Below are 576,716 nucleotides of genomic sequence, written 5' to 3'. Positions count from 1 at the left end.
CCTCACCGTCCCATCACAAAAGTCCGGGGTCAGACACAGAGTGAATCTCCCTCTTCACCGTCCCATCACAAATTCCCGGGGTCAGACTTAGAGTGAATTTGCATCCACACCTATCCATCACAAAAGCCCGGGGTCTGACACAGAGTGAATCTCCATCCTCACAGTCCCAACATACACTCTCGGGGTCGGACACAGAGTGAATCTCCCTCCTCACCGTCCCATCACACACTCCCGGGGTCAGACACAGAGTGAATCTCCTTCCACACCATCCCATCACAAAAGCCAGGGGTCAGACTTAGAGTGAATCTGCATCCACACCTATCCATCACAAACTCCCGGGGTGTGAAACAGAGAGAATCTCCCTCCACACTGTCCCATCACAAAAGCCCTGGGTCAGACACAGAGAGAATCTCCATCCAACCGTCCCATCACAAAAGACCTGGGTCAGACACAGAGTGAACCTCCATCCAAACCGTCCCATCACACATTGCCGGGGTCAGAAACATGAGTGAATCTCCTTCCACACCATCCCATCACAAATTCCAGGGGTCAGACATAGAGTAAATGTCCCTCCTCAACGTCCCATCACAAAAGCCCGGGGTCAGACGCAGAGTGAATCTCCATCCTCACCGTCCCATCACACACTCCCGGGGTCAGACACAGAGTGAATCTCCTTCCACACCATCCCATCACAAAAGCCAGGGGTCAGACTTAGAGTAAATCTCCCTCCTCACCGTCCCATCACAAAAGCCCGGGGTCAGACACAGAGTGAATCTTCCTCTTCACCGTCCCATCACAAATTCCCGGGATCAGACTTAGAGTGAATCTGCATCCACACCTATCCATCACAAACCCCAAGGTGTGAAACAGAGTGAAACTCCATCCTCACCGTCCCATCACACACTCCCGGGGTCAGACGCAGAGTGAATCTCCATCCTCACAGTCCCAAAATACACTCTCGGGGTCAGACACAGAGTGAATCGCCCTCTTCACCGTCCCATCACAAAAGCCAGGTGTCAGACACAGAGTGAATGTCCTTCCACACCATCCCATCACAAATTCCAGGGGTCAGACATAGAGTAAATCTCCCTCATCACCGTCCCATCATAAAAGCCCGGCGTCAGACACAGAGTGAATCTCCCTATTCAACGTCCCATCACACACTCCCGGGTTCAGACTCAGAGTCAATCTCCCTCCACACCGTCCCATCACAAAAGACCTGGGTTAGACACTGAGTGAACCTCCTTCCACACCATCCCATCACAAATTCCAGGGGTCAGACACAGAGTGTATCTCCCTCCTCACCGTCCCATCACACACTCCCGGGGTCAGACACGGAGTGAATCTCCCTCCACACCGTCCCATTACAAAAGCCCGGGGTCAGACAGAGATTGGATCTCCATTCAAACCGTCGCATCACACGTTCCCGGGGTCTGACACAGAGTAAATTTCCCTCTTCACCGTCCCATCACAAATTCCCGGGGTCAGACTTAGAGTGAATTTGCATCCACACCTATCCATCACAAACTCCCGGGGTGGGAAACAGAGTGAAACTCCCTCCTCACCGTCCAATCACACAATCTCGGGGTCTGACACAGAGTGAATCTCCATCCAAACCGTCCCATCACACATTGCCCGGGGTCAGACACGGAGTGAATCTCCATCCAAACAGTCCCATCACACATTGCCCGGTGTCAGACACAGAGTGAATCTCCCTCTTCACCGTCCCATCACAAATTCCCGGGGTCAGACTTAGAGTGAATTTGCATCCACACCTATCCATCACAAACTTCCGGGGTGGGAAACAGAGTGAAACTCCCTCCTCACCGTCCAATCACACAATCTCGGGGTCTGACACAGAGTGAATCTCCATCCAAACCGTCCCATCACACATTGCCCGGGGTCAGACACGGAGTGAATCTCCATCCAAACAGTCCCATCACACATTGCCCGGTGTCAGACACAGAGTGAATCTCCCTCTTCACCATCCCATCACAAATTCCCGGGGTCAGACTTAGAGTGAATCTGCATCCACACCTATCCATCACAAACTCCCGGGGTGTGAAACAGAGTGAAACTCCCTCCTCACCGTCCCATCACACCCTCCCGTGGTCTGACACAGAGTGAATCTCCATCCTAACAGTCCCAACATACACTCTCGGGGTCAGATACAGAGTAAATCTCAATCCAACCGTCCCATCACACGTTCCCGGGGTCAGACAGAGATTGAATCTCCCTCCTCACCGTCCCATCACAAAAGCCCGGGGTCAGACACAGAGTGAATCTCCCTCCACACCGTCCCAACACAAAAGCCCTGGGTCAGACACGGAGTGAATCTCCATCCAAACAGTCCCATCACACATTGCCCGGGGTCAGACACAGAGTGAATCTACTTCCACACCATCCCATCAAAAATTCCAGGTGTCAGACATAGAGAGAATCAGCATCCACACCTTTCCATGACAAACTCCCGGGGTCAGACAAAGAGTAAATCTCACTCCTCACGGTCCCATCACACACTCCCGGGGTCAGACACAGAGTGAATCTGCATCCAAACCGTCCCATCACACGTTCCCGGGGTCAGACACAGAGTGAATCTCCATCCACACCGTCCCATCACAAACTTCCGGGGTCAGACAGAGAGTGAATCTCCCTCCTCACCGTCCCATCACAAAAGCCCGGCGTCAGACACAGAGTGAATCTCCCTATTCACCGTCATATCACACACTCCCGGGTTCAGACTCAGAGTGAACCTCCATACAAACCGTTCCATCACACGATCCCGGGGTCAGACAAAGAGTGAATCTCGCTCTTCACCGTCCCATTACAAAAGCCCGGGGTCAGTCACAGAGTGAATCTCCATCCAAACCGTCCCATCACACATTCCCGGGGTAATACACAGAGTGAATCTCCATCCACACCGTCAGATCTTAAACTCCCGGGGTCAGACACTGAGTGAACCCCCATCCAAACCGTCCCATCACACATTGCCGGGGTCAGACTTAGAGTGAATCTGCATCCACACCTATCCATCACAAACTCCCGGGGTGTGAAACAGAGTGAAACTCCCTCCTCACCGTCCCATCACACACTCCCGGGGTCTGACACAGAGTGAATCTCCCTCCTCACCGTCCTATCACACACACCCGGGGTCGGACACAGAGTGAATCTCCCTCCTCACCGTCCCATCACACACTCCCGGGGTCAGACACAGAGTGAATCTCCTTCCACACCATCCCATCACAAAAGCCAGGGGTCAGACTTAGAGTGAATCTGCATCCACACCTATCCATCACAAACTCCCGGGGTGTGAAACAGAGAGAATCTCCCTCCACACTGTCCCATCACAAAAGCCCTGGGTCAGACACTGAGTGAACCTGCATCCAAACCGTCCCATCACACATTGCCCGGGGTCAGACACAGAGTGAAATTCCTTCCACACCATCCCATCAAAAATTCCAGGGGTCAGACATTGAGAGAATCTGCATCCACACCTTTCCATGACAAACTCCCGGGGTCAGACAATGTTTAAATATCACTCCTCACGGACCCATCACACACTCCCGGGGTCAGACACAGAGTGAATCTGCATCCACACCTATCCATCACAAACTCCCGGGGTCAGACGCAGAGTGAATCTCCATCCTAACAGTCCCAACATACACTCTCGGGGTCAGATACAGAGTGAATCTCCATCCAAACCTCCCATCACAGGGTCCCGGGTTCAGACGCAGAGTGAATCTCCATCCTCACAGTCCCAACATACACTCTCGGGGTCAGACACAGAGTGAATCGCCCTCTTCACCGTCCCATCACAAAAGCCAGGTGTCAGATACCGAGAGAATCTCCATCCAACCGTCCCATCACAAAAGACCTGGGTCAGACACAGAGTGAACCTCCATCCAAACCGTCCCATCACACATTGCCGGGGTCAGAAACATGAGTGAATCTCCTTCCACACCATCCCATCACAAATTCCAGGGGTCAGACATAGAGTAAATGTCCCTCCTCAACGTCCCATCACAAAAGCCCGGGGTCAGACACAGAGTGAACCTCCATCCAAACCGTCCCATCACACATTGCCGGGGTCAGACACAGAGTGAATCTCCTTCCACACCATCCCATCAAAAATTCCAGGGGTCAGACATAGAGAGAATCTGCATCCACACCTTTCCATGACAAACTCCCGGGGTCAGACAAAGAGTAAATCTCACTCCTCACGGTCCCATCACACACTCACGGGGTCAGACACAGAGTGAATCTGCATCCAAAACGTCCCATCACACGTTCCCGGGGTCAGACACAGAGTGAATCTCCCTCCTCACCGTCCTATCACACACACCCGGGGTCGGACACAGAGTGAATCTCCATCCAACCGTTCCAGCACACGTTCCCGGGGTCAGACACAGAGTGAATCTCCCTCCTCACCGTCCTATCACACACACCCGGGGTCGGACACAGAGTGAATCTCCCTCCTCACCGTCCCATCACACACTCCCGGGGTCGGACACAGAGTGAATCTCCTTCCACACCATCCCATCACAAAAGCCAGGGGTCAGACTTAGAGTGAATCTGCATCCACACCTATCCATCACAAACTCCCGGGGTGTGAAACAGAGAGAATCTCCCTCCACACTGTCCCATCACAAAAGCCCTGGGTCAGACACTGAGTGAACCTGCATCCAAACCGTCCCATCACACATTGCCCGGGGTCAGACACAGAGTGAAACTCCTTCCACACCATCCCATCAAAAATTCCAGGGGTCAGACATTGAGAGAATCTGCATCCACACCTTTCCATGACAAACTCCCGGGGTCAGACAATGTTTAAATATCACTCCTCACGGTCCCATCACACACTCCCGGGGTCAGACACAGAGTGAATCTGCATCCACACCTATCCATCACAAACTCCCGGGGTGTGAAATAGAGTGAAACTCCCTCCTCACCGTCCCATCACACACTCCCGGGGTCTGACAGAGAGTGAATCTCCATCCAAACCGTCCCATCACAGGGTCCCGGTGTCAGACGCAGAGTGAATCTCCATCCTCACAGTCCCAACATACACTCTCGGGGTCAGACACAGAGTGAATCGCCCTCCTCACCGTCCCATCACAAAAGCCAGGTGTCAGACACAGAGTGAATGTCCTTCCACACCATCCCATCACAAATTCCAGGGGTCAGACATAGAGTAAATCTCCCTCCTCACCGTCCCATCACAAAAGCCCGGGGTCAGACACAGAGTGAATCTTCCTCTTCACGGTCCCATCACAAATTCTCGGGATCAGACTTAGAGTGAATCTGCATCCACACCTATCCATCACAAACCCCAAGGTGTGAAACAGAGTGAAACTCCCTCCTCACCGTCCCATCACACACTCCCGGGGTCTGACACAGAGTGAATCTCCCTCCTCACCGTCCTATCACACACACCCGGGGTCGGACACAGAGTGAATCTCCCTCCACACCGTCCCATCACAAAAGCCCGGGGTCTGACACAGAGTGAATCTCCATCCTAACAGTCCCAACATACACTCTCGGGGTCAGATACATAGTGAATCTCCATCCAAACGTCCCATCACAGGGTCCCGGGGTCAGACGCAGAGTGAATCTCCATCCTCACAGTCCCAACATACACTCTCGGGGTCAGACACAGAGTGAATCGCCCTCTTCACCGTCCCATCACAAAAGCCAGGTGTCAGACACAGAGAGAATCTCCATCCAACCGTCCCATCACAAAAGACCTGGGTCAGACAAAGAGTGAACCTCCATCCAAACCGTCCCATCACACATTGCCGGGGTCAGAAACATGAGTGAATCTCCTTCCACACCATCCCATCACAAATTCCAGGGGTCAGACATAGAGTAAATGTCCCTCCTCAACGTCCCATCACAAAAGCCCGGGGTCAGACGCAGAGTGAATCTCCATCCTCACAGTCCCAACATACACTCTCGGGGTCAGACACAGAGTGAATCGCCCTCCTCACCGTCCCATCACAAAAGCCAGGTGTCAGACACAGAGAGAATCTCCATCCAACCGTCCCATCACAAAAGTCCTGGGTCAGACACAGAGTGAACCTCCATCCAAACCGTCCCATCACACATTGCCGGGGTCAGACACAGAGTGAATCTCCTTCCACACCATCCCATCAAAAATTCCAGGGGTCAGACATAGAGAGAATCTGCATCCACACCTTTCCATGACAAACTCCCGGGGTCAGACAAAGAGTAAATCTCACTCCTCACGGTCCCATCACACACTCACGGGGTCAGACACAGAGTGAATCTGCATCCAAAACGTCCCATCACACGTTCCCGGGGTCAGACACAGAGTGAATCTCCCTCCTCACCGTCCTATCACACACACCCGGGGTCGGACACAGAGTGAATCTCCCTCCTCACCGTCCCATCACACACTCCCGGGGTCAGACACAGAGTGAATCTCCTTCCACACCATCCCATCACAAAAGCCAGGGGTCAGACTTAGAGTGAATCTGCATCCACACTTATCCATCACAAACTCCCGGGGTGTGAAACAGAGAGAATCTCCCTCCACACTGTCCCATCACAAAAGCCCTGGGTCAGACACTGAGTGAACCTGCATCCAAACCGTCACATCACACATTGCCCGGGGACAGACACAGAGTGAAACTCCTTCCACACCATCCCATCAAAAATTCCAGGGGTCAGACATTGAGAGAATCTGCATCCACACCTTTCCATGACAAACTCCCGGGGTCAGACAATGTTTAAATATCACTCCTCACGGTCCCATCACACACTCCCGGGGTCAGACACAGAGCGAATCTGCATCCACACCTATCCATCACAAACTCCCGGGGTGTGAAATAGAGTGAAACTCCCTCCTCACCGTCCCATCACACACTCCCGGGGTCTGACACAGAGTGAATCTCCATCCAAACCGTCCCATCACAGGGTCCCGGTGTCAGACGCAGAGTGAATCTCCATCCTCACAGTCAAAACATACACTCTCGGGGTCAGACACAGAGTGAATCGCCCTCCTCTCCGTCCCATCACAAAAGCCAGGTGTCAGACACAGAGTGAATGTCCTTCCACACCATCCCATCACAAATTCCCGGGGTCAGACATAGAGTAAATCTCCCTCCACACCGTCCCATCACAAATTCCCGGGGTCAGACTTAGAGTGAATCTGCATCCACACCTATCAATCACAAACTCCCGGGGTGTGAAACAGAGTGAAACTCCCTCCTCACCGTCCCATCCCACACTCCCGGGGTCAGACGCAGAGTGATTCTCCATCCTAACAGTCCCAACATACACTCTCGGGGTCAGATACAGAGTGAATCTCCATCCAAACGTCCCATCACACGTTCCCGGTGTCAGACACAGAGTGCATCTCCCTCCTCACCGTCCTATCACACACTCCCGGGGTCAGACACAGAGTGAATCTCCATCCACACTGTCCCATCACAAACTTCCTGGGTCAGACACAGAGTGAATCTCCCTCATTACCGTCCCATCACAAAAGCCCGGCGTCAGACACAGAGTGAATCTCCCTATTCAACGTCCCATCACACACTCCCGGGTTCAGACTCAGAGTCAATCTCGCTCCACACCGTCCCGACACAAAAGACCTGGGTTAGACACTGAGTGAACCTCCATCCAAACCGTCCCATCACACATTGCCGGGGTCAGAAACAGAGTGAATCTCCTTCCACACCATCCCATCACAAATTCCAGGGGTCAGACATAGAGTTAATCTCCCTCCTCACAGTCCCATCACACACTCCCAGGGTCAGACACAGAGTGAATCTCCCTGCACACCGTCCCATCACAAAAGCCCAGGGTCAGACAGAGAATGGATCTCCATCCAAACCGTCCCATCACAAGTTCCCGGGGTCTGACACAGAGTGAATCTCCCTCTTCACCGTCCCATCACAAATTCCCGGGGTCAGACTTAGAGTGAATCTGCATCCACACCTATCCATCACAATCTCCCGGGGTGTGAAACAGAGTAAACTCCCTCCTCACCGTCCCATCACACACTCTCGGGGTCAGATACAGAGTAAATCTCAATCCAACCGTCCCATCACACGTTCCCGGGGTCAGACAGAGATTGAATCTCCCTCCTCACCGTCCCATCACAAAAGCCCGGGGTCAGACACAGAGTGAATCTCCCTCCACACCGTCCCAACACAAAAGCCCTGGGTCAGACACGGAGTGAATCTCCATCCAAACAGTCCCATCACACATTGCCCGGGGTCAGACACAGAGTGAATCTACTTCCACACCATCCCATCAAAAATTCCAGGTGTCAGACATAGAGAGAATCAGCATCCACACCTTTCCATGACAAACTCCCGGGGTCAGACAAAGAGTAAATCTCACTCCTCACGGTCCCATCACACACTCCCGGGGTCAGACACAGAGTGAATCTGCATCCAAACCGTCCCATCACACGTTCCCGGGGTCAGACACAGAGTGAATCTCCATCCACACCGTCCCATCACAAACTTCCGGGGTCAGACAGAGAGTGAATCACCCTCCTCACCGTCCCATCACAAAAGCCCGGCGTCAGACACAGAGTGAATCTCCCTATTCACCGTCATATCACACACTCCCGGGTTCAGACTCAGAGTGAACCTCCATCCAAACCGTTCCATCACACGATCCCGGGGTCAGACAAAGAGTGAATCTCGCTCTTCACCGTCCCATTACAAAAGCCCGGGGTCAGTCACAGAGTGAATCTCCATCCAAACCGTCCCATCACACATTCCCGGGGTAATACACAGAGTGAATCTCCATCCACACCGTCAGATCTTAAACTCCCGGGGTCAGACACTGAGTGAACCCCCATCCAAACGTCCCATCACAGGGTCCCGGGGTCAGACGCAGAGTGAATCTCCATCCTCACAGTCCCAACATACACTCTCGGGGTCAGACACAGAGTGAATCGCCCTCTTCACCGTCCCATCACAAAAGCCAGGTGTCAGACACAGAGAGAATCTCCATCCAACCGTCCCATCACAAAAGACCTGGGTCAGACACAGAGTGAACCTCCATCCAAACCGTCCCATCACACATTGCCGGGGTCAGAAACATGAGTGAATCTCCTTCCACACCATCCCATCACAAATTCCAGGGGTCAGACATAGAGTAAATGTCCCTCCTCAACGTCCCATCACAAAAGCCCGGGGTCAGACGCAGAGTGAATCTCCATCCTCACCGTCCCATCACACACTCCCGGGGTCAGACACAGAGTGAATCTCCTTCCACACCATCCCATCACAAAAGCCAGGGGTCAGACTTAGAGTAAATCTCCCTCCTCACCGTCCCATCACAAAAGCCCGGGGTCAGACACAGAGTGAATCTTCCTCTTCACCGTCCCATCACAAATTCCCGGGATCAGACTTAGAGTGAATCTGCATCCACACCTATCCATCACAAACCCCAAGGTGTGAAACAGAGTGAAACTCCATCCTCACCGTCCCATCACACACTCCCGGGGTCAGACGCAGAGTGAATCTCCATCCTCACAGTCCCAACATACACTCTCGGGGTCAGACACAGAGTGAATCGCCCTCTTCACCGTCCCATCACAAAAGCCAGGTGTCAGACACAGAGTGAATGTCCTTCCACACCATCCCATCACAAATTCCAGGGGTCAGACATAGAGTAAATCTCCCTCATCACCGTCCCATCACAAAAGCCCGGCGTCAGACACAGAGTGAATCTCCCTATTCAACGTCCCATCACACACTCCCGGGTTCAGACTCAGAGTCAATCTCCCTCCACACCGTCCCATCACAAAAGACCTGGGTTAGACACTGAGTGAACCTCCTTCCACACCATCCCATCACAAATTCCAGGGGTCAGACACAGAGTGTATCTCCCTCCTCACCGTCCCATCACACACTCCCGGGGTCAGACACGGAGTGAATCTCCCTCCACACCGTCCCATCACAAAAGCCCGGGGTCAGACAGAGATTGGATCTCCATTCAAACCGTCGCATCACACGTTCCCGGGGTCTGACACAGAGTAAATCTCCCTCCTCACCGTCCCATCACAAAAGTACGGGGTCAGACACAGAGTGAATCTCCCTCTTCACCGTCCCATCACAAATTCCCGGGGTCAGACTTAGAGTGAATTTGCATCCACACCTATCCATCACAAACTTCCGGGGTGGGAAACAGAGTGAAACTCCCTCCTCACCGTCCAATCACACAATCTCGGGGTCTGACACAGAGTGAATCTCCATCCAAACCGTCCCATCACACATTGCCCGGGGTCAGACACGGAGTGAATCTCCATCCAAACAGTCCCATCACACATTGCCCGGTGTCAGACACAGAGTGAATCTCCCTCTTCACCATCCCATCACAAATTCCCGGGGTCAGACTTAGAGTGAATCTGCATCCACACCTATCCATCACAAACTCCCGGGGTGTGAAACAGAGTGAAACTCCCTCCTCACCGTCCCATCACACCCTCCCGTGGTCTGACACAGAGTGAATCTCCATCCTAACAGTCCCAACATACACTCTCGGGGTCAGATACAGAGTAAATCTCAATCCAACCGTCCCATCACACGTTCCCGGGGTCAGACAGAGATTGAATCTCCCTCCTCACCGTCCCATCACAAAAGCCCGGGGTCAGACACAGAGTGAATCTCCCTCCACACCGTCCCAACACAAAAGCCCTGGGTCAGACACGGAGTGAATCTCCATCCAAACAGTCCCATCACACATTGCCCGGGGTCAGACACAGAGTGAATCTACTTCCACACCATCCCATCAAAAATTCCAGGTGTCAGACATAGAGAGAATGAGCATCCACACCTTTCCATGACAAACTCCCGGGGTCAGACAAAGAGTAAATCTCACTCCTCACGGTCCCATCACACACTCCCGGGGTCAGACACAGAGTGAATCTGCATCCAAACCGTCCCATCACACGTTCCCGGGGTCAGACACAGAGTGAATCTCCATCCACACCGTCCCATCACAAACTTCCGGGGTCAGACAGAGAGTGAATCTCCCTCCTCACCGTCCCATCACAAAAGCCCGGCGTCAGACACAGAGTGAATCTCCCTATTCACCGTCATATCACACACTCCCGGGTTCAGACTCAGAGTGAACCTCCATCCAAACCGTTCCATCACACGATCCCGGGGTCAGACAAAGAGTGAATCTCGCTCTTCACCGTCCCATTACAAAAGCCCGGGGTCAGTCACAGAGTGAATCTCCATCCAAACCGTCCCATCACACATTCCCGGGGTAATACACAGAGTGAATCTCCATCCACACCGTCAGATCTTAAACTCCCGGGGTCAGACACTGAGTGAACCCCCATCCAAACGTCCCATCACAGGGTCCCGGGGTCAGACGCAGAGTGAATCTCCATCCTCACAGTCCCAACATACACTCTCGGGGTCAGACACAGAGTGAATCGCCCTCTTCACCGTCCCATCACAAAAGCCAGGTGTCAGACACAGAGAGAATCTCCATCCAACCGTCCCATCACAAAAGACCTGGGTCAGACACAGAGTGAACCTCCATCCAAACCGTCCCATCACACATTGCCGGGGTCAGAAACATGAGTGAATCTCCTTCCACACCATCCCATCACAAATTCCAGGGGTCAGACATAGAGTAAATGTCCCTCCTCAACGTCCCATCACAAAAGCCCGGGGTCAGACGCAGAGTGAATCTCCATCCTCACCGTCCCATCACACACTCCCGGGGTCAGACACAGAGTGAATCTCCTTCCACACCATCCCATCACAAAAGCCAGGGGTCAGACTTAGAGTAAATCTCCCTCCTCACCGTCCCATCACAAAAGCCCGGGGTCAGACACAGAGTGAATCTTCCTCTTCACCGTCCCATCACAAATTCCCGGGATCAGACTTAGAGTGAATCTGCATCCACACCTATCCATCACAAACCCCAAGGTGTGAAACAGAGTGAAACTCCATCCTCACCGTCCCATCACACACTCCCGGGGTCAGACGCAGAGTGAATCTCCATCCTCACAGTCCCAACATACACTCTCGGGGTCAGACACAGAGTGAATCGCCCTCTTCACCGTCCCATCACAAAAGCCAGGTGTCAGACACAGAGTGAATGTCCTTCCACACCATCCCATCACAAATTCCAGGGGTCAGACATAGAGTAAATCTCCCTCATCACCGTCCCATCACAAAAGCCCGGCGTCAGACACAGAGTGAATCTCCCTATTCAACGTCCCATCACACACTCCCGGGTTCAGACTCAGAGTCAATCTCCCTCCACACCGTCCCATCACAAAAGACCTGGGTTAGACACTGAGTGAACCTCCTTCCACACCATCCCATCACAAATTCCAGGGGTCAGACACAGAGTGTATCTCCCTCCTCACCGTCCCATCACACACTCCCGGGGTCAGACACGGAGTGAATCTCCCTCCACACCGTCCCATCACAAAAGCCCGGGGTCAGACAGAGATTGGATCTCCATTCAAACCGTCGCATCACACGTTCCCGGGGTCTGACACAGAGTAAATCTCCCTCCTCACCGTCCCATCACAAAAGTACGGGGTCAGACACAGAGTGAATCTCCCTCTTCACCGTCCCATCACAAATTCCCGGGGTCAGACTTAGAGTGAATTTGCATCCACACCTATCCATCACAAACTTCCGGGGTGGGAAACAGAGTGAAACTCCCTCCTCACCGTCCAATCACACAATCTCGGGGTCTGACACAGAGTGAATCTCCATCCAAACCGTCCCATCACACATTGCCCGGGGTCAGACACGGAGTGAATCTCCATCCAAACAGTCCCATCACACATTGCCCGGTGTCAGACACAGAGTGAATCTCCCTCTTCACCATCCCATCACAAATTCCCGGGGTCAGACTTAGAGTGAATCTGCATCCACACCTATCCATCACAAACTCCCGGGGTGTGAAACAGAGTGAAACTCCCTCCTCACCGTCCCATCACACCCTCCCGTGGTCTGACACAGAGTGAATCTCCATCCTAACAGTCCCAACATACACTCTCGGGGTCAGATACAGAGTAAATCTCAATCCAACCGTCCCATCACACGTTCCCGGGGTCAGACAGAGATTGAATCTCCCTCCTCACCGTCCCATCACAAAAGCCCGGGGTCAGACACAGAGTGAATCTCCCTCCACACCGTCCCAACACAAAAGCCCTGGGTCAGACACGGAGTGAATCTCCATCCAAACAGTCCCATCACACATTGCCCGGGGTCAGACACAGAGTGAATCTACTTCCACACCATCCCATCAAAAATTCCAGGTGTCAGACATAGAGAGAATGAGCATCCACACCTTTCCATGACAAACTCCCGGGGTCAGACAAAGAGTAAATCTCACTCCTCACGGTCCCATCACACACTCCCGGGGTCAGACACAGAGTGAATCTGCATCCAAACCGTCCCATCACACGTTCCCGGGGTCAGACACAGAGTGAATCTCCATCCACACCGTCCCATCACAAACTTCCGGGGTCAGACAGAGAGTGAATCTCCCTCCTCACCGTCCCATCACAAAAGCCCGGCGTCAGACACAGAGTGAATCTCCCTATTCACCGTCATATCACACACTCCCGGGTTCAGACTCAGAGTGAACCTCCATACAAACCGTTCCATCACACGATCCCGGGGTCAGACAAAGAGTGAATCTCGCTCTTCACCGTCCCATTACAAAAGCCCGGGGTCAGTCACAGAGTGAATCTCCATCCAAACCGTCCCATCACACATTCCCGGGGTAATACACAGAGTGAATCTCCATCCACACCGTCAGATCTTAAACTCCCGGGGTCAGACACTGAGTGAACCCCCATCCAAACCGTCCCATCACACATTGCCGGGGTCAGACTTAGAGTGAATCTGCATCCACACCTATCCATCACAAACTCCCGGGGTGTGAAACAGAGTGAAACTCCCTCCTCACCGTCCCATCACACACTCCCGGGGTCTGACACAGAGTGAATCTCCCTCCTCACCGTCCTATCACACACACCCGGGGTCGGACACAGAGTGAATCTCCCTCCTCACCGTCCCATCACACACTCCCGGGGTCAGACACAGAGTGAATCTCCTTCCACACCATCCCATCACAAAAGCCAGGGGTCAGACTTAGAGTGAATCTGCATCCACACCTATCCATCACAAACTCCCGGGGTGTGAAACAGAGAGAATCTCCCTCCACACTGTCCCATCACAAAAGCCCTGGGTCAGACACTGAGTGAACCTGCATCCAAACCGTCCCATCACACATTGCCCGGGGTCAGACACAGAGTGAAATTCCTTCCACACCATCCCATCAAAAATTCCAGGGGTCAGACATTGAGAGAATCTGCATCCACACCTTTCCATGACAAACTCCCGGGGTCAGACAATGTTTAAATATCACTCCTCACGGACCCATCACACACTCCCGGGGTCAGACACAGAGTGAATCTGCATCCACACCTATCCATCACAAACTCCCGGGGTCAGACGCAGAGTGAATCTCCATCCTAACAGTCCCAACATACACTCTCGGGGTCAGATACAGAGTGAATCTCCATCCAAACCTCCCATCACAGGGTCCCGGGTTCAGACGCAGAGTGAATCTCCATCCTCACAGTCCCAACATACACTCTCGGGGTCAGACACAGAGTGAATCGCCCTCTTCACCGTCCCATCACAAAAGCCAGGTGTCAGACATAGAGTAAATGTCCCTCCTCAACGTCCCATCACAAAAGCCCGGGGTCAGACACAGAGTGAACCTCCATCCAAACCGTCCCATCACACATTGCCGGGGTCAGACACAGAGTGAATCTCCTTCCACACCATTCCATCAAAAATTCCAGGGGTCAGACATAGAGAGAATCTGCATCCACACCTTTCCATGACAAACTCCCGGGGTCAGACAAAGAGTAAATCTCACTCCTCACGGTCCCATCACACACTCACGGGGTCAGACACAGAGTGAATCTGCATCCAAAACGTCCCATCACACGTTCCCGGGGTCAAACACAGAGTGAATCTCCCTCCTCACCGTCCTATCACACACACCCGGGGTCGGACACAGAGTGAATCTCCATCCAACCGTTCCAGCACACGTTCCCGGGGTCAGACACAGAGTGAATCTCCCTCCTCACCGTCCTATCACACACACCCGGGGTCGGACACAGAGTGAATCTCCCTCCTCACCGTCCCATCACACACTCCCGGGGTCGGACACAGAGTGAATCTCCTTCCACACCATCCCATCACAAAAGCCAGGGGTCAGACTTAGAGTGAATCTGCATCCACACCTATCCATCACAAACTCCCGGGGTGTGAAACAGAGAGAATCTCCCTCCACACTGTCCCATCACAAAAGCCCTGGGTCAGACACTGAGTGAACCTGCATCCAAACCGTCCCATCACACATTGCCCGGGGTCAGACACAGAGTGAAACTCCTTCCACACCATCCCATCAAAAATTCCAGGGGTCAGACATTGAGAGAATCTGCATCCACACCTTTCCATGACAAACTCCCGGGGTCAGACAATGTTTAAATATCACTCCTCACGGTCCCATCACACACTCCCGGGGTCAGACACAGAGTGAATCTGCATCCACACCTATCCATCACAAACTCCCGGGGTGTGAAATAGAGTGAAACTCCCTCCTCACCGTCCCATCACACACTCCCGGGGTCTGACAGAGAGTGAATCTCCATCCAAACCGTCCCATCACAGGGTCCCGGTGTCAGACGCAGAGTGAATCTCCATCCTCACAGTCCCAACATTCACTCTCGGGGTCAGACACAGAGTGAATCGCCCTCCTCACCGTCCCATCACAAAAGCCAGGTGTCAGACACAGAGTGAATGTCCTTCCACACCATCCCATCACAAATTCCAGGGGTCAGACATAGAGTAAATCTCCCTCCTCACCGTCCCATCACAAAAGCCCGGGGTCAGACACAGAGTGAATCTTCCTCTTCACGGTCCCATCACAAATTCTCGGGATCAGACTTAGAGTGAATCTGCATCCACACCTATCCATCACAAACCCCAAGGTGTGAAACAGAGTGAAACTCCCTCCTCACCGTCCCATCACACACTCCCGGGGTCTGACACAGAGTGAATCTCCCTCCTCACCGTCCTATCACACACACCCGGGGTCGGACACAGAGTGAATCTCCCTCCACACCGTCCCATCACAAAAGCCCGGGGTCTGACACAGAGTGAATCTCCATCCTAACAGTCCCAACATACACTCTCGGGGTCAGATACATAGTGAATCTCCATCCAAACGTCCCATCACAGGGTCCCGGGGTCAGACGCAGAGTGAATCTCCATCCTCACAGTCCCAACATACACTCTCGGGGTCAGACACAGAGTGAATCGCCCTCTTCACCGTCCCATCACAAAAGCCAGGTGTCAGACACAGAGAGAATCTCCATCCAACCGTCCCATCACAAAAGACCTGGGTCAGACAAAGAGTGAACCTCCATCCAAACCGTCCCATCACACATTGCCGGGGTCAGAAATATGAGTGAATCTCCTTCCACACCATCCCATCACAAATTCCAGGGGTCAGACATAGAGTAAATGTCCCTCCTCAACGTCCCATCACAAAAGCCCGGGGTCAGACGCAGAGTGAATCTCCATCCTCACAGTCCCAACATACACTCTCGGGGTCAGACACAGAGTGAATCGCCCTCCTCACCGTCCCATCACAAAAGCCAGGTGTCAGACACAGAGAGAATCTCCATCCAACCGTCCCATCACAAAAGACCTGGGTCAGACACAGAGTGAACCTCCATCCAAACCGTCCCATCACACATTGCCGGGGTCAGACACAGAGTGAATCTCCTTCCACACCATCCCATCAAAAATTCCAGGGGTCAGACATAGAGAGAATCTGCATCCACACCTTTCCATGACAAACTCCCGGGGTCAGACAAAGAGTAAATCTCACTCCTCACGGTCCCATCACACACTCACGGGGTCAGACACAGAGTGAATCTGCATCCAAAACGTCCCATCACACGTTCCCGGGGTCAGACACAGAGTGAATCTCCCTCCTCACCGTCCTATCACACACACCCGGGGTCGGACACAGAGTGAATCTCCCTCCTCACCGTCCCATCACACACTCCCGGGGTCAGACACAGAGTGAATCTCCTTCCACACCATCCCATCACAAAAGCCAGGGGTCAGACTTAGAGTGAATCTGCATCCACACCTATCCATCACAAACTCCCGGGGTGTGAAACAGAGAGAATCTCCCTCCACACTGTCCCATCACAAAAGCCCTGGGTCAGACACTGAGTGAACCTGCATCCAAACCGTCACATCACACATTGCCCGGGGACAGACACAGAGTGAAACTCCTTCCACACCATCCCATCAAAAATTCCAGGGGTCAGACATTGAGAGAATCTGCATCCAAACCTTTCCATGACAAACTCCCGGGGTCAGACAATGTTTAAATATCACTCCTCACGGTCCCATCACACACTCCCGGGGTCAGACACAGAGTGAATCTGCATCCACACCTATCCATCACAAACTCCCGGGGTGTGAAATAGAGTGAAACTCCCTCCTCACCGTCCCATCACACACTCCCGGGGTCTGACACAGAGTGAATCTCCATCCAAACCGTCCCATCACAGGGTCCCGGTGTCAGACGCAGAGTGAATCTCCATCCTCACAGTCAAAACATACACTCTCGGGGTCAGACACAGAGTGAATCGCCCTCCTCTCCGTCCCATCACAAAAGCCAGGTGTCAGACACAGAGTGAATGTCCTTCCACACCATCCCATCACAAATTCCCGGGGTCAGACATAGAGTAAATCTCCCTCCACACCGTCCCATCACAAATTCCCGGGGTCAGACTTAGAGTGAATCTGCATCCACACCTATCAATCACAAACTCCCGGGGTGTGAAACAGAGTGAAACTCCCTCCTCACCGTCCCATCCCACACTCCCGGGGTCAGACGCAGAGTGATTCTCCATCCTAACAGTCCCAACATACACTCTCGGGGTCAGATACAGAGTGAATCTCCATCCAAACGTCCCATCACACGTTCCCGGTGTCAGACACAGAGTGCATCTCCCTCCTCACCGTCCTATCACACACTCCCGGGGTCAGACACAGAGTGAATCTCCATCCACACCGTCCCATCACAAACTTCCTGGGTCAGACACAGAGTGAATCTCCCTCATTACCGTCCCATCACAAAAGCCCGGCGTCAGACACAGAGTGAATCTCCCTATTCAACGTCCCATCACACACTCCCGGGTTCAGACTCAGAGTCAATCTCGCTCCACACCGTCCCGACACAAAAGACCTGGGTTAGACACTGAGTGAACCTCCATCCAAACCGTCCCATCACACATTGCCGGGGTCAGAAACAGAGTGAATCTCCTTCCACACCATCCCATCACAAATTCCAGGGGTCAGACATAGAGTTAATCTCCCTCCTCACAGTCCCATCACACACTCCCGGGGTCAGACACAGAGTGAATCTCCCTGCACACCGTCCCATCACAAAAGCCCAGGGTCAGACAGAGAATGGATCTCCATCCAAACCGTCCCATCACAAGTTCCCGGGGTCTGACACAGAGTGAATCTCCCTCTTCACCGTCCCATCACAAATTCCCGGGGTCAGACTTAGAGTGAATCTGCATCCACACCTATCCATCACAATCTCCCGGGGTGTGAAACAGAGTAAACTCCCTCCTCACCGTCCCATCACACACTCTCGGGGTCAGATACAGAGTAAATCTCAATCCAACCGTCCCATCACACGTTCCCGGGGTCAGACAGAGATTGAATCTCCCTCCTCACCGTCCCATCACAAAAGCCCGGGGTCAGACACAGAGTGAATCTCCCTCCACACCGTCCCAACACAAAAGCCCTGGGTCAGACACGGAGTGAATCTCCATCCAAACAGTCCCATCACACATTGCCCGGGGTCAGACACAGAGTGAATCTACTTCCACACCATCCCATCAAAAATTCCAGGTGTCAGACATAGAGAGAATCAGCATCCACACCTTTCCATCACACACTCCCGGGGTCAGCCACAGAGTGAATCTGCATCCAAACCGTCCCATCACACGTTCCCGGGGTCAGACACAGAGTGAATCTCCATCCACACCGTCCCATCACAAACTTCCGGGGTCAGACAGAGAGTGAATCTCCCTCCTCACCGTCCCATCACAAAAGCCCGGCGTCAGACACAGAGTGAATCTCCCTATTCACCGTCATATCACACACTCCCGGGTTCAGACTCAGAGTGAACCTCCATACAAACCGTTCCATCACACGATCCCGGGGTCAGACAAAGAGTGAATCTCGCTCTTCACCGTCCCATTACAAAAGCCCGGGGTCAGTCACAGAGTGAATCTCCATCCAAACCGTCCCATCACACATTCCCGGGGTAATACACAGAGTGAATCTCCATCCACACCGTCAGATCTTAAACTCCCGGGGTCAGACACTGAGTGAACCCCCATCCAAACCGTCCCATCACACATTGCCGGGGTCAGACTTAGAGTGAATCTGCATCCACACCTATCCATCACAAACTCCCGGGGTGTGAAACAGAGTGAAACTCCCTCCTCACCGTCCCATCACACACTCCCGGGGTCTGACACAGAGTGAATCTCCCTCCTCACCGTCCTATCACACACACCCGGGGTCGGACACAGAGTGAATCTCCCTCCTCACCGTCCCATCACACACTCCCGGGGTCAGACACAGAGTGAATCTCCTTCCACACCATCCCATCACAAAAGCCAGGGGTCAGACTTAGAGTGAATCTGCATCCACACCTATCCATCACAAACTCCCGGGGTGTGAAACAGAGAGAATCTCCCTCCACACTGTCCCATCACAAAAGCCCTGGGTCAGACACTGAGTGAACCTGCATCCAAACCGTCCCATCACACATTGCCCGGGGTCAGACACAGAGTGAAATTCCTTCCACACCATCCCATCAAAAATTCCAGGGGTCAGACATAGAGAGAATCTGCATCCACACCTTTCCATGACAAACTCCCGGGGTCAGACAATGTTTAAATATCACTCCTCACGGACCCATCACACACTCCCGGGGTCAGACACAGAGTGAATCTGCATCCACACCTATCCATCACAAACTCCCGGGGTCAGACGCAGAGTGAATCTCCATCCTAACAGTCCCAACATACACTCTCGGGGTCAGATACAGAGTGAATCTCCATCCAAACCTCCCATCACAGGGTACCGGGTTCAGACGCAGAGTGAATCTCCATCCTCACAGTCCCAACATACACTCTCGGGATCAGACACAGAGTGAATCGCCCTCTTCACCGTCCCATCACAAAAGCCAGGTGTCAGATACCGAGAGAATCTCCATCCAACCGTCCCATCACAAAAGACCTGGGTCAGACACAGAGTGAACCTCCATCCAAACCGTCCCATCACACATTGCCGGGGTCAGAAACATGAGTGAATCTCCTTCCACACCATCCCATCACAAATTCCAGGGGTCAGACATAGAGTAAATGTCCCTCCTCAACGTCCCATCACAAAAGCCCGGGGTCAGACACAGAGTGAACCTCCATCCAAACCGTCCCATCACACATTGCCGGGGTCAGACACAGAGTGAATCTCCTTCCACACCATCCCATCAAAAATTCCAGGGGTCAGACATAGAGAGAATCTGCATCCACACCTTTCCATGACAAACTCCCGGGGTCAGACAAAGAGTAAATCTCACTCCTCACGGTCCCATCACACACTCACGGGGTCAGACACAGAGTGAATCTCCATCCAACCGTTCCAGCACACGTTCCCGGGGTCAGACACAGAGTGAATCTCCCTCCTCACCGTCCTATCACACACACCCGGGGTCGGACACAGAGTGAATCTCCCTCCTCACCGTCCCATCACACACTCCCGGGGTCGGACACAGAGTGAATCTCCTTCCACACCATCCCATCACAAAAGCCAGGGGTCAGACTTAGAGTGAATCTGCATCCACACCTATCCATCACAAACTCCCGGGGTGTGAAACAGAGAGAATCTCCCTCCACACTGTCCCATCACAAAAGCCCTGGGTCAGACACTGAGTGAACCTGCATCCAAACCGTCCCATCACACATTGCCCGGGGTCAGACACAGAGTGAAACTCCTTCCACACCATCCCATCAAAAATTACAGGGGTCAGACATTGAGAGAATCTGCATCCACACCTTTCCATGACAAACTCCCGGGGTCAGACAATGTTTAAATATCACTCCTCACGGTCCCATCACACACTCCCGGGGTCAGACACAGAGTGAATCTCCATCCAAACCGTCCCATCACAGGGTCCCGGTGTCAGACGCAGAGTGAATCTCCATCCTCACAGTCCCAACATACACTCTCGGGGTCAGACACAGAGTGAATCGCCCTCCTCACCGTCCCATCACAAAAGCCAGGTGTCAGACACAGAGTGAATGTCCTTCCACACCATCCCATCACAAATTCCAGGGGTCAGACATAGAGTAAATCTCCCTCCTCACCGTCCCATCACAAAAGCCCGGGGTCAGACACAGAGTGAATCTTCCTCTTCACGGTCCCATCACAAATTCTCGGGATCAGACTTAGAGTGAATCTGCATCCACACCTATCCATCACAAACCCCAAGGTGTGAAACAGAGTGAAACTCCCTCCTCACCGTCCCATCACACACTCCCGGGGTCTGACACAGAGTGAATCTCCCTCCTCACCGTCCTATCACACACACCCGGGGTCGGACACAGAGTGAATCTCCCTCCACACCGTCCCATCACAAAAGCCCGGGGTCTGACACAGAGTGAATCTCCATCCTAACAGTCCCAACATACACTCTCGGGGTCAGATACATAGTGAATCTCCATCCAAACGTCCCATCACAGGGTCCCGGGGTCAGACGCAGAGTGAATCTCCATCCTCACAGTCCCAACATACACTCTCGGGGTCAGACACAGAGTGAATCGCCCTCTTCACCGTCCCATCACAAAAGCCAGGTGTCAGACACAGAGAGAATCTCCATCCAACCGTCCCATCACAAAAGACCTGGGTCAGACAAAGAGTGAACCTCCATCCAAACCGTCCCATCACACATTGCCGGGGTCAGAAACATGAGTGAATCTCCTTCCACACCATCCCATCACAAATTCCAGGGGTCAGACATAGAGTAAATGTCCCTCCTCAACGTCCCATCACAAAAGCCCGGGGTCAGACGCAGAGTGAATCTCCATCCTCACAGTCCCAACATACACTCTCGGGGTCAGACACAGAGTGAATCGCCCTCCTCACCGTCCCATCACAAAAGCCAGGTGTCAGACACAGAGAGAATCTCCATCCAACCGTCCCATCACAAAAGACCTGGGTCAGACACAGAGTGAACCTCCATCCAAACCGTCCCATCACACATTGCCGGGGTCAGACACAGAGTGAATCTCCTTCCACACCATCCCATCAAAAATTCCAGGGGTCAGACATAGAGAGAATCTGCATCCACACCTTTCCATGACAAACTCCCGGGGTCAGACAAAGAGTAAATCTCACTCCTCACGGTCCCATCACACACTCACGGGGTCAGACACAGAGTGAATCTGCATCCAAAACGTCCCATCACACGTTCCCGGGGTCAGACACAGAGTGAATCTCCCTCCTCACCGTCCTATCACACACACCCGGGGTCGGACACAGAGTGAATCTCCCTCCTCACCGTCCCATCACACACTCCCGGGGTCAGACACAGAGTGAATCTCCTTCCACACCATCCCATCACAAAAGCCAGGGGTCAGACTTAGAGTGAATCTGCATCCACACCTATCCATCACAAACTCCCGGGGTGTGAAACAGAGAGAATCTCCCTCCACACTGTCCCATCACAAAAGCCCTGGGTCAGACACTGAGTGAACCTGCATCCAAACCGTCACATCACACATTGCCCGGGGACAGACACAGAGTGAAACTCCTTCCACACCATCCCATCAAAAATTCCAGGGGTCAGACATTGAGAGAATCTGCATCCACACCTTTCCATGACAAACTCCCGGGGTCAGACAATGTTTAGATATCACTCCTCACGGTCCCATCACACACTCCCGGGGTCAGACACAGAGTGAATCTGCATCCACACCTATCCATCACAAACTCCCGGGGTGTGAAATAGAGTGAAACTCCCTCCTCACCGTCCCATCACACACTCCCGGGGTCTGACACAGAGTGAATCTCCATCCAAACCGTCCCATCACAGGGTCCCGGTGTCAGACGCAGAGTGAATCTCCATCCTCACAGTCAAAACATACACTCTCGGGGTCAGACACAGAGTGAATCGCCCTCCTCTCCGTCCCATCACAAAAGCCAGGTGTCAGACACAGAGTGAATCTCCATCCACACCGTCCCATCACAAATTCCCGGGGTCAGACTTAGAGTGAATCTGCATCCACACCTATCAATCACAAACTCCCGGGGTGTGAAACAGAGTGAAACTCCCTCCTCACCGTCCCATCCCACACTCCCGGGGTCAGACGCAGAGTGATTCTCCATCCTAACAGTCCCAACATACACTCTCGGGGTCAGATACAGAGTGAATCTCCATCCAAACGTCCCATCACACGTTCCCGGTGTCAGACACAGAGTGCATCTCCCTCCTCACCGTCCTATCACACACTCCCGGGGTCAGACACAGAGTGAATCTCCATCCACACCGTCCCATCACAAACTTCCTGGGTCAGACACAGAGTGAATCTCCCTCATTACCGTCCCATCACAAAAGCCCGGCGTCAGACACAGAGTGAATCTCCCTATTCAACGTCCCATCACACACTCTCGGGTTCAGACTCAGAGTCAATCTCGCTCCACACCGTCCCGACACAAAAGACCTGGGTTAGACACTGAGTGAACCTCCATCCAAACCGTCCCATCACACATTGCCGGGGTCAGAAACAGAGTGAATCTCCTTCCACACCATCCCATCACAAATTCCAGGGGTCAGACATAGAGTTAATCTCCCTCCTCACAGTCCCATCACACACTCCCGGGGTCAGACACAGAGTGAATCTCCCTGCACACCGTCCCATCACAAAAGCCCAGGGTCAGACAGAGAATGGATCTCCATCCAAACCGTCCCATCACAAGTTCCCGGGGTCTGACACAGAGTGAATCTCCCTCTTCACCGTCCCATCACAAATTCCCGGGGTCAGACTTAGAGTGAATCTGCATCCACACCTATCCATCACAATCTCCCGGGGTGTGAAACAGAGTAAACTCCCTCCTCACCGTCCCATCACACACTCTCGGGGTCTGACACAGAGTGAATCTCCATCCAATCCGTCCCATCACAGGGTCCCGGGGTCAGACGCAGAGTGAATCTCCATCCTCACAGTCCCAACATACACTCTCGGGGTCAGACACAGAGTGAATCGCCCTCCTCACCGTCCCATCACAAAAGCCAGGTGTCAGACACAGAGAGAATCTCCATCCAACCGACCCATCACAAAAGACCTGGGTCAGACACTGAGTGAACCTCCATCCAAACCGTCCCATCACACATTGCCGGGGTCAGAAACATGAGTGAATCTCCTTCCACACCATCCCATCACAAATTCCAGTGGTCAGACATAGAGTAAATGTCCCTCCTCAACGTCCCATCACAAAAGCCCGGGGTCAGAGACAGAGTGAATCTCCCTCTTCACCGTCCCATCACAAATTCCCGGGGTCAGACTTAGAGTGAATCTGCATCCTCACCTACCCATCACAAACTCCCGGGGTGTGAAACAGAGTGAAACTCCCTCTTCACCGTCCCATCACACACTCCCGGGGTCTGACACAGAGTGAATCCCAATCCAACCGTCCCATCACATGTTCCCGGGGACAGACAGAGAGTGAATCTCCCTCCTCACTGTCCCATCACAAAAGCCCGGGGTCAGACACAGAGTGAATCTCCCTCCACACTGTCCCATCACAAAAGCCCTGGGTCAGACACTGAGTGAACCTGCATCCAAACCGTCCCATCACACATTGCCCGGGGTCAGACACAGAGTGAAACTCCTTCCACACCATCCCATCAAAAATTCCAGGGGTCAGACATTGAGAGAATCTGCATCCACACCTTTCCATGACAAACTCCCGGGGTCAGACAATGTTTAAATATCACTCCTCACGGTCCCATCACACACTCCCGGGGTCAGACACAGAGTGAATCTGCATCCAAACCGTCCCATCACACGTTCCCGGGGTCAGACACAGAGTGAATCTCCCTCCACACCGTCCCATCACAAAAGCCCGCGGTCAGACAGAGATTCGATCTCCATCCAAACCGTCCCATCACACGTTCCCGGGGTCTGACACAGAGTAAATCTCACTCCTCACCGTCCCATCACAAAACCCCGTGTTCAGACACAGAGTGAATCTCCCTCTTCACCGTCCCAACACAAATTCCCTGGGTCAGACTTAGAGTGATTCTGCATCCACACCTATCCATCACAAACTCCCGGGGTGTGAAACAGAATGAAACTCCCTCCTCACCGTCCCATCACACACTCCCGTGGTCTGACACAGAGTGAATCTCCATCCTCACAGTCCCAACATACACTCTCGGGGACAGACACAGAGTGAATCGCCCTCCTCACCGTCCCATCACAAAAGCCAGGTGTCAGACACAGAGAGAATCTCCATCCAACCGTCCCATCACAAAAGACCTGGGTCAGACACAGAGTGAACCTCCATCCAAACCGTCCCATCACACATTGCCGGGGTCAGACACAGAGTGAATCTCCTTCCACACCATCCCATCAAAAATTCCAGGGGTCAGACATAGAGAGAATCTGCATCCACACCTTTCCATGACAAACTCCCGGGGTCAGACAAAGAGTAAATCTGCATCCAAAACGTCCCATCACACGTTCCCGGGGTCAGACACAGAGTGAATCTCCCTCCTCACCGTCCTATCACACACACCCGGGGTCGGACACAGAGTGAATCTCCCTCCTCACCGTCCCATCACACACTCCCGGGGTCAGACACAGAGTGAATCTCCTTCCACACCATCCCATCACAAAAGCCAGGGGTCAGACTTAGAGTGAATCTGCATCCACACCTATCCATCACAAACTCCCGGGGTGTGAAACAGAGAGAATCTCCCTCCACACTGTCCCATCACAAAAGTCCTGGGTCAGACACTGAGTGAACCTGCATCCAAACCGTCACATCACACATTGCCCGGGGACAGACACAGAGTGAAACTCCTTCCACACCATCCCATCAAAAATTCCAGGGGTCAGACATTGAGAGAATCTGCATCCACACCTTTCCATGACAAACTCCCGGGGTCAGACAATGTTTAAATATCACTCCTCACGGTCCCATCACACACTCCCGGGGTCAGACACAGAGTGAATCTGCATCCACACCTATCCATCACAAACTCCCGGGGTGTGAAATAGAGTGAAACTCCCTCCTCACCGTCCCATCACACACTCCCGGGGTCTGACACAGAGTGAATCTCCATCCAAACCGTCCCATCACAGGGTCCCGGTGTCAGACGCAGAGTGAATCTCCATCCTCACAGTCAAAACATACACTCTCGGGGTCAGACACAGAGTGAATCGCCCTCCTCTCCGTCCCATCACAAAAGCCAGGTGTCAGACACAGAGTGAATCTCCATCCACACCGTCCCATCACAAATTCCCGGGGTCAGACTTAGAGTGAATCTGCATCCACACCTATCAATCACAAACTCCCGGGGTGTGAAACAGAGTGAAACTCCCTCCTCACCGTCCCATCCCACACTCCCGGGGTCAGACGCAGAGTGATTCTCCATCCTAACAGTCCCAACATACACTCTCGGGGTCAGATACAGAGTGAATCTCCATCCAAACGTCCCATCACACGTTCCCGGTGTCAGACACAGAGTGCATCTCCCTCCTCACCGTCCTATCACACACTCCCGGGGTCAGACACAGAGTGAATCTCCATCCACACCGTCCCATCACAAACTTCCTGGGTCAGACACAGAGTGAATCTCCCTCATTACCGTCCCATCACAAAATCCCGGCGTCAGACACAGAGTGAATCTCCCTATTCAACGTCCCATCACACACTCCCGGGTTCAGACTCAGAGTCAATCTCGCTCCACACCGTCCCGACACAAAAGACCTGGGTTAGACACTGAGTGAACCTCCATCCAAACCGTCCCATCACACATTGCCGGGGTCAGAAACAGAGTGAATCTCCTTCCACACCATCCCATCACAAATTCCAGGGGTCAGACATAGAGTTAATGTCCCTCCTCACAGTCCCATCACACACTCCCGGGGTCAGACACAGAGTGAATCTCCCTGCACACCGTCCCATCACAAAAGCCCAGGGTCAGACAGAGAATGGATCTCCATCCAAACCGTCCCATCACAAGTTCCCGGGGTCTGACACAGAGTGAATCTCCCTCTTCACCGTCCCATCACACACTCTCGGGGTCTGACACAGAGTGAATCTCCATCCAATCCGTCCCATCACAGGGTCCCGGGGTCAGTCGCAGAGTGAATCTCCATCCTCACAGTCCCAACATACACTCTCGGGGTCAGACACAGAGTGAATCGCCCTCCTCACCGTCCCATCACAAAAGCCAGGTGTCAGACACAGAGAGAATCTCCATCCAACCGACCCATCACAAAAGACCTGGGTCAGACACTGAGTGAACCTCCATCCAAACCGTCCCATCACACATTGCCGGGGTCAGAAACATGAGTGAATCTCCTTCCACACCATCCCATCACAAATTCCAGGGGTCAGACATAGAGTAAATGTCCCTCCTCAACGTCCCATCACAAAAGCCCGGGGTCAGAGACAGAGTGAATCTCCCTCTTCAGCGTCCCATCACAAATTCCCGGGGTCAGACTTAGAGTGAATCTGCATCCTCACCTACCCATCACAAACTCCCGGGGTGTGAAACTGAGTGAAACTCCCTCTTCACCGTCCCATCACACACTCCCGGGGTCTGACACAGAGTGAATCCCAATCCAACCGTCCCATCACATGTTCCAGGGGACAGACAGAGAGTGAATCTCCCTCCTCACTGTCCCATCACAAAAGCCCGGGGTCAGACACAGAGTGAATCTCCCTCCACACTGTCCCATCACAAAAGCCCTGGGTCAGACACTGAGTGAACCTGCATCCAAACCGTCCCATCACACATTGCCCGGGGTCAGACACAGAGTGAAACTCCTTCCACACCATCCCATCAAAAATTCCAGGGGTCAGACATTGAGAGAATCTGCATCCACACCTTTCCATGACAAACTCCCGGGGTCAGACAATGTTTAAATATCACTCCTCACGGTCCCATCACACACTCCCGGGGTCAGACACAGAGTGAATCTGCATCCAAACCGTCCCATCACACGTTCCCGGGGTCAGACACAGAGTGAATCTCCCTCCACACCGTCCCATCACAAAAGCCCGCGGTCAGACAGAGATTCGATCTCCATCCAAACCGTCCCATCACACGTTCCCGGGGTCTGACACAGAGTAAATCTCACTCCTCACCGTCCCATCACAAAACCCCGTGTTCAGACACAGAGTGAATCTCCCTCTTCACCTTCCCAACACAAATTCCCTGGGTCAGACTTAGAGTGAATCTGCATCCACACCTATCCATCACAAACTCCCGGGGTGTGAAACAGAATGAAACTCCCTCCTCACCGTCCCATCACACACTCCCGTGGTCTGACACAGAGTGAATCTCCATCCTCACAGTCCCAACATACACTCTCGGGGACAGACACAGAGTGAATCGCCCTCCTTACCGTCCCATCACAAAAGCCAGGTGTCAGACACAGAGAGAATCTCCTTCCACACCATCCCATCACAAACTCCAGGGGTCAGACATAGAGTAAATCTCCCTCCTCACCGTCCCATCACAAAAGCCCGGGGTCAGGCACAGAGTGAATCTTCCTCTTCACCGTCCCATCACAAAAGCCCGGGGTCAGTCACAGAGTGAATCTCCATCCAAACCGTCCCATCACACATTCCCGGGGTAATACACAGAGTGAATCTCCATCCACACCATCAGATCTTAAACTCCCGGGGTCAGACACTGAGTGAACCCCCATCCAAACCGTCCCATCACACATTGCCGGGGTCAGACAGAGAGTGAATCTCCCTCCTCACCGTCCCATCACAAAAGCCCGGGATCAGACACAGAGTGAATCTCCCTCCACACCGTCCCATCACAAAAGCCCGAGGTCAGACAGAGATTGGATCTCCATCCAAACCGTCCCATCACACGTTCCCAGGGTCTGACACAGAGTAAATCTCACTCCTCACCGTCCCATCACAAAACCCCGGGGTCACGCACAGAGTTAATCTCCCTCCTCACCGTCCCAACACAAATTCCCGGGGTGAGACTTAGAGTGAATCTGCATCCACACCTATCCATCACAAACTCCCGGGGTGTGAAACAGAGTGAAACTCCCTCCTCACCGTCCCATCACACACTCCCGGGGTCTGACACAAAGTGAATCTCCATCCAAACCGTCCCATCACAGGGTCCCGCTGTCAGACGCAGAGTGAATCTCCATCCTCACAGTCCCAACATACACACTCGGGGTCAGACACAGAGTGAATCGCCCTCCTCACCGTCCCATCACAAAAGCCAGGTGTCAGACACAGAGTGAATGTCCTTCCACACCATCCCATCACAAAAGCCCGGGGTCAGACACAGAGTGAATCTTCCTCTTCACCGTCCCATCACAAATTCCCGGGATCAGACTTAGAGTGAATCTGCATCCAGACCTATCCATCACAAACCCCGGGGTGTGAAACAGAGTGAAACTCCATCCTCACCGTCCCATCACACACTCCCGGGGTCAGACGCAGAGTGAATCTCCATCCTAACAGTCCCAACATACACTCTCGGGGTCAGATACAGAGTGAATCTCCATCCAAACGTCCCATCACACGTTCCCGGTGTCAGACACAGAGTGAATCTCCCTCCTCACCGTCCTATCACACACTCCCGGGGTCAGACACAGAGTGAATCTCCATCCACACCGTCCCATCACAAACTTCCTTGGTCAGACACAGAGTGAATCTCACTCATTACCGTCCCATCACAAAAGCCCGGCGTCAGACACAGAGTGAATCTCCCTATTCAACGTCCCATCACACACTCCCGGGTTCAGACTCAGTGTCAATCTCCCTCCACACCGTCCCATCACAAAAGACCTGGGTTAGACAATGAGTGAACCTCCATCCAAACAGTCCCATCACACATTGCCGGGGTCAGAAACAGAGTGAATCTCCTTCCACACCATCCCATCACAAATTCCAGGGGTCAGACACAGAGAGAATCTCCTTCCACACCATCCCATCACAAACTCTAGGGGTCAGACATAGAGTAAATCTCCCTCCTCACCGTCCCATCACAAAAGCCCGGGGTCAGACACAGAGTGAATCTTCCTCTTCACCGTCCCATCACAAATTCCCGGGGTCAGACGCAGAGTGAATCTCCATCCTAACAGTCCCAACATACACTCTCGGGGTCAGATACAGATTGAATCTCCATCCAAACGTCCAATCACACGTTCCCGGGGTCAGACACAGAGTGAATCTCCCTCCACACCGTCCCATCACAAAAGCCCTGGGTCAGACACTAAGTGAACCTGCATCCAAACCGTCTCATCACACATTGCCCGGGGACAGACACAGAGTGAATCTCCTTCCACACCATCCCATCAAAAATTCCAGGGGTCAGACATAGAGAGAATCTGCATCCACACCGTCCCAACACAAATTCCCGGGGTCAGACTTAGAGTGAATCTGCATCCACACCTATCCATCACAAACTCCCGGGGTGTCAAACAGAGTGAAACTCCCTCCTCACCGTCCCATCACACACTCCCGGGGTCTGACACAAAGTGAATCTCCATCCAAACCGTCCCATCACAGGGTCCCGGTGTCAGACGCAGAGTGAATCTCCATCCTCACAGTCCCAACATACACTCTCGGGGTCAGACACAGAGTGAATCTCCCTCCACACCGTCCCATCACAAAAGCCCAGGGTCAGACAGAGATTGGATCTCCATCCAAACCGTCCCATCACAAGTTCCCGGGGTCTGACACAGAGTGAATCTCCCTCTTCACCGTCCCATCACAAATTCCCGGGGTCAGACTTAGAGTGAATCTGCATCCACACCTATCCATCACAAACTCCCGGGGTGTGAAACATAGTAAACTCCCTCCTCACCGTCCCATCCCACACTCTCGGGGTCTGACACAGAGTGAATCTCCATCCAATCCGTCCCATCACAGTGTCCCGGGGTCAGACGCAGAGTGAATCTCCATCCTCACAGTCCCAACATACACTCTCGGGGTCAGACACAGAGTGAATCGCCCTCCTCACCGTCCCATCACAAAAGCCAGGTGTCAGACACAGAGAGAATCTCCATCCAACCGTCCCATCACAAAAGACCTGGGTCAGACACAGAGTGAACCTCCATCCAAACCGTCCCATCACACATTGCCGGGGTCAGAAACATGAGTGAATCTCCTTCCACACCATCCCATCAAAAATTCCAGGTGTCAGACATTGAGAGAATCTGCATCCACACCTTTCCATGACAAACTCCCGGAGTCAGACAATGTTTAAATATCACTCCTCACGGTCCCATCACACACTCCCGGGGTCAGACACAGAGTGAATCTGCATCCAAACCGTCCCATCACACGTTCCCGGGGTCAGACAGAGTGAATCTCCCTCCACACCGTCCCATCACAAAAGCCCGGGGTCAGACAGAGATTCGATCTCCATCCAAACCGTCCCATCACACGTTCCCGGGGTCTGACACAGAGTAAATCTCCCTCCTCACCGTCCCATCACAAAACCCCGTGTTCAGACACAGAGTGAATCTCCCTCTTCACCGTCCCAACACAAATTCCCTGGGTCAGACTTAGAGTGAATCTGCATCCACACCTATCCATCACAAACTCCCGGGGTGTGAAACAGAGTGAAACTCCCTCCTCACCGTCCCATCACACACTCCCGTGGTCTGACACAGAGTGAATCTCCATCCTCACAGTCCCAACATACACTCTCGGGGACAGACACAGAGTGAATCGCCCTCCTTACCGTCCCATCACAAAAGCTAGGTGTCAGACACAGAGAGAATCTCCTTCCACACCATCCCATCACAAACTCCAGGGGTCAAACATAGAGTAAATCTCCCTCCTCACCGTCCTATCACAAAAGCCCGGGGTCAGACACAGAGTGAATCTTCCTCTTCACCGTCCCATCACAAAAGCCCGGGGTCAGTCACAGAGTGGATCTCCATCCAAACCGTCCCATCACACATTCCCGGGGTAATACACAGAGTGAATCTCCATCCACACCGTCAGATCTTAAACTCCCGGGGTCAGACACTGAGTGAACCCCCATCCAAACCGTCCCATCACACATTGCCGGGGTCAGACAGAGAGTGAATCTCCCTCCTCACCGTCCCATCACAAAAGCCCGGGATCAGACACAGAGTGAATCTCCCTCCACACCGTCCCATCACAAAAGCCCGAGGTCAGACAGAGATTGGATCTTCATCCAAACCGTCCCATCACACGTTCCCAGGGTCTGACACAGAGTAAATCTCACTCCTCACCGTCCCATCACAAAACCCCGGGGTCAGGCACAGAGTTAATCTCCCTCCTCACCGTCCCAACACAAATTCCCGGGGTCAGACTTAGAGTGAATCTGCATCCACACCTATCCATCACAAACTCCCGGGGTGTGAAACAGAGTGAAACTCCCTCCTCACCGTCCCATCACACACTCCCGGGGTCTGACACAAAGTGAATCTCCATCCAAACCGTCCCATCACAGGGTCCCGGTGTCAGACGCAGAGGGAATCTCCATCCTCACAGTCCCAACATACACTCTCGGGGTCAGACACAGAGTGAATCGCCCTCCTCACCGTCCCATCACAAAAGCCAGGTGTCAGACACAGAGTGAATGTCCTTCCACACCATCCCATCACAAATTCCAGGGGTCAGACATAGAGTAAATCTCCCTCCTCAACGTCCCATCACAAAAGCCCGGGGTCAGACACAGAGTGAATCTTCCTCTTCACCGTCCCATCACAAATTCCCGGGATCAGACCTAGAGTGAATCTGCATCCAGACCTATCCATCACAAACCCCGGGGTGTGAAACAGAGTGAAACTCCATCCTCACCGTCCCATCACACACTCCCGGGGTCAGACGCAGAGTGAATCTCCATCCTAACAGTCCCAACATACACTCTCGGGGTCAGATACAGAGTGAATCTCCATCCAAACGTCCCATCACACGTTCCCGGTGTCAGACACAGAGTGAATCTCCCTCCTCACCGTCCTATCACACACTCCCGGGGTCAGACACAGAGTGAATCTCCATCCACACCGTCCCATCACAAACTTCCTTGGTCAGACACAGAGTGAATCTCCCTCATTACCGTCCCATCACAAAAGCCCGGCGTCAGACACAGAGTGAATCTCCCTATTCAACGTCCCATCACACACTCCCGGGTTCAGACTCAGAGTCAATCTCCCTCCACACCGTCCCATCACAAAAGACCTGGGTTAGACACTGAGTGAACCTCCATCCAAACAGTCCCATCACACATTGCCGGGGTCAGAAACAGAGTGAATCTCCTTCCACACCATCCCATCACAAATTCCAGGGGTCAGACACAGAGAGAATCTCCTTCCACACCATCCCATCACAAACTCCAGGGGTCAGACATATAGTAAATCTCCCTCCTCACCGTCCCATCACAAAAGCCCGGGGTCAGACACAGAGTGAATCTTCCTCTTCACCGTCCCATCACAAATTCCCGGGGTCAGACGCAGAGTGAATCTCCATCCTAACAGTCCCAACATACACTCTCGGGGTCAGATACAGATTGAATCTCCATCCAAACGTCCAATCACACGTTCCCGGGGTCAGACACAGAGTGAATCTCCCTCCACACCGTCCCATCACAAAAGACCTGGGTCAGACACTAAGTGAACCTGCATCCAAACCGTCCCATCACACATTGCCCGGGGACAGACACAGAGTGAATCTCCTTCTACACCATCCCATCAAAAATTCCAGGGGTCAGACATAGAGAGAATCTGCATCCACACCGTCCCAATACAAATTCCCGGGGTCAGACTTAGAGTGAATCTGCATCCACACCTATCCATCACAAACTCCCGGGGTGTCAAACAGAGTGAAACTCCCTCCTCACCGTCCCATCACACACTCCCGGGGTCTGACACAAAGTGAATCTCCATCCAAACCGTCCCATCACAGGGTCCCGGTGTCAGACGCAGAGTGAATCTCCATCCTCACAGTCCCAACATACACTCTCGGGGTCAGACACAGAGTGAATCTCCCTCCACACCGTCCCATCACAAAAGCCCAGGGTCAGACAGAGATTGGATCTCCATCCAAACCGTCCCATCACAAGTTCCCGGGGTCTGACACAGAGTGAATCTCCCTCTTCACCGTCCCATCACAAATTCCCGGGGTCAGACTTAGAGTGAATCTGCATCCACACCTATCCATCACAAACTCCCGGGGTGTGAAACATAGTAAACTCCCTCCTCACCGTCCCATCACACACTCTCGGGGTCTGACACAGAGTGAATCTCCATCCAATCCGTCCCATCACAGGGTCCCGGGGTCAGACGCAGAGTGAATCTCCATCCTCACAGTCCCAACATACACTCTCGGGGTCAGACACAGAGTGAATCGCCCTCCTCACCGTCCCATCACAAAAGCCAGGTGTCAGACACAGAGAGAATCTCCATCCAACCGTCCCATCACAAAAGACCTGGGTCAGACACAGAGTGAACCTCCATCCAAACCGTCCCATCACACATTGCCGGGGTCAGAAACATGAGTGAATCTCCTTCCACACCATCCCATCACAAATTCCAGGGGTCAGACATAGAGTAAATGTCCCTCCTCAACGTCCCATCACAAAAGCCCGGGGTCAGAGACAGAGTGAATCTCCCTCTTCACCGTCCCATCACAAATTCCCGGGGTCAGAATTAGAGTGAATCTGCATCCTCACCTACCCATCACAAACTCCCGGGGTGTGAAACAGAGTGAAACTCCCTCTTCACCGTCCCATCACACACTCCCGGGGTCTGACACAGTGTGAATCCCAATCCAACCGTCCCATCACATGTTCCCGGGGTCAGACAGAGAGTGAATCTCCCTCCTCACTGTCCCAGCACAAAAGCCCTGGGTCAGACACTGAGTGAACCTGCATCCAAACCGTCCCATCACACATTGCCCGGGGTCAGACACAGAGTGAAACTCCTTCCACACCATCCCATCAAAAATTCCAGGGGTCAGACATTGAGAGAATCTGCATCCACACCTTTCCATGACACGTTCCCGGGGTCAGACACAGAGTGAATCTCCCTCCACACCGTCCCATCACAAAACCCCGTGTTCAGACACAGAGTGAATCTCCCTCTTCACCTTCCCAACACAAATTCCCTGGGTCAGACTTAGAGTGAATCTGCATCCACACCTATCCATCACAAACTCCCGGGGTGTGAAACAGAGTGAAACTCCCTCCTCACCGTCCCATCACACACTCCCGTGGTCTGACACAGAGTGAATCTCCATCCTCACAGTCCCAACATACACTCTCGGGGACAGACACAGAGTGAATCGCCCTCCTCACCGTCCCATCACAAAAGCCAGGTGTCAGACACAGAGAGAATCTCCTTCCACACCATCCCATCACAAACTCCAGGGGTCAGACATAGAGTAAATCTCCCTCCTCACCGTCCCATCACAAAAGCCCGGGGTCAGACACAGAGTGAATCTTCCTCTTCACCGTCCCATCACAAAAGCCCGGGGTCAGTCACAGAGTGAATCTCCATCCAAACCGTCCCATCACACATTCCCGGGGTAATACACAGAGTGAATCTCCATCCACACCGTCAGATCTTAAACTCCCGGGGTCAGACACTGAGTGAACCCCCATCCAAACCGTCCCATCACACATTGCCGGGGTCAGACAGAGAGTGAATCTCCCTCCTCACCGTCCCATCACAAAAGCCCGGGATTAGACACAGAGTGAATCTCCCTCCACACCTTCCCATCACAAAAGCCCGAGGTCAGACAGAGATTGGATCTCCATCCAAACCGTCCCATCACACGTTCCCAGGGTCTGACACAGAGTAAATCTCACTCCTCACCGTCCCATCACAAAACCCCGGGGTCAGGCACAGAGTTAATCTCCCTCCTCACCGTCCCAACACAAATTCCCGGGGTCAGACTTAGAGTGAATCTGCATCCACACCTATCCATCACAAACTCCCGGGGTGTGAAACAGAGTGAAACTCCCTCCTCACCGTCCCATCACACACTCCCGGGGTCTGACACAAAGTGAATCTCCATCCAAACCGTCCCATCACAGGGTCCCGGTGTCAGACGCAGAGTGAATCTCCATCCTCACAGTCCCAACATACACTCTCGGGGTCAGACACAGAGTGAATCGCCCTCCTCACCGTCCCATCACAAAAGCCAGGTGTCAGACACAGAGTGAATGTCCTTCCACACCATCCCATCACAAATTCCAGGGGTCAGACATAGAGTAAATCTCCCTCCTCAACGTCCCATCACAAAAGCCCGGGGTCAGACACAGAGTGAATCTTCCTCTTCACCGTCCCATCACAAATTCCCGGGATCAGACCTAGAGTGAATCTGCATCCAGACCTATCCATCACAAACCCCGGGGTGTGAAACAGAGTGAAACTCCATCCTCACCGTCCCATCACACACTCCCGGGGTCAGACGCAGAGTGAATCTCCATCCTAACAGTCCCAACATACACTCTCGGGGTCAGATACAGAGTGAATCTCCATCCAAACGTCCCATCACACGTTCCCGGTGTCAGACACAGAGTGAATCTCCCTCCTCACCGTCCTATCACACACTCCCGGGGTCAGACACAGAGTGAATCTCCATACACACCGTCCCATCACAAACTTCCTTGGTCAGACACAGAGTGAATCTCCCTCATTACCGTCCCATCACAAAAGCCCGGCGTCAGACACAGAGTGAATCTCCCTATTCAACGTCCCATCACACACTCCCGGGTTCAGACTCAGAGTCAATCTCCCTCCACACCGTCCCATCACAAAAGACCTGGGTTAGACACTGAGTGAACCTCCATCCAAACAGTCCCATCACACATTGCCGGGGTCAGAAACAGAGTGAATCTCCTTCCACACCATCCCATCACAAATTCCAGGGGTCAGACACAGAGAGAATCTCCTTCCACACCATCCCATCTCAAACTCCAGGGGTCAGACATAGAGTAAATCTCCCTCCTCACCGTCCCATCACAAAAGCCCGGGGTCAGACACAGAGTGAATCTTCCTCTTCACCGTCCCATCACAAATTCCCGGGGTCAGACGCAGAGTGAATCTCCATCCTAACAGTCCCAACATACACTCTCGGGGTCAGATACAGATTGAATCTCCATCCAAACGTCCAATCACACGTTCCCGGGGTCAGACACAGAGTGAATCTCCCTCCACACCGTCCCATCACAAAAGCCCTGGGTCAGACACTAAGTGAACCTGCATCCAAACCGTCCCATCACACATTGCCCGGGGACAGACACAGAGTGAATCTCCTTCTACACCATCCCATCAAAAATTCCAGGGGTCAGACATAGAGAGAATCTGCATCCACACCGTCCCAACACAAATTCCCGGGGTCAGACTTAGAGTGAATCTGCATCCACACCTATCCATCACAAACTCCCGGGGTGTCAAACAGAGTGAAACTCCCTCCTCACCGTCCCATCACACACTCCCGGGGTCTGACACAAAGTGAATCTCCATCCAAACCGTCCCATCACAGGGTCCCGGTGTCAGACGCAGAGTGAATCTCCATCCTCACAGTCCCAACATACACTCTCGGGGTCAGACACAGAGTGAATCTCCCTCCACACCGTCCCATCACAAAAGCCCAGGGTCAGACAGAGATTGGATCTCCATCCAAACCGTCCCATCACAAGTTCCCGGGGTCTGACACAGAGTGAATCTCCCTCTTCACCGTCCCATCACAAATTCCCGGGGTCAGACTTAGAGTGAATCTGCATCCACACCTATCCATCACAAACTCCCGGGGTGTGAAACATAGTAAACTCCCTCCTCACCGTCCCATCACACACTCTCGGGGTCTGACACAGAGTGAATCTCCATCCAATCCGTCCCATCACAGGGTCCCGGGGTCAGACGCAGAGTGAATCTCCATCCTCACAGTCCCAACATACACTCTCGGGGTCAGACACAGAGTGAATCGCCCTCCTCACCGTCCCATCACAAAAGCCAGGTGTCAGACACAGAGAGAATCTCCATCCAACCGTCCCATCACAAAAGACCTGGGTCAGACACAGAGTGAACCTCCATCCAAACCGTCCCATCACACATTGCCGGGGTCAGAAACATGAGTGAATCTCCTTCCACACCATCCCATCACAAATTCCAGGGGTCAGACATAGAGTAAATGTCCCTCCTCAACGTCCCATCACAAAAGCCCGGGGTCAGAGACAGAGTGAATCTCCCTCTTCACCGTCCCATCACAAATTCCCGGGGTCAGAATTAGAGTGAATCTGCATCCTCACCTACCCATCACAAACTCCCGGGGTGTGAAACAGAGTGAAACTCACTCTTCACCGTCCCATCACACACTCCCGGGGTCTGACACAGTGTGAATCCCAATCCAACCGTCCCATCACATGTTCCCGGGGTCAGACAGAGAGTGAATCTCCCTCCTCACTGTCCCATCACAAAAGCCCTGGGTCAGACACTGAGTGAACCTGCATCCAAACCGTCCCATCACACATTGCCCGGGGTCAGACACAGAGTGAAACTCCTTCCACACCATCCCATCAAAAATTCCAGGGGTCAGACATTGAGAGAATCTGCATCCACACCTTTCCATGACACGTTCCCGGGGTCAGACACAGAGTGAATCTCCCTCCACACCGTCCCATCACAAAACCCCGTGTTCAGACACAGAGTGAATCTCCCTCTTCACCTTCCCAACACAAATTCCCTGGGTCAGACTTAGAGTGAATCTGCATCCACACCTATCCATCACAAACTCCCGGGGTGTGAAACAGAGTGAAACTCCCTCCTCACCGTCCCATCACACACTCCCGTGGTCTGACACAGAGTGAATCTCCATCCTCACAGTCCCAACATACACTCTCGGGGACAGACACAGAGTGAATCGCCCTACTCACCGTCCCATCACAAAAGCCAGGTGTCAGACACAGAGAGAATCTCCTTCCACACCATCCCATCACAAACTCCAGGGGTCAGACATAGAGTAAATCTCCCTCCTCACCGTCCCATCACAAAAGCCCGGGGTCAGACACAGAGTGAATCTTCCTCTTCACCGTCCCATCACAAAAGCCCGGGGTCAGTCACAGAGTGAATCTCCATCCAAACCGTCCCATCACACATTCCCGGGGTAATACACAGAGTGAATCTCCATCCACACCGTCAGATCTTAAACTCCCGGGGTCAGACACTGAGTGAACCCCCATCCAAACCGTCCCATCACACATTGCCGGGGTCAGACAGAGAGTGAATCTCCCTCCTCACCGTCCCATCACAAAAGCCCGGGATCAGACACAGAGTGAATCTCCCTCCACACCGTCCCATCACAAAAGCCCGAGGTCAGACAGAGATTGGATCTCCATCCAAACCGTCCCATCACACGTTCCCAGGGTCTGACACAGAGTAAATCTCACTCCTCACCGTCCCATCACAAAACCCCGGGGTCAGACACAGAGTTAATCTCCCTCCTCACCGTCCCAACACAAATTCCCGGGGTCAGACTTAGAGTGAATCTGCATCCACACCTATCCATCACAAACTCCCGGGGTGTGAAACAGAGTGAAACTCCCTCCTCACCGTCCCATCACACACTCCCGGGGTCTGACACAAAGTGAATCTCCATCCAAACCGTCCCATCACAGGGTCCCGGTGTCAGACGCAGAGTGAATCTCCATCCTCACAGTCCCAACATACACTCTCGGGGTCAGACACAGAGTGAATCGCCCTCCTCACCGTCCCATCACAAAAGCCAGGTGTCAGACACAGAGTGAATGTCCTTCCACACCATCCCATCACAAATTCCAGGGGTCAGACATAGAGTAAATCTCCCTCCTCACCGTCCCATCACAAAAGCCCGGGGTCAGACACAGAGTGAATCTTCCTCTTCACCGTCCCATCACAAATTCCTGGGATCAGACTTAGAGTGAATCTGCATCCAGACCTATCCATCACAAACCCCGGGGTGTGAAACAGAGTGAAACTCCATCCTCACCGTCCCATCACACACTCCCGGGGTCAGACGCAGATTGAATCTCCATCCTAACAGTCCCAACATACACTCTCGGGGTCAGATACAGAGTGAATCTCCATCCAAACGTCCCATCACACGTTCCCGGTGTCAGACACAGAGTGAATCTTCCTCCTCACCGTCCTATCACACACTCCCGGGGTCAGACACAGAGTGAATCTCCATCCACACCGTCCCATCACAAACTTCCTTGGTCAGACACTGAGTGAATCTCCCTCATTACCGTCCCATCACAAAAGCCCGGCGTCAGACACAGAGTGAATCTCCCTATTCAACGTCCCATCACACACTCCCGGGTTCAGACTCAGAGTCAATCTCCCTCCACACCGTCCCATCACAAAAGACCTGGGTTAGACACTGAGTGAACCTCCATCCAAACAGTCCCATCACACATTGCCGGGGTCAGAAACAGAGTGAATCTCCTTCCACACCATCCCATCACAAATTCCAGCGGTCAGACACAGAGAGAATCTCCTTCCACGCCATCCCATCACAAACTCCAGGGGTCAGACTTAGAGTAAATCTCCCTCCTCACCGTCCCATCACAAAAGCCCGGGGTCAGACACAGAGTGAATCTTCCTCTTCACCGACCCATCACAAATTCCCGGGGTCAGACGCAGAGTGAATCTCCATCCTAACAGTCCCAACAGACACTCTCGGGGTCAGACACAGAGTGAATCTCCATCCACACCGTCCCATCACAAAAGCCCTGGGTCAGACACTGAGTGAACCTGCATCCAAACCGTCCCATCACACATTGCCCGGGGTCAGACACAGAGTGAAACTCCTTCCACACCATCCCATCAAAAATTCCAGGGGTCAGACATTGAGAGAATCTGCATCCACACCTTTCCATGACAAACTCCCGGGGTCAGACAATGTTTAAATATCACTCCTCACGGTCCCATCACACACTCCCTGGGTCAGACACAGAGTGAATCTGCATACACACCTATCCATCACAAACTCCCGGGGTGTGAAATAGAGTGAAACTCCCTCCTCACCGTCCCATCACACACTCCCGGGGTCTGACAGAGAGTGAATCTCCATCCAAACCGTCCCGTCACATGGTCCCGGTGTCAGACGCAGAGTGAATCTCCATCCTCACAGTCCCAACATACACTCTCGGGGTCAGACACAGAGTGAATCGCCCTCCTCACCGTCCCATCACAAAAGCCAGGTGTCAGTCACAGAGTGAATGTCCTTCCACACCATCCCATCACAAATTCCAGGGGTCAGACATAGAGTAAATCTCCCTCCTCACCGTCCCATCACAAAAGCCCGGGGTCAGACACAGAGTGAATCTTCCTCTTCACGGTCCCATCACAAATTCCCGGGATCAGACTTAGAGTGAATCTGCATCCACACCTATCCATCACAAACCCCAAGGTGTGAAACAGAGTGAAACTCCCTCCTCACCGTCCCATCACACACTCCCGGGGTCTGACACAGTGTGAATCTCCCTCCTCACCGTCCTATCACACACACCCGGGGTCGGACACAGAGTGAATCTCCCTCCACACCGTCCCATCACAAAAGCCCGGGGTCTGACATAGAGTGAATCTCCATCCTAACAGTCCCAACATACACTCTCGGGGTCAGATACATAGTGAATCTCCATCCAAACGTCCCATCACAGGGTCCCGGGGTCAGACGCAGAGTGAATCTCCATCCTCACAGTCCCAACATACACTCTCGGGGTCAGACACAGAGTGAATCGCCCTCTTCACCGTCCCATCACAAAAGCCAGGTGTCAGACACAGAGAGAATCTCCATCCAACCGTCCCATCACAAAAGACCTGGGTCAGACAAAGAGTGAACCTCCATCCAAACCGTCCCATCACACATTGCCGGGGTCAGAAACATGAGTGAATCTCCTTCCACACCATCCCATCACAAATTCCAGGGGTCAGACATAGAGTAAATGTCCCTCCTCAACGTCCCATCACAAAAGCCCGGGGTCAGACGCAGAGTGAATCTCCATCCTCACAGTCCCAACATACACTCTCGGGGTCAGACACAGAGTGAATCGCCCTCCTCACCGTCCCATCACAAAAGCCAGGTGTCAGACACAGAGAGAATCTCCATCCAACCGTCCCATCACAAAAGACCTGCGTCAGACACAGAGTGAACCTCCATCCAAACCGTCCCATCACACATTGCCGGGGTCAGACACAGAGTGAATCTCCTTCCACACCATCCCATCAAAAATTCCAGGGGTCAGACATAGAGAGAATCTGCATCCACACCTTTCCATGACAAACTCCCGGGGTCAGACAAAGAGTAAATCTCACTCCTCACGGTCCCATCACACACTCACGGGGTCAGACACAGAGTGAATCTGCATCCAAAACGTCCCATCACACGTTCCCGGGGTCAGACACAGAGTGAATCTCCCTCCTCACCGTCCTATCACACACACCCGGGGTCGGACACAGAGTGAATCTCCCTCCTCACCGTCCCATCACACACTCCCGGGGTCAGACACAGAGTGAATCTCCTTCCACACCATCCCATCACAAAAGCCAGGGGTCAGACTTAGAGTGAATCTGCATCCACACCTATCCATCACAAATTCCCGGGGTGTGAAACAGAGAGAATCTCCCTCCACACTGTCCCATCACAAAAGCCCTGGGTCAGACACTGAGTGAACCTGCATCCAAACCGTCACATCACACATTGCCCGGGGACAGACACAGAGTGAAACTCCTTCCACACCATCCCATCAAAAATTCCAGGGGTCAGACATTGAGAGAATCTGCATCCACACCTTTCCATGACAAACTCCCGGGGTCAGACAATGTTTAAATATCACTCCTCACGGTCCCATCACACACTCCCGGGGTCAGACACAGAGTGAATCTGCATCCACACCTATCCATCACAAACTCCCGGGGTGTGAAATAGAGTGAAACTCCCTCCTCACCGTCCCATCACACACTCCCGGGGTCTGACACAGAGTGAATCTCCATCCAAACCGTCCCATCACAGGGTCCCGGTGTCAGACGCAGAGTGAATCTCCATCCTCACAGTCAAAACATACACTCTCGGGGTCAGACACAGAGTGAATCGCGCTCCTCACCGTCCCATCACAAAAGCCAGGTGTCAGACACAGAGTGAATGTCCTTCCACACCATCCCATCACAAATTCCCGGGGTCAGACATAGAGTAAATCTCCCTCCACACCGTCCCATCACAAATTCCCGGGGTCAGACTTAGAGTGAATCTGCATCCACACCTATCAATCACAAACTCCCGGGGTGTGAAACAGAGTGAAACTCCCTCCTCACCGTCCCATCCCACACTCCCGGGGTCAGACGCAGAGTGATTCTCCATCCTAACAGTCCCACCATACACTCTCGGGGTCAGATACAGAGTGAATCTCCATCCAAACGTCCCATCACACGTTCCCGGTGTCAGACACAGAGTGCATCTCCCTCCTCACCGTCCTATCACACATTCCCGGGGTCAGACACAGAGTGAATCTCCATCCACACCGTCCCATCACAAACTTCCTGGGTCAGACACAGAGTGAATCTCCCTCATTACCGTCCCATCACAAAAGCCCGGCGTCAGACACAGAGTGAATCTCCCTATTCAACGTCCCATCACACACTCCCGGGTTCAGATTCAGAGTCAATCTCGCTCCACACCGTCCCGACACAAAATACCTGGGTTAGACACTGAGTGAACCTCCATCCAAACCGTCCCATCACACATTGCCGGGGTCAGAAACAGAGTGAATCTCCTTCCACACCATCCCATCACAAATTCTAGGGGTCAGACATAGAGTTAATCTCCCTCCTCACCGTCCCATCACACACTCCCGGGGTCAGACACAGAGTGAATCTCCCTGCACACCGTCCCATCACAAAAGCCCAGGGTCAGACAGAGAATGGATCTCCATCCAAACCGTCCCATCACAAGTTCCCGGGGTCTGACACAGAGTGAATCTCCCTCTTCACCGTCCCATCACAAATTCCCGGGGTCAGACTTAGAGTGAATCTGCATCCACACCTATCCATCACAATCTCCCGGGGTGTGAAACAGAGTAAACTCCCTCCTCACCGTCCCATCACACACTCTCGGGGTCTGACACAGAGTGAATCTCCATCCAATCCGTCCCATCACAGGGTCCCGGGGTCAGACGCAGAGTGAATCTCCATCCTCACAGTCCCAGCATACACTCTCGGGGTCAGACACAGAGTGAATCGCCCTCCTCACCGTCCCATCACAAAAGCCAGGTGTCAGACACAGAGAGAATCTCCATCCAACCGTCCCATCACAAAAGACCTGGGTCAGACACTGAGTGAACCTCCATCCAAACCGTCCCATCACACATTGCCGGGGTCAGAAACATGAGTGAATCTCCTTCCACACCATCCCATCACAAATTCCAGGGGTCAGACATAGAGTAAATGTCCCTCCTCAACGTCCCATCACAAAAGCCCGGGGTCAGAGACAGAGTGAATCTCCCTCTTCACCGTCCCATCACAAATTCCCGGGGTCAGACTTAGAGTGAATCTGCATCCTCACCTACCCATCACAAACTCCCGGGGTGTGAAACAGAGTGAAACTCCCTCTTGACCGTCCCATCACACACTCCCGGGGCCTGACACAGAGTGAATCCCAATCCAACCGTCCCATCACATGTTCCCGGGGACAGACAGAGAGTGAATCTCCCTCCTCACTGTCCCATCACAAAAGCCCGGGGTCAGACACAGAGTGAATCTCCCTCCACACTGTCCCATCACAAAAGCCCTGGGTCAGACACTGAGTGAACCTGCATCCAAACCGTCCCATCACACATTGCCCGGGGACAGACACAGAGTGAATCTCCTTCCACACCATCCCATCAAAAATTCCAGGGGTCAGACATAGAGAGAATCTGCATCCACACCGTCCCAACACAAATTCCCGGGGTCAGACTTAGAATGAATCTGCATCCACACCTATACATCACAAACTCCCGGGGTGTCAAACAGAGTGAAACTCCCTCCTCACCGTCCCATCACACACTCCCGGGGTCTGACACAAAGTGAATCTCCATCCAAACCGTCCCATCACAGGGTCCCGGTGTCAGACGCAGAGTGAATCTCCATCCTCACAGTCCCAACATACACTCTCGGGGTCAGACACAGAGTGAATCTCCCTCCACACCGTCCCATCACAAAAGCCCAGGGTCAGACAGAGATTGGATCTCCATCCAAACCGTCCCATCACAAGTTCCCGGGGTCTGACACAGAGTGAATCTCCCTCTTCACCGTCCCATCACAAATTCCCGGGGTCAGACTTAGAGTGAATCTGCATCCACACCTATCCATCACAAACTCCCGGGGTGTGAAACATAGTAAACTCCCTCCTCACCGTCCCATCCCACACTCTCGGGGTCTGACACAGAGTGAATCTCCATCCAATCCGTCCCATCACAGTGTCCCGGGGTCAGACGCAGAGTGAATCTCCATCCTCACAGTCCCAACATACACTCTCGGGGTCAGACACAGAGTGAATCGCCCTCCTCACCGTCCCATCACAAAAGCCAGGTGTCAGACACAGAGAGAATCTCCATCCAACCGTCCCATCACAAAAGACCTGGGTCAGACACAGAGTGAACCTCCATCCAAACCGTCCCATCACACATTGCCGGGGTCAGAAACATGAGTGAATCTCCTTCCACACCATCCCATCAAAAATTCCAGGTGTCAGACATTGAGAGAATCTGCATCCACACCTTTCCATGACAAACTCCCGGGGTCAGACAATGTTTAAATATCACTCCTCACGGTCCCATCACACACTCCCGGGGTCAGACACAGAGTGAATCTGCATCCACACCTATCCATCACAAACTCCCGGGGTGTGAAATAGAGTGAAACTCCCTCCTCACCGTCCCATCACACACTCCCGGGGTCTGACACAGAGTGAATCTCCATCCAAACCGTCCCATCACAGGGTCCCGGTGTCAGACGCAGAGTGAATCTCCATCCTCACAGTCAAAACATACACTCTCGGGGTCAGACACAGAGTGAATCGCGCTCCTCACCGTCCCATCACAAAAGCCAGGTGTCAGACACAGAGTGAATGTCCTTCCACACCATCCCATCACAAATTCCCGGGGTCAGACATAGAGTAAATCTCCCTCCACACCGTCCCATCACAAATTCCCGGGGTCAGACTTAGAGTGAATCTGCATCCACACCTATCAATCACAAACTCCCGGGGTGTGAAACAGAGTGAAACTCCCTCCTCACCGTCCCATCCCACACTCCCGGGGTCAGACGCAGAGTGATTCTCCATCCTAACAGTCCCACCATACACTCTCGGGGTCAGATACAGAGTGAATCTCCATCCAAACGTCCCATCACACGTTCCCGGTGTCAGACACAGAGTGCATCTCCCTCCTCACCGTCCTATCACACACTCCCGGGGTCAGACACAGAGTGAATCTCCATCCACACCGTCCCATCACAAACTTCCTGGGTCAGACACAGAGTGAATCTCCCTCATTACCGTCCCATCACAAAAGCCCGGCGTCAGACACAGAGTGAATCTCCCTATTCAACGTCCCATCACACACTCCCGGGTTCAGACTCAGAGTCAATCTCGCTCCACACCGTCCCGACACAAAAGACCTGGGTTAGACACTGAGTGAACCTCCATCCAAACCGTCCCATCACACATTGCCGGGGTCAGAAACAGAGTGAATCTCCTTCCACACCATCCCATCACAAATTCCAGGGGTCAGACATAGAGTTAATCTCCCTCCTCACCGTCCCATCACACACTCCCGGGGTCAGACACAGAGTGAATCTCCCTGCACACCGTCCCATCACAAAAGCCCAGGGTCAGACAGAGAATGGATCTCCATCCAAACCGTCCCATCACAAGTTCCCGGGGTCTGACACAGAGTGAATCTCCCTCTTCACCGTCCCATCACAAATTCCCGGGGTCAGACTTAGAGTGAATCTGCATCCACACCTATCCATCACAATCTCCCGGGGTGTGAAACAGAGTAAACTCCCTCCTCACCGTCCCATCACACACTCTCGGGGTCTGACACAGAGTGAATCTCCATCCAATCCGTCCCATCACAGGGTCCCGGGGTCAGACGCAGAGTGAATCTCCATCCTCACAGTCCCAGCATACACTCTCGGGGTCAGACACAGAGTGAATCGCCCTCCTCACCGTCCCATCACAAAAGCCAGGTGTCAGACACAGAGAGAATCTCCATCCAACCGTCCCATCACAAAAGACCTGGGTCAGACACTGAGTGAACCTCCATCCAAACCGTCCCATCACACATTGCCGGGGTCAGAAACATGAGTGAATCTCCTTCCACACCATCCCATCACAAATTCCAGGGGTCAGACATAGAGTAAATGTCCCTCCTCAACGTCCCATCACAAAAGCCCGGGGTCAGAGACAGAGTGAATCTCCCTCTTCACCGTCCCATCACAAATTCCCGGGGTCAGACTTAGAGTGAATCTGCATCCTCACCTACCCATCACAAACTCCCGGGGTGTGAAACAGAGTGAAACTCCCTCTTGACCGTCCCATCACACACTCCCGGGGCCTGACACAGAGTGAATCCCAATCCAACCGTCCCATCACATGTTCCCGGGGACAGACAGAGAGTGAATCTCCCTCCTCACTGTCCCATCACAAAAGCCCGGGGTCAGACACAGAGTGAATCTCCCTCCACACTGTCCCATCACAAAAGCCCTGGGTCAGACACTGAGTGAACCTGCATCCAAACCGTCCCATCACACATTGCCCGGGGACAGACACAGAGTGAATCTCCTTCCACACCATCCCATCAAAAATTCCAGGGGTCAGACATAGAGAGAATCTGCATCCACACCGTCCCAACACAAATTCCCGGGGTCAGACTTAGAGTGAATCTGCATCCACACCTATACATCACAAACTCCCGGGGTGTCAAACAGAGTGAAACTCCCTCCTCACCGTCCCATCACACACTCCCGGGGTCTGACACAAAGTGAATCTCCATCCAAACCGTCCCATCACAGGGTCCCGGTGTCAGACGCAGAGTGAATCTCCATCCTCACAGTCCCAACATACACTCTCGGGGTCAGACACAGAGTGAATCTCCCTCCACACCGTCCCATCACAAAAGCCCGGGGTCAGTCACAGAGTGAATCTCCATCCAAACCGTCCCATCACACATTCCCGGGGTAATACACAGAGTGAATCTCCATCCACACCGTCAGATCTTAAACTCCCGGGGTCAGACACTGAGTGAACCCCCATCCAAACCGTCCCATCACACATTGCCGGGGTCAGACAGAGAGTGAATCTCCCTCCTCACCGTCCCATCACAAAAGCCCGGGATTAGACACAGAGTGAATCTCCCTCCACACCTTCCCATCACAAAAGCCCGAGGTCAGACAGAGATTGGATCTCCATCCAAACCGTCCCATCACACGTTCCCAGGGTCTGACACAGAGTAAATCTCACTCCTCACCGTCCCATCACAAAACCCCGGGGTCAGGCACAGAGTTAATCTCCCTCCTCACCGTCCCAACACAAATTCCCGGGGTCAGACTTAGAGTGAATCTGCATCCACACCTATCCATCACAAACTCCCGGGGTGTGAAACAGAGTGAAACTCCCTCCTCACCGTCCCATCACACACTCCCGGGGTCTGACACAAAGTGAATCTCCATCCAAACCGTCCCATCACAGGGTCCCGGTGTCAGACGCAGAGTGAATCTCCATCCTCACAGTCCCAACATACACTCTCGGGGTCAGACACAGAGTGAATCGCCCTCCTCACCGTCCCATCACAAAAGCCAGGTGTCAGACACAGAGTGAATGTCCTTCCACACCATCCCATCACAAATTCCAGGGGTCAGACATAGAGTAAATCTCCCTCCTCAACGTCCCATCACAAAAGCCCGGGGTCAGACACAGAGTGAATCTTCCTCTTCACCGTCCCATCACAAATTCCCGGGATCAGACCTAGAGTGAATCTGCATCCAGACCTATCCATCACAAACCCCGGGGTGTGAAACAGAGTGAAACTCCATCCTCACCGTCCCATCACACACTCCCGGGGTCAGACGCAGAGTGAATCTCCATCCTAACAGTCCCAACATACACTCTCGGGGTCAGATACAGAGTGAATCTCCATCCAAACGTCCCATCACACGTTCCCGGTGTCAGACACAGAGTGAATCTCCCTCCTCACCGTCCTATCACACACTCCCGGGGTCAGACACAGAGTGAATCTCCATACACACCGTCCCATCACAAACTTCCTTGGTCAGACACAGAGTGAATCTCCCTCATTACCGTCCCATCACAAAAGCCCGGCGTCAGACACAGAGTGAATCTCCCTATTCAACGTCCCATCACACACTCCCGGGTTCAGACTCAGAGTCAATCTCCCTCCACACCGTCCCATCACAAAAGACCTGGGTTAGACACTGAGTGAACCTCCATCCAAACAGTCCCATCACACATTGCCGGGGTCAGAAACAGAGTGAATCTCCTTCCACACCATCCCATCACAAATTCCAGGGGTCAGACACAGAGAGAATCTCCTTCCACACCATCCCATCTCAAACTCCAGGGGTCAGACATAGAGTAAATCTCCCTCCTCACCGTCCCATCACAAAAGCCCGGGGTCAGACACAGAGTGAATCTTCCTCTTCACCGTCCCATCACAAATTCCCGGGGTCAGACGCAGAGTGAATCTCCATCCTAACAGTCCCAACATACACTCTCGGGGTCAGATACAGATTGAATCTCCATCCAAACGTCCAATCACACGTTCCCGGGGTCAGACACAGAGTGAATCTCCCTCCACACCGTCCCATCACAAAAGACCTGGGTCAGACACTAAGTGAACCTGCATCCAAACCGTCCCATCACACATTGCCCGGGGACAGACACAGAGTGAATCTCCTTCTACACCATCCCATCAAAAATTCCAGGGGTCAGACATAGAGAGAATCTGCATCCACACCGTCCCAACACAAATTCCCGGGGTCAGACTTAGAGTGAATCTGCATCCACACCTATCCATCACAAACTCCCGGGGTGTCAAACAGAGTGAAACTCCCTCCTCACCGTCCCATCACACACTCCCGGGGTCTGACACAAAGTGAATCTCCATCCAAACCGTCCCATCACAGGGTCCCGGTGTCAGACGCAGAGTGAATCTCCATCCTCACAGTCCCAACATACACTCTCGGGGTCAGACACAGAGTGAATCTCCCTCCACACCGTCCCATCACAAAAGCCCAGGGTCAGACAGAGATTGGATCTCCATCCAAACCGTCCCATCACAAGTTCCCGGGGTCTGACACAGAGTGAATCTCCCTCTTCACCGTCCCATCACAAATTCCCGGGGTCAGACTTAGAGTGAATCTGCATCCACACCTATCCATCACAAACTCCCGGGGTGTGAAACATAGTAAACTCCCTCCTCACCGTCCCATCACACACTCTCGGGGTCTGACACAGAGTGAATCTCCATCCAATCCGTCCCATCACAGGGTCCCGGGGTCAGACGCAGAGTGAATCTCCATCCTCACAGTCCCAACATACACTCTCGGGGTCAGACACAGAGTGAATCGCCCTCCTCACCGTCCCATCACAAAAGCCAGGTGTCAGACACAGAGAGAATCTCCATCCAACCGTCCCATCACAAAAGACCTGGGTCAGACACAGAGTGAACCTCCATCCAAACCGTCCCATCACACATTGCCGGGGTCAGAAACATGAGTGAATCTCCTTCCACACCATCCCATCACAAATTCCAGGGGTCAGACATAGAGTAAATGTCCCTCCTCAACGTCCCATCACAAAAGCCCGGGGTCAGAGACAGAGTGAATCTCCCTCTTCACCGTCCCATCACAAATTCCCGGGGTCAGAATTAGAGTGAATCTGCATCCTCACCTACCCATCACAAACTCCCGGGGTGTGAAACAGAGTGAAACTCACTCTTCACCGTCCCATCACACACTCCCGGGGTCTGACACAGTGTGAATCCCAATCCAACCGTCCCATCACATGTTCCCGGGGTCAGACAGAGAGTGAATCTCCCTCCTCACTGTCCCATCACAAAAGCCCTGGGTCAGACACTGAGTGAACCTGCATCCAAACCGTCCCATCACACATTGCCCGGGGTCAGACACAGAGTGAAACTCCTTCCACACCATCCCATCAAAAATTCCAGGGGTCAGACATTGAGAGAATCTGCATCCACACCTTTCCATGACACGTTCCCGGGGTCAGACACAGAGTGAATCTCCCTCCACACCGTCCCATCACAAAACCCCGTGTTCAGACACAGAGTGAATCTCCCTCTTCACCTTCCCAACACAAATTCCCTGGGTCAGACTTAGAGTGAATCTGCATCCACACCTATCCATCACAAACTCCCGGGGTGTGAAACAGAGTGAAACTCCCTCCTCACCGTCCCATCACACACTCCCGTGGTCTGACACAGAGTGAATCTCCATCCTCACAGTCCCAACATACACTCTCGGGGACAGACACAGAGTGAATCGCCCTCCTCACCGTCCCATCACAAAAGCCAGGTGTCAGACACAGAGAGAATCTCCTTCCACACCATCCCATCACAAACTCCAGGGGTCAGACATAGAGTAAATCTCCCTCCTCACCGTCCCATCACAAAAGCCCGGGGTCAGACACAGAGTGAATCTTCCTCTTCACCGTCCCATCACAAAAGCCCGGGGTCAGTCACAGAGTGAATCTCCATCCAAACCGTCCCATCACACATTCCCGGGGTAATACACAGAGTGAATCTCCATCCACACCGTCAGATCTTAAACTCCCGGGGTCAGACACTGAGTGAACCCCCATCCAAACCGTCCCATCACACATTGCCGGGGTCAGACAGAGAGTGAATCTCCCTCCTCACCGTCCCATCACAAAAGCCCGGGATCAGACACAGAGTGAATCTCCCTCCACACCGTCCCATCACAAAAGCCCGAGGTCAGACAGAGATTGGATCTCCATCCAAACCGTCCCATCACACGTTCCCAGGGTCTGACACAGAGTAAATCTCACTCCTCACCGTCCCATCACAAAACCCCGGGGTCAGACACAGAGTTAATCTCCCTCCTCACCGTCCCAACACAAATTCCCGGGGTCAGACTTAGAGTGAATCTGCATCCACACCTATCCATCACAAACTCCCGGGGTGTGAAACAGAGTGAAACTCCCTCCTCACCGTCCCATCACACACTCCCGGGGTCTGACACAAAGTGAATCTCCATCCAAACCGTCCCATCACAGGGTCCCGGTGTCAGACGCAGAGTGAATCTCCATCCTCACAGTCCCAACATACACTCTCGGGGTCAGACACAGAGTGAATCGCCCTCCTCACCGTCCCATCACAAAAGCCAGGTGTCAGACACAGAGTGAATGTCCTTCCACACCATCCCATCACAAATTCCAGGGGTCAGACATAGAGTAAATCTCCCTCCTCACCGTCCCATCACAAAAGCCCGGGGTCAGACACAGAGTGAATCTTCCTCTTCACCGTCCCATCACAAATTCCTGGGATCAGACTTAGAGTGAATCTGCATCCAGACCTATCCATCACAAACCCCGGGGTGTGAAACAGAGTGAAACTCCATCCTCACCGTCCCATCACACACTCCCGGGGTCAGACGCAGAGTGAATCTCCATCCTAACAGTCCCAACATACACTCTCGGGGTCAGATACAGAGTGAATCTCCATCCAAACGTCCCATCACACGTTCCCGGTGTCAGACACAGAGTGAATCTTCCTCCTCACCGTCCTATCACACACTCCCGGGGTCAGACACAGAGTGAATCTCCATCCACACCGTCCCATCACAAACTTCCTTGGTCAGACACTGAGTGAATCTCCCTCATTACCGTCCCATCACAAAAGCCCGGCGTCAGACACAGAGTGAATCTCCCTATTCAACGTCCCATCACACACTCCCGGGTTCAGACTCAGAGTCAATCTCCCTCCACACCGTCCCATCACAAAAGACCTGGGTTAGACACTGAGTGAACCTCCATACAAACAGTCCCATCACACATTGCCGGGGTCAGAAACAGAGTGAATCTCCTTCCACACCATCCCATCACAAATTCCAGCGGTCAGACACAGAGAGAATCTCCTTCCACGCCATCCCATCACAAACTCCAGGGGTCAGACTTAGAGTAAATCTCCCTCCTCACCGTCCCATCACAAAAGCCCGGGGTCAGACACAGAGTGAATCTTCCTCTTCACCGACCCATCACAAATTCCCGGGGTCAGACGCAGAGTGAATCTCCATCCTAACAGTCCCAACAGACACTCTCGGGGTCAGACACAGAGTGAATCTCCATCCACACCGTCCCATCACAAAAGCCCTGGGTCAGACACTGAGTGAACCTGCATCCAAACCGTCCCATCACACATTGCCCGGGGTCAGACACAGAGTGAAACTCCTTCCACACCATCCCATCAAAAATTCCAGGGGTCAGACATTGAGAGAATCTGCATCCACACCTTTCCATGACAAACTCCCGGGGTCTGACAATGTTTAAATATCACTCCTCACGGTCCCATCACACACTCCCTGGGTCAGACACAGAGTGAATCTGCATACACACCTATCCATCACAAACTCCCGGGGTGTGAAATAGAGTGAAACTCCCTCCTCACCGTCCCATCACACACTCCCGGGGTCTGACAGAGAGTGAATCTCCATCCAAACCGTCCCGTCACATGGTCCCGGTGTCAGACGCAGAGTGAATCTCCATCCTCACAGTCCCAACATACACTCTCGGGGTCAGACACAGAGTGAATCGCCCTCCTCACCGTCCCATCACAAAAGCCAGGTGTCAGTCACAGAGTGAATGTCCTTCCACACCATCCCATCACAAATTCCAGGGGTCAGACATAGAGTAAATCTCCCTCCTCACCGTCCCATCACAAAAGCCCGGGGTCAGACACAGAGTGAATCTTCCTCTTCACGGTCCCATCACAAATTCCCGGGATCAGACTTAGAGTGAATCTGCATCCACACCTATCCATCACAAACCCCAAGGTGTGAAACAGAGTGAAACTCCCTCCTCACCGTCCCATCACACACTCCCGGGGTCTGACACAGTGTGAATCTCCCTCCTCACCGTCCTATCACACACACCCGGGGTCGGACACAGAGTGAATCTCCCTCCACACCGTCCCATCACAAAAGCCCGGGGTCTGACATAGAGTGAATCTCCATCCTAACAGTCCCAACATACACTCTCGGGGTCAGATACATAGTGAATCTCCATCCAAACGTCCCATCACAGGGTCCCGGGGTCAGACGCAGAGTGAATCTCCATCCTCACAGTCCCAACATACACTCTCGGGGTCAGACACAGAGTGAATCGCCCTCTTCACCGTCCCATCACAAAAGCCAGGTGTCAGACACAGAGAGAATCTCCATCCAACCGTCCCATCACAAAAGACCTGGGTCAGACAAAGAGTGAACCTCCATCCAAACCGTCCCATCACACATTGCCGGGGTCAGAAACATGAGTGAATCTCCTTCCACACCATCCCATCACAAATTCCAGGGGTCAGACATAGAGTAAATGTCCCTCCTCAACGTCCCATCACAAAAGCCCGGGGTCAGACGCAGAGTGAATCTCCATCCTCACAGTCCCAACATACACTCTCGGGGTCAGACACAGAGTGAATCGCCCTCCTCACCGTCCCATCACAAAAGCCAGGTGTCAGACACAGAGAGAATCTCCATCCAACCGTCCCATCACAAAAGACCTGCGTCAGACACAGAGTGAACCTCCATCCAAACCGTCCCATCACACATTGCCGGGGTCAGACACAGAGTGAATCTCCTTCCACACCATCCCATCAAAAATTCCAGGGGTCAGACATAGAGAGAATCTGCATCCACACCTTTCCATGACAAACTCCCGGGGTCAGACAAAGAGTAAATCTCACTCCTCACGGTCCCATCACACACTCACGGGGTCAGACACAGAGTGAATCTGCATCCAAAACGTCCCATCACACGTTCCCGGGGTCAGACACAGAGTGAATCTCCCTCCTCACCGTCCTATCACACACACCCGGGGTCGGACACAGAGTGAATCTCCCTCCTCACCGTCCCATCACACACTCCCGGGGTCAGACACAGAGTGAATCTCCTTCCACACCATCCCATCACAAAAGCCAGGGGTCAGACTTAGAGTGAATCTGCATCCACACCTATCCATCACAAATTCCCGGGGTGTGAAACAGAGAGAATCTCCCTCCACACTGTCCCATCACAAAAGCCCTGGGTCAGACACTGAGTGAACCTGCATCCAAACCGTCACATCACACATTGCCCGGGGACAGACACAGAGTGAAACTCCTTCCACACCATCCCATCAAAAATTCCAGGGGTCAGACATTGAGAGAATCTGCATCCACACCTTTCCATGACAAACTCCCGGGGTCAGACAATGTTTAAATATCACTCCTCACGGTCCCATCACACACTCCCGGGGTCAGACACAGAGTGAATCTGCATCCACACCTATCCATCACAAACTCCCGGGGTGTGAAATAGAGTGAAACTCCCTCCTCACCGTCCCATCACACACTCCCGGGGTCTGACACAGAGTGAATCTCCATCCAAACCGTCCCATCACAGGGTCCCGGTGTCAGACGCAGAGTGAATCTCCATCCTCACAGTCAAAACATACACTCTCGGGGTCAGACACAGAGTGAATCGCGCTCCTCACCGTCCCATCACAAAAGCCAGGTGTCAGACACAGAGTGAATGTCCTTCCACACCATCCCATCACAAATTCCCGGGGTCAGACATAGAGTAAATCTCCCTCCACACCGTCCCATCACAAATTCCCGGGGTCAGACTTAGAGTGAATCTGCATCCACACCTATCAATCACAAACTCCCGGGGTGTGAAACAGAGTGAAACTCCCTCCTCACCGTCCCATCCCACACTCCCGGGGTCAGACGCAGAGTGATTCTCCATCCTAACAGTCCCACCATACACTCTCGGGGTCAGATACAGAGTGAATCTCCATCCAAACGTCCCATCACACGTTCCCGGTGTCAGACACAGAGTGCATCTCCCTCCTCACCGTCCTATCACACATTCCCGGGGTCAGACACAGAGTGAATCTCCATCCACACCGTCCCATCACAAACTTCCTGGGTCAGACACAGAGTGAATCTCCCTCATTACCGTCCCATCACAAAAGCCCGGCGTCAGACACAGAGTGAATCTCCCTATTCAACGTCCCATCACACACTCCCGGGTTCAGATTCAGAGTCAATCTCGCTCCACACCGTCCCGACACAAAATACCTGGGTTAGACACTGAGTGAACCTCCATCCAAACCGTCCCATCACACATTGCCGGGGTCAGAAACAGAGTGAATCTCCTTCCACACCATCCCATCACAAATTCCAGGGGTCAGACATAGAGTTAATCTCCCTCCTCACCGTCCCATCACACACTCCCGGGGTCAGACACAGAGTGAATCTCCCTGCACACCGTCCCATCACAAAAGCCCAGGGTCAGACAGAGAATGGATCTCCATCCAAACCGTCCCATCACAAGTTCCCGGGGTCTGACACAGAGTGAATCTCCCTCTTCACCGTCCCATCACAAATTCCCGGGGTCAGACTTAGAGTGAATCTGCATCCACACCTATCCATCACAATCTCCCGGGGTGTGAAACAGAGTAAACTCCCTCCTCACCGTCCCATCACACACTCTCGGGGTCTGACACAGAGTGAATCTCCATCCAATCCGTCCCATCACAGGGTCCCGGGGTCAGACGCAGAGTGAATCTCCATCCTCACAGTCCCAGCATACACTCTCGGGGTCAGACACAGAGTGAATCGCCCTCCTCACCGTCCCATCACAAAAGCCAGGTGTCAGACACAGAGAGAATCTCCATCCAACCGTCCCATCACAAAAGACCTGGGTCAGACACTGAGTGAACCTCCATCCAAACCGTCCCATCACACATTGCCGGGGTCAGAAACATGAGTGAATCTCCTTCCACACCATCCCATCACAAATTCCAGGGGTCAGACATAGAGTAAATGTCCCTCCTCAACGTCCCATCACAAAAGCCCGGGGTCAGAGACAGAGTGAATCTCCCTCTTCACCGTCCCATCACAAATTCCCGGGGTCAGACTTAGAGTGAATCTGCATCCTCACCTACCCATCACAAACTCCCGGGGTGTGAAACAGAGTGAAACTCCCTCTTGACCGTCCCATCACACACTCCCGGGGCCTGACACAGAGTGAATCCCAATCCAACCGTCCCATCACATGTTCCCGGGGACAGACAGAGAGTGAATCTCCCTCCTCACTGTCCCATCACAAAAGCCCGGGGTCAGACACAGAGTGAATCTCCCTCCACACTGTCCCATCACAAAAGCCCTGGGTCAGACACTGAGTGAACCTGCATCCAAACCGTCCCATCACACATTGCCCGGGGACAGACACAGAGTGAATCTCCTTCCACACCATCCCATCAAAAATTCCAGGGGTCAGACATAGAGAGAATCTGCATCCACACCGTCCCAACACAAATTCCCGGGGTCAGACTTAGAATGAATCTGCATCCACACCTATACATCACAAACTCCCGGGGTGTCAAACAGAGTGAAACTCCCTCCTCACCGTCCCATCACACACTCCCGGGGTCTGACACAAAGTGAATCTCCATCCAAACCGTCCCATCACAGGGTCCCGGTGTCAGACGCAGAGTGAATCTCCATCCTCACAGTCCCAACATACACTCTCGGGGTCAGACACAGAGTGAATCTCCCTCCACACCGTCCCATCACAAAAGCCCAGGGTCAGACAGAGATTGGATCTCCATCCAAACCGTCCCATCACAAGTTCCCGGGGTCTGACACAGAGTGAATCTCCCTCTTCACCGTCCCATCACAAATTCCCGGGGTCAGACTTAGAGTGAATCTGCATCCACACCTATCCATCACAAACTCCCGGGGTGTGAAACATAGTAAACTCCCTCCTCACCGTCCCATCCCACACTCTCGGGGTCTGACACAGAGTGAATCTCCATCCAATCCGTCCCATCACAGTGTCCCGGGGTCAGACGCAGAGTGAATCTCCATCCTCACAGTCCCAACATACACTCTCGGGGTCAGACACAGAGTGAATCGCCCTCCTCACCGTCCCATCACAAAAGCCAGGTGTCAGACACAGAGAGAATCTCCATCCAACCGTCCCATCACAAAAGACCTGGGTCAGACACAGAGTGAACCTCCATCCAAACCGTCCCATCACACATTGCCGGGGTCAGAAACATGAGTGAATCTCCTTCCACACCATCCCATCAAAAATTCCAGGTGTCAGACATTGAGAGAATCTGCATCCACACCTTTCCATGACAAACTCCCGGGGTCAGACAATGTTTAAATATCACTCCTCACGGTCCCATCACACACTCCCGGGGTCAGACACAGAGTGAATCTGCATCCACACCTATCCATCACAAACTCCCGGGGTGTGAAATAGAGTGAAACTCCCTCCTCACCGTCCCATCACACACTCCCGGGGTCTGACACAGAGTGAATCTCCATCCAAACCGTCCCATCACAGGGTCCCGGTGTCAGACGCAGAGTGAATCTCCATCCTCACAGTCAAAACATACACTCTCGGGGTCAGACACAGAGTGAATCGCGCTCCTCACCGTCCCATCACAAAAGCCAGGTGTCAGACACAGAGTGAATGTCCTTCCACACCATCCCATCACAAATTCCCGGGGTCAGACATAGAGTAAATCTCCCTCCACACCGTCCCATCACAAATTCCCGGGGTCAGACTTAGAGTGAATCTGCATCCACACCTATCAATCACAAACTCCCGGGGTGTGAAACAGAGTGAAACTCCCTCCTCACCGTCCCATCCCACACTCCCGGGGTCAGACGCAGAGTGATTCTCCATCCTAACAGTCCCACCATACACTCTCGGGGTCAGATACAGAGTGAATCTCCATCCAAACGTCCCATCACACGTTCCCGGTGTCAGACACAGAGTGCATCTCCCTCCTCACCGTCCTATCACACACTCCCGGGGTCAGACACAGAGTGAATCTCCATCCACACCGTCCCATCACAAACTTCCTGGGTCAGACACAGAGTGAATCTCCCTCATTACCGTCCCATCACAAAAGCCCGGCGTCAGACACAGAGTGAATCTCCCTATTCAACGTCCCATCACACACTCCCGGGTTCAGACTCAGAGTCAATCTCGCTCCACACCGTCCCGACACAAAAGACCTGGGTTAGACACTGAGTGAACCTCCATCCAAACCGTCCCATCACACATTGCCGGGGTCAGAAACAGAGTGAATCTCCTTCCACACCATCCCATCACAAATTCCAGGGGTCAGACATAGAGTTAATCTCCCTCCTCACCGTCCCATCACACACTCCCGGGGTCAGACACAGAGTGAATCTCCCTGCACACCGTCCCATCACAAAAGCCCAGGGTCAGACAGAGAATGGATCTCCATCCAAACCGTCCCATCACAAGTTCCCGGGGTCTGACACAGAGTGAATCTCCCTCTTCACCGTCCCATCACAAATTCCCGGGGTCAGACTTAGAGTGAATCTGCATCCACACCTATCCATCACAATCTCCCGGGGTGTGAAACAGAGTAAACTCCCTCCTCACCGTCCCATCACACACTCTCGGGGTCTGACACAGAGTGAATCTCCATCCAATCCGTCCCATCACAGGGTCCCGGGGTCAGACGCAGAGTGAATCTCCATCCTCACAGTCCCAGCATACACTCTCGGGGTCAGACACAGAGTGAATCGCCCTCCTCACCGTCCCATCACAAAAGCCAGGTGTCAGACACAGAGAGAATCTCCATCCAACCGTCCCATCACAAAAGACCTGGGTCAGACACTGAGTGAACCTCCATCCAAACCGTCCCATCACACATTGCCGGGGTCAGAAACATGAGTGAATCTCCTTCCACACCATCCCATCACAAATTCCAGGGGTCAGACATAGAGTAAATGTCCCTCCTCAACGTCCCATCACAAAAGCCCGGGGTCAGAGACAGAGTGAATCTCCCTCTTCACCGTCCCATCACAAATTCCCGGGGTCAGACTTAGAGTGAATCTGCATCCTCACCTACCCATCACAAACTCCCGGGGTGTGAAACAGAGTGAAACTCCCTCTTGACCGTCCCATCACACACTCCCGGGGCCTGACACAGAGTGAATCCCAATCCAACCGTCCCATCACATGTTCCCGGGGACAGACAGAGAGTGAATCTCCCTCCTCACTGTCCCATCACAAAAGCCCGGGGTCAGACACAGAGTGAATCTCCCTCCACACTGTCCCATCACAAAAGCCCTGGGTCAGACACTGAGTGAACCTGCATCCAAACCGTCCCATCACACATTGCCCGGGGACAGACACAGAGTGAATCTCCTTCCACACCATCCCATCAAAAATTCCAGGGGTCAGACATAGAGAGAATCTGCATCCACACCGTCCCAACACAAATTCCCGGGGTCAGACTTAGAGTGAATCTGCATCCACACCTATACATCACAAACTCCCGGGGTGTCAAACAGAGTGAAACTCCCTCCTCACCGTCCCATCACACACTCCCGGGGTCTGACACAAAGTGAATCTCCATCCAAACCGTCCCATCACAGGGTCCCGGTGTCAGACGCAGAGTGAATCTCCATCCTCACAGTCCCAACATACACTCTCGGGGTCAGACACAGAGTGAATCTCCCTCCACACCGTCCCATCACAAAAGCCCAGGGTCAGACAGAGATTGGATCTCCATCCAAACCGTCCCATCACAAGTTCCCGGGGTCTGACACAGAGTGAATCTCCCTCTTCACCGTCCCATCACAAATTCCCGGGGTCAGACTTAGAGTGAATCTGCATCCACACCTATCCATCACAAACTCCCGGGGTGTGAAACATAGTAAACTCCCTCCTCACCGTCCCATCCCACACTCTCGGGGTCTGACACAGAGTGAATCTCCATCCAATCCGTCCCATCACAGTGTCCCGGGGTCAGACGCAGAGTGAATCTCCATCCTCACAGTCCCAACATACACTCTCGGGGTCAGACACAGAGTGAATCGCCCTCCTCACCGTCCCATCACAAAAGCCAGGTGTCAGACACAGAGAGAATCTCCATCCAACCGTCCCATCACAAAAGACCTGGGTCAGACACAGAGTGAACCTCCATCCAAACCGTCCCATCACACATTGCCGGGGTCAGAAACATGAGTGAATCTCCTTCCACACCATCCCATCAAAAATTCCAGGTGTCAGACATTGAGAGAATCTGCATCCACACCTTTCCATGACAAACTCCCGGGGTCAGACAATGTTTAAATATCACTCCTCACGGTCCCATCACACACTCCCGGGGTCAGACACAGAGTGAATCTGCATCCAAACCGTCCCATCACACATTGCCGGGGTCAGAAACATGAGCGAATCTCCTTCCACACCATCCCATCACAAATTCCAGTGGTCAGACATAGAGTAAATGTCCCTCCTCAACGTCCCATCACAAAAGCCCGGGGTCAGAGACAGAGTGAATCTCCCTCTTCACCGTCCCATCACAAATTCCCGGGGTCAGACTTAGAGTGAATCTGCATCCTCACCTACCCATCACAAACTCCCGGGGTGTGAAACAGAGTGAAACTCCCTCTTCACCGTCCCATCACACACTCCCGGGGTCTGACACAGAGTGAATCCCAATCCAACCGTCCCATCACATGTTCCCGGGGACAGACAGAGAGTGAATCTCCCTCCTCACTGTCCCATCACAAAAGCCCGGGGTCAGACACAGAGTGAATCTCCCTCCACACTGTCCCATCACAAAAGCCCTGGGTCAGACACTGAGTGAACCTGCATCCAAACCGTCCCATCACACATTGCCCGGGGACAGACACAGGGTGAATCTCCTTCCACACCATCCCATCAAAAATTCCAGGGGTCAGACATAGAGAGAATCTGCATCCACACCGTCCCAACACAAATTCCCGGGGTCAGACTTAGAGTGAATCTGCATCCACACCTATCCATCACAAACTCCCGGGGTGTCAAACAGAGTGAAACTCCCTCCTCACCGTCCCATCACACACTCCCGGGGTCTGACACAAAGTGAATCTCCATCCAAACCGTCCCATCACAGGGTCCCGGTGTCAGACGCAGAGTGAATCTCCATCCTCACAGTCCCAACATACACTCTCGGGGTCAGACACAGAGTGAATCTCCCTCCACACCGTCCCATCACAAAAGCCCAGGGTCAGACAGAGATTGGATCTCCATCCAAACCGTCCCATCACAAGTTCCCGGGGTCTGACACAGAGTGAATCTCCCTCTTCACCGTCCCATCACAAATTCCCGGGGTCAGACTTAGAGTGAATCTGCATCCACACCTATCCATCACAAACTCCCGGGGTGTGAAACATAGTAAACTCCCTCCTCACCGTCCCATCCCACACTCTCGGGGTCTGACACAGAGTGAATCTCCATCCAATCCGTCCCATCACAGTGTCCCGGGGTCAGACGCAGAGTGAATCTCCATCCTCACAGTCCCAACATACACTCTCGGGGTCAGACACAGAGTAAATCGCCCTCCTCACCGTCCCATCACAAAAGCCAGGTGTCAGACACAGAGAGAATCTCCATCCAACCGTCCCATCACAAAAGACCTGGGTCAGACACAGAGTGAACCTCCATCCAAACCGTCCCATCACACATTGCCGGGGTCAGAAACATGAGTGAATCTCCTTCCACACCATCCCATCAAAAATTCCAGGTGTCAGACATTGAGAGAATCTGCATCCACACCTTTCCATGACAAACTCCCGGGGTCAGACAATGTTTAAATATCACTCCTCACGGTCCCATCACACACTCCCGGGGTCAGACACAGAGTGAATCTGCATCCAAACCGTCCCATCACACGTTCCCGGGGTCAGACAGAGTGAATCTCCCTCCACACCGTCCCATCACAAAAGCCCGGGGTCAGACAGAGATTCGATCTCCATCCAAACCGTCCCATCACACGTTCCCGGGGTCTGACACAGAGTAAATCTCCCTCCTCACCGTCCCATCACAAAACCCCGTGTTCAGACACAGAGTGAATCTCCCTCTTCACCGTCCCAACACAAATTCCCTGGGTCAGACTTAGAGTGAATCTGCATCCACACCTATCCATCACAAACTCCCGGGGTGTGAAACAGAGTGAAACTCCCTCCTCACCGTCCCATCACACACTCCCGTGGTCTGACACAGAGTGAATCTCCATCCTCACAGTCCCAACATACACTCTCGGGGACAGACACAGAGTGAATCGCCCTCCTTACCGTCCCATCACAAAAGCTAGGTGTCAGACACAGAGAGAATCTCCTTCCACACCATCCCATCACAAACTCCAGGGGTCAAACATAGAGTAAATCTCCCTCCTCACCGTCCTATCACAAATTCCCGGGGTCAGACATAGAGTAAATCTCCCTCCACACCGTCCCATCACAAATTCCCGGGGTCAGACTTAGAGTGAATCTGCATCCACACCTATCAATCACAAACTCCCGGGGTGTGAAACAGAGTGAAACTCCCTCCTCACCGTCCCATCCCACACTCCCGGGGTCAGACGCAGAGTGATTCTCCATCCTAACAGTCCCACCATACACTCTCGGGGTCAGATACAGAGTGAATCTCCATCCAAACGTCCCATCACACGTTCCCGGTGTCAGACACAGAGTGCATCTCCCTCCTCACCGTCCTATCACACACTCCCGGGGTCAGACACAGAGTGAATCTCCATCCACACCGTCCCATCACAAACTTCCTGGGTCAGACACAGAGTGAATCTCCCTCATTACCGTCCCATCACAAAAGCCCGGCGTCAGACACAGAGTGAATCTCCCTATTCAACGTCCCATCACACACTCCCGGGTTCAGACTCAGAGTCAATCTCGCTCCACACCGTCCCGACACAAAAGACCTGGGTTAGACACTGAGTGAACCTCCATCCAAACCGTCCCATCACACATTGCCGGGGTCAGAAACAGAGTGAATCTCCTTCCACACCATCCCATCACAAATTCCAGGGGTCAGACATAGAGTTAATCTCCCTCCTCACCGTCCCATCACACACTCCCGGGGTCAGACACAGAGTGAATCTCCCTGCACACCGTCCCATCACAAAAGCCCAGGGTCAGACAGAGAATGGATCTCCATCCAAACCGTCCCATCACAAGTTCCCGGGGTCTGACACAGAGTGAATCTCCCTCTTCACCGTCCCATCACAAATTCCCGGGGTCAGACTTAGAGTGAATCTGCATCCACACCTATCCATCACAATCTCCCGGGGTGTGAAACAGAGTAAACTCCCTCCTCACCGTCCCATCACACACTCTCGGGGTCTGACACAGAGTGAATCTCCATCCAATCCGTCCCATCACAGGGTCCCGGGGTCAGACGCAGAGTGAATCTCCATCCTCACAGTCCCAGCATACACTCTCGGGGTCAGACACAGAGTGAATCGCCCTCCTCACCGTCCCATCACAAAAGCCAGGTGTCAGACACAGAGAGAATCTCCATCCAACCGTCCCATCACAAAAGACCTGGGTCAGACACTGAGTGAACCTCCATCCAAACCGTCCCATCACACATTGCCGGGGTCAGAAACATGAGTGAATCTCCTTCCACACCATCCCATCACAAATTCCAGGGGTCAGACATAGAGTAAATGTCCCTCCTCAACGTCCCATCACAAAAGCCCGGGGTCAGAGACAGAGTGAATCTCCCTCTTCACCGTCCCATCACAAATTCCCGGGGTCAGACTTAGAGTGAATCTGCATCCTCACCTACCCATCACAAACTCCCGGGGTGTGAAACAGAGTGAAACTCCCTCTTGACCGTCCCATCACACACTCCCGGGGCCTGACACAGAGTGAATCCCAATCCAACCGTCCCATCACATGTTCCCGGGGACAGACAGAGAGTGAATCTCCCTCCTCACTGTCCCATCACAAAAGCCCGGGGTCAGACACAGAGTGAATCTCCCTCCACACTGTCCCATCACAAAAGCCCTGGGTCAGACACTGAGTGAACCTGCATCCAAACCGTCCCATCACACATTGCCCGGGGACAGACACAGAGTGAATCTCCTTCCACACCATCCCATCAAAAATTCCAGGGGTCAGACATAGAGAGAATCTGCATCCACACCGTCCCAACACAAATTCCCGGGGTCAGACTTAGAGTGAATCTGCATCCACACCTATACATCACAAACTCCCGGGGTGTCAAACAGAGTGAAACTCCCTCCTCACCGTCCCATCACACACTCCCGGGGTCTGACACAAAGTGAATCTCCATCCAAACCGTCCCATCACAGGGTCCCGGTGTCAGACGCAGAGTGAATCTCCATCCTCACAGTCCCAACATACACTCTCGGGGTCAGACACAGAGTGAATCTCCCTCCACACCGTCCCATCACAAAAGCCCAGGGTCAGACAGAGATTGGATCTCCATCCAAACCGTCCCATCACAAGTTCCCGGGGTCTGACACAGAGTGAATCTCCCTCTTCACCGTCCCATCACAAATTCCCGGGGTCAGACTTAGAGTGAATCTGCATCCACACCTATCCATCACAAACTCCCGGGGTGTGAAACATAGTAAACTCCCTCCTCACCGTCCCATCCCACACTCTCGGGGTCTGACACAGAGTGAATCTCCATCCAATCCGTCCCATCACAGTGTCCCGGGGTCAGACGCAGAGTGAATCTCCATCCTCACAGTCCCAACATACACTCTCGGGGTCAGACACAGAGTGAATCGCCCTCCTCACCGTCCCATCACAAAAGCCAGGTGTCAGACACAGAGAGAATCTCCATCCAACCGTCCCATCACAAAAGACCTGGGTCAGACACAGAGTGAACCTCCATCCAAACCGTCCCATCACACATTGCCGGGGTCAGAAACATGAGTGAATCTCCTTCCACACCATCCCATCAAAAATTCCAGGTGTCAGACATTGAGAGAATCTGCATCCACACCTTTCCATGACAAACTCCCGGGGTCAGACAATGTTTAAATATCACTCCTCACGGTCCCATCACACACTCCCGGGGTCAGACACAGAGTGAATCTGCATCCAAACCGTCCCATCACACATTGCCGGGGTCAGAAACATGAGCGAATCTCCTTCCACACCATCCCATCACAAATTCCAGTGGTCAGACATAGAGTAAATGTCCCTCCTCAACGTCCCATCACAAAAGCCCGGGGTCAGAGACAGAGTGAATCTCCCTCTTCACCGTCCCATCACAAATTCCCGGGGTCAGACTTAGAGTGAATCTGCATCCTCACCTACCCATCACAAACTCCCGGGGTGTGAAACAGAGTGAAACTCCCTCTTCACCGTCCCATCACACACTCCCGGGGTCTGACACAGAGTGAATCCCAATCCAACCGTCCCATCACATGTTCCCGGGGACAGACAGAGAGTGAATCTCCCTCCTCACTGTCCCATCACAAAAGCCCGGGGTCAGACACAGAGTGAATCTCCCTCCACACTGTCCCATCACAAAAGCCCTGGGTCAGACACTGAGTGAACCTGCATCCAAACCGTCCCATCACACATTGCCCGGGGACAGACACAGGGTGAATCTCCTTCCACACCATCCCATCAAAAATTCCAGGGGTCAGACATAGAGAGAATCTGCATCCACACCGTCCCAACACAAATTCCCGGGGTCAGACTTAGAGTGAATCTGCATCCACACCTATCCATCACAAACTCCCGGGGTGTCAAACAGAGTGAAACTCCCTCCTCACCGTCCCATCACACACTCCCGGGGTCTGACACAAAGTGAATCTCCATCCAAACCGTCCCATCACAGGGTCCCGGTGTCAGACGCAGAGTGAATCTCCATCCTCACAGTCCCAACATACACTCTCGGGGTCAGACACAGAGTGAATCTCCCTCCACACCGTCCCATCACAAAAGCCCAGGGTCAGACAGAGATTGGATCTCCATCCAAACCGTCCCATCACAAGTTCCCGGGGTCTGACACAGAGTGAATCTCCCTCTTCACCGTCCCATCACAAATTCCCGGGGTCAGACTTAGAGTGAATCTGCATCCACACCTATCCATCACAAACTCCCGGGGTGTGAAACATAGTAAACTCCCTCCTCACCGTCCCATCCCACACTCTCGGGGTCTGACACAGAGTGAATCTCCATCCAATCCGTCCCATCACAGTGTCCCGGGGTCAGACGCAGAGTGAATCTCCATCCTCACAGTCCCAACATACACTCTCGGGGTCAGACACAGAGTGAATCGCCCTCCTCACCGTCCCATCACAAAAGCCAGGTGTCAGACACAGAGAGAATCTCCATCCAACCGTCCCATCACAAAAGACCTGGGTCAGACACAGAGTGAACCTCCATCCAAACCGTCCCATCACACATTGCCGGGGTCAGAAACATGAGTGAATCTCCTTCCACACCATCCCATCAAAAATTCCAGGTGTCAGACATTGAGAGAATCTGCATCCACACCTTTCCATGACAAACTCCCGGGGTCAGACAATGTTTAAATATCACTCCTCACGGTCCCATCACACACTCCCGGGGTCAGACACAGAGTGAATCTGCATCCAAACCGTCCCATCACACGTTCCCGGGGTCAGACAGAGTGAATCTCCCTCCACACCGTCCCATCACAAAAGCCCGGGGTCAGACAGAGATTCGATCTCCATCCAAACCGTCCCATCACACGTTCCCGGGGTCTGACACAGAGTAAATCTCCCTCCTCACCGTCCCATCACAAAACCCCGTGTTCAGACACAGAGTGAATCTCCCTCTTCACCGTCCCAACACAAATTCCCTGGGTCAGACTTAGAGTGAATCTGCATCCACACCTATCCATCACAAACTCCCGGGGTGTGAAACAGAGTGAAACTCCCTCCTCACCGTCCCATCACACACTCCCGTGGTCTGACACAGAGTGAATCTCCATCCTCACAGTCCCAACATACACTCTCGGGGACAGACACAGAGTGAATCGCCCTCCTTACCGTCCCATCACAAAAGCTAGGTGTCAGACACAGAGAGAATCTCCTTCCACACCATCCCATCACAAACTCCAGGGGTCAAACATAGAGTAAATCTCCCTCCTCACCGTCCTATCACAAAAGCCCGGGGTCAGACACAGAGTGAATCTTCCTCTTCACCGTCCCATCACAAAAGCCCGGGGTCAGTCACAGAGTGGATCTCCATCCAAACCGTCCCATCACACATTCCCGGTGTAATACACAGAGTGAATCTCCATCCACACCGTCAGATCTTAAACTCCCGGGGTCAGACACTGAGTGAACCCCCATCCAAACCGTCCCATCACACATTGCCGGGGTCAGACAGAGAGTGAATCTCCCTCCTCACCGTCCCATCACAAAAGCCCGGGATCAGACACAGAGTGAATCTCCCTCCACACCGTCCCATCACAAAAGCCCGAGGTCAGACAGAGATTGGATCTCCATCCAAACCGTCCCATCACACGTTCCCAGGGTCTGACACAGAGTAAATCTCACTCCTCACCGTCCCATCACAAAACCCCGGGGTCAGGCACAGAGTTAATCTCCCTCCTCACCGTCCCAACACAAATTCCCGGGGTCAGACTTAGAGTGAATCTGCATCCACACCTATCCATCACAAACTCCCGGGGTGTGAAACAGAGTGAAACTCCCTCCTCACCGTCCCATCACACACTCCCGGGGTCTGACACAAAGTGAATCTCCATCCAAACCGTCCCATCACAGGGTCCCGGTGTCAGACGCAGAGTGAATCTCCATCCTCACAGTCCCAACATACACTCTCGGGGTCAGACACAGAGTGAATCGCCCTCCTCACCGTCCCATCACAAAAGCCAGGTGTCAGACACAGAGTGAATGTCCTTCCACACCATCCCATCACAAATTCCAGGGGTCAGACATAGAGTAAATCTCCCTCCTCAACGTCCCATCACAAAAGCCCGGGGTCAGACACAGAGTGAATTTTCTCTTCACCGTCCCATCACAAATTCCCGGGATCAGACCTAGAGTGAATCTGCATCCAGACCTATCCATCACAAACCCCGGGGTGTGAAACAGAGTGAAACTCCATCCTCACCGTCCCATCACACACTCCCGGGGTCAGGCGCAGAGTGAATCTCCATCCTAACAGTCCCAACATACACTCTCGGGGTCAGATACAGAGTGAATCTCCATCCAAACGTCCCATCACACGTTCCCGGTGTCAGACGCAGAGTGAATCTCCATCCTCACAGTCCCAACATACACTCTCGGGGTCAGACACAGAGTGAATCTCCCTCCACACCGTCCCATCACAAAAGCCCAGGGTCAGACAGAGATTGGATCTCCATCCAAACCGTCCCATCACAAGTTCCCGGGGTCTGACACAGAGTGAATCTCCCTCTTCACCGTCCCATCACAAATTCCCGGGGTCAGACTTAGAGTGAATCTGCATCCACACCTATCCATCACAAACTCCCGGGGTGTGAAACATAGTAAACTCCCTCCTCACCGTCCCATCCCACACTCTCGGGGTCTGACACAGAGTGAATCTCCATCCAATCCGTCCCATCACAGTGTCCCGGGGTCAGACGCAGAGTGAATCTCCATCCTCACAGTCCCAACATACACTCTCGGGGTCAGACACAGAGTGAATCGCCCTCCTCACCGTCCCATCACAAAAGCCAGGTGTCAGACACAGAGAGAATCTCCATCCAACCGTCCCATCACAAAAGACCTGGGTCAGACACAGAGTGAACCTCCATCCAAACCGTCCCATCACACATTGCCGGGGTCAGAAACATGAGTGAATCTCCTTCCACACCATCCCATCAAAAATTCCAGGTGTCAGACATTGAGAGAATCTGCATCCACACCTTTCCATGACAAACTCCCGGGGTCAGACAATGTTTAAATATCACTCCTCACGGTCCCATCACACACTCCCGGGGTCAGACACAGAGTGAATCTGCATCCAAACCGTCCCATCACACGTTCCCGGGGTCAGACAGAGTGAATCTCCCTCCACACCGTCCCATCACAAAAGCCCGGGGTCAGACAGAGATTCGATCTCCATCCAAACCGTCCCATCACACGTTCCCGGGGTCTGACACAGAGTAAATCTCCCTCCTCACCGTCCCATCACAAAACCCCGTGTTCAGACACAGAGTGAATCTCCCTCTTCACCGTCCCAACACAAATTCCCTGGGTCAGACTTAGAGTGAATCTGCATCCACACCTATCCATCACAAACTCCCGGGGTGTGAAACAGAGTGAAACTCCCTCCTCACCGTCCCATCACACACTCCCGTGGTCTGACACAGAGTGAATCTCCATCCTCACAGTCCCAACATACACTCTCGGGGACAGACACAGAGTGAATCGCCCTCCTTACCGTCCCATCACAAAAGCTAGGTGTCAGACACAGAGAGAATCTCCTTCCACACCATCCCATCACAAACTCCAGGGGTCAAACATAGAGTAAATCTCCCTCCTCACCGTCCTATCACAAAAGCCCGGGGTCAGACACAGAGTGAATCTTCCTCTTCACCGTCCCATCACAAAAGCCCGGGGTCAGTCACAGAGTGGATCTCCATCCAAACCGTCCCATCACACATTCCCGGTGTAATACACAGAGTGAATCTCCATCCACACCGTCAGATCTTAAACTCCCGGGGTCAGACACTGAGTGAACCCCCATCCAAACCGTCCCATCACACATTGCCGGGGTCAGACAGAGAGTGAATCTCCCTCCTCACCGTCCCATCACAAAAGCCCGGGATCAGACACAGAGTGAATCTCCCTCCACACCGTCCCATCACAAAAGCCCGAGGTCAGACAGAGATTGGATCTCCATCCAAACCGTCCCATCACACGTTCCCAGGGTCTGACACAGAGTAAATCTCACTCCTCACCGTCCCATCACAAAACCCCGGGGTCAGGCACAGAGTTAATCTCCCTCCTCACCGTCCCAACACAAATTCCCGGGGTCAGACTTAGAGTGAATCTGCATCCACACCTATCCATCACAAACTCCCGGGGTGTGAAACAGAGTGAAACTCCCTCCTCACCGTCCCATCACACACTCCCGGGGTCTGACACAAAGTGAATCTCCATCCAAACCGTCCCATCACAGGGTCCCGGTGTCAGACGCAGAGTGAATCTCCATCCTCACAGTCCCAACATACACTCTCGGGGTCAGACACAGAGTGAATCGCCCTCCTCACCGTCCCATCACAAAAGCCAGGTGTCAGACACAGAGTGAATGTCCTTCCACACCATCCCATCACAAATTCCAGGGGTCAGACATAGAGTAAATCTCCCTCCTCAACGTCCCATCACAAAAGCCCGGGGTCAGACACAGAGTGAATTTTCTCTTCACCGTCCCATCACAAATTCCCGGGATCAGACCTAGAGTGAATCTGCATCCAGACCTATCCATCACAAACCCCGGGGTGTGAAACAGAGTGAAACTCCATCCTCACCGTCCCATCACACACTCCCGGGGTCAGGCGCAGAGTGAATCTCCATCCTAACAGTCCCAACATACACTCTCGGGGTCAGATACAGAGTGAATCTCCATCCAAACGTCCCATCACACGTTCCCGGTGTCAGACACAGAGTGAATCTCCCTCCTCACCGTCCTATCACACACACCCGGGGTCAGACACAGAGTGAATCTCCATCCACACCGTCCCATCACAAACTTCCTTGGTCAGACACAGAGTGAATCTCCCTCATTACCGTCCCATCACAAAAGCCCGGCGTCAGACACAGAGTGAATCTCCCTATTCAACGTCCCATCACACACTCCCGGGTTCAGACTCAGAGTCAATCTCCCTCCACACCGTCCCATCACAAAAGACCTGGGTTAGACACTGAGTGAACCTCCATCCAAACAGTCCCATCACACATTGCCGGGGTCAGAAACAGAGTGAATCTCCTTCCACACCATCCCATCACAAATTCCAGGGGTCAGACACAGAGAGAATCTCCTTCCACACCATCCCATCACAAACTCCAGGGGTCAGACATAGAGTAAATCTCCCTCCTCACCGTCCCATCACAAAAGCCCGGGGTCAGACACAGAGTGAATCTTCCTCTTCACCGTCCCATCACAAATTCCCGGGGTCAGACGCAGAGTGAATCTCCATCCTAACAGTCCCAACATACACTCTCGGGGTCAGATACAGATTGAATCTCCATCCAAACGTCCAATCACACGTTCCCGGGGTCAGACACAGAGTGAATCTCCCTCCACACCGTCCCATCACAAAAGCCCTGGGTCAGACACTAAGTGAACCTGCATCCAAACCGTCCCATCACACATTGCCCGGGGACAGACACAGAGTGAATCTCCTTCTACACCATCCCATCAAAAATTCCAGGGGTCAGACATAGAGAGAATCTGCATCCACACCGTCCCAACACAAATTCCCGGGGTCAGACTTAGAGTGAATCTGCATCCACACCTATCCATCACAAACTCCCGGGGTGTCAAACAGAGTGAAACTCCCTCCTCACCGTCCCATCACACACTCCCGGGGTCTGACACAAAGTGAATCTCCATCCAAACCGTCCCATCACAGGGTCCCGGTGTCAGACGCAGAGTGAATCTCCATCCTCACAGTCCCAACATACACTCTCGGGGTCAGACACAGAGTGAATCTCCCTCCACACCGTCCCATCACAAAAGCCCAGGGTCAGACAGAGATTGGATCTCCATCCAAACCGTCCCATCACAAGTTCCCGGGGTCTGACACAGAGTGAATCTCCCTCTTCACCGTCCCATCACAAATTCCCGGGGTCAGACTTAGAGTGAATCTGCATCCACACCTATCCATCACAAACTCCCGGGGTGTGAAACATAGTAAACTCCCTCCTCACCGTCCCATCACACACTCTCGGGGTCTGACACAGAGTGAATCTCCATCCAATCCGTCCCATCACAGGGTCCCGGGGTCAGACGCAGAGTGAATCTCCATCCTCACAGTCCCAACATACACTCTCGGGGTCAGACACAGAGTGAATCGCCCTCCTCACCGTCCCATCACAAAAGCCAGGTGTCAGACACAGAGAGAATCTCCATCCAACCGTCCCATCACAAAAGACCTGGGTCAGACACAGAGTGAACCTCCATCCAAACCGTCCCATCACACATTGCCGGGGTCAGAAACATGAGTGAATCTCCTTCCACACCATCCCATCACAAATTCCAGGGGTCAGACATAGAGTAAATGTCCCTCCTCAACGTCCCATCACAAAAGCCCGGGGTCAGAGACAGAGTGAATCTCCCTCTTCACCGTCCCATCACAAATTCCCGGGGTCAGAATTAGAGTGAATCTGCATCCTCACCTACCAATCACAAACTCCCGGGGTGTGAAACAGAGTGAAACTCCCTCTTCACCGTCCCATCACACACTCCCGGGGTCTGACACAGTGTGAATCCCAATCCAACCGTCCCATCACATGTTCCCGGGGTCAGACAGAGAGTGAATCTCCCTCCTCACTGTCCCATCACAAAAGCCCTGGGTCAGACACTGAGTGAACCTGCATCCAAACCGTCCCATCACACATTGCCCGGGGTCAGACACAGAGTGAAACTCCTTCCACACCATCCCATCAAAAATTCCAGGGGTCAGACATTGAGAGAATCTGCATCCACACCTTTCCATGACACGTTCCCGGGGTCAGACACAGAGTGAATCTCCCTCCACACCGTCCCATCACAAAACCCCGTGTTCAGACACAGAGTGAATCTCCCTCTTCACCTTCCCAACACAAATTCCCTGGGTCAGACTTAGAGTGAATCTGCATCCACACCTATCCATCACAAACTCCCGGGGTGTGAAACAGAGTGAAACTCCCTCCTCACCGTCCCATCACACACTCCCGTGGTCTGACACAGAGTGAATCTCCATCCTCACAGTCCCAACATACACTCTCGGGGACAGACACAGAGTGAATCGCCCTCCTCACCGTCCCATCACAAAAGCCAGGTGTCAGACACAGAGAGAATCTCCTTCCACACCATCCCATCACAAACTCCAGGGGTCAGACATAGAGTAAATCTCCCTCCTCACCGTCCCATCACAAAAGCCCGGGGTCAGACACAGAGTGAATCTTCCTCTTCACCGTCCCATCACAAAAGCCCGCGGTCAGTCACAGAGTGAATCTCCATCCAAACCGTCCCATCACACATTCCCGGGGTAATACACAGAGTGAATCTCCATCCACACCGTCAGATCTTAAACTCCCGGGGTCAGACACTGAGTGAACCCCCATCCAAACCGTCCCATCACACATTGCCGGGGTCAGACAGAGAGTGAATCTCCCTCCTCACCGTCCCATCACAAAAGCCCGGGATCAGACACAGAGTGAATCTCCCTCCACACCGTCCCATCACAAAAGCCCGAGGTCAGACAGAGATTGGATCTCCATCCAAACCGTCCCATCACACGTTCCCAGGGTCTGACACAGAGTAAATCTCACTCCTCACCGTCCCATCACAAAACCCCGGGGTCAGGCACAGAGTTAATCTCCCTCCTCACCGTCCCAACACAAATTCCCGGGGTCAGACTTAGAGTGAATCTGCATCCACACCTATCCATCACAAACTCCCGGGGTGTGAAACAGAGTGAAACTCCCTCCTCACCGTCCCATCACACACTCCCGGGGTCTGACACAAAGTGAATCTCCATCCAAACCGTCCCATCACAGGGTCCCGGTGTCAGACGCAGAGTGAATCTCCATCCTCACAGTCCCAACATACACTCTCGGGGTCAGACACAGAGTGAATCGCCCTCCTCACCGTCCCATCACAAAAGCCAGGTGTCAGACACAGAGTGAATCTCCTTCCACACCATCCCATCACAAATTCCAGGGGTCAGACATAGAGTAAATCTCCCTCCTCAACGTCCCATCACAAAAGCCCGGGGTCAGACACAGAGTGAATCTTCCTCTTCACCGTCCCATCACAAATTCCCGGGATCAGACCTAGAGTGAATCTGCATCCAGACCTATCCATCACAAACCCCGGGGTGTGAAACAGAGTGAAACTCCATCCTCACCGTCCCATCACACCCTCCCGGGGTCAGACGCAGAGTGAATCTCCATCCTAACAGTCCCAACATACACTCTCGGGGTCAGATACAGAGTGAATCTCCATCCAAACGTCCCATCACACGTTCCCGGTGTCAGACACAGAGTGAATCTCCCTCCTCACCGTCCTATCACACAGTCCCGGGGTCAGACACAGAGTGAATCTCCATCCACACCGTCCCATCAAAAACTTCCTTGGTCAGACACAGAGTGAATCTCCCTCATTACCGTCCCATCACAAAAGCCCGGCGTCAGACACAGAGTGAATCTCCCTATTCAACGTCCCATCACACACTCCCGGGTTCAGACTCAGAGTCAATCTCCCTCCACACCGTCCCATCACAAAAGACCTGGGTTAGACACTCAGTGAACCTCCATCCAAACAGTCCCATCACACATTGCCGGGGTCAGAAACAGAGTGAATCTCCTTCCACACCATCCCATCACAAATTCCAGGGGTCAGACACAGAGAGAATCTCCTTCCACACCATCCCATCACAAACTCCAGGGGTCAGACATAGAGTAAATCTCCCTCCTCACCGTCCCATCACAAAAGCCCGGGGTCAGACACAGAGTGAATCTTCCTCTTCACCGTCCCATCACAAATTCCCGGGGTCAGACGCAGAGTGAATCTCCATCCTAACAGTCCCAACATACACTCTCGGGGTCAGATACAGAGTGAATCTCCATCCAAACGTCCAATCACACGTTCCCGGGGTCAGACACAGAGTGAATCTCCCTCCACACCGTCCCATCAAAAATTCCAGGGGTCAGACATAGAGAGAATCTGCATCCACACCGTCCCAACACAAATTCCCGGGGTCAGACTTAGAGTGAATCTGCATCCACACCTATCCATCACAAACTCCCGGGGTGTGAAACAGAGTGAAACTCCCTCCTCACCGTCCCATCACACAATCCCGGGGTCTGACACAAAGTGAATCTCCATCCAAACCGTCCCATCACAGGGTCCCGGTGTCAGACGCAGAGTGAATCTCCATCCTCACAGTCCCAACATACACTCTCGGGGTCAGACACAGAGTGAATCGCCCTCCTCACCGTCCCATCACAAAAGCCAGGTGTCAGACACAGAGTGAATGTCCATCCAACCGTCCCATCACACGTTCCCGGGGTAAGACAAAGAGTGAATCTCACTCCTCACCGTCCTATCACAAAAGCCAGGTTTCAGACACAGAGTGAATGTCCTTCCACACCATCCCATCACAAATTCCAGGGGTCAGACATAGAGTAAATCTCCCTCCTCACCGTCCCATCACAAAAGCCCGGGGTCAGACACAGAGTGAATCTTCCTCTTCACCGTCCCATCACAAATTCCCGGGATCAGACTTAGAGTGAATCTGCATCCAGACCTATCCATCACAAACCCCGGGGTGTGAAACAGAGTGAAACTCCATCCTCACCGTCCCATCACACACTCCCGGGGTCTGACGCAGAGTGAATCTCCATCCTAACAGTCCCAACATACACTCCCGGGGTCAGACACAGAGTGAATCTCCCTCCACACCGTCCCATCACAAAAGCCCGGGGTCAGACAGAGATTGGATCTCCATTCAAACCGTCGCATCACACGTTCCCGGGGTCTGACACAGAGTGAATCTCCTTCCACACTATCCCATCACAAATTCCATGGGTCAGACACAGAGTGTATCTCCCTTCGCACCGTCCCATCACACACTCCCGGGGTCAGACACGGAGTGAATCTCCCTCCACACCGTCCCATCACAAAAGCCCGGGGTCAGACAGAGATTGGATCTCTATTCAAACCGTCGCATCACACGTTCCCGGGGTCTGACACAGAGTAAATCTCCCTCCTCACCGTCCCATCACAAAAGACCGGGGTCAGACACAGAGTGAATCTCCCTCTTCACCGTCCCATCACAAATTCCCGGGGTCAGACTTAGAGTGAATCTGCATCCACACCTATCCATCACAAACTCCCGGGGTGGGAAACAGAGTGAAACTCCCTCCTCACCGTCCAATCACACACTCTCGGGGTCTGACACAGAATGAATCTCCTTCCACACCATCCCATCACAAATTCCAGGGGTCAGACATAGAGTAAATGTCCCTCCTCAACGTCCCATCACAAAAGCCCGGGGTCAGAGACAGAGTGAATCTCCCTCTTCACCGTCCCATCACAAATTCCCGGGGTCAGAATTAGAGTGAATCTGCATCCTCACCTACCAATCACAAACTCCCGGGGTGTGAAACAGAGTGAAACTCCCTCTTCACCGTCCCATCACACACTCCCGGGGTCTGACACAGTGTGAATCCCAATCCAACCGTCCCATCACATTTTCCCGGGGTCAGACAGAGAGTGAATCTCCCTCCTCACTGTCCCATCACAAAAGCCCTGGGTCAGACACTGAGTGAACCTGCATCCAAACCGTCCCATCACACATTGCCCGGGGTCAGACACAGAGTGAAACTCCTTCCACACCATCCCATCAAAAATTCCAGGGGTCAGACATTGAGAGAATCTGCATCCACACCTTTCCATGACACGTTCCCGGGGTCAGACACAGAGTGAATCTCCCTCCACACCGTCCCATCACAAAACCCCGTGTTCAGACACAGAGTGAATCTCCCTCTTCACCTTCCCAACACAAATTCCCTGGGTCAGACTTAGAGTGAATCTGCATCCACACCTATCCATCACAAACTCCCGGGGTGTGAAACAGAGTGAAACTCCCTCCTCACCGTCCCATCACACACTCCCGTGGTCTGACACAGAGTGAATCTCCATCCTCACAGTCCCAACATACACTCTCGGGGACAGACACAGAGTGAATCGCCCTCCTCACCGTCCCATCACAAAAGCCAGGTGTCAGACACAGAGAGAATCTCCTTCCACACCATCCCATCACAAACTCCAGGGGTCAGACATAGAGTAAATCTCCCTCCTCACCGTCCCATCACAAAAGCCCGGGGTCAGACACAGAGTGAATCTTCCTCTTCACCGTCCCATCACAAAAGCCCGGGGTCAGTCACAGAGTGAATCTCCATCCAAACCGTCCCATCACACATTCCCGGGGTAATACACAGAGTGAATCTCCATCCACACCGTCAGATCTTAAACTCCCGGGGTCAGACACTGAGTGAACCCCCATCCAAACCGTCCCATCACACATTGCCGGGGTCAGACAGAGAGTGAATCTCCCTCCTCACCGTCCCATCACAAAAGCCCGGGATCAGACACAGAGTGAATCTCCCTCCACACCGTCCCATCACAAAAGCCCGAGGTCAGACAGAGATTGGATCTCCATCCAAACCGTCCCATCACACGTTCCCAGGGTCTGACACAGAGTAAATCTCACTCCTCACCGTCCCATCACAAAACCCCGGGGTCAGGCACAGAGTTAATCTCCCTCCTCACCGTCCCAACACAAATTCCCGGGGTCAGACTTAGAGTGAATCTGCATCCACACCTATCCATCACAAACTCCCGGGGTGTGAAACAGAGTGAAACTCCCTCCTCACCGTCCCATCACACACTCCCGGGGTCTGACACAAAGTGAATCTCCATCCAAACCGTCCCATCACAGGGTCCCGGTGTCAGACGCAGAGTGAATCTCCATCCTCACAGTCCGAACATACACTCTCGGGGTCAGACACAGAGTGAATCGCCCTCCTCACCGTCCCATCACAAAAGCCAGGTGTCAGACACAGAGTGAATCTCCTTCCACACCATCCCATCACAAATTCCAGGGGTCAGACATAGAGTAAATCTCCCTCCTCAACGTCCCATCACAAAAGCCCGGGGTCAGACACAGAGTGAATCTTCCTCTTCACCGTCCCATCACAAATTCCCGGGATCAGACCTAGAGTGAATCTGCATCCAGACCTATCCATCACAAACCCCGGGGTGTGAAACAGAGTGAAACTCCATCCTCACCGTCCCATCACACCCTCCCGGGGTCAGACGCAGAGTGAATCTCCATCCTAACAGTCCCAACATACACTCTCGGGGTCAGATACAGAGTGAATCTCCATCCAAACGTCCCATCACACGTTCCCGGTGTCAGACACAGAGTGAATCTCCCTCCTCACCGTCCTATCACACAGTCCCGGGGTCAGACACAGAGTGAATCTCCATCCACACCGTCCCATCAAAAACTTCCTTGGTCAGACACAGAGTGAATCTCCCTCATTACCGTCCCATCACAAAAGCCCGGCGTCAGACACAGAGTGAATCTCCCTATTCAACGTCCCATCACACACTCCCGGGTTCAGACTCAGAGTCAATCTCCCTCCACACCGTCCCATCACAAAAGACCTGGGTTAGACACTCAGTGAACCTCCATCCAAACAGTCCCATCACACATTGCCGGGGTCAGAAACAGAGTGAATCTCCTTCCACACCATCCCATCACAAATTCCAGGGGTCAGACACAGAGAGAATCTCCTTCCACACCATCCCATCACAAACTCCAGGGGTCAGACATAGAGTAAATCTCCCTCCTCACCGTCCCATCACAAAAGCCCGGGGTCAGACACAGAGTGAATCTTCCTCTTCACCGTCCCATCACAAATTCCCGGGGTCAGACGCAGAGTGAATCTCCATCCTAACAGTCCCAACATACACTCTCGGGGTCAGATACAGAGTGAATCTCCATCCAAACGTCCAATCACACGTTCCCGGGGTCAGACACAGAGTGAATCTCCCTCCACACCGTCCCATCAAAAATTCCAGGGGTCAGACATAGAGAGAATCTGCATCCACACCGTCCCAACACAAATTCCCGGGGTCAGACTTAGAGTGAATCTGCATCCACACCTATCCATCACAAACTCCCGGGGTGTGAAACAGAGTGAAACTCCCTCCTCACCGTCACATCACACAATCCCGGGGTCTGACACAAAGTGAATCTCCATCCAAACCGTCCCATCACAGGGTCCCGGTGTCAGACGCAGAGTGAATCTCCATCCTCACAGTCCCAACATACACTCTCGGGGTCAGACACAGAGTGAATCGCCCTCCTCACCGTCCCATCACAAAAGCCAGGTGTCAGACACAGAGTGAATGTCCATCCAACCGTCCCATCACACGTTCCCGGGGTCAGACAAAGAGTGAATCTCACTCCTCACCGTCCTATCACAAAAGCCAGGTTTCAGACACAGAGTGAATGTCCTTCCACACCATCCCATCACAAATTCCAGGGGTCAGACATAGAGTAAATCTCCCTCCTCACCGTCCCATCACAAAAGCCCGGGGTCAGACACAGAGTGAATCTTCCTCTTCACCGTCCCATCACAAATTCCCGGGATCAGACTTAGAGTGAATCTGCATCCAGACCTATCCATCACAAACCCCGGGGTGTGAAACAGAGTGAAACTCCATCCTCACCGTCCCATCACACACTCCCGGGGTCTGACGCAGAGTGAATCTCCATCCTAACAGTCCCAACATACACTCCCGGGGTCAGACACAGAGTGAATCTCCCTCCACACCGTCCCATCACAAAAGCCCGGGGTCAGACAGAGATTGGATCTCCATTCAAACCGTCGCATCACACGTTCCCGGGGTCTGACACAGAGTGAATCTCCTTCCACACTATCCCATCACAAATTCCATGGGTCAGACACAGAGTGTATCTCCCTTCGCACCGTCCCATCACACACTCCCGGGGTCAGACACGGAGTGAATCTCCCTCCACACCGTCCCATCACAAAAGCCCGGGGTCAGACAGAGATTGGATCTCTATTCAAACCGTCGCATCACACGTTCCCGGGGTCTGACACAGAGTAAATCTCCCTCCTCACCGTCCCATCACAAAAGACCGGGGTCAGACACAGAGTGAATCTCCCTCTTCACCGTCCCATCACAAATTCCCGGGGTCAGACTTAGAGTGAATCTGCATCCACACCTATCCATCACAAACTCCCGGGGTGGGAAACAGAGTGAAACTCCCTCCTCACCGTCCAATCACACACTCTCGGGGTCTGACACAGAATGAATCTCCTTCCACACCATCCCATCACAAATTCCATGGGTCAGACACAGAGTTTATCTCCCTTCGCACCGTCCCATCACACACTCCCGGGGTCAGACACGGAGTGAATCTCCCTCCACACCGTCCCATCACAAAAGCCCGGGGTCAGACAGAGATTGGATCTCCATTCAAACCGTCGCATCACACGTTCCCGGGGTCTGACACAGAGTAAATCTCCCTCCTCACCGTCCCATCACAAATTCCCGGGGTCAGACTTAGAGTGAATCTGCATCCACACCTATCCATCACAAACTCCCGGGGTGGGAAACAGAGTGAAACTCCCTCCTCACCGTCCAATCACACACTCTCGGGGTCTGACACAGAGTGAATCTCCATCCAAACCGTCCCATCACACATTGCCCGGGGTCAGACACGGAGTGAATCTCCATCCAAACAGTCCCATCACACATTGCCCGGTGTCAGACACAGAGTGAATCTCCCTCTTCACCATCCCATCACAAATTCCCGGGGTCAGACTTAGAGTGAATCTGCATCCACACCTATCCATCACAAACTCCCGGGGTGTGAAACAGAGTGAAACTCCCTCCTCACCGTCCCATCACACCCTCCCGTGGTCTGACACAGAGTGCATCTCCATCCAAACCGTCCCATCACAGGGTCCCGGGGTCAGACGCAGAGTGAATCTCCAGCCTAACAGTCCCAACATACACTCTCGGGGTCAGATACAGAGTAAATCTCAATCCAACCGTCCCATCACAAGTTCCCGGGGTCAGACAGAGATTGAATCTCCCTCCTCACCGTCCCATCACAAAAGCCCGGGGTCAGACACAGAGTGAATCTCCATCCAAACAGTCCCATCACACATAGCCCGGTGTCAGACACAGAGTGAATCTACTTCCACACCATCCCATCAAAAATTCCAGGTGTCAGACATACAGAGAATCAGCATCCACACCTTTCCATGACAAACTCCCGGGGTCAGACAAAGAGTAAATCTCAATCCTCACGGTCCCATCACACACTCCCGGGGTCAGACACAGAGTGAATCTGCATCCAAACCGTCCCATCACACGTTCCCGGGGTCAGACACAGAGTGAATCTCCCTCCTCACCGTCCTATCACACACTCCCGGGGTCAGACACAGAGTGAATCTCTATCCACACCGTCCCATCACAAAAGCCCGGCGTCAGACACAGAGTGAATCTCCCTATTCACCGTCATATCACACACTCCCGGGTTCAGACTCAGAGTGAACCTCCATCCAAACCGTTCCATCACACGATCCCGGGGTCAGACAAAGAGTGAATCTCGCTCTTCACCGTCCCATTACAAAAGCCCGGGGTCAGTCACAGAGTGAATCTCCATCCAAACCGTCCCATCACACATTCCCGGGGTAATACACAGAGTGAATCTCCATCCACACCGTCAGATCTTAAACTCCCGGGGTCAGACACTGAGTGAACCCCCATCCAAACCGTCCCATCACAAAAGCCCGGGGTCAGACAGAGATTGGATCTCCATCCAAACCGTCCCATCACACGTTCCAAGGGTCTGACACAGAATATATCTCCCTCCACACCGTCCCATCACAAAACCCCGGGGTCAGACACAGAGTTAATCTGCCTCTTCACTGTCCCAACACAAATTCCCGGGGTCAGACTTAGAGTGAATCTGCATCCACACCTATCCATCACAAACTCCCGGGGTGTGAAACAGAGTGAAACTCCCTCCTCACCGTCCCATCACACACTCCCGGGGTCTGACACAGAGTGAATCTCCCTCCTCACCGTCCTATCACACACACACGGGGTCGGACACAGAGTGAATCTCCCTCCTCACCGTCCCATCACACACTCCCGGGGTAAGACACAGAGTGAATCTCCTTCCACACTATCCCATCACAAAAGCCAGGGGTCAGACTTAGAGTGAATCTGCATCCACACTATCCATGACAAACTCCCGGGGTGTGAAATAGAGTGAAACTCCCTCCTCACCGTCCCATCACACACTCCCGGGGTCTGACACAGAGTGAATCTCCATCCAAACCGTCCCATCACAGGGTCCCGGTGTCAGACGCAGAGTGAATCTCCATCCTCACAGTCCCAACATACACTCTCGGGGTTAGACACAGAGTGAATCGCCCTCCTCACCGTCCCATCACAAAAGCCAGGTGTCAGACACAGAGTGAATGTCCTTCCACACCATCCCATCACAAATTCCAGGGGTCAGACATAGAGTAAATCTCCCTCCTCACCGTCCCATCACAAAAGCCCGGGGTCAGACACAGAGTGAATCTTCCTCTTCACCGTCCCATCACAAAATCCCGGGATCAGACTTAGAGTGAATCTGCATCCACACCTATCCATCACAAACCCCAAGGTGTGAAACAGAGTGAAACTCCATACTCACCGTCCCATCACACACTCCCGGGGTCAGACGCAGAGTGAATCTCCATCCTAACAGTCCCAACATACACTCTCGGGGTCAGATACAGAGTGAATCTCCATCCAAACGTCCCATCACAGGGTCCCGGGGTCAGACGCAGAGTGAATCTCCATCCTCACAGTCCCAACATACACTCTCGGGGTCAGACACAGAGTGAATGGCCCTCTTCACCGTCCCATCACAAAAGCCAGGTGTCAGATACAGAGAGAATCTCCATCCAGCCGTCCCATCACAAAAGACCTGGGTCAGACACAGAGTGAACCTCCATCCAAACAGTCCCATCACACATTGCCGGGGTCAGAAACACAGTGAATCTCCTTCCACACCATCCCATCACAAATTCCAGGGGTCAGACACAGAGAGAATCTCCTTCCACACCATCCCATCACAAACTCCAGGGGTCAGACATAGAGTAAATCTCCCTCCTCACCGTCCCATCACAAAAGACCTGGGTCAGACACAGAGTGAACCTCCATCCAAACAGTCCCATCACACATTGCCGGGGTCAGACACAGAGTTAATCTCCCTCCTCACCGTCCCAACACAAATTCCCGGGGTCAGACTTAGAGTGAATCTGCATCCACACCTATCCATCACAAACTCCCGGGGTGTGAAATAGAGTGAAACTCCCTCCTCACCGTCCCATCACACACTCCCGTGGTCTGACACAGAGTGAATCTCCATCCAAACCGTCCCATCACAGGGTCCCGGTGTCAGACGCAGAGTGAATCTCCATCCTCACAGTCCCAACATACACTCTCGGGGTTAGACACAGAGTGAATCGCCCTCCTCACCGTCCCATCACAAAAGCCAGGTGTCAGACACAGAGTGAATGTCCTTCCACACCATCCCATCACAAATTCCAGGGGTCAGACATAGAGTAAATCTCCCTCCTCACCGTCCCATCACAAAAGCCCGGGGTCAGACACAGAGTGAATCTTCCTCTTCACCGTCCCATCACAAAATCCCGGGATCAGACTTAGAGTGAATCTGCATCCACACCGATCCATCACAAACCCCAAGGTGTGAAACAGAGTGAAACTCCATCCTCACCGTCCCATCACACACTCCCGGGGTCAGACGCAGAGTGAATCTCCATCCTAACAGTCCCAACATACACTCTCGGGGTCAGATACAGAGTGAATCTCCATCCAAACGTCCCATCACAGGGTCCCGGGGTCAGACGCAGAGTGAATCTCCATCCTCACAGTCCCAACATACACTCTCGGGGTCAGACACAGAGTGAATCGCCCTCTTCACCGTCCCATCACAAAAGCCAGGTGTCAGATACAGAGAGAATCTCCATCCAACCGTCCCATCACAAAAGACCTGGGTCAGACACAGAGTGAACCTCCATCCAAACAGTCCCATCACACATTGCCGGGGTCAGAAACAGAGTGAATCTCCTTCCACACCATCCCATCACAAATTCCAGGGGTCAGACACAGAGAGAATCTCCTTCCACACCATCCCATCACAAACTCCAGGGGTCAGACATAGAGTAAATCTCCCTCCTCACCGTCCCATCACAAAAGCCCGGGGTCAGACACAGAGTGAATCTTCCTCTTCACCGTCCCATCACAAATTCCCGGGGTCAGACGCAGAGTGAATCTCCATCCTAACAGTCCCAACATACACTCTCGGGGTCAGATACAGAGTGAATCTCCATCCAAACGTCCAATCACACGTTCCCGGGGTCAGACACAGAGTGAATCTCCCTCCACACCGTCCCATCACAAAAGCCCTGGGTCAGACACTAAGTGAACCTGCATCCAAACCGTCCCATCACACATTGCCCGGGGTCAGACACAGAGTGAATCTCCTTCCACACCATCCCATCAAAAATTCCAGGGGTCAGACATAGAGAGAATCTGCATCCACACCGTCCCAACACAAATTCCCGGGGTCAGACTTAGAGTGAATCTGCATCCACACCTATCCATCACAAACTCCCGGGGTGTGAAACAGAGTGAAACTCCCTCCTCACCGTCCCATCACACACTCCCGGGGTCTGACACAAAGTGAATCTCCATCCAAACCGTCCCATCACAGGGTCCCGGTGTCAGACGCAGAGTGAATCTCCATCCTCACAGTCCCAACATACACTCTCGGGGTCAGACACAGAGTGAATCGCCCTCCTCACCGTCCCATCACAAAAGCCAGGTGTCAGACACAGAGTGAATGTCCATCCAACCGTCCCATCACACGTTCCCGGGGTCAGACAAAGAGTGAATCTCACTCCTCACCGTCCTATCACAAAAGCCAGGTGTCAGACACAGAGTGAATGTCCTTCCACACCATCCCATCACAAATTCCAGGGGTCAGACATAGAGTAAATCTCCCTCCTCACCGTCCCATCACAAAAGCCCGGGGTCAGACACAGAGTGAATCTTCCTCTTCACCGTCCCATCACAAATTCCCGGGATCAGACTTAGAGTGAATCTGCATCCAGACCTATCCATCACAAACCCCGGGGTGTGAAACAGAGTGAAACTCCATCCTCACCGTCCCATCACACACTCCCGGGGTCTGACGCAGAGTGAATCTCCATCCTAACAGTCCCAACATACACTCCCGGGGTCAGACACAGAGTGAATCTCCCTCCACACCGTCCCATCACAAAAGCCCGGGGTCAGACAGAGATTGGATCTCCATTCAAACCGTCGCATCACACGTTCCCGGGGTCTGACACAGAGTGAATCTCCTTCCACACCATCCCATCACAAATTCCATGGGTCAGACACAGAGTGTATCTCCCTTCGCACCGTCCCATCACACACTCCCGGGGTCAGACACGGAGTGAATCTCCCTCCACACCGTCCCATCACAAAAGCCCGGGGTCAGACAGAGATTGGATCTCCATTCAAACCGTCGCATCACACGTTCCCGGGGTCTGACACAGAGTAAATCTCCCTCCTCACCGTCCCATCACAAAAGACCGGGGTCAGACACAGAGTGAATCTCCCTCTTCACCGTCCATCACAAATTCCCGGGGTCAGACTTAGAGTGAATCTGCATCCACACCTATCCATCACAAACTCCCGGGGTGGGAAACAGAGTGAAACTCCCTCCTCACCGTCCAATCACACACTCTCGGGGTCTGACACAGAGTGAATCTCCTTCCACACCATCCCATCACAAATTCCATGGGTCAGACACAGAGTGTATCTCCCTTCGCACCGTCCCATCACACACTCCCGGGGTCAGACACGGAGTGAATCTCCCTCCACACCGTCCCATCACAAAAGCCCGGGGTCAGACAGAGATTGGATCTCCATTCAAACCGTCGCATCACACGTTCCCGGGGTCTGACACAGAGTAAATCTCCCTCCTCACCGTCCCATCACAAAAGACCGGGGTCAGACACAGAGTGAATCTCCCTCTTCACCGTCCCATCACAAATTCCCGGGGTCAGACTTAGAGTGAATCTGCATCCACACCTATCCATCACAAACTCCCGGGGTGGGAAACAGAGTGAAACTCCCTCCTCACCGTCCAATCACACACTCTCGGGGTCTGACACTGAGTGAATCTCCATCCAAACCGTCCCATCACACATTGCCCGGGGTCAGACACGGAGTGAATCTCCATCCAAACAGTCCCATCACACATTGCCCGGTGTCAGACACAGAGTGAATCTCCCTCTTCACCATCCCATCACAAATTCCCGGGGTCAGACTTAGAGTGAATCTGCATCCACACCTATCCATCACAAACTCCCGGGGTGTGAAACAGAGTGAAACTCCCTCCTCACCGTCCCATCACACCCTCCCGTGGTCTGACACAGAGTGCATCTCCATCCAAACCGTCCCATCACAGGGTCCCGGGGTCAGACGCAGAGTGAATCTCCAGCCTAACAGTCCCAACATACACTCTCGGGGTCAGATACAGAGTAAATCTCAATCCAACCGTCCCATCACAAGTTCCCGGGGTCAGACAGAGATTGAATCTCCCTCCTCACCGTCCCATCACAAAAGCCCGGGGTCAGACACAGAGTGAATCTCCATCCAAACAGTCCCATCACACATTGCCCGGTGTCAGACACAGAGTGAATCTACTTCCACACCATCCCATCAAAAATTCCAGGTGTCAGACATACAGAGAATCAGCATCCACACCTTTCCATGACAAACTCCCGGGGTCAGACAAAGAGTAAATCTCAATCCTCACGGTCCCATCACACACTCCCGGGGTCAGACACAGAGTGAATCTGCATCCAAACCGTCCCATCACACGTTCCCGGGGTCAGACACAGAGTGAATCTCCCTCCTCACCGTCCTATCACACACTCCCGGGGTCAGACACAGAGTGAATCTCTATCCACACCGTCCCGTCACAAAAGCCCTGCGTCAGACACAGAGTGAATCTCCCTATTCACCGTCATATCACACACTCCCGGGTTCAGACTCAGAGTGAACCTCCATCCAAACCGTTCCATCACACGATCCCGGGGTCAGACAAAGAGTGAATCTCGCTCTTCACCGTCCCATTACAAAAGCCCGGGGTCAGTCACAGAGTGAATCTCCATCCAAACCGTCCCATCACACATTCCCGGGGTAATACACAGAGTGAATCTCCATCCACACCGTCAGATCTTAAACTCCCGTGGTCAGACACTGAGTGAACCCCCATCCAAACCGTCCCATCACAAAAGCCCGGGGTCAGACAGAGATTGGATCTCCATCCAAACCGTCCCATCACACGTTCCAAGGGCCTGACACAGAGAATATCTCCCTCCACACCGTCCCATCACAAAACCCCGGGGTCAGACACAGAGTTAATCTGCCTCTTCACCGTCCCAACACAAATTCCCGGGGTCAGAATTAGAGTGAATCTGCATCCACACCTATCCATCACAAACTCCCGGGGTGTGAAACAGAGTGAAACTCCCTCCTCACCGTCCCATCACACACTCCCGGGGTCTGACACAGAGTGAATCTCCCTCCTCACCGTCCTATCACACACACACGGGGTCGGACACAGAGTGAATCTCCCTCCTCACCGTCCCATCACACACTCCCGGGGTCAGACACAGAGTGAATCTCCTTCCACACTATCCCATCACAAAAGCCAGGGGTCAGACTTAGAGTGAATCTGCATCCACACTATCCATCACAAACTCCCGGGGTGTGAAATAGAGTGAAACTCCCTCCTCACCGTCCCATCACACACTCCCGGGGTCTGACACAGAGTGAATCTCCATCCAAACCGTCCCATCACAGGGTCCCGGTGTCAGACGCAGAGTGAATCTCCATCCTCACAGTCCCAACATACACTCTCGGGGTTAGACACAGAGTGAATCGCCCTCCTCACCGTCCCATCACAAAAGCCAGGTGTCAGACACAGAGTGAATGTCCTTCCACACCATCCCATCACAAATTCCAGGGGTCAGACATAGAGTAAATCTCCCTCCTCACCGTCCCATCACAAAAGCCCGGGGTCAGACACAGAGTGAATCTTCCTCTTCACCGTCCCATCACAAAATCCCGGGATCAGACTTAGAGTGAATCTGCATCCACACCTATCCATCACAAACCCCAAGGTGTGAAACAGAGTGAAACTCCATCCTCACCGTCCCATCACACACTCCCGGGGTCAGACGCAGAGTGAATCTCCATCCTAACAGTCCCAACATACACTCTCGGGGTCAGATACAGAGTGAATCTCCATCCAAACGTCCCATCACAGGGTCCCGGGGTCAGACGCAGAGTGAATCTCCATCCTAACAGTCCCAACATACACTCTCGGGGTCAGACACAGAGTGAATCGCCCTCTTCACCGTCCCATCACAAAAGCCAGGTGTCAGATACAGAGAGAATCTCCATCCAACCGTCCCATCACAAAAGACCTGGGTCAGACACAGAGTGAACCTCCATCCAAACCGTCCCATCACACATTGCCGGGGTCAGAAACATGAGTGAATCTCCTTCCACACCATCCCATCACAAATTCCAGGGGTCAGATATAGAGTAAATGTCCCTCCTCAACGTCCCATCACAAAAGCCCGGGGTCAGACGCAGAGTGAATCTCCATCCTCTCAGTCCCAACATACACTCTCGGGGTCAGACACAGAGTGAATCGCCCTCCTCACCGTCCCATCACAAAAGCCAGGTGTCAGACACAGAGTGAACCTCCATCCAAACCGTCCCATCACACATTGCCGGGGTCAGACACAGAGTGAATCTCCTTCCACACCATCCCATCAAAAATTCCAGGGGTCAGACATAGAGAGAATCTGCATCCACACCTTTCCATGACAAACTCCCGGGGTCAGACAAAGAGTAAATCTCACTCCTCACGGTCCCATCACACACTCACGGGGTCAGACACAGAGTGAATCTGCATCCAAAACGTCCCATCACACGTTCCCGGGGTCAGACACAGAGTGAATCTCCCTCCTCACCGTCCTATCACACACACCCGGGGTCGGACACAGAGTGAATCTCCATCCAACCGTTCCAGCACACGTTCCCGGGGTCAGACACAGAGTGAATCTCCCTCCTCACCGTCCTATCACACACACCCGGGGTCGGACACAGAGTGAATCTCCCTCCTCACCGTCCCATCACACACTCCCGGGGTCAGACACAGAGTGAATCTCCTTCCACACCATCCCATCACAAAAGACAGAGGTCAGACTTAGAGTGAATCTGCATCCACACCTATCCATCACAAACTCCCGGGGTGTGAAACAGAGAGAATCTCCCTCCTCACCGTCCCATCACAAAAGACCGGGGTCAGACACAGAGTGAATCTCCCTCTTCACCGTCCCATCACAAATTCCCGGGGTCAGACTTAGAGTGAATCTGCATCCACACCTATCCATCACAAACTCCCGGGGCGGGAAACAGAGTGAAACTCCCTCCTCACCGTCCAATCACACACTCTCGGGGTCTGACACAAAGTGAATCTCCATCCAAGCCGTCCCACCACACATTGCCCGGGGTCAGACACGGAGTGATTCTCCATCCAAACAGTCCCATCACACATTGCCCGGTGTCAGACACAGAGTGAATCTCCCTCTTCACCATCCCATCACAAATTCCCGGGGTCAGACTTAGAGTGAATCTAGATCCACACCTATCCATCACAAACTCCCGGGGTGTGAAACAGAGTGAAACTCCCTCCTCACCGTCCCATCACACCCTCCCGTGGTCTGACACAGAGTGAATCTCCATCCAAACCGTCCCATCACAGGGTCCCGGGGTCAGACGCAGAGTGAATCTCCATCCTAACAGTCCCAACATACACTCTCGGGGTCAGATACAGAGTAAATCTCAATCCAACCGTCCCATCACACGTTCCCGGGGTCAGACAGAGATTGAATCTCCCTCCTCACCGTCCCATCACAAAAGCCCGGGGTCAGACACAGAGTGAGTCTCCCTCCACACCATCCCATCAAAAATTCCAGGTGTCAGACATAGAGAGAATCAGCATCCACACCTTTCCATGACAAACTCCCGGGGTCAGACAAAGAGTAAATCTCACTCCTCACGGTCCCATCACACACTCCCGGGGTCAGACACAGAGTGAATCTGCATCCAAACCGTCCCATCACACGTTCCCGGGGTCAGACACAGAGTGAATCTCCATCCACACCGTCCCATCACAAACTTCCGGGGTCAGACAGAGAGTGAATCTCCCTCCTCACCGTCCCATCACAAAAGCCCGGCGTCAGACACAGAGTGAATCTCCCTATTCACCGTCATATCACACACTCCGGGGTTCAGACTCAGAGTGAACCTCCATCCAAACCGTTCCATCACACGATCCCGGGGTCAGAAACATAAGTGAATCTCCTTCCACACCATCCCATCACAAATTCCAGGGGTCAGACATAGAGTAAATGTCCCTCCTCAACGTCCCATCACAAATTCCCGGGGTCAGACTTAGAGTGAATCTGCATCCTCACCTACCCATCACAAACTCCCGGGCTGTGAAACAGAGTGAAACTCCCTCTTCACCGTCCCATCACACACTCCCGGGGTCTGACACAGAGTGAATCCCAATCCAACCGTCCCATCACATTTTCCCGGGGTCAGACAGAGAGTGAATCTCCCTCCTCACTGTCCCATCACAAAAGCCCGGGGTCAGACACAGAGTGAATCTCCCTCCACACTGTCACATCACAAAAGCCCTGGGTCAGACACTGAGTGAACCTGCATCCAAACCGTCCCATCACACATTGCCCGGGGTCAGACACAGAGTGAATCTCCCTCTTCACCATCCCATCACAAATTCCCGGGGTCAGACTTAGAGTGAATCTGCATCCACACCTATCCATCACAAACTCCCGGGGTGTGAAACAGAGTGAAACTCCCACCTCACCGTCCCATCACACCCTCCCGTGGTCTGACACAGAGTGAATCTCCATCCAAACCGTCCCATCACAGGGTCCCGGGGTCAGACGCAGAGTGAATCTCCATCCTAACAGTCCCAACATACACTCTCGGGGTCAGATACAGAGTAAATCTAAATCCAACCGTCCCATCACACGTTCCCGGGGTCAGACAGAGATTGAATCTCCCTCCTCACCGTCCCATCACAAAAGCCCGGGGTCAGACACAGAGTGAATCTCCCTCCACACCATCCCATCAAAAATTCCAGGTGTCAGACATAGAGAGAATCAGCATCCACACCTTTCCATGACAAACTCCCGGGGTCAGACAAAGAGTAAATCTCACTCCTCACGGTCCCATCGCACACTCCCGGGGTCAGACACAGAGTGAATCTGCATCCAAACCGTCCCATCACACGTTCCCGGGGTCAGACACAGAGTGAATCTCCATCCACACCGTCCCATCACAAACTTCCGGGGTCAGACAGAGAGTGAATCTCCCTCCTCACCGTCCCATCACAAATGCCCGGCGTCAGACACAGAGTGAATCTCCCTATTCACCGTCATATCACACACTCCGGGGTTCAGACTCAGAGTGAACCTCCATCCAAACCGTTCCATCACACGATCCCGGGGTCAGAAACATAAGTGAATCTCCTTCCACACCATCCCATCACAAATTCCAGGGGTCAGACATAGAGTAAATGTCCCTCCTCAACGTCCCATCACAAATTCCCGGGGTCAGACTTAGAGTGAATCTGCATCCTCACCTACCCATCACAAACTCCCGGGGTGTGAAACAGAGTGAAACTCCCTCTTCACCGTCCCATCACACACTCCCGGGGTCTGACACAGAGTGAATCCCAATCCAACCGTCCCATCACATTTTCCCGGGGTCAGACAGAGAGTGAATCTCCCTCCTCACTGTCCCATCACAAAAGCCCGGGGTCAGACACAGAGGGAATCTCCCTCCACACTGTCACATCACAAAAGCCCTGGGTCAGACACTGAGTGAACCTGCATCCAAACCGTCCCATCACACATTGCCCGGGGTCAGACACAGAGTGAAACTCCTTCCACACCATCCCATCAAAAATTCCAGGGGTCAGACATTGAGAGAATCTGCATCCACACCTTTCCATGACAAACTCCCGGGGTCAGACAATGTTTAAATATCACTCCTCACGGTCCCATCACACACTCCCGGGGTCAGACACAGAGTGAATCTGCATCCAAACCGTCCCATCACACGTTCCCGGGGTCAGACACAGAGTGAATCTCCCTCCACACCGTCCCATCACAAAAGCCCGGGGTCAGACAGAGATTCGATCTCCATCCAAACCGTCCCATCACACGTTCCCGGGGTCTGACACAGAGTAAATCTCGCTCCTCACCGTCCCATCACAAAACCCCGTGTTCAGACACAGAGTGAATCTCCCTCTTCACCGTCCCAACACAAATTCCCTGGGTCAGACTTAGAGTGAATCTGCATCCACACCTATCCATCACAAACTCCCGGGGTGTGAAACAGAGTGAAACTCCCTCCTCACCGTCCCATCACACACTCCCGTGGTCTGACACAGAGTGAATCTCCATCCTCACAGTCCCAACATACACTCTCGGGGACAGACACAGAGTGAATCGCCCTCCTCACCGTCCCATCACAAAAGCCAGGTGTCAGACACAGAGAGAATCTCCTTCCACACCATCCCATCACAAACTCCAGGGGTCAGACATAGAGTAAATCTCCCTCCTCACCGTCCCATCACAAAAGCCCGGGGTCAGACACAGAGTGAATCTTCCTCTTCACCGTCCCATCACACATTCCCGGGGTAATACACAGAGTGAATCTCCATCCACACCGTCAGATCTTAAACTCCCGGGGTCAGACACTGAGTGAACCCCCATCCAAACCGTCCCATCACACATTGCCGGGGTCAGACAGAGAGTGAATCTCCCTCCTCACCGTCCCGTCACAAAAGCCCGGGATCAGACACAGAGTGAATCTCACTCCACACCGTCCCATCACAAAAGCCCGAGGTCAGACAGAGATTGGATCTCCATCCAAACCGTCCCATCACACGTTCCCAGGGTCTGACACAGAGTAAATCTCACTCCTCACCGTCCCATCACAAAACCCCGGGGTCAGACACAGAGTTAATCTCCCTCCTCACCGTCCCAACACAAATTCCCGGGGTCAGACTTAGAGTGAATCTGCATCCACACCTATCCATCACAAACTCCCGGGGTGTGAAACAGAGTGAAACTCCCTCCTCACCGTCCCATCACACACTCCCGGGGTCTGACACAAAGTGAATCTCCATCCAAACCGTCCCATCACAGGGTCCCGGTGTCAGACGCAGAGTGAATCTCTATCCTGACAGTCCCAACATACACTCTCGGGGTCAGACACAGAGTGAATCGCCCTCCTCACCGGCCCATCACAAAAGCCAGGTGTCAGACACAGAGTGAATGTCCTTCCACACCATCCCATCACAAATTCCAGGGGTCAGACATAGAGTAAATCTCCCTCCTCAACGTCCCATCACAAAAGCCCGGGGTCAGACACAGAGTGAATCTTCCTCTTCACCGTCCCATCACAAATTCCCGGGATCAGACTTAGAGTGAATCTGCATCCAGACCTATCCATCACAAACCCCGGGGTGTGAAAAAGAGTGAAACTCCATCCTCACCGTCCCATCACACACTCCCGGGGTCAGACGCAGAGTGAATCTCCATCCTAACAGTCCCAACATACACTCTCGGGGTCAGATACAGAGTGAATCTCCATCCAAACGTCCCATCACACGTTCCCGGTGTCAGACACAGAGTGAATCTCCCTCCTCACCGTCCTATCACATACTCCCGGGGTCAGACACAGAGTGAATCTCCATCCACACCGTCCCATCACAAACTTCCTTGGTCAGACACAGAGTGAATCTCCCTTATTACCGTCCCATCACAAAAGCCCGGCGTCAGACACAGAGTGAATCTCCCTATTCAACGTCCCATCACACACTCCCGGGTTCAGACTCAGAGTCAATCTCCCTCCACACCGTCCCATCACAAAAGACCTGGGTTAGACACTGAGTGAAACTCCATCCAAACAGTCCCATCACACATTGCCGGGGTCAGAAACAGAGTGAATCTCCTTCCACACCATCCCATCACAAATTCCAGGGGTCAGACACAGAGAGAATCTCCTTCCACACCATCCCATCACAAACTCCAGGGGTCAGACATAGAGTAAATCTCCCTCCTCACCGTCCCATCACAAAAGCCCGGGGTCAGACACAGAGTGAATCTTCCTCTTCACCGTCCCATCACAAATTCCCGGGGTCAGACGCAGAGTGAATCTCCATCCTAACAGTCCCAACATACACTCTCGGGGTCAGATACAGAGTGAATCTCCATCCAAACGTCCAATCACACGTTCCCGGGGTCAGACACAGAGTGAATCTCCCTCCACACCGTCCCATCACAAAAGCCCTGGGTCAGACACTAAGTGAACCTGCATCCAAACCGTCCCATCACACATTGCCCGGGGTCAGACACAGAGTGAATCTCCTTCCACACCATCCCATCAAAAATTCCAGGGGTCAGACATAGAGAGAATCTGCATCCACACCGTCCCAACACAAATTCCCGGGGTCAGAATTAGAGTGAATCTGCATCCACACCTATCCATCACAAACTCCCGGGGTGTGAAACAGAGTGAAACTCCCTCCTCACCGTCCCATCACACACTCCCGGGGTCTGACACAAAGTGAATCTCCATCCAAACCGTCCCATCACAGGGTCCCGGTGTCAGACGCAGAGTGAATCTCCATCCTCACAGTCCCAACATACACTCTCGGGGTCAGACACAGAGTGAATCGCCCTCCACACCGTCCCATCACAAAAGTCAGGTGTCAGACACAGAGTGAATGTCCTTCCACACCATCCCATCACAAATTCCAGGGGTCAGACATAGAGTAAATCTCCCTCCTCACCGTCCCATCACAAAAGCCCGGGGTCAGACACAGAGTGAATCTTCCTCTTCACCGTCCCATCACAAATTCCCGGGATCAGACTTAGAGTGAATCTGCATCCAGACCTACCCATCACAAAACCCGGGGTGTGAAACAGAGTGAAACTCCATCCTCACCGTCCCATCACACACTCCCGGGGTCAGACGCAGAGTGAATCTCCATCGTAACAGTCCCAACATACACTCTCGGGGTCAGATACAGAGTGAATCTCCATCCAAACGTCCCATCACACGTTCCCGGTGTCAGACACAGAGTGAATCTCCCTCCTCACCGTCCTATCACACACTCCCGGGGTCAGACGCAGAGTGAATCTCCATCGTAACAGTCCCAACCTACACTCTCGGGGTCAGATACAGAGTGAATCTCCATCCAAACGTCCCATCACACGTTCCCGGTGACAGACACAGAGTGAATCTCCATCCACACCGTCCCATCACAAACTTCCGGGGTGTGAAACAGAGTGAAACTCCCTCCTCACCGTCCCATCACACACTCCCGTGGTCTGACACAGAGTGAATCTCCATCCTCACAGCCCCAACATACACTCTCGGGGACAGACCCAGAGTGAATCGCCCTCCTCACCGTCCCATCACAAAAGCCAGGTGTCAGACACAGAGAGAATCTCCTTCCACACCATCCCATCACAAACTCCAGGGGTCAGACATAGAGTAAATCTCCCTCCTCACCGTCCCATCACACGTTCCCAGGGTCTGACACAGAGTAAATCTCACTCCTCACCGTCCCATCACAAAACCCCGGGGTCAGACACAGAGATAATCTCCCTCCTCACCGTCCCAACACAAATTCCCGGGGTCAGACTTAGAGTGAATCTGCATCCACACCTATCCATCACAAACTCCCGGGGTGTGAAACAGAGTGAAACTCCCTCCTCACCGTCCCATCACACACTCCCGGGGTCTGACACAAAGTGAATCTCCATCCAAACCGTCCCATCACAGGGTCCCGGTGTCAGACGCAGAGTGAATCTCTATCCTCACAGTCCCAACATACACTCTCGTGGTCAGACACAGAGTGAATCGCCCTCCTCACCGTCCCATCACAAAAGCCAGGTGTCAGACACAGAGTGAATGTCCTTCCACACCATCCCATCACAAATTCCAGGGGTCAGACATAGAGTAAATCTCCCTCCTCAACGTCCCATCACAAAAGCCCGGGGTCAGACACAGAGTGAATCTTCCTCTTCACCGTCCCATCACAAATTCCCGGGATCAGACTTAGAGTGAATCTGCATCCAGACCTATCCATCACAAACCCCGGGGTGTAAAAAAGAGTGAAACTCCATCCTCACCGTCCCATCACACACTCCCGGGGTCAGACGCAGAGTGAATCTCCATCCTAACAGTCCCAACATACACTCTCGGGGTCAGATACAGAGTGAATCTCCATCCAAACGTCCCATCACACGTTCCCGGTGTCAGACACAGAGTGAATCTCCCTCCTCACCGTCCTATCACACACTCCCGGGGTCAGACACAGAGTGAATCTCCATCCACACCGTCCCATCACAAACTTCCTTGGTCAGACACAGAGTGAATCTCCCTTATTACCGTCCCATCACAAAAGCCCGGCGTCAGACACAGAGTGAATCTCCCTATTCAACGTCCCATCACACACTCCCGGGTTCAGACTCAGAGTCAATCTCCCTCCACACCGTCCCATCACAAAAGAGCTGGGTTAGACACTGAGTGAACCTCCATCCAAACAGTCCCATCACACATTGCCGGGGTCAGAAACAGAGTGAATCTCCTTCCACACCATCCCATCACAAATTCCAGGGGTCAGACACAGAGAGAATCTCCTTCCACACCATCCCATCACAAACTCCAGGGGTCAGACATAGAGTAAATCTCCCTCCTCACCGTCCCATCACAAAAGCCCGGGGTCAGACACAGAGTGAATCTTCCTCTTCACCGTCCCATCACAAATTCCCGGGGTCAGACGCAGAGTGAATCTCCATCCTAACAGTCCCAACATACACTCTCGGGGTCAGATACAGAGTGAATCTCCATCCAAACGTCCAATCACACGTTCCCGGGGTCAGACACAGAGTGAATCTCCCTCCACACCGTCCCATCACAAAAGCCCTGGGTCAGACACTAAGTGAACCTGCATCCAAACCGTCCCATCACACATTGCCCGGGGTCAGACACAGAGTGAATCTCCATCCTAACAGTCCCAACATACACTCTCGGGGTCAGATACAGAGAGAATCTCCTTCCACACCATCCCATCAAAAATTCCAGGGGTCAGACATAGAGAGAATCTGCATCCACACCGTCCCAACACAAATTCCCGGGGTCAGACTTAGAGTGAATCTGCATCCACACCTATCCATCACAAACTCCCGGGGTGTGAAACAGAGTGAAACTCCCTCCTCACCGTCCCATCACACACTCCCGGGGTCTGACACAAAGTGAATCTCCTTCCAAACCGTCCCATCACAGGGTCCCGGTGTCAGACGCAGAGTGAATCTCCATCCTCACAGTCCCAACATACACTCTCGGGGTCAGACACAGAGTGAATCGCCCTCCACACCGTCCCATCACAAAAGCCAGGTGTCAGACACAGAGTGAATCTCCATCGTAACAGTCCCAACATACACTCTCGGGGTCAGATACAGAGTGAATCTCCATCCAAACGTCCCATCACACGTTCCCGGTGTCAGACACAGAGTGAATCTCCCTCCTCACCGTCCTATCACACACTCCCGGGGTCAGACGCAGAGTGAATCTCCATCGTAACAGTCCCAACATACACTCTCGGGGTCAGATACAGAGTGAATCTCCATCCAAACGTCCCATCACACGTTCCCGGTGTCAGACACAGAGTGAATCTCCATCCACACCGTCCCATCACAAACTTCCGGGGTGTGAAACAGAGTGAAACTCCCTCCTCACCGTCCCATCACACACTCCCGTGGTCTGACACAGAGTGAATCTCCATCCTCACAGTCCCAACATACACTCTCGGGGACAGACACAGAGTGAATCGCCCTCCTCACCGTCCCATCACAAAAGCCAGGTGTCAGACACAGAGAGAATCTCCTTCCACACCATCCCATCACAAACTCCAGGGGTCAGACATAGAGTAAATCTCCCTCCTCACCGTCCCATCACAAAAGCCCGGGGTCAGACACAGAGTGAATCTTCCTCTTCACCGTCCCATCACAAAAGCCCGGGGTCAGTCACAGAGTGAATCTCCATCCAAACCGTCCCATCACAAAAGCCCGGGGTCAGACACAGAGTGAATCTTCCTCTTCACCGTCCCATCACAAATTCCCGGGGTCAGACGCAGAGTGAATCTCCATCCTAACAGTCCCAACATACACTCTCGGTGTCAGATACAGAGTGAATCTCCATCCAAACGTCCAATCACACGTTCCCGGGGTCAGACACAGAGTGAATCTCCCTCCACACCGTCCCATCACAAAAGCCCTGGGTCAGACACTAAGTGAACCTGCATCCAAACCGTCCCATCACACATTGCCCGGGGTCAGACACAGAGTGAATCTCCTTCCACACCATCCCATCAAAAATTCCAGGGGTCAGACATAGAGAGAATCTGCATCCACACCGTCCCAACACAAATTCCCGGGGTCAGACTTAGAGTGAATCTGCATCCACACCTATCCATCACAAACTCCCGGGGTGTGAAACAGAGGGAAACTCCCTCCTCACCGTCCCATCACACACTCCCGGGGTCTGACACAAAGTGAATCTCCATCCAAACCGTCCCATCACAGGGTCCCGGTGTCAGACGCAGAGTGAATCTCCATCCTCACAGTCCCAACATACACTCTCGGGGTCAGACACAGAGTGAATCGCCCTCCTCACCGTCCCATCACAAAAGCCAGGTGTCAGACACAGAGTGAATGTCCTTCCACACCATCCCATCACAAATTCCAGGGGTCAGACATAGAGTAAATCTCCCTCCTCACCGTCCCATCACAAAAGCCCGGGGTCAGACACAGAGTGAATCTTCCTCTTCACCGTCCCATCACAAATTCCCGGGATCAGACTTAGAGTGAATCTGCATCCAGACCTATCCATCACAAAACCCGGGGTGTGAAACAGAGTGAAACTCCATCCTCACCGTCCCATCACACACTCCCGGGGTCAGACGCAGAGTGAATCTCCCTATTCAACGTCCCATCACACACTCCCGGGTTCAGACTCAGAGTCAATCTCCCTCCACACCGTCCCATCACACATTCCCGGGGTAATACACAGAGTGAATCTCCATCCACACCGTCAGATCTTAAACTCCCGGGGTCAGACACTGAGTGAACCCCCATCCAAACCGTCCCATCACACATTGCCGGGGTCAGACACAGAGTGAATCTCCCTCCTCACCGTCCCATCACAAACTTCCGGGGTCAGACACAGAGTGAATCTCCCTCATCACCGTCCCATCACAAAAGCCCGGCGTCAGACACAGAGTGAATCTCCCTATTCAACGTCCCATCACACTCTCCCGGGTTCAGACTCAGAGTCAATCTCCCTCCACACCGTCCCATCACAAAAGACCTGGGTTAGACACTGAGTGAACCTCCATCCAAACCGTCCCATCACACATTGCCGGGGTCAGACACGGAGTGAATCTCCCTCCACACCGTCCCATTACAAAAGCCCTGGGTCAGACAGAGATTGGATCTCCATTCAAACCGTCGCATCACAGGTTCCCGGGGTCTGACACAGAGTAAATCTCCCTCCTCACCGTTCCATCACAAAAGACCGGGGTCAGACACAGAGTGAATCTCACTCTTCACCGTCCCATCACAAATTCCCGGGGTCAGATTTAGAGTGAATCTGCATCCACACCTATCCATCACAAACTCCCGGGGTGGGAAACAGAGTGAAACTCCCTCCTCACCGTCCAATCACACACTCTCGGGGTCTGACACAGAGTGAATCTCCATCCAAACCGTCCCATCACACATTGCCCGCGGTCAGACACGGAGTGAATCTCCATCCAAACAGTCCCATCACACATTGCCCGGTGTCAGACACAGAGTGAATCTCCCTCTTCACCATCCCATCACAAATTCCCGGGGTCAGACTTAGAGTGAATCTGCATCCACACCTATCCATCACAAACTCCCGGGGTGTGAAACAGAGTGAAACTCCCTCCTCACCGTCCCATCACACCCCCCCGTGGTCTGACACAGAGTGAATCTCCATCCAAACCGTCCCATCACAGGGTCCCGGGGTCAGACGCAGAGTGAATCTCCATCCTAACAGTCCCAACATACACTCTCGGGGTCAGATACAGAGTAAATCTCAATCCAAACGTCCCATCACACGTTCCCGGGGTCAGACACAGAGTGAATCTCCATCCACACCGTCCCATCACAAACTTCCGGGGTCAGACAGAGAGTGAATCTCCCTCCTCACCGTCCCATCACAAAAGCCCGGCGTCAGACACAGAGTGAATCTCCCTATTCACCGTCATATCACACACTCCCGGGTTCAGAATCAGAGTGAACCTCCATCCAAACCGTTCCATCACACGATCCCGGGGTCAGACAAAGAGTGAATCTCGCTCTTCACCGTCCCATTACAAAAGCCCGGGGTCAGTCACAGAGTGAATCTCCATCCAAACCGTCCCATCACACATTCCCGGGGTAATACACAGAGTGAATCTCCATCCACACCGTCAGATCTTAAACTCCCGGGGTCAGACACTGAGTGAACCCCCATCCAAACCGTCCCATCACACATTGCCGGGGTCAGACACAGAGTGAATCTCCCTCCTCACCGTCCCATCACAAACTTCCGGGGTCAGACACAGAGTGAATCTCCCTCATCACCGTCCCATCACAAAAGCCCGGCGTCAGACACAGAGTGAATCTCCCTATTCAACGTCCCATCACACACTCCCGGGTTCAGACTCAGAGTCAATCTCCCTCCACACCGTCCCATCACAAAAGACCTGGGTTAGACACTGAGTGAACCTCCATCCAAACCGTCCCATCACACATTGCCGGGGTCAGAAACAGAGTGAATCTCCTTCCACACCATCCCATCACAAATTCCAGGGGTCAGACACAGAGAGAATCTCCTTCCACACCATCCCATCACAAACTCCAGGGGTCAGACATAGAGTAAATCTCCCTCCTCACCGTCCCATCACAAAAGCCCGGGGTCAGACACAGAGCGAATCTTCCTCTTCACCGTCCCATCACAAATTCCCGGGGTCAGACGCAGAGTGAATCTCCATCCTAACAGTCCCAACATACACTCTCGGGGTCAGATACAGAGTGAATCTCCATCCAAACGTCCAATCACACGTTCCCGGGGTCAGACACAGAGTGAATCTCCCTCCACACCGTCCCATCACAAAAGCCCTGGGTCAGACACTAAGTGAACCTGCATCCAAACCGTCCCATCACACATTGCCCGGGGTCAGACACAGAGTGAATCTCCTTCCACACCATCCCATCAAAAATTCCAGGGGTCAGACATAGAGAGAATCTGCATCCACATCGTCCCAACACAAATTCCCGGGGTCAGACTTAGAGTGAATCTGCATCCACACCTATCCATCACAAACTCCCGGGGTGTGAAACAGAGTGAAACTCCCTCCTCACCGTCCCATCACACACTCCCGGGGTCTGACACAAAGTGAATCTCCATCCAAACCGTCCCATCACAGGGTCCCGGTGTCAGACGCAGAGTGAATCTCCATCCTCACAGTCCCAACATACACTCTCGGGGTCAGACACAGAGTGAATCGCCCTCCTCACCGTCCCATCACAAAAGCCAGGTGTCAGACACAGAGTGAATGTCCTTCCACACCATCCCATCACAAATTCCAGGGGTCAGACATAGAGTAAATCTCCCTCCTCACCGTCCCATCACAAAAGCCCGGGGTCAGACACAGAGTGAATCTTCCTCTTCACCGTCCCATCACAAATTCCCGGGATTAGACTTAGAGTGAATCTGCATCCAGACCTATCCATCACAAACCCCGGGGTGTGAAACAGAGTGAAACTCCATCCTCACCGTCCCATCACACACTCCCGGGGTCAGACGCAGAGTGAATCTCCATCCTAACAGTCCCAACATACACTCTCGGGGTCAGATACAGAGTGAATCTCCATCCAAACGTCCCATCACACGTTCCCGGTGTCAGACACAGAGTGAATCTCCCTCCTCACCGTCCTATCACACACTCCCGGGGACAGACACAGAGTGAATCTCCATCCACACCGTCCCATCACAAACTTCCGGGGTCAGACACAGAGTGAATCTCCCTCATCACCGTCCCATCACAAAAGCCCGGCGTCAGACACAGAGTGAATCTCCCTATTCAACGTCCCATCACACACTCCCGGGTTCAGACTCAGAGTCAATCTCCCTCCACACCGTCCCATCACAAAAGACCTGGGTTAGACACTGAGTGAACCTCCATCCAAACCGTCCCATCACACATTGCCGGGGTCAGAAACAGAGTGAATCTCCTTCCACACCATCCCATCACAAATTCCAGGGGTCAGACACAGAGTGTATCTCCCTCCTCACCGTCCCATCACACACTCCCGGGGTCAGACACGGAGTGAATCTCCCTCCACACCGTCCCATCACAAAAGCCCGGGGTCAGACAGAGATTGGATCTCCATTCAAACCGTCGCATCACACGTTCCCGGGGTCTGACACAGAGTAAATCTCCCTCCTCACCGTCCCATCACAAAAGACCGGGGTCAGACACAGAGTGAATCTCCCTCTTCACCGTCCCATCACAAATTCCCGGGGTCAGACTTAGAGTGAATCTGCATCCACACCTATCCATCACAAACTCCCGGGGTGGGAAACAGAGTGAAACTCCCTCCTCACCGTCCAATCACACACTTTCGGGGTCTGACACAGAGTGAATCTCCATCCAAACCGTCCCATCACACATTGCCCGGGGTCAGACACGGAGTGAATCTCCATCCAAACAGTCCCATCACACATTGCCCGGTGTCAGACACAGAGTGAATCTCCCTCTTCACCATCCCATCACAAATTCCCGGGGTCAGACTTAGAGTGAATCTGCATCCACACCTATCCATCACAAACTCCCGGGGTGTGAAACAGAGTGAAACTCCCTCCTCACCGTCCCATCACACCCTCCCGTGGTCTGACACAGAGTGAATCTCCATCCAAACCGTCCCATCACAGGGTCCCGGGGTCAGACGCAGAGTGAATCTCCATCCTAACAGTCCCAACATACACTCTCGGGGTCAGATACAGAGTAAATCTCAATCCAACCGTCCCATCACACGTTCCCGGGGTCAGACACAGAGTGAATCTCCATCCACACCGTCCCATCACAAACTTCCGGGGTCAGACAGAGAGTGAATCTCCCTCCTCACCGTCCCATCACAAAAGCCCGGCGTCAGACACAGAGTGAATCTCCCTATTCACCGTCATATCACACACTCCCGGGTTCAGACTCAGAGTGAACCTCCATCCAAACCGTTCCATCACACGATCCCGGGGTCAGACAAAGAGTGAATCTCGCTCTTCACCGTCCCATTACAAAATCCCGGGGTCAGTCACAGAGTGAATCTCCATCCAAACCGTCCAATCACACATTCCCGGGGTAATACACAGAGTGAATCTCCATCCACACCGTCAGATCTTAAACTCCCGGGGTCAGACACTGAGTGAACCCCCATCCAAACCGTCCCATCACACATTGCCGGGATAAGACAGAGAGTGAATCTCCCTCCTCACCGTGCCATCACAAAAGCCCGGGATCAGACACAGAGTGAATCTGCATCCACACCTATCCATCACAAACTCAAGGGGTGTGAAACAGAGAGAATCTCCCTCCACACTGTCCCATCACAAAAGCCCTGGGTCAGACACTGAGTGAACCTGCATCCAAACCGTCCCATCACACATTGCCCGGGGTCAGTCACAGAGTGAAACTCCTTCCACACCATTCCATCAAAAATTCCAGGGGTCAGACATTGAGAGAATCTGCATCCACACCTTTCCATGACAAACTCCCGGGGTCAGACAATGTTTAAATATCACTCCTCACGGTCCCATCACACACTCCCGGGGTCAGACACAGAGTGAATCTGCATCCACACCTATCCATCACAAACTCCCGGGGTGTGAAATAGAGTGAAACTCCCTCCTCACCGTCCCATCACACACTCCCGGGGTCTGACACAGAGTGAATCTCCATCCAAACCGTCCCATCACAGGGTCCCGGTGTCAGACGCAGAGTGAATCTCCATCCTCACAGTCCCAACATACACTCTCGGGGTCAGACACAGAGTGAATCGCCCTCCTCACCGTCCCATCACAAAAGCCCGGGATCAGACACAGAGTGAATCTTCCTCCTCACCGTCCCATCACACACTCCCGGGTTCTGACACAGAGTGAATCTCCATCCAAACCGTCCCATCACAGGGTCCCGGTGTCAGACGCAGAGTGAATCTCCATCCTCACAGTCCCAACATACACTCTCGGGGTCAGACACAGAGTGAATCGCCCTCCTCACCGTCCCATCACAAAAGCCAGGTGTCAGACACAGAGTGAATGTCCTTCCACACCATCCCATCACAAATTCCAGGGGTCAGACATAGAGTAAATCTCCCTCCTCACCGTCCCATCACAAAAGCCCGGGGTCAGACACAGAGTGAATCTTCCTCTTCACCGTCCCATCACAAATTCCCGGGATCAGACTTAGAGTGAATCTGCATCCACACCTATCCATCACAAACCCCAAGGTGTGAAACAGAGTGAAACTCCATCCTCACCGTCCCATCACACACTCCCGGGGTCAGACGCAGAGTGAATCTCCATCCTAACAGTCCCAACATACACTCTATGGGTCAGATACAGAGTGAATCTCCATCCAAACGTCTCATCACAGGGTCCCGGGGTCAGACGCAGAGTGAATCTCCATCCTCACAGTCCCAACATACACTCACGGGGTCAGACACAGAGTGAATCGCCCTCTTCACCGTCCCATCACAAAAGCCAGGTGTCAGGCACAGAGAGAATCTCCATCCAACCGTCCCATCACAAAAGACCTGGGTCAGACACAGAGTGAACCTCCATCCAAACCGTCCCATCACACATTGCCGGGGTCAGAAACATGAGTGAATCTCCTTCCACACCATCCCATCACAAATTCCAGGGGTCAGACATAGAGTAAATGTCCCTCCTCAACTTCCCATCACAAAAGCCCGGGGTCAGACGCAGAGTGAATCTCCATCCTCACAGTCCCAACATACACTCTCGGGGTCAGACACAGTGTAAATCTCCCTCCTCACCGTTCCATCACAAAAGCCAGGGGTCAGACTTAGAGTGAATCTGCATCCACACCTATCCATCACAAACTCCCGGGGTGTGAAACAGAGTGAAACTCCCTCCTCCCCGTCCCATCACACACTCCCGGGGTCTGACACAGAGTGAATCTCCATCCAAACCGTCCCATCACACGGTCCCGGGGTCAGACGCAGAGTGAATCTCCATCCTCACAGTCCCAACATACACTCTCGGGGTCAGACACAGAGTGAATCGCCCTCCTCACCGTCCAATCACAAAAGCCATGTGTCAGACACAGGGAGAATCTCCATCCAACCGTCCCATCACACGTTCCCAGGGTCAGACAGAGAGTGAATCTCCCTCCTCACAGTCCCATCACAAAAGCCCGGGGTCTGACACAGAGTGAATCTCCATCCAATCCGTCCCATCACAGGGTCCCGGGGTCAGACGCAGAGTGAATCTCCATCCTCACAGTCCCAACATACACTCTCGGGGTCAGACACACAGTGAATCGCCCTCCTCACCGTCCCATCACAAAAGCCAGCGGTCAGACACAGAGAGAATCTCCCTCCACACCGTCCCATCACAAAAGACCTGGGTCAGACACAGAGTGAACCTCCATCCAAACCGTCCCATCACACATTGCCGGGGTCAGACACAGAGTGAATCTCCTTCCACACCATACCATCAAAAATTCCAGGGGTCAGACATAGAGAGAATCTGCATCCACACCTTTCCATGACAAACTCCCGGGGTCAGACAAAGAGTAAATCTCACTCCTCACGGTCCCATCACACACTCACGGGGTCAGACACAGAGTGAATCTGCATCCAAAACGTCCCATCACACGTTCCCGGGGTCAGACACAGAGTGAATCTCACTCCACACCGTCCCATCACACACTCCCGGGGTCAGACTTAGAGTGAATCTGCATCCACACCTATCCATCACAAACTCCCGGGGTGTGAAACAGAGAGAAACTCCCTCTTCACCGTCCCATCACAAAAGCCAGGTGTCAGACACAGAGAGAATCTCCATCCAAACCGTCCCATCACACACTCCCGGGGTCTGACACAGAGTGAATCTCCATCCTCACAGTCCCATCACAGGGTCCCGGGGTCGGACACAGAGTCAATCGCCCTCCTCACCGTCCCATCACAAAAGCCAGGTGTCAGACACAGAGAGAATCTCCATCCAACCGTCCCATCACACGTTCCCGGGGTCAGACAGAGAGTGAATCTCCCTCCTAAACGTCCCATCACACATTGCCTGGGGTCAGACACAGAGTGAATCTCCATCCAATCCGTCCCATCACAGGGTCCCGGGGTCAGACGCAGAGTGAATCTCCATCCTCACAGTCCCAACATACACTCTCGGGGTCAGACACAGAGTGAATCGCCCTCCTCACCGTCCCATCACCATAGCCAGGTGTCAGACACAGAGAGAATCTCCATCCAACCGTCCCATCACAAAAGACCTGGGTCAGACACAGAGTGAACCTCCATCCAAACCGTTCCATCACACATTGCCGGGGTCAGACACAGAGTGAATCTCCTTCCACACCATCCCATCAAAAATTCCAGGGGTCAGACATAGAGAGAATCTGCATCCACACCTTTCCATGACAAACTCCCGGGGTCAGACAAAGAGTAAATCTCACTCCTCACGGTCCCATCACACACTCACGGGGTCAGACACAGAGTGAATCTGCATCCAAAACGTCCCATCACACGTTCCCGGGGTCAGACACAGAGTGAATCTCCCTCCTCACCGTCCTATCACACACACCCGGGGTCAGACACAGAGTGAATCTCCCTCCTCACCGTCCCATCACACACTCCCGGGGTCAGACACAGAGTGAATCTCCTTCCACACCATCCCATCACAAAAGCCAGGGGTCAGACTTAGAGTGAATCTGCATCCATACCTATCCATCACAAACTCCCGGGGTGTGAAACAGAGAGAAACTCCCTCCTCACCGTCCCATCACAAAAGCCAGGTGTCAGACACAGAGAGAATCTCCATCCAAACCGTCCCATCACACGTTCCCGGGGTCTGACACAGAGTAAATCTCCCTCCTCACCGTCCCATCACAAAACCCCGGGTTCAGACACAGAGTGAATCTCCCTCTTCACCGTCCCAACACAAATTCCCGGTGTCAGACGCAGAGTGAATCTCCATCCTCACAGTCCCAACATACACTCTCGGGGTCAGACACAGATTGAATCGCCCTCCTCACCGTCCCATCACAAAAGCCAGGTGTCAGACACAGAGTGAATCTCCTTCCACACCATCCCATCACAAACTCCAGGGGTCAGACATAGAGTAAATCTCCCTCCTCACCGTCCCATCACAAAAGCCCGGGGTCAGACACAGAGTGAATCTTCCTCTTCACCGTCCCATCACAAATTCCAGGGGTCAGACTTAGAGTGAATCTGCATCCACACCTATCCATCACAAACTCCCGGGGTGTGAAACAGAGTGAAACTCCCTCCTCACCGTCCCATCCCACACTCCCGGGGTCAGACGCAGAGTGAATCTCCATCCTAACAGTCCCAACATACACTCTCGGGGTCAGATACAGAGTGAATCTCCATCCAAACGTCCCATCACACGTTCCTGGGGTCAGACACAGAGTGAATCTCCCTCCACACCGTCCCATCACAAAAGCCCTGGGTCAGACACTAAGTGAACCTGCATCCAAACCGTCCCATCACACATTGCCCGGGGTCAGACACAGAGTGAATCTCCTTCCACACCATCCCATCAAAAATTCCAGGTGTCAGACATAGAGAGAATCTGCATCCACACCTTTCCATGACAAACTCCCGGGGTCAGACAAAGAGTAAATCTCACTCCTCACGGTTCCATCACACACTCACGGGGTCAGACACTGAGTGAATCTCCCTCCTCACCGTCCCATCACACACTCCCGGGGTCAGACACAGAGTGAATCTCCTTCCACACCATCCCATCACAAAAGCCAGGGGTCAGACTTAGAGCGAATCTGCATCCACACCTATCCATCACAAACTCCCGGGGTGTGAAACAGAGAGAAACTCCCTCCTCACCGTCCCATCACAAAAGCCAGGTGTCATACACAGAGAGAATCTCCATCCAACCGTCCCATCACACGTTCCCGGTGTCAGACAGAGAGTGAATCTCCCTCCTCACCGTCCCATCACAAAAGCCCGGGGTCAGACACAGAGTGAATCTCCCGCCACACCCTCCAATCACAAAAGCCCTGGGTCAGACACTGAGTGAACCTGCATCCAAACCGTCCCATCACACATTGCCCGGGGTCAGACACAGAGTGAATCTCCCTCTTCACCGTCCCATCACAAATTCCCGGGGTCAGACTTAGAGTGAAACTGCATCCACACCTATCCATCACAAACTCCCGGAGTGTGAAACAGAGTGAAACTCCCTCCTCACCGTCCATCACACCCTCCCGTGGTCTGACACAGAGTGAATCTCCATCCTAACAGTCCCAACATACACTCTCGGGGTCAGATACAGAGTAAATCTCAATCCAACCGTCCCATCACACGTTCCCGGGGTCAGACAGAGATTGAATCTCCCTCCTCACCGTCCCATCACAAAAGCCCGGGGTCAGACACAGAGTGAATCTCCCTCCACACCGTCCCATCACAAAAGCCCTGGGTCAGACACGGAGTGAATCTCCATCCAAACAGTCCCATCACACATTGCCCGGGGTCAGACACAGAGTGAATCTCCTTCCACACCATCCCATCAAAAATTCCAGGTGTCAGACATAGAGAGAATCAGCATCCACACCTTTCCATGACAAACTCCCGGGGTCAGACAAAGAGTAAATCTCACTCCTCACGGTCCCATCACACACTCCCGGGGTCAGACACAGAGTGAATCTGCATCCAAACCGTCCCATCACACGTTCCCGGGGTCAGACACAGAGTGAATCTCCCTCCTCACCGTCCTATCACACACTCCCGGGGTCAGACACAGAGTGAATCTCTATCCACACCGTCCCATCACAAATTTCCGGGGTCAGACACAGAGTGAATCTCCCTCCTCACCGTCCCATCACAAAAGCCCGGCGTCAGACACAGAGTGAATCTCCCTATTCACCGTCCCATCACACACTCCCGGGTTCAGACTCAGAGTGAACCTCCATCCAAACCGTTCCATCACACATTGCCCGGGGTCAGACACAGAGTGAATCTCCTTCCACACCATCCCATCACACACTCCTGGGGTCAGACACAGAGTGAATCTCCCTCCTCACCGTCCCATCACAAAAGCCCGGGGTCTGACACAGAGTGAATCTCCATCCAATCCGTCCCATCACAGGGTCCCGGGGTCAGACGCAGAGTGAATCTCCATCCTCACAGTCCCAACATACACTCTCGGGGTCAGACACAGAGTGAATCGCCCTCCTCACCGTCCCATCACCATAGCCAGGTGTCAGACACAGAGAGAATCTCCATCCAACCGTCCCATCACAAAAGACCTGGGTCAGACACAGAGTGAACCTCCATCCAAACCGTCCCATCACACATTGCCGGGGTCAGACACAGAGTGAATCTCCTTCCACACCATCCCATCAAAAATTCCAGGGGTCAGACATAGAGAGAATCTGCATCCACACCTTTCCATGACAAACTCCCGGGGTCAGACAAAGAGTAAATCTCACTCCTCACGGTCCCATCACACACTCACGGGGTCAGACACAGAGTGAATCTGCATCCAAAACGTCCCATCACACGTTCCCGGGGTCAGACACAGAGTGAATCTCCCTCCTCACCGTCCTATCACACACACCCGGGGTCAGACACAGAGTGAATCTCCCTCCTCACCGTCCCATCACACACTCCCGGGGTCAGACACAGAGTGAATCTCCTTCCACACCATCCCATCACAAAAGCCAGGGGTCAGACTTAGAGTGAATCTGCATCCATACCTATCCATCACAAACTCCCGGGGTGTGAAACAGGGAGAAACTCCCTCCTCACCGTCCCATCACAAAAGCCATGTGTCAGACACAGAGAGAATCTCCATCCAAACCGTCCCATCACACGCTCCCGGGGTCTGACACAGAGTAAATCTCCCTCCTCACCGTCCCATCACAAAACCCCGGGTTCAGACACAGAGTGAATCTCCCTCTTCACCGTCCCAACACAAATTCCCGGTGTCAGACGCAGAGTGAATCTCCCTCTTCACCGTCCCATCACAAATTCCCGGGGTCAGACTTAGAGTGAAACTGCATCCACACCTATCCATCACAAACTCCCGGAGTGTGAAACAGAGTGAAACTCCCTCCTCACCGTCCATCACACCCTCCCGTGGTCTGACACAGAGTGAATCTCCATCCTAACAGTCCCAACATACACTCTCGGGGTCAGATACAGAGTAAATCTCAATCCAACCGTCCCATCACACGTTCCCGGGGTCAGACAGAGATTGAATCTCCCTCCTCACCGTCCCATCACAAAAGCCCGGGGTCAGACACAGAGTGAATCTCCCTCCACACCGTCCCATCACAAAAGCCCTGGGTCAGACACGGAGTGAATCTCCATCCAAACAGTCCCATCACACATTGCCCGGGGTCAGACACAGAGTAAATCTCCTTCCACACCATCCCATCAAAAATTCCAGGTGTCAGACATAGAGAGAATCAGCATCCACACCTTTCCATGACAAACTCCCGGGGTCAGACAAAGAGTAAATCTCACTCCTCACGGTCCCATCACACACTCCCGGGGTCAGACACAGAGTGAATCTGCATCCAAACCGTCCCATCACACGTTCCCGGGGTCAGACACAGAGTGAATCTCCCTCCTCACCGTCCTATCACACACTCCCGGGGTCAGACACAGAGTGAATCTCTATCCACACCGTCCCATCACAAATTTCCGGGGTCAGACACAGAGTGAATCTCCCTCCTCACCGTCCCATCACAAAAGCCCGGCGTCAGACACAGAGTGAATCTCCCTATTCACCGTCCCATCACACACTCCCGGGTTCAGACTCAGAGTGAACCTCCATCCAAACCGTTCCATCACACATTGCCCGGGGTCAGACACAGAGTGAATCTCCTTCCACACCATCCCATCACACACTCCTGGGGTCAGACACAGAGTGAATCTCCCTCCTCACCGTCCCATCACAAAAGCCCGGGGTCTGACACAGAGTGAATCTCCATCCAATCCGTCCCATCACAGGGTCCCGGGGTCAGACGCAGAGTGAATCTCCATCCTCACAGTCCCAACATACACTCTCGGGGTCAGACACAGAGTGAATCGCCCTCCTCACCGTCCCATCACCATAGCCAGGTGTCAGACACAGAGAGAATCTCCATCCAACCGTCCCATCACAAAAGACCTGGGTCAGACACAGAGTGAACCTCCATCCAAACCGTCCCATCACACATTGCCGGGGTCAGACACAGAGTGAATCTCCTTCCACACCATCCCATCAAAAATTCCAGGGGTCAGACATAGAGAGAATCTGCATCCACACCTTTCCATGACAAACTCCCGGGGTCAGACAAAGAGTAAATCTCACTCCTCACGGTCCCATCACACACTCACGGGGTCAGACACAGAGTGAATCTGCATCCAAAACGTCCCATCACACGTTCCCGGGGTCAGACACAGAGTGAATCTCCCTCCTCACCGTCCTATCACACACACCCGGGGTCAGACACAGAGTGAATCTCCCTCCTCACCGTCCCATCACACACTCCCGGGGTCAGACACAGAGTGAATCTCCTTCCACACCATCCCATCACAAAAGCCAGGGGTCAGACTTAGAGTGAATCTGCATCCATACCTATCCATCACAAACTCCCGGGGTGTGAAACAGGGAGAAACTCCCTCCTCACCGTCCCATCACAAAAGCCATGTGTCAGACACAGAGAGAATCTCCATCCAAACCGTCCCATCACACGCTCCCGGGGTCTGACACAGAGTAAATCTCCCTCCTCACCGTCCCATCACAAAACCCCGGGTTCAGACACAGAGTGAATCTCCCTCTTCACCGTCCCAACACAAATTCCCGGTGTCAGACGCAGAGTGAATCTCCCTCTTCACCGTCCCATCACAAATTCCCGGGGTCAGACTTAGAGTGAAACTGCATCCACACCTATCCATCACAAACTCCCGGAGTGTGAAACAGAGTGAAACTCCCTCCTCACCGTCCATCACACCCTCCCGTGGTCTGACACAGAGTGAATCTCCATCCTAACAGTCCCAACATACACTCTCGGGGTCAGATACAGAGTAAATCTCAATCCAACCGTCCCATCACACGTTCCCGGGGTCAGACAGAGATTGAATCTCCCTCCTCACCGTCCCATCACAAAAGCCCGGGGTCAGACACAGAGTGAATCTCCCTCCACACCGTCCCATCACAAAAGCCCTGGGTCAGACACGGAGTGAATCTCCATCCAAACAGTCCCATCACACATTGCCCGGGGTCAGACACAGAGTGAATCTCCTTCCACACCATCCCATCAAAAATTCCAGGTGTCAGACATAGAGAGAATCAGCATCCACACCTTTCCATGACAAACTCCCGGGGTCAGACAAAGAGTAAATCTCACTCCTCACGGTCCCATCACACACTCCCGGGGTCAGACACAGAGTGAATCTGCATCCAAACCGTCCCATCACACGTTCCCGGGGTCAGACACAGAGTGAATCTCCCTCCTCACCGTCCTATCACACACTCCCGGGGTCAGACACAGAGTGAATCTCTATCCACACCGTCCCATCACAAATTTCCGGGGTCAGACACAGAGTGAATCTCCCTCCTCACCGTCCCATCACAAAAGCCCGGCGTCAGACACAGAGTGAATCTCCCTCTTCACCGTCCCAACACAAATTCCCGGTGTCAGACGCAGAGTGAATCTCCATCCTCACAGTCCCAACATACACTCTCGGGGTCAGACATAGAGTAAATCTCCCTCCTCACCGTCCCATCACAAAAGCCCGGGGTCAGACACAGAGTGAATCTTCCTCTTCACCGTCCCATCACAAATTCCAGGGGTCAGACTTAGAGTGAATCTGCATCCACACCTATCCATCACAAACTCCCGGGGTGTGAAACAGAGTGAAACTCCCTCCTCACCGTCCCATCCCACACTCCCGGGGTCAGACTTAGAGCGAATCTGCATCCACACCTATCCATCACAAACTCCCGGGGTGTGAAACAGAGAGAAACTCCCTCCTCACCGTCCCATCACAAAAGCCAGGTGTCATACACAGAGAGAATCTCCATCCAACCGTCCCATCACACGTTCCCGGTGTCAGACAGAGAGTGAATCTCCCTCCTCACCGTCCCATCACAAAAGCCACGGGTCAGACACAGAGTGAATCTCCCTCCACACCCTCCAATCACAAAAGCCCTGGGTCAGACACTGAGTGAACCTGCATCCAAACCGTCCAATCACACATTGCCCGGGGTCAGACACAGAGTGAATCTCCCTCTTCACCGTCCCATCACAAATTCCCGGGGTCAGACTTAGAGTGAAACTGCATCCACACCTATCCATCACAAACTCCCGGAGTGTGAAACAGAGTGAAACTCCCTCCTCACCGTCCATCACACCCTCCCGTGGTCTGACACAGAGTGAATCTCCATCCTAACAGTCCCAACATACACTCTCGGGGTCAGATACAGAGTAAATCTCAATCCAACCGTCCCATCACACGTTCCCGGGGTCAGACAGAGATTGAATCTCCCTCCTCACCGTCCCATCACAAAAGCCCGGGGTCAGACACAGAGTGAATCTCCCTCCACACCGTCCCATCACAAAAGCCCTGGGTCAGACACGGAGTGAATCTCCATCCAAACAGTCCCATCACACATTGCCCGGGGTCAGACACAGAGTGAATCTCCTTCCACACCATCCCATCAAAAATTCCAGGTGTCAGACATAGAGAGAATCAGCATCCACACCTTTCCATGACAAACTCCCGGGGTCAGACAAAGAGTAAATCTCACTCCTCACGGTCCCATCACACACTCCCGGGGTCAGACACAGAGTGAATCTGCATCCAAACCGTCCCATCACACGTTCCCGGGGTCAGACACAGAGTGAATCTCCCTCCTCACCGTCCTATCACACACTCCCGGGGTCAGACACAGAGTGAATCTCTATCCACACCGTCCCATCACTAACTTCCGGGGTCAGACACAGAGTGAATCTCCCTCCTCACCGTCCCATCACAAAAGCCCGGCGTCAGACACAGAGTGAATCTCCCTATTCACCGTCCCATCACACACTCCCGGGTTCAGACTCAGAGTGAACCTCCATCCAAACCGTTCCATCACACATTGCCCGGGGTCAGACACAGAGTGAATCTCCTTCCACACCATCCCATCACACACTCCTGGGGTCAGACACAGAGTGAATCTCCCTCCTCAGCGTCCCATCACAAAAGCCCGGGGTCTGACACAGAGTGAATCTCCATCCAATCCGTCCCATCACAGGGTCCCGGGGTCAGACGCAGAGTGAATCTGCATCCTCACAGTCCCAACATACACTCTCGGGGTCAGACACAGAGTGAATCGCCCTCCTCACCGTCCCATCACCATAGCCAGGTGTCAGACACAGAGAGAATCTCCATCCAACCGTCCCATCACAAAAGACCTGGGTCAGACACAGAGTGAACCTCCATCCAAACCGTCCAATCACACATTGCCGGGGTCAGACACAGAGTGAATCTCCTTCCACACCATCCCATCAAAAATTCCAGGGGTCAGACATAGAGAGAATCTGCATCCACACCTTTCCATGACAAACTCCCGGGGTCAGACAAAGAGTAAATCTCACTCCTCACGGTCCCATCACACACTCACGGGGTCAGACACAGAGTGAATCTGCATCCAAAACGTCCCATCACACGTTCCCGGGGTCAGACACAGAGTGAATCTCCCTCCTCACCGTCCTATCACACACACCCGGGGTCAGACACAGAGTGAATCTCCCTCCTCACCGTCCCATCACACACTCCCGGGGTCAGACACAGAGTGAATCTCCTTCCACACCATCCCATCACAAAAGCCAGGGGTCAGACTTAGAGTGAATCTGCATCCATACCTATCCATCACAAACTCCCGGGGTGTGAAACAAAGAGAAACTCCCTCCTCACCGTCCCATCACAAAAGCCAGGTGTCAGACACAGAGAGAATCTCCATCCAAACCGTCCCATCACACGCTCCCGGGGTCAGACATAGAGTAAATCTCCCTCCTCACCGTCCCATCACAAAAGCCCGGGGTCAGACACAGAGTGAATCTTCCTCTTCACCGTCCCATCACAAATTCCAGGGGTCAGACTTAGAGTGAATCTGCATGCACACCTATCCATCACAAACTCCCGGGGTGTGAAACAGAGTGAAACTCCCTCCTCACCGTCCCATCCCACACTCCCGGGGTCAGACGCAGAGTGAATCTCCATCCTAACAGTCCCAACATACACTCTCGGGGTCAGATACAGAGTGAATCTCCATCCAAACGTCCCATCACACGTTCCTGGGGTCAGACACAGAGTGAATCTCCCTCCACACCGTCCCATCACAAAAGCCCTGGGTCAGACACTAAGTGAACCTGCATCCAAACCGTCCCATCACACATTGCCCGGGGTCAGACACAGAGTGAATCTCCTTCCACACCATCCCATCAAAAATTCCAGGGGTCAGACATAGAGAGAATCTGCATCCACACCTTTCCATGACAAACTCCCGGGGTCAGACAAAGAGTAAATCTCACTCCTCACGGTTCCATCACACACTCACGGGGTCAGACACTGAGTGAATCTCCCTCCTCACCGTCCCATCACACACTCCCGGGGTCAGACACAGAGTGAATCTCCTTCCACACCATCCCATCACAAAAGCCAGGGGTCAGACTTAGAGCGAATCTGCATCCACACCTATCCATCACAAACTCCCGGGGTGTGAAACAGAGAGAAACTCCCTCCTCACCGTCCCATCACAAAAGCCAGGTGTCATACACAGAGAGAATCTCCATCCAACCGTCCCATCACACGTTCCCGGTGTCAGACAGAGAGTGAATCTCCCTCCTCACCGTCCCATCACAAAAGCCACGGGTCAGACACAGAGTGAATCTCCCTCCACACCCTCCAATCACAAAAGCCCTGGGTCAGACACTGAGTGAACCTGCATCCAAACCGTCCAATCACACATTGCCCGGGGTCAGACACAGAGTGAATCTCCCTCTTCACCGTCCCATCACAAATTCCCGGGGTCAGACTTAGAGTGAAACTGCATCCACACCTATCCATCACAAACTCCCGGAGTGTGAAACAGAGTGAAACTCCCTCCTCACCGTCCATCACACCCTCCCGTGGTCTGACACAGAGTGAATCTCCATCCTAACAGTCCCAACATACACTCTCGGGGTCAGATACAGAGTAAATCTCAATCCAACCGTCCCATCACACGTTCCCGGGGTCAGACAGAGATTGAATCTCCCTCCTCACCGTCCCATCACAAAAGCCCGGGGTCAGACACAGAGTGAATCTCCCTCCACACCGTCCCATCACAAAAGCCCTGGGTCAGACACGGAGTGAATCTCCATCCAAACAGTCCCATCACACATTGCCCGGGGTCAGACACAGAGTGAATCTCCTTCCACACCATCCCATCAAAAATTCCAGGTGTCAGACATAGAGAGAATCAGCATCCACACCTTTCCATGACAAACTCCCGGGGTCAGACAAAGAGTAAATCTCACTCCTCACGGTCCCATCACACACTCCCGGGGTCAGACACAGAGTGAATCTGCATCCAAACCGTCCCATCACACGTTCCCGGGGTCAGACACAGAGTGAATCTCCCTCCTCACCGTCCTATCACACACTCCCGGGGTCAGACACAGAGTGAATCTCTATCCACACCGTCCCATCACTAACTTCCGGGGTCAGACACAGAGTGAATCTCCCTCCTCACCGTCCCATCACAAAAGCCCGGCGTCAGACACAGAGTGAATCTCCCTATTCACCGTCCCATCACACACTCCCGGGTTCAGACTCAGAGTGAACCTCCATCCAAACCGTTCCATCACACATTGCCCGGGGTCAGACACAGAGTGAATCTCCTTCCACACCATCCCATCACACACTCCTGGGGTCAGACACAGAGTGAATCTCCCTCCTCAGCGTCCCATCACAAAAGCCCGGGGTCTGACACAGAGTGAATCTCCATCCAATCCGTCCCATCACAGGGTCCCGGGGTCAGACGCAGAGTGAATCTGCATCCTCACAGTCCCAACATACACTCTCGGGGTCAGACACAGAGTGAATCGCCCTCCTCACCGTCCCATCACCATAGCCAGGTGTCAGACACAGAGAGAATCTCCATCCAACCGTCCCATCACAAAAGACCTGGGTCAGACACAGAGTGAACCTCCATCCAAACCGTCCAATCACACATTGCCGGGGTCAGACACAGAGTGAATCTCCTTCCACACCATCCCATCAAAAATTCCAGGGGTCAGACATAGAGAGAATCTGCATCCACACCTTTCCATGACAAACTCCCGGGGTCAGACAAAGAGTAAATCTCACTCCTCACGGTCCCATCACACACTCACGGGGTCAGACACAGAGTGAATCTGCATCCAAAACGTCCCATCACACGTTCCCGGGGTCAGACACAGAGTGAATCTCCCTCCTCACCGTCCTATCACACACACCCGGGGTCAGACACAGAGTGAATCTCCCTCCTCACCGTCCCATCACACACTCCCGGGGTCAGACACAGAGTGAATCTCCTTCCACACCATCCCATCACAAAAGACAGGGGTCAGACTTAGAGTGAATCTGCATCCATACCTATCCATCACAAACTCCCGGGGTGTGAAACAAAGAGAAACTCCCTCCTCACCGTCCCATCACAAAAGCCAGGTGTCAGACACAGAGAGAATCTCCATCCAAACCGTCCCATCACACGCTCCCGGGGTCAGACATAGAGTAAATCTCCCTCCTCACCGTCCCATCACAAAAGCCCGGGGTCAGACACAGAGTGAATCTTCCTCTTCACCGTCCCATCACAAATTCCAGGGGTCAGACTTAGAGTGAATCTGCATGCACACCTATCCATCACAAACTCCCGGGGTGTGAAACAGAGTGAAACTCCCTCCTCACCGTCCCATCCCACACTCCCGGGGTCAGACGCAGAGTGAATCTCCATCCTAACAGTCCCAACATACACTCTCGGGGTCAGATACAGAGTGAATCTCCATCCAAACGTCCCATCACACGTTCCTGGGGTCAGACACAGAGTGAATCTCCCTCCACACCGTCCCATCACAAAAGCCCTGGGTCAGACACTAAGTGAACCTGCATCCAAACCGTCCCATCACACATTGCCCGGGGTCAGACACAGAGTGAATCTCCTTCCACACCATCCCATCAAAAATTCCAGGGGTCAGACATAGAGAGAATCTGCATCCACACCTTTCCATGACAAACTCCCGGGGTCAGACAAAGAGTAAATCTCACTCCTCACGGTTCCATCACACACTCACGGGGTCAGACACTGAGTGAATCTCCCTCCTCACCGTCCCATCACACACTCCCGGGGTCAGACACAGAGTGAATCTCCTTCCACACCATCCCATCACAAAAGCCAGGGGTCAGACTTAGAGCGAATCTGCATCCACACCTATCCATCACAAACTCCCGGGGTGTGAAACAGAGAGAAACTCCCTCCTCACCGTCCCATCACAAAAGCCAGGTGTCATACACAGAGAGAATCTCCATCCAACCGTCCCATCACACGTTCCCGGTGTCAGACAGAGAGTGAATCTCCCTCCTCACCGACCCATCACAAAAGCCCGGTTTCAGACACAGAGTGAATCTCCCTCCACACCCTCCAATCACAAAAGCCCTGGGTCAGACACTGAGTGAACCTGCATCCAAACAGTCCCATCACACATTGCCCGGGGTCAGACACAGAGTGAATCTCCCTCTTCACCGTCCCATCACAAATTCCCGGGGTCAGACTTAGAGTGAAACTGCATCCACACCTATCCATCACAAACTCCCGGAGTGTGAAACAGAGTGAAACTCCCTCCTCACCGTCCATCAAACCCTCCCGTGGTCTGACACAGAGTGAATCTCCATCCTAACAGTCCCAACATACACTCTCGGGGTCAGATACAGAGTAAATCTCAATCCAACCGTCCCATCACACGTTCCCGGGGTCAGACAGAGATTGAGTCTCCCTCCTCTCCGTCCCATCACAAAAGCCCGGGGTCAGACACAGAGTGAATCCCCCTCCACACAGTCCCATCACAAAAGCCCTGGGTCAGACACGGAGTGAATCTCCATCCAAACAGTCCCATCACACATTGCCCGGGGTCAGACACAGAGTGAATCTCCTTCCACACCATCCCATCAAAAATTCCAGTTGTCAGACATAGAGAGAATCAGCATCCACACCTTTCCATGACAAACTCCCGGGGTCAGACAAAGAGTAAATCTCACTCCTCACGGTCCCATCACACACTCCCGGGGTCAGACACAGAGTGAATCTGCATCCAAACCGTCCCATCACACGTTCCCGGGGTCAGACACAGAGTGAATCTCCCTCCTCACCGTCCTATCACACACTCCCGGGGTCAGACACAGAGTGAATCTCTATCCACACAGTCCCATCACAAACTTCCGGGGTCAGACACAGAGTGAATCTCCCTCCTCACCGTCCCATCACAAAAGCCCGGCGTCAGACACAGAGTGAATCTCCCTATTCACCGTCCCATCACACACTCCCGGGTTCAGACTCAGAGTGAACCTCCATCCAAACCGTTCCATCACACATTGCCCGGGGTCAGACACAGAGTGAATCTCCTTCCACACCATCCCATCACACACTCCTGGGGTCAGACACAGAGTGAATCTCCCTCCTCACCGTCCCATCACAAAAGCCCGGGGTCTGACACAGAGTGAATCTCCATCCAATCCGTCCCATCACAGGGTCCCGGGGTCAGACGCAGAGTGAATCTCCATCCTCACAGTCCCAACATACACTCTCGGGGTCAGACACAGAGTGAATCGCCCTCCTCACCGTCCCATCACCATAGCCAGGTGTCAGACACAGAGAGAATCTCCATCCAACCGTCCCATCAGAAAAGACCTGGGTCAGACACAGAGTGAACCTCCATCCAAACCGTCCCATCACACATTGCCGGGGTCAGACACAGAGTGAATCTCCTTCCACACCATCCCATCAAAAATTCCAGGGGTCAGACATAGAGAGAATCTGCATCCACACCTTTCCATGACAAACTCCCGGGGTCAGACAAAGAGTAAATCTCACTCCTCACGGTCCCATCACACACTCACGGGGTCAGACACAGAGTGAATCTGCATCCAAAACGTCCCATCACACGTTCCCGGGGTCAGACACAGAGTGAATCTCCCTCCTCACCGTCCCATCACACACTCCCGGGGTCAGACACAGAGTGAATCTCCTTCCACACCATCCCATCACAAAAGCCAGGGGTCAGACTTAGAGTGAATCTGCATCCATACCTATCCATCACAAACTCCCAGGGTGTGAAACAGAGAGAAACTCCCTCCTCACCGTCCCATCACACGTTCCCGGGGTCTGACACAGAGTAAATCTCCCTCCTCACCGTCCCATCACAAAACCCCGGGTTCAGACACAGAGTGAATCTCCCTCTTCACCGTCCCAACACAAATTCCCGGTGTCAGACGCAGAGTGAATCTCCATCCTCACAGTCCCAACATACACTCTCGGGGTCAGACACAGATTGAATCGCCCTCCTCACCGTCCCATCACAAAAGCCAGGTGTCAGACACAGAGTGAATCTCCTTCCACACCATCCCATCACAAACTCCAGGGGTCAGACATAGAGTAAATCTCCCTCCTCACCGTCCCATCACAAAAGCCCGGGGTCAGACACAGAGTGAATCTTCCTCTTCACCGTCCCATCACAAATTCCAGGGGTCAGACTTAGAGTGAATCTGCATCCACACCTATCCATCACAAACTCCCGGGGTGTGAAACAGAGTGAAACTCCCTCCTCACCGTCCCATCCCACACTCCCGGGGTCAGACGCAGAGTGAATCTCCATCCTAACAGTCCCAACATACACTCTCGGGGTCAGATACAGAGTGAATCTCCATCCAAACGTCCCATCACACGTTCCTGGGGTCAGACACAGAGTGAATCTCCCTCCACACCGTCCCATCACAAAAGCCCTGGGTCAGACACTAAGTGAACCTGCATCCAAACCGTCCCATCACACATTGCCCGGGGTCAGACACAGAGTGAATCTCCTTCCACACCATCCCATCAAAAATTCCAGGGGTCAGACATAGAGAGAATCTGCATCCACACCTTTCCATGACAAACTCCCGGGGTCAGACAAAGAGTAAATCTCACTCCTCACGGTTCCATCACACACTCACGGGGTCAGACACTGAATGAATCTCCCTCCTCACCGTCCCATCACACACTCCCGGGGTCAGACACAGTGTGAATCTCCTTACACACCATCCCATCACAAAAGCCAGGGGTCAGACTTAGAGCGAATCTGCATCCACACCTATCCATCACAAACTCCCGGGGTGTGAAACAAAGAGAAACTCCCTCCTCACCGTCCCATCACAAAAGCCAGGTGTCATACACAGAGAGAATCTCCATCCAACCGTCCCATCACACGTTCCCGGTGTCAGACAGAGAGTGAAACTCCCTCCTCACCGTCCCATCACAAAAGCCCGGGGTCAGACACAGAGCGAATCTCCCTCCACACCCTCCAATCACAAAAGCCCTGGGTCAGACACTGAGTGAACCTGCATCCAAACCGTCCCATCACACATTGCCCGGGGTCAGACACAGAGTGAATCTCCCTCTTCACCGTCCCATCACAAATTCCCGGGGTCAGACTTAGAGTGAAACTGCATCCACACCTATCCATCACAAACTCCCGGAGTGTGAAACAGAGTGAAACTCCCTCCTCACCGTCCATCACACCCTCCCGTGGTCTGACACAGAGTGAATCTCCATCCTAACAGTCCCAACATACACTCTCGGGGTCAGATACAGAGTAAATCTCAATCCAACCGTCCCATCACACGTTCCCGGGGTCAGACAGAGATTGAATCTCCCTCCTCACCGTCCCATCACAAAAGCCCGGGGTCAGACACAGAGTGAATCTCCCTCCACACCGTCCCATCACAAAAGCCCTGGGTCAGACACGGAGTGAATCTCCATCCAAACAGTCCCATCACACATTGCCCGGGGTCAGACACAGTGTGAATCTCCTTCCACACCATCCCATCAAAAATTCCAGGTGTCAGACATAGAGAGAATCAGCATCCACACCTTTCCATGACAAACTCCCGGGGTCAGACAAAGAGTAAATCTCACTCCTCACGGTCCCATCACACACTCCCGGGGTCAGACACAGATTGAATCTGCATCCAAACCGTCCCATCACACGTTCCCGGGGTCAGACACAGAGTGAATCTCCCTCCTCACCGTCCTATCACACACTCCCGGGGTCAGACACAGAGTGAATCTCTATCCACACAGTCCCATCACAAACTTCCGGGGTCAGACAAAGAGTAAATCTCACTCGTCACGGTCCCATCACACACTCCCGGGGTCAGACACAGAGTGAATCTGCATCCAAACCGTCCCATCACACGTTCCCGGGGTCAGACACAGAGTGAATCTCCCTCCTCACCGTCCTATCACACACTCCCGGGGTCAGACACAGAGTGAATCTCTATCCACACAGTCCCATCACAAACTTCCGGGGTCAGACACAGAGTGAATCTCCCTCCTCACCGTCCCATCACAAAGGCCGGCGTCAGACACAGAGTGAATCTCCCTATTCACCGTCCCATCACACACTCCCGGGTTCAGACTCAGAGTGAACCTCCATCCAAACCGTTCCATCACACGATCCCGGGGTCAGACAAAGAGTGAATCTCCCTCTTCACCGTCCCATCACAAAAGCCCGGGGTCAGTCACAGAGTGAATCTCCATCCAAACCGTCCCATCACACATTCCCGGGGTAATACACAGAGTGAATCTCCATCCTCACAGTCCCAACATACACTCTCGGGGTCAGACACAGACTGAATCGCCCTCCTCACCGTCCCATCACAAAAGCCATGTGTCAGACACAGGGAGAATCTCCATCCAACCGTCCCATCACACGTTCCCAGGGTCAGACAGAGAGTGAATCTCCCTCCTCACCGTCCCATCCCAAAAGCCCGGGGTCAGACACAGAGTGAACCTGCATCCAAAGCTTCCCATTACACATTGCCCGGGGTCAGACACAGAGTGAATCTCCTTCCACACCATCCCATCATAAATTCCAGGGGTCAGACATAAAGAGAATCTGCATCCACACCTTTCCAGGACAAACTCCCGTCGTCAGACAAAGAGTAAATCTGCCTCCTCACGGTCCCATCACACACTCCCGGGGTCAGACACAGAGTGAATCTGCATCCAAACCGTCCCATCACACGACCCCGGGGTCAGACACAGAGTGAATCTCCCACCTCACCGTCCTATCACACACTCCCGGGCTCAGACACAGAGTGAATCTACCTCCTCACCGTCCCATCACAAATACCCGAGGTCAGACACAAAGTGAATCTCCCTCTTCACCGTCCCATCACACACTCCCGGGATCAGACTCAGAGTGAACCACCATCCAAACCGTTCCATCACACGTTCCCGGGGTCAGACACAGAGTGAATCTCCCTCTTCACCGTCCCATCACAAAAGCCCGGTGTCAGCCACAGATTGAATCTCCATCCTCACAGTCCCAACATAGACTCTCGGGGTCAGACACAGAGTGAATCGCCCTCCTCACCGTCCCATCACAAAAGCCCGGTGTCAGACACAGAGAGAATCTCCATCCAACCGTCCCATCACACGTTCCCGGGGTCAGACACAGAGTGAATCTCCCTCCTCACCGTCCCATCACAAAAGCCCGGGGTCAGACACAGAGTGAATCTCCCTCCACACCGTCCCATCACAAAAGCCCTAGGTCAGACACTGAGTGAACCTGCATCCAAACCGTCCCATCACACATTGCCCGGGGTCAGACACAGAGTGAATCTCCTTCCACACCATCCCATCAAAAATTCCAGGGGTCAGACATAGAGAGAATCTGCATCCACACCTTTCCATGACAAACTCCCGTGGTCAGACAAAGAGTAAATCTCCCTCCTCACGGTCCCATCACACACTCCCGGGGTCAGACACAGAGTTAATCTGCATCCAAACCGTCCTATCACACGTCTCCGGGGTCAGACACAGAGTGAATCTCCCTCCTCACCGTCCTATCACAAACTCCCGGGGTCAGACACAGAGTGAATCTCCATCCACACCGTCCCATCACAAACTTCCGGGGTCAGACACAGAGTGAACCTCCATCCAAACCGTTCCAGCACAGGTTCCCGGGGTCAGACACAGAGTGAATCTCCCTCCTCACCGTCCCATCACAAATGCCCGGGGTCAGACACAAAGTGAATCTCCCTCCTCACCGTCCCATCCCACACTCCCGGGGTCAGACGCAGAGTGAATCTCCATCCTAACAGTCCCAACATACACTCTCGGGGTCAGATACAGAGTGAATCTCCATCCAAACGTCCCATCACACGTTCCTGGGGTCAGACACAGAGTGAATCTCCCTCCACACCGTCCCATCACAAAAGCCCTGGGTCAGACACTAAGTGAACCTGCATCCAAACCGTCCCATCACACATTGCCCGGGGTCAGACACAGAGTGAATCTCCTTCCACACCATCCCATCAAAAATTCCAGGGGTCAGACATAGAGAGAATCTGCATCCACACCTTTCCATGACAAACTCCCGGGGTCAGACAAAGAGTAAATCTCACTCCTCACGGTTCCATCACACACTCACGGGGTCAGACACTGAATGAATCTCCCTCCTCACCGTCCCATCACGCACTCCCGGGGTCAGACACAGAGTGAATCTCCTTCCACACCATCCCATCACAAAAGCCAGGGGTCAGACTTAGAGCGAATCTGCATCCACACCTATCCATCACAAACTCCCGGGGTGTGAAACAAAGAGAAACTCCCTCCTCACCGTCCCATCACAAAAGCCAGGTGTCATACACGGAGAGAATCTCCATCCAACCGTCCCATCACACGTTCCCGGTGTCAGACAGAGAGTGAAACTCCCTCCTCACCGTCCCATCACAAAAGCCCGGGGTCAGACACAGAGCGAATCTCCCTCCACACCCTCCAATCACAAAAGCCCTGGGTCAGACACTGAGTGAACCTGCATCCAAACCGTCCCATCACACATTGCCCGGGGTCAGACACAGAGTGAATCTCCCTCTTCACCGTCCCATCACAAATTCCCGGGGTCAGACTTAGAGTGAAACTGCATCCACACCTATCCATCACAAACTCCCGGAGTGTGAAACAGAGTGAAACTCCCTCCTCACCGTCCATCACACCCTCCCGTGGTCTGACACAGAGTGAATCTCCATCCTAACAGTCCCAACATACACTCTCGGGGTCAGATACAGAGTAAATCTCAATCCAACCGTCCCATCACACGTTCCCGGGGTCAGACAGAGATTGAATCTCCCTCCTCACCGTCCCATCACAAAAGCCCGGGGTCAGACACAGAGTGAATCTCCCTCCACACCGTCCCATCACAAAATCCCTGGGTCAGACACGGAGTGAATCTCCATCCAAACAGTCCCATCACACATTGCCCGGGGTCAGACACAGAGTGAATCTCCTTCCACACCATCCCATCAAAAATTCCAGGTGTCAGACATAGAGAGAATCAGCATCCACACCTTTCCATGACAAACTCCCGGGGTCAGACAAAGAGTAAATCTCACTCCTCACGGTCCCATCACACACTCCCGGGGTCAGACACAGATTGAATCTGCATCCAAACCGTCCCATCACACGTTCCCGGGGTCAGACACAGAGTGAATCTCCCTCCTCACCGTCCTATCACACACTCCCGGGGTCAGACACAGAGTGAATCTCTATCCACACAGTCCCATCACAAACTTCCGGGGTCAGACAAAGAGTAAATCTCACTCCTCACGGTCCCATCACACACTCCCGGGGTCAGACACAGAGTGAATCTGCATCCAAACCGTCCCATCACACGTTCCCGGGGTCAGACACAGAGTGAATCTCCCTCCTCACCGTCCTATCACACACTCCCGGGGTCAGACACAGAGTGAATCTCTATCCACACAGTCCCATCACAAACTTCCGGGGTCAGACACAGAGTGAATCTCCCTCCTCACCGTCCCATCACAAAAGCCCGGCGTCAGACACAGAGTGAATCTCCCTATTCTCCGTCCCATCACACACTCCCGGGTTCAGACTCAGAGTGAACCTCCATCCAAACCGTTCCATCACACGATCCCGGGGTCAGACAAAGAGTGAATCTCCCTCTTCACCGTCCCATCACAAAAGCCCGGGGTCAGTCACAGAGTGAATCTCCATCCAAACCGTCCCATCACACATTCCCGGGGTAATACACAGAGTGAATCTCCATCCTCAAAGTCCCAACATACACTCTCGGGGTCAGACACAGACTGAATCGCCCTCCTCACCGTCCCATCACAAAAGCCATGTGTCAGACACAGGGAGAATCTCCATCCAACCGTCCCATCACACGTTCCCAGGGTCAGACAGAGAGTGAATCTCCCTCCTCACCGTCCCATCACAAAAGCCCGGGGTCAGACACAGAGTGAACCTGCATCCAAACCGTCCCATTACACATTGCCCGGGGTCAGACACAGAGTGAATCTCCTTCCACACCATCCCATCATAAATTCCAGGGGTCAGACATAAAGAGAATCTGCATCCACACCTTTCCAGGACAAACTCCCGTCGTCAGACAAAGAGTAAATCTGCCTCCTCACGGTCCCATCACACACTCCCGGGGTCAGACACAGAGTGAATCTGCATCCAAACCGTCCCATCACACGACCCCGGGGTCAGACACAGAGTGAATCTCCCACCTCACCGTCCTATCACACACTCCCGGGCTCAGACACAGAGTGAATCTACCTCCTCACCGTCCCATCACAAATACCCGAGGTCAGACACAAAGTGAATCTCCCTCTTCACCGTCCCATCACACATTCCCGGGATCAGACTCAGAGTGAACCACCATCCAAACCGTTCCATCACACGTTCCCGGGGTCAGACACAGAGTGAATCTCCCTCTTCACCGTCCCATCACAAAAGCCCGGTGTCAGCCACAGATTGAATCTCCATCCTCACAGTCCCAACATAGACTCTCGGGGTCAGACACAGAGTGAATCGCCCTCCTCACCGTCCCATCACAAAAGCCCGGTGTCAGACACAGAGAGAATCTCCATCCAACCGTCCCATCACACGTTCCCGGGGTCAGACACAGAGTGAATCTCCCTCCTCACCGTCCCATCACAAAAGCCCGGGGTCAGACACAGAGTGAATCTCCCTCCACACCGTCCCATCACAAAAGCCCTAGGTCAGACACTGAGTGAACCTGCATCCAAACCGTCCCATCACACATTGCCCGGGGTCAGACACAGAGTGAATCTCCTTCCACACCATCCCATCAAAAATTCCAGGGGTCAGACATAGAGAGAATCTGCATCCACACCTTTCCATGACAAACTCCCGTGGTCAGACAAAGAGTAAATCTCCCTCCTCACGGTCCCATCACACACTCCCGGGGTCAGACACAGAGTTAATCTGCATCCAAACCGTCCCATCACACGTCTCCGGGGTCAGACACAGAGTGAATCTCCCTCCTCACCGTCCTATCACAAACTCCCGGGGTCAGACACAGAGTGAATCTCCATCCACACCGTCCCATCACAAACTTCCGGGGTCAGACACAGAGTGAACCTCCATCCAAACCGTTCCAGCACAGGTTCCCGGGGTCAGACACAGAGTGAATCTCCCTCCTCACCGTCCCATCACAAATGCCCGGGGTCAGACACAAAGTGAATCTCCCTCTTCACCGTCCCATCACACACTCCCGGGATCAGACTCAGAGTGAAATACCATCCAAACCGTTCCATCACATGTTCCCGGGGTCAGACACAGAGTGAATCTCCCTCTTCACCGTCCCATCACAAAAGACCGGTGTCAGCCACAGATTGAATCTCCATGCAAACCGTCCCATCACACTTTCCCGCGGCCAGACACAGAGTGAATCTCCTTCCACACCGTCCCATCACAAACTCCCGGTGTCTGACACAGAGTGAATCTCCCTGCACACCGTCCCATCACAAAAGCCCTGGGTCAGACACTGAGTGAACATCCATCCAAACCGTCCCATCACACATTGCCGGGGTCAGAAACAGAGTGAATCTCCTTCCACACCATCCCATTACAAATTCCAGAGGTCAGACATAGAGTAAATCTCCCTACTCACCGTCCCATCACAAAAGACCGGGCTCAGACACAGAGTGAATCTCCCTCTTCACCGTCCCATCACAAATTCCCGGGGTCAGACTTAGAGTGAATCTGCATCCACACATATCCATCACAAACTCCCGGGGTGTGAAACAGAGTGAAACTTCCTCCTCACCGTCCCATCACACACTCCCGGGGTCTGACACAGAGTGAATCTCCCTATTCACCGTCCCATCACACACTCCCGGGTTCAGACTCAGAGTGAACCTCCATCCAAACCGTTCCATCACACGATCCCGGGGTCAGACAAAGAGTGAATCTCCCTCCTCACCGTCCCATCACAAAAGCCCGGCGTCAGACACAGAGTGAATCTCCCTATTCACCGTCCCATCACACACTCCCGGGTTCAGACTCAGAGTGAACCTCCATCCAAACCGTTCCATCACACGATCCCGGGGTCAGACAAAGAGTGAATCTCCCTCTTCACCGTCCCATCACAAAAGCCCGGGGTCAGTCACAGAGTGAATCTCCATCCAAACCGTCCCATCACACATTCCCGGGGTAATACACAGAGTGAATCTCCATCCTCAAAGTCCCAACATACACTCTCGGGGTCAGACACAGACTGAATCGCCCTCCTCACCGTCCCATCACAAAAGCCATGTGTCAGACACAGGGAGAATCTCCATCCAACCGTCCCATCACACGTTCCCAGGGTCAGACAGAGAGTGAATCTCCCTCCTCACCGTCCCATCACAAAAGCCCGGGGTCAGACACAGAGTGAACCTGCATCCAAACCGTCCCATTACACATTGCCCGGGGTCAGACACAGAGTGAATCTCCTTCCACACCATCCCATCATAAATTCCAGGGGTCAGACATAAAGAGAATCTGCATCCACACCTTTCCAGGACAAACTCCCGTCGTCAGACAAAGAGTAAATCTGCCTCCTCACGGTCCCATCACACACTCCCGGGGTCAGACACAGAGTGAATCTGCATCCAAACCGTCCCATCACACGACCCCGGGGTCAGACACAGAGTGAATCTCCCACCTCACCGTCCTATCACACACTCCCGGGCTCAGACACAGAGTGAATCTACCTCCTCACCGTCCCATCACAAATACCCGAGGTCAGACACAAAGTGAATCTCCCTCTTCACCGTCCCATCACACATTCCCGGGATCAGACTCAGAGTGAACCACCATCCAAACCGTTCCATCACACGTTCCCGGGGTCAGACACAGAGTGAATCTCCCTCTTCACCGTCCCATCACAAAAGCCCGGTGTCAGCCACAGATTGAATCTCCATCCTCACAGTCCCAACATAGACTCTCGGGGTCAGACACAGAGTGAATCGCCCTCCTCACCGTCCCATCACAAAAGCCCGGTGTCAGACACAGAGAGAATCTCCATCCAACCGTCCCATCACACGTTCCCGGGGTCAGACACAGAGTGAATCTCCCTCCTCACCGTCCCATCACAAAAGCCCGGGGTCAGACACAGAGTGAATCTCCCTCCACACCGTCCCATCACAAAAGCCCTAGGTCAGACACTGAGTGAACCTGCATCCAAACCGTCCCATCACACATTGCCCGGGGTCAGACACAGAGTGAATCTCCTTCCACACCATCCCATCAAAAATTCCAGGGGTCAGACATAGAGAGAATCTGCATCCACACCTTTCCATGACAAACTCCCGTGGTCAGACAAAGAGTAAATCTCCCTCCTCACGGTCCCATCACACACTCCCGGGGTCAGACACAGAGTTAATCTGCATCCAAACCGTCCCATCACACGTCTCCGGGGTCAGACACAGAGTGAATCTCCCTCCTCACCGTCCTATCACAAACTCCCGGGGTCAGACACAGAGTGAATCTCCATCCACACCGTCCCATCACAAACTTCCGGGGTCAGACTCAGAGTGAAATACCATCCAAACCGTTCCATCACATGTTCCCGGGGTCAGACACAGAGTGAATCTCCCTCTTCACCGTCCCATCACAAAAGACCGGTGTCAGCCACAGATTGAATCTCCATGCAAACCGTCCCATCACACTTTCCCGCGGCCAGACACAGAGTGAATCTCCTTCCACACCGTCCCATCACAAACTCCCGGTGTCTGACACAGAGTGAATCTCCCTGCACACCGTCCCATCACAAAAGCCCTGGGTCAGACACTGAGTGAACATCCATCCAAACCGTCCCATCACACATTGCCGGGGTCAGAAACAGAGTGAATCTCCTTCCACACCATCCCATTACAAATTCCAGAGGTCAGACATAGAGTAAATCTCCCTACTCACCGTCCCATCACAAAAGACCGGGCTCAGACACAGAGTGAATCTCCCTCTTCACCGTCCCATCACAAATTCCCGGGGTCAGACTTAGAGTGAATCTGCATCCACACATATCCATCACAAACTCCCGGGGTGTGAAACAGAGTGAAACTTCCTCCTCACCGTCCCATCACACACTCCCGGGGTCTGACACAGAGTGAATCTCCCTATTCACCGTCCCATCACACACTCCCGGGTTCAGACTCAGAGTGAACCTCCATCCAAACCGTTCCATCACACGATCCCGGGGTCAGACAAAGAGTGAATCTCCCTCTTCACCGTCCCATCACAAAAGCCCGGGGTCAGTCACAGAGTGAATCTCCATCCAAACCGTCCCATCACACATTCCCGGGGTCAGACACAGAGTGAATCTCCCTCCTCACCGTCCCATCACAAAAGCCCGGCGTCAGACACAGAGTGAATCTCCCTATTCACCGTCCCATCACACACTCCCGGGTTCAGACTCAGAGTGAACCTCCATCCAAACCGTTCCATCACACGATCCCGGGGTCAGACAAAGAGTGAATCTCCCTCTTCACCGTCCCATCACAAAAGCCCGGGGTCAGTCACAGAGTGAATCTCCATCCAAACCGTCCCATCACACATTCCCGGGGTAATACACAGAGTGAATCTCCATCCTCAAAGTCCCAACATACACTCTCGGGGTCAGACACAGACTGAATCGCCCTCCTCACCGTCCCATCACAAAAGCCATGTGTCAGACACAGGGAGAATCTCCATCCAACCGTCCCATCACACGTTCCCAGGGTCAGACAGAGAGTGAATCTCCCTCCTCACCGTCCCATCACAAAAGCCCGGGGTCAGACACAGAGTGAACCTGCATCCAAACCGTCCCATTACACATTGCCCGGGGTCAGACACAGAGTGAATCTCCTTCCACACCATCCCATCATAAATTCCAGGGGTCAGACATAAAGAGAATCTGCATCCACACCTTTCCAGGACAAACTCCCGTCGTCAGACAAAGAGTAAATCTGCCTCCTCACGGTCCCATCACACACTCCCGGGGTCAGACACAGAGTGAATCTGCATCCAAACCGTCCCATCACACGACCCCGGGGTCAGACACAGAGTGAATCTCCCACCTCACCGTCCTATCACACACTCCCGGGCTCAGACACAGAGTGAATCTACCTCCTCACCGTCCCATCACAAATACCCGAGGTCAGACACAAAGTGAATCTCCCTCTTCACCGTCCCATCACACATTCCCGGGATCAGACTCAGAGTGAACCACCATCCAAACCGTTCCATCACACGTTCCCGGGGTCAGACACAGAGTGAATCTCCCTCTTCACCGTCCCATCACAAAAGCCCGGTGTCAGCCACAGATTGAATCTCCATCCTCACAGTCCCAACATAGACTCTCGGGGTCAGACACAGAGTGAATCGCCCTCCTCACCGTCCCATCACAAAAGCCCGGTGTCAGACACAGAGAGAATCTCCATCCAACCGTCCCATCACACGTTCCCGGGGTCAGACACAGAGTGAATCTCCCTCCTCACCGTCCCATCACAAAAGCCCGGGGTCAGACACAGAGTTAATCTGCATCCAAACCGTCCCATCACACGTCTCCGGGGTCAGACACAGAGTGAATCTCCCTCCTCACCGTCCTATCACAAACTCCCGGGGTCAGACACAGAGTGAATCTCCATCCACACCGTCCCATCACAAACTTCCGGGGTCAGACACAGAGTGAACCTCCATCCAAACCGTTCCAGCACAGGTTCCCGGGGTCAGACACAGAGTGAATCTCCCTCCTCACCGTCCCATCACAAATGCCCGGGGTCAGACACAAAGTGAATCTCCCTCTTCACCGTCCCATCACACACTCCCGGGATCAGACTCAGAGTGAAATACCATCCAAACCGTTCCATCACATGTTCCCGGGGTCAGACACAGAGTGAATCTCCCTCTTCACCGTCCCATCACAAAAGACCGGTGTCAGCCACAGATTGAATCTCCATGCAAACCGTCCCATCACACTTTCCCGCGGCCAGACACAGAGTGAATCTCCTTCCACACCGTCCCATCACAAACTCCCGGTGTCTGACACAGAGTGAATCTCCCTGCACACCGTCCCATCACAAAAGCCCTGGGTCAGACACTGAGTGAACATCCATCCAAACCGTCCCATCACACATTGCCGGGGTCAGAAACAGAGTGAATCTCCTTCCACACCATCCCATTACAAATTCCAGAGGTCAGACATAGAGTAAATCTCCCTACTCACCGTCCCATCACAAAAGACCGGGCTCAGACACAGAGTGAATCTCCCTCTTCACCGTCCCATCACAAATTCCCGGGGTCAGACTTAGAGTGAATCTGCATCCACACATATCCATCACAAACTCCCGGGGTGTGAAACAGAGTGAAACTTCCTCCTCACCGTCCCATCACACACTCCCGGGGTCTGACACAGAGTGAATCTCCATCCAAACCGTCCCATCACAGGGTCCCGGGGTCAGAAGCAGAGTGAATCTCCATCCTAACAGTCCCAACATACACTCTCGGGGTCAAATCAGAGGAAATCTCAATCCAACCGTCCCGTCACAGGGTCCCGGGGTCACACGCAGAGTGAATCTCCATCCTAACAGTCCCAACATACACTCTCGGGGTCAGATACAGAGTAAATCTCCCTCCACACCGTCCCATCTCAAAAGACCTGGGTCAGACACTGAGTGAACTTCCATCCAAACCGTCCCATCACACATTGCCCGGGGTCAGAAACAGAGTGAATCTCCTTCCACTCCATCCCATCAAAAATTCCAGGGGTCAGTCATAGAGAGAATCTGCATCCACACCTTTCCATGACAAACTCCCGGGGTCAGACAAAGAGTAAATCTCACTCCTCACGGTCCCATCACACACTCACGGGGTCAGACACAGAGTGAATCTGCATCCAAACCGTCCCATCACACGTTCCCGGGGTCAGACACAGAGTGAATCTCCCTCCTCACCGTCCTATCACACACACCCGGGGTCAGACACAGAGTGAATCTCCCTCCTCACCGTCCCATCACACACTCCCGGGGTCAGACACAGAGTGAATGTCCATCCACACCGTCCAATCATAAACTCCCGGGGTCAGACACAGAGTGAATCTCCCTCCACACCGTCCCATCACAAAAGCCCGGGGTCAGACAGAGATTGGATCTCCATCCAAACCGTCCCATCACACGTTCGCAGGGTCTGACACAGAGTAAATCTCCCTCCTCACCGTTCCATCACAAAAGCCAGGGGTCAGATTTAGAGTGAATCTGCATCCACACCTATCCATCACAAACTCCCGGGGTGTGAAACAGAGTGAAACTCCCTCCTCACCGTCCCATCACACACTCCCGGGGTCTGACACAGAGTGAATCTCCATCCAAACCGTCCCATCACAGTGTCCCGGGGTCAGACGCAGAGTGAATCTCCATCCTCACAGTCCCAACATACACTCTCGGGGTCGGACACAGAGTCAATCGCCCTCCTCACCGTCCCATCACAAAAGCCAGGCGTCAGACACAGAGAGAATCTCCATCCAACCGTCCCATCACACGTTCCCGGTGTCAGACAGAGAGTGAATCTCCCTCCTAACCGTCCCATCACACATTGCCCGGGGTCAGACACAGAGTGAATCTCCTTCCACACCATCCCATCAAAAATTCCAGGGGTCAGACATAGAGAGAATCTGCATCCACACCGTCCCATCATTAACTCCCAGGGTCAGACACAGAGTGAATCTCCCTCCACACCGTCCCATCACAAAAGCCCGGGGTCAGACAGAGATTGGATCTCCATCCAAACCGTCCCATCACACGTTCCCAGGGTCTGACACAGAGTAAATGTCCCTACTCAGCGTCCCATCACAAATTCCCGGGGTCAGACTTAGAGTGAATCTGCATCCACACCTATCCATCACAAACTCCCGGGGTGTGAAACAGAGTGAAACTCCCTCCTCACCGTCCCATCACACACTCCCGGGGGCTGACACAGAGTGAATCTCCATCCAAACCGTCCCATCACAGGGTCCCGGGGTCAGACGCAGAGTGAATCTCCATCCTAACAGTCCCAACATACACTCTCGGGGTCAGATACAGAGTAAATCTCAATCCAACCGTCCCATCACAGAGTCCCGCGGTCAGACGCAGAGTGAATCTCCATCCACACCGTCCCATCACAAAAGCCCGGGGTCAGACAGAGATTGAATCTGCATCCACACCGTCCCATCACAAACTTCCGGGGTCACACACAGAGTGAATCTCCCTCCTCACCGTCCCACCACAAAACCCGGCGTCAGACACAGAGTGAATCTCCCTATTCACCGTCCCATCACACTCTCCCGGGTTCAGACTCAGAATGAACCTCCATCCAAACCGTTCCAGCACAGGATCCCGGTGTCAGACACAAAGTGAATCTCCCTCTTCACCGTCCCATCACAGAAGCCCTGGGTCAATCACAGAGTGAATCTCCATCCAAACCGTCCCATCAGACATTCCCGGGGTAATACACAGAGTGAATCTCCATCCACACCGTCAGATCTTAAACTCCCGGGGTCAGACACTGAGTGAACCTCCCTCCTCACCGTCCCATCACACACTCCCGGGGTCAGACACAGAGTGAATCTCCTTCCACACCATCCCATCACAAAAGCCAGGGGTCAGACTTAGAGTGAATCTGCATCCACACCTATCCATCACAAACTCCCGGGGTGTGAAACAGAGAGAAACTCCCTCCTCACCGTCCCATCACAAAAGCCAGGTGTCAGACACAGAGAGAATCTCCATCCAAACCGTCCCATCACACGTTCCCGGGGTCTGACACAGAGTAAATCTCCCTCCTCACCGTCCCATCACAAAACCCCGGGTTCAGACACAGAGTGAATCTCCCTCTTCACCGTTTCAACACAAATTCCCGGGGTCAGACTTAGAGTGAATATGCATCCACACCTATCCATCACAAACTCCCGGGGTGTGAAACAGAGTGAAACTCCCTCCTCACCGTACCATCACACACTCCCGGGGTCTGAAACAGAGTGAATCTCCATCCAAACCGTCCCATCACAGGGTCCCGGTGTCAGACGCAGAGTGAATCTCCATCCTCACAGTCCCAACATACACTCTCGGGGTCAGACACAGATTGAATCGCCCTCCTCACCGTCCCATCACAAAAGCCAGGTGTCAGACACAGAGTGAATCTCCTTCCACACCATCCCATCACTAACTCCAGGGGTCAGACATAGAGTAAATCTCCCTCCTCACCGTCCCATCACACGTTCCCGGGGTCAGACAGAGAGTGAATCTCCATCCACACCGTCCCATCACAAAAGCCCGGGGTCAGACACAGAGTAAATCTCCCTCCACACCGTCCCATCACACACTCCCGGGGTCTGACACAGAGTGAATCTCCCTCCACACCGTCCCATCACAAAAGCCCTGGGTCAGACACTGAGTGAACCTGCATCCAAACTGTCCCATCACACATTGCCCGGGGTCAGACACAGAGTGAATCTCCTTCCACACCATCCCATCAAAAATTCCAGGGGTCAGACATAGAGAGAATCTGCATCCACACCTTTCCATGACAAACTCCCGTGGTCAGACAAAGAGTAAATCTCCCTCCTCACGGTCCCATCACACACTCCCGGGGTCAGACACAGAGTGAATCTGCATCCAAACCGTCCCATCACACGTCTCCGGGGTCAGACACAGAGTGCATCTCCCTCCTCACCGTCCTATCACAAACTCCCGGGGTCAGACACAGAGTGAATCTCCTTCCACACCGTCCTATCACAAACTCCCGGTGTCTGACACAGAGTGAATCTCCCTCCACACCGTCCCATCACAAAAGCCCTGGGTCAGACACTGAGTGAACATCCATCCAAACCGTCCCATCACACATTGCCGGGGTCAGAAACAGAGTGAATCTCCTTCCACACCATTCCATTACAAATTCCAGAGGTCAGACATAGAGTGAATCTCCCTCTTCACCGTCCCATCACAAATTCCCGGGGTCAGACTTAGAGTGAATCTGCATCCACACCTATCCATCACAAAATCCCGGGGTGTGAAACAGAGTGAAACTCCCTCCTCACCGTCCCATCACACACTCCCGGGGTCTGACACAGAGTGAATCTCCATCCAAACCGTTCCATCACAGGGTCCCGGGGTCAGAAGCAGAGTGAATCTCCATCCTAACAGTCCCAACATACACTCTCGGGGTCAGATACAGAGTAAATCTCAATCCAACCGTCCCATCACAGGGTCCCGGGGTCAGACGCAGAGTGAATCTCCATCCTAACAGTCCCAACATACACTCTAGGGGTCAGATACAGAGTAAATCTCCCTCCACACCGTCCCATTTCAAAAGACCTGGGTCAGACACTGAGTGAACTTCCATCCAAACCGTCCCATCACACATTGCCCGGGGTCAGAAACAGAGTGAATCTCCTTCCACTCCATCCCATCAAAAATTCCAGGGGTCAGACATAGAGAGAATCTGCATCCACACCTTTCCATGACAAACTCCCGGGGTCAGACAAAGAGTAAATCTCACTCCTCACGGTCCCATCACACACTCACGGGGTCAGACACAGAGTGAATCTGCATCCAAACCGTCCCATCACACGATCCCGGGGTCAGACACAGAGTGAATCTCCCTCCTCACCGTCCCATCACACACTCCCGGGGTCAGACACAGAGTGAATGTCCCTCCACACCGTCCCATCACAAAATCCCGGGGTCAGACAGAGATTGGATCTCCATCCAAACCGTCCCATCACACGTTCCCAGGGTCTGACACAGAGTAAATCTCCCTCCTCACCGTTCCATCACAAAAGCCAGGGGTCAGACTTAGAGTGAATCTGCATCCACACCTATCCATCACAAACTCCCGGGGTGTGAAACAGAGTGAAACTTCCTCCTCACCGTCCCATCACACACTCCCGGGGTCTGACACAGAGTGAATCTCCATCCAAACCGTCCCATCACAAAAGCCATGTTTCAGACACAGAGTGAATCTCCCTCCTCACCGTCCTATCACACACTCCCGGGCTCAGACACAGAGTGAATCTACCTCCTCACCGTCCCATCACAAATGCCCGGGGTGAGACACAGAGTGAATCTCCCTATTCACCGTCCCATCACACACTCCCGGGTTCAGACTCAGAGTGAACCTCCATCCAAACCGTTCCATCACACGATCCCGGTGTCAGACGCAGAGTGAATCTCCCTCCTCACCGTCCCATCACAAAAGCCCGGGGTCAGACACAAAGTGAATCTCCCTCTTCACCGTCCCATCACACACTCCCTGGATCAGACTCAGAGTGAACACCATCCAAACCGTTCCATCACACGTTCCCGGGGTCAGATACAGAGTGAATCTCCCTCTTCACCGTCCCATCAGAAAAGCCCGGGGTCAGCCACAGAGTGAATCTCCCTCTTCACCGGCCCATCACAAAAGCCCGGGGTCAGTCACAGAGTGAATCTCCACCCAAACCGTACCATCACACATTCCCCTGGTAATACACAGAGTGAACCTCCATCCAAACCGTCCCATCGCACATTGCCGGGGTCAGACAGAGAGTGAATCTCCCTCCTCACCGTCCCATCACAAAAGCCCGGGGTCAGACACAGAGTGAATCTCCCTCCACACCATCCCATCACAAAAGCCCTGGGTCAGACACAGAGTGAATCTCCTTCCACACCATCCCATCAAAAATTCCACGGGTCAGACATAAAGAGAATCTGCATCCACACCTTTCCATGACAAACTCCCGGGGTCAGACACAGAGTGAATCTCCCTCCTCACCGTCCCATCACACACTCCCGGGGTCAGACACAGAGTGAATGTCCCTCCACACCGTCCCATCACAAAATCCCGGGGTCAGACAGAGATTGGATCTCCATCCAAACCGTCCCATCACACGTTCCCAGGGTCTGACACAGAGTAAATCTCCCTCCTCACCGTTCCATCACAAAAGCCAGGGGTCAGACTTAGAGTGAATCTGCATCCACACCTATCCATCATAAACTCCCGGGGTGTGAAACAGAGTGAAACTTCCTCCTCACCGTCCCATCACACACTCCCGGGGTCTGACACAGAGTGAATCTCCATCCAAACCGTCCCATCACAAAAGCCATGTGTCAGACACAGAGTGAATCTCCCTCCTCACCGTCCTATCACACACTCCCGGGCTCAGACACAGAGTGAATCTACCTCCTCACCGTCCCATTACAAATGCCCGGGGTGAGACACAGAGTGAATCTCCCTATTCACCGTCCCATCACACACTCCCGGGTTCAGACTCAGAGTGAACCTCCATCCAAACCGTTCCATCACACGATCCCGGTGTCAGACGCAGAGTGAATCTCCCTCCTCACCGTCCCATCACAAAAGCCCGGGGTCAGACACAAAGTGAATCTCCCTCTTCACCGTCCCATCACACACTCCCTGGATCAGACTCAGAGTGAACACCATCCAAACCGTTCCATCACACGTTCCCGGGGTCAGATACAGAGTGAATCTCCCTCTTCACCGTCCCATCAGAAAAGCCCGGGGTCAGCCACAGAGTGAATCTCCCTCTTCACCGGCCCATCACAAAAGCCCGGGGTCAGTCACAGAGTGAATCTCCACCCAAACCGTACCATCACACATTCCCCTGGTAATACACAGAGTGAACCTCCATCCAAACCGTCCCATCGCACATTGCCGGGGTCAGACAGAGAGTGAATCTCCCTCCTCACCGTCCCATCACAAAAGCCCGGGGTCAGACACAGAGTGAATCTCCCTCCACACCATCCCATCACAAAAGCCCTGGGTCAGACACAGAGTGAATCTCCTTCCACACCATCCCATCAAAAATTCCACGGGTCAGACATAAAGAGAATCTGCATCCACACCTTTCCATGACAAACTCCCGGGGTCAGACACAGAGTGAATCTCCCTCCTCACCGTCCCATCACAAAAGCCCGGGGTCAGACACAGAGTGAATCGCCCTCCTCACCGTCCCATCACAAAATCCAGGTGTCAGACACAGAGAGAATCTCCATCCAACCTTCCCATCACACGTTCCCGGGGTCAGACAGAGAGTGAATCTCCCTCCTCACCGTCCCATCACAAAAGCCCGGGGTCAGACACAAAGTGAATCTCCCTCTTCACCGTCCCATCACACACTCCCTGGATCAGACTCAGAGTGAACACCATCCAAACCGTCCCATCATACTTTCCCGGGGTCAGACACAGAGTGAATCTCCATCCACACCGTCCCATCACAAACTTCCGGTGTCTGACACAGAGTAAATCTCCCTCCACACCGTCCCATCACAAAAGACCTGGTTCAGACACTGAGTGAACCTCCATCCAAACCGTCCCATCACACATTGCCGGGGTCAGAAACAGCGTGAATCTCCTTCCACACCAAACCATCACAAATTCCAGGGGTCAGACATAGAGAGAATCAGCATCCACACCTTTCCATGACATACTCCCGGGGTCAGACAAAGAGTAAATCTCCCTCCTCACCGTCCCATCACAAAAGCCCGGGGTCAGACACAGAGTGAATATCCCTCTTCACCGTCCCATCACAAATTCCCGGTGTCAGACTTAGAGTGAATCTGCATCCACACCTATCCATCACAAACTCCCGGGGTGTGAAACAGAGTGAAACTCCCTCCTCACCGCCCCATCACACTCTCCCGGGGTCTGACACAAAGTGAATCTCCATCAAAACCGTCCCATCACAGGGTCCCGGTGTCAGACGCAGAGTGAATCTCTATCCTAACAGTCCCAACATACTCTCTCGGGGTCAGATACAGAGTGAATCGCCCTCCTCACCGTCCCATCACAAAAGCCAGGTGTCAGACACAGAGAGAATCTCCATCCAACCGTCCTATCACACGTTCCCGGTGTCAGACAGAGATTGAATCTCCCTCCACACCGTCCCGTCACAAAAGCCCTGGGTCAGACACTAAGTGAACCTGCATCCAAACCGTCCCATCACACATTGCCCGGGGTCAGACACAGAGTGAATCTCCTTCCACACCATCCCATGAAAAATTCCAGGGGTCAGACATAGAGAGAATCTGCATCCACACCTATCCATCACAAACTCCCGGGGTGTGAAACAGAGTGAAACTCCCTCCTCACCGTCCCATCACACACTCCCGGGCTCTGACACAGAGTGAATCTCCATCCAAACCGTCCCATCACAAAAGCCATGTGTCAGACACAGAGTGAATCTCCCTCCTCACCGTCCTATCACACACTCCCGGGCTCAGACACAGAGTGAATCTACCTCCTCACCGTCCCATCACAAATGCCCGGGGTGAGACACTGAGTGAATCTCCCTATTCACCGTCCCATCACACACTCCCGGGTTCAGACTCAGAGTGAACCTCCATCCAAACCGTTCCATCACACGATCCCGGTGTCAGACGCAGAGTGAATCTCCCTCCTCACCGTCCCATCACAAAAGCCCGGGGTCAGACACAGAGTGAATCGCCCTCCTCACCGTCCCATCACAAAATCCAGGTGTCAGACACAGAGAGAATCTCCATCCAACCGTCCCATCACACGTTCCCGGGGTCAGACAGAGAGTGAATCTCCCTACTCACCGACCCATCACAAAAGCCCGGGGTCAGACACAAAGTGAATCTCCCTCTTCACCGTCCCATCACACACTCCCTGGATCAGACTCAGAGTGAACACCATCCAAACCGTTCCATCACACGTTGCCGGGGTCAGATACAGAGTGAATCTCCTTCTTCACCGTCCCATCAGAAAAGCCCGGGGTCAGCCACAGAGTGAATCTCCCTCTTCACCGGCCCATCACAAAAGCCCGGGGTCAGTCACAGAGTGAATCTCCACCCAAACCGTACCATCACACATTCCCCTGGTAATACACAGAGTGAACCTCCATCCAAACCGTCCCATCGCACATTGCCGGGGTCAGACAGAGAGTGAATCTCCCTCCTCACCGTCCCATCACAAAAGCCCGGGGTCAGACACAGAGTGAATCTCCCTCCACACCATCCCATCACAAAAGCCCTGGGTCAGACACAGAGTGAATCTCCTTCCACACCATCCCATCAAAAATTCCACGGGTCAGACATAAAGAGAATCTGCATCCACACCTTTCCATGACAAACTCCCGGGGTCAGACACAGAGTGAATCTCCATCCAAACCGTTCCATCACACGATCCCGGTGTCAGACCCAGAGTGAATCTCCCTCCTCACCGTCCCATCACAAAAGCCCGGGGTCAGACACAGAGTGAATCGCCCTCCTCACCGTCCCATCACAAAATCCAGGTGTCAGACACAGAGAGAATCTCCATCCAACCGTCCCATCACACGTTCCCGGGGTCAGACAGAGAGTGAATCTCCCTCCTCACCGTCCCATCACAAAAGCCCGGGGTCAGACACAAAGTGAATCTCCCTCTTCACCGTCCCATCACACACTCCCTGGATCAGACTCAGAGTGAACACCATCCAAACCGTCCCATCACACTTTCCCGGGGTCAGACACAGAGTGAATCTCCATCCACACCGTCCCATCACAAACTTCCGGTGTCTGACACAGAGTAAATCTCCCTCCACACCGTCCCATCACAAAAGACCTGGGTCAGACACTGAGTGAACCTCCATCCAAACCGTCCCATCACACATTGCCGGGGTCAGAAACAGCGTGAATCTCCTTCCACACCAACCCATCACAAATTCCAGGGGTCAGACATAGAGAGAATCAGCATCCACACCTTTCCATGACAAACTCCCGGGGTCAGACAAAGAGTAAATCTCCCTCCTCACCGTCCCATCACAAAAGCCCGGGGTCAGACACAGAGTGAATATCCCTCTTCACCGTCCCATCACAAATTCCCGGTGTCAGACTTAGAGTGAATCTGCATCCACACCTATCCATCACAAACTCCCGGGGTGTGAAACAGAGTGAAACTCCCTCCTCACCGCCCCATCACACTCTCCCGGGGTCTGACACAAAGTGAATCTCCATCAAAACCGTCCCATCACAGGGTCCCGGTGTCAGACGCAGAGTGAATCTCTATCCTAACAGTCCCAACATACTCTCTCGGGGTCAGATACAGAGTGAATCGCCCTCCTCACCGTCCCATCACAAAAGCCAGGTGTCAGACACAGAGAGAATCTCCATCCAACCGTCCTATCACACGTTCCCGGTGTCAGACAGAGATTGAATCTCCCTCCTCACCGTCCCATCACAAAAGCCCGGTGTCAGACACAGAGTAAATCTCCCTCCACACCGTCCCGTCACAAAAGCCCTGGGTCAGACACTAAGTGAACCTGCATCCAAACCGTCCCATCACACATTGCCCGGGGTCAGACACAGAGTGAATCTCCTTCCACACCATCCCATGAAAAATTCCAGGGGTCAGACATAGAGAGAATCTGCATCCACACCTTTCCATGACATACTCCCGGGGTCAGACACAGAGTGAATCTCCTTCCTCACCGTCCTATCACACAATCCCGGGGTCAGACACAGAGTGAATCTGCATCCACACCGTCCCATCACAAAAGCCCGGCGTCAGACACAGAGTGAATCTCCATCCACACCGTCCCATCACAAACTTCCGTGGTCAGACACAGAGTGAACCTCCATCCAAACCGTTCCATCACACGATCCCGGGGTCAGACACAGAGTGAATCTCCCTCTTCACCGTCCCATCACAAAAGCCAGGGGTCAGACACAAAGTGAATCTCCATCCAACCGTCCCATCACACGTTCCCGGCGTCAGACACAGAGTGAATCTCCCTCCACACAGTCCCATCACAAAATCCCGGGGTCAGACAGAGAATGGATCTCCATTCAAACCGTCCCATCACACGTTCCCGGGGTCTGACACAGAGTGAATCTCCCTCCTCACCGTCCCATCACAAAAGCCAGGGGTCAGACTCAGAGTGAATCTCCATCCACACCGTCCCATCACAAACTTCTGGGGTCAGACACAGAGTGAACCTCCATCCCAACCGTTCCATCACATGTTCCCGGGGTCTGACACAGAGTGAATCTCCCTCCTCACCGTCCCATCACACGTTCCCGGGGTCTGACACAGAGTGAATCTCCCTCTTCACCGTCCCATCACAAAAGCCCGGTGTCAGCCGCAGAGTGAATCTCCATCCAAACCGTCCCATCACACTTTCCCGGGGTCAGACACAGAGTGAATCTCCATCCACACCGTCCCATCACAAACTCCCGGTGTCTGACACAGAGTGAATCTCCCTCCACACCGTCCCCTCACAAAAGCCCTGGGTCAGACACTGAGTGAACATCCATCCAAACCGTCCCATCACACATTGCCGGGGTTAGAAATAGAGTGAATCTCCTTGCACACCATCCCATCACAAATTCCAGGGGTCAGACATAGAGTAAATCTCCCTCCTCACCGTCCCATCACAAAAGCCCGGTCTCAGACACAGAGTGAATCTCCCTCTTCACCGTCCCATCACAAATTCCCGGGGTCAGACTTAGAGTGAATCTGCATCCACACCTATCCATCACAAACTCCCGGGGTGTGAAACAGAGTGAAACTCCCTCCTCACCGTCCCTTCACACACTCCCGGGTTCTGACACAGAGTGAATCTCCATCCAAACCGTCCCATCACAGGGTCCCGGGGTCAGACGCAGAGTGAATCTCCATCCTAACAGTCCCAACATACACTCTCGGGGTCAGATACAGAGTAAATTTCTATCCAACCGTCCCATCACAGGGTCCCGGGGTCAGACGCAGAGTGAATCTCCATCCTAACAGTCCCAACATACACTCTCGGGGTCAGATACAGAGTAAATTTCTATCCAACCGTCCCATCACAGGGTCCCGGGGTCAGACGCAGAGTGAATCTCCATCCTAACAGTCCCAACATACACTCTCGGGGTCAGATACAGAGTAAATCTCATTCCAACCGTCCCATCACACGTTCCCGGGGTCAGACAGAGATTGAATCTCCCTCCTCATCGTCCCATCACAAAAGCCCGAGGTCAGACACAGAGTGAATCTCCCTCCACACCGTCCCTTCACAAAAGCCCTGGGTCAGACACTAAGTGAACCTGCATCCAAACAGTCCCATCACACATTGCCCGGGGTCCGACACAGAGTGAATCTCCTTCCACACCATCCCATCAAAAATTCCAGGGGTCAGACATAGAGATAATCTGCATCCACACCTTTCCATGACAAACTCCCGGCGTCAGACAAAGAGTAAATCTCACTCGTCACGGTCCCATCACACACTCCCGGGGTCAGACACAGAGTGAATCTGCATCGAAACCGTCCCATCACACGTTCCCGGGGACAGACACAGAGTGAATCTCCATCCACACCGTCCCATCACAAACTTCCGGGGTCAGACACAGAGTGAATCTCCCTCCTCACAGTCCCATCACAAAAGCCCGGCGTCAGACACAGAGTGAATCTCCCTATTCATCTTCCCATCACACACTCCCGGGTTCAGACTCAGAGTGAACTTCCATCCAAACCGTTCCATCACACGATCCCGGTGTCAGACGCAGAGTGAATCTCCCTCCTCACCGTCCCATCACAAAAACCCGGGGTCAGACACAGAGTGAATCGCCCTCCTCACCGTCCCATCACAAAAGCCACGTGTCAGACACAGAGAGAATCTCCATCCAACCGTCCCATCACACGTTCCCGGGGTCAGACACAAAGTGAATCTCCCTCTTCACCGTCCCATCACACACTCCCTGGATCAGACTCAGAGTCAACACCATCCAAACCGTTCCATCACACTTTCCCGGGGTCAGACACAGAGTGAATCTCCCTCTTCACCGTCCCATCACAAAAGCCCGGGTTCAGCCACAGAGTGAATCTCCATCCAAACCGTCCCATCACACTTTCCCGGGGTCAGACACAGAGTGAATCTCCATCCACACCGTCCCATCACAAACTCCCGGTGTCTGACACAGAGTGAATCTCCCTCCACACCGTCCCATCACAAAAGCCCTGGGTCAGACACTGAGTGAACATCCATCCAAACCGTCCCATCACACATTCCCGGGGTAATACACAGAGTGAATCTCCATCCACACCGTCAGATCTTAAACTCCGGGGGTCAGACACTGAGTGAACCTCAATCCAAACCGTCCCAACACACATTGCCGGGGTCAGACAGAGAGTGAATCTCCTTCCTCACCGTCCCATCACAAAAGCCCGGGGTCAGACACAGAGTGAATCTGCATCCACACCTATCCATCACAAACCCCCGGGGTGTGAAACAGAGTGAAACTCCCTCCTCACCGTCCCATCACACACTCCCGGGGTCTGACACAGAGTGAATCTCCATCCAAACCGTCCCATCACAGGGTCCCGGGGTCAGACGCAGAGTGAATCTCCATCCTCACAGTCCCAAAATACACTCTCGGGGTCAGACACAGAGTGAATCGCCCTCCTCACCGTTTCTTCACAAAACCAGGTGTCAGACACAGAGAGAATCTCCTTCCAACCGTCCCATCACACGTTCCCGGGGTCAGACACCGAGTGAATCTCCCTCCACACCGTCCCATCACAAAAGCCCGGGGTCAGACACAGAGTGAATCGCCCTCCTCACCGTCCCATCTCAAAAGCCCGGGGTCTGACACAGAGTGAATCGCCCTCCTCACCGTCCCATCTCAAAAGCCAGGTGTCAGACACAGAGAGAATCTCCATCCAACCGTCCCATCACACGTTCCCGGGGTCAGACAGAGAGTGAATGTCCCACCTCACCGTCCCATCACAAAAGCCCGGGGTCAGACACAAAGTGAATCTCCCTCTTCACCGTCCCATCACACACACCCTGGATCAGGCTCAGAGTGAACCACCATCCAAACCGTTCCATCATACGTTCCCGGGGTCAGACACAGAGTGAATCTCCATCCAAACCGTCCCATCACACTTTCCCGGGGACAGACACAGAGTGAATCTCCCTCTTCACCGTCCCATCACAAAAGCCCGGGTTCAGCCACAGAGTGAATCTCCATCCAAACCGTCCCATCACACTTTCCCGGGGTCAGACACAGAGTGAATCTCCATCCACACCGTCCCATCACAAACTCCCGGTGTCTGACACAGAGTGAATCTCCCTCCACACCGTCCCATCACAAAAGCCCTGGGTCAGACACTGAGTGAACATCCATCCAAACCGTCCCATCACACATTCCCGGGGTAATACACAGAGTGAATCTCCATCCACACCGTCAGATCTTAAACTCCGGGGGTCAGACACTGAGTGAACCTCCATCCAAACCGTCCCATCACACATTGCCGGGGTCAGACAGAGAGTGAATCTCCTTCCTCACCGTCCCATCACAAAATCCCGGGGTCAGACACAGAGTGAATCTGCATCCACACCTATCCATCACAAACTCCCAGGCTGTGTAACAGAGTGATTCTCCATCCAAACCGTCCCATCACAGGGTTCCCGGTTCTGACACAGAGTGAATCTGCATCCACACCTATCCATCACAAACTCCCGGGGTGTGAAACAGAGTGAAACTCCCTCCTCACCGTCCCATCACACACTCCCGGGGTCTGACACAGAGTGAATCTCCATCCAAACCGTCCCATCACAGGGTCCGGGGTCAGACGCAGAGTGAATCTCCATCCTCACAGTCCCAAAATACACTCTCGGGGTCAGACACAGAGTGAATCGCCCTCCTCACCGTTTCTTCACAAAACCAGGTGTCAGACACAGAGAGAATCTCCATCCAACCGTCCCATCACACGTTCCCGGGGTCAGACACCGAGTGAATCTCCCTCCACACCGTCCCATCACAAAAGCCCGGGGTCAGACACAGAGTGAATCGCCCTCCTCACCGTCCCATCTCAAAAGCCCGGGGTCTGACACAGAGTGAATCGCCCTCCTCACCGTCCCATCTCAAAAGCCAGGTGTCAGACACAGAGAGAATCTCCATCCAACCGTCCCATCACACGTTCCCGGGGTCAGACAGAGAGTGAATGTCCCACCTCACCGTCCCATCACAAAAGCCCGGGGTCAGACACAAAGTGAATCTCCCTCTTCACCGTCCCATCACACACTCCCTGGATCAGGCTCAGAGTGAACCACCATCCAAACCGTTCCATCACACGTTCCCGGGGTCAGACACAGAGTGAATCTCCTTCCACACCATCCCATCTCAAATTCCAGGGGTCAGACATAGAGAGAATCTGCATCCACACCTTTCCATGACAAACTCCCGGGGTCAGACACAGAGTGAATCTGCATCGAAACCGTCCCATCACACGTTCCCGGGGACAGACACAGAGTGAATCTCCATCCACACCGTCCCATCACAAACTTCCGGGGTCAGACACAGAGTGAATCTCCCTCCTCACCGTCCCATCACAAAAGCCCGGGGTCAGACACAAAGTGAATCTCCCTCTTCACCGTCCCATCACACACTCCCTGGATCAGGCTCAGAGTGAACCACCATCCAAACCGTTCCATCACACGTTCCCGGGGTCAGACACAGAGTGAATCTCCATCCAAACCGTCCCATCACACTTTCCCGGGGACAGACACAGAGTTAATCTCCATCCACACCGTCCCATCACAAACTTCCGGTGTCAGACACAGAGTAAATCTCTCTCCACACCGTCCCATCACAAAAGACCTGGGTCAGACACTGAGTGAACCTCCATCCAAACCGTCCCATCACACATTGCCGGGGTCAGAAACAGAGTGAATCTCCTTCCACACCATCCCATCTCAAATTCCAGGGGTCAGACATAGAGAGAATCTGCATCCACACCTTTCCATGACAAACTCCCGGGGTCAGACAAAGAGTAAATTTCCCTCCTCACCGTCCCATCACACACTCCCTGGATCAGGCTCAGAGTGAACCACCATCCAAACCGTTCCATCACACGTTCCCGGGTTCAGCCACAGAGTGAATCTCCATCCAAACCGTCCCATCACACATTCCCGGGGTAATACACAGAGTGAATCTCCATCCACACCGTCAGATCTTAAACTCCGGGGGTCAGACACTGAGTGAACCTCCATCCAAACCGTCCCATCACACATTGCCGGGTCAGACAGAGAGTGAATCTCCTTCCTCACCGTCCCATCACAAAAGCCCGGGGTCAGACACAGAGTGAATCTCCCTCTTCACCGTCCCATCACACACTCCCTGGATCAGGCTCAGAGTGAACCACCATCCAAACCGTTCCATCACACGTTCCCGGGTTCAGCCACAGAGTGAATCTCCATCCAAACCGTCCCATCACACATTCCCGGGGTAATACACAGAGTGAATCTCCATCCACACCGTCAGATCTTAAACTCCGGGGGTCAGACACTGAGTGAACCTCCATCCAAACCGTCCCATCACACATTGCCGGGTCAGACAGAGAGTGAATCTCCTTCCTCACCGTCCCATCACAAAAGCCCGGGGTCAGACACAGAGTGAATCTGCATCCACACCTATCCATCACAAACTCCCAGGCTGTGTAACAGAGTGATTCTCCATCCAAACCGTCCCATCACAGGGTTCCCGGTTCTGACACAGAGTGAATCTGCATCCACACCTATCCATCACAAACTCCCGGGGTGTGAAACAGAGTGAAACTCCCTCCTCACCGTCCCATCACACACTCCCGGGGTCTGACACAGAGTGAATCTCCATCCAAACCGTCCCATCACAGGGTCCCGGGGTCAGACGCAGAGTGAATCTCCATCCTCACAGTCCCAAAATACACTCTCGGGGTCAGACACAGAGTGAATCGCCCTCCTCACCGTTTCTTCACAAAACCAGGTGTCAGACACAGAGAGAATCTCCATCCAACCGTCCCATCACACGTTCCCGGGGTCAGACACCGAGTGAATCTCCCTCCACACCGTCCCATCACAAAAGCCCGGGGTCAGACACAGAGTGAATCGCCCTCCTCACCGTCCCATCTCAAAAGCCCGGGGTCTGACACAGAGTGAATCGCCCTCCTCACCGTCCCATCTCAAAAGCCAGGTGTCAGACACAGAGAGAATCTCCATCCAACCGTCCCATCACACGTTCCCGGGGTCAGACAGAGAGTGAATGTCCCACCTCACCGTCCCATCACAAAAGCCCGGGGTCAGACACAAAGTGAATCTCCCTCTTCACCGTCCCATCACACACTCCCTGGATCAGGCTCAGAGTGAACCACCATCCAAACCGTTCCATCACACGTTCCCGGGGTCAGACACAGAGTGAATCTCCATCCAAACCGTCCCATCACACTTTCCCGGGGACAGACACAGAGTTAATCTCCATCCACACCGTCCCATCACAAACTTCCGGTGTCAGACACAGAGTAAATCTCTCTCCACACCGTCCCATCACAAAAGACCTGGGTCAGACACTGAGTGAACCTCCATCCAAACCGTCCCATCACACATTGCCGGGGTCAGAAACAGAGTGAATCTCCTTCCACACCATCCCATCTCAAATTCCAGGGGTCAGACATAGAGAGAATCTGCATCCACACCTTTCCATGACAAACTCCCGGGGTCAGACACAGAGTGAATCTGCATCGAAACCGTCCCATCACACGTTCCCGGGGACAGACACTGAGTGAATCTCCATCCACACCGTCCCATCACAAACTTCCGGGGTCAGACACAGAGTGAATCTCCCTCCTCACAGTCCCATCACAAAAGCCCGGCGTCAGACACAGAGTGAATCTCCCTATTCATCTTCCCATCACACACTCCCGGGTTCAGACTCAGAGTGAACCTCCATCCAAACCGTTCCATCACACGATCCCGGTGTCAGACGCAGAGTGAATCTCCCTCCTCACCGTCCCATCACAAAAGCCCGGGGTCAGACACAGAGTGAATCGCCCTCCTCACCGTCCCATCACAAAAGCCACGTGTCAGACACAGAGAGAATCTCCATCCAACCGTCCCATCACACGTTCCCGGGGTCAGACACAAAGTGAATCTCCCTCTTCACCGTCCCATCACACACTCCCTGGATCAGACTCAGAGTGAACACCATCCAAACCGTTCCATCACACTTTCCCGGGGTCAGACACAGAGTGAATCTCCCTCTTCACCGTCCCATCACAAAAGCCCGGGTTTAGCCACAGAGTGAATCTCCATCCAAACCGTCCCATCACAAACTCCCGGTGTCTGACACAGAGTGAATCTCCCTCCACACCGTCCCATCACAAAAGCCCTGGGTCAGACACTGAGTGAACATCCATCCAAACCGTCCCATCACACATTCCCGGGGTAATACACAGAGTGAATCTCCATCCACACCGTCAGATCTTAAACTCCGGGGGTCAGACACTGAGTGAAACTCCATCCAAACCGTCCCATCACACATTGCCGGGGTCAGACAGAGAGTGAATCTCCTTCCTCACCGTCCCATCACAAAAGCCCGGGGTCAGACACAGAGTGAATCTGCATCCACACCTATCCATCACAAACTCCCAGGCTGTGTAACAGAGTGATTCTCCATCCAAACCGTCCCATCACAGGGTTCCCGGTTCTGACACAGAGTGAATCTGCATCCACACCTATCCATCACAAACTCCCGGGGTGTGAAACAGAGTGAAACTTCCTCCTCACCGTCCCATCACACACTCCCGGGGTCTGACACAGAGTGAATCTCCATCCAAACCGTCCCATCACAAAAGCCATGTTTCAGACACAGAGTGAATCTCCCTCCTCACCGTCCTATCACACACTCCCGGGCTCAGACACAGAGTGAATCTACCTCCTCACCGTCCCATCACAAATGCCCGGGGTGAGACACAGAGTGAATCTCCCTATTCACCGTCCCATCACACACTCCCGGGTTCAGACTCAGAGTGAACCTCCATCCAAACCGTTCCATCACACGATCCCGGTGTCAGACGCAGAGTGAATCTCCCTCCTCACCGTCCCATCACAAAAGCCCGGGGTCAGACACAAAGTGAATCTCCCTCTTCACCGTCCCATCACACACTCCCTGGATCAGACTCAGAGTGAACACCATCCAAACCGTTCCATCACACGTTCCCGGGGTCAGATACAGAGTGAATCTCCCTCTTCACCGTCCCATCAGAAAAGCCCGGGGTCAGCCACAGAGTGAATCTCCCTCTTCACCGGCCCATCACAAAAGCCCGGGGTCAGTCACAGAGTGAATCTCCACCCAAACCGTACCATCACACATTCCCCTGGTAATACACAGAGTGAACCTCCATCCAAACCGTCCCATCGCACATTGCCGGGGTCAGACAGAGAGTGAATCTCCCTCCTCACCGTCCCATCACAAAAGCCCGGGGTCAGACACAGAGTGAATCTCCCTCCACACAATCCCATCACAAAAGCCCTGGGTCAGACACAGAGTGAATCTCCTTCCACACCATCCCATCAAAAATTCCACGGGTCAGACATAAAGAGAATCTGCATCCACACCTTTCCATGACAAACTCCCGGGGTCAGACACAGAGTGAATCTCCCTCCTCACCGTCCCATCACACACTCCCGGGGTCAGACACAGAGTGAATGTCCCTCCACACCGTCCCATCACAAAATCCCGGGGTCAGACAGAGATTGGATCTCCATCCAAACCGTCCCATCACACGTTCCCAGGGTCTGACACAGAGTAAATCTCCCTCCTCACCGTTCCATCACAAAAGCCAGGGGTCAGACTTAGAGTGAATCTGCATCCACACCTATCCATCATAAACTCCCGGGGTGTGAAACAGAGTGAAACTTCCTCCTCACCGTCCCATCACACACTCCCGGGGTCTGACACAGAGTGAATCTCCATCCAAACCGTCCCATCACAAAAGCCATGTGTCAGACACAGAGTGAATCTCCCTCCTCACCGTCCTATCACACACTCCCGGGCTCAGACACAGAGTGAATCTACCTCCTCACCGTCCCATTACAAATGCCCGGGGTGAGACACAGAGTGAATCTCCCTATTCACCGTCCCATCACACACTCCCGGGTTCAGACTCAGAGTGAACCTCCATCCAAACCGTTCCATCACACGATCCCGGTGTCAGACGCAGAGTGAATCTCCCTCCTCACCGTCCCATCACAAAAGCCCGGGGTCAGACACAAAGTGAATCTCCCTCTTCACCGTCCCATCACACACTCCCTGGATCAGACTCAGAGTGAACACCATCCAAACCGTTCCATCACACGTTCCCGGGGTCAGATACAGAGTGAATCTCCCTCTTCACCGTCCCATCAGAAAAGCCCGGGGTCAGCCACAGAGTGAATCTCCCTCTTCACCGGCCCATCACAAAAGCCCGGGGTCAGTCACAGAGTGAATCTCCACCCAAACCGTACCATCACACATTCCCCTGGTAATACACAGAGTGAACCTCCATCCAAACCGTCCCATCGCACATTGCCGGGGTCAGACAGAGAGTGAATCTCCCTCCTCACCGTCCCATCACAAAAGCCCGGGGTCAGACACAGAGTGAATCTCCCTCCACACCATCCCATCACAAAAGCCCTGGGTCAGACACAGAGTGAATCTCCTTCCACACCATCCCATCAAAAATTCCACGGGTCAGACATAAAGAGAATCTGCATCCACACCTTTCCATGACAAACTCCCGGGGTCAGACAAAGAGTGAATCTCCCTCCTCACCGTCCCATCACAAAAGCCCGGGGTCAGACACAGAGTGAATCGCCCTCCTCACCGTCCCATCACAAAATCCAGGTGTCAGACACAGAGAGAATCTCCATCCAACCTTCCCATCACACGTTCCCGGGGTCAGACAGAGAGTGAATCTCCCTCCTCACCGTCCCATCACAAAAGCCCGGGGTCAGACACAAAGTGAATCTCCCTCTTCACCGTCCCATCACACACTCCCTGGATCAGACTCAGAGTGAACACCATCCAAACCGTCCCATCATACTTTCCCGGGGTCAGACACAGAGTGAATCTCCATCCACACCGTCCCATCACAAACTTCCGGTGTCTGACACAGAGTAAATCTCCCTCCACACCGTCCCATCACAAAAGACCTGGTTCAGACACTGAGTGAACCTCCATCCAAACCGTCCCATCACACATTGCCGGGGTCAGAAACAGCGTGAATCTCCTTCCACACCAAACCATCACAAATTCCAGGGGTCAGACATAGAGAGAATCAGCATCCACACCTTTCCATGACATACTCCCGGGGTCAGACAAAGAGTAAATCTCCCTCCTCACCGTCCCATCACAAAAGCCCGGGGTCAGACACAGAGTGAATATCCCTCTTCACCGTCCCATCACAAATTCCCTGTGTCAGACTTAGAGTGAATCTGCATCCACACCTATCCATCACAAACTCCCGGGGTGTGAAACAGAGTGAAACTCCCTCCTCACCGCCCCATCACACTCTCCCGGGGTCTGACACAAAGTGAATCTCCATCAAAACCGTCCCATCACAGGGTCCCGGTGTCAGACGCAGAGTGAATCTCTATCCTAACAGTCCCAACATACTCTCTCGGGGTCAGATACAGAGTGAATCGCCCTCCTCACCGTCCCATCACAAAAGCCAGGTGTCAGACACAGAGAGAATCTCCATCCAACCGTCCTATCACACGTTCCCGGTGTCAGACAGAGATTGAATCTCCCTCCACACCGTCCCGTCACAAAAGCCCTGGGTCAGACACTAAGTGAACCTGCATCCAAACCGTCCCATCACACATTGCCCGGGGTCAGACACAGAGTGAATCTCCTTCCACACCATCCCATGAAAAATTCCAGGGGTCAGACATAGAGAGAATCTGCATCCACACCTATCCATCACAAACTCCCGGGGTGTGAAACAGAGTGAAACTCCCTCCTCACCGTCCCATCACACACTCCCGGGCTCTGACACAGAGTGAATCTCCATCCAAACCGTCCCATCACAAAAGCCATGTGTCAGACACAGAGTGAATCTCCCTCCTCACCGTCCTATCACACACTCCCGGGCTCAGACACAGAGTGAATCTACCTCCTCACCGTCCCATCACAAATGCCCGGGGTGAGACACTGAGTGAATCTCCCTATTCACCGTCCCATCACACACTCCCGGGTTCAGACTCAGAGTGAACCTCCATCCAAACCGTTCCATCACACGATCCCGGTGTCAGACGCAGAGTGAATCTCCCTCCTCACCGTCCCATCACAAAAGCCCGGGGTCAGACACAGAGTGAATCGCCCTCCTCACCGTCCCATCACAAAATCCAGGTGTCAGACACAGAGAGAATCTCCATCCAACCGTCCCATCACACGTTCCCGGGGTCAGACAGAGAGTGAATCTCCCTCCTCACCGACCCATCACAAAAGCCCGGGATCAGACACAAAGTGAATCTCCCTCTTCACCGTCCCATCACACACTCCCTGGATCAGACTCAGAGTGAACACCATCCAAACCGTTCCATCACACGTTGCCGGGGTCAGATACAGAGTGAATCTCCTTCTTCACCGTCCCATCAGAAAAGCCCGGGGTCAGCCACAGAGTGAATCTCCCTCTTCACCGGCCCATCACAAAAGCCCGGGGTCAGTCACAGAGTGAATCTCCACCCAAACCGTACCATCACACATTCCCCTGGTAATACACAGAGTGAACCTCCATCCAAACCGTCCCATCGCACATTGCCGGGGTCAGACAGAGAGTGAATCTCCCTCCTCACCGTCCCATCACAAAAGCCCGGGGTCAGACACAGAGTGAATCTCCCTCCACACCATCCCATCACAAAAGCCCTGGGTCAGACACAGAGTGAATCTCCTTCCACACCATCCCATCAAAAATTCCACGGGTCAGACATAAAGAGAATCTGCATCCACACCTTTCCATGACAAACTCCCGGGGTCAGACACAGAGTGAATCTCCATCCAAACCGTTCCATCACACGATCCCGGTGTCAGACCCAGAGTGAATCTCCCTCCTCACCGTCCCATCACAAAAGCCCGGGGTCAGACACAGAGTGAATCGCCCTCCTCACCGTCCCATCACAAAATCCAGGTGTCAGACACAGAGAGAATCTCCATCCAACCGTCCCATCACACGTTCCCGGGGTCAGACAGAGAGTGAATCTCCCTCCTCACCGTCCCATCACAAAAGCCCGGGGTCAGACACAAAGTGAATCTCCCTCTTCACCGTCCCATCACACACTCCCTGGATCAGACTCAGAGTGAACACCATCCAAACCGTCCCATCACACTTTCCCGGGGTCAGACACAGAGTGAATCTCCATCCACACCGTCCCATCACAAACTTCCGGTGTCTGACACAGAGTAAATCTCCCTCCACACCGTCCCATCACAAAAGACCTGGGTCAGACACTGAGTGAACCTCCATCCAAACCGTCCCATCACACATTGCCGGGGTCAGAAACAGCGTGAATCTCCTTCCACACCAACCCATCACAAATTCCAGGGGTCAGACATAGAGAGAATCAGCATCCACACCTTTCCATGACAAACTCCCGGGGTCAGACAAAGAGTAAATCTCCCTCCTCACCGTCCCATCACAAAAGCCCGGGGTCAGACACAGAGTGAATATCCCTCTTCACCGTCCCATCACAAATTCCCGGTGTCAGACTTAGAGTGAATCTGCATCCACACCTATCCATCACAAACTCCCGGGGTGTGAAACAGAGTGAAACTCCCTCCTCACCGCCCCATCACACTCTCCCGGGGTCTGACACAAAGTGAATCTCCATCAAAACCGTCCCATCACAGGGTCCCGGTGTCAGACGCAGAGTGAATCTCTATCCTAACAGTCCCAACATACTCTCTCGGGGTCAGATACAGAGTGAATCGCCCTCCTCACCGTCCCATCACAAAAGCCAGGTGTCAGACACAGAGAGAATCTCCATCCAACCGTCCTATCACACGTTCCCGGTGTCAGACAGAGATTGAATCTCCCTCCTCACCGTCCCATCACAAAAGCCCGGTGTCAGACACAGAGTAAATCTCCCTCCACACCGTCCCGTCACAAAAGCCCTGGGTCAGACACTAAGTGAACCTGCATCCAAACCGTCCCATCACACATTGCCCGGGGTCAGACACAGAGTGAATCTCCTTCCACACCATCCCATGAAAAATTCCAGGGGTCAGACATAGAGAGAATCTGCATCCACACCTTTCCATGACATACTCCCGGGGTCAGACACAGAGTGAATCTCCTTCCTCACCGTCCTATCACACAATCCCGGGGTCAGACACAGAGTGAATCTGCATCCACACCGTCCCATCACAAAAGCCCGGCGTCAGACACAGAGTGAATCTCCATCCACACCGTCCCATCACAAACTTCCGTGGTCAGACACAGAGTGAACCTCCATCCAAACCGTTCCATCACACGATCCCGGGGTCAGACACAGAGTGAATCTCCCTCTTCACCGTCCCATCACAAAAGCCAGGGGTCAGACACAAAGTGAATCTCCATCCAACCGTCCCATCACACGTTCCCGGCGTCAGACACAGAGTGAATCTCCCTCCACACAGTCCCATCACAAAATCCCGGGGTCAGACAGAGAATGGATCTCCATTCAAACCGTCCCATCACACGTTCCCGGGGTCTGACACAGAGTGAATCTCCCTCCTCACCGTCCCATCACAAAAGCCAGGGGTCAGACTCAGAGTGAATCTCCATCCACACCGTCCCATCACAAACTTCTGGGGTCAGACACAGAGTGAACCTCCATCCCAACCGTTCCATCACATGTTCCCGGGGTCTGACACAGAGTGAATCTCCCTCCTCACCGTCCCATCACACGTTCCCGGGGTCTGACACAGAGTGAATCTCCCTCTTCACCGTCCCATCACAAAAGCCCGGTGTCAGCCGCAGAGTGAATCTCCATCCAAACCGTCCCATCACACTTTCCCGGGGTCAGACACAGAGTGAATCTCCATCCACACCGTCCCATCAAAAACTCCCGGTGTCTGACACAGAGTGAATCTCCCTCCACACCGTCCCCTCACAAAAGCCCTGGGTCAGACACTGAGTGAACATCCATCCAAACCGTCCCATCACACATTGCCGGGGTTAGAAATAGAGTGAATCTCCTTGCACACCATCCCATCACAAATTCCAGGGGTCAGACATAGAGTAAATCTCCCTCCTCACCGTCCCATCACAAAAGCCCGGTCTCAGACACAGAGTGAATCTCCCTCTTCACCGTCCCATCACAAATTCCCGGGGTCAGACTTAGAGTGAATCTGCATCCACACCTATCCATCACAAACTCCCGGGGTGTGAAACAGAGTGAAACTCCCTCCTCACCGTCCCTTCACACACTCCCGGGTTCTGACACAGAGTGAATCTCCATCCAAACCGTCCCATCACAGGGTCCCGGGGTCAGACGCAGAGTGAATCTCCATCCTAACAGTCCCAACATACACTCTCGGGGTCAGATACAGAGTAAATTTCTATCCAACCGTCCCATCACAGGGTCCCGGGGTCAGACGCAGAGTGAATCTCCATCCTAACAGTCCCAACATACACTCTCGGGGTCAGATACAGAGTAAATTTCTATCCAACCGTCCCATCACAGGGTCCCGGGGTCAGACGCAGAGTGAATCTCCATCCTAACAGTCCCAACATACACTCTCGGGGTCAGATACAGAGTAAATCTCAATCCAACCGTCCCATCACACGTTCCCGGGGTCAGACAGAGATTGAATCTCCCTCCTCATCGTCCCATCACAAAAGCCCGAGGTCAGACACAGAGTGAATCTCCCTCCACACCGTCCCTTCACAAAAGCCCTGGGTCAGACACTAAGTGAACCTGCATCCAAACAGTCCCATCACACATTGCCCGGGGTCCGACACAGAGTGAATCTCCTTCCACACCATCCCATCAAAAATTCCAGGGGTCAGACATAGAGATAATCTGCATCCACACCTTTCCATGACAAACTCCCGGCGTCAGACAAAGAGTAAATCTCACTCGTCACGGTCCCATCACACACTCCCGGGGTCAGACACAGAGTGAATCTGCATCGAAACCGTCCCATCACACGTTCCCGGGGACAGACACAGAGTGAATCTCCATCCACACCGTCCCATCACAAACTTCCGGGGTCAGACACAGAGTGAATCTCCCTCCTCACAGTCCCATCACAAAAGCCCGGCGTCAGACACAGAGTGAATCTCCCTATTCATCTTCCCATCACACACTCCCGGGTTCAGACTCAGAGTGAACTTCCATCCAAACCGTTCCATCACACGATCCCGGTGTCAGACGCAGAGTGAATCTCCCTCCTCACCGTCCCATCACAAAAACCCGGGGTCAGACACAGAGTGAATCGCCCTCCTCACCGTCCCATCACAAAAGCCACGTGTCAGACACAGAGAGAATCTCCATCCAACCGTCCCATCACACGTTCCCGGGGTCAGACACAAAGTGAATCTCCCTCTTCACCGTCCCATCACACACTCCCTGGATCAGACTCAGAGTCAACACCATCCAAACCGTTCCATCACACTTTCCCGGGGTCAGACACAGAGTGAATCTCCCTCTTCACCGTCCCATCACAAAAGCCCGGGTTCAGCCACAGAGTGAATCTCCATCCAAACCGTCCCATCACACTTTCCCGGGGTCAGACACAGAGTGAATCTCCATCCACACCGTCCCATCACAAACTCCCGGTGTCTGACACAGAGTGAATCTCCCTCCACACCGTCCCATCACAAAAGCCCTGGGTCAGACACTGAGTGAACATCCATCCAAACCGTCCCATCACACATTCCCGGGGTAATACACAGAGTGAATCTCCATCCACACCGTCAGATCTTAAACTCCGGGGGTCAGACACTGAGTGAACCTCAATCCAAACCGTCCCAACACACATTGCCGGGGTCAGACAGAGAGTGAATCTCCTTCCTCACCGTCCCATCACAAAAGCCCGGGGTCAGACACAGAGTGAATCTGCATCCACACCTATCCATCACAAACCCCCGGGGTGTGAAACAGAGTGAAACTCCCTCCTCACCGTCCCATCACACACTCCCGGGGTCTGACACAGAGTGAATCTCCATCCAAACCGTCCCATCACAGGGTCCCGGGGTCAGACGCAGAGTGAATCTCCATCCTCACAGTCCCAAAATACACTCTCGGGGTCAGACACAGAGTGAATCGCCCTCCTCACCGTTTCTTCACAAAACCAGGTGTCAGACACAGAGAGAATCTCCTTCCAACCGTCCCATCACACGTTCCCGGGGTCAGACACCGAGTGAATCTCCCTCCACACCGTCCCATCACAAAAGCCCGGGGTCAGACACAGAGTGAATCGCCCTCCTCACCGTCCCATCTCAAAAGCCCGGGGTCTGACACAGAGTGAATCGCCCTCCTCACCGTCCCATCTCAAAAGCCAGGTGTCAGACACAGAGAGAATCTCCATCCAACCGTCCCATCACACGTTCCCGGGGTCAGACAGAGAGTGAATGTCCCACCTCACCGTCCCATCACAAAAGCCCGGGGTCAGACACAAAGTGAATCTCCCTCTTCACCGTCCCATCACACACACCCTGGATCAGGCTCAGAGTGAACCACCATCCAAACCGTTCCATCATACGTTCCCGGGGTCAGACACAGAGTGAATCTCCATCCAAACCGTCCCATCACACTTTCCCGGGGACAGACACAGAGTGAATCTCCCTCTTCACCGTCCCATCACAAAAGCCCGGGTTCAGCCACAGAGTGAATCTCCATCCAAACCGTCCCATCACACTTTCCCGGGGTCAGACACAGAGTGAATCTCCATCCACACCGTCCCATCACAAACTCCCGGTGTCTGACACAGAGTGAATCTCCCTCCACACCGTCCCATCACAAAAGCCCTGGGTCAGACACTGAGTGAACATCCATCCAAACCGTCCCATCACACATTCCCGGGGTAATACACAGAGTGAATCTCCATCCACACCGTCAGATCTTAAACTCCGGGGGTCAGACACTGAGTGAACCTCCATCCAAACCGTCCCATCACACATTGCCGGGGTCAGACAGAGAGTGAATCTCCTTCCTCACCGTCCCATCACAAAATCCCGGGGTCAGACACAGAGTGAATCTGCATCCACACCTATCCATCACAAACTCCCAGGCTGTGTAACAGAGTGATTCTCCATCCAAACCGTCCCATCACAGGGTTCCCGGTTCTGACACAGAGTGAATCTGCATCCACACCTATCCATCACAAACTCCCGGGGTGTGAAACAGAGTGAAACTCCCTCCTCACCGTCCCATCACACACTCCCGGGGTCTGACACAGAGTGAATCTCCATCCAAACCGTCCCATCACAGGGTCCGGGGTCAGACGCAGAGTGAATCTCCATCCTCACAGTCCCAAAATACACTCTCGGGGTCAGACACAGAGTGAATCGCCCTCCTCACCGTTTCTTCACAAAACCAGGTGTCAGACACAGAGAGAATCTCCATCCAACCGTCCCATCACACGTTCCCGGGGTCAGACACCGAGTGAATCTCCCTCCACACCGTCCCATCACAAAAGCCCGGGGTCAGACACAGAGTGAATCGCCCTCCTCACCGTCCCATCTCAAAAGCCCGGGGTCTGACACAGAGTGAATCGCCCTCCTCACCGTCCCATCTCAAAAGCCAGGTGTCAGACACAGAGAGAATCTCCATCCAACCGTCCCATCACACGTTCCCGGGGTCAGACAGAGAGTGAATGTCCCACCTCACCGTCCCATCACAAAAGCCCGGGGTCAGACACAAAGTGAATCTCCCTCTTCACCGTCCCATCACACACTCCCTGGATCAGGCTCAGAGTGAACCACCATCCAAACCGTTCCATCACACGTTCCCGGGGTCAGACACAGAGTGAATCTCCTTCCACACCATCCCATCTCAAATTCCAGGGGTCAGACATAGAGAGAATCTGCATCCACACCTTTCCATGACAAACTCCCGGGGTCAGACACAGAGTGAATCTGCATCGAAACCGTCCCATCACACGTTCCCGGGGACAGACACAGAGTGCATCTCCATCCACACCGTCCCATCACAAACTTCCGGGGTCAGACACAGAGTGAATCTCCCTCCTCACCGTCCCATCACAAAAGCCCGGGGTCAGACACAAAGTGAATCTCCCTCTTCACCGTCCCATCACACACTCCCTGGATCAGGCTCAGAGTGAACCACCATCCAAACCGTTCCATCACACGTTCCCGGGGTCAGACACAGAGTGAATCTCCATCCAAACCGTCCCATCACACTTTCCCGGGGACAGACACAGAGTTAATCTCCATCCACACCGTCCCATCACAAACTTCCGGTGTCAGACACAGAGTAAATCTCTCTCCACACCGTCCCATCACAAAAGACCTGGGTCAGACACTGAGTGAACCTCCATCCAAACCGTCCCATCACACATTGCCGGGGTCAGAAACAGAGTGAATCTCCTTCCACACCATCCCATCTCAAATTCCAGGGGTCAGACATAGAGAGAATCTGCATCCACACCTTTCCATGACAAACTCCCGGGGTCAGACAAAGAGTAAATTTCCCTCCTCACCGTCCCATCACACACTCCCTGGATCAGGCTCAGAGTGAACCACCATCCAAACCGTTCCATCACACGTTCCCGGGTTCAGCCACAGAGTGAATCTCCATCCAAACCGTCCCATCACACATTCCCGGGGTAATACACAGAGTGAATCTCCATCCACACCGTCAGATCTTAAACTCCGGGGGTCAGACACTGAGTGAACCTCCATCCAAACCGTCCCATCACACATTGCCGGGTCAGACAGAGAGTGAATCTCCTTCCTCACCGTCCCATCACAAAAGCCCGGGGTCAGACACAGAGTGAATCTCCCTCTTCACCGTCCCATCACACACTCCCTGGATCAGGCTCAGAGTGAACCACCATCCAAACCGTTCCATCACACGTTCCCGGGTTCAGCCACAGAGTGAATCTCCATCCAAACCGTCCCATCACACATTCCCGGGGTAATACACAGAGTGAATCTCCATCCACACCGTCAGATCTTAAACTCCGGGGGTCAGACACTGAGTGAACCTCCATCCAAACCGTCCCATCACACATTGCCGGGTCAGACAGAGAGTGAATCTCCTTCCTCACCGTCCCATCACAAAAGCCCGGGGTCAGACACAGAGTGAATCTGCATCCACACCTATCCATCACAAACTCCCAGGCTGTGTAACAGAGTGATTCTCCATCCAAACCGTCCCATCACAGGGTTCCCGGTTCTGACACAGAGTGAATCTGCATCCACACCTATCCATCACAAACTCCCGGGGTGTGAAACAGAGTGAAACTCCCTCCTCACCGTCCCATCACACACTCCCGGGGTCTGACACAGAGTGAATCTCCATCCAAACCGTCCCATCACAGGGTCCCGGGGTCAGACGCAGAGTGAATCTCCATCCTCACAGTCCCAAAATACACTCTCGGGGTCAGACACAGAGTGAATCGCCCTCCTCACCGTTTCTTCACAAAACCAGGTGTCAGACACAGAGAGAATCTCCATCCAACCGTCCCATCACACGTTCCCGGGGTCAGACACCGAGTGAATCTCCCTCCACACCGTCCCATCACAAAAGCCCGGGGTCAGACACAGAGTGAATCGCCCTCCTCACCGTCCCATCTCAAAAGCCCGGGGTCTGACACAGAGTGAATCGCCCTCCTCACCGTCCCATCTCAAAAGCCAGGTGTCAGACACAGAGAGAATCTCCATCCAACCGTCCCATCACACGTTCCCGGGGTCAGACAGAGAGTGAATGTCCCACCTCACCGTCCCATCACAAAAGCCCGGGGTCAGACACAAAGTGAATCTCCCTCTTCACCGTCCCATCACACACTCCCTGGATCAGGCTCAGAGTGAACCACCATCCAAACCGTTCCATCACACGTTCCCGGGGTCAGACACAGAGTGAATCTCCATCCAAACCGTCCCATCACACTTTCCCGGGGACAGACACAGAGTTAATCTCCATCCACACCGTCCCATCACAAACTTCCGGTGTCAGACACAGAGTAAATCTCTCTCCACACCGTCCCATCACAAAAGACCTGGGTCAGACACTGAGTGAACCTCCATCCAAACCGTCCCATCACACATTGCCGGGGTCAGAAACAGAGTGAATCTCCTTCCACACCATCCCATCTCAAATTCCAGGGGTCAGACATAGAGAGAATCTGCATCCACACCTTTCCATGACAAACTCCCGGGGTCAGACACAGAGTGAATCTGCATCGAAACCGTCCCATCACACGTTCCCGGGGACAGACACTGAGTGAATCTCCATCCACACCGTCCCATCACAAACTTCCGGGGTCAGACACAGAGTGAATCTCCCTCCTCACAGTCCCATCACAAAAGCCCGGCGTCAGACACAGAGTGAATCTCCCTATTCATCTTCCCATCACACACTCCCGGGTTCAGACTCAGAGTGAACCTCCATCCAAACCGTTCCATCACACGATCCCGGTGTCAGACGCAGAGTGAATCTCCCTCCTCACCGTCCCATCACAAAAGCCCGGGGTCAGACACAGAGTGAATCGCCCTCCTCACCGTCCCATCACAAAAGCCACGTGTCAGACACAGAGAGAATCTCCATCCAACCGTCCCATCACACGTTCCCGGGGTCAGACACAAAGTGAATCTCCCTCTTCACCGTCCCATCACACACTCCCTGGATCAGACTCAGAGTGAACACCATCCAAACCGTTCCATCACACTTTCCCGGGGTCAGACACAGAGTGAATCTCCCTCTTCACCGTCCCATCACAAAAGCCCGGGTTTAGCCACAGAGTGAATCTCCATCCAAACCGTCCCATCACAAACTCCCGGTGTCTGACACAGAGTGAATCTCCCTCCACACCGTCCCATCACAAAAGCCCTGGGTCAGACACTGAGTGAACATCCATCCAAACCGTCCCATCACACATTCCCGGGGTAATACACAGAGTGAATCTCCATCCACACCGTCAGATCTTAAACTCCGGGGGTCAGACACTGAGTGAAACTCCATCCAAACCGTCCCATCACACATTGCCGGGGTCAGACAGAGAGTGAATCTCCTTCCTCACCGTCCCATCACAAAAGCCCGGGGTCAGACACAGAGTGAATCTGCATCCACACCTATCCATCACAAACTCCCAGGCTGTGTAACAGAGTGATTCTCCATCCAAACCGTCCCATCACAGGGTTCCCGGTTCTGACACAGAGTGAATCTGCATCCACACCTATCCATCACAAACTCCCGGGGTGTGAAACAGAGTGAAACTCCCTCCTCACCGTCCCATCACACACTCCCGGGGTCTGACACAGAGTGAATCTCCATCCAAACCGTCCCATCACAGGGTCCCGGGGTCAGACGCAGAGTGAATCTCCATCCTCACAGTCCCAAAATACACTCTCGGGGTCAGACACAGAGTGAATCGCCCTCCTCACCGTTTCTTCACAAAACCAGGTGTCAGACACAGAGAGAATCTCCATCCAACCGTCCCATCACACGTTCCCGGGGTCAGACACCGAGTGAATCTCCCTCCACACCGTCCCATCACAAAAGCCCGGGGTCTGACACAGAGTGAATCGCCCTCCTCACCGTCCCATCTCAAAAGCCAGGTGTCAGACACAGAGAGAATCTCCATCCAACCGTCCCATCACACGTTCCCGGGGTCAGACAGAGAATGAATGTCCCACCTCACCGTCCCATCACAAAAGCCCGGGGTCAGACACAAAGTGAATCTCCCTCTTCACCGTCCCATCACACACTCCCTGGATCAGGCTCAGAGTGAACCACCATCCAAACCGTTCCATCACACGTTCCCGGGGTCAGACACAGAGTGAATCTCCATCCAAACCGTCCCATCACACTTTCCCGGGGACAGACACAGAGTAAATCTCTCTCCACACCGTCCCATCACAAAAGACCTGGGTCAGACACTGAGTGAACCTCCATCCAAACCGTCCCATCACACATTGCCGGGGTCAGAAACAGAGTGAATCTCCTTCCACACCATCCCATCTCAAATTCCAGGGTTCAGACATAGAGAGAATCTGCATCCACACCTTTCCATGACAAACTCCCGGGGTCAGACAAAGAGTAAATTTCCCTCCTCACCGTCCCATCACAAAAGCCCGGGTTCAGCCACAGAGTGAATCTCCATCCAAACCGTCCCATCACACTTTCCCGGGGTCAGACACAGAGTGAATCTCCATCCACACCGTCCCATCACAAACTCCCGGTGTCTGACACAGAGTGAATCTCCCTCCACACCGTCCCATCACAAAAGCCCTGGGTCAGACACTGAGTGAACATCCATCCAAACCGTCCCATCACACATTCCCGGGGTAATACACAGAGTGAATCTCCATCCACACCGTCAGATCTTAAACTCCGGGGGTCAGACACTGAGTGAACCTCCATCCAAACCGTCCCATCACACATTGCCGGGGTCAGACAGAGAGTGAATCTCCTTCCTCACCGTCCCATCACAAAAGCCCGGGGTCAGACACAGAGTGAATCTGCATCCACACCTATCCATCACAAACTCCCAGTCTGTGTAACAGAGTGATACTCCATCCAAACCGTCCCATCACAGGGTTCCCGGTTCTGACACAGAGTGAATCTGCATCCACACCTATCCATCACAAACTCCCGGGGTGTGAAACAGAGTGAAACTCCCTCCTCACCGTCCCATCACACACTCCCGGGGTCTGACACAGAGTGAATCTCCATCCAAACCGTCCCATCACAGGGTCCCGGGGTCAGACGCAGAGTGAATCTCCATCCTCACAGTCCCAAAATACACTCTCGGGGTCAGACACAGAGTGAATCGCCCTCCTCACCGTTTCTTCACAAAACCAGGTGTCAGACACAGAGAGAATCTCCATCCAACCGTCCCATCACACGTTCCCGGGGTCAGACACCGAGTGAATCTCCCTCCACACCGTCCCATCACAAAAGCCCGGGGTCAGACACAGAGTGAATCGCCCTCCTCACCGTCCCATCTCAAAAGCCCGGGGTCTGACACAGAGTGAATCGCCCTCCTCACCGTCCCATCTCAAAAGCCAGGTGTCAGACACAGAGAGAATCTCCATCCAACCGTCCCATCACACGTTCCCGGGGTCAGACAGAGAGTGAATGTCCCACCTCACCGTCCCATCACAAAAGCCCGGGGTCAGACACAAAGTGAATCTCCCTCTTCACCGTCCCATCACACACTCCCTGGATCAGGCTCAGAGTGAACCACCATCCAAACCGTTCCATCACACGTTCCCGGGGTCAGACACAGAGTGAATCTCCATCCAAACCGTCCCATCACACTTTCCCGGGGACAGACACAGAGTTAATCTCCATCCACACCGTCCCATCACAAACTTCCGGTGTCAGACACAGAGTAAATCTCTCTCCACACCGTCCCATCACAAAAGACCTGGGTCAGACACTGAGTGAACCTCCATCCAAACCGTCCCATCACACATTGCCGGGGTCAGAAACAGAGTGAATCTCCTTCCACACCATCCCATCTCAAATTCCAGGGGTCAGACATAGAGAGAATCTGCATCCACACCTTTCCATGACAAACTCCCGGGGTCAGACAAAGAGTAAATTTCCCTCCTCACCGTCCCATCACAATAGCCCGGGGTCAGACACAGAGTGAATCTCCCTCTTCACCGTCCCATCACAAATTCCCGGGGTCAGACTTAGAGTGAATCTGCATCCACACCTGTCCATCACAAACTCCCGGGGTGTGAAACAGAGTGAAACTCCCTCCTCACCGTCCCATCACACTCTCCCGGTTTCTGTCACAAAGTGAATCTCCATACAAACCGTCCCATCACAGGGTCCCGGTGTCAGACGCAGAGTGAATCTCCATCCTAACAGTCCCAACATACACTCTCGGGGTCAGATACAGATTAAATCTCAATCCAACCGTCCCATCACACGTTCCCGGGGTCAGACAGAGATTGAATCTCCATCCTCACCGTCCCATCACAAAAGCCCGGGGTCAGACACAGAGTGAATCTCCCTCCACACCGTCCCGTCACAAAAGCCCTGGGTCAGACACTAAGTGAACCTGCATCCAAACCGTCCCATCACACATTACCCGGGGTCAGACACAGAGTGAATCTCCTTCCACACCATCCCATGAAAAATTCCAGGGGTCAGACAAAGAGTAAATCTCACTCCTCACGGTCCCATCACACACTGCCGTGGTCAGACACAGAGTGAATCTGCATCCAAACCGTCCCATCACACGTTCCCGGGGGTCAGACACAGAGTGAATCTCCCTCCTCACCGTCCTATCACACACTCCCGGGGTCAGACACAGAGTGAATCTCCATCCACACCGTCCCATCACAAACTTCCGGGGTCAGACACAGAGTGAATCTCCCTCCTCACCGTCCCATCACAAAAGCCCGGCGTCAGACACAGAGTGAATCTCCCTATTCACCGTCCCATCACACACTTCCGGGTTCAGACTCAGAGTGAACCTCCATCCAAACCGTCCCATCACACATTCTCGGGGTAATACACAGAGTGAATCTCCATCCACACCGTCAGATCTTAAACTCCCGGGGTCAGACACTGAGTGAACCTCCATCCAAACCGTCCCATCACACATTGCCGTGGTCAGACAGAGAGTGAATCTCCCTCCACACCGTCCCATCACAAATGCCCTGGGTCAGACACTGAGTGAATCTCCTTCCAAACCATCCCATCAAAAATTCCAGGGGTCAGACATAGAGAGAATCTGCATCCACACCTTTCCATGACAAACTCCCGGGGTCAGACAAAGAGTAAATCTCCCTCCTCACGGTCCCATCACACACTCCCGGGGTCAGACACAGAGTGAATATGCATCCAAACCGTCCCATCAAACGACCCCGGAGTCAGACACAGAGTGAATCTCCCTCCTAACCGTCCTATCACACACTCCCGTGGTCAGACACAGAGTGAATCTCCATCCACACCGTCCCATCACAAACCTCCGAGGTCAGACACAGAGTGAACCTCCATCCAAACCGTTCCATCACACGTTTCCGGGGTCAGACAGAGTGAATAACCCTCCTCACCGTCCCATCACAAAAGCCCGGGGTCAGACACATAGTGAATCTCCCTCTTCACCGTCCCATCACACATTACCCGGGGTCAGACACAGAGTGAATCTCCTTCCACACCATCCCATGAAAAATTCCAGGGGTCAGACATAGAGTGAATCTGCATCCACACCTTTCCATGACAAACTCCCGGGGTCAGACAAAGTGTAAATCTCCCTCCTCACGGTCCCATCACACACTCCCGGGGTCAGACACAGAGAGAATCTGCATCCAAACCGTCCTATCACACACTCCCGGGGTCAGACACAGAGTGAACCTCCATCCAAACCGTTCCATCACACGATCCCGGGGTCAGACAGAGAGTGAATCTCCCTCTTCACCGTCCCATCACAAAAGCCCGGGGTCAGTTACAGAGTGAATCTCCATCCAAACCGTCCCATCACACATTCCCGGGGTAATACACAGAGTGAATCTCCATCCACACCGTCACATCTTAAACTCCCGGGGTTAGACACTGAGTGAACCTCCATCCAAACCGTCCCATCACACATTGCCGGGGTCAGACAGAGAGTGAATCTCCCTCCTCACCGTCCCATCACAAAAGCCCGGGGTCAGACACAGAGTGAATCTCCCTCCACACCGTCCCATCGCAAATTCCCGGGGTCGGACATAGAGTGAATCTGCATCCACACCTTTCCATCACACACTCCCGGGGTCAGACACAGAGTGAATCTCCTTCCACACCGTCCCATCGCAAATTCCCGGGGTCGGACATAGAGTGAATCTGCATCCACACCTTTCCATCACATTGACGTGGATTTGCCACCAGCACAATACGTCATGATTAGTATTTCAAGGTGTTCCAGTGGTCTATCATGTTTTCAGAAATGTGTTGCTTACGTTCCGAGCACCGTCAAATGCAGCCGGCGTGAAAATGTACTTTCAGGAACTTTGTATTTCATAATGTTTGGATCCCAATCGGAAAATGCATTTTACGAACACAGAGGGGAGGAGGATAGCCATATCCCGAAGAGGGAACTCGTGATTACATTCGCAGAGACAATTCTTATTTTGCTTCAGCGGGAACTCTGGCACCATACGAAAGTAGGAAACGCGTTTACAAATGTACTGATTTTTGTATTCCGACCGATGTTTAGTTAAAATTATCAGGGAGAAATCGAGTATGTGTGCTTACAATAATGTTACTTTTTATATGGATAGACTGCTCACGTACGTGGAAACTGAACAGGGGAACGCAAACATAGGCAGAAGAGGAAGGCTTAAGATAAATCTTCACAATAAGAGAATGTGGACATGTTATGATGGTTAGTCTGTGAAGTGGAAACATGAAAAGTGAACGCCCGTCTCTGAAAAAATCAGAGGGAGATAGTTCGGTTAGGAACCGAAATGTGAATATTCCCTTTGATAATAAGGTGGACACGTCCGAAGATCTTAAAAGCAGAGGGACCTGGTTAATGTTCCGCAACGCCCTGGGGTGTAGATGACAGTCAGCGATTAACTTCGGGAAAACAGGGGGCTTGGAAATCAGTTTAATTGCAAGGAAATCTCAAGTGTGGAAGCAACTCGATTCACAACAGATATTCCCGAGTCCAGGATACATGGAAAGGGGAATCAGAGCGGATTAAACATGTAATCTTTCAACGTTTCAGTGACTGACCGCTGTGTGCAGCAATTTTAGGGGTTTACTCATGAGAACTTTTTCAATTGCATCTGGAATATTAGTGCGGCAACGTGACCAGAGCACATGCTGATGATAGTTGATGTATTTTCCACCCAGCAGGGTTTTTCTTGCCTTCTCTATATAAACGTCGATGTCCCTGTGAATTACACTTCTATAAACCTCCGCTTAAAAACGCCAATTATTTGGCCTCAGCAACCGTTCTGTGGTTGAAATAAATTGTAAATTGAGGTTATGACGATATGGGAGGAGCTTAAAGCTAGGTCCGCAACAAGCGACTGCACTTTCGGAAATGCTCCATAATTCAGAAACCTTGGGGATACGCCAAACTGAATTATTGACAAAGTTCTTAACACGAGGGGTGATTGCTAAATTCGTGGCCGAAGATAGAAGGAGATTTTTTATACAACTCTCGTTACATGCACATGTAGTGCAGCTCATTGAGTGATTATGCACAAAGTTTGAAGTTAAGAACTCATCAGTCATTAACTCATCGGGGTGTTTGATAAGTTCGTGGCCCAAGTTAGCAGGAGATGTTATTAACTTCAACCTTTCTGCATAACCACTCAAAGGTTGAGCTGCATGTGCATGTAAAAAGAGCTGTATAGCTGATCCCTATGAACCATAGGCCCCGGACTTATCAATCACCCATGTGTGGGCACTTTCTGGAGGTCCAAGATTCGTATAATCAACGACCGCTGGACTAAGTGTGTAGATGCAGGAGTGGACAATGTTGAAAAAATAAAAGTGCCAGGTTTTCTGAAATTGGCTCCTTCTAACCCATGCCACGAATTATCAGTCACCCCGCGATAAACTACTCAACATACGAAGTATGCGGTTTGTGTTTCAATTATGTACCAAGGATTAACAAAGTTAAATTTAGAGAACCACCATTTTCCATATTAGATATCAGGTGGACAGTGCAGGAAATAGATAGATACAACCACACATGTTGTCACATTCGGGAATTCACCTGAACAAACTCCTCCGTGTATATTATAGAAATAGGTCGGGACCACTTAATGTTGGATCAGGACTTTATATTTTTTAACCATTGTAAAAACCGAATATGCCCACTGTATTGTGGGGAAGCGTCAAGAAGGAGCTTGGATTTCACTCGTCACTCACCCATTTATGCTTTCAAATGGCAATAATCTAACAAGGGGGCACATTCCGCTCCTTGTAGTCAAAAGAAAGAATCGTTCAGCCAACGGACGGTCCCCTACTTCAGCGTCTGGGGTTTGGAGAGGTATTCGGAGTCAGTATTCGTACAATAGGAACAATACAATTCTGGATTTTATTTGTTGCCCTGGGGTAACCACAATTCCGGTTATCTTTATATAGAAACAATAAAGTACAACTGTTGAATTATTCAAAACTTCCGCAGAGAATTGCCAAATCTCGATCAGTTGACGATAGTTCAACACCGGTTAGCATCATCTGTTCCAGCGCCTCCGTTCCAACTTTCAAATTTGTATTAGTGATTTGGTTGAGAGTCAAAATTGCAGCACAGCGGGAATTTAAATCGAGGATCATTCAATCGGTAATTTTAAGCTGGAATCAACATGAGAGTGTCTGAATGTGGTCAGATATTCCGGAAAGACGCAAAATCAGTTATTATGTTAGAGACAGTAGGCAATTGGCATGTATTATTCTGTTAACGTGTAGATGCAGCATGGAATCACAAAGATGAAATGCGAGCTGGTGATTGTTGGATATTTCATTAAACGAGAAGAACATCTCTATGAAAGGAAATCTGGATATGTTGAGCTCACATCCGCAGTCTCATAATACGCTGCAAATGGACAAGGTCAGCTTAGTTTCAGCAGGTTCCTTGCTAGCACATTTAGCTAGTCATTTCAAGAATGACTTGAAATGACATTCTTGAATGTCAAGAAGGACTGGGTAGGCATGGCTTCAATTGCCGGACAGCAGAAACAATAGAATATGGTCTCCACAAAGTTATGCAAGATGTGTACAGGCCTCAACACAACTGTTGCAGAGAATTTTCTTACATTACAAGAAACCACATTTGGTTAAACACTGAAGCAAATAAATCTTTCTTTGAAAGGAACGCCGGCCTGCCACCAGATAGTGTTTCCAATCGGTATGAGTCAGCATTCAGTATCTCCGTCTGCATTCAAACGCATCGTTGTTAGATGTTGACGCACCTCTATAGTCTCTGTCGTCACTATCAATGCCATAGATTTGATAAATCTAATGACTGCTACCATGGAATTACGGGAGTTTTGCATCACTATTTGTGTAGCTTCGGAGATCGATATCAGTGGTTGGTAAGTAAACATGTGACACCCAGACATTGCGTATCAGGGAAATGCCTACGTATTGAGAGAGGGGAACAATTGACAACGGTCAATCTGGGCAATTGGTTGTAGCAACTGTTCTTTGCATGTACTTGTTCTCATCGGATCGGCATTTGGGAACTGCTCCCTGATTAAATATGCAAAAATGTAGTCTTTTCGATTTTAGCAGGGATTTCAGTAACGGGAGACTGAACGCAAAACATTGCAGTGGTCTCCGGACTTCGCTCAATAGCTGGTTTTCTTAATGAACTCAAAAACTGAGGTAACGGGATTTTTCACTTGCTCCCTGAACTTGGACTGAGTCGCCACGTAAATAAATGTGTTGGTGCAGCAGCTTAAAGTTCTCAGCAAAAAAGCGACTTTATAAAATATATATTCAGAATCATTCCACTCGCCTCCTGTTCCTGTTATTTGATAATAGAGGAATTGTAAAACAGCTGTCAGCCACAGGAAGATGAAGCTGCCGGAGAGAGTGAAGAGTAAAACCACTGATCTCCTCCTGCTCTCCATCTCCGGGTCACTGCGACTCTCCCCTTTGCTCTGACCCCTCAGCCACTTACGGACCCGACTGGCCACTAAGATGTGTCTGATAGACAGAGCGTTGAGCAGCAGAATTGCAGCGAAAGGCAGTAAATGAGTTAATACCGTATCAAACCAGTCAAATCCAATCCATCCCGGAGCAGTGTAGTAACTTACTTTTATAACAATGTACCACGGTACGTTGTCAATAATTTCTCCCGGTTCAAGCGTGAAGTAGAAGGGAATATTTTTCAAACAGAACAACACGCCAACTGCTGCCAGAACCACGGCTGCTGTTTTCCCGGTGCAATATTTTGCTTTCAGCTTGTGGCAACAAATGGCGATAAAGCGATCAAATGTGAAAGCGACAGTGAACCATACAGAATAGTCCACGACTGCACGAGTCAGGACAACTCTAACACTCCCCACGGGAGTAATGTTCAGGACACTCACTGGGAAATAATGATTGCTGATCCGATACAAAATTACCTCCGTGATAATGACCATCAGATCTGCCGTTGCCATGGCCACCAAGTAGCGAGTGGTGCAGGTGGACAAACCACACTTCCTCTGTGACAGGACTGTAATCGCCAATAAATTCACTGGAGAAACAGAGTTAAGAGGCATTATAGATTACAATAAATACCTTTACAAGAAAAGTGGCTGATATATTTAATCAACGAAATCAAACCAAAGCCTTTGCACCGGAAGAGTGGATACTGAGAGTACCCGTGACTTTGGATACCAACAAGTAAAGTTAAGGGTGAAATGGTCGCAGAAAGATTGGACAAACCAAACGGTTTTCCATTTTTGTCCCGTACAGAGCGTTTAATCAAAACAACTGGACACCGAAGGGAAGCAAGAAGACGTTCGGAGGGCAGACAAAGCAATTCCTTTGTTCAGGAGAAAACGTATTCATTACAGGACTACTGTTGCAATGAGTACAATTCATTTTTTTTTTTCCGCTGTGACATGTCCTGCTATTATGTGCCCTGTAAGCGAACAAAACCAACTGAAACCATCTTAGTCTATCCTTACGATGTGACCCCTTTGCTCAGCGCTGGCACACCAACCTAGACAGTGTCCGTGAAGGCTGCTTACATTTACCGTACGTTTCATAGAGTTTTCTCAGTCACGTTCCTGCAAGTAATAGGCAAACTACGGGAGGAAAACTGTGTAAATAAGCAAAGGATTATCACCACACGGGGCTTTGGATGCAGGTCGCCGATATAGTAAGCAAAAAAAAAAACAGTCTCACTTACAGAGTTGTTGTGTTCTTGGATTCGCTTACCTGGAACGCCAATCAGGGCAATGAAGACATAAAATATTTTCTCGACACGGTAATATGCTTCAAGCATTTTCTTTTCACGAAATTAGCCGGTCCGTTTGCGTTACAAGCATTCTTTTTGATTGAATGTTTTCGTCCATGCAGTTTATATCCTTTATGATCTCTCCTGGGACAATGGTTCACAACTACTAGCATTGGATTCTAGAAATGGGAGCAAACAGATGACGCCATCTCAGTTACATTCCCGACGTGGCAGATTTTGAAAATCTCTGAGATCGAATGAGCAGACCCAAAACATTTAATCCGATCAGACCAATTGCTTAAACTGCAGCATCTCGTTTGCAGTAAATGGGATACCTTTTCAAATGCCAACAGCTCATCCCAGTTTCTCATATTGCTGGATTTTTAAAAAAAATCTTCCGATCATTTACAAACTCACTTTAGTCACCGGAATCTGTGGATGAACTGTTTATCAATGCTAGAGTCGAGTATGCATGGTATTCAAGTATTCATATAACTAGACCCCCATTCCTGGCCTAAATATGGACAGAACAGTTGAGTGATGGCGGCCTAAGAAATGTGAGTCTGTTCTTCATCAGATTTTCTAGCTTGGGTCTAAGTCTACTCGTGAAAATGAACATGATGGACGTCACTGGGTGTTTGTGACAGTCCCAGTACCTCTACAAAGGAAGATATTTATGTTTGTAACATATCAGTAGATTCGGCATACTGGACTCCTTGTGAATATTACCCAACTTCAGTCATAGGCTGGCAGGCACGCCCTTAAATAAGGGACTTCATCGTAAACTTTAACTATTTATTTCCATAGATGCTGCCAAATCTGCTGTGTCCATCTACCATTTTGTCTGTGCCGCTTTCATTTCCAGCATCTCCAGCATTCCTTGTGTTCTTCATTTGCTACTTCACTGCAAACATACTTCGACGGATGACCACACTGAAAAAAGTTTAAATCTTCTTAAATAATAAAAAAACAAACACCTTTTTGTCTGTTCCATACTCTCACCTATTTTCTGTTCTCACATTTATCACTTGCTACTTGGCCCCTTCCTCCTTCGCTTTTTCCTAACGTCCGTTCCCTTCGCGTATTAGATTCCTCCCTCTGCAGACCTTTACCATTCCCAGCCACCAGGCTTCACCTATCAGCTTCTGGCAGAGATCACATCGCTGGCAGTGACACCAATGCGTACCCACTCATGAAACTCTTGAGGGTAGGCGTCGCATGGGAAGGGAAACCAGAACAAGGCAGAATCAGATCTTAAAACAGATCTTGCAACAGCACCTTCGATTAAGACCCAGGCCTCACCGAGTCATTCTCGTTCAAGGTCGCTGCCACCATAAAACCGTATCAGCTTTGTAACTCCAAAGATGACAGACTGACGCCAGTGACATTTGCAAATCGAATATTTACCCCGACGAAACGAGATATCTAACATCCCAAGGTCATTATCGATGATTTGGACAGTTAAATATTTTACTTATGTTCTGGCTTTTAATCCAATGATCCTTTACCTAAGCATACTGCAATTCATCTGGATGACAGTAAGAAAGATGCAACTGTCAGTCAAATTCCACTAGTGAGTTTGAAATTGTTATTACAGGGCTGTAACGTCGTGGTTGAAAGAGTAAACAGTGCTGTCACGCTCGTTGAGAATTGAACTTATCGGGGTGAAACTCATGAGTGCCAGGCGACAGTAGTACAACAAAGGAAAGGACCATTCATTCTCATCTTAAATTAAAATCAAGAGAGGGCAATAGGGTCATGCGAATGCAATGTTCATATTTATGGATATTTATTGACGGATGGCGATTAGTTCAGGAAGAAGAGTGGTTTGTCGAATCTGTTATATAGATATGGATGGAGTATGAGTACAGATAGAAAGTATTACGAACAATCTGCCTAAATTAATGTGCACACAAGTGTTAGAACTTGTTTTAATGGCTTTTATTGTTAACAACCCAGACGAAAATCCTTCAGGGACGACATTGCACACGGATAGTGTGTGTGTGTGTGATAGTTTGGCTGAATAATTTCCATTATGGGAAGCCAGATCTTACGTGTATCCCTAAATACGTGTGCACGGCCATGTTTCAGATTAAATTTCGAGTGATGTCTGAGTTTCTTTCTTAAATTTCACCAGCGGTTTTTTTCTCGCATTCCCTTCAAACTTGCAGCAATTTCTAAAAGCACAGTTCAGTACCTTTAAATGTGAATTTAAAGTATTTTACAATTTTGATAAAGAATTAGACCAATACTCTGTAAAGTTGCCCAGCGCTCCAGATTATTCGAATGTAATTTAGCAGAGTCTTTGCATTGATAAATCAAAACTGCAGCCATGAATTCACAAAAACTTGCACATCAGCAAATCAGTGCGCACTCCAAATACGGTGAAACACCACATACAAAATAGATTATTCCAAAGCAGAATTCATGTCCAACAGTTCAGAAAATGGCTGTTTCGATATTTAAAATCTGCACGCACCCCAAAATACGATCGCAACTGTTGATCGGTCAACAAATAACCCCCGGAATATACGAACATCACAAAATCTAATTACGCCCCGGTAATTGACTACAAACCCCAAAATTTGCGTGTATCCCCAAATACTTGTGCATATTTGCCGTCAACCCTGAAATCTACGAACACCCGAAGTCATTGCTCACCCCTTCATTTGAGGATTCAACTTTAAATCCGTGCGCAATCCCAAAATCCAAACTCTCACCATAGCAGTGTGCACCCCTTATTCGCAGACACTGCCCAATATCTGCACGACTCAATTCAGTGCGCACCCCAAAAACGCTAACATCCTGACATGCAGTTTAAAATCCTTTCAAGAATTCAGAAAATAGATGCCTCGATATTAAAACCCGCACACAGCCCAAAATTCATGTGCAACTTCTGATCCACCAACACGGCCAAATCTTTATCTCAGCCCATATCCGTGTTTACATGTACACAATCCCAAATCCATGTACACCTCAAATATGTACACCACCTCAACTAGGAGCCTACCCTAAAATTCATGTGAATATCATACCCGCGGAGAAAGACACTTGCACATTAGATTATCGCAGAGGAGATACATTTAAAATACTTCATGTCAAATTTCTAATTAAATTTATTATTCACGTGATCTAAATGAAACAACTTTGAGCTTCGGCACAGCTCCAAACCGCAGACACCCCAAATACGTGAGAAATCCGTGTGCAACTCCAAATGCAAATAGATCCCCACAACTTCAAAACCGTGGACACACACCCGCTAATTCGATTATCTCAACATAATAATTTCAGACTTTCACAAGATGACAAAATCTGTGTAGAACGAGCCCCACAAATGAATGTGGGGGTTTCAGCGTGTTTGGGCTGCGCATGGATTTGGTGATGCGCACCAATTTAACGATGCACATGGATTTGGTGATATTCGCTGATCTGGGCTGCCTTTTCGATCATGGGATACACATAGATTTGGTGAGTTGACGGATCAAAATTTGCGTGCGGATTATTAATGTCGAGGCTGCCATTTTCTCAATTGCTTTTATTGATTGTTACTCAGGGAAAATCTGATGTACAAGTGGCGGAGTCCGTGGGTTTCGGGTTCGCACTGAATTGGCGATTGCGCAATTTTATTTTTTGTCGTCAAATATGGGTTGTACACGGTCTTGTGGTTCATAAGGATCTGGGGTTGTGAATGGATTTAGGAGCGTTTTCTAATAAAGGGTTGCAAACTGTTTTAGGGGAGTGCTCCGATATCGGGGTGCGCACCTTTTTGGGGATAGCAAATTTAGGGTAGTTAGCGAATATGTGAGTCTCCACGTTTTTGTGAGTGCATATCGATTTGGTGACGGACGTTGGGATTTTGGGATACGTAGTGGTTTTTTCCGTTAAGACAGCCATTTTGTGTTTGGGTCATCTAATATGCCTGTGGGGTGCTCTCGTATTTGAGGATGTGCGCAGATTTGGGGGTGCGGACGGATTTTAGTCATCAGATATTAAGAGTGTAGTCTTCAATATGGGCTGCACACGGATTTGGGTTGACACGCAGATTTGGGTGTTTCGCCGATCTGCAAAAGGATTTTGGCTTTCTAACCTGGAGATGGTCATTTTCTGAATTGATTGAAATGTTTGCTTGTCTGGGATAATCCATTATGCATCTCGGGTGTCAGCGGGTTTAGGGAGCGCACCGATTTTGGGTTTGCGCAGATTTAGGGCTGCTTCGGCATATATGGGTGGCAACTGATTTGCGATACGAACAGATTTTGTGGAAATAGCGGATTTGGGGGTACATACAGATCTGGACTCTTTAGGAGAGTTTCCGCGAGGACGTGAGCACATTGATCGGTGGATTTGGAACCACATCCGTATTTGATGGTGCTTTCTGATTGGGAGGTTGCACAAGCTTAGGAATATGGGTGCACAGGATGTCAGTATGAATCTGGGGTGCACACCAATATGGGTGCACAGGATGTCAGTATGAATCTGGGGTGCACACGGGTGCCTGACGATTGGGGATTAGATCAGGATTAGGTAGGGGTCGGCGCAAATGGGTGCATATTAATTTGTTGGTGTCGGTCGATTTGGGGTTGTGGTGAATCTCAAAGTCAGACTCAGAGTGAATCTCCATCCACACCGTCCCATCACAAAAGCCCGGGGTCAGACACAGAGTGAATCTCCATCCAAACCTTCCCGTCACAATTTCCCGGGGTCAGACACAGAGTGAATCTCCATCCACACCGTCCCATCACAAACTCCCGGGGTCAGACACAGAGTGAATCACCATCCACACCGGACCATCACAAAAACCCGGGGTCAGAGAGGAAGTGAATCTCCATACACACCGGCCCATCATACTTTCCCGGGGTCAGACACAGAGTGAATCTCCATCCACACCTTCCCATCACAAAAGCCCGGGGTCAGACACAGAGTGAATCTCCATCCAAATCGTCCCAACACACTTTCACGGGGTCAGACACAGGGTGAATCTCCATCCACACCGTCCCATAACATAAGCCCGGGGTCAGACACAGAGTGAATCTCCATCCAAAACGTCCCATAAAAATTTCCCGGGGTGAGACATAGAGTGAATCTCCATCCACACCGTCCCATCACAATATCCCGGGGTCAGACACAGAGTGAATCTCCCTTCACACAATCCCATCACAAAAGCCCGGGGTCAGGCACTGAGTGAACCTCCATCCAAACCGTCCCATCACACATTGCCGGGGATCAGACACAGAGTGAATCTCCTTCCACACCATCCCATCACAAATTCCAGGGGTCAGACATACAGTGAATCTGCATCCACACCTTTCCATCACAAACTCCCGAAGTCAGACAAAGAGTAAATCTCCCTCCTCACCGTCCCATCACACACTCCCGGCGTCAGGAACAGAGGGAATCTGCATCCAAACCGTCCCATCACACGTTCCCGGGGTCAGAAACAGAGTGAATCTCCCTCCTCACCGTCCCATCACACACTCCCGGGTTCAGACACAGAGTGAATTTCCAAACACACCGTCCCATCACAAAATCCCGGGGTCAGACACAGTATGAATCTCCCTCCACACCGTCCCATCACAATAGACCGGGGTCAGACATAAAGTGAATCTCCATACACACCGGACCATCACAAACTCACGGGGTCAGACACAGAGTGAATCTCCCTCCACACCGTCCCATCAGAAAAGCCCGGGTTCAGATAGAGATTGAATCTCCATCCAAACCGTCCCATCACACACTCCCGGCGTCAGGAACAGAGGGAATCTGCATCCAAACCGTCCCATCACACGTTCCACGGGTCAGAAACAGAGTGAATCTCCCTCCTCACCGTCCCATCACACACTCCCGGGTTCAGACACAGAGTGAATTTCCAAACACACCATCCCATCACAAAATCCCGGGGTCAGACACAGTATGAATCTCCCTCCACACCGTCCCATCACAATAGACCGGGGTCAGACATAAAGTGAATCTCCATACACACCGGCCCATCACAAACTCACGCGGTCAGACACAGAGTGAATCTCCCTCAACACCGTCCCATCAGAAAAGCCCGGGGTCAGATAGAGATTGAATCTCCATTCAAACCGTCCCATCACACTTTCCCGGGGTCTGACACAGAGTGAATCTCCCTCTTCACCGTCCCATCACACACTCCTGGGGTCAGACTCAGAGTGAACCTTCATCCAAACCGTCCCATCAAACGTTCCCGGGGTCAGACACAGAGTGAATCTCCCACTTCACCGTCCCATCACAAAAGCCCGGGTCAGTCACAGAGTGAATCTCCATCCACACCGTCCCATCTTAAACCCCTCGGGGTCAGACACTGAGAGAACCTCCATCCAAACCGTCTCATCACTCATTGACGGGGTCAGACACAGAGTGAATCTCCTTCCACACCATCCTATCACAAATTCCAGGGGTCAGACATAGAGTGAATCTGCATCCACAACTTTCCATCACATACTCCCGGGGTCAGACACAGAGTGCATCTCAATCCACACCGGCCCATCACAAATTCCAGGGCTCAGACATAGAGTGAATCTGCATCCACACCTTTCCATCACAAACTCCCGGGGTCAGACAAAGAGTAAAGCTCCCTTCTCACCGTCCCATCAAGACTCCCGGGGTCAGACACAGAGTGAATCTGCATCCAAACCGTCCCATCACACATTCCCTGGGTCAGACACAGAGTGAATCTCCCTCATCACCGTCCCATCACACACTGGCGGGGTCAGACACAAGGTGAATCTCCATTAACACCGGCCCATCACAAAAACCCGGGGTCAGACACAAAGTGAATCTCCATACACACCGGACCATCACAAACTCAAGGGGTCAGACACAGAGTGAATTTCCCTCCACACCGTCCCATCACAAAAGCCCGGGGTCAGACAGATATTGAATCTCCCTCCTCACCGTCCCATCACAAAAGCCCGGCGTCAGACACAGAGTGAATCTCCCTCCACACCGTCCCATCACAATAGACCGGGGTCAGACATAAAGTGAATCTCCATACACACCGGCCCATCACAAACTCACGCGGTCAGACACAGAGTGAATCTCCCTCTTCACCGTCCCATCACACACTCCTGGGGTCAGACTCAGAGTGAACCTTCATCCAAACCGTCCCATCAAACGTTCCCGGGGTCAGACACAGAGTGAATCTCCCACTTCACCGTCCCATCACAAAAGCCCGGGTCAGTCACAGAGTGAATCTCCATCCACACCGTCCCATCTTAAACCCCTCGGGGTCAGACACTGAGAGAACCTCCATCCAAACCGTCTCATCACTCATTGACGGGGTCAGACACAGAGTGAATCTCCTTCCACACCATCCTATCACAAATTCCAGGGGTCAGACATAGAGTGAATCTGCATCCACAACTTTCCATCACATACTCCCGGGGTCAGACAGAGAGTGCATCTCAATCCACACCGGCCCATCACAAATTCCAGGGCTCAGACATAGAGTGAATCTGCATCCACACCTTTCCATCACAAACTCCCGGGGTCAGACAAAGAGTAAAGCTCCCTTCTCACCGTCCCATCAAGACTCCCGGGGTCAGACACAGAGTGAATCTGCATCCAAACCGTCCCATCACACATTCCCTGGGTCAGACACAGAGTGAATCTCCCTCATCACCGTCCCATCACACACTGGCGGGGTCAGACACAAGGTGAATCTCCATTAACACCGGCCCATCACAAAAACCCGGGGTCAGACACAAAGTGAATCTCCATACACACCGGACCATCACAAACTCAAGGGGTCAGACACAGAGTGAATTTCCCTCCACACCGTCCCATCACAAAAGCCCGGGGTCAGACAGATATTGAATCTCCCTCCTCACCGTCCCATCACAAAAGCCCGGCGTCAGACACAGAGTGAATCTCCCTCCACACCGTCCCATCACAATAGACCGGGGTCAGACATAAAGTGAATCTCCATACACACCGGCCCATCACAAACTCACGCGGTCAGACACAGAGTGAATCTCCCTCAACACCGTCCCATCAGAAAAGCCCGGGGTCAGATAGAGATTGAATCTCCATTCAAACCGTCCCATCACACTTTCCCGGGGTCTGACACAGAGTGAATCTCCCTCTTCACCGTCCCATCACACACTCCTGGGGTCAGACTCAGAGTGAACCTTCATCCAAACCGTCCCATCAAACGTTCCCGGGGTCAGACACAGAGTGAATCTCCCACTTCACCGTCCCATCACAAAAGCCCGGGTCAGTCACAGAGTGAATCTCCATCCACACCGTCCCATCTTAAACCCCTCGGGGTCAGACACTGAGAGAACCTCCATACAAACCGTCTCATCACTCATTGACGGGGTCAGACACAGAGTGAATCTCCTTCCACACCATCCTATCACAAATTCCAGGGGTCAGACATAGAGTGAATCTGCATCCACAACTTTCCATCACATACTCCCGGGGTCAGACACAGAGTGCATCTCAATCCACACCGGCCCATCACAAATTCCAGGGCTCAGACATAGAGTGAATCTGCATCCACACCTTTCCATCACAAACTCCCGGGGTCAGACAAAGAGTAAAGCTCCCTTCTCACCGTCCCATCAAGACTCCCGGGGTCAGACACAGAGTGAATCTGCATCCAAACCGTCCCATCACACATTCCCTGGGTCAGACACAGAGTGAATCTCCCTCATCACCGTCCCATCACACACTGGCGGGGTCAGACACAAGGTGAATCTCCATTAACACCGGCCCATCACAAAAACCCGGGGTCAGACACAAAGTGAATCTCCATACACACCGGACCATCACAAACTCAAGGGGTCAGACACAGAGTGAATTTCCCTCCACACCGTCCCATCACAAAAGCCCGGGGTCAGACAGATATTGAATCTCCCTCCTCACCGTCCCATCACAAAAGCCCGGCGTCAGACACAGAGTGAATCTCCCTCCTCACCGTTCCATCACAAAAGCCCGGGGTCAGACACAGAGTGAATCTCAATCCAAACCGTCCCATCACACATTGCCGATGTCAGACACAGATTGAAACTCCCTCCACCCCGTCCAATCACAAATTCCGTGGTCAGACATAGAGTGAATCTGCATCCACACATTTCCATCACAAACTCCCGGGGTCAGAAACAGAGTGAATCTCCCTCCACACCGTCCCATCACACACTCCCGGGGTCAGAAACAGTGTGAATATCCATCCACACCGTCCCATCACAAAAGTGCGGGGTCAGACACAGAGTGAATCTCCATCCACACTGTCCCATCACAAAAGTGCGGGGTCAGACACAGAGTGAATCTCCATCCAAACGGGCCCATCACACTTTCACGGGGTCAGACACAGAGTGAATCTCCCTCCACACCATCCCATCACAAATTCCAGGGGTAAGACATAGAGTGAAACTGCATCCACACCTTTCCATCACACATTGCCGTGGTCAGACACAGAGTGAATCTCCTTCCACACCATCCCATCACAAATTCAAGGGGTGAGACATAGAGTGAATCTCCATCCAAACCGTCCATCACAAACTCCCGGGGTCAGACACAGAGTGAATATCCCTCCTCACCGTCCCAACACACACTCCCGGGGTCAGACACAGAGTGAATTTCCAATCACACCGTCCCATCACAAACTCCCGGGGTCAGACTCAGTGTGAATCTCCCTCCACACCGTCCCATCACAATAGACCGGGGTCAGACACAAAGTGAATCTCCCTCCACACCGTCCCATCAGAAAAGCCCGGGGTCAGATAGAGATTGAATCTCCATCCAAACCGTCCCATCACACTTTCCCGGGGTCTGACACAGAGTGAATCTCCCTCTTCACCGTCCCATCACACACTCCTGGGGTCAGACTCAGAGTGAACCTCCATCCAAACCGTCCCATCACACGTCCCCGGGGTCAGACACAGAGTGAATCTCCCTCTTCACCGTCCCATCACAAAAGCCCGGGTCAGTCACAGAGTGAATCTCCATCCAAACTGTCCCATCAAACATTCCCGGGGTAAGACACCGAGTGAATCTCCATCCACACCGTCCCATCTTAAACCCCTCGGGGTCAGACACTGAGTGAACCTCCATCCATACCGTCTCATCACACATTGCCGGGGTCAGACACAGAGTGAATCTCCTTCCACACCATCCTATCACAAATTCCTGGGGTCAGACACAGAGTGAATCTGCCTCCTCACCGTCCCATCACAAAAGCCCGGGGTCAGACACAGAGTGAATCTCCATCCAATCCGTCCCATCACACATTGCTGATGTCAGACACAGATTGAAACTCCCTCCACACCATCCCATCACAAATTCCAGGGGTGAGACATAGAGTGAATTTCCATCCACACCGTCCATCACAAACTCCCGAGGTCAGACACAGAGTGAATCTCCCTCCACACAATCCCATCACAAAAGCCCGGGGTCAGACACTGAGTGAATCTCCTTCCACACCATCCCATCACAAATTCCAGGGGTCAGACATGGAGTGAATCTGCATCCAAACCGTCCCATCACACGTTCCCGGGGTCAGACACAGAGTGAATCTCCCTCCTCACGGTCCCAGCACAAACTCCCGGGGTCAGACACAGTGTGAATCTCCCTCCACACCGTCCCATCACAATAGACCGGGGTCAGACACAAAGTGAATCTCCATACACACCGGCCCATCAGAAAAGCCCGGGGTCAGATAGAGATTGAATCTCCATCCAAACCGTCCCATCACACGTTCCCGGGGTCTGACACAGAGTGAATCTCCCTCTTCACCGTCCCATCACACACTCCTGGGGTCAGACTCAGAGTGAACCTCCATCCAAACCGTCCCATCACACGTTCCCGGGGTCAGACACAGAGTGAATCTACCTCTTCACCGTCCAATCACAAAAGCCCGGGGCAGTCACAGAGTGAATCTCCATCCAAACTGTCCCATCACACATTCCCGGGGTAAGACACAGAGTGAATCTCCATCCACACCGTCCCATCACACATTGCCGGGTTCAGACACAGAGTGAATCTCCTTCCACACCATCCTATCACAAATTCCAGGGGTCAGACATAGAGTGAATCTGCATCCACACCTTTCCATCACATACTCCCGGGGTCAGACAAAGAGTAAAGCTCCCTTCTCATCGTCCCATCACAGACTCCCGGGGTCAGACACAGAGTGAATCTGCATCCAAACCGTCCCATCACACGTTCCCTGGGTCAGACACAGAGTGAATCTCCCTCATCACCGTCCAATCACACACTCCCGGGGTCAGACCGACAGTGAATCTCCATCCACACCGGCCCATCAAAAAACCCGGGGTCAGTCACAAAGTGAATCTCCATACACACCGGCCCATCACAAACTCAAGGGGTCAGACACAGAGTGAATCTCCCTCCACACCGTCCCATCACAAAAGCCCGGGGTCAGAGAGATATTGAATCGCCCTCCTCACCGTCCCATCACAAAAGCCCGGGGTCAGACACAGAGTGAATCTGCATCCAAACCGTCCCATCACACATTCCCTGGGTCAGACACAGAGTGAATCTCCCTCATCACCGTCCCATCACACACTAGCGGGGTCAGACACAAGGTGAATCTCCATTAACACCGGCCCATCACAAAAACCCTGGGTCAGACACAAAGTGAATCTCCATACACACCGGCCCATCACAAACTCAAGGGGTCAGACACAGAGTGAATCTCCCTCCACACCGTCCCATCACAAAAGCCCGGGGTCAGACAGATATTGAATCTCCCTCCACACCGTCCCATCACACTCTCCCGGGGTCTGACACAGAGTGTATCTCCATCCACACCGTCCCATCACACATTCCAGGGGTCAGACACAGAGTGAATCTCCATCCACCCCGTCCCATCACAAACTCCCGGGGTCAGACACAGAGTGAATCTCCATTCCGACCTTCCCATCACAAAAGCCCGGGGTCAGACACAGAGTGAATCTACATCCAAAACGCCCCTTAACACTTCCCCGCGGTCAGACACAGAGTGAATCCCCATCCAAACCGTCCCATCACAAAAGCCCGGGGTCAGACAGATATTGAATCTCCCTCCTCACCGTCCCATCACAAAAGCCCGGGGTCAGACACAGATTGAATCTCCCTCCTCACCGTTCCATCACAAAAGCCCGGGGTCAGACACAGAGTGAATCTCCATCCAAACCGTCCCATCACACATTGCCGATGTCAGACACAGATTGAAACTCCCTCCACACCGTCCATTCACAAATTCCGTGGTCAGACATAGAGTGAATCTGCAACCACACATTTCCATCACAAACTCCCGGGGTCAGAAACAGAGTGAATCTCCCTCCACACCGTCCCATCACACTCTCCCGGGGTCTGACACAGAGTGTATCTCCATCCACACCGTCCCATCACACATTCCAGGGGTCAGACACAGAGTGAATCTCCATCCACCCCGTCCCATCACAAACTCACGGGGTCAGACACAGAGTGAATCTCCATTCCGACCTTCCCATCACAAAAGCCCGGGGTCAGACACAGAGTGAATCTACATCCAAAACGCCCCTTAACACTTCCCCGCGGTCAGACACAGAGTGAATCCCCATCCAAACCGTCCCATCACAATCTCCCGGGGTCAGACACAGAGTGAATCTCCCTCCACACAAACCCATCACAAAAGCCTGGGGTCAGACACTGAGTGAACCTCCATCCAAACCGTCCCATCACACAATGCCGTGGTCAGACACAGAGTGAATCTCCGTCCACATCATCCCATCACAAATTCCAGTGGTCAGACATAGAGTGAATCTGCATCCAATCCGTCCCATCACACGTTCCCGTGGTCAGACACAGAGTGAATCTCCCTCCTCACCGACCCATCACACACTCCCGGGGTCAGACACAGAGTGAATTTCCAAACACACCGTCCCATCACACACTCCCGGGGTCAGACACAGAGGGAATCTCCATCCACACCGGCCCATCACGAACTCACGGGGTCAGACACAGAGTGAATCTCCCTACTCACCGTCCCATCACAAAAGCCCGGGGTCAGACACAGAGTGAATCTCCCTCCACACCGTCCCATCACAAAAGCCCGGGGTCAGACAGATATTGAATCTCCCTCCTCACCGTCCCATCACAAAAGCCCGGGTTCAGACACAGAGTGAAACTGCATCCAAACCGTCCCATCACACATTCCCTGGGTCAGACACAGAGTGAATCTCCCTCATCACCGTCCCATCACACACTGGCGGGGTCAGACACAAGGTGAATCTCCATTAACACCGGCCCATCACAAAAACCCTGGGTCAGACACAAAGTGAATCTCCATACACACCGGCCCATCACAAACTCTAGGGGTCAGACACAGAGTGAATCTCCCTCCACACCGTCCCATCACAAAAGCCCGGGGTCAGACAGATATTGAATCTCCCTCCTCACCGTCCCATCACAAAAGCCCGGGGACAGACACAGAGTGAATCTCCATCCAGACCTTCCCATCACAAAAACCCGGGGTCAGACACAAAGTGAATGTCCATCCTAACCGTCCCATCATACTTTCCCTGGGTCAGACTCAGAGTGAATCTCCATCCACACCGACCCATCACAAAAACCCGGGGTCAGACACAAAGTGAATCTCCATACACACCGGCCCATCACAAACTCAAGGGGTCAGACACAGAGTGAATCTCCCTCCACACCGTCCCATCACAAAAGCCAGGGGTCAGACAGATATTGAATCTCCCTCCTCACCGTCCCATCACAAAAGCCCGGGGTCAGACACAGAGTGAATCTGCATCCAAACCGTCCCATCACACATTCCCTGGGTCAGACACAGAGTGAATCTCCCTCATCACCGTCCCATCACACACTGGCGGGGTCAGACACAAGGTGAATCTCCATTAACACCGGCCCATCACAAAAACCCTGGGTCAGACACAAAGTGAATCTCCATACACACCGGCACATCACAAACTCAAGGGGTCAGACACAGAGTGAATCTCCCTCCACACCGACCCATCACAAAAGCCCGGGGTCAGACACAGAGTGAATCTCCATCCAAACCGTCCCCTCACACATTGCCGATGTCAGACACAGATTGAAACTCCCTCCACACCGTCCATTCACAAATTCCGTGGTCAGACATAGAGTGAATCTGCAACCACACATTTCCATCACAAACTCCCGGGGTCAGGAACAGAGTGAATCTCCCTCCACACCGTCCCATCACACTCTCCCGGGGTCTGACACAGAGTGAATCTCCATCCACACCGTCCCATCACACATTCCCGGGGTCAGACACAGAGTGAATCTCCATCCACACCGTCCCATCACAAACTCCCGGGGTCAGACACAGAGTGAATCTCCATTCAGACCTTCCCATCACAAAAGCCCGGGGTCAGACACAGAGTGAATCTACATCCAAAACGCCCCTTAACACTTCCCCGCGGTCAGACACAGAGTGAATCCCCATCCAAACCGTCCCATCACAATCTCCCGGGGTCAGACACAGAGTGAATCTCCCTCCACACAAACCCATCACAAAAGCCTGGGGTCAGACACTGAGTGAACCTCCATCTAAACCGTCCCATCACACAATGCCGTGGTCAGACACAGAGTGAATCTCCTTCCACATCATCCCATCACAAATTCCAGTGGTCAGACATAGAGTGAATCTGCATCCACACCTTTCCATCACAAACTCCCGGGGTCAGACAAAGAGTAAATCTCCCTCCTCACCGTCCCATCACACAATCCCGGCGACAGGCACAGAGTGAATCTGCATCCAATCCGTCCCATCACACGTTCCCGTGGTCAGACACAGAGTGAATCTCCCTCCTCACCGACCCATCACACACTCCCGGGGTCAGACACAGAGTGAATTTCCAAACACACCGTCCCATCACACACTCCCGGGGTCAGACACAGAGGGAATCTCCACCCACACCGGCCCATCACGAACTCACGGGGTCAGACACAGAGTGAATCTCCCTACTCACCGTCCCATCACAAAAGCCCGGGGTCAGACACAGAGTGAATCTCCCTCCACACCGTCCCATCACAAAAGCCCGGGGTCAGACAGATATTGAATCTCCCTCCTCACCGTCCCATCACAAAAGCCCGGGTTCAGACACAGAGTGAAACTGCATCCAAACCGTCCCATCACACATTCCCTGGGTCAGACACAGAGTGAATCTCCCTCATCACCGTCCCATCACACACTGGCGGGGTCAGACACAAGGTGAATCTCCATTAACACCGGCCCATCACAAAAACCCTGGGTCAGACACAAAGTGAATCTCCATACACACCGGCCCATCACAAACTCAAGGGGTCAGACACAGAGTGAATCTCCCTCCACACCGTCCCATCACAAAAGCCCGGGGTCAGACAGATATTGAATCTCCCTCCTCACCGTCCCATCACAAAAGCCCGGGGTCAGACACAGAGTGAATCTCCCTCCTCACCGTTCCATCACAAAAGCCCGGGGTCAGACACAGAGTGAATCTCCATACAAACCGTCCCATCACACATTGCCGATGTCAGACACAGATTGAAACTCCCTCCACACCGTCCATTCACAAATTCCGTGGTCAGACATAGAGTGAATCTGCAACCTCACATTTCAATCACAAACTCCCGGGGTCAGAAACAGAGTGAATCTCCCTCCACACCGTCCCATCACACTCTCCCGGGGTCTGACACAGAGTGAATCTCCATCCACACCGTCCCATCACACTTTCCCGGGGTCAGACACAGAGTGAATCTCCATCCACACCGTCCCATCACAAACTCCCGGGGTCAGACACAGAGTGAATCTCCATCCAGACCTTCCCATCACAAAAACCCGGGGTCAGACACAAAGTGAATCTCCATACACACCGGCACATCACAAACTCAAGGGGTCAGACACAGAGTGAATCTCCCTCCACACCGACCCATCACAAAAGCCCGGGGTCAGACACAGAGTGAATCTCCATCCAAACCGTCCCCTCACACATTGCCGATGTCAGACACAGATTGAAACTCCCTCCACACCGTCCATTCACAAATTCCGTGGTCAGACATAGAGTGAATCTGCAACCACACATTTCCATCACAAACTCCCGGGGTCAGGAACAGAGTGAATCTCCCTCCACACCGTCCCATCACACTCTCCCGGGGTCTGACACAGAGTGAATCTCCATCCACACCGTCCCATCACACATTCCCGGGGTCAGACACAGAGTGAATCTCCATCCACACCGTCCCATCACAAACTCCCGGGGTCAGACACAGAGTGAATCTCCATTCAGACCTTCCCATCACAAAAGCCCGGGGTCAGACACAGAGTGAATCTACATCCAAAACGCCCCTTAACACTTCCCCGCGGTCAGACACAGAGTGAATCCCCATCCAAACCGTCCCATCACAATCTCCCGGGGTCAGACACAGAGTGAATCTCCCTCCACACAAACCCATCACAAAAGCCTGGGGTCAGACACTGAGTGAACCTCCATCTAAACCGTCCCATCACACAATGCCGTGGTCAGACACAGAGTGAATCTCCTTCCACATCATCCCATCACAAATTCCAGTGGTCAGACATAGAGTGAATCTGCATCCACACCTTTCCATCACAAACTCCCGGGGTCAGACAAAGAGTAAATCTCCCTCCTCACCGTCCCATCACACAATCCCGGCGACAGGCACAGAGTGAATCTGCATCCAATCCGTCCCATCACACGTTCCCGTGGTCAGACACAGAGTGAATCTCCCTCCTCACCGACCCATCACACACTCCCCGGGTCAGACACAGAGTGAATTTCCAAACACACCGTCCCATCACACACTCCCGGGGTCAGACACAGAGGGAATCTCCACCCACACCGGCCCATCACGAACTCACGGGGTCAGACACAGAGTGAATCTCCCTACTCACCGTCCCATCACAAAAGCCCGGGGTCAGACACAGAGTGAATCTCCCACCACACCGTCCCATCACAAAAGCCCGGGGTCAGACAGATATTGAATCTCCCTCCTCACCGTCCCATCACAAAAGCCCGGGTTCAGACACAGAGTGAAACTGCATCCAAACCGTCCCATCACACATTCCCTGGGTCAGACACAGAGTGAATCTCCCTCATCACCGTCCCATCACACACTGGCGGGGTCAGACACAAGGTGAATCTCCATTAACACCGGCCCATCACAAAAACCCTGGGTCAGACACAAAGTGAATCTCCATACACACCGGCCCATCACAAACTCAAGGGGTCAGACACAGAGTGAATCTCCCTCCACACCGTCCCATCACAAAAGCCCGGGGTCAGACAGATATTGAATCTCCCTCCTCACCGTCCCATCACAAAAGCCCGGGGTCAGACACAGAGTGAATCTCCCTCCTCACCGTTCCATCACAAAAGCCCGGGGTCAGACACAGAGTGAATCTCCATCCAAACCGTCCCATCACACATTGCCGATGTCAGACACAGATTGAAACTCCCTCCACACCGTCCATTCACAAATTCCGTGGTCAGACATAGAGTGAATCTGCAACCTCACATTTCAATCACAAACTCCCGGGGTCAGAAACAGAGTGAATCTCCCTCCACACCGTCCCATCACACTCTCCCGGGGTCTGACACAGAGTGAATCTCCATCCACACCGTCCCATCACACTTTCCCGGGGTCAGACACAGAGTGAATCTCCATCCACACCGTCCCATCACAAACTCCCGGGGTCAGACACAGAGTGAATCTCCATCCAGACCTTCCCATCACAAAAACCCGGGGTCAGACACAAAGTGAATGTCCATCCAAACCGTCCCATCATACTTTCCCTGGGTCAGACTCAGAGTGAATCTCCATCCACACCGTCCCATCACAAAAGCCCGGGGTCAGACATATATTGAATCTCCCTCCTCACCGTCCCATCACAAAAGCCCGGGGTCAGACACAGAGTGAATCTGCATCCAAACCATCCCATCACACATTCCCTGGGTCAGACACAGAGTGAATCTCCCTCATCAACGACCCATCACACACTGGCGGGGTCCGACACAAGGTGAATCTCCATTAACACCGGCCTATCACAAAAACCCTGGGTCAGACACAGAGTGAATCTCCCTCCACACCGTCCCATCACAAAAGCCCGGGGTCAGACAGATATTGAATCTCCCTCCTCACCGTCCCATCACAAAAGCCCGGGATCAGACACAGAGTGAATCTCCATCCAGACCTTCCCATCACAAAAACCCGGGGTCAGACACAAAGTGAATGTCCATCCAAACCGTCCCATCATACTTTCCCTGGGTCAGACACAGAGTGAATCTCCATCCACACCGGCCCATCACAAAAACCCGGGGTCAGACACAAAGTGAATCTCCATACACACCGGCCCATCACAAACTCAAGGGGTCAGACACAGAGTGAATCTCCCTCCACACCGTCCCATCACAAAAGCCAGGGGTCAGACAGATATTGAATCTCCCTCCTCACCGTCCCATCACAAAAGCCCGGGATCAGACACAGAGTGAATCTGCATCCAAACCGTCCCATCACACATTCCCTGGGTCAGACACAGAATGAATCTCCCTCATCACCGTCCCATCACACACTGGCGGGGTCAGACACAAGGTGAATCTCCATTAACACCGGCCCATCACAAAAACCCTGGGTGAGACACAAAGTGAATCTCCATACACAACGGCCCATCACAAACTCAAGGGGTCAGACACAGATTGAAACTCCCTCCACACCGTCCATTCACAAATTCCGTGGTCAGACATAGAGTGAATCTGCAACCACACATTTCCATCACAAACTCCCGGGGTCAGGAACAGAGTGAATCTCCCTCCACACCGTCCCATCACACTCTCCCGGGGTCTGACACAGAGTGAATCTCCATCCACACCGTCCCATCACACATTCCCGGGGTCAGACACAGAGTGAATCTCCATCCACACCGTCCAATCACAAACTCCCGGGGTCAGACACAGAGTGAATCTCCATCCAGACCTTCCCATCACAAAAACCCGGGGTCAGACACAAAGTGAATGTCCATCCAAACCGTCCCATCATACTTTCCCTGGGTCAGACACAGAGTGAATCTCCATCCACACCGTCCCATCACAAAAGCCCGGGGTCAGACACAGAGTGAATCTACATCCAAAACGCCCCTTAACACTTCCCCGCGGTCAGACACAGAGTGAATCCCCATCCAAACCGTCCCATCACAATCTCCCGGGGTCAGACACAGCGTGAATCTCCCTCCACACAAACCCATCACAAAAGCCTGGGGTCAGACACTGAGTGAACCTCCATCCAAACCGTCCCATCACACAATGCCGTGGTCAGACACAGAGTGAATCTCCTTCCACATCATCCCATCACAAATTCCAGTGGTCAGACATAGAGTGAATCTGCATCCACACCTTTCCATCACAAACTCCCGGGGTCAGACAAAGAGTAAATCTCCCTCCTCACCGTCCCATCACACACTCCCGGCGTCAGGCACAGAGTGAATCTGCATCCAATCCGTCCCATCACACGTTCCCGTGGTCAGACACAGAGTGAATCTCCCTCCTCACCGACCCATCACACACTCCCGGGGTCAGACACAGAGTGAATTTCCAAACACACCGTCCCATCACACACTCCCGGGGTCAGACACAGAGGGAATCTCCATCCACACCGGCCCATCACGAACTCACGGGGTCAGACACAGAGTGAATCTCCCTACTCACCGTCCCATCACAAAAGCCCGGGGTCAGACACAGAGTGAATCTCACTCCACACCGTCCCATCACAAAAGCCCGGGGTCAGAAAGATATTGAATCTCCCTCCTCACCGTCCCATCACAAAAGCCCGGGGTCAGACACAGAGTGAATCTCCATCCTCACCGTCCCATCACAAAAGCCCGGGGTCGGACACAGAGTGAATCCCCATCCAAACCGTCACATCACACATTGCCGATGTCAGACACAGATTGAAACTCCCTCCACCCCGTCAAATCGCAAATTCCGTGGTCAGATTTAGAGTGAATCTGCATCCACACATTTCCATCAAAAACTCCCGGGGTCAGAAACAAAGTGAATCTTCCTCCACACCGTCCCATCACACACTCCCGGGGTCTGACACAGAGTGAATCTCCATCCACACCGTCCCATCACAAAAGTGCGGGGTCAGACACAGAGTGAATCTCCATCCACACTGTCCCATCACAAAAGTGCGGGGTCAGACACAGAGTGAATCTCCATCCAAACGGTCCCATCACACTTTCACGTGGTCAGAAACAGAGTGAATCTCCCTCCACACAATCCTATCACAAAAGCCCGGGGTCAGACACTCAGTGAACCTGCATCCAAACCGTCCCATCACACATTGCCCGGGGTCAGACACAGAGTGAATCTCCTTCCACACCAACCCATCACAAATTCCAGGGGTCAGACATAGAGTGAATCTGCATCCACACCTTTCCATCACACATTGCCGTGGTCAGACACAGAGTGAATTTCCTTCCACACCATCCCATCACAAATTCCAGGGGTGAGACATAGAGTGAATCTCCATCCACACCGTCCATCACAAACTCACGGGGTAAGACACAGAGTGAATCTCCCTCCACACAATCCCATCACAAAATCCCGGGGACAGACACTGAGTGAATCTCCTTCCACACCATCCCATCACAAATTCCAGGGGTCAGACATAGAGTGAATCTGCATCCACACTTTTCCATCACAAACTCCCGGGGTCAGACAAAGAGTATATCTCCCTCCTCACCGTCCCATCACACACTACCGGCGTCAGGAACAGAGTGAATCTGCATCCAAACCGTCCCATCACACGTTCCCGGGGTCAGACACAGAGTGAATCTCCCTCCTCACCGTCCCAACACACACACCCGGGGTCAGACACAGAGTGAATTTCCAATCACACCGTCCCATCACAATCTCCCGGGGTCAGACACAGTGTGAATCTCCCTCCACACCGTCCCATCACAATAGACCGGGGTCAGACACAGAGTGAATCTCCCTCTTCACCGTCCCATCACAAAAGCCCGGGTCAGTCACAGAGTGAATCTCCATCCAAACTGTCCCATCACACATTCCCGGGGTAAGACACAGAGTGAATCTCCATCCACACCGTCCCATCTTAAACCCCTCGGTGTCAGACACTGAGTGAACCTCCATCCAAACCGTCTCATCACACATTGCCGGGGTCAGACACAGAGTGAATCTCCTTCCACACCATCCTATCACAAATTCAAGGGGTCAGACACAGAGTGAATCTGCCTCCTCACCGTCCCATCACAAAAGCCCGTGGTCAGACACAGAGTGAATCTCCCTCCTCACCGTCCCATCACATAAGCCCGGGGTCAGACACAGAGTGAATCTCCATCCAAACCGTCCCATCACACATTGCCGATGTCAGACACAGATTGAATCTCCCTCCACACCATCCCATCACAAATTCCAGGGGTGAGACATAGAGTGAATCTCCATCCACACCGTCCATCACAAACTCCCGGGGTCAGACACAGAGTGAATCTCCCTCCACACAATCCCATCACAAAAGCCCGGGGTCAGACACTGAGTGAATCTCCTTCCACACCATCCCATCACAAATTCCAGGGGTCAGACATAGAGTGAATCTGCATCCACACCTTTCCATCACAAACTCCCGGGGTCAGACAAAGAGTAAATCTCCCTCCTCACCGTCCCATCACACACTCCCGGCGTCAGGAACAGAGTGAATCTGCATCCAAACCGTCCCATCACACGTTCCCGGGGTCAGACACAGAGTGAATCTCACTCCACACCGTCCCATCACAAAAGCCCGGGGTCAGACAGATATTGAATCTCCCTCCTCACCGTCCCATCACAAAAGCCCGGGGTCAGACACAGAGTGAATCTCCATCCTCACCGTCCCATCACAAAAGCCCGGGGTCAGACACAGAGTGAATCTCCATCCAAACCGTCCCATCACACATTGCCGATGTCAGACACAGATTGAAACTCCCTCCACCCCGTCAAATCGCAAATTCCGTGGTCAGATTTAGAGTGAATCTGCATCCACACATTTCCATCAAAAACTCTCGGGGTCAGAAACAAAGTGAATCTTCCTCCACACCGTCCCATCACACACTCCCGGGGTCTGACACAGAGGGAATCTCCATCCACACCGTCCCATCACAAAAGCCCGGGGTCAGACACAGAGTGAATCTCCATCCAAACCGTCCCATCACACATTGCCGATGTCAGACACAGATTGAAACTCCCTCCACCCCGTCAAATCGCAAATTCCGTGGTCAGATTTAGAGTGAATCTGCATCCACACATTTCCATCACACACTCCCGGGGTCTGACACAGAGGGAATCTCCATCCACACCGTCCCATCACAAAAGTGCGGGGTCAGACACAGAGTGAATCTCCCTCCACACAATCCTATCACAAAAGCCCGGGGTCAGACACTCAGTGAACCTGCATCCAAACCGTCCCATCACACATTGCCCGGGGTCAGACACAGAGTGAATCTCCTTCCACACCAACCCATCACAAATTCCAGGGGTCAGACATAGAGTGAAACTGCATCCACACCTTTCCATCACACATTGCCGTGGTCAGACATAGAGTGAATCTCCATCCAGACCTTCCCATCACAAAAACCCGGGGTCAGACACAAAGTGAATGTCCATCCAAACCGTCCCATCATACTTTCCCTGGGTCAGACACAGAGTGAATCTCCATCCACACCGTCCCATCACAAAAGCCCGGGGTCAGACACAGAGTGAATCTACATCCACACTGTCCCATCACAAAAGTGCGGGGTCAGACACAGAGTGAATCTCCATCCAAACGGTCCCATCACACTTTCACGTGGTCAGACACAGAGTGAATTTCCAAACACACCGTCCCATCACAAACTCCCGGGGTCAGAAACAGAGTGAATCTCCCTCCACACCGTCCCATCACACTCTCCCGGGGTCTGACACAGAGTGAATCTCCATCCACACCGTCCCATCACACTTTCCCGGGGTCAGACATAGAGTGAATCTCCATCCAGACCTTCCCATCACAAAAACCCGGGGTCAGACACAAAGTGAATGTCCATCCAAACCGTCCCATCATACTTTCCCTGGGTCAGACACAGAGTGAATCTCCATCCACACCGTCCCATCACAAAAGCCCGGGGTCAGACACAGAGTGAATCTACATCCAAAACGCCCCTTAACACTTCCCCGCGGTCAGACACAGAGTGAATCCCCATCCACACCGTACCATCACAATCTCCCGGGGTCAGACACAGCGTGAATCTCCCTCCACACAAACCCATCACAAAAGCCTGGGGTCAGACACTGAGTGAACCTCCATCCAAACCGTCCCATCACACAATGCCGTGGTCAGACACAGAGTGAATCTCTTTCCACATCATCCCATCACAAATTCCAGTGGTCAGACATAGAGTGAATCTGCATCCACACCTTTCCATCACAAACTCCCGGGGTCAGACAAAGAATAAATCTCCCTCCTCACCGTCCCATCACACACTCCCGGCGTCAGGCACCGAGTGAATCTGCATCCAATCCGTCCCATCACAAGTTCCCGTGGTCAGACACAGAGTGAATCTCCCTCCTCACCGACCCATCACACACTCCCGGGGTCAGACACAGAGTGAATTTCCAAACACACCGTCCCATCACACACTCCCGGGGTCAGACACAGAGGGAATCTCCATCCACACCGGCCCATCACGAACTCACGGGGTCAGACACAGAGTGAATCTCCCTACTCACTGTCCCATCACAAAAGCCCGGGGTCAGACACAGAGTGAATCTCACTCCACACCGTCCCATCACAAAAGCCCTGGGTCAGACAGATATTGAATCTCCCTCCTCACCGTCCCATCACAAAAGCCCGGGGTCAGACACAGAGTGAATCTCCATCCTCACCGTCCCATCACAAAAGCCCGGGGTCAGACACAGAGTGAATCTGCATCCACACCGTCCCATCACACGTTCCCGGGGTCAGACACAGAGTGAATCTCACTCCACACCATCCCATCACAAAAGCCCGGGGTCAGACAGATATTGAATCTCCCTCCTCACCGTCCCATCACAAAAGCCCGGGGTCAGACACAGAGTGAATCTCCATCCTCACCGTCCCATCACAAAAGCCCGGGGTCAGACACAGAGTGAATCTCCATCCAAACCGTCCCATCACACATTGCCGATGTCAGACACAGATTGAAACTCCCTCCACCCCGTCAAATCGCAAATTCCGTGGTCAGATTTAGAGTGAATCTGCATCCGCACATTTCCATCAAAAACTCCCGGGATCAGAAACAAAGTGAATCTTCCTCCACACCGTCCCATCACACACTCCCGGGGTCTGACACAGAGGGAATCTCCATCCACACCGTCCCATCACAAAACCCGGGGTCAGACACAGAGTGAATCTCCATCCAAACCGTCCCATCACAAAAGCCCGGGGTCAGACACAGAGTGAATCTACATCCAAAACGCCCCTTAACACTTCCCCGCGGTCAGACACAGAGTGAATCCCCATCCAAACCGTCCCATCACAATCTCCCGGGGTCAGACACAGCGTGAATCTCCCTCCACACAAACCCATCACAAAAGCCTGGGGTCAGACACTGAGTGAACCTCCATCCAAACCGTCCCATCACACAATGCCTTGGTCAGACACAGAGTGAATCTCCTTCCACATCATCCCATCACAAATTCCAGTGGTCAGACATAGAGTGAATCTGCATCCACACCTTTCCATCACAAACTCCCGGGGTCAGACAAAGAGTAAATCTCCCTCCTCACCGTCCCATCACACACTCCCGGCGTCAGGCACAGAGTGAATCTGCATCCAATCCGTCCCATCACACGTTCCCGTGGTCAGACACAGAGTGAATCTCCCTCCTCACCGACCCATCACACACTCCCGGGGTCAGACACAGAGTGAATTTCCAAACACACCGTCCCATCACTCACTCCCGGGGTCAGACACAGATGGAATCTCCATCCACACCGGCCCATCACGAACTCACGGGGTCAGACACAGAGTGAATCTCCCTACTCACTGTCCCATCACAAAAGCCCGGGGTCAGACACAGAGTGAATCTCACTCCACACCGTCCCATCACAAAAGCCCTGGGTCAGACAGATATTGAATCTCCCTCCTCACCGTCCCATCACAAAAGCCCGGGGTCAGACACAGAGTGAATCTCCATCCTCACCGTCCCATCACAAAAGCCCGGGGTCAGACACAGAGTGAATCTGCATCCAAACCGTCACATCACACGTTCCCGGGGTCAGACACAGAGTGAATCTCACTCCACACCGTCCCATCACAAAAGCCCGGGGTCAGACAGATATTGAATCTCCCTCCTCACCGTCCCATCACAAAAGCCCGGGGTCAGACACAGAGTGAATCTCCATCCTCACCGTCCCATCACAAAAGCCCGGGGTCAGACACAGAGTGAATCTCCATCCAAACCGTCCCATCACACATTGCCGATGTCAGACACAGATTGAAACTCCCTCCACCCCGTCAAATCGCAAATTCCGTGGTCAGATTTAGAGTGAATCTGCATCCACACATTTCCATCAAAAACTCCCGGGGTCAGAAACAAAGTGAATCTTCCTCCACACCGTCCCATCACACACTCCCGGGGTCTGACACAGAGGGAATCTCCATCCACACCGTCCCATCACAAAAGCCCGGGGTCAGACACAGAGTGAATCTCCATCCAAACGTCCCATCACACATTGCCGATGTCAGACACAGATTGATACTCCCTCCACCCCGTCAAATCGCAAATTCCGTGGTCAGATTTAGAGTGAATCTGCATCCACACATTTCCATCAAAAACTCCCGGGGTCAGAAACAAAGTGAATCTTCCTCCACACCGTCCCATCACACACTCCCGGGGTCTGACACAGAGGGAATCTCCATCCACACCGTCCCATCACAAAAGTGCGGGGTCAGACACAGAGTGAATCTCCATCCACACTGTCCCATCACAAAAGTGCGGGGTCAGACACAGAGTGAATCTCCATCCAAACGGTCCCATCACACTTTCACGTGGTCAGACACAGAGTGAATCTCCCTCCTCACAATCCTATCACAAAAGCCTGGGGTCAGACACTCAGTGAACCTGCATCCAAACCGTCCCATCACACATTGCCCGGGGTCAGACACAGAGTGAATCTCCTTCCACACCAACCCATCACAAATTCCAGGGGTCAGACATAGAGTGAAACTGCATCCACACCTTTCCATCACACATTGCCGTGGTCAGACATAGAGTGAATCTCCATCCAGACCTTCCCATCACAAAAACCCGGGGTCAGACACAAAGTGAATGTCCATCCAAACCGTCCCATCATACTTTCCCTGGGTCAGACACAGAGTGAATCTCCATCCACACCGTCCCATCACAAAAGCCCGGGGTCAGACACAGAGTGAATCTACATCCACACTGTCCCATCACAAAAGTGCGGGGTCAGACACAGAGTGAATCTCCATCCAAACGGTCCCATCACACTTTCACGTGGTCAGACACAGAGTGAATTTCCAAACACACCGTCCCATCACAAACTCCCGGGGTCAGAAACAGAGTGAATCTCCCTCCACACCGTCCCATCACACTCTCCCGGGGTCTGACACAGAGTGAATCTCCATCCACACCGTCCCATCACACTTTCCCGGGGTCAGACATAGAGTGAATCTCCATCCAGACCATCCCATCACAAAAACCCGGGGTCAGACACAAAGTGAATGTCCATCCAAACCGTCCCATCATACTTTCCCTGGGTCAGACACAGAGTGAATCTCCATCCACACCGTCCCATCACAAAAGCCCGGGGTCAGACACAGAGTGAATCTACATCCAAAACGCCCCTTAACACTTCCCCGCGGTCAGACACAGAGTGAATCCCCATCCAAACCGTCCCATCACAATCTCCCGGGGTCAGACACAGCGTGAATCTCCCTCCACACAAACCCATCACAAAAGCTTGGGGTCAGACACAGAGTGAACCTCCATCCAAACCGTCCCATCACACAATGCCGTGGTCAGACACAGAGTGAATCTCCTTCCACATCATCCCATCACAAATTCCAGTGGTCAGACATAGAGTGAATCTGCATCCACACCTTTCCATCACAAACTCCCGGGGTCAGACAAAGAGTAAATCTCCCTCCTCACCGTCCCATCACACACTCCCGGCGTCAGGCACAGAGTGAATCTGCATCCAATCCGTCCCATCACACGTTCCCGTGGTCAGACACAGAGTGAATCTCCCTCCTCACCGACCCATCACACACTCCCGGGGTCAGACACAGAGTGAATTTCCAAACACACCGTCCCATCACACACTCCCGGGGTCAGACACAGAGGGAATCTCCATCCACACCGGCCCATCACGAACTCACGGGGTCAGACACAGAGTGAATCTCCCTACTCACCGTCCCATCACAAAAGCCCGGGGTCAGACACAGAGTGAATCTCACTCCACACCGTCCCATCACAAAAGCCCTGGGTCAGACAGATATTGAATCTCCCTCCTCACCGTCCCATCACAAAAGCCCGGGGTCAGACACAGAGTGAATCTCCATCCTCACCGTCCCATCACAAAAGCCCGGGGTCAGACACAGAGTGAATCTCCATCCAAACCGTCACATCACACATTGCCGATGTCAGACACAGATTGAAACTCCCTCCACTCCGTCAAATCGCAAATTCCGTGGTCAGATTTAGAGTGAATCTGCATCCACACATTTCCATCAAAAACTCCCGGGGTCAGAAACAAAGTGAATCTTCCTCCACACCGTCCCATGACACACTCCCGGGGTCTGACACAGAGTGAATCTCCATCCACACCGTCCCATCACAAAAGTGCGGGGTCAGACACAGAGTGAATCTCCATCCAAACGGTCCCATCACACTTTCACGTGGTCAGACACAGAGTGAATCTCCCTCCACACAATCCTATCACAAAAGCCCGGGGTCAGGCACTCAGTGAACCTGCATCCAAACCGTCCCATCACACATTGCCCGGGGTCAGACACAGAGTGAATCTCCTTCCACACCAACCCATCACAAATTCCAGGGGTCAGACATAGAGTGAATCTGCATCCACGCCTTTCCATCACACATTGCCGTGGTCAGACACAGAGTGAATTTCCTTCCACACCATCCCATCACAAATTCCAGGGGTGAGACATAGAGTGAATCTCCATCCACACCGTCCATCACAAACTCACGGGGTCAGACACAGTGTGAATCTCCCTCCACACCGTCCCATCACACACTCCCGGCGTCAGGAACAGAGTGAAACTGCATCCAAACCTTCCCATCACAAGTTCCCGGGGTCAGACACAGAGTGAATCTCCCTCCTCACTGTCCCAACACACACACCCGGGGTCAGACACAGAGTGAATTTCCATCCACACCGTCCCATCACAAAAGCCCGGGGTCAGACACAGAGTGAATCTACATCCACACTGTCCCATCACAAAAGTGCGGGGTCAGACACAGAGTGAATCTCCATCCAAACGGTCCCATCACACTTTCACGTGGTCAGACACAGAGTGAATTTCCAAACACACCGTCCCATCACAAACTCCCGGGGTCAGAAACAGAGTGAATCTCCCTCCACACCGTCCCATCACACTCTCCCGGGGTCTGACACAGAGTGAATCTCCATCCACACCGTCCCATCACACTTTCCCGGGGTCAGACATAGAGTGAATCTCCATCCAGACCTTCCCATCACAAAAACCCGGGGTCAGACACTGAGTGAACCTCCATCCAAACCGTCCCATCACACAATGCCGTGGTCAGACAAGAGTGAATCTCCATCCACACCGTCCCATCACAAAAGCCCGGGGTCAGACACAGAGTGAATCTACATCCAAAACGCCCCTTAACACTTCCCCGCGGTCAGACACAGAGTGAATCCCCATCCAAACCGTCCCATCACAATCTCCCGGGGTCAGACACAGAGGGAATCTCCATCCACACCGTCCCATCACAAAAGCCCGGGGACAGACACAGAGTGAACCTCCATCCAAACCGTCCCATCACACAATGCCGTGGTCAGACACAGAGTGAATCTCCTTCCACATCATCCCATCACAAATTCCAGTGGTCAGACATAGAGTGAATCTGCATCCACACCTTTCCATCACAAACTCCCGGGGTCAGACAAAGAGTAAATCTCCCTCCTCACCGTCCCATCACACACTCCCGGCGTCAGGCACAGAGTGAATCTGCATCCAATCCGTCCCATCACACGTTCCCGTGGTCAGACACAGAGTGAATCTCCCTCCTCACCGACCCATCACACACTCCCGGGGTCAGACACAGAGTGAATCTCACTCCACACCGTCCCATCACAAAAGCCCGGGGTCAGACAGATATTGAATCTCCCTCCTCACCGTCCCATCACAAAAGCCCGGGGTCAGACACAGAGTGAATCTCCATCCTCACCGTCCCATCACAAAAGCCCGGGGTCAGACACAGAGTGAATCTCCATCCAAACCGTCCCATCACACATTGCCGATGTCAGACACAGATTGAAACTCCCTCCACCCCGTCAAATCGCAAATTCCGTGGTCAGATTTAGAGTGAATCTGCATCCACACATTTCCATCAAAAACTCCCGGGGTCAGAAACAAAGTGAATCCCCATCCAAACCGTCCCATCACAATCTCCCGGGGTCAGACACAGCGTGAATCTCCCTCCACACAAACCCATCACAAAAGCCTGGGGTCAGACACTGAGTGAACCTCCATCCAAACCGTCCCATCACACAATGCCGTGGTCAGACACAGAGTGAATCTCCTTCCACATCATCCCATCACAAATTCCAGTGGTCAGACATAGAGTGAATCTGCATCCACACCTTTCCATCACAAACTCCCGGGGTCAGACAAAGAGTAAATCTCCCTCCTCACCGTCCCATCACACACTCCCGGCGTCAGGCACAGAGTGAATCTGCATCCAATCCGTCCCATCACACGTTCCCGTGGTCAGACACAGAGTGAATCTCCCTCCTCACCGACCCATCACACACTCCCGGGGTCAGACACAGAGTGAATCTCCCTACTCACTGTCCCATCACAAAAGCCCGGGGTCAGACACAGAGTGAATCTCACTCCACACCGTCCCATCACAAAAGCCCTGGGTCAGACAGATATTGAATCTCCCTCCTCACCGTCCGATCACAAAAGCCCGGGGTCAGACACAGAGTGAATCTCCATCCTCACCGTCCCATCACAAAAGCCCGGGGTCAGACACAGAGTGAATCTGCATCCAAACCGTCACATCACACGTTCCCGGGGTCAGACACAGAGTGAATCTCACTCCACACCGTCCCATCACAAAAGCCCGGGGTCAGACACAGAGTGAATCTCCCTCCTCACCGTCCCATCACACATTGCCGATGTCAGACACAGATTGAAACTCCCTCCACCCCGTCAAATCGCAAATTCCGTGGTCAGATTTAGAGTGAATCTGCATACACACATTTCCATCAAAAACTCCCGGGGTCAGAAACAAAGTGAATCTTCCTCCACACCGTCCCATCACACACTCCCGGGGTCTGACACAGAGGGAATCTCCATCCACACCGTCCCATCACAAAAGCCCGGGGTCAGACACAGAGTGAATCTCCATCCACACCGTCCCATCACACATTGCCGATGTCAGACACAGATTTATACTCCCTCCACCCCGTCAAATCGCAAATTCCGTGGTCAGATTTAGAGTGAATCTGCATCCACACATTTCCATCAAAAACTCCCGGGGTCAGAAACAAAGTGAATCTTCCTCCACACCGTCCCATCACACACTCCCGGGGTCTGACACAGAGGGAATCTCCATCCACACCGTCCCATCACAAAAGTGCGGGGTCAGACACAGAGTGAATCTCCATCCACACCGTCCCATCACAAAAGTGCGGGGTCAGACACAGAGTGAATCTCCATCCACACTGTCCCATCACAAAAGTGCGGGGTCAGACACAAAGTGAATCTCCATACAAACGGTCCCATCACACTTTCACGTGGTCAGACACAGAGTGAATCTCCCACCACACAATCCTATCACAAAAGCCCGGGGTCAGACACTCAGTGAACCTGCATCCAAACCGTCCCATCACACATTGCCCGGGGTCAGACACAGAGTGAATCTCCTTCCACACCAACCCATCACAAATTCCAGGGGTCAGACATAGAGTGAAACTGCATCCACACCTTTCCATCACACATTGCCGTGGTCAGACATAGAGTGAATCTCCATCCAGACCTTCCCATCACAAAAACCCGGGGTCAGACACAAAGTGAATGTCCATCCAAACCGTCCCATCATACTTTCCCTGGGTCAGACACAGAGTGAATCTCCATCCACACCGTCCCATCACAAAAGCCCGGGGTCAGACACAGAGTGAATCTGCATCCAAACGGTCCCATCACACTTTCACGTGGTCAGACACAGAGTGAATTTCCAAACACACCGTCCCATCACAAACTCCCGGGGTCAGAAACAGAGTGAATCTCCCTCCAAAACCGTCCCATCACACTCTCCCGGGGTCTGACACAGAGTGAATCTCCATCCACACCGTCCCATCACACTTTCCCGGGGTCAGACATAGAGTGAATCTCCATCCAGACCTTCCCATCACAAAAACCCGGGGTCAGACACAAAGTGAATGTCCATCCAAACCGTCCCATCATACTTTCCCTGGGTCAGACACAGAGTGAATCTCCATCCACACCGTCCCATCACAAAAGCCCGGGGTCAGACACAGAGTGAATCTACATCCAAAACGCCCCTTAACACTTCCCCGCGGTCAGACACAGAGTGAATCCCCATCCAAACCGTCCCATCACAATCTCCCGGGGTCAGACACAGCGTGAATCTCCCTCCACACAAACCCATCACAAAAGCCTGGGGTCAGACACTGAGTGAACCTCCATCCAAACCGTCCCATCACACAATGCCGTGGTCAGACACAGAGTGAATCTCCTTCCACATCATCCCATCACAAATTCCAGTGGTCAGACATAGAGTGAATCTGCATCCACACCTTTCCATCACAAACTCCCGGGGTCAGACAAAGAGTAAATCTCCCTCCTCACCGTCCCATCACACACTCACGGCGTCAGGCACAGAGTGAATCTGCATCCAATCCGTCCCATCACACGTTCCCGTGGTCAGACACAGAGTGAATCTCCCTCCTCACCGACCCATCACACACTCCCGGGGTCAGACACAGAGGGAATCTCCATCCACACCGGCCCATCACGAACTCACGGGGTCAGACACAGAGTGAATCTCCCTACTCACCGTCCCATCACAAAAGCCCGGGGTCAGACACAGAGTGAATCTCACTCCACACCGTCCCATCACAAAAGCCCTGGGTCAGACAGATATTGAATCTCCCTCCTCACCGTCCCATCACAAAAGCCCGGGGTCAGACACAGAGTGAATCTCCATCCTCACCGTCCCATCACACATTGCCGATGTCAGACACAGATTGAAACTCCCTCCACCCCGTCAAATCGCAAATTCCGTGGTCAGATTTAGAGTGAATCTGCATCCACACATTTCCATCAAAAACTCCCGGGGTCAGAAACAAAGTGAATCTTCCTCCACACCGTCCCATCACACACTCCCGGGGTCTGACACAGAGTGAATCTCCATCCACACCGTCCCATCACAAAAGTGCGGGGTCAGACACAGAGTGAATCTCCATCCAAACGGTCCCATCACACTTTCACGTGGTCAGACACAGAGTGAATCTCCCTCCACACAATCCTATCACAAAAGCCCGGGGTCAGGCACTCAGTGAACCTGCATCCAAACCGTCCCATCACACATTGCCCGGGGTCAGACACAGAGTGAATCTCCTTCCACACCAACCCATCACAAATTCCAGGGGTCAGACATAGAGTGAATCTGCATCCACGCCTTTCCATCACATATTGCCGTGGTCAGACACAGAGTGAATTTCCTTCCACACCATCCCATCACAAATTCCAGGGGTGAGACATAGAGTGAATCTCCATCCACACCGTCCATCACAAACTCACGGGGTCAGACACAGAGTGAATCTCCCTCCACACCGTCCCATCACACACTCCCGGCGTCAGGAACAGAGTGAAACTGCATCCAAACCTTCCCATCACACGTTCCCGGGGTCAGACACAGAGTGAATCTCCCTCCTCACTGTCCCAACACACACACCCGGGGTCAGACACAGAGTGAATTTCCAATCACACCGTCCCATCACAATCTCCCTGGTTCAGACACAGTGTGAATCTCCCTCCACACCGTCCCATCACAATAGACCGGGGTCAGACACAAAGTGAATCTCCCTCCACACCGTCCCATCAGAAAAGCCCGGGGTCAGATAGAGATTGAATCTCCATCCAAACCGTCCCATCACACGTTCCCGGGGTCTGACACAAAGTGAATCTCCCTCTTCACCGTCCCATCACACACTCCTGGGGACAGACTCACTGTTAACCTCCATCCAAACCGTCCCATCACACGTTCCCGGGGTCAGACACAGAGTGAATCTCCCTCTTCACCGTCCCATCACACACTCCTGGGGTCAGACTCACTGTGAACCTCCATCCAAACCGTCCCATCACACGTTCCCGGGGTCAGACACAGAGTGAATCTCCCTCCACACAATCCTATCACAAAAGCCCGGGGTCAGACACTCAGTGAACCGGCATCCAAACCGTCCTATCACACATTGCCCGGGGTCAGACACAGAGTGAATCTCCTTCCACACCAACCCATCACAAATTCCAGGGGTCAGACATAGAGTGAATCTGCATCCACGCCTTTCCATCACACATTGCCGTGGTCAGACACAGAGTGAATTTCCTTCCACACCATCCCATCACAAATTCCAGGGGTGAGACATAGAGTGAATCTCCATCCACACCGTCCATCACAAACTCACGGGGTCAGACACAGAGTGAATCTCCCTCCACACCGTCCCATCGCAAAAGCCCTGGGTCAGACAGATATTGAATCTCCCTCCTCACCGTCCCATCACAAAAGCCCGGGGTCAGACACAGAGTGAATCTCCATCCTCACCGTCCCATCACAAAAGCCCGGGGTCAGACACAGAGTGAATCTCCATCCAAACCGTCACATCACACATTGCCGATGTCAGACACAGATTGAAACTCCCTCCACACCTTCAAATCGCAAATTCCGTGGTCAGATTTAGAGTGAATCTGCATCCACACATTTCCATCAAAAACTCCCGGGGTCAGAAACAAAGTGAATCTTCCTCCACACCGTCCCATCACACACTCCCGGGGTCTGACACAGAGTGAATCCCCATCCACACCGTCCCATCACAAAAGTGCGGGGTCAGACACAGAGTGAATCTCCATCCAAACGGTCCCATCACACTTTCACGTGGTCAGACACAGAGTGAATCTCCCTCCACACAATCCTATCACAAAAGCCCGGGGTCAGACACTCAGTGAACCTGCATCCAAACCGTCCCATCACACATTGCCCGGGGTCAGACACAGAGTGAATCTCCTTCCACACCAACCCATCACAAATTCCAGGGGTCAGACATAGAGTGAATCTGCATCCACGCCTTTCCATCACACATTGCCGTGGTCAGACACAGAGTGAATTTCCAATCACACCGTCCCATCACAATCTCCCTGGTTCAGACACAGTGTGAATCTCCCTCCACACCGTCCCATCACAATAGACCGGGGTCAGACACAAAGTGAATCTCCCTCCACACCGTCCCATCAGAAAAGCCCGGGGTCAGATAGAGATTGAATCTCCATCCAAACCGTCCCATCACACGTTCCCGGGGTCTGACACAGAGTGAATCTCCCTCTTCACCGTCCCATCACACACTCCTGGGGTCAGACTCACTGTTAACCTCCATCCAAACCGTCCCATCACACGTTCCCGGGGTCAGACACAGAGTGAATCTCCCTCTTCACCGTCCCATCACACACTCCTGGGGTCAGACTCACTGTGAACCTCCATCCAAACCGTCCCATCACACGTTCCCGGGGTCAGACACAGAGTGAATCTCCCTCTTCACCGTCCCATCACAAAAGCCCGGGTCAGTCACAGAGTGAATCTCCATCCAAACTGTCCCATCACACATTCCCGGGGTAAGACACAGAGTGAATCTCCATCCACACCGTCCCATCTTAAACCCCTCGGGGTCAGACACTGAGTGAACCTCCATCCAAACCGTCTCATCACACATTGCCGGGGTCAGACACAGATTGAAACTCCCTCCACACCAACCCATCACAAATTCCAGGGGTCAGACATAGAGTGAAACTGCATCCACACCTTTCCATCAAACATTGCCGTGGTCAGACATAGAGTGAATCTCCATCCAGACCTTCCCATCACAAAAACCCGGGGTCAGACACAAAGTGAATGTCCATCCAAACCGTCCCATCATACTTTCCCTGGGTCAGACACAGAGTGAATCTCCATCCACACCGTACCATCACAAAAGCCCGGGGTCAGACACAGAGTGAATCTCCATCCAAACGGTCCCATCACACTTTCACGTGGTCAGACACAGAGTGAATTTCCAAACACACCGTCCCATCACAAACTCCCGGGGTCAGAAACAGAGTGAATCTCCCTCCACACCGTCCCATCACACTTTCCCGGGGTCAGACATAGAGTGAATCTCCATCCAGACCTTCCCATCACAAAAACCCGGGGTCAGACACAAAGTGAATGCCCATCCAAACCGTCCCATCATACTTTCCCTGGGTCAGACACAGAGTGAATCTCCATCCACACCGTCCCATCACAAAAGCCCGGGGTCAGACACAGAGTGAATCTACATCCAAAACGCCCGTTAACACTTTCCCGGGGTCAGACATAGAGTGAATCTCCATCCAGACCTTCCCATCACAAAAACCCGGGGTCAGACACAAAGTGAATGTCCATCCAAACCGTCCCATCATACTTTCCCTGGGTCAGACACAGAGTGAATCCCCATCCAAACCGTCCCATCACAATCTCCCGGGGTCAGACACAGCGTGAATCTCCCTCCACACAAACCCATCACAAAAGCCTGGGGTCAGACACTGAGTGAACCTCCATCCAAACCGTCCCATCACACAATGCCGTGGTCAGACACAGAGTGAATCTCCTTCCACATCATCCCATCACAAATTCCAGTGGTCAGACATAGAGTGAATCTGCATCCACACCTTTCCATCACAAACTCCCGGGGTCAGACAAAGAGTAAATCTCCCTCCTCACCGTCCCATCACACACTCCCGGCGTCAGGCACAGAGTGAATCTGCATACAATCCGTCCCATCACACGTTCCCGTGGTCAGACACAGAGTGAATCTCCCTCCTCACCGACCCATCACACACTCCCGGGGTCAGACACAGAGGGAATCTCCATCCACACCGGCCCATCACGAACTCACGGGGTCAGACACAGAGTGAATCTCCCTACTCACCGTCCCATCACAAAAGCCCGGGGTCAGACACAGAGTGAATCTCACTCCACACCGTCCCATCACAAAAGCCCTGGGTCAGACAGATATTGAATCTCCCTCCTCACCGTCCCATCACAAAAGCCCGGGGTCAGACACAGAGTGAATCTCCATCCTCACCGTCCCATCACACATTGCCGATGTCAGACACAGATTGAAACTCCCTCCACCCCGTCAAATCGCAAATTCCGTGGTCAGATTTAGAGTGAATCTGCATCCACACATTTCCATCAAAAACTCCCGGGGTCAGAAACAAAGTGAATCTTCCTCCACACCGTCCCATCACACACTCCCGGGGTCTGACACAGAGTGAATCTCCATCCACACCGTCCCATCACAAAAGTGCGGGGTCAGACACAGAGTGAATCTCCATCCAAACGGTCCCATCACACTTTCACGTGGTCAGACACAGAGTGAATCTCCCTCCACACAATCCTATCACAAAAGCCCGGGGTCAGGCACTCAGTGAACCTGCATCCAAACCGTCCAATCACACATTGCCCGGGGTCAGACACAGAGTGAATCTCCTTCCACACCAACCCATCACAAATTCCAGGGGTCAGACATAGAGTGAATCTGCATCCACGCCTTTCCATCACACATTGCCGTGGTCAGACACAGAGTGAATTTCCTTCCACACCATCCCATCACAAACTCACGGGGTCAGACACAGAGTGAATCTCCCTCCACACCGTCCCATCACACACTCCCGGCGTCAGGAACAGAGTGAAACTGCATCCAAACCTTCCCATCACACGTTCCCGGGGTCAGACACAGAGTGAATCTCCCTCCTCACTGTCCCAACACACACACCCGGGGTCAGACACAGAGTGAATTTCCAATCACACCGTCCCATCACAATCTCCCTGGTTCAGACACAGTGTGAATCTCCCTCCACACCGTCCCATCACAATAGACCGGGGTCAGACACAAAGTGAATCTCCCTCCACACCGTCCCATCAGAAAAGCCCGCCGTCAGATAGAGATTGAATCTCCATCCAAACCGTCCCATCACACGTTCCCGGGGTCTGACACAGAGTGAATCTCCCTCTTCACCGTCCCATCACACACTCCTGGGGACAGACTCACTGTTAACCTCCATCCAAACCGTCCCATCACACGTTCCCGGGGTCAGACACAGAGTGAATCTCCCTCTTCACCGTCCCATCACACACTCCTGGGGTCAGACTCACTGTGAACCTCCATCCAAACCGTCCCATCACACGTTCCCGGGGTCAGACACAGAGTGAATCTCCCTCCACACAATCCTATCACAAAAGCCCGGGGTCAGACACTCAGTGAACCTGCATCCAAACCGTCCCATCACACATTGCTCGGGGTCAGACACAGAGTGAATCTCCTTCCACACCAACCCATCACAAATTCCAGGGGTCAGACATAGAGTGAATCTGCATCCACGCCTTTCCATCACACATTGCCGTGGTCAGACACAGAGTGAATTTCCTTCCACACCATCCCATCACAAATTCCAGGGGTGAGACATAGAGTGAATCTCCATCCACACCGTCCATCACAAACTCACGGGGTCAGACACAGAGTGAATCTCCCTCCACACCGTCCCATCACAAAAGCCCTGGGTCAGACAGATATTGAATCTCCCTCCTCACCGTCCCATCACAAAAGCCCGGGGTCAGACACAGAGTGAATCTCCATCCTCACCGTCCCATCACAAAAGCCCGGGGTCAGACACAGAGTGAATCTCCATCCAAACCGTCACATCACACATTGCCGATGTCAGACACAGATTGAAACTCCCTCCACACCTTCAAATCGCAAATTCCGTGGTCAGATTTAGAGTGAATCTGCATCCACACATTTCCATCAAAAACTCCCGGGGTCAGAAACAAAGTGAATCTTCCTCCACACCGTCCCATCACACACTCCCGGGGTCTGACACAGAGTGAATCTCCATCCACACCGTCCCATCACAAAAGTGCGGGGTCAGACACAGAGTGAATCTCCATCCAAACGGTCCCATCACACTTTCACGTGGTCAGACACAGAGTGAATCTCCCTCCACACAATCCTATCACAAAAGCCCGGGGTCAGACACTCAGTGAACCTGCATCCAAACCGTCCCATCACACATTGCCCGGGGTCAGACACAGAGTGAATCTCCTTCCACACCAACCCATCACAAATTCCAGGGGTCAGACATAGAGTGAATCTGCATCCACGCCTTTCCATCACACATTGCCGTGGTCAGACACAGAGTGAATTTCCAATCACACCGTCCCATCACAATCTCCCTGGTTCAGACACAGTGTGAATCTCCCTCCACACCGTCCCATCACAATAGACCGGGGTCAGACACAAAGTGAATCTCCCTCCACACCGTCCCATCAGAAAAGCCCGGGGTCAGATAGAGATTGAATCTCCATCCAAACCGTCCCATCACACGTTCCCGGGGTCTGACACAGAGTGAATCTCCCTCTTCACCGTCCCATCACACACTCCTGGGGTCAGACTCACTGTGAACCTCCATCCAAACCGTCCCATCACACGTTCCCGGGGTCAGACACAGAGTGAATCTCCCTCTTCACCGTCCCATCACAAAAGCCCGGGTCAGTCACAGAGTGAATCTCCATCCAAACTGTCCCATCACACATTCCCGGGGTAAGACACAGAGTGAATCTCCATCCAAACTGTCCCATCACACATTCCCGGGGTAAGACACTGAGTGAACCTCCATCCAAACCGTCTCATCACACATTGCCGGGGTCAGACACAGATTGAAACTCCCTCCACACCGTCCCAACACACACTCCAGGGGTCAGACACAGAGTGAATTTCCAATCACACCGTCCCATCAAAAACTCACGGGGTCAGACACAGTGTGAATCTCCCTCCACACCGTCCAATCACAATAGACCGGGGTCAGACACAAAGTGAATCTCCATACACACCGGCCCATCAGAAAAGCCCGGTGTCAGATAGAGATTGAATCTCCATCCAAACCGTCCCATCACACGTTCCCGGGGTCTGACGCAGAGTGAATCTCCCTCTTCACCGTCCCATCACACACTCCTGTGGTCAGACTTGGAGTGAACTTCCATCCAAACCGTCTCATCACACGTTCCCGTGGTCAGACACAGAGTGAATCTCCATCCACACCGTCCCATCTTAAACCCCTCGGGGTCAGACACTGAGTGAACCTCCATCCAAACCGTCTCATCACACATTGCCGGGGTCAGACACAGAGTGATTCTCCTTCCACACCATCCTATCACAAATTCCAGGGGTCAGACATAGAGTGAATCTGCATCCACACCTTTCCATCACATACTCCCGGGGTCAGACAAAGAGTAAAGCTCCCTTCTCATCGTCCAATCACAGACTCCCGGGGTCAGACACAGAGTGAATCTCCATCCAAACCGTCCCATCACACATTGCCGATGTCAGACACAGATTGAAACTCCCTCCACACCGTCCATTCACAAATTCCGTGGTCAGACATAGAGTGAAACTGCAACCACACATTTCCATCACAAACTCCCGGGGTCAGAAACAGAGTGAACCTCCCTCCACACCGTCCCAGCACACACTCCCGGGGTCTGACACAGAGTATATCTCCATCCACACCGTCCCATCACACTTTCCAGGGGTCAGACACAGAGTGAATCTCCATCCACACCGTCCCATCACAATAGACCGGGGTCAGACATAAAGTGAATCTCCATACACACCGGCCCATCACAAACTCACGGGGTCAGACACAGAGTGAATCTCCCTCCACACCGTCCCATCAGAAAAGCCCGGGGTCAGATAGAGATTGAATCTCCATCCAAACCGTCCCATCACACGTTCCCGGGGTCTGACACAGAGTGAATCTCCCTCTTCACCGTCCCATCACACACTCCTGGGGTCAGACTCAGAGTGAACCTTCATCCAAATCGTCCCATCAAACGTTCCCGGGGTCAGACACAGAGTGAATCTCCCACTTCACCGTCCCATCACAAAAGCCCGGGTCAGTCACAGAGTGAATCTCCATCCACACCGTCCCATCTTAAACCCCTCGGGGTCAGACACTGAGAGAACCTCCATCCAAACCGTCTCATCACTCATTGACGGGGTCAGACACAGAGTGAATCTCTTTCCACACCATCCTATCACAAATTCCAGGGGTCAGACATAGAGTGAATCTGCATCCACAACTTTCCATCACATACTCCCGGGGTCAGACACAGAGTGCATCTCAATCCACACCGGCCCATCACAAATTCCAGGGGTCAGACACAGAGTGAATCTCCATCCACACCTTTCCATCACATACTCCCGGGGTCAGACAAAGAGTAAAGCTCCCTTCTCACCGTCCCATCCAGACTCCCGGGGTCAGACACAGAGTGAATCTGCATCCAAACCGTCCCATCACACATTCCCTGGGTCAGACACAGTGTGAATCTCCCTCATCACCGTCCCATCACACACTGGCGGGGTCAGACACAGAGTGAATCTCCATCCACACCGTCCCATCACACATTCCCGGGGTCAGACACAAAGTGAATCTCCATCCACATCGGCCCTTCCCAAAAACCCGGGGTCAGACAATGAGTGAACCTCCATCCAAACCGTCCCATCCCAAAAGCCCGGTTTCAGACACAGAGTGAATCTCCCTCCTCACCGTCCCATCACACACTCCCGGGGTCATACACAGAGTGAATCTCCATCCACACCGGCCGATCACGAACTCACGGGGTCAGACACAGAGTGAATCTCCCTACTCACCTTCACATCACAAAAGCCCGGGTCAGACACAGTGTGAATCTCCATCCAAACCGTCCCATCACACTTCCCCGGCGTCAGACACAGAGTGAATCTCCATCCACACCGTCCCATCACACACTCCCGGGGTCAGACACAAAGTGAATCTCCATCCACATCGGCCCATCACAAAATCCCGGGGTCAGACACAGAGTGAATCTCCATCCACACCATCCCATCACAAACTCCCGGGGCCAGACAAAGAGTAAATCTCCATCCTCACGGTCCCATCACACAGTCCCGGGGTCTGACAGAGAGAGAATCACCATCAAAACCGTCCATTAACACGGTCCCTGGGTCAGACACAGTGTGAATCTCCATCCACAACATCCCATCACAAACTCCCCGGGTCAGACACAGAGTGAATCTCCATCCACACCGGACCATCACTAAAACCCGGGGTCAGACACAGAGTGAATCTCCCTCCTCACCGTCCCATCACACACTCCAGGGGTCAGACACAGATTGAAACTCCCTCCACACCGTACAAGCACAATATCCGGGGTCAGACATAGAGTGAATCTCCATCCATACCGTCCCATCACAAAAGCCCGGTTTCAGACACAGAGTGAATCTCCTTCCACACCATCCCATCACAAATTCCAGGGGTCAGACATAGAGTGAATCTGCTTCCACACTTTTCCATCACACGTTCCCTGGTTCAGACGCAGAGTGAATCTCCCTCCTCACCGTACCATCACACATTCCCGGGGTCAGACACAAAGTGAATCTCCATCCACATCGGCCCTTCCCAAAAACCCGGGGTCAGACAATGAGTGAACCTCCATCCAAACCGTCCCATCACAAAAGCCCGGTTTCAGACACAGAGTGAATATCCCTCCTCACCGAACCATCACACACTCCCGGGGTCATACACAGAGTGAATCTCCATCCACACCGGCCGATCACGAACTCACGGGGTCAGACACAGAGTGAATCTCCCTACTCACCTTCCCATCACAAAAGCCCGGGTCAGACACAGTGTGAATCTCCATCCAAACCGTCCCATCACACTTCCCCGGCGTCAGACACAGAGTGAATCTCCATCCACAGCGTCCCATCACACATTCCCGGGGTCAGACACAAAGTGAATCTCCATCCACATCGGCCCTTCCCAAAAACCCGGGGTCAGACAATGAGTGAACCTCCATCCAAACCGTCCCATCACAAAAGCCCGGTTTCAGACACAGAGTGAATCTCCCTCCTCACCGTCCCATCACACACTCCCGGGGTCATACACAGAGTGAATCTCCATCCACACCGGCCGATCACGAACTCACGGGGTCAGACACAGAGTGAATCTCCCTACTCACCTTCACATCACAAAAGCCCGGGTCAGACACAGAGTGAATCTCCATCCAAACCGTCCCATCACACTTCCCCGGCGTCAGACACAGAGTGAATCTCCATCCACACCGTCCCATCACACACTCCCGGGGTCAGACACAAAGTGAATCTCCATCCACATCGGCCCATCACAAAATCCCGGGGTCAGACACAGAGTGAATCTCCATCCACACCGCACCATCACAAAAACCCGGGGTCAGACAGAAAGTGAATCTCCATACACACCGGCCCATCATACTTTCCCGGGGTCAGACACAGAGTGAATCTCCATCCATAACGTCCCATCACAAAAGCCCGGTTTCAGATACAGAGTGAATCTCCTTCCACACCATCCCATCACAAATTCCAGGGGTCAGACATAGAGTGAATCTGCTTCCACACTTTTCCATCACACGTTCCCTGGTTCAGACGCAGAGTGAATCTCCCTCCTCACCGTACCATCACACACTCCCGGGGTCATACACAGAGTGAATCTCCATCCACACCGGCCGATCACGAACTCACGGGGTCAGACACAGAGTGAATCTCCCTACTCACCTTCCCATCACAAAAGCCCGGGTCATACACAGTGTGAATCTCCATCCAAACCGTCCCATCACACTTCCCCGGCGTCAGACACAGAGTGAACCTCCATCCACACCGTCCAATCACACATTCCCGGGGTCAGACACAAAGTGAATCTACATCCACATCGGCCCATCCCAAAAACCCGGGGTCAGACAATGAGTGAACCTCCATCCAAACCGTCCCATCACAAAAGCCCGGTTTCAGACACAGACTGAATCTCCCTCCTCACCGTCCCATCACACACTCCCGGGGTCATACACAGAGTGAATCTCCATCCACACCGGCCCATCACACACTCCCTGGGTCAGACACAAAGTGAATCTCCATCCACATCGGCCCATCACAAAAGCCCGCGGTCAGACACAGAGTGAATCTCCATCCACACTTTTCCATCACACGTTCCCTGGTTCAGACACAGAGTGAATCTCCCTCCTCACCGTCCCATCACACACTCCCGTGGTCATACACAGAGTGAATCTCCATCCACACCGGCCGATCACGAACTCACGGGGTCAGACACAGAGTGAATCTCCCTACTCACCTTCCCATCACAAAAGCCCGGGTCAGACACAGTGTGAATCTCCATCCAAACCGTCCCATCACACTTCCCCGGCGTCAGACACAGAGTGAATCTCCATCCAAATCGTCCCAACACACTTTCCCGGGGTCAGGCACAGAGTGAATCTCCCTCCTCACCGTCCCATCACACACTCCAGGGGTCAGACACAGATTGAAACTCCCTCCACACCGTCCCATCACAATATCCGGGGTCAGACATAGAGTGAATCTCCATCCATACCGTCCCATCACAAAAGCCCGGTTTCAGACACAGAGTGAATCTCCTTCCACTCCATCCCATCACAAATTCCAGGGGTCAGACATAGAGTGAATCTGCTTCCACACTTTTCCATCACACGTTCCCTGGTTCAGACGCAGAGTGAATCTCCCTCCTCACATTCCCATCACACACTCCCGGGGTCATACACAGTGTGAATCTCCATCCAAACCGTTCCATCACACTTCCCCGGCGTCAGACACAGAGTGAATCTCCATCCACACCGTCCCATCACACACTCCCGGGGTCAGACACAAAGTGAATCTCCATCCACATCGGCCCATCACAAAAACCCGGGGTCAGACACAGAGTGAATCTCCATCCACACCGCACCATCACAAAAACCCGGGGTCAGACAGAAAGTGAATCTCCATACACACCGGCCCATCATACTTTCCCGGGGTCAGACACAGAGTGAATCTCCATCCACACCGTCCCATCACAAAAGCCCGGTTTCAGATACAGAGTGAATCTCCTTCCACACCATCCCATCACACACTCCACGGGTCAGACACAGATTGAAACTCCATCCACACCGTCCCATCACAATATCCGTGGTCAGACATAGAGTGAATCTGCATCCACACATTTACATCACAAACTCCCGGGGTCAGAAACAGAGTGAATCTCCCTCCTCACCGTCCCATCACACACTCCCGGGGTCTGACACAGAGTGAATCTCCATCCACTCCGTCCCATCACAAACACCCGGGGTCAGACACAGAGTGAATCTCCATCCATACCGTCCCATCACAAAAGCCCGGTTTCAGATACAGAGTGAATCTCCTTCCACACCATCCCATCACAAATTCCAGGGGTCAGACATAGAGTGAATCTGCTTCCACACTTTTCCATCACACGTTCCCTGGTTCAGACACAGAGTGAATCTCCATCCACACCATCCCATCACAAACTCCCCGGGACAGACACAGAGTGAATCTACATCCACACCGGACCATCACAAAAACCCGGGGTCAGACACAGAGTGAATCTCCCTCCTCACCGTCCCATCACACACTCCACGGGTCAGACACAGATTGAAACTCCCTCCACACCGCACCATCACAAAAACCCGGGTTCAGACAGAAAGTGAATCTCCATACACACCGACCCATCACAAAAGCCCGGGGTCAGACACAGAGTGAAGCTCCATTCACACCGTCCCATCACGAACTCCCGGGGTCAGACACAGAGTGAATCTCCATCCACACCGCACCATCACAAAAACCCAGGGACAGACAGAAAGTGAATCTCCATACACACCGGCCCATCATTCTTTCCCGGGGTCAGACACAGAGTGAATCTCCATCCATACCGTCCCATCACAAAAGCCGGGTTTCAGACACAGAGTGAATCTCCTTTCACACCATCCCATCACAAATTCCAGGGGTCAGACATAGAGTGAATCTGCTTCCACACTTTTCCATCACACGTTCCCTGGTTCAGACACAGAGTGAATCTCCCTCCTCACCGTCCCATCACACACTCACGTGGTCATACACAGAGTGAATCTGCATCCACACCGGCCGATCACGAACTCACGGGGTCAGACACAGAGTGAATTTCCCTACTCACCTTCCCATCACAAAATCCCGCGTCCGACACAGTGTGAATCTCCATCCAAACCGTCCCATCACACTTCCCCGGCGTCAGACACAGAGTGAATCTCCATCCAAATCGTCCCAACACACTTTCCCGGGGTCAGACACAGAGTGAATCTCCATCCACTCCGTCCCATCACAAACTCCCGGTGTCAGACACAGAGTGAATCTCCTTCAACTCCATCCCATCACAAATTCCCGGGTTCAGACACAGAGTGAATCTCCATCCAAACCGTCCCATCACAAAAGCCCGGTTTAAGACACAGAGTGAATCTCCCTCCTCACCGTCCCATCACACACTCCCGGGGTCATACACAGAGTGAATCTCCATCCACACCGGCCGATCACGAACTCACGGGGTCAGACACAGAGTGAATCTCCCTACTCACCTTCCCATCACAAAAGCCCTTGTCAGACACAGTGTGAATCTCCATCCAAACCGTTCCATCACACTTCCCCGGCGTTAGACACAGAGTGAATCTCCATCCACACCGTCCCATCACACACTCCCGGGGTCAGACACAAAGTGAATCTCCATCCACATCGGTCCATCACAAAAGCCCGGGGTCCGACACAGAGTGAATCTCCATCCACACCGTCCCATCACAATATCCGGGGTCAGACATAGAGTGAATCTGCATCCACACATTTACATCACAAACTCCCGGTGTCAGAAACAGAGTGAATCTCCCTCCTCACCGTCCCATCACACACTCCCGGGGTCTGACACAGAGTGAATCTCCATCCACACCGTCCCATCACAAACACCCGGGGTCAGACACAGAGTGAATCTCCATCCATACCGTCCCATCACAAAAGCCCGGTTTCAGATACAGAGTGAATCTCCTTCCACACCATCCCATCACAAATTCCAGGGGTCAGACATAGAGTGAATCTGCTTCCACACTTTTCCATCACACGTTCCCTGGTTCAGACACAGAGTGAATCTCCATCCACACCATCCCATCACAAACTCCCCGGGACAGACACAGAGTGAATCTCCATCCACACCGGACCATCACAAAAACCCGGGGTCAGACACAGAGTGAATCTCCCTCCTCACCGTCCCATCACACACTCCAGGGGTCAGACACAGATTGAAACTCCCTCCACACCGTACAAGCACAATATCCGGGGTCAGACATAGAGTGAATCTCCATCCATACCGTCCCATCACAAAAGCCCGGTTTCAGACACAGAGTGAATCTCCTTCCACACCATCCCATCACAAATTCCAGGGGTCAGACATAGAGTGAATCTGCTTCCACACTTTTCCATCACACGTTCCCTGGTTCAGACGCAGAGTGAATCTCCATCCACACCGTCCCATCACACACTCCCGGGGTCAGACACAAAGTGAATCTTCATCCACATCGGCCCATCACAAAAACCCGGGGTCAGACAATGAGTGAACCTCCATCCAAACCGTCCCATCACAAAAGCCCGGTTTAAGACACAGAGTGAATCTCCCTCCTCACCGTCCCATCACACACTCCCGTGGTCATACACAGAGTGAATCTCCATCCACACCGGCCGATCACGAACTCACGGGTTCAGACACAGAGTGAATCTCCCTACTCACCTTCCCATCACAAAAGCCCGGGTCAGACACAGTGTGAATCTCCATCCAAACCGTTCCATCACACTTCCCCGGCGTCAGACACAGAGTGGATCTCCATCCACACCGTCCCATCACACACTCCCGGGGTCAAACACAAAGTGAATCTCCATCCACATCGGCCCATCACAAAAGCCCGGGGTCAGACACAGAGTGAATCTCCTTCCACACCATCCCATCACAAATTCCAGGGGTCAGACAGAGTGAATCTGCTTCCACACTTTTCCATCACACGTTCCCTGGTTCAGACGCAGAGTGAATCTCCCTCCTCACCGTACCATCACACATTCCCGGGGTCAGACACAAAGTGAATCTCCATCCACATCGGCCCTTCCCAAAAACCCGGGGTCAAACAATGAGTGAACCTCCATCCAAACCGTCCCATCACAAAAGCCCGGTTTCAGACACAGAGTGAATATCCCTCCTCACCGAACCATCACACACTCCCGGGGTCATACACAGAGTGAATCTCCATCCACACCGGCCGATCACGAACTCACGGGGTCAGACACAGAGTGAATCTCCCTACTCACCTTCCCATCACAAAAGCCCGGGTCAGACACAGTGTGAATCTCCATCCAAACCGTCCCATCACACTTCCCCGGCGTCAGACACAGAGTGAATCTCCATCCACAGCGTCCCATCACACATTCCCGGGGTCAGACACAAAGTGAATCTCCATCCACATCGGCCCTTCCCAAAAACCCGGGGTCAGACAATGAGTGAACCTCCATCCAAACCGTCCCATCACAAAAGCCCGGTTTCAGACACAGAGTGAATCTCCCTCCTCACCGTCCCATCACACACTCCCGGGGTCATACACAGAGTGAATCTCCATCCACACCGGCCGATCACGAACTCACGGGGTCAGACACAGAGTGAATCTCCCTACTCACCTTCCCATCACAAAAGCCCTTGTCAGACACAGTGTGAATCTCCATCCAAACCGTTCCATCACACTTCCCCAGCGTTAGACACAGAGTGAATCTCCATCCACACCGTCCCATCACACACTCCCGGGGTCAGACACAAAGTGAATCTCCATCCACATCGGTCCATCACAAAAGCCCGGGGTCCGACACAGAGTGAATCTCCATCCACACCGTCCCATCACAATATCCGGGGTCAGACATAGAGTGAATCTGCATCCACACATTTACATCACAAACTCCCGGTGTCAGAAACAGAGTGAATCTCCCTCCTCACCGTCCCATCACACACTCCCGGGGTCTGACACAGAGTGAATCTCCATCCACACCGTCCCATCACAAACACCCGGGGTCAGACACAGAGTGAATCTCCATCCATACCGTCCCATCACAAAAGCCCGGTTTCAGATACAGAGTGAATCTCCTTCCACACCATCCCATCACAAATTCCAGGGGTCAGACATAGAGTGAATCTGCTTCCACACTTTTCCATCACACGTTCCCTGGTTCAGACACAGAGTGAATCTCCATCCACACCATCCCATCACAAACTCCCCGGGACAGACACAGAGTGAATCTCCATCCACACCGGACCATCACAAAAACCCGGGGTCGGACACAGAGTGAATCTCCCTCCTCACCGTCCCATCACACACTCCAGGGGTCAGACACAGATTGAAACTCCCTCCACACCGTACAAGCACAATATCCGGGGTCAGACATAGAGTGAATCTCCATCCATACCGTCCCATCACAAAAGCCCGGTTTCAGACACAGAGTGAATCTCCTTCCACACCATCCCATCACAAATTCCAGGGTTCAGACATAGAGTGAATCTGCTTCCACACTTTTCCATCACACGTTCCCTGGTTCAGACGCAGAGTGAATCTCCATCCACACCGTCCCATCACACACTCCCGGGGTCAGACACAAAGTGAATCTTCATCCACATCGGCCCATCACAAAAACCCGGGGTCAGACAATGAGTGAACCTCCATCCAAACCGTCCCATCACAAAAGCCCGGTTTAAGACACAGAGTGAATCTCCCTCCTCACCGTCCCATCACACACTCCCGTGGTCATACACAGAGTGAATCTCCATCCACACCGGCCGATCACGAACTCACGGGTTCAGACACAGAGTGAATCTCCCTACTCACCTTCCCATCACAAAAGCCCGGGTCAGACACAGTGTGAATCTCCATCCAAACCGTTCCATCACACTTCCCCGGCGTCAGACACAGAGTGAATCTCCATCCACACCGTCCCATCACACACTCCCGGGGTCAAACACAAAGTGAATCTCCATCCACATCGGCCCATCACAAAAGCCCGGGGTCAGACACAGAGTGAATCTCCTTCCACACCATCCCATCACAAATTCCAGGGGTCAGACAGAGTGAATCTGCTTCCACACTTTTCCATCACACGTTCCCTGGTTCAGACGCAGAGTGAATCTCCCTCCTCACCGTACCATCACACATTCCCGGGGTCAGACACAAAGTGAATCTCCATCCACATCGGCCCTTCCCAAAAACCCGGGGTCAGACAATGAGTGAACCTCCATCCAAACCGTCCCATCACAAAAGCCCGGTTTCAGACACAGAGTGAATATCCCTCCTCACCGAACCATCACACACTCCCGGGGTCATACACAGAGTGAATCTCCATCCACACCGGCCGATCACGAACTCACGGGGTCAGACACAGAGTGAATCTCCCTACTCACCTTCCCATCACAAAAGCCCGGGTCAGACACAGTGTGAATCTCCATCCAAACCGTCCCATCACACTTCCCCGGCGTCAGACACAGAGTGAATCTCCATCCACAGCGTCCCATCACACATTCCCGGGGTCAGACACAAAGTGAATCTCCATCCACATCGGCCCTTCCCAAAAACCCGGGGTCAGACAATGAGTGAACCTCCATCCAAACCGTCCCATCACAAAAGCCCGGTTTCAGACACAGAGTGAATCTCCCTCCTCACCGTCCCATCACACACTCCCGGGGTCATACACAGAGTGAATCTCCATCCACACCGGCCGATCACGAACTCACGGGGTCAGACACAGAGTGAATCTCCCTACTCACCTTCACATCACAAAAGCCCGGGTCAGACACAGTGTGAATCTCCGTCCAAACCGTCCCATCACACTTCCCCGGCGTCAGACACAGAGTGAATCTCCATCCACACCGTCCCATCACACACTCCCGGGGTCAGACACAAAGTGAATCTCCATCCACATCGGCCCATCACAAAAGCCCGCGGTCAGACACAGAGTGAATCTCCATCCACACCGCACCATCACAAATACCCGGGGTCAGACAGAAAGTGAATCTCCATACACACCGGCCCATCATACTTCCCCGGGGTCAGACACAGAGTGAATCTCCATCCATACCGTCCCATCACAAAAGCCCGGTTTCAGACACAGAGTGAATCTCCTTCCACACCATCCCATCACAAATTCCAGGGGTCAGACATAGAGTGAATCTGCTTCCACACTTTTCCATCACACGTTCCCTGGTTCAGACACAGAGTGAATCTCCCTCCTCACCGTCCCATCACACACTCCCGTGGTCATACACAGAGTGAATCTCCATCCACACCGGCCGATCACGAACTCACGGGGTCAGACACAGAGTGAATCTCCCTACTCACCTTCCCATCACAAAAGCCCGGGTCAGACACAGTGTGAATCTCCATCCAAACCGTCCCATCACACTTCCCCGGCGTCAGACACAGAGTGAATCTCCATCCAAATCGTCCCAACACACTTTCCCGGGGTCAGGCACAGAGTGAATCTCCCTCCTCACCGTCCCATCACACACTCCAGGGGTCAGACACAGATTGAAACTCCCTCCACACCGTCCCATCACAATATCCGGGGTCAGACATAGAGTGTATCTCCATCCATACCGTCCCATCACAAAAGCCCGGTTTCAGACACAGAGTGAATCTCCTTCCACTCCATCCCATCACAAATTCCAGGGGTCAGACATAGAGTGAATCTGCTTCCACACTTTTCCATCACACGTTCCCTGGTTCAGACGCAGAGTGAATCTCCCTCCTCACATTCCCATCACACACTCCCGGGGTCATACACAGAGTGAATCTCCATCCACACCGGCCGATCACGAACTCACGGGGTCAGACACAGAGTGAATCTCCCTACTCACATTCCCATCACAAAAGCCCGGGTCAGACACAGTGTGAATCTCCATCCAAACCGTTCCATCACACTTCCCCGGCGTCAGACATAGAGTGAATCTCCATCCACACCGTCCCATCACACACTCCGGGGTCAGACACAAAGTGAATCTCCATCCACATCGGCCCATCACAAAAACCCGGGGTCAGACACAGAGTGAATCTCCATCCACACCGCACCATCACAAAAACCCGGGGTCAGACAGAAAGTGAATCTCCATACACACCGGCCCATCATACTTTCCCGGGGTCAGACACAGAGTGAATCTCCATCCATACCGTCCCATCACAAAAGCCCGGTTTCAGACACAGAGTGAATCTCCATCCACACCATCCCATCACAAACTCCCCGGGACAGACACAGAGTGAATCTCCATCCACACCGGACCATCACAAAAACCCGGGGTCAGACACAGAGTGAATCTCCCTCCTCACCGTCCCATCACACACTCCACGGGTCAGACACAGATTGAAACTCCCTCCACACCGTCCCATCACAATATCCGGGGTCAGACATAGAGTGTATCTCCATCCATACCGTCCCATCACAAAAGCCCGGTTTCAGACACAGATTGAAACTCCATCCACACCGTCCCATCACAATATTCGGGGTCAGACATAGAGTGAATCTGCATCCACACATTTACATCACAAACTCCCGGGGTCAGAAACAGAGTGAATCTCCCTCCTCACCGTCCCATCCCACACTCCCGGGGTCTGACACAGAGTGAATCTCCATCCACACCGTCCCATCACAAACACCCGGGGTCAGACACAGAGTGAATCTCCATCCATACCGTCCCATCACAAAAGCCCGGTTTCAGATACAGAGTGAATCTCCTTCCACACCATCCCATCACAAATTCCAGGGGTCAGACATAGAGTGAATCTGCTTCCACACTTTTCCATCACACGTTCCCTGGTTCAGACACAGAGTGAATCTCCATCCACACCATCCCATCACAAACTCCCCGGGACAGACACAGAGTGAATCTCCATCCACACCGCACCATCACATAAACCCGGGGTCAGACAGAAAGTGAATCTCCATACACACCGGCCCATCATACTTTCCCGGGGTCAGACACAGAGTGAATCTCCATCCATACCGTCCCGTCACAAAAGCCGGGTTTCAGACACAGAGTGAATCTCCTTCCACACCATCCCATCACAAATTCCAGGGGTCAGACATAGAGTGAATCTGCTTCCACACTTTTCCATCACACGTTCCCTGGTTCAGACACAGAGTGAATCTCCCTCCTCACCGTCCCATCACACACTCACGTGGTCATACACAGAGTGAATCTGCATCCACACCGGCCGATCACGAACTCACGGGGTCAGACACAGAGTGAATTTCCCTACTCACCTTCCCATCACAAAAGCCCGGGTCAGACACAGTGTGAATCTCCATCCAAACCGTCCCATCACACTTCCCCGGCGTCAGACACAGAGTGAATCTCCATCCAAATCGTCCCAACACACTTTCCCGGGGTCAGACACAGAGTGAATCTCCATCCACTCCGTCCCATCACAAACTCCCGGTGTCAGACACAGAGTGAATTCCATCCATACCGTCCCATCACAAAAGCCCGGTTTCAGACACAGAGTGAATCTCCTTCAACTCCATCCCATCACAAATTCCAGGGGTCAGACAATGAGTGAACCTCCATCCAAACCGTCCCATCACAAAAGCCCGGTTTAAGACACAGAGTGAATCTCCCTCCTCACCGTCCCATCACACACTCCCGGGGTCATACACAGAGTGAATCTCCATCCACACCGGCCGATCACGAACTCACGGGGTCAGACACAGAGTGAATCTCCCTACTCACCTTCCCATCACAAAAGCCCTTGTCAGACACAGTGTGAATCTCCATCCAAACCGTTCCATCACACTTCCCCGGCGTTAGACACAGAGTGAATCTCCATCCACACCGTCCCATCACACACTCCCGGGGTCAGACACAAAGTGAATCTCCATCCACATCGGTCCATCACAAAAGCCCGGGGTCCGACACAGAGTGAATCTCCATCCACACCGTCCCATCACAATATCCGGGGTCAGACATAGAGTGAATCTGCATCCACACATTTACATCACAAACTCCCGGTGTCAGACACAGAGTGAATCTCCCTCCTCACCGTCCCATCACACACTCCCGGGGTCTGACACAGAGTGAATCTCCATCCACACCGTCCCATCACAAACACCCGGGGTCAGACACAGAGTGAATCTCCATCCATACCGTCCGATCACAAAAGCCCGGTTTCAGATACAGAGTGAATCTCCTTCCACACCATCCCATCACAAATTCCAGGGGTCAGACATAGAGTGAATCTGCTTCCACACTTTTCCATCACACGTTCCCTGGTTCAGACACAGAGTGAATCTCCATCCACACCATCCCATCACAAACTCCCCGGGACAGACACAGAGTGAATCTCCATCCACACCGGACCATCACAAAAACCCGGGGTCAGACACAGAGTGAATCTCCCTCCTCACCGTCCCATCACACACTCCACGGGTCAGACACAGATTGAAACTCCCTCCACACCGTCCCATCACAATATCCGGGGTCAGACATAGAGTGAATCTCTATCCATACCGTCCCATCACAAAAGCCCGGTTTCAGACACAGAGTGAATCTCCTTCCACACCATCCCATCACAAATTCCAGGGGTCAGACATAGAGTGAATCTGCTTCCACACATTTCCATCACACGTTCCCTGGTTCAGACGCAGAGTGAATCTCCCTCCTCACCGTACCATCACACACTCCCGGGGTCATACACAGAGTGAATCTCGATCCACACCGGCCGATCACGAACTCACGGGGTCAGACACAGAGTGAATCTCCCTACTCACCTTCCCATCACAAAAGCCCGGGTCAGACACAGTGTGAATCTCCATCCAAACCGTCCCATCACACTTCCCCGGCGTCAGACACAGAGTGAATCTCCATCCACACCGTACCATCACACACTCCCGGGGTCAGACACAAAGTGAATCTCCATCCACATCGGCCCATCACAAAAACCCGGGGTAAGACAATGAGTGAACCTCCATCCAAACCGTCCCATCACAAAAGCCCGGTTTCAGACACAGAGTGAATCTCCCTCCTCACCGTCCCATCACACACTCCCGGGGTCATACACAGAGTGAATCTCCATCCACACCGGCCGATCACGAACTCACGGGGTCAGACACAGAGTGAATCTCCCTACTCACCTTCACATCACAAAAGCCCGGGTCAGACACAGTGTGAATCTCCATCCAATCCGTCCCATCACACTTCCCCGGCGTCAGACACAGAGTGAATCTCCATCCACACCGTCCCATCACACACTCCCGGGGTCAGACACAAAGTGAATCTCCATACACACCGGCCCATCATACTTTCCCGGGGTCAGACACAGAGTGAATCTCCATCCATACCGTCCCATCACAAAATCCAGGGGTCAGACATAGAGTGAATCTGCTTCCACACTTTTCCATCACACGTTCACTGGTTCAGACACAGAGTGAATCTCCCTCCTCACCGTCCCATCACACACTCCCGTGGTCATACACAGAGTGAATCTCCATCCACACCGGCCGATCACGAACTCACGGGGTCAGACACAGAGTGAATCTCCCTACTCACCTTCCCATCACAAAAGCCCGGGTCAGACACAGTGTGAATCTCCTTCCAAACCGTCCCATCACACTTCCCCGGCGTCAGACACAGAGTGAATCTCCATCCAAATCGTCCCAACACACTTTCCCGGGGTCAGACACACAGTGAATCTCCATCCACTCCGTCCGATCACAAACTCCCGGTGTCAGACACAGAGTGAATCTCCATCCACTCCGTCCCATCACAAACTCCCGGGGCCAGACAAAGAGTAAATCTCCATCCTCACGGTCCCATCACACACTCCCGGGGTCTGACAGAGAGTGAATCGCCATCAAAACCGTCCATTAACACGGTCCCTGGGTCAGACACAGAGTGAATCTCCATCCACACCATCCCATCACAAACTCCCCGGGTCAGACACAGAGTGAATCTCCATCCACACCGCACCATCACAAAAACCCGGGGTCAGACAGAAAGTGAATCTCCATACACACCGACCCATCACAAAAGCCCGGGGTCAGACACATAGTGAAGCTCCATTCACACCGTCCCATCACGAACGCCCGGGGTCAGACACAGAGTAAATCTCCATCCACACCGGACCATCACAAAAACCCTGGGTCAGACACAGAGTGAATCTCCCTCATCACCGTCCCATCACACACTCCAGGGGTCAGACACAGATTGAAACTCCCTCCACACCGTACCAGCACAATATCCGGGGTCAGACATAGAGTGAATCTGCTTCCACACTTTTCCATCACACGTTCCCTGGTTCAGACGCAGAGTTAATCTCCCTCCTCACCGTCCCATCACACACTCCCGGGGTCAGACACAGAGTGAATCTCCATCCACACCGCACCATCACAAAAACCCGGGGTCAGACAGAAAGTGAATCTCCATACACACCGACCCATCACAAAAGCCCGGGGTCAGACACATAGTGAAGCTCCATTCACACCGTCCCATCACGAACTCCCGGGGTCAGACACAGAGTGAATCTCCATCCACACCGCACCATCACAAAAACCCAGGGTCAGACAGAAAGTGAATCTCCATACACACCGGCCCATCATACTTTCCCGGGGTCAGACACAGAGTGAAACTCCATCCACACCGCACCATCACAAAAACCCGGGGTCAGACAGAAAGTAAATCTCCATACACATCGTCCCATCACAAAAGCCCGGGGTCAGACACAGAGTGAATCTCCTTCAACTCCATCCCATCACAAATTCCAGGGGTCAGACAATGAGTGAACCTCCATCCAAACCGTCCCATCACAAAAGCCCGGTTTAAGACACAGAGTGAATCTCCCTCCTCACCGTCCCATCACACACTCCCGGGGTCATACACAGAGTGAATCTCCATCCACACCGGCCGATCACGAACTCACGGGGTCAGACACAGAGTGAATCTCCCTACTCACCTTCCCATCACAAAAGCCCTTGTCAGACACAGTGTGAATCTCCATCCAAACCGTTCCATCACACTTCCCCGGCGTTAGACACAGAGTGAATCTCCATCCACACCGTCCCATCACACACTCCCGGGGTCAGACACAAAGTGAATCTCCATCCACATCGGTCCATCACAAAAGCCCGGGGTCCGACACAGAGTGAATCTCCATCCACACCGTCCCATCACAATATCCGGGGTCAGACATAGAGTGAATCTGCATCCACACATTTACATCACAAACTCCCGGTGTCAGAAACAGAGTGAATCTCCCTCCTCACCGTCCCATCACACACTCCCGGGGCCAGACAAAGAGCAAATCTCCATCCTCACGGTCCCATCACACACTCCCGGGGTCTGACAGAGAGTGAATCTCCATCAAAACCGTCCATTAACACGGTCCCTGGGTCAGACACAGAGTGAATCTCCATCCACACCATCCCATCACAAACTCCCCGGGTCAGACACAGAGTGAATCTCCATCCACACCGCACCATCACAAAAACCCGGGGTCAGACAGAAAGTGAATCTCCATACACACCGACCCATCACAAAAGCCCGGGGTCAGACACATAGTGAAGCTCCATTCACACCGTCCCATCACGAACTCCCGGGGTCAGACACAGAGTAAATCTCCATCCACACCGGACCATCACAAAAACCCTGGGTCAGACACAGAGTGAATCTCCCTCCTCACCGTCCCATCACACACTCCAGGGGTCAGACACAGATTGAAACTCCCTCCACACCGTACCAGCACAATATCCGGGGTCAGACATAGAGTGAATCTGCTTCCACACTTTTCCATCACACGTTCCCTGGTTCAGATGCAGAGTTAATCTCCCTCCTCACCGTCCCATCACACACTCCCGGGGTCAGACACAGAGTGAATCTCCATCCACACCGCACCATCACAAAAACCCGGGGTCAGACAGAAAGTGAATCTCCATACACACCGACCCATCACAAAAGCCCGGGGTCAGACACATAGTGAAGCTCCATTCACACCGTCCCATCACGAACTCCCGGGGTCAGACACAGAGTGAATCTCCATCCACACCGCACCATCACAAAAACCCAGGGTCAGACAGAAAGTGAATCTCCATACACACCGGCCCATCATACTTTCCCGGGGTCAGACACAGAGTGAAACTCCATCCACACCGCACCATCACAAAAACCCGGGGTCAGACAGAAAGTAAATCTCCATACACATCGTCCCATCACAAAAGCCCGGTTTAAGACACAGAGTGAATCTCCCTCCTCACCGTCCCATCACACACTCCCGGGGTCATACACAGAGTGAATCTCCATCCACACCGGCCGATCACGAACTCACGGGGTCAGACACAGAGTGAATCTCCCTACTCACCTTCCCATCACAAAAGCCCTTGTCAGACACAGTGTGAATCTCCATCCAAACCGTTCCATCACACTTCCCCGGCGTTAGACACAGAGTGAATCTCCATCCACACCGTCCCATCACACACTCCCGGGCTCAGACACAAAGTGAATCTCCATCCACATCGGTCCATCACAAAAGCCCGGGGTCCGACACAGAGTGAATCTCCATCCACACAGTCCCATCACAATATCCGGGGTCAGACATAGAGTGAATCTGCATCCACACATTTACATCACAAACTCCCGGTGTCAGAAACAGAGTGAATCTCCCTCCTCACCGTCCCATCACACACTCCCGGGGTCTGACACAGAGTGAATCTCCATCCACACCGTCCCATCACAAACACCCGGGGTCAGACACAGAGTGAATCTCCATCCATACCGTCCCATCACAAAAGCCCGGTTTCAGATACAGAGTGAATCTCCTTCCACACCATCCCATCACAAATTCCAGGGGTCAGACATAGAGTGAATCTGCTTCCACACTTTTCCATCACACGTTCCCTGGTTCAGACACAGAGTGAATCTCCATCCACACCATCCCATCACAAACTCCCCGGGACAGACACAGAGTGAATCTCCATCCACACCGGACCATCACAAAAACCCGGGGTCAGACACAGAGTGAATCTCCCTCCTCACCGTCCCATCACACACTCCACGGGTCAGACACAGATTGAAACTCCCTCCACACCGTCCCATCACAATATCCGGGGTCAGACATAGAGTGAATCTCTATCCATACCGTCCCATCACAAAAGCCCGGTTTCAGACACAGAGTGAATCTCCTTCCACACCGTCCCATCACACACTCCCGGGGTCAGACACAAAGTGAATCTCCATACACACCGGCCCATCATACTTTCCCGGGGTCAGACACAGAGTGAATCTCCATCCATACCGTCCCATCACAAAATCCAGGGGTCAGACATAGAGTGAATCTGCTTCCACACTTTTCCATCACACGTTCACTGGTTCAGACACAGAGTGAATCTCCCTCCTCACCGTCCCATCACACACTCCCGTGGTCATACACAGAGTGAATCTCCATCCACACCGGCCGATCACGAACTCACGGGGTCAGACACAGAGTGAATCTCCCTACTCACCTTCCCATCACAAAAGCCCGGGTCAGACACAGTGTGAATCTCCTTCCAAACCGTCCCATCACACTTCCCCGGCGTCAGACACAGAGTGAATCTCCATCCAAATCGTCCCAACACACTTTCCCGGGGTCAGACACACAGTGAATCTCCATCCACTCCGTCCGATCACAAACTCCCGGTGTCAGACACAGAGTGAATCTCCATCCACTCCGTCCCATCACAAACTCCCGGGGCCAGACAAAGAGTAAATCTCCATCCTCACGGTCCCATCACACACTCCCGGGGTCTGACAGAGAGTGAATCGCCATCAAAACCGTCCATTAACACGGTCCCTGGGTCAGACACAGAGTGAATCTCCATCCACACCATCCCATCACAAACTCCCCGGGTCAGACACAGAGTGAATCTCCATCCACACCGCACCATCACAAAAACCCGGGGTCAGACAGAAAGTGAATCTCCATACACACCGACCCATCACAAAAGCCCGGGGTCAGACACATAGTGAAGCTCCATTCACACCGTCCCATCACGAACTCCCGGGGTCAGACTCAGAGTAAATCTCCATCCACACCGGACCATCACAAAAACCCTGGGTCAGACACAGAGTGAATCTCCCTCCTCACCGTCCCATCACACACTCCAGGGGTCAGACACAGATTGAAACTCCCTCCACACCGTACCAGCACAATATCCGGGGTCAGACATAGAGTGAATCTGCTTCCACACTTTTCCATCACACGTTCCCTGGTTCAGACGCAGAGTTAATCTCCCTCCTCACCGTCCCATCACACACTCCCGGGGTCAGACACAGAGTGAATCTCCATCCACACCGCACCATCACAAAAACCCGGGGTCAGACAGAAAGTGAATCTCCATACACACCGACCCATCACAAAAGCCCGGGGTCAGACACATAGTGAAGCTCCATTCACACCGTCCCATCACGAACTCCCGGGGTCAGACACAGAGTGAATCTCCATCCACACCGCACCATCACAAAAACCCAGGGTCAGACAGAAAGTGAATCTCCATACACACCGGCCCATCATACTTTCCCGGGGTCAGACACAGAGTGAAACTCCATCCACACCGCACCATCACAAAAACCCGGGGTCAGACAGAAAGTAAATCTCCATACACATCGTCCCATCACAAAAGCCCGGGGTCAGACACAGAGTGAATCTCCTTCAACTCCATCCCATCACAAATTCCAGGGGTCAGACAATGAGTGAACCTCCATCCAAACCGTCCCATCACAAAAGCCCGGTTTAAGACACAGAGTGAATCTCCCTCCTCACCGTCCCATCACACACTCCCGGGGTCATACACAGAGTGAATCTCCATCCACACCGGCCGATCACGAACTCACGGGGTCAGACACAGAGTGAATCTCCCTACTCACCTTCCCATCACAAAAGCCCTTGTCAGACACAGTGTGAATCTCCATCCAAACCGTTCCATCACACTTCCCCGGCGTTAGACACAGAGTGAATCTCCATCCACACCGTCCCATCACACACTCCCGGGGTCAGACACAAAGTGAATCTCCATCCACATCGGTCCATCACAAAAGCCCGGGGTCCGACACAGAGTGAATCTCCATCCACACCGTCCCATCACAATATCCGGGGTCAGACATAGAGTGAATCTGCATCCACACATTTACATCACAAACTCCCGGTGTCAGAAACAGAGTGAATCTCCCTCCTCACCGTCCCATCACACACTCCCGGGGCCAGACAAAGAGCAAATCTCCATCCTCACGGTCCCATCACACACTCCCGGGGTCTGACAGAGAGTGAATCTCCATCAAAACCGTCCATTAACACGGTCCCTGGGTCAGACACAGAGTGAATCTCCATCCACACCATCCCATCACAAACTCCCCGGGTCAGACACAGAGTGAATCTCCATCCACACCGCACCATCACAAAAACCCGGGATCAGACAGAAAGTGAATCTCCATACACACCGACCCATCACAAAAGCCCGGGGTCAGACACATAGTGAAGCTCCATTCACACCGTCCCATCACGAACTCCCGGGGTCAGACACAGAGTAAATCTCCATCCACACCGGACCATCACAAAAACCCTGGGTCAGACACAGAGTGAATCTCCCTCCTCACCGTCCCATCACACACTCCAGGGGTCAGACACAGATTGAAACTCCCTCCACACCGTACCAGCACAATATCCGGGGTCAGACATAGAGTGAATCTGCTTCCACACTTTTCCATCACACGTTCCCTGGTTCAGACGCAGAGTTAATCTCCCTCCTCACCGTCCCATCACACACTCCCGGGGTCAGACACAGAGTGAATCTCCATCCACACCGCACCATCACAAAAACCCGGGGTCAGACAGAAAGTGAATCTCCATACACACCGACCCATCACAAAAGCCCGGGGTCAGACACATAGTGAAGCTCCATTCACACCGTCCCATCACGAACTCCCGGGGTCAGACACAGAGTGAATCTCCATCCACACCGCACCATCACAAAAACCCAGGGTCAGACAGAAAGTGAATCTCCATACACACCGGCCCATCATACTTTCCCGGGGTCAGACACAGAGTGAAACTCCATCCACACCGCACCATCACAAAAACCCGGGGTCAGACAGAAAGTAAATCTCCATACACATCGTCCCATCACAAAAGCCCGGGGTCAGACAAAGAGTGAATCTCCTTCAACTCCATCCCATCACAAATTCCAGGGGTCAGACAATGAGTGAACCTCCATCCAAACCGTCCCATCACAAAAGCCCGGTTTAAGACACAGAGTGAATCTCCCTCCTCACCGTCCCATCACACACTCCCGGGGTCATACACAGAGTGAATCTCCATCCACACCGGCCGATCACGAACTCACGGGGTCAGACACAGAGTGAATCTCCCTACTCACCTTCCCATCACAAAAGCCCTTGTCAGACACAGTGTGAATCTCCATCCAAACCGTTCCATCACACTTCCCCGGCGTTAGACACAGAGTGAATCTCCATCCACACCGTCCCATCACACACTCCCGGGGTCAGACACAAAGTGAATCTCCATCCACATCGGTCCATCACAAAAGCCCGCGGTCCGACACAGAGTGAATCTCCATCCACACCGTCCCATCACAATATCCGGGGTCAGACATAGAGTGAATCTGCATCCACACATTTACATCACAAACTCCCGGTGTCAGAAACAGAGTGAATCTCCCTCCTCACCGTCCCATCACACACTCCCGGGGTCTGACACAGAGTGAATCTCCATCCACACCGTCCCATCACAAACACCCGGGGTCAGACACAGAGTGAATCTCCATCCATACCGTCCCATCACAAAAGCCCGGTTTCAGATACAGAGTGAATCTCCTTCCACACCATCCCATCACAAATTCCAGGGGTCAGACATAGAGTGAATCTGCTTCCACACTTTTCCATCACACGTTCCCTGGTTCAGACACAGAGTGAATCTCCATCCACACAATCCCATCACAAACTCCCCGGGACAGACACAGAGTGAATCTCCATCCACACCGGACCATCACAAAAACCCGGGGTCAGACACAGAGTGAATCTCCCTCCTCACCGTCCCATCACACACTCCACGGGTCAGACACAGATTGAAACTCCCTCCACACCGTCCCATCACAATATCCGGGGTCAGACATAGAGTGAATCTCTATCCATACCGTCCCATCACAAAAGCCCGGTTTCAGACACAGAGTGAATCTCCTTCCACACCATCCCATCACAAATTCCAGGGGTCAGACATAGAGTGAATCTGCTTCCACACTTTTCCATCACACGTTCCCTGGTTCAGACGCAGAGTGAATCTCCCTCCTCACCGTACCATCACACACTCCCGGGGTCATACACAGAGTGAATCTCGATCCACACCGGCCGATCACGAACTCACGGGGTCAGACACAGAGTGAATCTCCCTACTCACCTTCCCATCACAAAAGCCCGGGTCAGACACAGTGTGAATCTCCATCCAAACCGTCCCATCACACTTCCCGGGCGTCAGACACAGAGTGAATCTCCATCCATACCGTACCATCACACACTCCCGGGGTCAGACACAAAGTGAATCTCCATCCACATCGGCCCATCACAAAAACCCGGGGTCAGACAATGAGTGAACCTCCATCCAAACCGTCCCATCACAAAAGCCCGGTTTCAGACACAGAGTGAATCTCCCTCCTCACCGTCCCATCACACACTCCCGGGGTCATACACAGAGTGAATCTCCATCCACACCGGCCGATCACGAACTCACGGGGTCAGACACAGAGTGAATCTCCCTACTCACCTTCACATCACAAAAGCCCGGGTCAGACACAGTGTGAATCTCCATCCAATCCGTCCCATCACACTTCCCCGGCGTCAGACACAGAGTGAATCTCCATCCACACCGTCCCATCACACACTCCCGGGGTCAGACACAAAGTGAATCTCCATACACACCGGCCCATCATACTCTCCCGGGGTCAGACACAGAGTGAATCTCCATCCATACCGTCCCATCACAAAATCCTGGGGTCAGACATAGAGTGAATCTGCTTCCACACTTTTCCATCACACGTTCACTGGTTCAGACACAGAGTGAATCTCCCTCCTCACCGTCCCATCACACACTCCCGTGGTCATACACAGAGTGAATCTCCATCCACACCGGCCGATCACGAACTCACGGGGTCAGACACAGAGTGAATCTCCCTACTCACCTTCCCATCACAAAAGCCCGGGTCAGACACAGTGTGAATCTCCTTCCAAACCGTCCCATCACACTTCCCCGGCGTCAGACACAGAGTGAATCTCCATCCAAATCGTCCCAACACACTTTCCCGGCGTCAGACACAGAGTGAATCTCCATCCACTCCGTCCGATCACAAACTCCCGGTGTCAGACACAGAGTGAATCTCCATCCACACCGTCCCATCACAAACTCCCGGGGCCAGACAAAGAGTAAATCTCCATCCTCACGGTCCCATCACACACTCCCGGGGTCTGACAGTGAGTGAATCTCCATCAAAACCGTCCATTAACACGGTCCCTGGGTCAGACACAGAGTGAATCTCCATCCACACCGCACCATCACAAAAACCCGGGGTCAGACAGAAAGTGAATCTCCATTCACACCGACCCATCACAAAAGCCCGGGCTCAGACACATAGTGAAGCTCCATTCACACCGTCCCATCACGAACTCCCGGGGTCAGACACAGAGTAAATCTCCATCCACACCGGACCATCACAAAAACCCTGGTTCAGACACAGAGTGAATCTCCATCCACACCATCCCATCACAAACTCCCCGGGTCAGACACAGAGTGAATCTCCATCCACACCGGACCATCACAAAAACCCTGGGTCAGACACAGAGTGAATCTCCCTCCTCACCGTCCCATCACACACTCCAGGGGTCAGACACAGATTGAAACTCCCTCCACACCGTACCAGCACAATATCCGGGGTCAGACATAGAGTGAATCTCCATCCATACCGTCCCATCACAAAAGCCCGGTTTCAGACACAGAGTGAATCTCCTTCCACACCATCCCATCACAAATTCCAGGGGTCAGACATAGAGTGAATCTGCTTCCACACTTTTCCATCACACGTTCCCTGGTTCAGACGCAGAGTTAATCTCCCTCCTCACCGTCCCATCACACACTCCCGGGGTCAGACACAGAGTGAATCTCCATCCACACCGCACCATCACAAAAACCCGGGGTCAGACAGAAAGTGAATCTCCATACACACCGACCCATCACAAAAGCCCGGGGTCAGACACATAGTGAAGCTCCATTCACACCGTCCCATCACGAACTCCCGGGGTCAGACACAGAGTGAATCTCCATCCACACCGCACCATCACAAAAACCCAGGGTCAGACAGAAAGTGAATCTCCATACACACCGGCCCATCATACTTTCCCGGGGTCAGACACAGAGTGAATCTCCATCCATACCGTCCCATCACAAAAGCCCGGTTTCAGACACAGAGTGAATCTCCTTCCACACCATCCCATCACAAATTCCAGGGGTCAGACATAGAGTGAATCTGCTTCCACACTTTTCCATCACACGTTCCCTGGTTCAGACACAGAGTGAATCTCCCTCCTCACCGTCCCATCACACACTCACGTGGTCATACACAGAGTGAATCTGCATCCACACCGGCCGATCACGAACTCACGGGGTCAGACACAGAGTGAATTTCCCTACTCACCTTCCCATCACAAAAGCCCGGGTCAGACACAGTGTGAATCTCCATCCAAATCGTCCCATCACACTTCCCCGGCGTCAGACACAGAGTGAATCTCCATCCACTCCGTCCCATCACAAACTCCCGGTGTCAGACACAGAGTGAATCTCCATCCATACCGTCCCATCACAAAAGCCCGGTTTCAGACACAGAGTGAATCTCCTTCCACTCCATCCCATCACAAATTCCAGGGGTCAGACAATGAGTGAACCTCCATCCAAACCGTCCCATCACAAAAGCCCGGTTTAAGACACAGAGTGAATCTCCCTCCTCACCGTCCCATCACACACTCCCGGGGTCATACACAGAGTGAATCTCAATCCACACCGGCCGATCACGAACTCACGGGGTCAGACACAGAGTGAATCTCCCTACTCACCTTCCCATCACAAAAGCCCTTGTCAGACACAGTGTGAATCTCCATCCAAACCGTTCCATCACACTTCCCCGGCGTTAGACACAGAGTGAATCTCCATCCACACCGTCCCATCACACACTCCCGGGGTCAGACACAAAGTGATTCTCCATCCACATCGGTCCATCACAAAAGCCCGGGGTCCGACACAGAGTGAATCTCCATCCACACCGTCCCATCACAATATCCGGGGTCAGACATAGAGTGAATCTGCATCCACACATTTACATCACAAACTCCCGGGGTCAGAAACAGAGTGAATCTCCCTCCTCACCGTCCCATCACACACTCCCGGGGTCTGACACAGAGTGAATCTCCATCCACACCGTCCCATCACAAACACCCGGGGTCAGACACAGAGTGAATCTCCATCCAAATCGTCCCAACACACTTTCCCGGGGTCAGACACAGAGTGAATCTCCATCCACACCGCACCATCACAAAAACCCGGGGTCAGACAGAAAGTGAATCTCCATACACACCGACCCATCACAAAAGCCCGGGGTCAGACACATAGTGAAGCTCCATTCACACCGTCCCATCACGAACTCCCGGGGTCAGACACAGAGTGAATCTCCATCCACACCGCACCATCACAAAAACCCAGGGTCAGACAGAAAGTGAATCTCCATACACACCGGCCCATCATACTTTCCCGGGGTCAGACACAGAGTGAAACTCCATCCACACCGCACCATCACAAAAACCCGGGGTCAGACAGAAAGTAAATCTCCATACACATCGTCCCATCACAAAAGCCCGGGGTCAGACACAGAGTGAATCTCCATCCACACCGCACCATCACAAAAACCCGGGGTCAGACAGAAGGTGAATCTCCATACACACCATCCCATCATACTTTCCCGGGGTCAGACACAGAGTGAATCTCCATCCATACCGTCCCATCACAAAAGCCCGGTTTCAGACACAGAGTGAATCTCCTTCCACACCATCCCATCACAAATTCCAGGGGTCAGACATAGAGTGAATCTGCTTCCACACTTTTCCATCACACGTTCCCTGGTTCAGACACAGAGTGAATCTCCCTCCTCACCGTCCCATCACACACTCACGTGGTCATACACAGAGTGAATCTGCATCCACACCGGCCGATCACGAACTCACGGGGTCAGACACAGAGTGAATTTCCCTACTCACCTTCCCATCACAAAAGCCCGGGTCAGACACAGTGTGAATCTCCATCCAAATCGTCCCATCACACTTCCCCGGCGTCAGACACAGAGTGAATCTCCATCCAAATCGTCCCAACACACTTTCCCGGGGTCAGACACAGAGTGAATCTCCATCCACTCCGTCCCATCACAAACTCCCGGTGTCAGTCACAGAGTGAATCTCCATCCATACCGTCCCATCACAAAAGCCCGGTTTAAGACACAGTGTGAATCTCCCTCCTCACCGTCCCATCACACACTCCCGGGGTCATACACAGAGTGAATCTCCATCCACACCGGCCGATCACGAACTCACGGGGTCAGACACAGAGTGAATCTCCCTACTCACCTTCCCATCACAAAAGCCCTTGTCAGACACAGTGTGAATCTCCATCCAAACCGTTCCATCACACTTCCCCGGCGTTAGACACAGAGTGAATCTCCATCCACACCGTCCCATCACACACTCCCGGGGTCAGACACAAAGTGAATCTCCATCCACATCGGTCCATCACAAAAGCCCGGGGTCCGACACAGAGTGAATCTCCATCCACACCGTCCCATCACAATATCCGGGGTCAGACATAGAGTGAATCTGCATCCACACATTTACATCACAAACTCCCGGGGTCAGAAACAGAGTGAATCTCCCTCCTCACCGTCCCATCACACACTCCCGGGGTCTGACACAGAGTGAATCTCCATCCACACCGTCCCATCACAAACACCCGGGGTCAGACACAGAGTGAATCTCCATCCAAATCGTCCCAACACACTTTCCCGGGGTCAGGCACAGAGTGAATCTCCCTCCTCACCGTCCCATCACACACTCCAGGGGTCAGACACAGATTGAAACTCCCTCCACACCGTCCCATCACAATATCCGGGGTCAGACATAGAGTGAATCTCCATCCATACCGTCCCATCACAAAAGCCCGGTTTCAGACACAGAGTGAATCTCCTTCCACACCATCCCATCACAAATTCCAGGGGTCAGACATAGAGTGAATCTGCTTCCACACTTTTCCATCACACGTTCACTGGTTCAGACACAGAGTGAATCTGCCTCCTCACCGTCCCATCACACACTCCCGTGGTCATACACAGAGTGAATCTCCATCCACACCGGCCGATCACGAACTCACGGGTTCAGACACAGAGTGAATCTCCCTACTCACCTTCCCATCACAAAAGCCCGGGTCAGACACAGTGTGAATCTCCTTCCAAACCGTCCCATCACACTTCCCCGGCGTCAGACACAGAGTGAATCTCCATCCACACCGTCCCATCACAAACTCCCGGGGCCAGACAAAGAGTAAATCTCCATCCTCACGGTCCCATCACACACTCCCGGGGTCTGACAGAGAGTGAATCTCCATCAAAACCGTCCATTAACACGGTCCCTGGGTCGGACACAGAGTGAATCTCCATCCACACCATCCAATCACAAACTCCCCGGGTCAGACACAGAGTGAATCTCCATCCACACCGTCCCATCACACACTCCAGGGGTCAGACACAGATTGAAACTCCCTCCACACCGTACCAGCACAATATCCGGGGTCAGACATAGAGTGAATCTCCATCCATACCGTCCCATCACAAAAGCCCGGTTTCAGACACAGAGTGAATCTCCTTCCACACCATCCCATCACAAATTCCAGGGGTCAGACATAGAGTGAATCTGCTTCCACACATTTCCATCACACGTTCCCTGGTTCAGACGCAGAGTGAATCTCCCTCCTCACCGTCCCATCACACACTCCCGGGGTCAGACACAGAGTGAATCTCCATCCACACCGCACCATCACAAAAACCCGGGGTCAGACAGAAAGTGAATCTCCATACACACCGACCCATCACAAAAGCCCGGGGTCAGACACAGAGTGAATCTCCATCCATACCGTCCCATCACAAAATCCAGGGGTCAGACATAGAGTGAATCTGCTTCCACACTTTTCCATCACACGTTCACTGGTTCAGACACAGAGTGAATCTCCCTCCTCACCGTCCCATCACACACTCCCGGGGTCATACACAGAGTGAATCTCCATCCACACCGGCCGATCACGAACTCACGGGGTCAGACACAGAGTGAATCTCCCTACTCACCTTCACATCACAAAAGCCCGGGTCAGACACAGTGTGAATCTCCATCCAATCCGTCCCATCACACTTCCCCGGCGTCAGACACAGAGTGAATCTCCATCCACACCGTCCCATCACACACTCCCGGGGTCAGACACAAAGTGAATCTCCATACACACCGGCCCATCATACTTTCCCGGGGTCAGACACAGAGTGAATCTCCATCCATACCGTCCCATCACAAAATCCAGGGGTCAGACATAGAGTGAATCTGCTTCCACACTTTTCCATCACACGTTCACTGGTTCAGACACAGAGTGAATCTCCCTCCTCACCGTCCCATCACACACTCCCGTGGTCATACACAGAGTGAATCTCCATCCACACCGGCCGATCACGAACTCACGGGGTCAGACACAGAGTGCATCTCCCTACTCACCTTCCCATCACAAAAGCCCGGGTCAGACACAGTGTGAATCTCCTTCCAAACCGTCCCATCACACTTCCCCGGCGTCAGACACAGAGTGAATCTCCATCCAAATCGTCCCAACACACTTTCCCGGGGTCAGACACAGAGTGAATCTCCATCCACTCCGTCCCATCACAAACTCCCGGTGTCAGACACAGAGTGAATCTCCATCCACACCGTCCCATCACAAACTCCCGGGGCCAGACAAAGAGTAAATCTCCATCCTCACGGTCCCATCACACACTCCCGGGGTCTGACAGAGAGTGAATCTCCATCAAAACCGTCCATTAACACGGTCCCTGGGTCAGACACAGAGTGAATCTCCATCCACACCATCCCATCACAAACTCCCCGGGTCAGACACAGAGTGAATCTCCATCCACACCGCACCATCACAAAAACCCGGGGTCAGACAGAAAGTGAATCTCCATACACACCGACCCATCACAAAAGCCCGGGGTCAGACACATAGTGAAGCTCCATTCACACCGTCCCATCACGAACTCCCGGGGTCAGACTCAGAGTAAATCTCCATCCACACCGGACCATCACAAAAACCCTGGGTCAGACACAGAGTGAATCTCCCTCCTCACCGTCCCATCACACACTCCAGGGGTCAGACACAGATTGAAACTCCCTCCACACCGTACCAGCACAATATCCGGGGTCAGACACAGAGTGAATCTCCATCCACACCGCACCATCACAAAAACCCGGGGTCAGACAGAAAGTGAATCTCCATACACTCCGACCCTTCACAAAAGCCCGGGGTCAGACACATAGTGAAGCTCCATTCACACCGTCCCATCACGAACTCCCGGGGTCAGACACAGAGTGAATCTCCATCCACACCGCACCATCACAAAAACCCAGGGTCAGACAGAAAGTGAATCTCCATACACACCGGCCCATCATACTTTCCCGGGGTCAGACACAGAGTGAAACTCCATCCACACCGCACCATCACAAAAACCCGGGGTCAGACAGAAAGTAAATCTCCATACACATCGTCCCATCACAAAAGCCCGGGGTCAGACACAGAGTGAATCTCCTTCAACTCCATCCCATCACAAATTCCAGGGGTCAGACAATGAGTGAACCTCCATCCAAACCGTCCCATCACAAAAGCCCGGTTTAAGACACAGAGTGAATCTCCCTCCTCACCGTCCCATCACACACTCCCGGGGTCATACACAGAGTGAATCTCCATCCACACCGGCCGATCACGAACTCACGGGGTCAGACACAGAGTGAATCTCCCTACTCACCTTCCCATCACAAAAGCCCTTGTCAGACACAGTGTGAATCTCCATCCACACCATCCCATCATACTTTCCCGGGTTCAGACACAGAGTGAATCTCCATCCATACCGTCCCATCACAAAAGCCCGGTTTCAGACACAGAGTGAATCTCCTTCCACACCATCCCATCACAAATTCCAGGGGTCAGACATAGAGTGAATCTGCTTCCACACTTTTCCATCACACGTTCCCTGGTTCAGACACAGAGGGAATCTCCCTCCTCACCGTCCCATCACACACTCACGTGGTCATACACAGAGTGAATCTGCATCCACACCGGCCGATCACGAACTCACGGGGTCAGACACAGAGTGAATTTCCCTACTCACCTTCCCATCACAAAAGCCCGGGTCAGACACAGTGTGAATCTCCATCCAAATCGTCCCATCACACTTCCCCGGCGTCAGACACAGAGTGAATCTCCATCCAAATCGTCCCAACACACTTTCCCGGGGTCAGACACAGAGTGAATCTCCATCCACTCCGTCCCATCACAAACTCCCGGTGTCAGACACAGAGTGAATCTCCATCCATACCGTCCCATCACAAAAGCCCGGTTTCAGACACAGAGTGAATCTCCTTCCACTCCATCCCATCACAAATTCCAGGGGTCAGACAATGAGTGAACCTCCATCCAAACCGTCCCATCACAAAAGCCCGGTTTAAGACACAGAGTGAATCTCCCTCCTCACCGTCCCATCACACACTCCCGGGGTCATACACAGAGTGAATCTCCATCCACACCGGCCGATCACGAACTCACGGGGTCAGACACAGAGTGAATCTCCCTACTCACCTTCCCATCACAAAAGCCCTTGTCAGACACAGTGTGAATCTCCATCCAAACCGTTCCATCACACTTCCCCGGCGTTAGACACAGAGTGAATCTCCATCCACACCGTCCCATCACACACTCCCGGGGTCAGACACAAAGTGAATCTCCATCCACATCGGTCCATTACAAAAGCCCGGGGTCCGACACAGAGTGAATCTCCATCCACACCGTCCCATCACAATATCCGGGGTCAGACATAGAGTGAATCTGCATCCACACATTTACATCACAAACTCCCGGGGTCAGAAACAGAGTGAATCTCCCTCCTCACCGTCCCATCACACACTCCCGGGGTCTGACACAGAGTGAATCTCCATCCACACCGTCCCATCACAAACACCCGGGGTCAGACACAGAGTGAATCTCCATCCAAATCGTCCCAACACACTTTCCCGGGGTCAGGCACAGAGTGAATCTCCCTCCTCACCGTCCCATCACACACTCCAGGGGTCAGACACAGATTGAAACTCCCTCCACACCGTCCCATCACAATATCCGGGGTCAGACATAGAGTGAATCTCCATCCATACCGTCCCATCACAAAAGCCCGGTTTCAGACACAGAGTGAATCTCCTTCCACACCATCCCATCACAAATTCCAGGGGTCAGACATAGAGTGAATCTGCTTCCACACTTTTCCATCACACGTTCACTGGTTCAGACACAGAGTGAATCTGCCTCCTCACCGTCCCATCACACACTCCCGTGGTCATACACAGAGTGAATCTCCATCCACACCGGCCGATCACGAACTCACGGGTTCAGACACAGAGTGAATCTCCCTACTCACCTTCCCATCACAAAAGCCCGGGTCAGACACAGTGTGAATCTCCTTCCAAACCGTCCCATCACACTTCCCCGGCGTCAGACACAGAGTGAATCTCCATCCAAATCGTCCCAACACACTTTCCCGGGGTCAGACACAGAGTGAATCTCCATCCACACCGTCCCATCACAAACTCCCGGGGCCAGACAGAGAGTGAATCTCCATCAAAACCGTCCATTAACACGGTCCCTGGGTCGGACACAGAGTGAATCTCCATCCACACCATCCAATCACAAACTCCCCGGGTCAGACACAGAGTGAATCTCCATCCACACCGTCCCATCACACACTCCAGGGGTCAGACACAGATTGAAACTCCCTCCACACCGTACCAGCACAATATCCGGGGTCAGACATAGAGTGAATCTCCATCCATACCGTCCCATCACAAAAGCCCGGTTTCAGACACAGAGTGAATCTCCTTCCACACCATCCCATCACAAATTCCAGGGGTCAGACATAGAGTGAATCTGCTTCCACACATTTCCATCACACGTTCCCTGGTTCAGACGCAGAGTGAATCTCCCTCCTCACCGTCCCATCACACACTCCCGGGGTCAGACACAGAGTGAATCTCCATCCACACCGCACCATCACAAAAACCCGGGGTCAGACAGAAAGTGAATCTCCATACACACCGACCCATCACAAAAGCCCGGGGTCAGACACAGAGTGAAGCTCCATTCACACCGTCCCATCACGAACTCCCGGGGTCAGACTCAGAGTGAATCTCCATCCACACCGCACCATCACAAAAACCCAGTGTCAGACAGAAAGTGAATCACCATACACACCGGCCCATCATACTTTCCCGGGGTCAGACACAGAGTGAATCTGCATCCACACCGCACCATCACAAAAACCCGGGGTCAGACAGAAAGTAAATCTCCATACACATCGTCCCATCACAAAAGCCCGGGGTCAGACACAGAGTGAATCTCCATCCACACCGCACCATCACAAAAACCGGGGTTCAGACAGAAAGTGAATCTCCATACACACCATCCCATCATACTTTCCCGGGGTCAGAAACAGAGTGAATCTCCATCCATACCGTCCCATCACAAAAGCCCGGTTTCAGACACAGAGTGAATCTCCTTCCACACCATCCCATCACAAATTCCAGGGGTCAGACATAGAGTGAATCTGCTTCCACACTTTTCCATCACACGTTCCCTGGTTCAGACACAGAGTGAATCTCTATCCACTCCGTCCCATCACAAACTCCCGGTGTCAGACACAGAGTGAATCTCCATCCATACCGTCCCATCACAAAAGCCCGGTTTCAGACACAGAGTGAATCTCCTTCCACTCCATCCCATCACAAATTCCAGGGGTCAGACAATGAGTGAACCTCCATCCAAACCGTCCCATCACAAAAGCCCGGTTTAAGACACAGAGTGAATCTCCCTCCTCACCGTCCCATCACACTCTCCCGGGGTCATACACAGAGTGAATCTCCATCCACACCGGCCGATCACGAACTCACGGGGTCAGACACAGAGTGAATCTCCCTACTCACCTTCCCATCACAAAAGCCCTGGTCAGAAACAGTGTGAATCTCCATCCAAACCGTTCCATCACACTTCCCCGGCGTTAGACACAGAGTGAATCTCCATCCACACCGTCCCATCACACACTCCCGGGGTCAGACACAAAGTGAATCTCCATCCACATCGGTCCATCACAAAAGCCCGGGGTCAGACACAGAGTGAATCTCCATCCACACCGTCCCATCACAATATCCGGGGTCAGACATAGAGTGAATCTGCATCCACACATTTACATCACAAACTCCCGGGGTCAGAAACAGAGTGAATCTCCCTCCTCACCGTCCCATCACACACTCCCGGGGTCTGACACAGAGTGAATCTCCATCCACACCGTCCCATCACAAACACCCGGGGTCAGACACAGAGTGAATCTCCATCCAAATCGTCCCAACACACTTTCCCGGGGTCAGGCACAGAGTGAATCTCCCTCCTCACCGTCCCATCACACACTCCAGGGGTCAGACACAGATTGAAACTCCCTCCACACCGTCCCATCACAATATCCGGGGTCAGACATAGAGTGAATCTCCATCCATACCGTCCCATCACAAAAGCCCGGTTTCAGACACAGAGTGAATCTCCTTCCACTCCATCCCATCACAAATTCCAGGGGTCAGACATAGAGTGAATCTGCTTCCACACTTTTCCATCACACGTTCCCTGCTTCAGACGCAGAGTGAATCTCCCTCCTCATATTCCCATCACAAAAGCCCGGGTCAGACACAGTGTGAATCTCCATCCAAACCGTTCCATTACACTTCCCCGGCGTCAGACACAGAGTGAATCTCCATCCACACCGGCCGATCACGAACTCACGGGGTCAGACACAGAGTGAATCTCCCTACTCACCTTCCCATCACAAAAGCCCGGGTCAGACACAGTGTGAATCTCCATCCAAACCGTTCCATTACACTTCCCCGGCGTCAGACACAGAGTGAATCTCAATCCACACCGTCCCATCACACACACCCGGGGTCAGACACAGAGTGAATCTCCATCCATACCGTCCCATCACAAAAGCCCGGTTTCAGATACAGAGTGAATCTCCTTCCACACCATCCCATCACAAATTCCAGGGGTCAGACACAGAGTGAATCTCCATCCACACCGTCCAATCACACACTCCCGGGTTCAGACACAAAGTGAATCTCCATCCACATCGGCCCATCACAAAAACCCGGGGTCAGACAATGAGTGAACCTCCATACAAACCGTCCCATCACAAAAGCCCGGTTTCAGACACAGAGTGAATCTCCCTCCTCACCGTCCCATCACACACTCCCGGGGTCATACACAGAGTGAATCTCCATCCACACCGGCCGATCACGAACTCACGGGGTCAGACACAGAGTGAATCTCCCTACTCACCTTCACATCACAAAAGCCCGGGTCAGACACAGTGTGAATCTCCATCCAAACCGTCCCATCACACTTCCCCGGCGTCAGACACAGAGTGAATCTCCATCCACACCGTCCCATCACACACTCCCGGGGTCAGACACAAAGTGAATCTCCATCCACATCGGCCCATCACAAAAGCCCGGGGTCAGACACAGAGTGAATCTCCATCCACACCGCACCATCACAAAAACCCGGGGTCAGACAGAAAGTGAATCTCAATACACACCGGCCCATCATACTTTCCCGGGGTCAGACACAGAGTGAATCTCCATCCATACCGTCCCATCACAAAAGCCCGGTTTCAGACACAGAGTGAATCTCCTTCCACACCATCCCATCACAAATTCCAGGGGTCAGACATAGAGTGAATCTGCTTCCACACTTTTCCATCACACGTTCCCTGGTTCAGATACAGAGTGAATCTCCCTCCTCACCGTCCCATCACAAACTCCCGTGGTCATACACAGAGTGAATCTCCATCCACACCGGCCGATCACGAACTCACGGGGTCAGACACAGAGTGAATCTCCCTACTCACCTTCCCATCACAAAAGCCCGGGTCAGACACAGTGTGAATCTCCTTCCAAACCGTCCCATCACACTTCCCCGGCGTCAGACACAGAGTGAATCTCCATCCAAATCGTCCCAACACACTTTCCCGGGGTCAGACACAGAGTGAATCTCCATCCACTCCGTCCCATCACAAACTCCCGGTGTCAGACACAGAGTGAATCTCCATCCACACCGTCCCATCACAAACTCCCGGGGCCAGACAAAGAGTAAATCTCCATCCTCACGGTCCCATCACACACTCCCGGGGTCTGACAGAGAGTGAATCTCCATCAAAACCGTCCATTAACACGGTCCCTGGGTCAGACACAGAGTGAATCTCCATCCACACCATCCCATCACAAACTCCCCGGGTCAGACACAGAGTGAATCTCCATCCACACCGGACCATCACAAAAACCCGGGGTCAGACACAGAGTGAATCTCCCTCCTCACCGTCCCATCACACACTCCAGGGGTCAGACACAGATTGAAACTCCCTCCACACCGTACCAGCACAATATCCGGGGTCAGACATAGAGTGAATCTCCATCCATACCGTCCCATCACAAAAGCCCGGTTTCAGGCACAGAGTGAATCTCCTTCCACACCATCCCATCACAAATTCCAGGGGTCAGACATAGAGTGAAACTGCTTCCACACTTTTCCATCACACGTTCCCTGGTTCAGACGCAGAGTGAATCTCCCTCCTCACCGTCCCATCACACACTCCCGGGGTCATACACAGAGTGAATCTCCATCCACACCGGCCGATCACGAACACACGGGGTCAGACACAGAGTGAATCTCCCTACTCACCTTCACATCACAAAAGCCCGGGTCAGACACAGTGTGAATCTCCATCCAAACCGTCCCATCACACTTCCCCGGCGTCAGACACAGAGTGAATCTCCATCCACACCGTCCCATCACACACTCCCGGGGTCAGACACAAAGTGAATCTCCATCCACATCGGCCCATCACAAAAGCCCGGGGTCAGACACAGAGTGAATCTCCATCCACACCGCACCATCACAAAAACCCGGGGTCAGACAGAAAGTGAATCTCAATACACACCGGCCCATCATACTTTCCCGGGGTCAGACACAGAGTGAATCTCCATCCATACCGTCCCATCACAAAAGCCCGGTTTCAGACACAGAGTGAATCTCCTTCCACACCATCCCATCACAAATTCCAGGGGTCAGACATAGAGTGAATCTGCTTCCACACTTTTCCATCACACGTTCCCTGGTTCAGATACAGAGTGAATCTCCCTCCTCACCGTCCCATCACACACTCCCGTGGTCATACACAGAGTGAATCTCCATCCACACCGGCCGATCACGAACTCACGGGGTCAGACACAGAGTGAATCTCCCTACTCACCTTCCCATCACAAAAGCCCGGGTCAGACACAGTGTGAATCTCCTTCCAAACCGTCCCATCACACTTCCCCGGCGTCAGACACAGAGTGAATCTCCATCCAAATCGTCCCAACACACTTTCCCGGGGTCAGACACAGAGTGAATCTCCATCCACTCCGTCCCATCACAAACTCCCGGTGTCAGACACAGAGTGAATCTCCATCCACACCGTCCCATCACAAACTCCCGGGGCCAGACAAAGAGTAAATCTCCATCCTCACGGTCCCATCACACACTCCCGGGGTCTGACAGAGAGTGAATCTCCATTAAAACCGTCCATTAACACGGTCCCTGGGTCAGACACAGAGTGAATCTCCATCCACACCATCCCATCACAAACTCCCCGGGTCAGACACAGAGTGAATCTCCATCCACACCGGACCATCACAAAAACCCGGGGTCAGACACAGAGTGAATCTCCCTCCTCACCGTCCCATCACACACTCCAGGGGTCAGACACAGATTGAAACTCCCTCCACACCGTACCAGCACAATATCCGGGGTCAGACATAGAGTGAATCTCCATCCATACCGTCCCATCACAAAAGCCCGGTTTCAGACACAGAGTGAATCTCCTTCCACACCATCCCATCACAAATTCCAGGGGTCAGACATAGAGTGAAACTGCTTCCACACTTTTCCATCACACGTTCCCTGGTTCAGACGCAGAGTGAATCTCCCTCCTCACCGTCCCATCACACACTCCCGGGGTCAGACACAGAGTGAATCTCCATCCACACCGCACCATCACAAAAACCCGGGGTCAGACAGAAAGTGAATCTCCATACACACCGACCCATCACACTTCCCCGGCGTTAGACACAGAGTGAATCTCCATCCACACCGTCCCATCACACACTCCCGGGGTCAGACACAAAGTGAATCTCCATCCACATCGGTCCATCACAAAAGCCCGGGGTCAGACACAGAGTGAATCTCCATCCACACCGTCCCATCACAATATCCGGGGTCAGACATAGAGTGAATCTGCATCCACACATTTACATCACAAACTCCCGGGGTCAGAAACAGAGTGAATCTCCCTCCTCACCGTCCCATCACACACTCCCGGGGTCTGACACAGAGTGAATCTCCATCCACACCGTCCCATCACAAACACCCGGGGTCAGACACAGAGTGAATCTCCATCCAAATCGTCCCAACACACTTTCCCGGGGTCATGCACAGAGTGAATCTCCCTCCTCACCGTCCCATCACACACTCCAGGGGTCAGACACAGATTGAAACTCCCTCCACACCGTCCCATCACAATATCCGGGGTCAGACATAGAGTGAATCTCCATCCATACCGTCCCATCACAAAAGCCCGGTTTCAGACACCGAGTGAATCTCCTTCCACTCCATCCCATGACAAATTCCAGGGGTCAGACATAGAGTGAATCTGCTTCCACACTTTTCCATCACACGTTCCCTGCTTCAGACGCAGAGTGAATCTCCCTCCTCACATTCCCATCACACACTCCCGGGGTCATACACAGAGTGAATCTCCATTCACCCCGGCCGATCACGAACTCACGGGGTCAGACACAGAGTGAATCTCCCTACTCACCTTCCCATCAGAAAAGCCCGGGTCAGACACAGTGTGAATCTCCATCCAAACCGTTCCATTACACTTCCCCGGCGTCAGACACAGAGTGAATCTCAATCCACACCGTCCCATCACACACTCCCGGGGTCAGACACAAAGTGAATCTCCATCCACATCGGCCCATCACAAAAACCCGGGGTCAGACACAGAGTGAATCTCCATCCACACCGCACCATCACAAAAACCCGGGGTCAGACAGAAAGTGAATCTCCATACACACCGGCCCATCATACTTTCCCGGGGTCAGACACAGAGTGAATCTCCATCCATACCGTCCCATCACAAAAGCCCGGTTTCAGATACAGAGTGAATCTCCTTCCACACCATCCCATCACAAATTCCAGGGGTCAGACACAGAGTGAATCTCCATCCACACCGTCCAATCACATACTCCCGGGTTCAGACACAAAGTGAATCTCAATCCACATCGGCCCATCACAAAAACCCGGGGTCAGACAATGAGTGAACCTCCATCCAAACCGTCCCATCACAAAAGCCCGGTTTCAGACACAGAGTGAATCTCCCTCCTCACCGTCCCATCACACACTCCCGGGGTCATACACAGAGTGAATCTCCATCCACACCGGCCGATCACGAACTCACGGGGTCAGACACAGAGTGAATCTCCCTACTCACCTTCACATCACAAAAGCCCGGGTCAGACACAGAGTGAATCTCCATCCACACCGTCCCATCACAAACTCCCGGGGCCAGACAAAGAGTAAATCTCCATCCTCACGGTCCCATCACACACTCCCGGGGTCTGACAGAGAGTGAATCTCCATCCATACCGTCCCATCACAAAAGCCCGGTTTCAGACACAGAGTGAATCTCCTTCCACACCATCCCATCACAAATTCCAGGGGTCAGACATAGAGTGAATCTGCTTCCACACTTTTCCATCACACGTTCCCTGGTTCAGACGCAGAGTGAATCTCCCTCCTCACCGTCCCATCACACACTCCCGGGGTCAGACACAGAGTGAATCTCCATCCACACCGCACCATCACAAAAACCCGGGGTCAGACAGAAAGTGAATCTCCATACACACCGACCCATCACAAAAGCCCGGGGTCAGACATAGAGTGAAGCTCCATTCACACCGTCCCATCACGAACTCCCGGGGTCAGACACAGAGTGAATCTCCATCCACACCGCACCATCACAAAAACCCAGGGTCAGACAGAAAGTGAATCTCCATACACACCGGCCCATCATACTTTCCCGGGGTCAGACACAGAGTGAATCTCCATCCACACCGCACCATCACAAAAACCCGGGGTCAGACAGAAAGTAAATCTCCATACACACCGTCCCATCACAAAAGCCCGGGGTCAGACACAGAGTGAATCTCCATCCACACCGCACCATCACAAAAACCCGGGGTCAGACAGAAAGTGAATCTCCATACACACCATTCCATCATACTTTCCCGGGGTCAGACACAGAGTGAATCTCCATCCATACCGTCCCATCACAAAAGCCCGGTTTCAGACACAGAGTGAATCTCCTTCCACACCATCCCATCACAAATTCCAGGGGTCAGACATAGAGTGAATCTCCCTCCTCACCGTCCCATCACACACTCACGTGGTCATACACAGAGTGAATCTGCATCCACACCGGCCGATCACGAACTCACGGGGTCAGACACAGAGTGAATTTCCCTACTCACCTTCCCATCACACTTCCCCGGCGTCAGACACAGAGTGAATCCCCATCCAAATCGTCCCAACACACTTTCCCGGGGTCAGACACAGAGTGAATCTCCATCCACTCCGTCCCATCACAAACTCCCGGTGTCAGACACAGAGTGAATCTCCATCCATACCGTCCCATCACAAAAGCCCGGTTTCAGACACAGAGTGAATCTCCTTCCCCTCCATCCCATCACAAATTCCAGGGATCAGACAATGAGTGAACCTCCATCCAAACCGTCCCATCACAAAAGCCCGGTTTAAGACACAGAGTGAATCTCCCTCCTCACCGTCCCATCACACACTCCCGGGGTCATACACAGAGTGAATCTCCCTACTCACCTTCCCATCACAAAAGCCCTGGTCAGACACAGTGTGAATCTCCATCCAAACCGTTCCATCACACTTCCCCGGCGTTAGACACAGAGTGAATCTCCATCCACACCGTCCCATCACACACTCCCGGGGTCAGACACAAAGTGAATCTCCATCCACATCGCTCCATCACAAAAGCCCGGGGTCAGACACAGAGTGAATCTCCATCCACACCGTCCCATCACAATATCCGGGGTCAGACATAGAGTGAATCTGCATCCACACATTTACATCACAAACTCCCGGGGTCAGAAACAGAGTGAATCTCCCTCCTCACCGTCCCATCACACACTCCCGGGGTCTGACACAGAGTGAATCTCCATCCACACCGTCCCATCACAAACACCCGGGGTCAGACACAGAGTGAATCTCCATCCACACCGGACCATCACACTGTCACGGGGTCAGACACACAGTGAATCTCCATCCACACCGTCCCATCACAAATTCCCGGGGTCAAACACAAATTGAATCTCCCTCCACACAATCCCATCACAGTAGCCCGGGGTCAGACACTGAGTGAATCTCCCTCTTCACCGTCCCATCACACACTTCCGGGGTCAGACTCTGAGTGAACCTCCATCCACACCGTACCAGCACAATATCCGGGGTCAGACATAGAGTGAATCTCCATCCATACCGTCCCATCACAAAAGCCCGGTTTCAGACACAGAGTGAATCTCCTTCCACACCATCCAATCACAAATTCCAGGGGTCAGACATAGAGTGAAACTGCTTCCACACTTTTCCATCACACGTTCCCTGGTTCAGACGCAGAGTGAATCTCCCTCCTCACCGTCCCATCACACACTCCCGGGGTCAGACACAGAGTGAATCTCCATCCACACCGCACCATCACAAAAACCCGGGGTCAGACAGAAAGTGAATCTCCATACACACCGACCCATCACACTTCCCCGGCGTTAGACACAGAGTGAATCTCCATCCACACCGTCCCATCACACACTCCCGGGGTCAGACACAAAGTGAATCTCCATCCACATCGGTCCATCACAAAAGCCCGGGGTCAGACACAGAGTGAATCTCCATCCACACCGTCCCATCACAATATCCGGGGTCAGACATAGAGTGAATCTGCATCCACACATTTACATCACAAACTCCCGGGGTCAGAAACAGAGTGAATCTCCCTCCTCACCGTCCCATCACACACTCCCGGGGTCTGACACAGAGTGAATCTCCATCCACACCGTCCCATCACAAACACCCGGGGTCAGACACAGAGTGAATCTCCATCCAAATCGTCCCAACACACTTTCCCGTGGTCAGGCACAGAGTGAATCTCCCTCCTCACCGTCCCATCACACACTCCAGGGGTCAGACACAGATTGAAACTCCCTCCACACCGTCCCATCACAATATCCGGGGTCAGACATAGAGTGAATCTCCATCCTTACCGTCCCATCACAAAAGCCCGGTTTCAGACACAGAGTGAATCTCCTTCCACTCCATCCCATCACAAATTCCAGGGGTCAGACATAGAGTGAATCTGCTTCCACACTTTTCCATCACACGTTCCCTGCTTCAGACGCAGAGTGAATCTCCCTCCTCACATTCCCATCACACACTCCCGGGGTCATACACAGAGTGAATCTCCATCCACCCCGGCCGATCACGAACTCACGGGGTCAGACACAGAGTGAATCTCCCTACTCACCTTCCCATCACAAAAGCCCGGGTCAGACACAGTGTGAATCTCCATCCAAACCGTTCCATTACACTTCCCCGGTGTCAGACACAGAGTGAATCTCAATCCACACCGTCCCATCACACACTCCCGGGGTCAGACACAAAGTGAATCTCCATCCACATCGGCCCATCACAAAAACCCGGGGTCAGACACAGAGTGAATCTCCTTCCACACCATCCCATCACAAATTCCAGGGGTCAGACATAGAGTGAATCTGCTTCCACACTTTTCCATCACACGTTCCCTGGTTCAGACGCAGAGTGAATCTCCCTCCTCACCGTCCCATCACACACTCCCGGGGTCAGACACAGAGTGAATCTCCATCCACACCGCACCATCACAAAAACCCGGGGTCAGACAGAAAGTGAATCTCCATACACACCGACCCATCACAAAAGCCCGGGGTCAGACACAGAGTGAAGCTCCATTCACACCGTCCCATCACGAACTCCCGGGGTCAGACACAGAGTGAATCTCCATCCACACCGCACCATCACAAAAACCCAGGGTCAGACAGAAAGTGAATCTCCATACACACCGGCCCATCATACTTTCCCGGGGTCAGACACAGAGTGAATCTCCATCCACACCGCACCATCACAAAAACCCGGGGTCAGACAGAAAGTAAATCTCCATACACACCGTCCCATCACAAAAGCCCGGGGTCAGACACAGAGTGAATCTCCATCCACACCGCACCATCACAAAAACCCGGGGTCAGACAGAAAGTGAATCTCCATACACACCATCCCATCATACTTTCCCGGGGTCAGACACAGAGTGAATCTCCATCCATACCGTCCCATCACAAAAGCCCGGTTTCAGACACAGAGTGAATCTCCTTCCACACCATCAAATCACAAATTCCAGGGGTCAGACATAGAGTGAATCTCCCTCCTCACCGTCCCATCACACACTCACGTGGTCATACACAGAGTGAATCTGCATCCACACCTGCCGATCACGAACTCACGGGGTCAGACACAGAGTGAATTTCCCTACTCACCTTCCCATCACAAAAGCCCGGGTCAGACACAGTGTGAATCTCCATCCAAACCGTCCCATCACACTTCCCCGGCGTCAGACACAGAGTGAATCTCCATCCAAATCGTCCCAACACACTTTCCCGGGGTCAGACACAGAGTGAATCTCCATCCACTCCGTCCCATCACAAACTCCCGGTGTCAGACACAGAGTGAATCTCCATCCATACCGTCCCATCACAAAAGCCAGGTTTCAGACACAGAGTGAATCTCCTTCCCCTCCATCCCATCACAAATTCCAGGGATCAGACAATGAGTGAACCTCCATCCAAACCGTCCCATCACAAAAGCCCGGTTTAAGACACAGAGTGAATCTCCCTCCTCACCGTCCCATCACACACTCCCGGGGTCATACACAGAGTGAATCTCCATCCACACCGGCCGATCACGAACTCACGGGGTCAGACACAGAGTGAATCTCCCTACTCACCTTCCCATCACAAAAGCCCTGGTCAGACACAGTGTGAATCTCCATCCAAACCGTTCCATCACACTTCCCCGGCGTTAGACACAGAGTGAATCTCCATCCACACCGTCCCATCACACACTCCCGGGGTCAGACACAAAGTGAATCTCCATCCACATCGGTCCATCACAAAAGCCCGGGGTCAGACACAGAGTGAATCTCCATCCACACCGTCCCATCACAATATCCGGGTTCAGACATAGAGTGAATCTGCATCCACACATTTACATCACAAACTCCCGGGGTCAGAAACAGAGTGAATCTCCCTCCTCACCGTCCCATCACACACTCCCGGGGTCTGACACAGAGTGAATCTCCATCCACACCGTCCCATCACAAACACCCGGGGTCAGACACAGAGTGAATCTCCATCCACACCGGACCATCACACTGTCACGGGGTCAGACACACAGTGAATCTCCATCCACACCGTCCCATCACAAACTCCCGGGGTCAAACACAAATTGAATCTCACTCCACACAATCCCATCACAGTAGCCCGGGGTCAGACACTGAGTGAATCTCCCTCTTCACCGTCCCATCACACACTTCCGGGGTCAGACTCTGAGTGAACCTCCATTCAAACCGTCCCATCACACGTTCCCGGGGTCAGAAACAGAGTGAATCTCCCTCCTCAGGGACCCATCACAAAAGCCCGGAGACAGTCACAGAGTGAATCTCCATCCAAACCGTCCCATCACACATTCCCGGGGTAAGACACTGAGTGAATCTCCATCCACACCGACCCATCATAAACTCCCGCTGTCAGACACAGAGTGAAACTCCATCCAAACCGTCCCATCACACATTGCCGGGGTCAGACATAGAGTGAATCTCCCTCCTCACCGTCCCATCACAAAAACCCGGGGTCAGACACAGAGTGGATCTCCATCCAAACCGTCCCATCACACATTGCCGGGGTCAGACATAGAGTGAATCTGCATCCACACATTTCCATCACAAACTCTCGGGGTCAGAAACAGAGTGAATCTCCCTCCTCACCGTCCCATCACACACTGCCGGGGTCTGACACAGAGTGAATCTCCATAAAAACCGTCCCATCACACGGTCCCGGGATCAGACACAGATTGAAACTCCCGCCTCACCGTCCCAACACACACTCCCGGGGTCAGACACAGAGTGTATCCCCCTATGCACCGTCCCAACACACACTTCCTGGATCAGACACAGAGTGAATCTCCCTCCACACCGTCCCATCACAAAAGCCCGGGGTCAGACTCTGAGTCAACCTCCATCCAAACCGTCCCATCATACATTCCTGGAGTCAGACACAGAGTGAATCTCCATCCACACCGTCCATCACAAAAGCCCGGGGTCAGACACAGAGTGAATCTCTATCCAAACCGTCAAATCACACTTTCCCGGGTTCAGACACAGAGTGAATCTCCATCCACACCGTCCCATCACAAACTCCCGGGGTCAGACACACATTGAATCTGCCTCCACACCGTCCCATCACAAAAGCCAGGGGTCAGACACTGAGTGAACCTCCATACAAACTGTCCCATCACACATTCCCGGGGTCAGAAACAGAGTGAATCTCCTTCCACACCATCCCATCACAAATTCCAGGGGTCAGACATAGAGCGAATCTGCATCCACGCCTTTCCATCACAAACTCCCGGGGTCAGACAAGGAGTAAATCTCCCTCCTCACCGTCCCATCACACACTCCCGGGGTCAGACACAGAGTGAATCGCCCTCCTAACCGTACCATCACACACTTCCGGGGTAAGACACAGAGTGAATCTCCATCCTCACCGTCCCATCACAAAAGACCGTGATCAGACACAAAGTGAATCTCCATACACACCGGCCCATCACAAAAGCCCGGAGTCAGACACAGAGTGAATCTCCGTCTTCACCGTCGCATCACACACGCCCGGGGTCAGACTCAGAGTGAACCTCAATCCAAACCGTCCCATCACACGTTCCAGGGGTCAGACACAGATTGAATCTCCCTCCTCACCGTCCCATCACAAAAGCCCGGGGTCAGACACAGAGTGAATCTCCATCCAAACCGTCCCATCACACAATGCCGTGGTCAGACTCAGACTGAATCTCCCTCCACACCGACCCATCACAAATTCCCGGGGTCAGACATAGAGTGAATCTGCATCCACACCTATCCATCACACAGTCCCGGGGTCTGACACAGAGTGAATCTCCATCCAAAACGTCCCATCACACGGTCCCGGGGTCAGACACAGAGTGATTCTCCCTCCTCACCGTCCCATCACAAATGCCAGGGGTCAGACGCCGATTGAATCTCCCTTCACACCGTCCAATCACAAATTCCGGGGTCAGAAATAGAGTGAATCTGCATCCACACATTTCGATCTCAAATTCCCGGGGTCAGAAACAGAGTGAATCTCCCTCCTCACCGTCCCATCACACACTCCCGGTGTCTAACACAGAGTGAATCTCCATCAAAACCGTCCCATCACACGGTCCCGGGGTCGGACACAGAGTGAAACTCCCTTCTCACCGTCCCAACACACACTCCCGGGGTCAGACACAGAGTGAATCTCCATCCAACCCGTCCCATCATACTTTCCCGGGGTCAGACACAGAGTGAATCTCATTCCACACCGTCCCATCACAAAAGCTCGGGGTCAGAGACAGAGTGAATCTCCATTAAAACCGTCCCATCACACTTTCACGGGGTCAGACACACAGTGAATCTCAATCCACACCGTCCCATCACAAACTCCCGGGGTCAAACACAAATTGAATCTCCCTCCACACAATCCCATCACAGTAGCCCAGGGTCAGACACTGAGTGAATCTCCCTCTTCACCGTCCCATCACACACTTCCGGGGTCAGACTCTGAGTGAACCTCCATCCAAACCGTCCCATCACACGTTCCCGGGGTCAGAAACAGAGTGAATCTCCCTCCTCAGGGTCCCATCACAAAAGCCCGGAGACAGTCACAGAGTGAATCTCCATCCAAACCGTCCCATCACACATTCCCGGGGTAAGACACAGAGTGAATCTCCATCCACACCGACCCATCATAAACTCCCGCGGTCAGACACAGAGTGAAACTCCATCCAAACCGTCCCATCACACATTGCCGGGGTCAGACACAGAGTGAATCTCCCTCCTCACCGTCCCATCACAAAAACCAGGGTCAGACACAGAGTGGATCTCCATCCAAACCGTCCCATCACACATTGCCGGGGTCAGACATAGAGTGAATCTGCATCCACACATTTCCATCACAAACTCTCGGGGTCAGAAACAGAGTGAATCTCCCTCCTCACCGTCCCATCACACACTCCCGGGTTCTGACACAGAGTGAATCTCCATAAAAACCGTCCCATCACACACTTCCTGGGTCAGACACAGAGTGAATCTCCCTCCACACCGTCCCATCACACGGTCCCGGGGTCGGACACAGAGTGAAACTCCCTTCTCACCGTCCCAACACACACTCCCGGGGTCAGACACAGAGTGAATCTCCATCCACACCGTCCCATCACAAAAGCCCGGGGTCAGACACAGAGTGAATCTCCATCCAAACCGTCAAATCACACTTTCCCGGGGTCAGAAACAGAGTGAATCTCCTTCCACACCATCCCATCACAAATTCCAGGGGTCAGACATAGAGCGAATCTGCATCCACGCCTTTCCATCACAAACTCCCGGGGTCAGACAAGGAGTAAATCTCCCTCCTCACCGTCCCATCACAAAAACCCGGGGTCAGACACAGAGTGGATCTCCATCCAAACCGTCCCATCACACATTGCCGGGGTCAGACATAGAGTGAATCTGCATCCACACATTTCCATCACAAACTCTCGGGGTCAGAAACAGAGTGAATCTCCCTCCTCACCGTCCCATCACACACTGCCGGGGTCTGACACAGAGTGAATCTCCATAAAAACCGTCCCATCACACGGTCCCGGGATCAGACACAGATTGAAACTCCCGCCTCACCGTCCCAACACACACTCCCGGGGTCAGACACAGAGTGAATCTCCATCCAACCCGTCCCATCATACTTTCCCGGTGTCAGACACAGAGTGAATCTCCATCCACACCGTCCCATCACAAACTCCCGGGGCCAGACAAAGAGTAAATCTCCATCCTCACGGTCCCATCACACACTCCCGGGGTCTGACAGAGAGTGAATCTCCATCAAAACCGTCCATTAACACGGTCCCTGGGTCAGACACAGAGTGAATCTCCATCCACACCATCCCATCACAAACTCCCCGGGTCAGACACAGAGTGAATCTCCATCCACACCGGACCATCACAAAAACCCGGGGTCAGACACAGAGTGAATCTCCCTCCTCACCGTCCCATCACACACTCCAGGGGTCAGACACAGATTGAAACTCCCTCCACACCGTACCAGCACAATATCCGGGGTCAGACATAGAGTGAATCTCCATCCATACCGTCCCATCACAAAAGCCCGGTTTCAGGCACAGAGTGAATCTCCTTCCACACCATCCCATCACAAATTCCAGGGGTCAGACATAGAGTGAAACTGCTTCCACACTTTTCCATCACACGTTCCCTGGTTCAGACGCAGAGTGAATCTCCCTCCTCACCGTCCCATCACACACTCCCGGGGTCATACACAGAGTGAATCTCCATCCACACCGGCCGATCACGAACACACGGGGTCAGACACAGAGTGAATCTCCCTACTCACCTTCACATCACAAAAGCCCGGGTCAGACACAGTGTGAATCTCCATCCAAACCGTCCCATCACACTTCCCCGGCGTCAGACACAGAGTGAATCTCCATCCACACCGTCCCATCACACACTCCCGGGGTCAGACACAAAGTGAATCTCCATCCACATCGGCCCATCACAAAAGCCCGGGGTCAGACACAGAGTGAATCTCCATCCACACCGCACCATCACAAAAACCCGGGGTCAGACAGAAAGTGAATCTCAATACACACCGGCCCATCATACTTTCCCGGGGTCAGACACAGAGTGAATCTCCATCCATACCGTCCCATCACAAAAGCCCGGTTTCAGACACAGAGTGAATCTCCTTCCACACCATCCCATCACAAATTCCAGGGGTCAGACATAGAGTGAATCTGCTTCCACACTTTTCCATCACACGTTCCCTGGTTCAGATACAGAGTGAATCTCCCTCCTCACCGTCCCATCACACACTCCCGTGGTCATACACAGAGTGAATCTCCATCCACACCGGCCGATCACGAACTCACGGGGTCAGACACAGAGTGAATCTCCCTACTCACCTTCCCATCACAAAAGCCCGGGTCAGACACAGTGTGAATCTCCTTCCAAACCGTCCCATCACACTTCCCCGGCGTCAGACACAGAGTGAATCTCCATCCAAATCGTCCCAACACACTTTCCCGGGGTCAGACACAGAGTGAATCTCCATCCACTCCGTCCCATCACAAACTCCCGGTGTCAGACACAGAGTGAATCTCCATCCACACCGTCCCATCACAAACTCCCGGGGCCAGACAAAGAGTAAATCTCCATCCTCACGGTCCCATCACACACTCCCGGGGTCTGACAGAGAGTGAATCTCCATTAAAACCGTCCATTAACACGGTCCCTGGGTCAGACACAGAGTGAATCTCCATCCACACCATCCCATCACAAACTCCCCGGGTCAGACACAGAGTGAATCTCCATCCACACCGGACCATCACAAAAACCCGGGGTCAGACACAGAGTGAATCTCCCTCCTCACCGTCCCATCACACACTCCAGGGGTCAGACACAGATTGAAACTCCCTCCACACCGTACCAGCACAATATCCGGGGTCAGACATAGAGTGAATCTCCATCCATACCGTCCCATCACAAAAGCCCGGTTTCAGACACAGAGTGAATCTCCTTCCACACCATCCCATCACAAATTCCAGGGGTCAGACATAGAGTGAAACTGCTTCCACACTTTTCCATCACACGTTCCCTGGTTCAGACGCAGAGTGAATCTCCCTCCTCACCGTCCCATCACACACTCCCGGGGTCAGACACAGAGTGAATCTCCATCCACACCGCACCATCACAAAAACCCGGGGTCAGACAGAAAGTGAATCTCCATACACACCGACCCATCACACTTCCCCGGCGTTAGACACAGAGTGAATCTCCATCCACACCGTCCCATCACACACTCCCGGGGTCAGACACAAAGTGAATCTCCATCCACATCGGTCCATCACAAAAGCCCGGGGTCAGACACAGAGTGAATCTCCATCCACACCGTCCCATCACAATATCCGGGGTCAGACATAGAGTGTATCTGCATCCACACATTTACATCACAAACTCCCGGGGTCAGAAACAGAGTGAATCTCCCTCCTCACCGTCCCATCACACACTCCCGGGGTCTGACCCAGAGTGAATCTCCATCCACACCGTCCCATCACAAACACCCGGGGTCAGACACAGAGTGAATCTCCATCCAAATCGTCCCAACACACTTTCCCGGGGTCATGCACAGAGTGAATCTCCCTCCTCACCGTCCCATCACACACTCCAGGGGTCAGACACAGATTGAAACTCCCTCCACACCGTCCCATCACAATATCCGGGGTCAGACATAGAGTGAATCTCCATCCATACCGTCCCATCACAAAAGCCCGGTTTCAGACACCGAGTGAATCTCCTTCCACTCCATCCCATGACAAATTCCAGGGGTCAGACATAGAGTGAATCTGCTTCCACACTTTTCCATCACACGTTCCCTGCTTCAGACGCAGAGTGAATCTCCCTCCTCACATTCCCATCACACACTCCCGGGGTCATACACAGAGTGAATCTCCATTCACCCCGGCCGATCACGAACTCACGGGGTCAGACACAGAGTGAATCTCCCTACTCACCTTCCCATCAGAAAAGCCCGGGTCAGACACAGTGTGAATCTCCATCCAAACCGTTCCATTACACTTCCCCGGCGTCAGACACAGAGTGAATCTCAATCCACACCGTCCCATCACACACTCCCGGGGTCAGACACAAAGTGAATCTCCATCCACATCGGCCCATCACAAAAACCCGGGGTCAGACACAGAGTGAATCTCCATCCACACCGCACCATCACAAAAACCCGGGGTCAGACAGAAAGTGAATCTCCATACACACCGGCCCATCATACTTTCCCGGGGTCAGACACAGAGTGAATCTCCATCCATACCGTCCCATCACAAAAGCCCGGTTTCAGATACAGAGTGAATCTCCTTCCACACCATCCCATCACAAATTCCAGGGGTCAGACGCAGAGTGAATCTCCATCCACACCGTCCAATCACATACTCCCGGGTTCAGACACAAAGTGAATCTCAATCCACATCGGCCCATCACAAAAACCCGGGGTCAGACAATGAGTGAACCTCCATCCAAACCGTCCCATCACAAAAGCCCGGTTTCAGACACAGAGTGAATCTCCCTCCTCACCGTCCCATCACACACTCCCGGGGTCATACACAGAGTGAATCTCCATCCACACCGGCCGATCACGAACTCACGGGGTCAGACACAGAGTGAATCTCCCTACTCACCTTCACATCACAAAAGCCCGGGTCAGACACAGAGTGAATCTCCATCCACACCGTCCCATCACAAACTCCCGGGGCCAGACAAAGAGTAAATCTCCATCCTCACGGTCCCATCACACACTCCCGGGGTCTGACAGAGAGTGAATCTCCATCCATACCGTCCCATCACAAAAGCCCGGTTTCAGACACAGAGTGAATCTCCTTCCACACCATCCCATCACAAATTCCAGGGGTCAGACATAGAGTGAATCTGCTTCCACACTTTTCCATCACACGTTCCCTGGTTCAGACGCAGAGTGAATCTCCCTCCTCACCGTCCCATCACACACTCCCGGGGTCAGACACAGAGTGAATCTCCATCCACACCGCACCATCACAAAAACCCGCGGTCAGACAGAAAGTGAATCTCCATACACACCGACCCATCACAAAAGCCCGGGGTCAGACATAGAGTGAAGCTCCATTCACACCGTCCCATCACGAACTCCCGGGGTCAGACACAGAGTGAATCTCCATCCACACCGCACCATCACAAAAACCCAGGGTCAGACAGAAAGTGAATCTCCATACACACCGGCCCATCATACTTTCCCGGGGTCAGACACAGAGTGAATCTCCATCCACACCGCACCATCACAAAAACCCGGGGTCAGACAGAAAGTAAATCTCCATACACACCGTCCCATCACAAAAGCCCGGGGTCAGACACAGAGTGAATCTCCATCCACACCGCACCATCACAAAAACCCGGGGTCAGACAGAAAGTGAATCTCCATACACACCATCCCATCATACTTTCCCGGGGTCAGACACAGAGTGAATCTCCATCCATACCGTCCCATCACAAAAGCCCGGTTTCAGACACAGAGTGAATCTCCTTCCACACCATCCCACCACAAATTCCAGGGGTCAGACATAGAGTGAATCTCCCTCCTCACCGTCCCATCACACACTCACGTGGTCATACACAGAGTGAATCTGCATCCACACCGGCCGATCACGAACTCACGGGGTCAGACACAGAGTGAATTTCCCTACTCACCTTCCCATCACACTTCCCCGGCGTCAGACACAGAGTGAATCCCCATCCAAATCGTCCCAACACACTTTCCCGGGGTCAGACACAGAGTGAATCTCCATCCACTCCGTCCCATCACAAACTCCCGGTGTCAGACACAGAGTGAATCTCCATCCATACCGTCCCATCACAAAAGCCCGGTTTCAGACACAGAGTGAATCTCCTTCCCCTCCATCCCATCACAAATTCCAGGGATCAGACAATGAGTGAACCTCCATCCAAACCGTCCCATCACAAAAGCCCGGTTTAAGACACAGAGTGAATCTCCCTCCTCACCGTCCCATCACACACTCCCGGGGTCATACACAGAGTGAATCTCCCTACTCACCTTCCCATCACAAAAGCCCTGGTCAGACACAGTGTGAATCTCCATCCAAACCGTTCCATCACACTTCCCCGGCGTTAGACACAGAGTGAATCTCCATCCACACCGTCCCATCACACACTCCCGGGGTCAGACACAAAGTGAATCTCCATCCACATCGGTCCATCACAAAAGCCCGGGGTCAGACACAGAGTGAATCTCCATCCACACCGTACCAGCACAATATCCGGGGTCAGACATAGAGTGAATCTCCATCTATACCGTCCCATCACAAAAGCCCGGTTTCAGACACAGAGTGAATCTCCTTCCACACCATCCAATCACAAATTCCAGGGGTCAGACATAGAGTGAAACTGCTTCCACACTTTTCCATCACACGTTCCCTGGTTCAGACGCAGAGTGAATCTCCCTCCTCACCGTCCCATCACACACTCCCGGGGTCAGACACAGAGTGAATCTCCATCCACACCGCACCATCACAAAAACCCGGGGTCAGACAGAAAGTGAATCTCCATACACACCGACCCATCACACTTCCCCGGCGTTAGACACAGAGTGAATCTCCATCCACACCGTCCCATCACACACTCCCGGGGTCAGACACAAAGTGAATCTCCATCCACATCGGTCCATCACAAAAGCCCGGGGTCAGACACAGAGTGAATCTCCATCCACACCGTCCCATCACAATATCCGGGGTCAGACATAGAGTGAATCTGCATCCACACATTTACATCACAAACTCCCGGGGTCAGAAACAGAGTGAATCTCCCTCCTCACCGTCCCATCACACACTCCCGGGGTCTGACACAGAGTGAATCTCCATCCACACCGTCCCATCACAAACACCCGGGGTCAGACACAGAGTGAATCTCCATCCAAATCGTCCCAACACACTTTCCCGTGGTCAGGCACAGAGTGAATCTCCCTCCTCACCGTCCCATCACACACTCCAGGGGTCAGACACAGATTGAAACTCCCTCCACACCGTCCCATCACAATATCCGGGGTCAGACATAGAGTGAATCTCCATCCTTACCGTCCCATCACAAAAGCCCGGTTTCAGACACAGAGTGAATCTCCTTCCACTCCATCCCATCACAAATTCCAGGGGTCAGACATAGAGTGAATCTGCTTCCACACTTTTCCATCACACGTTCCCTGCTTCAGACGCAGAGTGAATCTCCCTCCTCACATTCCCATCACACACTCCCGGGGTCATACACAGAGTGAATCTCCATCCACCCCGGCCGATCACGAACTCACGGGGTCAGACACAGAGTGAATCTCCCTACTCACCTTCCCATCACAAAAGCCCGGGTCAGACACAGTGTGAATCTCCATCCAAACCGTTCCATTACACTTCCCCGGCGTCAGACACAGAGTGAATCTCAATCCACACCGTCCCATCACACACTCCCGGGGTCAGACACAAAGTGAATCTCCATCCACATCGGCCCATCACAAAAACCCGGGGTCAGACACAGAGTGAATCTCCTTCCACACCATCCCATCACAAATTCCAGGGGTCAGACATAGAGTGAATCTGCTTCCACACTTTTCCATCACACGTTCCCTGGTTCAGACGCAGAGTGAATCTCCCTCCTCACCGTCCCATCACACACTCCCGGGGTCAGACACAGAGTGAATCTCCATCCACACCGCACCATCACAAAAACCCGGGGTCAGACAGAAAGTGAATCTCCATACACACCGACCCATCACAAAAGCCCGGGGTCAGACACAGAGTGAAGCTCCATTCACACCGTCCCATCACGAACTCCCGGGGTCAGACACAGAGTGAATCTCCATCCACACCGCACCATCACAAAAACCCAGGGTCAGACAGAAAGTGAATCTCCATACACACCGGCCCATCATACTTTCCCGGGGTCAGACACAGAGTGAATCTCCATCCACACCGCACCATCACAAAAACCCGGGGTCAGACAGAAAGTAAATCTCCATACACACCGTCCCATCACAAAAGCCCGGGGTCAGACACAGAGTGAATCTCCATCCACACCGCACCATCACAAAAACCCGGGGTCAGACAGAAAGTGAATCTCCATACACACCATCCCATCATACTTTCCCGGGGTCAGACACAGAGTGAATCTCCATCCATACCGTCCCATCACAAAAGCCCGGTTTCAGACACAGAGTGAATCTCCTTCCACACCATCAAATCACAAATTCCAGGGGTCAGACATAGAGTGAATCTCCCTCCTCACCGTCCCATCACACACTCACGTGGTCATACACAGAGTGAATCTGCATCCACACCTGCCGATCACGAACTCACGGGGTCAGACACAGAGTGAATTTCCCTACTCACCTTCCCATCACAAAAGCCCGGGTCAGACACAGTGTGAATCTCCATCCAAACCGTCCCATCACACTTCCCCGGCGTCAGACACAGAGTGAATCTCCATCCAAATCGTCCCAACACACTTTCCCGGGGTCAGACACAGAGTGAATCTCCATCCACTCCGTCCCATCACAAACTCCCGGTGTCAGACACAGAGTGAATCTCCATCCATACCGTCCCATCACAAAAGCCAGGTTTCAGACACAGAGTGAATCTCCTTCCCCTCCATCCCATCACAAATTCCAGGGATCAGACAATGAGTGAACCTCCATCCAAACCGTCCCATCACAAAAGCCCGGTTTAAGACACAGAGTGAATCTCCCTCCTCACCGTCCCATCACACACTCCCGGGGTCATACACAGAGTGAATCTCCATCCACACCGGCCGATCACGAACTCACGGGGTCAGACACAGAGTGAATCTCCCTACTCACCTTCCCATCACAAAAGCCCTGGTCAGACACAGTGTGAATCTCCATCCAAACCGTTCCATCACACTTCCCCGGCGTTAGACACAGAGTGAATCTCCATCCACACCGTCCCATCACACACTCCCGGGGTCAGACACAAAGTGAATCTCCATCCACATCGGTCCATCACAAAAGCCCGGGGTCAGACACAGAGTGAATCTCCATCCACACCGTCCCATCACAATATCCGGGTTCAGACATAGAGTGAATCTGCATCCACACATTTACATCACAAACTCCCGGGGTCAGAAACAGAGTGAATCTCCCTCCTCACCGTCCCATCACACACTCCCGGGGTCTGACACAGAGTGAATCTCCATCCACACCGTCCCATCACAAACACCCGGGGTCAGACACAGAGTGAATCTCCATCCACACCGGACCATCACACTGTCACGGGGTCAGACACACAGTGAATCTCCATCCACACCGTCCCATCACAAACTCCCGGGGTCAAACACAAATTGAATCTCCCTCCACACAATCCCATCACAGTAGCCCGGGGTCAGACACTGAGTGAATCTCCCTCTTCACCGTCCCATCACACACTTCCGGGGTCAGACTCTGAGTGAACCTCCATTCAAACCGTCCCATCACACGTTCCCGGGGTCAGAAACAGAGTGAATCTCCCTCCTCAGGGACCCATCACAAAAGCCCGGAGACAGTCACAGAGTGAATCTCCATCCAAACCGTCCCATCACACATTCCCGGGGTAAGACACTGAGTGAATCTCCATCCACACCGACCCATCATAAACTCCCGCGGTCAGACACAGAGTGAAACTCCATCCAAACCGTCCCATCACACATTGCCGGGGTCAGACATAGAGTGAATCTCCCTCCTCACCGTCCCATCACAAAAACCCGGGGTCAGACACAGAGTGGATCTCCATCCAAACCGTCCCATCACACATTGCCGGGGTCAGACATAGAGTGAATCTGCATCCACACATTTCCATCACAAACTCTCGGGGTCAGAAACAGAGTGAATCTCCCTCCTCACCGTCCCATCACACACTGCCGGGGTCTGACACAGAGTGAATCTCCATAAAAACCGTCCCATCACACGGTCCCGGGATCAGACACAGATTGAAACTCCCGCCTCACCGTCCCAACACACACTCCCGGGGTCAGACACAGAGTGTATCCCCCTATGCACCGTCCCAACACACACTTCCTGGATCAGACACAGAGTGAATCTCCCTCCACACCGTCCCATCACAAAAGCCCGGGGTCAGACTCTGAGTCAACCTCCATCCAAACCGTCCCATCATACTTTCCTGGAGTCAGACACAGAGTGAATCTCCATCCACACCGTCCATCACAAAAGCCCGGGGTCAGACACAGAGTGAATCTCTATCCAAACCGTCAAATCACACTTTCCCGGGTTCAGACACAGAGTGAATCTCCATCCACACCGTCCCATCACAAACTCCCGGGGTCAGACACACATTGAATCTCCCTCCACACAATCCCATCACAGTAGCCCGGGGTCAGACACTGAGTGAATCTCCCTCTTCACCGTCCCATCACACACTTCCGGGGTCAGACTCTGAGTGAACCTCCATTCAAACCGTCCCATCACACGTTCCCGGGGTCAGAAACAGAGTGAATCTCCCTCCTCAGGGACCCATCACAAAAGCCCGGAGACAGTCACAGAGTGAATCTCCATCCAAACCGTCCCATCACACATTCCCGGGGTAAGACACTGAGTGAATCTCCATCCACACCGACCCATCATAAACTCCCGCGGTCAGACACAGAGTGAAACTCCATCCAAACCGTCCCATCACACATTGCCGGGGTCAGACATAGAGTGAATCTCCCTCCTCACCGTCCCATCACAAAAACCCGGGGTCAGACACAGAGTGGATCTCCATCCAAACCGTCCCATCACACATTGCCGGGGTCAGACATAGAGTGAATCTGCATCCACACATTTCCATCACAAACTCTCGGGGTCAGAAACAGAGTGAATCTCCCTCCTCACCGTCCCATCACACACTGCCGGGGTCTGACACAGAGTGAATCTCCATAAAAACCGTCCCATCACACGGTCCCGGGATCAGACACAGATTGAAACTCCCGCCTCACCGTCCCAACACACACTCCCGGGGTCAGACACAGAGTGAATCTCTATCCAAACCGTCAAATCACACTTTCCCGGGTTCAGACACAGAGTGAATCTCCATCCACACCGTCCCATCACAAACTCCCGGGGTCAGACACACATTGAATCTGCCTCCACACCGTCCCATCACAAAAGCCAGGGGTCAGACACTGAGTGAACCTCCATCCAAACTGTCCCATCACACATTCCCGGGGTCAGAAACAGAGTGAATCTCCTTCCACACCATCCCATCACAAATTCCAGGGGTCAGACATAGAGCGAATCTGCATCCACGCCTTTCCATCACAAACTCCCGGGGTCAGACAAGGAGTAAATCTCCCTCCTCACCGTCCCATCACACACTCCCGGGGTCAGACACAGAGTGAACCGCCCTCCTAACCGTACCATCACACACTTCCGGGGTAAGACACAGAGTGAATCTCCATCCTCACCGTCCCATCACAAAAGACCGTGATCAGACACAAAGTGAATCTCCATACACACCGGCCCATCACAAAAGCCCGGAGTCAGACACAGAGTGAATCTCCGTCTTCACCGTCGCATCACACACGCCCGGGGTCAGACTCAGAGTGAACCTCAATCCAAACCGTCCCATCACACGTTCCAGGGGTCAGACACAGATTGAATCTCCCTCCTCACCGTCCCATCACAAAAGCCCGGGGTCAGACACAGAGTGAATCTCCATCCAAACCGTCCCATCACACAATGCCGTGGTCAGACTCAGACTGAATCTCCCTCCACACCGACCCATCACAAATTCCCGGGGTCAGACATAGAGTGAATCTGCATCCACACCTATCCATCACACAGTCCCGGGGTCTGACACAGAGTGAATCTCCATCCAAAACGTCCCATCACACGGTCCCGGGGTCAGACACAGAGTGATTCTCCCTCCTCACCGTCCCATCACAAATGCCAGGGGTCAGACGCCGATTGAATCTCCCTTCACACCGTCCAATCACAAATTCCGGGGTCAGAAATAGAGTGAATCTGCATCCACACATTTCGATCTCAAATTCCCGGGGTCAGAAACAGAGTGAATCTCCCTCCTCACCGTCCCATCACACACTCCCGGTGTCTGACACAGAGTGAATCTCCATCAAAACCGTCCCATCACACGGTCCCGGGGTCGGACACAGAGTGAAACTCCCTTCTCACCGTCCCAACACACACTCCCGGGGTCAGACACAGAGTGAATCTCCATCCAACCCGTCCCATCATACTTTCCCGGGGTCAGACACAGAGTGAATCTCATTCCACACCGTCCCATCACAAAAGCTCGGGGTCAGAGACAGAGTGAATCTCCATTAAAACCGTCCCATCACACTTTCACGGGGTCAGACACACAGTGAATCTCAATCCACACCGTCCCATCACAAACTCCCGGGGTCAAACACAAATTGAATCTCCCTCCACACAATCCCATCACAGTAGCCCAGGGTCAGACACTGAGTGAATCTCCCTCTTCACCGTCCCATCACACACTTCCGGGGTCAGACTCTGAGTGAACCTCCATCCAAACCGTCCCATCACACGTTCCCGGGGTCAGAAACAGAGTGAATCTCCCTCCTCAGGGTCCCATCACAAAAGCCCGGAGACAGTCACAGAGTGAATCTCCATCCAAACCGTCCCATCACACATTCCCGGGGTAAGACACAGAGTGAATCTCCATCCACACCGACCCATCATAAACTCCCGCGGTCAGACACAGAGTGAAACTCCATCCAAACCGTCCCATCACACATTGCCGGGGTCAGACACAGAGTGAATCTCCCTCCTCACCGTCCCATCACAAAAACCCGGGGTCAGACACAGAGTGGATCTCCATCCAAACCGTCCCATCACACATTGCCGGGGACAGACATAGAGTGAATCTGCATCCACACATTTCCATCACAAACTCTCGGGGTCAGAAACAGAGTGAATCTCCCTCCTCACCGTCCCATCACACACTCCCGGGGTCTGACACAGAGTGAATCTCCATAAAAACCGTCCCATCACACACTTCCTGGGTCAGACACAGAGTGAATCTCCCTCCACACCGTCCCATCACACGGTCCCGGGGTCGGACACAGAGTGAAACTCCCTTCTCACCGTCCCAACACACACTCCCGGGGTCAGACACAGAGTGAATCTCCATCCACACCGTCCATCACAAAAGCCCGGGGTCAGACACAGAGTGAATCTCTATCCAAACCGTCAAATCACACTTTCCCGGGTTCAGACACAGAGTGAATCTCCATCCACACAGTCCCATCACAAACTCCCGGGATCAGACACACATTGAATCTGCCTCCACACCGTCCCATCACAAAAGCCAGGGGTCAGACACTGAGTGAACCTCCATCCAAACTGTCCCATCACACATTCCCGGGGTCAGACACAGAGTGAATCTCCTTCCACACCATCCCATCACAAATTCCAGGGGTCAGACATAGAGCGAATCTGCATCCACGCCTTTCCATCACAAACTCCCGGGGTCAGACAAGGAGTAAATCTCCCTCCTCACCGTCCCATCACACACTCCCGGGGTCAGACACAGAGTGAATCGCCCTCCTAACCGTACCATCACACACTTCCGGGGTAAGACACAGAGTGAATCTCCATCCTCACCGTCCCATCACAAAAGACCGTGATCAGACACAAAGTGAATCTCCATACACACCGGCCCATCACAAAAGCCCGGAGTCAGACACAGAGTGAATCTCCCTCTTCACCGTCGCATCACACACGCCCGGGGTCAGACTCAGAGTGAACCTCAATCCAAACCGTCCCATCACACGTTCCAGGGGTCAGACACAGATTGAATCTCCCTCCTCACCGTCCCATCACAAAAGCCCGGGGTCAGACACAGAGTGAATCTCCATCCAAACCGTCCCATCACACAATGCCGTGGTCAGACTCAGACTGAATCTCCCTCCACACCGACCCATCACAAATTCCCGGGGTCAGACATAGAGTGAATCTGCATCCACACCTATCCATCACACAGTCCCGGGGTCTGACACAGAGTGAATCTCCATCCAAAACGTCCCATCACACGGTCCCGGGGTCAGACACAGAGTGATTCTCCCTCCTCACCGTCCCATCACAAATGCCAGGGGTCAGACGCCGATTGAATCTCCCTTCACACCGTCCAATCACAAATTCCGGGGTCAGAAATAGAGTGAATCTGCATCCACACATTTCGATCTCAAATTCCCGGGGTCAGAAACAGAGTGAATCTCCCTCCTCACCGTCCCATCACACACTCCCGGTGTCTGACACAGAGTGAATCTCCATCAAAACCGTCCCATCACACGGTCCCGGGGTCGGACACAGAGTGAAACTCCCTTCTCACCGTCCCAACACGCACTCCCGGGGTCAGACACAGAGTGAATCTCCATCCAACCCGTCCCATCATACTTTCCCGGGGTCAGACACAGAGTGAATCTCATTCCACACCGTCCCATCACAAAAGCTCGGGGTCAGACACACAGTGAATCTCAATCCACACCGTCCCATCACAAACTCCCGGGGTCAAACACAAATTGAATCTCCCTCCACACAATCCCATCACAGTAGCCCGGGGTCAGACACTGAGTGAATCTCCCTCTTCACCGTCCCATCACACACTTCCGGGGTCAGACTCTGAGTGAACCTCCATCCAAACCGTCCCATCACACGTTCCCGGGGTCAGAAACAGAGTGAATCTCCCTCCTCAGGGTCCCATCACAAAAGCCCGGAGACAGTCACAGAGTGAATCTCCATCCAAACCGTCCCATCACACATTCCCGGGGTAAGACACAGAGTGAATCTCCATCCACACCGACCCATCATAAACTCCCGCGGTCAGACACAGAGTGAAACTCCATCCAAACCGTCCCATCACACATTGCCGGGGTCAGACACAGAGTGAATCTCCCTCCTCACCGTCCCATCACAAAAACCCGGGGACAGACACAGAGTGGATCTCCATCCAAACCGTCCCATCACACATTGCCGGGGTCAGACATAGAGTGAATCTGCATCCACACATTTCCATCACAAACTCTCGGGGTCAGAAACAGAGTGAATCTCCCTCCTCACCGTCCCATCACACACTCCCGGGGTCTGACACAGAGTGAATCTCCATAAAAACCGTACCATCACACACTTCCTGGGTCAGACACAGAGTGAATCTCCCTCCACACCGTCCCATCACACGGTCCCGGGGTCGGACACAGAGTGAAACTCCCTTCTCACCGTCCCAACACACACTCCCGGGGTCAGACACAGAGTGAATCTCCATCCACACCGTCCCATCACAAAAGCCCGGGGTCAGACACAGAGTGAATCTCCATCCAAACCGTCAAATCACACTTTCCCGGGGTCAGACACAGAGTGAAACTGCCTCCACACCGTCCCATCACAAATGCCCGGGGTCAGACACAGAGTGAATCTCCATCCAAACTGTCCCATCACACATTCCCGGGGTCAGACACAGAGTGAATCTCCTTCCACACCATCCCATCACAAATTCCAGGGGTCAGACATAGAGCGAATCTGCATCCACGCCTTTCCATCACAAACTCCCGGGGTCAGACAAGGAGTAAATCTCCCTCCTCACCGTCCCATCACACACTCCCGGGGTCAGACACAGAGTGAATCGCCCTCCTCACCGTACCATCACACACTTCCGGGGTAAGACACAGAGTGAATCTCCATCCACGCCGTCCCATCACAAAAGACCGTGATCAGACACAAAGTGAATCTCCATACACACCGGCCCATCACAAAAGCCCGGAGTCAGACACAGAGTGAATCTCCCTCTTCACCGTCGCATCACACACGCCCGGGGTCGGACTCAGAGTGAACCTCAATCCAAACCGTCCCATCACACATTGCCGTGGTCAGACTCAGATTGAATCTCCCTCCACACCGTCCCATCACAAATTCCCGGGGTCAGACATAGAGTGAATCTGCATCCACACCTATCCATCACACACTCCCGGGGTCTGACACAGAGTGATTCTCCATCCAAAACGTCCCATCACACGGTCCCGGGGTCAGACACAGAGTGAATCTCCCTCCTCACGGTCCCATAACAAAAGCCCGGGGACAGATACAGAGTGAATCTCCATCCAAACAGTCCCATCACACATTCCCGGGGTAAGACACAGAGTGAATCTCCATCCACACCGACCCATCATAAACTCCCGCGGTCAGACACAGAGTGAATCTCCATAAAAACCGTCCCATCACACGGTCCCGGGATCAGACACAGTGTGAAACTCCCTCCTCACAGTCCCAACACACACTCCCGGGGTCAGACACAGAGTGAATCTCCATCCACACCATCCCATCACAAACTCCCCGGGTCAGACACAGAGTGAATCTCCATCCACACCGGACCATCACAAAAACCCGGTGTCAGACACAGAGTGAATCTCCCTCCTCACCGTCCCATCACACACTCCAGGGGTCAGACACAGATTGAAACTCCCTCCACACCGTACCAGCACAATATCCGGGGTCAGACATAGAGTGAATCTCCATCCATACCGTCCCATCACAAAAGCCCGGTTTCAGACACAGAGTGAATCTCCTTCCACACCATCCCATCACAAATTCCAGGGGTCAGACATAGAGTGAATCTGCTTCCACACTTTTCCATCACACGTTCCCTGGTTCAGACGCAGAGTGAATCTCCATCCACACCGTCCCATCACACACTCCCGGGGTCAGACACAAAGTGAATCTTCATCCACATCGGCCCATCACAAAAACCCGGGGTCAGACAATGAGTGAACCTCCATTCAAACCGTCCCATCACAAAAGCCCGGTTTAAGACACAGAGTAAATCTCCCTCCTCACGGTCCCATCACACACTCCCGTGGTCATACACAGAGTGAATCTCCATCCACACCGGCCGATCACGAACTCACGGGTTCAGACACAGAGTGAATCTCCCTACTCACCTTCCCATCACAAAAGCCCGGGTCAGACACAGTGTGAATCTCCATCCAAACCGTTCCATCACACTTCCCCGGCGTCAGACACAGAGTGAATCTCCAGCCACACCGTCCCATCACACACTCCCGGGGTCAAACACAAAGTGAATCTCTATCCACATCGGCCCATCACAAAAGCCCGGGGTCAGACACAGAGTGAATCTCCATCCACACCGCACCATCACAAAAACCCGGGGTCAGACAGAAAGTGAATCTCCATACACACCGGCCCATCATACTTTCCCGGGGTCAGACACAGAGTGAATCTCCTTCCACACCATCCCATCACAAATTCCAGGGGTCAGACAGAGTGGATCTGCTTCCACACTTTTCCATCACTCGTTCCCTGGTTCAGACGCAGAGTGAATCTCCATCCACACCGGCCGATCACGAACTCACGGGGTCAGACACAGAGTGAATCTCCCTACTCACCTTCCCATCACACACTCCCGGGGTCATACACAGAGTGAATCTCCATCCACACCGGCCGATCACGAACTCACGGGGTCAGACACAGTGTGAATCTCCCTACTCACCGTCCCATCACACACTCCCGGGGTCATACACAGAGTGAATCTCCATCCACACCGGCCGATCACGAACTCACGGGGTCAGACACAGAGTGAATCTCCCTACTCACCTTCACATCACAAAAGCCCGGGTCAGACACAGTGTGAATCTCCATCCAAACCGTCCCATCACACTTCCCCGGCGTCAGACACAGAGTGAATCTCCATCCACACCGTCCCATCACACACTCCCGGGGTCAGACACAAAGTGAATCTCCATCCACATCGGCCCATCACAAAAGCCCGGGGTCAGACACAGAGTGAATCTCCATCCACACCGCACCATCACAAAATCCCGGGGTCAGACAGAAAGTGAATCTCCATACACACCGGCCCATCATACTTTCCCGGGGTCAGACACAGAGTGAATCTCCATCCATACCGTGCCATCACAAAAGCCCGGTTTCAGATACAGAGTGAATCTCCTTCCACACCATCCCATCACAAATTCCAGGGGTCAGAAATAGAGTGAATCTGCTTCCACACTTTTCCATCACACGTTCCCTGGTTCAGACGCAGAGTGAATCTCCCTCCTCACCGTACCATCACACACTCCCGGGGTCATACACAGAGTGAATCTCCATCCAAACCGTTCCATCACACTTCCCCGGCGTCAGACACAGAGTGAATCTCCATCCACACCGTCCCATCACACACTCCCGGGGTCAAACACAAAGTGAATCTCTATCCACATCGGCCCATCACAAAAGCCCGGGGTCAGACACAGAGTGAATCTCCATCCACACCGCACCATCACAAAAACCCGGGGTCAGACAGAAAGTGAATCTCCATACACACCGGCCCATCATACTTTCCCGGGGTCAGACACAGAGTGAATCTCCTTCCACACCATCCCATCACAAATTCCAGGGGTCAGACAGAGTGGATCTGCTTCCACACTTTTCCATCACTCGTTCCCTGGTTCAGACGCAGAGTGAATCTCCCTCTTCACCGTCCCATCACACACTTCCGGGGTCAGACTCTGAGTGAACCTCCATCCAAACCGTCCCATCACACGTTCCCGGGGTCAGAAACAGAGTGAATCTCCCTCCTCAGGGTCCCATCACAAAAGCCCGGAGACAGTCACAGAGTGAATCTCCATCCAAACCGTCCCATCACACATTCCCGGGGTAAGACACAGAGTGAATCTCCATCCACACCGACCCATCATAAACTCCCGCGGTCAGACACAGAGTGAAACTCCATCCAAACCGTCCCATCACACATTGCCGGGGTCAGACACAGAGTGAATCTCCCTCCTCACCGTCCCATCACAAAAACCCGGGGTCAGACACAGAGTGGATCTCCATCCAAACCGTCCTATCACACATTGCCGGGGACAGACATAGAGTGAATCTGCATCCACACATTTCCATCACAAACTCTCGGGGTCAGAAACAGAGTGAATCTCCCTCCTCACCGTCCCATCACACACTCCCGGGGTCTGACACAGAGTGAATCTCCATAAAAACCGTCCCATCACACACTTCCTGGGTCAGACACAGAGTGAATCTCCCTCCACACCGTCCCATCACACGGTCCCGGGGTCGGACACAGAGTGAAACTCCCTTCTCACCGTCCCAACACACACTCCCGGGGTCAGACACAGAGTGAATCTCCATCCACACCGTCCATCACAAAAGCCCGGGGTCAGACACAGAGTGAATCTCTATCCAAACCGTCAAATCACACTTTCCCGGGTTCAGACACAGAGTGAATCTCCATCCACACAGTCCCATCACAAACTCCCGGGATCAGACACACATTGAATCTGCCTCCACACCGTCCCATCACAAAAGCCAGGGGTCAGACACTGAGTGAACCTCCATCCAAACTGTCCCATCACACATTCCCGGGGTCAGACACAGAGTGAATCTCCTTCCACACCATCCCATCACAAATTCCAGGGGTCAGACATAGAGCGAATCTGCATCCACGCCTTTCCATCACAAACTCCCGGGGTCAGACAAGGAGTAAATCTCCCTCCTCACCGTCCCATCACACACTCCCGGGGTCAGACACAGAGTGAATCGCCCTCCTAACCGTACCATCACACACTTCCGGGGTAAGACACAGAGTGAATCTCCATCCTCACCGTCCCATCACAAAAGACCGTGATCAGACACAAAGTGAATCTCCATACACACCGGCCCATCACAAAAGCCCGGAGTCAGACACAGAGTGAATCTCCCTCTTCACCGTCGCATCACACACGCCCGGGGTCAGACTCAGAGTGAACCTCAATCCAAACCGTCCCATCACACGTTCCAGGGGTCAGACACAGATTGAATCTCCCTCCTCACCGTCCCATCACAAAAGCCCGGGGTCAGACACAGAGTGAATCTCCATCCAAACCGTCCCATCACACAATGCCGTGGTCAGACTCAGACTGAATCTCCCTCCACACCGACCCATCACAAATTCCCGGGGTCAGACATAGAGTGAATCTGCATCCACACCTATCCATCACACAGTCCCGGGGTCTGACACAGAGTGAATCTCCATCCAAAACGTCCCATCACACGGTCCCGGGGTCAGACACAGAGTGATTCTCCCTCCTCACCGTCCCATCACAAATGCCAGGGGTCAGACGCCGATTGAATCTCCCTTCACACCGTCCAATCACAAATTCCGGGGTCAGAAATAGAGTGAATCTGCATCCACACATTTCGATCTCAAATTCCCGGGGTCAGAAACAGAGTGAATCTCCCTCCTCACCGTCCCATCACACACTCCCGGTGTCTGACACAGAGTGAATCTCCATCAAAACCGTCCCATCACACGGTCCCGGGGTCGGACACAGAGTGAAACTCCCTTCTCACCGTCCCAACACGCACTCCCGGGGTCAGACACAGAGTGAATCTCCATCCAACCCGTCCCATCATACTTTCCCGGGGTCAGACACAGAGTGAATCTCATTCCACACCGTCCCATCACAAAAGCTCGGGGTCAGACACACAGTGAATCTCAATCCACACCGTCCCATCACAAACTCCCGGGGTCAAACACAAATTGAATCTCCCTCCACACAATCCCATCACAGTAGCCCGGGGTCAGACACTGAGTGAATCTCCCTCTTCACCGTCCCATCACACACTTCCGGGGTCAGACTCTGAGTGAACCTCCATCCAAACCGTCCCATCACACGTTCCCGGGGTCAGAAACAGAGTGAATCTCCCTCCTCAGGGTCCCATCACAAAAGCCCGGAGACAGTCACAGAGTGAATCTCCATCCAAACCGTCCCATCACACATTCCCGGGGTAAGACACAGAGTGAATCTCCATCCACACCGACCCATCATAAACTCCCGCGGTCAGACACAGAGTGAAACTCCATCCAAACCGTCCCATCACACATTGCCGGGGTCAGACACAGAGTGAATCTCCCTCCTCACCGTCCCATCACAAAAACCCGGGGACAGACACAGAGTGGATCTCCATCCAAACCGTCCCATCACACATTGCCGGGGTCAGACATAGAGTGAATCTGCATCCACACATTTCCATCACAAACTCTCGGGGTCAGAAACAGAGTGAATCTCCCTCCTCACCGTCCCATCACACACTCCCGGGGTCTGACACAGAGTGAATCTCCATAAAAACCGTACCATCACACACTTCCTGGGTCAGACACAGAGTGAATCTCCCTCCACACCGTCCCATCACACGGTCCCGGGGTCGGACACAGAGTGAAACTCCCTTCTCACCGTCCCAACACACACTCCCGGGGTCAGACACAGAGTGAATCTCCATCCACACCGTCCCATCACAAAAGCCCGGGGTCAGACACAGAGTGAATCTCCATCCAAACCGTCAAATCACACTTTCCCGGGGTCAGACACAGAGTGAAACTGCCTCCACACCGTCCCATCACAAATGCCCGGGGTCAGACACAGAGTGAATCTCCATCCAAACTGTCCCATCACACATTCCCGGGGTCAGACACAGAGTGAATCTCCTTCCACACCATCCCATCACAAATTCCAGGGGTCAGACATAGAGCGAATCTGCATCCACGCCTTTCCATCACAAACTCCCGGGGTCAGACAAGGAGTAAATCTCCCTCCTCACCGTCCCATCACACACTCCCGGGGTCAGACACAGAGTGAATCGCCCTCCTCACCGTACCATCACACACTTCCGGGGTAAGACACAGAGTGAATCTCCATCCACGCCGTCCCATCACAAAAGACCGTGATCAGACACAAAGTGAATCTCCATACACACCGGCCCATCACAAAAGCCCGGAGTCAGACACAGAGTGAATCTCCCTCTTCACCGTCGCATCACACACGCCCGGGGTCGGACTCAGAGTGAACCTCAATCCAAACCGTCCCATCACACATTGCCGTGGTCAGACTCAGATTGAATCTCCCTCCACACCGTCCCATCACAAATTCCCGGGGTCAGACATAGAGTGAATCTGCATCCACACCTATCCATCACACACTCCCGGGGTCTGACACAGAGTGATTCTCCATCCAAAACGTCCCATCACACGGTCCCGGGGTCAGACACAGAGTGAATCTCCCTCCTCACGGTCCCATAACAAAAGCCCGGGGACAGATACAGAGTGAATCTCCATCCAAACAGTCCCATCACACATTCCCGGGGTAAGACACAGAGTGAATCTCCATCCACACCGACCCATCATAAACTCCCGCGGTCAGACACAGAGTGAATCTCCATAAAAACCGTCCCATCACACGGTCCCGGGATCAGACACAGTGTGAAACTCCCTCCTCACAGTCCCAACACACACTCCCGGGGTCAGACACAGAGTGAATCTCCATCCACACCATCCCATCACAAACTCCCCGGGTCAGACACAGAGTGAATCTCCATCCACACCGGACCATCACAAAAACCCGGTGTCAGACACAGAGTGAATCTCCCTCCTCACCGTCCCATCACACACTCCAGGGGTCAGACACAGATTGAAACTCCCTCCACACCGTACCAGCACAATATCCGGGGTCAGACATAGAGTGAATCTCCATCCATACCGTCCCATCACAAAAGCCCGGTTTCAGACACAGAGTGAATCTCCTTCCACACCATCCCATCACAAATTCCAGGGGTCAGACATAGAGTGAATCTGCTTCCACACTTTTCCATCACACGTTCCCTGGTTCAGACGCAGAGTGAATCTCCATCCACACCGTCCCATCACACACTCCCGGGGTCAGACACAAAGTGAATCTTCATCCACATCGGCCCATCACAAAAACCCGGGGTCAGACAATGAGTGAACCTCCATTCAAACCGTCCCATCACAAAAGCCCGGTTTAAGACACAGAGTAAATCTCCCTCCTCACGGTCCCATCACACACTCCCGTGGTCATACACAGAGTGAATCTCCATCCACACCGGCCGATCACGAACTCACGGGTTCAGACACAGAGTGAATCTCCCTACTCACCTTCCCATCACAAAAGCCCGGGTCAGACACAGTGTGAATCTCCATCCAAACCGTTCCATCACACTTCCCCGGCGTCAGACACAGAGTGAATCTCCAGCCACACCGTCCCATCACACACTCCCGGGGTCAGACACAAAGTGAATCTCCATCCACATCGGCCCATCACAAAAGCCCGGGGTCAGACACAGAGTGAATCTCCATCCACACCGCACCATCACAAAATCCCGGGGTCAGACAGAAAGTGAATCTCCATACACACCGGCCCATCATACTTTCCCGGGGTCAGACACAGAGTGAATCTCCATCCATACCGTGCCATCACAAAAGCCCGGTTTCAGATACAGAGTGAATCTCCTTCCACACCATCCCATCACAAATTCCAGGGGTCAGAAATAGAGTGAATCTGCTTCCACACTTTTCCATCACACGTTCCCTGGTTCAGACGCAGAGTGAATCTCCCTCCTCACCGTACCATCACACACTCCCGGGGTCATACACAGAGTGAATCTCCATCCAAACCGTTCCATCACACTTCCCCGGCGTCAGACACAGAGTGAATCTCCATCCACACCGTCCCATCACACACTCCCGGGGTCAAACACAAAGTGAATCTCTATCCACATCGGCCCATCACAAAAGCCCGGGGTCAGACACAGAGTGAATCTCCATCCACACCGCACCATCACAAAAACCCGGGGTCAGACAGAAAGTGAATCTCCATACACACCGGCCCATCATACTTTCCCGGGGTCAGACACAGAGTGAATCTCCTTCCACACCATCCCATCACAAATTCCAGGGGTCAGACAGAGTGGATCTGCTTCCACACTTTTCCATCACTCGTTCCCTGGTTCAGACGCAGAGTGAATCTCCCTCCTCACCGTACCATCACACACTCCCGGGGTCATACACAGAGTGAATCTCCATCCACACCGGCCGATCACGAACTCACGGGGTCAGACACAGAGTGAATCTCCCTACTCACCTTCCCATCACACACTCCCGGGGTCATACACAGAGTGAATCTCCATCCACACCGGCCGATCACGAACTCACGGGGTCAGACACAGAGTGAATCTCCCTACTCACCGTCCCATCACACACTCCCGGGGTCATACACAGAGTGAATCTCCATCCACACCGGCCGATCACGAACTCACGGGGTCAGACACAGAGTGAATCTCCCTACTCACCTTCACATCACAAAAGCCCGGGTCAGACACAGTGTGAATCTCCATCCAAACCGTCCCATCACACTTCCCCGGCGTCAGACACAGAGTGAATCTCCATCCACACCGTCCCATAACAAAAGCCCGGGGACAGTCACAGAGTGAATCTCCATCCAAACAGTCCCATCACACATTCCCGGGGTAAGACACAGAGTGAATCTCCATCCACACCGACCCATCATAAACTCCCGCGGTCAGACACAGAGTGAATCTCCATAAAAACCGTCCCATCACACACTTCCTGGGTCAGACACAGAGTGAATCTCCCTCCACACCGTCCCATCACACACTCCCGGGGTCTGACACAGAGTGAATCTCCATAAAACCGTCCCATCACACGGTCCCGGGATCAGACACAGTGTGAAACTCCCTCCTCACAGTCCCAACACACACTCCCGGGGTCAGACACAGAGTGAATCTCCATCCACACCATCCCATCACAAACTCCCCGGGTCAGACACAGAGTGAATCTCCATCCACACCGTCCCATCACACACTCCAGGGGTCAGACACAGATTGAAACTCCCTCCACACCGTACCAGCACAATATCCGGGGTCAGACATAGAGTGAATCTCCATCCATACCGTCCCATCACAAAAGCCCGGTTTCAGACACAGAGTGAATCTCCTTCCACACCATCCCATCACAAATTCCAGGGGTCAGACATAGAGTGAATCTGCTTCCACACATTTCCATCACACGTTCCCTGGTTCAGACGCAGAGTGAATCTCCATCCACACCGTCCCATCACACACTCCCGGGGTCAGACACAAAGTGAATCTTCATCCATATCGGCCCATCACAAAAACCCGGGGTCAGACAATGAGTGAACCTCCATCCAAACCGTCCCATCACAGAAGCCCGGTTTAAGACACAGAGTGAATCTCCATCCACACCGGCCGATCACGAACTCACGGGGTCAGACACAGAGTGAATCTCCCTACTCACCTTCCCATCACAAAAGCCCGGTTTCAGACACAGAGTGAATCTCCCTCCTCACCGTCCCATCACACACTCCCGGGGTCATACACAGAGTGAATCTTCATCCACACCGGCCGATCACGAACTCACGGGGTCAGACACAGAGTGAATCTCCCTACTCACCTTCACATCACAAAAGCCCGGGTCAGACACAGTGTGAATCTCCATCCAAACCGTCCCATCACACTTCCCCGGCGTCAGACACAGAGTGAATCTCCATCCACACCGTCCCATCACACACTCCCGGGGTCAGACACAAAGTGAATCTCCATCCACATCGGCCCATCACAAAAGCCCGGCGTCAGACACAGAGTGAATCTCCATCCACACCGTACCATCACACACTCCCGGGGTCAGACACAAAGTGAATCTCCCTCCACATCGGCCCATCACAAAAACCCGGGGTCAGACAATGAGTGAACCTCCATCCAAACCGTCCCATCACAAAAGCCCGGTTTCAGACACAGAGTAAATCTCCCTCCTCACGGTCCCATCACACACTCCCGTGGTCATACACAGAGTGAATCTCCATCCACACCGGCCGATCACGAACTCACGGGTTCAGACACAGAGTGAATCTCCCTACTCACCTTCCCATCACAAAAGCCCGGGTCAGACACAGTGTGAATCTCCATCCAAACCGTTCCATCACACTTCCCCGGCGTCAGACACAGAGTGAATCTCCATCCACACCGTCCCATCACACACTCCCGGGGTCAAACACAAAGTGAATCTCTATCCACATCGGCCCATCACAAAAGCCCGGGGTCAGACACAGAGTGAATCTCCATCCACACCGCACCATCACAAAAACCCGGGGTCAGACAGAAAGTGAATCTCCATACACACCGGCCCATCATACTTTCCCGGGGTGAGACACAGAGTGAATCTCCTTCCACACCATCCCATCACAAATTCCAGGGGTCAGACAGAGTGGATCTGCTTCCACACTTTTCCATCACTCGTTCCCTGGTTCAGACGCAGAGTGAATCTCCCTCCTCACCGTACCATCACACACTCCCGGGGTCATACACAGAGTGAATCTCCATCCACACCGGCCGATCACGAACTCACGGGGTCAGACACAGAGTGAATCTCCCTACTCACCTTCCCATCACACACTCCCGGGGTCATACACAGAGTGAATCTCCATCAACACCGGCCGATCACGAACTCACGGGGTCAGACACAGAGTGAATCTCCCTACTCACCGTCCCATCACACACTCCCGGGGTCATACACAGAGTGAATCTCCATCCACACCGGCCGATCACGAACTCACGGGGTCAGACACAGAGTGAATCTCCCTACTCACCTTCACATCACAAAAGCCCGGGTCAGACACAGTGTGAATCTCCATCCAAACCGTCCCATCACACTTCCCCGGCGTCAGACACAGAGTGAATCTCCATCCACACCGGACCATCACAAAAACCCGGTGTCAGACACAGAGTGAATCTCCCTCCTCACCGTCCCATCACACACTCCAGGGGTCAGACACAGATTGAAACTCCCTCCACACCGTACCAGCACAATATCCGGGGTCAGACATAGAGTGAATCTCCATCCATACCGTCCCATCACAAAAGCCCGGTTTCAGACACAGAGTGAATCTCCTTCCACACCATCCCATCACAAATTCCTGGGGTCAGACATAGAGTGAATCTGCTTCCACACTTTTCCATCACACACTCCCGGGGTCATACACAGAGTGAATCTCCATCCACACCGGCCGATCACGAACTCACGGGGTCAGACACAGAGTGAATCTCCCTACTCACCTTCACATCACAAAAGCCCGGGTCAGACACAGTGTGAATCTCCATCCAAACCGTCCCATCACACTTCCCCGGCGTCAGACACAGAGTGAATCTCCATCCACACCGTCCCATCACACACTCCCGGGGTCAGACACAAAGTGAATCTCCATCCACATCGGCCCATCACAAAAGCCCGGGGTCAGACACAGAGTGAATCTCCATCCACACCGCACCATCACAAAAACCCGGGGTCAGACAGAAAGTGAATCTCCATACACACCGGCCCATCATACTTTCCCGGGGTCAGACACAGAGTGAATCTCCATCCATACCGTCCCATCACAAAAGCTCGGTTTCAGATACAGAGTGAATCTCCTTCCACACCATCCCATCACAAATTCCAGGGGTCAGACATAGAGTGAATCTGCTTCCACACTTTTCCATCACACGTTCCCTGGTTCAGACGCAGAGTGAATCTCCCTCCTCACCGTACCATCACACACTCCCGGGGTCATACACAGAGTGAATCTCCATCCAAACCGTTCCATCACACTTCCCCGGCGTCAGACACAGAGTGAATCTCCATCCACACCGTCCCATCACACACTCCCGGGGTCAAACACAAAGTGAATCTCCATCCACACCGCACCATCACAAAAACCCGGGGTCAGACAGAAAGTGAATCTCCATACACACCGGCCCATCATACTTTCCCGGGGTCAGACACAGAGTGAATCTCCTTCCACACCATCCCATCACAAATTCCAGGGGTCAGACAGAGTGGATCTCCATCCACACCGGCCGATCACGAACTCACGGGGTCAGACACAGAGTGAATCTCCCTACTCACCTTCCCATCACACACTCCCGGGGTCATACACAGAGTGAATCTCCATCCACACCGGCCGATCACGAACTCACGGGGTCAGACACAGAGTGAATCTCCCTACTCACCGTCCCATCACACACTCCCGGGGTCATACACAGAGTGAATCTCCATCCACACCGGCCGATCACGAACTCACGGGGTCAGACACAGAGTGAATCTCCCTACTCACCTTCACATCACAAAAGCCCGGGTCAGACACAGTGTGAATCTCCATCCAAACCGTCCCATCACACTTCCCCGGCGTCAGACACAGAGTGAATCTCCATCCACACCGTCCCATAACAAAAGCCCGGGGACAGTCACAGAGTGAATCTCCATCCAAACAGTCCCATCACACATTCCCGGGGTAAGACACAGAGTGAATCTCCATCCACACCGACCCATCATAAACTCCCGCGGTCAGACACAGAGTGAATCTCCATAAAAACCGTCCCATCACACACTTCCTGGGTCAGACACAGAGTGAATCTCCCTCCACACCGTCCCATCACACACTCCCGGGGTCTGACACAGAGTGAATCTCCATCCACACCGTACCATCACACACTCCCGGGGTCAGACACAAAGTGAATCTCCCTCCACATCGGCCCATCACAAAAACCCGGGGTCAGACAATGAGTGAACCTCCATCCAAACCGTCCCATCACAAAAGCCCGGTTTCAGACACAGAGTAAATCTCCCTCCTCACGGTCCCATCACACACTCCCGTGGTCATACACAGAGTGAATCTCCATCCACACCGGCCGATCACGAACTCACGGGTTCAGACACAGAGTGAATCTCCCTACTCACCTTCCCATCACAAAAGCCCGGGTCAGACACAGTGTGAATCTCCATCCAAACCGTTCCATCACACTTCCCCGGCGTCAGACACAGAGTGAATCTCCATCCACACCGTCCCATCACACACTCCCGGGGTCAAACACAAAGTGAATCTCTATCCACATCGGCCCATCACAAAAGCCCGGGGTCAGACACAGAGTGAATCTCCATCCACACCGCACCATCACAAAAACCCGGGGTCAGACAGAAAGTGAATCTCCATACACACCGGCCCATCATACTTTCCCGGGGTGAGACACAGAGTGAATCTCCTTCCACACCATCCCATCACAAATTCCAGGGGTCAGACAGAGTGGATCTGCTTCCACACTTTTCCATCACTCGTTCCCTGGTTCAGACGCAGAGTGAATCTCCCTCCTCACCGTACCATCACACACTCCCGGGGTCATACACAGAGTGAATCTCCATCCACACCGGCCGATCACGAACTCACGGGGTCAGACACAGAGTGAATCTCCCTACTCACCTTCCCATCACACACTCCCGGGGTCATACACAGAGTGAATCTCCATCAACACCGGCCGATCACGAACTCACGGGGTCAGACACAGAGTGAATCTCCCTACTCACCGTCCCATCACACACTCCCGGGGTCATACACAGAGTGAATCTCCATCCACACCGGCCGATCACGAACTCACGGGGTCAGACACAGAGTGAATCTCCCTACTCACCTTCACATCACAAAAGCCCGGGTCAGACACAGTGTGAATCTCCATCCAAACCGTCCCATCACACTTCCCCGGCGTCAGACACAGAGTGAATCTCCATCCACACCGGACCATCACAAAAACCCGGTGTCAGACACAGAGTGAATCTCCCTCCTCACCGTCCCATCACACACTCCAGGGGTCAGACACAGATTGAAACTCCCTCCACACCGTACCAGCACAATATCCGGGGTCAGACATAGAGTGAATCTCCATCCATACCGTCCCATCACAAAAGCCCGGTTTCAGACACAGAGTGAATCTCCTTCCACACCATCCCATCACAAATTCCTGGGGTCAGACATAGAGTGAATCTGCTTCCACACTTTTCCATCACACACTCCCGGGGTCATACACAGAGTGAATCTCCATCCACACCGGCCGATCACGAACTCACGGGGTCAGACACAGAGTGAATCTCCCTACTCACCTTCACATCACAAAAGCCCGGGTCAGACACAGTGTGAATCTCCATCCAAACCGTCCCATCACACTTCCCCGGCGTCAGACACAGAGTGAATCTCCATCCACACCGTCCCATCACACACTCCCGGGGTCAGACACAAAGTGAATCTCCATCCACATCGGCCCATCACAAAAGCCCGGGGTCAGACACAGAGTGAATCTCCATCCACACCGCACCATCACAAAAACCCGGGGTCAGACAGAAAGTGAATCTCCATACACACCGGCCCATCATACTTTCCCGGGGTCAGACACAGAGTGAATCTCCATCCATACCGTCCCATCACAAAAGCTCGGTTTCAGATACAGAGTGAATCTCCTTCCACACCATCCCATCACAAATTCCAGGGGTCAGACATAGAGTGAATCTGCTTCCACACTTTTCCATCACACGTTCCCTGGTTCAGACGCAGAGTGAATCTCCCTCCTCACCGTACCATCACACACTCCCGGGGTCATACACAGAGTGAATCTCCATCCAAACCGTTCCATCACACTTCCCCGGCGTCAGACACAGAGTGAATCTCCATCCACACCGTCCCATCACACACTCCCGGGGTCAAACACAAAGTGAATCTCCATCCACACCGCACCATCACAAAAACCCGGGGTCAGACAGAAAGTGAATCTCCATACACACCGGCCCATCATACTTTCCCGGGGTCAGACACAGAGTGAATCTCCTTCCACACCATCCCATCACAAATTCCAGGGGTCAGACAGAGTGGATCTCCATCCACACCGGCCGATCACGAACTCACGGGGTCAGACACAGAGTGAATCTCCCTACTCACCTTCCCATCACACACTCCCGGGGTCATACACAGAGTGAATCTCCATCCACACCGGCCGATCACGAACTCACGGGGTCAGACACAGAGTGAATCTCCCTACTCACCGTCCCATCACACACTCCCGGGGTCATACACAGAGTGAATCTCCATCCACACCGGCCGATCACGAACTCACGGGGTCAGACACAGAGTGAATCTCCCTACTCACCTTCACATCACAAAAGCCCGGGTCAGACACAGTGTGAATCTCCATCCAAACCGTCCCATCACACTTCCCCGGCGTCAGACACAGAGTGAATCTCCATCCACACCGTCCCATAACAAAAGCCCGGGGACAGTCACAGAGTGAATCTCCATCCAAACAGTCCCATCACACATTCCCGGGGTAAGACACAGAGTGAATCTCCATCCACACCGACCCATCATAAACTCCCGCGGTCAGACACAGAGTGAATCTCCATAAAAACCGTCCCATCACACACTTCCTGGGTCAGACACAGAGTGAATCTCCCTCCACACCGTCCCATCACACACTCCCGGGGTCTGACACAGAGTGAATCTCCATAAAACCGTCCCATCACACGGTCCCGGGATCAGACACAGTGTGAAACTCCCTCCTCACAGTCCCAACACACACTCCCGGGGTCAGACACAGAGTGAATCTCCATCCACACCATCCCATCACAAACTCCCCGGGTCAGACACAGAGTGAATCTCCATCCACACCGTCCCATCACACACTCCAGGGGTCAGACACAGATTGAAACTCCCTCCACACCGTACCAGCACAATATCCGGCGTCAGACACAGAGTGAATCTCCTTCCACACCATCCCATCACAAATTCCAGGGGTCAGACATAGAGTGAATCTGCTTCCACACTTTTCCATCACACGTTCCCTGGTTCAGACGCAGAGTGAATCTCCATCCACACCATCCCATCACAAATTCCAGGGGTCAGACAGAGTGGATCTCATTCCACACCGTCCCATCACAAAAGCTCGGGGTCAGACACACAGTGAATCTCAATCCACACCGTCCCATCACAAACTCCCGGGGTCAAACACAAATTGAATCTCCCTCCACACAATCCCATCACAGTAGCCCGGGGTCAGACACTGAGTGAATCTCCCTCTTCACCGTCCCATCACACACTTCCGGGGTCAGACTCTGAGTGAACCTCCATCCAAACCGTCCCATCACACGTTCCCGGGGTCAGAAACAGAGTGAATCTCCCTCCTCAGGGTCCCATCACAAAAGCCCGGAGACAGTCACAGAGTGAATCTCCATCCAAACCGTCCCATCACACATTCCCGGGGTAAGACACAGAGTGAATCTCCATCCACACCGACCCATCATAAACTCCCGCGGTCAGACACAGAGTGAATCTCCATAAAAACCGTCCCATCACACACTTCCTGGGTCAGACACAGAGTGAATCTCCCTCCACACCGTCCCATCACACACTCCCGGGGTCTGACACAGAGTGAATCTCCATCCACACCGTACCATCACACACTCCCGGGGTCAGACACAAAGTGAATCTCCCTCCACATCGGCCCATCACAAAAACCCGGGGTCAGACAATGAGTGAACCTCCATCCAAACCGTCCCATCACAAAAGCCCGGTTTCAGACACAGAGTAAATCTCCCTCCTCACGGTCCCATCACACACTCCCGTGGTCATACACAGAGTGAATCTCCATCCACACCGGCCGATCACGAACTCACGGGTTCAGACACAGAGTGAATCTCCCTACTCACCTTCCCATCACAAAAGCCCGGGTCAGACACAGTGTGAATCTCCATCCAAACCGTTCCATCACACTTCCCCGGCGTCAGACACAGAGTGAATCTCCATCCACACCGTCCCATCACACACTCCCGGGGTCAAACACAAAGTGAATCTCTATCCACATCGGCCCATCACAAAAGCCCGGGGTCAGACACAGAGTGAATCTCCATCCACACCGCACCATCACAAAAACCCGGGGTCAGACAGAAAGTGAATCTCCATACACACCGGCCCATCATACTTTCCCGGGGTGAGACACAGAGTGAATCTCCTTCCACACCATCCCATCACAAATTCCAGGGGTCAGACAGAGTGGATCTGCTTCCACACTTTTCCATCACTCGTTCCCTGGTTCAGACGCAGAGTGAATCTCCCTCCTCACCGTACCATCACACACTCCCGGGGTCATACACAGAGTGAATCTCCATCCACACCGGCCGATCACGAACTCACGGGGTCAGACACAGAGTGAATCTCCCTACTCACCTTCCCATCACACACTCCCGGGGTCATACACAGAGTGAATCTCCATCAACACCGGCCGATCACGAACTCACGGGGTCAGACACAGAGTGAATCTCCCTACTCACCGTCCCATCACACACTCCCGGGGTCATACACAGAGTGAATCTCCATCCACACCGGCCGATCACGAACTCACGGGGTCAGACACAGAGTGAATCTCCCTACTCACCTTCACATCACAAAAGCCCGGGTCAGACACAGTGTGAATCTCCATCCAAACCGTCCCATCACACTTCCCCGGCGTCAGACACAGAGTGAATCTCCATCCACACCGGACCATCACAAAAACCCGGTGTCAGACACAGAGTGAATCTCCCTCCTCACCGTCCCATCACACACTCCAGGGGTCAGACACAGATTGAAACTCCCTCCACACCGTACCAGCACAATATCCGGGGTCAGACATAGAGTGAATCTCCATCCATACCGTCCCATCACAAAAGCCCGGTTTCAGACACAGAGTGAATCTCCTTCCACACCATCCCATCACAAATTCCTGGGGTCAGACATAGAGTGAATCTGCTTCCACACTTTTCCATCACACACTCCCGGGGTCATACACAGAGTGAATCTCCATCCACACCGGCCGATCACGAACTCACGGGGTCAGACACAGAGTGAATCTCCCTACTCACCTTCACATCACAAAAGCCCGGGTCAGACACAGTGTGAATCTCCATCCAAACCGTCCCATCACACTTCCCCGGCGTCAGACACAGAGTGAATCTCCATCCACACCGTCCCATCACACACTCCCGGGGTCAGACACAAAGTGAATCTCCATCCACATCGGCCCATCACAAAAGCCCGGGGTCAGACACAGAGTGAATCTCCATCCACACCGCACCATCACAAAAACCCGGGGTCAGACAGAAAGTGAATCTCCATACACACCGGCCCATCATACTTTCCCGGGGTCAGACACAGAGTGAATCTCCTTCCACACCATCCCATCACAAATTCCAGGGGTCAGACATAGAGTGAATCTGCTTCCACACTTTTCCATCACACGTTCCCTGGTTCAGACGCAGAGTGAATCTCCCTCCTCACCGTACCATCACACACTCCCGGGGTCATACACAGAGTGAATCTCCATCCAAACCGTTCCATCACACTTCCCCGGCGTCAGACACAGAGTGAATCTCCATCCACACCGTCCCATCACACACTCCCGGGGTCAAACACAAAGTGAATCTCCATCCACACCGCACCATCACAAAAACCCGGGGTCAGACAGAAAGTGAATCTCCATACACACCGGCCCATCATACTTTCCCGGGGTCAGACACAGAGTGAATCTCCTTCCACACCATCCCATCACAAATTCCAGGGGTCAGACAGAGTGGATCTCCATCCACACCGGCCGATCACGAACTCACGGGGTCAGACACAGAGTGAATCTCCCTACTCACCTTCCCATCACACACTCCCGGGGTCATACACAGAGTGAATCTCCATCCACACCGGCCGATCACGAACTCACGGGGTCAGACACAGAGTGAATCTCCCTACTCACCGTCCCATCACACACTCCCGGGGTCATACACAGAGTGAATCTCCATCCACACCGGCCGATCACGAACTCACGGGGTCAGACACAGAGTGAATCTCCCTACTCACCTTCACATCACAAAAGCCCGGGTCAGACACAGTGTGAATCTCCATCCAAACCGTCCCATCACACTTCCCCGGCGTCAGACACAGAGTGAATCTCCATCCACACCGTCCCATAACAAAAGCCCGGGGACAGTCACAGAGTGAATCTCCATCCAAACAGTCCCATCACACATTCCCGGGGTAAGACACAGAGTGAATCTCCATCCACACCGACCCATCATAAACTCCCGCGGTCAGACACAGAGTGAATCTCCATAAAAACCGTCCCATCACACACTTCCTGGGTCAGACACAGAGTGAATCTCCCTCCACACCGTCCCATCACACACTCCCGGGGTCTGACACAGAGTGAATCTCCATAAAACCGTCCCATCACACGGTCCCGGGATCAGACACAGTGTGAAACTCCCTCCTCACAGTCCCAACACACACTCCCGGGGTCAGACACAGAGTGAATCTCCATCCACACCATCCCATCACAAACTCCCCGGGTCAGACACAGAGTGAATCTCCATCCACACCGTCCCATCACACACTCCAGGGGTCAGACACAGATTGAAACTCCCTCCACACCGTACCAGCACAATATCCGGCGTCAGACACAGAGTGAATCTCCTTCCACACCATCCCATCACAAATTCCAGGGGTCAGACATAGAGTGAATCTGCTTCCACACTTTTCCATCACACGTTCCCTGGTTCAGACGCAGAGTGAATCTCCATCCACACCATCCCATCACAAATTCCAGGGGTCAGACAGAGTGGATCTCATTCCACACCGTCCCATCACAAAAGCTCGGGGTCAGACACACAGTGAATCTCAATCCACACCGTCCCATCACAAACTCCCGGGGTCAAACACAAATTGAATCTCCCTCCACACAATCCCATCACAGTAGCCCGGGGTCAGACACTGAGTGAATCTCCCTCTTCACCGTCCCATCACACACTTCCGGGGTCAGACTCTGAGTGAACCTCCATCCAAACCGTCCCATCACACGTTCCCGGGGTCAGAAACAGAGTGAATCTCCCTCCTCAGGGTCCCATCACAAAAGCCCGGAGACAGTCACAGAGTGAATCTCCATCCAAACCGTCCCATCACACATTCCCGGGGTAAGACACAGAGTGAATCTCCATCCACACCGACCCATCATAAACTCCCGCGGTCAGACACAGAGTGAAACTCCATCCAAACCGTCCCATCACACATTGCCGGGGTCAGACACAGAGTGAATCTCCCTCCTCACCGTCCCATCACAAAAACCCGGGGACAGACACAGAGTGGATCTCCATCCAAACCGTCCCATCACACATTGCCGGGGTCAGACATAGAGTGAATCTGCATCCACACATTTCCATCACAAACTCTCGGGGTCAGAAACAGAGTGAATCTCCCTCCTCACCGTCCCATCACACACTCCCGGGGTCTGACACAGAGTGAATCTCCATAAAAACCGTACCATCACACTCTTCCTGGGTCAGACACAGAGTGAATCTCCCTCCACACCGTCCCATCACACGGTCCCGGGGTCGGACACAGAGTGAAACTCCCTTCTCACCGTCCCAACACACACTCCCGGGGTCAGACACAGAGTGAATCTCCATCCACACCGTCCCATCACAAAAGCCCGGGGTCAGACACAGAGTGAATCTCCATCCAAACCGTCAAATCACACTTTCCCGGGGTCAGACACAGAGTGAAACTGCCTCCACACCGTCCCATCACAAATGCCCGGGGTCAGACACAGAGTGAATCTCCATCCAAACTGTCCCATCACACATTCCCGGGGTCAGACACAGAGTGAATCTCCTTCCACACCATCCCATCACAAATTCCAGGGGTCAGACATAGAGCGAATCTGCATCCACGCCTTTCCATCACAAACTCCCGGGGTCAGACAAGGAGTAAATCTCCCTCCTCACCGTCCCATCACACACTCCCGGGGTCAGACACAGAGTGAATCGCCCTCCTCACCGTACCATCACACACTTCCGGGGTAAGACACAGAGTGAATCTCCATCCACGCCGTCCCATCACAAAAGACCGTGATCAGACACAAAGTGAATCTCCATACACACCGGCCCATCACAAAAGCCCGGAGTCAGACACAGAGTGAATCTCCCTCTTCACCGTCGCATCACACACGCCCGGGGTCGGACTCAGAGTGAACCTCAATCCAAACCGTCCCATCACACATTGCCGTGGTCAGACTCAGATTGAATCTCCCTCCACACCGTCCCATCACAAATTCCCGGGGTCAGACATAGAGAGAATCTGCATCCACACCTATCCATCACACACTCCCGGGGTCTGACACAGAGTGATTCTCCATCCAAAACGTCCCATCACACGGTCCCGGGGTCAGACACAGAGTGAATCTCCCTCCTCACGGTCCCATAACAAAAGCCCGGGGACAGATACAGAGTGAATCTCCATCCAAACAGTCCCATCACACATTCCCGGGGTAAGACACAGAGTGAATCTCCATCCACACCGACCCATCATAAACTCCCGCGGTCAGACACAGAGTGAATCTCCATAAAAACCGTCCCATCACACGGTCCCGGGATCAGACACAGTGTGAAACTCCCTCCTCACAGTCCCAACACACACTCCCGGGGTCAGACACAGAGTGAATCTCCATCCACACCATCCCATCACAAACTCCCCGGGTCAGACACAGAGTGAATCTCCATCCACACCGGACCATCACAAAAACCCGGTGTCAGACACAGAGTGAATCTCCCTCCTCACCGTCCCATCACACACTCCAGGGGTCAGACACAGATTGAAACTCCCTCCACACCGTACCAGCACAATATCCGGGGTCAGACATAGAGTGAATCTCCATCCATACCGTCCCATCACAAAAGCCCGGTTTCAGACACAGAGTGAATCTCCTTCCACACCATCCCATCACAAATTCCAGGGGTCAGACATAGAGTGAATCTGCTTCCACACTTTTCCATCACACGTTCCCTGGTTCAGACGCAGAGTGAATCTCCATCCACACCGTCCCATCACACACTCCCGGGGTCAGACACAAAGTGAATCTTCATCCACATCGGCCCATCACAAAAACCCGGGGTCAGACAATGAGTGAACCTCCATTCAAACCGTCCCATCACAAAAGCCCGGTTTAAGACACAGAGTAAATCTCCCTCCTCACGGTCCCATCACACACTCCCGTGGTCATACACAGAGTGAATCTCCATCCACACCGGCCGATCACGAACTCACGGGTTCAGACACAGAGTGAATCTCCCTACTCACCTTCCCATCACAAAAGCCCGGGTCAGACACAGTGTGAATCTCCATCCAAACCGTTCCATCACACTTCCCCGGCGTCAGACACAGAGTGAATCTCCAGCCACACCGTCCCATCACACACTCCCGGGGTCAAACACAAAGTGAATCTCTATCCACATCGGCCCATCACAAAAGCCCGGGGTCAGACACAGAGTGAATCTCCATCCACACCGCACCATCACAAAAACCCGGGGTCAGACAGAAAGTGAATCTCCATACACACCGGCCCATCATACTTTCCCGGGGTCAGACACAGAGTGAATCTCCTTCCACACCATCCCATCACAAATTCCAGGGGTCAGACAGAGTGGATCTGCTTCCACACTTTTCCATCACTCGTTCCCTGGTTCAGACGCAGAGTGAATCTCCATCCACACCGGCCGATCACGAACTCACGGGGTCAGACACAGAGTGAATCTCCCTACTCACCTTCCCATCACACACTCCCGGGGTCATACACAGAGTGAATCTCCATCCACACCGGCCGATCACGAACTCACGGGGTCAGACACAGTGTGAATCTCCCTACTCACCGTCCCATCACACACTCCCGGGGTCATACACAGAGTGAATCTCCATCCACACCGGCCGATCACGAACTCACGGGGTCAGACACAGAGTGAATCTCCCTACTCACCTTCACATCACAAAAGCCCGGGTCAGACACAGTGTGAATCTCCATCCAAACCGTCCCATCACACTTCCCCGGCGTCAGACACAGAGTGAATCTCCATCCACACCGTCCCATCACACACTCCCGGGGTCAGACACAAAGTGAATCTCCATCCACATCGGCCCATCACAAAAGCCCGGGGTCAGACACAGAGTGAATCTCCATCCACACCGCACCATCACAAAATCCCGGGGTCAGACAGAAAGTGAATCTCCATACACACCGGCCCATCATACTTTCCCGGGGTCAGACACAGAGTGAATCTCCATCCATACCGTGCCATCACAAAAGCCCGGTTTCAGATACAGAGTGAATCTCCTTCCACACCATCCCATCACAAATTCCAGGGGTCAGAAATAGAGTGAATCTGCTTCCACACTTTTCCATCACACGTTCCCTGGTTCAGACGCAGAGTGAATCTCCCTCCTCACCGTACCATCACACACTCCCGGGGTCATACACAGAGTGAATCTCCATCCAAACCGTTCCATCACACTTCCCCGGCGTCAGACACAGAGTGAATCTCCATCCACACCGTCCCATCACACACTCCCGGGGTCAAACACAAAGTGAATCTCTATCCACATCGGCCCATCACAAAAGCCCGGGGTCAGACACAGAGTGAATCTCCATCCACACCGCACCATCACAAAAACCCGGGGTCAGACAGAAAGTGAATCTCCATACACACCGGCCCATCATACTTTCCCGGGGTCAGACACAGAGTGAATCTCCTTCCACACCATCCCATCACAAATTCCAGGGGTCAGACAGAGTGGATCTGCTTCCACACTTTTCCATCACTCGTTCCCTGGTTCAGACGCAGAGTGAATCTCCCTCCTCACCGTACCATCACACACTCCCGGGGTCATACACAGAGTGAATCTCCATCCACACCGGCCGATCACGAACTCACGGGGTCAGACACAGAGTGAATCTCCCTACTCACCTTCCCATCACACACTCCCGGGGTCATACACAGAGTGAATCTCCATCCACACCGGCCGATCACGAACTCACGGGGTCAGACACAGAGTGAATCTCCCTACTCACCGTCCCATCACACACTCCCGGGGTCATACACAGAGTGAATCTCCATCCACACCGGCCGATCACGAACTCACGGGGTCAGACACAGAGTGAATCTCCCTACTCACCTTCACATCACAAAAGCCCGGGTCAGACACAGTGTGAATCTCCATCCAAACCGTCCCATCACACTTCCCCGGCGTCAGACACAGAGTGAATCTCCATCCACACCGTCCCATAACAAAAGCCCGGGGACAGTCACAGAGTGAATCTCCATCCAAACAGTCCCATCACACATTCCCGGGGTAAGACACAGAGTGAACCTCCATCCACACCGACCCATCATAAACTCCCGCGGTCAGACACAGAGTGAATCTCCATAAAAACCGTCCCATCACACACTTCCTGGGTCAGACACAGAGTGAATCTCCCTCCACACCGTCCCATCACACACTCCCGGGGTCTGACACAGAGTGAATCTCCATAAAACCGTCCCATCACACGGTCCCGGGATCAGACACAGTGTGAAACTCCCTCCTCACAGTCCCAACACACACTCCCGGGGTCAGACACAGAGTGAATCTCCATCCACACCATCCCATCACAAACTCCCCGGGTCAGACACAGAGTGAATCTCCATCCACACCGTCCCATCACACACTCCAGGGGTCAGACACAGATTGAAACTCCCTCCACACCGTACCAGCACAATATCCGGGGTCAGACATAGAGTGAATCTCCATCCATACCGTCCCATCACAAAAGCCCGGTTTCAGACACAGAGTGAATCTCCTTCCACACCATCCCATCACAAATTCCAGGGGTCAGACATAGAGTGAATCTGCTTCCACACATTTCCATCACACGTTCCCTGGTTCAGACGCAGAGTGAATCTCCATCCACACCGTCCCATCACACACTCCCGGGGTCAGACACAAAGTGAATCTTCATCCATATCGGCCCATCACAAAAACCCGGGGTCAGACAATGAGTGAACCTCCATCCAAACCGTCCCATCACAGAAGCCCGGTTTAAGACACAGAGTGAATCTCCATCCACACCGGCCGATCACGAACTCACGGGGTCAGACACAGAGTGAATCTCCCTACTCACCTTCCCATCACAAAAGCCCGGTTTCAGACACAGAGTGAATCTCCCTCCTCACCGTCCCATCACACACTCCCGGGGTCATACACAGAGTGAATCTCCATCCACACCGGCCGATCACGAACTCACGGGGTCAGACACAGAGTGAATCTCCCTACTCACCTTCACATCACAAAAGCCCGGGTCAGACACAGTGTGAATCTCCATCCAAACCGTCCCATCACACTTCCCCGGCGTCAGACACAGAGTGAATCTCCATCCACACCGTCCCATCACACACTCCCGGGGTCAGACACAAAGTGAATCTCCATCCACATCGGCCCATCACAAAAGCCCGGCGTCAGACACAGAGTGAATCTCCATCCACACCGTACCATCACACACTCCCGGGGTCAGACACAAAGTGAATCTCCCTCCACATCGGCCCATCACAAAAACCCGGGGTCAGACAATGAGTGAACCTCCATCCAAACCGTCCCATCACAAAAGCCCGGTTTCAGACACAGAGTAAATCTCCCTCCTCACGGTCCCATCACACACTCCCGTGGTCATACACAGAGTGAATCTCCATCCACACCGGCCGATCACGAACTCACGGGTTCAGACACAGAGTGAATCTCCCTACTCACCTTCCCATCACAAAAGCCCGGGTCAGACACAGTGTGAATCTCCATCCAAACCGTTCCATCACACTTCCCCGGCGTCAGACACAGAGTGAATCTCCATCCACACCGTCCCATCACACACTCCCGGGGTCAAACACAAAGTGAATCTCTATCCACATCGGCCCATCACAAAAGCCCGGGGTCAGACACAGAGTGAATCTCCATCCACACCGCACCATCACAAAAACCCGGGGTCAGACAGAAAGTGAATCTCCATACACACCGGCCCATCATACTTTCCCGGGGTGAGACACAGAGTGAATCTCCTTCCACACCATCCCATCACAAATTCCAGGGGTCAGACAGAGTGGATCTGCTTCCACACTTTTCCATCACTCGTTCCCTGGTTCAGACGCAGAGTGAATCTCCCTCCTCACCGTACCATCACACACTCCCGGGGTCATACACAGAGTGAATCTCCATCCACACCGGCCGATCACGAACTCACGGGGTCAGACACAGAGTGAATCTCCCTACTCACCTTCCCATCACACACTCCCGGGGTCATACACAGAGTGAATCTCCATCAACACCGGCCGATCACGAACTCACGGGGTCAGACACAGAGTGAATCTCCCTACTCACCGTCCCATCACACACTCCCGGGGTCATACACAGAGTGAATCTCCATCCACACCGGCCGATCACGAACTCACGGGGTCAGACACAGAGTGAATCTCCCTACTCACCTTCACATCACAAAAGCCCGGGTCAGACACAGTGTGAATCTCCATCCAAACCGTCCCATCACACTTCCCCGGCGTCAGACACAGAGTGAATCTCCATCCACACCGGACCATCACAAAAACCCGGTGTCAGACACAGAGTGAATCTCCCTCCTCACCGTCCCATCACACACTCCAGGGGTCAGACACAGATTGAAACTCCCTCCACACCGTACCAGCACAATATCCGGGGTCAGACATAGAGTGAATCTCCATCCATACCGTCCCATCACAAAAGCCCGGTTTCAGACACAGAGTGAATCTCCTTCCACACCATCCCATCACAAATTCCTGGGGTCAGACATAGAGTGAATCTGCTTCCACACTTTTCCATCACACACTCCCGGGGTCATACACAGAGTGAATCTCCATCCACACCGGCCGATCACGAACTCACGGGGTCAGACACAGAGTGAATCTCCCTACTCACCTTCACATCACAAAAGCCCGGGTCAGACACAGTGTGAATCTCCATCCAAACCGTCCCATCACACTTCCCCGGCGTCAGACACAGAGTGAATCTCCATCCACACCGTCCCATCACACACTCCCGGGGTCAGACACAAAGTGAATCTCCATCCACATCGGCCCATCACAAAAGCCCGGGGTCAGACACAGAGTGAATCTCCATCCACACCGCACCATCACAAAAACCCGGGGTCAGACAGAAAGTGAATCTCCATACACACCGGCCCATCATACTTTCCCGGGGTCAGACACAGAGTGAATCTCCATCCATACCGTCCCATCACAAAAGCTCGGTTTCAGATACAGAGTGAATCTCCTTCCACACCATCCCATCACAAATTCCAGGGGTCAGACATAGAGTGAATCTGCTTCCACACTTTTCCATCACACGTTCCCTGGTTCAGACGCAGAGTGAATCTCCCTCCTCACCGTACCATCACACACTCCCGGGGTCATACACAGAGTGAATCTCCATCCAAACCGTTCCATCACACTTCCCCGGCGTCAGACACAGAGTGAATCTCCATCCACACCGTCCCATCACACACTCCCGGGGTCAAACACAAAGTGAATCTCCATCCACACCGCACCATCACAAAAACCCGGGGTCAGACAGAAAGTGAATCTCCATACACACCGGCCCATCATACTTTCCCGGGGTCAGACACAGAGTGAATCTCCTTCCACACCATCCCATCACAAATTCCAGGGGTCAGACAGAGTGGATCTCCATCCACACCGGCCGATCACGAACTCACGGGGTCAGACACAGAGTGAATCTCCCTACTCACCTTCCCATCACACACTCCCGGGGTCATACACAGAGTGAATCTCCATCCACACCGGCCGATCACGAACTCACGGGGTCAGACACAGAGTGAATCTCCCTACTCACCGTCCCATCACACACTCCCGGGGTCATACACAGAGTGAATCTCCATCCACACCGGCCGATCACGAACTCACGGGGTCAGACACAGAGTGAATCTCCCTACTCACCTTCACATCACAAAAGCCCGGGTCAGACACAGTGTGAATCTCCATCCAAACCGTCCCATCACACTTCCCCGGCGTCAGACACAGAGTGAATCTCCATCCACACCGTCCCATAACAAAAGCCCGGGGACAGTCACAGAGTGAATCTCCATCCAAACAGTCCCATCACACATTCCCGGGGTAAGACACAGAGTGAATCTCCATCCACACCGACCCATCATAAACTCCCGCGGTCAGACACAGAGTGAATCTCCATAAAAACCGTCCCATCACACACTTCCTGGGTCAGACACAGAGTGAATCTCCCTCCACACCGTCCCATCACACACTCCCGGGGTCTGACACAGAGTGAATCTCCATAAAACCGTCCCATCACACGGTCCCGGGATCAGACACAGTGTGAAACTCCCTCCTCACAGTCCCAACACACACTCCCGGGGTCAGACACAGAGTGAATCTCCATCCACACCATCCCATCACAAACTCCCCGGGTCAGACACAGAGTGAATCTCCATCCACACCGTCCCATCACACACTCCAGGGCTCAGACACAGATTGAAACTCCCTCCACACCGTACCAGCACAATATCCGGCGTCAGACACAGAGTGAATCTCCTTCCACACCATCCCATCACAAATTCCAGGGGTCAGACATAGAGTGAATCTGCTTCCACACTTTTCCATCACACGTTCCCTGGTTCAGACGCAGAGTGAATCTCCATCCACACCGTCCCATCACACACTCCCAGGGTCAGACACAAAGTGAATCTTCATCCATATCGGCCCATCACAAAAACCCGGGGTCAGACAATGAGTGAACCTCCATCCAAACCGTCCCATCACAGAAGCCCGGTTTAAGACACAGAGTGAATCTCCATCCACACCGGCCGATCACGAACTCACGGGGTCAGACACAGAGTGAATCTCCCTACTCACCTTCCCATCACAAAAGCCCGGTTTCAGACACAGAGTGAATCTCCCTCCTCACCGTCCCATCACACACTCCCGGGGTCATACACAGAGTGAATCTCCATCCACACCGGCCGATCACGAACTCACGGGGTCAGACACAGAGTGAATCTCCCTACTCACCTTCACATCACAAAAGCCCGGGTCAGACACAGTGTGAATCTCCATCCAAACCGTCCCATCACACTTCCCCGGCGTCAGACACAGAGTGAATCTCCATCCACACCGTCCCATCACACACTCCCGGGGTCAGACACAAAGTGAATCTCCATCCACATCGGCCCATCACAAAAGCCCGGCGTCAGACACAGAGTGAATCTCCATCCACACCGTACCATCACACACTCCCGGGGTCAGACACAAAGTGAATCTCCCTCCACATCGGCCCATCACAAAAACCCGGGGTCAGACAATGAGTGAACCTCCATCCAAACCGTCCCATCACAAAAGCCCGGTTTCAGACACAGAGTAAATCTCCCTCCTCACGGTCCCATCACACTCTCCCGTGGTCATACACAGAGTGAATCTCCATCCACACCGGCCGATCACGAACTCACGGGTTCAGACACAGAGTGAATCTCCCTACTCACCTTCCCATCACAAAAGCCCGGGTCAGACACAGTGTGAATCTCCATCCAAACCGTTCCATCACACTTCCCCGGCGTCAGACACAGAGTGAATCTCCATCCACACCGTCCCATCACACACTCCCGGGGTCAAACACAAAGTGAATCTCTATCCACATCGGCCCATCACAAAAGCCCGGGGTCAGACACAGAGTGAATCTCCATCCACACCGCACCATCACAAAAACCCGGGGTCAGACAGAAAGTGAATCTCCATACACACCGGCCCATCATACTTTCCCGGGGTCAGACACAGAGTGAATCTCCTTCCACACCATCCCATCACAAATTCCAGGGGTCAGACAGAGTGGATCTGCTTCCACACTTTTCCATCACTCGTTCCCTGGTTCAGACGCAGAGTGAATCTCCCTCCTCACCGTACCATCACACACTCCCGGGGTCATACACAGAGTGAATCTCCATCCACACCGTCCCATCACACACTCCCGGGGTCAAACACAAAGTGAATCTCTATCCACATCGGCCCATCACAAAAGCCCGGGGTCAGACACAGAGTGAATCTCCATCCACACCGCACCATCACAAAAACCCGGGGTCAGACAGAAAGTGAATCTCCATACACACCGGCCCATCATACTTTCCCGGGGTCAGACACAGAGTGAATCTCCTTCCACACCATCCCATCACAAATTCCAGGGGTCAGACAGAGTGGATCTGCTTCCACACTTTTCCATCACTCGTTCCCTGGTTCAGACGCAGAGTGAATCTCCCTCCTCACCGTACCATCACACACTCCCGGGGTCATACACAGAGTGAATCTCCATCCACACCGGCCGATCACGAACTCACGGGGTCAGACACAGAGTGAATCTCCCTACTCACCTTCCCATCACACACTCCCGGGGTCATACACAGAGTTAATCTCCATCCACACCGGCCGATCACGAACTCACGGGGTCAGACACAGAGTGAATCTCCCTACTCACCGTCCCATCACACACTCCCGGGGTCATACACAGAGTGAATCTCCATCCACACCGGCCTATCACGAACTCACGGGGTCAGACACAGAGTGAATCTCCCTACTCACCTTCACATCACAAAAGCCCGGGTCAGACACAGTGTGAATCTCCATCCAAACCGTCCCATCACACTTCCCCGGCGTCAGACACAGAGTGAATCTCCATCCACACCGTCCCATCACACACTCCCGGGGTCAGACACAGAGTGAATCTCCATCCAGACCGCACCATCACAAAAACCCGGGGTCAGACAGAAAGTGAATCTCCATACACACCGGCCCATCATACTTTCCCGGGGTCAGACACAGAGTGAATCTCCATCCATACCGTCCCATCACAAAAGCTCGGTTTCAGATACAGAGTGAATCTCCTTCCACACCATCCCATCACAAATTCCAGGGGTCAGACATAGAGTGAATCTGCTTCCACACTTTTCCATCACACGTTCCCTGGTTCAGACGCAGATTGAATCTCCCTCCTCACCGTACCATCACACACTCCCGGGGTCATACACAGAGTGAATCTCCATCCAAACCGTTCCATCACACTTCCCCGGCGTCAGACACAGAGTGAATCTCCATCCACACCGTCCCATCACACACTCCCGGGGTCAAACACAAAGTGAATCTCTATCCACATCGGCCCATCACAAAAGCCCGGGGTCAGACACAGAGTGAATCTCCATCCACACCGCACCATCACAAAAACCCGGGGTCAGACAGAAAGTGAATCTCCATACACACCGACCCATCATACTTTCCCGGGGTCAGACACAGAGTGAATCTCCTTCCACACCATCCCATCACAAATTCCAGGGGTCAGAAAGAGTGGATCTGCTTCCACACTTTTCCATCACTCGTTCCCTGGTTCAGACGCAGAGTGAATCTCCCTCCTCACCGTAACATCACACACTCCCGGGGTCATACACAGAGTGAATCTCCATCCACACCGGCCGATCACGAACTCACGGGGTCAGACACAGAGTGAATCTCCCTACTCACCTTCCCATCACACACTCCCGGGGTCATACACAGAGTGAATCTCCATCCACACCGGCCGATCACGAACTCACGGGGTCAGACACAGAGTGAATCTCCCTACTCACCGTCCCATCACACACTCCCGGGGTCATACACAGAGTGAATCTCCATCCACACCGGCCGATCACGAACTCACGGGGTCAGACACAGAGTGAATCTCCATCCACACCGTCCCTTCACACACTCCCGGGGTCAGACACAGAGTGAATCTCCATCCACACCATCCCATCACAAACTCCCCGGGTCGGACACAGAGTGAAACTCCCTTCTCACCGTCCCAAGACACACTCCCGGGGTCAGACACAGACTGAATCTCCCTCCTCACCGTCCCATCACAAAAGCCCGGGGTCAGAAACAGAGTGAATCTCCCTCCTCACCGTCCCATCACACACTCCCGGGGTCTGACACAAAGTGAATCTCCATAAAAACCGTCCCATCACACGGTCCCGGGATCAGACACAGTGTGAAACTCCCTCCTCACAGTCCCAACACACACTCCCGGGGTCAGACACAGAGTGAATCTCCATCCACACCATCCCATCACAAACTCCCCGGGTCAGACACAGAGTGAATCTCCATCCACACCGTCCCATCACACACTCCAGGGGTCAGACACAGATTGAAACTCCCTCCACACCGTACCAGCACAATATCCGGGGTCAGACATAGAGTGAATCTCCATCCATACCGTCCCATCACAAAAGCCCGGTTTCAGACACAGAGTGAATCTCCTTCCACACCATCCCATCACAAATTCCAGGGGTCAGACATAGAGTGAATCTGCTTCCACACTTTTCCATCACACGTTCCCTGGTTCAGACGCAGAGTGAATCTCCATCCACACCGTCCCATCACACACTCCCGGGGTCAGACACAAAGTGACTCTTCATCCACATCGGCCCATCACAAAAACCCGGGGTCAGACAATGAGTGAACCTCCATCCAAACCGTCCCATCACAGAAGCCCGGTTTAAGACACAGAGTGAATCTCCATCCACACCGGCCGATCACGAACTCACGGGGTCAGACACAGAGTGAATCTCCCTACTCACCTTCCCATCACAAAAGCCCGGTTTCAGACACAGAGTGAATCTCCCTCCTCACCGTCCCATCACACACTCCCGGGGTCATACACAGAGTGAATCTCCATCCACACCGGCCGATCACGAACTCACGGGGTCAGACACAGAGTGAATCTCCCTACTCACCTTCACATCACAAAAGCCCGGGTCAGACACAGTGTGAATCTCCATCCAAACCGTCCCATCACACTTCCCCGGCGTCAGACACAGAGTGAATCTCCATCCACACCGTCCCATCACACACTCCCGGGGTCAGACACAAAGTGAATCTCCATCCACATCGGCCCATCACAAAAGCCCGGGGTCAGACACAGAGTGAATCTCCATCCACACCGCACCATCACAAAAACCCGGGGTCAGACAGAAAGTGAATCTCCATACACACCGGCCCATCATACTTTCCCGGGGTCAGACACAGAGTGAATTTCCATCCATACCGTCCCATCACAAAAGCCCGGTTTCAGATACAGAGTGAATCTCCTTCCACACCATCCCATCACAAATTCCAGGGGTCAGACATAGAGTGAATCTGCTTCCACACTTTTCCATCACACGTTCCCTGGTTCAGACGCAGAGTGAATCTCCCTCCTCACCGTACCATCACACACTCCCGGGGTCATACACAGAGTGAATCTCCATCCACACCGGCCGATCACGAACTCACGGGGTCAGACACAGAGTGAATCTCCCTACTCACCTTCCCACCACAAAAGCCCGGGTCAGACACAGTGTGAATCTCCATCCAAACCGTCCCATCACACTTCCCCGGCGTCAGACACAGAGTGAACCTCCATCCACACCGTCCCATCACACATTCCCGGGGTCAGACACAAAGTGAATCTCCATCCACATCGGCCCATCCCAAAAACCCGGGGTCAGACAATGAGTGAACCTCCATCCAAACCGTCCCATCACAAAAGCCCGGTTTCAGACACAGGGTGAATCTCCCTCCTCACCGTCCCATCATACACTCCTGGGGTCATACACAGAGTGAATCTCCATCCACACCGGCCGATCATGAAATCACGGGGTCAGACACAGAGTGAATCTCCCTACTCACCTTCACATCACAAAAGCCAGGGTCAGACACAGTGTGAATCTCCGTCCAAACCGTCCCATCACACTTCCCCGGCGTCAGACACAGAGTGAATCTCCATCCACACCGTCCCATCACACACTCCCGGGGTCAGACACAAAGTGAATCTCCATTCACATCGGCCCATCACAAAAGCCCGCGGTCAGACACAGAGTGAATCTCCATCCACACCGCACCATCACAAATACCCGGGGTCAGACAGAAAGTGAATCTCCATACACACCGGCCCATCATACTTTCCCGGGGTCAGACACAGAGTGAATCTCCATCCATACCGTCCCATCACAAAAGCCCAGTTTCAGACACAGAGTGAATCTCCTTCCACACCATCCCATCACAAATTCCAGGGGTCAGACATAGAGTGAATCTGCTTCCACACTTTTCCATCACACGTTCCCTGGTTCAGACACAGAGTGAATCTCCCTCCTCACCGTCCCATCACACACTCCCGTGGTCATACACAGAGTGAATCTCCCTCCTCACCGTCCCATCACACACTCCAGGGGTCAGACACAGATTGAAACTCCCTCCACACCGTCCCATCACAATATCCGGGGTCAGACATAGAGTGAATCTCCATCCATACCGTCCCATCACAAAAGCCCGGTTTCAGACACAGAGTGAATCTCCTTCCACTCCATCCCATCACAAATTCCAGGGGTCAGACATAGAGTGAATCTGCTTCCACACTTTTCCATCACACGTTCCCTGGTTCAGACGCAGAGTGAATCTCCCTCCTCACATTCCCATCACACACTCCCAGGGTCATACACAGAGTGAATCTCCATCCACACCGGCCGATCACGAACTCACGGGGTCAGACACAGAGTGAATCTCCCTACTCACCTTCCCATCACAAAAGCCCGGGTCAGACACAGTGTGAATCTCCATCCAAACCGTTCCATCACACTTCCCCGGCGTCAGACACAGAGTGAATCTCCATCCACACCGTCCCATCACACACTCCCGGGGTCAGACACAAAGTGAACCTCCATCCACATCGGCCCATCACAAAAACCCGGGGTCAGACACAGAGTGAATCTCCATCCACACCGCACCATCACATAAACACGGGGTCAGACAGAAAGTGAATCTCCATACACACCGGCCCATCATACTTTCCCGGGGTCAGACACAGAGTGAATCTCCATCCATACCGTCCCATCACAAAAGCCCGGTTTCAGATACAGAGTGAATCTCCTTCCACACCATCCCATCACAAATTCCAGGGGTCAGACATAGAGTGAATCTGCTTCCACACTTTTCCATCACACGTTCCCTGGTTCAGACACAGAGTGAATCTCCATCCACACCATCCCATCACAAACTCCCCGGGACAGACACAGAGTGAATCTCCATCCACACCGGACCATCACAAAAACCCGGGGTCAGACACAGAGTGAATCTCCCTCCTCACCGTCCCATCACACACTCCACGGGTCAGACACAGACTGAAACTCCCTCCACACCGTCCCATCACAATATCCGGGGTCAGACATAGAGTGAATCTCTATCCATACCGTCCCATCACAAAAGCCCGGTTTCAGACACAGAGTGAATCTCCTTCCACACCATCCCATCACAAATTCCAGGGGTCAGACATAGAGTGAATCTGCTTCCACACTTTTCCATCACACGTTCCCTGGTTCAGACGCAGAGTGAATCTCCCTCCTCACCGTACCATCACACACTCCCGGGGTCATACACAGAGTGAATCTCGATCCACACCGGCCGATCACGAACTCACGGGGTCAGACACAGAGTGAATCTCCCTACTCACCTTCCCATCACAAAAGCGCGGTTCAGACACAGTGTGAATCTCCATCCAAACCGTCCCATCACACTTCCCCGGCGTCAGACACAGAGTGAATCTCCATCCACACCGTACCATCACACACTCCCGGGGTCAGACACAAAGTGAATCTCCATCCACATCGGCCCATCACAAAAACCCGGGGTCAGACAATGAGTGAACCTCCATCCAAACCGTCCCATCACAAAAGCCCGGTTTCAGACACAGAGTGAATCTCCCTCCTCACCGTCCCATCACACACTCCCGGGGTCATACACAGAGTGAATCTCCATCCACACCGGCCGATCACGAACTCACGGGGTCAGACACAGAGTGAATCTCCCTACTCACCTTCACATCACAAAAGCCCGGGTCAGACACAGTGTGAATCTCCATCCAAACCGTCCCATCACACTTCCCCGGCGTCAGACACAGAGTGAATCTCCATCCACACCGTCCCATCACACACTCCCGGGGTCAGACACAAAGTGAATCTCCATCCACATCGGCCCATCACAAAAGCCCGGGGTCAGACACAGAGTGAATCTCCATCCACACCGCTCCATCACAAAAACCCGGGGTCAGACAGAAAGTGAATCTCCATACACACCGGCCCATCATACTTTCCCGGGGTCAGACACAGAGTGAATCTCCATCCATACCGTCCCATCACAAAAGCCCGGTTTCAGACACAGAGTGAATCTCCTTCCACACCATCCCATCACAAATTCCAGGGGTCAGACATAGAGTGAATCTGCTTCCACACTTTTCCATCACACGTTCACTGGTTCAGACACAGAGTGAATCTCCCTCCTCACCGTCCCATCACACACTCCCGTGGTCATACACAGAGTGAATCTCCATCCACACCGGCCGATCACGAACTCACGGGGTCAGACACAGAGTGAATCTCCCTACTCACCTTCCCATCACAAAAGCCCGGGTCAGACACAGTGTGAATCTCCTTCCAAACCGTCCCATCACACTTCCCCGGCGTCAGACACAGAGTGAATCTCCATCCAAATCGTCCCAACACACTTTCCCGGGGTCAGACACAGAGTGAATCTCCATCCACTCCGTCCCATCACAAACTCCCGGTGTCAGACACAGAGTGAATATCCATCCACACCGTCCCATCACAAACTCCCGGGGGCAGACAAAGAGTAAATCTCCATCCTCACGGTCCCATCACACACTCCCGGGGTCTGACAGAGAGTGAATCTCCATCAAAACCGTCCATTAACACGGTCCCTGGGTCAGACACAGAGTGAATCTCCATCCACACCATCCCATCACAAACTCCCCGGGTCAGACACAGAGTGAATCTCCATCCACACCGGACCATCACAAAAACCCGGGGTCAGACACAGAGTGAATCTCCCTCCTCACCGTCCCATCACACACTCCAGGGGTCAGACACAGATTGAAACTCCCTCCACACCGTATCAGCACAATATCCGGGGTCAGACATAGATTGAATCTCCATCCATACCGTCCCATCACAAAAGCCCGGTTTCAGACACAGAGTGAATCTCCGTCCACATCATCCCATCACAAATTCCAGGGGTCAGACATAGAGTGAATCTGCTTCCACACTTTTCCATCACACGTTCCCTGGTTCAGACTCAGAGTGAATCTCCCTCCTCACCGTCCCATCACACACTCCCGGGGTCAGACACAGAGTGAATCTCCATCCACACCGCACCATCACAAAAACCCGGGGTCAGACAGAAAGTGAATCTCCATACACACCGACCCATCACAAAAGCCCGGGGTCAGACACAGAGTGAAGCTCCATTCACACCGTCCCATCACGAACTCCCGGGGTCAGACACAGTGTGAATCTCCATCCACACCGCACCATCACAAAAACCCGGGGTCAGACAGAAAGTAAATCTCCATACACATCGTCCCATCACAAAAGCCCGGGGTCAGACACAGAGTAAATCTCCATCCACACCGCACCATCACAAAAACCCGGGGTCAGACAGAAAGTGAATCTCCATACACACCATCCCATCATACTTTCCCGGGGTCAGACACAGAGTGAATCTCCATCCATACCGTCCCATCACAAAAGCCCGGTTTCAGACACAGAGTGAATCTCCCTCCTCACAGTCCCATCACAATATCCGGGGTCAGACATAGAGTGAATCTCTATCCATACCGTCCCATCACAAAAGCCCGGTTTCAGACACAGAGTGAATCTCCTTCCACACCATCCCATCACAAATTCCAGGGGTCAGACATAGAGTGAATCTGCTTCCACACTTTTCCATCACACGTTCCCTGGTTCAGACGCAGAGTGAATCTCCCTCCTCACCGTACCATCACACACTCCCGGGGTCATACACAGAGTGAATCTCGATCCACACCGGCCGATCACGAACTCACGGGGTCAGACACAGAGTGAATCTCCCTACTCACCTTCCCATCACAAAAGCCCGGGTCAGACACAGTGTGAATCTCCATCCAAACCGTCCCATCACACTTCCCCGGCGTCAGACACAGAGTGAATCTCCATCCACACCGTACCATCACACACTCCCGGGGTCAGACACAAAGTGAATCTCCATCCACATCGGCCCATCACAAAAACCCGGGGTCAGACAATGAGTGAACCTCCATCCAAACCGTCCCATCACAAAAGCCCGGTTTCAGACACAGAGTGAATCTCCCTCCTCACCGTCCCATCACACACTCCCGGGGTCATACACAGAGTGAATCTCCATCCACACCGGCCGATCACGAACTCACGGGGTCAGACACAGAGTGAATCTCCCTACTCACCTTCACATCACAAAAGCCCGGGTCAGACACAGTGTGAATCTCCATCCAAACCGTCCCATCACACTTCCCCGGCGTCAGACACAGAGTGAATCTCCATCCACACCGTCCCATCACACACTCCCGGGGTCAGACACAAAGTGAATCTCCATCCACATCGGCCCATCACAAAAGCCCGGGGTCAGACACAGAGTGAATCTCCATCCACACCGCACCATCACAAAAACCCGGGGTCAGACAGAAAGTGAATCTCCATACACACCGGCCCATCATACTTTCCCGGGGTCAGACACAGAGTGAATCTCCATCCATACCGTCCCATCACAAAAGCCCGGTTTCAGACACAGAGTGAATCTCCATCCACACCGGCCGATCACGAACTCACGGGGTCAGACACAGAGTGAATCTCCCTACTCACCTTCACATCACAAAAGCCCGGGTCAGACACAGTGTGAATCTCCATCCAAACCGTCCCATCACACTTCCCCGGCGTCAGACACAGAGTGAATCTCCATCCACACCGTCCCATCACACACTCCCGGGGTCAGACACAAAGTGAATCTCCATCCACATCGGCCCATCACAAAAGCCCGGGGTCAGACACAGAGTGAATCTCCATCCACACCGCACCATCACAAAAGCCCGGTTTCAGACACAGGGTGAATCTCCCTCCTCACCGTCCCATCATACACTCCCGGGGTCATACACAGAGTGAATCTCCATCCACACCGGCCGATCATGAAATCACGGGGTCAGACACAGAGTGAATCTCCCTACTCACCTTCACATCACAAAAGCCAGGGTCAGACACAGTGTGAATCTCCGTCCAAACCGTCCCATCACACTTCCCCGGCGTCAGACACAGAGTGAATCTCCATCCACACCGTCCCATCACACACTCCCGGGGTCAGACACAAAGTGAATCTCCATCCACATCGGCCCATCACAAAAGCCCGCGGTCAGACACAGAGTGAATCTCCATCCACACCGCACCATCACAAATACCCGGGGTCAGACAGAAAGTGAATCTCCATACACACCGGCCCATCATACTTTCCCGGGGTCAGACACAGAGTGAATCTCCATCCATACCGTCCCATCACAAAAGCCCGGTTTCAGACACAGAGTGAATCTCCTTCCACACCATCCCATCACAAATTCCAGGGGTCAGACATAGAGTGAATCTGCTTCCACACTTTTCCATCACACGTTCCCTGGTTCAGACACAGAGTGAATCTCCCTCCTCACCGTCCCATCACACACTCCCGTGGTCATACACAGAGTGAATCTCCCTCCTCACCGTCCCATCACACACTCCAGGGGTCAGACACAGATTGAAACTCCCTCCACACCGTCCCATCACAATATCCGGGGTCAGACATAGAGTGAATCTCCATCCATACCGTCCCATCACAAAAGCCCGGTTTCAGACACAGAGTGAATCTCCTTCCACTCCATCCCATCACAAATTCCAGGGGTCAGACATAGAGTGAATCTGCTTCCACACTTTTCCATCACACGTTCCCTGGTTCAGACGCAGAGTGAATCTCCCTCCTCACATTCCCATCACACACTCCCAGGGTCATACACAGAGTGAATCTCCATCCACACCGGCCGATCACGAACTCACGGGGTCAGACACAGAGTGAATCTCCCTACTCACCTTCCCATCACAAAAGCCCGGGTCAGACACAGTGTGAATCTCCATCCAAACCGTTCCATCACACTTCCCCGGCGTCAGACACAGAGTGAATCTCCATCCACACCGTCCCATCACACACTCCCGGGGTCAGACACAAAGTGAACCTCCATCCACATCGGCCCATCACAAAAACCCGGGGTCAGACACAGAGTGAATCTCCATCCACACCGCACCATCACATAAACCCGGGGTCAGACAGAAAGTGAATCTCCATACACACCGGCCCATCATACTTTCACGGGGTCAGACACAGAGTGAATCTCCATCCATACCGTCCCATCACAATAGCCCGGTTTCAGATACAGAGTGAATCTCCTTCCACACCATCCCATCACAAATTCCAGGGGTCAGACATAGAGTGAATCTGCTTCCACACTTTTCCATCACACGTTCCCTGGTTCAGACACAGAGTGAATCTCCATCCACACCATCCCATCACAAACTCCCCGGGACAGACACAGAGTGAATCTCCATCCACACCGGACCATCACAAAAACCCGGGGTCAGACACTGAGTGAATCTCCCTCCTCACCGTCCCATCACACACTCCACGGGTCAGACACAGACTGAAACTCCCTCCACACCGTCCCATCACAATATCCGGGGTCAGACATAGAGTGAATCTCTATCCATACCGTCCCATCACAAAAGCCCGGTTTCAGACACAGAGTGAATCTCCTTCCACACCATCCCATCACAAATTCCAGGGGTCAGACATAGAGTGAATCTGCTTCCACACTTTTCCATCACACGTTCCCTGGTTCAGACGCAGAGTGAATCTCCCTCCTCACCGTACCATCACACACTCCCGGGGTCATACACAGAGTGAATCTCGATCCACACCGGCCGATCACGAACTCACGGGGTCAGACACAGAGTGAATCTCCCTACTCACCTTCCCATCACAAAAGCGCGGTTCAGACACAGTGTGAATCTCCATCCAAACCGTCCCATCACACTTCCCCGGCGTCAGACACAGAGTGAATCTCCATCCACACCGTACCATCACACACTCCCGGGGTCAGACACAAAGTGAATCTCCATCCACATCGGCCCATCACAAAAACCCGGGGTCAGACAATGAGTGAACCTCCATCCAAACCGTCCCATCACAAAAGCCCGGTTTCAGACACAGAGTGAATCTCCCTCCTCACCGTCCCATCACACACTCCCGGGGTCATACACAGAGTGAATCTCCATCCACACCGGCCGATCACGAACTCACGGGGTCAGACACAGAGTGAATCTCCCTACTCACCTTCACATCACAAAAGCCCGGGTCAGACACAGTGTGAATCTCCATCCAAACCGTCCCATCACACTTCCCCGGCGTCAGACACAGAGTGAATCTCCATCCACACCGTCCCATCACACACTCCCGGGGTCAGACACAAAGTGAATCTCCATCCACATCGGCCCATCACAAAAGCCCGGGGTCAGACACAGAGTGAATCTCCATCCACACCGCTCCATCACAAAAACCCGGGGTCAGACAGAAAGTGAATCTCCATACACACCGGCCCATCATACTTTCCCGGGGTCAGACACAGAGTGAATCTCCATCCATACCGTCCCATCACAAAAGCCCGGTTTCAGACACAGAGTGAATCTCCTTCCACACCATCCCATCACAAATTCCAGGGGTCAGACATAGAGTGAATCTGCTTCCACACTTTTCCATCACACGTTCACTGGTTCAGACACAGAGTGAATCTCCCTCCTCACCGTCCCATCACACACTCCCGTGGTCATACACAGAGTGAATCTCCATCCACACCGGCCGATCACGAACTCACGGGGTCAGACACAGAGTGAATCTCCCTACTCACCTTCCCATCACAAAAGCCCGGGTCAGACACAGTGTGAATCTCCTTCCAAACCGTCCCATCACACTTCCCCGGCGTCAGACACAGAGTGAATCTCCATCCAAATCGTCCCAACACACTTTCCCGGGGTCAGACACAGAGTGAATCTCCATCCACTCCATCCCATCACAAACTCCCGGTGTCAGACACAGAGTGAATATCCATCCACACCGTCCCATCACAAACTCCCGGGGGCAGACAAAGAGTAAATCTCCATCCTCACGGTCCCATCACACACTCCCGGGGTCTGACAGAGAGTGAATCTCCATCAAAACCGTCCATTAACACGGTCCCTGGGTCAGACACAGAGTGAATCTCCATCCACACCATCCCATCACAAACTCCCCGGGTCAGACACAGAGTGAATCTCCATCCACACCGGACCATCACAAAAACCCGGGGTCAGACACAGAGTGAATCTCCCTCCTCACCGTCCCATCACACACTCCAGGGGTCAGACACAGATTGAAACTCCCTCCACACCGTATCAGCACAATATCCGGGGTCAGACATAGATTGAATCTCCATCCATACCGTCCCATCACAAAAGCCCGGTTTCAGACACAGAGTGAATCTCCGTCCACATCATCCCATCACAAATTCCAGGGGTCAGACATAGAGTGAATCTGCTTCCACACTTTTCCATCACACGTTCCCTGGTTCAGACTCAGAGTGAATCTCCCTCCTCACCGTCCCATCACACACTCCCGGGGTCAGACACAGAGTGAATCTCCATCCACACCGCACCATCACAAAAACCCGGGGTCAGACAGAAAGTGAATCTCCATACACACCGACCCATCACAAAAGCCCGGGGTCAGACACAGAGTGAAGCTCCATTCACACCGTCCCATCACGAACTCCCGGGGTCAGACACAGTGTGAATCTCCATCCACACCGCACCATCACAAAAACCCGGGGTCAGACAGAAAGTAAATCTCCATACACATCGTCCCATCACAAAAGCCCGGGGTCAGACACAGAGTAAATCTCCATCCACACCGCACCATCACAAAAACCCGGGGTCAGACAGAAAGTGAATCTCCATACACACCATCCCATCATACTTTCCCGGGGTCAGACACAGAGTGAATCTCCATCCATACCGTCCCATCACAAAAGCCCGGTTTCAGACACAGAGTGAATCTCCCTCCTCACAGTCCCATCACAATATCCGGGGTCAGACATAGAGTGAATCTCTATCCATACCGTCCCATCACAAAAGCCCGGTTTCAGACACAGAGTGAATCTCCTTCCACACCATCCCATCACAAATTCCAGGGGTCAGACATAGAGTGAATCTGCTTCCACACTTTTCCATCACACGTTCCCTGGTTCAGACGCAGAGTGAATCTCCCTCCTCACCGTACCATCACACACTCCCGGGGTCATACACAGAGTGAATCTCGATCCACACCGGCCGATCACGAACTCACGGGGTCAGACACAGAGTGAATCTCCCTACTCACCTTCCCATCACAAAAGCCCGGGTCAGACACAGTGTGAATCTCCATCCAAACCGTCCCATCACACTTCCCCGGCGTCAGACACAGAGTGAATCTCCATCCACACCGTACCATCACACACTCCCGGGGTCAGACACAAAGTGAATCTCCATCCACATCGGCCCATCACAAAAACCCGGGGTCAGACAATGAGTGAACCTCCATCCAAACCGTCCCATCACAAAAGCCCGGTTTCAGACACAGAGTGAATCTCCCTCCTCACCGTCCCATCACACACTCCCGGGGTCATACACAGAGTGAATCTCCATCCACACCGGCCGATCACGAACTCACGGGGTCAGACACAGAGTGAATCTCCCTACTCACCTTCACATCACAAAAGCCCGGGTCAGACACAGTGTGAATCTCCATCCAAACCGTCCCATCACACTTCCCCGGCGTCAGACACAGAGTGAATCTCCATCCACACCGTCCCATCACACACTCCCGGGGTCAGACAGAAAGTGAATCTCCATACACACCGGCCCATCATACTTTCCCGGGGTCAGACACAGAGTGAATCTCCATCCATACCGTCCCATCACAAAAGCCCGGTTTCAGACACAGAGTGAATCTCCATCCACACCGGCCGATCACGAACTCACGGGGTCAGACACAGAGTGAATCTCCCTACTCACCTTCACATCACAAAAGCCCGGGTCAGACACAGTGTGAATCTCCATCCAAACCGTCCCATCACACTTCCCCGGCGTCAGACACAGAGTGAATCTCCATCCACACCGTCCCATCACACACTCCCGGGGTCAGACACAAAGTGAATCTCCATCCACATCGGCCCATCACAAAAGCCCGGGGTCAGACACAGAGTGAATCTCCATCCACACCGCACCATCACAAAAACCCGGGGTCAGACAGAAAGTGAATCTCCATACACACCGGCCCATCATACTTTCCCGGGGTCAGACACAGAGTGAATCTCCATCCATACCGTCCCATCACAAAAGCCCGGTTTCAGACACAGAGTGAATCTCCTTCCACACCATCCCATCACAAATTCCAGGGGTCAGACATAGAGTGAATCTGCTTCCACACTTTTCCATCACACGTTCCCTGGTTCAGACGCAGAGTGAATCTCCCTCCTCACATTCCCATCACACACTCCCAGGGTCATACACAGAGTGAATCTCCATCCACACCGGCCGATCACGAACTCACGGGGTCAGACACAGAGTGAATCTCCCTACTCACCTTCCCATCACAAAAGCCCGGGTCAGACACAGTGTGAATCTCCATCCAAACCGTTCCATCACACTTCCCCGGCGTCAGACACAGAGTGAATCTCCATCCACACCGTCCCATCACACACTCCCGGGGTCAGACACAAAGTGAACCTCCATCCACATCGGCCCATCACAAAAACCCGGGGTCAGACACAGAGTGAATCTCCATCCACACCGCACCATCACATAAACCCGGGGTCAGACAGAAAGTGAATCTCCATACACACCGGCCCATCATACTTTCCCGGGGACAGACACAGAGTGAATCTCCATCCATACCGTCCCATCACAATAGCCCGGTTTCAGATACAGAGTGAATCTCCTTCCACACCATCCCATCACAAATTCCAGGGGTCAGACATAGAGTGAATCTGCTTCCACACTTTTCCATCACACGTTCCCTGGTTCAGACACAGAGTGAATCTCCATCCACACCATCCCATCACAAACTCCCCGGGACAGACACAGAGTGAATCTCCATCCACACCGGACCATCACAAAAACCCGGGGTCAGACACAGAGTGAATCTCCCTCCTCACCGTCCCATCACACACTCCACGGGTCAGACACAGACTGAAACTCCCTCCACACCGTCCCATCACAATATCCGGGGTCAGACATAGAGTGAATCTCTATCCATACCGTCCCATCACAAAAGCCCGGTTTCAGACACAGAGTGAATCTCCTTCCACACCATCCCATCACAAATTCCAGGGGTCAGACATAGAGTGAATCTGCTTCCACACTTTTCCATCACACGTTCCCTGGTTCAGACGCAGAGTGAATCTCCCTCCTCACCGTACCATCACACACTCCCGGGGTCATACACAGAGTGAATCTCGATCCACACCGGCCGATCACGAACTCACGGGGTCAGACACAGAGTGAATCTCCCTACTCACCTTCCCATCACAAAAGCGCGGTTCAGACACAGTGTGAATCTCCATCCAAACCGTCCCATCACACTTCCCCGGCGTCAGACACAGAGTGAATCTCCATCCACACCGTACCATCACACACTCCCGGGGTCAGACACAAAGTGAATCTCCATCCATATCGGCCCATCACAAAAACCCGGGGTCAGACAATGAGTGAACCTCCATCCAAACCGTCCCATCACAAAAGCCCGGTTTCAGACACAGAGTGAATCTCCCTCCTCACCGTCCCATCACACACTCCCGGGGTCATACACAGAGTGAATCTCCATCCACACCGGCCGATCACGAACTCACGGGGTCAGACACAGAGTGAATCTCCCTACTCACCTTCACATCACAAAAGCCCGGGTCAGACACAGTGTGAATCTCCATCCAAACCGTCCCATCACACTTCCCCGGCGTCAGACACAGAGTGAATCTCCATCCACACCGTCCCATCACACACTCCCGGGGTCAGACACAAAGTGAATCTCCATCCACATCGGCCCATCACAAAAGCCCGGGGTCAGACACAGAGTGAATCTCCATCCACACCGCTCCATCACAAAAACCCGGGGTCAGACAGAAAGTGAATCTCCATACACACCGGCCCATCATACTTTCCCGGGGTCAGACACAGAGTGAATCTCCATCCATACCGTCCCATCACAAAAGCCCGGTTTCAGACACAGAGTGAATCTCCTTCCACACCATCCCATCACAAATTCCAGGGGTCAGACATAGAGTGAATCTGCTTCCACACTTTTCCATCACACGTTCACTGGTTCAGACACAGAGTGAATCTCCCTCCTCACCGTCCCATCACACACTCCCGTGGTCATACACAGAGTGAATCTCCATCCACACCGGCCGATCACGAACTCACGGGGTCAGACACAGAGTGAATCTCCCTACTCACCTTCCCATCACAAAAGCCCGGGTCAGACACAGTGTGAATCTCCTTCCAAACCGTCCCATCACACTTCCCCGGCGTCAGACACAGAGTGAATCTCCATCCAAATCGTCCCAACACACTTTCCCGGGGTCAGACACAGAGTGAATCTCCATCCACTCCGTCCCATCACAAACTCCCGGTGTCAGACACAGAGTGAATCTCCATCCACACCGTCCCATCACAAACTCCCGGGGCCAGACAAAGAGTAAATCTCCATCCTGACGGTCCCATCACACACTCCCGGGGTCTGACAGAGAGTGAATCTCCATCAAAACCGTCCATTAACACGGTCCCTGGGTCAGACACAGAGTGAATCTCCATCCACACCATCCCATCACAAACTCCCCGGGTCAGACACAGAGTGAATCTCCATCCACACCGGACCATCACAAAAACCCGGGGTCAGACACAGAGTGAATCTCCCTCCGCACCGTCCCATCACACACTCCAGGGGTCAGACACAGATTGAAACTCCCTCCAAACCGTATCAGCACAATATCCGGGGTCAGACATAGATTGAATCTCCATCCATACCGTCCCATCACAAAAGCCCGGTTTCAGACACAGAGTGAATCTCCGTCCACATCATCCCATCACAAACTCCCGGTGTCAGACACAGAGTGAATCTCCCTCCTCACCGTCCCATCACACACTCCCGGGGTCAGACACAGAGTGAATCTCCATCCACACCGCACCATCACAAAAACCCGGGGTCAGACAGAAAGTGAATCTCCATACACACCGACCCATCACAAAAGCCCGGGGTCAGACACAGAGTGAAGCTCCATTCACACCGTCCCATCACGAACTCCCGGGGTCAGACACAGTGTGAATCTCCATCCACACCGCACCATCACAAAAACCCGGGGTCAGACAGAAAGTAAATCTCCATACACATCGTCCCATCACAAAAGCCCGGGGTCAGACACAGAGTAAATCTCCATCCACACCGCACCATCACAAAAACCCGGGGTCAGACAGAAAGTGAATCTCCATACACACCATCCCATCATACTTTCCCGGGGTCAGACACAGAGTGAATCTCCATCCATACCGTCCCATCACAAAAGCCCGGTTTCAGACACAGAGTGAATCTCCCTCCTCACAGTCCCATCACAATATCCGGGGTCAGACATAGAGTGAATCTCTATCCATACCGTCCCATCACAAAAGCCCGGTTTCAGACACAGAGTGAATCTCCTTCCACACCATCCCATCACAAATTCCAGGGGTCAGACATAGAGTGAATCTGCTTCCACACTTTTCCATCACACGTTCCCTGGTTCAGACGCAGAGTGAATCTCCCTCCTCACCGTACCATCACACACTCCCGGGGTCATACACAGAGTGAATCTCGATCCACACCGGCCGATCACGAACTCACGGGGTCAGACACAGAGTGAATCTCCCTACTCACCTTCCCATCACAAAAGCCCGGGTCAGACACAGTGTGAATCTCCATCCAAACCGTCCCATCACACTTCCCCGGCGTCAGACACAGAGTGAATCTCCATCCACACCGTACCATCACACACTCCCGGGGTCAGACACAAAGTGAATCTCCATCCACATCGGCCCATCACAAAAACCCGGGGTCAGACAATGAGTGAACCTCCATCCAAACCGTCCCATCACAAAAGCCCGGTTTCAGACACAGAGTGAATCTCCCTCCTCACCGTCCCATCACACACTCCCGGGGTCATACACAGAGTGAATCTCCATCCACACCGGCCGATCACGAACTCACGGGGTCAGACACAGAGTGAATCTCCCTACTCACCTTCACATCACAAAAGCCCGGGTCAGACACAGTGTGAATCTCCATCCAAACCGTCCCATCACACTTCCCCGGCGTCAGACACAGAGTGAATCTCCATCCACACCGTCCCATCACACACTCCCGGGGTCAGACACAAAGTGAATCTCCATCCACATCGGCCCATCACAAAAGCCCGGGGTCAGACACAGAGTGAATCTCCATCCACACCGCACCATCACAAAAACCCGGGGTCAGACAGAAAGTGAATCTCCATACACACCGGCCCATCATACTTTCCCGGGGTCAGACACAGAGTGAATCTCCATCCATACCGTCCCATCACAAAAGCCCGGTTTCAGACACAGAGTGAATCTCCATCCACACCGGCCGATCACGAACTCACGGGGTCAGACACAGAGTGAATCTCCCTACTCACCTTCACATCACAAAAGCCCGGGTCAGACACAGTGTAAATCTCCATCCAAACCGTCCCATCACACTTCCCCGGCGTCAGACACAGAGTGAATCTCCATCCACACCGTCCCATCACACACTCCCGGGGTCAGACACAAAGTGAATCTCCATCCACATCGGCCCATCACAAAAGCCCGGGGTCAGACACAGAGTGAATCTCCATCCACACCGCACCATCACAAAAACCCGGGGTCAGACAGAAAGTGAATCTCCATACACACCGGCCCATCATACTTTCCCGGGGTCAGACACAGAGTGAATCTCCATCCATACCGTCCCATCACAAAAGCCCGGTTTCAGACACAGAGTGAATCTCCTTCCACACCATCCCATCACAAATTCCAGGGGTCAGACATAGAGTGAATCTGCTTCCACACTTTTCCATCACACGTTCACTGGTTCAGACACAGAGTGAATCTCCCTCCTCACCGTCCCATCACACACTCCCGTGGTCATACACAGAGTGAATCTCCATCCACACCGGCCGATCACGAACTCACGGGGTCAGACACAGAGTGAATCTCCCTACTCACCTTCCCATCACAAAAGCCCGGGTCAGACACAGTGTGAATCTCCTTCCAAACCGTCCCATCACACTTCCCCGGCGTCAGACACAGAGTGAATCTCCATCCAAATCGTCCCAACACACTTTCCCGGGGTCAGACACAGAGTGAATCTCCATCCACTCCGTCCCATCACAAACTCCCGGTGTCAGACACAGAGTGAATCTCCATCCACACCGTCCCATCACAAACTCCCGGGGCCAGACAAAGAGTAAATCTCAATCCTCACGGTCCCATCACACACTCCCGGGGTCTGACAGAGAGTGAATCTCCATCAAAACCGTCCATTAACACGGTCCCTGGGTCAGACACAGAGTGAATCTCCCTCCTCACCGTCCCATCACACACTCCAGGGGTCAGACACAGAGTGAATCTCCCTCCTCACCGTCCCATCACACACTCCAGGGGTCAGACACAGATTGAAACTCCCTCCACACCGTACCAGCACAATATCCGGGGTCAGACATAGAGTGAATCTCCATCCATACCGTCCCATCACAAAAGCCCGGTTTCAGACACAGAGTGAATCTCCTTCCACACCATCCCATCACAAATTCCAGGGGTCAGACATAGAGTGAATCTGCTTCCACACTTTTCCATCACACGTTCCCTGGTTCAGACGCAGAGTGAATCTCCCTCCTCACCGTCCCATCACACACTCCCGCGGTCAGACACAGAGTGAATCTCCATCCACACCGCACCATCACAAAAACCCGGGGTCAGACAGAAAGTGAATCTCCATACACACCGACCCATCACAAAAGCCCGGGGTCAGACACAGAGTGAAGCTCCATTCACACCGTCCCATCACGAACTCCCGGGGTCAGACACAGTGTGAATCTCCATCCACACCGCACCATCACAAAAACCCAGGGTCAGACAGAAAGTGAATCTCCATACACACCGGCCCATCATACTTTCCCGGGGTCAGACACAGAGTGAATCTCCATCCACACCGCACCATCACAAAAACCCGGGGTCAGACAGAAAGTAAATCTCCATACACATCGTCCCATCACAAAAGCCCGGGGTCAGACACACAGTGAATCTCCATCCACACCGCACCATCACAAAAACCCGGGGTCAGACAGAAAGTGAATCTCCATACACACCATCCCATCATACTTTCCCGGGGTCAGACACAGAGTGAATCTCCATCCATACCGTCCCATCACAAAAGCCCGGTTTCAGACACAGAGTGAATCTCCCTCCTCACCGTCCCATCACACACTCACGTGGTCATACACAGAGTGAATCTGCATCCACACCGGCCGATCACGAACTCACGGGGTCAGACACAGAGTGAATTTCCCTACTCACCTTCCCATCACAAAAGCCCGGGTCAGACACAGTGTGAATCTCCATCCAAATCGTCCCATCCCACTTCCCCGGCGTCAGACACAGAGTGAATCTCCATCCAAATCGTCCCAACACACTTTCCCGGGGTCACACACAGAGTGAATCTCCATCCACTCCGTCCCATCACAAACTCCCGGTGTCAGACACAGAGTGAATCTCCATCCATACCGTCCCATCACAAAAGCCCGGTTTCAGACACAGAGTGAATCTCCTTCCACTCCATCCCATCACAAATTCCAGGGGTCAGACAATGAGTGAACCTCCATCCAAACCGTCCCATCACAAAAGCCCGGTTTAAGACACAGAGTGAATCTCCCTCCTCACCGTCCCATCACACACTCCCGGGGTCATACATAGAGTGAATCTCCATCCACACCGGCCGATCACGAACTCACGGGGTCAGACACAGAGTGAATCTGCATCCACACATTTACATCACAAACTCCCGGGGTCAGAAACAGAGTGAATCTCCCTCCTCACCGTCCGATCACACACTCCCGGGGTCTGACACAGAGTGAATCTCCATCCACACCGTCCCATCACAAACACCCTTGGTCAGACACAGAGTGAATCTCCATCCAAATCGTCCCAACACACTTTCCCGGGGTCAGGCACAGAGTGAATCTCCCTCCTCACCGTCCCATCACACACTCCAGGGGTCAGACACAGATTGAAACTCCCTCCACACCGTCCCATCACAATATCCGGGGTCAGACATAGAGTGAATCTCCATCCATACCGTCCCATCACAAAAGCCCGGTTTCAGACACAGAGTGAATCTCCTTCCACTCCATCCCATCACAAATTCCAGGGGTCAGACATAGAGTGAATCTGCTTCCACACTTTTCCATCACACGTTCCCTGCTTCAGACGCAGAGTGAATCTCCCTCCTCACATTCCCATCACACACTCCCGGAGTCATACACAGAGTGAATCTCCATCCACACCGGCCGATCACGAACTCACGGGGTCAGACACAGAGTGAATCTCCCTACTCACCTTCCCATCACAAAAGCCCGGGTCAGACACAGTGTGAATCTCCATCCAAACCGTTCCATCACACTTCCCCGGCGTCAGACACAGAGTGAATCTCCATCCACACCGTCCCATCACACACTCCCGGGGTCAGACACAAAGTGAATCTCCATCCACATCGGCCCATCACACGGTCCCGGGGTCGGACACAGAGTGAAACTCCCTTCTCACCGTCCCAACACACACTCCCGGGGTCAGACACAGAGTGAATCTCCATCCACACCGTCCCATCACAAAAGCCCGGGGTCAGACACAGAGTGAATCTCCATCCAAACCGTCAAATCACACTTTCCCGGGGTCAGACACAGAGTGAATCTGCCTCCACACCGTCCCATCACAAATGCCCGGGGTCAGACACTGAGTGAACCTCCATACAAACTGTCCCATCACACATTCCCGGGGTCAGACACAGAGTGAATCTCCTTCCACACCATCCCATCACAAATTCCAGGGGTCAGACATAGAGCGAATCTGCATCCACGCCTTTCCATCACAAACTCCCGGGGTCAGACAAGGAGTAAATCTCCCTCCTCACCGTCCCATCACACACTCCCGGGGTCAGACACAGAGTGAATCGCCCTCCTCACCGTACCATCACACACTTCCGGGGTAAGACACAGAGTGAATCTCCATCCACGCCGTCCCATCACAAAAGACCGTGATCAGACACAAAGTGAATCTCCATACACACCGGACCATCACAAAAGCCCGGAGTCAGACACAGAGTGAATCTCCCTCTTCACCGTCGCATCACACACGCCCGGGGTCGGACTCAGAGTGAACCTCAATCCAAACCGTCCCATCACACGTTCCCGGGGTCAGACACAGATTGAATCTCCCTCCTCACCGTCCCATCACAAAAGCCCGGGGTCAGACACTGAGTGAATCTCCATCCAAACCGTCCCATCACACATTGCCGTGGTCAGACTCAGATTGAATCTCCCTACACACCGTCCCATCACAAATTCCCGGGGTCAGACATAGAGTGAATCTGCATCCACACCTATCCATCACACACTCCCGGGGTCTGACACAGAGTGATTCTCCATCCAAAACGTCCCATCACACGTTCCCTGGTTCAGACACAGAGTGAATCTCCATCCACACCATCCCATCACAAACTCCCCGGGTCAGACACAGAGTGAATCTCCATCCACACCGGACCATCACAAAAACCCGGGGTCAGACACAGAGTGAATCTCCCTCCTCACCGTCCCATCACACACTCATGGGTCAGACACAGATTGAAACTCCCTCCACACCGTCCCATCACAATATCCGGGGTCAGACATAGAGTGAATCTCTATCCATACCGTCCCATCACAAAAGCCCGGTTTCAGACTCAGAGTGAATCTCCTTCCACACCATCCCATCACAAATTCCAGGGGTCAGACATAGAGTGAATCTCCTTCCACACTTTTCCATCACACGTTCCCTGCTTCAGACGCAGAGTGAATCTCCCTCCTCACCGTACCATCACACACTCCCGGGGTCATACACAGAGTGAATCTCGATCCACACCGGCCGATCACGAACTCACGGGGTCAGACACAGAGTGAATCTCCCTACTCACCTTCCCATCACAAAAGCCCGGGTCAGACACAGTGTGAATCTCCATCCAAACCGTCCCATCACACTTCCCCGGCGTCAGACACAGAGTGAATCTCCATCCACACCGTCCCATCACACACTCCCGGGGTCAGACACAAAGTGAATCTCCATCCACATCGGCCCATCACAAAAACCCGGGGTCAGACAATGAGTGAACCTCCATCCAAACCGTCCCATCACAAAAGCCCGGTTTCAGACACAGAGTGAATCTCCCTCCTCACCGTCCCATCACACACTCCCGGGGTCATACACAGAGTGAATCTCCATCCACACCGGCCGATCACGAACTCACGGGGTCAGACACAGAGTGAAACTCCATCCAAACCGTCCCATCACACATTGCCGGGGTCAGACACAGAGTGAATCTCCCTCCTCACCGTCCCATCACAAAAACCCGGGGACAGACACAGAGTGGATCTCCATCCAAACCGTCCCATCACACATTGCCGGGGTCAGACATAGAGTGAATCTGCATCCACACATTTCCATCACAAACTCTCGGGGTCAGAAACAGAGTGAATCTCCCTCCTCACCGTCCCATCACACACTCCCGGGGTCTGACACAGAGTGAATCTCCATAAAAACCGTCCCATCACACACTTCCTGGGTCAGACACAGAGTGAATCTCCCTCCACACCGTCCCATCACACGGTCCCGGGGTCGGACACAGAGTGAAACTCCCTTCTCACCGTCCCAACACACACTCCCGGGGTCAGACACAGAGTGAATCTCCATCCACACCGTCCCATCACAAAAGCCCGGGGTCAGACACAGAGTGAATCTCCATCCAAACCGTCAAATCACACTTTCCCGGGGTCAGACACAGAGTGAATCTGCCTCCACACCGTCCCATCACAAATGCCCGGGGTCAGACACTGAGTGAACCTCCATACAAACTGTCCCATCACACATTCCCGGGGTCAGACACAGAGTGAATCTCCTTCCACACCATCCCATCACAAATTCCAGGGGTCAGACATAGAGCGAATCTGCATCCACGCCTTTCCATCACAAACTCCCGGGGTCAGACAAGGAGTAAATCTCCCTCCTCACCGTCCCATCACACACTTCCGGGGTAAGACACAGAGTGAATCTCCATCCACGCCGTCCCATCACAAAAGACCGTGATCAGACACAAAGTGAATCTCCATACACACCGGCCCATCACAAAAGCCCGGAGTCAGACACAGAGTGAATCTCCCTCTTCACCGTCGCATCACACACGCCCGGGGTCGGACTCAGAGTGAACCTCAATCCAAACCGTCCCATCACACGTTCCCGGGGTCAGACACAGATTGAATCTCCCTCCTCACCGTCCCATCACAAAAGCCCGGGGTCAGACACAGAGTGAATCTCCATCCAAACCGTCCCATCACACATTGCCGTGGTCAGACTCAGATTGAATCTCCCTCCACACCGTCCCATCACAAATTCCCGGGGTCAGACATAGAGTGAATCTGCATCCACACCTATCCATCACACACTCCCGGGGTCTGACACAGAGTGATTCTCCATCCAAAACGTCCCATCACACGGTCCCGGGGTCAGACACAGAGTGAATCTCCCTCCTCACGGTCCCATAACAAAAGCCCGGGGACAGTCACAGAGTGAATCTCCATCCAAACAGTCCCATCACACATTCCCGGGGTAAGACACAGAGTGAATCTCCATCCACACCGACCCATCATAAACTCCCGCGGTCAGACACAGAGTGAATCTCCATAAAAACCGTCCCACCACACACTTCCTGGGTCAGACACAGAGTGAATCTCCCTCCACACCGTCCCATCACACACTCCCGGGGTCTAACACAGAGTGAATCTCCATAAAAACCGTCCCATCACACGGTCCCGGGATCAGACACAGTGTGAAACTCCCTCCTCACAGTCCCAACACACACTCCCGGGGTCAGACACAGAGTGAATCTCCATCCACACCATCCCATCACAAACTCCCCGGGTCAGACACAGACTGAATCTCCATCCACACCGGACCATCACAAAAGCCCGGTTTCAGACACAGAGTGAATCTCCCTCCTCACCGTACCATCACACACTCATGGGGTCATACACAGAGTGAATCTCCATCCACACCGGCCGATCACGAACTCACGGGGTCAGACACAGAGTGAATCTCCCTACTCACCTTCCCATCACAAAAGCCCGGGTCAGACACAGTGTGAATCTCCATCCAAACCGTCCCATCACACTTCCCCGGCGTCAGACACAGAGTGAATCTCCATCCACACCGTCCCATCACACATTCCCGGGGTCAGACACAAAGTGAATCTCCATCCACATCGGCCCTTCCCAAAAACCCGGGGTCAGACAATGAGTGAACCTCCATCCAAACCGTCCCATCACAAAAGCCCGGTTTCAGACACAGAGTGAATCTCCCTCCTCACCGTCCCATCACACACTCCCGGGGTCATACACAGAGTGAATCTCCATCCACACCGGCCGATCACGAACTCACGGGGTCAGACACAGAGTGAATCTCCCTACTCACCTTCACATCACAAAAGCCCGGGTCAGACACAGTGTGAATCTCCATCCAAACCGTCCCATCACACTTCCCCGGCGTCAGACACAGAGTGAATCTCCATCCACACCGTCCCATCACACACTCCCGGGGTCAGACACAAAGTGAATCTTCATCCACATCGGCCCATCACAAAAACCCGGGGTCAGACAATGAGTGAACCTCCATCCAAACCGTCCCATCACAAAAGCCCGGTTTAAGACACAGAGTGAATCTCCCTCCTCACGGTCCCATCACACACTCCCGTGGTCATACACAGAGTGAATCTCCATCCACACCGGCCGATCACGAACTCACGGGTTCAGACACAGAGTGAATCTCCCTACTCACCTTCCCATCACAAAAGCCCGGGTCAGACACAGTGTGAATCTTCATCCAAACCGTTCCATCACACTTCCCCGGCGTCAGACACAGAGTGAATCTCCATCCACACCGTCCCATCACACACTCCCGGGGTCAAACACAAAGTGAATCTCCATCCACATCGGCCCATCACAAAAGCCCGGGGTCAGACACAGAGTGAATCTCCATCCACACCGCACCATCACAAAAACCCGGGGTCAGACAGAAAGTGAATCTCCATACACACCGGCCCATCATACTTTCCCGGGGTCAGACACAGAGTGAATCTCCTTCCACACCATCCCATCACAAATTCCAGGGGTCAGACAGAGTGAATCTGCTTCCACACTTTTCCATCACACGTTCCCTGGTTCAGACGCAGAGTGAATCTCCCTCCTCACCGTACCATCACACACTCCCGGGGTCATACACAGAGTGAATCGCCCTCCTCACCGTACCATCACACACTTCCGGGGTAAGACACAGAGTGAATCTCCCTCCTCACGGTCCCATCACACACTCCCGTGGTCATACACAGAGTGAATCTCCATCCACACCGGCCGATCACGAACTCACGGGTTCAGACACAGAGTGAATCTCCCTACTCACCTTCCCATCACAAAAGCCCGGGTCAGACACAGTGTGAATCTTCATCCAAACCGTTCCATCACACTTCCCCGGCGTCAGACACAGAGTGAATCTCCATCCACACCGTCCCATCACACACTCCCGGGGTCAAACACAAAGTGAATCTCCATCCACATCGGCCCATCACAAAAGCCCGGGGTCAGACACAGAGTGCATCTCCATCCACACCGCACCATCACAAAAACCCGGGGTCAGACAGAAAGTGAATCTCCATACACACCGGCCCATCACACATTCCCGGGGTCAGACACAGAGTGAATCTCCTTCCACACCATCCCATCACAAATTCCAGGGGTCAGACATAGAGCGAATCTGCATCCACGCCTTTCCATCACAAACTCCCGGGGTCAGACAAGGAGTAAATCTCCCTCCTCACCGTCCCATCACACACTCCCGGGGTCAGACACAGAGTGAATCGCCCTCCTCACCGTACCATCACACACTTCCGGGGTAAGACACAGAGTGAATCTCCATCCACGCCGTCCCATCACAAAAGACCGTGATCAGACACAAAGTGAATCTCCATACACACCGGCCCATCACAAAAGCCCGGAGTCAGACACAGAGTGAATCTCCCTCTTCACCGTCGCATCACACACGCCCGGGGTCGGACTCAGAGTGAACCTCAATCCAAACCGTCCCATCACACGTTCCCGGGGTCAGACCCAGATTGAATCTCCCTCCTCACCGTCCCATCACAAAAGCCCGGGGTCAGACACAGAGTGAATCTCCATCCAAACCGTCCCATCACACATTGCCGTGGTCAGACTCAGATTGAATCTCCCTCCACACCGTCCCATCACAAATTCCCGGGGTCAGACATAGAGTGAATCTGCATCCACACCTATCCATCACACACTCCCGGGGTCTGACACAGAGTGATTCTCCATCCAAAACGTCCCATCACACGGTCCCGGGGTCAGACACAGAGTGAATCTCCCTCCTCACGGTCCCATAACAAAAGCCCGGGGACAGTCACAGAGTGAATCTCCATCCAAACAGTCCCATCACACATTCCCGGGGTAAGTCACAGAGTGATTCTCCATCCACACCGACCCATCATAAACTCCCGCGGTCAGACACAGAGTGAATCTCCATAAAAACCGTCCCATCACACACTTCCTGGGTCAGACACAGAGTGAATCTCCCTCCACACCGTCCCATCACACACTCCCGGGGTCTAACACAGAGTGAATCTCCATAAAAACCGTCCCATCACACGGTCCCGGGATCAGACACAGTGTGAAACTCCCTCCTCACAGTCCCAACACACACTCCAGGGGTCAGACACAGATTGAAACTCCCTCCACACCGTACCAGCACAATATCCGGGGTCAGACATAGAGTGAATCTCCATCCATACCGTCCCATCACAAAAGCCCGGTTTCAGACACAGAGTGAATCTCCTTCCACACCATCCCATCACAAATTCCAGGGGTCAGACATAGAGTGAATCTGCTTCCACACTTTTCCATCACACGTTCCCTGGTTCAGACGCAGAGTGAATCTCCATCCACACCGTCCCATCACACACTCCCGGGGTCAGACACAAAGTGAATCTTCATCCACATCGGCCCATCAGAAAAACCCGGGGTCAGACAATGAGTGAACCTCCATCCAAACCGTCCCATCACAAAAGCCCGGTTTAAGACACAGAGTGAATCTCCCTCCTCACGGTCCCATCACACACTCCCGTGGTCATACACAGAGTGAATCTCCATCCACACCGGCCGATCACGAACTCACGGGTTCAGACACAGAGTGAATCTCCCTACTCACCTTCCCATCACAAAAGCCCGGGTCAGACACAGTGTGAATCTCCATCCAAACCGTTCCATCACACTTCCCCGGCGTCAGACACAGAGTGAATCTCCATCCACACCGTCCCATCACACACTCCCGGGGTCAAACACAAAGTGAATCTCCATCCACATCGGCCCATCACAAAAGCCCGGGGTCAGACAGAGTGAATCTCCATCCACACCGCACCATCACAAAAACCCGGGGTCAGACAGAAAGTGAATCTACATACACACCGGCCCATCATACTTTCCCGGGGTCAGACACAGAGAGAATCTCCTTCCACACCATCCCATCACAAATTCCAGGGGTCAGACAGAGTGAATCTGCTTGCACACTTTTCCATCACACGTTCCCTGGTTCAGACCCAGAGTGAATCTCCCTCCTCACCGTACCATCACACACTCATGGGGTCATACACAGAGTGAATCTCCATCCACACCGGCCGATCACGAACTCACGGGGTCAGACACAGAGTGAATCTCCCTACTCACCTTCCCATCACAAAAGCCCGGGTCAGACACAGTGTGAATCTCCATCCAAACCGTCCCATCACACTTCCCCGGCGTCAGACACAGAGTGAATCTCCATCCACACCGTCCCATCACACATTCCCGGGGTCAGACACAAAGTGAATCTCCATCCACATCGGCCCTTCCCAAAAACCCGGGGTCAGACAATGAGTGAACCTCCATCCAAACCGTCCCATCACAAAAGCCCGGTTTCAGACACAGAGTGAATCTCCCTCCTCACCGTCCCATCACACACTCCCGGGGTCATACACAGAGTGAATCTCCATCCACACCGGCCGATCACGAACTCACGGGGTCAGACACAGAGTGAATCTCCCTACTCACCTTCACATCACAAAAGCCCGGGTCAGACACAGTGTGAATCTCCATCCAAACCGTCCCATCACACTTCCCCGGCGTCAGACACAGAGTGAATCTCCATCCACACCGTCCCATCACACACTCCCGGGGTCAGACACAAAGTGAATCTTCATCCACATCGGCCCATCACAAAAACCCGGGATCAGACAATGAGTGAACCTCCATCCAAACCGTCCCATCACAAAAGCCCGGTTTCAGACACAGAGTGAATCTCCCTCCTCACCGTCCCATCACACACTCCCGGGGTCATACACAGAGTGAATCTCCATCCACACCGGCCGATCACGAACTCACGGGGTCAGACACAGAGTGAATCTCCCTACTCACCTTCACATCACAAAAGCCCGGGTCAGACACAGTGTGAATCTCCATCCAAACCGTCCCATCACACTTCCCCGGCGTCAGACACAGAGTGAATCTCCATCCACACCGTCCCATCACACACTCCCGGGGTCAGACACAAAGTGAATCTTCATCCACATCGGCCCATCACAAAAACCCGGGGTCAGACAATGAGTGAACCTCCATCCAAACCGTCCCATCACAAAAGCCCGGTTTAAGACACAGAGTGAATCTCCCTCCTCACGGTCCCATCACACACTCCCGTGGTCATACACAGAGTGAATCTCCATCCACACCGGCCGATCACGAACTCACGGGTTCAGACACAGAGTGAATCTCCCTACTCACCTTCCCATCACAAAAGCCCGGGTCAGACACAGTGTGAATCTTCATCCAAACCGTTCCATCACACTTCCCCGGCGTCAGACACAGAGTGAATCTCCATCCACACCGTCCCATCACACACTCCCGGGGTCAAACACAAAGTGAATCTCCATCCACATCGGCCCATCACAAAAGCCCGGGGTCAGACACAGAGTGAATCTCCATCCACACCGCACCATCACAAAAACCCGGGGTCAGACAGAAAGTGAATCTCCATACACACCGGCCCATCATACTTTCCCGGGGTCAGACACAGAGTGAATCTCCTTCCACACCATCCCATCACAAATTCCAGGGGTCAGACAGAGTGAATCTGCTTCCACACTTTTCCATCACACGTTCCCTGGTTCAGACGCAGAGTGAATCTCCCTCCTCACCGTACCATCACACACTCCCGGGGTCATACACAGAGTGAATCTCCATCCAAACCGGCCGATCACGAACTCACGGGGTCAGACACAGAGTGAATCTCCCTACTCACCTTCACATCACAAAAGCCCGGGTCAGACACAGTGTGAATCTCCATCCAAACCGTCCCAACACACTTCCCCGGCGTCAGACACAGAGTGAATCTCCATCCACACCGTCCCATCACACATTCCCGGGGTCAGACACAAAGTGAATCTCCATCCACATCGGCCCTTCCCAAAAACCCGGGGTCAGACAATGAGTGAACCTCCATCCAAACCGTCCCATCACAAAAGCCCGGTTTCAGACATAGAGTGAATCTCCCTCCTCACCGTCCCATCACACAGTCCCGGGGTCATACACAGAGTGAATCTCCATCCACACCGGCCGATCACGAACTCACGGGGTCAGACACAGAGTGAATCTCTCTACTCACCTTCACATCACAAAAGCCCGGGTCAGACACAGTGTGAATCTCCATCCAAACCGTCCCATCACACTTCCCCGGCGTCAGACACAGAGTGAATCTCCATCCACACCGTCCCATCACACACTCCCGAGGTCAGACACAAAGTGAATCTCCATCCACATCGGCCCATCACAAAAGCCCGGTGTCAGACACAGAGTGAATCTCCATCCACACCGCACCATCACAAAAACCCGGGGTCAGACAGAAAGTGAATCTCCATACACACCGGCCCATCATACTTTCCCGGGGTCAGACACAGAGTGAATCTCCATCCATACCGTCCCATCACAAAAGCCCGGTTTCAGATACAGAGTGAATCTCCTTCCACACCATCCCATCACAAATTCCAGGGGTCAGACATAGAGTGAATCTGCTTCCACACTTTTCCATCACACGTTCCCTGGTTCAGACGCAGAGTGAATCTCCCTCCTCACCGTACAATCACACACTCCCGGGGTCATACACAGAGTGAATCTCCATCCATACCGGCCGATCACGAACTCACGGGGTCAGACACAGAGTGAATCTCCCTACTCACCTTCCCATCACAAAAGCCCAGGTCAGACACAGTGTGAATCTCCATCCAAACCGTCCCATCACACTTCCCCGGCGTCAGACACAGAGTGAACCTCCATCCACACCGTCCCATCACACATTCCCGGGGTCAGACACAAAGTGAATCTCCATCCACATCGGCCCATCCCAAAAACCCGGGGTCAGACAATGAGTGAACCTCCATCCAAACCGTCCCATCACAAAAGCCCGGTTTCAGACACAGAGTGAATCTCCCTCCTCACCGTCCCATCACACACTCCCGGGGTCATACACAGAGTGAATCTCCATCCACACCGGCCGATCACGAACTCACGGGGTCAGACACAGAGTGAATCTCCCTACTCACCTTCACATCACAAAAGCCAGGGTCAGACACAGTGTGAATCTCCGTCCAAACCGTCCCATCACACTTCCCCGGCGTCAGACACAGAGTGAATCTCCATCCACACCGTCCCATCACACACTCCCGGGGTCTGACACAAAGTGAATCTCCATCCACATCGGCCCATCACAAAAGCCCGCGGTCAGACACAGAGTGAATCTCCATCCACACCGCACCATCACAAATACCCGGGGTCAGACAGAAAGTGAATCTCCATACACACCGGCCCATCATACTTTCCCGGGGTCAGACACAGAGTGAATCTCCATCCATACCGTCCCATCACAAAAGCCCGGTTTCAGACACAGAGTGAATCTCCTTCCACACCATCCCATCACAAATTCCAGGGGTCAGACATAGAGTGAATCTGCTTCCACACTTTTCCATCACACGTTCCCTGGTTCAGACACAGAGTGAATCTCCCTCCTCACCGTCCCATCACACACTCCCGTGGTCATACACAGAGTGAATCTCCATCCACACCGGCCGATCACGAACTCACGGGGTCAGACACAGAGTGAATCTCCCTACTCTCCTTCCCATCACAAAAGCCCGGGTCAGACACAGTGTGAATCTCCATCCAAACCGTCCCATAACACTTCCACGGCGTCAGACACAGAGTGAATCTCCATCCAAATCGTCCCAACACACTTTCCCGGGGTCAGGCACAGAGTGAATCTCCCTCCTCACCGTCCCATCACACACACCAGGGGTCAGACACAGATTGAAACTCCCTCCACACCGTCCGATCACAATATCCGGGGTCAGACATAGAGTGAATCTCCATCCATACCGTCCCATCACAAAAGCCCGGTTTCAGACACAGAGTGAATCTCCTTCCACTCCATCCCATCACAAATTCCAGGGGTCAGACATAGAGTGAATCTACTTCCACACTTTTCCATCACACGTTCCCTGGTTCAGACGCAGAGTGAATCTCCCTCCTCACATTCCCATCACACACTCCCAGGGTCATACACAGAGTGAATCTCCATCCACACCGGCCGATCACGAACTCACGGGGTCAGACACAGAGTGAATCTCCCTACTCACCTTCCCATCACAAAAGCCCGGGTCAGACACAGTGTGAATCTCCATCCAAACCGTTCCATCACACTTCCCCGGCGTCAGACACAGAGTGAATCTCCATCCACACCGTCCCATCACACACTCCCGGGGTCAGACACAAAGTGAATCTCCATCCACATCGGCCCATCACAAAAACCCGGGGTCAGACACAGAGTGAATCTCCATCCATACCGCACCATCACAAAAACCCGGGGTCAGACAGAAAGTGAATTTCCATACACACCGGCCCATCATACTTTCCCGGGGTCAGACACAGAGTGAATCTCCATCCATACCGTCCCATCACAAAAGCCCGGTTTCAGATACAGAGTGAATTTCCTTCCACACCATCCCATCACAAATTCCAGGGGTCAGACATAGAGTGAATCTGCTTCCACACTTTTCCATCACACGTTCCCTGGTTCAGACACAGAGTGAATCTCCATCCACACCATCCCATCACAAACTCCCCGGGACAGACACAGAGTGAATCTCCATCCACACCGGACCATCACAAAAACCCGGGGTCAGACACAGAGTGAATCTCCTTCCTCACCGTCCCATCACACATTCCACGGGTCAGACACAGACTGAAACTCCCTCCACACCGTCCCATCACAATATCCGGGGTCAGACATAGAGTGAATCTCTATCCATACCGTCCCATCACAAAAGCCCGGTTTCAGACACAGAGTGAATCTCCTTCCACACCATCCCATCACAAATTCCAGGGGTCAGACATAGAGTGAATCTGCTTCCACACTTTTCCATCACACGTTCCCTGGTTCAGACGCAGAGTGAATCTCCCTCCTCACCGTCCCATCACACACTCCCGGTGTCAGACACAGAGTGAATCTCGATCCACACCGGCCGATCACGAACTCACCGGGTCAGACACAGAGTGAATCTCCCTACTCACCTTCCCATCACAAAAGTTCGGGTCAGACACAGTGTGAATCTCCATCCAAACCGTCCCATCACACTTCCCCGGCGTCAGACACAGAGTGAATCTCCATCCACACCGTACCATCACACACTCCCGGGGTCAGACACAAAGTGAATCTCCATCCACATCGGCCCATCACAAAAACCCGGGGTCAGACAATGAGGGAACCTCCATCCAAACCGTCCCATCACAAAAGCCCGGTTTCAGACACAGAGTGAATATCCCTCCTCACCGTCCCATCACACACTCCCGGGGTCATACACAGAGTGAATCTCCATCCACACCGGCCGATCACGAACTCACGGGGTCAGACACAGAGTGAATCTCCCTACTCACCTTCACATCACAAAAGCCCGGGTCAGACACAGTGTGAATCTCCATCCAAACCGTCCCATCACACACTCCCGGGGTCAGACACAAAGTGAATCTCCATCCACATCGGCCAATCACAAAAGCCCGGGGTCAGACACAGAGTGAATCTCCATCCACACCGCACCATCACAAAAACCCGGGTTCAGACACAGAGTGAATCTCCATCCACACCGTCCCATCACACACTCCCGGGGTCAGACACAAAGTGAATCTCCATCCATACCGTCCCATCACAAAAGCCCGGTTTCAGACACAGAGTGAATCTCCTTCCACACCATCCCATCACAAATTCCAGGGGTCAGACATAGAGTGAACCTGCTTCCACACTTTTCCATCACACGTTCCCTGGTTCAGACACAGAGTGAATCTCCCTCCTCACCGTCCCATCACACACTCCCGTGGTCATACACAGAGTGAATCTCCATCCACACCGGCCGATCACGAACTCACGGGGTCAGACACAGAGTGAATCTCCCTACTCACCTTCCCATCACAAAAGCCCGGGTCAGACACAGTGTGAATCTCCTTCCAAACCGTCCCATCACACTTCCCCGGCGTCAGACACAGAGTGAATCTCCATCCAAATCGTCCCAACACACTTTCCCGGGGTCAGACACAGAGTGAATCTCCATCCACTCCGTCCCATCACAAACTCCCGGTGTCAGACACAGAGTGAATCTCCATCCACACCGTCCCATCACAAACTCCCGGGGCCAGACAAAGAGTAAAGCTCCATCCTCACGGTCCCATCACACACTCCCGGGGTCTGACAGAGAGTGAATCTCCATCAAAACCGTCCATTAACACGGTCCCTGGGTCAGACACAGAGTGAATCTCCATCCACACCATCCCATCACAAACTCCCCGGGTCAGACACAGAGTGAATCTCCATCCACACCGGACCATCACAAAAACCCGGGGTCAGACACAGAGTGAATCTCCCTCCTCACCGTCCCATCACACACTCCAGGGGTCAGACACAGATTGAAACTCCCTCCACACCGTACCAGCACAATATCCGGGGTCAGACATAGAGTGAATCTCCATCCATACCGTCCCATCACAAAAGCCCGGTTTCAGACACAGAGTGAATCTCCTTCCACACCATCCCATCACAAATTCCAGGGGTCAGACATAGAGTGAATCTGCTTCCACACTTTTCCATCACACGTTCCCTGGTTCAGACGCAGAGTGAATCTCCCTCCTCACCGTCCCATCACACACTCCCGGGGTCAGACACAGAGTGAATCTCCATCCACACCGCACCATCACAAAAACCCGGGGTCAGACAGAAAGTGAATCTCCATACACACCGACCCATCACAAAAGCCCGGGGTCAGTCACAGAGTGAAGCTCCATTCACACCGTCCCATCACGAACTCCCGGGGTCAGACACAGAGTGAATCTCCATCCACACCGCACCATCACAAAAGCCTAGGGTCAGACAGAAAGTGAATCTCCATACACACCGGCCCATCATACTTTCCCGGGGTCAGACACAGAGTGAATCTCCATCCACACCGCACCATCACAAAAACCCGGGGTCAGACAGAAAGTAAATCTCCATACACACCGTCCCATCACAAAAGCCCGGGGTCAGACACAGAGTGAATCTCCATCCACACCGCACCATCACAAAAACCCGGGGTCAGACAGAAAGTGAATCTCCATACACACCATCCCATCATACTTTCCCGGGGTCAGACACAGAGTGAATCTCCATCCATACCGTCCCATCACAAAAGCCCGGTTTCAGACACAGAGTGAATCTCCTTCCACACTATCCCATCACAAATTCCAGGGGTCAGACATAGAGTGAATCTGCTTCCACACTTTTCCATCACACGTTCCCTGGTTCAGACACAGAGTGAATCTCCCTCCTCACCGTCCCATCACACACTCACGTGGTCATACACAGAGTGAATCTGCATCCACACCGGCCGATCACGAACTCACGGGGTCAGACACAGAGTGAATTTCCCTACTCACCTTCCCATCACAAAAGCCCGGGTCAGACACAGTGTGAATCTCCATCCAAACCGTCCCATCACACTTCCCCGGCGTCAGACACAGAGTGAATCTCCATCCAAATCGTCCCAACACACTTTCCCGGGGTCAGACACAGAGTGAATCTCCATCCACCCCGTCCCATCACAAACTCCCGGTGTCAGACACAGAGTGAATCTCCATCCATACCGTCCCATCACAAAAGCCCGGTTTCAGACACAGAGTGAATCTCCTTCCACTCCATCCCATCACAAATTCCAGGGGTCAGACAATGAGTGAACCTCCATCCAAACCGTCCCATCACAAAAGCCCGGTTTAAGACACAGAGTGAATCTCCCTCCTCACCGTCCCATCACACACTCCCTGGGTCATACACAGAGTGAATCTCCATCCACACCGGCCGATCACGAACTCACGGGGTCAGACACAGAGTGAATCTCCCTACTCACCTTCCCATCACAAAAGCCCTGGTCAGACACAGTGTGAATCTCCATCCAAACCGTTCCATCACACTTCCCCGGCGTTAGACACAGAGTGAATCTCCATCCACACCGTCCCATCACACACTCCCGGGGTCAGACACAAAGTGAATCTCCATCCACATCGGTCCATCACAAAAGCCCGGGGTCAGACACAGATTGAATCTCCTTCCACACCATCCCATCACAAATTCCAGGGGTCAGACATAGAGTGAATCTGCTTCCACACTTTTCCATCACACGTTCCCTGGTTCAGACGCAGAGTGAATCTCCCTCCTCACCGTACCATCACACACTCCCATGGTCATACACAGAGTGAATCTCGATCCACACCGGCCGATCACGAACTCACGGGGTCAGACACAGAGTGAATCTCCCTACTCACCTTCCCATCACAAAAGCCCGGGTCAGACACAGTGTGAATCTCCATCCAAACCGTCCCATCACACTTCCCCGGCGTCAGAAACAGAGTGAATCTCCATCCACACCGTCCCATCACACACTCCCGGGGTCAGACACAAAGTGAATCTCCATCCACATCGGCCCATCACAAAAACCCGGGGACAGACAATGAGTGAACCTCCATCCAAACCGTCCCATCACAAAAGCCCGGTTTCAGACACAGAGTGAATCTCCCTCCTCACCGTCCCATCACACACTCCCGGGGTCATAGACAGAGTGAATCTCCATCCACACCGGCCGATCACGAACTCACGGGGTCAGACACAGAGTGAATCTCCCTACTCACCTTCACATCACAAAAGCCCGGGTCAGACACAGTGTGAATCTCCATCCAAACCGTCCCATCACACTTCCCCGGCGTCAGACACAGAGTGAATCTCCATCCACACCGTCCCATCACACACTCCCGGGGTCAGACACAAAGTGAATCTCCATCCACATCGGCCCATCACAAAAGCCCGGGGTCAGACACAGAGTGAATCTCCATCCACACCGCACAATCACAAAAACCCGGGGTCAGACAGAAAGTGAATCTCCATACACACCGGCCCATCATACTTTCCCGGGGTCAGACACAGAGTGAATCTCCATCCATACCGTCCCATCACAAAAGCCCGGTTTCAGACACAGAGTGAATCTCCTTCCACACCATCCCATCACAAATTCCAGGGGTCAGACAAAGAGTGAATCTGCTTCTACACTTTTCCATCACACGTTCCCTGGTTCAGACACAGAGTGAATCTCCCTCCTCACCGTCCCATCACACACTCCCGTGGTCATACACAGAGTGAATCTCCATCCACACCGGCCGATCACGAACTCACGGGGTCAGACACAGAGTGAATCTCCCTACTCACCTTCCCATCACAAAAGCCCGGGTCAGACACAGTGTGAATCTCCTTCCAAACCGTCCCATCACACTTCCCAGGCGTCAGACACAGAGTGAATCTCCATCCAAATCGTCCCAACACACTTTCCCGGGGTCAGACACAGAGTGAATCTCCATCCACTCTGTCCCATCACAAACTCCCGGTGTCAGACACAGAGTGAATCTCCATCCACACCGTCCCATCACAAACTCCCGGGGCCAGACAAAGAGTAAATCTCCATCCTGACGGTCCCATCACACACTCCCGGGGTCTGACAGAGAGTGAATCTCCATCAAAACCGTCCATTAACACGGTCCCTGGGTCAGACACAGAGTGAATCTCCATCCACACCATCCCATCACAAACTCCCCGGGTCAGACACAGAGTGAATCTCCATCCACACCGGACCATCACAAAAACCCGGGGTCAGACACAGAGTGAATCTCCCTCCTCACCGTCCCATCACACACTCCAGGGGTCAGACACAGATTGAAACTCCCTCCACACCGTACCAGCACAATATCCGGGGTGAGACATAGAGTGAATCTCCATCCATACCGTCCCATCACAAAAGCCCGGTTTCAGACACAGAGTGAATCTCCTTCCACACCATCCCATCACAAATTCCAGGGGTCAGACATAGAGTGAATCTGCTTCCACACTTTTCCATCACACGTTCCCTGGTTCAGACGCAGAGTGAATCTCCCTCCTCACCGTCCCATCACACACTCCCGGTGTCAGACACAGAGTGAATCTCCATCCACACCGCACCATCACAAAAACCCCGGGTCAGACAGAAAGTGAATCTCCATACACACCGGCCCATCATACTTTCCCGGGGTCAGACACAGAGTGAATCTCCATCCACACCGCACCATCACAAAAACCCGGGGTCAGACAGAAAGTAAATCTCCATACACACCGTCCCATCACAAAAGCCCGGGGTCAGACAGAGAGTGAATCTCCATCCACACCGCACCATCACAAAAACCCGGGGTCAGACAGAAAGTGAATCTCCATACACACCAACCCATCATACTTTCCCGGGGTCAGACACAGAGTGAATCTCCATCCATACCGTCCCATCACAAAAGCCCGGTTTCAGACACAGAGTGAATCTCCTTCCACACCATCCCATCACAAATTCCAGGGGTCAGACATATAGTGATTCTGCTTCCACACTTTTCCATCACACGTTCCCTGGTTCAGACACAGAGTGAATCTCCCTCCTCACCGTCCCATCACACACTCACGTGGTCATACACAGAGTGAATCTGCATCCACACCGGCCGATCACGAACTCACGGGGTCAGACACAGAGTGAATTTCCCTACTCACCTTCCCATCACAAAAGCCCGGTTCAGACACAGTGTGAATCTCCATCCAAACCGTCCCATCACACTTCCCCGGCGTCAGACACAGAGTGAATCTCCATCCAAATCGTCCCAACACACTTTCCCGGGGTCAGACACAGAGTGAATCTCCATCCACTCCGTCCCATCACAAACTCCCGGTGTCAGACACAGAGTGAATCTCCGTCCATACCGTCCCATCACAAAAGCCCGGTTTCAGACACAGAGTGAATCTCCTTCCACTCCATCCCATCACAAATTCCAGGGGTCAGACAATGAGTGAACCTCCATCCAAACCGTCCCATCACAAAAGCCCCATTTAAGACACAGAGTGAATCTCCCTCCTCACCGTCCCATCACACATTCCCGGGGTCATACACAGAGTGAATCTCCATCCACACCGGCCGATCACGAACTCACGGGGTCAGACACAGAGTGAATCTCCCTACTCACCTTCCCATCACAAAAGCCCTGGTCAGACACAGTGTGAATCTCCATCCAAACCGTTCCATCACACTTCCCCGGCGTTAGACACAGAGTGAATCTGCATCCACACATTTACATCACAAACTCCCGGGGTCAGAAACAGAGTGAATCTCCATCTACACCGTCCATCACAAAAGCCCGGGGTCAGACACAGAGTGAATCTCCATCCAAACCGTCAAATCACACTTTCCCGGGTTCAGACACAGAGTTAATCTCCATCCACACCGTCCCATCACAAACTCCCGGGGTCAGACACAGAGTGAATCTGCCTCCACACCGTCCCATCACAAAAGCCAGGGGTCAGACACTGAGTGAACCTCCATCCAAACGGTCCCATCACACATTCCCGGGGTCAGACACAGAGTGAATCTCCTTCCACACCATCCCATCACAAATTCCAGGGGTCAGACATAGAGCGAATCTGCATCCACGCCTTTCCATCACAAACTCCCGGGGTCAGACAAGGAGTAAATCTCCCTCCTCACCGTCCCATCACACACTCCCGGGGTCAGACACAGAGTGAATCGCCCTCCTCACCGTACCATCACACACTTCCGGGGTAAGACACAGAGTGAATCTCCATCCACACCGTCCCATCACAAAAGACCGTGATCAGACACAAAGTGAATCTCCATACACACCGGCCCATCACAACAGCCCGGAGTCAGACACAGAGTGAATCTCCCTCTTCACCGTCGCATCACACACGCCCGGGGTCAGACTCAGAGTGAACCTCAATCCAAACCGTCCCATCACACGTTCCAGGGTTCAGACACAGATTGAATCTCCCTCCTCACCGTCCCATCACAAAAGCCCGGGGTCAGACACAGAGTGAATCTCCATCCAAACCGTCCCATCACACAATGCCGTGGTCAGACTCAGACTGAATCTCCCTCCACACCGACCCATCACAAATTCCCGGGGTCAGACATAGAGTGAATCTGCATCCACACCTATCCATCACACACTCCCGGGGTCTGACACAGAGTGAATCTCCATCCAAAACGTCCCATCACACGATCCCGGGGTCAGACACAGAGTGATTCTCCCTCCTCACCGTCCCATTACAAATGCCAGGGGTCAGACGCCGATTGAATCTCCCTTCACACCGTCCCATCACAAATTCCGGGGTCAGAAATAGAGTGAATCTGCATCCACACATTTCGATCTCAAATTCCCGGGGTCAGAAACAGAGTGAATCTCCCTCCTCACCGTCCCATCACACACTCCCGGTGTCTGACACAGAGTGAATCTCCATCAAAACCGTCCCATCACACGGTCCCGGGGTCGGACACAGAGTGAAACTCCCTTCTCACCGTCCCAACACACACTCCCGGGGTCAGACACAGAGTGAATCTCCATCCAACCCGTCCCATCATACTTTCCCGTGGTCAGACACAGAGTGAATCTCATTCCACACCGTCCCATCACAAAAGCTCGGGGTCAGAGACAGAGTGAATCTCCATTAAAACCGTCCCATCACACTTTCACGGGGTCAGACACACAGTGAATCTCAATCCACACCGTCCCATCACACTTCCCCGGCGTCAGAAACAGAGTGAATCTCCATCCACACCGTCCCATCACACACTCCCGGGGTCAGAAACAAAGTGAATCTCCATCCACATCGGCCCATCACAAAAGCCCGGGGTCAGACACAGATTGAATCTCCTTCCACACCATCCCATCACAAACTCCCCGGGTCAGACACAGAGTGAATCTCCATCCACACCGGACCATCACAAAAACCCGGGGTCAGACACAGAGTGAATCTCCCTCCTCACCGTCCCATCACACACTCCAGGGGTCAGACACAGATTGAAACTCCCTCCACACCGTACCAGCACAATATCCGGGGTCAGACATAGAGTGAATCTCCATCCATACCGTCCCATCACAAAAGCCCGGTTTCAGACACAGAGTGAATCTCCTTCCACACCATCCCATCACAAATTCCAGGGGTCAGACATAGAGTGAATCTGCTTCCACACTTTTCCATCACACGTTCCCTGGTTCAGACGCAGAGTGAATCTCCCTCCTCACCGTCCCATCACACACTCCCGGGGTCAGACACAGAGTGAATCTCCATCCACACCGCACCATCACAAAAACCCGGGGTCAGACAGAAAGTGAATCTCCATACACACCGACCCATCACAAAAGCCCGGGGTCAGTCACAGAGTGAAGCTCCATTCACACCGTCCCATCACGAACTCCCGGGGTCAGACACAGAGTGAATCTCCATCCACACCGCACCATCACAAAAGCCTAGGGTCAGACAGAAAGTGAATCTCCATACACACCGGCCCATCATACTTTCCCGGGGTCAGACACAGAGTGAATCTCCATCCACACCGCACCATCACAAAAACCCGGGGTCAGACAGAAAGTAAATCTCCATACACACCGTCCCATCACAAAAGCCCGGGGTCAGACACAGAGTGAATCTCCATCCACACCGCACCATCACAAAAACCCGGGGTCAGACAGAAAGTGAATCTCCATACACACCATCCCATCATACTTTCCCGGGGTCAGACACAGAGTGAATCTCCATCCATACCGTCCCATCACAAAAGCCCGGTTTCAGACACAGAGTGAATCTCCTTCCACACTATCCCATCACAAATTCCAGGGGTCAGACATAGAGTGAATCTGCTTCCACACTTTTCCATCACACGTTCCCTGGTTCAGACACAGAGTGAATCTCCCTCCTCACCGTCCCATCACACACTCACGTGGTCATACACAGAGTGAATCTGCATCCACACCGGCCGATCACGAACTCACGGGGTCAGACACAGAGTGAATTTCCCTACTCACCTTCCCATCACAAAAGCCCGGGTCAGACACAGTGTGAATCTCCATCCAAACCGTCCCATCACACTTCCCCGGCGTCAGACACAGAGTGAATCTCCATCCAAATCGTCCCAACACACTTTCCCGGGGTCAGACACAGAGTGAATCTCCATCCACCCCGTCCCATCACAAACTCCCGGTGTCAGACACAGAGTGAATCTCCATCCATACCGTCCCATCACAAAAGCCCGGTTTCAGACACAGAGTGAATCTCCTTCCACTCCATCCCATCACAAATTCCAGGGGTCAGACAATGAGTGAACCTCCATCCAAACCGTCCCATCACAAAAGCCCGGTTTAAGACACAGAGTGAATCTCCCTCCTCACCGTCCCATCACACACTCCCTGGGTCATACACAGAGTGAATCTCCATCCACACCGGCCGATCACGAACTCACGGGGTCAGACACAGAGTGAATCTCCCTACTCACCTTCCCATCACAAAAGCCCTGGTCAGACACAGTGTGAATCTCCATCCAAACCGTTCCATCACACTTCCCCGGCGTTAGACACAGAGTGAATCTCCATCCACACCGTCCCATCACACACTCCCGGGGTCAGACACAAAGTGAATCTCCATCCACATCGGTCCATCACAAAAGCCCGGGGTCAGACACAGATTGAATCTCCTTCCACACCATCCCATCACAAATTCCAGGGGTCAGACATAGAGTGAATCTGCTTCCACACTTTTCCATCACACGTTCCCTGGTTCAGACGCAGAGTGAATCTCCCTCCTCACCGTACCATCACACACTCCCATGGTCATACACAGAGTGAATCTCGATCCACACCGGCCGATCACGAACTCACGGGGTCAGACACAGAGTGAATCTCCCTACTCACCTTCCCATCACAAAAGCCCGGGTCAGACACAGTGTGAATCTCCATCCAAACCGTCCCATCACACTTCCCCGGCGTCAGAAACAGAGTGAATCTCCATCCACACCGTCCCATCACACACTCCCGGGGTCAGACACAAAGTGAATCTCCATCCACATCGGCCCATCACAAAAACCCGGGGACAGACAATGAGTGAACCTCCATCCAAACCGTCCCATCACAAAAGCCCGGTTTCAGACACAGAGTGAATCTCCCTCCTCACCGTCCCATCACACACTCCCGGGGTCATAGACAGAGTGAATCTCCATCCACACCGGCCGATCACGAACTCACGGGGTCAGACACAGAGTGAATCTCCCTACTCACCTTCACATCACAAAAGCCCGGGTCAGACACAGTGTGAATCTCCATCCAAACCGTCCCATCACACTTCCCCGGCGTCAGACACAGAGTGAATCTCCATCCACACCGTCCCATCACACACTCCCGGGGTCAGACACAAAGTGAATCTCCATCCACATCGGCCCATCACAAAAGCCCGGGGTCAGACACAGAGTGAATCTCCATCCACACCGCACAATCACAAAAACCCGGGGTCAGACAGAAAGTGAATCTCCATACACACCGGCCCATCATACTTTCCCGGGGTCAGACACAGAGTGAATCTCCATCCATACCGTCCCATCACAAAAGCCCGGTTTCAGACACAGAGTGAATCTCCTTCCACACCATCCCATCACAAATTCCAGGGGTCAGACAAAGAGTGAATCTGCTTCTACACTTTTCCATCACACGTTCCCTGGTTCAGACACAGAGTGAATCTCCCTCCTCACCGTCCCATCACACACTCCCGTGGTCATACACAGAGTGAATCTCCATCCACACCGGCCGATCACGAACTCACGGGGTCAGACACAGAGTGAATCTCCCTACTCACCTTCCCATCACAAAAGCCCGGGTCAGACACAGTGTGAATCTCCTTCCAAACCGTCCCATCACACTTCCCAGGCGTCAGACACAGAGTGAATCTCCATCCAAATCGTCCCAACACACTTTCCCGGGGTCAGACACAGAGTGAATCTCCATCCACTCTGTCCCATCACAAACTCCCGGTGTCAGACACAGAGTGAATCTCCATCCACACCGTCCCATCACAAACTCCCGGGGCCAGACAAAGAGTAAATCTCCATCCTGACGGTCCCATCACACACTCCCGGGGTCTGACAGAGAGTGAATCTCCATCAAAACCGTCCATTAACACGGTCCCTGGGTCAGACACAGAGTGAATCTCCATCCACACCATCCCATCACAAACTCCCCGGGTCAGACACAGAGTGAATCTCCATCCACACCGGACCATCACAAAAACCCGGGGTCAGACACAGAGTGAATCTCCCTCCTCACCGTCCCATCACACACTCCAGGGGTCAGACACAGATTGAAACTCCCTCCACACCGTACCAGCACAATATCCGGGGTGAGACATAGAGTGAATCTCCATCCATACCGTCCCATCACAAAAGCCCGGTTTCAGACACAGAGTGAATCTCCTTCCACACCATCCCATCACAAATTCCAGGGGTCAGACATAGAGTGAATCTGCTTCCACACTTTTCCATCACACGTTCCCTGGTTCAGACGCAGAGTGAATCTCCCTCCTCACCGTCCCATCACACACTCCCGGTGTCAGACACAGAGTGAATCTCCATCCACACCGCACCATCACAAAAACCCCGGGTCAGACAGAAAGTGAATCTCCATACACACCGGCCCATCATACTTTCCCGGGGTCAGACACAGAGTGAATCTCCATCCACACCGCACCATCACAAAAACCCGGGGTCAGACAGAAAGTAAATCTCCATACACACCGTCCCATCACAAAAGCCCGGGGTCAGACAGAGAGTGAATCTCCATCCACACCGCACCATCACAAAAACCCGGGGTCAGACAGAAAGTGAATCTCCATACACACCAACCCATCATACTTTCCCGGGGTCAGACACAGAGTGAATCTCCATCCATACCGTCCCATCACAAAAGCCCGGTTTCAGACACAGAGTGAATCTCCTTCCACACCATCCCATCACAAATTCCAGGGGTCAGACATATAGTGATTCTGCTTCCACACTTTTCCATCACACGTTCCCTGGTTCAGACACAGAGTGAATCTCCCTCCTCACCGTCCCATCACACACTCACGTGGTCATACACAGAGTGAATCTGCATCCACACCGGCCGATCACGAACTCACGGGGTCAGACACAGAGTGAATTTCCCTACTCACCTTCCCATCACAAAAGCCCGGTTCAGACACAGTGTGAATCTCCATCCAAACCGTCCCATCACACTTCCCCGGCGTCAGACACAGAGTGAATCTCCATCCAAATCGTCCCAACACACTTTCCCGGGGTCAGACACAGAGTGAATCTCCATCCACTCCGTCCCATCACAAACTCCCGGTGTCAGACACAGAGTGAATCTCCGTCCATACCGTCCCATCACAAAAGCCCGGTTTCAGACACAGAGTGAATCTCCTTCCACTCCATCCCATCACAAATTCCAGGGGTCAGACAATGAGTGAACCTCCATCCAAACCGTCCCATCACAAAAGCCCCATTTAAGACACAGAGTGAATCTCCCTCCTCACCGTCCCATCACACATTCCCGGGGTCATACACAGAGTGAATCTCCATCCACACCGGCCGATCACGAACTCACGGGGTCAGACACAGAGTGAATCTCCCTACTCACCTTCCCATCACAAAAGCCCTGGTCAGACACAGTGTGAATCTCCATCCAAACCGTTCCATCACACTTCCCCGGCGTTAGACACAGAGTGAATCTGCATCCACACATTTACATCACAAACTCCCGGGGTCAGAAACAGAGTGAATCTCCATCTACACCGTCCATCACAAAAGCCCGGGGTCAGACACAGAGTGAATCTCCATCCAAACCGTCAAATCACACTTTCCCGGGTTCAGACACAGAGTTAATCTCCATCCACACCGTCCCATCACAAACTCCCGGGGTCAGACACAGAGTGAATCTGCCTCCACACCGTCCCATCACAAAAGCCAGGGGTCAGACACTGAGTGAACCTCCATCCAAACGGTCCCATCACACATTCCCGGGGTCAGACACAGAGTGAATCTCCTTCCACACCATCCCATCACAAATTCCAGGGGTCAGACATAGAGCGAATCTGCATCCACGCCTTTCCATCACAAACTCCCGGGGTCAGACAAGGAGTAAATCTCCCTCCTCACCGTCCCATCACACACTCCCGGGGTCAGACACAGAGTGAATCGCCCTCCTCACCGTACCATCACACACTTCCGGGGTAAGACACAGAGTGAATCTCCATCCACACCGTCCCATCACAAAAGACCGTGATCAGACACAAAGTGAATCTCCATACACACCGGCCCATCACAACAGCCCGGAGTCAGACACAGAGTGAATCTCCCTCTTCACCGTCGCATCACACACGCCCGGGGTCAGACTCAGAGTGAACCTCAATCCAAACCGTCCCATCACACGTTCCAGGGTTCAGACACAGATTGAATCTCCCTCCTCACCGTCCCATCACAAAAGCCCGGGGTCAGACACAGAGTGAATCTCCATCCAAACCGTCCCATCACACAATGCCGTGGTCAGACTCAGACTGAATCTCCCTCCACACCGACCCATCACAAATTCCCGGGGTCAGACATAGAGTGAATCTGCATCCACACCTATCCATCACACACTCCCGGGGTCTGACACAGAGTGAATCTCCATCCAAAACGTCCCATCACACGATCCCGGGGTCAGACACAGAGTGATTCTCCCTCCTCACCGTCCCATTACAAATGCCAGGGGTCAGACGCCGATTGAATCTCCCTTCACACCGTCCCATCACAAATTCCGGGGTCAGAAATAGAGTGAATCTGCATCCACACATTTCGATCTCAAATTCCCGGGGTCAGAAACAGAGTGAATCTCCCTCCTCACCGTCCCATCACACACTCCCGGTGTCTGACACAGAGTGAATCTCCATCAAAACCGTCCCATCACACGGTCCCGGGGTCGGACACAGAGTGAAACTCCCTTCTCACCGTCCCAACACACACTCCCGGGGTCAGACACAGAGTGAATCTCCATCCAACCCGTCCCATCATACTTTCCCGTGGTCAGACACAGAGTGAATCTCATTCCACACCGTCCCATCACAAAAGCTCGGGGTCAGAGACAGAGTGAATCTCCATTAAAACCGTCCCATCACACTTTCACGGGGTCAGACACACAGTGAATCTCAATCCACACCGTCCCATCACACTTCCCCGGCGTCAGAAACAGAGTGAATCTCCATCCACACCGTCCCATCACACACTCCCGGGGTCAGAAACAAAGTGAATCTCCATCCACATCGGCCCATCACAAAAACCCGGGGACAGACAATGAGTGAACCTCCATCCAAACCGTCCCATCACAAAAGCCCGGTTTCAGACACAGAGTGAATCTCCCTCCTCACCGTCCCATCACACACTCCCGGGGTCATAGACAGAGTGAATCTCCATCCACACCGGCCGATCACGAACTCACGGGGTCAGACACAGAGTGAATCTCCCTACTCACCTTCACATCACAAAAGCCCGGGTCAGACACAGTGTGAATCTCCATCCAAACCGTCCCATCACACTTCCCCGGCGTCAGACACAGAGTGAATCTCCATCCACACCGTCCCATCACACACTCCCGGGGTCAGACACAAAGTGAATCTCCATCCACATCGGCCCATCACAAAAGCCCGGGGTCAGACACAGAGTGAATCTCCATCCACACCGCACAATCACAAAAACCCGGGGTCAGACAGAAAGTGAATCTCCATACACACCGGCCCATCATACTTTCCCGGGGTCAGACACAGAGTGAATCTCCATCCATACCGTCCCATCACAAAAGCCCGGTTTCAGACACAGAGTGAATCTCCTTCCACACCATCCCATCACAAATTCCAGGGGTCAGACATAGAGTGAATCTGCTTCTACACTTTTCCATCACACGTTCCCTGGTTCAGACACAGAGTGAATCTCCCTCCTCACCGTCCCATCACACACTCCCGTGGTCATACACAGAGTGAATCTCCATCCACACCGGCCGATCACGAACTCACGGGGTCAGACACAGAGTGAATCTCCCTACTCACCTTCCCATCACAAAAGCCCGGGTCAGACACAGTGTGAATCTCCTTCCAAACCGTCCCATCACACTTCCCAGGCGTCAGACACAGAGTGAATCTCCATCCAAATCGTCCCAACACACTTTCCCGGGGTCAGACACAGAGTGAATCTCCATCCACTCCGTCCCATCACAAACTCCCGGTGTCAGACACAGAGTGAATCTCCATCCACACCGTCCCATCACAAACTCCCGGGGCCAGACAAAGAGTAAATCTCCATCCTGACGGTCCCATCACACACTCCCGGGGTCTGACAGAGAGTGAATCTCCATCAAAACCGTCCATTAACACGGTCCCTGGGTCAGACACAGAGTGAATCTCCATCCACACCATCCCATCACAAACTCCCCGGGTCAGACACAGAGTGAATCTCCATCCACACCGGACCATCACAAAAACCCGGGGTCAGACACAGAGTGAATCTCCCTCCTCACCGTCCCATCACACACTCCAGGGGTCAGACACAGATTGAAACTCCCTCCACACCGTACCAGCACAATATCCGGGGTGAGACATAGAGTGAATCTCCATCCATACCGTCCCATCACAAAAGCCCGGTTTCAGACACAGAGTGAATCTCCTTCCACACCATCCCATCACAAATTCCAGGGGTCAGACATAGAGTGAATCTGCTTCCACACTTTTCCATCACACGTTCCCTGGTTCAGACGCAGAGTGAATCTCCCTCCTCACCGTCCCATCACACACTCCCGGTGTCAGACACAGAGTGAATCTCCATCCACACCGCACCATCACAAAAACCCCGGGTCAGACAGAAAGTGAATCTCCATACACACCGGCCCATCATACTTTCCCGGGGTCAGACACAGAGTGAATCTCCATCCACACCGCACCATCACAAAAACCCGGGGTCAGACAGAAAGTAAATCTCCATACACACCGTCCCATCACAAAAGCCCGGGGTCAGACAGAGAGTGAATCTCCATCCACACCGCACCATCACAAAAACCCGGGGTCAGACAGAAAGTGAATCTCCATACACACCAACCCATCATACTTTCCCGGGGTCAGACACAGAGTGAATCTCCATCCATACCGTCCCATCACAAAAGCCCGGTTTCAGACACAGAGTGAATCTCCTTCCACACCATCCCATCACAAATTCCAGGGGTCAGACATATAGTGATTCTGCTTCCACACTTTTCCATCACACGTTCCCTGGTTCAGACACAGAGTGAATCTCCCTCCTCACCGTCCCATCACACACTCACGTGGTCATACACAGAGTGAATCTGCATCCACACCGGCCGATCACGAACTCACGGGGTCAGACACAGAGTGAATTTCCCTACTCACCTTCCCATCACAAAAGCCCGGTTCAGACACAGTGTGAATCTCCATCCAAACCGTCCCATCACACTTCCCCGGCGTCAGACACAGAGTGAATCTCCATCCAAATCGTCCCAACACACTTTCCCGGGGTCAGACACAGAGTGAATCTCCATCCACTCCGTCCCATCACAAACTCCCGGTGTCAGACACAGAGTGAATCTCCGTCCATACCGTCCCATCACAAAAGCCCGGTTTCAGACACAGAGTGAATCTCCTTCCACTCCATCCCATCACAAATTCCAGGGGTCAGACAATGAGTGAACCTCCATCCAAACCGTCCCATCACAAAAGCCCCATTTAAGACACAGAGTGAATCTCCCTCCTCACCGTCCCATCACACATTCCCGGGGTCATACACAGAGTGAATCTCCATCCACACCGGCCGATCACGAACTCACGGGGTCAGACACAGAGTGAATCTCCCTACTCACCTTCCCATCACAAAAGCCCTGGTCAGACACAGTGTGAATCTCCATCCAAACCGTTCCATCACACTTCCCCGGCGTTAGACACAGAGTGAATCTGCATCCACACATTTACATCACAAACTCCCGGGGTCAGAAACAGAGTGAATCTCCATCTACACCGTCCATCACAAAAGCCCGGGGTCAGACACAGAGTGAATCTCCATCCAAACCGTCAAATCACACTTTCCCGGGTTCAGACACAGAGTTAATCTCCATCCACACCGTCCCATCACAAACTCCCGGGGTCAGACACAGAGTGAATCTGCCTCCACACCGTCCCATCACAAAAGCCAGGGGTCAGACACTGAGTGAACCTCCATCCAAACGGTCCCATCACACATTCCCGGGGTCAGACACAGAGTGAATCTCCTTCCACACCATCCCATCACAAATTCCAGGGGTCAGACATAGAGCGAATCTGCATCCACGCCTTTCCATCACAAACTCCCGGGGTCAGACAAGGAGTAAATCTCCCTCCTCACCGTCCCATCACACACTCCCGGGGTCAGACACAGAGTGAATCGCCCTCCTCACCGTACCATCACACACTTCCGGGGTAAGACACAGAGTGAATCTCCATCCACACCGTCCCATCACAAAAGACCGTGATCAGACACAAAGTGAATCTCCATACACACCGGCCCATCACAACAGCCCGGAGTCAGACACAGAGTGAATCTCCCTCTTCACCGTCGCATCACACACGCCCGGGGTCAGACTCAGAGTGAACCTCAATCCAAACCGTCCCATCACACGTTCCAGGGGTCAGACACAGATTGAATCTCCCTCCTCACCGTCCCATCACAAAAGCCCGGGGTCAGACACAGAGTGAATCTCCATCCAAACCGTCCCATCACACAATGCCGTGGTCAGACTCAGACTGAATCTCCCTCCACACCGACCCATCACAAATTCCCGGGGTCAGACATAGAGTGAATCTGCATCCACACCTATCCATCACACACTCCCGGGGTCTGACACAGAGTGAATCTCCATCCAAAACGTCCCATCACACGATCCCGGGGTCAGACACAGAGTGATTCTCCCTCCTCACCGTCCCATTATAAATGCCAGGGGTCAGACGCCGATTGAATCTCCCTTCACACCGTCCCATCACAAATTCCGGGGTCAGAAATAGAGTGAATCTGCATCCACACATTTCGATCTCAAATTCCCGGGGTCAGAAACAGAGTGAATCTCCCTCCTCACCGTCCCATCACACACTCCCGGTGTCTGACACAGAGTGAATCTCCATCAAAACCGTCCCATCACACGGTCCCGGGGTCGGACACAGAGTGAAACTCCCTTCTCACCGTCCCAACACACACTCCCGGGGTCAGACACAGAGTGAATCTCCATCCAACCCGTCCCATCATACTTTCCCGTGGTCAGACACAGAGTGAATCTCATTCCACACCGTCCCATCACAAAAGCTCGGGGTCAGAGACAGAGTGAATCTCCATTAAAACCGTCCCATCACACTTTCACGGGGTCAGACACACAGTGAATCTCAATCCACACCGTCCCATCACAAACTCCCGGGGTCAAACACAAATTGAATCTCCCTCCACACAATCCCATCACAGTAGCCCGGGGTCAGACACTGAGTGAATCTCCCTCTTCACCGTCCCATCACACACTTCCGGGGTCAGACTCTGAGTGAACCTCCATCCAAACCGTCCCATCACACGTTCCCGGGGTCAGAAACAGAGTGAATCTCCCTCCTCAGGGTCCCATCACAAAAGCCCGGAGACAGTCACAGAGTGAATCTCCATCCAAACCGTCCCATCACACATTCCCGGGGTAAGACACAGAGTGAATCTCCATCCACACCGACCCATCATAAACTCCCGCGGTCAGACACAGAGTGAAACTCCATCCAAACCGTCCCATCACACATTGCCGGGGTCAGACACAGAGTGAATCTCCCTCCTCACCGTCCCATCACAAAAACCCGGGGTCAGACACAGAGTGGATCTCCATCCAAACCGTCCCATCACACATTGCCGGGGTCAGACATAGAGTGTATCTGCATCCACACATTTCCATCACAAACTCTCGGGGTCAGAAACAGAGTGAATCTCCCTCCTCACCGTCCCATCACACACTCCCGGGGTCTGACACAGAGTGAATCTCCATAAAAACCGTCCCATCACACACTTCCTGGGTCAGACACAGAGTGAATCTCCCTCCACACCGTCCCATCACACGGTCCCGGGGTCGGACACAGAGTGAAACTCCCTTCTCACCGTCCCAACACACACTCCCGGGGTCAGACACAGAGTGAATCTCCATCCACACCGTCCCATCACAAAAGCCCGGGGTCAGACACAGAGTGAATCTCCATCCAAACCGTCAAATCACACTTTCCCGGGGTCAGACACAGAGTGAATCTGCCTCCACACCGTCCCATCACAAATGCCCGGGGTCAGACACTGAGTGAACCTGCATACAAACTGTCCCATCACACATTCCCGGGGTCAGACACAGAGTGAATCTCCTTCCACACCATCCCATCACAAATTCCAGGGGTCAGACATAGAGCGAATCTGCATCCACGCCTTTCCATCACAAAAGACCGTGATCAGACACAAAGTGAATCTCCATACACACCGGCCCATCACAAAAGCCCGGAGTCAGACACAGAGTGAAACTCCCTCTTCACCGTCGCATCACACACGCCCGGGGTCGGACTCAGAGTGAACCTCAATCCAAACCGTCCCATCACACGTTCCCGGGGTCAGACACAGATTGAATCTCCCTCCTCACCGTCCCATCACAAAAGCCCGGGGTCAGACACAGAGTGAATCTCCATCCAAACCGTTCCATCACACTTTGCCGTGGTCAGACTCAGATTGATTCTCCCTCCACACCGTCCCATCACAATTTCCCGGGGTCTGACACAGAGTGGATCTCCATCCAAACCGTCCCATCACACATTGCCGGGGTCAGACATAGAGTGTATCTGCATCCACACATTTCCATCACAAACTCTCGGGGTCAGAAACAGAGTGAATCTCCCTCCTCACCGTCCCATCACACACTCCCGGGGTCTGACACAGAGTGAATCTCCATAAAAACCGTCCCATCACACACTTCCTGGGTCAGACACAGAGTGAATCTCCCTCCACACCGTCCCATCACACGGTCCCGGGGTCGGACACAGAGTGAAACTCCCTTCTCACCGTCCCAACACACACTCCCGGGGTCAGACACAGAGTGAATCTCCATCCACACCGTCCCATCACAAAAGCCCGGGGTCAGACACAGAGTGAATTTCCATCCAAACCGTCAAATCACACTTTCCCGGGGTCAGACACAGAGTGCATCTGCCTCCACACCGTCCCATCACAAATGCCCGGGGTCAGACACTGAGTGAACCTCCATACAAACTGTCCCATCACACATTCCCGGGGTCAGACACAGAGTGAATCTCCTTCCACACCATCCCATCACAAATTCCATGGGTCAGACATAGAGCGAATCTGCATCCACGCCTTTCCATCACAAAAGACCGTGATCAGACACAAAGTGAATCTCCATACACACCGGCCCATCACAAAAGCCCGGAGTCAGACATAGAGTGAAACTCCCTCTTCACCGTCGCATCACACACGCCCGGGGTCGGACTCAGATTGAACCTCAATCCAAACCGTCCCATCACACGTTCCCGGGGTCAGACACAGATTGAATCTCCCTCCTCACGGTCCCATAACAAAAGCCCGGGGACAGTCACAGAGTGAATCTCCATCCAAACAGTCCCATCACACATTCCCGGGGTAAGACACAGAGTGAATCTCCATCCACACCGACCCATCATAAACTCCCGCGGTCAGACACAGAGTGAATCTCCATAAAAACCGTCCCATCACACACTTCCTGGGTCAGACACAGAGTGAATCTCCCTCCACACCGTCCCATCACACACTCCCGGGTTCTGACACAGAGTGAATCTCCATAAAAACCGTCCCATCACACACTCCCTGGGTCATACACAGAGTGAATCTCCATCCACACCGTCCGATCACGAACTCACGGGGTCAGACACAGAGTGAATCTCCCTACTCACCTTCCCATCACAAAAGCCCTGGTCAGACACAGTGTGAATCTCCATCCGAACCGTTCCATCACACTTCCCCGGCGTTAGACACAGAGTGAATCTCCATCCACACCGTCCCATCACACACTCCCGGGGTCAGACACAAAGTGAATCTCCATCCACATCGGTCCATCACAAAAGCCCGGGGTCAGACACAGAGTGAATCTCCTTCCACACCATCCCATCACAAATTCCAGGGGTCAGACATAGAGTGAATCTGCTTCCACACTTTTCCATCACACGTTCCCTGGTTCAGACGCAGAGTGAATCTCCCTCCTCACCGTACCATCACACACTCCCATGGTCATACACAGAGTGAATCTCGATCCACACCGGCCGATCACGAACTCACGGGGTCAGACACAGAGTGAATCTCCCTACTCACCTTCCCATCACAAAAGCCCGGGTCAGACACAGTGTGAATCTCCATCCAAACCGTCCCATCACACTTCCCCGGCGTCAGACACAGAGTGAATCTCCATCCACACCGTCCCATCACACACTCCCGGGGTCAGACACAAAGTGAATCTCCATCCACATCGGCCCATCACAAAAACCCGGGGTCAGACAATGAGTGAACCTCCATCCAAACCGTCCCATCACAAAAGCCCGGTTTCAGACACAGAGTGAATCTCCCTCCTCACCGTCCCATCACACACTCCCGGGGTCATAGACAGAGTGAATCTCCATCCACACCGGCCGATCACGAACTCACGGGGTCAGACACAGAGTGAATCTCCCTACTCACCTTCACATCACAAAAGCCCGGGTCAGACACAGTGTGAATCTCCATCCAAACCGTCCCATCACACTTCCCCGGCGTCAGACACAGAGTGAATCTCCATCCACACCGTCCCATCACACACTCCCGGGGTCAGACACAAAGTGAATCTCCATCCACATCGGCCCATCACAAAAGCCCGGGGTCAGACACAGAGTGAATCTCCATCCACACCGCACCATCACAAAAACCCGGGGTCAGACAGAAAGTGAATCTCCATACACACCGGCCCATCATACTTTCCCGGGGTCAGACACAGAGTGAATCTCCATCCATACCGTCCCATCACAAAAGCCCGGTTTCAGACACAGTGTGAATCTCCTTCCACACCATCCCATCACAAATTCCAGGGGTCAGACATAGAGTGAATCTGCTTCTACACTTTTCCATCACACGTTCCCTGGTTCAGACACAGAGTGAATCTCCCTCCTCACCGTCCCATCACACACTCCCGTGGTCATACACAGAGTGAATCTCCATACACACCGGCCGATCACGAACTCACGGGGTCAGACACAGAGTGAATCTCCCTACTCACCTTCCCATCACAAAAGCCCGGGTCAGACACAGTGTGAATCTCCTTCCAAACCGTCCCATCACACTTCCCCGGCGTCAGACACAGAGTGATTCTCCATCCAAATCGTCCCAACACACTTTCCCGGGGTCAGACACAGAGTGAATCTCCATCCACTCCGTCCCATCACAAACTCCCGGTGTCAGACACAGAGTGAATCTCCATCCACACCGTCCCATCACAAACTCCCGGGGCCAGACAAAGAGTAAATCTCCATCCTCACGGTCCCATCACACACTCCCGGGGTCTGACAGAGAGTGAATCTCCATCAAAACCGTCCATTAACACGGTCCCTGGGTCAGACACAGAGTGAATCTCCATCCACACCATCCCATCACAAACTCCCCGGGTCAGACACAGAGTGAATCTCCATCCACACCGGACCATCACAAAAACCCGGGGTCAGACACAGAGTGAATCTCCCTCCTCACCGTCCCATCACACACTCCAGGGGTCAGACACAGATTGAAACTCCCTCCACACCGTACCAGCACAATATCCGGGGTCAGACATAGAGTGAATCTCCATCCATACCGTCCCATCACAAAAGCCCGGTTTCAGACACAGAGTGAATCTCCTTCCACACCATCCCATCACAAATTCCAGGGGTCAGACATAGAGTGAATCTGCTTCCACACTTTTCCATCACACGTTCCCTGGTTCAGACACAGAGTGAATCTCCCTCCTCACCGTCCCATCACACACTCACGTGGTCATACACAGAGTGAATCTGCATCCACACCGGCCGATCACGAACTCACGGGGTCAGACACAGAGTGAATTTCCCTACTCACCTTCACATCACAAAAGCCCGGTTCAGACACAGAGTGAATCTCCGTCCATACCGTCCCATCACAAAAGCCCGGTTTCAGACACAGAGTGAATCTCCTTCCACTCCATCCCATCACAAAAGCCAGGGGTCAGACACAGAGTGAACCTCCATCCAAATCGTCCCAACACACTTTCCCGGGGTCAGACACAGAGTGAATCTCCATCCACTCCGTCCCATCACAAACTCCCGGTGTCAGACACAGAGTGAATCTCCATCCACACCGACCCATCATAAACTCCCGCGGTCAGACACAGAGTGAAACTCCATCCAAACCGTCCCATCACACATTGCCGGGGTCAGACACAGAGTGAATCTCCCTCCTCACCGTCCCATCACAAAAACCCGGGGTCAGACACAGAGTGGATCTCCATCCAAACCGTCCCATCACACATTGCCGGGGTCAGACATAGAGTGTATCTGCATCCACACATTTCCATCACAAACTCTCGGGGTCAGAAACAGAGTGAATCTCCCTCCTCACCGTCCCATCACACACTCCCGGGGTCTGACACAGAGTGAATCTCCATAAAAACCGTCCCATCACACACTTCCTGGGTCAGACACAGAGTGAATCTCCCTCCACATCGTCCCATCACACGGTCCCGGGGTCGGACACAGAGTGAAACTCCCTTCTCACCGTCCCAACACACACTCCCGGGGTCAGACACAGAGTGAATCTCCATCCACACCGTCCCATCACAAAAGCCCGGGGTCAGACACAGAGTGAATCTCCATCCAAACCGTCAAATCACACTTTCCCGGGGTCAGACACAGAGTGAATCTGCCTCCACACCGTCCCATCACAAATGCCCGGGGTCAGACACTGAGTGAACCTGCATACAAACTGTCCCATCACACATTCCCGGGGTCAGACACAGAGTGAATCTCCTTCCACACCATCCCATCACAAATTCCAGGGGTCAGACATAGAGCGAATCTGCATCCACGCCTTTCCATCACAAAAGACCGTGATCAGACACAAAGTGAATCTCCATACACACCGGTCCATCACAAAAGCCCGGAGTCAGACACAGAGTGAAACTCCCTCTTCACCGTCGCATCACACACGCCCGGGGTCGGACTCAGAGTGAACCTCAATCCAAACCGTCCCATCACACGTTCCCGGGGTCAGACACAGATTGAATCTCCCTCCTCACCGTCCCATCACAAAAGCCCGGGGACAGACACAGAGTGAATCTCCATCCAAACCGTTCCATCACACATTGCCGTGGTCAGACTCAGATTGATTCTCCCTCCACACCGTCCCATCACAATTTCCCGGGGTCTGACACAGAGTGGATCTCCATCCAAACCGTCCCATCACACATTGCCGGGGTCAGACATAGAGTGTATCTGCATCCACACATTTCCATCACAAACTCTCGGGGTCAGAAACAGAGTGAATCTCCCTCCTCACCGTCCCATCACACACTCCCGGGGTCTGACACAGAGTGAATCTCCATAAAAACCGTCCCATCACACACTTCCTGGGTCAGACACAGAGTGAATCTCCCTCCACACCGTCCCATCACACGGTCCCGGGGTCGGACACAGAGTGAAACTCCCTTCTCACCGTCCCAACACACACTCCCGGGGTCAGACACAGAGTGAATCTCCATCCACACCGTCCCATCACAAAAGCCCGGGGTCAGACACAGAGTGAATTTCCATCCAAACCGTCAAATCACACTTTCCCGGGGTCAGACACAGAGTGAATCTGCCTCCACACCGTCCCATCACAAATGCCCGGGGTCAGACACTGAGTGAACCTCCATACAAACTGTCCCATCACACATTCCCGGGGTCAGACACAGAGTGAATCTCCTTCCACACCATCCCATCACAAATTCCATGGGTCAGACATAGAGCGAATCTGCATCCACGCCTTTCCATCACAAAAGACCGTGATCAGACACAAAGTGAATCTCCATACACACCGGCCCATCACAAAAGCCCGGAGTCAGACACAGAGTGAAACTCCCTCTTCACCGTCGCATCACACACGCCCGGGGTCGGACTCAGAGTGAACCTCAATCCAAACCGTCCCATCACACGTTCCCGGGGACAGACACAGATTGAATCTCCCTCCTCACGGTCCCGTAACAAAAGCCCGGGGACAGTCACAGAGTGAATCTCCATCCAAACAGTCCCATCACACATTCCCGGGGTAAGACACAGAGTGAATCTCCATCCACACCGACCCATCATAAACTCCCGCGGTCAGACACAGAGTGAATCTCCATAAAAACCGTCCCATCACACACTTCCTGGGTCAGACACAGAGTGAATCTCCCTCCACACCGTCCCATCACACACTCCCGGGGTCTGACACAGAGTGAATCTCCATAAAAACCGTCCCATCACACACTCCCTGGGTCATACACAGAGTGAATCTCTATCCACACCGGCCGATCACGAACTCACGGGGTCAGACACAGAGTGAATCTCCCTACTCACCTTCCCATCACAAAAGCCCTGGTCAGACACAGTGTGAATCTCCATCCAAACCGTTCCATCACACTTCCCCGGCGTTAGACACAGAGTGAATCTCCATCCACACCGTCCCATCACACACTCCCGGGGTCAGACACAAAGTGAATCTCCATCCACATCGGTCCATCACAAAAGCCCGGGGTCAGACACAGAGTGAATCTCCTTCCACACCATCCCATCACAAATTCCAGGGGTCAGACATAGAGTGAATCTGCTTCCACACTTTTCCATCACACGTTCCCTGGTTCAGACGCAGAGTGAATCTCCCTCCTCACCGTACCATCACACACTCCCATGGTCATACACAGAGTGAATCTCGATCCACACCGGCCGATCACGAACTCACGGGGTCAGACACAGAGTGAATCTCCCTACTCACCTTCCCATCACAAAAGCCCGGGTCAGGCACAGTGTGAATCTCCATCCAAACCGTCCCATCACACTTCCCCGGCGTCAGACACAGAGTGAATCTCCATCCACACCGTCCCATCACACACTCCCGGGGTCAGACACAAAGTGAATCTCCATCCACATCGGCCAATCACACACTCCCGGGGTCATAGACAGAGTGAATCTCCATCCACACCGGCCGATCACGAACTCACGGGGTCAGACACAGAGTGAATCTCCCTACTCACCTTCACATCACAAAAGCCCGGGTCAGACACAGTGTGAATCTCCATCCAAACCGTCCCATCACACTTCCCCGGCGTCAGACACAGAGTGAATCTCCATCCACACCGTCCCATCACACACTCCCGGGGTCAGACACAAAGTGAATCTCCATCCACATCGGCCCATCACAAAAGCCCGGGGTCAGACACAGAGTGAATCTCCATCCACACCGCACCATCACAAAAACCCAGGGTCAGACAGAAAGTGAATCTCCATACACACCGGCCCATCATACTTTCCCGGGGTCAGACACAGAGTGAATCTCCATCCACACCGCACCATCACAAAAACCCGGGGTCAGACAGAAAGTAAATCTCCATACACACCGTCCCATCACAAAAGCCCGGGGTCAGACAGAGAGTGAATCTCCATCCACACCGCACCATCACAAAAACCCGGGGTCAGACAGAAAGTGAATCTCCATCCATACCGTCCCATCACAAAAGCCCGGTTTCAGACACAGAGTGAATCTCCTTCCACACCATCCCATCACAAATTCCAGGGGTCAGACATATAGTGATTCTGCTTCCACACTTTTCCATCACACGTTCCCTGGTTCAGACTCAGAGTGAATCTCCCTCCTCACCGTCCCATCACACACTCACGTGGTCATACACAGAGTGAATCTGCATCCACACCGGCCGATCACGAACTCACGGGGTCAGACACAGAGTGAATTTCCCTACTCACCTTCCCATCACAAAAGCCCGGTTCAGACACAGTGTGAATCTCCATCCAAACCGTCCCATCACACTTCCCCGGCGTCAGACACAGAGTGAATCTCCATCCAAATCGTCCCAACACACTTTCCCGGGGTCAGACACAGAGTGAATCTCCATCCACTCCGTCCCATCACAAAAGCCCGGTTTCAGACACAGAGTGAATCTCCTTCCACTCCATCCCATCACAAATTCCAGGGGTCAGACAATGAGTGAACCTCCATCCAAACCGTCCCATCACAAAAGCCCCATTTAAGACACAGAGTGAATCTCCCTCCTCACCGTACCATCACACACTCCCATGGTCATACACAGAGTGAATCTCGATCCACACCGGCCGATCACGAACTCACGGGGTCAGACACAGAGTGAATCTCCCTACTCACCTTCCCATCACAAAAGCCCGGGTCAGGCACAGTGTGAATCTCCGTCCAAACCGTCCCATCACACTTCCCCGGCGTCAGACACAGAGTGAATCTCCATCCACACCGTCCCATCACACACTCCCGGGGTCAGACACAAAGTGAATCTCCATCCACATCGGCCCATCACACACTCCCGGGGTCATAGACAGAGTGAATCTCCATCCACACCGGCCGATCACGAACTCACGGGGTCAGACACAGAGTGAATCTCCCTACTCACCTTCCCATCACAAAAGCCCGGTTCAGACACAGTGTGAATCTCCATCCAAACCGTCCCATCACACTTCCCCGGCGTCAGACACAGAGTGAATCTCCATCCAAATCGTCCCAACACACTTTCCCGGGGTCAGACACAGAGTGAATCTCCATCCACTCCGTCCCATCACAAACTCCCGGTGTCAGACACAGAGTGAATCTCCGTCCATACCGTCCCATCACAAAAGCCCGGTTTCAGACACAGAGTGAATCTCCTTCCACTCCATCCCATCACAAAAGCCAGGGGTCAGACACAGAGTGAACCTCCATCCAAATCGTCCCAACACACTTTCCCGGGGTCAGACACAGAGTGAATCTCCATCCACTCCGTCCCATCACAAACTCCCGGTGTCAGACACAGAGTGAATCTCCATCCACACCGTCCCATCACAAACTCCCGGGGTCAGACACAGAGTGAATCTGCCTCCACACCGTCCCATCACAAAAACCCAGGGTCAGACAGAAAGTGAATCTCCATACACACCGGCCCATCATACTTTCCCGGGGTCAGACACAGAGTGAATCTCCATCCACACCGCACCATCACAAAAACCCGGGGTCAGACAGAAAGTAAATCTCCATACACACCGTCCCATCACAAAAGCCCGGGGTCAGACAGAGAGTGAATCTCCATCCACACCGCACCATCACAAAAACCCGGGGTCAGACAGAAAGTGAATCTCCATACACACCAACCCATCATACTTTCCCGGGGTCAGACACAGAGTGAATCTCCATCCATACCGTCCCATCACAAAAGCCCGGTTTCAGACACAGAGTGAATCTCCTTCCACACCATCCCATCACAAATTCCAGGGGTCAGACATATAGTGATTCTGCTTCCACACTTTTCCATCACACGTTCCCTGGTTCAGACACAGAGTGAATCTCCCTCCTCACCGTCCCATCACACACTCACGTGGTCATACACAGAGTGAATCTGCATCCACACCGGCCGATCACGAACTCACGGGGTCAGACACAGAGTGAATTTCCCTACTCACCTTCCCATCACAAAAGCCCGGTTCAGACACAGTGTGAATCTCCATCCAAACCGTCCCATCACACTTCCCCGGCGTCAGACACAGAGTGAATCTCCATCCAAATCGTCCCAACACACTTTCCCGGGGTCAGACACAGAGTGAATCTCCATCCACTCCGTCCCATCACAAACTCCCGGTGTCAGACACAGAGTGAATCTCCGTCCATACCGTCCCATCACAAAAGCCCGGTTTCAGACACAGAGTGAATCTCCTTCCACTCCATCCCATCACAAATTCCAGGGGTCAGACAATGAGTGAACCTCCATCCAAACCGTCCCATCACAAAAGCCCCATTTAAGACACAGAGTGAATCTCCCTCCTCACCGTCCCATCACACACTCCCGGGGTCATACACAGAGTGAATCTCCATCCACACCGGCCGATCACGAACTCACGGGGTCAGACACAGAGCGAATCTCCCTACTCACCTTCCCATCACAAAAGCCCTGGTCAGACACAGTGTGAATCTCCATCCAAACCGTTCCATCACACTTCCCCGGCGTTAGACACAGAGTGAATCTGCATCCACACATTTACATCACAAACTCCCGGGGTCAGAAACAGAGTGAATCTCCATCTACACCGTCCATCACAAAAGCCCGGGGTCAGACACAGAGTGAATCTCCATCCAAACCGTCAAATCACACTTTCCCGGGTTCAAACACAGAGTGAATCTCCATCCACACCGTCCCATCACAAACTCCCGGGGTCAGACACAGAGTGAATCTGCCTCCACACCGTCCCATCACAAAAGCCAGGGGTCAGACACTGAGTGAACCTCCATCCAAACGGTCCCATCACACATTCCCGGGGTCAGACACAGAGTGAATCTCCTTCCACACCATCCCATCACAAATTCCAGGGGTCAGACATAGAGCGAATCTGCATCCACGCCTTTCCATCACAAACTCCCGGGGTCAGACAAGGAGTAAATCTCCCTCCTCACCGTCCCATCACACACTCCCGGGGTCAGACACAGAGTGAATCGCCCTCCTCACCGTACCATCACACACTTCCGGGGTAAGACACAGAGTGAATCTCCATCCACACCGTCCCATCACAAAAGACCGTGATCAGACACAAAGTGAATCTCCATACACACCGGCCCATCACAACAGCCCGGAGTCAGACACAGAGTGAATCTCCCTCTTCACCGTCGCATCACACACGCCCGGGGTCAGACTCAGAGTGAACCTCAATCCAAACCGTCCCATCACACGTTCCAGGGGTCAGACACAGATTGAATCTCCCTCCTCACCGTCCCATCACAAAAGCCCGGGGTCAGACACAGAGTGAATCTCCATCCAAACCGTCCCATCACACAATGCCGTGGTCAGACTCAGACTGAATCTCCCTCCACACCGACCCATCACAAATTCCCGGGGTCAGACATAGAGTGAATCTGCATCCACACCTATCCATCACACACTCCCGGGGTCTGACACAGAGTGAATCTCCATAAAAACCGTCCCATCACACACTTCCTGGGTCAGACACAGAGTGAATCTCCCTCCACACCGTCCCATCACACGGTCCCGGGGTCGGACACAGTGTGAAACTCCCTTCTCACCGTCCCAACACACACTCCCGGGGTCAGACACAGAGTGAATCTCCATCCACACCGTCCCATCACAAAAGCCCGGGGTCAGACACAGAGTGAATCTCCATCCAAACCGTCAAATCACACTTTCCCGGGGTCAGACACAGAGTGAATCTGCCTCCACACCGTCCCATCACAAATGCCCGGGGTCAGACACTGAGTGAACCTGCATACAAACTGTCCCATCACACATTCCCGGGGTCAGACACAGAGTGAATCTCCTTCCACACCATCCCATCACAAATTCCAGGGGTCAGACATAGAGCGAATCTGCATCCACGCCTTTCCATCACAAAAGACCGTGATCAGACACAAAGTGAATCTCCATACACACCGGCCCATCACAAAAGCCCGGAGTCAGACACAGAGTGAAACTCCCTCTTCACCGTCGCATCACACACGCCCGGGGTCGGACTCAGAGTGAACCTCAATCCAAACCGTCCCATCACACGTTCCCGGGGTCAGACACAGATTGAATCTCCCTCCTCACCGTCCCATCACAAAAGCCCGGGGTCAGACACAGAGTGAATCTCCATCCAAACCGTTCCATCACACATTGCCGTGGTCAGACTCAGATTGATTCTCCCTCCACACCGTCCCATCACAATTTCCCGGGGTCTGACACAGAGTGGATCTCCATCCAAACCGTCCCATCACACATTGCCGGGGTCAGACATAGAGTGTATCTGCATCCACACATTTCCATCACAAACTCTCGGGGTCAGAAACAGAGTGAATCTCCCTCCTCACCGTCCCATCACACACTCCCGGGGTCTGACACAGAGTGAATCTCCATAAAAACCGTCCCATCACACACTTCCTGGGTCAGACACAGAGTGAATCTCCCTCCACACCGTCCCATCACACGGTCCCGGGGTCGGACACAGAGTGAAACTCCCTTCTCACCGTCCCAACACACACTCCCGGGGTCAGACACAGAGTGAATCTCCATCCACACCGTCCCATCACAAAAGCCCGGGGTCAGACACAGAGTGAATTTCCATCCAAACCGTCAAATCACACTTTCCCGGGGTCAGACACAGAGTGAATCTGCCTCCACACCGTCCCATCACAAATGCCCGGGGTCAGACACTGAGTGAACCTCCATACAAACTGTCCCATCACACATTCCCGGGGTCAGACACAGAGTGAATCTCCTTCCACACCATCCCATCACAAATTCCATGGGTCAGACATAGAGCGAATCTGCATCCACGCCTTTCCATCACAAAAGACCGTGATAAGACACAAAGTGAATCTCCATACACACCGGCCCATCACAAAAGCCCGGAGTCAGACACAGAGTGAAACTCCCTCTTCACCGTCGCATCACACACGCCCGGGGTCGGACTCAGAGTGAACCTCAATCCAAACCGTCCCATCACACGTTCCCGGGGTCAGACACAGATTGAATCTCCCTCCTCACGGTCCCATAACAAAAGCCCGGGGACAGTCACAGAGTGAATCTCCATCCAAACAGTCCCATCACACATTCCCGGGGTAAGACACAGAGTGAATCTCCATCCACACCGACCCATCATAAACTCCCGCGGTCAGACACAGAGTGAATCTCCATAAAAACCGTCCCATCACACACTTCCTGGGTCAGACACAGAGTGAATCTCCCTCCACACCGTCCCATCACAAAAGCACGGGGTCAGACTCTGAGTCAACCTCCATCCAAACCGTCCCATCATACTTTCCCGGAGTCAGACACAGAGTGAATCTCCATCCACACCGTCCCATCACAAAAGACCGGGGTCAGACACAAAGTGAATCTCCATTCACACCGGCCCATCACAAACTCACGGGGTCTGACACAGAGTGAATCTCCCACCACACCGTCCCATCACAAAAGCTCGGGGTCAGACTCTGAGTGAACCTCCATTCGAACCGTCCCATCACACGTTCCCGGGGTCAGACACAGTGTGAATCTCCCTCCTCACCGTCCCATCACAAAAGCCCGGGGACAGACACTGAGTGAAACTCCATCCAAACCGTCCCATCACACATTGCCGGGGTCAGAAACAGAGTGAATCTCCCTCCTCACCGTCCCATCACACACTCCCGGTGTCTGACACCGAGTGAATCTCCATCAAAACCGTCCCATCACACGGCCCCGGGGTCAGACAGAGATTGAAACTCCCTCCTCACCGTCCCAACACACACTCCCGGGGTCAGACACAGAGCGGATCCGCCTACGCACCGTCCCAACACACACTTCCTGGGTCAGACACAGAGTGAATCTCCCTCCACACCGTCCCATCCCAAAAGCCCGGGGTCAGACACAGAGTGAATCTCCCTCCACACCGTCCCATCACAAAAGCCCGGGGTCAGACACTGAGTCAACCTCCATCCAAACCGTCCCATCATACTTTCCCGGAGTCAGACACAGAGTGAATCTCCATCCACACTGTCCCATCACAAAAGCCCGGGGTCAGACACAGAGTGAATCTCCATCCAAACCATCAAATCACACTTTCCCGGCGTCAGACACAGAGTGAATCTCCATTTTACACCGTCCCAACACAAACTCCCGGGGTCAGACACAGAGTGAATCTGCCTCCATACCGTCCCATCACAAAAGCCCGGGGTCAGACTCTGAGTGAACCTCCATCCAAACCGTCCCATCACACATTCCCGGGGTAAGACACATAGTGAATCTCCATCCACACCGACCCGTCATAAACTCCCGCGGTCAGACACAGAGTGAAACTCCATCCAAACCGTCCCATCACACATTGCCGGGGTCAGACACAGAGTGAATCTCCCTCCACACCGTCCCATCCCAAAAGCCCGGGGTCTGACACAGAGTGAATCTCCATCAAAACAGTCCCATCACACGGTCCCGGGGTCGGACACAGAGTGAAACTCCCTTCTCACCGTCCCAAGACACACTCCCGGGGTCAGACACAGACTGAATCTCCCTCCTCACCGTCCCATCACAAAAGCCCGGGGTCAGAAACAGAGTGAATCTCCCTCCTCACCGTCCCATCACACACTCCCGGGGTCTGACACAGAGTGAATCTCCATAAAAACCGTCCCATCACACGGTCCCGGGATCAGACACAGAGTGAATCTGCCTCCATACCGTCCCATCACAAAAGCCCCGGGTCAGACACAGAGTGAATCTCCATAAAAACCGTCCCATCACACACTTCCTGGGTCAGACACAGAGTGAATCTCCCTCCACACCGTCCCATCACACGGTCCCGGGGTCGGACACAGAGTGAAACTCCCTTCTCACCGTCCCAACACACACTCCCGGGGTCAGACACAGAGTGAATCTCCATCCACACCGTCCCATCACAAAAGCCCGGGGTCAGACACAGAGTGAATTTCCATCCAAACCGTCAAATCACACTTTCCCGGGGTCAGACACAGAGTGAATCTGCCTCCACACCGTCCCATCACAAATGCCCGGGGTCAGACACTGAGTGAACCTCCATACAAACTGTCCCATCACACATTCCCGGGGTCAGACACAGAGTGAATCTCCTTCCACACCATCCCATCACAAATTCCATGGGTCAGACATAGAGCGAATCTGCATCCACGCCTTTCCATCACAAAAGACCGTGATCAGACACAAAGTGAATCTCCATACACACCGGCCCATCACAAAAGCCCGGAGTCAGACACAGAGTGAAACTCCCTCTTCACCGTCGCATCACACACGCCCGGGATCGGACTCAGAGTGAACCTCAATCCAAACCGTCCCATCACACGTTCCCGGGGTCAGACACAGATTGAATCTCCCTCCTCACGGTCCCATAACAAAAGCCCGGGGACAGTCACAGAGTGAATCTCCATCCAAACAGTCCCATCACACATTCCCGGGGTAAGACACAGAGTGAATCTCCATCCACACCGACCCATAATAAACTCCCGCGGTCAGACACAGAGTGAATCTCCATAAAAACCGTCCCATCACACACTTCCTGGGTCAGACACAGAGTGAATCTCCCTCCACACCGTCCCATCACACACTCCCGGGGTCTGACACAGAGTGAATCTCCATAAAAACCGTCCCATCACACACTCCCTGGGTCATACACAGAGTGAATCTCCATCCACACCGGCCGATCACGAACTCACGGGGTCAGACACAGAGTGAATCTCCCTACTCACCTTCCCATCACAAAAGCCCTGGTCAGACACAGTGTAAATCTCCATCCAAACCGTTCCATCACACTTCCCCGGCGTTAGACACAGAGTGAATCTCCATCCACACCGTCCCATCACACACTCCCGGGGTCAGACACAAAGTGAATCTCCATCCACATCGGTCCATCACAAAAGCCCGGGGTCAGACACAGAGTGAATCTCCTTCCACACCATCCCATCACAAATTCCAGGGGTCAGACATAGAGTGAATCTGCTTCCACACTTTTCCATCACACGTTCCCTGGTTCAGACGCAGAGTGAATCTCCCTCCTCACCGTACCATCACACACTCCCATGGTCATACACAGAGTGAATCTCGATCCACACCGGCCGATCACGAACTCACGGGGTCAGACACAGAGTGAATCTCCCTACTCACCTTCCCATCACAAAAGCCCGGGTCAGACACAGTGTGAATCTCCATCCAAACCGTCCCATCACACTTCCCCGGCGTCAGACACAGAGTGAATCTCCATCCACACCGTGCCATCACACACTCCCGGGGTCAGACACAAAGTGAATCTCCATCCACATCGGCCCATCACAAAAACCCGGGGTCAGACAATGAGTGAACCTCCATCCAAACCGTCCCATCACAAAAGCCCGGTTTCAGACACAGAGTGAATCTCCCTCCTCACCGTCCCATCACACACTCCCGGGGTCATAGACAGAGTGAATCTCCATCCACACCGGCCGATCACGAACTCACGGGGTCAGACACAGAGTGAATCTCCCTACTCACCTTCACATCACAAAAGCCCGGGTCAGACACAGTGTGAATCTCCATCCAAACCGTCCCATCACACTTCCCCGGCGTCAGACACAGAGTGAATCTCCATCCACACCGTCCCATCACACACTCCCGGGGTCAGACACAAAGTGAATCTCCATCCACATCGGCCCATCACAAAAGCCCGGGGTCAGACACAGAGTGAATCTCCATCCACACCGCACCATCACAAAAACCCGGGGTCAGACAGAAAGTGAATCTCCATACACACCGGCCCATCATACTTTCCCGGGGTCAGACACAGAGTGAATCTCCATCCATACCGTCCCATCACAAAAGCCCGGTTTCAGACACAGAGTGAATCTCCTTCCACACCATCCCATCACAAATTCCAGGGGTCAGACATAGAGTGAATCTGCTTCTACACTTTTCCATCACACGTTCCCTGGTTCAGACACAGAGTGAATCTCCCTCCTCACCGTCCCATCACACACTCCCGTGGTCATACACAGAGTGAATCTCCATCCACACCGGCCGATCACGAACTCACGGGGTCAGACACAGAGTGAATCTCCCTACTCACCTTCCCATCACAAAAGCCCGGGTCAGACACAGTGTGAATCTCCTTCCAAACCGTCCCATTACACTTCCCCGGCGTCAGGCACAGAGTGAATCTCCATCCAAATCGTCCCAACACACTTTCCCGGGGACAGACACAGAGTGAATCTCCATCCACTCCGTCCCATCACAAACTCCCGGTGTCAGACACAGAGTGAATCTCCATCCACACCGTCCCATCACAAACTCCCGGGGCCAGACAAAGAGTAAATCTCCATCCTCACGGTCCCATCACACACTCCCGGGGTCTGACAGAGAGTGAATCTCCATCAAAACCGTCCATTAACACGGTCCCTGGGTCAGACACAGAGTGAATCTCCATCCACACCATCCCATCACAAACTCCCCGGGTCAGACACAGAGTGAATCTCCATCCACACCGGACCATCACAAAAACCCGGGGTCAGACACAGAGTGAATCTCCCTCCTCACCGTCCCATCACACACTCCAGGGGTCAGACACAGATTGAAACTCCCTCCACACCGTACCAGCACAATATCCGGGGTCAGACATAGAGTGAATCTCCATCCATACCGTCCCATCACAAAAGCCCGGTTTCAGACACAGAGTGAATCTCCTTCCACACCATCCCATCACAAATTCCAGGGGTCAGACATAGAGTGAATCTGCTTCCACACTTTTCCATCACACGTTCCCTGGTTCAGACACAGAGTGAATCTCCCTCCTCACCGTCCCATCACACACTCACGTGGTCATACACAGAGTGAATCTGCATCCACACCGGCCGATCACGAACTCACGGGGTCAGACACAGAGTGAATTTCCCTACTCACCTTCCCATCACAAAAGCCCGGTTCAGACACAGTGTGAATCTCCATCCAAACCGTCCCATCACACTTCCCCGGCGTCAGACACAGAGTGAATCTCCATCCAAATCGTCCCAACACACTTTCCCGGGGTCAGACACAGAGTGAATCTCCATCCACTCCGTCCCATCACAAACTCCCGGTGTCAGACACAGAGTGAATCTCCGTCCATACCGTCCCATCACAAAAGCCCGGTTTCAGACACAGAGTGAATCTCCTTCCACTCCATCCCATCACAAAAGCCAGGGGTCAGACACAGAGTGAACCTCCATCCAAATCGTCCCAACACACTTTCCCGGGGTCAGACACAGAGTGAATCTCCATCCACTCCGTCCCATCACAAACTCCCGGTGTCAGACACAGAGTGAATCTCCATCCACACCGTCCCATCACAAACTCCCGGGGTCAGACACAGAGTGAATCTGCCTCCACACCGTCCCATCACAAAAACCCAGGGTCAGACAGAAAGTGAATCTCCATACACACCGGCCCATCATACTTTCCCGGGGTCAGACACAGAGTGAATCTCCATCCACACCGCACCATCACAAAAACCCGGGGTCAGACAGAAAGTAAATCTCCATACACACCGTCCCATCACAAAAGCCCGGGGTCAGACAGAGAGTGAATCTCCATCCACACCGCACCATCACAAAAACCCGGGGTCAGACAGAAAGTGAATCTCCATACACACCAACCCATCATACTTTCCCGGGGTCAGACACAGAGTGAATCTCCATCCATACCGTCCCATCACAAAAGCCCGGTTTCAGACACAGAGTGAATCTCCTTCCACACCATCCCATCACAAATTCCAGGGGTCAGACATATAGTGATTCTGCTTCCACACTTTTCCATCACACGTTCCCTGGTTCAGACACAGAGTGAATCTCCCTCCTCACCGTCCCATCACACACTCACGTGGTCATACACAGAGTGAATCTGCATCCACACCGGCCGATCACGAACTCACGGGGTCAGACACAGAGTGAATTTCCCTACTCACCTTCCCATCACAAAAGCCCGGTTCAGACACAGTGTGAATCTCCATCCAAACCGTCCCATCACACTTCCCCGGCGTCAGACACAGAGTGAATCTCCATCCAAATCGTCCCAACACACTTTCCCGGGGTCAGACACAGAGTGAATCTCCATCCACTCCGTCCCATCACAAACTCCCGGTGTCAGACACAGAGTGAATCTCCGTCCATACCGTCCCATCACAAAAGCCCGGTTTCAGACACAGAGTGAATCTCCTTCCACTCCATCCAATCACAAATTCCAGGGGTCAGACAATGAGTGAACCTCCATCCAAACCGTCCCATCACAAAAGCCCCATTTAAGACACAGAGTGAATCTCCCTCCTCACCGTCCCATCACACACTCCCGGGGTCATACACAGAGTGAATCTCCATCCACACCGGCCGATCACGAACTCACGGGGTCAGACACAGAGTGAATCTCCCTACTCACCTTCCCATCACAAAAGCCCTGGTCAGACACAGTGTGAATCTCCATCCAAACCGTTCCATCACACTTCCCCGGCGTTAGACACAGAGTGAATCTGCATCCACACATTTACATCACAAACTCCCGGGGTCAGAAAAAGAGTGAATCTCCATCTACACCGTCCATCACAAAAGCCCGGGGTCAGACACAGAGTGAATCTCCATCCAAACCGTCAAATCACACTTTCCCGGGTTCAGACACAGAGTGAATCTCCATCCACACCGTCCCATCACAAACTCCCGGGGTCAGACACAGAGTGAATCTGCCTCCACACCGTCCCATCACAAAAGCCAGGGGTCAGACACTGAGTGAACCTCCATCCAAACGGTCCCATCACACATTCCCGGGGTCAGACACAGAGTGAATCTCCTTCCACACCATCCCATCACAAATTCCAGGGGTCAGACATTGAGCGAATCTGCATCCACGCCTTTCCATCACAAACTCCCGGGGTCAGACAAGGAGTAAATCTCCCTCCTCACCGTCCCATCACACACTCCCGGGGTCAGACACAGAGTGAATCGCCCTCCTCACCGTACCATCACACACTTCCGGGGTAAGACACAGAGTGAATCTCCATCCACACCGTCCCATCACAAAAGACCGTGATCAGACACAAAGTGAATCTCCATACACACCGGCCCATCACAACAGCCCGGAGTCAGACACAGAGTGAATCTCCCTCTTCACCGTCGCATCACACACGCCCGGGGTCAGACTCAGAGTGAACCTCAATCCAAACCGTCCCATCACACGTTCCAGGGGTCAGACACAGATTGAATCTCCCTCCTCACCGTCCCATCACAAAAGCCCGGGGTCAGACACAGAGTGAATCTCCATCCAAACCGTCCCATCACACAATGCCGTGGTCAGACTCAGACTGAATCTCCCTCCACACCGACCCATCACAAATTCCCGGGGTCAGACATAGAGTGAATCTGCATCCACACCTATCCATCACACACTCCCGGGGTCTGACACAGAGTGAATCTCCATCCAAAACGTCCCATCACACGGTCCCGGGGTCAGACACAGAGTGTTTCTCCCTCCTCACCGTCCCATCACAAATGCCAGGGGTCAGACGCCGATTGAATCTCCCTTCACACCGTCCCATCACAAATTCCGGGGTCAGAAATAGAGTGAATCTGCATCCACACATTTCGATCTCAAATTCCCGGGGTCAGAAACAGAGTGAATCTCCCTCCTCACCGTCCCATCACACACTCCCGGTGTCTGACACAGAGTGAATCTCCATCAAAACCGTCCCATCACACGGTCCCGGGGTCGGACACAGAGTGAAACTCCCTTCTCACCGTCCCAACACACACTCCCGGGGTCAGACACAGAGTGAATCTCCATCCAACCCGTCCCATCATACTTTCCCGTGGTCAGACACAGAGTGAATCTCATTCCACACCGTCCCATCACAAAAGCTCGGGGTCAGAGACAGAGTGAATCTCCATTAAAACCGTCCCATCACACTTTCACGGGGTCAGACACACAGTGAATCTCAATCCACACCGTCCCATCACAAACTCCCGGGGTCAAACACAAATTGAATCTCCCTCCACACAATCCCATCACAGTAGCCCGGGGTCAGACACTGAGTGAATCTCCCTCTTCACCGTCCCATCACACACTTCCGGGGTCAGACTCTGAGTGAACCTCCATCCAAACCGTCCCATCACACGTTCCCGGGGTCAGACACAGAGTGAATCTCCCTCCTCAGGGTCCCATCACAAAAGCCCGGAGACAGTCACAGAGTGAATCTCCATCCAAACCGTCCCATCACACATTCCCGGGGTAAGACACAGAGTGAATCTCCATCCACACCGACCCATCATAAACTCCCGCGGTCAGACACAGAGTGAAACTCCATCCAAACCGTCCCATCACACATTGCCGGGGTCAGACACAGAGTGAATCTCCCTCCTCACCGTCCCATCACACGGTCCCGGGGTCGGACACAGAGTGAAACTCCCTTCTCACCGTCCCAACACACACTCCCGGGGTCAGACACAGAGTGAATCTCCATCCACACCGTCCCATCAAAAAAGCCCGGGGTCAGACACAGAGTGAATCTCCATCCAAACCGTCAAATCACACTTTCCCGGGGTCAGACACAGAGTGAATCTGCCTCCACACCGTCCCATCACAAATGCCCGGGGTCAGACACTGAGTGAACCTGCATACAAACTGTCCCATCACACATTCCCGGGGTCAGACACAGAGTGAATCTCCTTCCACACCATCCCATCACAAATTCCAGGGGTCAGACATAGAGCGAATCTGCATCCACGCCTTTCCATCACAAAAGACCGTGATAGACACAAAGTGAATCTCCATACACACCGGCCCATCACAAAAGCCCGGAGTCAGACACAGAGTGAAACTCCCTCTTCACCGTCGCATCACACACGCCCGGGGTCGGACTCAGAGTGAACCTCAATCCAAACCTTCCCATCACACGTTCCCGGGGTCAGACACAGATTGAATCTCCCTCCTCACCGTCCCATCACAAAAGCCCGGGGTCAGACACAGAGTGAATCTCCATCCAAACCGTTCCATCACACATTGCCGTGGTCAGACTCAGATTGATTCTCCCTCCACACCGTCCCATCACAATTTCCCGGGGTCTGACACAGAGTGGATCTCCATCCAAACCGTCCCATCACACATTGCCGGGGTCAGACATAGAGTGTATCTGCATCCACACATTTCCATCACAAACTCTCGGGGTCAGAAACAGAGTGAATCTCCCTCCTCACCGTCCCATCACACACTCCCGGGGTCTGACACAGAGTGAATCTCCATAAAAACCGTCCCATCACACACTTCCTGGGTCAGACACAGAGTGAATCTCCCTCCACACCGTCCCATCACACGGTCCCGGGGTCGGACACAGAGTGAAACTCCCTTCTCACCGTCCCAACACACACTCCCGGGGTCAGACACAGAGTGAATCTCCATCCACACCGTCCCATCACAAAAGCCCGGGGTCAGACACAGAGTGAATTTCCATCCAAACCGTCAAATCACACTTTCCCGGGGTCAGACACAGAGTGAATCTGCCTCCACACCGTCCCATCACAAATGCCCGGGGTCAGACACTGAGTGAACCTCCATACAAACTGTCCCATCACACATTCCCGGGGTCAGACACAGAGTGAATCTCCTTCCACACCATCCCATCACAAATTCCATGGGTCAGACATAGAGCGAATCTGCATCCACGCCTTTCCATCACAAAAGACCGTGATAAGACACAAAGTGAATCTCCATACACACCGGCCCATCACAAAAGCCCGGAGTCAGACACAGAGTGAAACTCCCTCTTCACCGTCGCATCACACACGCCCGGGGTCGGACTCAGAGTGAACCTCAATCCAAACCGTCCCATCACACGTTCCCGGGGTCAGACACAGATTGAATCTCCCTCCTCACGGTCCCATAACAAAAGCCCGGGGACAGTCACAGAGTGAATCTCCATCCAAACAGTCCCATCACACATTCCCGGGGTAAGACACAGAGTGAATCTCCATCCACACCGACCCTTCATAAACTCCCGCGGTCAGACACAGAGTGAATCTCCATAAAAACCGTCCCATCACACACTTCCTGGGTCAGACACAGAGTGAATCTCCCTCCACACCGTCCCATCACACACTCCCGGGGTCTGACACAGAGTGAATCTCCATAAAAACCGTCCCATCACACGGTCCCGGGATCAGACACAGTGTGAAACTCCCTCCTCACCGTCCCAACACACACTCCCGGGGTCAGACACAGAGTGTATCCCCCTATGCACCGTCCCAACACACACTTCCTGGGTCAGACACAGACTGAATCTCCCTCCACACCGTCCCATCCCAAAAGCCCGGGGTAAGACACAGAGTGAATCTCCCTCCACACCGTCCCATCACAAAAGCACGGGGTCAGACTCTGAGTCAACCTCCATCCAGACCGTCCCATCATACTTTCCCGGAGTCAGACACAGAGTGAATCTCCATCCACACCGTCCCATCACAAAAGACCGGGGTCAGACACAAAGTGAATCTCCATTCACACCGGCCCATCACAAACTCACGGGGTCTGACACAGAGTGAATCTCCCACCACACCGTCCCATCACAAAAGCTCGGGGTCAGACTCTGAGTGAACCTCCATTCGAACCGTCCCATCACACGTTCCCGGGGTCAGACACAGTGTGAATCTCCCTCCTCACCGACCCATCACAAAAGCCCGGGGACAGACACTGAGTGAAACTCCATCCAAACCGTCCCATCACACATTGCCGGGGTCAGAAACAGAGTGAATCTCCCTCCTCACCGTCCCATCACACACTCCCGGTGTCTGACACCGAGTGAATCTCCATCAAAACCGTCCCATCACACGGCCCCGGGGTCAGACAGAGATTGAAACTCCCTCCTCACCGTCCCAACACACACTCCCGGGGTCAGACACAGAGCGGATCCGCCTACGCACCGTCCCAACACACACTTCCTGGGTCAGACACAGAGTGAATCTCCCTCCACACCGTCCCATCCCAAAAGCCCGGGGTCAGACACAGAGTGAATCTCCCTCCACACCGTCCCATCACAAAAGCCCGGGATCAGACACTGAGTCAACCTCCATCCAAACCGTCCCATCATACTTTCCCGGAGTCAGACACAGAGTGAATCTCCCTCCACACCGTCCCATCCCAAAAGCCCGGGGTCTGACACAGAGTGAATCTCCATCAAAACAGTCCCATCACACGGTCCCGGGGTCGGACACAGAGTGAAACTCCCTTCTCACCGTCCCAAGACACACTCCCGGGGTCAGACACAGACTGAATCTCCCTCCTCACCGTCCCATCACAAAAGCCCGGGGTCAGAAACAGAGTGAATCTCCCTCCTCACCGTCCCATCACACACTCCCGGGGTCTGACACAGAGTGAATCTCCATAAAAACCGTCCCATCACACGGTCCCGGGATCAGACACAGAGTGAAACTCCCTCCTCACCGTCCCAACACACACTCCCGGGGTCAGACAGAGAGTGTATCCCCCTATGCACCGTCCCAACACACACTCCCGGGGTCAGACACAGAGTGAATCTCCCTCCACACCGTCCCATCACAAAAGCCCGGGGTCAGACACTGAGTCAACCTCCATCCAAACCGTCCCATCATACTTTCCCGGAGTCAGACACAGAGTGAATCTCCATCCACACCGTCCCATCACAAAAGCCCGGGGCCAGACAAAGAGTGAATCTCCATCCAAACCGTCCCATCACAAAAGCCCGGGGTCAGACACAGAGAGAATCTCCCTCCTCACGGTCCCATCACAAAAGCCCGGGGACAGTCACAGAGTGAATCTCCATCCAAACCGTCCCATCACACATTCCCGGGGTAAGACACAGAGTGAATCTGCCTCCATACCGTCCCATCACAAAAGCCCGGGGTCAGACACTGAGTGAACCTCCATCCAAACTGTCCCATCACACATTCCCGGGGTCAGACACAGAGTGAATCTCCCTACTCACCGTCCCATCACAAAAACCCGGGGTCAGACACAGAGTGGATCTCCATCCAAACCGTCCCATCACACATTGCCGGGGTCAGACATAGAGTGTATCCGCATCCACACATTTCCATCACAAACTCTCGGGGTCAGAAACAGAGTGAATCTCCCTCCTCACCGTCCCATCACACACTCCCGGGGTCTGACACAGAGTGAATCTCCATAAAAACCGTCCCATCACACACTTCCTGGGTCAGACACAGAGTGAAACTCCCTTCTCACCGTCCCAACACACACTCCCGGGGTCAGACACAGAGTGAATCTCCATCCACACCGTCCCATCACAAAAGCCCGGGGTCAGACACAGAGTGAATCTCCATCCAAACCGTCAAATCACACTTTCCCGGGGTCAGACACAGAGTGAATCTGCCTCCACACCGTCCCATCACAAATGCCCGGGGTCAGACACTGAGTGAACCTGCATACAAACTGTCCCATCACACATTCCCGGGGTCAGACACAGAGTGAATCTCCTTCCACACCATCCCATCACAAATTCCAGGGGTCAGACATAGAGCGAATCTGCATCCACGCCTTTCCATCACAAAAGACCGTGATCAGACACAAAGTGAATCTCCATACACACCGGCCCATCACAAAAGCCCGGGGTCAGACACAGAGTGAAACTCCCTCTTCACCGTCGCATCACACACGCCCGGGGTCGGACTCAGAGTGAACCTCAATCCAAACCGTCCCATCACACGTTCCCGGGGTCAGACACAGATTGAATCTCCCTCCTCACCGTCCCATCACAAAAGCCCGGGGTCAGACACAGAGTGAATCTCCATCCAAACCGTTCCATCACACATTGCCGTGGTCAGACTCAGATTGATTCTCCCTCCACACCGTCCCATCACAATTTCCCGGGGTCTGACACAGAGTGGATCTCCATCCAAACCGTCCCATCACACATTGCCGGGGTCAGACATAGAGTGTATCTGCATCCACACATTTCCATCACAAACTCTCGGGGTCAGAAACAGAGTGAATCTCCCTCCTCACCGTCCCATCACACACTCCCGGGGTCTGACACAGAGTGAATCTCCATAAAAACCGTCCCATCACACACTTCCTGGGTCAGACACAGAGTGAATCTCCCTCCACACCGTCCCATCACACGGTCCCGGGGTCGGACACAGAGTGAAACTCCCTTCTCACCGTCCCAACACACACTCCCGGGGTCAGACACAGAGTGAATCTCCATCCACACCGTCCCATCACAAAAGCCCGGGGTCAGACACAGAGTGAATTTCCATCCATATCGTCAAATCACACTTTCCCGGGGTCAGACACAGAGTGAATCTGCCTCCACACCGTCCCATCACAAATGCCCGGGGTCAGACACTGAGTGAACCTCCATACAAACTGTCCCATCACACATTCCCGGGGTCAGACACAGAGTGAATCTCCTTCCACACCATCCCATCACAAATTCCATGGGTCAGACATAGAGCGAATCTGCATCCACGCCTTTCCATCACAAAAGACCGTGATAAGACACAAAGTGAATCTCCATACACACCGGCCCATCACAAAAGCCCGGAGTCAGACACAGAGTGAAACTCCCTCTTCACCGTCGCATCACACACGCCCGGGGTCGGACTCAGAGTGAACCTCAATCCAAACCGTCCCATCACACGTTCCCGGGGTCAGACACAGATTGAATCTCCCTCCTCACGGTCCCATAACAAAAGCCCGGGGACAGTCACAGAGTGAATCTCCATCCAAACAGTCCCATCACACATTCCCGGGGTAAGACACAGAGTGAATCTCCATCCACACCGACCCATCATAAACTCCCGCGGTCAGACACAGAGTGAAACTCCATCCAAACCGTCCCATCACACATTGCCGGGGTCAGACACAGAGTGAATCTCCCTCCTCACCGTCCCATCACAAAAACCCGGGGTCAGACACAGAGTGGATCTCCATCCAAACCGTCCCATCACACATTGCCGGGGTCAGACATAGAGTGTATCCGCATCCACACATTTCCATCACAAACTATCGGGGTCAGAAACAGAGTGAATCTCCCTCCTCACCGTCCCATCACACACTCCCGGGGTCTGACACAGAGTGAATCTCCATAAAAACCGTCCCATCACACACTTCCTGGGTCAGACACAGAGGGAATCTCCCTCCACACCGTCCCATCACACGGTCCCGGGGTCGGACACAGAGTGAAACTCCCTTCTCACCGTCCCAACACACACTCCCGGGGTCAGACACAGAGTGAATCTCCATCCACACCGTCCCATCACAAAAGCCCGGGGTCAGACACAGAGTGAATCTCCATCCAAACCGTCAAATCACACTTTCCCGGGGTCAGACACAGAGTGAATCTGCCTCCACACCGTCCCATCACAAATGCCCGGGGTCAGACACTGAGTGAACCTGCATACAAACTGTCCCATCACACATTCCCGGGGTCAGACACAGAGTGAATCTCCTTCCACACCATCCCATCACAAATTCCAGGGGTCAGACATAGAGCGAATCTGCATCCACTCCTTTCCATCACAAAAGACCGTGATAGACACAAAGTGAATCTCCATACACACCGGCCCATCACAAAAGCCCGGAGTCAGACACAGAGTGAAACTCCCTCTTCACCGTCGCATCACACACGCCCGGGGTCGGACTCAGAGTGAACCTCAATCCAAACCGTCCCATCACACGTTCCCGGGGTCAGACACAGATTGAATCTCCCTCCTCACCGTCCCATCACAAAAGCCCGGGGTCAGACACAGAGTGAATCTCCATCCAAACCGTTCCATCACACATTGCCGTGGTCAGACTCAGATTGATTCTCCCTCCACACCGTCCCATCACAATTTCCCGGGGTCTGACACAGAGTGGATCTCCATCCAAACCGTCCCATCACACATTGCCGGGGTCAGACATAGAGTGTATCTGCATCCGCACATTTCCATCACAAACTCTCGGGGTCAGAAACAGAGTGAATCTCCCTCCTCACCGTCCCATCACACACTCCCGGGGTCTGACACAGAGTGAATCTCCATAAAAACCGTCCCATCACACACTTCCTGGGTCAGACACAGAGTGAATCTCCCTCCACACCGTCCCATCACACGGTCCCGGGGTCGGACACAGAGTGAAACTCCCTTCTCACCGTCCTAACACACACTCCCGGGGTCAGACACAGAGTGAATCTCCATCCACACCGTCCCATCACAAAAGCCCGGGGTCAGACACAGAGTGAATTTCCATCCAAACCGTCAAATCACACTTTCCCGAGGTCAGACACAGAGTGAATCTGCCTCCACACCGTCCCATCACAAATGCCCGGGGTCAGACACTGAGTGAACCTCCATACAAACTGTCCCATCACACATTCCCGGGGTCAGACACAGAGTGAATCTCCTTCCACACCATCCCATCACAAATTCCATGGGTCAGACATAGAGCGAATCTGCATCCACGCCTTTCCATCACAAAAGACCGTGATAAGACACAAAGTGAATCTCCATACACACCGGCCCATCACAAAAGCCCGGAGTCAGACACAGAGTGAAACTCCCTCTTCACCGTCGCATCACACACGCCCGGGGTCGGACTCAGAGTGAACCTCAATCCAAACCGTCCCATCACACGTTCCCGGGGTCAGACACAGATTGAATCTCCCTCCTCACGGTCCCATAACAAAAGCCCGGGGACAGTCACAGAGTGAATCTCCATCCAAACAGTCCCATCACACATTCCCGGGGTAAGACACAGAGTGAATCTCCATCCACACCGACCCATCATAAACTCCCGCGGTCAGACACAGAGTGAATCTCCATAAAAACCGTCCCATCACACACTTCCTGGGTCAGACACAGAGTGAATCTCCCTCCACACCGTCCCATCACACACTCCCGGGGTCTGACACAGAGTGAATCTCCATAAAAACCGTCCCATCACACGGTCCCGGGATCAGACACAGTGTGAAACTCCCTCCTCACCGTCCCAACACACACTCCCGGGGTCAGACACAGAGTGTATCCCCCTATGCACCGTCCCAACACACACTTCCTGGGTCAGACACAGACTGAATCTCCCTCCACACCGTCCCATCCCAAAAGCCCGGGGTAAGACACAGAGTGAATCTCCCTCCACACCGTCCCATCACAAAAGCACGGGGTCAGACTCTGAGTCAACCTCCATCCAAACCGTCCCATCATACTTTCCCGGAGTCAGACACAGAGTGAATCTCCATCCACACCGTCCCATCACAAAAGACCGGGGTCAGACACAAAGTGAATCTCCATTCACACCGGCCCATCACAAACTCACGGGGTCTGACACAGAGTGAATCTCCCACCACACCGTCCCATCACAAAAGCTCGGGGTCAGACTCTGAGTGAACCTCCATTCGAACCGTCCCATCACACGTTCCCGGGGTCAGACACAGTGTGAATCTCCCTCCTCACCGTCCCATCACAAAAGCCCGGGGACAGACACTGAGTGAAACTCCATCCAAACCGTCCCATCACACATTGCCGGGGTCAGAAACAGAGTGAATCTCCCTCCTCACCGTCCCATCACACACTCCCGGTGTCTGACACCGAGTGAATCTCCATCAAAACCGTCCCATCACACGGCCCCGGGGTCAGACAGAGATTGAAACTCCCTCCTCACCGTCCCAACACACACTCCCGGGGTCAGACACAGAGCGGATCCGCCTACGCACCGTCCCAACACACACTTCCTGGGTCAGACACAGAGTGAATCTCCCTCCACACCGTCCCATCCCAAAAGCCCGGGGTCAGACACAGAGTGAATCTCCCTCCACACCGTCCCATCACAAAAGCCCGGGGTCAGACACTGAGTCAACCTCCATCCAAACCGTCCCATCATACTTTCCCGGAGTCAGACACAGAGTGAATCTCCATCCACACTGTCCCATCACAAAAGCCCGGGGTCAGACACAGAGTGAATCTCCATCCAAACCGTCAAATCACACTTTCCCGGCGTCAGACACAGAGTGAATCTCCATTTTACACCGTCCCAACACAAACTCCCGGGGTCAGACACAGAGTGAATCTGCCTCCATACCGTCCCATCACAAAAGCCCGGGGTCAGACTCTGAGTGAACCTCCATCCAAACCGTCCCATCACACATTCCCGGGGTAAGACACATAGTGAATCTCCATCCACACCGACCCGGCATAAACTCCCGCGATCAGACACAGAGTGAAACTCCATCCAAACCGTCCCATCACACATTGCCGGGGTCAGACACAGAGTGAATCTCCCTCCACACCGTCCCATCCCAAAAGCCCGGGGTCTGACACAGAGTGAACCTCCATCCAAACCGTCCCAAGACACACTCCCGGGGTCAGACACAGACTGAATCTCCCTCCTCACCTTCCCATCACAAAAGCCCGGGGTCAGAAACAGAGTGAATCTCCCTCCTCACCGTCCCATCACACACTCCCGGGGTCTGACACAGAGTGAATCTCCATAAAAACCGTCCCATCACACGGTCCCGGGATCAGACACAGAGTGAAACTCCCTCCTCACCGTCCCAACACACACTCCCGGGGTCAGACACAGAGTGTATCCCCCTATGCACCGTCCCAACACACATTCCCGGGGTCAGACACAGAGTGAATCTCCCTCCACACCGTCCCATCACAAAAGCCCGGGGTCAGACACTGAGTCAACCTCCATCCAAACCGTCCCATCATACTTTCCCGGAGTCAGACACAGAGTGAATCTCCATCCACACCGTCCCATCACAAAAGCCCGGGGCCAGACAAAGAGTGAATCTCCATCCAAACCGTCCCATCACAAAAGCCCGGGGTCAGACACAGAGAGAATCTCCCTCCTCACGGTCCCATCACAAAAGCCCGGGGACAGTCACAGAGTGAATCTCCATCCAAACCGTCCCATCACACATTCCCGGGGTAAGACACAGAGTGAATCTGCCTCCATACCGTCCCATCACAAAAGCCCGGGGTCAGACACTGAGTGAACCTCCATCCAAACTGTCCCATCACACATTCCCGGGGTCAGACACAGAGTGAATCTCCTTCCCCACCATCCCATCACAAATTCCAGGGTTCAGACATAGAATGAATCTGCATCCACACCTCTCCATCACAAACTCCCGGGGTCAGACAAGGAGTAAATCTCCCTCCTCACCGTCCCATCACACACTCCCGGGATCAGACACAGAGTGAATCGCCCTTCTTACCGTACCATCACACACTTCCGGGGTAAGACACAGAGTGAATCTCCATCCACACCGTCCCATCACAAAAGACCGGGATCAGACACAAAGTGAATCTCCATACACACCGGCCCATCACAAAAGCCCGGAGTCAGACACAGAGTGAATCTCCATCCACACCGTCCCATCACAAAAGCCCGGGGACAGTCACAGAGTGAATCTCCATCCAAACCGTCCCATCACACATTCCCGGGGTAAGACACAGAGTGAATCTGCCTCCATACCGTCCCATCACAAAAGCCCGGGGTCAGACACTGAGTGAACCTCCATCCAAACTGTCCCATCACACATTCCCGGGGTCAGACACAGAGTGAATCTCCTTCCCCACCATCCCATCACAAATTCCAGGGTTCAGACATAGAGTGAATCTGCATCCACACCTCTCCATCACAAACTCCCGGGGTCAGACAAGGAGTAAATCTCCCTCCTCACCGTCCCATCTCACACTCCCGTGATCAGACACAGAGTGAATCGCCCTTCTTACCGTACCATCACACACTTCCGGGGTAAGACACAGAGTGAATCTCCATCCACACCGTCCCATCACAAAAGACCGGGATCAGACACAAAGTGAATCTCCATACACACCGGCCCATCACAAAAGCCCGGAGTCAGACACAGAGTGAATCTCCCTCTTCACCGTCGCATCACACACGCCCGGGATCAGACACAGAGTGAATCGCCCTTCTTACCGTACCATCACACACTTCCGGGGTAAGACACAGAGTGAATCTCCATCCACACCGTCCCATCACAAACGACCGGGATCAGACACAAAGTGAATCTCCATACACACCGGCCCATCACAAAAGCCCGGAGTCAGACACAGAGTGAATCTCCATCCACACCGTCCCATCACAAAAGACCCGGGATCAGACACAAAGTGTATCTCCATACACACCGGCCCATCACAAAAGCCCGGAGTCAGACACAGAGTGAATCTCACTCTTCACCGTCGCATCACACACGCCCGGGGTCAGACTCAGAGTGAACCTCAATCCAAACCGTCCCATCACACGTTCCCTGGGTCAGACACAGATTGAATCTCCCTCCTCACCGTCCCATCACAAAAGCACGGGGTCAGACACAGAGTGAATCTCCATCCAAACCGTCCCATCACACATTGCCGTGGTCAGACTCAGATTGAATCTCCCTCCACTCCGTCCCATCACAAATTCCCGGGGTCAGACATAGAGTGAATCTGCATCCACACCTATCCATCACAAATTCCCGGGGTCAGACATAGAGTGAATCTGCATCCACACATTTCGATCTCAAATTCCCGGGGTTAGAAACAGAGTGAATCTCCCTCCTCACCGTCCCATCACACACTCCCGGGGTCTGACACAGAGTGAATCTCCATCCAACCCGTCCCTTCATACTTTCCCGGGGTCAGACTCAGAGTGAATCTCATTCCACACCGTCCCATCACAAAAGCCCGGGGTCAGACACAGAGTGAATCTCCATCCAAACCGTCCCATCACACTTTCACGGGGTCAGACACACAGTGAATCTCCATCCACACCGTCCCATCACAAACTCCCGGGGTCAAACACAAAGTGAATCTCCCTCCACACAATCCCATCACAGAAGCCCGGGGTCAGACACTGAGTGAACCTTCATCCAAACCGTCCCATGACACATTGCAGGGTTCAGACACAGGGTGAATCTCCTTCCACACCATCACATCACAAACTCCCGGGGTCAGACACAGAGTAAATCTCCCTCCTCACCGTCCCATCACACACTCCCGTGGTGAGACACAGAGTGAATCTGTATCCAAACCGTCCCATCACACGTTCCCGGGGTGAGACCCAGAGTTAATCTCCCTCCTCACCGTCCCATCACATACTCCGGGGGTCAGGCACAGAGTGAATCTCCCTCCACACCGTCTCATCACAAAAGCCCGGGGTCAGACACAGAGTGAATTTCCATCCAAACCGTCAAATCACACTTTCCCGGGGTCAGACACAGAGTGAATCTGCCTCCACACCGTCCCATCACAAATGCCCGGGGTCAGACACTGAGTGAACCTCCATACAAACTGTCCCATCACACATTCCCGGGGTCAGACACAGAGTGAATCTCCTTCCACACCATCCCATCACAAATTCCATGGGTCAGACATAGAGCGAATCTGCATCCACGCCTTTCCATCACAAAAGACCGTGATCAGACACAAAGTGAATCTCCATACACACCGGCCCATCACAAAAGCCCGGAGTCAGACACAGAGTGAAACTCCCTCTTCACCGTCGCATCACACACGCCCGGGGTCGGACTCAGAGTGAACCTCAATCCAAACCATCCCATCACACGTTCCCGGGGTCAGACACAGATTGAATCTCCCTCCTCACGGTCCCATAACAAAAGCCCGGGGACAGTCACAGAGTGAATCTCCATCCAAACAGTCCCATCACACATTCCCGGGGTAAGACACAGAGTGAATCTCCATCCACACCGACCCATCATAAACTCCCGCGGTCAGACACAGAGTGAATCTCCATAAAAACCGTCCCATCACACACTTCCTGGGTCAGACACAGAGTGAATCTCCCTCCACACCGTCCCATCACACACTCCCGGGGTCTCACACAGAGTGAATCTCCATAAAAACCGTCCCATCACACGGTCCCGGGATCAGACACAGTGTGAAACTCCCTCCTCACCGTCCCAACACACACTCCCGGGGTCAGACACAGAGTGTATCCCCCTATGCACCGTCCCAACACACACTTCCTGGGTCAGACACAGACTGAATCTCCCTCCACACCGTCCCATCCCAAAAGCCCGGGGTAAGACACAGAGTGAATCTCCCTCCACACCGTCCCATCACAAAAGCACGGGGTCAGACTCTGAGTCAACCTCCATCCAAACCGTCCCATTATACTTTCCCGGAGTCAGACACAGAGTGAATCTCCATCCACACCGTCCCATCACAAAAGACCGGGGTCAGACACAAAGTGAATCTCCATTCACACCGGCCCATCACAAACTCACGGGGTCTGACACAGAGTGAATCTCCCACCACACCGTCCCATCACAAAAGCTCGGTGTCAGACTCTGAGTGAACCTCCATTCGAACCGTCCCATCACACGTTCCCGGGGTCAGACACAGTGTGAATCTCCCTCCTCACCGTCCCATCACAAAAGCCCGGGGACAGACACTGAGTGAAACTCCATCCAAACCGTCCCATCACACATTGCCGGGGTCAGAAACAGAGTGAATCTCCCTCCTCACCGTCCCATCACACACTCCCGGTGTCTGACACCGAGTGAATCTCCATCAAAACCGTCCCATCACACGGCCCCGGGGTCAGACAGAGATTGAAACTCCCTCCTCACCGTCCCAACACACACTCCCGGGGTCAGACACAGAGCGGATCCGCCTACGCACCGTCCCAACACACACTTCCTGGGTCAGACACAGAGTGAATCTCCCTCCACACCGTCCCATCCCAAAAGCCCGGGGTCAGACACAGAGTGAATCTCCCTCCACACCGTCCCATCACAAAAGCCCGGGGTCAGACACTGAGTCAACCTCCATCCAAACCGTCCCATCATACTTTCCCGGAGTCAGACACAGAGTGAATCTCCATCCACACTGTCCCATCACAAAAGCCCGGGGTCAGACACAGAGTGAATCTCCATCCAAACCGTCAAATCACACTTTCCCGGCGTCAGACACAGAGTGAATCTCCATTTTACACCGTCCCAACACAAACTCCCGGGGTCAGACACAGAGTGAATCTGCCTCCATACCGTCCCATCACAAAAGCCCGGGGTCAGACTCTGAGTGAACCTCCATCCAAACCGTCCCATCACACATTCCCGGGGTAAGACACATAGTGAATCTCCATCCACACCGACCCGTCATAAACTCCCGCGGTCAGACACAGAGTGAAACTCCATCCAAACCGTCCCATCACACATTGCCGGGGTCAGACACAGAGTGAATCTCCCTCCACACCGTCCCATCCCAAAAGCCCGGGGTCTGACACAGAGTGAATCTCCATCAAAACAGTCCCATCACACGGTCCCGGGGTCGGACACAGAGTGAAACTCCCTTCTCACCGTCCCAAGACACACTCCCGGGGTCAGACACAGACTGAATCTCCCTCCTCACCGTCCCATCACAAAAGCCCGGGGTCAGAAACAGAGTGAATCTCCCTCCTCACCGTCCCATCACACACTCCCGGGGTCTGACACAAAGTGAATCTCCATAAAAACCGTCCCATCACACGGTCCCGGGATCAGACACAGAGTGAAACTCCCTCCTCACCGTCCCAACACACACTCCCGGGGTCAGACACAGAGTGTATCCCCCTATGAACCGTCCCAACACACACTCCCGGGGTCAGACACAGAGTGAATCTCCCTCCACACCGTCCCATCACAAAAGCCCGGGGTCAGACTCTGAGTCAACCTCCATCCAAACCGTCCCATCATACTTTCCCGGAGTCAGACACAGAGTGAATCTCCATCCACACCGTCCCATCACAAAAGCCCGGGGCCAGACAAAGAGTGAATCTCCATCCAAACCGTCCCATCACAAAAGCCCGGGGTCAGACACAGAGAGAATCTCCCTCCTCACGGTCCCATCACAAAAGCCCGGGGACAGTCACAGAGTGAATCTCCATCCAAACCGTCCCATCACACATTCCCGGGGTAAGACACAGAGTGAATCTGCCTCCATACCGTCCCATCACAAAAGCCCGGGGTCAGACACTGAGTGAACCTCCATCCACACCTCTCCATCACAAACTCCCGGGGTCAGACAAGGAGTAAATCTCCCTCCTCACCGTCCCATCACACACTCCCGGGATCAGACACAGAGTGAATCGCCCTTGTTACCGTACCATCACACACTTCCGGGGTAAGACACAGAGTGAATCTCCATCCACACCGTCCCATCACAAAAGACCGGGATCAGACACAAAGTGAATCTCCATACACACCGGCCCATCACAAAAGCCCGGAGTCAGACACAGAGTGAATCTCCCTCTTCACCGTCGCATCACACACGCCCGGGATCAGACACAGAGTGAATCGCCCTTCTTACCGTACCATCACAAACTTCCGGGGTAAGACACAGAGTGAATCTCCATCCACACCGTCCCATCACAAAAGACCGGGATCAGACACAAAGTGAATCTCCATACACACCGGCCCATCACAAAAGCCCGGAGTCAGACACAGAGTGAATCTCCATCCACACCGTCCCATCACAAAAGACCGGGATCAGACACAAAGTGAATCTCCATACACACCGGCCCATCACAAAAGCCCGGAGTCAGACACAGAGTGAATCTCACTCTTCACCGTCGCATCACACACGCCCGGGGTCAGACTCAGAGTGAACCTCAATCCAAACCGTCCCATCACACGTTCCCTGGGTCAGACACAGATTGAATCTCCCTCCTCACCGTCCCATCACAAAAGCACGGGGTCAGACACAGAGTGAATCTCCATCCAAACCGTCCCATCACACATTGCCGTGGTCAGACTCAGATTGAATCTCCCTCCACTCCGTCCCATCACAAATTCCCGGGGTCAGACATAGAGTGAATCTGCATCCACACCTATCCATCACAAATTCCCGGGGTCAGACATAGAGTGAATCTGCATCCACACATTTCGATCTCAAATTCCCGGGGTTAGAAACAGAGTGAATCTCCCTCCTCACCGTCCCATCACACACTCCCGGGGTCTGACACAGAGTGAATCTCCATCCAACCCGTCCCTTCATACTTTCCCGGGGTCAGACTCAGAGTGAATCTCATTCCACACCGTCCCATCACAAAAGCCCGGGGTCAGACACAGAGTGAATCTCCAGCCAAACCGTCCCATCACACTTTCACGGGGTCAGACACACAGTGAATCTCCATCCACACCGTCCCATCACAAACTCCCGGGGTCAAACACAAAGTGAATCTCCCTCCACACAATCCCATCACAGAAGCCCGGGGTCAGACACTGAGTGAACCTTCATCCAAACCGTCCCATGACACATTGCAGGGTTCAGACACAGGGTGAATCTCCTTCCACACCATCACATCACAAACTCCCGGGGTCAGACACAGAGTAAATCCCCCTCCTCACCGTCCCAGCACACACTCCCGTGGTGAGACACAGAGTGAATCTCTATCCAAACCGTCCCATCACACGTTCCCGGGGTGAGACCCAGAGTTAATCTCCCTCCTCACCACCCTTCACATACTCCGGGGGTCAGGCACAGAGTGAATTTCCATCCACACCGACCCATCACAAACTTCCGGTGTCAGAAACAGAGTGAATCTCCCTCCACACCGTCTCATCACAAAAGCCCGGGGTCAGATAGAGATTGAAACTCCATCCAACACGTCCCATCACACGTTCCCGGGGTCTGACACAGAGTGAATCTCCCTCCTCACAGTCCCATCACAAAAGCCCGGGGTCAGACACTGAGTGAATCTCCTTCCCCACGATCCCATCACAAATTCCAGGGTTCAGACATAGAGTGAATCTGCATCCACACCTCTCCATCACAAACTCCCGGGGTCAGACAAGGAGTAAATCTCCCTCCTCACCGTCCCATCACACACTCCCGGGATCAGACACAGAGTGAATCGCCCTTCTTACCGTACCATCACACACTTCCGGGGTAAGACACAGAGTGAATCTCCATCCACACCGTCCCATCACAAAAGCCCGGAGTCAGACACAGAGTGAATCTCCCTCTTCACCGTCGCATCACACACGCCCGGGATCAGACACAGAGTGAATCGCCCTTCTTACCGTACCATCACACACTTCCGGGGAAAGACACAGAGTGAATCTCCATCCACACCGTCCCATCACAAAAGACTGGGATCAGACACAAAGTGAATCTCCATACACACCGGCCCATCACAAAAGCCCGGAGTCAGACACAGAGTGAATCTCCATCCAAACCGTCCCATCACAAAAGACCGGGATCAGACACAAAGTGAATCTCCATACACCCCGGCCCATCACAAAAGCCCGGAGTCAGACACAGAGTGAATCTCCCTCTGCACCGTCGCATCACACACGCCCGGGGTCAGACTCAGAGTGAACCTCAATCCAAACCGTCCCATCACACGTTCCCTGGGTCAGACACAGATTGAATCTCCCTCCTCACCGTCCCATCACAAAAGCACGGGGTCAGACTCAGATTGAATCTCCCTCCACTCCGTCCCATCACAAATTCCCGGGGTCAGACATAGAGTGAATCTGCATCCACACCTATCCATCACAAATTCCCGGGGTCAGACATAGAGTGAATCTGCATCCACACATTTCGATCTCAAATTCCCGGGGTTAGAAACAGAGTGAATCTCCCTCCTCACCGTCCCATCACACACTCCCGGGGTCTGACACAGAGTGAATCTCCATCCAACCCGTCCCTTCATACTTTCCCGGGGTCAGACTCAGAGTGAATCTCATTCCACACCGTCCCATCACAAAAGCCCGGGGTCAGACACAGAGTGAATCTCCATCCAAACCGTCCCATCACACTTTCACGGGGTCAGACACACAGTGAATCTCCATCCACACCGTCCCATCACAAACTCCCGGGGTCAAACACAAAGTGAATCTCCCTCCACACAATCCCATCACAGAAGCCCGGGGTCAGACACTGAGTGAACCTTCATCCAAACCGTCCCATGACACATTGCAGGGTTCAGACACAGGGTGAATCTCCTTCCACACCATCACATCACAAACTCCCGGGGTCAGACACAGAGTAAATCCCCCTCCTCACCGTCCCATCACACACTCCCGTGGTGAGACACAGAGTGAATCTCTATCCAAACCGTCCCATCACACGTTCCCGGGGTGAGACCCAGAGTTAATCTCCCTCCTCACCGTCCCATCACATACTCCGGGGGTCAGGCACAGAGTGAATCTCCATCCACACCGACCCATCACAAACTTCCGGGGTCAGAAACAGAGTGAATCTCCCTCCACACCGTCTCATCACAAAAGCCCGGGGTCAGATAGAGATTGAAACTCCATCCAACACGTCCCATCACATGTTCCCGGGGTCTGACACAGAGTGAATCTCCCTCCTCACAGTCCCATCACAAAAGCCCGGTGTCAGACACTGAGAGAATCTCCCTCTTCACCGTCCCATCACACACTTCCGGGGTCAGACTCTGAGTGAACCTCCATCCAAACCGTCCCATCACACGTTCCCGGGGTCAGACACAGAGTGAATCTCCCTCCTCACGGTCCCATCACAAAAGCCCGGGGACAGTCACAGAGTGAATCTCCATCCAAACCGTCCCATCACACATTCCCGGGGTAAGACACATAGTGAATCTCCATCCACACCGACCTGTCATAAACTCCCGCGGTCAGACACAGAGTGAAACTCCATCCAAACCGACCCATCACACATTGCCGGGGTCAGACACAGAGTGAATCTCCCTCCACACCGTCCCATCCCAAAAGCCCGGGGTCTGACACAGAGTGAATCTCCATCAAAACAGTCCCATCACACGGTCCCGGGGTCGGACACAGAGTGAAACTCCCTTCTCACCGTCCCAACACACACTCCCGGGGTCAGACACAGACTGAATCTCCCTCCTCACCGTCCCATCACAAAAGCCCGGGGTCAGAAACAGAGTGAATCTCCCTCCTCACCGTCCCATCACACACTCCCGGGGTCTGACACAGAGTGAATCTCCATAAAAACCGTCCCATCACACGGTCCCGGGATCAGACACAGAGTGAAACTCCCTCCTCACCGTCCCAACACACACTCCCGGGGTCAGACACAGAGTGTATCCCCCTATGCACCGTCCCAACACACACTTCCTGGGTCAGACACAGAGTGAATCTCCTTCCACACCATCACATCACAAACTCCCGGGGTCAGACACAGAGTAAATCCCCCTCCTCACCGTCCCAGCACACACTCCCGTGGTGAGACACAGAGTGAATCTCTATCCAAACCGTCCCATCACACGTTCCCGGGGTGAGACCCAGAGTTAATCTCCCTCCTCACCACCCTTCACATACTCCGGGGGTCAGGCACAGAGTGAATCTCCATCCACACCGACCCATCACAAACTTCCGGTGTCAGAAACAGAGTGAATCTCCCTCCACACCGTCTCATCACAAAAGCCCGGGGTCAGATAGAGATTGAAACTCCATCCAACACGTCCCATCACACGTTCCCGGGGTCTGACACAGAGTGAATCTCCCTCCTCACAGTCCCATCACAAAAGCCCGGGGTCAGACACTGAGTGAATCTCCTTCCCCACGATCCCATCACAAATTCCAGGGTTCAGACATAGAGTGAATCTGCATCCACACCTCTCCATCACAAACTCCCGGGGTCAGACAAGGAGTAAATCTCCCTCCTCACCGTCCCATCACACACTCCCGGGATCAGACACAGAGTGAATCGCCCTTCTTACCGTACCATCACACACTTCCGGGGTAAGACACAGAGTGAATCTCCATCCACACCGTCCCATCACAAAAGCCCGGAGTCAGACACAGAGTGAATCTCCCTCTTCACCGTCGCATCACACACGCCCGGGATCAGACACAGAGTGAATCGCCCTTCTTACCGTACCATCACACACTTCCGGGGAAAGACACAGAGTGAATCTCCATCCACACCGTCCCATCACAAAAGACCGGGATCAGACACAAAGTGAATCTCCATACACACCGGCCCATCACAAAAGCCCGGAGTCAGACACAGAGTGAATCTCCATCCAAACCGTCCCATCACAAAAGAACGGGATCAGACACAAAGTGAATCTCCATACACACCGGCCCATCACAAAAGCCCGGAGTCAGACACAGAGTGAATCTCCCTCTGCACCGTCGCATCACACACGCCCGGGGTCAGACTCAGAGTGAACCTCAATCCAAACCGTCCCATCACACGTTCCCTGGGTCAGACACAGATTGAATCTCCCTCCTCACCGTCCCATCACAAAAGCACGGGGTCAGACTCAGATTGAATCTCCCTCCACTCCGTCCCATCACAAATTCCCGGGGTCAGACATAGAGTGAATCTGCATCCACACCTATCCATCACAAATTCCCGGGGTCAGACATAGAGTGAATCTGCATCCACACATTTCGATCTCAAATTCCCGGGGTTAGAAACAGAGTGAATCTCCCTCCTCACCGTCCCATCACACACTCCCGGGGTCTGACACAGAGTGAATCTCCATCCAACCCGTCCCTTCATACTTTCCCGGGGTCAGACTCAGAGTGAATCTCATTCCACACCGTCCCATCACAAAAGCCCGGGGTCAGACACAGAGTGAATCTCCATCCAAACCGTCCCATCACACTTTCACGGGGTCAGACACACAGTGAATCTCCATCCACACCGTCCCATCACAAACTCCCGGGGTCAAACACAAAGTGAATCTCCCTCCACACAATCCCATCACAGAAGCCCGGGGTCAGACACTGAGTGAACCTTCATCCAAACCGTCCCATGACACATTGCAGGGTTCAGACACAGGGTGAATCTCCTTCCACACCATCACATCACAAACTCCCGGGGTCAGACACAGAGTAAATCCCCCTCCTCACCGTCCCATCACACACTCCCGTGGTGAGACACAGAGTGAATCTCTATCCAAACCGTCCCATCACACGTTCCCGGGGTGAGACCCAGAGTTAATCTCCCTCCTCACCGTCCCATCACATACTCCGGGGGTCAGACACAGACTGAATCTCCCTCCTCACCGTCCCATCACACACTCCCGGGGTCTGACACAGAGTGAATCTCCATAAAATCCGTCCCATCACACGGTCCCGGGATCAGACACAGAGTGAAACTCCCTCCTCACCGTCCCAACACACACTCCCGGGGTCAGACACAGAGTGTATCCCCCTATGCACCGTCCCAACACACACTTCCTGGGTCAGACACAGAGTGAATCTCCCTCCACACCGTCCCATCACAAAAGCCCGGGGTCAGACTCTGAGTCAACCTCTATCCAAACCGTCCCATGACACATTGCAGGGTTCAGACACAGGGTGAATCTCCTTCCACACCATCACATCACAAACTCCCGGGGTCAGACACAGAGTAAATCCCCCTCCTCACCGTCCCAGCACACACTCCCGTGGTGAGACACACAGTGAATCTCTATCCAAACCGTCCCATCACACGTTCCCGGGGTGAGACCCAGAGTTAATCTCCCTCCTCACCACCCATCACATACTCCGGGGGTCAGGCACAGAGTGAATCTCCATCCACACCGACCCATCACAAACTTCCGGTGTCAGAAACAGAGTGAATCTCCCTCCACACCGTCTCATCACAAAAGCCCGGGGTCAGATAGAGATTGAAACTCCATCCAACACGTCCCATCACACGTTCCCGGGGTCTGACACAGAGTGAATCTCCCTCCTCACAGTCCCATCACAAAAGCCCGGGGTCAGACACTGAGTGAATCTCCTTCCCCACGATCCCATCACAAATTCCAGGGTTCAGACATAGAGTGAATCTGCATCCACACCTCTCCATCACAAACTCCCGGGGTCAGACAAGGAGTAAATCTCCCTCCTCACCGTCCCATCACACACTCCCGGGATCAGACACAGAGTGAATCGCCCTTCTTACCGTACCATCACACACTTCCGGGGTAAGACACAGAGTGAATCTCCATCCACACCGTCCCATCACAAAAGCCCGGAGTCAGACACAGAGTGAATCTCCCTCTTCACCGTCGCATCACACACGCCCGGGATCACACACAGAGTGAATCGCCCTTCTTACCGTACCATCACACACTTCCGGGGAAAGACACAGAGTGAATCTCCATCCACACCGTCCCATCACAAAAGACCGGGATCAGACACAAAGTGAATCTCCATACACACCGGCCCATCACAAAAGCCCGGAGTCAGACACAGAGTGAATCTCCATCCAAACCGTCCCATCACAAAAGACCGGGATCAGACACAAAGTGAATCTCCATACACACCGGCCCATCACAAAAGCCCGGAGTCAGACACAGAGTGAATCTCCCTCTGCACCGTCGCATCACACACGCCCGGGGTCAGACTCAGAGTGAACCTCAATCCAAACCGTCCCATCACACGTTCCCTGGGTCAGACACAGATTGAATCTCCCTCCTCACCGTCCCATCACAAAAGCACGGGGTCAGACTCAGATTGAATCTCCCTCCACTCCGTCCCATCACAAACTCCCGGGGTCAGACAAGGAGTAAATCTCCCTCCTCACCGTCCCATCACACACTCCCGGGATCAGACACAGAGTGAATCGCCCTTCTTACCGTACCATCACACACTTCCGGGGTAAGACACAGAGTGAATCTCCATCCACACCGTCCCATCACAAAAGCCCGGAGTCAGACACAGAGTGAATCTCCCTCTTCACCGTCGCATCACACACGCCCGGGATCAGACACAGAGTGAATCGCCCTTCTTACCGTACCATCACACACTTCCGGGGAAAGACACAGAGTGAATCTCCATCCACACCGTCCCATCACAAAAGACCGGGATCAGACACAAAGTGAATCTCCATACACACCGGCCCATCACAAAAGCCCGGAGTCAGACACAGAGTGAATCTCCATCCAAACCGTCCCATCACAAAAGACCGGGATCAGACACAAAGTGAATCTCCATACACACCGGCCCATCACAAAAGCCCGGAGTCAGACACAGAGTGAATCTCCCTCTGCACCGTCGCATCACACACGCCCGGGGTCAGACTCAGAGTGAACCTCAATCCAAACCGTCCCATCACACGTTCCCTGGGTCAGACACAGATTGAATCTCCCTCCTCACCGTCCCATCACAAAAGCACGGGGTCAGACTCAGATTTAATCTCCCTCCACTCCGTCCCATCACAAATTCCCGGGGTCAGACATAGAGTGAATCTGCATCCACACATTTCGATCTCAAATTCCCGGGGTTAGAAACAGAGTGAATCTCCCTCCTCACCGTCCCATCACACACTCCCGGGGTCTGACACAGAGTGAATCTCCATCCAACCCGTCCCTTCATACTTTCCCGGGGTCAGACTCAGAGTGAATCTCATTCCACACCGTCCCATCACAAAAGCCCGGGGTCAGACACAGAGTGAATCTCCATCCAAACCGTCCCATCACACTTTCACGGGGTCAGACACACAGTGAATCTCCATCCACACCGTCCCATCACAAACTCCCGGGGTCAGACACAGACTGAATCTCCCTCCTCACCGTCCCATCACAAAAGCCCGGGGTCAGAAACGGAGTGAATCTCCCTCCTCACCGTCCCATCACACACTCCCGGGGTCTGACACAGAGTGAATCTCCATAAAAACCGTCCCATCACACGGTCCCGGGATCAGACACAGAGTGAAACTCCCTCCTCACCGTCCCAACACACACTCCCGGGGTCAGACACAGAGTGTATCCCCCTATGCACCGTCCCAACACACACTTCCTGGGTCAGACACAGAGTGAATCTCCCTCCACACCGTCCCATCACAAAAGCCCGGGGTCAGACTCTGAGTCAACCTCTATCCAAACCGTCCCATGACACATTGCAGGGTTCAGACACAGGGTGAATCTCCTTCCACACCATCACATCACAAACTCCCGGGGTCAGACACAGAGTAAATCCCCCTCCTCACCGTCCCAGCACACACTCCCGTGGTGAGACACAGAGTGAATCTCTATCCAAACCGTCCCATCACACGTTCCCGGGGTGAGACCCAGAGTTAATCTCCCTCCTCACCACCCATCACATACTCCGGGGGTCAGGCACAGAGTGAATCTCCATCCACACCGACCCATCACAAACTTCCGGTGTCAGAAACAGAGTGAATCTCCCTCCACACCGTCTCATCACAAAAGCCCGGGGTCAGATAGAGATTGAAACTCCATCCAACACGTCCCATCACACGTTCCCGGGGTCTGACACAGAGTGAATCTCCCTCCTCACAGTCCCATCACAAAAGCCCGGGGTCAGACACTGAGTGAATCTCCTTCCCCACGATCCCATCACAAATTCCAGGGTTCAGACATAGAGTGAATCTGCATCCACACCTCTCCATCACAAACTCCCGGGGTCAGACAAGGAGTAAATCTCCCTCCTCACCGTCCCATCACACACTCCCGGGATCAGACACAGAGTGAATCGCCCTTCTTACCGTACCATCACACACTTCCGGGGTAAGACACAGAGTGAATCTCCATCCACACCGTCCCATCACAAAAGCCCGGAGTCAGACACAGAGTGAATCTCCCTCTTCACCGTCGCATCACACACGCCCGGGATCAGACACAGAGTGAATCGCCCTTCTTACCGTACCATCACACACTTCCGGGGAAAGACACAGAGTGAATCTCCATCCACACCGTCCCATCACAAAAGACCGGGATCAGACACAAAGTGAATCTCCATACACACCGGCCCATCACAAAAGCCCGGAGTCAGACACAGAGTGAATCTCCATCCAAACCGTCCCATCACAAAAGACCGGGATCAGACACAAAGTGAATCTCCATACACACCGGCCCATCACAAAAGCCCGGAGTCAGACACAGAGTGAATCTCCCTCTGCACCGTCGCATCACACACGCCCGGGGTCAGACTCAGAGTGAACCTCAATCCAAACCGTCCCATCACACGTTCCCTGGGTCAGACACAGATTGAATCTCCCTCCTCACCGTCCCATCACAAAAGCACGGGGTCAGACTCAGATTGAATCTCCCTCCACTCCGTCCCATCACAAATTCCCGGGGTCAGACATAGAGTGAATCTGCATCCACACCTATCCATCACAAATTCCCGGGGTCAGACATAGAGTGAATCTGCATCCACACATTTCGATCTCAAATTCCCGGGGTTAGAAACAGAGTGAATCTCCCTCCTCACCGTCCCATCACACACTCCCGGGGTCTGACACAGAGTGAATCTCCATCCAACCCGTCCCTTCATACTTTCCCGGGGTCAGACTCAGAGTGAATCTCATTCCACACCGTCCCATCACAAAAGCCCGGGGTCAGACACAGAGTGAATCTCCATCCAAACCGTCCCATCACACTTTCACGGGGTCAGACACACAGTGAATCTCCATCCACACCGTCCCATCACAAACTCCCGGGGTCAAACACAAAGTGAATCTCCCTCCACACAATCCCATCACAGAAGCCCGGGGTCAGACACTGAGTGAACCTTCATCCAAACCGTCCCATGACACATTGCAGGGTTCAGACACAGGGTGAATCTCCTTCCACACCATCACATCACAAACTCCCGGGGTCAGACACAGAGTAAATCCCCCTCCTCACCGTCCCATCACACACTCCCGTGGTGAGACACAGAGTGAATCTCTATCCAAACCGTCCCATCACACGTTCCCGGGGTGAGACCCAGAGTTAATCTCCCTCCTCACCGTCCCATCACATACTCCGGGGGTCAGACACAGACTGAATCTCCCTCCTCACCGTCCCATCACACACTCCCGGGGTCTGACACAGAGTGAATCTCCATAAAATCCGTCCCATCACACGGTCCCGGGATCAGACACAGAGTGAAACTCCCTCCTCACCGTCCCAACACACACTCCCGGGGTCAGACACAGAGTGTATCCCCCTATGCACCGTCCCAACACACACTTCCTGGGTCAGACACAGAGTGAATCTCCCTCCACACCGTCCCATCACAAAAGCCCGGGGTCAGACTCTGAGTCAACCTCTATCCAAACCGTCCCATGACACATTGCAGGGTTCAGACACAGGGTGAATCTCCTTCCACACCATCACATCACAAACTCCCGGGGTCAGACACAGAGTAAATCCCCCTCCTCACCGTCCCAGCACACACTCCCGTGGTGAGACACACAGTGAATCTCTATCCAAACCGTCCCATCACACGTTCCCGGGGTGAGACCCAGAGTTAATCTCCCTCCTCACCACCCATCACATACTCCGGGGGTCAGGCACAGAGTGAATCTCCATCCACACCGACCCATCACAAACTTCCGGTGTCAGAAACAGAGTGAATCTCCCTCCACACCGTCTCATCACAAAAGCCCGGGGTCAGATAGAGATTGAAACTCCATCCAACACGTCCCATCACACGTTCCCGGGGTCTGACACAGAGTGAATCTCCCTCCTCACAGTCCCATCACAAAAGCCCGGGGTCAGACACTGAGTGAATCTCCTTCCCCACGATCCCATCACAAATTCCAGGGTTCAGACATAGAGTGAATCTGCATCCACACCTCTCCATCACAAACTCCCGGGGTCAGACAAGGAGTAAATCTCCCTCCTCACCGTCCCATCACACACTCCCGGGATCAGACACAGAGTGAATCGCCCTTCTTACCGTACCATCACACACTTCCGGGGTAAGACACAGAGTGAATCTCCATCCACACCGTCCCATCACAAAAGCCCGGAGTCAGACACAGAGTGAATCTCCCTCTTCACCGTCGCATCACACACGCCCGGGATCACACACAGAGTGAATCGCCCTTCTTACCGTACCATCACACACTTCCGGGGAAAGACACAGAGTGAATCTCCATCCACACCGTCCCATCACAAAAGACCGGGATCAGACACAAAGTGAATCTCCATACACACCGGCCCATCACAAAAGCCCGGAGTCAGACACAGAGTGAATCTCCATCCAAACCGTCCCATCACAAAAGACCGGGATCAGACACAAAGTGAATCTCCATACACACCGGCCCATCACAAAAGCCCGGAGTCAGACACAGAGTGAATCTCCCTCTGCACCGTCGCATCACACACGCCCGGGGTCAGACTCAGAGTGAACCTCAATCCAAACCGTCCCATCACACGTTCCCTGGGTCAGACACAGATTGAATCTCCCTCCTCACCGTCCCATCACAAAAGCACGGGGTCAGACTCAGATTGAATCTCCCTCCACTCCGTCCCATCACAAATTCCCGGGGTCAGACATAGAGTGAATCTGCATCCACACCTATCCATCACAAATTCCCGGGGTCAGACATAGAGTGAATCTGCATCCACACATTTCGATCTCAAATTCCCGGGGTTAGAAACAGAGTGAATCTCCCTCCTCACCGTCCCATCACACACTCCCGGGGTCTGACACAGAGTGAATCTCCTTCCAACCCGTCCCTTCATACTTTCCCGGGGTCAGACTCAGAGTGAATCTCATTCCACACCGTCCCATCACAAAAGCCCGGGGTCAGACACAGAGTGAATCTCCATCCAAACCGTCCCATCACACTTTCACGGGGTAAGACACACAGTGAATCTCCATCCACACCGTCCCATCACAAACTCCCGGGGTCAAACACAAAGTGAATCTCCCTCCACACAATCCCATCACAGAAGCCCGGGGTCAGACACTGAGTGAACCTTCATCCAAACCGTCCCATGACACATTGCAGGGTTCAGACACAGGGTGAATCTCCTTCCACACCATCACATCACAAACTCCCGGGGTCAGACACAGAGTAAATCCCCCTCCTCACCGTCCCATCACACACTCCCGTGGTGAGACACAGAGTGAATCTCTATCCAAACCGTCCCATCACACGTTCCCGGGGTGAGACCCAGAGTTAATCTCCCTCCTCACCGTCCCATCACATACTCCGGGGGTCAGGCACAGAGTGAATCTCCATCCACACCGACCCATCACAAACTTCCGGGGTCAGAAACAGAGTGAATCTCCCTCCACACCGTCTCATCACAAAAGCCCGGGGTCAGATAGAGATTGAAACTCCATCCAACACGTCCCATCACATGTTCCCGGGGTCTGACACAGAGTGAATCTCCCTCCTCACAGTCCCATCACAAAAGCCCGGTGTCAGACACTGAGAGAATCTCCCTCTTCACCGTCCCATCACACACTTCCGGGGTCAGACTCTGAGTAAACCTCCATCCAAACCGTCCCATCACACGTTCCCGGGGTCAGACACAGAGTGAATCTCCCTCCTCACGGTCCCATCACAAAAGCCCGGGGACAGTCACAGAGTGAATCTCCATCCAAACCGTCCCATCACACTTTCCCGGGGTAAGACACATAGTGAATCTCCATCCACACCGACCTGTCATAAACTCCCGCGGTCAGACACAGAGTGAAACTCCATCCAAACCGTCCCATCACACATTGCCGGGGTCAGACACAGAGTGAATCTCCCTCCACACCGTCCCATCCCAAAAGCCCGGGGTCTGACACAGAGTGAATCTCCATCAAAACAGTCCCATCACACGGTCCCGGGGTCGGACACAGAGTGAAACTCCCTTCTCACCGTCCCAACACACACTCCCGGGGTCAGACACAGACTGAATCTCCCTCCTCACCGTCCCATCACAAAAGCCCGGGGTCAGAAACAGAGTGAATCTCCCTCCTCACCGTCCCATCACACACTCCCGGGGTCTGACACAGAGTGAATCTCCATAAAAACCGTCCCATCACACGGTCCCGGGATCAGACACAGAGTGAAACTCCCTCCTCACCGTCCCAACACACACTCCCGGGGTCAGACACAGAGTGTATCCCCCTATGCACCGTCCCAACACACACTTCCTGGGTCAGACACAGAGTGAATCTCCCTCCACACCGTCCCATCACAAAAGCCCGGGGTCAGACTCTGAGTCAACCTCTATCCAAACCGTCCCATCATACTTTCCCGGAGTCAGACACAGAGTGAATCTCCATCCACACCGTCCCATCACAAAAGCCCGGGGTCAGACAAAGAGTGAATCTCCATCCAAACCGTCCCATCACAAAAGCCCGGGGTCAGACACAGAGTGAATCTCCCACCTCACGGTCCCATCACAAAAGCCCGGGGACAGTCACAGAGTGAATCTCCATCCAAACCGTCCCATCACACATTCCCGGGGTAAGACACAGTGTGAATCTCCATCCACACCGACCTATCATATACTCCCGCGGTCAGACACAGAGTGAAACTCCATCCAAACCGTCCCATCACACATTGCCGGGGTCAGACACAGAGTGAATCTCCCTCCTCACCGTCCCATCACACATTGCCGGGGTCAGACATAGAGTGAATCTGCATCCACACATTTCCATCACAAACTCTCGGGGTCAGAAACAGAGTGAATCTCCCTCCTCACCGTCCCATCACACAGTCCCGGGGTCTGACACAGAGTGAATCTCCATAAAAACCGTCCCATCACACGGTCCCGGGATCAGACACAGAGTGAAACTCCCTCCTCACCGTCCCAACACACACTTCCGGGGTCAGACACAGAGTGTATCCCCCTATGCACCGCCCAACACACACTTCCTGGGTCAGACACAGAGTGAATCTCCCTCCACACCGTCCCATCACAAAAGCACGGGGTCAGACTCTGAGTCAACCTCCATCCAAACCGTCCCATCATACTTTCCCGGAGTCAGACACAGAGTGAATCTCCATCCACACCGTCCCATCACAAAAGCCCGGGGTCAGACACAGAGTGAATCTCCATCCAAACCGTCAAATCACACTTTCCCGGGGTCAGACACAGAGTGAATCTCCATCCACACCGTCCCATCACAAACTCCCGGGGTTAGACACAGAGTGAATCTGCCTCCACACCATCCCATCACAAAAGCCAGGGGTCAGACACTGAGTGAACCTCCGTCCAAACTGTCCCATCACACATTCCCGGGGTCAGACACAGAGTGAATCTCCTTCCACACCATCCCATCACAAATTCCAGGGGTCAGACATAGAGCGAATCTGCATCCACGCCTTTCCATCACAAACTCCCGGGTTCAGACAAGGAGTAAATCTCCCTCCTCACCGTCCGATCACACACTCCCGGGGTCAGACACAGAGTGAATCGCCCTCCTCACCGTACCATCACACACTTACGGGGTAAGACACAGAGTGAATCTCCATCCACACCGTCCCATCACAAAAGACCGTGATCCGACACAAAGTGAATCTCCATACACACCGGCCCTTCACAAAAGCCCGGAGTCAGACACAGAGTGAGTCTCCCTCTTCACCGTCGCATCACACACGCACGGGGTCAGACTCAGAGTGAACCTCAATCCAAACCGTCCCATCACACGTTCCCGGGGTCAGACACAGATTGAATCTCCCTCCTCACCGTCCCATCACAAAAGCCAGGGGTCAGACACTGAGTGAACCTCCATACAAACTGTCCCATCACACATTCCCGGGGTCAGACACAAAGTGAATCTCCTTCCACACCATCCCATCACAAATTCCAGGGTTCAGACATAGAGCGAATCTGCATCCACGCCTTTCCATCACAAACTCCCGGGGTCAGACAAGGAGTAAATCTCCCTACTCACCGTCCCATCACACACTCCCGGGGTCAGACACAGAGTGAATCGCCCTCCTCACCGTACCATCACACACTTCCGGGGTAAGACACAGAGTGAATCTCCATCCACGCCGCCCATCACAAAAGACCGTGATCAGACACAAAGTGAATCTCCATACACACCGGCCCATCACAAAAGCCCGGAGTCAGACACAGAGTGAATCTCCCTCTTCACCGTCGCATCACACACGCCTGGGGTCAGACTCAGAGTGAACCTCAATCCAAACCGTCCCATCACACGTTCCCGGGTTCAGACACAGATTGAATCTCCCTCCTCACCGTCCCATCACACGTTCCCGGGGTCAGACATAGAGTGAATCTGCATCCACACATTTCGATCTCAAATTCCCGGGGTCAGAAACAGAGTGAATCTCCCTACTCACCGTCCCATCACACACTCCCGGGGTCTGACACAGAGTGAATCTGCCTCCACACCGTCCAGTCACAAAAGCCCGGGGTCAGACACTGAGTGAACCTCCATACAAACTGTCCCATCACACATTCCCGGGGTCAGACACAGAGTGAATCTCCTTCCACACCATCCCATCACAAATTCCAGGGTTCAGACATAGAGCGAATCTGCATCCACGCCTTTCCATCACAAACTCCCGGGGTCAGACAAGGAGTAAATCTCCCTCCTCACCGTCCCATCACACACTCCCGGGGTCAGACACAGAGTGAATCGCCCTCCTCACCGTACCATCACACACTTCCGGGGTAAGACACAGAGTGAATCTCCATCCACGCCGTCCCATCACAAAAGACCGTGATCAGACACAAAGTGAATCTCCATACACACCGGCCCATCACAAAAGCCCGGAGTCAGACACAGAATGAATCTCCCTCTTCCCGGTCGCATCACACACGCCTGGGGTCAGACTCAGAGTGAACCTCAATCCAAACCGTCCCATCACACGTTCCCGGGGTCAGACATAGATTGAATCTCCCTCCTCACCGTCCCATCACAAAAGCCCGGGGTCAGACACAGAGTGAATCTCCATCCAAACCGTCCCATCACACATTGCCGTGGTCAGACTCAGACTGAATCTCCCTCCACACCGACCCATCACAAACTCCCGGGGTCAGACATAGAGTGAATCTGCATCCACACCTATCCATCACACACTCCCGGGGTCTGACACAGAGTGAATCTCCATCCAAAACGTCCCATCACACGGTCCCGGGGTCAGACACAGAGTGATTCTCCCTCCTCACCGTCCCATCACAAATGCCAGGGGTCAGACGCAGATTGAATCTCCCTTCACACCGTCCCATCACAAATTCCGGGGTCAGAAATAGTGTGAATCTGCATCCACACATTTCGATCTCAAATTCCCGGGGTCAGAAACAGAGTGAATCTCCATCCACACCGACCCATCATAAACTCCCGCGGTCAGACACAGAGTGAAACTCCATCCAAACCGTCCCATCACACATTGCCGGGGTCAGACACAGAGTGAATCTCCCTCCTCACCGTCCCATCACAAAAACCCGGGGTCAGACACAGAGTGGATCTCCATCCAAACCGTCCCATCACACATTGCCGGGGTCAGACATAGAATGAATCTGCATCCACACATTTCCATCACAAACTCCCGGGTCAGAAACAGAGTGAATCTCCCTCCTCACCGTCCCATCACACACTCCGGGGGTCTGACACAGAGTGAATCTCCATAAAAACCGTCCCATCACACGGTCCCGGGATCAGACACAAAGTGAAACTCCCTCCTCACCGTCCCAACACACACTCCCGGGGTCAGACACAGAGTGTATCCCCCTATGCACCGCCCAACACACACTTCCTGGGTCAGACACAGAGTGAATCTCCCTCCACACCGTCAATTCCCAAAAGCCCGGGGTAAGACACAGAGTGAATCTCCCTCCACACCGTCCCATCACAAAAGCACGGGGTCAGACTCTGAGTCAACCTCCATCCAAACCGTCCCATCATACTTTCCCGGAGTCAGACACAGAGTGAATCTCCATCCACGCCGTCCTATCACAAAAGCCCGGGGTCAGACACAGAGTGAATCTCCATCCAAACCGTCAAATCACACTTTCCCGGGGTCAGACACAGAGTGAATCTCCATCCACACCGTCCCATCACAAACTCCCGGGGTCAGACACAGAGTGAATCTGCCTCCACGCCGTCCTATCACAAAAGCCCGGGGTCAGACACAGAGTGAATCTCCATCCAAACCGTCAAATCACACTTTCCCGGGGTCAGACACAGAGTGAATCTCCATCCACACCGTCCCATCACAAACTCCCGGGGTCAGACACAGAGTGAATCTGCCTCCACACCGTCCCATCACAAAAGCCAGGGGTCAGACATAGAGCGAATCTGCATCCACGCCTCTCCATCACAAACTCCCGGGGTCAGACAAGGAGTAAATCTCCCTCCTCACCGTCCCATCACACACTCCCGGGGTCAGACACAGAGTGAATCGCCCTCCTCACCGTCCCATCACACACTCCCGGGGTCAGACACAGAGTGAATCGCCCTCCTCACCGTACTATCACACACTTACGGGGTAAGACACAGAGTGAATCTCCATCCACACCGTCCCATCACAAAAGACCGTGATCCGACACAAAGTGAATCTCCAAACACACCGGCCCTTCACAAAAGCCCGGAGTCAGACACAGAGTGAATCTCCCTCTTCACCGTCGCATCACACACGCCCGGGGTCAGGCTCAGAGTGAACCTCAATCCAAACCGTCCCATCACACGTTCCCGGGGTCAGACACAGATTGAATCTCCATCCAAACCGTCCCATCACACATTGCCGTGTTCAGACTCAGATTGAATCTCCCTCCACACCGTCCCATCACAAATTCCCGGGGTCAGACATAGAGTGAATCTTCATCCACACCTATCCATCACACACTCCCGGGGTCTGACACAGAGTGAATCTCCATCCAAAACGTCCCATCACACGGACCCGGGGTCAGACACAGAGAGAATCTCCCTCCTCACCGTCCCATCACAAAAGCCAGGGGTCAGACGCAGATTGAATCTCCCTTCACAGCGTCCCATCACAAATTCCGGGGTCAGACATAGAGTGAATCTGCATCCACACATTTCGATCTCAAATTCCCGGGGTCAGAAACAGAGTGAATCTCCCTCCTCACCGTCCCATCACACACTCCCGGGGTCTGACACAGAGTGAATCTCCATCCAACCCGTCCCTTCATACTTTCCCGGGGTCAGACTCAGAGTGAATCTCATTCCACACCGTCCCATCACAAAAGCCCGGGGTCAGACACAGAGTGAATCTCCATCCAAACCGTCCCATCACACTTTCACGGGGTCAGACACACAGTGAATCTCCATCCACACCGTCCCATCACAAACTCCCGGGGTCAGACACAGACTGAATCTCCCTCCTCACCGTCCCATCATAAAAGCCCGGGGTCAGAAACGGAGTGAATCTCCCTCCTCACCGTCCCATCACACACTCCCGGGGTCTGACACAGAGTGAATCTCCATAAAAACCGTCCCATCACACGGTCCCGGGATCAGACACAGAGTGAAACTCCCTCCTCACCGTCCCAACACACACTCCCGGGGTCAGACACAGAGTGTATCCCCCTATGCACCGTCCCAACACACACTTCCTGGGTCAGACACAGAGTGAATCTCCCTCCACACCGTCCCATCACAAAAGCCCGGGGTCAGACTCTGAGTCAACCTCTATCCAAACCGTCCCATGACACATTCCAGGGGTCAGACACAGGGTGAATCTCCTTCCACACCATCACATCACAAACTCCCGGGGTCAGACACAGAGTAAATCCCCCTCCTCACCGTCCCAGCACACACTCCCGTGGTGAGACACAGAGTGAATCTCTATCCAAACCGTCCCATCACACGTTCCCGGGGTGAGACCCAGAGTTAATCTCCCTCCTCACCACCCATCACATACTCCGGGGGTCAGGCACAGAGTGAATCTCCATCCACACCGACCCATCACAAACTTCCGGTGTCAGAAACAGAGTGAATCTCCCTCCACACCGTCTCATCACAAAAGCCCGGGGTCAGATAGAGATTGAAACTCCATCCAACACGTCCCATCACACGTTCCCGGGGTCTGACACAGAGTGAATCTCCCTCCTCACAGTCCCATCACAAAAGCCCGGGGTCAGACACTGAGTGAATCTCCTTCCCCACGATCCCATCACAAATTCCAGGGTTCAGACATAGAGTGAATCTGCATCCACACCTCTCCATCACAAACTCCCGGGGTCAGACAAGGAGTAAATCTCCCTCCTCACCGTCCCATCACACACTCCCGGGATCAGACACAGAGTGAATCGCCCTTCTTACCGTACCATCACACACTTCCGGGGTAAGACACAGAGTGAATCTCCATCCACACCGTCCCATCACAAAAGCCCGGAGTCAGACACAGAGTGAATCTCCCTCTTCACCGTCGCATCACACACGCCCGGGATCAGACACAGAGTGAATCGCCCTTCTTACCGTACCATCACACACTTCCGGGGAAAGACACAGAGTGAATCTCCATCCACACCGTCCCATCACAAAAGACCGGGATCAGACACAAAGTGAATCTCCATACACACCGGCCCATCACAAAAGCCCGGAGTCAGACACAGAGTGAATCTCCATCCAAACCGTCCCATCACAAAAGACCGGGATCAGACACAAAGTGAATCTCCATACACACCGGCCCATCACAAAAGCCCGGAGTCAGACACAGAGTGAATCTCCCTCTGCACCGTCGCATCACACACGCCCGGGGTCAGACTCAGAGTGAACCTCAATCCAAACCGTCCCATCACACGTTCCCTGGGTCAGACACAGATTGAATCTCCCTCCTCACCGTCCCATCACAAAAGCACGGGGTCAGACTCAGATTGAATCTCCCTCCACTCCGTCCCATCACAAATTCCCGGGGTCAGACATAGAGTGAATCTGCATCCACACCTATCCATCACAAATTCCCGGGGTCAGACATAGAGTGAATCTGCATCCACACATTTCGATCTCAAATTCCCGGGGTTAGAAACAGAGTGAATCTCCCTCCTCACCGTCCCATCACACACTCCCGGGGTCTGACACAGAGTGAATCTCCATCCAACCCGTCCCTTCATACTTTCCCGGGGTCAGACTCAGAGTGAATCTCATTCCACACCGTCCCATCACAAAAGCCCGGGGTCAGACACAGAGTGAATCTCCATCCAAACCGTCCCATCACACTTTCACGGGGTCAGACACACAGTGAATCTCCATCCACACCGTCCCATCACAAACTCCCGGGGTCAAACACAAAGTGAATCTCCCTCCACACAATCCCATCACAGAAGCCCGGGGTCAGACACTGAGTGAACCTTCATCCAAACCGTCCCATGACACATTGCAGGGTTCAGACACAGGGTGAATCTCCTTCCACACCATCACATCACAAACTCCCGGGGTCAGACACAGAGTAAATCCCCCTCCTCACCGTCCCATCACACACTCCCGTGGTGAGACACAGAGTGAATCTCTATCCAAACCGTCCCATCACACGTTCCCGGGGTGAGACCCAGAGTTAATCTCCCTCCTCACCGTCCCATCACATACTCCGGGGGTCAGACACAGACTGAATCTCCCTCCTCACCGTCCCATCACACACTCCCGGGGTCTGACACAGAGTGAATCTCCATAAAATCCGTCCCATCACACGGTCCCGGGATCAGACACAGAGTGAAACTCCCTCCTCACCGTCCCAACACACACTCCCGGGGTCAGACACAGAGTGTATCCCCCTATGCACCGTCCCAACACACACTTCCTGGGTCAGACACAGAGTGAATCTCCCTCCACACCGTCCCATCACAAAAGCCCGGGGTCAGACTCTGAGTCAACCTCTATCCAAACCGTCCCATGACACATTGCAGGGTTCAGACACAGGGTGAATCTCCTTCCACACCATCACATCACAAACTCCCGGGGTCAGACACAGAGTAAATCCCCCTCCTCACCGTCCCAGCACACACTCCCGTGGTGAGACACAGAGTGAATCTCTATCCAAACCGTCCCATCACACGTTCCCGGGGTGAGACCCAGAGTTAATCTCCCTCCTCACCACCCATCACATACTCCGGGGGTCAGGCACAGAGTGAATCTCCATCCACACCGACCCATCACAAACTTCCGGTGTCAGAAACAGAGTGAATCTCCCTCCACACCGTCTCATCACAAAAGCCCGGGGTCAGATAGAGATTGAAACTCCATCCAACACGTCCCATCACACGTTCCCGGGGTCTGACACAGAGTGAATCTCCCTCCTCACAGTCCCATCACAAAAGCCCGGGGTCAGACACTGAGTGAATCTCCTTCCCCACGATCCCATCACAAATTCCAGGGTTCAGACATAGAGTGAATCTGCATCCACACCTCTCCATCACAAACTCCCGGGGTCAGACAAGGAGTAAATCTCCCTCCTCACCGTCCCATCACACACTCCCGGGATCAGACACAGAGTGAATCGCCCTTCTTACCGTACCATCACACACTTCCGGGGTAAGACACAGAGTGAATCTCCATCCACACCGTCCCATCACAAAAGCCCGGAGTCAGACACAGAGTGAATCTCCCTCTTCACCGTCGCATCACACACGCCCGGGATCAGACACAGAGTGAATCGCCCTTCTTACCGTACCATCACACACTTCCGGGGAAAGACACAGAGTGAATCTCCATCCACACCGTCCCATCACAAAAGACCGGGATCAGACACAAAGTGAATCTCCATACACACCGGCCCATCACAAAAGCCCGGAGTCAGACACAGAGTGAATCTCCATCCAAACCGTCCCATCACAAAAGACCGGGATCAGACACAAAGTGAATCTCCATACACACCGGCCCATCACAAAAGCCCGGAGTCAGACACAGAGTGAATCTCCCTCTGCACCGTCGCATCACACACGCCCGGGGTCAGACTCAGAGTGAACCTCAATCCAAACCGTCCCATCACACGTTCCCTGGGTCAGACACAGATTGAATCTCCCTCCTCACCGTCCCATCACAAAAGCACGGGGTCAGACTCAGATTGAATCTCCCTCCACTCCGTCCCATCACAAATTCCCGGGGTCAGACATAGAGTGAATCTGCATCCAGACCTATCCATCACAAATTCCCGGGGTCAGACATAGAGTGAATCTGCATCCACACATTTCGATCTCAAATTCCCGGGGTTAGAAACAGAGTGAATCTCCCTCCTCACCGTCCCATCACACACTCCCGGGGTCTGACACAGAGTGAATCTCCATCCAACCCGTCCCTTCATACTTTCCCGGGGTCAGACTCAGAGTGAATCTCATTCCACACCGTCCCATCACAAAAGCCCGGGGTCAGACACAGAGTGAATCTCCATCCAAACCGTCCCATCACACTTTCACGGGGTAAGACACACAGTGAATCTCCATCCACACCGTCCCATCACAAACTCCCGGGGTCAAACACAAAGTGAATCTCCCTCCACACAATCCCATCACAGAAGCCCGGGGTCAGACACTGAGTGAACCTTCATCCAAACCGTCCCATGACACATTGCAGGGTTCAGACACAGGGTGAATCTCCTTCCACACCATCACATCACAAACTCCCGGGGTCAGACACAGAGTAAATCCCCCTCCTCACCGTCCCATCACACACTCCCGTGGTGAGACACAGAGTGAATCTCTATCCAAACCGTCCCATCACACGTTCCCGGGGTGAGACCCAGAGTTAATCTCCCTCCTCACCGTCCCATCACATACTCCGGGGGTCAGGCACAGAGTGAATCTCCATCCACACCGACCCATCACAAACTTCCGGGGTCAGAAACAGAGTGAATCTCCCTCCACACCGTCTCATCACAAAAGCCCGGGGTCAGATAGAGATTGAAACTCCATCCAACACGTCCCATCACATGTTCCCGGGGTCTGACACAGAGTGAATCTCCCTCCTCACAGTCCCATCACAAAAGCCCGGTGTCAGACACTGAGAGAATCTCCCTCTTCACCGTCCCATCACACACTTCCGGGGTCAGACTCTGAGTGAACCTCCATCCAAACCGTCCCATCACACGTTCCCGGGGTCAGACACAGAGTGAATCTCCCTCCTCACGGTCCCATCACAAAAGCCCGGGGACAGTCACAGAGTGAATCTCCATCCAAACCGTCCCATCACACTTTCCCGGGGTAAGACACATAGTGAATCTCCATCCACACCGACCTGTCATAAACTCCCGCGGTCAGACACAGAGTGAAACTCCATCCAAACCGTCCCATCACACATTGCCGGGGTCAGACACAGAGTGAATCTCCCTCCACACCGTCCCATCCCAAAAGCCCGGGGTCTGACACAGAGTGAATCTCCATCAAAACAGTCCCATCACACGGTCCCGGGGTCGGACACAGAGTGAAACTCCCTTCTCACCGTCCCAACACACACTCCCGGGGTCAGACACAGACTGAATCTCCCTCCTCACCGTCCCATCACAAAAGCCCGGGGTCAGAAACAGAGTGAATCTCCCTCCTCACCGTCCCATCACACACTCCCGGGGTCTGACACAGAGTGAATCTCCATAAAAACCGTCCCATCACACGGTCCCGGGATCAGACACAGAGTGAAACTCCCTCCTCACCGTCCCAACACACACTCCCGGGGTCAGACACAGAGTGTATCCCCCTATGCACCGTCCCAACACACACTTCCTGGGTCAGACACAGAGTGAATCTCCCTCCACACCGTCCCATCACAAAAGCCCGGGGTCAGACTCTGAGTCAACCTCTATCCAAACCGTCCCATCATACTTTCCCGGAGTCAGACACAGAGAGAATCTCCATCCACACCGTCCCATCACAAAAGCCCGGGGTCAGACAAAGAGTGAATCTCCATCCAAACCGTCCCATCACAAAAGCCCGGGGTCAGACACAGAGTGAATCTCCCACCTCACGGTCCCATCACAAAAGCCCGGGGACAGTCACAGAGTGAATCTCCATCCAAACCGTCCCATCACACATTCCCGGGGTAAGACACAGTGTGAATCTCCATCCACACCGACCTATCATATACTCCCGCGGTCAGACACAGAGTGAAACTCCATCCAAACCGTCCCATCACACATTGCCGGGGTCAGACACAGAGTGAATCTCCCTCCTCACCGTCCCATCACACATTGCCGGGGTCAGACATAGAGTGAATCTGCATCCACACATTTCCATCACAAACTCTCGGGGTCAGAAACAGAGTGAATCTCCCTCCTCACCGTCCCATCACACAGTCCCGGGGTCTGACACAGAGTGAATCTCCATAAAAACCGTCCCATCACACGGTCCCGGGATCAGACACAGAGTGAAACTCCCTCCTCACCGTCCCAACACACACTTCCGGGGTCAGACACAGAGTGTATCCCCCTATGCACCGCCCAACACACACTTCCTGGGTCAGACACAGAGTGAATCTCCCTCCACACCGTCCCATCACAAAAGCACGGGGTCAGACTCTGAGTCAACCTCCATCCAAACCGTCCCATCATACTTTCCCGGAGTCAGACACAGAGTGAATCTCCATCCACACCGTCCCATCACAAAAGCCCGGGGTCAGACACAGAGTGAATCTCCATCCAAACCGTCAAATCACACTTTCCCGGGGTCAGACACAGAGTGAATCTCCATCCACACCGTCCCATCACAAACTCCCGGGGTTAGACACAGAGTGAATCTGCCTCCACACCATCCCATCACAAAAGCCAGGGGTCAGACACTGAGTGAACCTCCATCCAAACTGTCCCATCACACATTCCCGGGGTCAGACACAGAGTGAATCTCCTTCCACACCATCCCATCACAAATTCCAGGGGTCAGACATAGAGCGAATCTGCATCCACGCCTTTCCATCACAAACTCCCGGGGTCAGACAAGGAGTAAATCTCCCTCCTCACCGTCCGATCACACACTCCCGGGGTCAGACACAGAGTGAATCGCCCTCCTCACCGTACCATCACACACTTACGGGGTAAGACACAGAGTGAATCTCCATCCACACCGTCCCATCACAAAAGACCGTGATCCGACACAAAGTGAATCTCCATACACACCGGCCCTTCACAAAAGCCCGGAGTCAGACACAGAGTGAATCTCCCTCTTCACCGTCGCATCACACACGCACGGGGTCAGACTCAGAGTGAACCTCAATCCAAACCGTCCCATCACACGTTCCCGGGGTCAGACACAGATTGAATCTCCCTCCTCACCGTCCCATCACAAAAGCCCGGGGTCAGACACTGAGTGAACCTCCATACAAACTGTCCCATCACACATTCCCGGGGTCAGACACAAAGTGAATCTCCTTCCACACCATCCCATCACAAATTCCAGGGTTCAGACATAGAGCGAATCTGCATCCACGCCTTTCCATCACAAACTCCCGGGGTCAGACAAGGAGTAAATCTCCCTCCTCACCGTCCCATCACACACTCCCGGGGTCAGACACAGAGTGAATCGCCCTCCTCACCGTACCATCACACACTTCCGGGGTAAGACACAGAGTGAATCTCCATCCACGCCGCCCATCACAAAAGACCGTGATCAGACACAAAGTGAATCTCCATACACACCGGCCCATCACAAAAGCCCGGAGTCAGACACAGAGTGAATCTCCCTCTTCACCGTCGCATCACACACGCCTGGGGTCAGACTCAGAGTGAACCTCAATCCAAACCGTCCCATCACACGTACCCGGGGTCAGACACAGATTGAATCTCCCTCCTCACCGTCCCATCACACGTTCCCGGGGTCAGACATAGAGTGAATCTGCATCCACACATTTCGATCTCAAATTCCCGGGGTCAGAAACAGAGTGAATCTCCCTCCTCACCGTCCCATCACACACTCCCGGGGTCTGACACAGAGTGAATCTGCCTCCACACCGTCCAGTCACAAAAGCCCGGAGTCAGACACAGAGTGAATCTCCCTCTTCACCGTCGCATCACACACGCCCGGGATCAGACACAGAGTGAATCGCCCTTCTTACCGTACCATCACACACTTCCGGGGAAAGACACAGAGTGAATCTCCATCCACACCGTCCCATCACAAAAGACCGGGATCAGACACAAAGTGAATCTCCATACACACCGGCCCATCACAAAAGCCCGGAGTCAGACACAGAGTGAATCTCCATCCAAACCGTCCCATCACAAAAGACCGGGATCAGACACAAAGTGAATCTCCATACACACCGGCCCATCACAAAAGCCCGGAGTCAGACACAGAGTGAATCTCCCTCTGCACCGTCGCATCACACACGCCCGGGGTCAGACTCAGAGTGAACCTCAATCCAAACCGTCCCATCACACGTTCCCTGGGTCAGACACAGATTGAATCTCCCTCCTCACCGTCCCATCACAAAAGCACGGGGTCAGACTCAGATTGAATCTCCCTCCACTCCGTCCCATCACAAATTCCCGGGGTCAGACATAGAGTGAATCTGCATCCACACCTATCCATCACAAATTCCCGGGGTCAGACATAGAGTGAATCTGCATCCACACATTTCGATCTCAAATTCCCGGGGTTAGAAACAGAGTGAATCTCCCTCCTCACCGTCCCATCACACACTCCCGGGGTCTGACACAGAGTGAATCTCCATCCAACCCGTCCCTTCATACTTTCCCGGGGTCAGACTCAGAGTGAATCTCATTCCACACCGTCCCATCACAAAAGCCCGGGGTCAGACACAGAGTGAATCTCCATCCAAACCGTCCCATCACACTTTCACGGGGTCAGACACACAGTGAATCTCCATCCACACCGTCCCATCACAAACTCCCGGGGTCAAACACAAAGTGAATCTCCCTCCACACAATCCCATCACAGAAGCCCGGGGTCAGACACTGAGTGAACCTTCATCCAAACCGTCCCATGACACATTGCAGGGTTCAGACACAGGGTGAATCTCCTTCCACACCATCACATCACAAACTCCCGGGGTCAGACACAGAGTAAATCCCCCTCCTCACCGTCCCATCACACACTCCCGTGGTGAGACACAGAGTGAATCTCTATCCAAACCGTCCCATCACACGTTCCCGGGGTGAGACCCAGAGTTAATCTCCCTCCTCACCGTCCCATCACATACTCCGGGGGTCAGACACAGACTGAATCTCCCTCCTCACCGTCCCATCACACACTCCCGGGGTCTGACACAGAGTGAATCTCCATAAAATCCGTCCCATCACACGGTCCCGGGATCAGACACAGAGTGAAACTCCCTCCTCACCGTCCCAACACACACTCCCGGGGTCAGACACAGAGTGTATCCCCCTATGCACCGTCCCAACACACACTTCCTGGGTCAGACACAGAGTGAATCTCCCTCCACACCGTCCCATCACAAAAGCCCGGGGTCAGACTCTGAGTCAACCTCTATCCAAACCGTCCCATGACACATTGCAGGGTTCAGACACAGGGTGAATCTCCTTCCACACCATCACATCACAAACTCCCGGGGTCAGACACAGAGTAAATCCCCCTCCTCACCGTCCCAGCACACACTCCCGTGGTGAGACACAGAGTGAATCTCTATCCAAACCGTCCCATCACACGTTCCCGGGGTGAGACCCAGAGTTAATCTCCCTCCTCACCACCCATCACATACTCCGGGGGTCAGGCACAGAGTGAATCTCCATCCACACCGACCCATCACAAACTTCCGGTGTCAGAAACAGAGTGAATCTCCCTCCACACCGTCTCATCACAAAAGCCCGGGGTCAGATAGAGATTGAAACTCCATCCAACACGTCCCATCACACGTTCCCGGGGTCTGACACAGAGTGAATCTCCCTCCTCACAGTCCCATCACAAAAGCCCGGGGTCAGACACTGAGTGAATCTCCTTCCCCACGATCCCATCACAAATTCCAGGGTTCAGACATAGAGTGAATCTGCATCCACACCTCTCCATCACAAACTCCCGGGGTCAGACAAGGAGTAAATCTCCCTCCTCACCGTCCCATCACACACTCCCGGGATCAGACACAGAGTGAATCGCCCTTCTTACCGTACCATCACACACTTCCGGGGTAAGACACAGAGTGAATCTCCATCCACACCGTCCCATCACAAAAGCCCGGAGTCAGACACAGAGTGAATCTCCCTCTTCACCGTCGCATCACACACGCCCGGGATCAGACACAGAGTGAATCGCCCTTCTTACCGTACCATCACACACTTCCGGGGAAAGACACAGAGTGAATCTCCATCCACACCGTCCCATCACAAAAGACCGGGATCAGACACAAAGTGAATCTCCATACACACCGGCCCATCACAAAAGCCCGGAGTCAGACACAGAGTGAATCTCCATCCAAACCGTCCCATCACAAAAGACCGGGATCAGACACAAAGTGAATCTCCATACACACCGGCCCATCACAAAAGCCCGGAGTCAGACACAGAGTGAATCTCCCTCTGCACCGTCGCATCACACACGCCCGGGGTCAGACTCAGAGTGAACCTCAATCCAAACCGTCCCATCACACGTTCCCTGGGTCAGACACAGATTGAATCTCCCTCCTCACCGTCCCATCACAAAAGCACGGGGTCAGACTCAGATTGAATCTCCCTCCACTCCGTCCCATCACAAATTCCCGGGGTCAGACATAGAGTGAATCTGCATCCAGACCTATCCATCACAAATTCCCGGGGTCAGACATAGAGTGAATCTGCATCCACACATTTCGATCTCAAATTCCCGGGGTTAGAAACAGAGTGAATCTCCCTCCTCACCGTCCCATCACACACTCCCGGGGTCTGACACAGAGTGAATCTCCATCCAACCCGTCCCTTCATACTTTCCCGGGGTCAGACTCAGAGTGAATCTCATTCCACACCGTCCCATCACAAAAGCCCGGGGTCAGACACAGAGTGAATCTCCATCCAAACCGTCCCATCACACTTTCACGGGGTAAGACACACAGTGAATCTCCATCCACACCGTCCCATCACAAACTCCCGGGGTCAAACACAAAGTGAATCTCCCTCCACACAATCCCATCACAGAAGCCCGGGGTCAGACACTGAGTGAACCTTCATCCAAACCGTCCCATGACACATTGCAGGGTTCAGACACAGGGTGAATCTCCTTCCACACCATCACATCACAAACTCCCGGGGTCAGACACAGAGTAAATCCCCCTCCTCACCGTCCCATCACACACTCCCGTGGTGAGACACAGAGTGAATCTCTATCCAAACCGTCCCATCACACGTTCCCGGGGTGAGACCCAGAGTTAATCTCCCTCCTCACCGTCCCATCACATACTCCGGGGGTCAGGCACAGAGTGAATCTCCATCCACACCGACCCATCACAAACTTCCGGGGTCAGAAACAGAGTGAATCTCCCTCCACACCGTCTCATCACAAAAGCCCGGGGTCAGATAGAGATTGAAACTCCATCCAACACGTCCCATCACATGTTCCCGGGGTCTGACACAGAGTGAATCTCCCTCCTCACAGTCCCATCACAAAAGCCCGGTGTCAGACACTGAGAGAATCTCCCTCTTCACCGTCCCATCACACACTTCCGGGGTCAGACTCTGAGTGAACCTCCATCCAAACCGTCCCATCACACGTTCCCGGGGTCAGACACAGAGTGAATCTCCCTCCTCACGGTCCCATCACAAAAGCCCGGGGACAGTCACAGAGTGAATCTCCATCCAAACCGTCCCATCACACTTTCCCGGGGTAAGACACATAGTGAATCTCCATCCACACCGACCTGTCATAAACTCCCGCGGTCAGACACAGAGTGAAACTCCATCCAAACCGTCCCATCACACATTGCCGGGGTCAGACACAGAGTGAATCTCCCTCCACACCGTCCCATCCCAAAAGCCCGGGGTCTGACACAGAGTGAATCTCCATCAAAACAGTCCCATCACACGGTCCCGGGGTCGGACACAGAGTGAAACTCCCTTCTCACCGTCCCAACACACACTCCCGGGGTCAGACACAGACTGAATCTCCCTCCTCACCGTCCCATCACAAAAGCCCGGGGTCAGAAACAGAGTGAATCTCCCTCCTCACCGTCCCATCACACACTCCCGGGGTCTGACACAGAGTGAATCTCCATAAAAACCGTCCCATCACACGGTCCCGGGATCAGACACAGAGTGAAACTCCCTCCTCACCGTCCCAACACACACTCCCGGGGTCAGACACAGAGTGTATCCCCCTATGCACCGTCCCAACACACACTTCCTGGGTCAGACACAGAGTGAATCTCCCTCCACACCGTCCCATCACAAAAGCCCGGGGTCAGACTCTGAGTCAACCTCTATCCAAACCGTCCCATCATACTTTCCCGGAGTCAGACACAGAGAGAATCTCCATCCACACCGTCCCATCACAAAAGCCCGGGGTCAGACAAAGAGTGAATCTCCATCCAAACCGTCCCATCACAAAAGCCCGGGGTCAGACACAGAGTGAATCTCCCACCTCACGGTCCCATCACAAAAGCCCGGGGACAGTCACAGAGTGAATCTCCATCCAAACCGTCCCATCACACATTCCCGGGGTAAGACACAGTGTGAATCTCCATCCACACCGACCTATCATATACTCCCGCGGTCAGACACAGAGTGAAACTCCATCCAAACCGTCCCATCACACATTGCCGGGGTCAGACACAGAGTGAATCTCCCTCCTCACCGTCCCATCACACATTGCCGGGGTCAGACATAGAGTGAATCTGCATCCACACATTTCCATCACAAACTCTCGGGGTCAGAAACAGAGTGAATCTCCCTCCTCACCGTCCCATCACACAGTCCCGGGGTCTGACACAGAGTGAATCTCCATAAAAACCGTCCCATCACACGGTCCCGGGATCAGACACAGAGTGAAACTCCCTCCTCACCGTCCCAACACACACTTCCGGGGTCAGACACAGAGTGTATCCCCCTATGCACCGCCCAACACACACTTCCTGGGTCAGACACAGAGTGAATCTCCCTCCACACCGTCCCATCACAAAAGCACGGGGTCAGACTCTGAGTCAACCTCCATCCAAACCGTCCCATCATACTTTCCCGGAGTCAGACACAGAGTGAATCTCCATCCACACCGTCCCATCACAAAAGCCCGGGGTCAGACACAGAGTGAATCTCCATCCAAACCGTCAAATCACACTTTCCCGGGGTCAGACACAGAGTGAATCTCCATCCACACCGTCCCATCACAAACTCCCGGGGTTAGACACAGAGTGAATCTGCCTCCACACCATCCCATCACAAAAGCCAGGGGTCAGACACTGAGTGAACCTCCATCCAAACTGTCCCATCACACATTCCCGGGGTCAGACACAGAGTGAATCTCCTTCCACACCATCCCATCACAAATTCCAGGGGTCAGACATAGAGCGAATCTGCATCCACGCCTTTCCATCACAAACTCCCGGGGTCAGACAAGGAGTAAATCTCCCTCCTCACCGTCCGATCACACACTCCCGGGGTCAGACACAGAGTGAATCGCCCTCCTCACCGTACCATCACACACTTACGGGGTAAGACACAGAGTGAATCTCCATCCACACCGTCCCATCACAAAAGACCGTGATCCGACACAAAGTGAATCTCCATACACACCGGCCCTTCACAAAAGCCCGGAGTCAGACACAGAGTGAATCTCCCTCTTCACCGTCGCATCACACACGCACGGGGTCAGACTCAGAGTGAACCTCAATCCAAACCGTCCCATCACACGTTCCCGGGGTCAGACACAGATTGAATCTCCCTCCTCACCGTCCCATCACAAAAGCCCGGGGTCAGACACTGAGTGAACCTCCATACAAACTGTCCCATCACACATTCCCGGGGTCAGACACAAAGTGAATCTCCTTCCACACCATCCCATCACAAATTCCAGGGTTCAGACATAGAGCGAATCTGCATCCACGCCTTTCCATCACAAACTCCCGGGGTCAGACAAGGAGTAAATCTCCCTCCTCACCGTCCCATCACACACTCCCGGGGTCAGACACAGAGTGAATCGCCCTCCTCACCGTACCATCACACACTTCCGGGGTAAGACACAGAGTGAATCTCCATCCACGCCGCCCATCACAAAAGACCGTGATCAGACACAAAGTGAATCTCCATACACACCGGCCCATCACAAAAGCCCGGAGTCAGACACAGAGTGAATCTCCCTCTTCACCGTCGCATCACACACGCCTGGGGTCAGACTCAGAGTGAACCTCAATCCAAACCGTCCCATCACACGTACCCGGGGTCAGACACAGATTGAATCTCCCTCCTCACCGTCCCATCACACGTTCCCGGGGTCAGACATAGAGTGAATCTGCATCCACACATTTCGATCTCAAATTCCCGGGGTCAGAAACAGAGTGAATCTCCCTCCTCACCGTCCCATCACACACTCCCGGGGTCTGACACAGAGTGAATCTGCCTCCACACCGTCCAGTCACAAAAGCCCGGGGTCAGACACTGAGTGAACCTCCATACAAACTGTCCCATCACACATTCCCGGGGTCAGACACAGAGTGAATCTCCTTCCACACCATCCCATCACAAATTCCAGGGTTCAGACATAGAGCGAATCTGCATCCACGCCTTTCCATCACAAACTCCCGGGGTCAGACAAGGAGTAAATCTCCCTCCTCACCGTCCCATCACACACTCCCGGGGTCAGACACAGAGTGAATCGCCCTCCTCACCGTACCATCACACACTTCCGGGGTAAGACACAGAGTGAATCTCCATCCACGCCGTCCCATCACAAAAGACCGTGATCAGACACAAAGTGAATCTCCATACACACCGGCCCATCACAAAAGCCCGGAGTCAGACACAGAATGAATCTCCCTCTTCCCGGTCGCATCACACACGCCTGGGGTCAGACTCAGAGTGAACCTCAATCCAAACCGTCCCATCACACGTTCCCGGGGTCAGACATAGATTGAATCTCCCTCCTCACCGTCCCATCACAAAAGCCCGGGGTCAGACACAGAGTGAATCTCCATCCAAACCGTCCCATCACACATTGCCGTGGTCAGACTCAGACTGAATCTCCCTCCACACCGACCCATCACAAATTCCCGGGGTCAGACATAGAGTGAATCTGCATCCACACCTATCCATCACACACTCCCGGGGTCTGACACAGAGTGAATCTCCATCCAAAACGTCCCATCACACGGTCCCGGGGTCAGACACAGAGTGATTCTCCCTCCTCACCGTCCCATCACAAATGCCAGGGGTCAGACGCAGATTGAATCTCCCTTCACACCGTCCCATCACAAATTCCGGGGTCAGAAATAGTGTGAATCTGCATCCACACATTTCGATCTCAAATTCCCGGGGTCAGAAACAGAGTGAATCTCCATCCACACCGACCCATCATAAACTCCCGCGGTCAGACACAGAGTGAAACTCCATCCAAACCGTCCCATCACACATTGCCGGGGTCAGACACAGAGTGAATCTCCCTCCTCACCGTCCCATCACAAAAACCCGGGGTCAGACACAGAGTGGATCTCCATCCAAACCGTCCCATCACACATTGCCGGGGTCAGACATAGAATGAATCTGCATCCACACATTTCCATCACAAACTCCCGGGTCAGAAACAGAGTGAATCTCCCTCCTCACCGTCCCATCACACACTCCGGGGGTCTGACACAGAGTGAATCTCCATAAAAACCGTCCCATCACACGGTCCCGGGATCAGACACAAAGTGAAACTCCCTCCTCACCGTCCCAACACACACTCCCGGGGTCAGACACAGAGTGTATCCCCCTATGCACCGCCCAACACACACTTCCTGGGTCAGACACAGAGTGAATCTCCCTCCACACCGTCAATTCCCAAAAGCCCGGGGTAAGACACAGAGTGAATCTCCCTCCACACCGTCCCATCACAAAAGCACGGGGTCAGACTCTGAGTCAACCTCCATCCAAACCGTCCCATCATACTTTCCCGGAGTCAGACACAGAGTGAATCTCCATCCACGCCGTCCTATCACAAAAGCCCGGGGTCAGACACAGAGTGAATCTCCATCCAAACCGTCAAATCACACTTTCCCGGGGTCAGACACAGAGTGAATCTCCATCCACACCGTCCCATCACAAACTCCCGGGGTCAGACACAGAGTGAATCTCCCTCCACACCGTCCCATCACAAAAGCACGGGGTCAGACTCTGAGTCAACCTCCATCCAAACCGTCCCATCATACTTTCCCGGAGTCAGACACAGAGTGAATCTCCATCCACACCGTCCCATCACAAAAGCCCGGGGTCAGACACAGAGTGAATCTCCATCCAAACCGTCAAATCACACTTTCCCGGGGTCAGACACAGAGTGAATCTCCATCCACACCGTCCCATCACAAACTCCCGGGGTTAGACACAGAGTGAATCTGCCTCCACACCATCCCATCACAAAAGCCAGGGGTCAGACACTGAGTGAACCTCCATCCAAACTGTCCCATCACACATTCCCGGGGTCAGACACAGAGTGAATCTCCTTCCACACCATCCCATCACAAATTCCAGGGGTCAGACATAGAGCGAATCTGCATCCACGCCTTTCCATCACAAACTCCCGGGGTCAGACAAGGAGTAAATCTCCCTCCTCACCGTCCGATCACACACTCCCGGGGTCAGACACAGAGTGAATCGCCCTCCTCACCGTACCATCACACACTTACGGGGTAAGACACAGAGTGAATCTCCATCCACACCGTCCCATCACAAAAGACCGTGATCCGACACAAAGTGAATCTCCATACACACCGGCCCTTCACAAAAGCCCGGAGTCAGACACAGAGTGAATCTCCCTCTTCACCGTCGCATCACACACGCACGGGGTCAGACTCAGAGTGAACCTCAATCCAAACCGTCCCATCACACGTTCCCGGGGTCAGACACAGATTGAATCTCCCTCCTCACCGTCCCATCACAAAAGCCCGGGGTCAGACACTGAGTGAACCTCCATACAAACTGTCCCATCACACATTCCCGGGGTCAGACACAAAGTGAATCTCCTTCCACACCATCCCATCACAAATTCCAGGGTTCAGACATAGAGCGAATCTGCATCCACGCCTTTCCATCACAAACTCCCGGGGTCAGACAAGGAGTAAATCTCCCTCCTCACCGTCCCATCACACACTCCCGGGGTCAGACACAGAGTGAATCGCCCTCCTCACCGTACCATCACACACTTCCGGGGTAAGACACAGAGTGAATCTCCATCCACGCCGCCCATCACAAAAGACCGTGATCAGACACAAAGTGAATCTCCATACACACCGGCCCATCACAAAAGCCCGGAGTCAGACACAGAGTGAATCTCCCTCTTCACCGTCGCATCACACACGCCTGGGGTCAGACTCAGAGTGAACCTCAATCCAAACCGTCCCATCACACGTACCCGGGGTCAGACACAGATTGAATCTCCCTCCTCACCGTCCCATCACACGTTCCCGGGGTCAGACATAGAGTGAATCTGCATCCACACATTTCGATCTCAAATTCCCGGGGTCAGAAACAGAGTGAATCTCCCTCCTCACCGTCCCATCACACACTCCCGGGGTCTGACACAGAGTGAATCTGCCTCCACACCGTCCAGTCACAAAAGCCCGGGGTCAGACACTGAGTGAACCTCCATACAAACTGTCCCATCACACATTCCCGGGGTCAGACACAGAGTGAATCTCCTTCCACACCATCCCATCACAAATTCCAGGGTTCAGACATAGAGCGAATCTGCATCCACGCCTTTCCATCACAAACTCCCGGGGTCAGACAAGGAGTAAATCTCCCTCCTCACCGTCCCATCACACACTCCCGGGGTCAGACACAGAGTGAATCGCCCTCCTCACCGTACCATCACACACTTCCGGGGTAAGACACAGAGTGAATCTCCATCCACGCCGTCCCATCACAAAAGACCGTGATCAGACACAAAGTGAATCTCCATACACACCGGCCCATCACAAAAGCCCGGAGTCAGACACAGAATGAATCTCCCTCTTCCCGGTCGCATCACACACGCCTGGGGTCAGACTCAGAGTGAACCTCAATCCAAACCGTCCCATCACACGTTCCCGGGGTCAGACATAGATTGAATCTCCCTCCTCACCGTCCCATCACAAAAGCCCGGGGTCAGACACAGAGTGAATCTCCATCCAAACCGTCCCATCACACATTGCCGTGGTCAGACTCAGACTGAATCTCCCTCCACACCGACCCATCACAAATTCCCGGGGTCAGACATAGAGTGAATCTGCATCCACACCTATCCATCACACACTCCCGGGGTCTGACACAGAGTGAATCTCCATCCAAAACGTCCCATCACACGGTCCCGGGGTCAGACACAGAGTGATTCTCCCTCCTCACCGTCCCATCACAAATGCCAGGGGTCAGACGCAGATTGAATCTCCCTTCACACCGTCCCATCACAAATTCCGGGGTCAGAAATAGTGTGAATCTGCATCCACACATTTCGATCTCAAATTCCCGGGGTCAGAAACAGAGTGAATCTCCATCCACACCGACCCATCATAAACTCCCGCGGTCAGACACAGAGTGAAACTCCATCCAAACCGTCCCATCACACATTGCCGGGGTCAGACACAGAGTGAATCTCCCTCCTCACCGTCCCATCACAAAAACCCGGGGTCAGACACAGAGTGGATCTCCATCCAAACCGTCCCATCACACATTGCCGGGGTCAGACATAGAATGAATCTGCATCCACACATTTCCATCACAAACTCCCGGGTCAGAAACAGAGTGAATCTCCCTCCTCACCGTCCCATCACACACTCCGGGGGTCTGACACAGAGTGAATCTCCATAAAAACCGTCCCATCACACGGTCCCGGGATCAGACACAAAGTGAAACTCCCTCCTCACCGTCCCAACACACACTCCCGGGGTCAGACACAGAGTGTATCCCCCTATGCACCGCCCAACACACACTTCCTGGGTCAGACACAGAGTGAATCTCCCTCCACACCGTCAATTCCCAAAAGCCCGGGGTAAGACACAGAGTGAATCTCCCTCCACACCGTCCCATCACAAAAGCACGGGGTCAGACTCTGAGTCAACCTCCATCCAAACCGTCCCATCATACTTTCCCGGAGTCAGACACAGAGTGAATCTCCATCCACGCCGTCCTATCACAAAAGCCCGGGGTCAGACACAGAGTGAATCTCCATCCAAACCGTCAAATCACACTTTCCCGGGGTCAGACACAGAGTGAATCTCCATCCACACCGTCCCATCACAAACTCCCGGGGTCAGACACAGAGTGAATCTGCCTCCACGCCGTCCTATCACAAAAGCCCGGGGTCAGACACAGAGTGAATCTCCATCCAAACCGTCAAATCACACTTTCCCGGGGTCAGACACAGAGTGAATCTGCATCCACGCCTCTCCATCACAAACTCCCGGGGTCAGACAAGGAGTAAATCTCCCTCCTCACCGTCCCATCACACACTCCCGGGGTCAGACACAGAGTGAATCGCCCTCCTCACCGTCCCATCACACACTCCCGGGGTCAGACACAGAGTGAATCGCCCTCCTCACCGTACTATCACACACTTACGGGGTAAGACACAGAGTGAATCTCCATCCACACCGTCCCATCACAAAAGACCGTGATCCGACACAAAGTGAATCTCCAAACACACCGGCCCTTCACAAAAGCCCGGAGTCAGACACAGAGTGAATCTCCCTCTTCACCGTCGCATCACACACGCCCGGGGTCAGGCTCAGAGTGAACCTCAATCCAAACCGTCCCATCACACGTTCCCGGGGTCAGACACAGATTGAATCTCCATCCAAACCGTCCCATCACACATTGCCGTGTTCAGACTCAGATTGAATCTCCCTCCACACCGTCCCATCACAAATTCCCGGGGTCAGACATAGAGTGAATCTTCATCCACACCTATCCATCACACACTCCCGGGGTCTGACACAGAGTGAATCTCCATCCAAAACGTCCCATCACACGGACCCGGGGTCAGACACAGAGAGAATCTCCCTCCTCACCGTCCCATCACAAAAGCCAGGGGTCAGACGCAGATTGAATCTCCCTTCACAGCGTCCCATCACAAATTCCGGGGTCAGACATAGAGTGAATCTGCATCCACACATTTCGATCTCAAATTCCCGGGGTCAGAAACAGAGTGAATCTCCCTCCTCACCGTTTCATCACACACTCCCGGGGTCTGACAAAGAGTGAATCTGCCTCCACACCGTCCCATCACAAAAGCCCGGGGTCAGACACTGAGTGAACCTCCATCCAAACTGTCCCATCACACATTCCCGGGGTCAGACACAGAGTGAATCTCCTTCCACACCATCCCATCACAAATTCCAGGGTTCAGACATAGAGCGAATCTGCATCCACGCCTTTCCATCACAAACTCCCGGGGTCAGACAAGGAGTAAATCTCCCTCCTCACCGTCCCATCACACACTCCCGGGGTCAGACACACAGTGAATCGCCCTCCTCACCGTACCATCACACACTTCCGGGGTAAGACACAGAGTGAATCACCATCCACGCCGTCCCATCACAAAAGACCGTGATCAGACACAAAGTGAATCTCCATACACACCGGCCCATCACAAAAGCCCGGAGTCAGACACAGAGTGAACCTCAATCCAAACCGTCCCATCACACGTTCACGGGGTCAGACATAGAGTGAATCTGCATCCACACATTTCGATCTCAAATTCCCGGGGTCAGAAACAGAGTGAATCTCCCTCCTCACCGTCCCATCACACACTCCCGTGGTCTGACACAGAGTGAATCTGCCTCCACACCGTCCTATCACAAAAGCCCGGGGTCAGACACAGAGTGAATCGCCCTCCTCACCGTACCATCACACACTTCCGGGGTAAGACACAGAGTGAATCACCATCCACGCCGTCCCATCACAAAAGACCGTGATCAGACACAAAGTGAATCTCCCTCTTCACCGTCGCATCACACACGCCCGGGGTCAGACTCAGAGTGAACCTCAATCCAAACCGTCCCATCACACGTTCCCGGGGTCAGACATAGAGTGAATCTGCATCCACACATTTCGATCTCAAATTCCCGGGGTCAGAAACAGAGTGAATCTCCCTCCTCACCGTCCCATCACACACTCCCGGGGTCTGACACAGAGTGAATCTGCCTCCACACCGTCCCATCACAAAAGCCCGGGGTCAGACACTGAGTGAACCTCCATACAAACTGTCCCATCACACATTCCCGGGGTCAGACACAGAGTGAATCTCCTTCCACACCATCCCATCACAAATTCCAGGGTTCAGACATAGAGCGAATCTGCATCCACGCCTTTCCATCACAAACTCCCGGGGTCAGAAAAGGAGTAAATCTCCCTCCTCACCGTCCCATCACACACTCCCGGGGTGAGACACAGAGTGAATCGCCCTCCTCACCGTACCATCACACACTTCCGCGGGAAGACACAGAGAGAATCTCCATCCACGCCGTCCCATCACAAAAGACCGTGATCAGACACAAAGTGAATCTCCATACACACCGGCCCATCGCAAAAGCCCGGAGTCAGACACAGAGTGAATCTCCCTCTTCACCGTCGCATCACACACGCCCGGGGTCAGACTCAGAGTGAACCTCAATCCAAACCGTCCCATCACACGTTCCCGGGGTCAGACACAGATTGAATCTCCCTCCTCACCGTCCCATCACACGGTCCCGGGTTCAGACACAGAGTGATTCTCCCTCCTCACCGTCCCATCACAAATGCCAGGGGTCAGACGCAGATTGCATCTCCCTTCACACCGTCCCATCACAAATTCCGGGGTCAGAAATAGAGTGAATCTGCATCCACACATTTCGATCTCAAATTCCCGGGGACAGAAACAGAGTGAATCTCCATCCACACCGACCCATCATAAATTCCCGCGGTCAGACACAGAGTGAAACTCCATCCAAACCGTCCCATCACACATTGCCGGGGTCAGACACAGAGTGAATCTCCCTCCTCACAGTCCCATCACAAAAACCCGGGGTCAGAAACAGAGTGAATCTCCCTCCTCACCGTCCCATCACACACTCCCGGGGTCTGACACAGAGTGAATCTCCATAAAAACCGTCCCATCACACGGTCCCGGGATCAGACACAGAGTGAAACTCCCTCCTCACCGTCCCAACACACACTCCCGGGGTCAGACACAGAGTGTATCCCCCAATGCACCGCCCAACACACACTTCCTGGGTCAGACACAGAGTGAATCTCCCTCCACACCGTCCCATCCCAAAAGCCCGGGGTAAGACACTGAGTGAATCTCCCTCCACACCGTCCCATCACAAAAGCACGGGGTCAGACTCTGAGTCAACCTCCATCCAAACCGTCCCATCAATCTTTCCCGGAGTCAGACACAGAGTGAATCTCCATCCACACCGTCCCATCACAAAAGCCCGGGGTCAGACACAGAGTGAATCTCCATACAAACCGTCAAATCACACTTTCCCAGGGTCAGACACAGAGTGAATCTCCATCCACACCGTCCCATCACAAACTCCCGGGGTCAGACACAGAGTGAATCTGCCTCCACACCGTCCCATCACAAAAGCCAGGGGTCAGACACTGAGTGAACCTCCATCCAAACTGTCCCATCACACATTCCCGGGGTCAGACACAGAGTGAATCTGCTTCCACACCATCCCATCACAAATTCCAGGGGTCAGACATAGAGCGAATCTGCATCCACGCCTCTCCATATCAAACTCCCGGGGTCAGACAAGGAGTAAATCTCCCTCCTCACCGTCCCATCACACACTCCCGGGGTCAGACACAGAGTGAATCGCCCTCCTCACCGTACCATCACACACAACCAGGGTAAGACACAGAGTGAATCTCCATCCACACCGTCCCATCACAAAAGACCGTGATCCGATACAAAGTGAATCTCCATACACACCGGCCCTTCACAAAAGCCCGGAGTCAGACACAGAGTGAATCTCCCTCTTCACCGTCGCATCACACACGCCCGGGGTCAGACTCAGAGTGAACCTCAATCCAAACCGTCCCATCACACGTTCCCGGGGTCAGACACAGATTGAATCTCCCTCCTCACCGTCCCATCACAAAAGCCCGGGGTCAGACACAGAGTGAATCTCCATCCAAACCGTCCCATCACACATTGCCGTGGTCAGACTCAGATTGAATCTCCCTCCACACCGTCCCATCACAAATTCCCTGGGTCAGACATAGAGTGAATCTCCATCCACACCTATCCATCACACACTCCCGGGGTCTGACACAGAGTGAATCTCCATCCAAAACGTCCCATCACACGGTCCCGGGGTCAGACACAGAGAGAATCTCCCTCCTCACCGTCCCATCACAAAATCCAGGGGTCAGACGCAGATTGAATCTCCCTTCACAGCGTCCCATCACAAATTCCGGGGTCAGACATAGAGTGAATCTGCATCCACACATTTCGATCTCAAATTCCCGGGGTCAGAAACAGAGTGAATCTCCCTCCTCACCGTTTCATCACACACTCCCGGGGTCTGACACAGAGTGAATCTGCCTCCACACCGTCCCATCACACATTCTCGGGGTCAGACACAGAGTGAATCTCCTTCCACACCATCCCATCACAAATTCCAGGGTTCAGACATAGAGCGAATCTGCATCCACGCCTTTCCATCACAAACTCCCGGGGTCAGACAAGGAGTAAATCTCCCTCCTCACCGTCCCATCACACACTCCCGGGGTCAGACACAGAGTGAATCGCCCTCCTCACCGTACCATCACACACTTCCGGGGTAAGACACAGAGTGAATCTCCATCCACGCCGTCCCATCACAAAAGACCGTGATCAGACACAAAGTGTATCTCCATACACACCGGCCCATCACAAAAGCCCGGAGTCAGACACAGAGTGAATCTCCCTCTTCACCGTCGCATCACACACGCCCGGGATCAGACTCAGAGTGAACCTCAATCCAAACCGTCCCATCACACGTTCCCGGGGTCAGACATAGAGTGAATCTGCATCCACACATTTCGATCTCAAATTCCCGGGGTCAGAAACAGAGTGAATCTCCCTCCTCACCGTCCCATCACACACTCCCGGGGTCTGACACAGAGTGAATCTGCCTCCACACCGTCCCATCACAAAAGACCGGGGTCAGACACTGAGTGAAGCTCCATACAAACTGTCCCATCACACATTCCCGGGGTCAGACACAGAGTGAATCTCCTTCCACACCATCCCATCACAAATTCCAGGGTTCAGACATAGAGCGAATCTGCATCCACGCCTTTCCATCACAAACTCCCGGGGTCAGACAAGGATAAATCTCCCTCCTCACCGTCCCATCACACACTCCCGGGGTGAGACACAGAGTGAATCGCCCTCCTCACCGTACCATCACACACTTCCGGGGTAAGACACAGAGTGAATCTCCATCCACGCCGTCCCATCACAAAAGACTGTGATCAGACAAAAAGTGAATCTCCATACACACCGGCCCATCACAAAAGCCCGGAGTCAGACACAGAGTGAATCTCCCTCTTCACCATCGCATCACACACGCCCGGGGTCAGACTCAGTGTGAACCTCAATCCAAACCGTCCCATCACACGTTCCCGGGGTCAGACACAGAGTGAAACTCCATCCACACCGTCCCATCACACGTTCCCGAGGTCTGAAACAGAGTGAATCTCCCTCCACACCGTCCCATCACAAAAGCCCGGGGTCAGACACAGAGTGAAACTCCATCCACACCGTCCCATCACACGTTCCCGAGGTCTGAAACAGAGTGAATCTCCCTCCACACCGTCCCATCACAAAAGCCCGGTTTCAGACACAGAGTGAATCTCCCTCCACACCGTCCCATCACAAAAGCCGGGGGTCAGACACAGAGTGAACCTCAATCCAAACCGTCCCGTCAAACTTTACCGGGGTAAGACGCAGAGTGAATCTCCATCCACACCGTCCCATCACAAAAGCCCGGGGTCAGACACAGAGTGAATCTCCATCCAAACCGTCCCATCACACTTTCCCGGGGTCAGACACAGAGTGAATCTCCATCCAAACCGTCCCATCACAATCTCCCGGGGTCAGACACATAGTGAATCTCCCTCCACACCGTCCCATCACAAAAGCCCGGCGTCAGACACTGAGTGAACCTCCATCCAAACCGTCCCATCAAACATTCCCGGGGTCAGACACAGAGTGAATCTCCCTCCTCTCCGTCGCATCACAAATTCCCGGGATCAGACATAGAGTGAATCTGCATCCACACCGTCCCATCACACTTTCCCGGGGTCAGATACAGAGTGAATCTCCATCCACACCGTCCCATCACAAAATCCCGGGGTTAGACACAGAGTGAATCTGCCTCCACACCGTCCCATCACAAAAGCCCGGGGTCAGACACTGAGTGAACCTCCATCCAAACTGTCCCATCACACATTCCCGGGGTCAGACACAGAGTGAATCTCCTTCCACACCATCCCAACACAAACTCCCGGGGTCAGACACAGAGTGAATCTGCCCCCACACCGTCCCATCACAAAAGCCCTGGGTCAGACCGTAAGTGAATCTCCCTCCTCACCGTCCCATCACACACTCCCGGGGTCTGACACAGAGTGAATCTACCGCCTCACCGTCCCACCACAAAAGCCCGGGTTCAGACACTGAGTAAATCTCCCTCTTCACCGTCCCATCACAAACTTCCGGGTTCAGACTCAGAGTGAAACTCCATCCAAACCGTCCCATCACACATTCCCGGGGTAAGACACAGAGTGAATCACCATCCACGCCGTCCCATCACAAAAGACCGTGATCAGACACAAAGTGAATCTCCCTCTTCACCGTCGCATCACACACGCCCGGGGTCAGACTCAGAGTGAACCTCAATCCAAACCGTCCCATCACACGTTCCCGGGGTCAGACATAGAGTGAATCTGCATCCACACATTTCGATCTCAAATTCCCGGGGTCAGAAACAGAGTGAATCTCCCTCCTCACCGTCCCATCACACACTCCCGGGGTCTGACACAGAGTGAATCTGCCTCCACACCGTCCCATCACAAAAGCCCGGGGTCAGACACTGAGTGAACCTCCATACAAACTGTCCCATCACACATTCCCGGGGTCAGACACAGAGTGAATCTCCTTCCACACCATCCCATCACAAATTCCAGGGTTCAGACATAGAGCGAATCTGCATCCACGCCTTTCCATCACAAACTCCCGGGGTCAGACAAGGAGTAAATCTCCCTCCTCACCGTCCCATCACACACTCCCGGGGTGAGACACAGAGTGAATCGCCCTCCTCACCGTACCATCACACACTTCCGCGGGAAGACACAGAGAGAATCTCCATCCACGCCGTCCCATCACAAAAGACCGTGATCAGACACAAAGTGAATCTCCATACACACCGGCCCATCGCAAAAGCCCGGAGTCAGACACAGAGTGAATCTCCCTCTTCACCGTCGCATCACACACGCCCGGGGTCAGACTCAGAGTGAACCTCAATCCAAACCGTCCCATCACACGTTCCCGGGGTCAGACACAGATTGAATCTCCCTCCTCACCGTCCCATCACACGGTCCCGGGTTCAGACACAGAGTGATTCTCCCTCCTCACCGTCCCATCACAAATGCCAGGGGTCAGACGCAGATTGCATCTCCCTTCACACCGTCCCATCACAAATTCCGGGGTCAGAAATAGAGTGAATCTGCATCCACACATTTCGATCTCAAATTCCCGGGGACAGAAACAGAGTGAATCACCATCCACACCGACCCATCATAAATTCCCGCGGTCAGACACAGAGTGAAACTCCATCCAAACCGTCCCATCACACTTTGCCGGGGTCAGACACAGAGTGAATCTCCCTCCTCACAGTCCCATCACAAAAACCCGGGGTCAGAAACAGAGTGAATCTCCCTCCTCACCGTCCCATCACACACTCCCGGGGTCTGACACAGAGTGAATCTCCATAAAAACCGTCCCATCACACGGTCCCGGGATCAGACACAGAGTGAAACTCCCTCCTCACCGTCCCAACACACACTCCCGGGGTCAGACACAGAGTGTATCCCCCAATGCACCGCCCAACACACACTTCCTGGGTCAGACACAGAGTGAATCTCCCTCCACACCGTCCCATCCCAAAAGCCCGGGGTAAGACACTGAGTGAATCTCCCTCCACACCGTCCCATCACAAAAGCACGGGGTCAGACTCTGAGTCAACCTCCATCCAAACCGTCCCATCAATCTTTCCCGGAGTCAGACACAGAGTGAATCTCCATCCTCACCGTCCCATCACAAAAGCCCGGGTTCAGACACAGAGTGAATCTCCATACAAACCGTCAAATCACACTTTCCCAGGGTCAGACACAGAGTGAATCTCCATCCACACCGTCCCATCACAAACTCCCGGGGTCAGACACAGAGTGAATCTGCCTCCACACCGTCCCATCACAAAAGCCAGGGGTCAGACACTGAGTGAACCTCCATCCAAACTGTCCCATCACACATTCCCGGGGTCAGACACAGAGTGAATCTGCTTCCACACCATCCCATCACAAATTCCAGGGGTCAGACATAGAGCGAATCTGCATCCACGCCTCTCCATATCAAACTCCCGGGGTCAGACAAGGAGTAAATCTCCCTCCTCACCGTCCCATCACACACTCCCGGGGTCAGACACAGAGTGAATCGCCCTCCTCACCGTACCATCACACACAACCAGGGTAAGACACAGAGTGAATCTCCATCCACACCGTCCCATCACAAAAGACCGTGATCCGATACAAAGTGAATCTCCATACACACCGGCCCTTCACAAAAGCCCGGAGTCAGACACAGAGTGAATCTCCCTCTTCACCGTCGCATCACACACGCCCGGGGTCAGACTCAGAGTGAACCTCAATCCAAACCGTCCCATCACACGTTCCCGGGGTCAGACACAGATTGAATCTCCCTCCTCACCGTCCCATCACAAAAGCCCGGGGTCAGACACAGAGTGAATCTCCATCCAAACCGTCCCATCACACATTGCCGTGGTCAGACTCAGATTGAATCTCCCTCCACACCGTCCCATCACAAATTCCCTGGGTCAGACATAGAGTGAATCTCCATCCACACCTATCCATCACACACTCCCGGGGTCTGACACAGAGTGAATCTCCATCCAAAACGTCCCATCACACGGTCCCGGGGTCAGACACAGAGAGAATCTCCCTCCTCACCGTCCCATCACAAAATCCAGGGGTCAGACGCAGATTGAATCTCCCTTCACAGCGTCCCATCACAAATTCCGGGGTCAGACATAGAGTGAATCTGCATCCACACATTTCGATCTCAAATTCCCGGGGTCAGAAACAGAGTGAATCTCCCTCCTCACCGTTTCATCACACACTCCCGGGGTCTGACACAGAGTGAATCTGCCTCCACACCGTCCCATCACACATTCTCGGGGTCAGACACAGAGTGAATCTCCTTCCACACCATCCCATCACAAATTCCAGGGTTCAGACATAGAGCGAATCTGCATCCACGCCTTTCCATCACAAACTCCCGGGGTCAGACAAGGAGTAAATCTCCCTCCTCACCGTCCCATCACACACTCCCGGGGTCAGACACAGAGTGAATCGCCCTCCTCACCGTACCATCACACACTTCCGGGGTAAGACACAGAGTGAATCTCCATCCACGCCGTCCCATCACAAAAGACCGTGATCAGACACAAAGTGTATCTCCATACACACCGGCCCATCACAAAAGCCCGGAGTCAGACACAGAGTGAATCTCCCTCTTCACCGTCGCATCACACACGCCCGGGATCAGACTCAGAGTGAACCTCAATCCAAACCGTCCCATCACACGTTCCCGGGGTCAGACATAGAGTGAATCTGCATCCACACATTTCGATCTCAAATTCCCGGGGTCAGAAACAGAGTGAATCTCCCTCCTCACCGTCCCATCACACACTCCCGGGGTCTGACACAGAGTGAATCTGCCTCCACACCGTCCCATCACAAAAGACCGGGGTCAGACACTGAGTGAACCTCCATACAAACTGTCCCATCACACATTCCCGGGGTCAGACACAGAGTGAATCTCCTTCCACACCATCCCATCACAAATTCCAGGGTTCAGACATAGAGCGAATCTGCATCCACGCCTTTCCATCACAAACTCCCGGGGTCTGACAAGGATAAATCTCCCTCCTCACCGTCCCATCACACACTCCCGGGGTGAGACACAGAGTGAATCGCCCTCCTCACCGTACCATCACACACTTCCGTGGTAAGACACAGAGTGAATCTCCATCCACTCCGTCCCATCACAAAAGACTGTGATCAGACAAAAAGTGAATCTCCATACACACCGGCCCATCACAAAAGCCCGGAGTCAGACACAGAGTGAATCTCCCTCTTCACCATCGCATCACACACGCCCGGGGTCAGACTCAGTGTGAACCTCAATCCAAACCGTCCCATCACACGTTCCCGGGGTCAGACACAGATTGAATCTCCCTCCTCACCGTCCCATCACAACAGCCCGGGGTCAGACACAGAGTGAATCTCCCTCCTCACCGTCCCATCACACACTCCCGGTGTCTGACACAGAGTGAATCTCCATCAAAACCGTCCCATCACACTTTCACGGGGTCAGACACACAGTGAATCTCCATCCACACCGTCCCATCAGAAACTCCCGGGGTCAAACACAAATTGAATCTCCCTCCACACAATCCCATCACAGTAGCCCGGGGTCAGACACTGAGTGAACCTTCATCCAAACCGTCCCATCACACATTGCAGGGTTCAGACACAGAGTGAATCTCCTTCCACACCATCACATCAAAAACTCCCGGGGTCAGACACAGAGTAAATCCCCCTCTTCACCGTCCCATCACACACTCCCGTGGTGAGACACAGAGTGAATCTGCATCCAACCCGTCCCATCACACGTTCCCGGGGTGAGACCCAGAGTGAATCTCCCTCCTCACCGTCCCATCACATACTCCCGGGGTGAGACCCAGAGTGAATCTCCCTCCTCGCCGTCCTATCACATACTCCCGGGGTCAGGCACAGAGTGAATCTCCCTCCACACCGTCCCATCACAAAAGACCGGGGTCAGACACAAAGTGAATCTCCATACACACCGGCCCATCACAAACTCACGGGGTCTGACACAGAGTGAATCTCCATCCTCACCGTCCCTTCACAAAAACCCGGGGTCAGACACAGAGTGGATCTCCATCCAAACCGTCCCATCACACATTGCCGGGGTCAGACACAGATTGAAACTCCCTCCACACCGTCCCATCACAAATTCCGGGTCAGACATAGAGTGAATCTGCATCCACACATTTCCATCACAAACTCTCGGGGTCAGAAACAGAGTGAATCTCCCTCCACACAGTCCCATCACAAAAGCACGGGGTCAGATAGAGATTGAATCTCCATCCAACACGTCCCATCACACGTTCCCGGGATCAGACACAGAGTGAATCTCCCTCCTCACCGTCCCATCACAAAAGCCCGGGGACAGTCACAGAGTGAATCTCCATCCAAACCGTCCCATCACACATTGCCGGGGTCAGACACAGAGTGAATCTCCATCCTCACCGTCCCTTCACAAAAACCCGGGTTCAGACACAGAGTGGATCTCCATCCAAACCGTCCCATCACACATTGCCGGGGTCAGACACAGATTGAAACTCCCTCCACACCGTCCCATCACAAATTCCGGGGTCAGACATAGAGTGAATCTGCATCCACACATTTCCATCACAAACTCTCGGGGTCAGAAACAGAGTGAATCTCCCTCCTCAACGTCCCATTACACACTCCCGGGGTCTGACACAGAGTGAATCTCCATAAACACCGTCCCATCACACGGTCCCGGGATCAGACACAGAGTGAAACTCCCTCCTCATCGTCCCAACACACACACCCGGGGTCAGACACAGAGTGTATCCCCCTATGCACCGTCCCAACACACACTTCCTGGGTCAGACACAGAGTGAATCTCCCTCCACACAGTCCCATCCCAAAAGCCCGGGGTCAGACACAGAGTGAATCTCCCTCCACACCGTCCCATCACAAAAGCCCGGGGTCAGACACTGAGTCAACCTCCATCCAAACCGTCCCATCATACTTTCCCGGAGTCAGACACAGAGTGAATCTCCATCCACACCGTCCCATCACGAAAGCCCGGGGTCAGACACAAAGTGAAACTCCATACAAACCGTCAAATCACACTTTCCCGGGGTCAGACACAGAGTGAATCTCCATCCACACCGTCCCATCACAAAATCCCGGGGTTAGACACAGAGTGAATCTGCCTCCAGACCGTCCCATCACAAAAGCCCGGGGTCAGACACTGAGTGAACCTCCATCCAAACTGTCCCATCACACATTCCCGGGGTCAGACACAGAGTGAATCTCCTTCCACACCATCCCAACACAAACTCCCGGGGTCAGACACAGAGTGAATCTGCCCCCACACCGTCCCATCACAAAAGCGCTGGGTCGGACAGTAAGTGAATCTCCATCCTCACCGTCCCATCACACACTCCCGGGGTCTGACACAGAGTGAATCTACCGCCTCACCGTCCCACCACAAAAGCCCGGGTTCAGACACTGAGTAAATCTCCCTCTTCACCGTCCCATCACAAACTTCCGGGTTCAGACTCAGAGTGAAACTCCATCCAAACCGTCCCATCACACATTCCCGGGGTAAGACACAGAGTGAATCTCCATCCACACCGACCCATCATAAACTCCCGGGGTCAGTCACTGAGTGAAACTCCATCCAAACCGTCCCATCACACATTGCCGGGGTCAGACACAGAGTGAATCTCCATCCTCACCGTCCCTTCACAAAAATCCGCGGTCAGACACAGAGTGGATCTCCATCCAAACCGTCCCATCACACATTGCCGGGGTCAGACACAGATTGAAACTCCCTCCACACCGTCCCATCACAAATTCCGGGGTCAGACATAGAGTGAATCTGCATCCACACATTTCTATCACAAACTCTCGGGGTCAGAATCAGAGTGAATCTCCCTCCTCAGCGTCCCATCACACAATCCCGGGGTCTGACACAGAGTGAATCTCCATAAAAACCGTCCCATCACACGGTCCCAGGATCAGACACAGAGTGAAACTCCCCCCTCACCGTCCCATCACACACTCCCGGGGTCTGACACAGAGTGAATCTACCGCCTCACCGTCCCACCACAAAAGCCCGGGTTCAGACACTGAGTAAATCTCCCTCTTCACCGTCCCATCACAAACTTCCGGGTTCAGACTCAGAGTGAAACTCCATCCAAACCGTCCCATCACACATTCCCGGGGTAAGACACAGAGTGAATCTCCATCCACACCGACCCATCATAAACTCCGGGTCAGTCACTGAGTGAAACTCCATCCAAACCGTCCCATCACACATTGCCGGGGTCAGACACAGAGTGAATCTCCATCCTCACCGTCCCTTCACAAAAATCCGCGGTCAGACACAGAGTGGATCTCCATCCAAACCGTCCCATCACACATTGCCGGGGTCAGACACAGATTGAAACTCCCTCCACACCGTCCCATCACAAATTCCGGGGTCAGACATAGAGTGAATCTGCATCCACACATTTCTATCACAAACTCTCGGGGTCAGAATCAGAGTGAATCTCCCTCCTCAGCGTCCCATCACACAATCCCGGGGTCTGACACAGAGTGAATCTCCATAAAAACCGTCCCATCACACGGTCCCAGGATCAGACACAGAGTGAAACTCCCCCCTCACCGTCCCAACACACACTCCCGGGGTCAGACACAGAGTGAATCTCCCTCCACACCGTCCCATCACAAAAGCCCGGGGTCAGACACAGAGTGAATCTCCCTCCACACCGTCCCATCACAAAAGCCCGGGGTCAGACACAGAGTGAACATCAATCCAAACCGTCCCGTCAAACTTTACCGGGGTCAGACGCAGAGTGAATCTCCCTCCACACCGTCCCATCACAAAAGCCCGGGGTCAGACACTGAGTGAACCTCCCTCCACACCGTCCCATCACAAAAGCCCGGGGTCAGACACAGAGTGAACCTCAATCCAAACCGTCCCGTCAAACTTTACCGGGGTCAGACGCAGAGTGAATCTCCCTCCACACCGTCCCATCACAAAAGCCCGGGGTCAGACACAGAGTGAATCTCCATCCAAACCGTCCCATCACACTTTCCCGGGGTCAGACACAGAGTGAATCTCCATCCACACCGTCCCATCACAAAAGCCCGGGGTCAGACACTGAGTGAACCTCCATCCAAACCGTCCCATCAAACATTCCCGGGGTCAGACACAGAGTGAATCTCCCTCCTCTCCGTCGCATTAAACACTCCCGGTTTCAGACACAGAGTGAGTCTCCATCCACACCGTCCCATCACAAAAACCCGGGGTCAGACACAGAGTGAATCTCCATCCACACCGTCCCATCACAAAAGCCCGGGGTCAGACACAGAGTGAATCTCCATCCAAACCGTCCCATCACACTTTCCCGGGGTCAGACACAGTGTGAATCTCCATCCAAACCGTCCCATCACAAACTCCCGGGGTCAGACACAGAGTGAATCTCCCTCCACACCTTCGCATCAAAAAAGCCCGGGGTCAGACATTGAGTGAACCTCCATCCAAACCGTCCCATCACAAACTCCCGGGGTCAGGCAAAGAGTAAATCTCCCTCCTCACCGTCCATTCACACACTCCCGGGGTCAGACACAGAGTGAATCTGCATCCAACCGTCGCATCAAACGTTCCCGGGGTCAGACACAGAGTGAATCTCCCTCCTCTCCGTCCCATCACACACTCCCGGTTTCAGACACAGAGTGAATCTCCATCGACACCGTCCCATCACAAAAGACCGGGGTCAGACACAGAGTGAATCTCCATCCACACCGTCGAATCACAAACTCCCGGGGTCAGACACAAAGTGAATCTGCCTCTACACAATCCCATCACAGAAGCCCGGGGTCAGACACTGAGTGAACCTCCATCCAAACCGTCCCATCACACATTGCCGGGTTCAGACACAGAGTGAATCTCCTTCCACACCATCACATCACAAACTCCCGGGGTCAGACACAGAGTAAATCCCTTTCCTCACCGTCCCATCACACGTTCCCGGTGTGAGACCCAGAGAGAATCACCCTCCTCACCGTCCCATCACATACTCCCGGGGTCAGACACAGAGTGAAACTCCATCCACACCGTCCCATCACACGTTCCCGAGGTCTGAAACAGAGTGAATCTCCCTCCACACCGTCCCATCACAAAAGCCCGGGGTCAGACACAGAGTGAATCTCCCTCCACACCGTCCCATCACAAAAGCCGGGGGTCAGACACAGAGTGAACCTCAATCCAAACCGTCCCGTCAAACTTTACCGGGGTAAGACGCAGAGTGAATCTCCATCCACACCGTCCCATCACAAAAGCCCGGGGTCAGACACAGAGTGAATCTCCATCCAAACCGTCCCATCACACTTTCCCGGGGTCAGACACAGAGTGAATCTCCATCCAAACCGTCCCATCACAATCTCCCGGGGTCAGACACATAGTGAATCTCCCTCCACACCGTCCCATCACAAAAGCCCGGCGTCAGACACTGAGTGAACCTCCATCCAAACCGTCCCATCAAACATTCCCGGGGTCAGACACAGAGTGAATCTCCCTCCTCTCCGTCGCATCACAAATTCCCGGGGTCAGACATAGAGTGAATCTGCATCCACACCGTCCCATCACACTTTCCCGGGGTCAGACACAGAGTGAATCTCCATCCACACCGTCCCATCACAAAATCCCGGGGTTAGACACAGAGTGAATCTGCCTCCACACCGTCCCATCACAAAAGCCCGGGGTCAGACACTGAGTGAACCTCCATCCAAACTGTCCCATCACACATTCCCGGGGTCAGACACAGAGTGAATCTCCTTCCACACCATCCCAACACAAACTCCCGGGGTCAGACACAGAGTGAATCTGCCCCCACACCGTCCCATCACAAAAGCCCTGGGTCAGACCGTAAGTGAATCTCCCTCCTCACCGTCCCATCACACACTCCCGGGGTCTGACACAGAGTGAATCTACCGCCTCACCGTCCCACCACAAAAGCCCGGGTTCAGACACTGAGTAAATCTCCCTCTTCACCGTCCCATCACAAACTTCCGGGTTCAGACTCAGAGTGAAACTCCATCCAAACCGTCCCATCACACATTCCCGGGGTAAGACACAGAGTGAATCTCCATCCACACCGTCCCATCACAAAAGCCCGGGGTCAGACACTGAGTGAACCTCCATCCAAACCGTCCCATCAAACATTCCCGGGGTCAGACACAGAGTGAATCTCCATCCACACCGACCCATCATAAACTCCCGGGGACAGTCACTGAGTGAAACTCCATCCAAACCGTCCCATCACACATTGCCGGGGTCAGACACAGAGTGAATCTCCATCCTCACCGTCCCTTCACTAAAATCCGCGGTCAGACACAGAGTGGATCTCCATCCACACCGTCCCATCACAAATTCCGGGGTCAGACATAGAGTGAATCTGCATCCACACATTTCTATCACAAACTCTCGGGGTCAGAATCAGAGTGAATCTCCCTCCTCAGCGTCCCATCACACAATCCCGGGGTCTAACACAGAGTGAATCTCCATAAAAACCGTCCCATCACACGGTCCCAGGATCAGACACAGAGTGAAACTCCCCCCTCACCGTCCCAACACACACTCCCGGGGTCAGACAGAGAGTGAATCTCCCTCCACACCGTCCCATCACAAAAGCCCGGGGTCAGACACAGAGTGAATCTCCCTCCACACCGTCCCATCACAAAAGCCCGGGGTCAGACACAGAGTGAACCTCAATCCAAACCGTCCCGTCAAACTTTACCGGGGTCAGACGCAGAGTGAATCTCCATCCACACCGTCCCATCACAAAAGCCCGGGGTCAGACACTGAGTGAACCTCCATCCAAACCGTCCCATCACACTTTCCCGGGGTCAGACACAGTGTGAATCTCCATCCAAACCGTCCCATCACAAACTCCCGGGGTCAGACACAGAGTGAATCTCCCTCCACACCTTCGCATCAAAAAAGCCCGGGGTCAGACATTGAGTGAACCTCCATCCAAACCGTCCCATCACAAAAGCCCGGGTTCAGACACTGAGTAAATCTCCCTCTTCACCGTCCCATCACAAACTTCCGGGTTCAGACTCAGAGTGAAACTCCATCCAAACCGTCCCATCACACATTCCCGGGGTAAGACACAGAGTGAATCTCCATCCACACCGACCCATCATAAATTCCCGGGGTCAGTCACTGAGTGAAACTCCATCCAAACCGTCCCATCACACATTGCCGGGGTCAGACACAGAGTGAATCTCCATCCTCACCGTCCCTTCACAAAAATCCGCGGTCAGACACAGAGTGGATCTCCATCCAAACCGTCCCATCACACATTGCCGGGGTCAGACACAGATTGAAACTCCCTCCACACCGTCCCATCACAAATTCCGGGGTCAGACATAGAGTGAATCTGCATCCACACATTTCTATCACAAACTCTCGGGGTCAGAATCAGAGTGAATCTCCCTCCTCAGCGTCCCATCACACAATCCCGGGGTCTGACACAGAGTGAATCTCCATAAAAACCGTCCCATCACACGGTCCCAGGATCAGACACAGAGTGAAACTCCCCCCTCACCGTCCCAGCACACACTCCCGGGGTCAGACACAGAGTGAATCTCCCTCCACACCGTCCCATCACAAAAGCCCGGGGTCAGACACAGAGTGAATCTCCCTCCACACCGTCCCATCACAAAAGCCCGGGGTCAGACACAGAGTGAACATCAATCCAAACCGTCCCGTCAAACTTTACCGGGGTCAGACGCAGAGTGAATCTCCCTCCACACCGTCCCATCACAAAAGCCCGGGGTCAGACACTGAGTGAACCTCCCTCCACACCGTCCCATCACAAAAGCCCGGGGTCAGACACAGAGTGAACCTCAATCCAAACCGTCCCGTCAAACTTTACCGGGGTCAGACGCAGAGTGAATCTCCCTCCACACCGTCCCATCACAAAAGCCCGGGGTCAGACACAGAGTGAATCTCCATCCAAACCGTCCCATCACACTTTCCCGGGGTCAGACACAGAGTGAATCTCCATCCACACCGTCCCATCACAAAAGCCCGGGGTCAGACACTGAGTGAACCTCCATCCAAACCGTCCCATCAAACATTCCCGGGGTCAGACACAGAGTGAATCTCCCTCCTCTCCGTTGCATTAAACACTCCCGGTTTCAGACACAGAGTGAGTCTCCATCCACACCGTCCCATCACAAAAACCCGGGGTCAGACACAGAGTGAATCTCCATCCACACCGTCCCATCACAAAAGCCCGGGGTCAGACACAGAGTGAATCTCCATCCAAACCGTCCCATCACACTTTCCCGGGGTCAGACACAGTGTGAATCTCCATCCAAACCGTCCCATCACAAACTCCCGGGGTCAGACACAGAGTGAATCTCCCTCCACACCTTCGCATCAAAAAAGCCCGGGGTCAGACATTGAGTGAACCTCCATCCAAACCGTCCCATCACAAACTCCCGGGGTCAGGCAAAGAGTAAATCTCCCTCCTCACCGTCCATTCACACACTCCCGGGGTCAGACACAGAGTGAATCTGCATCCAACCGTCGCATCAAACGTTCCCGGGGTCAGACACAGAGTGAATCTCCCTCCTCTCCGTCCCATCACACACTCCCGGTTTCAGACACAGAGTGAATCTCCATCGACACCGTCCCATCACAAAAGACCGGGGTCAGACACAGAGTGAATCTCCATCCACACCGTCGAATCACAAACTCCCGGGGTCAGACACAAAGTGAATCTGCCTCTACACAATCCCATCACAGAAGCCCGGGGTCAGACACTGAGTGAACCTCCATCCAAACCGTCCCATCACACATTGCCGGGTTCAGACACAGAGTGAATCTCCTTCCACACCATCACATCACAAACTCCCGGGGTCAGACACAGAGTAAATCCCTTTCCTCACCGTCCCATCACACGTTCCCGGTGTGAGACCCAGAGAGAATCACCCTCCTCACCGTCCCATCACATACTCCCGGGGTCAGACACAGAGTGAAACTCCATCCACACCGTCCCATCACACGTTCCCGAGGTCTGAAACAGAGTGAATCTCCCTCCACACCGTCCCATCACAAAAGCCCGGGGTCAGACACAGAGTGAATCTCCCTCCACACCGTCCCATCACAAAAGCCGGGGGTCAGACACAGAGTGAACCTCAATCCAAACCGTCCCGTCAAACTTTACCGGGGTAAGACGCAGAGTGAATCTCCATCCACACCGTCCCATCACAAAAGCCCGGGGTCAGACACAGAGTGAATCTCCATCCAAACCGTCCCATCACACTTTCCCGGGGTCAGACACAGAGTGAATCTCCATCCAAACCGTCCCATCACAATCTCCCGGGGTCAGACACATAGTGAATCTCCCTCCACACCGTCCCATCACAAAAGCCCGGCGTCAGACACTGAGTGAACCTCCATCCAAACCGTCCCATCAAACATTCCCGGGGTCAGACACAGAGTGCATCTCCCTCCTCTCCGTCGCATCACAAATTCCCGGGGTCAGACATAGAGTGAATCTGCATCCACACCGTCCCATCACACTTTCCCGGGGTCAGACACAGAGTGAATCTCCATCCACACCGTCCCATCACAAAATCCCGGGGTTAGACACAGAGTGAATCTGCCTCCACACCGTCCCATCACAAAAGCCCGGGGTCAGACACTGAGTGAACCTCCATCCAAACTGTCCCATCACACATTCCCGGGGTCAGACACAGAGTGAATCTCCTTCCACACCATCCCAACACAAACTCCCGGGGTCAGACACAGAGTGAATCTGCCCCCACACCGTCCCATCACAAAAGCCCTCGGTCAGACCGTAAGTGAATCTCCCTCCTCACCGTCCCATCACACACTCCCGGGGTCTGACACAGAGTGAATCTACCGCCTCACCGTCCCACCACAAAAGCCCGGGTTCAGACACTGAGTAAATCTCCCTCTTCACCGTCCCATCACAAACTTCCGGGTTCAGACTCAGAGTGAAACTCCATCCAAACCGTCCCATCACACATTCCCGGGGTAAGACACAGAGTGAATCTCCATCCACACCGTCCCATCACAAAAGCCCGGGGTCAGACACTGAGTGAACCTCCATCCAAACCGTCCCATCAAACATTCCCGGGGTCAGACACAGAGTGAATCTCCATCCACACCGACCCATCATAAACTCCCGGGGTCAGTCACTGAGTGAAACTCCATCCAAACCGTCCCATCACATATTGCCGGGGTCAGACACAGAGTGAATCTCCATCCTCACCGTCCCTTCACAAAAATCCGCGGTCAGACACAGAGTGGATCTCCATCCACACCGTCCCATCACAAATTCCGGGGTCAGACATAGAGTGAATCTGCATCCACACATTTCTATCACAAACTCTCGGGGTCAGAATCAGAGTGAATCTCCCTCCTCAGCGTCCCATCACACAATCCCGGGGTCTGACACAGAGTGAATCTCCATAAAAACCGTCCCATCACACGGTCCCAGGATCAGACACAGAGTGAAACTCCCCCCTCACCGTCCCAACACACACTCCCGGGGTCAGACAGAGAGTGAATCTCCCTCCACACCGTCCCATCACAAAAGCCCGGGGTCAGACACAGAGTGAATCTCCCTCCACACCGTCCCATCACAAAAGCCCGGGGTCAGACACAGAGTGAACCTCAATCCAAACCGTCCCGTCAAACTTTACCGGGGTCAGACGCAGAGTGAATCTCCATCCACACCGTCCCATCACAAAAGCCCGGGGTCAGACACTGAGTGAACCTCCATCCAAACCGTCCCATCAAACATTCCCGGGGTCAGACACAGAGTGAATCTCCCCCCTCACCGTCCCAACACACACTCCCGGGGTCAGACACAGAGTGAATCTCCCTCCACACCGTCCCATCACAAAAGCCCGGGGTCAGACACAGAGTGAATCTCCCTCCACACCGTCCCATCACAAAAGCCCGGGGTCAGACACAGAGTGAACCTCAATCCAAACCGTCCCATCACAATCTCCCGGGGTCAGACACATAGTGAATCTCCCTCCACACCGTCCCATCACAAAAGCCCGGGGTCCGATACTGAGTGAACCTCCATCCAAACCGTCCCATCAAACATTCCCGGGGTCAGACACAGAGTGAATCTCCCTCCTCTCCGTTGCATTAAACACTCCCGGTTTCAGACACAGAGTGAGTCTCCATCCACACCGTCCCATCACAAAAACCCGGGGTCAGACACAGAGTGAATCTCCATCCACACAGTCCCATCACAAAAGCCCGGGGTCAGACACAGAGTGAATCTCCATCCAAACCGTCCCATCACACTTTCCCGGGGTCAGACACAGTGTGAATCTCCATCCAAACCGTCCCATCACAAACTCCCGGGGTCAGACACAGAGTGAATCTCCCTCCACACCTTCGCATCAAAAAAGCCCGGGGTCAGACATTGAGTGAACCTCCATTCAAACCGTCCCATCACAAACTCCCGGGGTCAGGCAAAGAGTAAATCTCCCTCCTCACCGTCCATTCACACACTCCCGGGGTCAGACACAGAGTGAATCTGCATCCAACCGTCGCATCAAACGTTCCCGGGGTCAGACACAGAGTGAATCTCCCTCCTCTCCGTCCCATCACACACTCCCGGTTTCAGACACAGAGTGAATCTCCATCGACACCGTCCCATCACAAAAGACCGGGGTCAGACACAGAGTGAATCTCCATCCACACCGTCGAATCACAAACTCCCGGGGTCAGACACAAAGTGAATCTGCCTCTACACAATCCCATCACAGAACCCGGGGTCAGACACTGAGTGAACCTCCATCCAAACCGTCCCATCACACATTGCCGGGTTCAGACACAGAGTGAATCTCCTTCCACACCATCACATCACAAACTCCCGGGGTCAGACACAGAGTAAATCCCTTTCCTCACCGTCCCATCACACGTTCCCGGTGTGAGACCCAGAGTGAATCACCCTCCTCACCGTCCCATCACATACTCCCGGGGTCAGACACAGAGTGAAACTCCATCCACACCGACCCATCACATCCTTCCGGGGTCAGACACAGAGTGAATCTCCCTCCACACCGTCCCATCACACGTTCCCGAGGTCTGAAACAGAGTGAATCTCCCTCCACACCGTCCCATCACAAAAGCCCGGGGTCAGACACAGAGTGAATCTCCCTCCACACCGTCCCATCACAAAAGCCGGGGGTCAGACACAGAGTGAACCTCAATCCAAACCGTCCCGTCAAACTTTACCGGGGTAAGACGCAGAGTGAATCTCCATCCACACCGTCCCATCACAAAAGCCCGGGGTCAGACACAGAGTGAATCTCCATCCAAACCGTCCCATCACACTTTCCCGGGGTCAGACACAGAGTGAATCTCCATCCAAACCGTCCCATCACAATCTCCCGGGGTCAGACACATAGTGAATCTCCCTCCACACCGTCCCATCACAAAAGCCCGGCGTCAGACACTGAGTGAACCTCCATCCAAACCGTCCCATCAAACATTCCCGGGGTCAGACACAGAGTGAATCTCCCTCCTCTCCGTCGCATCACAAATTCCCGGGGTCAGACATAGAGTGAATCTGCATCCACACCGTCCCATCACACACTCCCGGGGTCTGACACAGAGTGAATCTCCATCCAAAACGTCCCATCACACGGTCCTGGGGTCTGACACAGAGTGAATCTGCCTCCTCACCGTCCCATCACAAAAGCCAGGGTTCAGACGCAGATTGAATCTCCCTTCACAGCGTCCCATCACAAATTCCGGGGTCAGACATAGAGTGAATCTGCATCCACACATTTCGATCTCAAATTCCCGGGGTCAGAAACAGAGTGAATCTCCCTCCTCACCGTTTCATCACACACTCCCGGGGTCTGACACAGAGTGAATCTGCCTCCACACCGTCCCATCACAAAATCCCGGGGTCAGACACTGAGTGAATCTCCATCCAAACTGTCCCATCACACATTCCCGGGGTCAGACACAGAGTGAATCTCCCCCCTCACCGTCCCAACACACACTCCCGGGGTCAGACACAGAGTGAATCTCCCTCCACACCGTCCCATCACAAAAGCCCGGGGTCAGACACAGAGTGAATCTCCCTCCACACCGTCCCATCACAAAAGCCCGGGGTCAGACACAGAGTGAACCTCAATCCAAACCGTCCCATCACAATCTCCCGGGGTCAGACACATAGTGAATCTCCCTCCACACCGTCCCATCACAAAAGCCCGGGGTCCGATACTGAGTGAACCTCCATCCAAACCGTCCCATCAAACATTCCCGGGGTCAGACACAGAGTGAATCTCCCTCCTCTCCGTTGCATTAAACACTCCCGGTTTCAGACACAGAGTGAGTCTCCATCCACACCGTCCCATCACAAAAACCCGGGGTCAGACACAGAGTGAATCTCCATCCACACAGTCCCATCACAAAAGCCCGGGGTCAGACACAGAGTGAATCTCCATCCAAACCGTCCCATCACACTTTCCCGGGGTCAGACACAGTGTGAATCTCCATCCAAACCGTCCCATCACAAACTCCCGGGGTCAGACACAGAGTGAATCTCCCTCCACACCTTCGCATCAAAAAAGCCCGGGGTCAGACATTGAGTGAACCTCCATTCAAACCGTCCCATCACAAATTCCCGGGGTCAGGCAAAGAGTAAATCTCCCTCCTCACCGTCCATTCACACACTCCCGGGGTCAGACACAGAGTGAATCTGCATCCAACCGTCGCATCAAACGTTCCCGGGGTCAGACACAGAGTGAATCTCCCTCCTCTCCGTCCCATCACACACTCCCGGTTTCAGACACAGAGTGAATCTCCATCGACACCGTCCCATCACAAAAGACCGGGGTCAGACACAGAGTGAATCTCCATCCACACCGTCGAATCACAAACTCCCGGGGTCAGACACAAAGTGAATCTGCCTCTACACAATCCCATCACAGAAGCCCGGGGTCAGACACTGAGTGAACCTCCATCCAAACCGTCCCATCACACATTGCCGGGTTCAGACACAGAGTGAATCTCCTTCCACACCATCACATCACAAACTCCCGGGGTCAGACACAGAGTAAATCCCTTTCCTCACCGTCCCATCACACGTTCCCGGTGTGAGACCCAGAGTGAATCACCCTCCTCACCGTCCCATCACATACTCCCGGGGTCAGACACAGAGTGAAACTCCATCCACACCGACCCATCACATCCTTCCGGGGTCAGACACAGAGTGAATCTCCCTCCACACCGTCCCATCACACGTTCCCGAGGTCTGAAACAGAGTGAATCTCCCTCCACACCGTCCCATCACAAAAGCCCGGGGTCAGACACAGAGTGAATCTCCCTCCACACCGTCCCATCACAAAAGCCGGGGGTCAGACACAGAGTGAACCTCAATCCAAACCGTCCCGTCAAACTTTACCGGGGTAAGACGCAGAGTGAATCTCCATCCACACCGTCCCATCACAAAAGCCCGGGGTCAGACACAGAGTGAATCTCCATCCAAACCGTCCCATCACACTTTCCCGGGGTCAGACACAGAGTGAATCTCCATCCAAACCGTCCCATCACAATCTCCCGGGGTCAGACACATAGTGAATCTCCCTCCACACCGTCCCATCACAAAAGCCCGGCGTCAGACACTGAGTGAACCTCCATCCAAACCGTCCCATCAAACATTCCCGGGGTCAGACACAGAGTGAATCTCCCTCCTCTCCGTCGCATCACAAATTCCCGGGGTCAGACATAGAGTGAATCTGCATCCACACCGTCCCATCACACACTCCCGGGGTCTGACACAGAGTGAATCTCCATCCAAAACGTCCCATCACACGGTCCTGGGGTCTGACACAGAGTGAATCTGCCTCCTCACCGTCCCATCACAAAAGCCAGGGTTCAGACGCAGATTGAATCTCCCTTCACAGCGTCCCATCACAAATTCCGGGGTCCGACATAGAGTGAATCTGCATCCACACATTTCGATCTCAAATTCCCGGGGTCAGAAACAGAGTGAATCTCCCTCCTCACCGTTTCATCACACACTCCCGGGGTCTGACACAGAGTGAATCTGCCTCCACACCGTCCCATCACAAAATCCCGGGGTCAGACACTGAGTGAATCTCCATCCAAACTGTCCCATCACACATTCCCGGGGTCAGACACAGAGTGAATCTCCTTCCACACCATCCCATCACAAATTCCAGGGTTCAGACATAGAGCGAATCTGCATCCACGCCTTTCCATCACAAACTCCCGGGGTCAGACAAGGAGTAAAATCTCCCTCCTCACCGTCCCATCACACACTCCCGGGATCAGACTCAGAGTGAATCTCCATCCAAACCGTCCCATCACAATCTCCCGGGGTCAGACGCATAGTGAATCTCCCTCCTCTCCTTCGCATCACAAATTCCCGGGTCAGACATAGAGTGAATCTGCATCCACACCTATCCATCACACACTCCCGGGGTCTGACACAGAGTGAATCTCCATCCAAAACGTCCCATCACACGGTCCCGGGGTCAGACACAGAGAGAATCTCCCTCCTCACCGTCCCATCACAAAAGCCAGGGGGTCAGACGCAGATTGAATCTCCCTTCACAGCGTCCCATCACAAATTCCGGGGTCAGACATAGAGTGAATCTGCATCCACACATTTCGATCTCAAATTCCCGGGTTCAGAAACAGAGTGAATCTCCCTCCTCACCGTTTCATCACACACTCCCGGGGTCTGACACAGAGTGAATCTGCCTCCACACCGTCCCATCACAAAAGCCCGGGGTCAGACACTGAGTGAACCTCCATCCAAACTGTCCCATCACACATTCCCGGGGTCAGACACAGAGTGAATCTCCTTCCACACCATCCCATCACAAATTCCAGGGTTCAGACATAGAGCGAATCTGCATCCACGCCTTTCCATCACAAACTCCCGGGGTCAGACAAGGAGTAAATCTCCCTCCTCACCGTCCCATCACACACTCCCGGGGTCAGACACAGAGTGAATCGCCCTCCTCACCGTACCATCACACACTTCCGGGGTAGGACACAGAGTGAATCTCCATCCACGCCGTCCCATCACAAAAGACCGTGATCAGACACAAAGTGAATCTCCATACACACCGGCCCATCACAAAAGCCCGGAGTCAGACACAGAGTGAATCTCCCTCTTCACCATCGCATCACACACGCCCGGGGTCAGACTCAGAGTGAACCTCAATCCAAACCGTCCCATCACACGTTCCCGGGGTCAGACATAGAGTGAATCTGCATCCACACATTTCGATCTCAAATTCCCGGGGTCAGAAACAGAGTGAATCTCCCTCCTCACCGTCCCATCACACACTCCCGGGGTCTGACACAGAGTGAATCTGCCTCCACACCGTCCCATCACAAAAGCCCGGGGTCAGACACTGAGTGAACCTCCATACAAACTGTCCCATCACACATTCCCGGGGTCAGACACAGAGTGAATCTCCTTCCACACCATCCCATCACAAATTCCAGGGTTCAGACATAGAGCGAATCTGCATCCACGCCTTTCCATCACAAACTCCCGGGGTCAGACAAGGATAAATCTCCCTCCTCACCGTCCCATCACACACTCCCGGGGTGAGACACAGAGTGAATCGCCCTCCTCACCGTACCATCACACACTTCCGGGGTAAGACACAGAGTGAATCTCCATCCACGCCGTCCCATCACAAAAGACCGTGATCAGACAAAAAGTGAATCTCCATACACACCGGCCCATCACAAAAGCCCGGAGTCAGACACAGAGTGAATCTCCCTCTTCACCATCGCATCACACACGCCCGGGGTCAGACTCAGAGTGAACCTCAATCCAAACCGTCCCATCACACGTTCCCGGGGTCAGACACAGATTGAATCTCCCTCCTCACCGTCCCATCACAAAAGCCCGGGGTCAGACACAGAGTGAATCTCCATCCAAACCGTCCCATCACACATTGCCGTGGTCAGACTCAGACTGAATCTCCCTCCACACCGACCCATCACAAATTCCCGGGGTCAGACATAGAGTGAATCTGCATCCACACCTATCCATCACACACTCCCGGGTCTGACACAGAGTGAATCTCCATCCAAAACGTCCCATCACACGGTCCCAGGGTCAGACACAGAGTGATTCTCCCTCCTCACCGTCCCATCACAAATGCCAGGGGTCAGACGCAGATTGAATCTCCCTTCACACCGTCCCATCAGAAATTCCGGGGTCAGAAATAGAGTGAATCTGCATCCACACATTTCGATCTCAAATTCCCGGGGTCAGAAACAGAGTGAATCTCCCTCCTCACCGTCCATTCACCCACTCCCGGTGTCTGACACAGAGTGAATCTCCATCAAAACCGTCCCATCACACGGTCCCGGGGTCGGACACAGAGTGAAACTCCCTTCTCACCGTCCCAACACACACTCCCGGGGTCAGACACAGAGTGAATCTCCATCCAAACCGTCCCATCACACTTTCACGGGGTCAGACACTCAGGGAATCTCCATCCACACCGTCCCATCACAAACTCCCGGGGTCAAACACAAATTGAATCTCCCTCCACACAATCCCATCACAGTAGCCCGGGGTCAGACACTGAGTGAACCTTCATCCAAACCGTCCCATCACACATTGCAGGGTTCAGACACAGAGTGAATCTCCTTCCACACCATCACATCAAAAACTCCCGGGGTCAGACACAGAGTAAATCCCCCTCTTCACCGTCCCATCACACACTCCCGTGGTGAGACACTGAGTGAACCTCCATCCAAACCGTCCCATCACACATTGCCGGGTTCAGACACAGAGTGAATCTCCTTCCACACCATCACATCACAAACTCCCGGGGTCAGACACAGAGTAAATCCCTTTCCTCACCGTCCCATCACACGTTCCCGGTGTGAGACCCAGAGTGAATCACCCTCCTCACCGTCCCATCACATACTCCCGGGGTCAGACACAGAGTGAAACTCCATCCACACCGACCCATCACATCCTTCCGGGGTCAGACACAGAGTGAATCTCCCTCCACACCGTCCCATCACACGTTCCCGAGGTCTGAAACAGAGTGAATCTCCCTCCACACCGTCCCATCACAAAAGCCCGGGGTCAGACACAGAGTGAATCTCCCTCCACACCGTCCCATCACAAAAGCCGGGGGTCAGACACAGAGTGAACCTCAATCCAAACCGTCCCGTCAAACTTTACCGGGGTAAGACGCAGAGTGAATCTCCATCCACACCGTCCCATCACAAAAGCCCGGGGTCAGACACAGAGTGAATCTCCATCCAAACCGTCCCATCACACTTTCCCGGGGTCAGACACAGAGTGAATCTCCATCCAAACCGTCCCATCACAATCTCCCGGGGTCAGACACATAGTGAATCTCCCTCCACACCGTCCCATCACAAAAGCCCGGCGTCAGACACAGAGTGAACCTCCATCCAAACCGTCCCATCAAACATTCCCGGGGTCAAACACAGAGTGAATCTCCCTCCTCTCAGTCGCATCACAAATTCCCGGGGTCAGACATAGAGTGAATCTGCATCCACACCGTCCCATCACACACTCCCGGGGTCTGACACAGAGTGAATCTCCATCCAAAACGTCCCATCACACGGTCCTGGGGTCTGGCACAGAGTGAATCTGCCTCCTCACCGTCGCATCACAAAATCCAGGGGTCAGACGCAGATTGAATCTCCCTTCACAGCGTCCCATCACAAATTCCGGGGTCAGACATAGAGTGAATCTGCATCCACACATTTCGATCTCAAATTCCCGGGGTCAGAAACAGAGTGAATCTCCCTCCTCACCGTTTCATCACACACTCCCGGGGTCTGACACAGAGTGAATCTGCCTCCACACCTTCCCATCACAAAAGCCCGGGGTCAGACACTGAGTGAAACTCCATCCAAACTGTCCCATCACACATTCCCGGGGTCAGACACAGAGTGAATCTCCTTCCACACCATCCCATCACAAATTCCAGGGTTCAGACATAGAGCGAATCTGCATCCACGCCTTTCCATCACAAACTCCCGGGGTCAGACAAGGAGTAAATCTCCCTCCTCACCGTCCCATCACACACTCCCGGGGTCAGACACAGAGTGAATCGCCCTCCTCACCGTACCATCACACACTTCCGGGGTAGGACACAGAGTGAATCTCCATCCACGCCGTCCCATCACAAAAGACCGTGATCAGACACAAAGTGAATCTCCATACACACCGGCCCATCACAAAAGCCCGGAGTCAGACACAGAGTGAATCTCCCTCTTCACCGTCGCATCACACACGCCTGGGATCAGACTCAGAGTGAACCTCAATCCAAACCGTCCCATCACACGTTCCCGGGGTCAGACATAGAGTGAATCTGCATCCACACATTTCGATCTCAAATTCCCGGAGTCAGAAACAGAGTGAATCTCCCTCCTCACCGTCCCATCACACACTCCCGGGGTCTGACACAGAGTGAATCTGCCTCCACACCGTCCCATCACAAAAGCCCGGGTCAGACACTGAGTGAACCTCCATACAAACTGTCCCATCACACATTCCCGGGGTCAGACACAGAGTGAATCTCCTTCCGCACCATCCCATCACAAATTCCAGGGTTCAGACATAGAGCGAATCTGCATCCACGCCTTTCCATCACAAACTCCCGGGGTCAGACAAGGATAAATCTCCCTCCTCACCGTCCCATCACACACTCCCGGGGTGAGACACAGAGTGAATCGCCCTCCTCACCGTACCATCACACACTTCCGGGGTAAGACACAGAGTGAATCTCCATCCACGCCGTCCCATCACAAAAGACCGTGATCAGACAAAAAGTGAATCTCCATACACACCGGCCCATCACAAAAGCCCGGAGTCAGACACAGAGTGAATCTCCCTCTTCACCATCGCATCACACACGCCCGGGGTCAGACTCAGAGTGAATCTCCATCCAAACCGTCCCATCACAATCTCCCGGGGTCAGACACATAGTGAATCTCCCTCCACACCGTCCCATCACAAAAGCCCGGCGTCAGACACTGAGTGAACCTCCATCCAAACCGTCCCATCAAACATTCCCGGGGTCAGACACAGAGTGAATCTCCCTCCTCTCCGTCGCATCACAAATTCCCGGGTCAGACATAGAGTGAATCTGCATCCACACCTATCCATCACACACTCCCGGAGTCTGACACAGAGTGAATCTCCATCCAAAACGTCCCATCACACGGTCCCGGGGTCAGACACAGAGAGAATCTCCCTCCTCACCGTCCCATCACAAAAGCCAGGGGTCAGACGCAGATTGAATCTCCCTTCACAGCGTCCCATCCAAAATTCCGGGGTCAGACATAGAGTGAATCTGCATCCACACATTTCGATCTCAAATTCCCGGGTTCAGAAACAGAGTGAATCTCCCTCCTCACCGTTTCATCACACACTCCCGGGGTCTGACACAGAGTGAATCTGCCTCCACACCGTCCCATCACAAAAGCCCGGGGTCAGACACTGAGTGAACCTCCATCCAAACTGTCCCATCACACATTCCCGGGGTCAGACACAGAGTGAATCTCCTTCCACACCATCCCATCACAAATTCCAGGGTTCAGACATAGAGCGAATCTGCATCCACGCCTTTCCATCACAAACTCCCGGGGTCAGACAAGGAGTAAATCTCCCTCCTCACCGTCCCATCACACACTCCCGGGGTCAGACACAGAGTGAATCGCCCTCCTCACCGTACCATCACACACTTCCGGGGTAGGACACAGAGTGAATCTCCATCCACGCCGTCCCATCACAAAAGACCGTGATCAGACACAAAGTGAATCTCCATACACACCGGCCCATCACAAAAGCCCGGAGTCAGACACAGAGTGAAAATCTCCCTCTTCACCATCGCATCACACACGCCCGGGGTCAGACTCAGAGTGAACCTCAATCCAAACCGTCCCATCACACGTTCCCGGGGTCAGACATAGAGTGAATCTGCATCCACACATTTCGATCTCAAATTCCCGGGGTCAGAAACAGAGTGAATCTCCCTCCTCACCGTCCCATCACACACTCCCGGGGTCTGACACAGAGTGAATCTGCCTCCACACCGTCCCATCACAAAAGCCCGGGGTCAGACACTGAGTGAACCTCCATACAAACTGTCCCATCACACATTCCCGGGGTCAGACACAGAGTGAATCTCCTTCCACACCATCCCATCACAAATTCCAGGGTGCAGACATAGAGCGAATCTGCATCCACGCCTTTCCATCACAAACTCCCGGGGTCAGACAAGGATAAATCTCCCTCCGCACCGTCCCATCACACACTCCCGGGGTGAGACACAGAGTGAATCGCCCTCCTCACCGTACCATCACACACTTCCGGGGTAAGACACAGAGTGAATCTCCATCCACGCCGTCCCATCACAAAAGACCGTGATCAGACAAAAAGTGAATCTCCATACACACCGGCCCATCACAAAAGCCCGGAGTCAGACACAGAGTGAATCTCCCTCTTCACCATCGCATCACACACGCCCGGGGTCAGACTCAGAGTGAACCTCAATCCAAACCGTCCCATCACACGTTCCCGGGGTCAGACATAGATTTAATCTCCCTCCTCACCGTCCCATCACAAAAGCCCGGGGTCAGACACAGAGTGAATCTCCATCCAAACCGTCCCATCACACATTGCCGTGGTCAGACTCAGACTGAATCTCCCTCCACACCGACCCATCACAAATTCCCGGGGTCAGACATAGAGTGAATCTGCATCCACACCTATCCATCACACACTCCCGGGTCTGACACAGAGTGAATCTCCACCCAAAACGTCCCATCACACGGTCCCGGGGTCAGACACAGAGTGATTCTCCCTCCTCACCGTCCCATCACAAATGCCAGGGGTCAGACGCAGATTGAATCTCCCTTCACACCGTCCCATCAGAAATTCCGGGGTCAGAAATAGAGTGAATCTGCATCCACACATTTCGATCTCGAATTCCCGGGGTCAGAAACAGAGTGAATCTCCCTCCTCACCGTCCCATCACACACTCCCGGTGTCTGACACAGAGTGAATCTCCATCAAAACCGTCCCATCACACGGTCCCGGGGTCGGACACAGAGTGAAACTCCCTTCTCACCGTCCCAACACACACACCCGGGGTCAGACACAGAGTGAATCTCCATCCAAACCGTCCCATCACACTTTCACGGGGTCAGACACTCAGGGAATCTCCATCCACACCGTCCCATCACAAACTCCCGGGGTCAAACACAAATTGAATCTCCCTCCACACAATCCCATCACAGTAGCCCGGGGTCAGACACTGAGTGAACCTTCATCCAAACCGTCCCATCACACATTGCAGGGTTCAGACACAGAGTGAATCTCCTTCCACACCATCACATCAAAAACTCCCGGGGTCAGACACAGAGTAAATCCCCCTCTTCACCGTCCCATCACACACTCCCGTGGTGAGACACAGAGTGAATCTGCATCCAAACCGTCCCATCACACGTTCCCGGGGTGAGACCCAGAGTGAATCTCCCTCCTCGCCGTCCCATCACATACTCCCGGGGTGAGACCCAGAGTGAATCTCCCTCCTCGCCGTCCCATCACAAAAGCCCGGGTCAGACACTGAGTGAACCTCCATACAAACTGTCCCATCACACATTCCCGGGGTCAGACACAGAGTGAATCTCCTTCCACACCATCCCATCACAAATTCCAGGGTTCAGACATAGAGCGAATCTGCATCCACGCCTTTCCATCACAAACTCCCGGGGTCAGACAAGGATAAATCTCCCTCCTCACCGTCCCATCACACACTCCCGGGGTGAGACACAGAGTGAATCGCCCTCCTCACCGTACCATCACACACTTCCGGGGTAAGACACAGAGTGAATCTCCATCCACGCCGTCCCATCACAAAAGACCGTGATCAGACAAAAAGTGAATCTCCATACACACCGGCCCATCACAAAAGCCCGGAGTCAGACACAGAGTGAATCTCCCTCTTCACCATCGCATCACACACGCCCGGGGTCAGACTCAGAGTGAATCTCCATCCAAACCGTCCCATCACAATCTCCCGGGGTCAGACACATAGTGAATCTCCCTCCACACCGTCCCATCACAAAAGCCCGGCGTCAGACACTGAGTGAACCTCCATCCAAACCGTCCCATCAAACATTCCCGGGGTCAGACACAGAGTGAATCTCCCTCCTCTCCGTCGCATCACAAATTCCCGGGTCAGACATAGAGTGAATCTGCATCCACACCTATCCATCACACACTCCCGGGGTCTGACACAGAGTGAATCTCCATCCAAAACGTCCCATCACACGGTCCCGGGGTCAGACACAGAGAGAATCTCCCTCCTCACCGTCCCATCTTAAAAGCCAGGGGTCAGACGCAGATTGAATCTCCCTTCACAGCGTCCCATCCAAAATTCCGGGGTCAGACATAGAGTGAATCTGCATCCACACATTTCGATCTCAAATTCCCGGGTTCAGAAACAGAGTGAATCTCCCTCCTCACCGTTTCATCACACACTCCCGGGGTCTGACACAGAGTGAATCTGCCTCCACACCGTCCCATCACAAAAGCCCGGGGTCAGACAATGAGTGAACCTCCATCCAAACTGTCCCATCACACATTCCCGGGTTCAGACACAGAGTGAATCTCCTTCCACACCATCCCATCACAAATTCCAGGGTTCAGACATAGAGCGAATCTGCATCCACGCCTTTCCATCACAAACTCCCGGGGTCAGACAAGGAGTAAATCTCCCTCCTCACCGTCCCATCACACACTCCCGGGGTCAGACACAGAGTGAATCGCCCTCCTCACCGTACCATCACACACTTCCGGGGTAGGACACAGAGTGAATCTCCATCCACGCCGTCCCATCACAAAAGACCGTGATCAGACACAAAGTGAATCTCCATACACACCGGCCCATCACAAAAGCCCGGAGTCAGACACAGAGTGAAAATCTCCCTCTTCACCATCGCATCACACACGCCCGGGGTCAGACTCAGAGTGAACCTCAATCCAAACCGTCCCATCACACGTTCCCGGGGTCAGACATAGAGTGAATCTGCATCCACACATTTCGATCTCAAATTCCCGGGGTCAGAAACAGAGTGAATCTCCCTCCTCACCGTCCCATCACACACTCCCGGGGTCTGACACAGAGTGAATCTGCCTCCACACCGTCCCATCACAAAAGCCCGGGGTCAGCCACTGAGTGAACCTCCATACAAACTGTCCCATCACACATTCCCGGGGTCAGACACAGAGTGAATCTCCTTCCACACCATCCCATCACAAATTCCAGGGTGCAGACATAGAGCGAATCTGCATCCACGCCTTTCCATCACAAACTCCCGGGGTCAGACAAGGATAAATCTCCCTCCTCACCGTCCCATCACACACTCCCGGGGTGAGACACAGAGTGAATCGCCCTCCTCACCGTACCATCACACACTTCCGGGGTAAGACACAGAGTGAATCTCCATCCACGCCGTCCCATCACAAAAGACCGTGATCAGACAAAAAGTGAATCTCCATACACACCGGCCCATCACAAAAGCCCGGAGTCAGACACAGAGTGAATCTCCCTCTTCACCATCGCATCACACACGCCCGGGGTCAGACTCAGAGTGAACCTCAATCCAAACCGTCCCATCACACGTTCCCGGGGTCAGACATAGATTTAATCTCCCTCCTCACCGTCCCATCACAAAAGCCCGGGGTCAGACACAGAGTGAATCTCCATCCAAACCGTCCCATCACACATTGCCGTGGTCAGACTCAGACTGAATCTCCCTCCACACCGACCCATCACAAATTCCCGGGGTCAGACATAGAGTGAATCTGCATCCACACCTATCCATCACACACTCCCGGGTCTGACACAGAGTGAATCTCCACCCAAAACGTCCCATCACACGGTCCCGGGGTCAGACACAGAGTGATTCTCCCTCCTCACCGTCCCATCACAAATGCCAGGGGTCAGACGCAGATTGAATCTCCCTTCACACCGTCCCATCAGAAATTCCGGGGTCAGAAATAGAGTGAATCTGCATCCACACATTTCGATCTCGAATTCCCGGGGTCAGAAACAGAGTGAATCTCCCTCCTCACCGTCCCATCACACACTCCCGGTGTCTGACACAGAGTGAATCTCCATCAAAACCGTCCCATCACACGGTCCCGGGGTCGGACACAGAGTGAAACTCCCTTCTCACCGTCCCAACACACACACCCGGGGTCAGACACAGAGTGAATCTCCATCCAAACCGTCCCATCACACTTTCACGGGGTCAGACACTCAGGGAATCTCCATCCACACCGTCCCATCACAAACTCCCGGGGTCAAACACAAATTGAATCTCCCTCCACACAATCCCATCACAGTAGCCCGGGGTCAGACACTGAGTGAACCTTCATCCAAACCGTCCCATCACACATTGCAGGGTTCAGACACAGAGTGAATCTCCTTCCACACCATCACATCAAAAACTCCCGGGGTCAGACACAGAGTAAATCCCCCTCTTCACCGTCCCATCACACACTCCCGTGGTGAGACACAGAGTGAATCTGCATCCAAACCGTCCCATCACACGTTCCCGGGGTGAGACCCAGAGTGAATCTCCCTCCTCACCGTCCCATCACATACTCCCGGGGTGAGACCCAGAGTGAATCTCCCTCCTCGCCGTCCCATCACATACTCCCGGGGTCAGGCACAGAGTGAATCTCCCTCCACACCGTCCCATCACAAAAGACCGGGGTCAGACACAAAGTGAATCTCCATACACAGCGGCCCATCACAAACTCACGGGGTCTGACACAGAGTGAATCTCCATCCTCACCGTCCCTTCACAAAAACCCGGGGTCAGACACAGTGTGGATCTCCATCCAAACCGTCCCATCACACATTGCCGGGGTCAGACACAGATTGAAACTCCCTCCACACCGTCCCATCACAAATTCCGGGGTCAGACATAGAGTGAATCTGCATCCACACATTTCCATCACAAACTCTCGGGGTCAGAAACAGAGTGAATCTCCCTCCACACAGTCCCATCACAAAAGCACGGGTTCAGATAGAGATTGAATCTCCATCCAACCCGTCCCATCACACGTTCCCGGGATCAGACACAGAGTGAATCTCCCTCCTCACCGTCCCATCACAAAAGCCCGGGGACAGTCACAGAGTGAATCTCCATCCAAACCGTCCCATCACATATTGCCGGGTCAGACACAGAGTGAATCTCCATCCTCACCGTCCCTTCACAAAAACCCGGGGTCAGACACAGAGTGGATCTCCATCCAAACCGTCCCATCACACATTGCCGGGGTCAGATACAGATTGAAACTCCCTCCACACCGTCCCATCACAAATTCCGGGGTCAGACATAGAGTGAATCTGCATCCACACATTTCCATCACAAACTCTCGGGGTCAGAAACAGAGTGAATCTCCCTCCTCAACGTCCCATTACACACTCCCGGGGTCTGACACAGAGTGAATCTCCATAAACACCGTCCCATCACACGGTCCCGGGATCAGACACAGAGTGAAACTCCCTCCTCACAGTCCCAACACACACACCCGGGGTCAGACACAGAGTGTATCCCCCTATGCACTGTCCCAACACACACTTCCTGGGTCAGACACAGAGTGAATCTCCCTCCATACAGTCCCATCCCAAAAGCCCGGGGTCAGACACAGAGTGAATCTCCCTCCACACCGTCCCATCACAAAAGCCCGGGGTCAGACACTGAGTCAACCTCCATCCAAACCGTCCCATCATACTTTCCCGGAGTCAGACACAGAGTGAATCTCCATCCACACCGTCCCATCACAAAATCCCGGGGTTAGACACAGAGTGAATCTGCCTCCACACCGTCCCATCACAAAAGCCCGGGGTCAGACACTGAGTGAACCTCCATCCAAACTGTCCCATCACACATTCCCGGGGTCAGACACAGAGTGAATCTCCTTCCACACCATCCCATCACAAACTCCCGGGGTCAGACACAGAGTGAATCTGCCCCCACACCGTCCCATCACAAAAGCCCTGGGTCAGACAGTAAGTGAATCTCCCTCCTCACCGTCCCATCACACACTCCCGGGGTCTGACACAGAGTGAATCTCCCGCCTCACCGTCCCACCACAAAAGCCCGGGTTCAGACACTGAGTAAATCTCCCTCTTCACCGTCCCATCACAAACTTCCGGGTTCAGACTCAGAGTGAAACTCCATCCAAACCGTCCCATCACACATTCCCGGGGTAAGACACAGAGTGAATCTCCATCCACACCGACCCATCATAAACTCCCGGGGTCAGTCACTGAGTGAAACTCCATCCAAACCGTCCCATCACACATTGCCGGGGTCAGACACAGAGTGAATCTCCATCCTCACCGTCCCTTCACAAAAATCCGCGGTCAGACACAGAGTGGATCTCAATCCAAACCGTCCCATCACACATTCCCGGGGTAAGACACAGAGTGAATCTCCATCCACACCGACCCATCATAAACTCCCGGGGTCAGTCACTGAGTGAAACTCCATCCAAACCGTCCCATCACACATTGCCGGGGTCAGACACAGAGTGAATCTCCATCCTCACCGTCCCTTCACAAAAATCTGCGGTCAGACACAGAGTGGATCTCAATCCAAACCGTCCCATCACACATTGCCGGGGTCAGACACAGATTGAAACTCCCTCCACACCGTCCCATCACAAATTCCGGGGTCAGACATAGAGTGAATCTGCATCCACACATTTCTATCACAAACTCTCGGGGTCAGAATCAGAGTGAATCTCCCTCCTCAGCGTCCCATCACACAATCCCGGGGTCTGACACAGAGTGAAACTCCATAAAAACCGTCCCATCACACGGTCCTAGGATCAGACACAGAGTGAAACTCCCCCCTCACCGTCCCAACACACACTCCCGGGGTCAGACACAGAGTGAATCTCCCTCCACACCGTCCCATCACAAAAGCCCGGGGTCAGACACAGAGTGAATCTCCCTCCACACCGTCCCATCACAAAAGCCCGGGGTCAGACACAGAGTGAACCTCAATCCAAACCGTCCCGTCAAACTTTACCGGGGTCAGACGCAGAGTGAATCTCCATCCACACCGTCCCATCACAAAAGCCCGGGGTCAGACACAGAGTGAATCTCCATCCAAACCGTCCCATCACACTTTCCCGGGGTCAGACACAGAGTGAATCTCCATCCAAACCGTCCCATCACAATCTCCCGGGGTCAGACACATAGTGAATCTCCCTCCACACCGTCCCATCACAAAAGCCCGGGGTCAGACACTGAGTAAACCTCCATCCAAACCGTCCCATCAAACATTCCCGGGGTCAGACACAGAGTGAATCTCCCTCCTCTCCGTCGCATTAAACACTCCCGGTTTCAGACACAGAGTGAGTCTCCATCCACACCGTCCCATCACAAAAACCCGGTGTCAGACACAGAGTGAATCTCCATCCACACCGTCCCATCACAAAAGCCCGGGGTCAGACACAGAGTGAATCTCCATCCAAACCGTCCCATCACACTTTCCCGGGGTCAGACACAGTGTGAATCTCCATCCAAACCGTCCCATCACAAACTCCCGGGGTCAGACACAGAGTGAATCTCCCTCCACACCTTCGCATCAAAAAAGCCCGGGGTCAGACATTGAGTGAACCTCCATCCAAACCGTCCCATCACAAACTCCCGGGGTCAGGCAAAGAGTAAATCTCCCTCCTCACCGTCCATTCACACACTCCCGGCATCAGACACAGAGTGAATCTGCATCCAACCGTCGCATCAAACGTTCCCGGGGTCAGACACAGAGTGAATCTCCCTCCTCTCCGTCCCATCACACACTCCCGGTTTCAGACACAGAGTGAATCTCCATCGACACCGTCCCATCACAAAAGACCGGGGTCAGACACAGAGTGAATCTCCATCCAAACCGTCCCATCACACATTGCCGGGGTCAGACACAGAGTGAATCTCCATCCTCACCGTCCCTTCACAAAAACCCGGGGTCAGACACAGAGTGGATCTCCATCCAAACCGTCCCATCACACATTGCCGGGGTCAGACACAGATTGAAACTCCCTCCACACCGTCCCATCACAAATTCCGGGGTCAGACATAGAGTGAATCTGCATCCACACATTTCCATCACAAACTCTCGGGGTCAGAAACAGAGTGAATCTCCCTCCTCAACGTCCCATTACACACTCCCGGGGTCTGACACAGAGTGAATCTCCATAAACACCGTCCCATCACAGGGTCCCGGGATCAGACACAGAGTGAAACTCCCTCCTCACCGTCCCAACGCACACACCCGGTGTCAGACAGAGAGTGAATCTCCCTCCACACAGTCCCATCCCAAAAGCCCGGGGTCAGACACAGAGTGAATCTCCCTCCACACCGTCCCATCACAAAAGCCCGGGGTCAGACACTGAGTCAACCTCCATCCAAACCGTCCCATCATACTTTCCCGGAGTCAGACACAGAGTGAATCTCCATCCACACCGTCCCATCACAAAATCCCGGGGTTAGACACAGAGTGAATCTGCCTCCACACCGTCCCATCACAAAAGCCCGGGGTCAGACACTGAGTGAACCTCCATCCAAACTGTCCCATCACACATTCCCGGGGTCAGACACAGAGTGGATCTCCTTCCACACCATCCCATCACAAACTCCCGGGGTCAGACACAGAGTGAATCTGCCCCGACACCGTCCCATCACAAAAGCCCTGGGTCAGACAGTAAGTGAATCTCCCTCCTCACCGTCCCATCACACACTCCCGGGGTCTGACACAGAGTGAATCTCCCGCCTCACCGTCCCACCACAAAAGCCCGGGTTCAGACACTGAGTAAATCTCCCTCTTCACCGTCCCATCACAAACTTCCGGGTTCAGACTCAGAGTGAAACTCCATCCAAACCGTCCCATCACACATTCCCGGGGTAAGACACAGAGTGAATCTACATCCACACCGACCCATCATAAACTCCCGGGGTCAGTCACTGAGTGAAACTCCATCCAAACCGTCCCATCACACATTGCCGGGGTCAGACACAGAGTGAATCTCCATCCTCACCGTCCCTTCACAAAAATCCGCGGTCAGACACAGAGTGGATCTCCATCCAAACCGTCCCATCACACATTGCCGGGGTCAGACACAGATTGAAACTCCCTCCACACCGTCCCATCACAAATTCCGGGGTCAGACATAGAGTGAATCTACATCCACACATTTCTATCACAAACTCTCGGGGTCAGAATCAGAGTGAATCTCCCTCCTCAGCGTCCCATCACACAATCCCGGGGTCTGACACAGAGTGAATCTCCATAAAAACCGTCCCATCACACGGTCCCAGGATCAGACACAGAGTGAAACTCCCCCCTCACCGTCCCAACACACACTCCCGGGGTCAGACACAGAATGAATCTCCCTCCACACCGTCCCATCACAAAAGCCCGGGGTCAGACACAGAGTGAATCTCCCTCCATACCGTCCCAACACAATAGCCCGGGGTCAGACACAGAGTGAAGCTCAATCCAAACCGTCCCGTCAAACTTTACCGGGGTCAGACGCAGAGTGAATCTCCATCCACACCGTCCCATCACAAAAGCCCGGGGTTAGACACAGAGTGAATCTCCATCCAAACCGTCCCATCACACTTTCCCGGGGTCAGACACATAGTGAATCTCCATCCAAACCGTCCCATCACAATCTCCCGGGGTCAGACACATAGTGAATCTCCCTCCACACCGTCCCATCACAAAAGCCCGGGGTCAGACACTGAGTGAACCTCCATCCAAACCGTCCCATCAAACATTCCCGGGGTCAGACACAGAGTGAATCTCCCTCCTCTCCGTCGCATTAAACACTCCCGGTTTCAGACACAGAGTGAGTCTCCATCCACACCGTCCCATCACAAAAACCCGGGGTCAGACACAGAGTGAATCTCCCTCCACACCGTCCCATCACAAAAGCCCGGGGTCAGACACTGAGTCAACCTCCATCCAAACCGTCCCATCATACTTTCCCGGAGTCAGACACAGAGTGAATCTCCATCCACACCGTCCCATCACAAAATCCCGGGGTTAGACACAGAGTGAATCTGCCTCCACACCGTCCCATCACAAAAGCCCGGGGTCAGACACTGAGTGAACCTCCATCCAAACTGTCCCATCACACATTCCCGGGGTCAGACACAGAGTGAATCTCCTTCCACACCATCCCATCACAAACTCCCGGGGTCAGACACAGAGTGAATCTGCCCCCACACCGTCCCATCACAAAAGCCCTGGGTCAGACAGTAAGTGAATCTCCCTCCTCACCGTCCCATCACACACTCCCGGGGTCTGACACAGAGTGAATCTCCCGCCTCACCGTCCCACCACAAAAGCCCGGTTTCAGACACTGAGTAAATCTCCCTCTTCACCGTCCCATCACAAACTTCCGGGTTCAGACTCAGAGTGAAACTCCATCCAAACCGTCCCATCACACATTCCCGGGGTAAGACACAGAGTGAATCTCCATCCACACCGACCCATCATAAACTCCCGGGGTCAGTCACTGAGTGAAACTCCATCCAAACCGTCCCATCACACATTGCCGGGGTCAGACACAGAGTGAATCTCCATCCTGACCGTCCCTTCACAAAAATCCGCGGTCAGACACAGAGTGGATCTCAATCCAAACCGTCCCATCACACATTCCCGGGGTAAGACACAGAGTGAATCTCCATCCACACCGACCCATCATAAACTCCCGGGGTCAGTCACTGAGTGAAACTCCATCCAAACCGTCCCATCACACATTGCCGGGGTCAGACACAGAGTGAATCTCCATCCTCACCGTCCCTTCACAAAAATCTGCGGTCAGACACAGAGTGGATCTCAATCCAAACCGTCCCATCACACATTGCCGGGGTCAGACACAGATTGAAACTCCCTCCACACCGTCCCATCACAAATTCCGGGGTCAGACATAGAGTGAATCTGCATCCACACATTTCTATCACAAACTCTCGGGGTCAGAATCAGAGTGAATCTCCCTCCTCAGCGTCCCATCACACAATCCCGGGGTCTGACACAGAGTGAATCTCCATAAAAACCGTCCCATCACACGGTCCTAGGATCAGACACAGAGTGAAACTCCCCCCTCACCGTCCCAACACACACTCCCGGGGTCAGACACAGAGTGAATCTCCCTCCACACCGTCCCATCACAAAAGCCCGGGGTCAGACACAGAGTGAATCTCCCTCCACACCGTCCCATCACAAAAGCCCGGGGTCAGACACAGAGTGAACCTCAATCCAAACCGTCCCGTCAAACTTTACCGGGGTCAGACGCAGAGTGAATCTCCATCCACACCGTCCCATCACAAAAGCCCGGGGTCAGACACAGAGTGAATCTCCATCCAAACCGTCCCATCACACTTTCCCGGGGTCAGACACAGAGTGAATCTCCATCCAAACCGTCCCATCACAATCTCCCGGGGTCAGACACATAGTGAATCTCCCTCCACACCGTCCCATCACAAAAGCCCGGGGTCAGACACTGAGTAAACCTCCATCCAAACCGTCCCATCAAACATTCCCGGGGTCAGACACAGAGTGAATCTCCCTCCTCTCCGTCGCATTAAACACTCCCGGTTTCAGACACAGAGTGAGTCTCCATCCACACCGTCCCATCACAAAAACCCGGTGTCAGACACAGAGTGAATCTCCATCCACACCGTCCCATCACAAAAGCCCGGGGTCAGACACAGAGTGAATCTCCATCCAAACCGTCCCATCACACTTTCCCGGGGTCAGACACAGTGTGAATCTCCATCCAAACCGTCCCATCACAAACTCCCGGGGTCAGACACAGAGTGAATCTCCCTCCACACCTTCGCATCAAAAAAGCCCGGGGTCAGACATTGAGTGAACCTCCATCCAAACCGTCCCATCACAAACTCCCGGGGTCAGGCAAAGAGTAAATCTCCCTCCTCACCGTCCATTCACACACTCCCGGCATCAGACACAGAGTGAATCTGCATCCAACCGTCGCATCAAACGTTCCCGGGGTCAGACACAGAGTGAATCTCCCTCCTCTCCGTCCCATCACACACTCCCGGTTTCAGACACAGAGTGAATCTCCATCGACACCGTCCCATCACAAAAGACCGGGGTCAGACACAGAGTGAATCTCCATCCAAACCGTCCCATCACACATTGCCGGGGTCAGACACAGAGTGAATCTCCATCCTCACCGTCCCTTCACAAAAACCCGGGGTCAGACACAGAGTGGATCTCCATCCAAACCGTCCCATCACACATTGCCGGGGTCAGACACAGATTGAAACTCCCTCCACACCGTCCCATCACAAATTCCGGGGTCAGACATAGAGTGAATCTGCATCCACACATTTCCATCACAAACTCTCGGGGTCAGAAACAGAGTGAATCTCCCTCCTCAACGCCCCATTACACACTCCCGGGGTCTGACACAGAGTGAATCTCCATAAACACCGTCCCATCACAGGGTCCCGGGATCAGACACAGAGTGAAACTCCCTCCTCACCGTCCCAACGCACACACCCGGTGTCAGACAGAGAGTGTATCCCCCTATGCACCGTCCCAACACACACTTCCCGGGTCAGACACAGAGTGAATCTCCCTCCACACAGTCCCATCCCAAAAGCCCGGGGTCAGACACAGAGTGAATCTCCCTCCACACCGTCCCATCACAAAAGCCCGGGGTCAGACACTGAGTCAACCTCCATCCAAACCGTCCCATCATACTTTCCCGGAGTCAGACACAGAGTGAATCTCCATCCACACCGTCCCATCACAAAATCCCGGGGTTAGACACAGAGTGAATCTGCCTCCACACCGTCCCATCACAAAAGCCCGCGGTCAGACACTGAGTGAACCTCCATCCAAACTGTCCCATCACACATTCCCGGGGTCAGACACAGAGTGGATCTCCTTCCACACCATCCCATCACAAACTCCCGGGGTCAGACACAGAGTGAATCTGCCCCGACACCGTCCCATCACAAAAGCCCTGGGTCAGACAGTAAGTGAATCTCCCTCCTCACCGTCCCATCACACACTCCCGGGGTCTGACACAGAGTGAATCTCCCGCCTCACCGTCCCACCACAAAAGCCCGGGTTCAGACACTGAGTAAATCTCCCTCTTCACCGTCCCATCACAAACTTCCGGGTTCAGACTCAGAGTGAAACTCCATCCAAACCGTCCCATCACACATTCCCGGGGTAAGACACAGAGTGAATCTCCATCCACACCGACCCATCATAAACTCCCGGGGTCAGTCACTGAGTGAAACTCCATCCAAACCGTCCCATCACACATTGCCGGGGTCAGACACAGAGTGAATCTCCATCCTCACCGTCCCTTCACAAAAATCCGCGGTCAGACACAGAGTGGATCTCCATCCAAACCGTCCCATCACACATTGCCGGGGTCAGACACAGATTGAAACATCCTCCACAGCGTCCCATCACAAATTCCGGGGTCAGACATAGAGTGAATCTGCATCCACACATTTCTACCACAAACTCTCGGGGTCAGAATCAGAGTGAATCTCCCTCCTCAGCGTCCCATCACACAATCCCGGGGTCTGACACAGAGTGAATCTCCATAAAAACCGTCCCATCACACGGTCCCAGGATCAGACACAGAGTGAAACTCCCCCCTCACCGTCCCAACACACACTCCCGGGGTCAGACACAGAATGAATCTCCCTCCACACCGTCCCATCACAAAAGCCCGGGGTCAGACACAGAGTGAATCTCCCTCCACACCGTCCCAACACAATAGCCCGGGGTCAGACACAGAGTGAACCTCAATCCAAACCGTCCCGTCAAACTTTACCGGGGTCAGACGCAGAGTGAATCTCCATCCACACCGTCCCATCACAAAAGCCCGGGGTTAGACACAGAGTGAATCTCCATCCAAACCGTCCCATCACACTTTCCCGGGGTCAGACACATAGTGAATCTCCATCCAAACCGTCCCATCACAATCTCCCGGGGTCAGACACATAGTGAATCTCCCTCCACACCGTCCCATCACAAAAGCCCGGGGTCAGACACTGAGTGAACCTCCATTCAAACCGTCCCATCAAACATTCCCGGGGTCAGACACAGAGTGAATCTCCCTCCTCTCCGTCGCATTAAACACTCCCGGTTTCAGACACAGAGTGAGTCTCCATCCACACCGTCCCATCACAAAAACCCGGGGTCAGACACAGAGTGAATCTCCATCCACACCGTCCCATCACAAAAGCCCGGGGTCAGACACAGAGTGAATCTCCATCCAAACCGTCCCATCACACTTTCCCGGGGTCAGACACAGTGTGAATCTCCATCCAAACCGTCCCATCACAAACTCCCGGGGTCAGACACAGAGTGAATCTCCCTCCACACCTTCGCATCAAAAAAGCCCGGGGTCAGACATTGAGTGAACCTCCATCCAAACCGTCCCATCACAAACTCCCGGGGTCAGGCAAAGAGTAAATCTCCCTCCTCACCGTCCATTCACACACTCCCGGGGTCAGACACAGAGTGAATCTGCATCCAACCGTCGCATCAAACGTTCCCGGGGTCAGACACAGATTGAAACTCCCTCCACACCGTCCCATCACAAATTCCGGGGTCAGACATAGAGTGAATCTGCATCCACACATTTCTATCACAAACTCTCGGGGTCAGAATCAGAGTGAATCTCCCTCCTCAGCGTCCCATCACGCAATCCCGGGGTCTGACACAGAGTGAATCTCCATAAAAACCGTCCCATCACACGGTCCCAGGATCAGACACAGAGTGAAACTCCCCCCTCACCGTCCCAACACACACTCCCGGGGTCAGACACAGAGTGAATCTCCCTCCACACAGTCCCATCACAAAAGCCCGGGGTCAGACACAGAGTGAATCTCCCTCCACACCGTCCCATCACAAAAGCCCGGGGTCAGACACAGAGTGAACCTCAATCCAAACCGTCCCGTCAAACTTTACCGGGGTCAGACGCAGAGTGAATCTCCATCCACACCGTCCCATCACAAAAGCCCGGGGTCAGACACAGAGTGAATCTCCATCCAAACCGTCCCATCACAATCTCCCGGGGTCAGACACATAGTGAATCTCCCTCCACACCGTCCCATCACAAAAGCCCGGGGTCAGACACTGAGTGAACCTCCATCCAAACCGTCCCATCAAACATTCCCGGGGTCAGACACAGAGTGAATCTCCCTCCTCTCCGTCGCATTAAACACTCCCGGTTTCAGACACAGAGTGAGTCTCCATCCACACCGTCCCATCACAAAAACCCGGGGTCAGACACAGAGTGAATCTCCATCCACACCGTCCCATCACAAAAGCCCGGGGTCAGACACAGAGTGAATCTCCATCCAAACCGTCCCATCACACTTTCCCGGGGTCAGACACAGTGTGAATCTCCATCCAAACCGTCCCATCACAAACTCCCGGGGTCAGACACAGAGTGAATCTCCCTCCACACCTTCGCATCAAAAAAGCCCGGGGTCAAACATTGAGTGAACCTCCATCCAAACCGTCCCATCACAAACTCCCGGGGTCATGCAAAGAGTAAATCTCCCTCCTCACCGTCCATTCACACACTCCCGGGGTCAGACACAGAGTGAATCTGCATCCAACCGTCGCATCAAACGTTCCCGGGGTCAGACACAGAGTGAATCTCCCTCCTCTCCGTCCCATCACACACTCCCGGTTTCAGACACAGAGTGAATCTCCATCGACACCGTCCCATCACAAAAGACCGGGGTCAGACACAGAGTGAATCTCCATCCACACCGTCGAATCACAAACTCCCGGGGTCAGACACAAAGTGAATCTGCCTCTACACAATCCCATCACAGAAGCCCGGGGTCAGACACTGAGTGAACCTCCATCCAAACCGTCCCATCAAACATTCCCGGGGTCAGACACAGAGTGAATCTCCCTCCTCTCCGTCGCATTAAACACTCCCGGTTTCAGACACAGAGTGAGTCTCCATCCACACCGTCCCATCACAAAAACCCGGGGTCAGACACAGAGTGAATCTCCCTCCACACCGTCCCATCAGAAAAGCCCGGGGTCAGACACTGAGTCAACCTCCATCCAAACCGTCCCATCATACTTTCCCGGAGTCAGACACAGAGTGAATCTCCATCCACACCGTCCCATCACAAAATCCCGGGGTTAGACACAGAGTGAATCTGCCTCCACACCGTCCCATCACAAAAGCCCGGGGTCAGACACTGAGTGAACCTCCATCCAAACTGTCCCATCACACATTCCCGGGGTCAGACACAGAGTGAATCTCCTTCCACACCATCCCATCACAAACTCCCGGGGTCAGACACAGAGTGAATCTGCCCCCACACCGTCCCATCACAAAAGCCCTGGGTCAGACAGTAAGTGAATCTCCCTCCTCACCGTCCCATCACACACTCCCGGGGTCTGACACAGAGTGAATCTCCCGCCTCACCGTCCCACCACAAAAGCCCGGGTTCAGACACTGAGTAAATCTCCCTCTTCACCGTCCCATCACAAACTTCCGGGTTCAGACTCAGAGTGAAACTCCATCCAAACCGTCCCATCACACATTCCCGGGGTAAGACACAGAGTGAATCTCCATCCACACCGACCCATCATAAACTCCCGGGGTCAGTCACTGAGTGAAACTCCATCCAAACCGTCCCATCACACATTGCCGGGGTCAGACACAGAGTGAATCTCCATCCTCACCGTCCCTTCACAAAAATCCGCGGTCAGACACAGAGTGGATCTCAATCCAAACCGTCCCATCACACATTCCCGGGGTAAGGCACAGAGTGAATCTCCATCCACACCGACCCATCATAAACTCCCGGGGTCAGTCACTGAGTGAAACTCCATCCAAACCGTCCCATCACACATTGCCGGGGTCAGACACAGAGTGAATCTCCATCCTCACCGTCCCTTCACAAAAATCTGCGGTCAGACACAGAGTGGATCTCAATCCAAACCGTCCCATCACACATTGCCGGGGTCAGACACAGATTGAAACTCCCTCCACACCGTCCCATCACAAATTCCGGGGTCAGACATAGAGTGAATCTGCATCCACACATTTCTATCACAAACTCTCGGGGTCAGAATCAGAGTGAATCTCCCTCCTCAGCGTCCCATCACACAATCCCGGGGTCTGACACAGAGTGAATCTCCATAAAAACCGTCCCATCACACGGTCCTAGGATCAGACACAGAGTGAAACTCCCCCCTCACCGTCCCAACACACACTCCCGGGGTCAGACACAGAGTGAATCTCCCTCCACACCGTCCCATCACAAAAGCCCGGGGTCAGACACAGAGTGAATCTCCCTCCACACCGTCCCATCACAAAAGCCCGGGGTCAGACACAGAGTGAACCTCAATCCAAACCGTCCCGTCAAACTTTACCGGGGTCAGACGCAGAGTGAATCTCCATCCACACCGTCCCATCACAAAAGCCCGGGGTCAGACACAGAGTGAATCTCCATCCAAACCGTCCCATCACACTTTCCCGGGGTCAGACACAGAGTGAATCTCCATCCAAACCGTCCCATCACAATCTCCCGGGGTCAGACACATAGTGAATCTCCCTCCACACCGTCCCATCACAAAAGCCCGGGGTCAGACACTGAGTAAACCTCCATCCAAACCGTCCCATCATACATTCCCGGGGTCAGACACAGAGTGAATCTCCCTCCTCTCCGTCGCATTAAACACTCCCGGTTTCAGACACAGAGTGAGTCTCCATCCACACCGTCCCATCACAAAAACCCGGTGTCAGACACAGAGTGAATCTCCATCCACACCGTCCCATCACAAAAGCCCGGGGTCAGACACAGAGTGAATCTCCATCCAAACCGTCCCATCACACTTTCCCGGGGTCAGACACAGTGTGAATCTCCATCCAAACCGTCCCATCACAAACTCCCGGGGTCAGACACAGAGTGAATCTCCCTCCACACCTTCGCATCAAAAAAGCCCGGGGTCAGACATTGAGTGAACCTCCATCCAAACCGTCCCATCACAAACTCCCGGGGTCAGGCAAAGAGTAAATCTCCCTCCTCACCGTCCATTCACACACTCCCGGCATCAGACACAGAGTGAATCTGCATCCAACCGTCGCATCAAACGTTCCCGGGGTCAGACACAGAGTGAATCTCCCTCCTCTCCGTCCCATCACACACTCCCGGTTTCAGACACAGAGTGAATCTCCATCGACACCGTCCCATCACAAAAGACCGGGGTCAGACACAGAGTGAATCTCCATCCAAACCGTCCCATCACACATTGCCGGGGTCAGACACAGAGTGAATCTCCATCCTCACCGTCCCTTCACAAAAACCCGGGGTCAGACACAGAGTGGATCTCCATCCAAACCGTCCCATCACACATTGCCGGGGTCAGACACAGATTGAAACTCCCTCCACACCGTCCCATCACAAATTCCGGGGTCAGACATAGAGTGAATCTGCATCCACACATTTCCATCACAAACTCTCGGGGTCAGAAACAGAGTGAATCTCCCTCCTCAACGTCCCATTACACACTCCCGGGGTCTGACACAGAGTGAATCTCCATAAACACCGTCCCATCACAGGGTCCCGGGATCAGACACAGAGTGAAACTCCCTCCTCACCGTCCCAACGCACACACCCGGTGTCAGACAGAGAGTGTATCCCCCTATGCACCGTCCCAACACACACTTCCCGGGTCAGACACAGAGTGAATCTCCCTCCACACAGTCCCATCCCAAAAGCCCGGGGTCAGACACAGAGTGAATCTCCCTCCACACCGTCCCATCACAAAAGCCCGGGGTCAGACACTGAGTCAACCTCCATCCAAACCGTCCCATCATACTTTCCCGGAGTCAGACACAGAGTGAATCTCCATCCACACCGTCCCATCACAAAATCCCGGGGTTAGACACAGAGTGAATCTGCCTCCACACCGTCCCATCACAAAAGCCCGGGGTCAGACACTGAGTGAACCTCCATCCAAACTGTCCCATCACACATTCCCGGGGTCAGACACAGAGTGGATCTCCTTCCACACCATCCCATCACAAACTCCCGGGGTCAGACACAGAGTGAATCTGCCCCGACACCGTCCCATCACAAAAGCCCTGGGTCAGACAGTAAGTGAATCTCCCTCCTCACCGTCCCATCACACACTCCCGGGGTCTGACACAGAGTGAATCTCCCGCCTCACCGTCCCACCACAAAAGCCCGGGTTCAGACACTGAGTAAATCTCCCTCTTCACCGTCCCATCACAAACTTCCGGGTTCAGACTCAGAGTGAAACTCCATCCAAACCGTCCCATCACACATTCCCGGGGTAAGACACAGAGTGAATCTCCATCCACACCGACCCATCATAAACTCCCGGGGTCAGTCACTGAGTGAAACTCCATCCAAACCGTCCCATCACACATTGCCGGGGTCAGACACAGAGTGTATCTCCATCCTCACCGTCCCTTCACAAAAATCCGCGGTCAGACACAGAGTGGATCTCCATCCAAACCGTCCCATCACACATTGCCGGGGTCAGACACAGATTGAAACTCCCTCCACACCGTCCCATCACAAATTCCGGGGTCAGACATAGAGTGAATCTGCATCCACACATTTCTATCACAAACTCTCGGGGTCAGAATCAGAGTGAATCTCCCTCCTCAGCGTCCCATCACACAATCCCGGGGTCTGACACAGAGTGAATCTCCATAAAAACCGTCCCATCACACGGTCCCAGGATCAGACACAGAGTGAAACTCCCCCCTCACCGTCCCAACACACACTCCCGGGGTCAGACACAGAATGAATCTCCCTCCACACCGTCCCATCACAAAAGCCCGGGGTCAGACACAGAGTGAATCTCCCTCCACACCGTCCCAACACAATAGCCCGGGGTCAGACACAGAGTGAACCTCAATCCAAACCGTCCCGTCAAACTTTACCGGGGTCAGACGCAGAGTGAATCTCCATCCACACCGTCCCATCACAAAAGCCCGGGGTTAGACACAGAGTGAATCTCCATCCAAACCGTCCCATCACACTTTCCCGGGGTCAGACACATAGTGAATCTCCATCCAAACCGTCCCATCACAATCTCCCGGGGTCAGACACATAGTGAATCTCCCTCCAGACCGTCCCATCACAAAAGCCCGGGGTCAGACACTGAGTGAACCTCCATCCAAACCGTCCCATCAAACATTCCCGGGGTCAGACACAGAGTGAATCTCCCTCCTCTCCGTCGCATTAAACACTCCCGGTTTCAGACACAGAGTGAGTCTCCATCCACACCGTCCCATCACAAAAACCCGGGGTCAGACACAGAGTGAATCTCCATCCACACCGTCCCATCACAAAAGCCCGGGGTCAGACACAGAGTGAATCTCCATCCAAACCGTCCCATCACACTTTCCCGGGGTCAGACACAGTGTGAATCTCCATCCAAACCGTCCCATCACAAACTCCCGGGGTCAGACACAGAGTGAATCTCCCTCCACACCTTCGCATCAAAAAAGCCCGGGGTCAGACATTGAGTGAACCTCCATCCAAACCGTCCCATCACAAACTCCCGGGGTCAGGCAAAGAGTAAATCTCCCTCCTCACCGTCCATTCACACACTCCCGGGGTCAGATACAGAGTGAATCTGCATCCAACCGTCGCATCAAACGTTCCCGGGGTCAGACACAGATTGAAACTCCCTCCACACCGTCCCATCACAAATTCCGGGGTCAGACATAGAGTGAATCTGCATCCACACATTTCTATCACAAACTCTCGGGGTCAGAATCAGAGTGAATCTCCCTCCTCAGCGTCCCATCACGCAATCCCGGGGTCTGACACAGAGTGAATCTCCATAAAAACCGTCCCATCACACGGTCCCAGGATCAGACACAGAGTGAAACTCCCCCCTCACCGTTCCAACACACACTCCCGGGGTCAGACACAGAGTGAATCTCCCTCCACACCGTCCCATCACAAAAGCCCGGGGTCAGACACAGAGTGAATCTCCCTCCACACCGTCCCATCACAAAAGCCCGGGGTCAGACACAGAGTGAACCTCAATCTAAACCGTCCCGTCAAACTTTACCGGGGTCAGACGCAGAGTGAATCTCCATCCACACCGTCCCATCACAAAAGCCCGGGGTCAGACACAGAGTGAATCTCCATCCAAACCGTCCCATCACAATCTCCCGGGGTCAGACACATAGTGAATCTCCCTCCACACCGTCCCATCACAAAAGCCCGGGGTCAGACACTGAGTGAACCTCCATCCAAACCGTCCCATCAAACATTCCCGGGGTCAGACACAGAGTGAATCTCCATCCAAACCGTCCCATCACACTTTCCCGGGGTCAGACACAGTGTGAATCTCCATCCAAACCGTCCCATCACAAACTCCCGGGGTCAGACACAGAGTGAATCTCCCTCCACACCTTCGCATCAAAAAAGCCCGGGGTCAGACATTGAGTGAACCTCCATCCAAACCGTCCCATCACAAACTCCCGGGGTCAGGCAAAGAGTAAATCTCCCTCCTCACCGTCCATTCACACACTCCCGGGGTCAGACACAGAGTGAATCTGCATCCAACCGTCGCATCAAACGTTCCCGGGGTCAGACACAGAGTGAATCTCCCTCCTCTCCGTCCCATCACACACTCCCGGTTTCAGACACAGAGTGAATCTCCATCGACACCGTCCCATCACAAAAGACCGGGGTCAGACACAGAGTGAATCTCCATCCACACCGTCGAATCACAAACTCCCGGGGTCAGACACAAAGTGAATCTGCCTCTACACAATCCCATCACAGAAGCATGGGGTCAGACACTGAGTGAACCTCCATCCAAACCGTCCCATCACACATTGCCGGGTTCAGACACAGAGTGAATCTCCTTCCACACCATCACATCACAAACTCCCGGGGTCAGACACAGAGTAAATCCCTTTCCTCACCGTCCCATCACACGTTCCCGGTGTGAGACCCAGAGTGAATCACCCTCCTCACCGTCCCATCACATACCCCGGGGTCAGACACAGAGTGAAACTCCATCCACACCGACCCATCACATCCTTCCGGGGTCAGACACAGAGTGAATCTCCCTCCACACCGTCCCATCACAAAAGACCGGGGTCAGACACAAAGTGAATCTCCATACACACCGGACCATCACAAACTCACGGGGTCTGACACAGAGTGAATCTCCCTCCACACCGTCCCATCACAAAAGCCCGGGGTCAGATAGAGATTGAAACTGCTTCCAACCCGTCCCATCACACGTTCCCGAGGTCTGAAACAGAGTGAATCTACCTCCACACCGTCCCATCACAAAAGCCCGGCGTCAGACACAGAGTGAACCTCAATCCAAACCGTCCCGTCAAACTTTACCGGGGTAAGACGCAGAGTGAATCTCCATCCACACCGTCCCATCACAAAAGCCCGGGGTCAGACACAGAGTGAATCTCCATCCAAACCGTCCCATCACAATCTCCCGGGGTCAGACACATAGTGAATCTCCCTCCACACCGTCCCATCACAAAAGCCCGGCGTCAGACACTGAGTGAACCTCCATCCAAACCGTCCCATCAAACATTCCCGGGGTCAGACACAGAGTGAATCTCCCTCCTCTCCGTCGCATTAAACACTCCCGGTTTCAGACACAGAGTGAATCTCCCTCCTCTCCGTCCCAGCACACACTCCCGGTTTCAGACACAGAGTGAATCTCCATCCACACCGTCCCATCACAAAAATCCGCGGTCAGACACAGAGTGGATCTCCATCCAAACCGTCCCATCACACATTGCCGGGGTCAGACACAGATTGAAACTCCCTCCACACCGTCCCATCACAAATTCCGGGGTCAGACATAGAGTGAATCTGCATCCACACATTTCTTTCACAAACTCTCGGGGTCAGAATCAGAGTGAATCTCCCTCCTCAGCGTCCCATCACACAATCCCGGGGTCTGACACAGAGTGAATCTGCATAAAAACCGTCCCATCACACGGTCCCAGGATCAGACACAGAGTGAAACTCCCCCCTCACCGTCCCAACACACACTCCCGGGGTCAGACACAGAGTGAATCTCCCTCCACACCGTCCCATCACAAAAGCCCGGGGTCAGACACAGAGTGAATCTCCCTCCACACCGTCCCATCACAATAGCCCGGGGTCAGACACAGAGTGAACCTCAATCCAAACCGTCCCGTCAAACTTTACCGGGGTCAGACGCAGAGTGAATCTCCATCCACACCGTCCCATCACAAAAGCCCGGGGTTAGACACAGAGTGAATCTCCATCCAAACCGTCCCATCACACTTTCCCGGGGTCAGACACAGAGTGAATCTCCATCCAAACCGTCCCATCACAATCTCCCGGGGTCAGACACATAGTGAATCTCCCTCCACACCGTCCCATCACAAAAGCCCGGGGTCAGACACAGAGTGAATCTCCATCCAAACCGTCCCATCACAATCTCCCGGGGTCAGACACATAGTGAATCTCCCTCCACACCGTCCCATCACAAAAGCCCGGGGTCAGACACAGAGTGAATCTCCCTCCACACCGTCCCATCACAAAAGCCGGGGGTCAGACACAGAGTGAACCTCAATCCAAACCGTCCCGTCAAACTTTACCGGGGTAAGACGCAGAGTGAATCTCCATCCACACCGTCCCATCACAAAAGCCCGGGGTCAGACACAGAGTGAATCTCCATCCAAACCGTCCCATCACAATCTCCCGGGGTCAGACACATAGTGAATCTCCCTCCACACCGTCCCATCACAAAAGCCCGGCGTCAGACACTGAGTGAACCTCCATCCAAACCGTCCCATCAAACATTCCCGGGGTCAGACACAGAGTGAATCTCCCTCCTCTCCGTCGCATTAAACACTCCCGGTTTCAGACACAGAGTGAATCTCCCTCCTCTCCGTCCCAGCACACACTCCCGGTTTCAGACACAGAGTGAATCTCCATCCACACCGTCCCATCACAAAAATCCGCGGTCAGACACAGAGTGGATCTCCATCCAAACCGTCCCATCACACATTGCCGGGGTCAGACACAGATTGAAACTCCCTCCACACCGTCCCATCACAAATTCCGGGGTCAGACATAGAGTGAATCTGCATCCACACATTTCTTTCACAAACTCTCGGGGTCAGAATCAGAGTGAATCTCCCTCCTCAGCGTCCCATCACACAATCCCGGGGTCTGACACAGAGTGAATCTCCATAAAAACCGTCCCATCACACGGTCCCAGGATCAGACACAGAGTGAAACTCCCCCCTCACCGTCCCAACACACACTCCCGGGGTCAGACACAGTGTGAATCTCCCTCCACACCGTCCCATCACAAAAGCCCGGGGTCAGACACAGAGTGAATCTCCCTCCACACCGTCCCATCACAATAGCCCGGGGTCAGACACAGAGTGAACCTCAATCCAAACCGTCCCGTCAAACTTTACCGGGGTCAGACGCAGAGTGAATCTCCATCCACACCGTCCCATCACAAAAGCCCGGGGTTAGACACAGAGTGAATCTCCATCCAAACCGTCCCATCACACTTTCCCGGGGTCAGACACAGAGTGAATCTCCATCCAAACCGTCCCATCACAATCTCCCGGGGTCAGACACATAGTGAATCTCCCTCCACACCGTCCCATCACAAAAGCCCGGGGTCAGACACTGAGTGAACCTCCATCCAAACCGTCCCATCAAACATTCCCGGGGTCAGACACAGAGTGAATCTCCCTCCTCTCCGTCGCATTAAACACTCCCGGTTTCAGACACAGAGTGAGTCTCCATCCACACCGTCCCATCACAAAAACCCGGTGTCAGACACAGAGTGAATCTCCATCCACACCGTCCCATCACAAAAGCCCGGGGTCAGACACAGAGTGAATCTCCATCCAAACCGTCCCATCATACTTTCCCGGAGTCAGACACAGAGTGAATCTCCATCCACACCGTCCCATCACAAAATCCCGGGGTTAGACACAGAGTGAATCTGCCTCCACACCGTCCCATCACAAAAGCCCGGGGTCAGACACTGAGTGAACCTCCATCCAAACTGTCCCATCACACATTCCCGGGGTCAGACACAGAGTGGATCTCCTTCCACACCATCCCATCACAAACTCCCGGGGTCAGACACAGAGTGAATCTGCCCCGACACCGTCCCATCACAAAAGCCCTGGGTCAGACAGTAAGTGAATCTCCCTCCTCACCGTCCCATCACACACTCCCGGGGTCTGACACAGAGTGAATCTCCCGCCTCACCGTCCCACCACAAAAGCCCGGGTTCAGACACTGAGTAAATCTCCCTCTTCACCGTCCCATCACAAACTTCCGGGTTCAGACTCAGAGTGAAACTCCATCCAAACCGTCCCATCACACATTCCCGGGGTAAGACACAGAGTGAATCTCCATCCACACCGACCCATCATAAACTCCCGGGGTCAGTCACTGAGTGAAACTCCATCCAAACCGTCCCATCACACATTGCCGGGGTCAGACACAGAGTGAATCTCCATCCTCACCGTCCCTTCACAAAAATCCGCGGTCAGACACAGAGTGGATCTCCATCCAAACCGTCCCATCACACATTGCCGGGGTCAGACACAGATTGAAACTCCCTCCACACCGTCCCATCACAAATTCCGGGGTCAGACATAGAGTGAATCTGCATCCACACATTTCTATCACAAACTCTCGGGGTCAGAATCAGAGTGAATCTCCCTCCTCAGCGTCCCATCACACAATCCCGGGGTCTGACACAGAGTGAATCTCCATAAAAACCGTCCCATCACACGGTCCCAGGATCAGACACAGAGTGAAACTCCCCCCTCACCGTCCCAACACACACTCCCGGGGTCAGACACAGAATGAATCTCCCTCCACACCGTCCCATCACAAAAGCCCGGGGTCAGACACAGAGTGAATCTCCCTCCACACCGTCCCAACACAATAGCCCGGGGTCAGACACAGAGTGAACCTCAATCCAAACCGTCCCGTCAAACTTTACCGGGGTCAGACGCAGAGTGAATCTCCATCCACACCGTCCCATCACAAAAGCCCGGGGTTAGACACAGAGTGAATCTCCATCCAAACCGTCCCATCACAAAAGCCCGGGGTCAGACACATAGTGAATCTCCATCCAAACCGTCCCATCACAATCTCCCGGGGTCAGACACATAGTGAATCTCCCTCCACACCGTCCCATCACAAAAGCCCGGGGTCAGACACTGAGTGAACCTCCATCCAAACCGTCCCATCACACTTTCCCGGGGTCAGACACAGTGTGAATCTCCATCCAAACCGTCCCATCACAAACTCCCGGGGTCAGACACAGAGTGAATCTCCCTCCACACCTTCGCATCAAAAAAGCCCGGGGTCAGACATTGAGTGAACCTCCATCCAAACCGTCCCATCACAAACTCCCGGGGTCAGGCAAAGAGTAAATCTCCCTCCTCACCGTCCATTCACACACTCCCGGGGTCAGACACAGAGTGAATCTGCATCCAACCGTCGCATCAAACGTTCCCGGGGTCAGACACAGATTGAAACTCCCTCCACACCGTCCCATCACAAATTCCGGGGTCAGACATAGAGTGAATCTGCATCCACACATTTCTATCACAAACTCTCGGGGTCAGAATCAGAGTGAATCTCCCTCCTCAGCGTCCCATCACGCAATCCCGGGGTCTGACACAGAGTGAATCTCCATAAAAACCGTCCCATCACACGGTCCCAGGATCAGACACAGAGTGAAACTCCCCCCTCACCGTCCCAACACACACTCCCGGGGTCAGACACAGAGTGAATCTCCCTCCACACCGTCCCATCACAAAAGCCCGGGGTCAGACACAGAGTGAATCTCCCTCCACACCGTCCCATCACAAAAGCCCGGGGTCAGACACAGAGTGAACCTCAATCCAAACCGTCCCGTCAAACTTTACCGGGGTCAGACGCAGAGTGCATCTCCATCCACACCGTCCCATCACAAAAGCCCGGGGTCAGACACAGAGTGAATCTCCATCCAAACCGTCCCATCACAATCTCCCGGGGTCAGACACATAGTGAATCTCCCTCCACACCGTCCCATCACAAAAGCCCGGGGTCAGACACTGAGTGAACCTCCATCCAAACCGTCCCATCAAACATTCCCGGGGTCAGACACAGAGTGAATCTCCCTCCTCTCAGTCGCATTAAACACTCCCGGTTTCAGACACAGAGTGAGTCTCCATCCACACCGTCCCATCACAAAAACCCGGGGTCAGACACAGAGTGAATCTCCATCCACACCGTCCCATCACAAAAGCCCGGGTCAGACACAGAGTGAATCTCCATCCAAACCGTCCCATCACACTTTCCCGGGGTCAGACACAGTGTGAATCTCCATCCAAACCGTCCCATCACAAACTCCCGGGGTCAGACACAGAGTGAATCTCCCTCCACACCTTCGCATCAAAAAAGCCCGGGGTCAGACATTGAGTGAACCTCCATCCAAACCGTCCCATCACAAACTCCCGGGGTCAGGCAAAGAGTAAATCTCCCTCCTCACCGTCCATTCACACACTCCCGGGGTCAGACACAGAGTGAATCTGCATCCAACCGTCGCATCAAACGTTCCCGGGGTCAGACACAGAGTGAATCTCCCTCCTCTCCGTCCCATCACACACTCCCGGTTTCAGACACAGAGTGAATCTCCATCGACACCGTCCCATCACAAAAGACCGGGGTCAGACACAGAGTGAATCTCCATCCACACCGTCGAATCACAAACTCCCGGGGTCAGACACAAAGTGAATCTGCCTCTACACAATCCCATCACAGAAGCCCGGGGTCAGACACTGAGTGAACCTCCATCCAAACCGTCCCATCACACATTGCCGGGTTCAGACACAGAGTGAATCTCCTTCCACACCATCACATCACAAACTCCCGGGGTCAGACACAGAGTAAATCCCTTTCCTCACCGTCCCATCACACGTTCCCGGTGTGAGACCCAGAGTGAATCACCCTCCTCACCGTCCCATCACATACTCCCGGGGTCAGACACAGAGTGAAACTCCATCCACACCGACCCATCACATCCTTCCGGGGTCAGACACAGAGTGAATCTCCCTCCACACCGTCCCATCACAAAAGACCGGGGTCAGACACAAAGTGAATCTCCATACACACCGGACCATCACAAACTCACGTGGTCTGACACAGAGTGAATCTCCCTCCACACCGTCCCATCACAAAAGCCCGGGGTCAGATAGAGATTGAAACTGCTTCCAACCCGTCCCATCACACGTTCCCGAGGTCTGAAACAGAGTGAATCTACCTCCACACCGTCCCATCACAAAAGCCCGGGGTCAGACACAGAGTGAATCTCCCTCCACACCGTCCCATCACAAAAGCCGGGGGTCAGACACAGAGTGAACCTCAATCCAAACCGTCCCGTCAAACTTTACCGGGGTAAGACGCAGAGTGAATCTCCATCCACACCGTCCCATCACAAAAGCCCGGGGTCAGACACAGAGTGAATCTCCATCCAAACCGTCCCATCACAACCTCCCGGGGTCAGACACATAGTGAATCTCCCTCCACACCGTCCCATCACAAAAGCCCGGCGTCAGACACTGAGTGAACCTCCATCCAAACCGTCCCATCAAACATTCCCGGGGTCAGACACAGAGTGAATCTCCCTCCTCTCCGTCGCATTAAACACTCCCGGTTTCAGACACAGAGTGAATCTCCCTCCTCTCCGTCCCAGCACACACTCCCGGTTTCAGACACAGAGTGAATCTCCATCCACACCGTCCCATCACAAAAATCCGCGGTCAGACACAGAGTGGATCTCCATCCAAACCGTCCCATCACACATTGCCGGGGTCAAACACAGATTGAAACTCCCTCCACACCGTCCCATCACAAATTCCGGGGTCAGACATAGAGTGAATCTGCATCCACACATTTCTTTCACAAACTCTCGGGGTCAGAATCAGAGTGAATCTCCCTCCTCAGCGTCCCATCACACAATCCCGGGGTCTGACACAGAGTGAATCTCCATAAAAACCGTCCCATCACACGGTCCCAGGATCAGACACAGAGTGAAACTCCCCCCTCACCGTCCCAACACACACTCCCGGGGTCAGACACAGAGTGAATCTCCCTCCACACCGTCCCATCACAAAAGCCCGGGGTCAGACACAGAGTGAATCTCCCTCCACACCGTCCCATCACAATAGCCCGGGGTCAGACACAGAGTGAACCTCAATCCAAACCGTCCCGTCATACTTTACCGGGGTCAGACGCAGAGTGAATCTCCATCCACACCGTCCCATCACAAAAGCCCGGGGTTAGACACAGAGTGAATCTCCATCCAAACCGTCCCATCACACTTTCCCGGGGTCAGACACAGAGTGAATCTCCATCCAAACCGTCCCATCACAATCTCCCGGGGTCAGACACATAGTGAATCTCCCTCCACACCGTCCCATCACAAAAGCCCGGGGTCAGACACTGAGTGAACCTCCATCCAAACCGTCCCATCAAACATTCCCGGGGTCAGACACAGAGTGAATCTCCCTCCTCTCCGTCGCATTAAACACTCCCGGTTTCAGACACAGAGTGAGTCTCCATCCACACCGTCCCATCACAAAAACCCGGTGTCAGACACAGAGTGAATCTCCATCCACACCGTCCCATCACAAAAGCCCGGGGTCAGACACAGAGTGAATCTCCATCCAAACCGTCCCATCACACTTTCCCGGGGTCAGACACAGTGTGAATCTCCATCCAAACCGTCCCATCACAAACTCCCGGGGTCAGACACAGAGTGAATCTCCCTCCACACCTTCGCATCAAAAAAGCCCGGGGTCAGACATTGAGTGAACCTCCATCCAAACCGTCCCATCACAAACTCCCGGGGTCAGGCAAAGAGTAAATTTCCCTCCTCACCGTCCATTCACACACTCCCGGGGTCAGATACAGAGTGAATCTGCATCCAACCGTCGCATCAAACGTTCCCGGGGTCAGACACAGATTGAAACTCCCTCCACACCGTCACATCACAAATTCCGGGGTCAGACATAGAGTGAATCTGCATCCACATATTTCTATCACAAACTCTCGGGGTCAGAATCAGAGTGAATCTCCCTCCTCAGCGTCCCATCACGCAATCCCGGGGTCTGACACAGAGTGAATCTCCATAAATACCGTCCCATCACACGGTCCCAGGATCAGACACAGAGTGAAACTCCCCCCTCACCGTCCCAACACACACTCCCGGGGTCAGACACAGAGTGAATCTCCCTCCACACCGTCCCATCACAAAAGCCCGGGGTCAGACACAGAGGGAACCTCAATCCAAACCGTCCCGTCAAACTTTACCGGGGTCAGACGCAGAGTGAATCTCCATCCACACCGTCCCATCACAAAAGCCCGGGGTCAGACACAGAGTGAATCTCCATCCAAACCGTCCCATCACACTTTCCCGGGGTCAGACACAGAGTGAATCTCCATCCAAACCGTCCCATCACAATCTCCCGGGGTCAGACACATAGTGAATCTCCCTCCACACCGTCCCATCACAAAAGCCCGGGGTCAGACACTGAGTGAACCTCCATCCAAACCGTCCCATCAAACATTCCCGGGGTCAGACACAGAGTGAATCTCCCTCCTCTCCGTCGCATTAAACACTCCCGGTTTCAGACACAGAGTGAGTCTCCATCCACACCGTCCCATCACAAAAACCCGGGGTCAGACACAGAGTGAATCTCCATCCACACCGTCCCATCACAAAAGCCCGGGGTCAGACACAGAGTGAATCTCCATCCAAACCGTCCCATCACACTTTCCCGGGGTCAGACACAGTGTGAATCTCCATCCAAACCGTCCCATCGCAAACTCCCGGGGTCAGACACAGAGTGAATCTCCCTCCACACCTTCGCATCAAAAAAGCCCGGGGTCAGACATTGAGTGATCCTCCATCCAAACCGTCCCATCACAAACTCCCGGGGTCAGGCAAAGAGTAAATCTCCCTCCTCACCGTCCATTCACACACTCCCGGGGTCAGACACAGAGTGAATCTGCATCCAACCGTCGCATCAAACGTTCCCGGGGTCAGACACAGAGTGAATCTCCCTCCTCTCCGTCCCATCACACACTCCCGGTTTCAGACACAGAGTGAATCTCCATCGACACCGTCCCATCACAAAAGACCGGGGTCAGACACAGAGTGAATCTCCATCCACACCGTAGAATCACAAACTCCCGGGGTCAGACACAAAGTGAATCTGCCTCTACACAATCCCATCACAGAAGCCCGGGGTCAGACACTGAGTGAACCTCCATCCAAACCGTCCCATCACACATTGCCGGGTTCAGACACAGAGTGAATCTCCTTCCACACCATCACATCACAAACTCCCGGGGTCAGACACAGAGTAAATCCCTTTCCTCACCGTCCCATCACACGTTCCCGGTGTGAGACCCAGAGTGAATCACCCTCCTCACCGTCCCATCACATACTCCCGGGGTCAGACACAGAGTGAAACTCCATCCACACCGACCCATCACATCCTTCCGGGGTCAGACACAGAGTGAATCTCCCTCCACACCGTCCCATCACAAAAGACCGGGGTCAGACACAAAGTGAATCTCCATACACACCGGACCATCACAAACTCACGGGGTCTGACACAGAGTGAATCTCCCTCCACACCGTCCCATCACAAAAGCCCGGGGTCAGATAGAGATTGAAACTCCTTCCAACCCGTCCCATCACACGTTCCCGAGGTCTGAAACAGAGTGAATCTCCCTCCACACCGTCCCATCACAAAAGCCCGGGGTCAGACACAGAGTGAATCTCCCTCCACACCGTCCCATCACAAAAGCCGGGGGTCAGACACAGAGTGAACCTCAATCCAAACCGTCCCGTCAAACTTTACCGGGGTAAGACGCAGAGTGAATCTCCATCCACACCGTCCCATCACAAAAGCCCGGGGTCAGACACAGAGTGAATCTCCATCCAAACCGTCCCATCACACTTTCCCGGGGTCAGACACAGAGTGAATCTCCATCCAAACCGTCCCATCACAATCTCCCGGGGTCAGACACATAGTGAATCTCCCTCCACACCGTCCCATCACAAAAGCCCGGCGTCAGACACTGAGTGAACCTCCATCCAAACCGTCCCATCAAACATTCCCGGGGTCAGACACAGAGTGAATCTCCCTCCTCTCCGTCGCATTAAACACTCCCGGTTTCAGACACAGAGTGAGTCTCCATCCACACCGTCCCATCACAAAAACCCGGGGTCAGACACAGAGTGAATCTCCATCCACACCGTCCCATCACAAAAGCCCGGGGTCAGACACAGAGTGAATCTCCATCCAAACCGTCCCATCACACTTTCCAGGGGTCAGACACAGTGTGAATCTCCATCCAAACCGTCCCATCACAAACTCCCGGGGTCAGACACAGAGTGAATCTCCCTCCACACCTTCGCATCAAAAAAGCCCGGGGTCAGACATTGAGTGAACCTCCATCCAAACCGTCCCATCACAAACTCCCGGGGTCAGGCAAAGAGTAAATCTCCCTCCTCACAGTCCATTCACACACTCCCGGGGTCAGACACAGAGTGAATCTGCATCCAACCGTCGCATCAAACGTTCCCGGGGTCAGACACAGAGTGAATCTCCCTCCTCTCCGTCCCAGCACACACTCCCGGTTTCAGACACAGAGTGAATCTCCATCCACACCGTCCCATCACAAAAGACCGGGGTCAGACACAGAGTGAAACTCCATCCACACCGACCCATCACATCCTTCCGGGGTCAGACACAAAGTGAATCTCCATACACACCGGACCATCACAAACTCACGGGGTCTGACACAGAGTCAATCTCCCTCCACACCGTCCCATCACAAAAGCCCGGGGTCAGATAGAGATTGAAACTCCTTTCAACCCGTCCCATCACACGTTCCCGAGGTCTGAAACAGAGTTAATCTCCCTCCTCACCGTCCCATCACAAAAGCCCGGGGTCAGACACTGAGTGAACCTTCATCCAAACCGTCCCATCACACATTGCAGGGTTCAGACACAGAGTGAATCTCCTTCCACACCATCACATCACAAACTCCCGGGGTCAGACACAAAGTGAATCTCCATACACACCGGCCCATCACAAACTCACGGGGTCTGACACAGAGTGAATCTCCATCCTCACCGTCCCTTCACAAAAACCCGGGGTCAGACACAGAGTGGATCTCCATCCAAACCGTCCCATCACACATTGCCGGGGTCAGACACAGATTGAAACTCCCTCCACACCGTCCCATCACAAATTCCGGGGTCAGACATAGAGTGAATCTGCATCCACACATTTCCATCACAAACTCTCGGGGTCAGAAACAGAGTGAATCTCCCTCCTCAACGTCCCATTACACACTCCCGGGGTCTGACACAGAGTGAATCTCCATAAACACCGTCCCATCACACGGTCCCGGGATCAGACACAGAGTGAAACTCCCTCCTCACCGTCCCAACACACACACCCGGGGTCAGACACAGAGTGTATCCCCCTATGCACCGTCCCAACACACACTCCCTGGGTCAGACACAGAGTGAATCTCCCTCCACACAGTCCCATCCCAAAAGCCCGGGGTCAGACACAGAGTGAATCTCCCTCCACACCGTCCCATCACAAAAGCCCGGGGTCAGACACTGAGTCAACCTCCATCCAAACCGTCCCATCATACTTTCCCGGAGTCAGACACAGAGTGAATCTCCATCCACACCGTCCCATCACAAAAGCCCGGGGTCAGACACAAAGTGAATCTCCATCCAAACCGTCCCATCACAAAAGCCCAGGGTCAGACACAGAGTGAATCTCCATCCAAACCGTCCCATCACACATTCCCGGGGTAAGACACAGAGTGAATCTCCATCCACACCGACCCATCATAAACTGGCGGGGTCAGACACTGAGTGAAACTCCATCCAAACCGTCCCATCACACATTGCCGGGGTCAGAAACAGAGTGAATCTCCCTCCTCACCGTACCATCACACACTCCCGGTGTCTGACACGGAGTGAATCTCCATCAAAACCGTCCCATCACACGGTCCCGGGGTCAGACACAGAGTGAATCTCCATCCTCACCGTCCCTCCACAAAAACCCGGGGTCAGACACAGAGTGGATCTCCATCCAAACCGTCCCATCACACACTCCCGGTGTCTGACACGGAGTGAATCTCCATCAAAACCGTCCCATCACACGGTCCCGGGCTCAGACAGAGATTGAAACTCCCCCCTCACCGTCCCAACACACACTCCCGGGGTCAGACACAGAGCGGATCCCCCTACGCACGGTCCAAACACACACTTCCTGGGTCAGACACAGAGTGAATCTCCCTCCACACCGTCCCATCCCAAAAGCCCGGGGTCAGACGCAGAGTGAATCTCCCTCCACACCGTCCCATCACAAAAGCCCGGGGTCAGACACAGAGTGAATCTCCATCCAAACCGTCAAATCACACTTTCCCGGGGTCAGACACAGAGTGAATCTGCCTCCACACCGTCCCATCACAAAAGCCCGGGGTCAGACACTGAGTGAACCTCCATCCAAACTGTCCCATCACGCATTCCCGGGGTCAGACACAGAGTGAATCTCCTTCCACACAATCCCATCACAAATTCCAGGGGTCAGACATAGAGTGCATCTGCATCCACACCTTTCCATCACAATCTCCCGGGGTCAGACAATGAGTAAATCTCCCTCCTCACCGTCCCATCACACACTCCCGGGGTCAGACACAGAGTGAATCGCCCTCCTCACCGTACCATCACACACTTCCGGGGTCAGACACAGAGTGAATCTCCATCCACACCGTCCCATCACAAAAGACCGGGATTAGACACAAAGTGAATCTCCATACACACCGGCCCATCACAAAAGCCCGGAGTCAGACACAGAGTGAATCTCCCTCTTCATCGTCGCATCACACACGCCCGGGTTCAGACTCAGAGTGAACCTCAATCCAAACCGACCCATCACACTTTCCAGGGGTCAGACACAGATTGAATCTCCCTCCTCACCGTCCCATCACAAAAGCCCGGGGTCAGACACAGGGTGAATCTCCATCCAAACCGTCCCATCACACATTGCCGTGGTCAGACTCAGATTGAATCTCCCTCCACACCGTCCCATCACAATTTCCCGGGATCAGACATAGAGTGAATCTGCATCCACACCTATCCATCACACACTCCCGGGGTCTGACACAGAGTGAATCTCCATCTAAAACGTCCCATCACACGGTCCCGGGGTCAGACACAGAGTGAATCTCCCTCCTCACCGTCCCATCACAATAGCCCGGGTACAGTCACAGAGTGAATCTCCATCCAAACCGTCCCATCACACATTCCCGGGGTAAGACACAGAGTGAATCTCCATCCACACCGACCCATCATAAACTGGCGGGGTCAGACACTGAGTGAAACTCCATCCAAACCGTCCCATCACACATTGCCGGGGTCAGAAACAGAGTGAATCTCCCTCCTCACCGTACCATCACACACTCCCGGTGTCTGACACGGAGTGAATCTCCATCAAAACCGTCCCATCACACGGTCCCGGGGTCAGACAGAGATTGAAACTCCTCCCTCACCGTCCCAACACACACTCCCGGGGTCAGACACAGAGCGGATCCCCCTACGCACGGTCCAAACACACACTTCCTGGGTCAGACACAGAGTGAATCTCCCTCCACACCGTCCCATCCCAAAAGCCCGGGGTCAGACGCAGAGTGAATCTCCCTCCACACCGTCCCATCACAAAAGCCCGGGGTCAGACACAGAGTGAATCTCCATCCAAACCGTCAAATCACACTTTCCCGGGGTCAGACACAGAGTGAATCTCCATCCACACCGTCCCATCACAACCTCCCGGGGTCAGACACAGAGTGAATCTGCCTCCACACCGTCCCATCACAAAAGCCCGGGGTCAGACACTGAGTGAACCTCCATCCAAACTGTCCCATCACACATTCCCGGGGTCAGACACAGAGTGAATCTCCTTCCACACCAACCCATCACAAATTCCAGGGGTCAGACATAGAGCGAATCTGCATCCACGCCTTTCCATCACAAACTCCCGGGGTCAGACAAGGAGTAAATCTCCCTCCTCACCGTCCCATCACACACTCCCGGGGTCAGACACAGAGTGAATCGCCCTCCTCACCGTACCATCACACACTTCCGGGGTCAGACACAGAGTGAATCTCCATCCACACCGACCCATCACAAAAGACCGGGATCTGACACAAAGTGAATCTCCATACACACCGGCCCATCACAAAAGCCCGGAGTCAGACACAGAGTGAATCTCCCTCTTCACCGTCGCATCACACACGCCCGGGTTCAGACTCAGAGTGAACCTCAATCCAAACCGACCCATCACACTTTCCAGGGGTCAGACACAGATTGAATCTCCCTCCTCACCGTCCCATCACAAAAGCCCGGGGTCAGACACAGGGTGAATCTCCATCCAAACCGTCCCATCACACTTTGCCGTGGTCAGACTCAGATTGAATCTCCCTCCACACCGTCCCATCACAATTTCCCGGGATCAGACATAGAGTGAATCTGCATCCACACCTATCCATCACACACTCCCGGGGTCTGACACAGAATGAATCTCCATCTAAAACGTCCCATCACACGGTCCCGGGGTCAGACACAGAGTGAATCTCCCTCCTCACCGTCCCATCACAAAAGCCAGGGTTCAGACGCAGATTGAATCTCCCTTCACACCGTCCCATCACAATATCCGGGGTCAGACATAGAGTGAATCTGCATCCACACATTTCGATCTCAAATTCCCGGGGTCAGAAACAGAGTGAATCTCCCTCCTCACCGTCCCATCACAAACTCCCGGGGTCAGACACAGAGTGAATCTCCCTCCTCACCGTCCCATCACAAACTCCCTGGGTCAGACACAGAGTGAATCTCCCACATCACAGTCCCATCACACTGTCCCGGGGTCGGACACAGAGTGAAACTCCCTTCTCACCGTCCCAACACACACTCCCGGGGTCAGACACAGAGTGAATCTCCCTCCTCACCGTCCCATCACAAAAGCCCGGGGTCAGACACTGAGTGAATCTCCCTCTTCACCGTCCCATCACACACTTCCGGGGTCAGACTCTGAGTGAACCTCCATTCAAACCGTCCCATCACACGTTCCCGGGGTCAGACACAGAGTGAATCTCCCTCCTCACCGTCCCATCGCAAAAGCCCGGGGACAGTCACAGAGTGAATCTCCATCCAAACCGTCCCATCTCACATTCCCAGGGTAAGACACAGAGTGAGTTTCCATCCACACCGACCCATCATAAACTCCCGGGGTCAGACACTGAGTGAAACTCCATCCAAACCGTCCCATCACACATTGCCGTGGTCAGAAACAGAGTGAAACTCCCTCCTCACCGACCCATCACACACTCCCGTTGTCTGACACGGAGTGAATCTCCATCAAAACCGTCCCATCATACGGTCCCGGGGTCAGACAGAGATTGAAACTCCCCCCTCACCGTCCCAACACACACTCTCGGGGTCAGACACAGAGCGAATCCCCCTACGCACGGTCCAAACACACACTTCCTGGGTCAGACACAGAGTGAATCTCCCTCCACACCGTCTCATCCCAAAAGCCCGGGGTCAGACGCAGAGTGAATCTCCCTCCACACCGTCCCATCACAAAAGCCCGGGGTTAGACATTGAGTCAACCTCCATCCAAACCGTCCCATCATACTTTCCCGGAGTCAGACACAGAGTGTATCTCCATCCCCACCGTCCCATCACAAAAGCCCGGGGTCAGACACAGAGTGAATCTCCATCCAAACCGTCAAATCACACTTTCCCGGGGTCAGACACAGAGTGAATCTCCATCCACACCGTCCCATCACAAACTCCCGGGGTCAGACACAGAGTGAATCTGCCTCCACACCGTCCCATCACAAAAGCCCGGGGTCAGACACTGAGTGAACCTCCATCCACACTGTCCCAACACGTATTCCCGGGGTCAGACACAGAGTGAATCGCCCTCCTCACCGTACCATCACACACTTCCGGGGTCAGACATAGAGTGAATCTCCATCCACACCGTCCCATCACAAAAGACCGGGATCAGACACAAAGTGAATCTCCATACACACCGGACAATCACAAAAGCCCGGAGTCAGACACAGAGTGAATCTCCCTCTTCACCGTCGCATCACACACGCCCGGGGTCAGACACAGGGTGAATCTCCATCCAAACCGTCCCATCACACATTGCCGTGGTCAGACTCAGATTGAATCTCCCTCCACACCGTCCCAACACACACTCCCGGGGTCAGACACGGAGCGGATACCCCTACGCACGGTCCAAACACACACTTCCTGGGTCAGACACAGAGTGAATCTCCCTCCACACCGTCCTATCCCAAAAGCCCGGGGTCAGACGCAGAGTGAATCTCCCTCCACACCGTCCCATCACAAAAGCCCGGGGTTAGACATTGAGTCAACCTCCATCCAAACCGTCCCATCGTACTTTCCCGGAGTCAGACACAGCGTGAATCTCCATCCACACCGTCCCATCACAAAAGCCCGGGGTCAGACACAGAGTGAATCTCCATCCAAACCGTCAAATCACACTTTCCCGGGGTCAGACACAGAGTGAATCTCCATCCACACCGTCCCATCACAAACTCCCGTGGTCAGACACAGAGTGAATCTGCCTCCACACCGTCCCATCACAAAAGCCCGGGGTCAGACACTGAGTGAACCTCCATCCAAACTGTCCCATCACGCAATCCCGGGGTCAGACACAGAGTGAGTCTCCTTCCACACCATCCCATCACAAATTCCAGGGGATCAGACATAGAGTGAATCTGCATCCACACCTTTCCATCACAAACTCCCGGGGTCAGACAAGGAGTAAATCTCCCTCCTCACCGTCCCATCACACACTCCCGGGGTCAGACACAGAGTGAATCGCCCTCCTCACCGCACCATCACACACTTCCGGGGTCAGACACAGAGTGAATCTCCATCCACACCGTCCCATCACAAAAGACCGGGATCAGACACAAAGTGAATCTGCATCCACACCTATCCATCACACACTCCCGGGGTCTGACACAGAGTGAATCTCCATCTAAAACGTCCCATCACACGGTCCCGGGGTCAGACACAGAGTGAATCTCCCTCCTCACCGTCCCATCAAAAAAGCCAGGGTTCAGACGCAGATTGAATCTCCCTTCACACCGTCCCATCACAATATCCGGGGACAGACATAGAGTGAATCTGCATCCACACATTTCGATCTCAAATTCCCGGGGTCAGAAACAGAGTGAATCTCCCTCCTCACCGTCCCATCACAAACTCCCGGGGTCAGACACAGAGTGAATCTGCCTCCACACCGTCCCATCACAAAAGCCCGGCGTTAGACATTGAGTCAACCTCCATCCAAACCGTCCCATCATACTTTCCCGGAGTCAGACACAGAGTGAATCTCCATCCACACCGTCCCATCACAAAAGCCCGGGGTCAGACACAGAGTGAATCTCCATCCACACCGTCCCATCACAAACTCCCGGGGTCAGACACAGAGTGAATCTGCCTCCACACCGTCCCATCACAAAAGCCCGGGGTCAGACACTGAGTGAACCTCCATCCAAACTGTCCCGTTACACATTCCCGGGGTCAGACACAGAGTGAATCTCCCTCTTCACCGTCGCATCACACATGCCCGGGTTCCGACTCAGAGTGAACCTCAATCCAAACCGTCCCATCACACTTTCCCGGGGTCAGACACAGATTGAATCTCACTCCTCACCGTCCCATCACAAAAGCCCGGGGTCAGACACAGGGTGAATCTCCATCCAAACCGTCCCATCACACATTGCCGTGGTCAGACTCAGAGTGAATCTCCATCCACACCGTCCCATCACAAAAGACCGGGGTCAGACACAGAGTGAATCTGCCTCCACACCGTCCCATCACAAAAGCCCGGGGTCAGACACTGAGTGAACCTCCATCCACACTGTCCCAACACGTATTCCCGGGGTCAGACACAGAGTGAATCGCCCTCCTCACCGTACCATCACACACTTCCGGGGTCAGACATAGAGTGAATCTCCATCCACACCGTCCCATCACAAAAGACCGGGATCAGACACAAAGTGAATCTCCATACACACCGGACAATCACAAAAGCCCGGAGTCAGACACAGAGTGAATCTCCCTCTTCACCGTCGCATCACACACGCCCGGGGTCAGACACAGGGTGAATCTCCATCCAAACCGTCCCATCACACATTGCCGGGGTCAGAAACAGAGTGAATCTCCCTCCTCACCGTACCATCACACACTCCCGGTGTCTGACACGGAGTGAATCTCCATCAAAACCGTCCCATCACACGGTCCCGGGGTCAGACAGAGATTGAAACTCCTCCCTCACCGTCCCAACACACACTCCCGGGGTCAGACACAGAGCGGATCCCCCTACGCACGGTCCAAACACACACTTCCTGGGTCAGACACAGAGTGAATCTCCCTCCACACCGTCCCATCCCAAAAGCCCGGGGTCAGACGCAGAGTGAATCTCCCTCCACACCGTCCCATCACAAAAGCCCGGGGTCAGACACAGAGTGAATCTCCATCCAAACCGTCAAATCACACTTTCCCGGGGTCAGACACAGAGTGAATCTCCATCCACACCGTCCCATCACAACCTCCCGGGGTCAGACACAGAGTGAATCTGCCTCCACACCGTCCCATCACAAAAGCCCGGGGTCAGACACTGAGTGAACCTCCATCCAAACTGTCCCATCACACATTCCCGGGGTCAGACACAGAGTGAATCGCCCTCCTCACCGTACCATCACACACTTCCGGGGTCAGACACAGAGTGAATCTCCATCCACACCGACCCATCACAAAAGACCGGGATCTGACACAAAGTGAATCTCCATACACACCGGCCCATCACAAAAGCCCGGAGTCAGACACAGAGTGAATCTCCCTCTTCACCGTCGCATCACACACGCCCGGGTTCAGACTCAGAGTGAACCTCAATCCAAACCGACCCATCACACTTTCCAGGGGTCAGACACAGATTGAATCTCCCTCCTCACCGTCCCATCACAAAAGCCCGGGGTCAGACACAGGGTGAATCTCCATCCAAACCGTCCCATCACACTTTGCCGTGGTCAGACTCAGATTGAATCTCCCTCCACACCGTCCCATCACAATTTCCCGGGATCAGACATAGAGTGAATCTGCATCCACACCTATCCATCACACACTCCCGGGGTCTGACACAGAATGAATCTCCATCTAAAACGTCCCATCACACGGTCCCGGGGTCAGACACAGAGTGAATCTCCCTCCTCACCGTCCCATCACAAAAGCCAGGGTTCAGACGCAGATTGAATCTCCCTTCACACCGTCCCATCACAATATCCGGGGTCAGACATAGAGTGAATCTGCATCCACACATTTCGATCTCAAATTCCCGGGGTCAGAAACAGAGTGAATCTCCCTCCTCACCGTCCCATCACAAACTCCCGGGGTCAGACACAGAGTGAATCTCCCTCCTCACCGTCCCATCACAAACTCCCTGGGTCAGACACAGAGTGAATCTCCCACATCACAGTCCCATCACACTGTCCCGGGGTCGGACACAGAGTGAAACTCCCTTCTCACCGTCCCAACACACACTCCCGGGGTCAGACACAGAGTGAATCTCCCTCCTCACCGTCCCATCACAAAAGCCCGGGGTCAGACACTGAGTGAATCTCCCTCTTCACCGTCCCATCACACACTTCCGGGGTCAGACTCTGAGTGAACCTCCATTCAAACCGTCCCATCACACGTTCCCGGGGTCAGACACAGAGTGAATCTCCCTCCTCACCGTCCCATCGCAAAAGCCCGGGGACAGTCACAGAGTGAATCTCCATCCAAACCGTCCCATCTCACATTCCCAGGGTAAGACACAGAGTGAGTTTCCATCCACACCGACCCATCATAAACTCCCGGGGTCAGACACTGAGTGAAACTCCATCCAAACCGTCCCATCACACATTGCCGTGGTCAGAAACAGAGTGAAACTCCCTCCTCACCGACCCATCACACACTCCCGTTGTCTGACACGGAGTGAATCTCCATCAAAACCGTCCCATCATACGGTCCCGGGGTCAGACAGAGATTGAAACTCCCCCCTCACCGTCCCAACACACACTCTCGGGGTCAGACACAGAGCGAATCCACCTACGCACGGTCCAAACACACACTTCCTGGGTCAGACACAGAGTGAATCTCCCTCCACACCGTCTCATCCCAAAAGCCCGGGGTCAGACGCAGAGTGAATCTCCCTCCACACCGTCCCATCACAAAAGCCCGGGGTTAGACATTGAGTCAACCTCCATCCAAACCGTCCCATCATACTTTCCCGGAGTCAGACACAGAGTGTATCTCCATCCCCACCGTCCCATCACAAAAGCCCGGGGTCAGACACAGAGTGAATCTCCATCCAAACCGTCAAATCACACTTTCCCGGGGTCAGACACAGAGTGAATCTCCATCCACACCGTCCCATCACAAACTCCCGGGGTCAGACACAGAGTGAATCTGCCTCCACACCGTCCCATCACAAAAGCCCGGGGTCAGACACTGAGTGAACCTCCATCCACACTGTCCCAACACGTATTCCCGGGGTCAGACACAGAGTGAATCGCCCTCCTCACCGTACCATCACACACTTCCGGGGTCAGACATAGAGTGAATCTCCATCCACACCGTCCCATCACAAAAGACCGGGATCAGACACAAAGTGAATCTCCATACACACCGGACAATCACAAAAGCCCGGAGTCAGACACAGAGTGAATCTCCCTCTTCACCGTCGCATCACACACGCCCGGGGTCAGACACAGGGTGAATCTCCATCCAAACCGTCCCATCACACATTGCCGTGGTCAGACTCAGATTGAATCTCCCTCCACACCGTCCCAACACACACTCCCGGGGTCAGACACGGAGCGGATACCCCTACGCACGGTCCAAACACACACTTCCTGGGTCAGACACAGAGTGAATCTCCCTCCACACCGTCCTATCCCAAAAGCCCGGGGTCAGACGCAGAGTGAATCTCCCTCCACACCGTCCCATCACAAAAGCCCGGGGTTAGACATTGAGTCAACCTCCATCCAAACCGTCCCATCGTACTTTCCCGGAGTCAGACACAGCGTGAATCTCCATCCACACCGTCCCATCACAAAAGCCCGGGGTCAGACACAGAGTGAATCTCCATCCAAACCGTCAAATCACACTTTCCCGGGGTCAGACACAGAGTGAATCTCCATCCACACCGTCCCATCACAAACTCCCGTGGTCAGACACAGAGTGAATCTGCCTCCACACCGTCCCATCACAAAAGCCCGGGGTCAGACACTGAGTGAACCTCCATCCAAACTGTCCCATCACGCAATCCCGGGGTCAGACACAGAGTGAGTCTCCTTCCACACCATCCCATCACAAATTCCAGGGGATCAGACATAGAGTGAATCTGCATCCACACCTTTCCATCACAAACTCCCGGGGTCAGACAAGGAGTAAATCTCCCTCCTCACCGTCCCATCACACACTCCCGGGGTCAGACACAGAGTGAATCGCCCTCCTCACCGCACCATCACACACTTCCGGGGTCAGACACAGAGTGAATCTCCATCCACACCGTCCCATCACAAAAGACCGGGATCAGACACAAAGTGAATCTGCATCCACACCTATCCATCACACACTCCCGGGGTCTGACACAGAGTGAATCTCCATCTAAAACGTCCCATCACACGGTCCCGGGGTCAGACACAGAGTGAATCTCCCTCCTCACCGTCCCATCAAAAAAGCCAGGGTTCAGACGCAGATTGAATCTCCCTTCACACCGTCCCATCACAATATCCGGGGACAGACATAGAGTGAATCTGCATCCACACATTTCGATCTCAAATTCCCGGGGTCAGAAACAGAGTGAATCTCCCTCCTCACCGTCCCATCACAAACTCCCGGGGTCAGACACAGAGTGAATCTGCCTCCACACCGTCCCATCACAAAAGCCCGGCGTTAGACATTGAGTCAACCTCCATCCAAACCGTCCCATCATACTTTCCCGGAGTCAGACACAGAGTGAATCTCCATCCACACCGTCCCATCACAAAAGCCCGGGGTCAGACACAGAGTGAATCTCCATCCACACCGTCCCATCACAAACTCCCGGGGTCAGACACAGAGTGAATCTGCCTCCACACCGTCCCATCACAAAAGCCCGGGGTCAGACACTGAGTGAACCTCCATCCAAACTGTCCCGTTACACATTCCCGGGGTCAGACACAGAGTGAATCTCCCTCTTCACCGTCGCATCACACATGCCCGGGTTCCGACTCAGAGTGAACCTCAATCCAAACCGTCCCATCACACTTTCCCGGGGTCAGACACAGATTGAATCTCACTCCTCACCGTCCCATCACAAAAGCCCGGGGTCAGACACAGCGTGAATCTCCATCCAAACCGTCCCATCACACATTGCCGTGGTCAGACTCAGAGTGAATCTCCATCCACACCGTCCCATCACAAAAGACCGGGGTCAGACACAGAGTGAATCTGCCTCCACACCGTCCCATCACAAAAGCCCGGGGTCAGACACTGAGTGAGCCTCCATCCACACTGTCCCAACACGTATTCCCGGGGTCAGACACAGAGTGAATCGCCCTCCTCACCGTACCATCACACACTTCCGGGGTCAGACATAGAGTGAATCTCCATCCACACCGTCCCATCACAAAAGACCGGGATCAGACACAAAGTGAATCTCCATACACACCGGACAATCACAAAAGCCCGGAGTCAGACACAGAGTGAATCTCCCTCTTCACCGTCGCATCACACACGCCCGGGGTCAGACACAGGGTGAATCTCCATCCAAACCGTCCCATCACACATTGCCGTGGTCAGACTCAGATTGAATCTCCCTCCACACCGTCCCAACACACACTCCCGGGGTCAGACACGGAGCGGATACCCCTACGCACGGTCCAAACACACACTTCCTGGGTCAGACACAGAGTGAATCTCCCTCCACACCGTCCCATCCCAAAAGCCCGGGGTCAGACGCAGAGTGAATCTCCCTCCACACCGTCCCATCACAAAAGCCCGGGGTTAGACATTGAGTCAACCTCCATCCAAACCGTCCCATCGTACTTTCCCGGAGTCAGACACAGCGTGAATCTCCATCCACACCGTCCCATCACAAAAGCCCGGGGTCAGACACAGAGTGAATCTCCATCCAAACCGTCAAATCACACTTTCCCGGGGTCAGACACAGAGTGAATCTCCATCCACACCGTCCCATCACAAACTCCCGTGGTCAGACACAGAGTGAATCTGCCTCCACACCGTCCCATCACAAAAGCCCGGGGTCCGACACTGAGTGAACCTCCATCCAAACTGTCCCATCACGCAATCCCGGGGTCAGACACAGAGTGAGTCTCCTTACACACCATCCCATCACAAATTCCAGGGGATCAGACATAGAGTGAATCTGCATCCACACCTTTCCATCACAAACTCCCGGGGTCAGACAAGGAGTAAATCTCCCTCCTCACCGTCCCATCACACACTCCCGGGGTCAGACACAGAGTGAATCGCCCTCCTCACCGCACCATCACACACTTCCGGGGTCAGACACAGAGTGAATCTCCATCCACACCGTCCCATCACAAAAGACCGGGATCAGACACAAAGTGAATCTGCATCCACACCTATCCATCACACACTCCCGGGGTCTGACACAGAGTGAATCTCCATCTAAAACGTCCCATCACACGGTCCCGGGGTCAGACACAGAGTGAATCTCCCTCCTCACCGTCCCATCAAAAAAGCCAGGGTTCAGACGCAGATTGAATCTCCCTTCACACCGTCCCATCACAATATCCGGGGACAGACATAGAGTGAATCTGCATCCACACATTTCGATCTCAAATTCCCGGGGTCAGAAACAGAGTGAATCTCCCTCCTCACCGTCCCATCACAAACTCCCGGGGTCAGACACAGAGTGAATCTGCCTCCACACCGTCCCATCACAAAAGCCCGGCGTTAGACATTGAGTCAACCTCCATCCAAACCGTCCCATCATACTTTCCCGGAGTCAGACACAGAGTGAATCTCCATCCACACCGTCCCATCACAAAAGCCCGGGGTCAGACACAGAGTGAATCTCCATCCACACCGTCCCATCACAAACTCCCGGGGTCAGACACAGAGTGAATCTGCCTCCACACCGTCCCATCACAAAAGCCCGGGGTCAGACACTGAGTGAACCTCCATCCAAACTGTCCCGTTACACATTCCCGGGGTCAGACACAGAGTGAATCTCCCTCTTCACCGTCGCATCACACATGCCCGGGTTCCGACTCAGAGTGAACCTCAATCCAAACCGTCCCATCACACTTTCCCGGGGTCAGACACAGATTGAATCTCACTCCTCACCGTCCCATCACAAAAGCCCGGGGTCAGACACAGGGTGAATCTCCATCCAAACCGTCCCATCACACATTGCCGTGGTCAGACTCAGAGTGAATCTCCATCCACACCGTCCCATCACAAAAGACCGGGATCAGACACAAAGTGAATCTCCATACACACCGGCCCATCACAGAAGCCCGGAGTCAGACACAGAGTGAATCTCCCTCTTCACCGTCGCATCACACACGCCCGCGTTCAGACTCAGAGTGAACCTCAATCCAAACCGTCCCATCACACTTTCCCGGGGTCAGACACAGATTGAATCTCCCTCCTCACCGTCCCATCACAAAAGCCCGGGGTCAGACATAGAGTGAATCTGCATCCACACCTATCCATCACACACTCCAGGGGTCTGACACAGAGTGAATCTCCATCCAAAACGTCCCATCACACGGTCCCGGGGTCAGACACAGAGTGAATCTCCCTCCTCACCGTCCCATCACAAAAGCCAGGGTCCAGACGTAGATTGAATCTCCCTCACACCGTCCCATCACAAATTCCGGGGTCAGACATAGAGTGAATCTGCATCCACACATTTCGATCTCAAATTCCCGGGGTCAGAAACAGAGTGAATCTCCCTCCTCACCGTCCCATCACACACTCCCGGGGTCTGACACAGAGTGAATGTCCATCAAAACAGTCCCATCACACGGTCCCGGGGTCGGACACAGAGTGAAACTCCCTTCTCACCGTCCCAACACACACTCCCGGGGTCAGACACAGAGTGAATCTCCCTCCTCACCGTCCCATCACAAAAGCCCGGGGTTAGACATTGAGTCAACCTCCATCCAAACCGTCCCATCATACTTTCCAGAAGTCAGACACAGAGGGAATCTCCATCCACACCGTCCCATCACAAAAGCACGGGGTCAGACACAGAGTGAATCTGTCTCCACACCGTCCCATCACAAAAGCCCTGGGTCAGACACAGAGTCAACCTCCATCCAAACCGTCCCATCATACTTTCCCGGGGTCAGACACAGAGTGAATCTCCATCCACACCGTCCCATCACAAAAGCCCGGGGTCAGACACAGAGTGAATCTCCATCCAAAGCGTCCCATCTCACTTTCCCGGGGTCAGACACTGAGTGAATCTCCATCCACACCGTCCCATCACAAACTCCCGGGGTCAGACACAGAGTGAATCTGCCTCCACACCGTCCCATCACAAAAGCCCGGGGTCAGACACTGAGTGAACCTCCATCCAAACTGTCCCATCACACATTCCCGGGGTCAGACACAGAGTGAATCTCCTTCCACACCATCCGATCACAAATTCCAGGGGTCAGAAATAGAGTGAATCTGCATCCACACCTTTCCATCACAAATTTCCGGGGTCAAACAAGGAGTAAATCTCCCTCCTCACCGTCGCATCACACACGCCCGTGTTCAGACTCAGAGTGAACCTCAATCCAAACCGTCCCATCACACTTTCCCGGGGTCAGACACAGGGTGATTCTCCATCCAAACCGTCCCATCACACATTGCCGTGGTCAGACTCAGATTGAATCTCCCTCCACACCGTCCCATCACAATTTCCCGGGGTCAGACATAGAGTGAATCTGCATCCACACCTATCCATCACACACTCCAGTGGTCTGACACAGAGTGAATCTCCATCCAAAACGTCCCATCACACGGTCCCGGGGTCAGACACAGAGTGAATCTCCCTCCTCACCGTCCCATCACAAACTCCCGGGGTCAGACAAGGAGTAAATCTCCCTCCTCACCGTCCCATCACACACACCCGGGGTCAGACACAGAGTGAATCGCCCTCCTCACCGCACCATCACACACTTCCGGGGTCAGACACAGAGTGAATCTCCATCCACACCGTCCCATCACAAAAGACCGGGATCAGACACAAAGTGAATCTGCATCCACACCTATCCATCACACACTCCCGGGGTCTGACACAGAGTGAATCTCCATCTAAAACGTCCCATCTCACGGTCCCGGGGTCAGACACAGAGTGAATCTCCCTCCTCACCGTCCCATCACAAAAGCCAGGGTTCAGACGCAGATTGAATCTCCCTTCACACCGTCCCATCACAATATCCGGGGACAGACATAGAGTGAATCTGCATCCACACATTTCGATCTCAAATTCCCGGGGTCAGAAACAGAGTGAATCTCCTTCCTCACCGTCCCATCACAATCTCCCGGGGTCAGACACAGAGTGAATCTGCCTCCACACCGTCCCATCACAAAAGCCCGGCGTTAGACATTGAGTCAACCTCCATCCAAACCGTCCCATCATACTTTCCCGGAGTCAGACACAGAGTGAATCTCCATCCACACCGTCCCATCACAATATCCGGTGACAGACATAGAGTGAATCTGCATCCACACATTTCGATCTCAAATTCCCGGGGTCAGAAACAGAGTGAATCTCCCTCCTCACCGTCCCATCACAAACTCCCGGGGTCAGACACAGAGTGAATCTCCCACATCACAGTCCCATCACACTGTCCCGGGGTCGGACACAGAGTGAAACTCCCTTCTCACCGTCCCAACACACACTCCCGGGGTCAGACACAGAGTGAATCTCCCTCCTCACCGTCCCATCACAAAAGCCCGGGGTCAGACACTGAGTGAATCTCCCTCTTCACCGTCCCATCACACACTTCCGGGGTCAGACTCTGAGTGAACCTCCATTCAAACCGTCCCATCACACGTTCCCGGGGTCAGACACAGAGTGAATCTCCCTCCTCACCGTCCCATCGCAAAAGCCCGGGGACAGTCACAGAGTGAATCTCCATCCAAACCGTCCCATCACACATTCCCAGGGTAAGACACAGAGTGAGTTTCCATCCACACCGACCCATCATAAACTCCCGGGGTCAGACACTGAGTGAAACTCCATCCAAACCGTCCCATCACACATTGCCGGGGTCAGAAACAGAGTGAAACTCCCTCCTCACCGACCCATCACACACTCCCGTTGTCTGACACGGAGTGAATCTCCATCAAAACCGTCCCATCATACGGTCCCGGGGTCAGACAGAGATTGAAACTCCCCCCTCACCGTCCCAACACACACTCTCGGGGTCAGACACAGAGCGAATCCCCCTACGCACGGTCCAAACACACACTTCCTGGGTCAGACACAGAGTGAATCTCCCTCCACACCGTCTCATCCCAAAAGCCCGGGGTCAGACGCAGAGTGAATCTCCCTCCACACCGTCCCATCACAAAAGCCCGGGGTTAGACATTGAGTCAACCTCCATCCAAACCGTCCCATCATACTTTCCCGGAGTCAGACACAGAGTGTATCTCCATCCCCACCGTCCCATCACAAAAGCCCGGGGTCAGACACAGAGTGAATCTCCATCCAAACCGTCAAATCACACTTTCCCGGGGTCAGACACAGAGTGAATCTCCATCCACACCGTCCCATCACAAACTCCCGGGGTCAGACACAGAGTGAATCTGCCTCCACACCGTCCCATCACAAAAGCCCGGGGTCAGACACTGAGTGAACCTCCATCCACACTGTCCCAACACGTATTCCCGGGGTCAGACACAGAGTGAATCGCCCTCCTCACCGTACCATCACACACTTCCGGGGTCAGACATAGAGTGAATCTCCATCCACACCGTCCCATCACAAAAGACCGGGATCAGACACAAAGTGAATCTCCATACACACCGGACAATCACAAAAGCCCGGAGTCAGACACAGAGTGAATCTCCCTCTTCACCGTCGCATCACACACGCCCGGGGTCAGACACAGGGTGAATCTCCATCCAAACCGTCCCATCACACATTGCCGTGGTCAGACTCAGATTGAATCTCCCTCCACACCGTCCCAACACACACTCCCGGGGTCAGACACGGAGCGGATACCCCTACGCACGGTCCAAACACACACTTCCTGGGTCAGACACAGAGTGAATCTCCCTCCACACCGTCCCATCCCAAAAGACCGGGGTCAGACGCAGAGTGAATCTCCCTCCACACCGTCCCATCACAAAAGCCCGGGGTTAGACATTGAGTCAACCTCCATCCAAACCGTCCCATCATACTTTCCCGGAGTCAGACACAGAGTGAATCTCCATCCACACCGTCCCATCACAAAAGCCCGGGGTCAGACACAGAGTGAATCTCCATCCAAACCGTCAAATCACACTTTCCCGGGGTCAGACACAGAGTGAATCTCCATCCACACCGTCCCATCACAAACTCCCGTGGTCAGACACAGAGTGAATCTGCCTCCACACCGTCCCATCACAAAAGCCCGGGGTCAGACACTGAGTGAACCTCCATCCAAACTGTCCCATCACGCAATCCCGGGGTCAGACACAGAGTGAGTCTCCTTCCACACCATCCCATCACAAATTCCAGGGGATCAGACATAGAGTGAATCTGCATCCACACCTTTCCATCACAAACTCCCGGGGTCAGACAAGGAGTAAATCTCCCTCCTCACCGTCCCATCACACACTCCCGGGGTCAGACACAGAGTGAATCGCCCTCCTCACCGCACCATCACACACTTCCGGGGTCAGACACAGAGTGAATCTCCATCCAAACCGTCCCATCACAAAAGACCGGGATCAGACACAAAGTGAATCTGCATCCACACCTATCCATCACACACTCCCGGGGTCTGACACAGAGTGAATCTCCATCTAAAACGTCCCATCACACGGTCCCGGGGTCAGACACAGAGTGAATCTCCCTCCTCACCGTCCCATCAAAAAAGCCAGGGTTCAGACGCAGATTGAATCTCCCTTCACACCGTCCCATCACAATATCCGGGTACAGACATAGAGTGAATCTGCATCCACACATTTCGATCTCAAATTCCCGGGGTCAGAAACAGAGTGAATCTCCCTCCTCACCGTCCCATCACAAACTCCCGGGGTCAGACACAGAGTGAATCTGCCTCCACACCGTCCCATCACAAAAGCCCGGCGTTAGACATTGAGTCAACCTCCATCCAAACCGTCCCATCATACTTTCCCGGAGTCAGACACAGAGTGAATCTCCATCCACACCGTCCCATCACAAAAGCCCGGGGTCAGACACAGAGTGAATCTCCATCCACACCGTCCCATCACAAACTCCCGGGGTCAGACACAGAGTGAATCTGCCTCCACACCGTCCCATCACAAAAGCCCGGGGTCAGACACTGAGTGAACCTCCATCCAAACTGTCCCGTTACACATTCCCGGGGTCAGACACAGAGTGAATCTCCCTCTTCACCGTCGCATCACACATGCCCGGGTTCCGACTCAGAGTGAACCTCAATCCAAACCGTCCCATCACACTTTCCCGGGGTCAGACACAGATTGAATCTCACTCCTCACCGTCCCATCACAAAAGCCCGGGGTCAGACACAGGGTGAATCTCCATCCAAACCGTCCCATCACACATTGCCGTGGTCAGACTCAGAGTGAATCTCCATCCACACCGTCCCATCACAAAAGACCGGGATCAGACACAAAGTGAATCTCCATACACACCGGCCCATCACAGAAGCCCGGAGTCAGACACAGAGTGAATCTCCCTCTTCACCGTCGCATCACACACGCCCGCGTTCAGACTCAGAGTGAACCTCAATCCAAACCGTCCCATCACACTTTCCCGGGGTCAGACACAGATTGAATCTCCCTCCTCACCGTCCCATCACAAAAGCCCGGGGTCAGACACAGGGTGAATCTCCATCCAAACCGTCCCATCACACATTGCCGTGGTCAGACTCAGATTGAATCTCCCTCCACACCGTCCCAGCACAATTTCCCGGGGTCAGACATAGAGTGAATCTGCATCCACACCTATCCATCACACACTCCAGGGGTCTGACACAGAGTGAATCTCCATCCAAAACGTCCCATCACACGGTCCCGGGGTCAGACACAGAGTGAATCTCCCTCCTCACCGTCCCATCACAAAAGCCAGGGTCCAGACGTAGATTGAATCTCCCTCACACCGTCCCATCACAAATTCCGGGGTCAGACATAGAGTGAATCTGCATCCACACATTTCGATCTCAAATTCCCGGGGTCAGAAACAGAGTGAATCTCCCTCCTCACCGTCCCATCACACACTCCCGGGGTCTGACACAGAGTGAATGTCCATCAAAACAGTCCCATCACACGGTCCCGGGGTCGGACACAGAGTGAAACTCCCTTCTCACCGTCCCAACACACACTCCCGGGGTCAGACACAGAGTGAATCTCCCTCCTCACCGTCCCATCACAAAAGCCCGGGGTTAGACATTGAGTCAACCTCCATCCAAACCGTCCCATCATACTTTCCAGAAGTCAGACACAGAGGGAATCTCCATCCACACCGTCCCATCACAAAAGCACGGGGTCAGACACAGAGTGAATCTGTCTCCACACCGTCCCATCACAAAAGCCCTGGGTCAGACACAGAGTCAACCTCCATCCAAACCGTCCCATCATACTTTCCCGGGGTCAGACACAGAGTGAATCTCCATCCACACCGTCCCATCACAAAAGCCCGGGGTCAGACACAGAGTGAATCTCCATCCAAAGCGTCCCATCTCACTTTCCCGGGGTCAGACACTGAGTGAATCTCCATCCACACCGTCCCATCACAAACTCCCGGGGTCAGACACAGAGTGAATCTGCCTCCACACCGTCCCATCACAAAAGCCCGGGGTCAGACACTGAGTGAACCTCCATCCAAACTGTCCCATCACACATTCCCGGGGTCAGACACAGAGTGAATCTCCTTCCACACCATCCGATCACAAATTCCAGGGGTCAGAAATAGAGTGAATCTGCATCCACACCTTTCCATCACAAATTCCCGGGGTCAAACAAGGAGTAAATCTCCCTCCTCACCGTCGCATCACACACGCCCGTGTTCAGACTCAGAGTGAACCTCAATCCAAACCGTCCCATCACACTTTCCCGGGGTCAGACACAGGGTGATTCTCCATCCAAACCGTCCCATCACACATTGCCGTGGTCAGACTCAGATTGAATCTCCCTCCTCACCGTCCCATCACACACTCCCGGGGTCAGACACAGAGTGAATCGCCCTCCTCACCGCACCATCACACACTTCCGGGGTCAGACACAGAGTGAATCTCCATCCAAACCGTCCCATCACAAAAGACCGGGATCAGACACAAAGTGAATCTGCATCCACACCTATCCATCACACACTCCCGGGGTCTGACACAGAGTGAATCTCCATCTAAAACGTCCCATCACACGGTCCCGGGGTCAGACACAGAGTGAATCTCCCTCCTCACCGTCCCATCAAAAAAGCCAGGGTTCAGACGCAGATTGAATCTCCCTTCACACCGTCCCATCACAATATCCGGGTACAGACATAGAGTGAATCTGCATCCACACATTTCGATCTCAAATTCCCGGGGTCAGAAACAGAGTGAATCTCCCTCCTCACCGTCCCATCACAAACTCCCGGGGTCAGACACAGAGTGAATCTGCCTCCACACCGTCCCATCACAAAAGCCCGGCGTTAGACATTGAGTCAACCTCCATCCAAACCGTCCCATCATACTTTCCCGGAGTCAGACACAGAGTGAATCTCCATCCACACCGTCCCATCACAAAAGCCCGGGGTCAGACACAGAGTGAATCTCCATCCACACCGTCCCATCACAAACTCCCGGGGTCAGACACAGAGTGAATCTGCCTCCACACCGTCCCATCACAAAAGCCCGGGGTCAGACACTGAGTGAACCTCCATCCAAACTGTCCCGTTACACATTCCCGGGGTCAGACACAGAGTGAATCTCCCTCTTCACCGTCGCATCACACATGCCCGGGTTCCGACTCAGAGTGAACCTCAATCCAAACCGTCCCATCACACTTTCCCGGGGTCAGACACAGATTGAATCTCACTCCTCACCGTCCCATCACAAAAGCCCGGGGTCAGACACAGGGTGAATCTCCATCCAAACCGTCCCATCACACATTGCCGTGGTCAGACTCAGAGTGAATCTCCATCCACACCGTCCCATCACAAAAGACCGGGATCAGACACAAAGTGAATCTCCATACACACCGGCCCATCACAGAAGCCCGGAGTCAGACACAGAGTGAATCTCCCTCTTCACCGTCGCATCACACACGCCCGCGTTCAGACTCAGAGTGAACCTCAATCCAAACCGTCCCATCACACTTTCCCGGGGTCAGACACAGATTGAATCTCCCTCCTCACCGTCCCATCACAAAAGCCCGGGGTCAGACACAGGGTGAATCTCCATCCAAACCGTCCCATCACACATTGCCGTGGTCAGACTCAGATTGAATCTCCCTCCACACCGTCCCAGCACAATTTCCCGGGGTCAGACATAGAGTGAATCTGCATCCACACCTATCCATCACACACTCCAGGGGTCTGACACAGAGTGAATCTCCATCCAAAACGTCCCATCACACGGTCCCGGGGTCAGACACAGAGTGAATCTCCCTCCTCACCGTCCCATCACAAAAGCCAGGGTCCAGACGTAGATTGAATCTCCCTCACACCGTCCCATCACAAATTCCGGGGTCAGACATAGAGTGAATCTGCATCCACACATTTCGATCTCAAATTCCCGGGGTCAGAAACAGAGTGAATCTCCCTCCTCACCGTCCCATCACACACTCCCGGGGTCTGACACAGAGTGAATGTCCATCAAAACAGTCCCATCACACGGTCCCGGGGTCGGACACAGAGTGAAACTCCCTTCTCACCGTCCCAACACACACTCCCGGGGTCAGACACAGAGTGAATCTCCCTCCTCACCGTCCCATCACAAAAGCCCGGGGTTAGACATTGAGTCAACCTCCATCCAAACCGTCCCATCATACTTTCCAGAAGTCAGACACAGAGGGAATCTCCATCCACACCGTCCCATCACAAAAGCACGGGGTCAGACACAGAGTGAATCTGTCTCCACACCGTCCCATCACAAAAGCCCTGGGTCAGACACAGAGTCAACCTCCATCCAAACCGTCCCATCATACTTTCCCGGGGTCAGACACAGAGTGAATCTCCATCCACACCGTCCCATCACAAAAGCCCGGGGTCAGACACAGAGTGAATCTCCATCCAAAGCGTCCCATCTCACTTTCCCGGGGTCAGACACTGAGTGAATCTCCATCCACACCGTCCCATCACAAACTCCCGGGGTCAGACACAGAGTGAATCTGCCTCCACACCGTCCCATCACAAAAGCCCGGGGTCAGACACTGAGTGAACCTCCATCCAAACTGTCCCATCACACATTCCCGGGGTCAGACACAGAGTGAATCTCCTTCCACACCATCCGATCACAAATTCCAGGGGTCAGAAATAGAGTGAATCTGCATCCACACCTTTCCATCACAAATTCCCGGGGTCAAACAAGGAGTAAATCTCCCTCCTCACCGTCGCATCACACACGCCCGTGTTCAGACTCAGAGTGAACCTCAATCCAAACCGTCCCATCACACTTTCCCGGGGTCAGACACAGGGTGATTCTCCATCCAAACCGTCCCATCACACATTGCCGTGGTCAGACTCAGATTGAATCTCCCTCCACACCGTCCCATCACAATTTCCCGGGGTCAGACATAGAGTGAATCTGCATCCACACCTATCCATCACACACTCCAGTGGTCTGACACAGAGTGAATCTCCATCCAAAACGTCCCATCACACGGTCCCGGGGTCAGACACAGAGTGAATCTCCCTCCTCACCGTCCCATCACAAACTCCCGGGGTCAGACAAGGAGTAAATCTCCCTCCTCACCGTCCCATCACACACACCCGGGGTCAGACACAGAGTGAATCGCCCTCCTCACCGCACCATCACACACTTCCGGGGTCAGACACAGAGTGAATCTCCATCCACACCGTCCCATCACAAAAGACCGGGATCAGACACAAAGTGAATCTGCATCCACACCTATCCATCACACACTCCCGGGGTCTGACACAGAGTGAATCTCCATCTAAAACGTCCCATCTCACGGTCCCGGGGTCAGACACAGAGTGAATCTCCCTCCTCACCGTCCCATCACAAAAGCCAGGGTTCAGACGCAGATTGAATCTCCCTTCACACCGTCCCATCACAATATCCGGGGACAGACATAGAGTGAATCTGCATCCACACATTTCGATCTCAAATTCCCGGGGTCAGAAACAGAGTGAATCTCCTTCCTCACCGTCCCATCACAATCTCCCGGGGTCAGACACAGAGTGAATCTGCCTCCACACCGTCCCATCACAAAAGCCCGGCGTTAGACATTGAGTCAACCTCCATCCAAACCGTCCCATCATACTTTCCCGGAGTCAGACACAGAGTGAATCTCCATCCACACCGTCCCATCACAATATCCGGTGACAGACATAGAGTGAATCTGCATCCACACATTTCGATCTCAAATTCCCGGGGTCAGAAACAGAGTGAATCTCCCTCCTCACCGTCCCATCACAAACTCCCGGGGTCAGACACAGAGTGAATCTCCCACATCACAGTCCCATCACACTGTCCCGGGGTCGGACACAGAGTGAAACTCCCTTCTCACCGTCCCAACACACACTCCCGGGGTCAGACACAGAGTGAATCTCCCTCCTCACCGTCCCATCACAAAAGCCCGGGGTCAGACACTGAGTGAATCTCCCTCTTCACCGTCCCATCACACACTTCCGGGGTCAGACTCTGAGTGAACCTCCATTCAAACCGTCCCATCACACGTTCCCGGGGTCAGACACAGAGTGAATCTCCCTCCTCACCGTCCCATCGCAAAAGCCCGGGGACAGTCACAGAGTGAATCTCCATCCAAACCGTCCCATCACACATTCCCAGGGTAAGACACAGAGTGAGTTTCCATCCACACCGACCCATCATAAACTCCCGGGGTCAGACACTGAGTGAAACTCCATCCAAACCGTCCCATCACACATTGCCGGGGTCAGAAACAGAGTGAAACTCCCTCCTCACCGACCCATCACACACTCCCGTTGTCTGACACGGAGTGAATCTCCATCAAAACCGTCCCATCATACGGTCCCGGGGTCAGACAGAGATTGAAACTCCCCCCTCACCGTCCCAACACACACTCTCGGGGTCAGACACAGAGCGAATCCCCCTACGCACGGTCCAAACACACACTTCCTGGGTCAGACACAGAGTGAATCTCCCTCCACACCGTCTCATCCCAAAAGCCCGGGGTCAGACGCAGAGTGAATCTCCCTCCACACCGTCCCATCACAAAAGCCCGGGGTTAGACATTGAGTCAACCTCCATCCAAACCGTCCCATCATACTTTCCCGGAGTCAGACACAGAGTGTATCTCCATCCCCACCGTCCCATCACAAAAGCCCGGGGTCAGACACAGAGTGAATCTCCATCCAAACCGTCAAATCACACTTTCCCGGGGTCAGACACAGAGTGAATCTCCATCCACACCGTCCCATCACAAACTCCCGGGGTCAGACACAGAGTGAATCTGCCTCCACACCGTCCCATCACAAAAGCCCGGGGTCAGACACTGAGTGAACCTCCATCCACACTGTCCCAACACGTATTCCCGGGGTCAGACACAGAGTGAATCGCCCTCCTCACCGTACCATCACACACTTCCGGGGTCAGACATAGAGTGAATCTCCATCCACACCGTCCCATCACAAAAGACCGGGATCAGACACAAAGTGAATCTCCATACACACCGGACAATCACAAAAGCCCGGAGTCAGACACAGAGTGAATCTCCCTCTTCACCGTCGCATCACACACGCCCGGGGTCAGACACAGGGTGAATCTCCATCCAAACCGTCCCATCACACATTGCCGTGGTCAGACTCAGATTGAATCTCCCTCCACACCGTCCCAACACACACTCCCGGGGTCAGACACGGAGCGGATACCCCTACGCACGGTCCAAACACACACTTCCTGGGTCAGACACAGAGTGAATCTCCCTCCACACCGTCCCATCCCAAAAGACCGGGGTCAGACGCAGAGTGAATCTCCCTCCACACCGTCCCATCACAAAAGCCCGGGGTTAGACATTGAGTCAACCTCCATCCAAACCGTCCCATCATACTTTCCCGGAGTCAGACACAGAGTGAATCTCCATCCACACCGTCCCATCACAAAAGCCCGGGGTCAGACACAGAGTGAATCTCCATCCAAACCGTCAAATCACACTTTCCCGGGGTCAGACACAGAGTGAATCTCCATCCACACCGTCCCATCACAAACTCCCGTGGTCAGACACAGAGTGAATCTGCCTCCACACCGTCCCATCACAAAAGCCCGGGGTCAGACACTGAGTGAACCTCCATCCAAACTGTCCCATCACGCAATCCCGGGGTCAGACACAGAGTGAGTCTCCTTCCACACCATCCCATCACAAATTCCAGGGGATCAGACATAGAGTGAATCTGCATCCACACCTTTCCATCACAAACTCCCGGGGTCAGACAAGGAGTAAATCTCCCTCCTCACCGTCCCATCACACACTCCCGGGGTCAGACACAGAGTGAATCGCCCTCCTCACCGCACCATCACACACTTCCGGGGTCAGACACAGAGTGAATCTCCATCCAAACCGTCCCATCACAAAAGACCGGGATCAGACACAAAGTGAATCTGCATCCACACCTATCCATCACACACTCCCGGGGTCTGACACAGAGTGAATCTCCATCTAAAACGTCCCATCACACGGTCCCGGGGTCAGACACAGAGTGAATCTCCCTCCTCACCGTCCCATCAAAAAAGCCAGGGTTCAGACGCAGATTGAATCTCCCTTCACACCGTCCCATCACAATATCCGGGTACAGACATAGAGTGAATCTGCATCCACACATTTCGATCTCAAATTCCCGGGGTCAGAAACAGAGTGAATCTCCCTCCTCACCGTCCCATCACAAACTCCCGGGGTCAGACACAGAGTGAATCTGCCTCCACACCGTCCCATCACAAAAGCCCGGCGTTAGACATTGAGTCAACCTCCATCCAAACCGTCCCATCATACTTTCCCGGAGTCAGACACAGAGTGAATCTCCATCCACACCGTCCCATCACAAAAGCCCGGGGTCAGACACAGAGTGAATCTCCATCCACACCGTCCCATCACAAACTCCCGGGGTCAGACACAGAGTGAATCTGCCTCCACACCGTCCCATCACAAAAGCCCGGGGTCAGACACTGAGTGAACCTCCATCCAAACTGTCCCGTTACACATTCCCGGGGTCAGACACAGAGTGAATCTCCCTCTTCACCGTCGCATCACACATGCCCGGGTTCCGACTCAGAGTGAACCTCAATCCAAACCGTCCCATCACACTTTCCCGGGGTCAGACACAGATTGAATCTCACTCCTCACCGTCCCATCACAAAAGCCCGGGGTCAGACACAGGGTGAATCTCCATCCAAACCGTCCCATCACACATTGCCGTGGTCAGACTCAGAGTGAATCTCCATCCACACCGTCCCATCACAAAAGACCGGGATCAGACACAAAGTGAATCTCCATACACACCGGCCCATCACAGAAGCCCGGAGTCAGACACAGAGTGAATCTCCCTCTTCACCGTCGCATCACACACGCCCGCGTTCAGACTCAGAGTGAACCTCAATCCAAACCGTCCCATCACACTTTCCCGGGGTCAGACACAGATTGAATCTCACTCCTCACCGTCCCATCACAAAAGCCCGGGGTCAGACACAGGGTGAATCTCCATCCAAACCGTCCCATCACACATTGCCGTGGTCAGACTCAGAGTGAATCTCCATCCACACCGTCCCATCACAAAAGACCGGGATCAGACACAAAGTGAATCTCCATACACACCGGCCCATCACAGAAGCCCGGAGTCAGACACAGAGTGAATCTCCCTCTTCACCGTCGCATCACACACGCCCGCGTTCAGACTCAGAGTGAACCTCAATCCAAACCGTCCCATCACACTTTCCCGGGGTCAGACACAGATTGAATCTCCCTCCTCACCGTCCCATCACAAAAGCCCGGGGTCAGACACAGGGTGAATCTCCATCCAAACCGTCCCATCACACATTGCCGTGGTCAGACTCAGATTGAATCTCCCTCCACACCGTCCCAGCACAATTTCCCGGGGTCAGACATAGAGTGAATCTGCATCCACACCTATCCATCACACACTCCAGGGGTCTGACACAGAGTGAATCTCCATCCAAAACGTCCCATCACACGGTCCCGGGGTCAGACACAGAGTGAATCTCCCTCCTCACCGTCCCATCACAAAAGCCAGGGTCCAGACGTAGATTGAATCTCCCTCACACCGTCCCATCACAAATTCCGGGGTCAGACATAGAGTGAATCTGCATCCACACATTTCGATCTCAAATTCCCGGGGTCAGAAACAGAGTGAATCTCCCTCCTCACCGTCCCATCACACACTCCCGGGGTCTGACACAGAGTGAATGTCCATCAAAACAGTCCCATCACACGGTCCCGGGGTCGGACACAGAGTGAAACTCCCTTCTCACCGTCCCAACACACACTCCCGGGGTCAGACACAGAGTGAATCTCCCTCCTCACCGTCCCATCACAAAAGCCCGGGGTTAGACATTGAGTCAACCTCCATCCAAACCGTCCCATCATACTTTCCAGAAGTCAGACACAGAGGGAATCTCCATCCACACCGTCCCATCACAAAAGCACGGGGTCAGACACAGAGTGAATCTGTCTCCACACCGTCCCATCACAAAAGCCCTGGGTCAGACACAGAGACAACCTCCATCCAAACCGTCCCATCATACTTTCCCGGGGTCAGACACAGAGTGAATCTCCATCCACACCGTCCCATCACAAAAGCCCGGGGTCAGACACAGAGTGAATCTCCATCCAAAGCGTCCCATCTCACTTTCCCGGGGTCAGACACTGAGTGAATCTCCATCCACACCGTCCCATCACAAACTCCCGGGGTCAGACACAGAGTGAATCTGCCTCCACACCGTCCCATCACAAAAGCCCGGGGTCAGACACTGAGTGAACCTCCATCCAAACTGTCCCATCACACATTCCCGGGGTCAGACACAGAGTGAATCTCCTTCCACACCATCCGATCACAAATTCCAGGGGTCAGAAATAGAGTGAATCTGCATCCACACCTTTCCATCACAAATTCCCGGGGTCAAACAAGGAGTAAATCTCCCTCCTCACCGTCGCATCACACACGCCCGTGTTCAGACTCAGAGTGAACCTCAATCCAAACCGTCCCATCACACTTTCCCGGGGTCAGACACAGATTGAATCTCCCTCCTCACCGTCCCATCACAAAAGCCCGTGGTCAGACACAGGGTGATTCTCCATCCAAACCGTCCCATCACACATTGCCGTGGTCAGACTCAGATTGAATCTCCCTCCACACCGTCCCATCACAATTTCCCGGGGTCAGACATAGAGTGAATCTGCATCCACACCTATCCATCACACACTCCAGTGGTCTGACACAGAGTGAATCTCCATCCAAAACGTCCCATCACACGGTCCCGGGGTCAGACACAGAGTGAATCTCCCTCCTCACCGTCCCATCACAAACTCCCGGGGTCAGACAAGGAGTAAATCTCCCTCTTCACCGTCCCATCACACACTTCCGGGGTCAGACTCTGAGTGAACCTCCATTCAAACCGTCCCATCACACGTTCCCGGGGTCAGACACAGAGTGAATCTCCCTCCTCACCGTCCCATCGCAAAAGCCCGGGGACAGTCACAGAGTGAATCTCCATCCAAACCGTCCCATCACACATTCCCAGGGTAAGACACAGAGTGAGTTTCCATCCACACCGACCCATCATAAACTCCCGGGGTCAGACACTGAGTGAAACTCCATCCAAACCGTCCCATCACACATTGCCGGGGTCAGAAACAGAGTGAAACTCCCTCCTCACCGACCCATCACACACTCCCGTTGTCTGACACGGAGTGAATCTCCATCAAAACCGTCCCATCATACGGTCCCGGGGTCAGACAGAGATTGAAACTCCCCCCTCACCGTCCCAACACACACTCTCGGGGTCAGACACAGAGCGAATCCCCCTACGCACGGTCCAAACACACACTTCCTGGGTCAGACACAGAGTGAATCTCCCTCCACACCGTCTCATCCCAAAAGCCCGGGGTCAGACGCAGAGTGAATCTCCCTCCACACCGTCCCATCACAAAAGCCCGGGGTTAGACATTGAGTCAACCTCCATCCAAACCGTCCCATCATACTTTCCCGGAGTCAGACACAGAGTGTATCTCCATCCCCACCGTCCCATCACAAAAGACCGGGGTCAGACACAGAGTGAATCTCCATCCAAACCGTCAAATCACACTTTCCCGGGGTCAGACACAGAGTGAATCTCCATCCACACCGTCCCATCACAAACTCCCGGGGTCAGACACAGAGTGAATCTGCCTCCACACCGTCCCATCACAAAAGCCTGGGGTCAGACACTGAGTGAACCTCCATCCACACTGTCCCAACACGTATTCCCGGGGTCAGACACAGAGTGAATCGCCCTCCTCACCGTACCATCACACACTTCCGGGGTCAGACATAGAGTGAATCTCCATCCACACCGTCCCATCACAAAAGACCGGGATCAGACACAAAGTGAATCTCCATACACACCGGACAATCACAAAAGCCCGGAGTCAGACACAGAGTGAATCTCCCTCTTCACCGTCGCATCACACACGCCCGAGGTCAGACACAGGGTGAATCTCCATCCAAACCGTCCCATCACACATTGCCGTGGTCAGACTCAGATTGAATCTCCCTCCACACCGTCCCAACACACACTCCCGGGGTCAGACACGGAGCGGATACCCCTACGCACGGTCCAAACACACACTTCCTGGGTCAGACACAGAGTGAATCTCCCTCCACACCGTCCCATCCCAAAAGACCGGGGTCAGACGCAGAGTGAATCTCCCTCCACACCGTCCCATCACAAAAGCCCGGGGTTAGACATTGAGTCAACCTCCATCCAAACCGTCCCATCATACTTTCCCGGAGTCAGACACAGAGTGAATCTCCATCCACACCGTCCCATCACAAAAGCCCGGGGTCAGACACAGAGTGAATCTCCATCCAAACCGTCAAATCACACTTTCCCGGGGTCAGACACAGAGTGAATCTCCATCCACACCGTCCCATCACAAACTCCCGTGGTCAGACACAGAGTGAATCTGCCTCCACACCGTCCCATCACAAAAGCCCGGGGTCAGACACTGAGTGAACCTCCATCCAAACTGTCCCATCACGCAATCCCGGGGTCAGACACAGAGTGAGTCTCCTTCCACACCATCCCATCACAAATTCCAGGGGATCAGACATAGAGTGAATCTGCATCCACACCTTTCCATCACAAACTCCCGGGGTCAGACAAGGAGTAAATCTCCCTCCTCACCGTACCATCACACACTCCCGGGGTCAGACACAGAGTGAATCGCCCTCCTAACCGCACCATCACACACTTCCGGGGTCAGACACAGAGTGAATCTCCATCCACACCGTCCCATCACAAAAGACCGGGATCAGACACAAAGTGAATCTGCATCCACACCTATCCATCACACACTCCCGGGGTCTGACACAGAGTGAATCTCCATCTAAAACGTCCCATCACACGGTCCCGGGTTCAGACACAGAGTGAATCTCCCTCCTCACCGTCCCATCAAAAAAGCCAGGGTTCAGACGCAGATTGAATCTCCCTTCACACCGTCCCATCACAATATCCGGGGACAGACATAGAGTGAATCTGCATCCACACATTTCGATCTCAAATTCCCGGGGTCAGAAACAGAGTGAATCTCCCTCCTCACCGTCCCATCACAAACTCCCGGGGTCAGACACAGAGTGAATCTGCCTCCACACCGTCCCATCACAAAAGCCCGGCGTTAGACATTGAGTCAACCTCCATCCAAACCGTCCCATCATACTTTCCCGGAGTCAGACACAGAGTGAATCTCCATCCACACCGTCCCATCACAAAAGCCCGGGGTCAGACACAGAGTGAATCTCCATCCACACCGTCCCATCACAAACTCCCGGGGTCAGACACTGAGTGAACCTCCATCCAAACTGTCCCGTTACACATTCCCGGGATCAGACACAAAGTGAATCTGCATCCACACCTATCCATCACACACTCCCGGGGTCTGACACAGAGTGAATCTCCATCTAAAACGTCCCATCACACGGTCCCGGGGTCAGACACAGAGTGAATCTCCCTCCTCACCGTCCCATCAAAAAAGCCAGGGTTCAGACGCAGATTGAATCTCCCTTCACACCGTCCCATCACAATATCCGGGGACAGACATAGAGTGAATCTGCATCCACACATTTCGATCTCAAATTCCCGGGGTCAGAAACAGAGTGAATCTCCCTCCTCACCGTCCCATCACAAACTCCCGGGGTCAGACACAGAGTGAATCTGCCTCCACACCGTCCCATCACAAAAGCCCGGCGTTAGACATTGAGTCAACCTCCATCCAAACCGTCCCATCATACTTTCCCGGAGTCAGACACAGAGTGAATCTCCATCCACACCGTCCCATCACAAAAGCCCGGGGTCAGACACAGAGTGAATCTCCATCCACACCGTCCCATCACAAACTCCCGGGGTCAGACACAGAGTGAATCTGCCTCCATACCGTCCCATCACAAAAGCCCGGGGTCAGACACTGAGTGAACCTCCATCCAAACTGTCCCGTTACACATTCCCGGGGTCAGACACAGAGTGAATCTCCCTCTTCACCGTCGCATCACACATGCCCGGGTTCCGACTCAGAGTGAACCTCAATCCAAACCGTCCCATCACACTTTCCCGGGGTCAGACACAGATTGAATCTCACTCCTCACCGTCCCATCACAAAAGCCCGGGGTCAGACACAGGGTGAATCTCCATCCAAACCGTCCCATCACACATTGCCGTGGTCAGACTCAGAGTGAATCTCCATCCACACCGTCCCATCACAAAAGACCGGGATCAGACACAAAGTGAATCTCCATACACACCGGCCCATCACAGAAGCCCGGAGTCAGACACAGAGTGAATCTCCCTCTTCACCGTCGCATCACACACGCCCGCGTTCAGACTCAGAGTGAACCTCAATCCAAACCGTCCCATCACACTTTCCCGGGGTCAGACACAGATTGAATCTCCCTCCTCACCGTCCCATCACAAAAGCCCGGGGTCAGACACAGGGTGAATCTCCATCCAAACCGTCCCATCACACATTGCCGTGGTCAGACTCAGATTGAATCTCCCTCCACACCGTCCCATCACAATTTCCCGGGGTCAGACATAGAGTGAATCTGCATCCACACCTATCCATCACACACTCCAGGGGTCTGACACAGAGTGAATCTCCATCCAAAACGTCCCATCACACGGTCCCGGGGTCAGACACAGAGTGAATCTCCCTCCTCACCGTCCCATCACAAAAGCCAGGGTCCAGACGTAGATTGAATCTCCCTCACACCGTCCCATCACAAATTCCGGGGTCAGACATAGAGTGAATCTGCATCCACACATTTCGATCTCAAATTCCCGGGGTCAGAAACAGAGTGAATCTCCCTCCTCACCGTCCCATCACACACTCCCGGGGTCTGACACAGAGTGAATGTCCATCAAAACAGTCCCATCACACGGTCCCGGGGTCGGACACAGAGTGAAACTCCCTTCTCACCGTCCCAACACACACTCCCGGGGTCAGACACAGAGTGAATCTCCCTCCTCACCGTCCCATCACAAAAGCCCGGGGTTAGACATTGAGTCAACCTCCATCCAAACCGTCCCATCATACTTTCCAGAAGTCAGACACAGAGGGAATCTCCATCCACACCGTCCCATCACAAAAGCACGGGGTCAGACACAGAGTGAATCTGTCTCCACACCGTTTCATCACAAAAGCCCTGGGTCAGACACAGAGTCAACCTCCATCCAAACCGTCCCATCATACTTTCCCGGGGTCAGACACAGAGAGAATCTCCATCCACACCGTCCCATCACAAAAGCCCGGGGTCAGACACAGAGTGAATCTCCATCCAAAGCGTCCCATCTCACTTTCCCGGGGTCAGACACTGAGTGAATCTCCATCCACACCGTCCCATCACAAACTCCCGGGGTCAGACACAGAGTGAATCTGCCTCCACACCGTCCCATCACAAAAGCCCGGGGTCAGACACTGAGTGAACCTCCATCCAAACTGTCCCATCACACATTCCCGGGGTCAGACACAGAGTGAATCTCCTTCCACACCATCCGATCACAAATTCCAGGGGTCAGAAATAGAGTGAATCTGCATCCACACCTTTCCATCACAAATTCCCGGGGTCAAACAAGGAGTAAATCTCCCTCCTCACCGTCGCATCACACACGCCCGTGTTCAGACTCAGAGTGAACCTCAATCCAAACCGTCCCATCACACTTTCCCGGGGTCAGACACAGATTGAATCTCCCTCCTCACCGTCCCATCACAAAAGCCCGTGGTCAGACACAGGGTGATTCTCCATCCAAACCGTCCCATCACACATTGCCGTGGTCAGACTCAGATTGAATCTCCCTCCACACCGTCCCATCACAATTTCCCGGGGTCAGACATAGAGTGAATCTGCATCCACACCTATCCATCACACACTCCAGTGGTCTGACACAGAGTGAATCTCCATCCAAAACGTCCCATCACACGGTCCCGGGGTCAGACACAGAGTGAATCTCCCTCCTCACCGTCCCATCACAAACTCCCGGGGTCAGACAAGGAGTAAATCTCCCTCCTCACCGTCCCATCACACACACCCGGGGTCAGACACAGAGTGAATCGCCCTCCTCACCGCACCATCACACACTTCCGGGGTCAGACACAGAGTGAATCTCCATCCACACCGTCCCATCACAAAAGACCGGGATCAGACACAAAGTGAATCTGCATCCACACCTATCCATCACACACTCCCGGGGTCTGACACAGAGTGAATCTCCATCTAAAACGTCCCATCTCACGGTCCCGGGGTCAGACACAGAGTGAATCTCCCTCCTCACCGTCCCATTACAAAAGCCAGGGTTCAGACGCAGATTGAATCTCCCTTCACACCGTCCCATCACAATATCCGGGGACAGACATAGAGTGAATCTGCATCCACACATTTCGATCTCAAATTCCCGGGGTCAGAAACAGAGTGAATCTCCTTCCTCACCGTCCCATCACAATCTCCCGGGGTCAGACACAGAGTGAATCTGCCTCCACACCGTCCCATCACAAAAGCCCGGCGTTAGACATGAGTCAACCTCCATCCAATCCGTCCCATCATACTTTCCCGGAGTCAGACACAGAGTGAATCTCCATCCACACCGTCCCATCACAATATCCGGGGACAGACATAGAGTGAATCTGCATCCACACATTTCGATCTCAAATTCCCGGGGTCAGAAACAGAGTGAATCTCCATCCACACCGTCCCATCACAAACTCCCGGGGTCAGACACAGAGTGAATCTGCCTTCACACCGTCCCATCACAAAAGCCCGGGGTCAGACACTGAGTGAACGTCCATCCAAACTGTCCCGTTACACATTCCCGGGGTCAGACACAGAGTGAATCTCCTTCCACACCATCCGATCACAAATTCCTGGGGTCAGACATAGAGTGAATCTGCATCCACACCTTTCCATCACAAACTCCCGGGGTCAGACACAGGGTGAATCTCCATCCAAACCGTCCCATCACACATTGCCGTGGTCAGACTCAGATTGAATCTCCCTCCACACCGTCCCATCACAATTTCCCGGGGTCAGACATAGAGTGAATCTGCATCCACACCTATCCATCACACACTCCAGGGGTCTGACACAGAGTGAATCTCCATCCAAAACGTCCCATCACACGGTCCCGGGGTCAGACACAGAGTGAATCTCCCTCCTCACCGTCCCATCACAAAAGCCAGGGTCCAGACGTAGATTGAATCTCCCTCACACCGTCCCATCACAAATTCCGGGGTCAGACATAGAGTGAATCTGCATCCACACATTTCGATCTCAAATTCCCGGGGTCAGAAACAGAGTGAATCTCCCTCCTCACCGTCCCATCACACACTCCCGGGGTCTGACACAGAGTGAATGTCCATCAAAACAGTCCCATCACACGATCCCGGGGTCGGACACAGAGTGAAACTCCCTTCTCACCGTCCCAACACACACTCCCGGGGTCAGACACAGAGTGAATCTCCCTCCTCACCGTCCCATCACAAAAGCCCGGGGTTAGACATTGAGTCAACCTCCATCCAAACCGTCCCATCATACTTTCCAGAAGTCAGACACAGAGGGAATCTCCATCCACACCGTCCCATCACAAAAGCACGGGGTCAGACACAGAGTGAATCTGTCTCCACACCGTCCCATCACAAAAGCCCTGGGTCAGACACAGAGTCAACCTCCATCCAAACCGTCCCATCATACTTTCCCGGGGTCAGACACAGAGAGAATCTCCATCCACACCGTCCCATCACAAAAGCCCGGGGTCAGACACAGAGTGAATCTCCATCCAAAGCGTCCCATCTCACTTTCCCGGGGTCAGACACTGAGTGAATCTCCATCCACACCGTCCCATCACAAACTCCCGGGGTCAGACACAGAGTGAATCTGCCTCCACACCGTCCCATCACAAAAGCCCGGGGTCAGACACTGAGTGAACCTCCATCCAAACTGTCCCATCACACATTCCCGGGGTCAGACACAGAGTGAATCTCCTTCCACACCATCCGATCACAAATTCCAGGGGTCAGAAATAGAGTGAATCTGCATCCACACCTTTCCATCACAAATTCCCGGGGTCAAACAAGGAGTAAATCTCCCTCCTCACCGTCGCATCACACACGCCCGTGTTCAGACTCAGAGTGAACCTCAATCCAAACCGTCCCATCACACTTTCCCGGGGTCAGACACAGATTGAATCTCCCTCCTCACCGTCCCATCACAAAAGCCCGTGGTCAGACAAAGGGTGATTCTCCATCCAAACCGTCCCATCACACATTGCCGTGGTCAGACTCAGATTGAATCTCCCTCCACACCGTCCCATCACAATTTCCCGGGGTCAGACATAGAGTGAATCTGCATCCACACCTATCCATCACACACTCCAGTGGTCTGACACAGAGTGAATCTCCATCCAAAACGTCCCATCACACGGTCCCGGGGTCAGACACAGAGTGAATCTCCCTCCTCACCGTCCCATCACAAACTCCCGGGGTCAGACAAGGAGTAAATCTCCCTCCTCACCGTCCCATCACACACACCCGGGGTCAGACACAGAGTGAATCGCCCTCCTCACCGCACCATCACACACTTCCGGGGTCAGACACAGAGTGAATCTCCATCCACACCGTCCCATCACAAAAGACCGGGATCAGACACAAAGTGAATCTGCATCCACACCTATCCATCACACACTCCCGGGGTCTGACACAGAGTGAATCTCCATCTAAAACGTCCCATCTCACGGTCCCGGGGTCAGACACAGAGTGAATCTCCCTCCTCACCGTCCCATTACAAAAGCCAGGGTTCAGACGCAGATTGAATCTCCCTTCACACCGTCCCATCACAATATCCGGGGACAGACATAGAGTGAATCTGCATCCACACATTTCGATCTCAAATTCCCGGGGTCAGAAACAGAGTGAATCTCCTTCCTCACCGTCCCATCACAATCTCCCGGGGTCAGACACAGAGTGAATCTGCCTCCACACCGTCCCATCACAAAAGCCCGGCGTTAGACATGAGTCAACCTCCATCCAATCCGTCCCATCATACTTTCCCGGAGTCAGACACAGAGTGAATCTCCATCCACACCGTCCCATCACAATATCCGGGGACAGACATAGAGTGAATCTGCATCCACACATTTCGATCTCAAATTCCCGGGGTCAGAAACAGAGTGAATCTCCATCCACACCGTCCCATCACAAACTCCCGGGGTCAGACACAGAGTGAATCTGCCTTCACACCGTCCCATCACAAAAGCCCGGGGTCAGACACTGAGTGAACGTCCATCCAAACTGTCCCGTTACACATTCCCGGGGTCAGACACAGAGTGAATCTCCTTCCACACCATCCGATCACAAATTCCTGGGGTCAGACATAGAGTGAATCTGCATCCACACCTTTCCATCACAAACTCCCGGGGTCAGACAAGGGGTAAATCTCCCTCCTCACCGTCCCATCACACACTCCCGGGGTCAGACACAGAGTGAATTGCCCTCCTCACCGTACCATCACACACTTCCGGGGTCAGACACAGAGTGAATTTCCATCCACACCGTCCCATCACAAAAGACCGGGATCAGACACAAAGTGAATCTCCCTCTTCACCGTCGCATCACACACGCCCGGGTTCAGACTCAGAGTGAACCTCAATCCAAACCGTCCCATCACACTTTCCCGGGGTCAGACACAGAGTGAATCTCCCTGCTCACCGTCCCATCACAAAAGCCAGGGTTCAGACGCAGATTGAATCTCCCTTCACACCGTCCCATCACAATATCCGGGGTCAGACATAGAGTGAATCTGCATCCACACATTTCGATCTCAAATTCCCGGGGTCAGAAACAGAGTGAATCTCCCACATCACAGTCCCATCACACTGTCCCGGGGTCGGACACAGAGTGAAACTCCCTTCTCACCGTCCCAACACACACTCCCGGGGTCAGACACAGAGTGAATCTCCCTCCTCACCGTCCCATCACAAAAGCCCGGGGTCAGACACTGAGTGAAACTCCCTCTTCACCGTCCCATCACACACTTCCGGGGTCAGACTCTGAGTGAACCTCCATTCAAACCGTCCCATCACACGTTCCCGGGGTCAGACACAGAGTGAATCTCCCTCCTCACCGTCCCATCGCAAAAGCCCGGGGACAGTCACAGAGTGAAACTCCATCCAAACCGTCCCATCACACATTGCCGGGGTCAGAAACAGAGTGAAACTCCCTCCTCACCGACCCATCACACACTCCCGTTGTCTGACACGGAGTGAATCTCCATCAAAACCGTCCCATCATACGGTCCCGGGGTCAGACAGAGATTGAAACTCCCGCCTCACCGTCCCAACACACACTCCCGGGGTCAGATACAGAGCGAATCCCCCTACGCACGGTCCAAACACACACTTCCTGGGTCAGACACAGAGTGAATCTCCCTCCACACCGTCTCATCCCAAAAGCCCGGGGTCAGACGCAGAGTGAATCTCCCTCCACACCGTCCCATCACAAAAGCCCGGGGTTAGACATTGAGTCAACCTCCATCCAAACCGTCCCATCATACTTTCCCGGAGTCAGACACAGAGTGTATCTCCATCCCCACCGTCCCATCACAAAAGCCCGGGGTCAGACATAGAGTGAATCTCCATCCAAACCGTCAAATCACACTTTCCCGGGGTCAGACACAGAGTGAATCTCCATCCACACCGTCCCATCACAAACTCCCGGGGTCAGACACAGAGTGAATCTGCCTCCACACCGTCCCATCACAAAAGCCCGCGGTCAGACACTGAGTGAACCTCCATCCACACTGTCCCAACACGTATTCCCGGGGTCAGACACAGAGTGAATCGCCCTCCTCACCGTACCATCACACACTTCCGGGGTCAGACATAGAGTGAATCTCCATCCACACCGTCCCATCACAAAAGACCGGGATCAGACACAAAGTGAATCTCCATACACACCGGACAATCACAAAAGCCCGGAGTCAGACACAGAGTGAAACTCCCTCTTCACCGTCGCATCACACACGCCCGGGGTCAGACACAGGGTGAATCTCCATCCAAACAGTCCCATCACACATTGCCGTGGTCAGACTCAGATTGAATCTCCCTCCACACCGTCCCAACACACACTCCCGGAGTCAGACACGGAGCGGATACACCTACGCACGGTCCAAACACACACTTCCTGGGTCAGACACAGAGTGAATCTCCCTCCACACCGTCCCATCCCAAAAGCCCGGGGTCAGACGCAGAGTGAATCTCCCTCCACACCGTCCCATCACAAAAGCCCGGGGTTAGACATTGAGTCAACCTCCATCCAAACCGTCCCATCATACTTTCCCGGAGTCAGACACAGAGTGAATCTCCATCCACACCGTCCCATCACAAAAGCCCGGGGTCAGACACAGAGTGAATCTCCATCCAAACCGTCAAATCACACTTTCCCGGGGTCAGACACAGAGTGAATCTCCATCCACACCGTCCCATCACAAACTCCCGTGGTCAGACACAGAGTGAATCTGCCTCCACACCGTCCCATCACAAAAGCCCGGGGTCAGACACTGAGTGAACCTCCATCCAAACTGTCCCATCACGCAATCCCGGGGTCAGACACAGAGTGAGTCTCCTTCCACACCATCCCATCACAAATTCCAGGGGATCAGACATAGAGTGAATCTGCATCCACACCTTTCCATCACAAACTCCCGGGGTCAGACAAGGAGTAAATCTCCCTCCTCACCGTCCCATCACACACTCCCGGGGTCAGACACAGAGTGAATCGCCCTCCTCACCGCACCATCACACACTTCCGGGGTCAGACACAGAGTGAATCTCCATCCACACCGTCCCATCACAAAAGACCGGGATCAGACACAAAGTGAATCTGCATCCACACCTATCCATCACACACTCCCGGGGTCTGACACAGAGTGAATCTCCATCTAAAACGTCCCATCACACGGTCCCGGGGTCAGACACAGAGTGAATCTCCCACCTCACCGTCCCATCAAAAAAGCCAGGGTTCAGACGCAGATTGAATCTCCCTTCACACCGTCCCATCACAATATCCGGGGACAGACATAGAGTGAATCTGCATCCACACATTTCGATCTCAAATTCCCGGGGTCAGAAACAGAGTGAATCTCCCTCCTCACCGTCCCATCACAAACTCCCGGGGTCAGACACAGAGTGAATCTGCCTCCACACCGTCCCATCACAAAAGCCCGGCGTTAGACATTGAGTCAACCTCCATCCAAACCGTCCCATCATACTTTCCCGGAGTCAGACACAGAGTGAATCTCCATCCACACCGTCCCATCACAAAAGCCCGGGGTCAGACACAGAGTGAATCTCCATCCACACCGTCCCATCACAAACTCCCGGGGTCAGACACAGAGTGAATCTGCCTCCACACCGTCCCATCACAAAAGCCCGGGGTCAGACACTGAGTGAACCTCCATCCAAACTGTCCCGTTACACATTCCCGGGGTCAGACACAGAGTGAATCTCCCTCTTCACCGTCGCATCACACATGCCCGGGTTCCGACTCAGAGTGAACCTCAATCCAAACCGTCCCATCACACTTTCCCGGGGTCAGACACAGATTGAATCTCACTCCTCACCGTCCCATCACAAAAGCCCGGGGTCAGACACAGGGTGAATCTCCATCCAAACCGTCCCATCACACATTGCCGTGGTCAGACTCAGAGTGAATCTCCATCCACACCGTCCCATCACAAAAGACCGGGATCAGACACAAAGTGAATCTCCATACACACCGGCCCATCACAGAAGCCCGGAGTCAGACACAGAGTGAATCTCCCTCTTCACCGTCGCATCACACACGCCCGCGTTCAGACTCAGAGTGAACCTCAATCCAAACCGTCCCATCACACTTTCCCGGGGTCAGACACAGATTGAATCTCCCTCCTCACCGTCCCATCACAAAAGCCCGGGGTCAGACACAGGGTGAATCTCCATCCAAACCGTCCCATCACACTTTGCCGTGGTCAGACTCAGATTGAATCTCCCTCCACACCGTCCCATCACAATTTCCCGGGGTCAGACATAGAGTGAATCTGCATCCACACCTATCCATCACACACTCCAGGGGTCTGACACAGAGTGAATCTCCATCCAAAACGTCCCATCACACGGTCCCGGGGTCAGACACAGAGTGAATCTCCCTCCTCACCGTCCCATCACAAAAGCCAGGGTCCAGACGTAGATTGAATCTCCCTCACACCGTCCCATCACAAATTCCGGGGTCAGACATAGAGTGAATCTGCATCCACACATTTCGATCTCAAATTCCCGGGTTCAGAAACAGAGTGAATCTCCCTCCTCACCGTCCCATCACACACTCCCGGGGTCAGACACAGAGTGAATCTCCCTCCTCACCGTCCCATCACAAAAGCCCGGGGTTAGACATTGAGTCAACCTCCATCCAAACCGTCCCATCATACTTTCCAGAAGTCAGACACAGAGGGAATCTCCATCCACACCGTCCCATCACAAAAGCACGGGGTCAGACACAGAGTGAATCTGTCTCCACACCGTCCCATCACAAAAGCCCTGGGTCAGACACAGAGTCAACCTCCATCCAAACCGTCCCATCATACTTTCCCGGGGTCAGACACAGAGTCAATCTCCATCCACACCGTCCCATCACAAAAGCCCGGGGTCAGACACAGAGTGAATCTCCATCCAAAGCGTCCCATCTCACTTTCCCGGGGTCAGACACTGAGTGAATCTCCATCCACACCGTCCCATCACAAACTCCCGGGGTCAGACACAGAGTGAATCTGCCTCCACACCGTCCCATCACAAAAGCCCGGGGTCAGACACTGAGTGAACCTTCATCCAAACTGTCCCATCACACATTCCCGGGGTCAGACACAGAGTGAATCTCCTTCCACACCATCCGATCACAAATTCCAGGGGTCAGAAATAGAGTGAATCTGCATCCACACCTTTCCATCACAAATTCCCGGCGTCAAACAAGGAGTAAATCTCCCTCCTCACCGTCGCATCACACACGCCCGTGTTCAGACTCAGAGTGAACCTCAATCCAAACCGTCCCATCACACTTTCCCGGGGTCAGACACAGATTGAATCTCCCTCCTCACCGTCCCATCACAAAAGCCCGTGGTCAGACACAGGGTGATTCTCCATCCAAACCGTCCCATCACACATTGCCGTGGTCAGACTCAGATTGAATCTCCCTCCACACCGTCCCATCACAATTTCCCGGGGTCAGACATAGAGTGAATCTGCATCCACACCTATCCATCACACACTCCAGTGGTCTGACACAGAGTGAATCTCCATCCAAAACGTCCCATCACACGGTCCCGGGGTCAGACACAGAGTGAATCTCCCTCCTCACCGTCCCATCACAAACTCCCGGGGTCAGACAAGGAGTAAATCTCCCTCCTCACCGTCCCATCACACACACCCGGGGTCAGACACAGAGTGAATCGCCCTCCTCACCGCACCATCACACACTTCCGGGGTCAGACACAGAGTGAATCTCCATCCACACCGTCCCATCACAAAAGACCGGGATCAGACACAAAGTGAATCTGCATCCACACCTATCCATCACACACTCCCGGGGTCTGACACAGAGTGAATCTCCATCTAAAACGTCCCATCTCACGGTCCCGGGGTCAGACACAGAGTGAATCTCCCTCCTCACCGTCCCATCACAAAAGCCAGGGTTCAGACGCAGATTGAATCTCCCTTCACACCGTCCCATCACAATATCCGGGGACAGACATAGAGTGAATCTGCATCCACACATTTCGATCTCAAATTCCCGGGGTCAGAAACAGAGTGAATCTCCTTCCTCACCGTCCCATCACAATATCCCGGGGTCAGACACAGAGTGAATCTGCCTCCACACCGTCCCATCACAAAAGCCCGGCGTTAGACATGAGTCAACCTCCATCCAAACCGTCCCATCATACTTTCCCGGAGTCAGACACAGAGTGAATCTCCATCCACACCGTCCCATCACAATATCCGGGGACAGACATAGAGTGAATCTGCATCCACACATTTCGATCTCAAATTCCCGGGGTCAGAAACAGAGTGAATCTCCTTCCTCACCGTCCCATCACAATCTCCCGGGGTCAGACACAGAGTGAATCTGCCTCCACACCGTCCCATCACAAAAGCCCGGCGTTAGACATTGAGTCAACCTCCATCCAAACCGTCCCATCATACTTTCCCGGAGTCAGACACAGAGTGAATCTCCATCCACACCGTCCCATCACAAAAGCCCGGGGTCAGACACAGAGTGAATCTCCATCCACACCGTCCCATCACAAACTCCCGGGGTCAGACACAGAGTGAATCTGCCTTCACACCGTCCCATCACAAAAGCCCGGGGTCAGACACTGAGTGAACGTCCATCCAAACTGTCCCGTTACACATTCCCGGGGTCAGACACAGAGTGAATCTCCTTCCACACCATCCGATCACAAATTCCTGGGGTCAGAAATAGAGTGAATCTGCATCCACACCTTTCCATCACAAACTCCCGGGGTCAGACAAGGGGTAAATCTCCCTCCTCACCGTACCATCACACACTTCCGGGGTCAGACACAGAGTGAATTTCCATCCACACCGTCCCATCACAAAAGACCGGGATCAGACACAAAGTGAATCTCCATACACACCGGCCCATCACAAAAGCCCGGAGTCAGACACAGAGTGAATCTCCCTCTTCACCGTCGCATCACACACGCCCGGGTTCAGACTCAGAGTGAACCTCAATCCAAACCGTCCCATCACACTTTCCCGGGGTCAGACACAGAGTGAATCTCCCTCCTCACCGTCCCATCACAAAAGCCAGGGTTCAGACGCAGATTGAATCTCCCTTCACACCGTCCCATCACAATATCCGGGGTCAGACATAGAGTGAATCTGCATCCACACATTTCGATCTCAAATTCCCGGGGTCAGAAACAGAGTGAATCTCCCTCCACACCGTCCCAACACACACTCCCGGGGTCAGACACGGAGCGGATACCCCTACGCACGGTCCAAACACACACTTCCTGGGTCAGACACAGAGTGAATCTCCCTCCACACCGTCCTATCCCAAAAGCCCGGGGTCAGACGCAGAGTGAATCTCCCTCCACACCGTCCCATCACAAAAGCCCGGGGTTAGACATTGAGTCAACCTCCATCCAAACCGTCCCATCGTACTTTCCCGGAGTCAGACACAGCGTGAATCTCCATCCACACCGTCCCATCACAAAAGCCCGGGGTCAGACATAGAGTGAATCTGCATCCACACCTATCCATCACACACTCCCGGGGTCTGACACAGAATGAATCTCCATCTAAAACGTCCCATCACACGGTCCCGGGGTCAGACACAGAGTGAATCTCCCTCCTCACCGTCCCATCACAAAAGCCAGGGTTCAGACGCAGATTGAATCTCCCTTCACACCGTCCCATCACAATATCCGGGGTCAGACATAGAGTGAATCTGCATCCACACATTTCGATCTCAAATTCCCGGGGTCAGAAACAGAGTGAATCTCCCTCCTCACCGTCCCATCACAAACTCCCGGGGTCAGACACAGAGTGAATCTCCCTCCTCACCGTCCCATCACAAACTCCCTGGGTCAGACACAGAGTGAATCTCCCACATCACAGTCCCATCACACTGTCCCGGGGTCGGACACAGAGTGAAACTCCCTTCTCACCGTCCCAACACACACTCCCGGGGTCAGACACAGAGTGAATCTCCCTCCTCACCGTCCCATCACAAAAGCCCGGGGTCAGACACTGAGTGAATCTCCCTCTTCACCGTCCCATCACACACTTCCGGGGTCAGACTCTGAGTGAACCTCCATTCAAACCGTCCCATCACACGTTCCCGGGGTCAGACACAGAGTGAATCTCCCTCCTCACCGTCCCATCGCAAAAGCCCGGGGACAGTCACAGAGTGAATCTCCATCCAAACCGTCCCATCTCACATTCCCAGGGTAAGACACAGAGTGAGTTTCCATCCACACCGACCCATCATAAACTCCCGGGGTCAGACACTGAGTGAAACTCCATCCAAACCGTCCCATCACACATTGCCGTGGTCAGAAACAGAGTGAAACTCCCTCCTCACCGACCCATCACACACTCCCGTTGTCTGACACGGAGTGAATCTCCATCAAAACCGTCCCATCATACGGTCCCGGGGTCAGACAGAGATTGAAACTCCCCCCTCACCGTCCCAACACACACTCTCGGGGTCAGACACAGAGCGAATCCCCCTACGCACGGTCCAAACACACACTTCCTGGGTCAGACACAGAGTGAATCTCCCTCCACACCGTCTCATCCCAAAAGCCCGGGGTCAGACGCAGAGTGAATCTCCCTCCACACCGTCCCATCACAAAAGCCCGGGGTTAGACATTGAGTCAACCTCCATCCAAACCGTCCCATCATACTTTCCCGGAGTCAGACACAGAGTGTATCTCCATCCCCACCGTCCCATCACAAAAGCCCGGGGTCAGACACAGAGTGAATCTCCATCCAAACCGTCAAATCACACTTTCCCGGGGTCAGACACAGAGTGAATCTCCATCCACACCGTCCCATCACAAACTCCCGGGGTCAGACACAGAGTGAATCTGCCTCCACACCGTCCCATCACAAAAGCCCGGGGTCAGACACTGAGTGAACCTCCATCCACACTGTCCCAACACGTATTCCCGGGGTCAGACACAGAGTGAATCGCCCTCCTCACCGTACCATCACACACTTCCGGGGTCAGACATAGAGTGAATCTCCATCCACACCGTCCCATCACAAAAGACCGGGATCAGACACAAAGTGAATCTCCATACACACCGGACAATCACAAAAGCCCGGAGTCAGACACAGAGTGAATCTCCCTCTTCACCGTCGCATCACACACGCCCGGGGTCAGACACAGGGTGAATCTCCATCCAAACCGTCCCATCACACATTGCCGTGGTCAGACTCAGATTGAATCTCCCTCCACACCGTCCCAACACACACTCCCGGGGTCAGACACGGAGCGGATACCCCTACGCACGGTCCAAACACACACTTCCTGGGTCAGACACAGAGTGAATCTCCCTCCACACCGTCCTATCCCAAAAGCCCGGGGTCAGACGCAGAGTGAATCTCCCTCCACACCGTCCCATCACAAAAGCCCGGGGTTAGACATTGAGTCAACCTCCATCCAAACCGTCCCATCGTACTTTCCCGGAGTCAGACACAGCGTGAATCTCCATCCACACCGTCCCATCACAAAAGCCCGGGGTCAGACACAGAGTGAATCTCCATCCAAACCGTCAAATCACACTTTCCCGGGGTCAGACACAGAGTGAATCTCCATCCACACCGTCCCATCACAAACTCCCGTGGTCAGACACAGAGTGAATCTGCCTCCACACCGTCCCATCACAAAAGCCCGGGGTCAGACACTGAGTGAACCTCCATCCAAACTGTCCCATCACGCAATCCCGGGGTCAGACACAGAGTGAGTCTCCTTCCACACCATCCCATCACAAATTCCAGGGGATCAGACATAGAGTGAATCTGCATCCACACCTTTCCATCACAAACTCCCGGGGTCAGACAAGGAGTAAATCTCCCTCCTCACCGTCCCATCACACACTCCCGGGGTCAGACACAGAGTGAATCGCCCTCCTCACCGCACCATCACACACTTCCGGGGTCAGACACAGAGTGAATCTCCATCCACACCGTCCCATCACAAAAGACCGGGATCAGACACAAAGTGAATCTGCATCCACACCTATCCATCACACACTCCCGGGGTCTGACACAGAGTGAATCTCCATCTAAAACGTCCCATCACACGGTCCCGGGGTCAGACACAGAGTGAATCTCCCTCCTCACCGTCCCATCAAAAAAGCCAGGGTTCAGACGCAGATTGAATCTCCCTTCACACCGTCCCATCACAATATCCGGGGACAGACATAGAGTGAATCTGCATCCACACATTTCGATCTCAAATTCCCGGGGTCAGAAACAGAGTGAATCTCCCTCCTCACCGTCCCATCACAAACTCCCGGGGTCAGACACAGAGTGAATCTGCCTCCACACCGTCCCATCACAAAAGCCCGGCGTTAGACATTGAGTCAACCTCCATCCAAACCGTCCCATCATACTTTCCCGGAGTCAGACACAGAGTGAATCTCCATCCACACCGTCCCATCACAAAAGCCCGGGGTCAGACACAGAGTGAATCTCCATCCACACCGTCCCATCACAAACTCCCGGGGTCAGACACAGAGTGAATCTGCCTCCAAACCGTCCCATCACACTTTCCCGGGGTCAGACACAGATTGAATCTCACTCCTCACCGTCCCATCACAAAAGCCCGGGGTCAGACACAGGGTGAATCTCCATCCAAACCGTCCCATCACACATTGCCGTGGTCAGACTCAGAGTGAATCTCCATCCACACCGTCCCATCACAAAAGACCGGGATCAGACACAAAGTGAATCTCCATACACACCGGCCCATCACAGAAGCCCGGAGTCAGACACAGAGTGAATCTCCCTCTTCACCGTCGCATCACACACGCCCGCGTTCAGACTCAGAGTGAACCTCAATCCAAACCGTCCCATCACACTTTCCCGGGGTCAGACACAGATTGAATCTCCCTCCTCACCGTCCCATCACAAAAGCCCGGGGTCAGACACAGGGTGAATCTCCATCCAAACCGTCCCATCACACATTGCCGTGGTCAGACTCAGATTGAATCTCCCTCCACACCGTCCCATCACAATTTCCCGGGGTCAGACATAGAGTGAATCTGCATCCACACCTATCCATCACACACTCCAGGGGTCTGACACAGAGTGAATCTCCATCCAAAACGTCCCATCACACGGTCCCGGGGTCAGACACAGAGTGAGTCTCCCTCCTCACCGTCCCATCACAAAAGCCAGGGTCCAGACGTAGATTGAATCTCCCTCACACCGTCCCATCACAAATTCCGGGGTCAGACATAGAGTGAATCTGCATCCACACATTTCGATCTCAAATTCCCGGGGTCAGAAACAGAGTGAATCTCCCTCCTCACCGTCCCATCACACACTCCCGGGGTCTGACACAGAGTGAATTTCCATCAAAACAGTCCCATCACACGGTCCCGGGGTCGGACACAGAGTGAAACTCCCTTCTCACCGTCCCAACACACACTCCCGGGGTCAGACACAGAGTGAATCTCCATCCACACCGTCCCATCACAAAAGCCCGGGGTCAGACACAGAGTGAATCTCCATCCAAACCGTCAAATCACACTTTCCCGGGGTCAGACACAGAGTGAATCTCCATCCACACCGTCCCATCACAAACTCCCGTGGTCAGACACAGAGTGAATCTGCCTCCACACCGTCCCATCACAAAAGCCCGGGGTCAGACACTGAGTGAACCTCCATCCAAACTGTCCCATCACGCAATCCCGGGGTCAGACACAGAGTGAGCCTCCTTCCACACCATCCCATCACAAATTCCAGGGGATCAGACATAGAGTGAATCTGCATCCACACCTTTCCATCACAAACGCCCGGGGTCAGACAAGGAGTAAATCTCCCTCCTCACCGTCCCATCACACGCTCCCGGGGTCAGACACAGAGTGAATCGCCCTCCTCACCGCACCATCACACACTTCCGGGGTCAGACACAGAGTGAATCTCCATCCACACCGTCCCATCACAAAAGACCGGGATCAGACACAAAGTGAATCTGCATCCACACCTATCCATCACACACTCCCGGGGTCTGACACAGAGTGAATCTCCATCTAAAACGTCCCATCACACGGTCCCGGGGTCAGACACAGAGTGAATCTCCCTCCTCACCGTCCCATCAAAAAAGCCAGGGTTCAGACGCAGATTGAATCTCCCTTCACACCGTCCCATCACAATATCCGGGGACAGACATAGAGTGAATCTGCATCCACACATTTCGATCTCAAATTCCCGGGGTCAGAAACAGAGTGAATCTCCCTCCTCACCGTCCCATCACAAACTCCCGGGGTCAGACACAGAGTGAATCTGCCTCCACACCGTCCCATCACAAAAGCCCGGCGTTAGACATTGAGTCAACCTCCATCCAAACCGTCCCATCATACTTTCCCGGAGTCAGACACAGAGTGAATCTCCCTCCACACCGTCCCATCACAAAAGCCCGGGGTCAGACACAGAGTGAATCTCCATCCACACCGTCCCATCACAAACTCCCGGGGTCAGACACAGAGTGAATCTGCCTCCACACCGTCCCATCACACTTTCCCGGGGTCAGACACAGATTGAATCTCACTCCTCACCGTCCCATCACAAAAGCCCGGCGTTAGACATTGAGTCAACCTCCATCCAAACCGTCCCATCATACTTTCCCGGAGTCAGACACAGAGTGAATCTCCATCCACACCGTCCCATCACAAAAGCCCGGGGTCAGACACAGAGTGAATCTCCATCCACACCGTCCCATCACAAACTCCCGGGTTCAGACACAGAGTGAATCTGCCTCCAAACCGTCCCATCACACTTTCCCGGGGTCAGACACAGATTGAATCTCACTCCTCACCGTCCCATCACAAAAGCCCGGGGTCAGACACAGGGTGAATCTCCATCCAAACCGTCCCATCACACATTGCCGTGGTCAGACTCAGAGTGAATCTCCATCCACACCGTCCCATCACAAAAGACCGGGATCAGACACAAAGTGAATCTCCATACACACCGGCCCATCACAGAAGCCCGGAGTCAGACACAGAGTGAATCTCCCTCTTCACCGTCGCATCACACACGCCCGCGTTCAGACTCAGAGTGAACCTCAATCCAAACCGTCCCATCACACTTTCCCGGGGTCAGACACAGATTGAATCTCCCTCCTCACCGTCCCATCACAAAAGCCCGGGGTCAGACACAGGGTGAATCTCCATCCAAACCGTCCCATCACACATTGCCGTGGTCAGACTCAGATTGAATCTCCCTCCACACCGTCCCATCACAATTTCCCGGGGTCAGACATAGAGTGAATCTGCATCCACACCTATCCATCACACACTCCAGGGGTCTGACACAGAGTGAATCTCCATCCAAAACGTCCCATCACACGGTCCCGGGGTCAGACACAGAGTGAGTCTCCCTCCTCACCGTCCCATCACAAAAGCCAGGGTCCAGACGTAGATTGAATCTCCCTCACACCGTCCCATCACAAATTCCGGGGTCAGACATAGAGTGAATCTGCATCCACACATTTCGATCTCAAATTCCCGGGGTCAGAAACAGAGTGAATCTCCCTCCTCACCGTCCCATCACACACTCCCGGGGTCTGACACAGAGTGAATTTCCATCAAAACAGTCCCATCACACGGTCCCGGGGTCGGACACAGAGTGAAACTCCCTTCTCACCGTCCCAACACACACTCCCGGGGTCAGACACAGAGTGAATCTCCCTCCTCACCGTCCCATCACAAAAGCCCGGGGTTAGACATTGAGTCAACCTCCATCCAAACCGTCCCATCATACTTTCCAGAAGTCAGACACAGAGGGAATCTCCATCCACACCGTCCCATCACAAAAGCACGGGGTCAGACACAGAGTGAATCTGTCTCCACACCGTCCCATCACAAAAGCCCTGGGTCAGACACAGAGTCAACCTCCATCCAAACCGTCCCATCATACTTTCCCGGGGTCAGACACAGAGTGAATCTCCATCCACACCGTCCCATCACAAAAGCCCGGGGTCAGACACAGAGTGAATCTCCATCCAAAGCGTCCCATCTCACTTTCCCGGGGTCAGACACTGAGTGAATCTCCATCCACACCGTCCCATCACAAACTCCCGGGGTCAGACACAGAGTGAATCTGCCTCCACACCGTCCCATCACACATTCCCGGGGTCAGACACAGAGTGAATCTCCTTCCACACCATCCGATCACAAATTCCAGGGGTCAGAAATAGAGTGAATCTGCATCCACACCTTTCCATCACAAATTCCCGGGGTCAAACAAGGAGTAAATCTCCCTCCTCACCGTCGCATCACACACGCCCGTGTTCAGACTCAGAGTGAACCTCAATCCAAACCGTCCCATCACACTTTCCCGGGGTCAGACACAGAGTCAACCTCCATCCAAACCGACCCATCATAAACTCCCGGGGTCAGACACTGAGTGAAACTCCATCCAAACCGTCCCATCATACATTGCCGGGGTCAGACACAGAGTGAATCTCCCTCCTCACCGTCCCATCACAAAAGCCCGTGGTCAGACACAGGGTGATTCTCCATCCAAACCGTCCCATCACACATTGCCGTGGTCAGACTCAGATTGAATCTCCCTCCACACCGTCCCATCACAATTTCCCGGGGTCAGACATAGAGTGAATCTGCATCCACACCTATCCATCACACACTCCAGTGGTCTGACACAGAGTGAATCTCCATCCAAAACGTCCCATCACACGGTCCCGGGGTCAGACACAGAGTGAATCTCCCTCCTCACCGTCCCATCACAAACTCCCGGGGTCAGACAAGGAGAAAATCTCCCTCCTCACCGTCCCATCACACACACCCGGGGTCAGACACAGAGTGAATCGCCCTCCTCACCGCACCATCACACACTTCCGGGGTCAGACACAGAGTGAATCTCCATCCACACCGTCCCATCACAAAAGACCGGGATCAGACACAAAGTGAATCTGCATCCACACCTATCCATCACACACTCCCGGGGTCTGACACAGAGTGAATATCCATCTAAAACGTCCCATCTCACGGTCCCGGGGTCAGACACAGAGTGAATCTCCCTCCTCACCGTCCCATCACAAAAGCCAGGGTTCAGACGCAGATTGAATCTCCCTTCACACCGTCCCATCACAATATCCGGGGACATACATAGAGTGAATCTGCATCCACACATTTCGATCTCAAATTCCCGGTGTCAGAAACAGAGTGAATCTCCTTCCTCACCGTCCCATCACGATCTCCCGGGGTCAGACACAGAGTGAATCTGCCTCCACACCGTCCCATCACAAAAGCCCGGCGTTAGACATTGAGTCAACCTCCATCCAAACCGTCCCATCATACTTTCCCGGAGTCAGACACAGAGTGAATCTCCATCCACACCGTCCCATCACAATATCCGGGGACAGACATAGAGTGAATCTGCATCCACACATTTCGATCTCAAATTCCCGGGGTCAGAAACAGAGTGAATCTCCTTCCTCACCGTCCCATCACAATCTCCCGGGGTCAGACACAGAGTGAATCTGCCTCCACACCGTCCCATCACAAAAGCCCGGCGTTAGACATTGAGTCAACCTCCATCCAAACCGTCCCATCATACTTTCCCAGAGTCAGACACAGAGTGAATCTCCATCCACACCGTCCCATCACAAAAGCCCGGGGTCAGACACAGAGTGAATCTCCATCCACACCGTCCCATCACAAACTCCCGGGGTCAGACACAGAGTGAATCTGCCTCCACACCGTCCCATCACAAAAGCCCGGGGTCAGACACTGAGTGAACGTCCATCCAAACTGTCCCGTTACACATTCCCGGGGTCAGACACAGAGTGAATCTCCTTCCACACCATCCGATCACAAATTCCTGGGGTCAGACATAGAGTGAATCTGCATCCACACCTTTCCATCACAAACTCCCGGGGTCAGACAAGGGGTAAATCTCCCTCCTCACCGTCCCATCACACACTCCCGGGGTCAGACACAGAGTGAATTGCCCTCCTCACCGTACCATCACACACTTCCGGGGTCAGACACAGAGTGAATTTCCATCCACACCGTCCCATCACAAAAGACCGGGATCAGACACAAAGTGAATCTCCATACACACCGGCCCATCACAAAAGCCCGGAGTCAGACACAAAGTGAATCTCCCTCTTCACCGTCGCATCACACACGCCCGGCTTCAGACTCAGAGTGAACCTCAATCCAAACCGTCCCATCACACTTTTCCGGGGTCAGACACAGATTGAATCTCACTCCTCACCGTCCCATCACAAAAGCCCGGGGTCAGACACAGGGTGAATCTCCATCCAAACCGTCCCATCACACATTGCCGTGGTCAGACTCAGATTGAATCTCCCTCCACACCGTCCCATCACAATCTCCCGGAGTCAGACACAGAGTGAATCTCCCTCTTCACCGTCGCATCACACATGCCCGGGTTCCGACTCAGAGTGAACCTCAATCCAAACCGTCCCATCACACTTTCCCGGGTCAGACACAGATTGAATCTCACTCCTCACCGTCCCATCACAAAAGCCCGGGGTCAGACACAGGGTGAATCTCCATCCAAACCGTCCCATCACACATTGCCGTGGTCAGACTCAGAGTGAATCTCCATCCACACCGTCCCATCACAAAAGACCGGGATCAGACACAAAGTGAATCTGCATACACACCGGCCCATCACAGAAGCCCGGAGTCAGACACAGAGTGAATCTCCCTCTTCACCGTCGCATCACACACGCCCGCGTTCAGACTCAGAGTGAACCTCAATCCAAACCGTCCCATCACACTTTCCCGGGGTCAGACACAGATTGAATCTCCCTCCTCACCGTCCCATCACAAAAGCCCGGGGTCAGACACAGGGTGAATCTCCATCCAAACCGTCCCAACACACATTGCCGTGGTCAGACTCAGATTGAATCTCCCTCCACACCGTCCATCACAATTTCCCGGGGTCAGACATAGAGTGAATCTGCATCCACACCTATCCATCACACACTCCCGGGGTCTGACACAGAGTGAATCTCCATCCAAAACGTCCCATCACACGGTCCCGGGGTCAGACACAGAGTGAATCTCCCTCCTCACCGTCCCATCACAAAAGCCAGGGTCCAGACGCAGATTGAATCTCCCTCACACCGTCCCATCACAAATTCCGGGGTCAGACATAGAGTGAATCTGCATCCACACATTTCGATCTCAAATTCCCGGCGTCAGAAACAGAGTGAATCTCCCTCCTCACCGTCCCATCACACACTCCCGGGGTCTGACACAGAGTGAATCTCCATCATAACAGTCCCATCACACGGTCCCGGGGTCGGACACAGAGTGAAACTCCCTTCTCACCGTCCCAACACACACACCCGGGGTCAGACACAGAGTGAATCTCCCTCCTCACCGTCCCATCACAAAAGCCCGGGGTTAGACATTGAGTCAACCTCCATCCAAACCGTCCCATCATACTTTCCAGAAGTCAGACACAGAGGGAATCTCCATCCAAACCGTCAAATCACACTTTCCCGGGGTCAGACACAGAGTGAATCTCCATCCACACCTTTCCATCACAAACTCCCGGGGTCAGACAAGGGGTAAATCTCCCTCCTCTCCGTCCCATCACACACTCCCGGGGTCAGACACAGAGTGAATTGCCCTCCTCACCGTACCATCACACACTTCCGGGGTCAGACACAGAGTGAATTTCCATCCACACCGTCCCATCACAAAAGACCGGGATCAGACACAAAGTGAATCTCCATACACACCGGCCCATCACAAAAGCCCGGAGTCAGACACAGAGTGAATCTCCCTCTTCACCGTCGCATCACACACGCCCGGCTTCAGACTCAGAGTGAACCTCAATCCAAACCGTCCCATCACACTTTTCCGGGGTCAGACACAGATTGAATCTCACTCCTCACCGTCCCATCACAAAAGCCCGGGGTCAGACACAGGGTGAATCTCCATCCAAACCGTCCCATCACACATTGCCGTGGTCAGACTCAGATTGAATCTCCCTCCACACCGTCCCATCACAATCTCCCGGAGTCAGACACAGAGTGAATCTCCCTCTTCACCGTCGCATCACACATGCCCGGGTTCCGACTCAGAGTGAACCTCAATCCAAACCGTCCCATCACACTTTCCCGGGTCAGACACAGATTGAATCTCACTCCTCACCGTCCCATCACAAAAGCCCGGGGTCAGACACAGGGTGAATCTCCATCCAAACCGTCCCATCACACATTGCCGTGGTCAGACTCAGAGTGAATCTCCATCCACACCGTCCCATCACAAAAGACCGGGATCAGACGCAAAGTGAATCTGCATACACACCGGCCCATCACAGAAGCCCGGAGTCAGACACAGAGTGAATCTCCCTCTTCACCGTCGCATCACACACGCCCGCGTTCAGACTCAGAGTGAACCTCAATCCAAACCGTCCCATCACACTTTCCCGGGGTCAGACACAGATTGAATCTCCCTCCTCACCGTCCCATCACAAAAGCCCGGGGTCAGACACAGGGTGAATCTCCATCCAAACCGTCCCAACACACATTGCCGTGGTCAGACTCAGATTGAATCTCCCTCCACACCGTCCCATCACAATTTCCCGGGGTCAGACATAGAGTGAATCTGCATCCACACCTATCCATCACACACTCCCGGGGTCTGACACAGAGTGAATCTCCATCCAAAACGTCCCATCACACGGTCCCGGGGTCAGACACAGAGTGAATCTCCCTCCTCACCGTCCCATCACAAAAGCCAGGGTCCAGACGCAGATTGAATCTCCCTCACACCGTCCCATCACAAATTCCGGGGTCAGACATAGAGTGAATCTGCATCCACACATTTCGATCTCAAATTCCCGGCGTCAGAAACAGAGTGAATCTCCCTCCTCACCGTCCCATCACACACTCCCGGGGTCTGACACAGAGTGAATCTCCATCATAACAGTCCCATCACACGGTCCCGGGGTCGGACACAGAGTGAAACTCCCTTCTCACCGTCCCAACACACACACCCGGGGTCAGACACAGAAGGAATCTCCCTCCTCACCGTCCCATCACAAAAGCCCGGGGTTAGACATTGAGTCAACCTCCATCCAAACCGTCCCATCATACTTTCCAGAAGTCAGACACAGAGGGAATCTCCATCCACACCGTCCCATCACAAAAGCACGGGGTCAGACACAGAGTGAATCTCCATCCAAACCGTCAAATCACACTTTCCCGGGGTCAGACACAGAGTGAATCTCCATCCACACCGTCCCATCACAAACTCCCGGGGTCAGACACAGAGTGAATCTGCCTCCACACCGTCCAATCACAAAAGCCCGGGATCAGACACAGAGTCAACCTCCATCCAAACCGTCCCATCATACTTTCCCGGGGTCAGACACAGAGTGAATCTCCATCCACACCGTCCCATCACAAAAGCCCGGGGTCAGACACAGAGTGAATCCCCATCCAAAGCGTCCCATCTCACTTTCCCGGGGTCAGACACTGAGTGAATCTCCATCCACACCGTCCCATCACAAACTCCCGGGGCCAGACACAGAGTGAATCTGCCTCCACACCGTCCCATCACAAAAGCCCGGGGTCAGACACTGAGTGAACCTCCATCCAAACTGTCCCATCACACATTCCCGGGGTCAGACACAGAGTGAATCTCCTTCCACACCATCCGATCACAAATTCCAGGGGTCAGAAATAGAGTGAATCTGCATCCACACCTTTCCATCACAAACTCCCGGGGTCAAACAAGGAGTAAATCTCCCTCCTCACCGTCCCATCACACACTCCCGGGGTCAGACACAGAGTGAATCTCCATCCACACCGTCCCATCACAAAAGACCGGGATCAGACACAAAGTGAATCTCCATACACACCGGCCCATCACAAAAGCCCGGAGTCAGACACAGAGTGAATCTCCCTCTTCACCGTCGCATCACACACGCCCGTGTTCAGACTCAGAGTGAACCTCAATCCAAACCGTCCCATCACACTTTCCAGGGGTCAGACACAGATTGAATCTCCCTCCTCACCGTCCCATCACAAAAGCCCGTGGTCAGACACAGGGTGATTCTCCATCCAAACCGTCCCATCACAAATTGCCGTGGTCAGACTCAGATTGAATCTCCCTCCACACCGTCCCATCACAATTTCCCGGGGTCAGACATAGAGTGAATCTGCATCCACACCTATCCATCACACACTCCAGTGGTCTGACACAGAGTGAATCTCCATCCAAAACGTCCCCTCACACGGTCCCGGGGTCAGACACAGAGTGAATCTCCCTCCTCACCGTCCCATCACAATCTCCCAGGGTCAGACAAGGAGTAAATCTCCCTCCTCACCGTCCCATCACACACACCCGGGGTCAGACACAGAGTGAATCGCCCTCCTCACCGCACCATCACACACTTCCGGGGTCGGACACAGAGTGAATCTCCATCCACACCGTCCCATCACAAAAGACCGGGATCTGACACAAAGTGAATCTGCATCCACACCTATCCATCACACACTCCCGGGGTCTGACACAGAGTGAATCTCCATCTAAAACGTCCCATCTCACGGTCCCGGGGTCAGACACAGAGTGAATCTCCCTCCTCACCGTCCCATCACAAAAGCCAGGGTTCAGACGCAGATTGAATCTCCCTTCACACCGTCCCATCACAATATCCGGGGACATACATAGAGTGAATCTGCATCCACACATTTCGATCTCAAATTCCCGGTGTCAGAAACAGAGTGAATCTCCTTCCTCACCGTCCCATCACGATCTCCCGGGGTCAGACACAGAGTGAATCTGCCTCCACACCGTCCCATCACAAAAGCCCGGCGTTAGACATTGAGTCAACCTCCATCCAAACCGTCCCATCATACTTTCCCGGAGTCAGACACAGAGTGAATCTCCATCCACACCGTCCCATCACAATATCCGGGGACAGACATAGAGTGATTCTGCATCCACACATTTCGATCTCAAATTCCCGGGGTCAGAAACAGAGTGAATCTCCTTCCTCACCGTCCCATCACGATCTCCCGGGGTCAGACACAGAGTGAATCTGCCTCCACACCGTCCCATCACAAAAGCCCGGGGTCAGACACTGAGTGAACGTCCATCCAAACTGTCCCGTTACACATTCCCGGGGTCAGACACAGAGTGAATCTCCTTCCACACCATCCGATCACAAATTCCTGGGGTCAGACATAGAGTGAATCTGCATCCACACCTTTCCATCACAAACTCCCGGGGTCAGACAAGGGGTAAATCTCCCTCCTCACCGTCCCATCACACACTCCCGGGGTCAGACACAGAGTGAATTGCCCTCCTCACCGTACCATCACACACTTCCGGGGTCAGACACAGAGTGAATTTCCATCCACACCGTCCCATCACAAAAGCCCGGAGTCAGACACAGAGTGAATCTCCCTCTTCACCGTCGCATCACACACGCCCGGCTTCAGACTCAGAGTGAACCTCAATCCAAACCGTCCCATCACACTTTCCCGGGGTCAGACACAGATTGAATCTCACTCCTCACCGTCCCATCACAAAAGCCCGGGGTCAGACACAGGGTGAATCTCCATCCAAACCGTCCCATCACACATTGCCGTGGTCAGACTCAGATTGAATCTCCCTCCACACCGTCCCATCACAATCTCCCGGAGTCAGACACAGAGTGAATCTCCCTCTTCACCGTCGCATCACACATGCCCGGGTTCCGACTCAGAGTGAACCTCAATCCAAACCGTCCCATCACACTTTCCCGGGGTCAGACACAGATTGAATCTCACTCCTCACCGTCCCATCACAAAAGCCCGGGGTCAGACACAGGGTGAATCTCCATCCAAACCGTCCCATCACACATTGCCGTGGTCAGACTCAGAGTGAATCTCCATCCACACCGTCCCATCACAAAAGACCGGGATCAGACACAAAGTGAATCTCCATACACACCGGCCCATCACAGAAGCCCGGAGTCAGACACAGAGTGAATCTCCCTCTTCACCGTCGCATCACACACGCCCGCGTTCAGACTCAGAGTGAACCTCAATCCAAACCGTCCCATCACACTTTCCCGGGGTCAGACACAGATTGAATCTCCCTCCTCACCGTCCCATCACAAAAGCCCGGGGTCAGACACAGGGTGAATCTCCATCCAAACCGTCCCAACACACATTGCCGTGGTCAGACTCAGATTGAATCTCCCTCCACACCGTCCCATCACAATTTCCCGGGGTCAGACATAGAGTGAATCTGCATCCACACCTATCCATCACACACTCCCGGGGTCTGACACAGAGTGAATCTCCATCCAAAACGTCCCATCACACGGTCCCGGGGTCAGACACAGAGTGAATCTCCCTCCTCACCGTCCCATCAAAAAAGCCAGGGTCCAGACGCAGATTGAATCTCCCTCACACCGTCCCATCACAAATTCCGGGGTCAGACATAGAGTGAAACTGCATCCACACATTTAGATCTCAAATTCCCGGGGTCAGAAACAGAGTGAATCTCCCTCCTCACCGTCCCATCACACACTCCCGGGGTCTGACACAGAGTGAATCTCCATCATAACAGTCCCATCACACGGTCCCGGGGTCGGACACAGAGTGAAACTCCCTTCTCACCGTCCCAACACACACACCCGGGGTCAGACACAGAGTGAATCTCCCTCCTCACCGTCCCATCACAAAAGCCCGGGGTTAGACATTGAGTCAACCTCCATCCAAACCGTCCCATCATACTTTCCAGAAGTCAGACACAGAGGGAATCTCCATCCACACCGTCCCATCACAAAAGCACGGGGTCAGACACAGAGTGAATCTCCATCCAAACCGTCAAATCACACTTTCCCGGGGTCAGACACAGAGTGAATCTCCATCCACACCGTCCCATCACAAACTCCCGGGGTCAGACACAGAGTGAATCTGCCTCCACACCGTCCCATCACAAAAGCCCGGGGTCAGACACAGAGTCAACCTCCATCCAAACCGTCCCATCATACTTTCCCGGGGTCAGACACAGAGTGAATCTCCATCCACACCGTCCCATCACAAAAGCCCGGGGTCAGACACAGAGTGAATCCCCATCCAAAGCGTCCCATCTCACTTTCCCGGGGTCAGACACTGAGTGAATCTCCATCCACACCGTCCCATCACAAACTCCCGGGGTCAGACACAGAGTGAATCTTCCTCCACACCGTCCCATCACAAAAGCCCGGGGTCAGACACTGAGTGAACCTCCATCCAAACTGTCCCATCACACATTCCCGGGGTCAGTCACAGAGTGAATCTCCTTCCACACCATCCGATCACAAATTCCAGGGGTCAGAAATAGAGTGAATCTGCATCCACACCTTTCCATCACAAACTCCCGGGGTCAAACAAGGAGTAAATCTCCCTCCTCACCGTCCCATCACACACTCCCGGGGTCAGACACAGAGTGAATCTCCATCCACACCGTCCCATCACAAAAGACCGGGATCAGACACAAAGTGAATCTCCATACACACCGGCCCATCACAAAAGCCCGGAGTCAGACACAGAGTGAATCTCCCTCTTCACCGTCGCATCACACACGCCCGTGTTCAGACTCAGAGAGAACCTCAATCCAAACCGTCCCATCACACTTTCCAGGGGTCAGACACAGATTGAATCTCCCTCCTCATCGTCCCATCACAAAAGCCCGTGGTCAGACACAGGGTGATTCTCCATCCAAACCGTCCCATCACACATTGCCGTGGTCAGACTCAGATTGAATCTCCCTCCACACCGTCCCATCACAATTTCCCGGGGTCAGACATAGAGTGAATCTGCATCCACACCTATCCATCACACACTCCAGGGGTCTGACACAGAGTGAATCTCCATCTAAAACGTCCCATCTCACGGTCCCGGGGTCAGACACAGAGTGAATCTCCCTCCTCACCGTCCCATCACAAAAGCCAGGGTTCAGACGCAGATTGAATCTCCCTTCACACCGTCCCATCACAATATCCGGGGACATACATAGAGTGAATCTGCATCCACACATTTCGATCTCAAATTCCCGGTGTCAGAAACAGAGTGAATCTCCTTCCTCACCGTCCCATCACGATCTCACGGGGTCAGACACAGAGTGAATCTGCCTCCACACCGTCCCATCACAAAAGCCCGGCGTTAGACATTGAGTCAACCTCCATCCAAACCGTCCCATCATACTTTCCCGGAGTCAGACACAGAGTGAATCTCCATCCACACCGTCCCATCACAATATCCGGGGACAGACATAGAGTGATTCTGCATCCACACATTTCGATCTCAAATTCCCGGGGTCAGAAACAGAGAGAATCTCCTTCCTCACCGTCCCATCACAATCTCCCGGGGTCAGACACAGAGTGAATCTGCCTCCACACCGTCCCATCACAAAAGCCCGGCGTTAGACATTGAGTCAACCTCCATCCAAACCGTCCCATCATACTTTCCCGGAGTCAGACACAGAGTGAATCTCCATCCACACCGTCCCATCACAAAAGCCCGGGGTCAGACACAGAGTGAATCTCCATCCACACCGTCCCATCACAAACTCCCGGGGTCAGACACAGAGTGAATCTGCCTCCACACCGTCCCATCACAAAAGCCCGGGGTCAGACACTGAGTGAACGTACATCCAAACTGTCCCGTTACACATTCCCGGGGTCAGACACAGAGTGAATCTCCTTCCACACCATCCGATCACAAATTCCTGGGGTCAGACATAGAGTGAATCTGCATCCACACCTTTCCATCACAAACTCCCGGGGTCAGACAAGGGGTAAATCTCCCTCCTCACCGTCCCATCACACACTCCCGGGGTCAGACACAGAGTGAATTGCCCTCCTCACCGTACCATCACACACTTCCGGGGTCAGACACAGAGTGAATTTCCATCCACACCGTCCCATCACAAAAGACCGGGATCAGACACAAAGTGAATCTCCATACACACCGGCCCATCACAAAAGCCCGGAGTCAGACACAGAGTGAATCTCCCTCTTCACCGTCGCATCACACACGCCCGGCTTCAGACTCAGAGTGAACCTCAATCCAAACCGTCCCATCACACTTTCCCGGGGTCAGACACAGATTGAATCTCACTCCTCACCGTCCCATCACAAAAGCCCGGGGTCAGACACAGGGTGAATCTCCATCCAAACCGTCCCATCACACATTGCCGTGGTCAGACTCAGACTGAATCTCCCTCCACACCGTCCCATCACAATCTCCCGGAGTCAGACACAGAGTGAATCTCCCTCTTCACCGTCGCATCACACATGCCCGGGTTCCGACTCAGAGTGAACCTCAATCCAAACCGTCCCATCACACTTTCCCGGGGTCAGACACAGATTGAATCTCACTCCTCACCGTCCCATCACAAAAGCCCGGGGTCAGACACAGGGTGAATCTCCATCCAAACCGTCCCATCACACATTGCCGTGGTCAGACTCAGAGTGAATCTCCATCCACACCGTCCCATCACAAAAGACCGGGATCAGACACAAAGTGAATCTCCATACACACCGGCCCATCACAGAAGCCCGGAGTCAGACACAGAGTGAATCTCCCTCTTCACCGTCGCATCACACACGCCCGCGTTCAGACTCAGAGTGAACCTCAATCCAAACCGTCCCATCACACTTTCCCGGGGTCAGACACAGATTGAATCTCCCTCCTCACCGTCCCATCACAAAAGCCCGGGGTCAGACACAGGGTGAATCTCCATCCAAACCGTCCCAACACACATTGCCGTGGTCAGACTCAGATTGAATCTCCCTCCACACCGTCCCATCACAATTTCCCGGGGTCAGACATAGAGTGAATCTGCATCCACACCTATCCATCACACACCCCCGGGGTCTGACACAGAGTGAATCTCCATCCAAAACGTCCCATCACACGGTCCCGGGGTCAGACACAGAGTGAATCTCCCTCCTCACCGTCCCATCAAAAAAGCCAGGGTCCAGACGCAGATTGAATCTCCCTCACACCGTCCCATCACAAATTCCGGGGTCAGACATAGAGTGAATCTGCATCCACACATTTCGATCTCAAATTCCCGGGGTCAGAAACAGAGTGAATCTCCCTCCTCACCGTCCCATCACACACTCCCGGGGTCTGACACAGAGTGAATCTCCATCATAACAGTCCCATCACACGGTCCCGGGGTCGGACACAGAGTGAAACTCCCTTCTCACCGTCCCAACACACACACCCGGGGTCAGACACAGAGTGAATCTCCCTCCTCACCGTCCCATCACAAAAGCCCGGGGTTAGACATTGAGTCAACCTCCATCCAAACCGTCCCATCATACTTTCCAGAAGTCAGACACAGAGGGAATCTCCATCCACACCGTCCCATCACAAAAGCACGGGGTCAGACACAGAGTGAATCTCCATCCAAACCGTCAAATCACACTTTCCCGGGGTCAGACACAGAGTGAATCTCCATCCACACCGTCCCATCACAAACTCCCGGGGTCAGACACAGAGTGAATCTGCCTCCACACCGTCCCATCACAAAAGCCCGGGGTCAGACACAGAGTCAACCTCCATCCAAACCGTCCCATCATACTTTCCCGGGGTCAGACACAGAGTGAATCTCCATCCACACCGTCCCATCACAAAAGCCCGGGGTCAGACACAGAGTGAATCCCCATCCAAAGCGTCCCATCTCACTTTCCCGGGGTCAGACACTGAGTGAATCTCCATCCACACCGTCCCATCACAAACTCCCGGGGTCAGACACAGAGTGAATCTTCCTCCACACCGTCCCATCACAAAAGCCCGGGGTCAGACACTGAGTGAACCTCCATCCAAACTGTCCCATCACACATTCCCGTGGTCAGACACAGAGTGAATCTCCTTCCACACCATCCGATCAAAAATTCCAGGGGTCAGAAATAGAGTGAATCTGCATCCACACCTTTCCATCACAAACTCCCGGGGTCAAACAAGGAGTAAATCTCCCTCCTCACCGTCCCATCACACACTCCCGGGGTCAGACACAGAGTGAATCTCCATCCACACCGTCCCATCACAAAAGACCGGGATCAGACACAAAGTGAATCTCCATACACACCGGCCCATCACAAAAGCCCGGAGTCAGACACAGAGTGAATCTCCCTCTTCACCGTCGCATCACACACGCCCGTGTTCAGACTCAGAGAGAACCTCAATCCAAACCGTCCCATCACACTTTCCAGGGGTCAGACACAGATTGAATCTCCCTCCTCATCGTCCCATCACAAAAGCCCGTGGTCAGACACAGGGTGATTCTCCATCCAAACCGTCCCATCACACATTGCCGTGGTCAGACTCAGATTGAATCTCCCTCCACACCGTCCCATCACAATTTCCCGGGGTCAGACATAGAGTGAATCTGCATCCACACCTATCCATCACACACTCCAGTGGTCTGACACAGAGTGAATCTCCATCCAAAACGTCCCCACACACGGTCCCGGGGTCAGACACAGAGTGAATCTCCCTCCTCACCGTCCCATCACAAACTCCCGGGGTCAGACAAGGAGTAAATCTCCCTCCTCACCGTCCCATCACACACTCCCGGGGTCAGACACAGAGTGAATCGCCCTCCTCACCGCACCATCACACACTTCCGGGGTCAGACACAGAGTGAATCTCCATCCACACCGTCCCATCACAAAAGACCGGGATCTGACACAAAGTGAATCTGCATCCACACCTATCCATCACACACTCCCGGGGTCTGACACAGAGTGAATCTCCATCTAAAACGTCCCATCACACGGTCCCGGGGTCAGACACAGAGTGAATCTCCCTCCTCACCGTCCCATCTCAAAAGCCAGGGTTCAGACGCAGATTGAATCTCCCTTCACATCGTCCCATCACAATATCCGGGGACAGACATAGAGTGAATCTGCATCCACACATTTCGATCTCAAATTCCCGGGGTCAGAAACAGAGTGAATCTCCCTCCTCACCGTCCCATCACAATCTCCCGGGGTCAGACACAGAGTGAATCTGCCTCCACACCGTCCCATCACAAAAGCCCGGCGTTAGACATTGAGTCAACCTCCATCCAAACCGTCCCATCATACTTTCCCGGAGACAGACACAGAGTGAATCTCCATCCACACCGTCCCATCACAAAAGCCCGGGGTCAGACACAGAGTGAATCTCCATCCACACCGTCCCATCACAAACTCCCGGGGTCAGACACAGAGTGAATCTGCCTCCACACCGTCCCATCACAAAAGCCCGGGGTCAGACACTGAGTGAACCTCCATCCAAACTGTCCCGTTACACATTCCCGGGGTCAGACACAGAGTGAATCTCCTTCCACACCATCCGATCACAAATTCCAGGGGTCAGACATAGAGTGAATCTGCATCCACACCTTTCCATCACAAATTCCCGGGGTCAGACAAGGGGTAAATCTCCCTCCTCACCGTCCCATCACACACTCCCGGGGTCAGACACAGAGTGAATCGCCCTCCTCACCGTACCATCACACACTTCCGGGGTCAGACACAGAGTGAATTTCCATCCACACCGTCCCATCAAAAAAGACCGGGATCAGACACAAAGTGAATCTCCATACACACCGGCCCATCACAAAAGCCCGGAGTGAGACACAGAGTGAATCTCCCTCTTCACCGTCGCATCACACACGCCCGGGTTCAGACTCAGAGTGAACCTCAATCCAAACCGTCCCATCACACTTTCCCGGGGTCAGACACAGATTGAATCTCACTCCTCACCGTCCCATCACAAAAGCCCGGGGTCAGACACAGGGTGAATCTCCATCCAAACCGTCCCATCACACATTGCCGTGGTCAGACTCAGATTGAATCTCCCTCCACACCGTCCCATCACAATCTCCCGGAGTCAGACACAGAGTGAATCTCCCTCTTCGCCGTCGCATCACACATGCCCGGGTTCCGACTCAGAGTGAACCTCAATACAAACCGTCCCATCACACTTTCCCGGGGTCAGACACAGATTGAATCTCACTCCTCACCGTCCCATCACAAAAGCCCGGGGTCAGACACAGGGTGAATCTCCATCCAAACCGTCCCATCACACATTGCCGTGGTCAGACTCAGAGTGAATCTCCATCCACACCGTCCCATCACAAAAGACCGGGATCAGACACAAAGTGAATCTCCATACACACCGGCCCATCACAGAAGCCCGGAGTCAGACACAGAGTGAATCTCCCTCTTCACCGTCGCATCACACACGCCCGCGTTCAGACTCAGAGTGAACCTCAATCCAAACCGTCCCATCACACTTTCCCGGGGTCAGACACAGATTGAATCTCCCTCCTCACCGTCCCATCACAAAAGCCCGGGGTCAGACACAGGGTGAATCTCCATCCAAACCGTCCCAACACACATTGCCGTGGTCAGACTCAGATTGAATCTCCCTCCACACCGTCCCATCACAATTTCCCGGGGTCAGACATAGAGTGAATCTGCATCCACACCTATCCATCACACACCCCCGGGGTCTGACACAGAGTGAATCTCCATCCAAAACGTCCCATCACACGGTCCCGGGGTCAGACACAGAGTGAATCTCCCTCCTCACCGTCCCATCAAAAAAGCCAGGGTCCAGACGCAGATTGAATCTCCCTCACACCGTCCCATCACAAATTCCGGGGTCAGACATAGAGTGAATCTGCATCCACACATTTCGATCTCAAATTCCCGGGGTCAGAAACAGAGTGAATCTCCCTCCTCACCGTCCCATCACACACTCCCGGGGTCTGACACAGAGTGAATCTCCATCATAACAGTCCCATCACACGGTCCCGGGGTCGGACACAGAGTGAAACTCCCTTCTCACCGTCCCAACACACACACCCGGGGTCAGACACAGAGTGAATCTCCCTCCTCACCGTCCCATCACAAAAGCCCGGGGTTAGACATTGAGTCAACCTCCATCCAAACCGTCCCATCATACTTTCCAGAAGTCAGACACAGAGGGAATCTCCATCCACACCGTCCCATCACAAAAGCACGGGGTCAGACACAGAGTGAATCTCCATCCAAACCGTCAAATCACACTTTCCCGGGGTCAGACACAGATTGAATCTCCCTCCTCATCGTCCCATCACAAAAGCCCGTGGTCAGACACAGGGTGATTCTCCATCCAAACCGTCCCATCACACATTGCCGTGGTCAGACTCAGATTGAATCTCCCTCCACACCGTCCCATCACAATTTCCCGGGGTCAGACATAGAGTGAATCTGCATCCACACCTATCCATCACACACTCCCGGGGTCTGACACAGAGTGAATCTCCATCTAAAACGTCCCATCTCACGGTCCCGGGGTCAGACACAGAGTGAATCTCCCTCCTCACCGTCCCATCACAAAAGCCAGGGTTCAGACGCAGATTGAATCTCCCTTCACACCGTCCCATCACAATATCCGGGGACATACATAGAGTGAATCTGCATCCACACATTTCGATCTCAAATTCCCGGTGTCAGAAACAGAGTGAATCTCCTTCCTCACCGTCCCATCACGATCTCACGGGGTCAGACACAGAGTGAATCTGCCTCCACACCGTCCCATCACAAAAGCCCGGCGTTAGACATTGAGTCAACCTCCATCCAAACCGTCCCATCATACTTTCCCGGAGTCAGACACAGAGTGAATCTCCATCCACACCGTCCCATCACAATATCCGGGGACAGACATAGAGTGATTCTGCATCCACACATTTCGATCTCAAATTCCCGGGGTCAGAAACAGAGAGAATCTCCTTCCTCACCGTCCCATCACAATCTCCCGGGGTCAGACACAGAGTGAATCTGCCTCCACACCGTCCCATCACAAAAGCCCGGCGTTAGACATTGAGTCAACCTCCATCCAAACCGTCCCATCATACTTTCCCGGAGTCAGACACAGAGTGAATCTCCATCCACACCGTCCCATCACAAAAGCCCGGGGTCAGACACAGAGTGAATCTCCATCCACACCGTCCCATCACAAACTCCCGGGGTCAGACACAGAGTGAATCTGCCTCCACACCGTCCCATCACAAAAGCCCGGGGTCAGACACTGAGTGAACGTCCATCCAAACTGTCCCGTTACACATTCCCGGGGTCAGACACAGAGTGAATCTCCTTCCACACCATCCGATCACAAATTCCTGTGGTCAGACATAGAGTGAATCTGCATCCACACCTTTCCATCACAAACTCCCGGGGTCAGACAAGGGGTAAATCTCCCTCCTCACCGTCCCATCACACACTCCCGGGGTCAGACACAGAGTGAATTGCCCTCCTCACCGTACCATCACACACTTCCGGGGTCAGACACAGAGTGAATTTCCATCCACACCGTCCCATCACAAAAGACCGGGATCAGACACAAAGTGAATCTCCATACACACCGGCCCATCACAAAAGCCCGGAGTCAGACACAGAGTGAATCTCCCTCTTCACCGTCGCATCACACACGCCCGGCTTCAGACTCAGAGTGAACCTCAATCCAAACCGTCCCATCACACTTTCCCGGGGTCAGACACAGATTGAATCTCACTCCTCACCGTCCCATCACAAAAGCCCGGGGTCAGACACAGGGTGAATCTCCATCCAAACCGTCCCATCACACATTGCCGTGGTCAGACTCAGACTGAATCTCCCTCCACACCGTCCCATCACAATCTCCCGGAGTCAGACACAGAGTGAATCTCCCTCTTCACCGTCGCATCACACATGCCCGGGTTCCGACTCAGAGTGAACCTCAATCCAAACCGTCCCATCACACTTTCCCGGGGTCAGACACAGATTGAATCTCACTCCTCACCGTCCCATCACAAAAGCCCGGGGTCAGACACAGGGTGAATCTCCATCCAAACCGTCCCATCACACATTGCCGTGGTCAGACTCAGAGTGAATCTCCATCCACACCGTCCCATCACAAAAGACCGGGATCAGACACAAAGTGAATCTCCATACACACCGGCCCATCACAGAAGCCCGGAGTCAGACACAGAGTGAATCTCCCTCTTCACCGTCGCATCACACACGCCCGCGTTCAGACTCAGAGTGAACCTCAATCCAAACCGTCCCATCACACTTTCCCGGGGTCAGACACAGATTGAATCTCCCTCCTCACCGTCCCATCACAAAAGCCCGGGGTCAGACACAGGGTGAATCTCCATCCAAACCGTCCCAACACACATTGCCGTGGTCAGACTCAGATTGAATCTCCCTCCACACCGTCCCATCACAATTTCCCGGGGTCAGACATAGAGTGAATCTGCATCCACACCTATCCATCACACACCCCCGGGGTCTGACACAGAGTGAATCTCCATCCAAAACGTCCCATCACACGGTCCCGGGGTCAGACACAGAGTGAATCTCCCTCCTCACCGTCCCATCAAAAAAGCCAGGGTCCAGACGCAGATTGAATCTCCCTCACACCGTCCCATCACAAATTCCGGGGTCAGACATAGAGTGAATCTGCATCCACACATTTCGATCTCAAATTCCCGGGGTCAGAAACAGAGTGAATCTCCCTCCTCACCGTCCCATCACACACTCCCGGGGTCTGACACAGAGTGAATCTCCATCATAACAGTCCCATCACACGGTCCCGGGGTCGGACACAGAGTGAAACTCCCTTCTCACCGTCCCAACACACACACCCGGGGTCAGACACAGAGTGAATCTCCCTCCTCACCGTCCCATCACAAAAGCCCGGGGTTAGACATTGAGTCAACCTCCATCCAAACCGTCCCATCATACTTTCCAGAAGTCAGACACAGAGGGAATCTCCATCCACACCGTCCCATCACAAAAGCACGGGGTCAGACACAGAGTGAATCTCCATCCAAACCGTCAAATCACACTTTCCCGGGGTCAGACACAGAGTGAATCTCCATCCACACCGTCCCATCACAAACTCCCGGGGTCAGACACAGAGTGAATCTGCCTCCACACCGTCCCATCACAAAAGCCCGGGGTCAGACACAGAGTCAACCTCCATCCAAACCGTCCCATCATACTTTCCCGGGGTCAGACACAGAGTGAATCTCCATCCACACCGTCCCATCACAAAAGCCCGGGGTCAGACACAGAGTGAATCCCCATCCAAAGCGTCCCATCTCACTTTCCCGGGGTCAGACACTGAGTGAATCTCCATCCACACCGTCCCATCACAAACTCCCGGGGTCAGACACAGAGTGAATCTTCCTCCACACCGTCCCATCACAAAAGCCCGGGGTCAGACACTGAGTGAACCTCCATCCAAACTGTCCCATCACACATTCCCGTGGTCAGACACAGAGTGAATCTCCTTCCACACCATCCGATCAAAAATTCCAGGGGTCAGAAATAGAGTGAATCTGCATCCACACCTTTCCATCACAAACTCCCGGGGTCAAACAAGGAGTAAATCTCCCTCCTCACCGTCCCATCACACACTCCCGGGGTCAGACACAGAGTGAATCTCCATCCACACCGTCCCATCACAAAAGACCGGGATCAGACACAAAGTGAATCTCCATACACACCGGCCCATCACAAAAGCCCGGAGTCAGACACAGAGTGAATCTCCCTCTTCACCGTCGCATCACACACGCCCGTGTTCAGACTCAGAGAGAACCTCAATCCAAACCGTCCCATCACACTTTCCAGGGGTCAGACACAGATTGAATCTCCCTCCTCATCGTCCCATCACAAAAGCCCGTGGTCAGACACAGGGTGATTCTCCATCCAAACCGTCCCATCACACATTGCCGTGGTCAGACTCAGATTGAATCTCCCTCCACACCGTCCCATCACAATTTCCCGGGGTCAGACATAGAGTGAATCTGCATCCACACCTATCCATCACACACTCCAGTGGTCTGACACAGAGTGAATCTCCATCCAAAACGTCCCCACACACGGTCCCGGGGTCAGACACAGAGTGAATCTCCCTCCTCACCGTCCCATCACAAACTCCCGGGGTCAGACAAGGAGTAAATCTCCCTCCTCACCGTCCCATCACACACTCCCGGGGTCAGACACAGAGTGAATCGCCCTCCTCACCGCACCATCACACACTTCCGGGGTCAGACACAGAGTGAATCTCCATCCACACCGTCCCATCACAAAAGACCGGGATCTGACACAAAGTGAATCTGCATCCACACCTATCCATCACACACTCCCGGGGTCTGACACAGAGTGAATCTCCATCTAAAACGTCCCATCACACGGTCCCGGGGTCAGACACAGAGTGAATCTCCCTCCTCACCGTCCCATCTCAAAAGCCAGGGTTCAGACGCAGATTGAATCTCCCTTCACATCGTCCCATCACAATATCCGGGGACAGACATAGAGTGAATCTGCATCCACACATTTCGATCTCAAATTCCCGGGGTCAGAAACAGAGTGAATCTCCCTCCTCACCGTCCCATCACAATCTCCCGGGGTCAGACACAGAGTGAATCTGCCTCCACACCTTCCCATCACAAAAGCCCGGCGTTAGACATTGAGTCAACCTCCATCCAAACCGTCCCATCATACTTTCCCGGAGACAGACACAGAGTGAATCTCCATCCACACCGTCCCATCACAAAAGCCCGGGGTCAGACACAGAGTGAATCTCCATCCACACCGTCCCATCACAAACTCCCGGGGTCAGACACAGAGTGAATCTGCCTCCACACCGTCCCATCACAAAAGCCCGGGGTCAGACACTGAGTGAACCTCCATCCAAACTGTCCCGTTACACATTCCCGGGGTCAGACACAGAGTGAATCTCCTTCCACACCATCCGATCACAAATTCCAGGGGTCAGACATAGAGTGAATCTGCATCCACACCTTTCCATCACAAATTCCCGGGGTCAGACAAGGGGTAAATCTCCCTCCTCACCGTCCCATCACACACTCCCGGGGTCAGACACAGAGTGAATCGCCCTCCTCACCGTACCATCACACACTTCCGGGGTCAGACACAGAGTGAATTTCCATCCACACCGTCCCATCAAAAAAGACCGGGATCAGACACAAAGTGAATCTCCATACACACCGGCCCATCACAAAAGCCCGGAGTGAGACACAGAGTGAATCTCCCTCTTCACCGTCGCATCACACACGCCCGGGTTCAGACTCAGAGTGAACCTCAATCCAAACCGTCCCATCACACTTTCCCGGGGTCAGACACAGATTGAATCTCACTCCTCACCGTCCCATCACAAAAGCCCGGGGTCAGACACAGGGTGAATCTCCATCCAAACCGTCCCATCACACATTGCCGTGGTCAGACTCAGATTGAATCTCCCTCCACACCGTCCCATCACAATCTCCCGGAGTCAGACACAGAGTGAATCTCCCTCTTCGCCGTCGCATCACACATGCCCGGGTTCCGACTCAGAGTGAACCTCAATACAAACCGTCCCATCACACTTTCCCGGGGTCAGACACAGATTGAATCTCACTCCTCACCGTCCCATCACAAAAGCCCGGGGTCAGACACAGGGTGAATCTCCATCCAAACCGTCCCATCACACATTGCCGTGGTCAGACTCAGAGTGAATCTCCATCCACACCGTCCCATCACAAAAGACCGGGATCAGACACAAAGTGAATCTCCATACACACCGGCCCATCACAGAAGCCCGGAGTCAGACACAGAGTGAATCTCCCTCTTCACCGTCGCATCACACACGCCCGCGTTCAGACTCAGAGTGAACCTCAATCCAAACCGTCCCATCACACTTTCCCGGGGTCAGACACAGATTGAATCTCCCTCCTCACCGTCCCATCACAAAAGCCCGGGGTCAGACACAGGGTGAATCTCCATCCAAACCGTCCCATCACACATTGCCGTGGTCAGACTCAGATTGAATCTCCCTCCACACCGTCCCATCACAATTTCCCGGGGTCAGACATAGAGTGAATCTGCATCCACACCTATCCATCACACACTCCCGGGGTCTGACACAGAGTGAATCTCCATCCAAAACGTCCCATCACACGGTCCCGGGGTCAGACACAGAGTGAATCTCCCTCCTCACCGTCCCATCACAAAAGCCAGGGTCCAGACGCAGATTGAATCTCCCTCACACCGTCCCATCACAAATTCCGGGGTCAGACATAGAGTGAATCTGCATCCACACATTTCGATCTCAAATTCCCGGGGTCAGAAACAGAGTGAATCTCCCTCCTCACCGTCCCATCACACACTCCCGGGGTCTGACACAGAGTGAATCTCCATCAAAACAGTCCCATCACACGGTCCCGGGGTCGGACACAGAGTGAAACTCCCTTCTCACCGTCCCAATACACACTCCCGGGGTCAGACACAGAGTGAATCTCCCTCCTCACCGTCCCATCACAAAAGCCCGGGGTTAGACATTGAGTCAACCTCCATCCAAACCGTCCCATCATACTTTCCAGAAGTCAGACACAGAGGGAATCTCCATCCACACCGTCCCATCACAAAAGCACGGGGTCAGACACAGAGTGAATCTCCATCCAAACCGTCAAATCACACTTTCCCGGGGTCAGACGCAGAGTGAATCTCCATCCACACCGTCCCATCACAAACTCCCGGGGTCAGACACAGAGTGAATCTGCCTCCACACCGTCCCATCAAAAAGCCCGGGGTCAGACACAGAGTCAACCTCCATCCAAACCGTCCCATCATACTTTCCCGGGGTCAGACACAGAGTGAATCTCCATCCACACCGTCCCATCACAAAAGCCCGGGGTCAGACACAGAGTGAATCTCCATCCAAAGCGTCCCATCTCACTTTCCCGGGGTCAGACACTGAGTGAATCTCCATCCACACCGTCCCATCACAAACTCCCGGGTTCAGACACTGAGTGAATCTGCCTCCACACCGTCCCATCACAAAAGCCCGGGGTCAGACACTGAGTGAACCTCCATCCAAACTGTCCCATCACACATTCCCGGGGTCAGACACAGAGTGATTCTCCTTCCACACCATCCGATCACAAATTCCAGGGGTCAGAAATAGAGTGAATCTGCATCCACACCTTTCCATCACAAACTCCCGGGGTCAAACAAGGAGTAAATCTCCCTGCTCACCGTCCCATCACACACTCCCGGGGTCAGACACAGAGTGAATCTCCATCCACACCGTCCCATCACAAAAGCCCGGGGTCAGACACAGAGTGAATCTCCATCCAAACAGTCCCATCACACTTTCACGGGGTCAGACACACAGTGAATCTCCATCCACACCTTCCCATCACAAACTCCCGGGGTCAAAGACAAAGTGAATCTCCCTCCACACAATCCCATCACAGAAGCCCGGGGTCAGACACTGAGTGAACCTCCATCCAAACCGTCCCATCACACATTGCCGGGTTCAGACACAGAGTGAATCTCCTTCCACACCATCACATCACAAACTCCCGGTGTCAGACACAGAGTGAATCTCCCTCCTCACCGTCCCATCACATAATTCCGGGGTCAGACACAGGGTGAATCTCCCTACACACAGTCCCATCACAAAAGACCGGGGACAGACACAAAGTGAATCTCCATACACACCGGCCCATCACAAACTCACGGGGTCAGACACTGAGTGAATCTCCCTCTTCACCGTCCCATCACACACTTCCGGGGTCAGACTCTGAGTGAACCTCCATCCAAACCGTCCCATCACACGTTCCCGGGGTCAGACACAGAGTGAATCTCCCTCCTCACCGTCCCATCACAAAAGCCCGGGGACAGTCACAGAGTGAATCTCCATCCAAACCGTCCCATCACACATTGCCGGGGTCAGACACAGAGTGAATCTCCCTCCCCACCGTCCCATCACAAAAACCCGGGGTCAGACACAGAGTGGACCTCCATCCAAACCGTCCCATCACACATTGCCGGGGTCAGACACAGATTGAAACTCCCTCCACACCGTCCCATCACACATTACCGGGGTCAGAAACAGAGTGAATCTCCTTCCACACCATCCCATCACAAACTCCCGGGGTCAGGCAAAGAGTAAATCTCCCTCCTCACCGTCCCATCACACACTCCCGGGGTCAGATACAGAGTGAATCTGCATCCAACCGTCGCATCACACGTTCCCGGGGTGAGACCCAGAGTGAATCTCCCTCCACACCGTCCAATCACAAAAGCCCGGGGTCAGATAGAGATTGAAACTCCATCCAACCCGTCCCATCACACGTTCCCGGGGTCTGACACAGACTGAATCTCCCTCCTCACCGTCCCATCACAAAAGCCCGGGGTCAGACACTGAGTGAATCTCCCTCTTCACCGTCCCATCACACACTTCCGGGGTCAGACTCTGAGTCAACCTCCATCCAAACCGTCCCATCACACGTTCCCGGGGTCAGACACAGAGTGAATCTCCCTCCTCACCGTCCCATCACACACTTCCGGGTTCAGACTCTGAGTGAACCTCCATCCAAACCGTCCCATCACACGTTCCCGGGGTAAGACACAGAGTGAAACTCCATCCAAACCGTCCCATCACACATTGCCGGGGTCAGAAACAGAGTGAATCTCCCTCCTCACCGTCCCATCACAAAAACCCGGGGTCAGACACAGAGTGGATCTCCATCCAAACCGTCCCATCACACATTGCCGGGGTCAGACACATATTGAAACTCTCTCCACACCGTCCCATCACAAATTCCGTGGTCAGACATAGAGTGAATCTGCATCCACACATTTCCATCACAAACTCTCGGTGTCAGAAACAGATTGAATCTCCATCCTTACCGTCCCATCACATATTCCCGGGGTCAGACAGAGAGTGAATCTCCATCCACACCGACCCATCACAAACTTCCGGGGTCAGACACAGAGTGAATCTCCATCCAACCCGTCCCATCATACTTTCCCGGGGTCAGACACAGAGTGAATCTCCATCCAGACAGTCCCATCACACTTTCACGGGGTCAGACACACAGTGAATCTCCATCCACACCGTCTCATCACAAACTCCCGGGGTCAAAGACAAAGTGAATCTCCCTCCACACAATCCCATCACAGAAGCCCGGGGTCAGACACTGAGTGAACCTCCATCCAAACCGTCCCATCACACCTTGCCGGGTTCAGACACAGAGTGAATCTCCTTCCACACCATCACATCACAAACTCCCGGTGTCAGACACAAAGTGAATCTCCATACACACCGGCCCATCACAAAAGACAGGGGTCAGACACAAAGTGAATCTCCATACACACCGGCCCATCACAAACTCACGGGTCTGACACAGAGTGAATCTCCCTCCACACCGTCCCATTACAAAAGCCCGGGGTCAGATAGAGATTGAAACTCCATCCAACCCGTCCCATCACACGTTCCCGGGGTCTGACACAGAGAGAATCTCCCTCCTCACCGTCCCATCACAAAAGCCCGGGGACAGTCACAGAGTGAATCTCCATCCAAACCGTCCCATCACACATTGCCGGGGTCAGACACAGAGTGAATCTCCCTCCTCACCGTCCCATCACAAAAACCCGGGGTCAGACACAGAGTGGATCTCCATCCAAACCGTCCCATCACACATTGCCGGGGTCAGACACAGATTGAAACTCCCTCCACACCGTCCCATCACAAATTCCGGGGTCAGACATAGAGTGAATCTGCATCCACACATTTCCATCACAATCTCTCGGGGTCAGAAACAGAGTGAATCTCCCTCCTCACCGTCCCATCACACTCTCCCGGGGTCTGACACAGAGTGAATTTCCATACAAACCGTACCAACACACACTTCCTGGGTCAGACACAGAGTGAATCTCCCTCCACACCGTCCCATCACAAAAGCCCGGGGTCAGACACA

This window comes from Hemitrygon akajei, unplaced genomic scaffold (assembly GCF_048418815.1).
Source record: "Hemitrygon akajei unplaced genomic scaffold, sHemAka1.3 Scf000066, whole genome shotgun sequence".
Taxonomy (NCBI): domain Eukaryota; kingdom Metazoa; phylum Chordata; class Chondrichthyes; order Myliobatiformes; family Dasyatidae; genus Hemitrygon; species Hemitrygon akajei.
The sequence above is the reverse complement of the archived record's forward strand: the minus strand, read 5'-3'. Positions refer to the sequence as shown.